This window comes from Phymastichus coffea, unplaced genomic scaffold (assembly GCF_024137745.1).
Source record: "Phymastichus coffea isolate CEN01 unplaced genomic scaffold, Cenicafe_Pcof_1.1 PCOF00048, whole genome shotgun sequence".
NCBI lineage: Eukaryota > Metazoa > Arthropoda > Insecta > Hymenoptera > Eulophidae > Phymastichus > Phymastichus coffea.
In genome coordinates this window covers 632-577,347 of record NW_026706859.1, presented here as the reverse complement: position 1 = coordinate 577,347, position 576,716 = coordinate 632, and the positions used below count along the sequence as shown (strand labels likewise).

Genomic DNA, 576,716 nt, shown 5'->3' with positions numbered 1-576,716 from the left:
TTTATTCCATCCTAAAAATAATAAATAGACTGTCGTTTCAATGAAACACACTGTCATACAAGTTCCATGAAATATTAATATTACATGCGTCAGAAAGAGAAGGTTAAAGTGTATACCGTCTAGACGGGGTATTAGATCGTTTGCGCGGGGCATGAAAAACGTACACATTGCACTTTTCGAGGCGGCAGTCGGCGCTTGAAATGTGACAAGAGAAAAAAAGCAGAGCGCGAGAGAACGATCAAAGAGCGACAACTGATTCGCGATGACTAATGCAACGGGAACGACGCGAAGCAAGCAGGACTCTCGGCAGCGACCGCCGGCGCTGATAAGAATTCGGGATTTGTCGAGCTTAACAGTCCGCGCTCATTCTCGTTTCCGTTTTCACCGCGTTCGACCAAGCCGCTCTACGTATTCTCGTTTGACCCGCAAGCGTAAACACGTGTCAGCGTTTTAAACGGAAGCTGCGTTATGTGGCGCATTTTCGGTATTTCCTTTTTTTTCAAAGTCATTTTTCTTAAATACCCGTGGCGCTCGCGATCCGCGAGAAGAAACAAGCAGCGGCGACCGCGTTTCTACAACTTACGTGACGCGGAATAAACGCAGCTCGTAAAAATATCCCATTACCGCGCGAGATGCAAGTCCAGCAATTTTTAATGAGAGAGTGGCGAGGGAGAAGAGGAAAAAAAGGACAACAAACGAAAACGTACAAATCGCTTTTTCACTGCTCTCATAAAGATTACATCAAACATGAACTTTACAAGTGCGCTACTCCCATGATTTGAACGTGTAGGCTGTAATTATAATTTTATCCGGGGGATGTATCAGAAAAGCAAAACAGGTTTCTCGTAGCAAAAGAGTAAAATAGAGGAGTCCTCGCGCTCTGGCCGAGCCGAGCAGGAGGTGGAGAAAAGGCAAAGGTGGAGGTGGATGGCCGTACGGCAGCGATTACTTTTCTCGGAGTGAGCCTTACTCGCGAGCGCCTTGAGTATAATGAAACTGCCGAAACGCCATCAGGTCAATTTCACGCTATCTCGCCGAGCTATGGAATCATCCTCCCCCCGTGAGCTCGCGAGCAAACTCCGCTCGGCTATTCCTGATTTCAATTTAAACGCTCTGCTCGAGCGCGCAGAGCGAGCCCGAGCCCCGTGTAGCTCCGAGCTGAATTCAATGTTAAATACCAGTTCGAATGCGCGAGCTATGGAGATCCTTCCTTCTTCGCTTTTTCTTGCTCCCTCTTTCTTTTCCATCGGATCGGCCACATAACGACTGGTTTCAGCGCCCGAGAAAGACAGATGGACAGAGTGAGCGAGTGTGTGTGTGTGTGTGCGCGCGCGCGCGCGCGCGATTCTCACGACAGAGTAAAACGAGTGAGCCAAGGGCCCCCGCGAAGTCTGCAAAAATGCGCGGCTGAAGGCCCGAGCGCGCGACACCAGGCTTCGCGTATTTGCGCGCGACCATGGAAACCGACGCACGGCGAAGCTGTTGGCGTGGGTGGCGCGCTTGACCATCGCGACTTGCCCGAGAGACGCTGCGCCTCGCTAACAGGCTGTGTACACGGAAATTGACCAAACACAACGACCACGACTGTCTTCGCCTTCCCTCTTTCTCTTTCTGTCTTGTTATTTCCAACTCTTGGAAAAGCTTATGCACTGATCGCCAAAAGAGAGCCACAAAAAGCCGCGACACTCTTGTTTCGCTATCTAAATGTTTCTCGTTCGAGTGTTTCCCGGTGCAATTCTTAATTGCGCGCATAAACTGCGCTTTTTACTGTCGTTGATTTCTTTTTATTGCCCCGCTCGTCGCCTTATCAACATTTACGGGGCTATCGACGTATCGTGTACGAAAGTTCACTGCGGGGAAAATTGATCGCACGACGATGAGTAATTAAGATATAGGATGGAAACATTACTTTTGAAAATTAATTTCAAGCGGATGCTATTATTTTTTTGTTTTTTTTCATGCATTAAAAATATTGAAGATAAGCCTGGCGTCGTTATAAATTTATATTCACGATGAATTTTTACTCTGAATTGTGCCAGTTCAAATTTTAAATCTGAATATATATATATTTATTCAAATACAACCATAACAAGCAATCTTTCATCAGAATAGATAAATATGAAAAAATGCCGTAATTGCACCATAAGAAATCGCAAACAGCAATTTGATATTTTACGCCGAAGCGATAGAGTTTAATGTTTAATTGGCGTGAATTATTAACGTAGGTATTGTTGATAAAATGGTAAATATATCAACGATGAAAACCAAACTTCGGAGTAAGAAACACTTTTTCTGATACTAGTACGATGTTCATTAATAACACTGCGATAACTGTGACAAAGTATAAAAGAAGCTACGATATAATTTATCAGAATAAGTGTGATTCCGATTACTCGTTAACGTTCTGTCACCGTGTCTTTGATAGAGAAAAAGCGAAACACGAAAGAAATTTTAATTGTTGAAAATCGCAACAAGCAACGGCACGTACAGTGAGAAATCGGGCAATACTATTAGTATACGCCAATTGAAGTGGAAAGTATCGTGACAGCGCAAAATTTAAGACCACGCCAAAAGAAGTTGACATCGGTAGTCCCTGATACTCGGAAGGTCAATTAACTAAGGGTTTGGCGATGTTTGTTTCTTTTTTTCGGTACTTTCAAAAAAAAAGGCAGCATTTGGAGGCGGAAGCACTCGCTCGATCAGATCAGCTGGTCCAAGGGAGCGAACGAAAAAGGAGGAAACGCAGAGAGAAGGACGAAGAGGATTGAGCAGCTGACGAGAGGAGAAGCAGAAGAAGAAGAAGCAAGTGAGCGAGTGCGAGGACGTAAGTGGGCTGATTCGATCGGGCAAAGAAAGAGAAAGAGGAGGACGAGAAGGAGGACGCGGACGAGGAGGATGAGGAGGAGGAGGAGGAGGAGGAGGAGGACGACGACGAGGAGGGAGAGGGTCGGTCTTATAAAAAGCTATCATGCCTGACCTCCCGCAACCACGGTGCTGTCAAGTGTATGAACGAGCATTGGAGATATAACGCGTGACTCGCTGCTGCTGCGTGTACGTATATGTATGTGCGTGAGTTGAGTTCGTCGCTCGGACGTGCGCCGGGCACCTTTCACTCTATACGTTTTCGCTTACTCCACACGTTATTTTTACTACGTGCCTTGCTCGCTGCCTCCTCCTCCCACTCCTTTCCTCCAACTTTTTGTTTGTAAATAAGAGGGAGGTGTTGTTGCAAGCTGCCCGCTCTATGGACACTCACCAGAGACAGAGGGGGAGGAAGAGAGCTTATACATTTTTCTTTTTTCGTCGAGTTTCCATGCTTCTTTGTTTTGTTTTGTTTTGTTTTTTTTTTGAACTTGTTATCGGTTTTATGAGTAGCACGCAATTCTTTTTTCAATGGGTATTAAAAGTTGGAGCCGAGGTATTATTCAACGCTTTTTAGAGGTCGAGCAATAAGACATATTTTAATGATCTTCGTCTTATTTTATTCTAATAATGTCACAGAGAGGACGAGAATATTTAGATGGAGCTGGACACAACGATCGGATAAAAGGATGGAAAAAGAAAGCTGGAAAGGCAAGAACGCGGCAAGTCCTCTATCTCGGCGTTTTTTGCTCTTTCCATTTTTCTCTCTTATTCTGCCGTAGTCTGGTCTGGTACGTGCTCGTAAGCGCCCCCGAGGCCGTGGCGCGCGACGTCGACGACCGGCCCGCACTCGCTCGCTCACTCACTCATGCACATTCGTCGTTGCTGTAGCGTGCAGCGTGACGTTAACGATTTTCCAAGGTCTCTGGCAATGATTTTTCAAGGTCAGAGCAATACAGACCGGCCGGCTCTCGCTCTCTCTCCCTCTCTCTCTTCTCTTGCGCATGCATGACTTTTGTTTAGAGTGGCTTTATTCAGACTGGGCCTAATGCATATTCCGAATAGTTCTGTTTTCTCTCTTGCGTCCTTGCACCACTGCGCGCATGCAGCCCGGCTAAAAGCTTTTTTTTGTATGCCATTCCGCGAGTGTGCAGAAAAGAGTTAGGTATACGTACGGCGCGGCCTCGCCCGCCCGTCCGCGCAGCTCGCGCCGCATTTTCTACACGAAGCAAAGGTTATATCAACGCGTGCATTGTGCGAGAGCTTATTTTTGCAAGGTTCGTTAAATAAGGCGCACTGCGCTTTTTTATTGACATTTTTATGTCGTTGATAAGCGGCTATTTTTCAACCGGCATTCCTGCCTCTCGCGTCACTTCCCGCTCTCGTTTCGCGAGAGGCACTTTCGCTCGCTCGCGACGAGTTTTAGCGGATAAATTTAGTTTAGTTTAGTTGCTCGTCCGCCGCGATGGCTGATCGATTGTGCGCCTGATTTCTCGCTTTCGACGAGGAAAATTCATCCAATTAATTAAAAGATAAACGATTGCATATAAAAATTTTGCTATTGAATCGTTGAGAGTTTTATGAGAAAACGAGCAAAATACGTTTATCGGAGCTTACGTGTCGAATAAACAGTATATACTGATTATTTGCCAAGTTACATGGCAGTAAAAAGAACATCTTGTTTCAGATACGTAAACCCGATAAAAAGTAATTAACTAGCTCCGTTCAAACAGATATAAATATATAGTTGCTCCAAGTAAATCAAACTGACGAAAGTTTTCAGCGCGCAAACAAGTTTTTATTTGAACTGCCTATCACAGATCCAAGAAAAACTCTCTCTCTCTCTCTCTCTCTCACTGAGTCTAATATGCTACTATACGCGAGTTTCTCCGCGCGCCTGCGATAAATGACGAGCAATATTGCATGGTTAAAAAGGTCATCATTTAGCGCGCGAGCGCGCCACAAACAGTATGAAATACTCGCGGTGAATATCAAACAACAAAACGGCTGCACATTACTTCTGGCGCGCAGCTTGTGCACTTGACGCGTATATAGAAGGCATCGCGCACGCACACGTGTAATTACTCGCACGGCCAGTCGCTATTATAATCGAAGCGACTGTGCAGCAGCAACAGCGCAGCCCATAATGCTCTCGATACGCACGTCTGATGTATGCGCGATCGGGCGAAAATAAAGGAGCGGACGACACGTACAAACGAGGCATGACCGTGGCCAGCAAGAAAATCAATTTTACCGAGCATTAGCCCGCTAATCGGTCAGCTTGGCCAATTACAGCTAAGCTTTTTTCGACTCTTCCGCTTGGATCGCGTCGACGGATAAGCAAAGCGTCCCGCTAATTCGTTTTTCATCAACAAGCGCGGCAGCACGCCTCGATCGTAAACAGGCCGCCGCCGCCGCCGCCACCGCCGCCGCCGCCACCGCCGCCGCCGCCGCCGCCGCCGCGCACGACGCTCGCCTTTTGCCGATCTGATCCGCGCGAGCTTCGTTTGTGCAGCCGGGCATCTTTTAAGAGCGCACGATCGCGTGACAGCCCCGGCAATTAAGGAGGGCACACTTTAAGATCTATCCTTGGCCTTTTATCCCTTTTTTGCCGCGCTGATTTTTCACTTTTCCTTTTCGGTGAAGTGGTGCAGTGCCGCGCACTTCCGAATGCTGCGCGCTCATTCTTTTACACTTTTGTTCTTACAACGTTTTATAAATACGTGCATCCAATTTGAATCTGCGTTTATTTTCCTTTCACCTATCTTATCATATTTTTGCATGTGAAACAGCGATAAGATAAGCGTGCTCGCCATCTTCTATACCTGATTGCATTCTATAACCTTTTAGTGTATACTATTTGAGCCTTTACAAAGTGCATCATTCATTATCGCATTTAATAACTCGTAAATTGTCGATCCCCCTTCTTAAACCTTTTATGCCAACTGATATTGAGACTGTGGATAACTAGAATTACAAGCTTATAATTTTCACAGCCCCAGTTTAGCACCCCCCCCCCCCCCCTATTCGTCAAATAGCTCAAACAGTGATTGAAAAGTTCTGCGTGCAACTCACACTTAGCGATTCGTCATACGTTACAAAAAAAAGTGAACGTACAGAGCTTCCCAGCGCGTGAGAAAGCAATGAAAAATCTCGAGGGCAAGGTAGTGAAAAGTATTTTTTTTGCGCGTGATCGCAAGCTAATTTGTAGACTTCTCCCCATCTCCCCTCCTATACAATTTTCCCGCAGACGAGGTACCGTTTCGTCGACTGAAAAATCGAGTCGATCGATCACGCGAGAAGCGAAAATAATTTTCGAAAAGTGGCCTGCTGGTGTGTAGAGCGAACGTTTTTCCGGGGAGAACACGAGAATGGAAGAGAGAGAAAGAGAGAGAGAGAGAGAGAGAGAGAGCCGGTTCTTTCGCTCGTTCGTCGTCGTCGGTGTCCTTGAAAAATCGCGCCGATCGATCCACGCTCAACGGAGCTCCATCAAGGCGATCCAATTACGGCCTACTCGAGGAGAAGGAAATCAACGAGCTCCGCCGCGTGTGACAATTGACCGTCGTCCTGTTCGTCGTCGTCGACGTAAGGAAAAGCTTTTTTTGTATAAGTATACCTTTGCGTATGCCCACTTTTTTTTTCTCTTCCTTCTTTATTCTTGTGTAGGCCACGTGTACTTTGCAACCAAGTCCCGCTGTGCGAGCATAGCAGGAAATCGTTTTTCTCCTTGTATTACTTTTTTTTCGTTGTTCCATTACTCAAAAAAAGGTCACATTGAATCTTACGTAATCAGGTTAGTAAAAACGAGTTAGATAATATGTAAAAGGTTCTCGTGGTCACGTAAAAAAAAAAAGATCGTTTGCCTATACAACAACAAAAAATTGTGTGTATTTATAGTTCACCGTGAATTGTTTTAATTTCATTATCAGTCTTTATCGCGATACGCCGTCGTTTTATAAATAATCCACTCGCTTCTAAAACGCACGTAGCAAATAGGATTTATCGAATTTGACAGAGAGCTATATAATGGCGCCGCTTCGAATTGATCATTGAATATGCGTAATACGTAAAAGTCGGAAGACTTATCGCGCAGCGTCGATACAAGCCGATAAGCGCGACGCGTCGGGGGGTGCTCGAGCGCGTTAGGACAATCGAAAGTTGCGCGCGCTAACGATCTTCGCTTCCTTTGTATTCGCCTATCTAATTGTCCTCCGCGCGCGAAAGCAAAAAGGAAGGCTTGCGCGCGGATCGCACTGCCGGCCAGTAGTGGGCGCCAAAAGAAAAGATAGAAGAAAAAAAACGAAATACAAAACGCATCTAATATCTCATTGTTCTTCCATCGGCTCGTGCGCGCGATAATATTATGCGGCAATACACGCGAACTAAGAAATTACCGCGGTGCGCGCAATAATTATCTCGCGAGAGAGTTAATTGAGCTAATTAACAATGCGCGGAATGATATAAATAAGATAGAGCACGCAAAAAAATGACAGAGAGCTATGTAAACTAGTTTTTACGCGTTGCGTTTAAGGAAGTGATTAATTAATTTCTAAAAAGTGCAAGTACTCTCTGATTTCAAAAGAGATAATAGATCTCGTATTGCGAGGCAGCCGCAGCAAAGCGCTAACAGCGCTTAAGAGGGAAAAAAGTTGTTCCGATCGCTACGAGCGCGCGTAAGCTATGCTTACTCGAGCGTATTTAAGTGCCGAGAGAAAGAGAGAGAGAGAGAGAGAGAGAGAGAGAGAGGAAGCGATATGTAAATAGTTTGTAAGTGAATATGCGTGCAGTAGGAAATGGGGAGTGCGGGGAGAAAAGGACGAAGTGCATTGAAATAGAAATACTCGCTCGCGCGCACACCTTATAAGTTACATCGAATAAATTGTCGCGAGCGCTCGCGACCACAATATATTATTTAGCCGCTCTCTGCGACGTTTCAAACCGCAGACAATTTAGTTAAACAATAAAGCGAGCCTACCTTTTTTTATTTCGCCGTTCTCAGTCTTCCGAGCACAACGAGAGACTCATTAAAACAATAAAAGCGGAACCATATTACATCTGTACCCAAGAACAGCAGCGCGACGTCCACGTAATGCAGCTACTCGTCGCTGCATGAACCAATGAAAATTCCAATTCCCACGAATATTCCGCCGAAAAAAGGGAGTAAAGCAAGCAAAACCGCGGACTTCCCGCTGGCTGAGAAAAGCCGATAGCGCCGCGTAGATGTGTGTGTGCATCTGCAATGTCGCGTAACAGAATGTGTAACGCGGATTGTTCTCGCGTCGACACGCAAGCCTCCGAAGGGTTGCGGCTGAAAGAAAAAGAAAAAAAAAAAAAACAAAGAAGCAGCGTAAAAGTCGGGCAGCTCGATTAAAGAACCACGCGCGGAGACGGGCAAATTATCAAACCGCAAACTCCCATCGAGCGCCGATTCGCCTCGGATCGTTGTGTCCTCGGGCGGCGGAGTCGCGCGCGCGCGCTTACATTACGGCAGAAAAAAGACAATTGCGTAAAAGGCTCTCCTCCTACTTGTTCTCTGCGTCTTTTCCGCTTATCTCGCGTTTTTCTCCCAACGCATGCGATCAAGTGTGTCCTCTTTTTTTCTCCTTTTTTAATTGGCAGCGCTCTTTAGGTGACGTCTCGACGCTCCATTACATGCTACAAACTCCAAGTTACAAGCGTCTTCGATCACGAAAAATCGTGACATTTTTCAAGGCTTTAAAAACTTTACGATTGGTTCGACAGAAACCGTGCGGCAGTCACTTATCAAATGATTTTTACGGTACGAGCACGCACCTTCGAGTCAATTTCCGGCTTCGAGTTCCTCTGAAACGAAATTCACTTCCTGATTGCAGGCAGAAATAAAAAAAAATGGGCGCCGTACAGATAGCCATTGTCATATTTCGTTGCTCATTGTCAGGCAACAATACGTAATGATCCGCAATAAAAATTGAATACATGGCCGCGGCGCTAGCGCGAAACAAGAAGATTTTTCCAGACTAACAAGACAGCGCACAACTGGTCTCTCGTCTTGTGAATCAGTCCGCGTATGGAACTCTGCTGTCCCGAGCCGTCCATGTCATTGCATCTGAATGCGGTAAAAGCAGTACTCGGGCTGCGGATGAGAAGCTCCCTTTCGCGATTGCGCGATTTCCAAACCGCAGCGAGGAGAGTGGACTGACGCGCCGCGGCGATGCGTTGAGAGAGAGTGCGAGTGACCGAGTGCGCGATCGTGCGGGGAAGGCCTTGAACTCGGTATGAAGAACGAAGGACGACAGTGCGAGAGCGACAGTCGCCCTCCTCCCCCCCCCCTGCCCCGCTAAAAATATACTCACTCTCGTCGTCGTTGCTACACACTGACTACAGCGCAAATTTCCGCAGAGACACTGCGGCGCGGCGGCGATGCTTGTCGCGACGACCATAGGTGATTACCGTCTACGCGCGCTTATAGGGATTTTACGGCTATTCGCGGAATGGAGAGAGGACTACCGCGCGCTCCACACTTGGCGCGAGCTCTATCTTATGAGGCGCGGATGAGCTGCGCGCCATTTGCTCGCTAAGCTCGCACGCATGCTCGACTCTCTAATGCTCCTTTTGGCGCAATTAAAGTAGCCGCGCGGCAGAGAGCTTGTCGCCAGATTGTCTTTATTTATCGGTATGGCTTTATACGCTCGCGTGCGCGCAGAAATACGCGAAATTGAGCGTTGCGCCGGGCCATTTTATCCGTTTTATCGCCGTTCGGCTAACCAGTTCGGACGATAAAAATGAGCGCGCGGAATTACATTTTCCTTACAAGTTTTCTGCTTTACTACGCCACCGTAGCGAAGCTTTTAGCGACAAGGTTATAAGCACACGCGGCGCTTTAATACATTTATACGCGCGCTCTAAGGACGCGCGCCGCGGCTCTGCAACCTTGACAATAATGCGAGACACGACTAAACCTCTGTTCAATTAAAGTGCATCAATAAGATGCGATCTAACCAGCAAATTCAATTTATTTCTTACGGCGCTGCGTGAAAAAGGATCGGTCGCTCGAATGCGCGAAAGAGCGAGCGGCGCCCATTGCCCATTGGAACCAAAGCGGGAATACGTACGTTCGGTCGCGGAATACGTACCTCCAGTATTTCGACGCAGCGTATACATTCGCACTCGTCGACACTGTCGGCAGTTTAAAGAGGAGGGGCGAGGGCCGGGGGAGATGCGTCCCCGCGTGGGTTAATCTATTTCCACTTAACGAGCCGGCGAGTCGACGGCGTATAGGAATACAACCGGAATGAACGGGCAACGCGCGCTCGGCTCGCTATACTACACGCTCGTACTATTGTCCGCTGGCCGGAAGCACGTGCAGCGGCAGCACCAATACACGCTCGTATAGTATGCCCCCAGAGATGATTAGCTATTGACAGTTGAATCGGAGAGCCGCTGATTGCTCTGCCCTTTTCTCTCTATCCTAATTAATTTAGTTTTCGGACCGCTAACCTTACGCTCGTTCTATCCGACGTTCGCTTATCTTATTTCATATGCTAATTCCGATAGATCGGACGAGCCGATATTAAATTTCTTCTGAAATCGAGGACGGCGCGGCGAATAATTAGCTCGGTGCAGCTCGTGGGCGCGCATGCAATTAAACGCGCGCGCACCCTTTTGCGACTGATGCCCGAGTGGATCGTAAAATAGGCGAAAAATTGCGTAGCTCGGAGCGCCGAAAACGAGAAGAGCAGCTGCGTAACGCGAGAAGACACGACAATGGACGCAGAGCGCTGCTGGTTATTGTACTTTCAAGGTGAGGGAACCTTTAGCCGAGTGCAATGCGGTGCGCGGTTTTTTATCCTCCACCAGTATTAAATGAACGCCGAGAGGAAACTTGGGTCGTTTTCGAAAAGTCGGATCGATTTGATGAAAGTCGACGCTAACAATTAAACGTTATATATTTGCAGGTCCGTAGGCGAAGGAAAGGTGTGCAGGCACGCGCGCGGCTTTGGCTCTTGAAAAGCCTATAATTCATCGATCAAGCGAGGAGAGAGAAGCCGCGAGGGGCGAAGCGGATGTGCGCTGCAGCCCTTATAACTGGCTTGGGTGTCTGCGCGGAGTTGTGTACGCTCGCGGGCTCGATGCTCGATCGAGATTACACGGCACCACAGCGGAGCCGTGGTGCTTTTTGAGAGCGTGTCGCTGCGCGCGCGCGCGCTTGTGCGAGGTGCGCGCCGCTGGATCTCTCCGCGACCGTTAATTACCGCTGAAATACCTGCGGGGCGGCAACGAACCGACAGCTCATTATCGACTATACGCAGCCTTATCATTCGCGCGAGAAGAATTGCTTTTTAAATCGCGTCCCACGGAAAAGGGAATACGCGCAATTTGCTTGCCGCGCTTTTTCGTCGATTCCGCGAAACACGCGCGTCCGGTTTATTCGGCCGATCTCGTTGCCTCGCGAGCTGCGCGGCCAGATTATCCGCGCGCGCATTCTTCATTTAAAAATAATATTAATGCTCGCACAGTTGCTTCGCAGCTTGTCTCGCTTCAATTTCACAAAGAAAATAACTCGTGTGCGCTGCGCCAGCTGCTAAAGGCTGTTGGCGTGCTCTCCGAAACGGCATCAATATTCAGATGCGAGGCTTCTTTTTACCGCTGTTATCACGCAACATCGACGGCCAACTTCTACGCGTGCGTTGATCGACTAATCGCGCGCATCATTTTTCCCCACTTTAATTGGATGCAAATTGATCTTGTTTCTTAAATCAGCGACAATCTGCAAGGAAGCAGCGCAAGTCGGAAAAAATACATAAAAACGCGATTTAATTTTCAAGGCCCACAGGCGCAAGTCTTAGCGATGCGTGTGTGAACGCACCGCGCGCATTTCGCAGCGGCTCGACTTTCCCACACTTTGTCATTTTTCATCGACATTATCGTGTTAGATGCCGTGATCTAGCCATTTTTTTCCTCTCTGTTAGTTGCACTTGTGCAATTACAAGCGATTTGCCCAGTTGGCCGAGTGCGTTGCGTAACATCAATAGATAGATCGTAATGCTATTATTAACCGGAGACAAACGTGTTGCTATCTCGAGCACGTTTACAATTCCGTTATCCAGGCTGATTCACAAGGACAGTCCTCTCTTGGCGCCTGTCCTCCAGCTTTCGCCGAAAGACGGCAACTCCAAGTCGGCGGCGCGTCCTGTTTCGCAATTGAAAATAAGGTTGGTGCAACGATCTCGACGCCAACAGTTCCCCCTCCGCCGACCGACGAGGCACACAAACAGACGCACAGGCGTCCAGGCAGAAAAATCTGAAAATCTCAAGGACGACGTACAAAGTGCGCGCGGAGAAGATAAGCGCGAGCGCGGCTCCGCGGCGGAGATCGGAAACGGCATCGCAGCGAGAGAAAACTGTGGCCCGATGAAATCAGGGCCTTAATTGAACATTAATAACAACGTGTAATTAAGTATAATCAATGCGCGCGCGGGGCTGCGATCGGCCGTATCGCGCGCGCTCATCGCCGCCGGCGCGCCATGAAAAAGAAGGGAAAAGCCGTACGGAGCCAAGGATAGGATGTGGATCGCAATCGGTGCGGTGCGCTAGCCCTGGACCCGCGTCTCTTTCATTTCTTTCCTTGTCTTTTTGCCTCGATCTGTTTCCCCTCAGCCGTGTGTACTCGCGCGATCGAATCGGCGAAAGCGAAAGCGAAGAGCGTCTCCGCGTCCCCGTGGCGAGTCGATCAAGGACTCTTCACGCTTGGCAAGTTGACGCGGCCTAGGTCGGACAGGTGAGAGAAAAGAGGAGCCGGGGAAAAAGAGAAAGTGAGGCAGCAGGCGGATCTCGCTGCCGCTTTAGAGCGGATCAACTAATATGTGCCGAAAAGGAAAAAAAAAAAAAAAACACGAAAGAAAGAAAGAAAGAAAGGAAGCGAGAAGCAAGAAGCGCAATTGCACGCGGCTGTCTTCGGCTCTATCTACTTGTCCATTTACCTGTATCTATCTGTCCACGGCGCGGCTGCCCCCGTACGGCTTTCGCTATCTACATCTGATTTACCGACTTGCCCCTCTTTGCCCGTCACTCGCGCGCCGAGCTTCGTTAATTCGTTTGTTCGTTGGCTTCCCGTTTTCGCTTGGCGCTCAATCGCCGAAGCTCCGCAGCCAAACGGAGTTTATTTCAGGACTTTTCTCCGATTATGAACAACGAGGATGACGCGCCGGATGTCAATTAGCCGACGCCACATTCAAAAGACGCTAAATCATGACTGACGGAGAACACGAACGCACGCGATTGTTTCGAGCGTTTGACGAGTTGCCAAGAAATGTCCTAATTACCGATTCGTAATCCCACATCTCACTGCGAACGCGTCTATTTTGTGACCACTCTATTCTTTTCTATTTGCGTTCCTTTGTTTCTCATTCTTTTGTGTGTCTACGCATTTTATTTATGTACTAATTTTTCATCTCTCCGACATCAAGTTACCCTTCAGAATTTCCACGTTTGCTCTGTCTCTTTCTCTTTACAATTAGCAACAAACCTTGCCAGTGCAGCGCACACTGCCAAGCATCATCGTCGAGTTTTCCCTCTCCCTCTCTCTATTTATGCGCGTAATACGTACCTTTCTCTCCGCGCATCATTCGCGTTCTTTTTTCTCCTCTCCTCCTCGAGTGTTTGCCAATGCGCTTCTCCGCCTCTGCAGCCAACTGTCCTCTTCTTTCTTTGGCCCATCTGCTATGTACGTCCTCGGGATATATTTTATATATTTTGCGTGCCCACGGCCTAATTTACACTGCACTATCAGCAATGGTAGGCGAGCGAGCGAGAGGAAGCCTCGAACGTTGCCGAGTGTGTTGATACAGTCGGAAGTGGCGAGGCCCTTCGGCGAAGGCTGCCGCCCTCCGTCTCTCTCTCTCTCTCTCTCTGGCTGCGGAGAGAAGCCTCATTTTGTTCTGCAAATAATACATTAGGGAGAGTCAACGCTTCCGACAGCCAAGACTTCGTGATGCGCCATTGGGCTTATAGACCGCGAGAGAACGAGTGGGCTGACTTGGGACGTACACGCGCAGCCTGACGCTTAAAAATCCGAAAACGGACAGTCGGAGAAATGCTATTTGCATTGGGAGGATAATCGTGCATTTCCTGCACGTTTATGCGCACGAGAGCGCCGCAGCTTCGCGATCCACCAAGCGTACCACGTACAAATGAGTAGTTTCAATGTTGGTTTGATATGCACTCTTGACGAAAGCTTGATGTTCAATTAAACGCTCAACGCGAGCCACATAGGCGCGCGCCCAATCAACCGCGCGGATGGCAAACTGTTCATTAGCTTCGGTTTAATTCTAGCTCGCCACTGCGCGCTGCGGATATTCAATCATTCGTATCGCCGTACGCGCCTGCGTTTCGAATAAGAACAGCCACGCGCGGACGAGCTTTTCGCCAGTTTCCGCGCCGCGCTTTAAGCTACTTCAACCTTGTCGCCGTGCGCTACGCTCGTTTCTTTTTCTTCGGCATTACCGACCACTATCGAATCACCCACACCTTCGACTGTCTAATGGTCTACTTTATCCCAAGCTAAAACGCTCGATCTCTCGTGTTTTCCATATACTCGCCTCGTAAAATCTTCCAAGCTGGATTACGTTATTAATGTTCAGCGACAAATACAAAGAATGCTGTTCCTTAGCTTGCTTTGCTTTCCGACTCCATTCGTTTTCCAACGCCGCTGCGAATCCTCCTCTGTCACGCGCCCTTTTTTCGTTATGTATCCTGCCCTCTCTCTCTCTCTCTCTCTCTCTCTCTCTCTCTCTCTCTCTCGCTCTCGCTCTTTTGTGCTTTTACATATAATACGGCCAAAGAGGCAATTGCATTCGCTCGAGAATACTGAGATATTCTTATCCTTATCCAAACGCACGATGCCACATCGTTGTTAATTCACTGGCTCGCGTTATCTCTATCTCGAGTTGTAACTTGTATAGAGAAAAAAATATGTAACGTCAATGGCGATCAATCGCGCGATAAGTGATAATCGAATGAAACGGCACGATGATCGGTCGACAGGCCACCTTCGGGAGGCCAGCTAAGTGGCGCAAAGCAAATAAAGCGCGGATATAGAGATCAAAGCGCGACAAGTCGAGCTTATGCAAAACTGATTATTGATAGTACGCCGCGGGCTATTTCAAATGCCTCGCGGGCAAATAAATTAAGGAGAGAGGAAGAGATCTGTAAAGGAGCAAGAAGCAACAATCTAAACGGCGTAGCGAGTATTTCGGTAGTGCAGCGTAGTTCTGCCGGAGCCGCGCGGATATAAATTCGCGCGCGCGCGCAGAGCTCGGGCTGCAGCTCGTTTATGCGCGCTGTAAACAGCAGAACGGCTGCAGCGGGTGCAACGCCTGCACGGCCTGCGACCTTGAGCGATTATTTTAATCTCCTTATTTGTCGCCTTTCTTTTATAGTGCGCCTATATCCTTTAGCCCGCGCGCTTATTTTTATCTTCTTTTTTTCGCAATTCGCCGCGGCGCTTGTTTCGCTAGCAGCTCGCTGTTCTCGCGCCTTGCCTCGGCTCTCTTCCCTCCTTAATGATGCACTTTTACTCCTCTCCCTTTACATTACCATCTCATTCGTGATTTATTCCCATTGGCCCCCTACCCTGCCACCCTTCCTCAAAGCTCTCTTTCTCATTCAATTACTCGCGACTTATTTATCTCTTTCTACCTCGACAATGGCCAGCTCTCGTATACTCGCAGCTCTGACGTCCAAGCTCGTGTATTATCTGTACGTACACACGCGCTCGTATACAACGCGCGCACGCACCTTTTTCTCCCCTTTTCCGCTTTTTTTTTTTATTGCCACGTTTCTCTCCCTCATTCTCGCCTCTTCCTCCCTGCGAACACTCATATACGAGCAGTCGTTCGACGCTAGTGGGCTTTGCTGTTACGTGCGCATTTGCCTCGCGGTTTTCAGCTGCAACCTGTACATCGCAGGCGCGAACATTATCACGTTCGTTTCTGCGTTGCGATGGACGTGCGCGATATGCATGTACGCGCGAGCGCGCGGGTGAAAATCGACAGATCTCACGCTCTCTATGCCAAGGCGATAAAAAATTTTGGCGAAAATGAGGAAAAGTCGTTGGGACTCGAGCCCGCACCAACACCGCCGCGAGAGCTTGCAATCACGCGCAAGAAACTCGACGTTCTCGGGCGTCAGTCCTTTCGAGCGCCGGATAAAAGATCGCGACCTTGGGCAACCGAATAGTTGCCTGCAGTTGGATGAGTCTTCGAAAAGTAATTAGTTATAACGCAGCCGCTTGCCGCACGCGAAATTTAATGACTGCCGCGCACCACGGACGCACGTAGCCGACCCGACGCATGCCGCTGAATTATTAAACGCAAATTAACGTATAATAAGTTAGATGCGCGTTCCGAACGTTGCATTTAATAACCGTAAAGCAAAAAAAAACAAACAAAATTTTGCATGCCCGAGTATCCGCAATGCGAACACACTGCATCGCGAGAAAGTAGCCAGTTTCGCGAACTCGTGCTTGTGTTAATTGAGACAAGAGTATCGCTCGTTTTTTTTTCCTTTTTCGATTTTTTTTTTGTTAATCTTTTTTTACTTTTGTTTCTCGCCGATGCACCTGCGTCTGGAATTCCGTTTCATCCGCGCGCTCGGCATTTTCCGTTAATACTCGCCCACCTCTCGCCACATTAAAGCGTGTATCTGCTTGCCTCCGTTTTTTTTCTCAAAGTTCACGTTATTCCACATACTGGACTGAATACTGGCATGCGAAAACAATTTTTTTTGTTTTGTTTTTTAACGAACGTTGCTTTTACAAAGATGAAGAAAAAAAATGCAAAAAATATACTATACTAATTATTACTTAGCTTTACAAATCATATGACACATGTTAATGAAACCAGTAATGTTAATGATTCATTAATTACAAGAATTTAAAAAGGATAACTAGTATAGCAATTTGGAATTAAATACTGGTTTGTGATACTAACGTAACTACAGAATTGATTATAGATGAAATTGAGAAATATGTTGAATTAGCAAAATCGAGTAACAGTACTAGATTTAAAAAGTCCAAGGATTCATCTGGAAAGAAATAAACTTCTAAAATAATTATAAATTTTTGACAAGCATAAGGAACATTTGCGTTATATAGTTAGATATAAAGAATACAGTAAAAATATTCAAAAATAGATAAAGAGTATAAAAACTAGAAGTTACTAAACAATTTAATTAAAGATGCAAAGTACAAATTTGAGGAGAAACAATTGGTAACACACAGTCAAAACCCTGAAAGTTTATGAAAATTTGTTTGTAAAAAAATTGAAAAATGTGATGTAAAGAATACCAATATTGATATTTGATTGATAGTAACTACAACATAATTGAGGATAAATATAAAATAAATAATTTATTTTTACGTTATTGGAAATCAACTAAGTAATAGTGTATAATAAAGATAATAGATTCAAATTACCAGAGATGATTGATAAATCTACATCTATTAATTTACAACAAAAAAAAAAACTAAAGTTGGTGGAGTAGATAATATTTTTGAGACTTAGCTAAAACTTTGAATTCAGTCGACCGCAACATTTTACTACAAAAATTTTACGGATATATTATTAGAGGGCGAGTTTATTCTTTACTCAGTAACCACTTTACATATAAATAGCAGAGAGAGAAATTCGTAAACTTATGTACTTAATATAAAGCGATGAATATAATCGTTCCTCAAGGTACAATCTTAAATCCACTACTTTTCATGTTATTTGTAAATGACTTGCTCTATGCATACCAACTATTGCAGTAATATCATATGACATGATATGGCGGTAATTGATAATGAACAAAGACAAGGAAGAACAATTATAAAATTGAATTAATACCTTGAACGAATTGCTAATTGGCTAAATTCTAATAAATTAACAATCAATATGGATAAGACTTTATATTTCCTTTGGAAGTTACAGGCATACCGTACCAGATCAAATTGATATTATAATTCATGACAGTTTGTTGGAAAGAGTGGAAACTTGTAGATATCTGACTGTGATTATCTTGTATAAATATAGCAACTGCATTGTATTAAAAAACTTTGAATTATTGTTTTTTAAATCAAAGATATTAGATGTCAAAAAAATTATTAAAAAGATAATTTTTTAATTGGCTGATTCAAGATGACAAAAAATGAGATTACGGGCTGCTATTAAAAGAAATTAACAGAAACTAAGACATTCTGCAAATTCAAAAATTTTGCAGAAAAGCCCAGGCATTCTCTCGTTCGGAAAAGTAACGTGAACAGGACCACGAAGGTCGCGCCTATGACCTTTGGGAAGAGATGATTCATGAGAAAGGGGAATTTCCACAACGGCGTAATGACAAGAATCCTGGACGAAGTAGCGAGTCTAGTCAGTAACAGGATCAGTAGCTTTCAATTTATTTGTTCGCAAATTGCAAAAATTGGAACACTTTAATGCGACATCGGTGCACATGGCAAATTCTGCTCATCACAACCATGCCGATGAGTTCGAGGATCAGACATGGAACGAACCGTTTGACCCCCCCCCCCCGTTTTAGACATTTAATAACTACGCGACGTTTTCGACTGTCTTTAAATGTAATTTCTGCTCTATAATTTAGCACGAAAAATGAGCTTTTACAATAAAAAATGTTTAGAATTATAAATAGTTATTTAGCAGACTATAAGTTATTTAGATTTGAGTTTTAGCTTGCAAGATGATGTTTATGTATTAATTCTCGCGTACAAGTATTTAGCTATATAAATTTAAAAAAATAGCCCGCGATATCACGAGAAATAAATATTTGTTCAACATTTTGCACGAATTTTGAAGGCTAAAGCAGATTTGAACAGATATTGTGTAATAATGAGTAATATGAAAATTCTTTTCGATTACTTGTGGATGTTCCACGTACAAAGATTTATAGGCGATATTGAAACAGCACGAAAAGATAAAAAATTATTCAGTAATTTATGGTGACTTACGTATATGATATTACTTATAATAGATAAAGTTATCTATACGACTATATGCTTATTTGTAAAAAATAAATAAGCCAATGATAATTTCGGTATATTATAATTTTATAAGTTTGTTTGTCTATCAAATGGAAATAAAATTAACAACGATTTGAAAACGTTTGCCATTGAAAAAACATCTAAGATAAGCTTGACTTTTCTGTATTATCATAATGAGTTTCAATGAACTTGAATATTTCAAGTTTATCGGTTAATTCACTCAAGGCGTAAGAGGTTTCGGATACTCATTCAAGGTCGCAATGGGAAGCTTTATCACGTGTTTGTTATTTGCAATGCGACTGTCATATTCGAGATTTTTAATCTACGTGCTTATACGATTTATTACTTGCAATATTTTCAAATGTCGAATCCTCTTACTTTCAGAAAAACTTTAAATTTTACCGTTTTCGATATATCAAAGTGATAAGATGTATAAAAATTAAAAGAAAATTACAAAATCTAATTTTTTATCAATCTCGTCAATTCATGTATTATATTGCATGAAAGTTTTCCTAGTAAACTTTTACATAATATAAATGAACGAGAATAACCGACAGTTCGGATGTTTAAAACTATGCATTATCTCTATCGTTCGCAATAAGAACATTACCAAACACATAAATTTAATATAGTCATTACGAATGTGTTTTTATGCGATAAGTATGTTAGAATTTTAAGTAACTTTGGATATTTTTATGAAATATTGGATTATCTAAACATTGAGATTCTTCAGTGTAACCTATTTTTAAAACCACTTACCACTCAACTGTACAACATCAAACACACAAATGTATTTATAAAGATAATGTGAAGTGTAGAGTAATATGATTACATTAGCACAATGTAATCACATCTTTCTACGACACGTTCCAGGCTATCACGATCAGCTCGAGAGATGTGGGTCACCAGTATTCTTAAAACTCTTTAAATATTGCCTGTGTAGTAATGAACCTCGGTATGAATTTTTAGATCACGATGAGTAAATCAAAAGTTATAAAAAATAAAAACAGATCGATGAAAATTTTTCAAAAAATCATATTTTCGCAATCGTCAGAGCTATCGATATCGGTTTTTTTTCAATACTCGTAAAACCGCGACTTAAAATTCTAAAAGTTATTGAATTTTGTTATAAACAAATGGCTGTATTTAAAAAAGTATATCTTTTATTTTTGAAATGTTTTCTTTCTTCTGGTTTTCTTGGCCTCTTTTCTATACGAGTGAGCATCAAAATAATTTGAAAAGGCATTATATCAGAAGCAATAAGGGATAAGAATAAAGAAAATACGCAAGGTCCCATTAGAATGAAAAATAATAGGAAGAGGATAAATTGAAAATGATTAAGGAGAGCAGCAAGACACAAGCCGAAGAAGATCCGTTAAGGTAGATGGCTGAATAATTCAATCCGAAATCGCTCGAGATAGACTATTGCGCGAGAGAGCTAGGTGCTAGACAGTACACGCGCGCGCCTTGATACAGCATAAACTTCCGCGAAAACGATTGAAATGTGCCAAGAAAATGAAAAATCAAAGTTGGAAACTCGGCGGACGCAAATAACGCGGAAATGCGCTTGATCGGCTAGATGTGAGAATTGGCTTGTCAAGGACTTGGCCACGCGTAGACACTCACGCGCGCTCGCAACGGTGACGCAATTTGGAAGGGGAGAGATTATACCTGCGGAAAACTTGGCGCTCCACCTTACGTTTTTCACGCCGTCGAAGGCGCTATATAATCATCGCACAGGCGTGCGCTAGTAATCGCGTGAGTTGCGCATTTGCCGGCATGTGCGCAGAATGGCATATACGTACGAAGCCATGCGACGAAGGTGGAGACAGGTTGGCGGAGGACATTGGCCATTCGGAAGGTGAAATTTATGCGTTTGTTTTTGGAGGAGACGTATAAAAATGTGGCAGCGTTGCGACGGCTTGCGGCATGTTTGTGCAAGCTCTTCCTTTCGTGAATATTGCGTACCACGATGATTGTTTACTAAGGCGATCGCTTGGTTTTCCTGCGGAATAGATTTTAATACTTATTGCGCGACACGAGCACGCAAGAATGTTGCAATGTCGCCGTGAACAGGATTTCAAGAGCACGCTGCGCCACGAGTGGGTGAGCTCGAGAGAGTTAATGAGAAAAAAATGCAAGAACCACAGTGGAGAGGCATGAAAAATGGGAACGAGAGGAGCAGAGAATCTGGAAGGTCTTTAAGTCTCTTGAATGTTCGTCAGTACTCTCCCTCGTTGCAGCTCCCCGACTCGTACTCAAGAAATTATGCAGTTGCTGTCCGCTTCAATTTTCACGTACAACTACCCTTGCCACTCTTACACTAGATGTATATTCGCGCGACTCTCGTGGGTAATTAGGCTGAGATTGTGGACTAAACAATGCAGTCGAGCTCGCTCATAATTATGCTGCCGACGAAAACCCAATGAATCATGTAAAAAAAAACGAAAGCTATACAGTGCCCGAACTTGGACGTAGCGCGAGATTGCTCATTCGCCCAGCTATGCCCCTCTTTATTGCGTTGCTCACAGCGACCAAAACTTTGACACTCTATATCGTCGCGAGGCGCATAAAGTTTTAATTGATTGTTTATACGCTGAGAAAAAAAAGAAGCACGGCAAGCAGAGAAGAATTGTTTCGACTTGATTAAACCATTATTTATGCAGGTGAAAATTTTTGGGGGTGGGGGCTACTAGACTTTTTCATTTGGCGGCTTGATTACCCGTCAAATGAAAAACTTTCGACGGACAAATATTCCCCTAACTTTGTTTCGGAATTTTCATAAACGCGTGCGCGCTGTGCGCCCCTACACTCTTGCCGCGCGTATATATGAAAAACTTTATTTGCTTATGGCGCGCTTTAAAAAGGTTTTTAAATACAGAGCTTTAGGTGGCATCAAGCGAAATTGCGCAACTAGAAAGCTTCAAAGTGAATTTCATTACGACTGGCTTTTTCGCTCAACTGAAAAATACTTTATGTATTATTGTAAATAATGAGTGGCCATCGATCCGTGAACATTTTCTTTTGTCGAAAATCCAATGAAAAGAAAAGAGAAGAGGAAAAAAAAACGAAAGAAACCGCAGATAATCCGAAGTGAGATATATTCCAGTAGCGCATTCACAGAGCCCTAAGTGTTGCAGGTCTTTGAAGATTGCCGGCTCGTATAGCCAGTGCCCCTGGCGGCGCAGACCCGAGGATATACTAGACCAGTCGTTCGCATTGTGGAACTCTGTAATTGCTCTGAAGCACCTAGAAGCAGTGTCCCTGCTCTCGCTATTTTCGCCGTCGATACACAGGACGAGTCGGTTTATGGAAAATTACCAGCGGCTCATCGACTTTGGTCGTTGAAGTTGCACGCCCTCGCATACACGCCGCGAGAGACACGTCATTGCAGAATATTGAAATTCATAAGCGCGCGACAAGCAGATACTGGATGTTTATATTCTTTTGCGAAAAATAAGTCGTTAAAAGCAATGACCGTTTTAATGCTCCGCTCGCGTACGTGAGAAAAAAGCGTAAATAATACTGTTTAGCCAGGTGCATTTTAACTGCGGCTAATTCATTCCTACGCAGACAAATCATTGAGAAAATATTCAAAGGCGGCGCGACGCGCTGCCAAGAGGCAGAACGAAGAGATTCAGCTCTCGTGCGCGCGCGGGCGTTTTTATCGATATGTTTTTGCCTTCGAGCGGTTCGCGCGGCGCGGCGTCGCGCCTCCGAGGTAAATACGTTCGTTAGCGAGGTAAATACGCTCGAGTCGCGGACGCGAGCGCCGTCAGTTTGACGAAAACGCGCTTGGCGAGCCTCGGGCGCGCCGCCGCGAAAGAAAATCGGCGAGTCGCTCGATAGTGCAACGGCACGTCGCGAGCGTTGTTCTATTTTCGTTCGAAGCCTCCTCCGGCCGCCCGCGAGCGTACGCCATTATAAAAGCGCCAGTGTTTTTTCGAAAAAGACTCTCTGATGACGCGGAATAAATTTTCATACTCATTCGCCGGCGGAGCTCGCATTCAGTTGCACATTTGCTAATCGAAGTTTCAAACTACTGCATGACATTATTTAAATGCGATGACTAAGTGTAATTAATGTATTCGGTTCCAATTTAAACTTTCACTTGTCCCAAATGACTGAATGGTGAATAAAACGCGCCGATCGCGCATGAATACGAAAAATCGCAGGCGTACAAACAAAATATATCGAGGAAAAGTTTTGCTCTAGTGAGCGCATAATTGCCAATCACGCAATCATTTACGAGGGAGAGAGAGCCGCTTGGCAATCGGCCTCAAAGGTATTCAAGGCAGACTTATACCGAATATTTGCAAAGCGGACATAATATTGGCCGCGCAATCAATTTCTGCGGCGACGATATTTCGTTAAGTTATTACCATAAAACCGAGAAGTATATATGTCATTAGCATATTACACACGTTGGCAGCATAATAAATTTGCAAAAGAAATTCGATCGGCTTGCACGAGATAGAGTCTTCAAAAGCCCGCAGCAGGCCACAACACATAATAAACGTGAATCGGAAGGTTGGAGTGCAAGCGGACTATCTATTTCAATGCACCATTCTGCTGCTCAAGAAAAATATTCAGAAAAACCTACAGAGATGAGCTGGCCGAAAGAATTTAATTAAAATTTGCCGAGTCGCTACGTTCGATAAAGTCGCGTTAGCGTACCCGTGATAGTAAGTGGCATCGGTAAAAATAATTTGAATTAAATAAAGAGACAATATTGTTTGTCGAATAATGACGGCAGGCAGGCAGCGCAGGGCATCTCGTTGAACAAATACAACAGGTGATAAGATCGAAGGCCAATGTATTCTATCAGGTGACGTTAATTAGCCATGTACAGTGCAAAGCGAGTTTTATTTAAGTTTGAAGCCACGCGCAGTGACGATAAGCTGCATGAAGAGTGTATGTGCAAAAACTTGTTTCTGTTAACATGTACCATGTAATTTATTCGTCTGCGCTGAACATATACGATAGTAAATTTCGCTGTCTCTCGAACGCCTCCGCACGCCCTGACAGAGGCATTCGATTATCAAATGGAAAACCTTTCTCGCACGCGGACGCGCCTGATTTTGCGTTCGAGAATCGCAAAAGAAACGCCCGAGTGGATTGTCCGTTGCCGGTCAAGGTCGGAAAATTGACGTGGCGCCGAACCGCGAGGCAAGCTGGCGAAAAACAATAAACGAGCGCAACAGGGGGAGTCAAGCATTTGAGCGTGAGCTTTCGCGCAATCCGGCCTTTTAAACGTTCCCGCTATCAGCGCCTGGCCGATGATAACGAAATCCTGACGCGGTAATTAAGTTATCGGGGCCCGCGCGCTCTACATTTTAGCGTCAGACAACCGAGCCGAGAGAAGAGAAAAAATGAAAAAAAAAACAAACAGCGTCACAGCTGACTGCTGCAGCGACCTTGTGCGAGTTCACGCGACTCGCGGGGCCTCCTCTCCTCTCCTCTCCGTATTTGCATAGACTTTAGTCGAACGCTTCGCACCTCCGCGGCTGAATGTCGCGCTCGCGTCCACAAGCCGCGGCACACGACGTCGTCGCGCCGCGCTGTTTACCGACGCCTAAGGTTTATGTATCGCTAGCGATGATAAGGGGGCAATCGATCAACCCCCTCGCTCTTATCGAGCACCTGCAGCAGCAGGAGCAGCACGCCGATCTCCCGGCAAAAGTAGACTTCGGATAGACACACGCTGCCGTCGCAGACGAGGCGACGAGTCCGTGCGCGCAGATTAGGCCGCGCGCTTATCTGCGGTGTATAATTGGAGCGATAATCGGCTTTACAATAGCGAAAAAAAAAAATAATACCATTTTATCTCTCTGTATATTTCACCGATAATGGGCTTTGCGATCGCAAGCGCGCGGGCTTCATGCTTATGCATGTGAAACTGCGTCGCAGCCAAGCCGCAAACCATGCAACCAATGACAATACTGAAAATTAATGCTCCGGCGATCATCGGAGCGCGCGCCTTTGCTTTTTTTTTTTTTCATTCTCTCCTTCTTTCGCGGCTCGCACGCGCGCTCGGCTAAACTTTATAATGTTTCAATCTGTAACGATTACTCGATTGGCTATGTCGTACTCTTCGCTTGCTGCAGCGCCTATCTGCATGCACATACGTATTCTTCGTATAAGAAAATGCGCAGTACTTTTGAGAGACGGACGAGCGAAGAATAAAAAATCGTTTGACTGTTTTTCTTAATCGCAAGCTCGATGCTTGTCAAAGTATTACTCATCGACGCGATCGCGCCAGTGAAATTCATACGCATGTTTAAAACAGAAATTGTTCTTTAAAGCATATTATATCAATTTCAATAGTTTTCCCACAAAAATAGAATGATGACTTATACTCTCGGCTGATATGGACGTTATCTCCTAAAAACCCAAACGCGATAACAAATGTCAATTCATTTTTTTATCGTCAAACTTATCACCATACACACACATAATGAAACTGAATCAGAGAGGGAGAGAGAGAGAGAGAGAGCAACGAATGTCAACAATTTGTCTGGCCACGATGAATCGATGAATGATTGTTACGCGAAATAATTATAGTTTTCTCGGGAAATTTGGCGATTTTTTGTCAAAGGCAAGAGAAAAAACCAGTCGTCTTGATCGTAGCTAGTCCACGAGTGCCGCGCAAATGTGTAGTGCAAGCAAGTTGGATTTAGGGCAAAAGAGGAAGAAAGAAAGGACGTGCCGCGAAATGGACAGCGTCCGCGAACCAAGCGAGCGACACAGATAGACGCGGTATCGTCTGCACATTGTCTGGGTAGCGCGCGAGCGCGGGGCGATCGGCATAAATAATGCATCATTATTTGCGCAGTGAGCATGAGGATAGCGTGCGCGCGTATGTATGGGTGTTGCGCGGTGTACGTAGGTAAGGTGACCGGTTTTGCGAACGCCGCCTTCGCGGAGACATGTGACGCGCCGCCGAGGAAGAGACGTACGTCGCGCACGTGCACTTCTCTCGTTCCGTATGCGGAATTTATGCATTAATCTGGCATTCGCGGAATATCAGTTACATATCGGGAGTCGTCGCGCTGTCTGCGTCGAGCCGCTCGCGCTCTGTATTCATGAAAAAGACCCATGGCTCAGCATCTCATTACTTCATTTTGCGACGCTGACCTTCTATACGAGCCCGCTGCTGCTGCTGCTGCTGCTACTTTATGCAAAATCCAAATAGCAAGCGCCTACGCGATTAGACGGTCGTTCTCGCGCTTTTTCGTCGATTGACGCGCCGCTTGGCTTTTCTTGTCTTTTCAAATGACTTCTCATTAATTTTGCAACTTCGCCAAAGTAGATATCGTGAGTTTGGGCATTCGATAGAATAATTTACCGGAGAATTGTCCATGCAGGTCAAATACACTAGTCCAACGCCAACTCGTCTGTCTGAGAGGCAAACGAGTTAAAAGTTGGGATCGAATTGGCCTCGGAAAGTGCAAAAATCAATTTACGCGTAATGAACATTTACAAAGTCTCTCGAAACTGAATTTTCGAGTACGACGAGTTCCGAAGCAATTTTCATGAAGATCCCCCGACGCCGCGACGCGACTCTACTATCACGTAAGCTGTAATCGTCATGATTTCGCTGTGGAGAAACCGACGACAATGACTTTTTGAATTTTCCTCATTTTGTGGTTCTGTATCTGTAAATGCGCCTTCTCTGAATAGAAGAGCTTGCAGTTTGGAATTGAATTTCACTGTTATATAATATCTTGTGCAGAATACGAATACCAAGCTAAGCTGAATGTCAACGCGGCGCTGTTGACGCTAGAAGTACGAGCGAAGTCATTGTATTCGAGGCGCACAAGCACAGCCTCGCCAATTAACGAAGCACGTGCGCGCGAGCTTTCCACGGCTGAAAATAGGCATTAATAAGAATGAGATGGAAAAGTAGCGCCGTCGCTCGCTGCATTCGTTGAATTGGAGCTGTTTGCCGAAGGAGCCGAAAGTAAAAATAAAAATTGGAAGAAGGGAACGGATGAAGCTTCGGTGTCGTTAGCGCGCGCGGGAGCTCATCAAAATTCCGCCTTCGATCGGCGGCGAGATGCTACTGCTGGATGCATCGGAGCTGCGCATTAATGCGCGCGCGCGCTGCGTCTTTCTAATGTGTTCTCAGGAGAGAAGCCAGCAGCAGTATCGAAGCTACATACGAAGCAGCGGCTCGTTATTAATAGCTACTGCGCATTATCATCCGTGCGTGCAGCGATGTGCCAGCGACCGAGAGAGCCGAGCTCTGCCTAATCTTCATGAATCAAGCCGGCGCGATGCATTGTGTGTCGCGAGCAATTTCATTGCCTTTCGCTCCCGCTTAATTATGCATGTCTCGCCCACGATTATGGAGCAGACCATCCACGAGTGAATATATATCTTGGCTTGTGTCATGGCAACCCCTTCGCATCACTCGCAGCAAATTCTTCCTCTATTGGCTACTGCATTATACGCATTGGCAATCAATCCCAGCGAAATGTCGCCTGCGAGACAAGTGGTATTTGACTTTGTTTCTTTCTTTCTCGTGCGCCTTACCGCAACCCAACTTGTTAGACTTGCCGTTATATATGCCTCTCCCTCGTTACATTTCTGTAATTTGCTCCTGCTAGATCCTTCCAGTCTGATGACAGATTTATTATGCACCGATAGCTTAATGAATTTATTACTTTGCCGTTAAAGATATGTCGTTATGTAGAATGTTTTCATAAATGGTAGTTGTGCAATAATTTTATTGATCTGACGCTAGGCGATTGAAAAATTTACGTTTTTCCAAATAATCATTTAACAAATTGTTACAAAAAATTCATCGATCAAACCAGCACAATTTTTTTTTTCCCCACTTTACTTTCATGTAAAATAACAGAATGAAAACGATTGAAAAACAAATTTATTTCATACTCTAACCGTTTCGCTGATCTTAAGTCAAGGGGTGATGCGAGGAAATGAGGAATAGGCGGAGGTAAAAGGTGAATCATTGATAAGTCGATCGGTTATTTTTAAATTATTTTTTAATAATTTCGATAAAAAATGATATAAATCGGGTACTTAATAACAAGATAATAAGTATTATAAACAAGGGGACTAAATACAAATGTACAGTTGGGTCTTTTTAAAGTTAGTCGTTAGCATAACTTCACTTTCCTTATATGTATAGGCGTAACTTAGGAGCTAGAATAGATAATTTAAAGACGTGTTTCTATCTTTCTGGATAATCATTACATCTCTTATTTCTTGTTCAAACCTTACAGAAATTATCGACGCTTGTTTCATTTCCAGATTCAACACGCGTATCAGTAAATAAATGAAACAAAACAAAATAAAAAAACACAAACTCTTCGCGATCCTCGCACAAAACTTGTCGGAAGAGAGAACAAACGCAAAGTATAAAAAAACATGAGAAAAATGAAAGAAGAGTGAAAAAGAAAGGAAATAGAACAAAAGCAAAGAAGCAAACGAAAGAAAACGATAATTAAATCGCTCGATAGTTAAGAAAAAAAAACCTCTAACAAACGAAACTCGGCAATAGTTATTTGCAAATCGACTTCGTGTAAAAATATTGCTATGCTTTTTCTTAATCCCCATTTCTCTTTTCGTCTATATCGATATTCGTAGTTACCGGTGAACCCCTAGAGCACCGATAGCATCGTATTTTTCATTCATCAAATTTTTAAATTTATTTGTTATTTTGCAAAAAATAGCTTCTTCGTTACGGTAGAATGTCAAAAGAGGAAAACTACATTTTGCTTCCTTACGTATCTCGTTATCGGTAAAGTCCCTCCGTATTGCGACTTCGTTAAAAATCAATGTTATTGCACTGTGGTGTACTCTCCGCAGTGTTTCCAAAAGGTGGTTCTCAATTTTGAAAATAAATAGATATGTTGTCGAAACATCCCGAGCAAAAGAGCTTAGACGATCGTTGGATTGAACCAAAGTCAAAGCTTTTGCGCTCTTGGATCAACGCGATGCAATTCGATTGTTGGCATACAAAAAATACAAACTAAAACCAAAAGAAGTTTTTCATGACAGAAAAACTAGTTGAAGAATTTTGAAAGGGAGAGTATCGTTGATTGTAGTAATCGAAAAATTGCGTTAGAATAAGAAAAAAAAAAATGCTTGCACGCACCGGCATCGCATCAGCCCCCGAGAAAAAAAAAGAAAAAAAATGAACGCGAACCGGCGCTCATATATCGACTAGTCCTGACTGTTTGCGTGCGCGCACGCGCCACGCCTAATAAGGTACTTTGAAATTAAGAAGACGGACAATGCATGACTTTGAGGTTTAATTATGTACACCAAGCGCAATACCCTCTGATACATAGATGCTTTCCTTAAATTTTTACCTTACACAAGAATTTGAACACTCCTGAGGACGAAAATGAATTTTGTTGTATTGTTTACTCCGTTCAATAGTGTTTTCGTAAAATCAAAAAGAATAACACGCACAAAAACGATGTTAAACAACCTTTGCCGCCCGATGCTCTTTCTCTCTAATTTTGTTTATTTCAATTGGACATATATACAATGCTAAAAATTTGTTAAAAACTACTACACATCTATATTATTTTTTATTATATATATAATACATGTATATATATATACTTTTTCAACCTTATGTTAGTTAAAAATTGGAAAATCCTAATCGTAACACAAGAAAGCGCACGGTAGAGTATCGAGGTCTCTCGAAAATATCCAACATACGTACTCCGATCGATTCGTACGCAAATATGTTTCTATCTCTTTACTTTTTTATTGTAGCAAAATCTCTATAGTCTACCGCCAGCATCCACAATAATAGAAGACATAATTCGACGGTAGCAGAGAAAGGAGAACGGAGGTTTTTTTCGTTGTCATTAGGATTTTCATCTTTTCTTCACGTTATTCTCTCTTTTAAATACAAACGTTATAATTTATTAAATCTAGAATAATAAATACTTTTCACGATAAAATTTATCCACATTTTTTTGTTTGTTTTTTTTTTCTCTTAAAAAAAGATTTTTTTGTTCATCTCGGGTAACAAGTGGACGAAGTTCCATCAGATGTTTCCGCAGCCTCTCCTCTGCAGCCAGCCGCGTTATATCATTGAAAATTCGTTAATAGTTTTTTAATACATTTTTTTAACATTGAATTATTGATTTTCTCACTCGTTTAAAAAATTCATCACCGAGCTCTCAAAACATTTCTTTCGCGAGGAAAAAGCATTGTTAGCTCGCCTCGTCGGAACTTATCGTAACCTTTAGGTGTGATCTCTTTTTTGAAAAGAACATTATCTCTTACATCTTTACGTTTTCCACACGAATACTATATAGAATAATAATGCATAAATTTTTACTGTTTTTTCAATATTAGTAAAAGAAAACATCACAAATTGCGCAAATATAACCACTTTCACAAGTACGATAAAAGCCACGAACAAAAGTTTATTATCATTAAGTGTAATTTTCCACAATTTATCAAATATCCGCGCCGATAAAAAGTGACTCGTGCGCGCGTCAATAACTATAACATCTACGTTCTTAACTTGAAAAATTTATATTCCACATCCATTAACGACTCTCTGAAAAAGAAAAATAGATCTTGAATGCTAATCTCGTGCCGAAAAATTGAACGGAGAGAGGATCGGACAGATTTCAATTTGTCGAGCGATAAAAAATGGCGCAAAAACCGGACGATCGCAAGCGCACGAGAATAAGTTGTCTCTTTCCTTCCACTTATTTGTCCAGAAAAACTTGCTCAATTTCCACGGCCCATCCCCTCAACGCCAATAAATTCCTATCAAGAGCGATAAGTTCAAAAGCTTTCTCAGCATGAGAAAAAACAACCTTTCTATTCTTTCTTGCCGACCCCTTAGAACGCGCGCACCTTCTATATTTTCCGCACACAAGTTGACGCAACGAACGACGCTCAAACGATAAGCTACTGGCCATTCCCAACGTGTTTCACCCTCTTTACGTATTTGGCATTTCAAGATTTTTCGGTGAATCTTACTCTCTTTTTCTCAACTTTTTTCTTTCATTTCATTTCACTTCGAAAGAAAAGCACGTCGGTTGTGATCGGATACGGTCTTGATATGTCCTATTGCAAAGGTGCGTGTACACGTGGCTGCGAACGTAAATGATGAACACATCGACTATTATTCTGCTCTGGCTGAAAAAATGGCAGTTTCTTTTATCGCTTACTATCGGGCAACGCATTATTTTCTTTTTTTTTCTCTCTCTCTCTCTCTCTCTCTTTTCCACGCTCGATCCGATTGACTCCACTATATTCTTTCACCCCGTCCGACGCTCCACCCGATTTGATTTTTCTCCCTTATCCAGAGATACTTCACAGCCTGTTTTATGTTGTAGTAATTGTCTATACATCTGTCTGATTATGATTTCCTACTTTTTTAGAGAAAACGTGCCTGTTTTATTGAGTGTTTTTAAAATGTAGTGATCGAAACTTTTCGTTCGTACCCCCCATCCCCCACGTCTCTTTAATAAATCTTTATTATCGTCTTTTTTCTATTAAAAGCTTTACCGAGAACAATTAATTTCTTATCAATAAAGATGATTGTTCAGTGTAATCATTTAATTGATTTGTAGCATTTTGCATTTAAATACAAGTCTAACATATTTTTAGTTTTTTTTTCTCTCTTTTTATTTATGGGCCCTGTATTAAATTTTGTACAACAGTTTTCTTTCCTTCAAAGATTGGAGGTGGTAGGCACTATTTTTTTTTGTTTTGTTTAATTTGTAGCTTAGTTGTCCGTCCCCTATCGTTCTCTAACCTTCATCTCTTTTTCCTACACGATTTTTAATTGTCTCTTCTTTCCTTTTTCTCAATTTTTATGTGTTATCCCGTAAGAACGGCTGACTAATAGACAACATAACGCAAGAAAGGGCAAAACTAAATCATTCTCACGACTTTTCTCAACGTATGACTCTTTCTCTTGCTTGCTCGCCGCGTTTACTCGAACACTAGACCCAGCAAAAGACTACACAAGCGCGTTTATTCTACTCTTTCTTGATATTTCAACTTTCTTATTTCCCTCGGCTCGAGAAATGAACAGTCAAAGAGCAAACGAAAAAGTACCGATGTAGGATGCATAAAAGAAAAATGATAGTATAGGATCGCTTGACAGTATAGAAAAAGAAAAAACAAGTTACGTTAATTACATCGATAATAAGTCGGTAAACGTTAATAGTTAAAGGTAAACGTAATAAAAGAAACATGAGATCAAGGTTTGATATTTGATAGTTCGTACAGGCGGAACTGGGCCAACCATACTGGCCCGCGTCTATTCTCGGCCCTAATCGAAAAATCTGGACACGCTCTCTCTTTTCTCTTTCGCTTTTTTCATCAAGTGTGTTTGTATTGTGTGTCGCTTGTGTGAGTGTCTGAGTGTAAATATATTTATATAATATATGCAAACTTTAGAGTGTACAATCGTTTAAAATGTTGCTCTTTCAATTAATCTCTTAACTTCTAACTATGTATACAAGACGCTAACTTGGCGCCGCTCAATATATATATATATATTATATATATTTATATGCATGAAGACAAAAACAAAAACAATAAGAGTTTTTTTTCCTTTATAACGTTATGATCTTAAGACGTAGTTTTGTTATGGGCATACATTAAGACATCGTTCTGCCGCAATGTGTTCTCTTCGTAATAATACAATTATCATTAATAGTATAGTAGTTAATTAATCTTTACTCTGTTTTAGAAAAAAATTATCAATTGTTCCTCGCTCTTGTTCTCTCTAGTATTGGACGCTCTGTCAACAAATGGTGTGCGTTTTCTTTTTTGTTTGACGCGTGTATATCGTTGTGTACAATCAGTTTCGTACAAGATTTGCAAAAGAAATGAGTCAGTGTAAGTGTTATTCAGTGTGCGTAAATCGCGTCGCCACGTTCGTTCAATAAAATTAATCTTTGTGTGTCCTTTTAAAAACGTGAAACAACCACATGACATCAACTAACAATTGTCTTCGTTCGCCATTCTCGATCCAAACTGATCGTCAAATCAACGATCTTGCGTCTCATCCTTCTTTTTTTATTTTATATATTTTTTGGTCTTTCGATCGATTTTCAGTGCGCGATTGTACAAACAATAAATAAATAATTTATTTTTTTTCTTTCTTTTTTTTTAGAATTCGACGGAAATTAAGAAAATTGTCGGTTAATGATCGAGAATCACGAGCGGCGTTGATGTGCCAAGCGGTTATTTCGAAAAAATAAACTTCGCAATGTACTTTTTTTAAAAATTATCTCTCACGCCAAATAGGATATTGATTGAAAAAAAAACCAACACTGGCTATAGTTGGATGCGTACCATTATAATCTTTTATATCCTACAAGGAATCGATATATTACTAAATAAGCATCTATTATCGATATACACATCAGGGTAGGGGGAGTTTTCGCGATGATCAGCCGAGCTGCGTTGGCAATCGGGCAAGCAGCGTGAAGAAATCTTTTTTTTTTTTGCTTTATTAAGGAAGAAGCTGCCTCAAGACTGTAGGTCCGATCGCGATCGCAGGTCGGCCACGAACTCGCGCGTCGTACAAAAATGTCCTTAGGCTTCTAGTATGCTACAGTACATGTACAAAAAACGCGTTCGGCTTTTCGCGCCTCGAATGCTCGCGTCGATAAGTGTGTATACTACAGCCGCTTGCGACAAGTGTAAGTTTTTCAGAGTTCAATTCAATCTTATATGCACCGCCTTAGGGAGCTCTCTCACTTTCTCAACTCGCCCCCCCCGTGAATGAAAAAAACATTCAAGAACGAAACTACAAGACTTTAAATAAGCCGCTGAAGAGAACAAGTCGCTTATAGGTATATAGAGGAGGCAGGCGCGTGACAAACCTCGCTGTTCTGCCTTTAGGTCGAGAGGGCCGAGGTTCGCGGAAGCGCTCCTTTATATCCGTAGCGTGAACGGGCAGCCGCAAAGAAGAGAAGGGTGAGAGAGAGTATATAGCACACGAAGTTAAGTCGCTTCCGGGAAGCTCAGCTCGCTTCGACTTCGATACACAATGCAAAGGTGTGTTGTGTGGTGTGATGGCGCTGACCGGCGTGTTATAGGTATGGACCGGTTGAGATCAGCTGACGACGCTCGCAAGGAGCAGCTGGTGGCCGTACGGAGGCTGCTGCTGCTGCTGCTGCTACTTCCGCTCCGGAAGCCAAGCGTACACGCGCGAGCGGCCCTTTAAAATGCCGGCGTCGGGTTCTCTCTCATTCCTCGCAGAAAGGGGACAACGATTTGCATTCGCGTGCGTCCACGCGTATGACAAACGACTTTTAGTACGGTTCGCTCTGCGAGATGAGTGTCCAAGAATGAGGAACTCCGCTCGCGTTCCCTCGCGTGAGTTTATCTTTTCATTTTTTGTTTCTCGTCTCTGTTTCAATTGTTCACAGATACATTATACCCGAGAGAATACCATTAAAAAGGAGAAAGAACGGAAAAAATAGAAAGAAAAAATAGATAAACACAGAGATCACTTTGAGTTTGGGTAATGAACACAACGTATTAAAATTGGCGCCCTCTCAGTTAGAGCAGCAGTGCGGCGACGAGTTGCCGACTGGACTTGCTCGGCCTCTTCTTTTTCATTCTCTTTTGCAACTTCTTGGCCTTCTTGCTTCTTCGAAGCTTGAGCTTGAGCTGCTGCTGCTGAGTAATGTCAGCGTCATCAGAAGATGAGACGGAGATTACGGGTTGGTCGAAGAGCACGGAGTCACCGTTGACGCGGCCCTCGAGCCCGTCGCTCTCCTCGTCTCAGAATCCCGCCCACGGCACGGCGTCGCTCACGCCGATGTCGAACATGTCGCTGACGTCGGGCGTACAGGCGAATTCAGGTCCACCGGTGAAGCTTTCGAGCTCGTTCGTGATCGTTTCCATGTCGAGGTCCAACTGCTTGAAGTCCGACGGTTGAATCTGCAGCAGATCCGTCAACGAGTCGAGATCGGCGAGGCTCGTGTTTGCTGGTTCTTCACTTTTCACCACCATCTGCTGACCACCTTGGCTGGCCATCTCCACTGGCTCTTCCTTGATGAACACTTGCGAGGCTTGATAGGCAACTTGCTGTTGCTGTTGCTGCTCGAAAGCGGCGCTTCTCGCAAGATTCAGATCGATGTTGTAGGACGACCTGACAGACGAGAGAAACATATCGCTGGTGAAGTCTGGCGACGCAAAGTCCATCGTCTCTTGCTTGATGAATTTGTGCTGCTGCTGTTGTTGCTGATGATGTGGTTGTTGTTGTGGTGGTTGCTGCTGCTGCTGCTGCTGCTGCTGCTGCTGTTGCTGTTGCTGCTGCTGGTGATGGTGGTGGTGGTGGTGATGGTGCGGCTGCTGCTGTTGTTGGTGATGAAGACCAGCGATCTGCGTGTGGCAGTCGGTGAAGTGGTCGTCGAAGTAGCTGGCAGACTCGGGCGAGTCGGGCGTGTCGCAAGAGGGGCTGTTGGGTACCTTAGCAGTGGCGATCGGCGGCGTGGGAGTATAGTCGCTGCTCTGTGTCGTCGCTGAAGTTGTCGTCGAGGTGAGGGGCCTCTTGTCGAGAGCGAGCCTGATCTTGGGCCTGGAGATGGGGTTGGTCGTAGGCATCGTTTGGAGCCTCTTCAGTGGGGTCTGTTGATTATTGTTGGTGTCGTTGCGCATCTTGGGCGAGCTCGGGCTTGCGCTCGCGGAAGACGAAGCCGACGAAGTGTTGGAGCAAGTGCTACTGTTGCTGCTACTGCTTGAGGACGAGGATTTCTTACTCTTTTTGAGCTCCTTGGATTTGGTGGTAGGCAGAGGTTTGCTGGTCTTCTTTCTGGGCCGATATTTGTAGTCGGGGTATTCCATCATGTGCAGTTGTCTCAGCCTCTCGGCTTCCTCGATGAACGGTCTGCGCTCAGCGTCATCTAGAGTCTTCCAGCGTCTACCCAACCTCTTACTTATCTCTGCATTGTGCATGTCCGGCGACACTTCGCAGATTTTCCTGCGCTCGATCTGCGACCAAACCATGAAGGCGTTCATCGGTCGCTTTATATGGTTAGGGTTGTTCTTTTTGGTCTGCAACAGAAAGAAGAAAAACAAGACTTTTGAGTACGTAATAGCAAACAGTTAATTGCGTAGTTTTTCGAAACAGCACTCTTCGGCTGTGAAGGAATATGCCAAGGCAAGCATACGGATTACGTAGGTTCGTGGCTAATAAGAATCGCAGTGCTGCCGCCGTGCGGAGGGGGAGCGGAGAGAGAGAGAGAGAGCAGGTAAGCCATACGCACGGACACATACGTCGCAGGGAGTCAGTCGATCGTGACTAAAAGTGTCTCTCCGAAACCCAGACTTTCCTTTACAGTTCTCACGGCAACTTTGTTGCCTTGTCAACGGTGAGCCACCCGTTACGTCCAACTCAGTACGCTTCGCTCGGTACGCACGAGGAAGTGCCGGCGGTTAGCATGCAAGCCACGCGTCGTGCCTGCACAAGGGTTCGCTGGAGAAAAACAAGGTCGAAGGGGTTTTTTTTTTTGCGACGATCGCCTCGGTCACCGGCATTATTATGCTAATGCCGCTTTTTGTTTTCTCGCGCGCACGCCGCCTGCGAGCCAACCCCGAACATTTTTTTTGCTCCCGCAGCTGCAGAGTTCCGCACGGCCAATTGCAGTAAAGGAAATTTGCTGCTTTTGCTATCGAACTCTCGAATTCGGCTCGCAAGTTCGCAACACGCCCTCGGTTGTTAATTAGCGAGCCGTGGCTGTAATAGCGAGGAGTATTTTGCAGGCGATCACACTTGCCAGCAGAATTGCATTAAAGGATCGCGAAGGTAAAAATGTGTGTCAAGGTGAGGGAGCCGTACGCGCTGCGTACGCAGCTGAGGCTAACAGAGCACATCGCCTCCCTGTCGATCTTATCGGCCAGTGCGAGCGAGCGAAATCGATGCGCCTCTCTCTCTCTCTCTCTCTCTCCTCTCTCTCTTTCTCACTGCCTGGCCTTCCTGTGCATTATGCGAAGCTTCGGCCCATGATAAACGTGTGCAGCAGCGTACTGCGCTTTGTGTCGAAATCCACTGCCGCTGCCTACGTCGTTACAACAGCGCAGATATCCTCGTCGCTCTCGACTACCCGTTCACTTTTTTTTACATGACGAGGGGCTTAGCCGTTCGATTAGCTACAAGAGCCATTGATTTCTAACACCGACAAATTGCGGAACTCCTTGAAGCGTCTTAATAATTCGACTGGCAAAAGAGATCGGCTCTATAGGGATGATGACGTGAGCGAGCAGCAGCAGCGCTGATAAATTACAATCAAAATTTCGCGAAGAGAGGGTTTTCTCTCTCTCTTTCTCTCGGTGTATTTGACTTTTTAATCACTCTCCGCGGCTTCTTTAATTGATGCGATTGATCGATCTGTGAGCCGAGAGTGTCGAAATATCACCACGAGAGGCTATTGAATTTCTTTTTTTGGGTGAACCCATACATATTCAGATCTCATTCTATTTGTACCTGTTACTAGGCTGCACTGCAGGGGCACACATTTTGTGCAACGACAGCGAATGCGGCTGGTTTATTATTTAGGCTCGCACGAGGGCGCTGAAATTGTGCTTAAGTTCGCCATGCTGCAGCGGCGAACGTCCGCGCTTAAATAATTCAACGAGTTTGTAGAACAGTTCGACGCTGTTTCCACACACAACATACACGCCACACCAAAAAGAAAATTCTCGCCCCGTTACGTCCGCTGTACTATGGCTATAGCTGCTCAATCGTCGCCTATTAATTAATTTATCCTATAGCCGACTTTGCTGCTTTTGCAGCCTTTACTTGCTATTAAACCTCTCGACCTTTTTTTTACGTTGGCTAAGAGTATCTTCGCAAAACGCACGCGCTCCGGTTCTTTTCGGCATGGTTATAAGCTTTACGAGCCAACTGTGCGAGATGATGGCAGCGGCTCGAAAATGCTCGTTAAACGCTCATAATTTGCGTCGTTTCGCGAAACCCTCTTCTACTCGCCGAAAAAAAGAAAAAAAAAAAAAGAGAGAGAGAGAGAGAGAGAGACAGAGAGAGAGAGAGAGAGACAGAGAGAGAGAGAGAGAGAGAGAGAGAGAGAGAGAGAGAGAGAGAGAGAGAGAGAGAGAGACAGAGAGAGAGAGAGAGAGACAGAGAGACAGAAGAAGAGGCGCGCGAGGCCGGCGCATTTTCCGCATATGGAAATGGCCGAAGGCCGTAGAGTTCGAGATGCAGGTTCCCTCGTTGACCTTACAGTCCTCAGCTCACTTCCGTCAGCTGCTGATGCAGGCTGATGTGAGTAATAAGCGCGATAGCCGAAGCGATCGTCGAGAAAAAAAAATGCGACGAGCATCGCAATTAAGCGGCGCATCTCCGCCTGACACACACGCGCACGCGCGCGCGATAATAATCGTCGCATAATTTATGTCGCGGAAAGAATGGTGCGCGAGAGAGACGGCCAGTAGTTAATCATGTATATCGATCGTGATGTGTTACGTATGCGAAATTTTTAATTCAGAATGCGTGCCGGTAAGCACTGGGCCTCGTGCATTATTGAGCGAGCGGGCGCGCGCTACGGCTGACAAGCTATTGATTACTCGCGATGTTCTTGTAAAATTCATCGCTAGCGTAATTTGCTGGCGCGCGAGCGCAAGTCAAACTTTAGAAACTGCAGCGGCGGACTAGCTGTAATCGGCGCTAATGCAATATTGACAAAGCTTGAAGTTCTTGCGCACCCGACGGAGAAAGATACTCGGGATATCTTCACTCCCTATAGTTAGCTACAGTTAAGACTAAGCGCGAGCCTGTGTGTATAAGCCCAATCACGTCTATCTCTCTAACCCAGAAACGATATGCATGCACGCCTCGAGGAGCTATACCTATAATACCAATTCCAGCTGGAACTCGCACAACCTGTACGCATTGGCTGTGTGCGTGCGTGCGTGCGTGTACGTGTGGAAGGGTAAGCAAAAGAGGCCAGTCATCGTCTCAGGATTAAAGCACGTCGCGCTGACTCGACGGATTTGTCCTGCTGCTGGCTGCTTCCTTTTTCTATTTAATCGCTGGGCGCGCTCTCTCTCTCTCTCTCTCTCGTTCTCGTTGGAGAGTGACTCGAGGAAACCGACACCCCGTTACCATACCGAAAATACTAATCAAACCCCGCCGCGCCACGACGTCCGATTCCACGAGTCCGATCATCGCGTACGCTCCTTCACTTTTCTAACCTGCTGCTCTCTACATGCTATTCAGCTTAGTGCACGAGTGCCTGCTGCTGTCACTCCATTGCAGTGTGCGCGTTAATGTGAAAAGCTGTTTGCCTATGTATAAATAAGACTACGGCGTTAATTAAGAGCGAGATGGCCTAATAGAGTACCGCTTTTGGCCTGGCTTCTGTTACTAACAATGGACATACGTACGAGAGGCTTTGTTAAAACGTCGAATGAAGGTCAGGCTAAACACGCCGCATTGTTTCTCTCACAATGTGCGCGAGTTCTTTTGGCTTTTCGCCTGCTCGCGCGACGTAGTCGTAGAAACGAAGGACCCCGAGAGAGTTGTTAAATGCCTCGATCGACCGAGCGACACACTGCGCGCTCTCTGTATATATGTGTTGTGAGAGCATAGGACACGGAATCGTCATTTGCGCCCGCGGCACGTGAGAAAGTTTCCAATGCCAGAGAGAGGGAGGAGAGCGAGCACCGCGCCAAAACCGTACGTTCGGAAAAAGGAGGCCCTTAACGGCGCCTCTTCCGCCCAATTATTCATGTCCCAATGTGTTGCACATACAATAACGCGAGATACGACAGCGAAGAGGTCTCCTCGGTGATTACCAACTGTTACGAATGAGCCGCTTCTTTAACCCTTCCACTCTCTAGGGCATGAGGGCGTGTAAAGAGAATTATTTGTTTGTTTATTTTTTCAATCTTCATTTTAAATGTAACGGCCTAACGAGTCTTTCGAGGATTTTGGAATAGAAAATTAAAAGAATTACCATCCATCAACATATATCATTTTCCAATTAAAGGAGTCGACATATACACACAAGCAAAGCGAGCTTTCCTCATTTTTTCTTCTTCCTCGCAATTATCCGATCTGTGCCGACGATAATTGGCACATGCGATTTTGATTATTGTCGTCGTGGTGATTTTGCGAAAAGAAAAGCGAACACACACGCGCGAGCGACGGGCAATTTTCGTGGAAAGGCTTAATTAAAGAAAAAGAGAGAGAGAGAGAGAGAGAGAGAGAGAGAGAGAGAGAGAGAGAGAGAGAGAGGAGAGAGAGAGAGAGAGAGAGGACAAAGTTGCAGAAGACAAAAACGATCCGTATCGCGGGTAATCGTCGACTATGCGCGCGTGTACGTGAGCGCATCGTGGTGGCGTGGCTCGGCTGCTGCCGAATTAAAGGCCTTGAATTCGTAATCCCAGATTTTTCCTCGCTCGCAGCTTTGAATTATCGCGTCATACGTGAGCCAATGTTCGTATATATAAAAACGCATATGTGCGCGAGCGACGAGCGGTTATTACAAAAAACTCTGTACGCGTAATTGCAGGTTGCGCCTCTCTCTCTCTCTCTCTCTCTCTCTCTGGATATTAAGCACGACTTGGTGATTTTCGCGAGGAAACGCATCATCACGGCTCGGAACGACAGAAACTTAAAGTCCGCCTCATTGTTTCTACGAAGCTAATTGATCTCGACGAATGGACAGAGCGTAGTTTGGTATGGCCAGGCGGAGTCGATCAAAAACAGACACGTAGGCGATCTGTTTAAATATAAGCGTGACGTGACAGCCCTCGCCACGTCGGGGGAAAATCGGCGACCAATCGTCGCAGCTCAGGGGTGGAGAATCGCGGTCGGCCGCTCGTTCTTATAGGTCGCTATAGATTTCTCGGCCCCCGCGATCGATAGAACGCAACTGGGTTCAGTTTGCCGTCGCGACCAATGAGCGAGGGACTCCGACGAAGTTGGTTACAGACCGACTATAGACGCGAGTGGCGAGCTAAGCTGGCACTGCGCTAGCGCGCGCGAGGAAATGGAGGACCGACCGCGTTGCGAGTCGCGCGCATACGTGCAGACGGAAAAATAATCTAGGCGCGCGAGCGCGTCGTCACGCTTGCGTCGCTGCCTCCAGATTCGTAGAATCCCGATTAGCTTGTGTACACGGATCGCCGAGCGTATCATTTCGATAATAATTCGCTCTGATTGATGCATTTCTTCTCTCGCGCGACTGCAGCGGCAGCAGCAGCCTTGACGCTCTATCGCCCGCAGATGAAATTACAGAGCGGCACTCGCCGCGAGCGTTTCTCTCTGCGCTCGATTAGCTTATCGATACGTGACGGGAAGGGCCGCAGGCGCGCGAGGAGAGAAAAGCGACTAGCTCGACAACGCTGCTCGTAGCCGAAAGCTGCAAGGACAGCGTCCTTCCTGTTTCTCTCGAGATTCGCGTTACTTATTATGGAGCTTTGCCGGCGTATGCTAATGTCATAACTGAGGGAGCGCTATTGTATTAGACTTTCAGATGCAACTCGCGCCAACCGAGAGATCGTCTCTCGCGATGTAGGTTACGAGGAGAGCGCGATATGCTAAGGATCCCCTCCGCCGGCGTCGTCGTCCGTGTCGGCGGACCTACCTAGGGCTCGTTATTTTTTGTTCTTTCCAACGACAAGAGCCACAGAGAAAGATAGTCAATGCTAGATAAGCTTCTATCGTTGCGGACAGGAGCCAGCAAGTTTTTCAGCTGAGATAACCTGCCCCGTGCACTGTGCTGACGCTGTCCGTTTGTGCCGCCGTGTGTGCGTTGCAGAGTTCTACAAACATGGACAATCGAGCAATCTTCGTTAGGCCCGCGATAGCAACGACGACGACGACGATGACAACGACGAGAGAGCCGAAACGTAATAACCAGGCGTGGACCTCGGCCCAGGTATATGAGAGCACAATCAGCTCTCGACTTTCCCTCATAATGAATGTGCGGCTTGTGTGTAGACCAGACGGCGACGTCGGCAGGTGAAACCCTCTCAAACTCTCAGACGCGAGTAAAGGGCCGATTCTCTCTCTCTCTCTTCTTCGTTCGACGGGTTATCAATTATATACGATTCGGACTCGACTCTCTTTCCTGCATCATTAATTACAGAGCAGCTCCGTCGAGAGAGAAGAGAATCTTCAATTGTCGAGGGCAGCAGTGGAGAGAATCAATTTTCAAGTGGAAACCTTTTTCAACGCAGTCAACAAGTATAGGGAACCACTTATCGCTTGAAACTCGGTCGTAAAATTCGACGCGCAAAGAACAGCAGCAGCAGAAATATGCCGAAAATCAGGAGAGTGCAAGAGGTAGAGAGAGAGAGATGCAGAAGAGAAGGTTACGTGTGCAGGTATATACATCGTGGGAACCGCTCACGCCTACACGAGCGCACATCCATATGCATGTGCAGCAGCCGACTTCTTTTTCCTTTTTTTACTGCCTAATGCCGAGAGAGGCTATAAAACTTTTTGCCTGCGTTAATCCAGCAGCAGCAGTCGTTGATTGATACCAGCTCATTTACATTCGCCGGCAGTTTCGCTCGCTCTTCTTTTTTTTTTTCGCCGGCTGTTACCCGACGCGGAGGGAGGGAGAGAGAGAGCTAATTACGTAATGATAAGTGATATTTAATGGGCGCGGGAATCGATGCCAATCTAATCGCCAACGAGAGAGAGAGAGAGCCAGGGTAAACATTATTACGTAAAGCAAGCGCGGATGCTGCCTGCCTGCGCGCCAATTGATGTTGAAAAACAACACATAAAAGAGCTCGTCGTAGTCGACGACGATCCTTATAAATGAGCGGCAAGATAGGCATCTTTATATTCATTAACCGCATGAAAACACGTGTATCAATAGCCGATGATGCTCATACGCGAGACTGTCAGTGTGTACTGCAACAGTTTTCGTGTTTTCTCCCGTCGTCGTCGTCGCCGAGCGCATTTTTCGTCGCTTTCACAGATATATACGTAGCGAGAAGTCGACTAATGCGAGAGAGCGGCAGGCCGACTTCCCATCGAAAATCGATTTGATAAATTCAGATGAAAGCCTCGAGATTACAGCTACTTTTTCACTTCGTATGCGATCGATGAAAGGAAAATTCGAGCTCAATTGAAACTCAATCGGTGTCACGGTTTTTTCTTCGGTCTCATACTCGTAATGCCCGGCAACGAACGCTTGTCCAAGTCTATATGCCAGAGCTGTCGAATGCTGCTGCAACGTTCATGAGCCAAAGGGCTATTGCAATTATTTATTATTAAGGCATTTCAACATCGGCACAGCGATGTTGCCGCGGAGAGTCACTGCGAATAATAAAGAGCTCGTTCACTTGAAGCAGTTGCGGTGAAAATTCAAACGTTATAAACAGCTCGCAGTCGGCTAATGAATTCGTGAATCGGCCGGGTGATAAAAATCCATCGCTCTCTCTCTCTCTCTCTCTCTCTCTCTCTCTCTCTCTCTCTCTCTCTCTCTCTCGCTCGCGAAATCGCGCGCACGCGGAAACCGATATATCCCGTCCAATTTGGCGCCGTCGATCCCTTCGTTAGCGCAACACCGCTCCGAGTATATATACGGCACGTTTCCACAAACCTGACCTCTCGCTCGCTCGTGGAAAGTCAAACGCGCACTTCAGAAAGCGAAGCTGCTGCGCGCTCTCTCTCTCCCACGGTGTAGCGATGAAAATTGACGATTCGCGCTCCGCAGCGGCGGCGGCGGCGGCGGCGGCGGCGGCGGCAATCACGATTGGCAAGAGACAATCCTCGTCGCGACGGCGCGGCGCAAATGGGCCGCTCACGAGTCGCCCCGGCACTGGCGTCAATTCGAGAAAGCTCCGCTACCGTGCACCGTCGGGCGCGCGCCTCTCGTCCGACGGCTGATGGTTGTCCGTGAATCGCCGGCTGTATCGTGCGGCAAAAGGACCTCGTGGCGAGCTTCTCCGCGGCCGGACGAGCGATCGATACGTACGCAACGGCGCCGGCTGCGCGTACAGAGGTTTGCAGGCCGTGTTTAATATTTAATGATCAGCGTTGACGGTAGGCCTCCTCTTCCCAGCTCCCGAGCGCCTGCAGAGCTCGGATTCCAAATTCATTGCAACGCGCCGCGGCCCGACCTCTCGATCGCGAATCACACGCGCAATTATCAATGTTCACGCCACGCGCTCTTTCAAATAGCATACCACGGCTCCATTCGGTCGCGCTATTAATTATGCATCGGTTGATGGAAAGTGTGGGAAACGCCAGGCAGATAACGAGCCGTGCAATTCCTGGCCAGCGACGCATGGCCAAGTTATTTTCATCGAGAAGTCGTGAAAAACAGTACAAGGCACACCGAGAAAGTTACCTCGGCCTAAGAGGGTAAACACGACATAGCAGCACGGGCGCAAATTCAGTGTTAGTCCCGTGTTGGGCGGCGTCATTTTGGCCGATTAACTCGGCTACAAGATGCGCGTCCAATCGAAACTCCACAACGCAGCGCGGCAGAAGCTGTCTTCGGTAATTTGCATACCAAGAGTGAGACAGAGAGACAGAGAACATTCTAAGTAAATAGCCGAGGACGCCCGGGCACATGCATCTATGCAGAGGGTTAATAACGAGCAAGATTCAACAGAGGCGATCTGGAGAGTTCCCTCCCCCTCTTTATAAGGCTTTGCAATTTCAACGGGCTTCTCTTAATTGAATTGCGCGAGAGAGAGAGAAAAAAAAAAGAGAGAAAAAGAGCGAGTCGGTCAGCTGGTCAGCAGTATCGAGAGAAAACAGGCTTTGCAACCGTGTACCCCACACACGACACTATTGAAATATCCGGAAAAAGAGAGGAGGTTAAATAGATAGATCGAGAGTTGTACGTGCACAGAGCGAGAGAGACAGAGCCAGAGAGAGCGCGCGCGAGGGGATCCTACTACTATGTGTTGGACTCGAGCCAAGCGCGTGGCGCACGTGAGCAATCTCTCGATAAAAGGCCCACGCGAGATATAACTATACGGCCAACGAGGCTTTTACTTTTTTTTTACTCGAGTCTCGGTGATAACAGCACTCTCTTGATACGCGTCGAGTGCTAATCGTGGAAAATTTTCCAAACGCCCATAGCTAAAAATAGAATCTATTTTTTCTCCTCTGCTCTCAAATGGCAGTAATGGAAAAAAATTTTTTTTTCAGCCTTCGAAGATTCCGATCAACTTATAATTTCTGGCTCTGGCATTAGACATATATTCCACGTGTTCATCGCGCGCAAGACGTCATTCTCTCCTCTGATATTAATGATCCTCATTGTAGTAGCATCATTAATTATGACAATGAAGGATCGATATCGCCTTACAACGAAAAGAAAAAAAAAACTCACTTCCGCGAGTCACGAGTTTGCGGAAAATTTCTGCGTGATGTCACATGCGTAATAATGCACTATTACGCACCTTGCATATCAATCCGCAGCGAATAAATAACCGGCACGGTCGAGCGTCAATTACGACAGAAAACGGTACGACAAGCGTCAATGTGTCTCTCCCGCTCGTAATCTAATTGCAAAGCGTAATATTAGAGAAACGAGAGTGCGCTGCTTTTCACTGACTGAAAGTGCGCGCGGATTTTCATAATTGCAGAGCGAAGCGACGATACTGTCGATGCACGCGCGAGCGCACACTTCTGTGTGTGTGCGTTGGATTATCATATGATCGCAGTAAAGAGTTATGTCACGAAAATAAGCAAGATCGCGCAAAAAATGCATAATGCAGAGAGCGAGAGAGAGCGAGAGAGAGATAGAGAGAGAGAGAGGAGTGTTCACGTGCAGCACGTGCATAGTCTGCCGCGGCAGTTTACGTAAACCCGGCAGCCACGCGCTACTGCGATTACGAGATGGCGCGTGTGCACGATAGAGAGTATTGAGAAGCCCGGATGTTTAAAATGTATACATATGCGGTCTCCTGCCGATTGATCCTTCTCACTGTCTCTGTTCGCGTTAGTCGCGCATTGTTTTGAGAATGCGCACGAAACCGGAGATACACACAGCTGACGTAACCTCATATCCAGCAAAAATAGACGATTAATCAAATTCCAGATTAGCCGAGAGCAGCAGCTCCGTATAAACTTGAGAGTGTCCTCGAACCTTAGCGGTATGAGCAGCACTCTTTATCAGATTTATCCCGGGCATATAGTGCACTTCTCCGAAAGAGATTACAGCTGCAGCTACTGTACATTGTACACATCCGGCATTAATAATAAACCCTGCTGGCATATATGCGCGCACGCGCTGCGCTAACGAAATGTTTTTATCGGAGGCGCGGTAGCCGTGAGATAAATTAACATAAACGTAAAAACGCGCATTAACGGATTAGCCTCCCAAACAGCTCTCTTTTTCTCTTTCTCTCGCCTCTGAATGCGCTCGAAAATCGTAAAACGGACCGTTACGTCGCCTCTTTTTTTTTTTTTTTTTTTTTCCCAAAGTCCGAGCTAAAAGCACAGTAGCAATAGCGGAAGAGCCCATTCTTTAGAGGATCGACGGGTGGTATAAAGGCAACAGGCCCAGCTGCACTTATCGCCATATTCCAGGAGTTGTTTTCGACTTTGCTTTTCCGGTTTTCTCCAGAAGACTTTTTCTTTTTATCTGGATGTCGAAAACCCATCAGGCGTTAAATTTATTAATCGACCGAAAACACCTGCGTGCGCAGAAAACCAAGCCCGACGTCGGCTGTGTCGTGCGCGAGGCTTTAGGAAAGAAAGACGAGAGTCTAAAGCGCAATGTCGCCGCCGCTATACAAGTCCTTGGCTCTTCTTACGTCGCGTATAATCAGCTTTTATCTGGCGGAATCTAATCTCGCTGACATTGTAACGCGCCGTGAGGCCGATGATCTCTATATAGCGAGCAAGCGGGAGGGATTGAAAAGCATTTTCTGTGTAAACAAAAAAAATAATGGTCGCATTATCGCCGACTGATAATCACTTGTTTGTTGCTGCTGCACTGCCTGTGCTCCGTATGAAATCGCCGTCTGTCGTACAAAAATAATACGCACATATGCTCTCGCAAGTTTTTTCGAACCGCGAATAAATACAATCATTGCCAAACGATTTTTTTAATTACGAGTTATCACTAGTCGTTTATTCAGGATTCAACGAAATAACGGTATATTGCCACTTACTGGCCGAATCGCATTATATCATATCGGATATTAAAATCGTAATCAATCTTCAGATTTGACAAAAACCGCAAGTCGCGTGAGTTGCGAAGCAGACGATGAAAGAAGAGAAAAAACGGAAGTTATACTCTCGTGAATGTATTTCTTTGTGTTAACACGCGTGTGTAGGTGAGTCATCGACGATATAGTATAAAAAAAAAAAAAAAAAGAAGTTTGCGAAATATATCGAATAGGATTGAATGTAAAAAAATGTTTTTTCTTTTATCGTGTGCAAGTTCCACGCGTGTACGTGTGTGTAATGCACGTAGCATGATCTTTTTACGGCACGTTCCGCCGCAGCCGCGAGAGAAACTGCTTATAATGGTCTTTAAATTCAAAGTAAAGCCTCGTTCTTTCTCTCTCAGTGGCGGCGTAGCAGCGTTCCCGTACCACGCCGTAAATCGCGCCGACGACGCACAGGCCGAAGCGCGAAATATAAATTAATTTGCCCCCTCCTTGCCTCCCGCCCGTCGACGACTTGACTGTTATACACACGGCACCAGTGAATTGCTGAAAATCTCCCATTCGCTTCGACGGCAAAAGGCACGAAATAAAAACAAACACACAGATAGAGGACGCAATGCAATGGCGCAATTCCAAATGTGATCAGTTCGCAAGAGGTGTGTGTAGTTAGTAGAGGCATTCGAATGCAAATGGGTGCTTTTTGAAAGGCAGATCGAGAGGAAAAAAGAGAGACAGAGAGAGAGAGAAGAATGAAAATCACGTGCAGCTGAATTAATTAGCTTCGTTCAGCGCGCAAGGGATAATTAGATTATCAATGATGCCCCCACGGATAGATGGTCTTTTGGTTGCCTGCATGAATGTTTTCATATGTAAATTGGAGGTATGAGCGCGAGATTGCGAGATTGCCAATGGACAACAAAAAAAATACATATAGCAGGTTTTACTTGGAAATGGAGGGCGAAGCGAGCAATTTGCGCCAGTACACATATACATCGACGCGTAAGAGAGGCAGCTAGCCAGCGAGCGAGAGAGAAAGAGAGAGAGAGAGAGTTACGGCATTGTGTTCTTTACACGCGGCTGTTGCGCCTAGCTGCAACAATTACCAAGTCGTTTTCCACGCGTTGCAACACAACATGACGCTCGTGCGTTTCACACCCGCGCGCGCCAACGCACTTTTCGTGTCGAGACCGAGACCTATAAGCGAGAGAGACAAAAAGAGCGGTCCATTAAAGCTGACCGCAGCCGATGATTGACGCATAATACCGAGAGAGCGCACACGCCTCTCAATCAAGCCATTAGACGCTCGGACGACGCGTTTCTAGATAGAAGCCGATCTCGGCTATATACGTCTGGCGCACGGTTCGTTGACCGACAACCATTTTCGATACACGTTTCTCCAAATGCATCAACCGAGATTTCACGGAAATCTGTATTACATTTTATGCAGTGCAGGACTGATCGACGGCTAATTTGATGAGGCTCGTTGCCAAGCAACGATGAAAAGGAAAAAAAGAGTCGACTAAGAAGATGAAGTAAGCCGAATGCCGCGCAGCGGTCGAGCGCGAGAAATTGGCAGGATACTGCTCGAGAGCCGATAGAAAGTCTGACGAAGGAGAGAATAGAGCCAGAGATGAGACTGGACTGACTACCTTCAGCTCCAATCTCAGCCCCGGCTAAGATTAAACCTGCGAGAAAAAGAAATTCGAGTCGAGGGAGAAACGAAAATTACGGATGGCCGGCGTTGCAGCTTCGGGAATGATTTTGACAACGATGAATATTCGATTGATTCATTTTCGCTGTCGTCGATTTATATCGTGATGAAAATTGTTTGAACGTCGGCAAAATTGAAAGATTTCCAAACGTATAATTAGAAAAAATTAAAAAATTGGATTGAGAGAGATACTTTATCGCATAAAAAGGACGATCGAATTATTCATTCCGGGCGAACGAAAGAGAAAAAAAGACGGATAATAGGTTCCAAAGTAGTCGGAAGATTTTTAATTTAACACAAGTCACTCACAGGACGGTCTTTTCCGTTTAAATAACAGAATCTACAGCAAGTGCGACTTTTACCGAAAGGAGTAGGTTTTTTTAATATTTTTTGCATCTCGAAGTTTCCCTGTGGACGATCGAAAAAAAAGAAGTAGGAACAAGAAAACGATAGAAAGAGAGAGAGAGGGAGAGGGGGGGGGGGAGCGGACGTCTACAATTTCGAAGGCACAAGCCATTAAAAATCGCAGAGGGATAATTGGCTCGCTCGTGCGAGCAGAAAAATAACGCAGCGAAGACACACGGGGCCACTCTAGGAGTAATTTCATAGGCCGAAGAAACGGTCGCGTTGAAATAAACAATCTCGTAAAAAGACGTTTTTCGCGCGACTTTGGATTTCCGACCACACAGCAGTTTTCTCAATAGCCCAACCTTGAACAGCTGCTGCGTCCCGCGTCGAATACGAGAGTCGAGAGCATTTTCCGAGCGATGCATTCTGATGAGACACTGTCATTTTTTTCTTTTTGTTTGCTCAATGCTGATCGTCTCGACACTCAATTAATTGTTTACCTGTAAATACATCTGACCCTATACGCTGTAAATAAACACTATTAATATTTTCGTTCGATAACGTTACAACACACTTTACGTGTGTCAATACAGCGATAATTCGAGAAAAGTCAGTTGGGTTCGAAGAAAAACGAATGCCAGCGGTCGCCGTCTTTTTTCTGTCGTGTCGCGCGCGAGTGCGATGTTCCTCGGACGATCAAATAAACGAAGCCGAGCGAGGAAGAGAGAGAAGCCGACAGTTTGTTTTGCGATACGCTCACGGCGGACAAGCGGGGAGGCGAGCGCACGAGTGAAACTTTAATCTCGTATATCCATCTCATCGGCTTAAAAAACAACACGCGGCAGCAGCCCAGAGAGCGCATTACACGCACGGCACGTGAACTTTGAGTAAACTTGCGCGCGGCAAAAATCCCGTGATATAAATTTTTAATTCGCTCGTGGTGTGTTATCTAGCACTGCCGTGTGTGAATGTCGTTTTACTTATTCCTGCCACGACTCTAACCGCCCCACGATAACGCCTGTTTGGTTTCTAATTAAAATTCTTTTTCGTGTAATCCTAAGTCTTTTTTTCTGTTTCGAGAGGAATGGAAAATTTTTGACGTGACTTCTGCTTGCGTGCCCTCTCGATTGTTAAACAAATCTTGAAACCTTTTTCGAGCACCGGATTTCAAGTCGATAAAGTATCGAAAATTAGTTCTCGGAACACTTGGGGGCCACGGACGAACGAGTGACTAAAGTGCTTGTTTTTCATCGAATAGCTAGCTTCTGCTCTTCTCTTTACATTTGAAAAAAAAATTAGGTCGACTCGAGCAAAAACAGAACGCCAAACTTTTCTGTCTCTGTCTCTCTCTCTCTCTTTCTCGCGTGTACACATGCAAAATCTGGCTACAAACAAAAATCAACAAGCTGATAAATGAAAGTGTGCTATGTTTTCGACTTCCCGAGGGATTCGTATACATACTTTTTTTAAACGTTATCCACATTTTCAAGGTGAGCCTGAGCTCCATGCGCGAGCGGAGTATCGTGCAGCGAAAAAAAGCATTGCCCTTCGAGCGTTAGTGGTTTGTTTACCTTTGGCGAGCGCGCGACTTCGAAAGTTTTCTAGCTCATGTTTTCGCCGCGACGATGTTTTTCGTGCTCGTATGTGTGTGTGTGTGTGTGGGACTCACGTCGTTGTCGTCGTCGTGATGGCACATAGGAGGAACTCGAATGAACCGAGTGGTCTTGTCTTTGAAGTCGGCCAACCAGATAAATACGGCATAAAAACAAAAACGTAACGTCAATCGCCTCTCCCCCCATCAACGGAAAGAAGTCTTATTTTATGTTTCTTGTACCCGCAGACGACGTAATTTTTTCTCTCTCCCCCTATCTCGCTTGTTTTCGATCCCCAAACTTGTTATGTTTAGAAGAGCTCATACTGAGGATCAGTTACAAAGCTTCATTTAATTAGTAAACAAAATATATCAATATATTTTAACATAAATCATGTGCACAGCAAACTATTTCTCAACAAACATTTTCAAGGCACATTAAAAAATGTCATACTAAAATATTAAAATTCTTGGAGAGACATTTTCTAAATTTACTGCAGTTGCATTCTTTTAATAATAAACAAGTAGCACTCTCACTCAAAAGCACTCGATGCAAAAATAGTATTTTCAAAAACCGTACACTTTTTTCTAAACAATTTTTTTTTTTTCAAAGACAAATAAATGACACTGTTCTACGTGAAAAAAAGTTTAACACAAACTTAATACACAACCGACATGAAAAAGTGGAAAAGCACCGAAAGTCAAAAATATGATAAATACGTTTAAGAATCGAGCTACATATGAGAGAACCGACGACTTGAGTACGATGTACACGAGACAGCAGAAGCGGCATCGAGATTGGCAAATAAAGTTATCGAGAGCAAAAAGGAGCCAGGAATGAAACGCGCTTGCACTTTTAATCGCCAGTTCTTAAAGCGAGTATGTATATGGCATGCAAGATTTTGCCAAGTCGCGTGGAGAGCTCGGCCGTCGGCCTGCCACTCGATTCGAGCAGTTCGGCTTTAAGATACTTCAAGCTGCGCGCCGCACTTTGTGTACACTTTACCAACACTTTTTTCGAGGTTCGGAAATTACATTTTTCTCACGATTCTCCTTCTAACACCTTAGAACTATCTTTTCTGACAAACGATATCCATCGATTTTTTACAAACTTTAATACAACTACGTACGAACGCAATATGTTCAATTTTTTTCATTTTTAAATATTTCACTACTTTTCGAATTGAAACCAATCGTCAAAAAAACAATTGTTCTAAATTGAAAAAATTGGCAAAAAAAGCGAAACGCACGAGACATATCAAATGAGCAAATCTACACAAACATATCACCACAACGTCAATCAGTTGAGAAGCTTGTGTTCGCTCGCCCGCTCATTCTGGATGACAGTTCGCACTTGGCACTGAGCTTTCACGGCCACGCGGGTTCGAGGAGCGAGAGAAAAAAACTTGTCGCTGGCGCGCGCACGTGCAACGAACCGGGAAGACGAAAATTCACCAAGACCTTGAACCGTGTCACCGGTGTCTCGCACGCGCTCGGTTGCGGCGTTTCCCCTTGAACTTGATCGGTCAGCGCACTCGAGTTAGATTTTTTAGAAATGCAGAGAGACAATAAAATGAGAAGGAAAGGCCAAAATTAGAAGCGTTGGCATGGCTGCGTGTTAATTACCTGTGTGGCATCGGAGTATGGCGTCGAGGAGTTTTTGTCGACGAGCAGGGAGCCGAACATCGGCAGACCCGAGCTCGAGGGGCTGTCTTGCTGCTGTGGCACCATTTTTGCGAGCTGATGATGGGAGAGCTCGTCGAAAGTGGCGCGCGCGCTCCAACTTCCGCGCTCACTTCACTTTTGACTTCTTAATTATCACCACACTCGCGATAAATCCTGCTCCTACGGCGATACTTTAATGGTGTGGTACACCTCCTTCTCGCCGTTTGACGAGAAGGTCCGGCTGTCTCTTCTCGAGTACACCAAGTTTTTCTCGGCTATGCACGACAAAAAAAAACGGTAAACGATAATTGCTTTGCGTGCAATAGGAGAGCGCAGTGATTAATAACCGATGCGCACGACGGATCGACAGTTTCACAGTTTTGTGGTCTCTGGTGCAGCTGCTCTACTGTAACATTGCTTTCGAGTTACACTAGTCAAAGTGCACAAGTCAGACCGACAGTCACTTCGTTGTCAAGTCGCGTGTGTGATTAACTAAAGTAGAGCTGGAGATCTCGTGTCTGAGAGAGATGCTCATCGGACGAGCGCTCGTGTGCTACTGACTGGTGCGTTGCCGAGCACCGCTTACTATACTCGACTGCTGCGCTGCTGCTGGCAGCCAAGCCGGCCCATCAGCTGGTGCCGCCGCTGCCGCTGTGCTCCCCACCACCATAGCCACCGCCGCCGCAGCCGCCGTCGCTCGCGCTGCAATTCGAGTGGGAGAGATGGCGCGCGCGCACAGGGCACACACGCTGCGTTCATCCCCTCTATGTACTCGCCATTTCTTACCTTCCTTGTACTTTACCCTGGAAACTCCGCACGATTTACGCTCTCGCTCTCTGCGCGCTGCACCAGTCTGCCGGAGTACGTGCTGCTGTCGTGTCTATCTCTTTCCCTATACGCACACGACTCTTCTCTGCTCCATGTGTACATATGTACATATCGTGCTTTGAGTACAGTCAAAGTCGGACTAAAATTGAAATCACGGCGAAAATGGAATAAATTGACTTTTTATATATATTTTGGACTGAAGATTACAATTTTCATGTTGGGTACGCGCAAATTTGCACCGTTCCAACGGTATCAGCGAAAAACTATCAAAAGTTTAAGGTTTACCGCAATTATCTCTGCACCTAACGAAAATCACGAAAAAAGTTTCGGACAAATATTGTAGATTTCAGATTACACATCGAAATGAATTATTAGTCTTGAATTTTGTGGAGAAAATTTTTCTGGTTTCCTAATTTTTACCGGTTATTCCCAAACAGCTGACGCGCGCAGTACACTTTTGCGTCGCCGCTTACTTTGCTCTCGTACAACTGGCAACACTGAGTGCAGCTGCGGCATTTGAATTTGAACCACACCACAAAACACAGAACTAATACCATCAGTGTTGGCAGCCATGCGAGAGCGAGAAGAAGCGTACTGCATACGTCAGCTTCCGGGCTACAGGGAAGAACCGTGTCAAAATTAAGAAAAGCGGAAAAACAGTTGAGTCTTTTAACATATACCATCAAACTCGATAAGTAAATTCAAAATTTTCAATATTGCTGCAAATTTACTTTCGTAATTTTAATTAGTTGCTGACATAATTACAAAAAAACCTTCGATTTTGACAGTTTTCCACAAGTACTGTTGAAACGGTGGAATAATCTCCAATCTAAAATACATTTTCGAAAAAAGTTCGACATTTCCGCCGCGATTTCGATGTCAGTCCTTCGTTGACTAGACTAAATGTCATCGACGCGACGACTTTATGGTCATGGCCTACGTATGGTATGGAAGCGTTTATGGGGAAACTTTGTATTTCGTATTTTTGAGGGTTTTTCGTTTATAAGCACATTTTCCTCGTGCGATTGGATTGGGAATGGTGCATAATTTTTTTCTTTCGTGGTGCACGAACGTGAGAAAATGCTACCTGCACATTCGATCGAGTATTTTTTTACTAAATCGAGAAAAAAAAATGCATACTTCAACTCAATTACTGTTGATCAAAGATTAGAGTTTTAAACCGGATCGTGTCAGAATCCGTGACGTTATTTCAGATTGTGTAATTTTGTTAATTATCGTGATTTTTTTCCGAAATATTGAAATAAAGATAGTTTATTCAAAATGCAACTTTCAAATTGATTAAATGATTTCGTGAGATGTGTGTAAACCGAATTTCACGTAACCCTGTGTGTATATATGCGCATGAACTTGTTACAAGTTATTTATGAAGTATATGCGAAAAGCGTACGCGATAGAGCATAAATACAAGATTACGACTTATTAAAGCGATTTTTATGTACGCAGATTATTTCGTAATGGCAAGAGCCGTTATTTATAATTGCACTCTTTGCATTATGAAACTGCAGTTTTGCCTGCAACCAATTACTGTGATCTCCTAGCCTCAATATTTATTGCATCGAACATTGAAATTGATTTATTTTTGTGGAAGTTGTAAAAAGTCTTACTTAAGCCAAGCTCTCCATACACACGTACGTAACAAAAAGTATATTCTTGGAATAAATTCATCATCTGATTATTTGCTAAAATTTGAAATGATGTAATTGGCAAGCTTTTGGTGCAAGCCAACAGAAATATGTATATGTTTTAGAACCATGAATGATCGAGCGACGCCATTTGTAGGTGATTCGGTCAGATCGGCATCGTCATTGTTTTCATAATCTAAAAATCCAAGAGACGTACCGTTCAGTTTCGGAAATCAAGGAGAGAAAATCTAAAATAAAAATGTGACGAGTGACACGAGAGATAGTAAAATGAAGAAGAAAAAAAGCGAGTAAAGTGCAGTACAAGATTGGTGAATGACACGAGAAAAATGCTAAGAATCGCGAGTAGCGACGTGCCGCTAATTTTAACGATTTCCTAGTTCTGCACCAAGGCGAAGGTCTTTCCCGGCATGTCTCTCCCTCCCACCGCAGCAGTCGCACGCACAATCCACGTTCCCGCGATTTCACGTCAAAGATGCTCCCTCTCTCTTCGCGGCTCTGTGCAGTAAAGCATAGCAGGTAGAGTAGATCTCTAGCACGCGCGCTCTTCTTGGCTCTGCGCTAATTGTCGTCGTTCGCGGGCGCGCGCGTCATACACCGCCTAGCGACACGCCGACCTCGAATCTAGTCAATCAGCCAATCAACGGCCATCGCCAAGATCCACAATGTTTACTTTAACTCTTTCGGAAATTGGGATCTGGCAGAAAGCAGCTCGAGAGGCTACCCATACGCTCTTTATACTGACAAGCTGATTGAGCTCTTGAATTTTAACACAAATAATTATAGATGATTAGTCACGTGGCGTGTGGCTTTTGGCCGCTTCGCCAGCTTTTTAAAATGTAAGACAGATCTCGTTCATTATGCTTCTGGGAAGATGCAGCGAATTTGCGTCAAAAGCCGGCGGCAGAGATAGTTTTCGCGCACCAGGCGGAGTGGTATAGGAAAAGCAGCGCGACGCGCCTTGAATTTGTAAAGAAACGCGGCGCAGCCAGGAAGCGAGGCGGATGTGCGCGCGGCGACAATTTACGCGGATTTTTAGAGTGGTGCGCGCGCATAGCGACGAAGGCCGGCAGATAAAGAAAGAGATCGATGCTCGTGTGCACGCGTGTATATATATGTGGGGCATTAATCGGCTAGCTCAATGCCGAACCTCGCGCGCTCAAAGTCATCGACGCGTCACGTTCCAGCTTCGTCGAGGTGCACAGGGGAGCCATTACGACCGACGCAGACTTTGTGCACTGGCGCGTTATCGCCTTTTACCTGAAGCGCACGTGCGCTCGCCGGGCAATGTTGCGAGGCGAGCGCGGCTCGTGAATCTCACCGATATATACGTGTTATTTTTATTGGAGGTTCATTCATTTGTCTGGCATTGCGCGTACAATGGCAGATATTTTATTATGAATTGCCAAAGCAATACCGTCGGGCACGAGCGCGCGCGCGCGCTTTGTCATTTTTTTCGCTCAAGATTATGTTGCCTTTTAGACAATCTTGTTCAATCTTGTTTCAATGTTACTCGATTCAAGGAAATATTATTGTAGATAATTTTCACCTAATAACTTCCTCAATAATTGTCGATTCGTCTTCGATAAGTCATCAATTTTTTCGAATTATTACTTCCGCCTGAAAATGAAAATTTAATCATGTACTCGCAAGAAGCACAAGCACGAAAGCGAGTCTTCCGAGCGTGGCATATTTTCACGCGTTTTTTCTTACATTTACGTAGTTTACGGCAATTTTCGTTAAAGAAAAGATATTACATTACAGGTAAGAAAACATTACGTTCTAATTTTGCGAACATGACTTTACCATACTTTTTCTATGTGTGTTCTATAATAAAGTGCACCAAGCGCAAACTTCGCGTGACTTCTGAGAAGTTATACACATACTGCTTTCATGCAAAAGTTCTACTTCGTGTCTCTTCCTGTCTCCTTTTTTTGTATAAGTACGTATACCTTTTGTTTTTTTTTTCTTCCGAGTTTTATTTTCTTACGGAACGAAGATACGCCACGCCAAGGGCATGAATAGAGTATTATCTCGCGTACATTGAAGCTCACATGAGACAGTCTTTTCCACGAATTCTTATGAATTTAGAATAAACGAAGCAACCGTTACGTGTCTCTAAATAAACTTTTATCCAATAAATACAAGGGTCAGTTATTCTTAGAATTTTGCGAAAACCTGTTCCATAATATACAGAAAGATTGAACCGGCGGTTGTTCAATGCAGAACTAAAAGTGAAATGTAATAAAAATGCCAGCTGCAGAGATTACAGTTAATTTTTATTGCCGTCGGTCACAAAAACATTTTATGGCTATTCAATAAAAAATTGGTAAATCAAAAATGAAGCTCAGATATTCACCCTTAGCGTTCTCTTTTTTCCACAAGGGGTAGTGTACCCTAAGGGGTTCAGACGCGCTCTTCCGACACACACATACACACATAATAGCCGATGCAGTTAAACATTTTTTCTATCGGTTTTTACCCCAAATAGTGCCGTAACATTTCCCCAAAAAAGGCCATATGAGTGCTCTAAAATTTTTCAAACACTATAGGCTAACCTTTTTTTGCGCGAAATTTTCTCATTGTGATACTCTGTCCCCCCCCATCTCAATTTATTGTTGGATGAGATCATAAGATAGAAATTAGAGCTTTCTGCAGCATTTTCAATACCTTTTTTCCGATCATTTCCTACGATTTATAGATCACTTAAATCTTCTCGCTCTGCGCACCAAGCTTTCCATTATTTATAAAATACGATTCGTTACTCTTGAAAAAATTATATTTACGGGTTTGTTTTTCTCACCACTTTTCCAGCACGGTCTTTCTTTAGCTTTTTTAAGCTATCATTTTTTTTTCTTCTAACCAACATAAATGACTTACGTTTCAGTACAAACTGTACAATTACTTTTACACAAATCAAATGGCGTGACGCCATCGAAAAATCTGATGATTTGAACGGTGCATGAACGGTTCAACGGTGCTATCGACTCGGAATTTTTTTGTTTCGAATTCAAGACGGATCTGCCGGAAGCTCATTTTACGATCGACGGATTATGCAAGAGGCTGCAGGGCCATAACCTTTTGCAGGCGACACGTTGCAAATGCGATTGTCGGCGGGTGTAAGGCTTACTTTTACGAGGCGCAGATGCACACACGCGTCAAGCTTGCTCCCTCTGCGCGCACCACGACTAACTTGCTTCAATTTTTTACGAAATGAAACGAGAGCGTAAATCTCGGTGGACGTGGTGAGGATTAGTTTTCCCAGGTAGCTAGCAGATAGTAAATGTCAAGATCCAAGCCGTAAAAAGCCATTGCCTATTTACACGCGAAAGAGAGAGAGAGAGAGAGAGAGAGAGAGAGAGAGAGAGAGAGAGAGAGAGAGAGAGAGAGAGAGAGAGAGACAGACAGACAGAGAGCCAACTAAACTGTGCGCTATTCTGCAGCTGCGCTTACGCGCCCGGTGTCGCCGAATTGTGCGACACGCGGTCTCGAGTGCACCACTAGCGACTCACCAATGCACACGCGTAGGGAAATTCGAGCGAAGGTGCATGGCGAAAAACTAGGGGGGTCGCACAAGTCGACAGACGGGGAGCTTGATGCCTTTTCGGAAAATAGAAGAGAGGGACGCGCATAATAGGGGTTCTGACTCGGGAGGATCGGTCGAGCTTTGACGAGCTCAAGGGTGATTTTATGGCTTTTTCCGGAAAATGTTCGAGCAGAATTCGAGAAACTGAACGTGCTCGTGGACCCGATGCGAACCTCGTGTCGTTTTCCAAAAATTTTCATATACAATACACTGAGTCGCCGCTTACGTCGCACCATACCATAGTGTTCCTAATATTATTTCATGTCGCATACATATTTTGATATTATAGATCTTGAAATTGCAACAATAATTTCATTTGAAAATTGGACGAATGCTTATATTAGCTGAATAAACAAGGCTTGGAATATATCATCGATCGGTCATAAAAGTTTTATGGACTTTCACTTCTCGTTTGACTTGCCATATCACGGAGATACCAGAGCATCAGAACTAGTAGAAATAACAGTAATACCGAAAGGAATAATAGAACTAAGATATTCCACATAAGCAGTAAATGCGATGAGAAAAAGATCAGGGTGCTTTTATGGGTTTTTATTCACAGAGAAAGCTTACAAAGAGAATACACATGAGAAATTTTCCGGAACAGGCGATAATCAAACCAAACTTAGATTGTCCAAGTAAAGTTTAAATATTCATACGGAACAACAATGTACGAATTGAATATGAAGGCACCAAAAAACAAGCGAAAGTACATGTCAAGAAACTGAGTGTCTCATCAAATATTAAAAATACTATAAGAAGCACACGAATAAAGTTCTTTTTTTTTATTTTAAATACCGCAGGTGCTAAATATATCCGCCACCTGGTGCTGCTGTTTGCACGATGCTCTCTGATAAGTCTTTGCATATTTCAGCCAGATAAAGATAATCGCAGGATACAGTCATTTCATGCGCCTTTCGTCAGCATATTAATATATAACGGTGACTTTGCGCAGCAGACACACCAACGAAACTCTATCCGAATTCTTTCCTCTTTACTTTTTACAGGTATAGTTGCCTAACCTTTATTGTTTTCTTAAATGAGTATAGCAAATTAAGCTTCTGTGAAACTGACACACTGTAATTGATTCGATTTTTCGAAACGATGCCAATCTTGTATGCACAAATTGAGGCATTCAATATACACTGTACAAAGGATGAAACACGCGTTGTCAGCGAGAAAAATAATTGTTGATGTAAAAGAAACAAGAGCGACTATTATCACAGAGATACAAGAATAACAGAGAGTGCAACGTGGAGTTGGATTGGAACTAATTAGCGAAATGTGTTGGACGTTATTATTCAGCGTTTGTTCGTTGCTATCGACGCAGCGTTTAATTGCGAAATAATGTCTACGTTCGTGTGCTACTGTGACGAGGTCAAGCGTGAAAAGCAGGCTCACAGATCATTTCTAAACGATTGCCCAAAATAATTTGAGCAGCGCTCATGCCGGTTTTCAGCGGCAACTCCCCGAGCTCAGCTAAAAAGGAACCGACTACGACGCGCGCGCGCGCGCGAGAGAGAGAGAGAGAGAGAGAGAGGGGGAGAGAGAGAGAGCCAGAGAGCGCTTGAGCTTAATTATCTCGCGTAATAAATCGAGTCACCTTGATGCACCATATAGTAGACAAAATGAAGCCGAGAGGTTGGTCGAATGCAAAACACGAAACGCTAATTAACTTTTTCTCCGACTTTTTGGTCTTCGCGATGAGAGGAGGAACGCGTCAAATAAGAAAATGAAACAGATTTTGAGCGACAAGCGGTGGCGCATGCGATTCATTGGTTGCACTATCGTGAGACGAGCAGCAGCGTGCGGCAAGTCAAGGTCGGCAGTGCTGTCGTCCGTTCTTAGAATCGCGATAGCCAGGTGTTGATTCTTTTTGGTCTTGCGCGCGAACGTTGCGGTAACGCGTCTAGCGCCGCCACCGTTCGCCGTCCGCCCCCTAAAAATACGAATTCCCGGCGTTGCGCGACATGACGTACGAAAAAAAGTCTCCACGAGCGGAGCTGCTGCCAAAAGCGCAAGTCGGAAAAAGAGATTTGATCTTGACTTTGAACGCGCGCGAGGACGCCGAAATAGAAGCATCGTACGCGCGTCAAGAGAGAAGTTCGTGCTTGTCATCGTCTTGCGCTCCGCTTTACATCGAAATAGAGCTTTTACCGAATAATGCAAGCTCTCAAGGTACAAGGTCGAAGCGCGCTTTCGAATACCTCAGCGATCCCATTAATCATCCCAGTGATTTGCAAAATTTGCGATACTTGGGCGTGAAAGGCCGATACGTGCTACGAGTAATGAAACTTTTCACCTTTCTCCGACCTATCCCCACAAGGTCAATCAATTGTATACTTTTTCAAACGTACCGTGCTCTAGTATCTGCATTTTTCTCGTTCTTACTGCGGTACTGCAGAAAACATTAGCAATGCGATCCCTGGATTTTCGGAATTACAATGAATTCTCGCTGCGCCTCCAAGAAATTCTCTCGTTTAATCGAGTAGCAAGTGAATCAAGCGAACTAAATTTTGAAACAGCATCTCATGTTCATGCACGAAATACGCAAATAAACCTCATATTTTAGAGAGCATACGATAGTATTGAAAACGACACGCGCAAGAATATAAAGCAGAATTATAAGACCGTAAATCTTCAAATTCGGGGCCATTAAAATTTCAAGAAGTTGCCAAGAGTCGGCCGATAAGGCACACACACACACACACAGTCTCAAATTAATCAGCAGGCATGGCTGACCAGAAAAAAAGAGAAGAAAAAAGCAGGCGAAGCAGAGCTGCAAAAGAAAAACTATGCACACACTTTTCCCTGGGGTCTCGTGCGCACACTTACTACCATGTGCACACAGACGCCGAAAGCCCATCTATCTCTGGCGATTCGTATCTCGAGGCTCTCGATTTGAATTTCTTATTCCTCCCCAAACTACCTTCCTCTCTCTCTCTCTCTTTCCCTGCCGCGAAAGATATCCTCCTGCCTCCATAGCGAACGATCTGCTTGACAAAACTGAAATACAAAACCTGCGCCTTTGAGAACGGAACGCGCGGCCGTGTTTTGCCCCGGCGAACGTTAACGAATTGGAGAAGAGAGAAGCAGAAAGAGAGAGAGAGAGAGAGAGAGAAGCCTCCGCCAGTGTAAAAAGGATCCACCGACGAAATACTGCTCACGATCTCGCGCACTAATCTTACGCTTGAATCGTTTTTATGCCCTTGTATTATGGAGTAAATTAGTGATTCTTTGCTGTGGTAATCTCTCTCTCTCTTTCTCTCACGAAATGCGCTCGCCCTAAAGGAAGTTCTTTAAGGGGCTTAAGTGAACAACTTGTACTTTCTTTTTTGCGCATATAAGTGAGAGAAATAACAATGCCAATTATTTTCCAAATTGCATATTTATAGATTCTGAATTATCAATAAAAAAAAATGTACTCTCGAAGACAACATTTATTTGTCATTATTCCATAGCAGATTTTTTCATTTGTCGGTGGTGATGTTTCTCGGAAGAAACTTAGCAAACGAAAACAAATGCACAAAAATAGAAAGGAGCTTTAGCAAAAAACAGAGAGCCCGAGCCGCCAGGATGTCGCCCAAGAGCGAAGGTAATAAAACCATCTGGTGTGTTGGGAGTCCTTTTTAACTGCGCCGATTCACTCCGATATAGTCTAAATGGTGCCGCGCTCGGCAATGGCCTGGGATTTCCTCAGCCGTTATTCCTTTCTCTCTTTTTATCCGGAAAACCTTTAAGACTACCGGTATACGGGGTAACATGCAAAACTCATGCAGACACACACGGTAGGGATAATCCGCTTTAGTTAAGGGCTCATAATAATCCTTTTTATTGCCTTACCTATCCCTTTGCCAGCACCTTACCAGACCGACTGCATAATATGTAGTTTTATACCCGTAATATACTCGTCAGTTGCTATTTCACGCCGGCGGTTTTATATTTTTGAATGAGAAAATATCCAAACACAGCGAACGCGGTTGCCACTTTCTTACCCACTGCCAGCACCTTCACCAAACTCTTACTCGGCTGCGGCATGTCCACATGGTAATTTAGAGCGAACGCACGATAAGCTATACGTTCATCAAATATGTTAGCCGATTTTTTAAGATTTTATAAAACCCTGTTTTGAATACCGTCGCACGTTGTCATACGATTTATGGATTTACTGTCCTTTCTCTAATAGCGAACCTTCGAAAAAGTGCATCTGCAATTCCAATTTGCTTTCAAGGCCTCCAGTTTTCGCGTTCATTTCCGTATGCACCGCAGATAAATAAAATCATTAAAAAACAAATGCCACTCTTATTCGAACAAGTGAAATAAAAATTATGCACAGCACACTAGCTACGTACGAGACTGACCCCTCTTGGCTTAGTCTCACAAATGTCATATTCCGTTGACGCCTTCTTCCGCCTCTTTTCAATTCCAGTCTGCGGATGTCTTTTGTGGATATAGTCTTTTCAAATAAATCGCAGATGTATCTCGATAAATAATGTATAAAGTCAATGTGCCAGGAGTTACAATGAGCGTAAATGACGAGTCTTTAGTTATGCATATGAGCTTCATTTTAATAGGAAATATTTTGATCAGCAAGCTTTGGAATTGAAATTTGAAAAAGTAGACATTGCGAAAAACGTGAGCGCTGTCAAATGTAGTTTACCTCCCGAAAATATGATCAAAGGCAAAAATCTCAATTGCCAGAGCAAATCAGAGCTTCACATCTAAAATTCGAACCTTGCTTGGTAACAATCGAACATCGAGGAGCACCTATATACGACTTTTTTTGCATCGTCAATACGTAAAAGAAATCTGGTCTTTCTTCTTGAAAAAGTCTACAGTGCTCGCTGTGGCCGTTCGATACCTATACGATTCCGAGAATTATTGGGATCTCTCTCTTCGCAATCGTATTCGCCATCGGCGCCCGACAGAGTCAAATACCTGTATACACTTATCGCTTACATTCATTTAGTTGTACGCGAATGTGTGTGTGTGTGTGTGTGTGTGTGTGTGTGTGTGTGCGCGCGAGTTGGCACACCAACCTCATTTTTTTCTCCCTTTTCACCGACTTGAATATTCGCGCATAATTGTATATCGCGCATAGCCTGTCCTTTTCATCAACTTATCTTTATACATGTAGTGTATGACATAAATCGGTTCAAACGTAAATACATGATAAAGTATATATGTTGTATTTCATTTCAACATTTATCTTTCGTGTCGATAAGTTCAATTATAATGATACCGAGTACGTATGCAGAACAGAATGGACGGGAGTAATTTACTATCGGAAAGATTAAAATATATATATTTGTTTTCACCAATATTTGTACATCGAATCATTGTTTTAAAATGAATATTTATTCAACTTGCCATTTACTTATCTGTGTTTTATTATTGAAAAATCCACGTGACTTTGTAAATATATTGTCCAGAGAAATAACTGTACCGACGATGACATTTGTGAAAATAAGACCAAGTTGAACGTTTTTCTTGTTTGATTTATCGCTCGTAACTGTTATTTAATCTCTTTACAAATGTTAGATCTGCCATTGCATAAATGCAAAGCGTAAGGTAGAGAAAGAAGAGTCGATTGGTGCGCCGCCAAGGTCTAGTAAGTTGTTTAGTTGTTAATTGAAAAATGCCTGATGGGGCTGAATCGTTACGCAAATAATAATTGGAGGTGCGCAGTTCGTAAAGTCATAAAATACGATTAAATTCAATTATGGCGGATTCCCTTTTCTGCACTGGAAATATGCAGAAGGAGGCCGAGAAAAAAAAGCCGACCGTGCCGAGCGTACGAACACGTTTCACGCCTGTAAATAATCTGATTGGGCATCCGGCTCTCCCGTCCTCTCTTCGTCTCCGTTTCGTTCGCTCTGCTCGGGCAGTCGCTCGCGCTCCATGTGGATGTGTTTTTTGCGTGGGTGACACGAAGCCGGTTGGCCAGCCGACTCCAAGGTCTTATTGAAAGAATGAGATGCAATCGAGTTTGTTCGGCAAGCGGCTGAGCGAAGAGAAAGAGAGAGAGAGAGAGAGAGAGAGAGAGAGAGAGGAGGAAAAAATTGCTCGAGGAGCCTCTCTATCTTGCCCGAGTCTATAGAGATTGCCGGATGCCCAACTACAGTCGAGCGACTGCGAGAATACCGAATGTTGCTGCTGCCGCGGGCGCCTCAAGTGTGTTTACATGAAAACACTGTGTAACGATGCCGCGTGAAGAGCGAGACCGTATAGTGCAGCGTCGATGAGCGATTCGAGTGCACGAACGCTAAAGGCCCGACAAAAATGCAAGCCAGCAAAAGGATAGGTTCAAGGGGGTTCGAAACGACTTTACGATTGACTTTAATGTGCTTTCGGGCTCTCTACTCTCCGACGTTCCGCGCAGCCTCTCGTTTTGCTTTCGTTTACCTTGTACGCTTGATTACGCTTAATTCCTGTGTTTTTCTATAATAGAAGTGCGTTCCCTCTTTTTTTCTTTTCTTTATGCGCTCACCTCGCTTCGACCCTTTTGCTTTGCCTTTTTCTTCATTCATTTACATGCGCACAAGAAAACGAACGAGTCGCTGTCCAATCTGCTTACGTATTATCCAAGAATTGATTGATTAGCAAACGGATCACTCGTTATGCTGATTTTAATGATTAATTTACTTGCTAAAATTAGTAGGCTACGACAACGGTGGTCCGACCGAGTTATCATTTTGACACGGTTTTTTTAAACTACGATGAATTTGTCGGATTCATTTCTCCACCTCTCTCATTTTTACGAAATCTAGCATTAAATCGTAACTACAGTGCCGGCCACAACGGTGTTCCAAGGCGAACAAAATGATTTATACTCGGCTTCAATTCGTAGAAATCATTCTTCTTTTATCTGGAAAATGATTTACCTTATTTAAAACTTAATAAAGTCAATTTTGATTATCATGTAAAAGAATATTTCGACAAAAAGAATTCTAGGAAAACAACATTTTCGTAACTAATAACGAATTACCTGCATGCACAATTAAACTTTTACGCAAACGAAAAGTGTAATGAATGACATTTTCGATTACATTTAAGCTTAAAACAGAAAAAGCTTTTGCAGTTATAATTAATTTGTTTAATTGCATATACAACGTAACAGTACTGTTGGAGTAAATAGATTCAGTTAATGGATTCAGCTGATGTAATGCAATTTGATAAGCTTATTTCGATAGAAAATTATACAAAGTTATTTTTAACGAATGCCCAACTTATTTATACTGACATAAGATTAAACCATACAATTATTTGGTTGATAAATATACTTTTAATCATCTATTTGATGCGTTGAAAAAGTTGTTCAAAAAGTAATTGTCTAGTGGACATAATAGTACATTAGCAATGAAGAAATGTTTTTCCTTATCCAATTACGCAATTTAAAAAAACAGTAAACTTACATTTTTAATTTAGGTATTTTAAGAAATGCCTGAGACTTGTACATAAGCTACTCATCTAAAGCGTATTATTTCTACTCTAAAGTCGTATTTACTTATAGTTTGCAAAATAATGACTTGCGAATAAAAGAAGAAAAAAAATTTATTGACTAAAGATTTTTTTACCGACTGGTTGACTTTAAGATGAACAAAGACTTCAAAGTTTTTTTTTTACAATATTTGAATAATTTTATTAATTTTGCTCAATTTGGTAATTATTCATCCGATGGAAAGAGACGAACGGAAAATATTACTGACAGATGATTCATTATTTAGTCAGCATAAATTCCCCTCCTACAAATATTTATAATAATTGCTCCTACTATCTAGCTTAGAACTAATTATACTGCAGGCATAAATAGGATTGAGAATCGAAAAGCTACCATAACGAGCATTCGAGTGATCTGGCCTAGTCACGTGACTGCGCGATCGTCGTTAATGATTGGTTACACATAAAGACGATGATGGATCATGCGGGTGGATTTGATCGGGATAGTAAAGTTGGTACGGGTGGTCAATACGTAATTGACAGAAACTAATTGCGCGACAGTGCACATTATTTTCAGACCATTCGTGCGTTACGCAATGTGATTTTGATCAGTCAGTGATATTTCTGTTTTTTCTTCACTGTACATTATAAAAAAAGTTCTTCAATTAAGAAAGTTTGATCTTGAAATAAGCATGCAGTTAATTTATAAATTTAATTTTTTCTACTATAGAGCTACGAAAATATTTCGAAAAAGGGTAGGTCTCGTCACTTAAGTCGACAATTCTTTTCCTTTTATAAAAAGTGATGGATCTGAAATTAAAGCCAATTTATTCATGACCTGATTGGCTGAATTATAGATAGGTGGGTTACTGTCTGCAATAGCGTATACGCGTATGTAAGCAAATTAGTAGCAGAAGTAAAAGTAAATTGGTGCTAATAAATATCTCGAGTTATTTGACATCAATTGAGTGAACAACAAATAAGTAAGACAATTTGTATTAGACATAAAAAAAATAACACCCACATTCACTCAACAGCCTAACCTTATAAAATAGTATGATAAAATAATCTTAATGCACTTAAATTATATTTATTCTCAAGATCTAAATTTATTGAATATCTATGTTATAAACTTTAGATCCCAAATATAACAATAAAGAGAATCATGAATCAATGATTATTTCACATAAAGTGACTTCGGCTCATATAGTGCGTTAATATTTCGAAAATTTTTTCTAAAATTAAATGTATAAACATAAGTATAAAATGGAAAATGTGACAGATGAATAAATGAAAAATAACAGTTACGTTGACCGTTGTAAGGGAAACTTTTAAAATTTAGTTTGTGAAGTAAGCAATGTGCCAAATAAGCCGAATAAGCCTTCCTTTGAGCCATTTTATGAATTTTTGTAAAAGATCTTGGGAAGTTTTTTAATTTTTCAAACAATCCGATAAATCCAAAAAGCAAAAAATCGCTCAAAGGAATTCGAAAAAATTCACACTTGTGTTTTGATGAATTTCAAGCAATTTTGTTCCTTAAATTTTTTTTCTAAAGTCATTTCCTTCTGAGTAAAAAAATCGCAAAGTTTTTTAATTTTGAAAATTTTCAAAAAATTATAACTTTTTTATTTTTCATTTTAGCGAAAATGGTCTCTGTTACTTTTTTGTAGGAAATGAGCCAGATTTTCATAAAAAAATATGAAATATTAATTTTTTTAACATTTATTACTAAAAATTTGAAAAATAAAATTTTTTGTTTACGAGTTTGTCTCTTGTAGCCACCATATTGGAGCCGCCATGTTGGATTTTGCAAAGGTGCACACAGCATCAGAAAGTAGATATCCTAAGCTTTAAAATGAGTCGTTGCACGATTTTTTTGGTCACATCAAATTTTGGACACAGCAGTGATCCGGTTGTCATGGATCGTCCCATATATATATATAAACATTCGGCGCGGCCTTCAATGCAGAATATGCAATTTTACATATTTATTTAAATAAAATAATTAAAGAAATTTCGTCAATCAAGGCTTTTGTGGTGAGTCAGTTCGCAAATCCTATTTACTAAATAGATAAAATAGTTAAACTTATTGTGAAAAATCACATGTAGGTGGTAGTAGCTATTGTAGTCGTCTAGTAATCCTATCGATTTTACAATCCATCGGGAATGAATATAGTATTGTAATCGGCTCAAATGAATCCAATAATTTTCTACTAAGAAAAAAGTCGTTGTGCATACAAAATCAATTATAGCAAGAGCATAATCACTGTTATCTCGACATTGGTCCGCGCGCTATTACACAATAAGGCGCGTTATCACTCAAGCTGGATTTGTTAAAGCACAGCGTAGCGAGTAGTAGTGTAATAAATTTGCAATTGTCCGTGAAGTCAGTGTCGATGGAAATTGCACCCGTAAGCCGCGCGCACAGATATCAAAAGCTCGTGCGAGCTGTCAGTCTCTCGACACAGTACGTAGATATTGAAAAGTCGGTCGCTGCGAATTAAACGCTTTTCCAATACACGTGTTGTTGGCTAACATTGACTCTCGTGATATGATTAACCAAACAGTCTTAACGTACTGTCGGCAACGAAACAAGTAATGTCCTGGTGGACAATAGCCCTAAGCCAGATTGATGGCAGAAGGAGAGAGCGCGAAAACCACTGCATACGCGGTCGTGTCTGCCACTATAAATCTCGCGACGTCGTGAAAAAATGAGGTTTACAAAAATTCGTCATTGTTTGAGGCTTTGCTCGTCGAGGAACATGGTTCGCAGCTCTTTTGATTGCGTAATCGAAAAACTCATTCGATATAGATTTAGGATTACGAGGCGCATAATCGCTTAATAAGAGAGGGAGAGAGAGAGAAAGAGACAGACAGACAGACAGACACACCAGTGCACTTGGCCGAGGCAATTTTTTTTCTTTTTAGCCTCACCATTCCTCTTATTTGCGCAGGTGGTCAAGCGCCATCATGTGATGCTTGCCATCGGAAACTATCTGAAATAATTTCATGTTTCCCTGCAATTCCGCGTGATACGTATCTCACACTCTCGATGTCGGGAATTCGTGTGAAAGAGCACGTAATTTTCTCATCCGATTGCACTAGATTCTATATTGTTCGAGAAACAAATTAAACTCGATATAATAATTAGACTGCGATTACTGCTATTTTTAATTAACTTCGCGGAATTAATTACTCCATTCCCGCCAACGTATTTTCTACATAACGTTGAACTATATTTACATCGCAGTGTACGTTTAACTAAATTTGAAAACATTATTACGTATTACATTCGTTGGTAAGTTCAGTTACGCAATTGAATTAAAAGTTGAAATATATTATTAAAGTTCAATTAAGGCTTTAGTCATTGAAGCGAGTAAAAGAAGAAGCTTTAATGTGAAAAAAGTAAATGTTTCGTAAATACCATAGCGTAAAGAGCTCCAAAAGAGCTCCAATAAAAGGAAGTTAAATATAGGTCAGCTGATCTTATAATACGAAGCAGCAGTAGCAGCGTTCTCTCGACAACAGTTGCAAGTTTATTCTTTTTAAACTCGACGCGGACTCCATAACTCGATTACTTGAGCAAATAAAGTAGCCGCAGCAGCGTCCGAGAGAGAGAGTACAATTGTCGTTTTGTAGAGCGCGCATTTCTACAACTCTCTCTCTCTCTCTCTCTCTCTCTGTCCTTCTGTGGACGAGCACTTGACCAAGATAACGATTCACGCAGTGAAAAAAGAGAGAAGGAGAGCGAACAGAGTTGCTGATAATGATGCAACAGCTTTTTAACGCATACTCTCAGTCCAATTATCGTCACATATTCTAAAAGCGACAAGTCCGAACACGTCTTCTCAGTCTCAGGCGGCTACGCATGAATTTGCGGTAGCCAATGCTGTTCAATATCCGAGAATTTTCGGCCTCTTCGACTCTACCACGTATATTGTCGTAGTTAAAACAGTTGACGAGCTCATTGTAAGATGACAAGACAGTTTTAAAACTGCTGAACTGAACTATTGTGTCTGATGAGGTTTGTCAATCCGGTCAATGAAACGTCAAGTAAAATACAACGCATTAGCTTACAGTGATCGAGTACAAGATTTATTTTACACATAACCATGGAAGGCGAGATGATAAGTTTATCGTAGTTAAAACTGTTACTTTTTAATTTACTACGCTGTAATTTATTCAATTGATCTGATTCGTATATTGCCTCATAAATGCTGATTTATTTACAAGGAAGACTGATGTAGATGTCCGACACGAGATGTAAAAATAATAAATAATATTCATTTAAGGAAAGTGAATCAGCGAAATATTTGCTAGCGACAGCTCCATATTTAAAATATTCAAATATGATTTAAATCCGATTTAAATCCGATAAAGCAACACAGACAAAATGTGAAATGATCAAAAGAGGAGCTGCGTGATTATGGCTCATTAAAAAGCGTCGCGTCTTGAAATTGCCAACTAATTGTCGTAATGTAATTGAAGCAATTGTTATCCATGAAACTATACGTGAAAATTTAAGCTCTAAAGCAAACACACAGGAAATAGCGACGACAGACCAACATAGACGTCAACAGTCAGAGAATCGTTGTAACCAAGCTGAAAGGAGACGTAGGAAAAAGGAATATTGTCGCCAGACAGATCGGAGACACTTTTCCCAAATATCTCGTTTGTCTGTGTGTACACGGACGTCCAGTCACACGAAATACAGAACTTAAAGTAACAAACTCAATGAAAAATCCATATTTCTATTTTGCTGGCGTCAGAATAAGAGGAAGAAAAAAAAAAGAAAAAAAAATAAGAGCACCGTAACAACACTGCTGACAGTGCTTGTATAGACAGGCAAACAGTACTGTGTATAAATCCCAAGGTTCAGGAATAAAAGTCCGATTATGCCGCGCGCTGCCAGAGGGCCGGTATCAAAGGGACTGCAGCAGCAGCCGAGTGAAAAATCCGTTTCTGAAAATCGAAAATTGCGTGAGCCTTGACAATGAAGACGACAAGGCGACGTTGAGCCCGGTCAGGTTCCTTTTTTAAAGACATGAAAATGCCAAGCGGCGTCTTATATGGCTAAAATCGCGTGCGGGCACATCTAGTGCTTGGAAGCAGAGAGAAAATCTCAGTCAGCTGCACGGTTCGTTGTTTATTATTATTATATTTTTTTTTTCGGCCTCCGCCTTCTCTTACTCTTCTCGTGTTTTTTCCTTCAAAGACTCGTCCGCGAGAACGAAAGAGCGAAGAAGGAGAAGAAGAATAAAAATTTTTCGGGCCGTAGTAAAAACTGGATGGGCCTACCTCATTGTCAGACGCACGTCTAACATACCTGCAGAGCAGCAGCAGCCTCCATTGTAAGAACACGCATTATATGAAACTGACTAGCGCTGTATACTATGTATACTGTGGTCCGTGTGCAGCTACTCGCTTGCATCGACACCGCCACCTCCTCCGTCAACTGGTCGTAATCGTTGCGTCTGCGACTCGTCCTTCGTGGAATATTTTCTTTTTATTTTGGATTTTTATTTTATTTTCGCCGCTTTCAGCCGGTTATATCCTGCAGTCAGGCCTCCATTCAATTGACAATGGATATTCCGCATTGCTCGACTCGGTATACACGATGTACGCGCGATTTGAGAAATGCATCGCCCCAGCGAGATTTAAAGTGGAGCCGCGACAATGTGGAGTAGCCGTTCTCTCTCTCTCTCTTTCTCTCTCTTTCGTATGCCTTTTTTGCCATTATTTTTTTGTTTTTTTTTTGTTTTTTTTTGCCAGAAAGCCACGGGGGAGAGGACTCTTTGTCGAGTTCAAGGCCTCTCCTCCGAGCACTACCCCGGCGCACTGTAAACAGTCGAGTATGTGAGCGTTTCGGCTCGATCCACGATGGGCATATTTAATTTAGCTTACTGAAAAATAGTCGACTGGCGCGCACCGTATATGGGTGCATTGAGGACGTCTACAAGCTGTTATCCCATCTGCGGCAAAAAAAAACGTACAATACTTTTCTGCCGTCACATTTGTTGGAGTATGTTAATATTTTTAATGATCGTTCAAACATAGGAGCTTTTTTTGCACTCGCATCGATTTAAATTTTACTTCCAGAGAGCGAGGCTCTCCAACGAATTTCAACTATTAAATATTTACCGATGCAACGAGTTCAACTCTGTGAATTACATGTAGATTTTTGGAAAGAGAGATTCGTGATATTCATATAATAATAATTCAGGCTGTCTCTCTTGTCCCAAGCTGCTTATATTACAGGCTAATATTGAAATTTAGCAAAGCAACACTGCGAAATACATATTTGTTTGGTGGGCCTGAGATTCATTTGAAAGCCATTTGTAAACGCACTAATAACGTGCAAACGAGCTATTCAACAAATAGCCCCGGACACACGTTGTATATTTGCATGGAAATTAAGTGTTGAGCGTAAATAATAAAGAGTAATCGTCATGCTATACCAAGCGTGTATGTGTGTCGCGTGATAAGGCAGCTCCGGCTGTTTTTACGACACGCAAGCTCCCGCATGGCAGAAAATCGTAAATAAAAAAGAGCAAGCAGGAAAGAGAAAATAAAAAGGAGGGGGGAGGGAGGGAGGGTAAAAAAGGAAGAGAAATCAGCAGATGCAATGTTAAAAACATGGAATTCCTCGGGACACACACGCGCGCGCACGCAAGAATAAGCCAGCATATAAAGCATTGGAGAATGTCTTCCCACCCGGTACGTTACAGAGCGGGCGCATTGAAAAACGAGCTGCCGTGGTCGGCTCGGCTTCCTCTCTCGGCTCGCAGAGGGAGAAAAAGAGAGAAACAGCGTGCAGTAAGAGACGCGCAGCCAGGTCGAGCGAAACAGCCGAAAATGGGCGTCGCCACGCCGAATGTCAATTGGTAGAGCGTAGGAAAGAGGGAGAGAGGGATGGAGAGAGACTATTATGATTTCTCGAGACTCCCCTACAGGCTTGCAGCATTAGGCGAGCGCGCGAGGCCCTTTAAATTTTTAAAGATCCCAGGCTAGCCGCACTGGACTTTAAACGTCCGCGCTGTGCGTGAGCAGCAAACGAACTCCCCGGCGCGCTGCGCCTGCATACCTGCACGGAGGAGGGAGAAAGGGAAAGAAAGGGGAGAGGGAAGAGAGACCGGCAGAGAGGGAGAGAGAAAGGTGTGCGCGCCTCTTCTCTCCTGTGAAGCAAAAGGACGTCTCCCGCAGGACCTGCAGGAAATGGAAACGCCACCAGAGAGAAGCTCTTTTCTGCAATCTGAAAGCGTATTATGGTATGCTCGCTGTCTCTGGGCGGACGTTCGACACCGCTGCTCGTGCTGTCCTCCTTCCCCATTCTCTCGTGGCGAGCAGATGATTTGCACGAGCGAGACTGTACCTACACGTAGCTCGAGAATTTCTCTAGCTCGATGCAACTTTCTGCGCTCGCATGTGTGTTGAAATCAGAAGCAGTCGGTCTAATTATGAGCTTAGCCAGAGCAACATTTCTCATTGATATCAGGCCTACATTTCCAAATCGCGATTCCAGCGCGGAAAAGAATAAACAATGGACAATGGAATGTGCCGTCCAATTAAAACATACAGTCTATATAATTGATTCGCGTAGTAGCGGCTGCTGCCGCGGCAGACGTATTACACCAGTTCAGTATTTACAAATCGCCCAAAAGATACGGCGCGCGAACAAATCGACGAGCTCGCGTCCAATTAAGGGAGTCCGTTGACAAATCTTTTTTCGCTGAAAATTTTCTATTTCAGCAGCAGTTTCCGCAGAGGTGCATCGGTATCAAAGACTTCTCTCTCTCTCTCTCTCTCTCTCTCTCTCTCGTTTCCCCCGCATTATTTATACTTTTACTCGTACGACAGTCACGTTCGAACATACTACTTCCTGCGCGGTACGCACGCCGCGTATCGGGAATGCAAATGTAAATAAAGCTACCGAGAAATCGTATAAAGCCTCTCTCGTTCTCTCTCTCTTTGCACATCACTCTTTTTTTCGTTCTCTCCCTCTCTCTCCTCCGTTCTCCAGTCCATTTTATGTATTTGTTTGGTTCGCCTATTTGCCGTTTTTGGATTCGGTCGCATAACGATCGATTCGAGACTCTACAGCGTCGGCACGAGAAACACAATTATCCAGCCATCAATATGCGCCGCGCCACTTTTATATATATATACATTCAACTGCGCCGAGGCCGCGATGCATGCTCTCTCTCTCTCTCTCTCTCTCTCTCTCTCTCTCTCTCTCTCTCTCTTCTGTACTGATGGGATTTCAAAATATACTTGACGGATGATTTGATTAAACTACACGCTTCCCGGCTGAATGGCGATCGCGCGTGCTAAAAATAGAGCGTGACGTAATATTTTTTTGATCTAATTAAAAACTTGTAGTCGCGGCAATGTGGAACTTAATGTTCGCGCATGGCGTTTTCAATGGAATATTGAAGTCGATGCTTTTACATTGATTGAATTATTGATGATGAGCGGATATTAATGGATGGAATTGCATCGCGAACCAGCCGAAGTTCAGTTATTGAAATGCACAATTTCCAGCACGTTAATGTACAGGCTACTGATTTCGTTGTAAAACGTTCATCCATAAATTTCTTATATTTCTATCAATACTTTTCTTATTGATTATTTTTATTGAAATATAAATAATACTATAGATGAGGAAGGCCCTTAATATATGAAAATTATTTTAAATTATCGCAAATCGCAAGTTATTGAGATCTGATTTCAAAGCTATAACTCTACAGACACTTTGCAACGGAATATACCCACTCGTTTCAAAAACAGTTTCATATGTATACGTATAAAAAGAAGTGTAAAGCTTGAATCTGCAAGAGAAGCTATAGAGTTTCCTTACGATTTTTGAAGTTCCAATAATTGATACCCTCTCGAATTCCAAATATTTTGCTACTCGGCGCACATAGCGCTCAAATTGCCGGTTCTTCCGGGATGCAATAATTAAATGAGAGCGAGTGTACCACTATTACTTGCCAGGTCCTGTCGCGAGTAACAGAGCCGCAAAGAGGGGAAAAAAAATTCGCGAGCGCTCGGAAATAGTTTTCGGTTGCCACGCGATGAGCATAAAATTTGCGTATTCAAGAGGCATTTGCCGGAATAAATTGCATCATTTACGCACGTCCCGGATTATTTGTAGCAGTTAGTACCGAACAACGTATGATTAGCATAGACAGCAGGATCTAACAAGGCAAACTTATTGGCACAGCTATATATGTATAACGTTTGCGTGCTATTGAAACTCGCTCTGTATCCTTATGATTATTGCGTATATGCATCTGAGGATGTATAAAATACATTGTTCGATTGGCCGGCACGCAAGCTCGGCCTATCATTTTCTTCCATATAATTGTATCGTTCTTTTCTTATTCCATCGTCCTCGCCGGACGCAGCGGCCATGGCCTCTGTGTCGCTAATTCAACTTGGTACAGCTAACCTGATTTATCATCGATACATATGCGAAAGGAAAAGGTTAATTCTTTGAGAGAGAGCCAATCGAGTTATAAGTCGTTATAATCCTTGCAGCAGCAGCAGCAGCAGACCGAGTGAAAAATAATGAGCTTGCACAGCTTGTGAATCAATCATGCGGCAGCGGATTGCCATTGTACAATAGAGAAGTGAGCCAATTAATAACCGACGCAATAAAGCTTGTTCAATCGGTATACCGGTGAAAGAGAGAGAGGGAGAGAGAGAGAGAGAGGCAAGAAACCAGCGAGGCACAATTAAAATTACACGTCGGACAGGGCGCGAGCACTGAATAATCTCGAAAATAAAATGTGAGAGAGAGAGAGAGAGAGAGAGAGAGAGTCTTGCCACGATAGCCGCGGGCCAGTGTGCTGCTGCTCGCACACGGGCGCGCACGCACAGTTAGGCGGGTGTGTAAAACTCGCGGCGCGCATAAGTGATCTAGAATCGCGTGTGTGTTGCAACAAGCGCCGCGCGATCACGCATGCAACACCTCAGACGGACGCTCAGACGCGAAAGAGTGTGTGCGTGTGTATGCCGATATGATGAAATCGAACGCTCCGCGGCAATTATAGAAAATTTCAAGGCTCTGCTCTGTGCGTGCCGGCGCTCTGTGCGCGCGCGCGCGCGCGTATGCAGAGGCGACGTTGCGAAACGCACGTAATGTACGCGCGCATTCGTGGCCGGGGAAGCTCCTTTAAACGTTCAATGTTGCCCAATTGCCGATGAAGCTCGACGATAAGAGATTCCTTACGACTTCCCCTTACGCTTTTTTCGGACTTCTCGCGCGCGAGAGATAAGCAAATCAATGGCCGAGTCTTCGCTCGGCCCCGATGCATGCAGTCGCTGGCACGCTGCTACATACACGTATACGACTACGCCTATTGTGCACTTTATCATGCAATCGATTATTATACCCCTCTTTTTCTTTATTTCTACACGTATATATTATACCTGATTATTGTAATGTGCATGTGTGATTTGGTAGTTTATTAGGCGTGAAGCGCATTCGAGGCTAAGGACGTACCAGTGGTGAGATCGGCACTGCGATTTTCAATTGAGGATTTTCGAAATCGCCGACGTGCGCGCGATCTAAAGATATCATGCGAGAGTGTTTACGATTTAATCAATTAGCTATGAAATAATTGATGCCAATGAAAGCTACATGATTTCAAGCGGATAGTAAACCTTTAATGAGTTTTTACTTATCTTAACTGGATAGCATTATGCCTGTAAGGTGAACTCGATAAGGATCAATGAAAAAGTTACTTCATTGTTTATGGGAAAAGCATCATGACTGCGCTTTTCATCGACGTCTTGTAATATAATTTGTAATACATTGTAGCTCGTGAATTCGCGAGAGCTTATTGATTAAGTTTTAACTATGATAGAAAAATTTTGTTTTTCTTCTTCGACGTAGTATACTTTTTAATATTAAATATTTTCAAAATCAATTTCTCAAATACCTCGAGCAATTCAAATGTCAGAGCATACAAGTCATTGCTTTGCATATAACCATTGACATGTCTCAGTATTACGTCAAATTAAATTACATTCTTGCAGATAACAGACGGTTCGTGATGAAATGTGTTTGAGAGTTATCGGATCAAAATTTTTACAAATCATATTTTTCCTTAAACTGCATTTATTAAAATTTTTCTTCCTTAATAGATATAATATGATGTAATTATGTTAATATAATCCGAACGTTACTTAATAATATATAATTTTAAAGAAAACTTAATTGTCATTCGATGACATTATATGTAGAAAATTTCTGGAAATACTTAAAATGTACTTCAACCGTACTGTCAACTTGTAAATTATTAAATCATTGAAATTTTTGATCATACTTTTGAGAAAAAAGTTTTTTTAATACTCACAAAATCATGGCATTTCCATTTTTTGTGACAAGAATATTCAAGTAGCTTATTATCACTAGTCTTATGACTACTTCGAAACGAACCTTGTTTCTAGATGTTTTATGAATTATTTAAGAATTCGCATGCGACTGTCGGATAGTGGAATTCTGTCAACAGGAAATGTACGACAGTTTAACGTGAATTTCAAGATTGGTAATGTGTCGTCAACGTACGTTACATTGAATCGAAATTCACTTTCGAATTAGTGTTATGTTACATCTTAAACGTCACCAAATTTTTATTAAAATGTTTTTCACATTTTTTGCCATTTTTAGGCAATGAGACACACTTTAGGCACATTTTCATCCTTGTTGTTGAGTTATGGAATACAAATGAAGAAGTGAAAATGAACTCTAAATGAAAGAACAAGTGAATGATAAGTACAATTCGAACGTTAAGTTTGAAAAAATATCTGTGGTCGAAATGCAAATGAGTTTTATCAAAGGATAAAAAGACTCTTGGAAAATTAAGAGTGAGTGCAGAGCTCGGCAATGTTATTGTCAACTTGTGTCGACAGTCCTCCCTTGAAGGCGCTACACGTATTAGGCGTGTCAGACGCCAGGTTAGGGCGCACTCGGTTGCAGACACCATATACGCGTCTAAAACTTTGCACTCAAAACATAAGAACGCCTAGCTCGCAGAAACTCGACAATGCAATCCCATGATACGGTGACTGTGTTTTTGTTAGGGGATACGCCATCCTACCGTATATGACTATATCCGCAAACGGTATGAACCCATATTAATATAACCAGCTCTGTAGTCGCTTCGTAATTGTTTTTACATGTCACGAAAAAGCCGACTGTAATTTGTTTAATAAACTTCCATTAGAGGGCATAATCCCTTTTTATTGAATGTTATTTCTTAGAAGTTAGAGATTCCATTGAAGTATCAGAAAAACTGAAAAAACTTAAAATGTTGCTCTAAAATTTATTGTCAACGATTTTACACTTTTGAAACAATTATTACGAGTATACGCGAAGCCGCAGCCGAGACAACGATATTCTTTATCGGCACGCTGAAATTCGATCAACGCCATTTTCGCTTTATAAAACGTCACCTTCCGAGAAATTTCAGAAATAAGTCGATGGCTTACATGTTTTAGAAGATCGTTCAATTACGAGTAAGGTAATTATTTTCAAATTTTTTCTACCTATCAACGTCGTTAAGATTATGTATGCTACTGCTACGACAAAGATATCTTCTGAATGAATAAAATATCGATAAATACATCGAATTATTTTTTTAACGTAAATCCAGTAGTTCATAATACTGAAATATTAACGAAATATAATTATCCAATAATCTTTCACGAAAATATTCCTTTAATGAATTCTATTCGATTGGTATTAATTGATGTATTACTTGTAAGAAGAAATTTCATGTAGATATTTCAGCTATTATCTTATTGGTAAGTCAATATATTGGTAATATAATTACACGATCAAACTGAACTTCAGTGAACTTATCCGTAGACGTGCGAAGAGATTACAGTTCCATCCAAATATTTAACCTGAATGTTGAAACTTTTATTTGAACGACAATAAGTAGCGTTTGAACGAATGGCGTAGTCGATATTTTTCACGAGGGACAGCGTCTACCATTAAAAACAATGAATATCGTCTGCGTTTCCCTAACTTTTACTAATTATTCGGTCATCAGTCAAAAAATATCGAATTACGCCGTCGTTGCGCCGTTGTCCAAATCATATAAAATTAGCGTGAGAATGCCACCCCAGACCCTAATAGCAGTTGGCGTAATTTGATAACGCGTACCTCGCGTTATCTGGGCATGAGCGTGAAAGAGAGAAAGAGAAAAACGAAGAAATATCATGGAAATAAAAGCGAAGCCAACAAAACAAGGAGAGAGAGAGGGAGAGAGAGAGAGAGAGAGAGAGAGAGAGAGAAAGAGGGCGGGAGGAGGGGGAGGAAGGGAGAGAGACGAAAAAAGCAAGGAATAAAAAAAGGCAATCGAGTTGACGCGAGTAATAATCTGAACGTTAATTTATAGCCGAGTTATCGTGCGACGAGTTATGTTGAGTACTCGTACAAATTAATTGGAAACATCTGTCGGAAACAAAGTGATAAAACGAGAGAGAGCGAGGAGGCGCTTTCCACCCGAGCGCACACGCTCTATCTCGAGAGAAAAAAACAGATGTCAGAACGGCAGAGAGTACGTTCCTCTCTCGGAGAGCAGTGTTTCGGAGATTTCGGCGTGGTGTACATTGACGCAAATTTGCGATAATGCTGTATCCGTCTCGCGACGGAGCAGTCGCGCCGCAGCAACACGTTCCGTCGACTCTTCGTTCGTTCGCACGCGTGCGTTTGCGCAAGAAAAAAAAAGAGTTGCACCGAGACAGATTGATATGCGCATTAAAATGGCCAACGCAGCAGCTTTCGAAGACAGGTATGTGTACACCTAGTTCTGAAGCGAACTTTATATGTGTTTGCGTATATGCAGTTTCAAATATTAAATTTAACGCGCATCGAGCGCGTGTGCACGCTAAAATTTCACAACTTTATTTGGATTCCAATGTTCGATCGTAAAGGTAACTTTGACTTGAAATACAAATTACTTGTCAGCTGCGTACTCATTTCCATTTAGGAATACCGCTTCACTTATTTAAACTTGAAGTGCAACAGATAGCGGAAATGTCTCTCCGTACTCTGACGGTAATCTCATTATAGTTATTAGAAATGTACTATCATAAACGTTTTTTCTTCGGAATTCCTACTTATTCTGAATACTGCTCGCACTTACGCTTAATTAATTCTTTTTATCCCAATAAAAGAGCTCGTTAACGCACGTAAACATTCACGCGCGTGCTAATTAACCTCGTCGTCTACACGAAAATGCACGTATTTAACATAAATATTCAGCGGTAAATAAAAGAACCAATAGATAACGTTATGTTCACTCTCGAAGCTGTGACTATGGAGCAACACTTGGTTTTCGTCTTCGGATAGTATTCCGTTGCCTTGACATTGCTCCTGGGAAGATACGCCGAGAGCACGGCGACGGAAAAAAAGTGTCTCGTGAGTATATGACGAGACGTCGAGGGCACACACATATACAAGAGAGTTGGAAAGTCTCGCGTGCGCCTGGCAGCAAACGTCGTGACGATGGTGGAGCTCGATAAAAGTGCAGTTGCGCGCCTGGCCTGATGATGTTTATTACGGAAAAACGTGCATGCGCGCGGTATTAGTTTTTCGCTGCGAGCCGGGGTGCGCAGCCGCTCGCCGCTTGTTAAAATTGCTCTGTTATATTACCTACCGTATAAATTGTCATTGTAGAACAATGCTTTACGATTAGTGTTACTGTACATGCACAATACCAATGCACCCACGTTTCAAAGTGCCTCCTATTAGTTTGATATAGTTTTATGGTTTTATGTTTACGTTCGATCGCATGCTGCTCTCGATACGAGTTTTTTCTACCTACTCCCCCCCCCCCCCCCGCTTTACGAATAAATTCAATTTTGTCGTTGTCGCTAAAATGGTACATTCCGCCGACTGTTACTCTTTTTCTACTTGAAAATGCACGCCGAGAAACGCGGATATTTTATACATGCACACACGCACTCTATTTCAATTTCATTTATTATTGCCCCGTAGATTGTACAAATGTGTATATGACTGACTCGGGTATTGATACGAAGTAACTTTGAACGGCCAACTATCAATGTCCAGTTAACGATATATGTACGCTGAATATGTGTTCATCAAATGTCATGTTTTAACGCGATAACAGCTTCGCTGATAAATTCCAAGCGTACCGTAATTGTGTGTATTATAATTACACATACACACACATATTTGCTTCAGTAAAATTGTCTTCTCAAAACAAGAATACAATCAACGCGAATATAAAATGATGACATCGATCTATTTCAAAACAAACTGCTTCCGTTTACAAAATTTTGTTTATCGATCTGCCAATGCGAATGAAAAAAAGAAATAAATGCTTACTGCAGTAATGGCATTTCTTTCTCTTTTCGTCGCGCGATTGAGTAACTCGTTTTAATTCGAAATGAATATTGGAAACTGAAGTTCGTGGTTGATAATGATCCTCAGATAAGAAAAGAAGAAAAGCCAAAATTATATAGGCGCAGGCAGGTAGCAATACACTCACGTGCATTGATATGCAAATCAGCGAAACGTCTCAATAATTTGTTAGCCGAAAGCGCGCGCAAACAGAATAACGGTAGTCGAGTGATAAATGACGGTAGAGAGTGCGTCGGCGTGATGTTCGATTCTCTCATTTCGTTTATTTCGCGACGCTATCTGTTGCACGGAGGATCGCGCGTCGAGGGCGACTCGCGGACGCAAGGGCACGCTGGGCTCTCGGCCTAATAAAATAAGTTGCCCCGCAATTTTTTTCGCTCTCGCGGGTACGGACGAAGAGCGTAGCGGTGAAAGCAGGCGTGGCTTGCTCTCACTCGGCGCGAGTCGCTGGCAAAAGCCTTGGTGCTCGCGAGATGTCTCGCCATGCGAGACGAGTCGTATTTACATGTAATTGCTTTCCACGAATCTCACCGACTCGCGAGTCCAGCAGCTTTTGATAAAGGGTAATTATAGGTTTGCCCACGCTAATGCTCCTTGTGAATGCCCTCGTGAAAGCAGAGAGAGAGAGAGAGAGAGAGAGAGAGACACGCACATACACAAATCCACAAGCACCAAGGCTTTAGCTGCGTGTTCGTTTACGTATACATGTGCACGTGTCTATACGTCAAAACGAGGGGAGGGAGCTGTGCTTCTTTGCATGTCGCGAGCAAATCACCTGTTGTCTCTTCGTACACTGCAAACGCACACTCTATTATTGCAACTTGCACGCTGCTTTGTTTAGCTAAAACTTTCTTGATATTCATTATCGTGCTAGCTGAAACATATATTGCGTGTATGTACGTGTGTGGGCGCGCGCGTGTGTGTATAAAAACTTTTAAAATTCAACGTTTAAAAAAACTTTATTTTTTAACTATAAGTAAATCTTCAAAATACTTTTTTTCTGGCTTATTTTATCCAGAATAGCTTTAGAAAATACAAGCCATTAATATTTTCATAAACTATTCTTGTAGTACTGCATAATTAGCCAGAATATAATTTTTTTAATTAAAATTATTGTCATGAGTCGAAAATCAAATGCAATTATTATTCTAATGGGTAAAATTCATACTCATTTTCTGAAATTATTACTATATTTATTATTCTAATACCATAACTAATTAACAGTATATTAACAATAATAATTCAATAACAGTCTAATTATCAATTGCATAACAATTAAAAAGTTACTACAACGCTGAATCCGATACATGTATTGCTTGTTTTATCTTGAACTATATATTGAAAAAAATATATCTTGCGTAGGTATCAATAGACACCTACAGACATCTATTGATCTTATATATTATTAACATATAATTTCGATAATTCAGATAATTGAGTTCATATTATTACTAAATTTACATTACAATTTAAGCACTACACAAAACATTGAAAAATAGATTAATTAAAAAAATTATTCTAGATCATTACAGATCTGCATAGTTTTGTTGTTTGTCAACTGAAGGTCATTTCTAAAGTAATTTTTTATGTAGAATTCAATCCCGAAGTCAGAATTTCAAAATTGAAAAATTTCGATAACGGTTGCGAGTTTTTGAATATTTTCAACTCTTAAGGATTTTTGTTGGATACCCCTGCAGATTTTATTATTCGGTTTGATTTGTTAGGTACCTTACCATAAAGTGTGACTTCCTCTGAAGTTGTACATGTGCTTATACGGATACAAAAATTATTGTATGACGAAGATAGAATGTTTTTTTTTTCTTTTTTCAATATTTAGTAAAATTAAGATGTTTATCTTTGTACCCATTTATTCAATAAAATATTGACTAAATTTTCTTTAATTTGGTGGAAAAAGTAACACTTTGTATGTAGTCCGATAACAGTGCTATGAATACCTGTGAATAGCGAGTATTCAAAAATGGTGTTTCAAATCGTAAACAATAGCAATAATTTAATGTTTTTAATAGCACAAAAGAACGTTACTATATTTCTATGTCATTGCAGGTATAAACTGAAGAATTCGATTAAAATGATTGAATAAAATAAGGCGCGTAAAAATACCACAATTACACTAAGAGGTAATTGATTAAAAAAGCGTTGTATAATTAATATATAAGACTTGAACTTGTAAATAATGTATTATTAGCATTATAATCGCTTTAGTTTACTCAGGCTGTGATATTAATTCAAGATACGAAAACAATTTGATTTAGTGAAATATTACTCGTGCATTATAATTAGGTTTACATATATTTCCAATAATTTGTTTTATCACTTTATAAAATGGTCGTCGATTCATTTGCTTTTATATAAATCTGACATGTACGACATCGAAATATATAAACAACGAATATGAGCGACGATATCTGAAATCTTGACAGCTACGTTATCCGTAAGTAGATATTTATTTTTCTTATTTACTTTAAAATGAGTAAAATTATTCAATGAAAGTAAGCAAAACAATATTTTTCCAGATTATGATGTAAATGGTGCCTAGAGGTGGTGATATCAATCTCATAATGGAAATTAAACAATCAGCAACAGCATTAAAACTTTTCTCCGGTATTCGTAGGACAAGTCACAAGTATCGTAAAGAAAAATATTTATATGTTGTATATTCTACTGTTATTCATATCATTTATTAGGTATGAAGTGCATATAAATTTTCGTTAGTTTTTACTAGTTATTGTAGAGAAAATAATTATATAAATGTACTAATAAAGTAAAAAAAAAATTTGTTTCATTATGACGTCATAATTTTTACTTCCTCCTTTTAAAACTATTAAATACCATGATTTTATTTTGATTGCAAACCAAAAGTGTACACGAAAGCTCAATCATGTGCTCTAAAAAAATTGTCATTTTCTATTTTTTTTACAAGTTAAAAGTTTTATGTATCTGCCCATATCTCAAATCTTAAATATCGATTTTATAAGGGAAGAGTAGAAGTTTCAGATGGTTTTCCCCATTTTCAGAAAAAAAAATTTTCCTCGATGTTACGGGACCTCAAATATACCAAAAAAACATCTTTTTACCCCTTTAGGTTAGGATATCTAAAAAATCTGACGTTATGAACAAATTTTGACACCGGATTCCGAATTTTACGCGAAAAATCACTTCGGAAATGACTCTTATTTTGCAGATTTGGGTTATCAAAGGTATTTTTTGTGTGCCATTACAAAATGATGATTAACTAGAGCGGCGCAGCGATGTTACTGACTTTGAAGGCTTCTAACTTGAAAGCCGTTACAAGGCACAGTTTTAAAAAAAATGAAAGTAGAATGCATTCATACTATTCAGATTAAGTTAAACTCCTACGCATATTTTTTATATTTTTGTAGAAAAAAAGCACACTGTTGCAACCTTTTTCATCCAACAGCATATGCCAAAACCTATCGTCATAAAATTTTTTTGAGTAAGTTTTTGAAAACATTTTTATTTGAGAACATTAAGAAAAAATTTTTCATAGTCAATAACAGTATGAACTTGAAATATATTCTTTTATTTTTAAGTAATACCGTCATGTAAGTGAAAAATAGCTCAAAACAAACTTATGGAGCTCGTGGAGCGTCACTTTGCCTATCTAAAACCGTCTTCTGATCGAAGCTCCCCTTTACGATAACGTTGCCGTCACGAAGTAACTGAAATTTAAAAAGTTTTAGGGATTTATTCATACATATGTGTCTTACGAATGCGCGCTTGTCCTTAGCTCAAGACCTTTTGTGTCCAACGCGCGCCCGGGGAAAAGAAACGATGATGAATAGAGGGAACGCTGACTATGACCTTGTCGGTATATATGTGCCAATTGATGAGACGACGCATTCAGCGGAACGAAATCGAGCGTTTGATCGATTCTAACTTCCGGAGCACGACGTGGTTCTTTCTTCGGTGTGCACGTGTATGGAAAATTGCGTTCCAAACAATGCTTTTTACCTTGTCATTTTTTCGTAATTACGCGTGTCAAGCCTCGAAAGCTCGGCTTCGCGAGCGCGACCACGCGCGCGCAAAAAAAAAAAAAAAAAAATAAATAAAAAAATTATGTACGTTTCGAAACGGCGTGACTGTTGGATTTTCTCGACTGAGGGAGGAGGTGGTGGGAAAGGCTCACGCCGAGATAATTTATTGCACATTTGTATTCGACTAATGCTTTTCGTTGCAGTGCCTCAAGCCAGCGAACTTTGTGTCGATTACGAGCTATTAATTCTGATTGTTATAGTTTAGCGTGCGTGCGCATTCTTATCGGTCGCCGGCTCGCGCGCGTGCACTCGCAGAACAGAAAGAAAGTAAAGGTGACGAGCCGCAACTGTAGTCGCGTACACGCCACACCTACGTGCGCTGCGCCAAAACTGATGTTTTCGCGGGAGCCCTCCGCGGCGTGCAATTACGTGGTGAACTTTATCCCATACGTGATCATAATTTTGAAAAGCGCGATGTACTTATGTAAAGCTCGTGCCGTAGATATATGCCTTTAAACGCCCCTCTCTGGTTTGGTGCTTGTTTTATGCGTGTCGTGCTTGTTAAGCGTGCCCAGCTTCGTGCAGCGTAATTCCTCGCGGCGCGGATGAAGAAACGACGGGAGGAAAAGAGAGAAGACGAACGTTTAATATGGTGTGTCGCGCGCGCTCGGCTAACGGGTCGACGACACGCGCCTTTAACAAAACTGCTGGCGGCACACACGCGTTAATCAAATTTTGATCGCAAGCTGCGTTTATCTCGTTTCCACGGCACTACGTATATTATTTCGCGATGTCAATCGATGCCTTCCTCCCCGGCTACACCCGTGCACGCCTCGCTCTTTCTGTCTCTCGTTCTTTTTATTTTTTGCACAAGTAAGACTCGCGTTTAATCGTGCATGCACACAATAAATAATATTTCAAGGTTGCGGAGCATATGGGTTGTCGTAACATAGGAATAACGTTCGTTGCCTTGCATACGCGCAATAATTTACGCAAAGGAGAGAGAAAAACTTGCAGAATCACGGAATACAATGCGCTCGCGCACGAGAAGTCGTGACCCAAAAGGGGTTGAGTTATTCGCGCTCGGCTGTGCGCGAGCGAGAAAAAGTCTGCCGCTGCGAGAGAGAGCGAGAGAGAGAGAGAGAGAGAGAGAGAGAGAGAGAGAGAGAGAGAGAGAGAGAGAGAGAGCATTGCGGAATCGCAAGCGCAGGCATTAACCTTGCATTAGAATGGAATTAATTTATTATCGCGCCTGAGTTTCGACGCATTATTGCGATAGCGCGGCGGCATTTTCCGAGTGCGCGGGAGAAAGACCAGCAGAGAGATTTATGAGTGCTCCCGCGCAGGCGAGCAAGCAAGCAAACGGTCATCGGCAGATATATATATTTATATGTATATGTATGTACGTGCGCACGCCTGTGTAACTACATAAGCTGCCTAGCTTGCAATTATCTTGCAAAGCGTTACTGCATATTTTATTCGGCACTGCGCAAACGTTGCGCAGCTGGAAAATCCGACCGACCGATTCTCTCTGGCGCGCCAAAAAGTCGACAGCTTTTCGGATGAACGACATGCTAATAGCTCCACTCCACGCATCGGTAAACAAATGCCTCTCGTTAAATATGCAGAGTCGAGGCTGCTGTTGCTACAGTTTGCTGATTCGCTTGTTTAGTTCCACAGCGACGTCGGCGGCGCGGCCGTAGCCAAGTTACCTTTTCGGTTTATTTGTGCGCGCTTGCCTGTCAACGCGATCGTAATCATTGCAGCGTTTGCGGATCATGCGAAATTAGTGTAAAATTCCGAGCATAGTTGTTATTCCCACACAGCGCAAACACGGGGCGCCACCACTTTGTCGATTTGTTTTTCTCGTTGTCGATTCGCAGTATGGGAACTGCTTTTACGCTTTTTCATACTCGCACATTTTCTCTCTCCTTTATCTCCGTAGCATCGCGCGCACACTACAATGCTAGGAAAAGTGACGTGTGAATAAAACGATTATATCCCAAATCTCGCATGCCTCGCGAGAGCAACTTATCCCATTGAACTCATCTGGCCGATATCATGGCTGGTTTTTTTTAACGTCTCGTATCACTGGGGCCGAGCGAGTTGACGTAATTGCGTCCGATTATGCGAAACACCGTAAACGTACGCGCGAAGGGTACACATAGAAAAAGAGTTTGCATACTTTTCGCCTTTCGCGTTTCATGTATCATTATCTCTTATCTGTTCCATTAACAAGATCGTAAATCAGCGGTTCGGATTGAAAAAAAAAAGAAAAAAAAACAGAGGAAAAGGAAAAAAAGGCACGCGCTGCAATAAATTACCAGTTTTTCGTTATACACACTACGATCACGAAGCTCGTCGAATGCGTGTATGTGTATAGTCGAGCAAGAGCTTGAGCGCTTCGCTGAGCCGCGTGAGAAAAAGAACCAGTAAATCACGGAAATCAATTACGGCTCTCGCGGCCGAGTGCTGTATACTGCAGTCGGGCATCGCTCGGGAGAGCGCATCGCGTGCGCGCGCGTATACCCTTCGCGCACATGTCTCGGAGCGCCGAACGAAATAGCGCGAGGCGTCGCGCATTTGCGCGCTCTGCTCCTCCGCGCTGCGGTCTCGCGCGGTCTTGGCTGTTGCGCGGGAAACTGCGCGAATCCGCAGAAAAATACGCCTCGCGAGATCCTCTCCGCGCGCGGCCGTTTGCATTCGCTCACGCGGCATTCCGCGACCGAGCGAAAAGAACTTGCCGACAGAGAGCTAGCCGTAAGATTTATTTTTTGTCTGTTTGTTTTTTTTTTTTTACATTCGCGGCTGTGCGCTTGCGTCATTCAATTACAGCTGCTTTGCAGGCGAGAATAAAAGGCAAATGCGCACACAGCTCCAGAATCAAGATAATTTTTGAGTCTTATATCACAAATTGCACTTATTACAAGTTCCGTAATTAACAGTATTTTTACGACAATGATTATGCTTCTGCAAAAGGAAACGCGCTCAAGGATGTCTCGCTATAAGAGCAACATTTTATTTTTTTCTCGAAACTTACCAACACTTTTAAAAAGAGCTTATCACGAGTATAATACGCACACGCCTTACTCGTTTTTACTTACCATCGCCATAATATGGGTATAATAAATTTAACCTTGCGAGCCGGATACTTCACCGATTGTTATTTTTATAATCCATCGGGGGTTTGATGCTCTGTTACGATAAACTGAATACTTTTTGCACAATTGGAATACGTCTGTGAAATCTGTCATCTGGAGAATCATTCTATAATCTAAATAAAATTATAAAAGTTGTAACATATCGATGATGATGTAAATGAGGTTTTCATGAACAATTTGAATGGCGTGTGGCGATATTTATGAATATACCATGATATAAAACAAAAATTAACGAAACGGTATTTGTTTCGATAAGAGAAAGAATTGACAACTAACATTTCAACGACTCCACGCCTAGTCCACAAATAAACTATTGCAATACTCAATCGTGATCGTTGCTGCTAACATTTTCATCGTACCCAGTTATGATTTGTGAACACTTTTAAGTTCATTCCTGATTGAAAATGAATAAACGATTTATTGCTGCTCATTTAAATAGTAACTGTATACTTTTAATAATGAGTACGACAGTGAAGCTTTCAGAAAAATTAATATTCTCAGTCGTTCTATATTCGCAACGACGATAAGAAAAAGATTCCATCAATCACCTGTTGGAGCGCGGACGAAAAACGCACGTGCTAAATGTCACGTAATTGTCTATCCATTGATGTAGGAAAATCTCGATAATGAAATAAGTCAGTGCAGCTAGTACTTCAATTTGTTTTATCTCAGCAACCCTCGGGAAGGTGAACCCGTGTCATTTTGCTATGTAATGCGCCTTTTTGGCTAAAAATTGGTTATACGTTCCAACTCGGACTGGATTTCCAAGGTCTTCGCAAATGAACGAGAAGGTCGACTTGATCATCGGTTCATAAGCATTAAAATCAACGTGGAAAACTACGCACTAAATATCGCGTTTCAATATAGCCAACGATAAAACTAAAAATTTTAGTATCCTGCAAATTCTTGGTAATTGACACTTTAATAATCAAACGTCAAAGTAAACATCTTCAAAGTTCTCGTTCGCGTGTATGTAAAATTAGATGCAGTCGAGTTCTTCTTTTCTTCGTTTATTTCTGCTAAAAGCGCGTTCACGTGAGCCTTTTCGTCTTACACGTGATTATTGCAAACAAGTTGTCCATTATACGAGGTATGCTATGCGATGCGCGCATACTTGGTAATATTTCTACGCGAGTGAGCGCGCGTCTACTTACGAAACGCGGACGTGCGAGCTGTTGACGACGCGTTGTCAATTTTTAGGTATTTTCCTTTTTTTTCGTGATAAGCCGTCCTTTTCCAAGCCAGAGATGACGTTAAGCGCATCTTTGCCGGAGCTGACCGTGAACGAGTGTCACTTTATTACGTGAGCGACGAATCGGAAAATTGTCAACTTATTGATAAGGCAACTATTTTTTTCAATTTTTGGATTCTGTCTTTCGTGCGTTGCGGCATATTACTTGACATTTCTGTAACCTTTCAATTTTTCTTTAAATTTGCTGATGATGTCATGCCATGTATGTTCTAGTCGAAAAACTTTGATGCCTGTTAATCAATTCATAAAGTCCACTGTCAATTAATATGTTGTCTCACTCGTCTTATCATCTCTCTCTCTCTCTCTCTCTCTCTCTCTCTCTCTCGCTGCAATGTCACTAGATAATGCAGAATTTATCAAAATCAAAAGCCTTAACAGCGGTCACAGTAATTCTTGCAATATTTTTTTAGCAGATAAATTGTGAGTTTTTTCAACATCGAATGTCGCTTTCAAATACATGCACGATATAAAAACCTATAAAATATTAATATTTTGTATTTGCTCTTTTTCAGGATTATTTTAAGATACTTGGAAGAAAATTATTAAATTTGTAGTAAAAAGAGAATTCGCGCAGGTCAATTATCAAAATCCAATGAACAACTTGGTTAGATCGCGTCATTCAATTAGATTTCCATTAAACATTACTCCTTAGGAGAAAAACTTCAAGTTCATTGCCGTGGTCTATGGAAAAAGTAGAAAATTCCAGAAGAAAGAAATAAAATATTGCCTCAGCAATTTCTTAAGATTGCGCACTATTGCGGCTACCAAGTTCACACTGCCAATCGTGTGTGCATATACTTAGCGTGAGTATATGTGTATGTGTGTCGAACAACAGTTCCTATAGGCAGCTACAATATTTTTGCAATACGAGGAAAACACCGTGTTACGTACAGTCTTCACAATAAAACCTGACTTCATTATCTGTTGTCGTAGTGCATACGTGGAAATGCGTTGACAAAAACAACCGATTAGAAAAAAATGTTTTTGCGGTCTCGAGTGACGGTGTATGTCATTCATTTCATTTATGAGTTTAGTCTACGCATAAACTTTGTTTTCCCTTTCTTTTTTTTTTCAAAAAATCTGACGCGCATGCAGCGACTAAGAGCGACGTTGATTATTAACGCCGTTGGTCGGGGGAGAGATCTGAGTCATGGTAAATTATCTTGCCTGCCGCTGCAGTTTTTTTTTCTCACTCGCGCGTATCTACGTACGAGCTAATTTTCGTGACCTTTGATTTTTCGAGTGCACTTTATGGGTGCGCGCGAGCGCGCTTTTACGCTCGATTTACTAAAGATTAATAGTTCCAGCGGCATTTTGAAAATTAATGGATCGGTCCACTTGAATGTTGATTTATGAAGGAAATTGCCGAGTACGTGCTGAGTGCGCATTTATGCAAATAATATGTTTATGTCAATGCTGATTTTTCTGCATTTTTCAGGATATTTCAATTTTTCACTTTCATATGTATCTTTACGACTCCTTTAAATCTAAATCTTTCGAGATTGGCAGTTTGATTGTTGAACGAGATTTGGGACATTTATTCGACAAGTCAATTCGCGTAAAAATGCGGCTATTCATATTTCTGTTGCCATGCAAATATTTTGTCTGAAGCGCCGGAGAAGTGGACACGTGTGTGATGAACGTTAGGTTCTAAGGTAATTTCTCGCGGATGCAAATTATTGGGCCGTAATGGGCTACGAAAAGTTTTCGGTTGACGAGGAGGAGGCGGGGGAGGAAGAAAAAAAAATGTACAATTATCGTATAATGAAAACGCGGGAGAAAGCCATTGCTGCATATGCGTGCGTGACTTGCCCAACGGAATAATGTGGCAGTCAGAGTAGGTGACATATGACGGGCGCAAATTATGCCAGCACAGTTGGCACGGAACTCTCGGGAGTTTGACTCTCGAGCGCAATGGTAAATCTAGCTACAAGCATTTACTAGACTTTGTAGCTTCGCTCGCTCTTACGTGCGGGCCACAGTTCAATTTCGCCTCTATTAATCACCCACCTTACGTTTATATCTGCCCATTGTTATCGTCGCGCTGCGAGCTCGAGCGTTGATTTATACTGGCGCATGTGCGATTAGCGTCAAAAATTATATATACATCGCATATTATATTGCAGTAGAACTTGCCGAGCTCAGCGATCATTTTATTTTGATGTATTAATAAAGATATTTGGCTTCGTTACTTAACGCCAAACTTCCTACCGAGCCAGACATTCTCGAAATTATTTTTCGAATTGTGTTTCTGCTCTGTTGTAAACTAGATTTTCAAAGTAAAAAATTGCATTGTATTTTTACCGAATTTGTATAATACGTTATATAAAGAAGAAAAAATTCGTCTATAGGGTGAAAGTGGTTTTGTATTTTTCATTGTAAAAAATAATAAAAACGAAGAAAGGTAATCGAGCAAACTCGTAACGCAGGTATTTTTTAATCGAACATCTGTTCAGAGCATGTGTCTTAAACCCGGACGTTAATGTAAGGTCATATTTTTATTTCACGTATACCATGAAATGAAAATGATAAAAATCTGATGAAAAAAAAAATTGTCAAACACTGTAATTATCTGGGTGACGGTCAATAATTACAATATGCAAAACTTTTAATGCTTTTCCCAACAATTATAATGAAAGCTGTAGATGCAAAGAGATAGTTGTTTCGATTTGTGGAATAGATATAAAATCGCTAGTTTAAGAAGAAAGTTCGTAAAATGCATCTGGTTGCTCGCCGGTTGAGTCCTACGAAACGCTGTGTCGAGGGTCACTGCAGCAGTAGTGCAATGTTTGTGAATAGTAGAATCGACCAATTAAATTACGTAGACGCGGGCTTTTACGCGCTCGGAGTTCGAACGAACCCTCGCACACATAGCTACCCATACGTGTACATGTATACGTACGTATACGTGTGAGCGTACACGCATAAGTTTTGCCGAGTGAGAGGGAAAGAGAGAGAGAGAGAGAGAGAGAGAGAGAGAGAGAGAGAGAGAGAGAAGAGGTAAAGCTGCAGCTCTGTACAACCACAGCAATTTAGCAAGGCTCAGTGTTGGTTGCACTTAGCCGCAGGCGTATACATATACAGCCTCTCTGAAAGAAAGAATCAAACGCGGGAGCGGCTCACGGAAAACAAGTTTACAGCGCCGAGGGTGTGCGCTCGCGCGCCGATCAAGCATCGCTAACGAATTTCAGCTTTGACCTCACAAATGCGCGCACGAAATAACAGAAAAAGCAGCCTGATTGAAGGCCCGCTGCTTTTTTTTTCCATCCTCCCTGCATGCTTGCTTACAAGCTTTGAGCTTTTTTCCTTTTTTATTTACGCTGAAAGTTACCCCTCGAGCATTTTTTTTTTGATTGGTCGTTTGCGCGTTTGGTTTTCAGCGGATTGTTTGATTGCATAGGCCTTTAGGGCAGGCTTTAGAAAAAAATGCTTGCAACTTTTGGCTTGTTAACGAGGCACTCGTACATGAATATCCTCGTTGACGTATATACGTGTACGCTATACTTGGTGCGACAACCAAACGCACGAGCAAATGAAAAAGTTTCTTTCAATGGAATATTCGTTTGAGTGGCAAGAGGAAAAACTCTTGAAAAACATGCGCACACGCGCATCGTTTAAAACGAAATTGCGCCTTGCGAATAAAATTGCGTCGTTGAGAGAAAAGCGTATTGACGTATTAGCGTGAGATATAAATTATTTTTATAACAATTGGCGAATCATGCATGTGGAGGACTCTATATGCGCCGAGCATTGGGGATAGGATAAGGCAATAAGACAAAGAATTGCGAAAACGATCGTTGGCTTTAGCGCTGACTCAGTTGCGGGGGGAGCCGCTGATAATTATAACGTCGGTGAGCGCGCGCGCGCGCTCGCTGCAGGTAGTCGTGTAAACGAGATTAGGACTATGTCTCGCATGAAACTCATTGTTTTATTTTTTTTCAGCCATTATCTTATATTTTGATTAAACACGCGGGCTACAAGGTCAATTTTTTTTTCTCTCTGTCAAACCGGTCATTGTGAGCTTTCTCTTTCTTCTTTTTTAATGGGTGCTTACTTAACACACCTACGAAGTGCTTTAATAGAACGCCTCCTAACGTCTTATTATTTTTATGGATTGTGCACTTTTGACCAAATAAAAAGAAACCGCACTCGGATGCTTTTTGCATCGATGATGCAACGAGGATATCGGCATGCATCCACGGGCACGCACTTTTGAGCTCGCTCTCAAGTACAAAATTTAAATAATAAAATAACACGGAATAACAGGTTGCTGGTACCATACAGGCTTTGTAATTTGATGTTAGCACGCGAAAGGATATACGAAAGGTCTGCTTTTTATAAATGTATTGCAGGCGTTCAGGCAGAGGCATAGCTGTGAACGTTTGCGTTCGGGGAAAAAAAGTGAATGAGCGATAACACGACCGCAAGCGCGATCGCGCGATTCCGGCTCTTTCCCCCGTTTTATTTCTCCTTCAATATCTGCACAACTGTCTCGAGCGAGGGGCAGAGAGAGAGAGAGAGAGAGACAGAGTAGTCGTCGCGCTGCTGCTGCCACCGCGAAACGCACACACAATTAGCATGCGGTATGTTGCGTTCAAACGGATTAAAAACAGCGCACAGAATCGCTAATTAGCCTTAAGGTCGTTGACTGCCTCTCTCATCGATAACGCGTCGCCGCATGTGCACACACGTACGGACAGTAGCAGTGTGCACTCTTTCAGCTAAATTTTTTCGACAGCACACCACCGACATCTGCCCCCGCCGTTGTCGACGTTGGCTTTAATCGGTCGCTGCAAAAAATTTAGAAGACGCACTTTCTCGTTCAGACTGTCCACGCGCCTTCTAACTGCGCAGTTTACGCTCCCTTATCGAAGATTTCTGAGGCACATCGCTGTTTGTTGTGCCTCCACTAATTTGGCTTTACTGGAAATTAGTTTTATTTTTCTTAGTCGACTACAAAATACATTCACTTGATTCAATCTAATATAAATAATAGACCGAACGAATAACATTTATTTTCACGTTCGCCATTCAATAACAATTTTGTTTGTATATTATCGCTGCATTATTGAAAGCTATTGGATAAGACTTGCGATCTCAACAGAACTAATATTTCATCAAAGTCGTGACGCTGCCTCATCATTTGAACTGAATGCGATTACCAGTGATAAATCGAAATTGATGTAATAACAAGCTTGAAGCAATGAATATAACTAAGCCATTTTACTGGCAAAGCACAAAATTAGACTCAAACACAACTTGGACTTGTGAATCGAGCGAGTTTTTTTTTACTTGGGCTTGGTAATTTTCGGCATTTTTCTTCACAACCAGTCGAGGAAAGTTATTCGTATAATTAAGACCGCCGACGATTAAAATCAGCGTGCTCAAGGACGACAGAACGGGGTTTCGTTGACCCTTTTTTCGGCGGCTTTGGTATGAGGTCAAGTTACCGTGGAAAGAAAAACGAAAAATGAGTATAACTGCTATTTCGTCTATCTACGTCATCCGAGTTGTTCATCTCGAACGTGGTCAAAAGTATTTCGAGGCTCTAGTTGTTTTTTTGTAACAAAAAATTTCCTTTCCGTTTCTTTTAACGAGCATTTTAATTCAAAATCAACTTTTTCGAAATACCGCTCGAAAATATTGTTTTTAATTGTTATTTAGATGAATACACAATCCTAAAAAAATTAATCTAAGTACGATATTATCAAATAAAAAAAATATAAGTATCGTAATAGAAAAAACGAAATAAAATTTTGATTCGATTTTTGTATTGAACAGCTTCACTAAACTGAAGTTAATAAGCAATGACAAGTGACATGATTAAAAAAATGTTAATTAAAACATTGATCAATGATTTGTTTCATGAATTACGTACAATTGGACTGATGAGAGGATAGAAAGAGAAGAGAATTTTGCAACAGGCTGCATTACCTTTCTTCAATTTGCAATTACGATTAGAAAAAATCTAATTATACCAGCTGTAACAAGTTAAACGTGTAGTTTTACATTGGTCTGCACGCGTGCAATCACAGTGTTGACCGCCCATTCATCAAACCTGCACACTCGAGAGAACTTAAATACATTGCTATATTAGCAATAAACATCAGTCGAGTTTTCGAACTTTGTATTTCAGCATAAAGTAGTTGAGCGATTGCAACGTGAAGTAAACAAAAAAAAACAGATCAAATCGAATGATGCATAAGAGGGCAATTTATCGCTTGGCCGAAAGCGCATGCACGCATTTCTCATGAAGCAGAACTCGAGCGAGCCTGCCGACAATTATAAAGTAGCGATCTACTGCTCGCTCACATGAGGGAATGCAAACAACTTGTCGGCATCCTCGAATAGGGATATAAGTTGCGTGGCAAAACTCTGTTTCTCGCTCGCGGCAATTACACAAAGCGCGCGGGTCAGCTCAGCGCTAGTTTTATATCAATTGCGCGCGAGCGCGAGCGAGGAGAGCGTCAAAGATAACGAAATAATAAATGACTGTAAAGCGCTTAAGAGAAATTCCATATAGCGCCTTTCGATCAAGCCGTAATGGCCTAACGGCTTTTTATTGATAATAATGTTGCGAGCTCGCGCGCGACTGCGAGGGAGATTGCGAGCACTCGTTCTGTCCGTGTGTGTGTGTGTGTGTGTGTGTGTGTGTGTGTGTGTGTGTGTGTGTGTGTGTGTGTATATATATATAAGTGTACAGCGAGAATGCATGCGTACGTGTCTGTATTCACGGGGAGAAGGAGCGAAGGGGAAATTATGCATGCGATAAATAAAAGATCATTTTCAAATAATCGATAGCACAAGTTCTGTCAAGTGCTTCTTCTATCGCATAGCTTCACGCTTCGATTATGCTTGAAACATTAACTTAAAGAGAATTAATAATTGAATTGATTAACTTTCTTATAAACTACTTAAATCACAGCTTAGTAGTAGCCGCAGTCAGATAGGGGATTCAAATGACTTATAATATAATACTGACAAGGGATATTTTCTTAATTAACTTTTTGAATCTTTTCTTTTCAAATCACTATTTTAGCTACAAGTAATTATTATATATACATTACATGAAAATTGCGATTTCGATTAAGAGTACGAGGAGCCAATTTTTTGAATTATCAAGACAATGTTTAATATTGGTCCTTCATAGTCACAATTGAAGTCAAAATCTTTTCGTGTTAGTATATACATATATTTGCATACTAAATGCCAGAAGATAGAAAATTATTTGAAAACACTCTCTAAACATTTTCCTACTCACTATACAAGGATTGTGAAAATTCATGGACACAAGTATTTATAATTTATCAACCTGACAAATCTCCTAGGTTTGTTTTCATAGTTTATATAGCGCGTATTCATAGGTTATGTACTGCACGTTACAGACGTCCGTGGCCCGGCCAATAGAAATTCACTCATACCACTGTAATGTTCACCACCTATACTGTAGCATGGATGTATACGTATACAGCGTGATATATGTATACCGACATTACCGACGCTCGTGGTCGAGGCTCAAGTACATGATTCATGATATTGACTGACGTATTATTCGTAGAAGACCAGTAATAATCGACGTAAAATACAAGCGTGAGAATATTATGATCTCGAGAAAACTCTTTTTTTTTTTAACAATACATTTAAAAATCTTGAACCTCGAATATCTTTCTTATATCTGAATCAATCGAATTTTTGGTCAAAATCTAGACATTAATTGATATTGGATGTTCCATACAGTGTCATATGTGAGAGCTTTATAATAGCCTCATGTGAGCCACTACCGCGACTCTTCATCTTATATACATGATGTATAAAAGTCTTTACGAAGATTATTAATCTGATAAAGCTAAAAATATTAGAAGTGTGTTTTATTTAGTAATCGGATAATTTGAATAGATTTTTCAAACTGCTCATATATTGAGATGAAGAAAGTTAGTACGATAGGTCTCTTGAAAATTATTAAATGAACTTTTATCAAGAAACAGTCGAATACACTAGTCCATTTATTCTTATATCCGTACTGAAAAATATCATAGACTATTCAGCGGATATTACCTCATTATCAAGAAATCTAATAAATTGAACACGAGGTGTAAGATTTGCCTTAATCGGATAGTTTTATACATATTTTAGAAATCAAAGACATTAATGAAAATCGATAAAGTATTTGTAGCTCATAATTTAACTAGCAGGTTAATAAATAGTAGAGCCAGTGAGGATGGTGCAGTCATTCGCAGCAGTAGTCCTTTTAACCAGCAAGAATAAACTTGGAAGATACTAGTCTGTTTATTTAGCACGCAGTAGGATCTTTTATTGCATTACAAAATAACTGCGATACGCATATGCGCACTCAGGTCTAATGCGTAGATGTATAAGAGCCGCGATAGATAAACACCCGCGCGTGCTCTCACTCACACAGGCGCATTTTAGCAGCCATGAGTCATGGGCTAATGCAAGAGAAACGGAGAGAGAAATGAGCGTACTGTGTGCGAAAAATAACGATAAACACGTACGTATTTTATATTGCTCATATAGGTCGTTTGGCAAGAAAAGGTTTATTTACGGAATAAGGATCGTTGAAGTACTCCGTCGAGCTGGATTGCGAATTGACTTATTAGCCTCGTAAAAATGGCAATTATTATTTCTTTTGAGAAGTTAGCAAAAGAGTAAAGTGTGCTCTCGGTCGTAAGCGCGCTAAATTTCGGAAAAACCCGTCTCGCTCGGGTAAAAGCTCCACGCAATTATGCATTGCGCAATGAAATGGGCCATAGGAACATTGTGTGTGTCTCTCCGAGACCTGCTGAAACAACGGGTCACTTTGGACAGTCAAATCGGCTAACGTAATCGTTTCGCATCTACCCGAGTGCAAAGTGCCTCTTTGGTTCTCCATCCGCATCTCTCCGTATTATACCTTAGCTAAAGTGACTCGGTTGATATTTTATGTTTGCTGGTAGGTTGTTCCGCGGGATCAGCAACGCTCGCGGCATTACGTTTAACGAGCGCATCGTAACGTCGCGCTTGCCCCGCTCGTGGTTCATAATTTTTCCGCTGAAAAGGCAGCAGCGCATCTATTACACGCGTGCCAACGATCGATAATCACTTCATGCGCGATTCCGCGATGCCTCCCTATACATTTTTCGGCTCTAGAAGAGCGCGACTTGAAAAACAAACTTGTCGAATTTATCATTCGCACAAGTGGCCAAAAGAGGAGAAACACAGCCGACGACCGCGTTCATTTTTCAGTTTGCTATCGCAGCGCGACAATCGCCAGAGATTGGCAAATGAAATAAGAGCTTAATTCGGAATGTCTCGAAAAGCGAGGAGTATAACAATTAGCGTGTCCCAGAAGTGAGGCGACAAATGATCGCTCGTGTCCGACGACTTTTTCGGGCCCGGGGCAAAGCTCAACCTGTTCGATTTCACTCTCCCTCTCTCTTCTCCTCTGCCTCTTTGGCCAGCCGAGAGCGGGCTGATACCTCCCATCAATCGGCGTAATGACATCATAAAACACTTGGCAGAGTCCTCTCTCGGCTGCCGTCGCTGCCTCGACGCGTCGTGGTCATGGCTGCTCTTCTGACACAAGAACCGAAAACACGTGTCGTCACGCGCGAAAAACGAGTCTCCGATCGATCGACGTTACAGTTTGCGACGTCAAATGACGATTTTCGAGCTACGAGAGCGACCATTTGCATTCGACGTGTCGATGAATTTTTCATTCGATCTTATTTAATTAAGTGACCTCACAGTCATCCCAGGTCCACGCAGTGGACGGCAATTTATTAGGTGGTGTATACTAATCGATTCATTTCTCCTAGAGTTTACCGACGAAAAGCAAGCGCGGCCATCTTACGATTGAAATGAGACGAGCATTGTAGCAGTATGGAAAGCGTAAAATCCATCAGCATCGTACACGAGGCTCCGAGCCGGCGCGCATCGTCGACATAACAAGCAAAGTTTAGAAGCATCTCTTGCTCGCAGCAGAGCGCGTATAAAAAGAAGGGTCGCGGCCGGGCGGACGAGAGCGAGCGCGTCATTCCTCGATAATACAACTTCTCCAAAGGCAGTCTAAGATTTGTTTTGTTGAATGTACTTTTTTCCGTGATTCCTGTGCGGCCGCCGAGAGAAGCATCCCGAAAACATCCCAAGGATTTTCGAGCCCGAAGACGAAAATAGGAGCGGGCGAGAGAGAGAGAGAGAGAGGAGATCATCAGTCATTCGTCCGAAGCAAATTGTCGTGTCATTGGCTCGTTTCGTCGGCGGGGTACAGCGGAGTAGGATAGCAGAGGGCCTCGTTACTTTGCGGCTCGTCTAAATCGAAATAAAATGTCGCGGCTAACCGTGGAGGCTAAGCTCTCGCTGGCTTCGATGGAGAGATTAATGGTGCCGGCGCGCTATTTAGTAACGTCATCCCGCCGCGGGCCAAATGCACTTTGACGTGACAAGGGGACGCGCTGCTCTCTCTCTCTCTCTCTCTCTCTCTCTCTCTCTCTCTCGGATAGCCGCGTTCGAGTAATTACAGACTCGAGCACGCCCGCGCGAGCCTGCTATCGCGTAAGAGCCGCAGACAAGCAGCCCAGCCGCGCGGCAGCCGTGTAACCCGATAGACCTATGCCTGAACGGAGGTTAAGGTGGAGGCGAGCAGTTGCCGCGCGATGCAGTAACGGCAGCGAAAAAATTCTTATCCAAGGCGACGATCTCGCAGCTGCGGTTGCGCAGGCGCGGATCGGAGGCAACGTTCGAGGCTCTCGTTCGCGCAGCTCGACGTATTCGTCTCAATATACCGGCCGCGCGCTAGTGAATCGCGACGGAATCGTCGAAATCGCGTGGCTCTCTTGTCTCTTGTGTATCGGCCTGTAATTTATGTAAATCGAATCGCATCGTGTGCGGCTATTGCTGTAAACGTTTGTATGACACGGACTGCACGAGAAGGAGAGACAAAAACGACGAATGAGAACAAATTATCGACAAGAGCCGTAATGACAGGAGATTATGCTGCGACACGAGCTACAGCATGGGACGTTGGACGGAAACGAAGGAAAACGCGTGTACACGCGTAGGGAAAGAAGGTCAAAGCAGAGTACGATTAGACCAGAAATATCCTTAGGAAAAAACACATGTTGTGTGGCGGAGAGGCGCTTTCTTGGTAGCAGTAGCAGCTACGAGGACTTGAGTCTTGTCATCGCGCCGAGAGAAGAAGAATGCTCGCGTGTGTGCGTGGGCACATAGATAGCACATTTTTCATGCGGCCGACGGCTTCGATATTTATGTGCGTATACAGGCTTGTAAGCAAGACACCGTGTTGTCTTACGTTAACACACGCCTTCTTTTCCATTACACCCGTGCAGATTGCGACGACCGCGAGGCTTGAAAGCTCTCTTTTCTTTTTTCTTTTTTGCCTCGTTGAATAATATCGTCTGCGAATTTTACGCAACCGCGTGTGCGCTGTGTTTCGCAGATTCAGACGCACGCGATTCGATCGACAATTATTACAAAACAGCCACGTGTGTTTGCTGAAATTAATGATTCGATATCTTTTTTTGTTGACACTACAAGTCCTGGTTTGGTCGCAATAACGCAGCCGATCGTCGATTGTGGTTAATACACTTAATGCCTCGTTGGATGTATATACGTTCCAATTTAGCTGCACGCAGCGTGGGAAAGTGGCGCGATGAGCGAACTGGATCTATTCAAGCGGCCGTTATTAGCAAAAAACGACGCGTTTAAAGTTTAGATTTATAACTTTATATATATATATATATCCAGTTGGCACTTTATTAATACCTGGCGCGCGAAGTAGTTCTGGTTTGTATTGTACACTGTATCTCGTATCTCGTTATGCGAATCTCTTCGTGATTTCAGTTTTTTTGCTTAACGTCTCCATTCGCCTCCAGAGAGAATTTGTCCGCCTATTAAAAAATCATCTATCTCCAGAAAAAAAACGTTAGTTAAAAATAAATCTCCTCTCTACTCTCGAGCCTACTCACGAAATGAATATTTTTTTATCCATCTCGGCGCGCTTTCGTGTTTTGTCTGATAGCTTCTCTGAGATTGATGATCCTAATGAAAACGTGCATTTGTCATCAAACTGTAAGTCGCTGGAGCTTATAGATGTTGAACTCACTCGAACGTAAAAAAATCTTGATGACTAATAGTTGTGCTTTCCCCCGAAGATATAATTAGTACGCGGCAATTTTATTTACTCGCTCCAAAATAATGTCGAGCACGACACTTGCGGGTACATCAGTTATGCCGCGGATGAGAAAAAACAATGCGCGAAAGCAAAGGTGAGAGATAAGAATGTGCGCATTCGAAAGTAACGATCAAAAGCCGTCATCGCGTCGAGACGAGCCTCATTCGAATGAACAGCGCCGCATGGAAAATAATAAATAAAGTACAACTGTTATTTACGAGGAAAAAGGAAAAAAAGGCAAGGAAGGCTAGTCGGTAGCCTGGCATCTTGGCGGCGGCGCTGGGCAGTTAAAAAAGATAGACGCTAATGCGGTTGCATTGTGCTATGTGGGCACGTGAGCTGCAGAGAGGAGCTGCCTTTAAAGCGCCTAATCGACAGCTTGTTAGTGGCGCGCGCGCGCGGCTTTCTCCACGCGCCGCGAGCGCGCCATTCAAATCGGCAGCCAGCGCAGTAAACTTGTCACGCGCGCATGCAAAAGGTTAACGAGAGGTGTACGCTTTTCGAAGGCGAGCCGCGGCGCGCAAAACAGAAAACCGAGAGGAGGAAGAGGAGTCGTGCTTGCTTGCCGCCTATACAAGTTTCCTTCCACGCTTCGCGGAGGCGGCAGCAGCAGCAGCAGCAGCAGCAGCAGCAGCACTTTAAATCGCATCCAGCACACGAAGTAGGATAATCGAGTCGACGACCTACAGCCGCAGCGCTCGCTCTCTCGCGTGTCCCTCTCGTTCCGATAAAGAGGTTGAAATGCTCATATAGCCCGCGATAGCGATCGTCAAAGCGCGCCTAACGGCTCGACCAGCTTATTAAATGTATTATGAGCTGCCGCCGCGACTGCTGTGGCCGCCTCCGCCGTTAATCTGGATGCCTGCATAAGCTCCCATTTATGATTCTCACTTTTTCACCTAAATTATCTTCCACTCTGAAAGTGTGCTAAGACCTTTCTCATAAATTGCTTCGCGATCTCTCTTATCTACCAGCCCCACTCGACCTTCGCGTGTAAAAATACACTCGTAGGAGAAAAAAAATGTTTTAATTTAAAGACCGATAAAGAGAGTGAAAGTGATTTATCGTTGATAAGAGCTCCTCGTTCGCAGGTGGTCGAGAGCGAACGGATGTATGATTAATCACTCGCGTTGAGTCACAAGACAATAACATTGTCAGTCCCATGTCGAGCATTTCAATTGCGCGTGCAATCACATGAAAAATTCGACCGTTATATCAAATATTTGTCTTCAAATATGCGCGGGCAAATTAATCAGGCGCTCGTGAGATACAAAGAAAGAAGGAAAGCTCGATGATCAGCAATATCAGGTATCCAACAATAACAACACGGCCAGAGACCAAAGAATGATCCAAGCTCAGCAATATGTTTTAAGAGTCTTTAGATGCGATCACCGCATCGAAGTAACAATCGCTTAGGCAACTTTCTACGATAATTTGTGGCTGAGCTGGTTATAGCCTCGAGTCTCTCTCATCCGTCTATCTCGCTCACTCGAGTCGTGAAGCAAGCAAGCTGAGCTCACGAAGTATCCGAGTCCTCCGCGTTTAGTATAATTGGCGCACGCCGCGAGATTCTCCTTGAAGGGCGCACAGAACCTAATCAGCGAGATAAAGGCCGAATCGTCGTCGTCGACGCTGCGCACAGCGAATGTGTGTGTGTGTGTGTGTGTTCGCGGGTAATTATCGTGTTTTGCTCGATTAGACATTGGGGAGCGTCATGCCTGTTTCTTTTTTTTTCTGCGGCTTGTGCATCGGGAGCAAGAGCGCGCTTACTGCACTCTCGGTTTTACTGACTGACGCGCTAGTTTTATGTGTTGGTTAACGTTAAGCTGTAATTGCTGGCTAAAAATAGTCTCTGCCAAGAAAGAAAAAGAAAAACAAAAGAAAAAAAAAACAATCGTTCCTATGGGAAGTAGCAATGATCTGCGCAACATGTCACAGTCAAAAAAGAAAGAGAAAGAACGGATTACTCTTTAACAAGGATTGACATGGAGTTTTAACCTTCGTCTGTCATTTGCCGATCGAATGAACGAGATTATCGTTTGAAAACGAAGAAGACTGTTAGCGATGCAATCGTATGTCGGGAACTGTACAGCAGCGGCGGCAGCCTATATACATGCCACTCTCCGTCTCTGCTTCATGCCAATAATCAGATTAAAGCTTAGACGTGGCTAGCTCTGCAACAGTAGGCGCATTAAGCTGATGCACCTTAACCCTTTGATCCTCACGTAAGCTAGCGTAAGTAATTGAATTATTATCATATGTCTGCACTGCTCTTCTGTTTACGTATGTATCTCTGTATGGCTATCTCTCTCTCTCTCTCTCTCTCTCTCTCTCTATACATCCGCCTTTGCGCACACGCTCAAATCAACTGGCAATCATTTTCCATTATCGCATTTATTATTCTATTTACAATTATTTTGACGCCCTTAATGAATAATTGCCCCCAAGTCGTATTGCGATTTTACTCAACTATTTCAAGTGCAGCATGCGTAGCATTTAATTTAGCGCTGCGTAAGTGTAATGACAGCATAGTCTTTGGAATATGCCATTGGATTTGTAATTCAAATGTCGAGCGATTGTTGGCAACGCATATAAATATTCAAGAGCTTGGGCCCACCGAAAAAAATAGCCGATTTCGAAGAGATTCTTTGTATTTTTGTACGAAAAGAACGAAGAGAAAAGAGCCATCGTACTGAAAATTGTCTACGAAACAGCGCGCCATAAATCAAGGTACAGAGATAAGATCCCCGATGAACGGCAGGCGCGAGGCCTTCATCTATGGACAGCGCGTGTGCATTAGTTTCCACAATGAGTTGGACGTGTGTATCGAGTCGAGTCATCGATTTTCGTAGAAACGCAGCGCTGCTCGTTTACTTAACCAACCATCGCACGGCCAATCTCGATTCATACGCTATATATCCGCGTAAAAATCAACTGGAGCCGTGCCTTCTCACCTGACATAATTGCTCTCATTCGCGTCTTTCCGTGCGTCGACGAGCCAAGATTATCGTGTGCGCCAGGAAAAACGAGGCCTCAAGAGAACATAGTCCAATCGTTTGCGCAATGATTCCACGTTATTTTCCTTCCACGAAATCGAATCGCTCTCCGACGGATCCTACACGCGGACCAAAAATTAGTTTAACCCTCGATCGTTTAGCGCATGACGTGGAAGAAACCGTAAGCATATGTTCGTTCATTTTCACAGGCAGAAATTGAAAAAGTCTACTCGCACACGCCTAAAGCATCGTCCGCGCTAATAGGATTCGATTGGCTAATTGAGTGCGATATCGGCATTGGATAATCGACGAATATTCTTAATTGCCGATATGCTGAATGCGCCTCGCGAGCGAGCTTTCGTACATTGGGAAAACGTTCGCGCTCACGAGCAATCCTATATTTACCGCATGATGCCATTGCCAATTTGCCTCGTGCGCTCTATTTTTTATTTTCGCTCGCGCACTATCCGACAAGCGACTCGCTCGGCTCCTTTTCTCAAATATGTAACATTCGCGTAATGCCATGCCACGTCTAGAACCAAAATTCAGGCGGTACGCTTGGAAACGCCGCGTTATCGCGTTATCGTGCCACGACAGCGAGCAATTAACAATCGCGGGACGATGTTTTACCCCCCCCCCCCCCTCCCCCAAATACGAAATAATCGAATGCAGCGCGGAGCAGTCGCTCCTTTTGTTCGCGGAAGTGTAGCGTTTTTTTTTATCGGCCAAAAAAAGAAACGCGCAAAATATATAGCGAGCGAACGATTAGCTAATCGCTTGTAATTGCCGCGCGCGAGAAAATGGGCTCGCGTTCGCGGAAGCTCGCGCGTGCGGCAACCAGTAATACGCGAAGGCTGCCATCAGCTGGGCCGCGAGTGATTATTGTAGAGAGGCGCGCATAGGCGGCTTACGTCACTTGCTCGCTGCCAGACTAGGCGACGCCACGCGCAAGTGACTGACCAGAGCTGAGCCTCTTTACGAGAAGCACGTTGCGCACTCTCTCCTTTCCCTCTCTCGCGTACAAGCGTTTTCGTTCCACTTTTTTTTTTCTTTCCATTTTGCTTTCCTCTTCGTCCGCGATTGAGCGCGGCGTTGTACGTCTGTCCGTGTAATGTTCTCTTCTCGATCCCTCGTTCGCTATAGAGCCAATTCGACAGGAGCTTTCGGCATCCTTGGATCCGGACGCACCTCAAGATGCACGCGCAACATGAGTTTGCATCGCTGCTATTCAATTATGAATCCTTCTTTTCTCTTCCATCAAGTCGACTGCACGACGAGACTGACCTACATATATATCGCGTACGTGGCGCGCACGTGCTCGGTTACTTATCATTCGCCGCGGTATTTTTATTACTGATCGACGGGCGTAAATGATCTGTAGGATAGGCGCGCGACCGATGTTTCGCGAGCTTGGCTCCCGCGTTGACAATGAAAAAGAAACGGCAGAGGCAGAGGTTGCAAATTACGAAACGGCCCGGCGAAACGAGCTGAATAAGCCTGCTGGAAATAGTTGTCCGCCGCGAGAGCGTGAGATAGCGACTGGGAGCGGAATAAAAATTGCCTATCGCCTTATATTAGTTTCATGCATGCGGCCCGCGAATGTCGGCTATCTTATCCGCAACAGTGCAGCGCGAGCGGCCAAGAGAGGCAGCCGCGTGCAGCGGTAGCCGCACCGAACGGAGGCGATGCCGTAGCAGCTGCGCCGCTGACTTGTCGTTATCGCGACGTGGTCCTCTCTATCCTCTCTATCCGCGGCGCTCGAGAGGCGAGAGGCGGGCCGCGGCTCTCGGGATCCCGATCGGCTCAAGGGCCGGGAAAACTTGTCCGCTGCCGCGGCCGTTGCATTATTCGCGGCGCGCGCCTCAATTTCCGCGTCTCCGTTTTGTATGAAAATGGACGCGGCGCGCGCATGCACTCGCGGCCTCCGTGGAAACGCGATGGCAATTAGCGAATGCCAAGCGCGTTTCGCCGTCGCACCCGCACGCGCGCGACCGATCGGCGCACCACCGCCACTACCACCAGCGCCGCGCGCGTACGCATACGTCGTTGGTCCGCGCGCTGCCGGCGTCGCACAATTTGACACGATGCCGTCATGCCATTGTCGGCGCTCCTTCTCATGCAGACGCGGGCAACGGACCCACCAAGAATTAATCCGGATAGCCCAATTGCTTGCGACTCGTTTGGCGCCGATCTTGGCGCATCCTGATTCGCCTATCAATCGAGTGGAAGACTTCACTTGCGAGTTATACTAGGGACGTGAAATTTACTTGACGCCGCCGCATCTTTAATGTATGAACGAATTAATTTGCAAAGTTGGCGTCTATAAATGTAGAGACGTTGACTGATGCATTATACATCTGCGGTAGATCTCAGGCGAGCACGCGTCTATACTGCTTTATAACTAATTGAACGTTTCAATCGAACAGTCGCGAGCATAATCCGGTTGGCGCGAAACAATTCCGTGGAAAAGTGAGCGACGGCCGAGGGAAACGGCGCTGCAGCGTCGTAATAAAACTGGGCAACCGGAATGAAAAGTCTTATCTGCAGTGGCGGCGAGAGAGTTGGTAATAACATCCAAGAATTCAGCGGACAAAAGCACACGCAGCAGCGCGCTCGCGGTCGAGTCACTTAATTCTAAAAATCTTATATCCGACACCTGGCTATCTTGGCACACGCGGCAATTCCGCTTTCCGCGCGTGTAATGACGCCGCGCGCGCGCGCGCGCTCGCGTTTGACAATTTAAATGTCAACACGCGCGCACACGGCATAGCAACTAAACCCGTTCTCTCTCATTGCGCTCTCTCGCGCTATTCGACATTGGAATTAAGCAGTTCCGCGTCGTTTCATTCAGCTGCAGCACGTTGTCCATATACGTATCGCCTGCTTGTACACGCGCAATATACGCATAAGGACATTTCGCGTCGGCAGGCTTCGCACACAGATACACGTACGCTGCCGTTTATGCATGTAAACGCGGGCTTCAATTATATCTGACTTTTTTGCGTTTCTCTCTCTCCCTCTCCCCCTCCCTCTCCCTCTCCCCCCCTCTCTCTCTCTCTTTCTCTTCTTTTTGTTGTATGTTTTTTTATATCGAACATTCAATTATGTATCGCGCGTAGCGTCGAGACCTTGGCCTTGGACGTATCACAGCCCCCATGCCTCCCGCCCGCCCGCCCGCCCGTTCGTCAAGAGTATAACGTCGATGAAGACGACAATTGACACTCAGAGAAAGACACACAGACAAGTGCGTTTATGCGGAAAATGCGGGTGCACTGATCGTCCCTGACGCGCGCGCGTCATTTTTCCTGATAATGTGCTCGCTTCCGTTGTCTTTTTTTTTCGACTTCTTTCCCGTATCTTGTTCTTCCGCGCACGAGGCAATTACCGCACGCTTTATTCTGCTATCTCTACTCGTTCGTAGATTACAACTTGTACCACCTTTGATTTCATTTTATTCTTTGTCCTGGGAATTGGTATGCATGGAATAAAATGTCTTCGTCATTAAAGATTAGAAGGATGATTTGTGATTATTTGAGATTTGTACAGTTCGACACTCCGTAGACAGAGTGCAACTTTTTCGAACGTATGCTCAAAAGTCAAGCTTTGCACAAATAGTATTAAAAAATACCGTTTCATTCACACTTGTATCGTAATATGCTATTGTGCATTTCATCCAAATCTAAAAATCTTATTTTGATTGTTAAATATTTAGCATTAAATTCTTGAACTTCAAATTTTTATTTCATATAATATGGAGAGTAATAATTGTAATTTTTTTGCATGAATTTTCCAATTATCCAAGCAAGTTTGTTTTTATTTTTATTTAAATTACAGATACATTATCATTTTATCCATCCGCTTACTGCTCACGTTCACCGGTTGCTAAGGTGATACGATATTTAACTTGTCTTGGGTACCACAATGCGTGTTTGTAATTTAAAAATGCATCGCGACTTCTACAAGGTCAGACTAGTTTGTAAAACATACAGTATCGGGAATGAACAGTTAACATCTTATTCCCTTTAGGATAACTATTACAAAGTAAACTTTTTATAGTTCATTCATATCTATAATTGAATACAAAATGGAAATTTATAGTACATCTTGAATTATAAAGCCGATCAAAAATATATGAGATTATCTCTAGAGATTAAAAATGTGAAAGCTTTGAAGATTTAAAGTATCTATACATGAAATCATAATAAACATGTTAGTTTATTAAATGAAAATATAATGTAGTAAGGAAATTTAACGCTAAGTATTATACAGTTACAAAATAATTACTGTTACAAATGTTTTTCAATATTGGACAAAACGTAAGATCTTGTAGTTACATGTGTGGGTGTGTGTATTTATGTAATATCCAACATGGTTGTTTGTTATCTTTTGATATTTAATGTTATTTTTTCGATAGATTTTAACTTTTCCCAATGATTTAATAATGATTTGCATTAAGGTTAATCGATCTTCTGTTAAGTTTTATTTTATCAGTATAATGGTCGTTCACCTACAATTGATAACATATGTGAAGATTATATGTGTTTTTAACGGCGTATCCTAATAATAATTATCTAAATGAAGAATTTTGTTTCAAATACTGGTTTAATCATTTGAAGTGTGATTATAATAATTGTGTTTACTTTTCAACGACTTTTGATACAGGTACTTTTTTGATACATATAATGTACATTTACTGTCACTTAAAATTTTCAAAAATAATGTTAAAATGTTATTTTGATAGCAGCTTTCGTGCCTCGTTGTACAGTATACCTTTAATCCATATCATGAGCAAATAATGAAGTGCTACTACTGAAGAATACACCTGATCCATTGCTGAATCCGAGGTCACGTACTTTATCGGATGAAATCGAATCAATCAACTACGTAAGTATATATCTAAATCCTCGTATAAAAATAAAAGTCGTACTCTGACCTTTCTGCCTATAGGATACGTATTGCATATACTCACGTTCAGTGTCATATTATGGAACTTTGTACGATCAAATTTTTATCAATATATATAAATGAATATATTTATATTGTTCGAAAATATTTCAGGATAACCATATCATGTTCAGTTAATGACATAAGTTCAAGAATAATAAATTAATGAACGTATTGGAATGATTTTATTACGTAGAGGAGATTCTTCGAATGAATGGTCGATGTTGCCGTAAATCTCGAATTATTAGTTGAAGAAATGTACAAACAAACTGTGACATTTTTTACTTGCAACCAAATTAATTAATAGTTTATGCATCGCAAACAAGAGAAATTGCGCGATAATCTCAATTGCGTCATTCAAATTTCATGCCAATATGCAATATGAGTGTCTTTCCAGAACTGTTCACTTTGTAAAACTTGAATCTTATCTTTTAAAAGTATTATTTTTTTCTAAAGCTTATTTACAAGAAAATCAATCATGAGGCTATTAAATTAGAACGCAAAAGATTTTGTTATCCACCAGCACGCTAACATAATATTGAGAAAAAAATTAGGTGAGAATGACGTTGAGAGATACAAGATTCATGTCTATTTGATAAGACGTATATCGTGCACATGATTATGATTACTTACTTTTGAAAAATTAATTACCACAACTACAACGAAGTAAAAGATTTCGTACAAAAGATACGTGATTCAAACTATGGGGAAATAACAAATGCCTGAGTAATTATAAATATGTTGTGCATTTAAGTGAAATAACGAATTTCAGTTTCCCGACTATTTTTCATTCGAGGAATGGAGTGAAATACCGACAATGCAATTTTCATAACTACCTTATGTAAAATACTTTTACAGCTATAAATAAAGCTGAATAATTAAATATTATTCAAAATTTTTAACTTCTTTTTCAATCCATTACTTTTATTTGAATAATACAGACTTATGAAACTGAATCCTCTGCAGATTTTATTTTATGAAGTAATGTATATGTCTAAAACCGGCACCCTCTAATCGAACCAAACAAAGGGTACAATGAGATCAGCCGTTGATTAAAAAAAGTTATAAAGTCAGTGATTGACAACAGCATTCGGTCATTCGAGGGTCGTTTCTACAAAGTTAATTAAAATCTTTTACTCTCTAAGCTGCAGAGATAGAGTTGGATTATATAAAATGCATTTACCAAATAATACGAGTGTCAAAGGGCATTTATTCATGCACGAGTTGAATAACGAGAATCAGTGGCGACTGAGTCAAACAAGAGCAAAGAAAAAAAATTTGTTGAAAATAATTGGACATGGACACTATCCGAAGATATCAAATTGCTTTCGCCATAGTTCTCCGAGAGATATACGATAACGGCATTTCGTTCGTACACATCACTCCGAGTTCAAGCCACGTCAATGCTTGAATATTACAAGCGCGGACTTTGGTCTTTTAAATAGGGTAGTGAAAATCGCTCGCGCTCGAGGCTTTTAAAATAAAAATTCAGAGCGACGTTCAAAGGCTTTGACGTCTAAATGTGGCTCGGGAACTACAGAAGACAATACGTCCACGGGATGCCTCGAAATCTCTCTCTCTCTCTCTCTCTCTCTCTCTCTCTCTCTCTCCCTTGCCCAGTAGGATACTTTATAATAAAGAGAAGCTCGCACGTTACGTTCATTGTGTGATAGATTTATTTGTGTGTTTTTCCTCGCACTAAGTTGAATGAGATTCTGCTATGATTTACTTAAAAATTATACTTTGCAGAATGAGGCTGCCGTCGATGATGCATCGCGCTGGATGGCTTTCCGACTTTTCGACAATTTCAGGACTTGTCTCAATGTTGACTGTCATTTCTCAATCGACTGTTCTCTCGACAGTTGACAAATACATTAGTTAACTTGGATATTTTTTGGGTTCGCTTGAATGAAATCGTATAATTCATTATTCTTCTATATTTGAACACTTGTATAGCTATAAATAATAAATATAATAAACCATTGTTCTTCTGGTATCTTTGTGCAAGTTGGTAAGCTATAGATCGACTATTAAAGTTTCATTTCCAAATTCTTGGTACTCAAGATAAATAAGCGAAAACAAAATAAAAGAGCTAGTTAAAAATTTGTTTACGCGAAAATGTTGTTGTAAGGCAATCGATATTCACAATCGCTCCATCGTAAAAAAACTTTTCGTCAAAATATAATACTAATCTGAAAACGGATACGGCGCGCTGCTTCATCATCTTGACTATTGTTATGCAAGCCCACAGCTAGCTAGCAGCGTAAAATTGAGTACTCAAGGAATAATTTCTTTTGACAAGGCTACAACTCATAGCACAACCTCACAAATAGAGATTTTCCAATGACGAATTTTTCCCCAGGACTCGCGCCACGGGGACCCGCGAAATCAAGGTGAGGCAAGTTCTCTCTCACATCATCTCCCATAGTCGCATAGACGTACACATACTCGCAGAGAGAGAGAGAGAGAGAGAGAGAGAGAGAGAAAAGCTCCTTGCATCCCGCAGTGAATTCCTTTCAGACCACGAAACTCGTTAAACGTAAGGGAGGAGAATGGCCCGCGGCTCGGTGCGGCTTTTTTCCACGCTGAGCGTCGATGTTGAAATAGCAAACAGGCAAAACTTGAAAATCCCTGCCCCTATATTGGCCTTTCACTGGAAAAACAGGCCCCTTTTTCTTTGGGATCGGCTACACATAAGAACGACCCCTGGAATTTCCATTCGACCCATCTAAAGCCGAGGGTTATACGATGGAATAAATGTTTACTTAGTAGGCCTCAATTTGACTATCGTCTTAAAATTTTGCTGAATGGTGCTCTTACGGAAAATAGTTTTCCATTTATTTTGTGAATTATCGTTGAATTTTCGTTAGATATTTAACGTTCACAAAACAGAATTGCATTTTTTAAGAATGAATAAAACAGTTGAATCAATCATCAGTCAGCAAAAGGTTCAAGTATCAGTAAAGTATTTCAAGAATACGATATGATTATCAAAATTCGATTATTGTCCTAATGAAAGATGCATTTGAAATCTGCAGCGGTTGTTTGAAAGACAAAAGAGATAACTTTGTTATTAAAAACATTCAGCGATATTGGTAAAAACAAAACCAAAATTATACTGATCATGAAGACGTATTATGTACAAATAGAAATCTTAGTGCAGATTTTAACTGCTACAATTAATTTATACATTCGGTTATTATTGCGGGAAAGTAATTTCAACCTCGTGTGAACGCTTGCGTCCGAGCGAAGCGAGGGTAAAGAGGTCCACACGAGGATGAAATCGCTTTCTCGCACAAGTATTTAACTTGATTTTTTGATGCGACGAAAAACGTTTGTTTTCCCGAGCTTGCGTAAATTGAGTTCTCGCGCGCGTAATGTCGAAAATGATATTTCATGCAAATTCGACGTGTTCAACAACTTCGTTTGAAATTTCAATAGAGAAGTATCGAAGCAAAAAACATTCACTATACGTTGAACGTTGAACTTTATAATCGGGCACTCAATCACTTTACTTCAGGTTGAAAATAAAAATTACAGTTGTTAAGCTTGGCGCGTTCGAGTGTCAGGTGTTGTTACAAGCTGTCGATAATAGCTTAAAAATAAGTGAACAATCAAATTTACTTCAAACATGTTTTAAAAGCAATAACCGTCAATACGTGTAATCTTGTCTGTTTCAAAAATATTGCAATCTCATTTATAAAGTATAAATGTTATAACAGCTTACATCACTTCATTGAAGAGAAGAGAAAATGTTTCTCTTCAGCGCGATCCCAGTTCTGATTGAAATCTTTTTTGCTCTTATTATTCGAAAGTCTCATAAATTTACGATCTTTGATCCTTCCGCCCGTCGATCGGTTCATAATTTTTGCGCGCGCAAATATGACGCTATACAGCTCACTGAGGCCAAGTAAGTACGAACAGCTGCGCGAACGTTGCCGCGTTAGGTCCGACCGAAACGTGCTTCCTTCCCTCACTCCGCGGCTCTGCTGTAATTACACGGTCCGCGCTGTGTTTTCGGTGTACGTGTGCTTATGTAAATTAGCGAGGAGCTGCGGCAAGGTATACAGGCCACGCTTTGCCTCGAACGGAACGCTCAAAAGTTTTATTTCATTAATATTCAGCGAATGTGCTTATTTTTTTATTAAGATTTTTTTATCTGCCAACGAAATCTTCAGTTCTTTTTCGTAGGCACACTTCAGTTAAGTTTTCTTTCGAATAACTTAACATATAAAAGTGTAGTTTCCACAATTCACTACCGTAATATCTGAACAAAGTTAAAATATTGTAAAGAGATTAATTCTGCTAATGTAATATCTTCAAAATATTCTTACAAATAACCCTTCTATTCGCATATAAATAAAACTTAATTTCCGCAGATTTTATGCGTTTATCAACATATTATTTAGAATTTATGAGTAATTTCTTCAAACAGAACGTGCAAAACGCGTACTTATTAATGCGTAGTAAAGCAAAATGGCATTGATCAACTCGAAACTTATTGCATGCCCAATTAAGAGTTATGGAGGAACATACGTGCCACGGTTACTCGATGTATATTGTTTCTCGCTCTCATACCACGAGCTACGCTTTTGCGTATAGTCCTGCCATTTATGATGAGGTTTCCAATCACTGCAGCCTTTGTATTGATAATTAATTGAAACCCCTTTTGGTTTTGCATTGTACCAAATGCAATCTAAATTTGAAAAGACATTTATTGCTTTAAATTATGTTGCGAGGCCAACGTTTCCTCTTATAAAAAAGTGATGGAAGCCACATTGAAGCATTTTATTCGTGACCTGATTGGCCCAAAAAAAAAAAAACCGCGAGAATTCAAATTGATTTTAGTTGATTTTTTATTTCAGATTTAATTTAATTTGTTTTTAGCAAAAAAATAAAATATAAAAAATATAATCTTTCATTCATCATTTATAATCATAATGTAGTTCATTGTTTATCAGTTTTATTCCTTATAAAAAAAGTGATGGATGCCACGTTGAAGCATATAGTGATCTGATGGCTGAGATATAATTGCGTGATATACTTATGTGGCGGAAAATAAGCATATAGGTGTGGTTTTGAGTTGAAATTTTACTAATAAAAATTCAAATCATCATAATTTATCATACGGATAATTTTGAAGATAAGGAAGTAAAAAAGTAGACTAATATTGTTTATACACTCATAATATGAAACTAACAACGAAGAAATCGTTTCGTATAAATAATATAGGTTGAAATTGCTCTAAATATTTTCTATTAATAATCGAAAATTTGGTTTTTGAATATGTAAAATAAAAGTTGTAACGTTCCAATCTTCATTCAAAAAGTAGAATAAAAGTTTAATAATAAATTAACCCGTTGAGAAAAAAATAGTATAAGATTATATTTATTGCAGTTTTTGATATAATAAATTATAAATTTGAAAACGTGTTTCATCACTAATAGACATTTTCCGCTGTGATATGGGTTTTTAAAAAAAATTGAAAAATCTACCTTTGAAAAAAGTAATTTGTTAAATATGTTAATATTGATATAATAATAAGAAATAAAAAAGAAGGTAAAACGCGTAAAGTTTATCTAAACCTATATATTTTTATTTTCCTGTATGAAAAAGTGATGCTGAGTGAAGTCATTTTATTTATGACCTGATTGACAGAATTTCGTCACGTGTGTCGCAATTATGAGTAAATCGGTCATAATAATAAATCGAAGTTCTTTACATCTATCAATACAAATAAGTATAATAATTTGTAGGCATTAAACTGTAAATGACTTCCACATTCTCTCAATGGCCTAACCTTAAAAAATACGATAAAGTAATCTTAATGCACTTCAATTGCATTTATTTATTGGACATATAAATTAGCTTCGGATAAATATGATCAATATTGAGAAGAATGGTAAATTGATATTTTATATGAAATTCTGCGAATTTATTTCGGTGCAGTTGGCACCGTTAATTTATTTTTATTTATTTATTTATTTATTTATTAAAGTTCAGACGAGCCAAGGCTCATATACAAATAAAGAATACAACTTAGTTGCATACAAAAATTATTATAGTAAGAGCACAGGTACGTGCATAACAAATATATAGTATAAATTCAATGCTGTTATTACAATGTAAAGCAATTTATATAATTAGACAACAATATATTACAAGAGAGTACGGTCTCTAATATGGAAGTAGTAAAGAACAAAAAACCTTAGTCTGTATATTGTAATAATTGACGCTTAGCCTCAGACTTAAACAAACTAATCGAAGGCAGGGATCTCAACTCATGCGATAATAGATTCCAAGATCTTAGCAATATTGGGATGGATGAATAGAATAAGTAGTTATCATTAAAATTAGACTCGGAGACATCCCTATGATCACGGAGGTGATATCCCAGCACTCGAGAATTAAACTTAGCACTGATCTCTAGACAATCTATATACTCATTCTTCAATTTGAATGCGAGTATACTATCATGATATAAACGACGTGACTCAAGAGTTAAATTTATTTAATACAATTTTATTATGGTAAATTAATTTTATTTTTAATTTTTTAATTTTAAATAAATTTTGAAATTTAATATATAAATGTAAACAAACTCTCCAAATGGTTTCAGATGAACAATGGAAAAAGCAGTTAAATTAAAATAATATATCTGTTGGTATGGAGAAATCCTATGGAAAGCTCGATACCATGAACCAATACGTTAAAAAAGAAACAAAATTAAATTGTTAGGCGTAGCTGATGGTTCTATCCTATCCTTATCCTTGCCTTATATTTATTTTTTATTTTTATACTTTTTACATATTTTATTCCTATTAAAAAAAAAGCGCGCGAAGCGCGCTAAATAACATTAGTATAGTTAAATTTTCAAACACGCTGACCATTCAACTAAATAATCGAATACTCTAGTTTTCATAGCAAAACAGCTCGTTTCTTCTATATAATTTATAAAATCAAATATTTGAAAAGGTTGAGTAAAATACAGGCAATCAAAGATAAAAGAGGACTAATAATTTAGTTGTGGTTTAAAATTTCCGTGCAAAGTTAAGTATTTTATCCTTGAAATGCCGATAGAGTATTATTGTCAACAGAACAGTCGAATGTCACTTCAATTTCCGTTTACACGTTGTTGTCTTTGTATCTCTTTCAGAAAAGAAGCTATACCCATTTGCCTAAAACAACAGTATCTCGGAAGCGACTAGACAGTTTTCCTGGAACTCAAGTTTGCTTCACTATCGAAACTCGACTGCGTTTAGTTAACTGTCTCGCCCGACTATTTGTGATAACTTCAAGATTCATCGTTAATATGTAATTATTGTATTAAATACAGTTTCGAAGTGAATTTTCATCGCATGAATTTAGATTGATGAATTTTATCTATAGTTGAATCAAAATTCAATTATAGATAAAATAAACTCTAGTAAATTAATTCTCTTAATTAGTTAAAGCACCGCCCCCTATCGATGTCCATAGATATACAATGAATGGAAGAAAATTAAACACAAATTCGCTCCAAGCCATTGCTAATGCGCACTTAAAAAAAATTGTATAGATAAATAATGATACATGATGTGCCACTAATCTATTTAAGAGCGTTCTCTGCAATTTCTTTATAAAACAGTAAAAATCCAATGATGATTCCGAGCTATCATTTATGTTTATATTTACATTGGAAACAAAATGTTGCATATATTATTTAACCAAACAAGTATCGCTTCAACATTGCAAAAAAATTTTTACGAAACTTTACTGATTATGTATTTATCATAAATATAGGCTAGTAGTCTAATTCATGAGAAGAATTACAAATACTTGACTTGAAAGAACACGTATCATATTTTATTTGAATATTAAGCAAGCGCATGAATTTAATACAAATTCAAAATCTCCATCAAAGGTTATTAACATTATTGAATTTTTTTATAGGATAAATGCTTATTTCTTTGCCGTGCATACATTTCACGTGCATGAATTAATGTTTATATACCACGACAAGCATGCTATGTGATATGTTACGCGAAAAAAGTAGCAAGAAGTGGGAGAAGGTATTATTCGCGCAAAAAAAAATATAAACAAAAATAATTTTTCTCTAACCAATTTTTTATTCCATAGTACATATACAAGAAGAAATGCAGAACGATTGTCATTACAATTTTCAAATAGTCAAGAAGGACTTTTCAATTTATCTCATTATCATTTAATTATTTTTTTCTATATAAGAGTAAGAGTAATACTATTGTACATGAAATATTTTGTAGAAATAAAAAGTTAGTCTATAATGCATCAGAAAAAGCAGCAAAAACTAGAGCACGTTACGTCAAATAATTGTCAAGATTCTCATACTATTAATGATGATTTTATAAATAATGTAAATTTTGAGTCTGGTTTTTAAGGAAAATTTTTTATTGCTCTTTTTGGACTTGAAGTTATTGCTGATTTAAATTGCATACTTGGAAGCAAATATTATAAAAACACATTGACATTTCAGATAAAAGTATATGTTGTATTTGTAATTTGTAATTTGTTAATTTTCTAAGGATATAATGAAATGTTCTTTAGAAAATGAAATAAATTAAAATAATGTTGAAAATGATTGTTCAAACGAATTTCAGTTTAGCAAATCGGCAAAATTAACGATGCGAAAGCTGTTAAGAATTTTTGATTCAGAAAAGAAGGAAGGCCATAATGATTTCGAAGCATCTACGCGATCAGCATTGTCAATCAGCATTGTTTAATAATGAGTTGAGAAATAATTTACGTAACGAGAAAATAAACAGTTATTTTCATAAAAGCATTGTGAACGTGAAGTTTGGTTTAGAAATATTTCAAGAAGTATCGCAAATACACATAATTAATGTAAATCGTATAAGATGTATTTAAAGGTATTAGTTTCGTTAGAGATTTCAACATAGGCCGTCAAAAGCATTTATATAAAAAAAGTCGGAAATCTATGCTGTTGAAAGACAAAATCAAGTCGATAACATTTTTTTTCAGATGAATTTCTTTTATTTTTCTTTTCTACAAAAATATTTCATTGTTCATGAATTCATTTTCAAAGTTATTTCGAAAGCTATCTATAGCTACCAATAGTCAGTTCGACAATTTTTGTTACTAGGGAACTAAAGAAATAAAAAATATTTTACAACACCAAATGACGGAAAGATTATAAAACTCATGGATACGCTTTTTACGTTAGAATATATGTAATAAGATAATAATCTGATTACGAAGAAACTACTGGATTATCCTTATTTAGTAATCAACCAAAGACGCATGGATTGAGATACGCCTGAGTCGTCTGCTATACTAACGACTCATAGCAGCAAGCCACTGATATTCACATAAGTTGAGCTGCGTGCACTTTTATAATATATTTATATTTTTCATAGAATTTTACTTCGTGACATGAAAATTGTTTAAATAATCCACTCAATTTTAGAAAAAATATTGGTTACATGACATGCGTAATATTTTGTTTTCGAAATTATACAAACGCATAAATGACAGCTCGGAATCGTCAAATTGATTAGTCGCACTTCCGGTATCATTATTTATCTATAAATTTATTATTTAAGTACACATTAGCAATAGTTTGAGCTAATCACTGCAGCGAAATTGTGATTAATTTTTTCCATTATGTGTTTATCTACTAGACATCGATGGGGACTCAATAACCGTTCTTCTGCGTGGCTGTAATCGGATAAAGTATCTTTATAATATTTTGTAGTGTGAAGTCGATTCACCGAAAAAGAAAAGAAAAAGAAGAACATCAACTCAGGATGAAGAGTATGTTGAAATCAACTGGGCAGTTTGGTTGGACGATTCTAATTGAGCATACTGTTAACGGCACTAGACTTTATTGCAACCTCGAACTACATTACTTAGAAATTGAGCGGGGCAGCGTGGAGCCGTGGTTGAGGGTGTTTGAATTTAGTGAAACGGAACGAAGCAGAGAATCCGCGTGCGCGCGCGCGCGCGAGAGCTTATTTCCGGCAAAAACAGAAAAACAACGCCACGAAGGAAAACAATAAAATGGAAAAGATAGACGAGCGAGCCGCCGCCAAGCTTTCTTGGGATACGATCAGATACGGCTTTCACTGCTTGATAATACGCGCTGCTATTCGTGCTTTATCTTTATTCATGCGGAATTTCCTGCGCGCAAAGTTTCTCCGAATAGGACTTTGTATTTCAAGAGCTCCTGATTGTTCCACATTTGTTCAATTTCGTTCAATGCCTTCTGCAAATCCTATTCCCGCCCCTAAGTATCGCGCGTTGAATCTCTAGCTGGGATATAGATAATGTAACGACAAACGCAATCACGCAAGCTGGCGATGAAAAATGCGCGCTATAAAACTGCGCTGTCCACCCCAAAACTTGAAATCGCGCCTGCTCGTACGTAGAATTTCATTTTAAAAGTTGCCAAGCGAGAAATTAAATCCGAACTAATGCCCAGTGCTAGTCGAATGTAAAGTATCAATTTCAAGGCGCACAAAAGCCGACTTAACGGGTGCATCTGGTAGCAATTAGGCTTTTCGCTTGGCCAGCTGAAAATGTCTGCCCCCACCCCCGGGCAGTCGCTAGTCGCAGGCATATACAGCGCGAGAGCGATGGCGCGAAATTGGCAAGTGCGAGAGAGCAGTCGAGACCGACGACGCGCGCACGCATACGAATGCAGCCGAAGCGTGCGTCCATTTGTCACGCGCTACTCGACTCGCGTTCGCGCGCTATTGACTCGTATGTTTACACGCGACGCGTCATTTCAGCCGCCGACGCACACTCTCCGGAGTCAGCACCCTTACGCGTGATACGCGGCGTCGATACGTGCGAGAGGATCATCGGCGGACGTGTATTAGCCAGCGCCGAGACTAAATGTTTCCGAGTTTTCGACATTCGTGGCGTCCGTCACGGCTCGACGGGCGGCCCGCCGATCGACAGCTGCTCCCGGGCCACTGGCGGTCGCCAACTTTCGCTCCTCGCCTATCCGCAGCACTAAGCGCGCTTGGATGTGCGCGGCGCTAATACCAGCGAGCGAGAGGACGTATGCTCTGTATGCGATAAATGCCACCGCGCCTACGCCTCTCTTCCACACCACCCTGACGCGGCAATTTTTTCCCTTCGCCTGCTGCCCGCTGACTTTTCCCTCCGCGTCTCACGCCGCACTTCGTTACCAACGTCATTGTATGACGAAACATCCGATTAGCTCGATTTTATCGATACCATGACTTTCTAGACGCGTGGTTAAGCCTCATTTGTTGTAATTATGCGTTCCATCGGAGCTTTCCCCTTCACAATGTAATATAGCAGTTCGAATTTCAAATATAATATATCGTATAAAACATTCGGTGGAAAGCTCTGCCATTGAGCCGACAGACTGTCATAAATATGCCCCGAGCAGAATTGCAACTACTGCGCGACTTTGTATAAATAATCTGAATTAATTTTCAATGAAAATACCCGTGCCGACGTAACAACGAGTTCATCTTCATTATTTAATTATTCGTCTCCCTATACATAGACTGAACTGATATTATATAGGGCTAATGAAAGAGATTTACCGGGTGTAATTAAGTAATGGCTGAATTATCTATAAAATAATAGTCGAAAAGCCTCGACGCAAGGAACGGAAAACTTGCCTATACCGAAAATGCTTTCATTATTGATTGGTGTATATGAAAAATCATGATTCGCCTGGCTGGAAAACCGTTGAGAGCGCTGAAAACATCTGCAAAAACAAATACATTATTTAAAAGGCCCTACGGAAGCGCCGGTGGCTTTTACACACGCACGCGCACGTGAGCCGTTGCCTTAGCGTATATGTGTCTGTTCGAGACGGTCACGTGCCCCTCTCGCTCGCATGGGCATCTGTCGACGGCGCACGCGAAAACATCAGCTGTGCTCGAGAAAAGAGAGAGAAAGAGAGAAGGAAAGAGCTGCAAGCAGATCTCGCATGCGAAACTATAGACGACACGTCTCCTCTCTCTCTCTCTCTCTCTCTCTCTCTCTCTCTCTCTCTCTCGGGCTAACTTCAGATATAGAGCGAACATAGAACGGGGGCAGCAGCCAGCCGCCTGCTGATGTGCCTCTCTCTGCATGGCAACTGGAGAGTCGACTAGTAGCAGGGTGATTCTCGGTTATTTCGACGGTTCTGGAGATACTAGCTCCACGATTTTGTTCAAACTTGGCACGCTTTAAGTGTCGAAGAAAATATATCCCCAAATCTTTATGTTAAAATACCAATTAGTGTGAAAGTTCTTAACAACATTTCAATTTATTTTCAATCGCTTGTATTTTAAAAATTAATTACGAATTACGGAGTGCGGTTTCTCTCAAAATTCACGGAAAACTTTTACCTTTTATATTATTCAATAGAAAATAAGTGATATTTTTAACTCAAACAGTTATTAAACTTTTTCTAAATAATTACGAATATGTTAAGACCTGGTTTATTTTTCTTTTAATTTATACGCAATCATTTTTTTAGTCTTGTTCTTGTATCATGTAAAACGCAAAAGAAGAAAGCAGACTGCATTACTTTCAGAATGTTTTTTTTTCATGGATCGCGTTGGTCGTGTCGCGGCGTGGACATTAGTCATTTCTCTGCCAGGATGTTTGGACCAATAAAAGTTTCTGCCAGTGAGAAATGATGATGTATATTTTGTAAAGAATACATAAAATACAAAAAAATTTTGCAAATCTGTGACCACTCTTAGATATAGCCTAAGCAATATATTGCGATAAAAACCAGAATGTACGAATTTGATTAATTCAGTACAAAAAAATGATCATGTTTGATCGGTCGCCAATGGCCAGTGCCCCTACTTCTGTGGGTATAAATATAGTGTTACAATGCACGTACATTAATTGAAGATTCGTCAACTTCTTACCGCACATTGCTTTGTCGTGCACTTGTCGCGGTCAACTCTCAAACTAAAATACTTGCGGCGAGCAAGAGCAAGGAATAAAAAAGAACGAGCTTTCGTGACTTTTGCAACGGTTTAAAAAAAAATGATAACTGCTTTACAATGTTTATTCAAATACTAATAACTTTTGAACTAATGAATATTTTGACGTAAATCTTTGGAAAAGTATCGACTTAGATGTATAGAACAAATATGCAAAGCTGGAAAAAAATCGCTCGGCAGCAGCCATCCTTCGTCTGCCTTCGTGGAACACCCGTCTGTGGATCACACGTCTGTGGAGAGCGAGTGGCTACTTGACGTGACGAACGGATTACAGGGAGTAACGGTGTTAGCCTATTTACATTATGTGCCTGGTTGGACTGCAAGCTGACTACCAAAGCCACGTCGCCTCTGTATCTGTGAAGGTTAGCACTGCCATACGATCAGAGTGTGTCCGCCTATGTATCGATTTCCGCTCCCCTCGCGCTTATTACTGGATGTTTTCAAGCTTCCGTTCGGCTTCGCCGTTTATAACTTGTAGCAAAGTTTGTAGCACTTTGTTGGCAAGATTGTTGTATCTCGTCAAAAATGTCCGTGCTCCGTGGATGAATTGCACCTGCGTTGTGCCTAGTTGTATGGAATCGTTAGCAAGCCGCGTAATCGAGTATGCAAATGAGCCCCTTTCGCTCGTACGCCTTTTATTCGTACGTCAGTCGAGAAAATTACCACGTGACTGTAGTTTTCTAGCGGTCGTTTACCTTTTGTGCTTGCGTGGAAAAGCCGTCTTGAGGAAAACGCGGCTGCGAGCAATTTTCCCCTCGTCAGCAAAATCAATCGAGCTCCGATTCGTACACGCGAATGTTGTCGCGACGGGCTATAGATGGCGGCTACACTTTGATCAAGGTCGGCCGGCCAGCCGGCCGGCCGGCGAGCTCCGGCGTTGCACGCTCGCTCGGCGTCAAAAGTCAAGAGCTGATCCGAGTTTGAGATATGGTATACGAGCAAGAATGTTTGCCGAGTGAAAAATGAGAGGCGTCATTCCTAGAAATTTCACAGAGCGAGCCTGCGAGACGAGTCGATTATTAGGCTGCGTCCTCCTATCAGTTGCATTGTCTCACGTCTGACCGCTCGTTGCTTTTTACAAATACACCTCTGCGGAGAGAGCGTACGCGTAGCTCCACGTTTCTAAGTAGGCGAGATCCGACGGACCCGGGAGAGATATAGAAGCTCACGCGTGCGCGCGTGCGCGCGTGCGGTTAGCTCATTGGGCGCAGGAGCCAGGCGAGCACGATGTGATCCAGCGGGAGCCCGCGTTTACGATTCCTCGGGCAGCCTGAATGCTAATTGCCTATGAAACTCGACACCGTTGCTTATCTCGCGATCCATCGCAGCGCTCGAGCTCGCATCCTCCTCTCGGCGACTGGATATGTCTCGTATGTGTACCTGCCTCCGTTGTAAGGCTGCAGCAACGTTTCCGAGCGGCAGTCCCCGTCTCTATCGGAAGACGTGATTGGACCTCGATAGTTATCGATACGCGTCTCCGTTCGCAAAATATGCTAATTTCATTGGCCAATGATGCGTGCGCTCTCGAGGAGTCATCATCCTGGAGCTTTCCTTAAACTACAACGCTAGGACTGTGGCAACGTTTACTTTCATCGTATGATCGGACAATTTTTTCGGATCTTTCTATTCTTATTCGAGGCATACAGTCACGGAAAATGCTCGTGAACATTTGAAAACTTCACGGGAATTTTTATGTTCGGCGTTAAGTGAAAATCACTAAAATTCTTTATAACTTGCTTTGCCCATAGCTTCAGCTGTTATTAATTTATAACAATTTGGAGTTGGTCATATGGCGGCGTAGCAGTCCGTCTCTGGCAACAGAAAATGCCATAGTGAACGACGTTCAATGTGTTTTCTGGCTTACAGTTTCTTATTTTTACAATGTAACTTTCGGCAAAAGTTTTCAGATTATAATTACATCGAAACTTTGCGATCTAGGTTTCATTATGTAAAATGCATGTAATTTTTCCTATCTCCTACTCGAACTAGTAATTGAAGTTTATCTATGCTCTTTTTTAATGTGGGTTAGCTATAGTACTAGACTCACAAAACAATGTAGTGCTTTATTACAGCTAGCAGTGACGTTAAACTGCAAGGAGAAAGAAAAACAACTGCTCTTTTTTCACGTTTAAAGTAGCATGAGCACACGCGTCGTCCCCGACGTCGCGAAACACAAGTTGTAATTTTCCGAATTCGCTTGTGCCCTGTCAAAATTAAAAAATATCAGTTTACTAAACGTGGCTCATCCATAATTTTCGTGAGAAAGCGAAAGAGAAGGCAATAAGGGTCGACAAAAAAAAAATAGAAATAGGTAGTGGCTAGACGTTCAGCTCCGTGAAAGCGAGAAATAAAAGTGGAGTAAGGAAAAAAGTGATCATCAATCGCTCACAGATTTTTCGGGCAAAAGGCTTCCGCTCGATTTACGCATCTGCGGCGACGCGAGAGCAAATAGCGAGAGACGTACACAAAGCTGCCCGTTGGCAAGCAGGCGGAATGACTGTTTTTCCTTTATTCCGCTCGCTCGCTCGCGTAAAAGTAACACTTACACAACGGACAGACTGCGCGGGCATAATATACGGGTCGCGCGAGTTTAATTTCTGCCCGGGACCGCGCTTTCCTCGAGCGTGCGTTTCGGCGCCGAAAACCATTCGCGCGCTGTACACGTGTGCGCGCTCTCGTTTCCGCCTCTCCCTGTGCGCGCGTTTTTCCTTTATTATTTTTTTGTTATTTTTTTCTCTCTCGGCCACCGAACATATCGTGTGATATCAGCTGCGCGCGATTAAGACTCCGAGGTTGAGAAAGAGAGAAGGACTTGAAAGCGAAGAATGAGCTCCAAATCTCCCCAGGCCTTCGTAAATCATACGCGTGTACACACTCTCGATGTTCTCTCTTTTTCTCTTTCTGCGCCCGCAGCAGGTAGACAATGCGCACGATGAGGCGCCACTACCACCACCCTGCTGCACACGTCTCTGCGTGCGCACACATGCTTACGCAACTGGGGGGGGGGGGGGGGTTAAAATAAAAACCATCGTCTTCCTGTACGACATAGGCTACCATCTCTCTTTTTCCTGTGCAATTGTAGCCCCAACGGAGAACAAACAACGCTTAGCCTCTTTTACAATGCTCTGCGTCCTCTCCTCCTCGTCGTCGTCGTCGTCGTCTCCTTGACGAGTTTTCAGCTTTTCCTTTCACTTTTTTTACCCTCGTTGTGCTGCTGTTGCTGGTTGTCATGCGAGTGTGTGTGTGTTTTTTTTCTTTTGCTGCTTTCTACAAGGGAAACGAAAAGTAAGAGAAAACGAAATACGAAAAGGGAATGGAAATCAGAAAGTTGGATAGGGTAGATGATTGTTGTATTTCTTCTCTCTCTCTCTCAAAAATTTGCAAACTAATACAATATACAAAGGAAAGTAATCATGGGAATCTCCAGCGAATCAATTGTTTTCCTTTGCACTGTTGTTATAGCGTATTCATCGTACGAATTTATCAGAAAACCAAGATAAATTGCAGTACTGAACGAGTTACTCCACTGATTTCTTCGAAACAATTTATTTTTTAAAAGTTTTATTTCATGCTTTCCATACGTCACCGTACACTTAGCTATCGTGTTCTTTTTTCTCATTCGTTCATAAGCTACGAAATAAAAATATAAAGGGAAGGGGGGTATATAAGTGTAGACCTAAACACTTAGTATTCTATTATTAGAGTCAAGGAAATAGTACATTCGCAGCCGAAGATAATTCTTATGAGTGAGCAAGATTCAGAAAGGACAACAACGCAAGGCATAAACAATAAGAACATCAAGAGAGAGAGAGAGAGAGAGAGAGAGAGAGAGAGAGAGAGAGAGAAAGTGAACTAGAGAGCAGACAACAAATACGCGCGCGGCTTTATTTTTCGGAGCAGCAACCTTCTCGTTCACTAAATCTTACTTTTTTGCCCGCTCACTCCTTTTTCTTCTGCGCCTTTCTCTCCTCTTCTCAAGTTTTCGAAGTAGCCAGGTATATGTACATTGTTATCATCGTAGGGAGACGGAGAGGGTCGTTCTGTCTTTCTTTCAACATGGCATGACGCATTTTTCACGAAAATTATGCGCTCACGCGTTTCGCAGGACAATTGACTTTTCGGGGGACTAATCTGCAAGAAAGCCAGCAGCAATCCCTTTTTCCTCTTCCTCCAGGCCAAGTAGTATACCGAAAGAACAGGATCATAAAGACGGCTCTATTCGACCCCTTTCTTTACCAGTTTTTTTCTCCGTGCAGGGGACTCGTTGATTGCTCGTAATACGCCTCGGTACTTTGTTTTTGTCTCTGGAGAAAAAACCGAAGTGCAAGCGAGACGAGGTTGTGCCACTTCTTTGGTATATATATATATATATTTCTAATTTTGTTTATGCTTAAACTGGTATAAGATATTACGTTAATTTCGAATTTCGAGAAAATAATCTGACGTGACCAGATGATAAATTATAGCAATATTTTCTACATCAACTTTCAGATGATACAGCTGATGTTGACGGCAAAACACTTTTCGCTATGATAGTTATAGTGACAAAAAAACTCATGGTTGTTGTTACTTCCGTTGAGAAAGCGAAAAAAGAAGAAGAGAAGTCTCCGGGGACGAAGTGTTTGAGAAAGCGTGAAAGAGAAGGGGGGAAAATAGAGAAAGATGAGGTGTCGTGAGACAGCTTTCCGAGTTTTCAACATGTACGTATAGAAAATCGATTTTTCATCTTCCTTTCGCACTCTCGTATTTTTCTTGCTGACGTGCTTTTTCATACTTTTTAAATAATCACTCCTGCCATAATATTTTAAAGTAACACACTTTGATTTGTCGCTTGATTTTTGAAATTTAAGTTTATTTTTCGAATATACGAATAGCTCTTGAATTTTATTTTGAAAAATATTAGGACGTACAAACGATTTAACGGTTTTTAATTTTATTTCTGATTTTATTATACCAACTCTTAGCCCCAATTATAAATTACTAAATGTATAAAGTTGTCTTTTCGTATTAAAAAATTAAGTACTATACAAAAATGACCAAACAATATTTATTTTACTTCCGTGGTTGAATTCCATTGAAAAAAGTTAGGCATGAGATTAATATGGGAAAAAAGTCATTACCGCTAGAGGATTTTTCCACAATAAGTTCCATCCACATCACTTTTTCGCGTAGCAAGTATTTTATTTCACTCTAGATTTGAATTTTATTCGTTTCATTAACATAATTCTGGAGAAAAAATATAACGTGAAATAAAAATTCAACAATGTCCAATGGCCATATGAACCCTCAAGCTTGTTAACCTTGTGTCAATAACTTTTCATTCGTATCCCTCGACAGCGATGAATCATCTAGTATTTTATACAGAATTTTTTTCTCGTCTCCTCCTTTCTCTTTCTATGTTTTTTCTTCTGTTAGAGTAAACCGAATATCGCCAATATCTCATCTCCTCGTATATGAGCTAAAAGCGAACTCCTCGACGCAATCAGAATGTAGTTTACTTTTAATCAATCAAGTGTTAGACAACGATAAATCTCCATTCATCAAAGAGCGACGAAGACAAAAAACAGCAGCTAGGGATACGTAACCGCTTTTCATAAAGCGCGGATTTATTCGGAAGTAAACAGACGCCACGACTATCCATACACATTCGCTTTCCCTGCCGTGCTGCACTTTTCGCAGGGGTGGGCCTATAGATAATAGCGCCAGTGTGTACACCCAAACACAAGATGCGTTCATTGAAGCCACACCGAAGCTTATTACGAAATTCCTCCGATTCCATGGTAAATTTTCGCGCAGCATATCCACCTATCGATCGGTGCATCTATCACTTGCGCGCGCGTATACGGGGAGGGCGAAAGAAAGGATCAACGTCAAACTCGACGAGTTTTCGAGAGTGGATCTTCGTCGACAAAGCATCGCGCTGAAAATTAGAAAGCTCAGCGGTGCGGAACGCGGCATTTGAATGGGCCGCGCGACTCCTGGGCTTTCATTGATTTTCACACTGCGCGCTTTTCACCAGATCGCATTATTTCCCGTTTCCCTTTTTTTCTTTTCCTTCGTCGTCTTCCTCGCCTTCGAGAGTATTATATGCAACCCCCAACCCCCTAATAAGCTCGCTAATAAACGTTCACGTATCTATACACGAGGGGGGGGGGGGGGGGGGGGAAGGACCGTATGAAAGAGAACCTTTAGCTATATATAGTTACCGGACGAAGAAAAAAACATATTTCTTTTCTTCGCCTTTTTTTGCGTCGCTATTCATCGAAGGCGTCGCACTGACGACAGAAAATCTATGAGCGACAAATGAAACTCGAAGCAAAGGCGATGAAAGAACGCGGCTCTTTCCGATTTTAAGCGATATAAGCGCGTGCATCCGAGCGCAACAGGGTGTATACGCGCATACGCGTAAATACGAATTTAATGCAAGCCCGCATATATACTGGAGGGGTGAGTTGTAACTTGACACCTTGTTATGTGCGTATGTGTGCGAAAAAGCTAGTCGTACCTCGATGGAAATACGTGGAAATTATTGCTTTCGCAGATACTCATTTTCGAGAACTGTATTTTCTAAAGATCTGACAGATTTAAAGTATGTGCGTGCATGAGGATATCGTGGATTCATCGTTAAATTGACGGCCGGTCGATTGTGCCTTTCAAATAGTCGCTCAACCAATTTCAAGTGATCGCTGTTTCAAAGATTTCTATGCGTTATTAAAGTCATACGAAAACCAATAAACGTAATTTTGCCGTACAAAATCTTTATAGTCGTGGGAATACCAATTTTCCACAAAAAATCTACGCTATCTCGCGAGTGTAGGCAGTTAAAAGACAAAAGGCTGCTATGTAACGTGTAAGATGACATATCGCCACTATATTTTATACAATCCTGTATGATACTTTCAACAGTTTTGTGATAGATAGCATCGCGCCATGAAAAGTGTAGAATTTATTGGCGCTGCATCGATTCGTGAATGCGCGCGTTTTCTTCTATCAGAGAAAATTCTTGTATTATACTGCCTGGCTGCGAAGAAACCGCATTATCGCACGAAAAATAAACAAAGTGTAGCTGTGTTGCACAATGATTCTGAACTTGCCACTGTACACACACATCCAAGTTTGCTTTCAATTGCTATGTCGCGGCGAGTACAGAGGGAGGGAGGGACGGAGAGAGAGAGAGAGAGAGAGAGAGAGAGAGAGAGAGAGAGAGAGAGAGAGAGAGAGAGACTGTATAATTGAAGCATATGTACAGAGTGGTACAATTACGACATTATTATTTTTTTCGCTTATCGTGGGAACAAAGTATAAAACGCGACGCGCACGTACACACAGTGGCCAATATTCAATACTACACAGTCCTGTCAATGCGACATTGTATTGTACGAGCAGCAATGGAAATGAAAAGGAAAAAAGTTGAGTCTATGTTGTACAAGCGAAGGATGAAATAAGCTTTTCATCTCGAGAACGTCAAACTAGCAATCCAATTATATCATCGATGAATATCGCACGAGAGAGAGAGAGAGAGAGAGAGAAAGGAGTACGTGGCTTTGGTTGCGGGGTCAAAGGAAAAATATCAAATGCGAACAAGCCAACAGCCGGGAGAGAATGCGTCACTCTTTCTTCTCTCTGACAAATCTCGTTTTCGGTGTGCATGGCAGCTTTTAGTCGCGCATCGTCGAGTCTCAATGCGGCGCATTGAAAGCCGCTCGCGCCGAGAGAGGCAAGAGAAAAACAGTGCAGCCGATTACCGCCTTAAAAGTGCACGTCCGCACATGTTTTTTAAGAGTGTCTTTCACGCTTTAAACTTTTTTTTCTGACGAAGGTCTCTCAGTCTTGAAAAGGCCACGAAAAATCTGAAAAACCACCACCTAGGATCGCGTGTGTAACACGCGCGCGCGCGCACCGCAAATGTAGCGACAAGAGCGAACAATATGATAAAAGGGTGCATTGAGCGTCGGCAGCGAGAACTGTTTTTCGAGAAAACCGCTGCGATTTCTTTCTTCGTCTGCGGTGTAGTTGAGGAAGAGAGAAGAAGCACGGAAGGACAGCCTAAGAGAAAGAAGAAAGAGGAGAAAGAGAATCGAGCGCCTTGGCCACATCGTCGGGTGATGATGTGTAAGTTCGATATAAGGATACGGCACCTGACGTGTAATTTGGCCCGAATTACGGACAACCGCATGGGAGCGGAAGTCGACGTTTCATCGACTATCTTTCTCTTTCGCATTTTTTTCTCTGCCTTCATCTTGCGCCTCTTCTTCTTCTTCATTATGCCTTCCAAAGCCTTCATGGATACTTTTTCGTTTCATACTAATTCACATATTATTCAGAGCGTGCCAATTTCGGCTTTTGCGATGCTGCACTCCGCAAAGTAAAAACGATCAATTCAATTACTGAAGCTATTGCCGAAAAAAGGACGAAAGAGGAAGCTTTGATCGTTTTGTTTTCCGAGCATAAAAGATCAGCTCTCTCTCTCTCTCACTCCACATACGCTGCAATTTCATCAGCTCTTGCTTTCAATTGCTTCGACCAACTAAAGCATTAAACGCCCTTTTTGCTGGCACGCTACGCGTATCCGGCCAATAGCAATCCAAGCTGCGCGAGATTCGATGAACCCATTAATGGCCAATGACAAGGTCTGCATGCGCTTATTATTTTTACCCTCTCCTGTAACAACTTCATTACTTAAACTAAACGAGCTATAGGAAGCCCCGTTTAATTTGGGTTTTCACCGGCAGTTTAGTTGAAATTCTGAATGGTAAATATCCTCGTCGTTCAAAATATATAAGTTGCAGTCATATGAATAGCAATGGACAATGGAAGCAAGAACAGTGTCATACAACATACAACCTACTGCGTTTGCTATCCGAGACAAGAGCAATTCAGGCAAAACCTGCTATTACGTCCATAGAGCTACTGTAGAAAAGTATATGTTGGTATTGTTGTCTAGAAATAAACCCTATTTGTCACAAAATACACAAAAATAGCATGAAAAGCGAACTATATTTACAGTCCAGTCATCGTGCGTGTAAGCCAGACTGCACGTGTCATTACGATTTCTCTTGCGATTGCTGCTGGCACAGCAATCACTCGTTGACTTGGAGAAGGCGCGGATAAAAGGGTTAACGAACACATCAGCTCGACTCCGATAGATTTCCCATCTCCCAGTTTCGTCGGTACTCGCGGGAGGGGAGAAGGAAGAAGGTAGGCCGAGCGCAGCAGCGCGTGATTTGGTGCGGCAATAACCGACGCGCAGAAGGAAATCCGAAGGACATTATACGGAGGCGCTCCAATTTGTAGGAAACGATGATGATGAGGGAGGCGTTGGCCGTGGTGTGTATGTGCGCGCGTGCTCCGCCGCCGCCGCCGCCGCCGCCGCCTGAAACTGCAGCCAGCCTCGGATAACGCACACGGCAAATGGCAGAGTAGCGTTACGAAGGCTCATTAATCGATTTGTCGAGTAGAGCCAGTCGTTCTGTCTGCCCCACCCACGACCACTCTCTACCCACCTCCGACTTTTTAAGAACGCTAATGTTCCAATTTCCCAGCACGCAACGGATCTATTCAGTTGGCCACCGCGCGCACCTCTATACTTTCAAGCCGTCTATTAACTTGCCCTCACGGAGTGAATCGTCAGAGAGAAAGTCGTCTTTTTACTTTTTTTTTTCTCTTTTTTCTTTCACTCCTTTTGTATTTGATTACACGAGCCGCAAGTCACTTTTATCATGGCTTCTATTTGGTTTTATTTCACAGCATCATCGCCATCGCGCAAAGCACAAACAATGAGCAATTGAGCTTTTATCGAATTTGCAGAGCTGTACGCGCGCTTTGCTTCGCGCTCTATTATATATACGCTGCGGGCGTTTAAACGCGCGTCAATAAGTCACGTAATTGAGTTTGAAAGGGAGATGACGAGCTGCAAATGGCTCTTTGATTCTTCTTCTGAGAGGTTTGCTTTGATATATAGCGTGTGTTTACACGATTTGTTATGCAATGCTTTTGGAAAAAAAATTAACAAGTTTTTTTTTTCTCTTTTCGTCTCGTAACAGCTCATTATTATGTCAGCTGCTTGGGCTTCTCCGGCTTGACGCGTATAAAATAAAACGTTTGTATTAAACCATTGAAAAATATCGAATATCATGTCCAATCGAGAATCAATACGTAACTGGCTATTCGCAAAGTTGTACGTTGATCGTGAACATTCGATGAGAATAAGAAAAACTTACAATTAGTTTGCTTCGCACGATCTTACAAGATAATCTCATTATTCAAGTGTCTGCCAGATTGATACATTTGCTACTATAATCGCAAGAATCCCCAGAGCGCGTACTGACTTATTTCTCAGAAAAGCATAAAGTAAGGTAAATTGAAAGCGCTTATATGCGCCGTTCGCGAGCGAGTATTATAATTCATTTGAAGCGCCGATGGCCATATGCATGAAAATAATATGCACTATCTTGTAATTAAACAGAAAAAGCAAACCGTCGCGAACTACTTTTTTTTACCATTTAGTAAAGTTCGAGCTCCGAGTGGTAAACGCCCAACAATAACTATACTTGAAAAATGTTTGTACACGGGCAAGCGACGTGAGCCGCCGGCTCTCAAGGCTGATTAGCGCGTTCGATCTTGTTATTAGGCGAAACATTTTCTCGGCGACTCCCACGGTGACGACGCAGTTACGGGGATTACTCAAGCCTCCAGAGGGGAGAGGAAGAGAAAAAAAAATGTCGCAAATTGACTGGGAGCGTGAGCAATGAGAAACATCAACAATTATACCGAGATATATGATAATCAGACTCGCAGCGAAGTCTTTTTCCGAGCGCGAAGATATGAGTTCTATGTTGCGATAATTGACGGGGCCGCTCTTTCGCGTTATCTAATAGAAAACAGCAGCGCGTTATCGGTTATACATATATACGTGTGTGAGCAACAGTGGCCGCGCTGTCTGCCGAGAGCGCGAAAAAAGCGGCGCGCTCGCGCAGAGTCTATATTGACGAGCGATTCGCGATATTATATATTGCTCACACTGCGCGATTTGCGATTGCGATTTTCAATCCGCCTTTTATTTTCCAACTTATTGACTCGTGTGTTTTTATCTGTTTCGCTTGATAACTGATATCGTAATCATTGCTCGTCTCTCTATGCTTTTTTTTTTATTTAATATATCGAACAGAAAAATTGGTTCCAAGACAGCTCTACGTTGTGTAAATTTTCATATTGAGTAATAATTGATAAAAGAGATATACGATCAAACTGTTGGCTGTTCGGATATATATCATTGTCGAACTAGATGGAAATTTTGATTTATAATATGTTTATTATCTAAGAACCAACTGGTTTATATAGCAATCAAGCAATAATTTACATATATATAGAATATTAGCAACAATATGAAAACATGATTGGCAAATATGTATTACGTTAGGCAATGAAAGAGCAATAAAAAAGCAATATGATAGTGCTCTAAGAGAGAGAGAAATTTGATTTGATTGAACTTTATTCAGACCTAGGGGTATCATTCGATCTGTCTGGTCTGGGAACAAATATACAGAGCACTTAAACATACATAAATTGAACGGTGCAAACCAATAAACATGCGCATATATGGCTTGATATTTAATAATATAGAATTTCTCAGTACAAGAGCGTAGAAACAAAGCATAAGCAAACAAGAAGCGTTTAAAACAAAGTGGAGCGTATAACAGGAGGATAAAATTAAAAATACAGAAAGAACATTTAGCCAGAAAAAGATGACGCATAAAATTTGCAATAACAAGTCTATAAAAACGGTAGCAATATTCGCACACACGTGACCGGAAAAAACATATGTCGGTTAGGTTTCGAGATGGTCAAATGGCAAGAATACGAAGCAAATGGAAAGAAACAATCGCTGAAGAGGACACAGGGTAGTACTTTCGAAGAAGGAAAAGTGTGGATATAAAAGCAAGTAAAACAATACAATGCTATGGGTAAAGCAATACAAAACTAGCGTACGGATGCAAATTGAACACGCAGTAGATTCGCACACAGCCATGACTACGTAGAGATGGAGAGGGGGAGGGGGGAGGAGAGAGAAGTTGATCGACAGAGACTATCGCGGCTCCTCTTGGTCTAGTTTAACTAGGGTATAATAGTTATCGCATGAGTTATTCGTCGAAGAGGCCAGTTAAGACTAGATTTCGAAAATCGTGGAAAAGCGCAGCTTGCATAGTATGATGTATTGCATACCGTGGCCGGCCAGCATCGTCTTATCGTCCCAATGCGCGCGCTTGGGTCATCGAAAAATCGCCGATAATTGCAGATGATTGCGAATAATATATAGCTCAAAGATCGGTGCAATCAATTTATTTCAGCGCGTCGCGATCTATGAACGAGCTGTTCTACTGTCGAATCGATTCTTCTTCTCGAGAGTGTTCCGCTTGTCTGAAATAATGAATGTTGATTTCCAAGACTCATTTTTACGGAAACTTGCTCTGATGATATTGTCTGCTAAATACGTGGTCCAATGAATTATACAGCTTGTGAATAAAATTTGTTTGCTTGATTAAAGATTAACACCAATTTTTGTCGTTTTTGTTGAAAAATGTATACGTCAAGAGTTGCTACACAGACATATACAAATGTAATTTTACAATTATATCTCAGACATGACGTGTTCCTTATATACAATACTTAAAAGTAGACCGCAGTAAGAAAATTGCTGTTTCGCACGCTTCACTATATTCAACAATGACGTTGTTATTCTGGGATGCCCATTGAAACACTATAAAAAGAAATGCAATCAAATTTATCGCAGACAATTTTGCGACACTGTATACATTTACGCTAGAAATAAATTGTAGATAACCGCAGAGGATTAGTCGCGGCTGCAGTACGGAAGCCGATGCTGGATACAGAGTCTCGTATTCATGCAGAGGCACGCGGTGAGCGAGGAGGCGCACGCTTCGCCTTTTTTTTCCGTCCTCTCTTTCGCGATCCCGTCGCGCGGCTTAAGTTATAAGGGTTTGTTTACAAGGACACATGGATGACATTTTTTTTTATCCACGTTCTCTACTTGCCTCACCTCAAACAGGAAATATGGGGGAGCCGTCACACTTGGGAGCAGCCCACTTCCTTCTCGTCGAGGGCGCCAACGTAGCCCAAGGAAATCCGAGACGCGAGAAGCAAAGCCATCTTTTCATGTACGTATACGAGGCCGAAGGCAGGAAACTCTTCGGCAATTCGATGAATCTATGTACGAAATATCGAGTTCCTTGCTGATCACGACGGTAGATCGCCTAATAATAATAGTAATGCGTCGATATCGATTGAAACGCGCGTGCCTCTTTAAAAGAAAAAACTCCGGTTGCTGCTAAGCATCTGCTCTCGTTAATAGTCCCCTCTTCGCCACTCGCGATGAAATGGAGCTTTTTTCGCTCGCTCGATGCGTTGCGTCGCAACGTAAGAGTATTATATAGGCTCTATCTCTCTGCCTCTCTCGCTTATTAAGAGGCTTTGAATAAACAAGAGCCTCGCAGGTGAGGGCGTCTAAATGGATTATAATTGAGGCTATAAATGAGCTTAGTTCGCATTTCTGAACAATCGTTGTCGCCGTGCTGCGGCGAGAAGCACAATCCGCGGAACGTATTAATAGAGTCGCTCTCAAAATTTATTGGAAATGATAAAGCTCGGTCTTGACAAATCGAAAGCGCATTGCAGTCCTATTTGTCGGTAAAGTCGTCACAAAAACAAATATTGTCTTATAACTAAGCACTGCGTGAAAAAACGCTCAATGAATTAGCATTTTAACGCACACAGGCGCACACCCACGCGACTGCCGGTCACAGAAAAATTGGCCTAGAGGAGAGAGCCTTTTAAATTGAACACGAGCAGACGGGAACTCACAATGTACGTGCATACATATGTGTGAGTCGCGCGTGAGCCGGAGAAAGAAGAAAAAATATCGCGCAGATTAAGGGAGTTCCCTACTGCCAAGGTTCTTAACTGGGGCTCCCGCATATTTAAAAAGAGATTGTTGTGTATGGCTCGCTTGTATAAAGAGAATTATTGATACGTTGAAGCGAAAAAATGGAGGGATTTTCTCACATGATCAATTTTCTTATAGTCTTTGTTGGAAATTAAAATGTACTTTTGTTTGTTCGGAAAAAATGTTAACTCAAAATCTTGTAAATGCGTAACTTCAAACGACGAAACTGTTACGAATTTTACAAAATCTGATATATATTGATGCTATATTGTTTATAAATATCCCAAGGATAAGAATATATGTATCAATTTTGAGATTTAATATATTTATTAGAAAAAACTACATAATCGATTGAGTGTATTGGCGTAATACCGCGGCACCAATTTTAATTAACATTTTCGTCAACACTTGAACCACGTACCTTAACTATTATTTTAAGACAGTTATTGCTTCATAATTTCAGAAGCTTCATTTTGTCAAAATTTCATAAAATTTTGATCATTGGATCTATCACATTTTACATAAAAAATCAAGATTTTTCTTCTAATGGGAAAATAGATTGGAAATAATATTTTCTTACTTTCTAACTTATAAATGTGAAAGATCCAACAATCAGAATTTCACAAAATTTTGATAAAACGAAGATTCTGGAATTATAAAGCGATTATCGTGTTAAAAATAATAGTTATATAAGTAGTTCAAGCGTTGCTAACGAAAATGTTAATAAAAATCGGTCCGCGGTGCAACGCCAATCTACTAAATTGATCCTATAAATTTTTTAAATAAATATTAAAACTTCAAAATTGATATAGATATTGTAGGAACGTTTATAAATAATATAGTATTAATATATATTACGTTTTGAAAAATTCGTAACACAGTTTTGCCGTTTAAAGTTGCGCATTTAAAAAATTATAGTTATTTCCGGACAAAAAAGTACATATTAATTTCCGGCAAACACTATAAAAAGTTGACTAAGGAATGTTTCTATATGTTTTCGCTTTAATTATATTTAATTTAATTTAATATATCAAAAATTCTTTTTATACGAGCGAGCCAAACACAACAGTCGCTTTCTCAATACTTGGAAGCCCCAGATGAGAACCTTGGAAGTAGGGAACTCCCTTAAATGAAAATTACTTGACCTTAATTGTTGGCTTTTTCAGACACGCGCGTACGCATAGGCAAACGTAATGAAATCAATGAGCGTCATACATGCGTAACGCGTGAGCTCTGCATATAACTCGAAACGAAACTCATGGCCTGGATGCGCTTCTATAATCTACAGAGGAAATAAGAGCGAGGAATGCGCACGAATCGTCGCGTGCTTTTTTTTCTCTTCAGCGGTTAAAAGCACAACTCAGGCGTGGCGCACGAAAATCTCTTTTTATTTTGTTTTCGGATCGCACTTACATCCGAATATGCATCACTTATCTCTGCTTAGCAAATATCCGCTTTCCACACGCGAGCTTTCTGAATGGTACGCGCGCGTGCCGCATTGCTTCGCTCTTTCGGTTTGCAATATTTCAATTGGCGTCGCGCGTCTGCGCGTGCATTTATCATTTCACGCACGAGTCTCGTTGTGACGAATATATATATACACATTACAATAATACAGAGGCTGCCGGCTGATAATGATTATCGGATGCGCTCTGTTGTATATACGCGTTGCATTTCTTGCGCGTCTACGCGAATATTTTTCGCGAAGCGCGGCTGCTGCAGTCATTAATCGGCAGACAGAGTGTTGAGGGATTTATAATTACGAATTTTTTGCATCGCGCGCGCAGGACTTCTCGTAAAATATGCCCTATTGTTCAGCGATTGTAATATTCGGCGGCCGGCGTCAACCCAGCCCTCCGGACGTTTATTTGAAATTACAAGCCATTTTCATTTTGTGACGGCGTGATTCGAACGTTTTAAATTTTAATAATCGTGCATTCTCTTGCCCGCTTCTCCCTGTGAATTTGCCGCTGTTCTGCCGGATAATTTCGTAAAAATATTTACTCATTTCGCTGTATTTTCCTCGTGAAATTTCGATTAACACTGAAAAATCATCTGTAATTTGGAATTTTTCGTAATTTTCTCGTTTCAATAACTGGATAGCTATGTTGAACATCAAGTCCGCAGTAAAAATGAAAAATCCCTCTATCCTAATCTCTCTCTCTCTCTCTTTCGAATACTGCTCGATATATATCCCTCCGAAAAGAAATTGAATTTTTTACGACATCGTTATCTTCTAGCCTTGGTCGGTTATACTCGCGGCCGCCGAGAGAACATATTTTTTTCTTCAGAATCGATTAACTTGAATACAACTCGGAGAAAATTATTTGCGCCTCCTCGCTAAATCTGATAAATAATTATATCCCGAAGAACTTTCCTTGTGGCACGGCCTTGTTTTATTCAGCGAATGATTCAACGAGAAGCCATTGGTCCAATTATAAATAGCAAACATCGATGCTTCAAGGGACAAGCGACCTTACACTGAAAATATTACCATAGATTTTGGACTGTGTTTTAATTAGCCCGTATAGATTGAGTTGAAGAATTGAGATTGGCGAGCTGCAACTAATTTCGTGTATTCGAGTCCTTAACAGACCATCTTTTTCAGGAGAAAGCTACATGTGCTCGAAAATTTCAGTCAAAGCCTCTCGAGCAAGCCATACTTCCGAGAGCGAGCGAGACAAGAGCAGAAGATGAAGAAGAAGAAGAAGAAGAAGCACAAAAAGACGTGGCAGCAACGTATCTGCTCCTTATCAATTGGCGTCCTCGTCAACTGGAATTCTCAGCGGAGAGGCCTCGAGAGAAGAGAAAAACATCTAAGCTCTCTCTCTTCTCTCTTGCTGGCATTATATTTTTAAGTGGCACACGGCACGTTTGGCCGAAAAGCGCCTCGTAAGGTCGTCACGCAGGCAGCGCGTGTACGGCGTAATGGGATCTCAGGCAACCCAGAAAAGAAGTGTACACGTGTGGCGTTTGTGTGTGCGTGGAAGCAAGCCATGCATATCCATACCCGCTAAAAACCACTTCCACTCGAAGGGAGCCCGAGAAAAAGATCCGAACACAAGAGAGACAGCCGAAGCGAGAGCCGTGCTTTTGAGTTTTTAAAGGGCTCCTATACGCGCAAGGTCATTAGCCTCCAAGGAGCTCGCCGAGAAACGAACAGCTATTCAGTCTGTGTGTGAGATATTGGAAATTACTTTTGCGGCTCGACCTTCGTCTAACAGTCGGTCGCCACCGAATCTCTTGTGAACTGTAATGTAGCGAGTGAACGTTAATAATTCAATCATACACTTCCTCATCGTAATTCGATATCACTCGCATTTGATTAATTTTCGCTTTCATCGCGAGAGCGAGAATGTCTAGAATGTCGTCGCCCCACCACGGGCGACGCCACGAATTGACTCATTTTCTTTTTTCCCAACGATGTAATCTATTCGGATGGAAATACGTGATCGCTTACAAGACGCGGTGATTGTGAAACCTACCTTTCAATAATTCGTCCAGCAAAAGAAGAAAACGAAGGCAGCACGGTTCTCGCGGTAGATAATAGCCCAAGGGCCTGCTTCGATCCTCGATCTTTCGTCATGCGCGAGCGCGCGTAAGACGATCGCGGGTACAGTACTCGAAGGTTCGGCAAGGTGCGAGACACGCACACACGCCCAGATTTGTAACCTCGCTCAGTCCGCACCTGTATTTCTCGAGCGACACGCGCGCTCGCACTGTGCAAAGAACAGCGTCGAGAGCGCGCCTAGAGGCAAACTCGTCCTCTACGTACGCGATGTTCTTTGCCTTTTCTCGCGACGCGGAGGCGCGCGGTCGCAAGTAAACGGTCTCTGGTTCGCGCGCGGCCGCGCGCGAAAAAGAGGAGACACGCGAAGATGGCGACGGCAGGTGGCATCGAAAAATCCGCGAGAGGAAGGATGTGGTCGAAAAGAGAAGATGCGACGCCGCCGATGTTGTTATGCAAGCCGGTGCCACGCAGAGCAGCGCCGGCTCCGGTGGGAAATCGGCGGCGTTACACTTTGCCCGACAGCGCCACTTGTTGTTTTTGCTGCTTATTCGTTTCCGCGCGTGCTACAACTTGGCGCGAGTGAAGCCCTTTACTGCCCTTCGCGCGAGTAGCGCAAGAGCGACTGGACGGTTATTGGACGTAACGCCAAAGACGACGAGCGTAACACGCTTCGGACTTCCCTGGAGTACTAAAATTTTTTATTGCCTCCTGTCAATGATGGATGCGCTCTCGCTTCCTGACTTTTACCTGGAAAAACTTTTCACGCTGGAATAAAACTTGCTGCCGCTGCTGCTGTTGTTTTCACGCCTTTTCACGACGCGTTCAACTATTTTTACTAGCACTGCACGCGTCTAGTTTAGCTTTGCCAGCTGGAAATATTCAGCAGCGAACTTAATCCAGCCTCTTTGCATTTCCACAATCCAAAAAGGGAAACATTGAAATGGCGATAACCACGTATGCGCATTGATACTGCGACGGTGTTAAATAACGCGCGCTTCGCTTTGAACAACGGTAAATAAAAATATATCGAACGTCGAGGAGACAACTTACATTATTTATATAACAGTTATGAGAGAGTGAGAGAGCCGTTGAGAAAGCCATCGATGAATGTCATCGTATCGCGCATTATTTATGACGCACTTTAGCCGCGCGCAAGCTATTATCTAGCAGCAAAGCGAATTCGATAGCTTTTTAATCGCACCACGTATATGTATATATGGAGTGTAACGTTTTCATTCCTACGAGCTATGATAATACCAAGTACGAGTAATTATTTTATCTATAATACGCAACTTCTTGCGAGAATGTAGTCTATAATACGTCGATAAGTTTCTATGAAAATGTGCCTTGCGAATACCCTCTATGCTATTCGGACGCTTCCTCGTCATGTGTCAGGTTCTACCGCTATCGTTATTCAAACTGTCATTTCCATATTACATTTCAATTCCAATAACGTCTCGAGCGCCTACTAAATTCTGAAAATAAACCAAAATGAAAGAAAAAATTTGAAAAATGCTCTAATTTTAGAAGGAGAAGCCGTGATGAAGTATGACATGTAGCTGTATTTCATACGCGCACGATTACTAGCGAATATCTTCAAGGAAGAATAAGCTTTCCAACCGCGCTCGCTTTGGGAAATCATTGGAGGCATTTCTCAAATTCCTGCATGGATGGCACTAGTCGCGCTTGGCGCCGCCACTAATTCCAAAAGTCGACAAGCCGAAACCGGAGGGGAGGGAGAGAGAACGACGGCTGATGGCGTTTTACGTAAGTCTGTCAGTATACGTTATCAGCCTTGCGTGGAATGCGCGCGTGCTATCGGTCCAGCTGTCCTGCCGCTGTTCGCGCGATCGCATGGCAGCTGCACGCTTCACCTGCTTGCGCGAGGCGCGTGCCACTCGCTCGCGCCAGCAACAAACATTCTCTCTCGCTCTCTCTCTCTTTCTCGTCCAAAAGTCAGAAGAGCTTCGAGGCATTTTTCAAAAAGGGGTTGCACACGCGAACACCATGTTAATATGCAAACCGCCACTGCTGCCACATGCATCTGTCTCGAGCCTAATGTGTGTACACAGGCGCGAGAGCGCGCTGATGAGAGAGAAGAGAACTTGGCGGTAGGTTGCCTTGTATATGTTACTTGCGAGAGAGATGATGGACGCTCGCGCGAAAAATTACAGCATATTTCGAGCTCTCTCTCTCTCTCTCTCTCTCTCTCTCTCTCTCTCTTTCTGTACGACGCGTATGTGCGTTTACGCGTGCGGTCTCGTGGGTGGTAACCCAAAAGTCCTCGAAGACAGAGACGAGTTTTTTTTACTCTTACAGCACATGAATGCTATTTCGTAATGTCTCATTCTATTTCGATCCAAAGTTTTTGACACGAATTTCATTTTTAAATTGAATATTCTGTGAACATTTTCGTGGACAGACTGTTTGATTTGATTTGCTTGGTAATAGATAGCGCAGTTATTTCGAGAAAGTTCATTTTTGACGAGCTTGCAGATAAATTAAATTGACTTCAAAATGGAATTTATCGCTTCGACTTTCGAATTTGGCTAATGGAAATATAAAGTCATAAATATACAATGTTTAACTCTTAAAAACGAGCGTCCCTACAGAATGCAGCAAATCTCGAGTTGAATCTCAGCGCAAGAAAATCGTGAGTGAAATATTATGAAAAAACAAGCCAAAGATACAGCAGTAGCGTGTGTGTTCTGGATTTCGTAATAGTCGAAAGAATCCGAAGCATCGGAGAGAAGAGAGCGCACAGGACAGTCCCGCGATGACGGAAGTCAACGAGATAGATCGATCGATAGTTGCGGCGAAATCGCGGCGTGTTTACTTGCAAACTCCCTATATGCGACGGGCCAGCATTACTTATACCGGCTTTAGCTGAAATTCACAGATATAACTGTCAGCTACTGTCTCTCCGCCCCCCCCTCCTCTCTCTCTCTCTCTCGATTGAAATCTATAAAAGCAAGTTGAATTTATCATGGACTTTTTCTCAAAGTCGTAAATTTTTACTACTGATGTTTTCTTTCCTTCGCTTCATATAGCCAATCATTGTTTCTTGAGATTTTTACCCAAAATTCGTCGTAAAGTCTCGATAAATTTCAATCAATTCATCTCTCTTAGATTTATGGAGAATTGAATATTCATAAAGTTTTTGAATAAGGCTTACGTTTGTTTCGACTTTATACTTTTACGAGAAATTAAGAATGATTGATCGTTGAATATTCGAATATTGTAAAAGTAGGCATTCATAGTCATTGGAATTACACTGATAGTAGATACAAAGTCTAAAATTAACTCACCTCATTTATAAACATTTGATAACTTCAAGGAAATTAAATAGAGTCATCATTCACGACGTCGAAAAGTTCAGAACTCAATACTTGATAACACATATGGTAAGTAATCTTTGAAAAAATACGTAATGTGCAATGACTTTGTTATTAAGTTAGACCATAGTATTCCCAAAATTAAGAATTACGAAAACACAGCAGCAGGTCGATGCTCGATAAATCGTCGTATCGCCATTTCGCTTTCTCGGAAGTGCGAATATACGTTGTAAAAACATGAATTAGCCGTAAGATATGAACGTTTTATGTTTAATCTATCACGACAATTTTTAAACTTAAAAAAAAAAAAAGATTAATATTTTCACACAAGCACGATTTGAAGTAAAAAAATTGTCGAATAGCATCAAGTATTATCCGTTAAAAAGTTAACACGTTAAAGCAAAATAAAAGTAAAATAATTGCCGCATTAAAATAAGGCATGCGGCTAACAACGTAAAAGTGTGCATGGCAACAGCGCAATAAAACACTTGAGAGGCGTTTTTAAGTCATTCGCTTCTCGTCGATGCTGCAACTTGGTAAGAGTTTTTTGTTTTTTTTTTAATTGCCAACACGTGTCCTTACGCTCTTATTTCTCGGTGGCATTTGAAAACAAGCAGAAAGTTATTCGACCGTGAATGATTGGCTCGTAAAAAAAGTCTTGCTTCAGATGCCACCGAGAACGGATCAAGACTAAATTTAATATGAGCGTGCACATACACACACACACTTACGACTCGCGCGCCGCTCTCGGTCATTTCATTCGTCACTCGCTCTGCCCGGCAAACATCCGACTTCCATAAAAACCGTATCACAAGCAGAGCGCACCGACCGTGGAAAATACGTAATAAGAAAAATGAAAAAGAAAAGAAGCAGAAAACGGCGATGAAGGGTGACACTGCCACCAGTGCCTGTCGGCGCGTGTTTGTATACGCGTTCTGCGACTACCGTAAGCTCGCAAAATATTTCTTCCTTTCGTTTGTAATTATGCAAACGGCGCGAGACAGCATTAAACACGCGAAATTTCTTGAATCAAGTGACTATGTCTTATGTGAGAGATTTAATGTCGAGTTATACATTTTTGCGGTTTCCAAGGTATATCATAAGCCGTGAAAGTTATCTCGCACGTTTCCGTTTTAATTTTCAAATAAGCGTTTTGGCCAGTTTCACTTTTGCGTACAGCGCCGAGCATTAAGTTTTATGTGCTTGATTGTCAAGATTTTAAAGCGATGATTAAGCCACAAATACATCCAGTTACATTTTCTTAAAACGCACGTTAAAACGTAGAGTTCCAGTTTTTATTTAGCTACCTGTGCGAGATGTACACCACATAAAAATTTGCATACTTTTGCCAATCTCTTCGCCGAAATTGCCTATATAACATTTGTATGATAATCTCGTTTAAAGCGCATTATTTCAACAATCATTTCGTTTTACTTTTTATAAAATTAAAATTAACTTCTCTGAAATAATTATCTTTTATTACGAGAGGATTACGTTATAATTACTCTAAAAGCTAAGAAAAGAAAAAAAAGGCAGACATAAAAATCGTAGAAAAAAAAATTTAGAAATACAACACTTTAGTTCAGAAAAGTCAGGTAAATTTAGCAAGCTAACAGAAAATAGTTTAGAAAGTGCCCGAAATTTTAAAAATCAACTTGGAATGCTCTGTTAGCCAATGAAATGATCCACTTGCAATAAGGGTCGATTGCTTATATTATCGTAAGTTTTCTCACTTACTCTGTTCTCATAAAAATGTTCCGTCGTGCCTGCCGCAATTATGAAAATTGTAAAAAGACGTTCACTGTCATGTTCAAGGCAAATTGAGTTAACGGAGTCGGAACGTGTTACAATGCAAAATAATCACGAGTTCATGAGTACAATTTGAAACAAATACTTGGCAAGCAACAAAGTTACTATATATACGCAATTCAAAGGACATCCTGCTTTAGCATTTCATAAAAATAGTAAAAAAAACAACAAAGTCATCACGCGTAATACTATCACGTAGGCATTATTTTCAGAAATATCCTTACGGACGTCAACCGCTTGCACTTAATTATCACTACAATTATTTCCCAAGCTACAAGTGTGTTTCCAAAAACACATGCTCATCGGCACTCTGAAGGTTCGGCAGAGCTGAAGTGCGGGGTCCGCGAAAAGAAAAAACGCTGGGACTTAATTTCTCGGGCTGGCACGTATTTTATCGCTGTGCCTCGAATTTTCTCACAGCGAAAAAAGGGTAGAAGAAGAGAAAGAAAGAGAGCCGCGCGGGAGCATGTAGCAGTGATCTATCAAGAACAGCTGCGCCTTTCAATTAGTTAGGCAGTCGCACATTTTTCAAGGCTCGCGCACATAAAACTCACACACCGAGAGACAATGTCGCATAGAATTTCGGCTGGTCACGCACGCTACTCGAACTCGAATATTAGGCGAATCGTGCTGATTCTGATTAGCGTGCGTTGTGTTTATAAGTGCGTCATTAGCCACTCATTAACAGTCACTGCGATGCTTAGATTACGATTTGGTATACTTTTGAATGCCCGTGCGTATAGTGTTGAACTGCGCTTTTAAAGACCGGAAGCATCAGGCAGAGTGTGAAGGAATGAGCGTACTATTTGAATAATAGAGCTGTGTGAACTTGGAAATTTGATATTATCGGGTATGCTAAATTATCAATCCGACTAATTCTCTATGCTTCTGCGCGCTGCTGTTGTGTAGTGACACGTTTTATATTATTCGGGGATCTTAATTATATTGGTTCACACTGTTGTATACCGAAGCGGTCGACGGCTTATTTAAATTCACTTTGCTTTAGCGGAAATATGATTGAAGTTACAGGTAATCAAGAATTGACTTCGAAGGTTCTCGACGAAGGTTTCAATTGGAATGCAACCGATGTTGCTTTATCGGACAAGAAAATGATATTTGAAATATTGAAAGATTTTGATAGCTGTATACTATAAATGTTTTTGATGTCTTATGCCAACCTCTTCACTTGAATTCCATCCATTAAAAATGGAGAGTAGATTATAAAAGTATTTCAGTCGCAGGCCATTAAACTAATTTTTTTATGACGCATGTCTGCCAATAAAAAAAAGCCATTATGTGGTTCCGCATTAAGCTCATTTCGCATCGAACTACAACCAATAATACATCAAGTCCAAGACAATCGGTGTGCAACGAACGACTACGCGGCTGTTCTCAACAGTTTTACGATACTCAAATCCTCCCGAAGACGTAATGTTTCTGAGACTGAGCCAAGAAAAAAAAACAATAACTGGCTGAAATGTCGCTAAAAGAGTTGACAGGCGATAAGACGACAAAAAAGAACGCGAGCTATAAATACAGCGAGAATCTCCTAAGACTGCGTTAATTTAATCGGCCATTGTTCGAGAGCCGTGTTTTCCAAACAGCTGTGTATACGGGCCATCGGTAGCACGCGCACTTTTTATACCCTTCTTCTTCTTCTTCTACTCTCATTTCTCCCTGCGCCATAAATTCGAGGAGGGCTTTATCCGTCAAAACAAGAACTTTGTTCCCATCCTATACGCTACTCTCCTTCATCCCGCGATCGCTCTTAGCTTTTTTCCCCCGGCGCGCTACTCCTGTCGCTCTTCCCTTGAGTAACGGGGAAATTTATTTTCCTGCGAACGATTAGTTGCCACCGCGTGCATCTTATTACTCCCCGTGTTCATGTGTATGATTGTTCTTATAAGCCTGACAATGGGAATGAGAAATTTCGAAGAAAAGGCGTCTAGCGCGCGAAGGGAGAAAAAAAAAGAGAAATTATTACAGCTATAATTACTTTCCTTATGGCGGTACATTAAGTACACGTTTTTTTCAAGTGGTTTTCTCACTTCAGACGCTCGTTTGATTGTTAGCTAAAAAAAATTATCTTTCTTTGCAACCAATAATCTTGTTACAACTGATGACGCTTTTATAATCAACACCATGGGGATATAAAGGTTACGCAGTAACTAATTTTAGAGAAAACATTTTCTAATTAGGAGTCTCACCCATTGGTGAACGAGCGCAGTGCTCGAGTATTTTAAATTCCACTGAAGAAGGCGAAAGCAGGGATGTACCTGCGAAAAGCAAGGAAGTACCTGCGTAGGTGCGCCGGTAATAAAATGTTTCCGTGGAAGTACGTTAGGGAATCGGCGATGCACAGTAGGAGTAGATAAAAACGAGCCTCCCCATGACAACGCCTAGGCGGTTTTCCCCCGTTTCCTGTTTGGTGCACACATCGCCGCGGTTCGTCCTTCGCGTTCCCTCTCACCTACTTTCCGCTGTGCGCACTCGCGGCTTCGTGTTAGTAACTGCACAGCAGTCGTCCAGGAAACCGTATTAAGATTTAAAGGACGGCCGCGCCAACTCGTTGCGAGGCGGTCGACTCGCAGTTAGCGCGCTGTTAATTTAGCTATATTGCCGCTGGGACGTACTTCGCCAGCTTCCAGAATTTACATGTCGATGTCAACCGAGAGAGCTCTTTGCTGCGCTCGCCTCGCCCCGTGTAAATTTGACCGCAGCTCGTTCGCTCTCTAGCTCTCTCTCTCTCTCTCTCTCTCTCTCTCTCTCTCTCTCTCTCTCTCTCTCTCTCTCTCTCTCTCTCTCTCTCTCTCTCTGTGCGCCGCGCCGTCGTCATTTCCATTTTCTCGAATGCGCATGCGATGTATAACAGGGCACCGCGCAATGTCAGGTGTTGCTATGCCTTGTCGCAATTAATTTGCGAATTCGTGGCTTTGACTTTGAGAGCGAGGTTTGATACCGCGCCTCGTTCATTACTCGGTTGCAATGCTAATTTTATAGTTTTCTCCGCGAGAGCTTGCGTTGTTGTTTGATTTATGCTAGCGTGAATCATTCGAAAAAAAAAAAAAACAAAATTCAGGTATAAACAATTCTTCCTTGAATTTCTTGTTAACGCGGCTCCTTTTCTAAACTGAATCCAGTCGCATTTTAATGACTTTTTCGATTGATTCACTATGCCGTGATAGGGTCGCCGTATACATACAGTGCGAACGCTCGCGTTGATCATTACGGCTGCGGGATTCCGCGAACTTTATGAAAAATTCATCACAGCCTAATCTTCGCATTATTATAGGCATAGTTTCATATTTTTCCGCGAATGTTCGGGGATAGCCGATTATCTCTTCCTGCATCTTATCGCCTTTTTGCGCCTTTATTATTACACTCGCACGCGCGTTTCGCATTTCTGCAGAAATGGAAAATTAGCATTATGCTAAATTACCTTGCAACATCACACATTACGACCGTTTAATGCTGTACAATGTTTGATGTAATAAGCGCACATAATGTAGTTTTGTTCTTCACGATTTTACGAATTGGAATTCAAAATAATTCCAAATAATCGACTTTTTTTCTAAGTCCGTCGTCCACCCTAAAGCTACAGCACTTGGTCAGTTGGCGCGTGTATTTTCGACGGCATAACTTATTTGTCGATCGCATGTAGATCGATAGAACAATCAATACAGTCTATCCCGAAACAATCACTATATCTGAACTTCATTTTTCATGGTACGGTATAATAATTGAGCAGAAGTTGCAGCCATTGATTCGCTGAGCTTTTCTATGTAGCTGTAAGCACTCGCAATAGTGCAGCAGCAGCAGCTGCTGCTTTGTCGTAATTCGCGCAGTACGTGTTCGCACGTGAGTCGGCCAGGGGTTTTGGTCCGGCAACTCGGCTAATAGCCCACCGGGGGATCCCGTTTTGTTCCTCTTACTCTCTCTCTCTCTCTTTCGATTATCGCGACTCGTATTATGCACCGCGCGATGATACGCACACACTCACATACTCAAAACATAGTTTGCCAGAGTAGCGTGTACAATTGCACTTCCTGCATTGTATCTGCCTGCGAGGATCTCGATTTGATAGAATAGTTCTAAATTTGCCGACTTGGTTTTTCTTCTTCGCCTTTTTTTTTTTTTTTTTTTCATTTCAAGCTCTCGGAAAACTGCAAAATGCATCCGGTCTGATTAATGTTTTTTTTTCGTGAGTAATGGTACTTGCAGAATTTCTCATAGTAATTATCAAAACTCATTTCACGCCTGTTGACTTTGAAAATGTATAAACTTTTTATGAGTTTCGACACTTAACATTTTTCTGCGTGATATACATCTGAAAATAAAAAATTTCACCGTTTGATTAGTAGGTTATTCTGCTGTGAATAGCTATTGAAGTTTAGTTGCCTAATCTAGAAAATATAGCACATAATTATATTTCTGATATCCGCTAATAAACAATTGATAAATCGCAGTAGAGTAGATGATGTAGCAACTGAATAGACTATTCCTCATCTTGAAATAATCGTTTTGAAACATTAAATACAGGATTATCGAATATTTGATTAGTGAATCTAAATACGAAAGAGTTTGAAAGGTATCACATAACCGTTTCATAACAAAATCTAAAAGTTATATCTACACTGAAAATACTCGAATGCTGTTACACGAATAAATATTGCGGCGGTATAAATCAAGCATCCTCTCTGCACCAAAATACGAGAATAAGTATCTGAATGCAACGTTAAGAAAAGCACGTTTCCCTTCTCTCGAGGGAACAGCAAAGACAAGCAAACCAGAAAGACAGCGGATAAAGGAAAGGAAAGGGAAAAAATCGCGACTTTTATCGCCGCCGGCGTGTCTCGTCCCTCATATCATAGATCAGTTTAAAGCCACTGGAAGTATGTACACAAATAAAGTGCCTCGGAGAGTAGGGTCAGGTACTAGTCCGCGGTATTACGCGCCACCCCCGCGTTCGCTTACAACGACTTCATCTCGGGGTCGTAAATTTTTCGCTCGGCTGCGACTAATTAAAAACAGACGTAAAACTGTCGCCGGCGATCGCGGCAGCTCCTCTCTGTGCCGCCGTGCCAAAGTAACATCCGATGACGGCTGGCCCAAGGGACAAGCCCGTGGCGACGCATGAATAAACAGGCTGGCCGGCCGAGTATCACGAGGTTGCGTTAGCGCGCTCTATAGAGATCGACGCGTGCGTCGCGCGCATTCACATGTCAGCAGGATGCGACGAGCAATGCTCGCGTCGCCGTGGAACAGTTGTGCAAACATATTAGGATCCACCCTCTTTCTCCGGCGCGTGTACGCTGCAGCGATATTTGCCTTGCGTCCTCTCGCTCTCACGGGCATTTGGCACATATATACATTCCGTGGCGAACGATGCAACCAGCCGTGATATACCATTGCGCACAACGCCGCTCACAGCATATACGCGCTGTATGCGCGAGCGCTACCTACGTGTATATATGTGGGATTGATAGAGTTGATCTACAGCTCTCTTATAATAACACAGTCGCTCTCCGCGGCGTGTATGCCTTGGTTACTACGACTCGCAGGTAAACGTGTGTGCTGGTTTTTCATATATTTCACTTGATATACTACGGGCTGCAAAAAAATTTATGTTCCGATCGTATCGTGGTCGGTTGATGTGCACGACGGAAATTATACATTGGCGTGCCAACTTTTTTCGTAATAATAATCGTCGTACACTGAAACACCGTTGCTTCGTACGTTACAGCGCGACACTAACATTATTTTATTTAGTTATGCGTTTGCATGCTTATCAATTGAATCGAAATCCATTACAAGTCGTGGAACATTTAACTTCTAACGCGAGACTCTGTTAATCACGTTTCGTTGGATAATGATACGAAATGCTAGACAAAATGAATGGAACAAAAACATCACGGTAGTTAATTCAGAAGTATATATGATTCCGTAATAAGGACGGCACATTCATATTCATGAAGTTGCTCCAAAAAGAGGCATTTTCATCTAGGATTGAGAAAGTTAACGAGCGTTTAGCGCAAGTCTAAGAAACGTTTAGAATCCCAAAAAAGTAGCTAGCGAGCATTGAGTTCACGTGTCCCGACGCAATCATAAGCAGATAGACGCGTGCACGACACAGGCATAGAGTTGAACACCATCAGGCATCTGCGACCGATTGCGCATTTACCAGCTCGTTGGTGCATGCGAATAAGTAGGTATTTACAGCCAACTAAATGTACCGAGAATATTTCTGGCCAAGTTTGATGAGCTTATACAGGTGGGTTGCACGAACGGGCGAACAGTAGCAGCAGCGTGACTCTCGGGATTGGGCTTTACGTAACGAAAGGCGCACCGCGAGCGCGCGCCCGCGATGAGGGGTTTGGCGGAAAGCCGATTTCCATCGACTACGTGTGGGAATCGTTACAATGAAATGCCGTTTAATGCGATGATCGATCGCCAAAAGAGAGATCATTGCAGTTCTCTATATATACCAAATGTGTCACACGTATACCCGGCGCTTCCGCGTGCCTGTGTATGCCCTCCTTCTTATTCAATTCGCGCTCGCAAATGCAGATCAGGACGTATATTGCACGAGCAGCGCGAGCGTGCGGGATCAATAGATCTGCGAGCTTTGAAGATTGTGTGTGCGCGCGCGTCTGTGGAAAGGCAATATTCTCGCGGGCTCGTGCAAGCTGCTGAAAGATCTGTCATATTTCATCGTCGTCGGCTGCACGTTTTGACGACGGTGTGCGGCGTGTCGCTTTGTCAATAGAACTCCACTTGACGAGCACTTTCTTTCTCCTTCCCTCTCTCCTTCCCTCCCTCGCTTTCTATTTATATTATGCTCTTACACAATTATTCAAATCACTTCCAAAATTGTTCCTACGCGAGAAAATCTGCATCTGACCTGCAGTTCCAACTTCTTTTATGCGATCTTATACGCAGTAAGCAGATGAAGCATGGATGGATGTACTCGTAAAACGTTATCGGCCAGAAGCCATCGACAGTTGGAGACGTTTTCTTTAACACCTGGCCCACATTGCACCGGTATATAGGAGTCACGTTACTTCATCTTATCTTTGACGTCCAAAGTACTTTATTCGTCAACCAACAAGTCAACTCAAGGCCAATATTCAGGCTAGTTTTCTGGCGTTAACGCCCAGACATAAATTACGAGTTTCAAGTTTATTCAAAGCAGAGATAACCACTTTACTTGATCATGCTTACTTCCAGTTTTCTCGTAAAGCCGATCGACAAAAGTGAAGGAAGAGAAAATAAGAAAAATACCAGAAGTATGATTAGCCTGTAACGATGGAGTTTGATTGAAAAGCAAACAAGCGGCCTGTTTTATTTTGGCGCGCGCGCGCCCGACATCGATAATCGAGCGTTTAATCCTCTTATTAAAACATCTTCAATCATGACACTGGGAAAGCGGAACAAACAGAGATCGAGGGAGCGAACGATGCGGGGTTCTCGGAGCTATGCAAATAATGCTTATCTAGCCCGACGTACACACGGACCGGGTACATGTACATAAAGTATGAAAAGAAACAAGCTGCGACGCGACGCGGCGCGTGCGTGCTCCAACACAAAAATCGCTCGACATGGCGTCGCTCGCTCAAAGCTTGTTTATCGAGTGTCAACGCCCGATGATACGCTATGGACGTCTTTCTTGAGCGCGCGCGCGCCAGACCGATCTGGAAATCTCGGCTGAGCTTGCTCTATTGTATATAGCGCAGGAGAGCGAAGCGGGGCCGCGCCAAATCCCGTCGACACGACAAAAGCGAGCCCCAAGCTGAGAAGGGTCGCGCGGCAAAACGCGCCGCAGCTTTTTCTCTCTCTCTCTCACTCCGGCCGCGAGATCGATGGAAAAAAGGAGGTCACCAATGAGTTCTGCTGCTACGATTCCAAAACCAGTCTGGTCGCCCCCTCCCCCCTTTTGCGGCATTTCAATAAGTTTTTCACCAAGCGTAATCTCGGGCGACCTTTTCAAGGCCATAGCGCTGATTCTCCTGCCACACCCTCTGCAGCTCGTGGAAAACCTTTTCACCACTGTCCACAAACTCAATGCACAGCCACCTTGGATCTTTACGAAAAGAAATTTCACAGACACGCCTCGACACTGTCGAGATTTTCGATTATTATTGGACCCACGCTTTTGCGAAACTGATCTTGGACAGCTCCATCGGCGCAGTTGGAAATTAAAATAATTGATCATTTTCACACAGCATGCTGATTTCCCGATAAGTTCGTAATGTGATTTCAGGAAAAATATATCAACATCGAACCACTTTATCATGACTGTTTGATTTTGAGAAAGTACACTTTGAGTTAACTTTTCAAAATTGATTATATCGCATATACGACAAAGACGCAGAACTTGATGATTATTGAATATAAAGCTGACGTTGATTGTGTTTGTACAAAGGAAGCTTGGAAGCGATGGAAATCGCAGGGAAGATTAAATATCCATCAGAAAGCAGCGCGAGCAACACTAATTTTAATAAACGATCCTCAAGACGAGATTGCATTAATGCCCAGTACAGCGTGAGCACGAAAATGTCTCTGGAGGCGGGAGTTTTAGCATTTGCCGCGTATGCACACAACAAGAGAGAGAGACAGAGAGAGAGAGAGAGAGAGAGAGAAAGAGGGACAATCGTTCTGCAGCGTCACGTTCGAACATTCACGCGAAGATTCCCCGAGAGCAAGCAGCAGAAGCAACAGCTTGCCATAGGGCGCCGGAACTTCGCTTAAAAGGTACAATCCTATTTCTTGCGAGGAGCAGCTTGTTTTTTCACGTACCCGTGCTGTTGGCTGATGACGATTTGCACGGTGATACCGATATTTTTCGCTCTCTTGCGACCCAATTCAATTTATCACGGTGCTTGGATAGCAGACCTTGTTAAAGACGCTAAGAATACCCGATTAATCAGAAATCAATTCATTTTTAATAATCGCCTCACCAAACGTTTCGATTATAAGAAACCAATTTTTCGCGAAAAGTAATTGTGATTTCTGATCGAATATAATCAGAAATTCCTAGCGGGCAGTAGACAAAAACACGGGTTTTTTTTTTGCCTTCTTGCCCGCTCGAGAGTTGCAAAAGTAATAGGGTGATACTGCGAAACAAGCTTGTTTGCCGATGAAGAGTCTGGAAATTTTCGCAGATTTTTTTGCTCTGCTTTTTTTCACTCGATGGAGAGAATATGTTTGAATGGAAGTTTCAAATAACTGCGTGTATAGTTTTATCGTTTGTCTTTTCTTAATTGTTCACGCAATAAGTTTTGCATTTTACAGGAACATGTCACACAAAGAAAGTATCAATCAGGCACACTCTTTGTCGCACATACTTTTTTTGCGATAATATGGAGCTGGTCTTGTGAAAAAGATTTTTTCAGCGGATACACGAGCCAACTAATTCGTGTACAGCAGTTTTTTTTGTCTCGATGAAAAGCCATCTTATATTCTTTTGCGGTGGTTGCGCTATTGTCCAAACGTTAAGTGCTGAAAACTCGGCTATTATTCTCAATAATCAATGCCATCCATGCATCGATGCGTTTTCAAAACGGAAGCTCGCATCTTGAAGGATTTTTCCAGAAGACTGGAAACTCATTTTAAAGAAGTTTCGAGTATATTTTCTACCTCCTGGTCCGTATGTGCATGCCATCGTTTGCTTGCTGGAGGCTGGAGAACAAGAGAAAGAAAAAAAAAATATCGAGATTCAGCACGACAGCTGGTGGGCCTGATCGCGGCCTCTCTCTTTTCCTCTTTCTCGCAGCGTGTTACCGTGTGCAGCACATTGTAATCCGACCTGCCAGGCCAATCCTCAATTCCGATGGATTTCTGCTGTTTCGTGTGTGTGTGCGTGTGTGTGTTTTTCTCGCTTTTTTCCAACGGCCACTCGATCTCTTCATTAAATTTTTCCGTCTCGCTTTTTTCTGAGACAGGAAAAAACTTTCGTGTAGCTTGCCATCGAGGACTAACATATTTTCTTCAGTTTGGATGTATTTATTAATTGTATTTCCACACCAGCTTGACATGAAGAAAAAACAGGCTCTATATACATGTGCCTTAGTTCGAGCCCTGTTCACATATGCAAGGGAACTCTTGCAATTGCTCTGACGCACGAGAGAGCGCGAGGCCCCTGCGCGCCCACGCTAGTGACTGCGAATAGGCGGGACTAGCCGTGCCGTAATGTCCACGAGAGAACTCCAGCCTTTGCTTGTATCCACTAGCGATTCCAAGCAAGCGCCAGCTAAAGCACGCGGACGTAGTGTACAGTGCGACTTCGAACTAGTACATTTCGATACTAGTACGAGAAAGTGATTTCAGAGTCGTGTGGCCTCTTCACCTCGTTCGCTACACTTGGGTGTAAATAGTATAGAAGCCAAAAGGCAGAGGGGGCGTCATGGCCGACAAGGGTAAAATTTTCCACCCAAGTGGCTTTTATGTATTTTGACCCGCAGAACACGAATTTCATTACAATAAAATTTTACTCATGATCTTAGCAACATTTCTAAATGTGCCAAACATTTCTGAACTCGTATAGAAGGCGTAGTTTTTTCCTAATTCAAACATTATTACATGGAATCCGTAATAATGCAATTTATGTAACAAAATGGCGCGAGCGCGCAATGCAGCTGTCAAATTAAAATTAGAATATCTCAAATTTTGTTGAATGTTTTTTTTTAATCTAAAAAAATCTTCCTTGTTCCTTATAATGTAGGAAATGATCATAAAATAAAACATTTAAATAGTTAATAACAAATAAACTGTTAACATTACAACAAGTCATCCTCGAAATTTGTATTCAGCGGCTCAAAATATAAACCATTTGGGCGAAACATTTTACCCGTATCGGCCACGACCACCCTCCCTCCTCAGCTCCTGGACTACAAACGTCTTCATTAGGTTCAAATCATTTTCTCCCACTAATATCGAAATGTACTAATTTATTCGCCTGCCGGTAAAGGTAATAGTTACAAATTATAAACGATATTGTAGTCTAAGATTTTCTGAAAATTATTGCCGTCATGTAAATCAGTAAACGTGTAAGTGTACAGAACTAATGTTAGATTTCTGCCCGATTTTTGGGTTGGATAGATTGACAATTTGACGATTTGGTTGCTTGCGAGTACAGTTCGTAATTCATTAGTCGTAACACTTGAGTGACTGATATATTAATTATAATGATGAAACAGTTGATATGGTTTTAACTGAGGCAGATGAAACGAAAATCATCGTAGCAGTTGAAAACCATCCAAAAATCTGTAATTCAAAACACAGATAAAAAATTTTTTATATTTCATATAGAATAATATAATAAAATAAGTTGGTTCACCAACTAAGTTATGAACATTTTGTCGATGTTCAATATATATGTATCAATTTTTCAGTCATCACACTTCTAGAAATTTCATTGTAATGTTTATCCAAAAGCTATGAGGAGTGGAGATAAAATTTTTCACGCTTTGGTTACACTTGAGCTCATTTATTAAGTACGTTAATTATAGTGATTAAATCAATATATAGTTAACATCAATATTTATCTAATAAACTTAAATGAAAAGAAGAATCAAAGTCAAGCTCACCAGCAGATGCTATTAGAACAGATTCATTTTCAATTGTGACAGTTTTCGAACGATTCAGTACTCCAAGAAAATCCAGTGGAAATGTAACGTGTTATGGATATTCAAGACAATTTCAATGACATTTATCTAGAGAAAGATTTTTTAGTGAGAAAGATTACGAAAAGATGGAGATCTCAAATTTTTATTACGTTTCTCATCTATTGTCAAGAAATTTCCAACTAAAGCAAAATAAAAATCTCGACGTAAACTGACATAGAAAAAAGACGTTTAACAAGATTGAAAGTGGATAGTCATTCCAGTATTATAACATTGAAATATTATATATCTTAAAAATGTATCCTTTGAAGAATAAGAAATAGAAAATTATTCATTTGACTTATAATTTTGGAAGTGTACCAGCGCGGGTGCAACTTAATGTTCGCGTACAATAATATGATCAGATGAGAGACGAGCAATAAAGTAAGAATGAAAAAATTGTTGCTTAAAATGCTCGAACGCTTCATTTCCTATCGAATAACGAGAGCCAATATCGCGCCTTGAGTTTTAGCTCTTTTTTTATTTCAGATTTGTTTACTTGAAGCCTCAGTAACTATTTGTCTTTAATAACCGTAATGTCACTCACATCTTACAACTAATGAATTACGGTTTTTCACTTGCGCGCAATAAACATGATTTGAAAATTGTCACTCAACACAAAGTACGCATCCTGCTATGCACGCGCAAGACTTGGCAAGTCTGTCCGATTTCTTCATGTGCCTTCGCCAGTACAGGACTTGCCTGGAATCACTAGTGTGAACAAGCAAGAGCTCGGGTTTCCTCGTGAACGCTCGCGTACGCACGGGTAGTCTTGACTATACGTGGACACTGGCGTAGGCTCGCGGGGGCCTTGCGCTCTCTCGGACATCAGCTCGATTTCAAGACTCCCCTTGCACGCTTACCACTGCGAACGGGCCCTATATATGCCGTGTTAGCCCACGTTAGTATTTTCGAAATACATAAAAGAAAAAAATTTTCAAGCTGCACAGGTCTGAACCAGTTGAAATTTTAGAGGCGAATACTGCGTTCAAGGGACTATATACGAGTTTCGACAGAAAAATAGACGGTCGCTGCTACCTGCTCCGTGCGGACCGTCCGCCTCACACACGATACGCTCGTGTCCGCACATAATATACAGCAGAGAATAAAAAAAAATTATAGGGTTAGCTTAGTGCATACATAACGACCAACCAGCAATATTATTAGCGAAGAGATTCGTACCTGGATATATGCTAAACAGATCGCTATCTCGAATCGCCTAATTATTTGCAATAAGCCGTTCCATCTGACGTCCATCTATAAACGCTCGAACATATCTAAATTTCAACTCTCGCACGCACACGCACTTGCGTGTTTTCGCCTGAGAACAGGCATATTTCGAGATACATTGAATATAAAACGATGGCGATTTTGATAGTAAAAGAGACATTTCACAGTGTATTTAATGAGGGCAACGCCCATAAGCAGTTCTTTATATTTTAGTGATAAGAAAGCGACGACTAAGGTCATAGCCAAAAAATCCAACGAAACGCCAGCCCTCGATCATTCTGTAAATTTTAGTTGATCTTGATAAAACAGTGTTTATTAATAAACTTCAACTTCATTTGTACATGGCTTTTTAATATTTTAGAAAATTTCGTCTTACAATAGCAATTTTGTATTACGTTAGAAATAGGAGCAGTTGTTCATAATTATATACACGTTATTATCCGGGTCAGTGATGAAAATCGATGAGAATTACTTCATTGGCATGATTCGAATTTCATACCTTATTATACAGCTCTCGCGCGGTGCTGGTGTGTGTTTTTTTTTAAAAGCAAATTGGCGAGAATTAACCTTCCTACGTGTTATCTAATCGACACGACAGATCAATCCGCCACACCATGCTACTTAACGCATGCCCTCTCACATTTTTCCCTTCGCTTCTCGTTTCGTCTCTCTCTCTCTCTCTCTCTCTCTCTCTCTTGCTCTCTTTTTTTCATCACCGGCAAAAAATAAAGCCTAAGTCCTGGCTTGCTCGCACACCGCTCGAGGGCGGATCGGATGACGAAATATAAGCTCAGTAGTCCCGCCGAGCAAGATCGAATTCTGGCTGTGTGTTGCATTCGCACAGGGACAGAGCGAGCGAGAGAGAGAGAGAGGTTTACTTGCACAATGAGAGAGACTGCCGCCCGCGCGCCAAAGAGAGGAAAGTGCCCGTAAGCGATCACCCGAGAGGGATATGAGAATTAACGAGGCCTCTCCCCCGGCCGCACACACACGCGCACTACTCTGTCGGGTTGCTTTTCAAAATCAGGTATGTGGACGAGAGGAACTCTCCCCGAAGGGCCGAGTTTTCAGGCCTAAACCATTCAGCACTCTCAGTGACAGGTAGAGAGAGAGAGAGAGAGAGAGAATTTCGTGACGAATCCAAAGAGGAGGGGAAAAATTTTCCTCTCCTTTGCCTGCTGCTTTTTTTTCGTCGCTATTGGACTGTGCGAGTTCTAAAGCGCAGCTCAGCAAGACGGAAAAATCGGAGATTTCCTGAGTGGCGAGCGTTTCAATAGCGCGCCATCTCCCTTTTCTCGCTCGCTCTCCCGCGGGAGATCCACATGATAGATACCTTTCTCCTCGGCGCACGGACGAATTTTCCGAAATCTCAGCCGTATAATTAAAGATTTTTCGGGGGAATCGTCACGCCACTTTTCAGCGCCCGCGAGCAGGCACAATGCGGCTGCGATTTATACCGCGCGAGGGAGCGAAAGCATGGGAAAGGTGCGCGCGTGCGCCCGCGGTCCCGTCATCAATTCGGCATTAATTTCGTGATCTTTCATATTTCTCTTTTTTTCCCGGGTGCACACCCGTCGACAAATGGCCTTTTGATACTTCTATCATCGGCCACAAATGGACTCGGCGATACTTCTGGGACTTCTCGCTCTCTCACAAAAAGAATCTTTTTGTACCCCCTCCTCAAACGAGATGAATTAATCGTGAGCGTTATAAATATTTTCGTACTTGGTGAACGTGCAAGCGCTCGCATTCGATATATAAATCGAACGTGATAAATGACCTCAGGATGCAACGCATGAATTTCAGAGACTGCTGTCTGTCCGCACATTTATGCTACGAAAGCCCACCTACAGTGCCAAACTGATATTAATCATTTTTATTGGGGTGCCGCTGCGGCAAAACGTTAACATTTCGGTGAAAAGCACAATCGGAAGGCGAGTGTCATTGCCGCAAACATCTTCATACGTTCGAATGAGTTTGTAAAAGCTATAAATAAAATTGAGAAATGAACGTAATTGAGCCTTGAAATTTACCATTGAGAAAATTAAGCACGTTCGTTCGAACTCGAAGTAATTCAGTACGATAAAGGGGAAAAAAACAAAGATACAAAGATCACAAGAAATGCTAAGTAGGATAAGAATTATAACGACAGAAATAAAAAAAAAATAGCCTCGAGCTCGCGTAGCAATTTGCGCATTCCCCTTGGCCGACACGACAAGATCTCGCGACTAGCAGCATGATAAACGGGGAATCCGCGAATTGAAAATTGAATTTATACCTCCCGCGAAACGCGGCGAAAGAAATGAAAAACTGACTTGTTCTCTTCTCGTCTTTCAAAGTAAACTCGTCTCTCGCGCGGGCTGAGGCTTACTTAGATCGGGCAACACATGCGACACAGATCTCGTCCGGACGGGAATCTCGCTAGATTTACTGGAGTGAAAAAGGCGAGGCAGCCTACGGTATTAGTCTTTGGGAAGGAAGGAAGGAACGAACGAACGAACGAAAAAAATAAAAACGAAGAAATTTGTCTCTCCTCAAAGGGCTACATCGGTTGCATATATTCTATTTTTGGCTGTCGGCGCACGCTCGGCTTACTCTCGGAGGTATAACCCTGCGAACGCGCGCGTTAACTTGTCGTCTCTTTCGCTCGGTACGGCGTGTTCAATGACGTAAAATTAATGCACGAGCCGCAGCGCGGTGGAGAAGGGAAGTATCGCCGAAATAGCTGCTGCAGCCCTTTCCCAGCGCAACCTTTACTCGCTCGTTCAACAACCTCGATATCGGCTTTTAATGAGCGGCGAGCAATTTGTACTTTGAGGCTTGTCTGAAAACTGCCTCTTTTCCAAATAAACCCATTCGTTGAGTGAAACTACTCGGCTTTGCTGCGTGGAAATTCATACGTACCCGCGTACAGGAGAACGTTTTTGCACTTAAATATTGGACATCTAGCTAAACTTTCGAACGTCGAAATAGTACATGAAAAAGGAACGTTGGCCACACGTACTTTGCCGGTAATGATACTCCTGAATCAACGCCTGTGCGTGCGCTCGTTCGCGAATTAAAGCCGTAATTATTTCGCAACGCAAATTACAGACTTGCCACTCGCGTTCGGCGACTATTCAGAATCGTCTGGCTGCTCGCGCAGAAAGAAAAAAAAACTCCTGGCCATCTGACGAACGATAACTAATAGACGTATGATTTACGTTGGAAGGCCAGAAAAAAAGTAACAGCCACGAGCCGGTGTGTTTAGATCGATTTTGCTGCTACCGTTTGCACCGAACAACCCAAATTGGGAACTGACAATGGGCTTAATGTATTCACGCCACGAGCGTGTCTGATACCGCTGAACAGCTTGTGTTTTTCGCCTTTCAATTTAATTCAAAGTACGTTTCGCGCCTGTCATACGGCGACAGAGGGATTGCTTTCGCCTTTTTACCTCGTCAACAGAAATTCATACAGTGTGTAGTGTTTTGCCGTCGATAGCAAATTAAAAATAGCTATTTCAGATTTCACTTTGACATCGAAGATCTGAGAGTGAAATTATAAACCGATTTCGAGGAAACGGTTCTAACAGCGAGACGTACAAACGATTTGAGTGGAAAACCGAGCCGAAAATCAAAGGCTCGGCAGGCAAAGCCACCCCCCCCCCCGTACGTGCTCGCGATCGGATTCTGTGTATATATCAGTTCGCACCGATCGAAGCATCGAGAAAATTGTAACGCACTCGCGGTGTGAAACACGAAATATAGGCGCGAACGTATCCTTCTATTAGAGATCTCGCTTAGACATACGGGCAGATGTCGACTTGGAAGAAAAGGCAGCACACTCGAAAATTCGAGTACGCGTTGTATCCGGATAAGCGGGAGACTACACGCGCGCGCGTACCCGACAAAGTATAGTATTCCCCGTCGGCTGCACTGCATACACTATTTTTTTATTGCTTCGCGTGTGATTCGTTAGGTGTGGCGCGCATATACTGCACTCGAATGAGCCGCCTCAAAAGAAACCCCCACGCTCTTGCTCTCTCGCATAGTTACACGTATGTATCGAGCCGTTGAATAAACTCTAGAGATTGAGATGTGCATCTGGCCGTAGATAAAATTCACGCGTATATGGGCGCTCTCCCGTTCTCCTTCGTGACTGTGCATCGTGCCAAGCTCAAATTAATGGAGACGCTTCCTTCTCTTTTTCTTTTTTTCTTCAAGTTTAAAGCAGAACTTTTAGAAGATTGGTTTTCGCCTTCGTGCTTTACTGTACGCTCGGATTATTAGTGCCAACGCGTCGACGTTTTCTTTTTTTCTTTTTCTATACTATACGTGGCGTCTTTTGCCGAGTGTTGTCTATTCGGTTGTACACGTGTTTCTTTACAAAATCATTTCTTGGTATTTATTTTGATGGAGCAAGGACATCGAGCGAAGGAAAAAAAAAAGAAACGGGAGAAAGTATAACTAACGAATATTTTTATTTGACAGCGTATCGTGCTTTTTTTCTTTTCCGTTATCGCGATTAATCAGCAGCTCGACGTTTATGGCAAGACTAAATAAAAAAAAAAAAATTTACGGTTTTTATTTTCTTTTGTGGCAATGTTAAACAACGAGGCGAGTCGTAAATGCCTTTACCCCTATTCATCTACTTACAAATAGTTGGACTGCTGATAGTTTATCAAGCGATAGACAACTCATGTTTCAAGAATTTCTTCCTCTTAAAATCAACATGACTGTCCAAATAAGTTGCATTTGAATATTCATTAGCATCTGTACTCACAAAATTGAATATTCGTCATTACGCAAGACAATTATACACGTAAAACTAAATTTTTTGAAAAATCATTTCTCACATAATTTTAAGAATCACCTGACGACCACAAAATCGAATTCGAAACCAGTTAGTTAATTACGAGACTAAAGAACGGATGACTCATGCGGCGGTCAATTCCAAATTAAGAATTAAATCTTAATTATGCCGCGCACATGTATAAAAATGTTTTCGGCTAAATTACAAGCGTAAAATATAATTGGTAGTTCTGTTTTGGCCGTAGATAAGGAACTCGCGCACAGATATCAAACAGTCGAAGGAAAAAACCGACCACGTCCAATGCAGGATCTCTCGCTTGTGTGAGTCATCGTCTCCGAACTTTCCGAAACTCCAGAGGCGGTGATACCTGGGATTATTTAATCGGCGTGGCTAGAAAAAAAAACAAAGAGGAAATACTACAGACCAGATGCTTCTATAACGAAGAGAACACGCATGCGAGTTAATGTAGAAGAGAGTGAGAAAAAGAAAACGAACGTACATCAAGGCACTCCACAATCTCGGCTAAACCGGCGATTATCCTAATAAATTTCAACTGTGCCGTGGTCTGGCCTGAATGTGATGTAATAACGAAGTCGATTAGACGCGAGCTCGAGCACGCGCGAGTTCTCTCGGTCTTTGAAAGAAGTTTATTAGAGACTATACGCAAGTCCCTCGTCTCTCTTTCTCGAGAGAGCGTCGGAGCGAAAAGCGAAAGTGCCTGTACTCTACTTTCGTGAGTGCGGAACTCGGAAGGCAACGTGCGTGCGCGTTGTCTGCTCGGCTCCCCAAATAATAGTTCGCGCAAAGTTGCGAGGGGCGACGGGAGGTGGAAAACAGTTTATTGTAGGAATTAGATGAGAGCCGCCTAATTTTCACGGGCGCCGCCGTCAGCGTTTTGGAACACACGCTATGTCTGCTACTGCCCGTACACCTGTCCTTCGAGATTACAGCTGTTTTCGCCCGTAGGTAGGTAATATTGGTCGGCCGTCTCACGCGTACGCAGCATGACGACAATCACGACAATCCGTCTGGTCGAGTAGCCTCAGTTTGAACCTATGCGCGCAGATGCGATCGGCATTGGAGGGCCATCTTCTCGGCGGATTTGGTCGCAATGCGAACCGAGCCCCTCTCGCCTGGCAAGGTGTCAGCAGACAATGCGCTGAGCAGGTACCGTGTAAATATTCCATTAACGTTATTGGGAGGCTGCTGTGAGCACCCGTGGGATATCTCAGGTAGACGTCGCACGCAGCTTGAAGCCGCCTGGTCAAACCAATACTCTTTTGCTGGACAATGGACCTCGTGCCGTGTTGCAAACCGAAACCAACTATTCATTCTAAGCACCGACCTGTATCTCTATTATATTTCAAGGGATTTTCTACAGAAAGGTTTTACGGCTGCGACGATGAATAATCATTATCATCATTGCTTTACACCATCTATACTGTTCTTGCTATTTCGTTCTGGCGCGGCCGATTAACGATATTTTGAGGATTGTCGATTATTCCAAGTTATCATTGTTTTGTTTTTCTCATCCCATTTTTAAATCCATTTTTTTCCTAGATCCGTTCAAGAACTAAACTGTTTACTTTTGCAATCGAGAGGTTGAGTATTTTGAAATAATTTAAAAAATAAGACAATACATTTTTACGGTCCGACGGATGGCTCGTGCAACATTATTTTACAATACAATAGACAACTTATGAAGCTCTTATCGCAGCACTAACGGTAAAAAAAGAGTCTTCGATCATGCTTGGCTTACGGCGGGCGCGAAGGCGAGCATTAACAGCTCACTCGGGCGGCTGAAATTTATTACGATTTCCTGGCGATTAAGAAAATGTGCGTGCCACGCGCGCGCTCCAATGAAAGGAAGGTTGGCGCGCAGGTGTTCGGAAAATTTGAGAACGCGTGCGCGGCGACAATCGTACAAGGAGTGAAAGCGCGGTTATAATCTGCTTTTACGACAGAAGCGCTCGCGGAAAGGAAAAAGGAGAAAAACGTCTTGAGCTAATCCGGCATCTGCGATGCAACGCAATTTACGCGGCGACTCTGCGGAGATACTTTTAATTGATTTTTATGCATGCACTATAGGCACGCGGATTTATGAATAGAGAATATATCTGGGCCGTAGGCTCTTGGAAGCATCATAAATTATTCATGTGACCGCTCGAGGTGTCTTTAGTGAGACACTCGCTGCCTATCTGCTCACATTATCAACTTTAAATCCCAGAGCGAGTGCTGTGTGCGTGCGTGGGGGAATGGGATTATTCCGATTCGGTTGCCGCTCGCTGCTCGTGTACAAGTGCTACGAGCGGCCGATGCTCGCGAAAAAGGAAAAGCGCGTCTCGTAATCGCGAACGCGAAAAGCCAAGGCGCGGAAAACTGGCGGAGCTCGCGCGCGTATACGCACACGCAGCCTCGGCGCTCGCCAGGACCGAGAGGTTTCTCGTCGAGTTTCGCGCGCGAAGCAGCTAGCGGCAGCTGCTGGTCTTTCCCGGGGCGCCTCATCAAAGTTTCATGAGTTGGCCGCCGCTGCCGCTGAAATTCGGCCGATAGATGCTGCCTCGCGCGAGGTGGAGCGAGAACAAAAACGACGAGCTTCCGGCGCGCGACCGAAAGAAAGCCTTGACTCGGCCCTGGATTATTATGACGGGAGGTTCGCGGCGGAGGCAGGTGGGATGCCGCACCTGCGACGGTTTCAATGCTGGCGCGCCGGTGCGCGTGCCAAAAGCACTGGAGGTTAATTCGCCGAGCTCGACGTGTACCTTTTCGCCTCGACGAGCGCCCTGTACCCATTAAATCGCGCTACTTTTCCACTGTAGCTCCGTTGCGCGCATCGCGATAGTTCGCCAAGGCTGATTGTCTATTTTGACTGCCTATTCGAGCTTAGCTGATCGTCCCCTACTCGCATCGCAAACCTATCCTACAGTTCCTTCCTTCCTGCCAATAGTTTTGTGCGCGGTTCAGCTGTCTGTCCATCGCGTTACCTTAGTTCCTAAGCGTACCAAAAGATCACCTTTATATTTTAAATATACGACGACGATTTAGTATCTGAGAAATATTCAATGGAAAAAGTTTATTATTGTCCGCTGCACGCAATATTTTAAAAATAACTTTTCTCATTAATTTTACATTGAGCTTACAATTTGCATTGCGCCGTTGTTGTACTTGTGCATAAATTATCCGGCCTAATAGGCGAATGAATAAATAATCGCATGATTGCGTGTAAAAGAAAAAAAAGGAAGTGTTTTCCAGGGCGAACTTGTTGGTATAAAGTTGTTGAAAAAGTTTTAGAAGCAGAGAAAGAGAGAGAAAATGACACGTTACTCGGACAGGCACCGCAATCTTTTTCCTTCGTGTCGTTTAAAGCGAAGAAAAAGTTTAGCCATCATTTACAAAAGTTAGGCGCAAGTAACTCGCGCGTGTGCTCGTCTAATAATAATGATAACAATAACAATAGTAATAATAATAACAATGAAACGACGAAAATCCAATTTCTAGGATAGAGAGAGAGAAAGAGAGTGGCAAAGACGGCCTGCGACGTTAAAGCTGCAAAGAGAGAGAGAGAGAGAGAGAGAGAGAGAGAGAGATTCGATGTTTTCGGAGTTTCGTCCAGGAAAATCACGCGAGCGAGCTAAATCGCATTAGCTCGCAATTTCACTGGCAAAATAGGAAGTGCGGAAATTGAAGGACCTTCAGCAAGAGGGAGAGAGAGAGAAAGTAATTCGCTGTAAACTCGTGGCATGTAGCAGCAAGCCAGACTTCATTACGCCTTTCTCATTCTGCTACGATCCGCCGAAGCAGATAATGGCATGGCGTTAAAATGTTAATTAAGTAAACCCGTAAGAGGGGAGGGAGATAGAGAGAGAGAGAGAGAGAAATAAAATTTTCTACCTGTTGTCCTGTAGGTCTCTCCCCCTCCTTTTCAAAGATCTTCCCTCAAGTGAGTAAGTTGTCCGTACGCTGTGATACAACTAATACAGGTAAGTTTTTTGTTTTACAAATGAACGCGAAAATTATAGGACATTTTTGCCACAAGAAATTGTACACGCAGGCATTTCGATATTGATCCCATCTTATAAATAAACGTTTCATAGGCAGTCACCATTCTTGTTTTATTTTTTCTTGCACGTACCCGGACTATGCTTCGCTAATTGTATTCTACCTTGTAGCTGTTAATTTTTAAATTGAGCGCTAAAGCATAATTGATAACAAACAGAAGACTCAACATTGTAAAAATCTGTGGGTACTATCAACACATACGTTACTGCGTGTGAAATGTTGTGCATCTGCTCCTTTTAATTGATGCTGAAAATACTCGTTCAGTATTTACAGTATATTAAATGAGACTTTCACGTGTAATATTTCGATGGTAGAATCGAAATCTGTTTGAACATTGCACATGAACCCATTTTTATATGCGAAAGTGGCATAAAAACAGAATAAAACAATTATTAATATTAAATAGCGTTTTCGATCAGTTTTCGAGTTCTCCTGGATCAGCAAATAAAAATAGCAGATTAAGACATTTCACAATCTAAAGAAGAATCTGACATAGTCACTACGTGACGAAGGGGATAGGTCAGTCGCGATTTCCGTACAGGGCTCGACTGACCTCGCAATATAGCGTCAATCGGAGCTTGTTAATGCTTTAACGCTGCCACGATTAATCGGAACAGCTCGCGCGCTTTGGAAATGCGTATATGCCTATCGCCGAGAAAATTGATGGGCGTTCGCTCTCTCGCGATCTTCCTTAAATTACGCGAAGAGTTATTGGCCGTATATAACCTTTTTCCGACCAGGCGGCGGCTTAACGCGCCTCAAGGAAAAACCCGGCTCGGTCCACCCTTCGAATTCAACACTTCCGCGGCTAAAATACGAGCCCCGCAAAGCTTTCGGCGTTTTCCTCTTAAAACCAAGTATACCTCGCTGCACACCTTACTTACACACGTATACGACGTATACGTATACATGTATATATAGACCTACTTTGACAACTGATTAAGCTCACGCTTTTTCACCCTGATCTACGGCTTCATTTTATATTTATTGCGCTCGGAACGACCGACCACGACGATAATGCTGCCGAACATAAATTGATACATCGCCCTAGAAACGAATTACTCAGATTTATATCCCGCCTTTACTTTTAGGAGCTTTTAATTTTTATGGATGGCGCTAATTTATTAATTCAACATTCATTCTATTAATTTAATGAATTTTCTTTTTATTGCATGCCTCGGTTGAGCCATCTTAATATAGACTTATATATCAAATACCAAGACGTTAAAATTATTTATTGTTGAACAAAAAGAGACAGTCCCATTTGCATGAAAAGACGCTAATTAAATTTATAATCATCCATCATGAAGCCCCTTCATTTGCAGCTTTCTTTGCCATTCATCATCCGCGAGTGTCCCTCTAAAACGAGCATAATTTCGTTAGGACATTAGGACAGTTTCAGTCTATAAAAAACCGGAAACCATCACTATTTATTACTATTGTTCGGAGGCTGCGTTTAATGATAATTTTACGTCTCTTAATTATGAGGCGATAAAGCTTCTGTAGCATCTTTTTTTTCAATTGATCTGACAAAGACCTTTTTAATGATAATAATATTCACCCTTTTGTGGAAGTGTAAATTTATTCAGCTCGGCATACTTTATAATTCATATTTTACTGCGAGTGACATTTCCAAAAATTCTCTCAATCTTTCAATAGAATGACAGTTTATAATATAAATTTTTCGTCTCTTTAAAAGAAAGATATAAATTAGAAAATTACTTCTATTTTTCTATGTCTCTCTATATACATATATCCAGTAAACTAGGATAGAAATGTATAGGATTATTGTTTCTTTGTTTGCGCTTCGAAAAAATGTCAAATAGAGGCGAATGATATTATTCAACTCATTAGTTTTGTATAATTGTATTAATTCAATTTTAATTCATTTAGTCATGTTGATTTCTAAAAAAATTCAATATTTAATTGAACTTTCTATTATTTAGTGTGCTACGTTATGAATAAAGAAATAAGGCCTTTAAGACAGTTGACTAAACACAGGTACGAAAAAGACAAGTTACAGTTAATGATCTTGTTCGCTTATGACTACGCAAGATCGACATACTCTTGCGCGCGTATATTTGTTCAAAGCTTGACCGAATAGTGATACGTAGAAAAAGAAGTGGAGAAAAAAGGAATTTCTAAAGGTTATAAGAATCGTTTACTTACGATCATCCAATTTGAAAGAAAGATAAGATCAGTACATCACCAGGGTCCACCTGATAGTTTATCTAATATCTATTACAGAAGAATAAGAGAAAATTGTTCGTCTCTGTTTGTGATAAAACGTCAGCGTACCTTTGACGCAAATAACCAAACTCGGAAAATGTCAGACGGCCTTGTTGCGGTGACGGCGGACGTCGTTGGCTTATCGGTCGCGCGTTCTTTTTACTGCTCTCGTCTTCTCTCTAGCCCTCTGCTTTTTTTTTTATTATCGCCCAATAAATTCTGTACTTTACGATCGCCTAGCCGCGAGCCATTTCAAAATTGATTCTCCCCGCATTAGGAAACATTTCACTCGAATGCGACGTACCTTCGACGTGCATATATGTGTCGAGCTCTTTTCGGGTTGGTGTGCAGTCGAACTCCGCATGGACGTTTTCCATCAGACTGATTGTTTTTTTGTTTGTTTACGTTGACGAACTACTAACAAACGGATGCATAAATCGCGGTAATACGTGTTTTTCAAAAGCTTATATTTTTTTAATAAAATTATTCCTTTCAATTTTTGTGCATGATATTTTTGTAACAAACAAATGCTCAAAATGGCCAGGAAAATATTATTCTCGAGCTAAAAAATACAATTTTAAAAAAGTTCGCGTGGAAAAACAGTATATCTGCACATTGGTGGGGTGTGCGTGAGCAGCGTGAGTTAGTGTGTTAACCCCGCGCGCGCGGCTTCTCTCTCTCTCTCTCTGCCTCTATTTTTTTTAACTTCGATTAGCGTTCACTTACTCGCGAGTAATACAAGAAAATTTATCTGCAACAGTAACGATTTCTGCACGCAACCTTAAAAATTTTCATGCTCGTAATGTGGATTTGCGGAGTAGCTTTAGCAGAGCTTAAATTGAATAAACCATTCTCCGGCTTAAAAACCGTCAAATTTACGACACAGCGAGGAAGCATTATTCATACCGAGCACACGCGAAATTTTTTTCCTTTCTTTCCTGCCTTGCAACAGGCCATTTACAAATGTGTATAAACTTGGCACGTGTAAACAAGCAAAAAACATTGTATACAAAAAATCGGGCCAACAACCTGGACCCATAAACCTCTCAAAGTAGCTCATGCGTAAGCTTGAGTATGAAAGATAAATTAGTTCGTAATCACTTATAGTGATTTTGCTGGCTCGCATCGACTTTTCGTCATACTGTAATAAGAATAAATCTATATAAGAAAAGTGCGCTTTTATCGGAAGAAAATTGTCTCGAAAATGTTGATCGCTATAGGGAAAAACATAATGATCTCGCGCCATGTGTCGCGTTTGATCGGTGACTGCGATGACGGATAGGGACGGAACAGCCGTCAATGTTGACGCGCAATAGTCGTTATGCGATGCGTGACGGTGTATCGTATTCGTTAGCTGATAATTGATACGATGAATATGTCGATACACTCTGCTGCGGCTATCTTCCTTAAGAATAAAAGAGAGACGTTTAATTTTCAAAATTAGATCTGGCTGCATTCCCGGCCTGTGCAAGAAAAAGAATTATTGATAATGGTCACTCTTGTTTTACTTCATTGCAATGGAGATTTTTCATAACGTTGAAATAAAATCCGTATATAGCTGTACACAGTATGATTTGTCATTGTAGAAAAGTATGTTTTTCCTGAAATCCCGGCCGCGTGAATTAGCAATTTTCATGATAAAAAAGGCAATTACTTTACGGACGCGCGAGGCAATATCGATCATCGAAATAAAAAATTAATAAATGATGTCTGCTATTCTTCATGGCATGACCGATGGCTATAAATCTGTAAAGGAAATTAAATACACATAAATTTTTGATTATTACAGGCCATTATTCTATGGCTGCTGCGGTTCGACTGTTATGCTATAATCCTGATTCTATCACAAATTGTTAAAAGCTTTTTAATATATAAAACAACAATTAATTATAATTCCACATCGATGCTGGCACAAAATAATTTCTGTATCCGCATGATGCAGGGATAAAAGCTCGCAGCGAATGATCTTCCGGAAGATTATAGCCGAGAGAAGTTATATGGGCAAAAGACCGAATCACGGCGAGTATGGCGGGGCAGTCTCTCGAAATTCTCGACCACATGGAAATGAGTTTGAAGGGATATATAGGACTGCGGTTGTTCATTGTTGTGAGCCCGTATACGTCTGATCTTGTGTTTATAACGATGCCGAGGCTCTCTCTTTCTCCAAGAAGATGCACTTGAGACTGCAGAAACGCAGGCAAGCTGATACGCGAGTGCGGGTGCCCCGATGCGCAGAACCAGAGTAAGAGAGAGAGAGAGAGAGAGAGAGAGAGAGAGAAACTGGGATGCGCTCTGCTATGCTACGTAACCATATGTCAGTTGTGCTGTGGGCTTTTTCAGTTTTCTTGCTGAGGCTAAAGTGAAAAAAAAACAAAAGCTGCACACGCGTGCGCCTTTTATCGCTTGCATCAAACTTTACGAGCCGGAGAATCGACGCTAAACATGGCGCAAACTAATCAGTTTGTACTGCTTTTAACGCACACACGCGCACGCTACTTTTTTTTGCTTTCTCCATTTTTTTTTCTTTACTTCCCTTCAAGCGCGCGCGCTCGATAGCGCGTCACTTTGTGCTTTGGACGAAAAACAAAAAAAAAAGAAAAAAAACGAACGTAGTTTTAGTCCTTAACTCCTGGCTCGCGAAACTGGCAACTTATCGTAATTTCGATCTGTCACGAATGCGCGCGCGAGTATGAAGATAAAAGTGCACTTCGTTGCGCGACGAGTAATGATGACGGTAATTTTAAAGTAAAGAACCCCTTCTCTAAAAAAAGCTACAAACAGTCTCACGGGCTCTATGAGTGTTATATATGTAAAACAGGAAAATAAGATTACGTTTACAGACTTGAAGCCGAGCTTGGAGTAGAAGCTTTTATTATACTGATGCCTTTCTTGTCTCACTTTTTCTCTCTTTTTCCTTTTGAATAATTAACTGATCCTACGCAATCAATAGTTTTATTCAGACAAATAATTCTGACAATTTTATGAAGTCGAATGTTGATTCTGATTATTATTCTAAAAGTACAATCATTTGAAGTACAGTCACTCGAAATGATAAAATATACGCGTATTGTTCACAAAAGCGATTATCGCATCATTGTTTATAACTCTCGTGAGTGATAAAGTTAAAGTAATGATCAAGTTGGACTTGAAATCGTGACAAATCTCGATGCGAGTGCAGTAGTACAACGCGCATTACGAAAGCAATGTATCATGCGCGCGGCGAAAATTGCTGACGGATTAAAAACTCTTAAAAGGTTGATACATAATAGGCATATATATAGTCCGTTGGAAATTAGTCATCGACTAGCTTTATTCACACTTATACACATAATCGAGTACATATGTCCGCGTGCGTTGACGACGAGCAGACTGTACTCGCCTATAAAAGAGAAAATCACTTCAGGTGCACGCTCATGAGAGAGAGTGAGAGAGAGTGAGAGAGAGAGCATGAGTCAGGTGCGAATGATTCAGCTGCGCATTGGCTATGATACCGCTCGCTATTTCCCCGAGGCATACCTGCGGTCAATTCCGAATCAAAGCGACGAGCGAGAGAGAGAGACCAGGCCAAAGCGGCCGCGAAATTTCGGTATTTCCGGACGATGGTATGTATCGCAACGAGCTACCTAGCAACCGACTCCAACGCGTGAGCGCCGTCAACCGAGACCGATCAAACGCTAAATTTACCCGTGGACAACCTTCTTCTATCGTTAACCAGAAATCATTTACTAATGGACTACAATCCAAGGCCGTAGAAATAATAGCAAGCCCATAGTGTCAGATACGCGCTATGGGTTTGCCAAGTTCCCGGCCGCGGCTCGCGCAGTAACATAACAATTTCAGCCTCGGTGGTCAAGAAAAATACTAGGGGTAAGGGTTCGGTTGTGGAGACCCATTTGTTTTTGGTTCATAACTTTTCACCAAGTACATATTTTTTTGACATAGGTATCTATGAAAAGCTAGAGACCTTAACTATCAACGAAGAGATAAAATCAATTCCGTCAAATAGAATAATTTTTTTTTGTTAATTTTGTAAAGTGGTCATTTTTGGCCAAAATCTATTTTGTTTCGGTTGTGGGCACTCACGTGAAATTTACTGAAAATGGGAAAATATGAAGAAAAATTACCAAGAATATAGAAAAATTAGAGTTTATTTATTTTAGAATACAACTATTTTAGAACAACTATTTTACAATTTAGAAACATTATTTAATAACTTAGAACAAACTATTTTAAAAAAATATTTTAAAAATTTGTGAACAGCTTATCCACATAATAACGTTTAATGGCATCAAGCAGCACAATAAAATTCATATTAGATGATTTTTTCCATTTATCTTTGAATGACATGGCTAAAATATAACATTTTTATGTAAAAGAAATACATTGAAAGATAAAAAATTATCAACATACGTAAATTTCATTAGGTATTAGGAAGTAGTTAGATTCAATCAACGACAATATTCCATCAATTTTCAAAAAAACAAAACGAGTTCCCACGAGTGCTGTTGATAAAATTTTAATAAATTTTTCTGATTGTTCTTCAAGCCCAGAAAAATTAATATGTTCATAGCACAAAGCAGACGCGTTTATTCGCTTCGATATTTGGCATAAAAAACGTGCTTCCATAATACATAAATGACATTTGTCGAAAAAAAGTCTCATCTGCTTTCCGTCAACAGAAATGCAGGGGTGTCCACAATCGAACCTCTTACCCTATTACTAGCCATGGCCGCGATATTAACAAGCCCATTGCGCGCGTTTGATACCCATCATGGACTAGCCAATACTTTTACGGCGTTGGGTTGTAATCTACTATTTTTGTCGACTCGGCTTCGTTTCGGTTGTCAATGCCTTCGTGCTATGGACTTGTGGGGTCACAGACTTTCCATTGCATATTTTGATTCAAGTTGACCAGCCAACTGCGCGAACTTATCCTTCTCGAGCGTAATGCCGCCAGCCGTAAATAGGTGTTCGGCTTGAGCAAACCAAAGTTCCGGACAACTAGGGTTAAATGAAGGCAGCCGCACTCGGAATATACTTTCTGTACTGGTGTTTTGAGCCTCGTTTTGCGCGGCTCGTGCCTGTGCCGGTCCTGTCATCATTGTGCACTGTTTATTCACTCAGTCAAGGGAGAAGGAGAAAAAAGAAGAGCACCAAGAAAAAAATAAAGAGGGTTTGTTCACGCGCAAAGGAGATCACGTCGGGATCACCACTGTGGGATTGCGGGCGTGAATAGGTTAAATAAACTGAGTTAATTAATATTATTGAGTATAACTATTTTAATTACAATGCTGATGTTGCGCGAGTTCGGAAGTACACTACTGTTCTTTGGACGGACGCGTGTTACAAAAATGTTCGTTGTTACGAGAACCGACGACGACGTTAACTCGCCGAGTCGTTGTGACGATCTCTCAATTGCGAGGGTGCAGCCTTGCAGCTCAACTCCTCTTTTTTCTCTTCAAGAGATAGTTTGTGTCCTAGCCCGCGAGGAGAGGGAAAAGAGGATAACTACGGAAACTACACTGTTTGCTCGTCGGCCTTTTCATGTCCGAATCCGTTCAATTTTTTATAGTTTTTTTACAAATAATGGAAAAATAGAAATCTCCAAAGCTTGAGGAAAACTCAACTGCGCGTCTGGCAAGCATGTGCGGTGCAGACTTTGGAAAGTCTGTGACCCCACAGACTTATCAAAACTTTCCCGGCCTAGGTACGTAATCTGCTACTTTTTTGTATAACAGGCAGGTAAAGATTTATCACGAGCTCTTGTAAGTTTTTGCTCTTCAAGTGATTTCCTTTGTTTACTCGGATATCGAAATTATTTCTTATCGACGTATGTTGCAACGTAAATTTGTACACTCATTTCCTGGATTATAACGTAATGTGATTTGACATTTTTGACCAATTATAATTGCCTTCCATTATATTCAAATAGTTCTTACGCTTGCTTGTTCATCAAGAGCTATGACTCCATTGAATATTCATTTGAATAAAAACTCTTTTCGGGTTTCGAGAATAGTATGATATTCCGTTTCCGGCTTGTCATTGATCAAAAACTTTTCTGCGCAAGTTAGTAACGTAGGATCTATCCAAATGAGGCCGAACAAATGTTACGGAGAAATTTATCAAACATTTCTGAAGATTTTTCGTATAATTTTCGAATAAAATCTATTGGTGGAACATAACGTACAAAATTAATTGGAAAATATGAGCAGTATGAACTGTTTGACAGAATATGCTTTAAGTTACGACAAAACCAAGCGTGTAAAGTTATACACGTCATATATGTTGCTCCCATATAAATACACGTTCAGCAATTTCCCACGGATGGAGTTGTGCAATTTGAAGTCAATGTATTGCAAATGGAAACGGCACACGTGACGCGCTTTACTTTTTCACACATGTTTGTGCCGGGCTCTGCCATGAGCAGGATCCCGCCCATGTATTTTTGTACGAAATGCTCTGACATTGGGTAATTTCTCTTGATTTTGGGCGAGCGAGCGATCGTCGCCTCTCGCACAATCAAGCGTGCGCGTTGAATTGCGAGTGCAAATTGGCAAGCGCGGTAGTCTTATTTAATAGTAGAGCGCGTCGATGATGACCCTTAGGAGAGGCTGACACGCCGAAATTCAACTCACGCAATTTTACCGAACGCGCGCGGCAGCGGCTCCGTACCGTGCGACACCATAAACATGTCAGATTAATATGCAAAGTAAGCATTATACATTATGCATGCCACGCCGTCGGCATCGAACTTTCGAAGCAAACATTATAGATCGCCTTTACTTGGTTCGCTCGTGCGCCCGCTATCTTCGAATACACATACTATACGCGGGCTTACTTGTCGCGCCTTTGTATTCTTCTCTCTGTACATAAATACTTGTTTTACACGATTTATTGTAATACTTCTTATGAGCCTCCAACGAGTTTGCACGAGCTTCAAACTTGTAATTACTTCCGATTCTCAATAATTTATCGTGTTTAGATCACGAATTTTATTTATAGTTAGATATTTTTCTTTTTATTTTTATAATACTTCTACTACAATTAAATTTTCTCTCGATAATAATAGGTAACTATTTAAAAGTCTATATTTTCAAGTGATTATGAAATTGATGTTAATACTTCGAAAAAATAGTCGGAACATTGAGAAAAACAAAGTTTTTAAAGACATAGTGAAAACTGCTTTATAATCAATTGGTGAGAATGCAAATCGACCGAGTATGTATATAGGCAACGCATCATGGATTTCGTTTCCTGAAATATTCATGATGCGTTGCGACTTATAGGACGCCAACTAATTGCATAGGCTTTGTAACTTCTTGAGTGATTTTGATAATTGACCTTGTAGCTTTAACACGCTCGGAGAATTTTTTTACGCTAATGAAAAAAAGCCATGCCATTCATATGCAAAGCCGGTAAGACTTTCGACGAAATTTGAATTTTCTTCAAGCTGGAAAAAATTAACTTTTGAATGTCAGAGAGTGATCGGCGGGTATCGCTTTCCTTATCGGCACGCATTGAAAGGCTAATAGTTTCTCGCGCCTTTTTTTCCGCGGTTTGTTGTTCAACAGTCCATTCACTTTGCATTTAATTATTTCAAGTGTCGGAAGCTATCGAATGCCCATATAAAGTGGCTTGTTTTTTAAACGATCAATTAAACTTAAAAGAAATACATTGCCTCATTAAAGTTTTAATAATGCTACAATGTATCTATTTTACCTCCAGCAATACTATTAATTTAATATCCATGCTTGTCGGTTTACGAAAAAGTTTTTTCTCTAAAGTCGATAAACATAAGATTAATGTCCTTTAAAAACATCCACTATACATTTCAACAATAAAACTTGTAGTATATCTCTATTCGTGAGCTGTTTTCCAAACAAAAAGAGCCTGGAAGATCGATCACTCAATAATCTTCTCTATGAGAAGATTATTCTCATCGCGTGAGAAAACGACTGCCATTGGATGTTTTTTTTCTCCGGTCAGTCGATTTTGAGAGGTCGATCATTTTCCCGCTGGTCCTAGAAAAATACTCGCTCTCCAAAAAAATATGCGATATGAATACATTTACACGGGTAAACGCGTATTTTAGTCGGCAAGCCTTAGCATAACATCGTCGAGTAGTACTGCCGACGCGCTTTGTGCTTCGCGAAAAGCGCGCGAGTGACCATGAAAATATACATGTAGCTTGCACCTGTGCCATCTCTCTCTTTGCCGATTCTACGCTACGGTACACACCGTTACACGGCCTTGTTGCTATTCAACGAGACAGACACCCCACTTAGTAGTTTCAACCTGCCGCTGCTCCTTCGTCCTTCTTCCTTCGCTCTTCTTCTTTTTCGCTCTCCTCGTTGTCTTTTGTGCGAGAATGTCTGAATGGACGACAAAAGTTTCCCTTCGCTTCCGCGCGCGCTTCTCGATATAAGAAAGTTCTCTCTCTCTCTCTCTCTCTCTCTCTCTCTCTCTCTCTCTCTCTCTCTCTCTCTCCATCTCTGTCTCCTTTTATACTTTGGTTAAAATTGAGCTCGGCTTCGACCGCATCGCTTACCCTGCCGTCTCGAGGTAATCGCACAAAAAAATCCATGTCTTTTCAAATCAGCTTAGAGCGTTGTTTTTTTTTTCTATTTTCACCCAGTTGTGTAACTGTTGTTAACAGGCGGACCACCTATATAGAGCATTTCGAAGGAAACGTAAATTATACAAAAGAGATTCAATTATAGCCGATCTGGTGGTTCAATAATCCACTTTCAGCTCGCTTTCAGTCACGACCATCAACATTAGTTTTTTGCTCATGCGAGCTTCCATATTGAATTATCTGGAATTTATTTTCTACACTCTAATAGAATTTCGATGTGGCGCATAGTAATTCATGTATCAAGTTAAAAGGTTATTTATGAATAATTCGTAATAACATCATGTTAATAACAGCTTCAACTATTCTTATTTTAACTTAAGCTTAAATTTATAACCCACTTATGTCTGTGGTAATTCCCACTGCCAATCAGATTACATTTTTAATAAAATTCTTTCGCAAATCCATCCATCCGATTAAATTTTTCAGAAAATTCAATCGTATTAATTACGAAAAAATTTCGTTTTGTAAAAGTTTACAAAATCGAGTATAAACCGAGCGAAAACTCTTTATTTGACGTATATAGCGCAGGTAAAAATGTTCATACTGGAACAATATTGTCGTTTTTAAAAGAACGAAGGATGTGGTAGTAGCGCGAGGTCCATTTCAAATTAAAATCAATTGAAAAAAAAAGAAGAATTAAAAAAAGCCTCTGGCTTCGGTAACGGCATCAGCCAAATCGAAACGGTATACCCCATAGAATTCAATATTCCAAACGATCAAAATTCCAACAGCCTACGCATGCACGAAAGGACACGTCTTCTGGTTGCGCAAGAATATAAGCGACAATCGAAAGGTTTGTCTGGTGCAGGCGCGTCCAGTGAAAAATGAAATACATGCGGCCAGGGTTATAAAGGACGGGGCGGGAAGGGTAGGGGGAGAGAACAAAACGAGGAATGAAAGGGATCGCGCAGACGGCGCGTGGGCCACGTACGAAAGCTCCGGCTTGCACGTTCGGCGTATACTAATGATCATCGAGGTAGGCGCGAGTCCGCGCGAGTCCCTTCCTCCGATATCTCGCCGTCGGTCTCATATGCGACAGGTGTAGGCAGCTCGCGCGTGGCTCATCGGACACGATCGCCGTCGCGCTATCTCTTCGCTCCGTGGCACGCACTCGGCCCAGTCCCCAAATTCCATAAAGTTGAGGATTCATATGGGCGCCCGCGCGCCAGCGTGCGCAAGCACGATCGTAAATTTGAGGTCAACGCGCCACCGCCACCGCCGCACGTGTTTGCGTGTGCAGCGTTTCGCCCCCCCCCCCCTCCCCCGGATGGTCATTTTTACTCCTCCTCTCGCGCCAGCGACGCCGAGAGCGCGTCGAGCTTAAATATTTAGTGCTCGTAAAGAGACCTTTAACGCTTCAAAGGATCACTTTGAATAAACATGCGGACGGAGGATTTTTCGGCGCGATATTACGAGATGCTGTCGCCTATTGCCGGCTATTACGGCTAGACGTCTCATAGCACGTGCTACCATTCTCATACGTTTGCGCGGCAACATTCATAAGATCCCTCGTGGATTCTTGTCTTTCCCGGCGATTAATGCCGTAAAGCAAGAAAACCTCATGAAAATATAATAAAGCGCAAACAATTTATTTTCTCGTGGCAAGGCTTGAAACCAAATGGCATGACTACTTGACAATGATTTCATGAAAGGGTAGGACAAATAACCTGCAAGTAAAGATATTATTTTGCGCATGCACTATTATTTCTCGACTACGAGTTTCAATTTTCTTAGTTATTTATATGCCTTGGACGAGCGAAGCGCTAGTACGGCATGGGGAAGATGTTAGTAGCGCGGGATGTATCGTACAGGGTAGAAGCAGCCATATGGCAGCCGTGTTGTATCTCGCTATATTGGCCCATCACGTGGATCACATTTTAATGAAAAGGACAGTACAACGTTTCAACTGTCAGCCGGCGAACTGCCAACAGTGTACGTCACATTGTGCGATCTACAGTAAAATCAATAAAGATGATGTAGCAATTGAGGACCACCTGTACATAATTCGAGAAACGTTTCTGGCGCGGAATATAAGATCAAACATACGTCCTCCCCATGCCGCACTGACACTTACGATCACCCAAGTGCATAAATAACTAATACGTACGACATTGTCATTGCAGAATAGTCATTTAAATGAAGATTACTACTTTGGGTTTCCATCGAGAATTATTATTATCCTCTATCAAGAAACCAATTTCGTTTCGGTCTTTACGCTCAATATGGATTAATCGTCACATAATTTGCGGCTTAAAATGACTTTCTCGCGATTATCTCGATTTCTTTATAAAAATAACTCGCTCGAACAATATGGGACACCCATCATTAAGGCAATCGCTTGCATGAAAATTTCGAATGACTCCAACGATGGCTGACAACGCTCGGATTACTGGAGCCGCTCACGAAATTTGGTGTCGGCGACGTCGTCTGCCACATGGCTCGCAGATCCACGGAAAGAGCGAGGGTAAGCAAACATCGTGTCGTTTTCACTGGGACTGCTTTTCTCCAGGAATCGCGTTGTTGCTTCGGGCCGAAACTGGAGATGGCGTTACTCCGTGTAGTTATGTACCGATATCTTCTCGCTAAGTACAAGCGATATCCGAACGAAATAGAGCGAGCAGCCTCATCGCGGAGAGTTTTATCTCACTCTATTAATGGCCATTTTTTGGGTACGCCTTTTTCAACTTAAACTTTACTGGATAGCGTATACTGATTGTATCATAAAAACGTTCAATTTCCACCGAAACGGCCGGTCAAACCAGACCTTTTTCCTCAACAATCGATTTGTCATTGATTATATATGAGGCCTTATAAGATCTATTTGTAAATAATTTGAATAAATACACTCGCTGTCATATTTCCCCAACGTAATTAAGTTAATACAGGGTCAAATTTACTTAGGGGCTGGGTCTGTAGTATCAGGCCTCGGGTCAGGGAAACCTCGTCATATGCAAATAATATTGTTCAAACATTACGTGCAATTTAATATTTGCTACGAATTGTCCACATTAAAAAGTTTTTTAAATGTATTTTCCAACAAAACTATTTTTAATTATTTGCCGTGAGTAAATTCAATGTATAAAAAAATTGTTTAATGAGCTTACTGATCTATTTAACATAATCTTGATCGAAAAGAAAAGAAAAGAATTTAAATTTTAACAAATTTTTTATCTGTATTGAGTCTATGATTGATTCGTGGAAATGTATTCTCGAACCTGCCTAGTTCGCAGAGACCCCAACCGCTCGGGCGTTTTACTTTTTGCTAATTTTTATAGGAAAACAAAAGCTTATACATCTCGACTATTCGTGCGTGTTTGACGCGTAGGAGATGCTCGTAGTCTAGTTGTTTGCAAGCGATTTACACGCGAATGTTTCTCAACGAAGTTCAGTAATAACTTGTGAAAATACGTAGTAAAATGTAGTCATCGAGAATTGAACAAGAGAGACGCATTTCCTAATTTCTACGTAACAATATCTATTGCCAATTGCAAAGTAGAACGTTCCTCTTCTTCGTTAAAAAGGATGCTAGACGATCGATTGTCAGCACTGGCAAGATAAATATTGAAAGCAAATCACTCAGAACCATCGATTTCAATGAATAGATTGGAACTGTTGTTTTTCAAAAAAGTTCAACAAAGTATTCTAAATAATAATGATTGATTAAAGAAAACAATTATTGTTAAACTTATTGATTGGAATCGCTAATGGACTTTAGCTATCAGCTCCGTTTTTTTTTCGGATTTTCGAATTCTTTAAGTGGGCCCCGACGTTTCTAGCCGGGGCCTCATGAGAGTTAAATCCGGCTGTAAGATAAAAATAGAATGTGCCCGCACGGTGAATTTAGGCGAAGCTAAGCCCAACACAGCTCGCGATAATTAAGCTGCCACGAGACAATTCGAAGCATCCAGCGAGGATACACACACGCACACGTATACATCATTTCAAAGAAAGGACACGACAATCAGCGCAGAGCAATCGAAGACAAAAGGCCAATTATCCAGGGCTGCTCAATTCAAGCGCTCAGCAGCAGCGGCAGCAGCAGATTCATCGCACGATGCTCTCAGCTGTGCTGCTGCTGCTGCGGCTGCGGCTGCTGCTGCTGCTGCTGCTGCTGCTGCTGTTGTACAGTGGTGTGTACAGGCATTCTGCATCATATGCGAACTGCGAGCTGAGCAACGTATAGCCCTCTCGGCAGCCTCGCTTATGGTCGTTGCTACGTTGCTACGCTCTCGCAAGCGAATTCTAACGAAGCCACGGAGATAACAGCAGCTTGCTGGGTGGCAGGACCGTGGCAAAGGGAGGTGGAGGCGAGAATGCGAAATTTGCATTCTGCCTTTAAATCTTGCATCATGGCCCTTGCCTCGTTTATCGAGCGTATTCGAGGAATTTGATAAGGGCCACGAGGGTTCACACCGCGCGATTGAACGAGCATATAATGCTTGCTCGTGAATAAATATAAGCGTTGCACGTGTAATTGAGCACTGTTGCTTTCTCTCTCTCTCTCTCTCTCTCTCTCTCTCTCTCTCTCGCTTCTTTTATATTTCTTTTTTTTCTTTTTTTTTGTCGAAGCGCCATCGTGTGCATTGCTGTGCATGGCAGAGAGGATTATTGTTCGATGTGGCTGGTTCGCTGTATCGGACGACTGCAACTGCAGTGAATTTTAATGAGCGAAGCTTTTTGATTGTTCCAACGCGTTCGCGTCAATTGATATGCTCCTACGTACGTGCTATCTTGCATTCTTTTACTTTGGCGCTTGTTATTCCAGAGCTGACCCGTTGGTTATTTGTTTATTACGCGAATATCAATCTTATGCCCAGTGAATTTTGAGAAAGAGAGGGAGAGAGAAAATGGGCATGGTAACTGAGATCAATGTTTCTCTCTTGGTATGAAAATATTTCGTTCCTTTATCTCTTTTTCTTTCTCTGATTAACTTCACAAGACTTAAAGTATTAAGGGCGATAATACTTTGCACGACTAACAATTTAGACTTTCAATATAAGAGAACAGGCCATAAGCATTTATGCTCATGGATTCTCACGCGTTGCTCTGCATCCGTGAAGCTCCGGGACTGAGGAGAGGAAGTAAACAAGAAAAGGAATAATAACAATCGTGCGAGTTCAGATCCTCGTATACCAATTCATTACGATATTTCATCGGACGGAAAGATAAGTATGAACCCTCTCGCACATTCCACAATAGCAGCAGCAGCAGCAGCAGCAGCAGCCGGTAGGTTGATCATTTTTCACTATCCCAATGAAAGAGCGCTCCCACAACGCATCATTTTTCACTCGTCATCGAGTTGAGAGAGCCGCAGCATCAGCTTGTGGAAGACTAAAATTCGGTCGATGCGCTCATTAGTAATTAAGGCCCCTGATTTCAGGTTGCACGTGCGAGAGAGTGTACACGCGCATATTATATTCGCCTCCGAGGAAAAACTCATTTTCGCGATTTGCGGTCTAGACGCGTTAAATTAGTCTGCACTTCTCTTTCTATCTTCCTTGAAGCCTGTCGTTTCCCTCTCATTTCGATGTTTTCTCTTTGCTCGCTACAAGAGCTGGTGTAGCAACTCTCGAGTGTAGCTTTAATATATTCCCCCGGAGCTATTCAGTGTGTGATGTTAAACTCATTTTTATTTCATGAACATTGTTTAAGCGTAATTGGACTTGGTATATTGGAGCAAAGTAGTGCTAAGAAATGGGCCGTGTAATCGCCAAACGATTCCCGTTCCTATCAAGCTTTTACGACGAGGCTTATTCGTTCTACACGTGTAGTTTTTGCACTGCGGATTCTACGTCTTATGCCTGAACTATTATAAGCAGAGACACGCGCCGCTAAGAATATCATCGCGGAATAGAGCGTTTGCGACAATTATATACTTGGTTTATTCAATACATCATCAAACTTGTTCTAAATCAAATGGGGTTTTGAGGTTGCAATCAAGACAACTATGTAATTCAATAAATTATTATTATTTTTTCTTAAAAGTTTCATTGAAAATGGTTCATTGGAAGCTAATGCTTTTTCATTTTAAATTACTTTTCAATTATTTTTCAGATGAAAATATTTCTTCTCCAACATTATATTGATAATTTTATTAACAAATTTTCTCGATGATACGTTGAATGTAAATTAAATGTTTATTACATCAAAAAGAATAATTCTCCCCATACCAACTCGATTTGAGACTAATAAAAAGCGACTATTCAAATTCGTAACGTTGTATAATACCGTGGAAGATTAATTATTTTATCACTTTTATTTAGGAAAGAGAATGAAGAATTAATTTACACGAAAGCTTATATGAAATTTCATGAAAGGCACGAAAATAAGAAAACAGTGCGACAATTGCAAATGACATATATACGCGCGGGTGTGGCTCATTAGAGGATTTGCATAAAAGATTGAGTTCTTATTTGTGCGTAGCGCTTGCCTTCCCCCTCTCCCTTCTCTCTCACGCCGTACTGAAAAGACGAATCTTGGATGAATGACGACTCATAATTCGAGAAGCCCTTTCTGCGCGCGCGCGCGTGTTAATATACAGCCTGCGCTCACGCAGCCCGCGGTCTCATTAGGACTTATTATTCAAATAGCTTTTCCCGCCTTGACCTTTGAAGCATTAATCAAGCCAAGCGAGAGAGTCTGCTGCCCATAGCTAACACACATGAGAGAGAGAGAGAGAGAGAGAGAGAGAGAGAGAGAGAGAGAAACGCGCAGCCTACAAATTTGCCGAGCGTATTCTACTCTGGATTCCATTTATGCGAATGACTAAGAAGTTAGGCACTCTCTAGCGATGGGTATATATGCCTATGGATTGCTTTTGAGTAACTACCTCGTAAATTATCTGCTATATCGCTCCTTGCAACGCGGCGACATCGTAATTGTTGATCGGATAATTAATTATCTTTGAGGACAAGCTAATTTTCTTATTTTATTATTTAACAAAGATACTTGGTGACACGGGTTTTACGATGAGTTGCGCATACGACTTTATCAAACTCAACGGTTTTTAAGTATAAATTATAATGTTCGGCCAAGTCTTTTGCTTCTATGTTGATTTTGATGCAATTAGTAGTTATTATGAGACGGGCAAAGCGCGAGGCGTGTCAAATTTGAATACCTTAATGGCAAGTTTGGTTTTACACGCTAGCGTGAAGAAAGAAAAAAACGGAGCGAGAAAGAAGCACGGATAGGCACAATAATATAAGAGGTGCAAAAAATCACGACGACGAGGAGGCGTGGGGTATATAAGTCTTGGCGAATCACGTGCTCAACGGTAGTGAGAGAGAACAAAAAAAGCGTTAATTAATTCACACCTCTCGCAATTATACAGAGTGTATAAGGCCGCAGCAGCCGACGGTGGCGCACTCATATCCGATTCGTTAAAGATGACCAGCCAAGCGACAACTATCTTGCACGCGCGCGCGTCGCCCGACGACAGCTCATTCCTGCCGAACGACCCACATATCTTAACTTTTGTATTTAACGCGTACTTGCACACCTTCAAGCTCGTCCGATAATAACACTGACCTGTCCTGAGTCAGCGCGGAGGCTATTTTAATGACCGCTTTTTATTTTATTTTTTCCTTTTCCTAGCAGTCAGCGTGGCGCATCGCCGGAGAGTCGTCGCTCGCGTCAAATTCCAATTGGTGAATCAGCCACGCAATACGGTTATAAATATAGGCCGTGCAATGATCGAAGATAACACGCCAACAGCCTTTTGCGAAAGGAGACTTCTCCAAGAGCGTCGCGCCGTAATCGGAGCTTTCGAATATATGCCACGTGCGCAGCAGCTCGCGACATTATTTTAACGAGCGGAAATCCGATAAGGATGTATACCTATTTTGCGTTAAAAATCTGTGTCATTTGCGATAGCGATACTGCTGTCCGCCACTCGCGTCTCTCTCTCTCTCTCTCTCTCTCTCTCTCTCTCTCTCTCTCTCTTTCTCTCAGGCGGCACGTCTTCTTTTTAGTGTATGCACTATTTATACGCTACCGTCGCGAGTTTTTCATCTAATATTTATTGCGTCGGGGAATTATCAGTGTGTGTGAGTACACGTTTTATCGTCTCTGGAATTTGAATGTTTGACTCTAGTGGAAACGGGGGAGAAGGCTCTTAAAAGATTTTATCGTTTAATCAGGTATAGTGCGAAGATTATTCGTTCTCGTCGTGGTATGCGCAAACCAAGCAATTTTAAGTAAACTCGCTGGAGGCACGACAACAAGGACGCGCGCGCTTGCACACCGAATGTGTTTGAGAAGCCGAATACCTGGCATTGTTGCGCTCGCTCCGAGCAAACTTTATTATTAGGAATGATTTTGATAAGCTCGGCGCTCGTGAAGGCTGAGCGAATGGCAAAGCGCCTATTATTCTTAGCGACGGCGACGCGTCAAGATTATATAAATTTGCGTTCGTTAAGATTCATGCCGCGGTCGTACGATTTAAATCATTTGGAGCTTTTATTATTTAATAGTGTAAGATTGACGCACCGCTGCAGCGTGCATAACATTGAAATACGAGCAAGTGCCGGCATTACGAGGTATAGGCACAAACTCGTGATACTCGCACGAGAGCATAATGCATTGATGTAGGGCAAAGAACGCTGCGTGATTGCTGCCTTATAAAATATCGATCAATGCCTACCTCTGGTCGTTCGATATAGTGTAAAGAAAATCGAGTATCATGGTCTTTTTCAAGTATTCTACATTAAATATTTACTCGCCTTTTTTTTATCAAGTAATCGACACTTAAGTTACTTTTGTTTAAAAAAACGCCCGCCAGGCCGGAAAAACGTGTAGCGTTGACATTGAAATGTCCCGTGTCGTGTGTGAATATTTCATGCGACGAGTGAAATTTTCAATGTTTTTCTGCTCTCGTCAAATATATAAGTTTATCAGCGACAATCGTTTACATTCTAAAAAGTTTTCAAAGCAAATCTGTAGTTTGAATAATAAAGCTGCCAAATAGAACTAAGACGTTTACGGCCGAGCGAAGCGAGGGTAAAGAGGTCACGTGCGCGAGGAGATTCGATTGACACAGGCTTGGCGAAGCAAGCGTGTCTCAAATCTCGTCTCGGGCGCGTCGCATCGAAAAATCAAGCTGCAGATGCATGCGCAAGAAAGCGATTTCACCCTCGCTTTTGTGCGGAACGTTAGGCTTGCAGGAGCGGAAGGAAAGTTTTTCGATGGGCGCGTGCATCGCGCGTACAGCATATCGCATGGCAAGAGCCAAAAATATATACGTATATCGCAAGGCTCGCGCGACGTCCGCGCGGACGACGCGACGAGGAGAGCAGAATCCGATCCGCAGCGAGGCGAACAAAAAGTGCGTGAAAACGAAGGAGAAATGGGTCTGCTGTATATAGGTGCATCGTGTCGTTACTCACCGTGACAACCACCACCGCGGTACGCCGGTCCCGTTTTCGTTCGTGCGGTCCGCCGGCCGCGTCGACTCGCGCACTGCATTTCGTGAGTTTTCACATCCGTCCCCTCCCGCCCCGCGTCGCAGAGCTGCACAGGATCGGCGAACCCTTGAATTACCAGCGGAAGTCGTTGCGCTAGGACAGGCACCGCCTCGAATTATAATACGCCGTTTCAGCGAGGGCCGCCGTGCAAAACTTTCGCCTCGTTCATCGGCGACTTGTGTGCGAACATTTTTTTTTCGAGATTGCACAAGCCGGCAATTGACTTTTTGACTTTAAAATGCTTGCGCGAGCGAACGAGAGCCACCATGCACGCCCCGCGCCGCTATGGGTTTCTGCGTTAATGCCTTCCGAGAACTCGTGCAGATCTATACGTATATTGCAAGCGAAACGTTTTTTAACCAGATATCCCATTACTTTTTATCTTTCTCACGTCGTTTATCCTAAATATTCTCGCTGTATGCACACGGACAAGATCATAAAGTGTGCTTACGATAATAATAATGGCTGGAAGGTCGAGTAACCGCGTTTAGTGTAGCATCGCTTGCATTTAAGTGTCCGTTGTCAATTATTCATACTATTGTTTATACGCTATTTTTAAAACTTGTTCAAATTAGAATATAATCAAATTCTCAAAACTCTCGTAACAAAGTTGAATTACATTGTGAATATTTTATTAGCTGTTTAAGCCGACACCTTCGCGTCGGGCAACAGCGAAAAAAGTGCAATTAGGTTCGCGTAGTAACTCGTAGAACACATTGAAACATGTAGGTCAAAGGATGATTTACCATCAGCTTCTGATCTGCATTACAATACCTGTTACACTGAGCTGCAACTCTAGCACTGCTCGTAATAATTGAATAAAGTGAACAAAAAAAAGGCTTTGATGTTTAATCTGCAATTGTGAAATATATGCAGAATAATGCGATTAGGCAACGGACTTGCAATTCAAGCAGGTTATTACCAAACATCAAGATCATCTAGGCTGATATGAAGCTTTTGTCGATACGGAAATTAATGACCCTTAACTTAATGGCTTTGAGGTGCAAATGAGGATCGTCAGATAACTTTCGTGTCGATTGTTCAGCAGAGTAATTATAGCAGAGGTGTGAAATTTAGCAGTGCAGAAATGATAAAAATTATAATTGCACCTCACTTGATAGAAACATTTATTCAATAAGATTCCAAATGGAGCTCGAATAATTTTAAAAGACACTCCGTAATACCCATGTTATTCGGTGAATATCGTCATATGGGCTTATTATTACACGTCGTGGGAACGACGAGTGCATTGGCAATATATATTTGAGGTAGTCGACGGTTTCTGCATTCTTGCGGTATACATTCGCCACGAAAGCGAGTCGTCGGAAAGTTTCGCAATTTTCAAAAGGCCATTCTTCAGGCTGCGCAAGGAAGTGAAATTGATATCGCATCCTCGCGGCGAAAGAGCTTCTTTGCAAAAGCTCGATAGTTGTGTACAATGCTTGCGTGGCGGCGGCGGCTTATCTATAAACGAAATGCGATCGCGTGATCTGGAGATTGTACATTTTGCAGATAATAAAGTACCGTTTCGCGGTTGGCAGTGTACGCAATCGGTACGCTGCAGCGGCACTTCCGGACTAAATACGAAACTGTACTTACTTCTCTTTCTCTCTCCCTCTCTTTCATTCCATTATCCCTTATTTCCCTTTCTGCTGCGTTTGCTCGAGCGCGCCCGTAATTTCGAGGGAGCGAGACGTCATTATTAAAAGAGAGAGAGAGAGAGAGAGAGAGAAACAACAAGAAGGAAAGAGAAAAGAGCAGGATACTTAAATATTCATTGCACGCGGCAAAACTCATCTATTTCGCACTCGCGCGGCTTGCGTGTGTTACATTATAAAAGGCCCGCGCACTCATTGTAGCTTGACAATCGTCTATTAAGTAGCGCACGTGATATTAGCAATCGCGCGTATGATTCGCAATATAAGGTCACATTATGCCCGTGCCGAGTCGTTCATTAAAATCATATTTGTTTCTTATTGTTTGTTAATGAATACTGGCGCGCGCATTCGTAGTTCAGTATTATTCGATAGCTCTGAATAATACCGAGCCATTACCGTTGTAATCAAATCCTATATTCTTTGGATTTTTCGGGCTCCTCGCAGGTCGCGGTTTTTGCCTATGTCAATGTCATTTTTACGAATGCAGCTGAATTAAAATGCAGATACATAAATAGTGCTCCCGCAACTCTGCTAATTATCGCGAGTGATATTTTGGCTAGAAGCGAATACATGAGACGGCATACACAAGCCCGAGTGTGACTTTGATGTTTGGAGCCGATGGCACATATTATCAGGAGGTATAATCAACAATGTATCGAGGGAGAGAGAGAGAGCGCGCGTACAAAATCTTTAGGGGAACGAAAAACGGCTTGGTGCGCGGTGCATCTGTGTGTAATGTAGGTGTGCGTGCAATTAGCATAGAAGAGATTGCGTCGATGGAAACAGGTAGTGGATAGCCCTTTACGTCGCCAATCTCAGCCAACATGTTCAATATAAATATACATGTGGAAGAATCTAGCTAAGGCTATATTTCTCTTTCAATGGCTATTTGCGAGCCCAGATTGATGCGAATGACTCGACTCGAGCATGCACATATGTATGATTTCGTTGCATTCTAAAGTAACCTTGCCGATATGTACGCAACGCGGCTGACGAGTATTAAGCCCCTCCTCCCCTCTCCCCAAGGTAAAGCAACGATTCCGTTAAATATCTAGATATATCGACAGGTTTGCGTGTTCTTAAAACATTTGTTGAACTTTTCACTCAACTGCTGTTATCTGCCTTTAGAGTCATTGCCTGCATCTTTTGACAAATTTATACGTCACCACTTTTGTTTGGATTATTAGTTGTTTGTTGAATAAGTATGTAATAACAATTACTTCATAGCAGAAATGTCCTTTTAAATTAATGAAAGAAAATTTAGATCATTTTACGTTATTTCTTTGTATTGTCGATATTGAACAAACACGATATTATTAAAAACGGAATCTACAGATATTTAACAATCATAGCAGCCAAGCGAACGTATATGCATAATTGAAAGCAAATATTATTGTTTCAATAATAGACAATTTGACTATTTTAATTTAAATGTGCAATAAAACACCGATAAAACTCATTGCCTATTTTCGAATATAACAATTATTTTTATAATATCACTAAAACTTATTAAAAACAGGACTTTTCATGCCATCTAGCAGTGTAAATTATAAGTGGTAATGTATACGCAGATGATCATCTTTGCAGCTCTAAATTATATATATATAATTTAAGAAACTGTTAGTATCGATTCCAGATAATAACATCGGATAAGGCAGTGAGACAAAGTACTTAAACGTGAAAGATATAAACAGAGGGCGTTTAGATCTTTTTCTGTTTCTGTTCGTCATTTCTAATCTAGCTCCGCTTCTTCAGTCGGTACTTCAGAATATTTTGACCACATGTCAGATTTGTTTATTTTGTATAAGAGAAAATGAGGTTACTATAAAGTAATTAAAATATCCTAGTTTCATTACAATTATTAGTAATATAAGGCAATTATTTTTTCAAAACAGAAATCAGTCATATGTTTTTATCATTTTAAAATGCAAGAATGTTTTATTTGAAAAAAATTTTGGTAATTTTATTTTTTTTTGATCAACAATACATACTTTTTAGAGATTTATTAAATCAATAAAACATATTTTTTTAGATTAATAATTCAAGAATAAAAATTGGCTTATTAAGGCTATATTCTATGCAAAATAAGCATCTGACAGAGTGGAATAACATCAAATCTAGTTATTCATCTCACCAATTGAAATTAATTTTGAATACATTAAATAAAATAAATGAAGTAGAATTAAAAAAGTAAAAATAATCTCAATCTATTACACTTTTATATAAATATTATGTATTCTATCATTTTGAAGATTATTGATTATTTATTTTCTTAATCTAGTTTAGGTTTATCGGTTGAAACAATAAAAATGTTGGAGTTTACAAAGAATGAGAGAAAAAAATATAAATCACTAGATGATTTTATTACATTAAATATAATAGATGCCAATGAACTGAATGTATGTTCTAACTTAATAACAAAACGTATAAGACAGTCAAAAAAAATAGTTACACCAGCAATAGAACAGAAAAAACTTAAGGTATATATAGATAATTAATGATAAATATAAACTTTAATTTTATTTTAACATCAATCTACATTGTTACTTAGACTATTAAAACAGCCATTGGAATTCGTATCAAAGACAGGTATATAAGCTGGTCACAATTGAAATTAAATGGATCTCAGTGTTCTTTACTAAAATGGAACTGTCATGAGCTTGTAGATCTATCTTTAAATTCTACTATTCCACAAATAATTCATAAAGTAAATCAATACTTAAATAATTTTACTAAATTCAAAAACACATTAAAGTTATCGAACATTATTGCAGGTTAAAGATATTTCTGAATCTATACCAGATGCTGATGTATATGTCATGGAAAAAGATTCATCAAAACCAAGTAGTAAGGTAAACATAAATATTTTAAGATCAACAGTACAACATCAAAAACTCCTTTCAATATTACTTACACTGTTGTGGACAAAAAATAATCTGAATAGTTGGTATTTCAATCTTTGCATAAATATACTAGTATTATAATTGACTAACTAATTATATTGAATTTTTTCTTTTTTTAGAAGCACCAGATAGTGACTTTTTTAGTTCATTGTACATGATACGTCCATATACTTATGCTCAACTTTTTCAATTGTATGTTGGCAATGAAATTGTATCAGCTGTGGATGTAGTTAATGACTTACTTGCAAATAGTAGCCACAAAAGTCTAAAACATATTACTTTTGTATGTTTTGACGAAACAATTATAGAACAATATTACTCTTTGAATCAGTACATGAAAGAGGAATTAGGCAGAAGTTTGCTACTAACATTAACATTTTTTGAATCAGTAATTTTAGATGTTTAAAGAAAACAGTTGTTGTAAATTATGTACAGTTGTACCTTACTGTTAAAAATAAAATTTTATTTATAAAATAAATTTAAAATTATTTTTGTAAATATTGATTACCAATATTGGTAGTCAACTAAATGTAACTTTTAACTTGCAAATAGGAATTTAAATAAAAAGATGTAATTTAGATTAGAATATTCCATAAATATATTATATTTTTGAATTCAATCACACGAATGTTACAAATTAAAATGAAAAAGTTACGTTTATTTTATTATTTATTTTAATTCCTTTTATACAATTTTACATCTAAACTGCTTAATAATTGATATAATTTTCAAGGTATGTATAATCTAAGAACCTCTTAATCATTGATTTTTAGTTTGGACGGTAAATAACTTTCGACGAGATATGTAATTTTTTTTTAAACTTGAGATCGATAATTAAAAAACTGAAAAACAAAGCGATATTTGTACAGATATTATACTTGCATTTATAAAAATAACGAGCAACGATTCAACGTTTTGTTTACTATTTCAATATGTATGACTATGGCTATATGTATATAATATTATAACGCGGAGTTCTCGTATAAATTGATATGTAATACGATGTGCGGGGCAATCTTTTCTAGACGGACTGTTTTTCGGCTAGCTCGGGTATACGTTCGCCTTCCTTTTGGGAAAGATCCGAGCCCGGAGGCGGCGCGGGTCACCTGTCAGCTGATCGATACGAAGTAGTACTGCGTCTGCAATGTCTGATTAAGAATAAAGGAGATCGAGTAATAAGAATTAGTACGAGATTTTATTTATTATTTTTATGACTTTCTTTGTTACCTGAGAACTATGAGCTTACGCTTATCGTGCGAGGCTCCCGCTAGAGTCACCCGACATATGTCGATCGAGGTCTCCATAAAAGTTTTTTTAGACGTATTTTGATACCTTGAATCTGAACGTTGAGGGTGTTTAGCTGGATAAGGTGATTCTCAATTATTCATTAACAACGAAAACGTTTATAACGTTATAACATTTTTAGAGTTGCATTTTTGATTGAATAAATATTAATTAGAAGCTGAAATATGACCGTACAACTAACAAAAACCAATGCTAGCATGCGACTAATATCCTGTTATAAATTTCTTTTTAACGAAGCTACAGAAGGCATCAACCACCCATAATATTCTTTAATCTAAATCTACTGGTTTTTTCAGATTGCAAAGAAAATTTTTTAAATTGAAGCTACTGATCAAATACCAAAATAGCGTGCTCTAACGACGAATTCAATTGTTTCATGCGCTGGCATCTTTTGCGAAACAGTATGCATTTATTTTTTACAAAAATGACAAACTATGCACTTTTTTTACGCTTTTTGGCCTTTTTATCTAGTGACATTATACGAGCACGTATAACATAAAGTAATTCTCAGTGGTCTCTCGTGCTTTGTGTGTGTCTTTCTTTCTTTTTCTCACGCTTACAATTTACGTGGTCGCACGCTTGATGCATCTTCTTCCGTCTCTGCGATTCACGTGGTGTGACGAGGTACGAGTAGCCTTCATACTACATACACACGCACACACATTCACACACAATATACAACTAAAATGCTGAATTTAAGTAAAAAGCCGACTTCAATCACAGTTAATTACATTATCATTAGCATTCGTCATTGTATAATAATTCGAAAAAAATTGATGTGGAAGGGGCGAGTTCCTCTCAAAATAAATAAAATTCTACTACTAAAGTTATTAGACAATATATATAATACAATCAAAATAATAATTTTACAAGTATGGCAAAAAACAACAACATTTATAATATAACGTTTTCATCAAAATTCTCATAATTTCGTCAGTTGAAGTACAGTCACATCTTCAACATTTTTTTTTAAATTAATACAAAATATTGAAATATTGTACTGCATAACTAATGGTCACAATGAGCGTATTCGGAGGTATATTCAACTGTAACCCGCTGACGAATAAGATTCAATTATAGTAGAGAGAAAATTAATAATGTTCTTTTTCCTCGCTTTTATTTTTAAGTCTGTCAGATCTCTCTCTTTGTGCAATACATTTTTCTATGAATTTAGACGGATAATCATTCTTTTTTAGAATATTGATGACTTTATTTTAAATTTTTGTGTGAAACTTTTCATGTGTGAGTAAAAAAGCTCTGTTATATATATTATTTACAATATTTCGTTTTTGTTGTATTATATGGTTTAAATTAAAATTAAGTATATTTACCTAGTACCGTTTCTTTTTGAAACTAATGAATAATAATTCTAATACTATTTCTGATAATCGATTAATCTGAAAAATTCAAGGTATTATTTAATTCACAATTTACGAGTAAATTGAATACAAGACTTGAATACAAGACAGTAACTCTTAAAAACATTTAATACTGTATGAAGATAATTTCTTTTAATACATATTATTATATCATCATACCGGTAATACCACATACCGGTAATAAAATAATGGTGTACAATTAATTTTTCTTTTAATGTTTTTAAGCAACTAATGTCTAAATCTGATAAATATATAGAACAAATGGAAAATATTTTTAACGATAAAAATACTTACAAACTAATTTAAAAGAATCTTCTAGTATCGTTATAAAAGAAGACATAATATTTTAAACAATTTAAATGATGAGGATTATTGAGATAAAAAATACCATAACAATAGTTTGACAAACTAACACAGTATTATGAAAATCTTATACACTATACCAAAAATTCACAATAAAATATTCCTTTTCGTTCTATTATTTCAATTAATCGTCCAGCACATTTTCTCGTTAAAATAGTAATCAAAGCTTTTCTAATATTTTCAAAATCAAAATCGTTATGTAAAATATTTCATTTTAATTCAATCCATACAATACAAAAAAAACGAAATATTGTAACTAATTTATATGATAGAGATATTGTACTCTCACATGAAAACTTCCACACAACAATTTTAAATAAAATCATTGATATTATAAAGAAGAATGATTTTTTTCTAGATTCATAGAAAAATGCATTACAAAAAGAGAGAAATTTCACAGACTTATAAATAAATAAAGAGAAAGTATCACATCATTTGAAGTCCAACAGTCTAATTGTAACCGTTTCTATCCCGCGTTTATTAAAGTATTTTATTATGATCGCGAATGAGAGTTAAGACAATGTAATATTCAATGTGTTCCATTAATAAATCACAAATTGGATTATGTGGTTTGATTTGTGGGTAAAGATTATTATAATTACATATTGTAAATGGCAGGAGACTGGAGTAATATACAAATTTAATTGTAACGATTGCAACTCTGTTTACATTAGAGAATTTAATTTATTTTATTTTCTAATGAAGATAACAATTAAAAAGAATGGAAGATATGCCGGGACGACCGATGAACTACGGGTCTCATGGAAGGTGTTTCAATATTGTTGCGGCATTGCTAAAGTACTTAACTTCACTCAATGATATCTCGATGAAAAAAAAGATAACTCTAATTCGAAAAACAGGTTTTAATAGACAAGAATACTGCATTGTCATGATTCTACTTGTTTTTTGAAAAATAATTATTCACGTTGTTACATAATCTCGAACATAGCAACATATTGCGATTTTCGCACTTTTAGGTTAGGGTATTTTGAGAACTTTAAGTTATGGATCAATTCTGAAGCCAGATTTCGTAATATCTATTTGCTATGAAGTGAGTTTCAATAGTATTTCAATATTTATATCACGTGTTTGAATCTGTCACAGATTAGTATTAGAAATAATGTATCAGAAAAACTCGAGCTGCTGAAAGTTCTATCTAATGACTAAGCGGCATGGAGGTATAATTTTTTTAATGAGATTTTTCGAAGCACTGTAGTTTGAACAAAATTAAAGAGCTGAAGGGCTGAAGAATTTTATTCAACAATATATTTATTGTTTTCAATGACACTTCAGAGTTTTTAAACATTAGGTATTAATCATGCTTTATAAAAATGCAAAAAAAACCATGATGTTTTCATATTTTGCATTTGTTATTGTTTTTCTGTTATGATGGGGTTGTACGCTTCTATAGATAGAATCCATCATCAAACTTCGTCTCAGTTTCTTTTCAGGTTTACCTGAACTACTTATATCGAATTCTTGAATAAATTACCATCTATAAATGTTCCTGTGTAGATTAGACTTAATCGTTTGTAGAGAGTTTATTGCAACAATTTTATCAGAAAAAATTCACAGAAGAACATAATTAATATTTAAATTTCAGAATCACACTTAACGAATGAATATAGAATATTTCGAAATGAATAAATCAGTCACAGCATCAATTGTCTTAAAGCGTGCATTTCGCCCAAAAGCAAATTGTAGATAGAAATTCAACCTTTCAACGTGTACCCTTGTTTTATTACTTACGAAGCTAAGTCGCGGAGCTAAATAATTTTCGATTTATAATAGGCGATCCTGTAAAAGAAATTATATTTTGTACGTAAACAATATATACAATATCTAAAACTCATACAACAGAACACAAAAATATAACGCTAAATAGTGAATTAGCCAATCATGTAAGAAGTAGTACATTTAAATACTTGTAAAGTGCTCTAAGACTCGTCTGACCTTTTCACCCACGCTTCGCTTAAACGACTATGCGAGGCTCAAATCATTTTCTTTTATTTTGTTCGCTTTTTTGTAATAATAATTTAATATTTGCTTGGAAAAAAAGTTGAAGAAATAGCTTTGTTATTCGATCAACAAATTTACTTTAAAAACTTTACAGAATGATTTTGACTAATAAAGTTATTTCACATGATCTGTTTTACTGTGTGCGTCGAGCAGAAAAAAATGTAACCTTCGTATCCTCACATGAAATATTTACATTTATTACAGCAGCCTCTGCATCTTAAGACATTTTACGACGAAGGATTCCAATTTCAACGCTAGACGTTTTTCAGGTCTGGCGGACTTCTTTGAAATAAAAATAACTTTCGTATTAGTTACTCAATATAAAATTGAGTAAATATTGTATATATAGAATACTTGAAAAAAGCAGCTCTTATATTTCGAAAAATTATGATATATTAAGTACTTGAATATTCGCGAAGCTAAAATGATCTATTTAGTTACATTTTTCTTTTATATTCAAATATGTTATGTTTTTTATTTTTGTATTTCATGTAAGTTTGTCTTGTTGATAACTTAGAATGTTGAAATATGCAAATGTAGAAATATAGCAATATATATAATGCGAAAAGTAGTATTGTCTTTAAAATATTATTTGTATATTAGAAGAGTATGAAAGGAAAAATTTACTATTTTTTTTTATTTTGTGCATTAATGATAAAAATAGATAGCTAATTTTTATTTTTGAAATAGCTTTAGAAAGCAGTTCAATTGTAAATTCGATGGGTAAATACACGTGTATACGAGTTCGTATCTGCGAAAGCTACGTCATCACGTAGCGTTACGTCATGTTATCTACAGTGGTTGTGATTTGTAAATTTAAGTAAACAGAAAAATCGTTTTGTCGATTCTCATTTTGATCTTATAATTTATTCATCCATTAAAAAGAAATGCTTTTCAAATGTATGTGTAATAATACGTATGCCACTTTAATATGAAACGGGGATGGATCAATAAACATCCACAATATTTTTACAAAAATTTTTTATTTTTCAACATAATCTCCTTTTCGAAGGTTACACTTATGCCAATGTTCAGACCATTTTTGAAAGACTAAAAAATATGATTAAAATAAGGCCGTATCTTTTAATTTTTACTGGCATTGGTCTAATAAAGCACTGTAGTATTTCCCCGTAATCGTGATACCCCTAAGAAAGTCTATAAAATTGTCTTGATTTTCTTAGGAGCAGATTCGCCCGACACAATTCACTGTTTGATTGTCGCTTGATCTCTTGAGTTTAGTAATTGATTCAGGATTCATCAACCATTACTATACGACGCCGAAACTGTTGCGGATTTCACTGAAAACGGTCCAAACACTGTTACGAATTTGACAGTCGTATCCAACATTAGTCCATCGGAAGCAATCGCTAGTTCGCATACGTTTGTTCGATGATCACCAAGAATCATGTCATGGACCTTTTCAACGATTTCCTCAGTAAATACGTCTGTCGGGCGTTTTTTATCGAAAACAGCTGTACGACCGCGTTGAAATTCGTTGAACCAATATATCACACTCATAGATGGTGAGGGTTCCCACAAACAGCGTCCGCAACTTTGCTTTTATTTCTTTACACGTCTTACCGTCAAAAAATAAAAAGCGAATTACGGATCGATATTGCTGTTTTTCCAGAGTATTGAAAAATACAAAATACGTTTAGTACAAATGACTGTCAAATCAAAACTAACTTATGAATCACTTTGAAATATTGTACGACGTTGTTTGAAAGATGGCAGTGCACGATCGTAAATCCTAATAATTTTAGCTATGTCACCTATCTTTAAACGCGAATACTTATTGATCTACCCTCATATGATAGAGTTTAATAACTGACACTCACGTAGAAAAGAAATTTGAAGATAAAAATACATGTTAAAATGTAAATTACGCGCAAAGAGATAATATCGTGTAAGAGCGCGGAATAGATATAATGATAATACAATATTTTAATAGATACAAGTTTTGATAACAATTTTCAACTTAGTTTTCTTTTGTAGTAATATTGATTATTAAAGAGAATGGAGAACAAATTATTAGTATCAGTTTATCGATATCATGATGAACCAGAAGACAAAGATAAATTGTACACTAACCATTTGCGCGCTTGCTCATTACAAGTATAAGTGGATATGATAAGAGTTTGGTCAGATCTTTACATTAAATTTTATCTCTAATGGATTTACAACCGTTTCATCATTTTAATTAAGGGTTCTCAATCTTTTTTCCATTCTGTGAGCAATTATCATAGTGATTGTCAATTATAATATTCATGTGACGTAATTATTACGACGTAGGTACATAGTTCTATAAATTAATGAACAGTTATTTTCAACGTCATAACTATATTTCTCGGAAAATTCGATAAGCAACAAGTGATAAAAAGAAAATTCAATCGCTTTTAATCCAGAACAATAACGTCGAAAGAGATTAATGGAAGTAATCAAATCGTTGTCTGGTGTTCAACAGAAATACTCGCGTGAAATGTTAGTCATCAATAGTCGGCGGCATGCAAGTCCATGTCTGCTTGAAAAATAAGCGAAACCGAGACGTATACACACACCGAGTGCGAGTACATTTAGAAAAATAAAAACAGCATCTAGCGGTAAATACCTTAAACAATCTATCTGCACGGCACTGAAAAGCAAGTTTATTTGGCGTAGCTGGCGTCTGAGAAGTAATAATCCAGCGAACGGTTAATCCGGTGGCAATAGCGTCAGTCGATGAAAGTTATCTAAAAATGAACTAGACCATAAGCAACGGGACGAGGCAGCAGTTCCGGAAACGCGTTAGCTAATACCGTTGATTTGCAAGAGAGTGGCCTATAACGCGTCCAGCCACTCCAATCGTAATTAACAAATTCACGCGGACGGTCGAGCGTACTGCTGCGAGAAATCTGCGTATCATCCCCGAGGTTTTCATTTGACGATGAGCAGCTCGTATAAGAGCGCTCCGTTTAGGGGGGCTTGACGATGCCTCGGTCGGCGAATCGGCACTTGAGGCTCTACGCACGAGCCCAGGCCGCCGGAGAAAGGGAGACGCGCGCGAGAGGCCTTTCCATTAGTCTAATCATCCGGAGGCGGGCGCTGCCGGAGTCGGCGTCACCGGCGGTGGTTGCACATACGCATCGGCGGCTCGCCCGCATACGTTCCCGGCAACGGCAGTAGCAGCAACAGGAGGGAGAGAGCTGCCTGTATCGGCGCTCGTTCGACGGCAGCGGCGGCGGCGAAATGCGCCAACGGCGCTCGCATGTACGCACCTACGCGCTTCTATGTATGTCACCCTGGCTGCCGCCGCCGCCGCCGTCGCCGCCGCCGCCGCCGCCACCACCGCCGCCACCACCGCCGTTGCTACGCCGTACAAAAGGACCGCCCGATCGAATCGGCACTCCAGTCCAGTTTTCAGCCAGCCTCGATCTTATCCAAGTCTTTACACGTGAGCACTTTCTGCGACTGCTTTCCACGGGGCTTCATCATCCGACGGAGGATTACGGTACACTTCTTCTACGCTTTCGTTATATTTTCTTTTTTTTTTCTATGGTTTTTCTCTTCGATCGTATCAGTTGCAGTGACGGTTTTGTGAGTGGTAGTGCGCGAATCAGCTCGTGGAATGACAATAAACATTCGCGCGATTCAAAACGTTTCTATCCACTGTTGTTACGTTGAATATTTATGCGTTTTGTTCGATCTTCCTGCTTGTTCATATAGAAATGCGCCTTTACTATGGTACTCTCGTATGTATGAAGATTGTTAAATCAGTTGATTTCATACAAGTAATAGTAACTAGCTTATCTTATTTACGTAAAAGACAATACAAAAGTTCCACTTTTTTAATCTAAGTGAATTTGAATAATTAATAAATTGAATGATTAGTGAACACAAAATATCGTGCTTAGATTTGAAGTTCTGAGAAATGTGTCTCAATATAGCTGACCTTATTTGAAGTTCCAAAACTCATAACTTGGTTTGTACTCTCATTCTAAACCAATTTTCAACTTATGTGTCTGAACTTTTAGTGAACATTTTAATTGCTTTCAAACGAAGCATTTTTTTTAATTCCTTTAAACTTATATAAATTCACGGACGTGATAGTACGAAGTTCCGCCACATATTGCAAAAGTAAACTATTTAAATCAACAATAGGTTATTTAGATATGTTTAGGTCTCGTTTATGTTGCAATGATTTATGAAAATATTTGATATCTTCAACACAAAATCATTTATCTTCTCGAATATAATTTATGAATTCTTTGAAATTCAAATATTTTTCAGATGTTATACTGAAACTCCAGTATACCTGAATTACATTGACTTCATAAACTCGATTTTCTGAAATCTAATGTTTTTTATATTAATAATTTACTTATAATAGAAAAATCATTATTTATGAGAAGAACTGCACGATAACAATGATTTAAAAAATACTGTAGGAAAAAAAGGTCACAATTGACTTGGAGTAACTCTATTTAGCCAGTACAAGTCCTAATTTTCAAACTTCATTCTTATGTTCAAAAATAGAAAATATTAACATAAAAAAGTATTAAAAAGTAAGATTTTCTAAGAAAGAAAGCATGAAAACATGTTTGCTTCGACAATTCAAATCGTACTTATATTCTATTTATAAAGGATACGAATGTGCAAATCAATTATTATTTTATTTTTATCGTTTCATGTAGTTTAGTCAACAATGTTGCAAGAAAATCTTTTTATATTTTATAAAAGTAAATTTAGGTTACATAGAATGATCTGTCCTTCATAAAATTCTTACGTTCCATGTAATCTCTTTTAAGTCCGTTCACATTATGTTCGTTCTTTTGATAAATTAGTTGACGTCAAGAGCTGCCGTGTAGCATCACGCATCAAAAGTATTCAAATGCATTCTAGTATTGTGCAAAACATTGGTTTGAATACTAAAATCAACCGAGTAGAAACACAAGACTTCCCCTTACTCTTATTAACATTTCGGTTGACATAATATATGTGAAATGATGAATCCAGTAACCGTATGTCTCGTATCGATTCATAAATGTCTCTTATTATTATGATAAATAAATATGACGAGAACGTAAATTGAGTTCTATTTTCATGTTTTTTTTTTAATAAATTGGACTATTTCTGATTATTTATTTTTTTATCATCGTAAAAATTATTTTTACGTTTTTAAATTAACAAAATTTTTTTACAGAGCACTTGATAATTTCATATGTTTTTCTTTACCATGGCATTTAACATTATATTGGATTTAAAAAATATCGGATTGCAAATAACCAAAAGCATTGTCTACTTTCCAATAACAATTAAAACAGTTAAGAAACTTAATTTGTACTCTAGCTATGTACTATTTGAATAAAAATTAGATTTTTAGAACTGTTACGATAATTATATTCGGATCATAAATATTACTTTATAGAATATGTTAATAAATAAGTGAATAGTTATTATTATTTGAAGATAAATAGTAATTTTAATTAATAGTGCGTTCGATATATGATCATAATTGTTTATTAACTCTATTTAATTAAAATATCGAACTATTTTACAATAACCTGTTCTATCAAATTCTATATATGTCCTAAGAAACGTACTTTCTCCAAAAGTTAATGTATAGTATGTGTACATTAATAAATATAAAACGATGTATATTTAATATTTTTTTTAGTTAAGGTTCAGGTACACACACCGACTCGAGTCTCGAGGTTTCAAAAATTATAAAACTTGGATAATAAATAAAAATCTAACATTTACATTCAAAAGTTAAAAGAATTGTCAATTGTTCATCTGAATTCAAAATAACGATAGTCAGTTGTATCGCTGTATTTTCGTGATTTCGTCTTTGAATTAATTTAAAAATACTTTATTAAGCATAACTGCAGACAAGTTATTGTAGGGACTGAAGGTTCACATTTCTTGAGCAGCAATAAAGTCTGAAGGTGCTTGCAATTTCCGTTGAACGTTTTAATAAAGGATAAAATACTAATAATTGTACTACACTGTATCTAGATAAGATATTAAGTAAACAATAGGATACATATTGTGACTAGAGAATCATTCTTGAATTGTATCAAAAGGAATACCAGAACGAACCATTTTGAAACTACATCCTCTTGTTAAAAGAATTTATTTATTATAAGAGAACTTTATAAATTACATCTAAATTATTTTTAAAGTTCAAGATTGAAAATAAACTATTAACACAAATTATTTTACAACATTTTGGAAAATTACTTCTTGCTTTTTAAATGTCTAAATAATTTGAGTTCAAAAAATTCTATAAATTTACACCAGTAATTAATATTTACAAAGAACAAAAATATATTATAAAGTGGCACCAATATTGGCATTAGTAAGATATTAATACAATAATCCTCCTAATAAAATCGGTTTTTTTCTTAGTCTATGGAAACATACTTTATAATAACAGTATATGGTATATATTTTCAGCATCTGCTTGTGAATGAAATCTAACACATGTTTATCTACATATATGTGCATATTGACTTCTCTATTTTCAAAAAAAATAAAATAAAAATTTGGTTAACATAATGAAAAGTAGATGCGATCTATTTTTAAATTGAATATAAAAAATGAAATAGCGCTTATTTCAAAATACAATATTGACGAACATATTCTACGTGAAATATTTCTTTACGGAATATCAAATATTTAAATAAATTTAGCATTCCACCTGTTATTTTTTCCTGATGAATAATTTATGCAAATTGTTGCTGAATTAATTTTTTTTAATAAAAGTGCAAAAGCCGAATAATATTCTTAAGAAGAAAGAAATCATTCTTTGTGTTCAATAAGGTCTTGAGTGAAATAAATTTGTATTGAATCAAATCCCGGTTACAAATGTGTACATTTTTTCGATATAATACGTAAATTTCACTGAATATAATGTAACTGGAAACCAATTCTATTTATACGTCCAAAGTTTTCTATAGATAAATATTGTAAATTGTATTTTCATCAAAATATAAAAATTTGTATTGCAAAGAAAATGCATCAATATAGGATGTCATCTGATTATCTGGGGAAAGCCTAAGTAAATCATTGATACATATATATTCCAAATAATAATGGTCCAAGAATAGTAACTTGCGGTACTCCAAGCTTAACCTCGTTTGATTTGTAACATACTATGGCGTCTTTGGTTTTTACATTTTTCTTAAAATTTACATATCATTGAAATCATTGAAAAAAAGCGGTTTTATACGTAGAATTAAGAGAATTTTGAGATAACAAAAAATAATAATTTTATAGATAATAATAAATAATAATTTTTGTATTCAACAATAAATAAAATATTAGTTAATTTATATACATAATTATTTTTAATACGATATTATCAATAAAATATTTAAGTTTCATATTGTCCATCAGTTTATTTCCACATTCTGTAAGTATTCTGCGAATTTTATTTCATTTTTCTAGTAGTAACACAAGCATTTATCCTTTGATGATAAAAAACTATTTACAATCTCTCTCTCTCTCTCTCTCTCTCTCTCTCTCTCTATATATATATATATATATATATATATATATATAAACACACACTAAATGGTGTTTTACGATATTTCTCTCTCGAGAGGGAGAGACAGAATGAGAGATTGTAAATAGTGTTTTCATCATAAAAAAATAAATGCTTGTTGTTTGTGTTACTAAGTAAATGAAGTGAAGTTCTCAAAATGTTCATAGAATATTGAAAAAATAAACTGATCGAAAATATTGAACTTAAATGTTTTGTTAATGATGCTGTATTAGAAATAACGATATGTTATAGAAGTTTTTATTTCTATATTATTTGGTAATATACAAAATTTCAATGATATATGTAATAAGATTTTATCGATAGTAAAGATAAATTTTTTTCCAATTCTTATTTTACAATGTTTTACAAGAAACTCAATATACTATTCAAATGATTGACATTATAATGATGAAACGCGAAAAACTAAAAATGTTTAGCAAGTTAAAAATATATTATATTATTATTAATATTTGTTTATTGAGAAATAGTTGAAGGCCTAACAATATTTCATTTTGTCATAAATATTTACAGTGTACTAATGAGAAATAAACTTCCTTAAATAATGAAATAAGAATGTACGTCTGTTGGTTTGTCAGCATTATGTAACGATCAATATAACTAAATGTTTTTAAAACGTTTCTTATTTTGTGGTATAACATACGATTAACTTTTTAAAGTTTCTCTAGTAAATGATAAAAATGTTGCTTCTATTAATTACATCCTAAAATAGTTATTTACGCATTCATGACATTCAGTTTTCTTGGATTGCATGTCGTGTTACTACAATGTCTTAGTGTTTGTGTAAACATATAATGAAATACAAAAATATCGATTGTTGTGCTCATGCTAAATGAGTCACGCACTACAAATTTCTATTTCACAGCTTTCGTTACAATTGCAGGATAACATGCGAGTGAGCATATTCGTGAGTGTGGCGCTTGTGAGTGTCTTTCTTCTTGCTGGAGGTACCAGCTCTGGAGACTGCGTAAACTTTGTAAAGCCTCGGACAAAGCCTAGAGAGATACGTGGTTTTCAACCAGAGACATTTTCGACTGCTATTGGTTTTGGGAAGCGTGAGTACGCCAAACAGGACAAATACGAGAAGATCATGTTGCTGTTGCGAAATTCGCCACAAAGGTACGTGATGTCCAGTTATTTTCAGCTTGATCCTTTACATACTTGAAAGAATATCTTTCAATGATGTCTACGTCACTTTTCCTCGATATAAATTTGATTAGTTTGTTTTGTTAAGCAAACAAATATTCATTTTGATAATACATATAAATTAAATATAATAAATAAAATTTTCATATAAATTAAGATTCATCCACTTTATTTTTGGTTCTGTCAATATCTTTGATTTGCAGAAAACAAATTTATATCATTTTCTTTCATAAGAAATTAATCACCAAATAATTTTCTGAAAATCTTAAAAGAATATAGAAGTTCTAATATTGCGTGACAAACTGTTAATTTTCACATAAAGTACATCATTTAAAGCTGATAAAATTACTTGAAAGTCAAGGTTATAACTTTCTTATGGATCTGCGTGCATTTATAATTACTTGTAAAAATGCTGCTAACTGCTCTGACGGTATACTTTAGAGATAGGAGATAGTATTCATTTATTTATATTCATCCAACAAAAAATCATTCAAATAGACATAAACAAAAATAAAATAACCAGAAATTTCGGTCGAAAGTTCAGAAATTGTTAAATTTACATGCACGAAATCAAATGGCATAATTTCCGCGATTTAACAAGTAAAAAATACTCTCGATCGTACTCATTCTATTCTTAAATATTCTACTATTTTTCACGTTTATCCGTTCATTCAAGAAAATTCAGATGTTTCAAATTCATATGTTTTTTGTGAAGATAAAACTACGATGTATGAATGCTAGCAATGAAGCATAGTTTTTAAATACATGAAAGTATGGAATATTTTTCGAAATGTACCTAATTCTTTTTTATTTTAACCATCATATATTTTTATTTTAGTTGGACAATTTGCTACGTCATAGATACGAATGCGTATACGGTTCATCGCGTTAGGCAAATATTCCGCGCGCATTCTAGTGCAATAGTGAAGGTACGCAGGCACATGCCGTGTACGTAGGAGTAATTAGACGACATAGTTCGAAAGCGAGTATGCGACGGTAAATTGAGAGTGAGAAGGTAATGGTAAAGCAAGAAACCACATTATAGCTAAGTATAAACGAACAGGTATACCAAAGATAAATTTAAATAATGAGGGCGATTTGCGATGTACGAATCCTATAATCATTATTTCTGGATTTACAAATTATATAGTATAATCCGTCCATTATAAAATATTAAAAATTGTATGAAATATAATGAATCTTTTCTACACCCATTATTATGTAGAAACTAATCGAATGAGTGTCTTTACTCGTAAAATTGTGACACATAGAATTTAAGTTATCGACAACAACAGGAATACATAGTACACACATGTACAAACGGACATTTTCGAAAAATGGTATATATTATATAAATAGTTTAAGAGTTTAAGTAAAATAAATCATAATAAATGAACCAAGAGCATTATATAAAATCATTGCTCAGATGAGTCATCAGAAAATAGCATACACAACTAATTACATATAAACCATAATTATATTTCTTTATTGACACTTTACACACCATTACATATTCTAAATCTATTTTCGTAAATGGACTTTGTGTCAGATTTCAAGGAATTTATGCTAATCGATATTTCTTATACCTTACACATACCTACATTTATCTATTTTATAACTAATTATTCTCTCATTTATTAAAAAAAAGACATATAATAATATATTTTCATATGACAATAATCATAAAATTGAAGTATTAAAAAGTGTTAAAAAAACACTCCTTGTTGGCAAGACCAGGTAACCGTGACAGGCGCGACCCTGCTGGTTTAGGTTTATCTACAGAAAGTAGTTTGGAGATATTAGTGATTTGGAGTTACTGGGCTATTGTCTTCGCAATGATCAGCACAGAGCAAAGTTAATAATGCAGTGTGGCAGGCGTCGAGCGAGAAAGGCAGTTCAGCGTGAACTCTGCAAGTCTCTGACCAAACGGCCATTATTTATAAATGTTGCTGAGGTTTATCAGTTTCAACCGTGAAATTGATTGTGTGCGTGATTAGGAACATGCGAATTTCAAGAATTCGGGGTTTCGCATGTTATGACTCCCCCTCCCCCGTGAGTGAAGCAAACACCGAAAAATAATCAATTCAAACAGAGAACTTTCCATGAAACCTAGAAACTAGAATACAAGCACCATCAACTATGTCATATTGCACCGCTTAAAATAGTAATCTAAACATGGAAAAACTTAAATAACAATTCGCGAATCTTATTTACATTAAATGCACCGACACTATTACGATTCATTTTTGTACACGTTTGTCCGATACCTGCTCTATAAAGTATTTTATATTTCATTCAAGTTGCTAGTATAGCTATTATTACAGTTTTATATCGATCATATGCCATCGATGATTGTCATAACTTAATCTTACATTATATAATATTAACACTCATACTTACACACAATGCATGCCATGCCATAATTTCCATGTGTCAACTAAATAATCTTTTACGATCTTACATTACACATTTTTAAGTAATTTGAATGTCCTTCGAGATGATTTGCTGCATCATGCGATTTCGTGTTTATGATTGCGACGGGGGAGAGGGAGGGGAAAAATAACAGACGGTATTTCTCCGGTCTCGCACTGTCGCCAGCGGCGCGCAGTCAGCCGAGACAACGTGTGCAGCTTTATTTTTATTAAGTTGGGCGCCAGCTACCGTGCTCTCGCGTTAGGAGAGCGTGGTAGCGCTGCAACGTTGGCTTGATCTCGGCTCGGTGGTCCTGCTGGTCGCTGTGAGGTCGGGTGGTTACCCGTTGCCTCCCTCCTCGTCGCCGTCGGTGTTCTTGCGCGCGCGGCCGGCTATCACCTGTGAAGAATGAAGCGGGGGCGCGAAGTCCTGGGCGACGATTCGGTCGAATCTAGATCGTATCGAGTGAAGGGGGAAGAAGGGGGGCAACGGGTGGTTTTCAAGGCCACCCACGGCTGCGGCTCGTTCGGCTAGCTAGAAGATTCGGAGCATGGCGGCTCTTAACCCAGAAGCGGGTACATCGAGGGGGGGCGTCGCAGGGGCGCCCCGGTTGACGGCTAGTGGTTCAGGGGATGATAGCTCCTTCCCTGGACTGGTGGCGTAGTGGCTGCGACGGTGGCTATCGGCTAGGTGATGATCAGGGCAGTCGCGTACGCGCTTACTAATCTCAAACCGATCGCGAAAGCTACGGGGGATGGGGCGATCAAGTGGGTATAGTCAATAATAAATCAGGCTTAAGGGTAACTCAAGTTTATTAATCGAAAGAATTTCCCAGGTCAGCCCAGCGATCTACCCGTTGCTATGGTCAGCCTGGTTTAGGTTACTGGGGACGCGAGTGGCGTACTACGGCGCGAAGTCGGCTTAGACAAACAATCATTCGGTTGAATACTTCAGACTTCGGATATGATTCGAATACGTAACGTCGGTTTGTTTATTCGCGGCGGAAATTCCAGCCCGTTCGAAACAATTGCTCTCAGGAATTCGGTCGGTCGCGCGAAGGTTAGCTACTGTTCGCGGTGTTGACGGTACTTATAGCGATGCTCGCGAACAAAATAAAGGCGACGATGTATCTGAACTTTGCCGGTCGGATGAAGGTCTAACACGACTCGTATAACGTTTAGGTCGACTCGGAAAGGAATTCAAAGACGCGCACTAAGGAAAACTCGTTTCACGGATGATAGCAACACGGCGACTCGCAAAACTATACCCGAAAGGTCAGTGGCGAAAACATATACAGCAACGGCAACGGGCGCGCGAAGGTCATACGGGATCCCGCGCGCGAACATTCGGCGGTCATGCGACGATTTCAGGTGTGGGACAAAGAAGCGGCGTAATAAAGGAGAGGCTCGGAGACAACGACAAACGTTTTCGATCACAAGGCGTAATGCGCGCGAAGGTCATGCGGCACTTCCGTTCGGTAACTACGCGACAACTCCGTCATGCGGCCAACGATAGTATGACGACTTGATAGCGGATTTTCAGAGGTCGGCAATGGAGGCGCGTTAACGTATTATCCCGAACGCGCGAGGGTCGTACGGCACTCCCGGGACGCGACGGTCAGCAATGTGCGGCAAACTCACGATTATCGGTCATGCACATAAAATCGGTAGTAAGGGAAGGGTACTTACTCTTGTTGATTCCTTCGGCCGATTACTACTCTGTTTGTTATCGTTATTCTGTTATCGTTATTCTGTTATCGTTATTCTGTTATCGTTATTCTGTTATCGTTATTCTATTATCGTTATTCTCCTCACTATTTCCTCTGTTGTTTTCGCTTTCGCTATTCTCTATTATGCCTATTCCTTTCACTATTTTCTTTTATGCCTATTTCTTTCACTATTTTCTTTATGCCTATTTCTTTCACTATCTCTTTTATGCCTACTTCTTTCACTATCTCTTTTGCCTACTTCTTTCACTATCTCTTTTGCCTACTTCTTTCACTTTTCTCTATTGTGCCTATTCTTCTCACTGGGTGCCGCGCAACGGCGAGGCTCGGCGGACTGATCTCCGTCGAGGCTTAATGGTCACTGGCGCGCCGTTTTTCGGCGACGCGCCGCTTCTCCTAGCTTACTTCCCCTTCGTTGTTGCCGATTGGCTAGCTTATTGCTAAGCCAGGTCTCAGCGCCGTCTATATTAATGTTTTTTACCCGCGCAATTTATTTATTGGTCGGTCCTTCGCGCCTAATTTGCCTACTGGTCGCGAAGATAGCGTCGGTTTTCCCTCATTAGTTCGACCACCCCTAAGCTGATAACGATTGGTCGGTCAACTAGCGTCGCTTGTCTATCCTCTTCTATCTACCGCTCGTTGGTCTTACCGATTCCCCTCGCTCGTTTCCGATCGGTCTAGCATCGGCGGTCTCGCTCGCTCTCACGCGCTCGATCGCTCCTACTTCTAGTCTAGCTATGCCTGCATAACTAACGGGGGCTTGCGATCAGCTGATCGCGGCTGGAGACTTTAGGGGCTTCTAGCTCCCCGGGGGATTGTCGGATCGGGTCGTGAGTGCGCGAGAGGTTGTACGCGAGCGTAAGGGTCGTGCGAATCGGTCAGGGGGACTTATAGAGGTCATAGTTCGCGAGGTCCGGGAGTGCGTGGGCGGGTGTATGGCAATAGACGCTTGGCCGCGCGTTTCTAGTGGGAGCGGGGCTAGCATAAGGCAGCGTGATTTTCGAGTGATGACACATCATCACATGATACTTTCGCGAATTTGCGCGATTATACATACCTTTTTCGATACTCTCATCGTTTGGATCTACAAGCAAATACGTATTATGCCCTAAATCTTGGATAACTTATAAAGACTAAACTTGCATAACTTAGAAGAGACATCTGGAAGAGTAATTAACATTTTGATCTGTGGATGAGTTTCAATAGTTCATTTTATTTTCTCACTCATCTCAGATTGAGTCAAACTCTTTGTTAATAAATCATAAATAGTATAACCGTACGCTTTGCTGTTTCTTCTAAAAAATCTGTATTCTTTGCCTATTTGGAAGAGAACAGACCCTATAGACCAGGTATTTTACTAGCAAGTTCTCCGATGAAAAAAGCCACCATTATATTTTAGTCTAACTTTAATAAACTATAGTAAGAATCTGATGTAATTCTACACGAAGAAGTCAAGTAATTCATATTTTCTCTATTGGCGTTTAGAATCTAGGATTCAAAATGTAATCAAGTAATTCATGTTTTCTTTATTAGCGTTTAGAATAGGAATCTTGGATCTCTTTGAAGTAGTAATACTCCATTAAATTTTGTGGCTCTATAGCTTTTTTGTCTTTTATTACACCTAAATATATGATTAGCTCAAGGCCATTGAATGGTGCTGACGTAATGCACGAAAAGCTTAACATAGAGGTAATTCTTCTGTTTTAGTATTGTTTTTACCTTCATTCCAGTGTATATCTATCTACTATCCAGGTGAAAATAGATCTAGAGCAATTATTGACTTTGGTTAAGCTAGATGAGATATTGGTTATAGTGTCTTGAGAGGGGTATGGAACATCCAAAATAGATTTAGTACCCATTAAGTTTTTAACTGTCGAAGTTAATGTTATTCGAAACAATATTCACTATTGGATAATTTCGATTTACATAAGACTCTCATCATCAAATGAGAGTAAATAAAAGTTATTTTTCAAAATCCAGTGTGATATTGTCGGATATTGGTTTTTCCTCTAAACTCATTATCATCCATAGAAAACAAACCTTTAGGTAAAAATGTCTAATAAGCCAAACTGTTTACTAAAACGTTAATTTTTTCATAACTATTTTGGACCGTCCAAAACAGTTGTTATTAAGAGTATGAATTTATACTTAAAAGATTAAACTGTTTATATTCAACATAGACACTTCAACATAGACATGTTCAACATAAAACATAGATCACGCACATAAATTAATGAAACTTTTATAAAAAATGAACATTATAATAATTACATTTACTGGAAAAGATGATTTGCCGATCTCTCCTCCACGTCTGTAACATTTCCGAATTATCTGAAATATATTCTTACTAAAATATATTCAACTTGTGAATAGATTACCATTCATCAACGTCAAACAAAAGTACTGATAATTTAAAAACCAATAAATCCCGTCTACAATATAGCTCAAATATTATTCAGCAGGGAATCGTAATTGTACTAGGCATGTAGCTCTTCGTATTTCAATGAACACAATTTTTGCGGCGATGGAGTTAAAAGGCTTAGTCATATTATTTCTTTATCCTTCGATAGTAGAGAATCATTGATTTTTGATTTGCGATGTACTTCTATCAAATCTATTTTATACGTAAAGTTCATTTTATTATTAATTAGTCGTCAAAAGTACATGAATTAATTATCATTTTTAATTTTTAAGAACGAAAATTTTGTACGAAAAAAGAATGTGTTAATAATACTATCAATTTTGAAACTTTATTCTCTAGCGATATTTAGGTTATATTACAAAGGGTTATTAGATTATATTATAGAAAGAAATTTTTCAATTCATATATAACTACATGTTAATGTTTACAAATGAACGATATAATATTTTTTATAGTGAACATTATAACTATAATAATTGAACCAAGTATTTTAGAAGGAAACATTGCATGATATATGATAAAACACGAATAACTGATAAGTTCGAGTGTCATAGTATACAAATTCACGTTTAAATCGTTATTATTTTATTATTACTTCAAGAACTACGTTTATTGTAAACGTTGCCGAGATACACTACCTATTTGTACGAATTAGTTTTGGTTCCTTATAGTTATAAGGTTATCTAACATTTAGTTAGATATAGAGATGATATTATTTATTTGAACAAAAATAATATTCTGGTAATAGGTACTAGAGCAATGCAAAAAGTAATGACCAATAATAAAAATTAAGCTTACAATCACTACTACTCTGAAAAATAATCATTGGTATAGTCATCAGTGTTAAAGAATAATTTTCTATTAAACTGAGATAGGTCTACCATATATGGGAAAATATGCGCAAACTTCTGTAACTTTTGGTTAACAATTGGTTTTTTAAAGTAAAAAAGCTTGTTTTCAATACTATGAAAACAGTTTCAAATTAGACTAGCATGTTAGTTTTTTATGATATCTATAGCTATAGCTACCGTACTTTTAAGTTATATGTATCTTTTTTCCAAATAATCCCATGTTGGGTCCATTGTGTGTGTGTGTGTGTGTGTGTGTACGCACAGTGGACCTAACATGGGATTACTTAGAAAAATATATGTTTATGTTTCCCACCATGCTTGACATATATAAATAATTACGATATCAATATTTCTTACATTTGTAGTATTAAAAATATATTCATGACATTATAATTATGTTTAAACGATGACATTGAACAATAAAACAAAAATCGTTCTTTTAACTTTGATAACTGAAAAATGTAAATTTATTACAGATAAATATGAAATTTTCTTTTTAATTACGTAAAAATATTAAAAACTGGAACACAAAAAGCGATATCTTAACATTTATTTCTAATTTATGATTAATTATCAGTAGTTTTGTATAGGGGATACTCAAACAATAAGCATGAGTAACACAAAAACGATTTGAAAACGTTTTTCGGAAAACTTCAAAGCGTTTTCTCATTTTGGTAAAAAAAATGTTTTTAAAATATTCTTAAAACGTGTGATAAGTCTACTCATTTTTTAATTTATAAAGTATGCTAACGTTTGTCAATCTTCTCAAAACGGTTTTTTCAATAAAATTTTTTGCAGCTTGTATATATCGCGAATGTATATAATTCAGAGGTTCGATAACGTTTTGTATTTTTCTTTTAATGCCTGGAGAGGAAACCTTCGAAAAGGTACCAACGATAATGGAACTGTGGGTATAGTGTTAGGTTGATCCGAGAGTCGATCACATTCCTTTACTTCGATCGGTTCTAAGGCTATTGTTACGGACATAATTGACGCCTACATTATCGTATTTTGCGAACAGGGCATGAGTTCGAAAAACAGCTGTATTTAGAAACACACGAACGATTATTAGCCGTCATAAATTGTGTCCGAAACTAGTGCCGGGCTTCCGTCGGTGGCCGACATCTACGCTCCACGTGGTAGATCTTAAGTTGTTGTATTTGTTTTACGAAGTGTCCTTTTCCTTTGTTTGCTCAAAGCGATAAGTAGACGCGAGCGGTTTCAAGTGTCTCCTCATAAAATCGTCATAGAACGGATGCTCGGTAAAGGGATGCAAAGGATGTCCTCTCTGTTGTTCGTAATGCGAAACAAAACTTGTGTAAGCGTGCGACCTAAATCTAATCTTAGGTTGAACTTGTATGTTAAGTCGGTGCGCCCCTTTTTTTGATTCGAAGCGAAAGCGAACGCCTGATGGAGCGCTGGGGATCGGTTTATCGTCGTCAACGCCCATATCTCTCCCTCCGGTTAAGTATTATGGCGATGCAAATTATCGGGGTGACCGGATGGTGGGATCGCTGCAGCTATTGGCGGTACGTCTCCTCCTCGGCTTTGCTCGGCATAACGCGCACGGTCGCTGGTAAGAAGCGACCGGGGCCGTATGCCCCTGCTCGATGATGTTCAATATCCAAGGTCAACCCGAAGCCGCTACGTGAAACCGCGAGCAAGACAAGGAGAGAGAGAGAGAATGAGAGAGAGAGAGCAGCTAAAGCAGGGAAGAGGGAAGCAACGAAAAGAGAGAACGGCTAAGAAATAAGGGTTTGGGCGCATGCGCTCGACCTTTGGGGTCCACGGGGCAACGCCTACAACAAAGCGGATGAGAGTTTCACGAGGAGAGAGCAAGAAAAAGGCGGCGTCGGGCCGAGAGACGTTCTTCTCAAACAGTCTGTAATCTACCTCACTAGCGGGCGTACGACTAACCAGAGTGCTTAAATTCCTTTGCCTCACGATTTGTCAAATTGTTTTGCGTCGCTGCGGCCACTTAATGTGATTACATCCTGTCGATTCGCCTGTTCGAGGTGAGGATAGAGCGAGAATGAATTGAGGCCAACTTTCGAGTGAAATGTTATTAACCAATCAAAAATATACAAATCAAATTACGCAGAAATTACAAACTACTGCGAACGCTCGCCAAACCAACCAAAACTCGAACAGTCCACCCGAGAAACACCGCGGTCAATCTTTCAAAGCTGTACGATCTGAATATGCGTGCCAAACAAAAAATGCGACCTTCTTCGTTAAGCGTCGAAGTGACCTGTCTACATGTCATCCAAGCCGATGAGTCCGGTTTTCCTCCTCTCTCGTTTTCCGCATCCCCTCTCAAAGGGCCCAAAGGCAGGGGGCGTCACTTTTTTAGCTTTTCCGCCAATGGCGCGGAGTCACTCCCCCGTTGCACTATACAGCGTCAGTTGGTCTCGATGGCGTTCAACGTGCTCCGTAGGCTGCTCATAGTGCTCATGCAACTTTCGCCCGCGACTTCGAAACTATACAGGTCCGATGACAATAAAGTGTGTGCCTTTTTTTTTGCCGATCGAGAAATCCTCCTTCTCGGCGCGCGATGAACGAAAAGTGACTTTTTCTCATCGGACTCGGGCACACTTCTATGAAAACGCTCGCAACTGCCGACCCAGTGTCAAATTTTATCGCATCATTTTTTATGGTCGCGCACTTCTTTGACAGTTCTCGCTTTCCTTTACATCTAAATTTACAATAGTTCGCTGCTTATATCTACTAATCGCACGTTTTTGTTCTTTCGTTCGAAGAGGCCAGCGAAGATCGTGACCATCTGATGCACATAAGCGCATGCTCAATCAATTAGATCACGTTAAAATGAAGACGTGGTCTATCTAATTACATTACACGGTCAATAATATGTGTACTCGGATCAACTCAACACTACCCATACATCCATCGTCATGGATATCTTTTCGAAAGTTTCCTCTCCTATAGGATAAGAAAAGTACAAGCGTTATCGAAAACATGAATTATATACATTCAAGATGTATACAGGCTACAAAAAATTTTAATGAAAAAACCGTTTTGAAAATGTTTTACGAACGTTTGGATTTTAGGCTGCAAAAAATTTTACTGAAAGCCTCGTTTTGAAAACGTTTTACAAATGTTACTATACTCTCAAAATTGAAAAGATAGGTGGACTTATCCGACTTTTTTTTACCAAAATAAAGCGTTTTCAAGTCCTTTTGTTATTCGGGAAAAGTATTTGAGCCGGCTTTGACTTTTCTATACGTATTTCTAGAAAATTTATGATGTATACTTTAAAAAGAATTAAAAAAATGAATTTACGATGTATTGTAATTATATGGTTAGATATGTTTAGATATATTGGACTAGATTAAATGGCATATATTTTTCACAGGAAAATTCGAGGAAAGATTTGTAAAATTCGGTTATCGAGGCATAAAATAGTTGCTATAAAACGGATTTTGCTTTCAGGAATGTTTAAATCACTGCAATAATTATTACTGGCTGATAACGCAAACATAATTCCATAATGCCGTACCGCTGTAGCATGTATGATTTCAAATTCCGCACATATTTTCATCTAGTTTAAAATTTTTTAAAAATTCAAAAATACTAATTCTAGTGTTCTTGAAAAGGTGTATCAGGCACTTAAAAAGATTTGCCGTTTAAACCTGCAGTATCTATATTTTTATCATTTGATATTAGCTTATCATTAAACGCAATTTCAATGAAAATTGTTAGGTTTATCATATTCTTTTCAATGGAAGGCAGGATAGTGTGAAAAAAGGGTTCGGGTTGAATTTTATTTTTCTCATAATCTTTTATCTAGTTTCACGAAATATTATAAAAATCAAATGAAATTTCTTAGAACTTGAATATTTTATTATGAAAATCGAAACCGATATTCAATGCAAATATATATATAACAAACAAACAAAAACACAAATAATAAAAAATTATTTTCAATGTCTGAACTTTTTGCTTTATCAGATGTATTTTGTTTTCATTATTATAGCTTGTAATACGTCGTCTATAATATTAAAACGTAAAAATCATTTCTAGAATAATAGTAAAAATATATTTTTTATTTTCTAACCATCACTTTTTATTTAATTACATATTTCTATTTTTTCAGTATTCCTTTAATGTGGTTTCTTCGAGAAATGAAAAAAAATCCAGAGCTGGCCAAACGAATATCAAGAGGTATAAATGCTAAAAGTGAAGAAGAAAGTCCGAGAAATCTTTCAACTGCAGAACTCATTAAGTCTGAACAAAGAATTTCCTTTTTTTAACGTTGATCAGTCATTCCAAAGACCGTTGTTTCATAAGTATTTTGTTATTGTAAATTTATCAATTATAACATGTTACTCTGAAGAAGTCACATATAATGAATCATTAAGTCTTCTGCATTATTCTGGAAATGGATTAAACGTAGAAAACTGAACAACAAATCGTTAGATAAAAAATTGAATACAAAATTAAACAGTTTTTAAAACGAACTTGACGCAAATTTAGATCATTAAATTTTTATTGAAAAAAATAAAATGCCAGTCTACTTTTTCTTGTTGAAAAAACTACACCAAAGCTTATTTCATCAGTATGTCAATAAACCAAGAAACAACGTAAAATACTTACTAATAATATTATATAATATGTACTATATAATACGAGGATATACGAAATTACGTGTATATTCGTTTATATTGGAATGTAATATACGTTAACGGTGTAGTCATAACCTGCATGCCGTATATGAAAAAATGTTTAATTTCGTTCTTAACAATTTTGTTAGTAAACCTTCATTTTATTTACTATAATAATAAAATTGTTATAATCTGATAAAATTTGTTACATTTATTTTACCTGCAAATCAATGTATTATCTTTGTTACGAATCATTATATATACTTTGACAAATTTTTTAATGTTATATGCATTATTTCTTTTATTTAATACTTACTTGAATTATATTGATAATATCAATAGACACTATCCATTCCGGTCATAAAAAGTAGAGTTTAATATTTCCGATATCTTTATATTTATAAGATGACAGATTTTTTAGTTATTCTTCTAGAAATAACAATTTTATATGAACAGATGGAACAATTAACAAGATACTCAAATGTTATTGTTTCTGATCATGAGTATATTTTGAAACTTCAAATATTATCCAATTTGTTTTTCACGCATTTATAACACTTATGCATCAATGATTTGACAAAATCGCACTAAAAACATTACTTATATTAATAATAATGTATGCCATAACGTGAAAGAGTAAACAACATACAATTTAGGGCAAATCGCATTTTCTCTTTTCAGGTACAGTGCATATGTGTATGCAAGCGCAAATGTATTCTTAAATAGATTTTTTCAATTTATACAAGTATCATCGGAAAATGAGAAACATACTCTACTGTACATTAAGTCTCATACATCGTAAAATATTGCCACAGCGAGATTGCCAATGTAATGAAAAATCTGCATATATGTATAATACAACGTATTTCTAATAAATTCGTAGATCACAATGAGATAGATAGTTTCACCGGCAAGAACGATATTAAATTTTTAATATTTCTTGAATCATTATTGTACGCTGTTTATTTTCACAATACCTTTTATTTTATTATGTTTTTGGAAAATGAAATATATTCCAATGATTGTTTTCCACTTTGCATTAGCAATTATTTTTTAGCATAATCTTTGCATGTTTTGTGCAGAATATGTATCTACAATAAAAAATGAACTCTTTGAATTAATTTTGTAAATTACATTTCGCACATCACGCTGTTGCATTGGGTAGGTGGTTAGCGTCTTATGCTATACATAAATTGAACCTACAAGCAGGTTACGCTTGTTTGTACCAAAAATAGGCTTTATTGCTAAATAAGTAAAATTACGTATAGAAGATATTTTTTTTCTATACTTTAAATAGTTCCACTACATTCATATTTTATAATGGTATTTATCACACGCTTCATAGAACTAAATTCAATTGACGCACACTCGGAAAGTTGGCTTGTTTTATCAGCGTTAGCGTAGCGTGGTTTTCTGCAATTTTTTTTTCAATCGCAATGAAAGGTGACACAGCACTGGCGTTAGTAATATTAAGGGGAATGAATTTCGCTTACACGAACTTTGTTCACGATGCGAGAGTCGACAATATATATGCTACTCCAGGGGAATTTAATGCGCTCATATGTCTTGTGTACACGCGAAACTGGACACTCCCTAATAATTACCCTATAGGCCAATCAATAGAGCAAAAGTAAGCATTTTGGCACATAATTGTTAGCAGGTAACCGATTGTATCTGACGTTTATTGTTACGTTTTAAGTAGATGAAAACGTAAATGTTTTCAACTCGCAATATTTCTTTGGTAATCTTTTATGTATAAAATAAAATATAAAAACAACTGTAGCGATTTATATACTTCAATGAAGAAAAATTGTAGGTAATTGAAAGATTTTAGAAATCAGTTATTGCTCTTTACAATCGAATTATAATAATTTAAATAATGTCAAAAATAAAAAAAAAATAAAAAATTTGTCAGAAAAGTAAAATTTTATAAATTTTTATCTTTGTACATTTACATGAGATTTTTACATGAGTTTACAAAATGTCCTTTAGCTTACCCGTTAAAGAGCCACTGAATTTTTGAAACCTATTAAATTTGCACTTACACCAAAGCTTAAAAATGAGCTTAAATAGCTGAAAATTGCAGCCAAACATTGGGCGAAATCCAGCCAAGTGTAAAAGCCAGCGGTTGAAGGTTGGAATATCAGAGAAGAGAAGTACACGCGTAAATAGTTTTTAATGTTAATTATCTCCAAGAGTATCAAAGCTATTTTGTTAATTTTTCTTTATTTTCAAGATAATTAGATTATAGCAAATTAAATATATAATTAAATTTTGCAGTTATCAATATTAAAGTTTCAATCATGAATTTGTCCTCAAATAACAATTGATTTGTATCACTTTTACCTACAAGTATTTTAAATGACGTTACAAATAATCGTCTAAAATGAAGATACATCAAAGAATATATTTTATTTCAGTTATAAAAATTTACGATGATTTGAATCCGATAGTGATGAATATGAATTATCTCGTCCATTGTGCATTGGTATTTTTTAATAAAAGTAATACTCGAAAAACTAAGAAAACCGTATAATAATTTCAATAGTGTTAATACGAATGAAGAAATAGAGAAAACTGTGTACTAAACAAGTACGTTTTATATGCAAAAAATCATTATCAGTCAAATAGTTACATAATTTTTGATAGCTGTTCAGACAATGAAACTATAACAATAAAATTTGTCAAGAATTTTTGACGAAAATTGCAAAAGTAGTCGGTAAACAGCATTTGTGAAAAAACAAAACTTCTTGTAAATAAAGAACAATTTTGAAGCAATGACAAATATAAAAGTAAATTAATTGAAATCATTTCCTTTATTGAACGAATTATCGAACAATTATCGTTTGATCGAGACGAGAGATAGCTCATTTTATGGGTCTTCCAATTATTTACAACTTTTTTTCATTGGAGTTTATACATCGATGCAGTAGTTGTTTTACAAGCGGAAACTTCGTTTTGTAATTTTCACACACTCTTAAAAAATTAACAAATAAAAATTGCGGGTTGAAAATATATATGTTTTCATTTACTAATAACAATAAAACTCAAAGTATAGTCGGTTACCCGTTAACAATTATATGCCAATAAATCTCTATTGATTGGTCTACTAATGCAGCTATTATTTAATAAACGTACGTGTAGTATAAGATTACTATGTGAGCTGTTATTGTATAAAAATTATTTCCCCTTTTTATGTTAGAATTTAATTAGTTAATATAAAAGAAAATTTAACAGAAATATATTTACCCATATTTAATAAATCTTATAAACAAATAAACCTTTCTTATTATTTGTAACATGTTAATAAAATAAATTGTATAGCTTCAGTTAAGAATATTTATGAATATATGTATAGTCATTTTTTTTAAATGCTATGCGAGTGTCGGGATCAAATATCACTATATCTGATTTTCTATTCTTGATTATTTAAATATATATGGATGTGTGTGTGTGTATTTGCCTCCGCGATTTAAAGCGTGTTTATGAAAATTATTAACAATATCTTATTCTATATTGCAACATGACGTTAACGAATCACGTCCGCAGTACTGTTAAGAACGAGCATCGTGTGATTATATGCAATAATCAAAAAGAAAATTGAAATGCAAATTTCAACAATTATGATTATGCAGATATTTAGCTAACATCGACGTATCTTGTATCGCGTGCATCCCTTTTATCTACATTTACATTTGTATAAATATTATTTTTGAAAAAGGCTGCTTGCATCTCTATTATGATTTTTTTTACGTTACAATTATATTAAGACAAGCATTTTTTAATATATTTGAAAGTATAATAATGTATAAAATATTTGTACACATATCTACGAAATTGACAAAAATAAAAATAAATAATAAACAGGAATCCTATCAGGGTTCGGTCTTAGTAATACCCAAAAATTACTGTATTATAAAAATACCTCAAGTAATGTATACTATTTTGGTATATTATCATATACAAATCACAATTGCATGAATTTAACAGCCTTTTATAAAAATAATTATCACGTTGATAACCATAAATACCAAATATTTACTTGCAAATATAACGTGTTCCTACTTCAAAAATATTCATCAGCGAACAAACAATCACAGGGTATTAATTTCAATGAGTTCATTAGGATCGTAATTAAAACTATCAGTTTCAATTACATATTACCATAAACGACGCAGTTACATAAAAAATTTCATGAATCTTTTCGTTAAGCCACCTTGCCTTCACATAGTTTATACATCAATTTGATGCCAATAGAAATTCATCAAGTTAAATCTTCTTGAGAAACTGTAAAACAAATATTTACCTCAAAGAGATCATAACTATTTTTCTTACGCAGCTGTGTAATTAGTGAGAATGGTAGCGAAGAATTTATGCAAATTAGAAAATTTCATTCTAAGTTTTATGACAAAATTTATGAGTCTTTAGACCCACAGCAACAAAAATAATCTTCACATATAAAATTCATTTTATATATTTCCGTTATATTTATTTCACATATTTAAATAACGCCAAAGTTGACTTCAATAAATCTTATCATTTAAATAAGTATTTTACTATAAAGATTTTAACGATCTAGATGCTGAATGAAATCACGTAGAAATTCATGCAAATATGGAATATCTACATATTTTCATATCGAAATGCAACAACAATTTTCTAACTTGCATTCCTTTTTCAACCTTTCGAACTTTTTTGATTGGATTCTTTTGTAAACAAAATGTAGTCGTAAATTTATGTAAGTCATTTTTTTATTATTTAGGCAAGTGATAAGCGATAGTAAATCTTTCACGTATCGCTTATCTGCAATGCACAATAATTATATATTATATAATAATTTCGTCATTGCACATAACAAATACTTTTTCGCATTTTATACTTTTCTGTTTATCCGACCGTGAAAGTACATGGCACACATTCACGAGGTACGAAATCAAATTGCAAATAGACTTATATTTTATATCAAATTAGGCGCTTGTGCTTAAACCGCCTTACTTTCATTTTGACTAAATTGATGAATTTCGCAAAGATAGAACATCAAACGTAATCTCATTTACACTTATTCTTTTCCACTAGTTTTTTGTTTCGTACACTTTAAATATTCTATCCACGCAATCATGTAATTAATTGTTTTTAAATACGTATAAATTATTTGTATCTGGTATTTATCATTAATATGTCTATATAGTCGTGTCAGTAACACAGCCATGCGAACAGCCACAAACTAGGCTTCAAAACAAAACTCCGCGTTTCAAAATCCAGTAGTTGCTCAAAATAAATAGTATTTTTTACTATGTCTATGCAAAATTAATAAATAGTATTTATTTAAAGAGTTGAAGTTTATTTCAATATTCAAATACTATTGAATATTTTTTGTTCAACGGTCATAATAAACTATAAAATATTAGTGTACGCGCGTGTTTAAATTTTTGAAACGTTATACATTTATATTTACCCACATACCATAATTACATTTTCTTGCAACATATTTGAACTGATCTACTATAAGATTTTACTTATCTGTTTTTGACGTAATTACATTTCGTAAACGCTGCTAATTGCTAAATAAATGCTTTTTCTCATATTTTTATGATTTTAATGTTTTTAACGGTTCCGAAGAATATGAAGTCATTTCAAACACAACAAATTTCTTTATATTTGGTAATAAACTTGATTATTGAAATTTTATATTTTTTAAACTAAAATTAATTACTTCTAATCTTTCAACTAATTTCATTTAAAATAAATTATCGAGTTTTATGCATTTTAAGCAATTACTGGATCAAACTTTTATTGTTTTGATCTCCTATCAACCTCACTTTCAGGTAATATCGTAGCTTTTGTCGTTAAAACAGTGAAGTTGAAGCATATTGGTTCTTTTATTTATTATCTTTGAAAGTGATTAATCGGTTAAAAGATGTTTTTCACGAGTCACTCTTAAACTGTTTAACAAAACATGTGAAGAATTTAATAAAATGTCATACATATAAGAACAAACATATTATTTTCATTATTTATTGTAACTATATTTCAAAATAATTCTTTTGTAAACCTAATATTTTACGTAAATAAATTTTTGTGTTTAAATATTTCTATTTTCGTCTACATAACAAAGTGCATCAAGGTAACAATCGTATCTATAAAACAGTGCATTTATCATTCACCTAGAAAACCTCTTTGTTCAAATATGCTATTATACTAACTAGCATATCAGTTACATTCAAGATATACAAAATATTTATGCGATCTTTAAGACATATCGTTGGATATTTTGTGAATGTCGTATAAAGCATTTAATAGTTTGAGGGCAGCTTTTGATACCGTAATTTATACGATAGTTCTTAATTCAATTGAATTTAACTCAAATACTTTCTTACACAAATAAAGTTGTTGTTTTTCTATCTACAACTGAAACCCATCCGACAAGCCAAATGACTGACCAATTTTGTTTAGTATTAATATTTTAATAATGTAAAGACAAATCCATTAAGCATTTGATATGATGTTTTCAAACTGCTTGCTGATCTCCGTAGAAATCTCACACGAACCGCCCGATAATTGTATTGATAGTATTAAATTTAACTTTTTGCCTGGTATTACTACTACATTATTCATTGTATTGGAAATATTAAATCCTATTAAACCAGTTTGCGAATATCCATGTGCCCTATGTGACGAATTTATTTTAATTAATTTATATTTTTTACCGTATATCTTTAATTTTTCTGATAACTGAGCAAGTAATTATTTCCTGATATTAAAAGATAGTGAACATACTCAAATAACAATACAATTATCGACTGTTTTTATATAAATTTCGTAATTATAGCAAAGTTTTTTCCTTCCACTCCAGATAAATTTAGTAACTATACTAAGAAGCCTGATTGAAATTTATATGATATTAATTACTTTGAAAACTGACTCATTACCTTATCTTATTTCCTGTTAAAATAAAGTTTAATTCTACAGTAAACTTATTTATAACACAGTCGAATCTCTATAACATGTATTTTACAGGTGATATAACCTAAGGATTTCATTTTCGTCTAATGCTATGCAGTTTTTTAAATATTGCAAACTAGATTTGGTATGCATTTTAGGATATGCTACGATAAAATCTCTAAAAGGAGACATTTATTTCAAGATATTTTTTCGTTTGACTATTTCTTTGGTATCAAGATCGTTGGCTTCATCAAATTATTTTATTTTAGATCAACTCATCTCCATGTATCTGTATATATATATATATATATATATATATATACATATACACATATACACATATATATACATATATATCATATTTCTTTCCTATTTTCGCATATCTCGAAAACACTTTGTACATTATTCTCTCATGCTATTTTGATATTTTTATAATACACATCGCACGTACACTTTTCTGAGTCTACACTCCTTCAACATTGGAAGTATATTTGTTATTAAGTTGAGGCTCTGAAGGAGGACTACGCTTATAACCGAGGTGAAACCATCGTCTTATTGATAACTCATTAAAATTAAATTATTTTCCACTGTATCCATATTCCATAAAATAAATGTTTGTAAACGAATAAAAAATATACGTATTTTTATGGTATTTACAACTGTCAGTTTTTATGATAAAAACAAGTTCGCATCTGAAAAAATGTTTATGTACAACGATCTATTGTTTAACTTTAAATCGAACGTTTTTATATTATCTAAAAGCTCAGCGTTTTAAAATCGACTTATATGTAAGTAACAAGAACGCACTAATTTTACGCAATTACGAATATACAAAGTAAATCTTAGAAAAACATTCGATAATGACTTGATTATACTCTTACAGCACACTGAGAACGATGATAAAAAGAACGAAGCACCGCATATGTTTTCGTTTTTTCATCTGGTGTAATAACTACAAAAGCGTTATTTTTTGATGATTTTTCAATACGCCTATATTCAAATTCGAGCTTTCCATGATCAAGAAAGAGATTTTTGTCTCGTGTGCTTTTTCAGCCTCGCTTTGTTCGGGTGTAAACCTCACACGAGACAAGAATCTACTTTCTCGAACTAGTCAGATGGTGTACCATTTCAAAGAATTCTTTTTATTATGTTGATTATTACTAATATCTGTTAACAGTATACAAATTAATTCTTTCAAAGTTGACATACGACAAAGTTATTCACAAAAATAAATAAAGAAGCTCAGAATAAATGAAAATCGTCTACAGCAGCTTTTCATAGCGACACGAGTGGTGCGTGCGTGTGTAATTTTTGTAACAAATAATTCTATTTACCATCGCACTCGCATCTATGCCGTAGCAATCTTGATAAAATATAAAAATAAAAGGTATATTTAGAAAACGTAGAGAAGGAAGAAGTCAAAGCGCACTCGGTCCTCCTTTCGAAATCAGGCACTACCGGAGCATTAACAAACGTTTCTCTATGCCAATGAATTTACTACGAGGACGAGCGATAATCCTGGGGAAGACTGGGGCTGGACTTGCCAACGGCAGTCGACTGCACATTCTTCTTATCAATTTGCACGCTAAGCTTTTTGGAGGGCCGCTGAGGCCTGAGCGAGCTCAATAATATTGACTGGCTCTCGCGCGCGGGCAATACCTCCGGCGGCTCCTTAAAGCGAGGCTTCAGCTTCAATGCACGCAGTTCGTCGAACGCTCGTTTGTTCTTGTTCTCTTGGGTCGTCTCGTCGCGTGTTTGTTTTTCCTCTGAAAAATAAAGAAACCATTATCAGCGCTAATCTTCTCAAATCGATGACATCTCTAAAGTATATCTCTTCTTTTCATGTGATTCCATTGTTATTTCTGATGTATGCGATACTAGCGCTGTCAAGATTCGATATCATTTTTTCATTGGGATACACTCAATTTTTTTAATTATATTTTCCCATATGTTCAGATAACGATATAGCATAAATTTTATTATACTCTAAGATATACAACTAATACACGCTGTTGGGATACCAATACCAAATTGCAATAATGAGTTGATAAATTTCATTGAAATTTCTTACTACAAACTTAAGTTACTAAAAAGGAAATTCCAATAAACATAATGGTGTCATTCGTAAGATATTGATACTCATAATACCTTACATGAAAATCTTAGTGTACTTATGATATAGAAAATGTAGATTATTGTACGTAAACTTATAGTTCTATAAAACGTCATTGTTATACCATAATTTGTTGTAATTTAATGACATATTTACTTTAATTAAACAATTCTTTGATGAGTAATTGATAAATTTTAGCTCCAATCTTCAACAGCATTTAAAAGATATGTCCATTCAAATTATTTAAATAAACTATGAACATGATTCATGATAAGCGCTATACTAACAAGTTCACAACATACATAGAATGATCGATGATTCAGTGCTTTTCATTATTTGATTTTGTTGTACTTATGTTTAATGACAAAAAAATTGATTCTACGAATGTAATATACTGAAGAATATTGTAAATTAATAAAACATACAAGATATTTCTACTTTAATAAAGACAGAATTTAATCGAATATTTCGTTTCCACGCACCGGAGTTATAACATTATCTGTTAAATATAATAAATATATTCTTTTCAATGCCTAAATAAATTTTTTAAAACCGTTGAAACTATCGATAGTATATTAGTATAATATTGAAATTACATTCGATAAACTTATAACGTAGTCTTTTAGAGATTTTTTTTTATTTTATCGATAAAAGTCCGTAGTCAAATTTGCGAATGAAGTAGTAAATTTGACCGTATTCGATTTAAGTACTATTTACAAGGAAAAAACTATCTGAGCTGTGATAATACTTTGTGGATTACTATGAATACTGAATGACTTAAGTGGCGTTAAATAGCAGATGGAAATGAATCTTTAAGCCACTTAATTGTGAAGATTGTGCCTGCATCAAGTTGTCGTACCGTAGACATTTTGGAATGCGTCGCTCATGAGTGCGAGACCAACTTCGTTATCACACATTGTCGTCCCATACGGCGCATTATCAATAAGCTTCTCGGTGTCCGAATCGCCCGTTGTATTGCTGTAATAGTTATTGCTGCTTTCGGACTTCTTTAATATTGATTTTGAAATGCGCTGTCTTTCAATGAAAGGTGTTGCTTCGCTGTCTATTGAATCCGCTGATAGCGATAGCTTACTTGCGGCTGACCTTCCTGAAAAACGTTCACCAGGCACATATTGGAAATCAGATTTTATTTCTTCAATCGTTCACTCGCCCCGGCTCATTTACTTGAAACATCATTTTGTCTCGTTGTACGAGTTACAATTTCTTTCATTCGTTACGCATTCAAATTTTCGAATCTGAATTGTATATACTTTAATCATTAAATAAATGTAATATGTCGGAGAACTTGACCTAGTAAAATAATTAAGCTTTATAATATTACGATCAATTCGTGCTTCTATTGATATAATTTATTGTTTTTTTGACATTTGACTGTAATGATATGTTAGCAAGAATATATATTTGACGTAGATATTATTTCCATAAAATAGTTAGGCAGGTATTAAATTGTTTCATTCATTGATAGCGGAAATCAATGGGCACTGTTCTCATTAATGAACGTAACGAATAAGAAATTTTACTCTATACGTGATAGAGATAATCAAATACTTGTCATGGTGCGATTTCTATTTTTTTCGATATTGAAGTCGTGTGAGATCGACGAAGCGTGACGTGGGACAATTTCAACTGCTCCTACGTATCGCAAGACCTTAATGCTAGCAAATCGATTAGAATATTTTTGGTAATAAAATGAATCTGTCTGATGGAATAGTGGTATAAAGTTATATTGATTGAGTTGTATCTAGTTTCCAAACAAAATTTCGTAGGAAAGTAACATTTTGGAAGAAAACTTCTTCAGAAACAAAAAGCTTTGTCATGTATTACTTAGCGATGAAATTATGCAATAATTCGATAAACCACCATTAAGGTCAAATCACTTTGCATGCATCTTTCTTTTTCAACTTTTATCATATTACTTGGTGCTTGTAACAAAGCAAATAACGGTGACACTTTGGTTTTGAATGTCCAGCAGGTTCCATGATTTGTGACTTTCCAAGCGGCATTTATTAATGAAGCATACAGTAACGTGTGATGTTAGTGCCTGAGTTCCATTTCAAATACATAGATTAATTTTGCTTTATCTAATTTATACGTATTCACACAGTGTTGAAAAATAAAACAAAATTAGTCGTTTTATTCGTTAATTAACTATACCTACCCGCATATAAATTCATCAAAAAAGAAAAGCTTGAATGGTTAGAGAAAAAGAATACAAAAATATTAAAAAAGTTTGTTAGATCAAGTATAACAAGGGATTGCAAATTAATATAGTAAAGTGAACTCAATAATATTTTCTCTGCTTAAAACGCAGAAGTTTATTGCTATTTCTGATAATCGAATAAATCACGTTTATCATATATATATATATATATATATATATATTGTGAATTTTGTACTGTCATTCGCGCAGATTGTGTATAAATAAATTCATTCTCTCTCTCTCTTTCTTTCTGTCACGAGGACTTGCATACACGAATAAATTCAACTATATATATATACATGTATATGTTCTGATTTTCGTGTAATATTCCTCGATCGTCTGGCCAGTAACATTTTTCACAACATCATTTTATACACATACAAGATATTTCTGACAAAAAAATAATCGATATAATCTTTGGTCAACTCATACACTTGAAGTGAACACTTTATAGCGTACATAGTGAACATTTGATTGAATGTGCGCGAGTGATCGCCAACAATCGCATACCACAGCCTTCTCTAAATCTATTCACAATGTCATATACGCATGTCAATGCATTTATAGAATAATGATAATAAATAGCGAACCAATGATGGCAATAAATAATAATAATTTCTAATGGAAAAAAATGAGGGAGATGGAAGAAGGCAGCGCGATCGCGTCTTACTTGGAAAGGCTGCTTTTAGTTCATTTACCGGTGTTGTGTTTTGAACTAGCGATTGTCCCGAAGAGATGGTGATTTATCGCACGCGTGGCCGAGGCAAGGCTGTTGACAGGGGCGAATTGAGAGGCGCGTCCGCCCCGCAGACCTATGCCACCTCCGCCTCCGCCACTGCTGCCGATACCGCTGTACTGTTGTTGTCGCTGCTGCTGCTGCTGCTGCTGCTGCTGATTGTTGTTGTCCTCTTTGCTGTCGCCGAGGTCCTCTCGAATCGTCGATGAGCCGCTCGAGTCCGTGCCACTCGTTACGAACTGAGCGCGTTGCCGTTGCGTCGTCTGTAATTCAGGCGTTTTTTGCATTGCATACATTTCATTTTTATACATTACTGTTATTTTGTGTTGATGACAGATTTTTTATACAGGGAAGTGATAATTCTTATTCGATAATGTATTGGGCTGCTCAATAAATAATTGAAAATATTGATTTTTAATGTTTTTTATCTGTATTTAGTGATTGACTGAAGTACGGTAGATAAAGTAGGACTATCTTACATAGGAGTTACATATAAATAAGAAAATAGCAAATTATTTCAAACTACTTTTTAATTTTAGTTCTTGATTTTTATCTATTTTGAGTAAGACCTTGGCGCTTGATTAGATACTATCTTCGTAAATTGCATTCAAATTTACACTTGATTAAATGTGCCGACAGATTGCACCTAACTTTGGTGTAAAAACTGTATCCGAAAGGTGACTTTTATTCCTAAAGGTACTCTTATAGGTACCCGCGGTGTGAATTTCAACGAATTGTAAATTTACTAAAGAAATATTACGATACGTCAATTAACCTGTTAAAGTTTATTTGCGTTGTCTTTGCAATAGGAGAGAGTGTGGGAATATGGTCCCTACGGGTAATATGGGCCACATTTTTTTTATGAAGGCAAATATTCTGCGTATCGGTGTTCTGTTACTATTTTATTAATTACTTTATATTATATTCCATAAATTTTTGCCTATTCTCCGTGGTCCTGACACGTTTTACAGGCTTCTGAAAATTTTCACGCATATGTCACCAATCTTTCTTATTAAATGGAGCTTTTCTATACTTCTTTAAATAAAGAAGGCTTTCGGAGGAATATAGACCACTTATCTTTGGGTAATACGGACCACCAAACTATTTCGTGATATTTAATTATATCATATTTTTTTATTTCGTTGTAAGCACTTTTGACTTCAAATTACAAGAGTAATTTAAAATGCAGACCGCATATAATTTTTGTCACGTCACGAGCCAGTCACAAACACCCGTCACTTTGTGAATAGCAGCTCCTTCTTTTTATCTGCAAACAATTGGTACAATATTGATTCTACATAACTTAATATTAATTTGTACTACCAATGGCTCATGAGGCATGCACAGACTACATCAGGTACAACTGCGCCTTTTACAACGAACTATTTTTTGACTGAATAATTTTATATGAGTTTTTTATTACTCACTAGTGTCGTCTAGCGCACTTCACGCGCTTTTCTCATATTTAAACAGTTTTTATTCAGTTTCATGTGCTTGAATCAAATCCCAACTATTTATTTACGAAATAAAAAATTCTAAAATGCACTACAATCATCAAATAATTCTATGCTTTGGAAATCCGTCAAAGTTTATTGGCAAATAAAAACTTGATTAAAATTATATTTGTAGATTTAAATATAATTTCAAAATTAATAATGTAGCAGATTTTTAGTTATTTAGTTACAAGTAATAGGAATCGCACTATGTTCTTTTCTCCTTTTTCGTTTTCTAAATAAATCAAACCGTTAACTGCTCCTGATTTTTTTCTACGATTTAAGACTGTACGATATCCTCATATCAATAGATGTATTTTCTTGACAAAAATACTGGAAGTCTGTTTGGGCTCATTTGAGGTAGTACTTTTTAGAAACTGAATTTCAAAATGGTAACCTTCAGCAATTAACTGTGTCATTTTTTATTTATTCATCCGTCACATTTTCGATTTTAATGTCATGTAAATCATTATACAGTACCATATCAGCCAAAGTAACTTCACAGAACTTCATGTAAAACATCGATTTATGATGATTCTTTTTATTGTTGATTATATTTATTCGAAGCTAAACTTAATAACAGAAATATTGAATAAGTTTATATGTCCTGAGAATAAATGTATTTAAAAGCATTAAAATTATTTTGCTATATTATTTTAAGCTTAGGCCGTTAACTGAATATGGATTTTGTTCTTTTTCTAATGTCTACGAATTGTCTTACTTTTTATTCATTCAATCAGATCACGAATGAACTGACTTCACTTTCAGACTCATCTCTTTTTTTATAAAAGGAAATGAAAAGAAGAAAAACAGTTCTATAAACTGTTAATAATATAAATAAATTTTTGTTTGAAATACTTTTATGATATGTCAATCGAATACAACAAGTTATGATTGGTTATCTGTATAATATTTGAGTAAAATTAATGTAGGTTTTGCTTCTATATAAAATACGTTATGTTCTAATGTTCTTAGACTTTTTACATAATAAATAAAATAATTTTATCATTTTATACGAATTTTGGAACAATTCTTTTAATGGTTCATTTTACCCCTACATTTTTCAAAAACACATTTCTGTATTTTTTGTGGAATAAAAATGTTTTTGAAAAAAAAGAATCATAGAGTTTAGTAGTTGAAGAGACTGGTAAATTCAATGGCCTATTTCAAAATATTTTAAAAGTGTTTTCTAATTTGCAGACTCGTTAAAAGTGTAACTGGTACATATTCCCTTACTCTCCCTATATAGAAATAACATAACTTTATTATGAGTATTTTATACATGAATATCAATCAACTGTCATAACATTGAATGAAAAATATGAATAGCATGACCACATGATTATATCAGCAGTACATAAACATGCATTTAATGTTAATAATAATATTAATATCTGATATGTATCAATTGCAATTTAAAGTTAATAGCTTTTGAAAACAACGTAAACTATTTAATATACAAAGATAATAATTTTTTTAGTAATACACCAAAACGACAAAATTAAGAATTATTTACAAGAGGGTATTGCAAAATGTTATTTTTTTAAGGAATTATTCATAGCATAGTTAAATAAATACCGAAATTCGCAAACTTACTCATCTTTATCCATAATCTCAAATACTTCAACCTGGAAAACTTGTACATGCGGATTTTAAAAGTCGAAATAGAAAAATATATTTCTCGTTTGATAGTTTCGATATTATTTCGAGTGAAAATTTTTATGACAATTTAATATTAGTTCAATAATCAATTCATTTCATAAAATAATCATCTATTTTTACAATATTTGCGACACAGTGGCCATATTCTGAGCTTTTAGATGAATATTATACGATAACTGTATCTTTATGTCAAAAACAAAAAAAAATAACGTTAACTGAAAAGCATGTTAAAGGGAAGATTGAATGTACCGATTTATTTGTCTCTATTAGGATTTCTTGTAGCCTCTAACATTGTATCACGTCTTGAAGTCGACGTAAAAAGCAAGTACCCGTTATACTGTCAACCTAAGAAAGTTTCAGCAGTTCGCCTGTCACTGTTCATGCAATGCGAGATCGGGGTTTCGTAAGTACTCGGTGCGCGCCTGCTGCCAATAAAGGCTTTAACGATTGCCATCTCTCGCGAAGGGGGCAAATGTATTCCCGTTTCGATTCTCACCTGTTGAATGCGAGATTTCCGGTGCTTCGGTATCGGCTCATTCACGTTCGCTTTACTGCTGGCTTTAGCGGGCGCGTTAATTTCCTTGAGAGACTCGGCGCTTGGCGATACGTTCAGCGCGACGTGTACTATCTCCCCCGACGCCGACTTTGTCACGCTAGCTCGGCCTTCCAGCGGATTCACGTATAGGTTACTATCCGCTTCCTCCGTCAAGTCGCTCTGGAAAAACAATATAATTCAAGAAATCTTTGCAGAATATTTGCCACGTATTGTATGTCTCGCTTAAGAAAAAATGCCATATTATTCTTTTAATTTGTTGTTCAATTACTTATTGAGCATAATTGTTGCATTTTCTATAAGTCAGATGCCCTTCATGCACGTGTCGTTAAAATGACGCGCAATTTTTTAAAATAATGCGTATTTCATTTAAACGAAAAAGATAAGTACGTTATTGTTTGAATTAACAGATACTGTATTTTAACTGGATAGTTAAATGGAATTTAAAAATATTAAGTAGAAGCAGAAGAATAAATTTAGCAAGATGACAGCCAAAAATAGAGATACGAGTTATAGGATTTTTGTATAAATTTTCCCAATTGTAAATTTGTGCTTTGTAGGGTAAAATCTGAATAGTTCGAGATTGCTGCACTACGTATTTTTATTAATATACTACGCAAGCAAAATGTACAACAAAGTAAGCTAGCGGTAGCAAACGGTTATATTAATATTGGACAGCGAGTGTCTGACTATACTTTGGCATAACTACTCGGACGAGAGCGCGCGGTACGTAACAATGTTCTGTAACAATCGCCATGGCAGCTGTTGAAAACACAGGCGCACTCACCTCGGAATAGAAGGGATGCGTTTGACAGCTGGCGTAGGTATCAGAGCTGTCGACGCTGCCTCTCTCATTATAATTCTTGTTGAGGGTCGTGGAGGAATCCATGGCCGTGAAGTGCTGCTGTTGTTGTTGCTGAAGCGAAGCAAAAGCAAGTGCCTGGTTTTGCTGATGCTGCTGATGCTGTTGATGCATCTGATGAAGCTGCTGCTGAAACTGCTGGAACTGATGGAGTTGCAATTCGTTGTAGAAGGCTGCCTGGTCGAAGTTACTTTCGCGCATCGACTTCAACTCGGCACATACAGTGCTCTTGATATCACTCGTAGGCAGTGGCATAATGTCCTCGGCATCGCGGTGGTCTTTGTACTCCTGCAAAATATCGTGCACACGTGTATATTAACACTCGTCAGCATTCGCATCTGCACGTGCATTGCTGTACACGTGGTAAAGTCACAACACGCCGATCAATTCTCACGAAACTACTTTGAACCAACCAGACAGCTAACAAATGTTTAAAAACCGCTAATTAAAATAATCTCTAGTTCCTATTATTAGTGATATTACCATTTTCTATTTGTACACACTGATTTTTGACGTCGTTCCAAGGAAAATTTTTGCTTATTTTTATTTTCATCAATGTTGCAACACTTTATAAATAATGTCGCTACTCAAACTTTACGGATGTCATTGTATTAAGCCAATATCAATTTTTTTGCAATATTTTTATAGTTCTTACATCTTCAAATTGTTCATAATTTTTTATAAAAGGATTTGCATCAGGGACTTAGCTGTTTCTATATAACGAACAAATAATTCGTTAAATGATCTATGTATATATAACTAAGAGATTTATTAATTCTGTATATACTCCGAAAATTTAAACGATTTAAGTAGTATGTACCTATACACATTCATTTAATGAAGAGAAATTTTGTTGTCTAACAGAAAACTAGAAGTGTCAATCGTTACATAACCAATAAATTCGAGACTAAATAGCTACAGGTTGTATGTATCATTAATAACATGTGTCATTTTGCTAAAAAGTATAAACAATAAAGTGGTATTTACGTGATACAATTACTCTCTACGAATAATATATCTTTTCAAAGAGCTTCATTTAGATTTTAGAAAATGATGTGTTATGAATGATCCTATTTATCATAACATTTTTTTCGTGACATATCAATGTTTTTGAATGAAAGCTAAAGATTTGATTTTTTTCTCGATACAAATTTGAAAGATTTTTTTTACTGTCTACTTACTTTTTTGAATGTGTTTGAAAAAACTATAAAAACTATAATTATTTCGATAATTGTGTATATTTACTGTTCGTGAAGAGCATTGTAATATTGTTATGAATTATTTGAAAGATAATATAAATATTTGATAAAGTCATAAAGAACACACAGTGCCTGTAACGTCGAACTGTAGGTACATTTTCATTCACCATATTAAAAAAATCTTGAACGTAAATGATGCACGTGCATACACGCGGTTTGGATGATGCAAACATAAACACATCAAGTATATTCTGTGTACAAAATAATGCAAATCTATACAATTTTATTAATATAAACATCAACTTGTGTTAATTACAACATTACTATACTACTTTTCAACATGCTTCGTAATTTTATTTTATTTACGGGACTAAAAATGTGGAAAATAATCAAATAATAAATTAACTTATACATAACAAGGACTTACGGTTTTTGTTGATTATTGCGTGAACGTAAAAAATAAATCGACAACTAGAAAAAAACGAGAGAAAAAAATAATTGTCCAGCAGCAAAAATAAAAGAGTTACAGTCATTCCTTAACAATTTTTGAAAGATTTTAAGTTGACATTGCAATAAACCAATCTTTTCAAAAAATAAATCAAAGCAAAAAGAACGTTTTGATAATGATTCAATATTGGTGATTACAACATCGATCACGAGTATTAACTTTAGTGAACTTTTTAATAAATAAACAATGTATATATATTATTGTAAAAATATTTACACAAATATATGTTGCACTATTCGAAAATATTTTATGTATGTCGTTGCATGTAAATACCTTTGTAGTACAAAAGCAACACTCGAATTCGTTAGGAAATTCGTCTTTCACGACTTTGTCTGATTCTTGCTTGATTTTCCTTTTATCTTTTTTGTCCTCTTCCTACAAATGTTATACACATTATGTTTGTAATGATTAGAGTTAGAACAAAGCCATCCACTCACACAGACACCGTAAATTCACAAATAGTTATATCATTGCACGTATATTAAGACAAAAAAATAGAAAACATTACTTTTGAGCTTGAACGATCAGGAAAGCATTGCAAATAAACAAAAATCAATCTTGACATTAATACAATATTCTTCGATTAACTGGATATATGCAATATCAATTACTAAATTTTTTTTATTGGAATAATTTGCAATGTTTTCTCTATCGCGTTATTTATATATGTTAACACTAAACTCATTATGAATTAATGGTTAAATAAAAAAAAAGATGTTATGAGAAGTAGCTGAAATATTCATTTAATAATAAGTTTGTTAATTTGTAGATTTATACTAGTCAATAGTTCCATTGATGACTATGTACGCTGTCAAGTCGTAAAAGTCAAGTGCGTTTCTCTAAACTCAAGTGATTTATTGATTACACTTATTATAAAAGATATCAAAATAATGACAAACGAGAAAAGATGCTTTTGTAATAAAAACAATTAACAAAAAATAACTGACTATTGATCATTTTATATAAATAGCTTTATCTAAATATCGTTATACAGATACAAGTGATTCCTTCATAAAAAAAGTAAAATCCTAATAGAATAAAAAAATAATTCTTTTTATGTAGCGGTACAAATTAATATAAATTTAAAACAACGACTTATGTACATGGTAAAATGAAAGCAAAATGGAAAATATTTTACCGCAACTTGTTGATTTTTTCCTTAGTGCACCGCAATGCAGTTCTACGCAGAGACTTTGTAGGTTATCTTCCACACGGGAGAAATACAAGAAAGACAGAAAAAATGGTAAAAAGGCGCTAGGTACTCACAAAGCAAAGAGCAAATAAAATTCGTAAAGAAAATTTTCTACTTTTCTTTCTGAATGAGGACAAGCAGAAGGTTATTAGGCACTAAAAATACATGGATAATTTCAGTTTTGATCCACGTCTCACTTTATTTACTGAAAAAGAAATTATCGTGCCATACATATAATATATATCAGCAAGTTTTACATCGATAGTCGATCTAGTTGTAAGCACAATAACTCGCTATTGACGATGTATTTCTAAAACTTTCGTTTTTTGTGTCTGAATGTATTTATTGATTGATTTTGCAGAATATGTTCGTGTTACTTAGGCCGGGAGAGGTGCGTACATAGAACAAGTAATAATTTGCTGTTTTTTAATTTGTTTGTCAACTGAATTTTCTTATCTTTGAAGCAACAATCAATCCGTCTACTTATAAAGGCAGAGGCAATAATTGTATAAATGACAATGGACGGCTGCTAAAACACCACTCAAAGATTTCACGAGCACGCGCATACGTTGTAAATTAATTAATAATATATATAAATGCATGTATCTATACTAACATTTTCAATTAGCTTTACTTATAAATAAGGTGGATGGCTGTACGCGAGAACTATTAAATATCCTCTCATTGTTTTTCTTTCATTTGTTCAACGTTATTGACTTTCTGTACGAGGCAGTGTAGCAAAAAGAAACAAGCGTCATAAAAGTTAACTTAACCTTTGATGATCTTTTCTTTTTTTTTAAGCAGCTTTATTTATTTTGCGGTAACGCTTCAGCCAATTCCAGTTGCAATGGTTGAGCTAACGAGTTTGACGCGTACTTCTTTTTAAACTCAATTAAAGTCGATAAACAGCCTTTATAAGTGTTTTAACGAACTCCGTATTGTTTTATGATCTTTTGTTGCTTATAGCTGAAATACTTTTCTTTATAGAATAACATTTCTTTTTACTTCAAAATAGTTTTTGCTTTTGATGTAAAAATAATATGGTTAACATTGTTATTCGTCAACAGTAACAATCTTATACATTTGACAATTATTTCATGTTTTACAGTAGCTATTACTTTAAAACTATGTAACGATTCTATCCAATAACATTTAGTAAATTATCTACTTATACTTTACATTACATTTTACTTGTACGATATCAGTTCTCCAGGTTTATCCAATGGCAAAAACTTGAAATAGAATGAAAATTTTGATGTTCGTTGAAATGTACGAATCGTCTGAACCGCAACTTTAACTTTAACAATTGTAATTTGCGCGAAATATTCAAAATCAGTATCATGTTGTATGATTTTTACGACATATAACTGCGTACAAAAATTTGCTCAAATGATTTATTACCGGCGACTATCTATAGTACAGCGAGATGAATAACGTCGTTCGTACGATTATATATATAATTACAAATCTCAAGTGCACTAACTTTCAAAGGAAAGCGTAATATGTAAAAAAGAAGTGTTGCAACCAGCTGCGGAATGTATGTCCAACGTAAGAACAATATACGAGGTTTTATGTGTATTAAGTTTTTTGTAATTCCAGCGAACGACCGCACAGCAATGCACTTTTCAATATCGAACTTGGCTCTTACGAAATCAATTTTCCACTTGACTAAACTTTGCTTTTCGCGTTCTAATAATTTTTCAAGCTGGTGCTTCTATATCTTCTCTCTTTCTCATTATCGAAAGCTCACCACTGTTTCAAAAGGCATGCGCGCACGGATACTTGGCTCGAATTCCACTTAGCTTTTTACATTTCTTCCTCTTCCAAAATATAGGCGCATTCTCACATATACATGTAGACCTCGCGTCACCTACATTTGACAAGGCAGTATAGCAGTAGATCCGTAAAAGGTTTTTACTTTCATCCCGAAGGCTTGCAATGCACGCAAAGACGCTGGTGTGTCTTTACATCCGAGATCACAAGCGTCTCTATATCTCAAGTACTCGCTTCACGGTAGTGCGATAAAACCATATTCCATTCCATTTAGTTCTAATCTTTCTCAGCTTCAGAGCCACTCTTTTTCGAATAAGCTTACGTTATACTTATTTTTTTCTCGTACTTTCTCTCTTTATGCTTTCTTTATCTTACTTTTTTACTCATATCCATTTGTCGCTGGTTCCTAAACTTATCCATTGCCCACTCGATTGGAAAATTTTGTAGCCCCTAGAGATCGTCGTCATCAAGTAAGGATCTCCGTTCCTGCAAGGTAAGAGGCCATGACTAATATTTGATTTTCACTTCAAGTAATCGTTTGCTGTTGGAAAAAATATACACAATATTTTAACGTATCTGATAAAATGTCAATCCGTTATAAAAAATGCCTCATATCTTTGCTATTAAAATTATATTGACTCAATGTTTGACTACGGTCAAAGCTTTGCAAATGTTTCAATTTATTGCACTTGATACACATGATTTATGTTTATTTTTTGCATTTAAAAAATATAATCGAAAAAAAATATTTTTCTTTACGTATAGCTATAACATAATAAGAAATGCATAATTTGAGATTAAGTTATATTACATATAAATTGAAATAACCAAAAACGGAACATGTTTATGAATTGTTATGAATTCAGAATACAATATATGTATTACTATTTCTGTACAAGAAGTATTACTATCTATTGAATATTGAGAATTTTTCCTAGCCAAGTAGCTTGCCAGCAACGACCACAAGATTGTTCTTTATCTGCCTATCCTACTTCTATTTTCCGCATTTCATCAAATTAAAGCTGATGCAAAATATATTGCGATATTTATTATTTTATATAAAATAATGGTTCCTGCATATTTTTCTACTTTCTAATAATTCACATACAAGCATAGGGCAAACCAAAAAAAGAAAGCAATTATTTCAAGACTGTAGCCCACATACGACGCATAACAATAAAAATATTGTGCTCCTCTACACTACAAATGCAAAGTTGTTTATTTTTTTTCAGAGCTAACAAAATGACAGAAACTACGTGCTCGGAATAGCGCAAATCCTTCGAAGTGGTATGGATACATTTGTTTCTATTATGTATCGATATTTTTTTCATATATTTGAGAAATTGAGTGCTACGGCTGCCTACACATGATAAATGTCAAAAAGTGACGGAGGCCTACGTGCTTGCTCTTGTAATACAATAAAAGATGAAGTAGGCTTTGAAACGGGTTCTAAAGTTTTTATTTTATTTTTTTAGCAAATTGGAAAAAAAGGTACGTACTGCATGCAGAGAGCAGTCTAAACCGAAACACATTCGTTATGGATGCACTCGAAACTTATTAGCGTGTTCAAACCATAATTTATGAGTTATTTATCAGTCGACACTTGAGGATCTTCCTAATAACATTTTATCAAAGTTACCAAATAATAATACATTTAGTAATAAGTATCCCTAGACATTCACTGCATTTCTAGTACCTATGTAATTTTAAATTACCGTCATAACGTTGGTAATATATGTCCTGTTTCGTTGTAATTGACACAGATATACCTAAGAGCTTGATTTTTCGAGAAAATCAGCTTTGAGTTTTTAGCTGACTGATTTGAAGCTATATACCAACATTGAAAAATTAAAAGAGTTATGAGCTCAACTGCGTCATTTTTCTAAATTATTTACATTAGCAACTATTTTTATGCTTTGACAATTTTGAATTAAAGTTTTAAAATGTATCAATATTAATATATTAAAATAATTCATAAAACGCTTCTGCAAGGATATATTTTAATCTATTGTATTGCTAATAAAATATTTATTTTTCAGATCCTCAAGGTGCCTGGCAAGTATCATTAGCAGAATGAAACGTACCTTTAAACTCAGCCTCATAAGGACACTTTCGTAAATAATTTCCTGTCCGTTTTCTAGCACATAGCGGCTAACCTTCATATAAAAAAATACATATTTTTTTCGTGTGGGAGCTCTGCACTCATCTAGTGTTACTTTTTTTTTCTTTACTCAAGCACCGTGCGTATTCGTTATTGCCCGGAATTCACTGGAATACATCATCATAGAGCGGCTCGAAGCACGCACGTCTCTCAAATTCGTTTCTGGGAGACTTTAAGGATGCCACCTCGAGGTTTTCTTACGCCTCTGCCAGCCTGAAAAGTGTACCTTTATGTGCGTGTGTGCGTGCAGCTTAAAGTGTTTTTGTAACGCGAACACGTGTTGTTAGTATTAAAATAACTTATTTGGAGTTATCGATCCGGCATAAGGTCTTTTGATGTTAATTATACTAATGATACGTCTGCTAATATCAATAAGGAATTAACTGAAAATAAAGGCATAAAATAAAAAATTTGAAAGGGACATCTATTTAGCTAATTTGGCATTGAAAAAGTCCCTATTCAATCGTAACAAGTATCTTTTTAAAAGAATAAAGCTTATTATGCAAATTCATTTGGTTTCTTTAAATGGTCAAACTCGAGGCTTCTCTTTTCAAAATATTAAATCAAAGTTATCAACTTTTGTAGAATAGTTTTGTAAATAAAGAAAAAAATTAATTAAAAAATTTGCCGTTACTACATATTTTGAATTAGAAAACTTGAAGCACTGTCAGGTTGACCAATAAAATTCACGGCACAAATATAGGAATCTAATAAAATTTCAATTCTCTTTTAAAAGAATAAACTAGAATAAGCATATCGATTAACGCGATCAGTAGGGTGGCGCCTATTTCACAACTTGTTCATAACCTCCTTCTCAAATTATAGATCGATTTATTATTAGTAAAACTAAGAAATCAAATTCAAACAAAACCTAACCATACGACTATACATAAACGGTGTTTTTAATAATAAAAAAAAATGTTTTTAATTTCTTTTAAATTCAAGAAGAATCAAGCATTATATCAAAACTTGTAACATGTTTTTTTAGTGTATTATTTTGTTTCTTATGCTTAGAATGTGATGGTTGCTTTTTTTATCACCAAAACTACCTAAAAAGGGTTAAAAGGGAATAACCACTGAAAATTTTGATTTTTTGATTCTTGCGTGTTGTACATAGATTTTATGATAGATTCATTTAAACTGTTGTATATTTAACGCAAGAACAAAACGATATTTATATGTAATACTTGGTTTTCCCTGAATTTTAAAGAAACGAATGTCTAATCATTAAAAAGACGATAAGAAATAATTATTTTTTGCAAATCGAAACAGATAAATCGACTCTAAAACCAATAATTAAGATTGTTTTCTTCGTTTTCGTGGATAACAAATCAACCTAATGTCTAAGGTTGAAAATAAGGTTACTGAGAAGTTAAGAAGTAATCATCATACTAAAGAATCTTCTTAATAGATAATTCATATAATACGAGGAATAATAAAATACATATTTAAGTTATTATTTCTGTAAATATTAATTTTATTGTTATTTTAGTTGTTGTTATTGTTACTTCAAGGACTAAATTTATTTTGAAACTCAAATTAACAGTTTTTATATTAAACACATTTGTTAAAATACACATGTTGATGAATAATACATCATTAGTTTAATTACACAGATCTGCATGATTTTTTTGTTTATTAACTGAAGGTCATTTCCGAAGTAATTTTTTGCATAAAATTTGAATCCGAAGTCAGAATTTGTTCATGTCAGATTTTTTAGATATCCTAACCTAAAGAGGCAAAAAGATGGTTTTTAGGTATATTTGAGCTCCTGTATTATCACGGAAAATTTTTTTTTTAAACGGGAAGTTATGAAAAGTGTACTCTTACTGTTTAAAATCCACTTTTAAGATTTGAGATACTTTTTTTTTCATCACGGTATCGTTAATTGAAATCAAGTATTTTAGCGTCGCGGGTTACAGGGTGCGAGGGTTGAGGCAATTATGGTGTAAGGGTATCAGGTTATAGCGTTGCAGGTTACAGGGTTCGAGGATTGAGAAAATTAGGGTATAAGGGTCTGCTGTTATAGCCTTACATATCCAAGAAATTAACTCTTTCGAAACTGCTGAAATACTTGATTCTAATCAACGCTATCTCTATGAAAAAAAAGATCTCTTAAATTTTAAATATGGATTTTAAAGGGTAAAAGTAGATCTTTCAGATAGTTTTCAGAAAAAAAATTTTCCACGATGTTTCGAGACCTCAAATATACCAAAAACCCGCTTTTATTGCTCCTTTAAGTTAGGATATCTAGAAAACCTGATGTGATGGACAAATTCTGACTCCGGATTCGAATTCTACGCAAAAAATTGCTTTGGAAATAATCCTCAGTTGGCCAACAACAATCACAACCCCTTATTTTTCAGACCTGCGTTATCTGTTATGCTAATTGAGCATTACAACATAATTCGAAATTATAATTTAAAGATTAACATTTATTTCGAAAATTTTATTATTAGAACCAAGGTATTAAACTTTTGTTACTATAATAATTTCGTTGTTAGATCAAAAATTACTCAATAAAAAAAAATAAAAGAATAAAAAAGATTAAAAATTAATAATCAGTTCATAAAGTGCCTAAATTCTTTCAATTATACAAAGTTAAAATTTTATAAATATATGAACATATCATTGTAGTTTATGAAATAAAAATTGCAAAATAAAAAATCAAATAAATAGTTACAGCAATACATTTTATTTGGTGTAAAAACAAAAGCAATTTTAACGGTTTTTACGGACTATGATTGTCTCAAATGTTCGAAATTCATTGTTTATTCTTACTAATGTAATTTTGTAATTATGAAAACATGTTAAGTGGAATAATACCTGCATACAAGGAATTTTGAGAAACGCACTATAACTTTCCAACGTACGCGATGGTAGTTTGAATTTGAAAATGATAAACAATTTACAATTTGAAATGAGATGAACACTCCACTCTTGATAAGAAAACAAGTGCTCGAATTTTATGCTGACAACAGTGAAATTCTTTATAAATTATAGTTATATAAGTGATTTAATAAAACATAGGCACTCCAATATATATATATATATATATATATATATACATACATATTTATAATTGCTTTTTAACATTTCTAGATATATTTTAAAGACACCATTTTTTTAAACAATAATACAACGCAACCAAAAAAGTTAGAAAGTACTAATTTTCGAAATGTGCTTATTTCTGCCTCGAATAGTAATAATGGTAAATGCTTTTCAATATACGTAGTACTTGATCAATTTACTTGGGCTAAATTTACCGAGTCAGTTTAATGAATGTGAATTTAAAGGCTCTAGGGAATGTCTCAATTAAATTCATATACATTTAAGGAACTGAATACTTTGATTGAATGGTATTCAAAGGATATCAAGTTCAACATTCTTCTTTGTGATGAATGGCTGTAATTCTGTCTAATGCCCCGGAAACTTTAGATTTACTCACGATAATGTTTTTGTCGATATGTAAAGCTAGAATTTCGTTCGAAAATCATGAGCCTTCGAAAGTTTTTGAGTCAAGGATGTACACAAATCACCACAATATAGCAGTTGGACTTTGCGAGGCAGAAACTTTGCCCAACAGCCAAATTGCAGCTCTATTGGTTATTTCGAGTAGTAACAGGCTGGGGAGGCACTGTCTGGATCGGATCTTAATTAAAAGTTTTCAATTTCCAAAATGTTAGTTTCGTAAGTTCATGTACTTATTACATTTTTACGGTAAAAATAGCAATCGTTTGTTAATCGTTCAATATTAATTTAATGATTCATTTGGCCCATGTATATATCATCATAATTTTACAAGGTATTGTTTCAAACATAATTTTACGTTAGCCACAATCGAGGTCATAAAAATGGCATAAAATGCAGTGCGTTTTAATGAACGTTGTAAGCGTTCAATATAAAAACGGTTTCAATAAAAGTATTCACATAAAATTATTTAATACCAAACATATAAGATAAGAAAAATAAATATTCGATTAATATTCTATTGAATTATTTTGCTATCAATATTAAGCCTTTACATATTACCAAACCACACAAATTTTAATCACATATGTTTTTAAATTGAACGACATAGTCGAAATATTTTTTAGGTAGTAATTGGCTGAAAAAAGGAATAGATATATTACGTTGTCATAAATATAAAGGTAACTACTGGACCAAAGTTTTCTACGTAAAAATCTGAAACTGGTAGTCAATCAATGGAATGCCCCTGGCACATGACCTACTACTCGGAAAAACCGACACACTATAGAGCTAACCTCAAAATGGAAAATAAGGCATGATGAAAAAGAGATATATAGAGAGCGGGACATAAATCAAATGTATAAGGAAAGGAAAAAGAAATACGTGCACCACGCGTCATAATCGGGAATCACGTACACACTCGAAAACGAATAGCGACGACGATAAAGACGACGACAAAGTGCGAACGAGACAGTGTAGAAAAATTAATAGAAATATAATGACTTACCCTTGATGAGGCAATAGCCTGATTAAGTTGCTGAGTAGGCAACTGATCGTGATAATAATGGTCCGCCTGATTGTTGGATATGTTTTGGGCGAAATCGAGGAGTCGTCGATTTGGGCTGTCGGGGGTGTTAGATAAGTCGTTCTGCAGATTCGGATAGCAGGACGAATTACTGCGTCGATGCTTCGACGGGCCAAAGTGCTCGTAGTTCTTGTAACAGCCGGCACCTGTTTGCGTGGTCGCCGACTCACCCTCGGTGCTGTTGCCATCAGCCCCCGACATATTGTGACCTGTGAATTGCGATAATCCGCAAATTTCATTATTTCATGGGCAATTATATCTCAGGATGATCGCTCGCTCGATCAAGCAGCAAGGCAGGAATTAAAATTTTTTAATCGTAATTGTGGCTTTTTTGTTTTCTTTGTGGATTAACATAACGCGTACATCGTCCAGGCAAGGACGACGATAATGTTACTGTGAGGGAGGCTTGGCGGTAAGCTATTTTACATTGTTTATTTTGCTTTGACGAAATTGCTTTCTTTATTATAAAAACAACGCAGTAAAAAAATCTCAAAATTGTTGCATTTTTCAATAATTGTTCTTGTATTTAAACATTTTCTCTTAATTCGAGAAACCAGCTTTTTATTTGAAGATCAATTTTATAAGAATGCAACAAATTGAAGAAATTTTTGGTGTAGTGAAACCAGCTGTAAGTGGCGCACATCGATGGCTGAAGATACCTTCGATAAGAATATTGTAAAGCGCAGAGGAAGCTGTTCTACAATAAAATTTGTATCTTGTCTCAAAATGTATGCTTATATTACAAATGCTGCTTTATTTAGCCGTGTTGCGCATAATTTCAAGAGTTTGTTGATGAATTTTTTGATAAATGAAAAATTTTTGTTTAGTTAACTACTTATGTCATACCTGGTAACATTGTCAATGATCGTCATCGAGGAGACAACTAGTGTCATGAAAAAGTTTTTTTTTAATTTTCATCATAATATTTCAGTCATGTTAACTCGCAAAATTGTACAAAAGTTATAATTGTTTCTGCGACCTAGCACATGCCCTTATCAAGCGCGTTTCTGCACTCTGTTTATCATTCAGTTGATGTAGTTAGGTTAATTTGAAATAGTGCAGTAGCTGAGAGAAATTTGCATGCAAGCTAATTTACTTATGGATACTAAATTATTTATCAAGCTCTTATATTTATAAATCTTGGAAATTGTCTTCGCTCTGATTTTATGCTACTATCTAGAATCTAACTCAACGTTACATCATAAGCATAAATTTTAATGAAGACAAAAGTTTTCATAACATACTTAACTTTCGAAGGCATCATTTTTTCTTATAAACTAATTTTTATAATATACTTAGCTCTATCAGCTATCTTATTGTCAAACTTTACAATTGTAAAATGGCAAATAAAATTGTTAAAAGCACTCTTCTCAGCCCGATATTATTAAAGAAATACTATTATAAAGCTGAGTTAACTAAACAAAACTTGTTCATCTATTCTTATTTGTAAATTTAACTGATAATACAAAATAAATAGAATGAAAAAATATTGCACTAACGAATAATTTTAAAAATGAATGAATAAATTTGAAATTTTAGAAGCGTATAAAGCAATATTTCCCTATAGAATCTTCAAGATATCGGATTACAACGAAACTTCCATATACGTATAATAAACGTGTTGGCACGTTATATACTAGAGCGCATCATCTAGATTTTTATAAAGCTCGCAAATATTGCGTAAAATGGTCACATATCAAACTGGAGTATCTCTCCGTGAATATAGCAATTAATTGCTAAATCTATGTACAGATTGTTTTTAAAAAGTTCTACTTTTACAGCAAGAAAAAAAGATACATATTCTTCTGAACCAATTCGTTTAACTAAATATTCAAATAGTCGTATGACTTATCATATCCAAGCTTTTTTAGTTTTTTTAGTTATTTGATCATAAAAATTAACTTTTCTAGTAATTCACATTTGAAATTGAATTAATAAATATTAAATGAATTGAATAAGATTATTTTGCTTAGTTGAACACTTATAATTCTTAACATTTTTTATAGATAAAAACAAAATACTAGACTCACTGATGTAAAAGAATTTTTTCCTCGCGTAAAGATTTTGTTTTTTTTTCCCAATAAATAGCTAAACTTTTTCACAAAATAAATCAATATTTGACACGAATTCTCTGGACTATAAGCCATGTAAATATGTTTGTGGTTTCGAATTTACAAAGAGATAATCTCATGAATATAAAATACGCGTAAGACACACGGACTGCCAATAAAAAGAGTAAAGAAATGAAAAAAATAGTTTCGAAAAAAATGTACTCTAGTAAGGTGTTATTCTAAACTTAGAGGCCGTGCTCGTAAACCCAAAAACCCAGTACCAACAAGTTCTCTCGTATGCAAGTTAAAAGTACAACGAGAGTGACCGTGAGTGTCGAGTGCACGTGAGAGATGCTCGAGAGAGAATTCGCAAATTTTGAATGTCGCGGGCCCTCGTAATTCATTGTATTATACTCGAGGCCACCTACACGTAGCTCATATGTGCCAGCAGCTTCTACTTACGACCATGCGAGCCTCTAATAAATTACTTTTATTACCCTTAGCTTGAAGTCAATGATGCGAGTGTTGACTAAGTATATAGCCTACTATTATATACTTCAGGGTCTGAATAGATCTTTTAAAGTTCTTTACCCTCTTTCTTTGTCAAGTGAAATTTAAAAAATTGAAACTTATTTTGTGGCAATGATTTAGTATGCGAAACCATTTTTTTAATTCACGCATCGCTCAGCATGTTTTTAACAACTAATGACTTTAAATCAATGCTATTTTATTATGACTTTCAATTTTTTTGCTAGTTTGTACATTTAAATTCAACTCATAGAAAAGTATCTATTTCTATTTTTTGGACAGAGAAAATGTTTTTATGATATTTGTATATGATGTTACAAAATAGACTATGAATAACTCAATTAATTCGATCAATTTCTATAGATACTATTATATTATTACGATTCAATTGTATTATCGACAAAGAATTAATTTATGAAATTTGTCAGAATTATAAAAAACCCCATTCAATAAATATCGAAAATATGTTGATTATAAGCAGAGGTTTTAATAATATTTTGTATAGAGAACGTGTAAATAGACAACGGTTAATGAATTTTAAAGTTATTATGCAAAAATAAATGCTTAGCTTTCTCGAAGTTCAGTTTATAAATGAGACTTATTGGCGAACATAAAAGAAATTGCTGCGCGAAATTGTAAAGGCTGCGATTTTTTGCGTGCACTTCCAAAAATGCTGCGTAACTGCACAAAACTTTATGAAAAAATCTACGAACCGATGAGTTAAAATTTTGTAGATTCATACTTGTATTTACAAAAAATTCTGCACAAAGAAAAAAATGAATAATTCTTTAACAGTTGTTCTGAAATCATGCAAAGCTTCGAATCTATTTCTTAAAAAGCTTAATTATTCATGCTGTTACAGATTCTTTCATTTCTTCCAGTTTGAAATATAATAAAGGCACCCTCGTAAAAAAAAGTCGATTTGGAATACCTTGAAAGCAGTTTGACCGATCTAAATGTGTTCTAAACTATAAAGATATTTGAAAAAATTGATGAATATAAAATTTTGTTGATTTTCTCTTTGTGCATACACATTCACGCATCATTTCACCCACACGTAAAATATAACTGATCACGTATGCCAACACTAAAAAAAGTAATTTGGCCGTACAACAGCGATGCTCTTTCAAAGTCGTGTGTGCAGCAATATTATTCGGCAGCAGCATAAACGGTTGTTTACCTCGATCGGCAATTCCGTTCGCGATTCGAGCTGAAAGCAAAAGTCTACTGATTTTTTCGTTTATTACAATTCTCTATTTAAATAATGTAGCTGAGACTTCAGTTTTCAATTGAATTTCTTATTTTTGTCATATTGTATATAAGTATCGGTTGATAAATGCTCCCATGAAATTGCCCCATTTTGTATAAATAAAACCTTGATCAATAATAGCACACAAAGTACAACAATAAACATTTATGCTGCACGCAATATTAAGAAACTCATTAACTGATATTTCATTTAATGAAAATTTTATGCACATTGTCTGATAACATAATATAATTAGAAGAATGTTTAAAGTATAATACACTTATTAATATCCACGAATAACTAAATAAGCAAACCCACTACGTACATTAGATATTAGTATTAATTTCACATAAATACAATTTATAATAATACACAGTATAAAAGCTTGTTTGAAATGATTGTTATTTATTCAATATAAACAATCGTTATAATATATTATTATTTCGTAGGCACTGTCATCATCATATAGTTCAATTAATTTTAGCAAAATAGAATCTATTGGAAAAAGTTAAAAGCTGTACCTTTCGAAATAAATGTCTTCGCATCTGACCAAAGCACATTCTTATACTACTGGTAGCGGAGCACTTATTTCCTTATTTCCCTTTTATTTTGTTTCGCGCACGTAAGCTTTATTATGAATGAGATTTGTGTCGTACGTAAGGCGCTGTATTTTTAGCAAAGTAAGAGTTACGTTTAGAAAAGTATTACAGAACTCGTAAAGTCCAAGTTAAAATAAGTTTATGCTTTGGTTGTACATACGCAGACAGGAATAGGAAAGAACTGCGTATTCCGCAAAAGGTAAAACAATATTTAAGTAAAGTCGAGGAAAAAGTTTGCTTCTGTGATATAGGTCAAGAAAATACTGTACTCTGTGTATTCGACCAGGTAATACAATGCATGAAATTATATTATTGACGGCGAAAGATACAATACTTTTTCCAATATGGTTAGTTGTGCGGACCAAAAGGGAAGAGGCAAAGTAGTTGAAACCACCGCGGTGGTGGATCGAAAAAGTAGTAGGCAGGCGCAAAAAGAGAGTGAAAAGCGAGACTCACCCGTGTCAACGATGACGTCGATAAGGTCCATGCTCTTGACGAAGGCCTCGCGTAGATTGGCATTAGCACCTGGGGGGAAGGAGACAATGCTGCCCTCGCGCTTGGCCCTCTCGAGCGCCTCCCTGCGTTTGAGGGCCTTTTCTCGGCGCATCTGGTTCTTGTAGAACTCGGCGAAATTATTGACGATAATGGGAATGGGTAACGCGATTACCAGGACACCACAAATACAACACACACTACCAATGACCTTGCCCAACGCGGTGGTAGGGTAAATGTCGCCGTAGCCAACGGTGGTCATGGTAATGCCAGCCCACCAAAAAGTCTCTGGAATGCTTATGAATTTGGTACCGGGCTCCTCTTTCTCCGCGAAGTAAGCCAGACTCGAGAATATGAGGACGCCCATCGCGAGGAACAGCATCAGCAAGCCGAGCTCCTTATACGAGTTACGCAGCGTGAAGCCCAAACTCTGCAGACCCGTCGAGTGCCTCGCTAGCTTCAGTATCCTCAGGATACGCATTATCCGGAATATCTGCACGACTCGACGCACATCTTGGAACTGATCGGTGGCGTTCTTGTTGGTCTCCACGAGGAACAGCGACACGTAGTACGGCATTATCGCCAGCAGGTCGATGACGTTCAGGCCGCCCTTGAAGAACTTCCACTTGTCGGGCGAAGCGCTAAAGCGCAACACGTACTCGAGCGTGAACCAGGTTATGCACACCGCTTCGACCATCGCAAGCTGTGGATTGTCTATGGGATTGTTTTCCTTGTCCAACACCTGCATACTCGGGATGGTGTTCAGGGTCAGCGCGACCGTCGACAGCACGATAAACAATATCGATATTACAGCTATCACCTGCGTGACAAAATCAAACCAATCCATCCTTCAGTTTTCAACTTCCAACTTGCAGCTCATCTCACGTCGAGAGCTTTTGGCTTATTCGTATTATCTCGTTATGATAGAGATACGAGAAACGACAACGACAACAACACTGCAACGATGACGACGGCGAGTACGACGGAGACGACAACGATGACGACGACAACGATGTCGGCGATGCGACATAACTTACATTTGCCTTTGAAACCTTTCACATTCGCACATGCTCCAGCTCGCACGCACACTCACGCACGCACACACACACACACACTCGCGCGTACCCTTGCACATTCTCTTTCACTCTCTTAGCACGCGCGCGCCTGCTGAACTTGCTCCAACTCCATAGCGATCGCGACCTTCGTGTTTCGAGGCTATTTGCACCCGCGGCGCGATTGCCCTTAACGTGACGGCCAGCGGCCACCCACACAGTCGTGCACATAATTCTCACACACACGCGCGCGCGCGCGCGCACAAACACGCTCTCACCTTATTCTATAGTCGCGCGGACCTCGTACCTCCGGCAGCGCGTATAATTGCGCCTCTAATCAAGATCCTTACCTCGACTTCTTTACTTCTTTTCCCACTAGTTCACCGCCTCGTTCGCGCGCCCGTCAAGTTCGTGAGGAAAGTGCCCGGGAGATCGCTATCGACAACACGTTAATTCGAATTTTTACACCCACCAAGCTACCGCCAGTCCATTTGGAGCAAGTCGGCGAAAGGAAAGAGAAACGTATAACGACACGCCGGTCATTTGCTTTCCGCCGATCGTTATTATATGTCTTGCTAAAAGTACATGTCCATGCATGGCTTATTATCGTTTTCACAAGTAATTCTGTACAAGTGACATTATGACAGCTGCGAGCGCGCAATGGGTGGTCATATGGAAATATATAGCTTACAGCTCCTCGAGCATACTTAGCAATTTACAATATGTATAGCCAATAGAGATAGCGAGTGAGAAAGATTAGCAAGAAACCTTTTGAAAGTCGTTGCGAAAACAGAATGTTTAGAGCGAGGCAGAGTGTATGCTTTGGCGGAAGTTCACAGCATTTCGTTGGTGCATCCATGTTTATATAGCACCTAGATAACACCGAATTTAAACACACACGCTGAGAGTGAGAGAGAGAGAGAGAGAGAGAGAGAGAGAGAGAGAGAGAAGAGGAACACACGTCGACAACTCATTAACGTATCATTTATATCGCTGCACTCAATCTTTCCTTATCTCTGTCAGTCAAGCATGTCTCTCCACACATCGTGTACGTGTGTGTGCATTTTAGGCACAGCTTTGACATCGATAAAAGTGACATATCTAACGAGCGCAACTCTCTGATGTATACGTGTGTGCACCTCGATGCGACCTTATCGAAAAACGTAGGTAGGTCTGATCCACATAGCGTTCATACGTATTTAGCGTACAAAACCAATAATAATTATCATTGATATGAAGCAGCATATGATATTAAAGCGTACGAAGTGATGTATAAGCAGAGAACAAAAAGAAGAAGAATAGAGTAATAGGAAGCAGATCAAAGTACACAATTCTATATATTAATATATCTGTATAAATATGAATTTGTGTGACTTTATACACGCGCAACCCTCATCGCCGGATATATAATGATATTGCCAGCAGTCATGGGCTGCTGTCTACTCTGGCATAATTGATAGCGCGCCGCCATAATTTATGACTGTTGAAACAATCCTCGTGCGCGCTCGAACTCGATATCGAAACACCAGGCAGCGGCGCATTATTCAACTTTGTTCTTTGGCTGAATTAGCAAGTGACCGGAATATGTATATATATAAAAGATAACGATCTTGGAAAAAATCCCAATTAATTGGCTTCCACTTGCATCGTATCCGGTGGTCGACATGAATTGCCATTCTTCAAAATCGTTTCCCTTGTCGTATTAATCTTATGAATAATGTATGAGTCATTGGAGACGCTACTGAGACTTGGGCTGCTGTCGTCGATATTATATCCTCGGTGGGTGAGCCGCTCTAGAATAGTTAGTACGAGAGAGAGAGAAGAGAGAATCCCACGAGGAGGTTGCCAGAACGATAGAGCGATAGAGAGAAAAGCGTGGCTGACACTCATACATATGAATCGTCCTAGTTTCCTTTTTTCAGGGCCACACTCTCTCCAAATCCTTGAAGAGCTCGATACCAGCTGATTATCTGATCAATATTCATCCACGCCGTTATTCTCCATTTTCCATTTTTTCTCGCTCATCTTCGTCTCCCGCACTCGGTACTCGCTCCTCAGCGCTCTCCAAGGCTTTTTTTCTTCCTCTACTCTTCTTCTTCTTTTTTTATCTTCGTCCTCTTCTACTTTTTTTTCTTTCTCTTACTCTTCTATGCGTTCTTTTCATTGCCACGTGAAAATCGCCCTTCGGATGGCGTATGATTTTATAATTTTTCTAACACTACGACCTTTCCCACACGGGCTTTTGAAAGTAGGCGCACGCGATCGGGGCAAACGAATCGGTCGCGCGGATCTTCTATATATTGACCTAGCTCTTAGATTTATACCTGAGATATACGATAAGTGCCTGACATAAGTACGAACTCCTTTTTTGTTGCCATTGTCCAATTAATAATTAAATTTCCGGATGGATTCTCGACAAAAGATAACTCGGCAAAGAGCGCTTTTGTGCTTCCATACCTACTTTCTATGAAGAGCTAATAGCGTCGTTGAATATTTATTTTAAGAAAGAAAAGTCAACGAATCCATTCTTTTCATTGACAAAGTGCTGCTCGATCGTAACTCAATTAAAATTTTACGTATTTTTAGTTCCAAGGAAACGATAGTAGTACTATATTGCATCTAGATATGAAAAGTTTAATTTCTGCAGATTTACACGTTGCTGTATTTCCTTCTGACGAATTCTGCAAATCGAACGTACACAACATACACATGTAATTATTAATCTAATGTGATATTGTTCTTATGTATAACAGAATTATAACAGAGAAAGCTTTTAATAGAAATGTGAAATTTACTTGCTGAATAAATTTTTTTTGCTTCAAAAAAATGTAGCGCAGAGCTTTTATGTAATAAGCTGCAGGACGCATTTCTCTGACAAAGCCTCTCTTTCGGAGAACAAATTATTTCCATTAGGATAGCATAACAAGGCAGTAAATCATTACAAATAGCACATAGCACCAAAAAAAAGATTCTGATTTACGTCAGGCACTCAAAAACAGCCCTATTGATTCGCTAAAAGAATGTTTTTTATTGACAAAGAGGCCTTAGTACTTTAATCCTATCTGGTTTATGTCGACAACATACACAGGTACAAGACTCGGTACCCTCCATTCGTTGACAATGGCTTGGCGTACATCGAAACACATGTACACAGAGGTAGAATATATAGAAAGACCACAGCAAAAATACATCGATGAAGATATACAAGCCTGCACACCATCCAAGCACACCAACACACAGAAACGCACACAGACAGACAGACAAAATCCTCCTCAAGACCCCGTTCCCGCAGAGTCGCGAGCGCGCGCATGTATGAATCCGTCTGCGTTGGACGCGTTTTCGCTTTGTGTGGCTGCGCGGGCACTGTGGTGTTGTACACAGCGCGCAGCCCTTGTAAAAGAGACGTGACCGCTCTCATTGCTCAAACTGCCCGAATCCTGAGCGTGCTCATCAATCAGCTTTTGCCTGTCCGCGATAGTAGTGCTCGTATATCGTCGCAGTCGGTCATGTATAACTTCCGGCCACAGGTGAAGTCAGTTATAACTGTACAGGTATTTGTATACGTGCGTGCGCGCCTGTATGTGAGAATTGCTCTCGTTACAGGTGTATCGACCGGCTGCGCGTAACGAGTTGAGCATCGCGGTTGGGCTACGTGTGTACCTGTGTGCGAGCGTTACAAATATAGGCGGAATCGATAGGCCGTTGTCGGCCTCTAATAATCTACTCTCATTTTCTCTGTGACTCTATATGAAAACGTATTTCTTTTTTTTTTTTTCCTTTCGCAGTGTGTTCGTGTGCGCGCATCGGTGTGGAACTAGGTTTTTGCACTATCCGTCGAAAGGTTTAGCGCACTGATTCCGAGAAACGCGGCACAGGCGCTAGCTGGTAATTTTCGACAAAATAAGTTAGTCGAGTCGCGAACCATTTTCCAATGAGTCACTGACTGAGCGCGCACTTCGGCTTCGATTAGTTTAATGGCTGGAAATAATTCAGATGGATATTTCCACGGGGGCTTCGCCAATGACGACGACGACTTATTCGATTTTTACCGGTAGCAAATTCAATATCGGGACGACGGAGAATGATTGGAAATATACTGAAAAGCCAAAGCTCGTGGAAAACGCACCACGGTGACGTATGGCCTACCCGAGTGGTAAAAACAAATAAGTTTGCTCGCCGAATAGCCCTTCGTTTTCATGCCGCACAAGCGACACGAGCTTCTCGTAATTTATTCAAATATTTATCAAGACTCCGCGCGACGTATGTACATAATGTTTACCGAGTGAACCGTGATTTCCCATGCGACGTTTATAATTATACCCGGCCGAGGAATCGATCACGCGAATCGTGCTCGCACGAGCTTTATGAATGGAACGAAGAAGATAGAAAATATGTTATCAAGCCAAACAGACAACTAGGACGAAGAACGAATCCCGCACGTTGATTTCGAGTATACATCGCATTTTCATGAGAAATTGGCGAGATTTAGGCGAGCGTGAATATCTGTCAAAAATAAAGAGAGACAGAGGGAGAGAGAGGTAAAAAAGTCACATCCGCTTGCTTTCGCGACGCCCGCTAATGTTCTGCTGCCGTCTCTCAAAGTCGATAGAGATTTGATTGGTCGCTCGATCAGCGTGAACCCTCTAGCAGCTTCCCCGAAGATATATCTAGGTCAAATTTATCCAAGTGGAAGAGCATAATGAGGCGAAGTCGGCGAGTGCGGCCACTCGAGATAGTCGTTGTCGTCGTCTTGGCGAAGCGTATCTTTCGAAAGATTTTTCGCGCGCGCTCGTGATGATCGACGAGGCTTGCACGGTTCGATGGGAAAGTACAGGGGAAGAAAACGGAATGGAAGCCAACGAACGAATGAGTAATAGCAGACGTGGTCGACGATCGAAAGAGCACGCTCGCGGCGGTGACCTCTTGGCCAATCGTTAAAACAGCCACTTCGCGCGGGCTGGTGTGTATACAAGCACACTTTAAATGTTTCTATACGCTTCTTTGTTTCGCTTGTGCACTTTTAGTTGGCCGCGGCGAGCGCGCTACAGTTGTGCACTTCACGTTATTTATTGCCGCTTTTAGATGCCACTAACCGTCGCAACCCAAGACGAGGGGAGCTAAGTGTAGCCTTTGACGTTTTGCCCGAATTGTCCTTCTATTGTTGGTCTATTTGGCGGTAATAATTCATTTGGTAATTCGTATCCTTTCTTTCTTTCCATGAAACTTGCTAGTTCATTATTACGTTATTGTTTTCTTTTTTTACCCGAACGATAAGTTTTCTGACACACGCCTGTGTTATATAGTATATTATAGCTTGCGTCCATTAAAGGCTTTGAGGGTATGTCGAGTCTTTAAGAAAATCATTTGTAATGTCTATGTTAGATGCATCTATGCCTTTGCCTAGCGTAGTCCAAAAAACTGTGTGCGTGTTTGTTTGAACAACAATGTTAATCAGTTAGTTCGTCAATACTAATTACCGTACTTTCCCAAGCGTACATACAACAGGTCTAACAAGGCGAGTCAATCAAGCAAAAGAGGGTGTGTCACGTCTCTTCCGCGCATGTATGAACTCGTGTGTGGCCACTCAGGAGTTATTCAGTAGTATAAGGACTTTTTGTGCCGACACTGTGGGCCTTTCTTTTTTTTTCAATTCATACAGGTGCGTTTTATGTTTGGTATACGCGCCCACATGCACACAAATGCAAACACGTGCGCGCAATGTTAGTAGTAGCGTAAAGTTTGGCGGGAACGGTGACGAGAGGCTAGATAGTTCGCAACCCAAAAGTGATGCCTGGTAGTCGCGTTTACATCCTTTCCCATAATTTATCATATGTTTTTTTCGTTAGGGAGCTGGGATCACAACTGCGCAATATAAAGCTTTTAAACATCTTAAACATATTGCTTTTATATTCTCATTTATCAATCTATATATTTAAGAAGATGCATGCATTATTTGCGGTCATTCTTTATTCCTGAAGTCTCTTATCTTTTATTTCCATTCCATATAGCACACAGCTGGAAAGTTGTATAAGTGCGGTCATGGCACCTGAAGCTAAAATAACTCTTTATACTACGAGGCTCTAGAGGTAAATAATAATCGTTGCTAACGTGCATAGAAAAGTGCTCAGAGTAATTAGAGTTTTGAAAGTTTTTAAAAAGTTTGTGAGGTAGTTTGTGAACTATGTAGAAAAACTTTGTACTTGCACGTGTCGTATTATTGATTAACTATTCATCTACACGCGTAGGTTTCACTTTCGAGAAGGATTTTTAAAAAAAGTCTGCAGAACTCATTGAAAATACGAATACTTACTCACAGCATCTAATGAAAAGTATTTCAAACTATGTGCTATTTTGTTAAGGAAAGAAATTTGTGTAATAAGTACATGAAAAATGACTCTTGTTTTTTTTCCAACTGTGTAATGAATGGAGGGAAAAAGTACGCGGCTAGTCAATTAAAAATAAAAAATCTTTGTATATAAAATACAACACGATAAACGTTCGTCTATAGAGAACACCACCTAGAATCAAAGCAGACATGTAGATACGTTACAGTGCAGCGATGTGTAAATGGAGTGAGGGTCGGGTATAACGAAAGGAGCGCCAAGTCTTGATTAATGAATAGGAAAAAAGAACAGCAACAATAAAGTCGTTGTATGAAAACTAATAAAACTACGTGGGAAGATAAGAGGGACTGGTAATGAGGTCAAAGTACGAGAGAGAGAGAGAAAGAGAGAGAAACGAAATGTCGACACTATGCGATGCTGACATCATAACAGGATCTACACGTACTGTATACATATATCTCTCTTTCTCGTTTTACAAACCGCATTAAGCCGACTCTAAAGTTTCTCGTAACTATAGACTAGCATGATAAAGCCTAAACTATACAGAATTGACATGGTTGGGACTGGCTAACCTAGCTAGAGGTGTGTATCGATTACTATACAGTCGCGCGCTGCTCGGGATCTGCACACGCTTTTCTAGCGATGCTAGCCAAAAGGAGTCATTATACGCCACCCATTGTGTGTATACGTGAACAAACTTGTAGCTGGCCTACTTTGCGTATGCAGAACTCGCAACTACGTTAATTGGAGATTCAATTGATGCCAATGGTTCTTGTGTTCGGCGATTCAGTCTTTCTTGTTCTACGTACGCTCGACGATTCCGAGGATGGGAGGTCGATGTTCAATTAGACAAACTAGTTATTATACTTGGAAAATCTCCATTTGCGAGGATGTCAGTTCTAATTACACGATTACACGCACGCAAACTGATTTCGACCTCTTTTCCTTAGGACAGTGCGCCAAGTCGAATAAAACAAGGAGAGGCATCGAGTACGTGCGCGTGGCTGCCTTCACTTCGATTACCGAACTAATCTGGCGCTGAAAGCGCGCGAAGCAATCGTAAATTGTCGCCTGCTGCCTCCTTCGTGCTGCTTCGGGTTTTTCGCTTGCGGCAGATTCAATTAACCTGCCAGAGGATTTATATCGTTCGCGGACCCAATGAACAAGCTCAAAGATTTTCCATCGTCCCGGTGACCTTTTACATGGTAACGCGCTGCCGCCGCCGCCGCCACCGTCTGCGCTTGTGCGAACTACGGTAATTGGTGCTTTAATTGGGAAAAACGGCAAGTTGAGTTTACGCCCTACAGCCAGAGCGGCTTTACACGCAGTGCTACACAAATTCCGAGTATGATCAGCTTTACTGCTCTTTCGCGCGCGTACAATATAACGAGTTCACCCCTTTTCTATTTTTAATTAAATAATGTCGACGGAAAAAGTCGTGGCAGCGTATAATTTCAACTGTAACCATTCGCATTTATTATCAAGAAAATAATTATAAACGTAGTCCGCGCAAGAGTATAGGAAATAATGGTCCAGGGCATTATATTAATTTTACAAATTGTCGAGAAACTTTGTCAGCTTGAAAACTAGGTCCCTGAATAAATTGTCCGGCGGCCCATGTAACTATTGGAAAACTTAACGAAAAACTTGCATAAGCTTCTGAAGCATTCAATGAAATTTCGATTGTTACAAACGTGTCAAATCGTCACTATGATGAATATTGTTATAAACAAGTTTAACATGTAAGTCGGAGGGCTTCAACACTGCGAATCGCGTGTTGTAAGTGCCGCGAAGGAACATCCTTGATATATGACGCAAGTCCATAATCTGTCACGAGACGGTGATTAATAGCGGTTAAAGAAAACAAGATCTTGAAAAGATCTCTCGCAAAATGAATTTAATCCGAGCGCGTGCTCGCGAGAAAGCTCGCAGTCTCGTGCAAGCCTACGCATGGTAGCGACATCCATAACAAACAAGATTTTACGGTACTGTAAACACGGAGTAGCTTCTGCTCGTGAAGACTTTGTTTTTCTTGTTTTCACTCTCAAACCATGTCGGCGAAGAGGGTTTCGTAGTGAGATATAATACCATAGTTCTACTTGGTAGTGAGTGATCTTCTCTGCTTGAGTGAAGAGAAACATTAAAAAGAGGAAGATTAATATAAAAAGAAAGCCAAGAGGCAAGCGTATATACGCGGCGGCAGCAGGAGAGCGGCGAATCAAACAGTAGAAAAAAGCAGACAAGCTTTTACGATCCTCGCAAACTAAACTCGATGGATTACTTTTTCGAGCGGCAAAAGTCTATTGTACGTTTGTTTGACTCAAAGGGTGTATTTTTATGTGAGGGACCAACGTCGGGGCTACGCTACTGTTCGCTCTATAGCGAGTAGGTATACGAATAGAATCGTTATTGTGAGAATCATGTGAATTTAGCACGAAAATAAAACTCACGTCATTTTGAAAAGACATAATAATTCATCAATTTTAAGTTACTACAATTACAATTTATTTGAGTATCGATTTTGCTTTTGTTCAATTAAATTTGGAATGTAGATCAAGGTCAAAACGATATTATATCGATCAAATTATTTCTGATGTAATTACCAAATTGGGAACATTTCAATTAAAATAAATTTCGGGTTACATTAACTTTGCGCAGGTTTCGGTCTTACAAAAGCACGAAATTCTCACAAAGTCGACGTATGCAAACACGTAAATAGGTAAAACGAGCTAATACACGAGCACGTTTTGGATAAACAAGTGTGAGTGCGTGTGTATACGTGTGTGATTTAACCTTTAATAACAGTAACGAGCCTACATATGCTACTGCTCGAGTCCAGTTTCTAATTGCTTCTCTGGCTGATGTTACGCAAATTTACCGATTAAATCAAGCTACGCGCTACATTTGATGCCCTTCTTTCGCAACTTTAACCCGCCGCACGTGCACAAATAGTTTACTTAATTCTCGTTAATTAATTTGATTACGGATAACAAGCTTTCGAACTCGAACGTAACCACGTTTTGTTGCGCCATCGCTTGCAATTTCGAAATTTTGCATTTCACGGTTCAAAGATCCCACCACCGAGCGCCTGACATGTGATTTCACGCCTCACACCGTGGTTTACTTTGTCATGACGCTGGAATTTCGTTTATGAATAATGCATACTGTCGAGTTTAAAACCATTTGGCAAGATGGATACTCACGGGGCTCGAAAACAGTGAACTTTTAAGCCAACGAATTGGTTGATGTTTACTAACGCAAACGGTTTTTCGTCACTACATTACATACAGTAATAACAAATCAATTACCAGCTTTTATGGCTACATAGACAGACAGCAATGACGTACTGGTTCAAATTAAATATTACGTCGAATTTAAGTAAACAGCACTACTATACTTTTACGTTTCTTAAAACATCGAATGTACACCAACCAAATTGATTGGCTAAAGCTATATAACAAAATGTTATTCGAAAGTCATTTGCTTTTCTTTTTATGATTTATCGCACGCTTTTAATCAATTTTTTAAGATAGAAATCACGCGTGAATATCGTAAATCCACGCCTTTTACTTTCTTCTCTTTCTGTATTGTCAATAAATCAAGTAGAACCCAAACGTTATATAGAAGGGCATCTGGCAAAAATCTACGGGACGATTAAACTTGGAGATCATAAAACCGTTTGAAAAAAATACCTTAGAATGATATTCGAGTCTGCCACGCGGAACTGCAAATATGTAGATTTCGTCAGTGATGTAACTGAATGAAATGAAAAATTTCTCGTCTGTAGTGTGTGTGTATTAAATGTATTCCTTTTTTTATTAACGTACAATATGCCCTTAGTTCCTATTTCACTCTCTTAAATCTTATTTTGTGTAGTGAGCAGATGATTTTTCAGTATTTTTAACGTCGTATCGTATACGATGTTCGTAAAAACGTCATCTTCGGTTTATGACAAACGTGCAGGAAGTACCGAATTAGAATCAACTCCATCCCGACGCTTAAGATAGTTTGCTGGCGTGTCTTTGCATAAAATCGCACTCCGATCATCAAACTAATCCACTGTACATGATTTGTCAAAGTTAAGGCTACAAACTTTACTTTCGCATTTGCGTTGTTCTCCGGAGAATCGCAAAGCAAAAAAAAAATAAAATAACGCTTTACGATCTGACAGTGATCGACGCCGGTACGATTCTCGTCTGAAAGCGACGCGGACAGGCGATAAAAAAAAGCTATAAAGAATGATGGCGAAACATAGCTTGGGTATTCCTCGGAACACATAATGATTGACAGAGAGAGAGAGAGAGAGAGAGAGAGAGAGAGAGAGAGAGAGAGAGAGAGAGAGGGAGATATGAGTATGGAGATTCGAAATACAAAGAAAATTAGGAATGGTGTAAAATGAGGCAAATGCGTGTATATAGAAAGAGAGACATAATAATGCGAGACATGTTAGTGTATAGACATAAACTGACGCGCATTTCGCAAGTGTGAAAGTGTGTATAGTAGAGATGAGTGAACAGTCGTGAGAATAAGAAGAAAAGTGTAGAAGAAACTCACCCTGGCGGCGATGGAGGTGTTGGGCTTTTCAAGCAGCTCCCAGAGATACTTTTGGTACTGGGCGCACTTGCCGTCGCCGAACTCCTCCTCGTCGTTCTTCTTAAGGGATTCGGCCTCCTTGCGTATCTCCTCTTGCACGTGCTCCTTACGCTGGTGATACTTGTGCTGGCAGCAGCTCTCGAGGTAGAGCTCGTCGATGCCCCAGTAGTCCAGGTCATCGCTGAAGGCGAGCACGCACATCTCGTCGACGATGTGTAGCCGCTCGGTGCGGTAGTAGTTGAGGATCGAGCTGAAGGACTTGGGGTGTCGGTCGAAGAAGTACTCGTTGTCGACGAGCGAGTAATCGTCGCAAAGCTTGACCAGCTCCTCGTGGGTGTTGCAGTAGCGCAGCTTGCCAAGCCGGGTGTGGGGCATCCGCTCGAGGGTGCGCCACAGCACCTCGTGCTTGACCCCGCCGACGTTCAGGATTACTCGGCGGTTGAGCGCCTTCGAGCGCATAATCATCAGCGGCTCGGGCGGCAGCGAACTCATCGACTGCGAGAAGCCGCGTTGCTGCAGCTCCAAAGGCAGCGGCCCCTGCATATCGCCCGGGGGCGGCAACGGAGTCGGTGTCGGCGGCGGCACACCGGGAGTGACCAGGCGCACCTCCTTCGTCGCGCCGCCCAAGCCAGTCTGCTGCTGCGACTGCTGACCGACCGCCGACACCGTCAACGGCGTCGCCTCCTTGGCGGCGGCGGCCGCGGCCAGGAGCGCGGCACCTCCCGGGAAGTAGGATACGGCGGCCCCGGGCGCGACCATGTCGAAGCCGTAAGCTTGCTGCTGCTGTTGACTCGCTGCTGCTGCTACTGTCGGTGTGGAAGGGCATAATAAGCTGGTAGCGGCGGGCTGTTGCTGGTTAGTGCTGCTGTTCCCGTTGCGGTCCGGCTCGGCAACGCCCGGCCCGACGACGGCGCCCTCGGCGGCGGCGGCCTCGTGCCTCGTCTTGCTCGTGTCCTTGAGCATCGGACGCCTCGAGAGACGAGGCAAGCGGAGCCCGCACAAGCGTCGTCTAACACGTCGCTATGCTAAGCTCCCGCTCTGCAGTTGTCTTCCTCCTCTTCGTCCTGCTCCGCCTCCTCTTCCTCGTCTCCTGCCGCCTCCTCCGCCTCCGCCTCCTCGGCTCCTCCCGGCCACGGGCTAGCGCCTCATCCGCCCGCGGCCCACCGGGAACTTGAGCCCAAGCAGCAGCGCGAACTCCGAGCAACCTCCGACCACCTTGTCACGGGGATGCTGCTGCTCCCTTTCGAGCGCCGCGGCTTCATAATAGCCTGCAACCAACGATCACACACGCAGCTTTAAATAACTGTCTACATGTGCATGCAATTTCGTTTGGCTCTGTGTTTGAATCGCTATCGGCTCTCTCTCTCTCTCTCTCTCGCTCTCTCAGTGCTGCGGCCTAGTGCGCGCGATAAATTTTCTTGTGGCATGCGATACGGAGGACGGGCATTTGGCAAGCTCGACCGATTGACAATATTTCGCTGCTGCTTTTTATCGATTCCCGCAATATTACCTACTTGGCCTCGTCGACAACAAATTCTTATCCAAAATCCACTTTACGTTACATGCCCGTCCCTACGCTTGTCCGGGAATCTAACGGTAAATATAAATAGAATATTTGAGTCTCGTGTGCTTTGGTGTGACGTCGATTCTCACATGTGAACACAAGAGCATTGAGTTCAACATTTTAAAAACTCGCGTGAGAAAAGCGTCTCTGCAAAATTAACATTGCTTAACAATTTACCTATCCATCATCGGCTGTAATGGAATAGAGCTATTTTATTGTTTGGATGTCATGCAGCATTTCAGGATGATGTAGCTTTCACGCAATTGTTCTACTTATGTTATTGCAACGAAATGATATTACCTATACAAAGCTTTTTCATGCTTATAGCTTGTTCTGAACTGGAACGGTCGCCTAATACAATTTAAAGTGGACTACGATGCGCGCCGCTAGGTATTGTAACTTTCATTCTTGCTCAGCCGTGAGCTTTACTCTGCCGCTCGAGCCATTCGTTTTACTAGACCACATCGAAATGTCTACTATTTCGATTGCACATTGTAGCGAGTCTGCTGAATTTTAAAGCTCCTTCTCTCTACTACATTTTCCAACAGAAATTTAATACTTTGAATCGATCAATTTTTCGCATGGTTAGCTCGTCGCAACGCGTTTCATAAATACGTTCGAATCCAAACTAATCTTTGCAATAGAATATCTGGATAAAACTGCGGATAAATAAGGAATGCAATATTTCAAGGTAAACATACTTGAGCGCTTTATCTTATCTACATATTGATAATACCGACATTGTACCGAGTAATCTAGCAAAAACTCCATAAAAGTACATCATCAAAGTCTCGTAAACAATAAAACTATCGCTATATACGTTCAATGAAAATCCATAAGTCGATTCTTCAAGATATCTAATCAAGACGAAACTCATGCATAATTACGTACACTAGACAACATTTACGCGGGCATAAATTCATTGTCAAGAGATGTTCATAAATAACGTGTAAAGCGAAACCGAAGGGCAATTCATTTCCACATTGGTACGTAGTCGAATATATACGATGTACTAAGTCGGTTTAAACGAGTGAGCGAGTGAGTTGTTTATGAAAAGAGATTTTATTGGGCGAGGCGCCCTTGTTTGTTTGTACTTCTAGAAATTGGAGTGACGGACTCTTGCAATTTACGCAAAAGCGCTCGGGCATAGAATTTCAGTAATGCCGCAGTCAGCTATTCCATCCACGTCGTATTTCTGCCTTTGAAAGCTCAACATACACTTTCGCCCCTACTGTGGTTATTAAATCCTTTAATAACGGACCATTTTAAGTGTAAACTTATACCAAAAGTGTTACTTTTTAAATAGCTGATTCAAAGTAGTAATTAATAGAACAGCAGACCAACTTTAAATACGTATTTATACACATAATGCAGATATGTGAAGCTTCAACAGCAACATCTTTTATTTCAAATTTACATTGATACCTGGCGTAAACGTGTTGACGTTGGTGTACTAATTTACTAGTAATTTTCAATGACCCAGTTTGCAATAAAACCCTGCCGTTATAAAGTCATAAATTATTTTATTTCAAAAATTCAAGCTTTTATCTCGTTACTACACATGGAAATATTCAATATAACGAATTTTTTATAAACGAAAATAAAAAAAATATGTACAATATCGTTTCCAATGCACATTAACATAACCGACACCCTAGTCTGACCTTAATCGCTTTCGACCAATTTTGAATATTATGTTCACGAAGCCTTAATCTAAATTTGATCATAATATTATTTTACCGCATTAATTAGTGAAGAAAAATATTTCTCGCGTGAAGATCTAAAACGCGAGCAACTTGACAATACTGAATGTTCTTTTCTTCCTCTCAAAAATCCTGATAATCCACCTGGCAACATTAAAATAATTATTCAGTGGTTTGAAGCGAGCTTGCAAAACTGCGGTGTATCATTAAAGTTCCCCCTCGCTTCAGAGAAGTTGGTATGTAAGCGGGAGAGTGAGAGAGGGAGAGAGAGAGAAAGCGTCATTCATTATAGCCATAATTACTGACGTAGATATAGCTTTTGTCACGAGGCACGCGATGGCATTCTCTGCTCCCACCTGCAACCGTCCTTGCTTCTATTTCGAAGCGCAGCATTGGAAAATCACAGCGTTTTCGCGCAGCTGCTGGCTTAGGCACCTCACCCTTTTAACAAGCCCAATTAGCTCAATGGAACTACTTCATTTGTCCTCATATTCGCATCAAGATTACAAATATTTAAATACATCAAGGCTTTTGAATAAAAGATGCGATAGTCGATAGGATATGAGGGACCTGCTTAATTTTTCATCGCCTAACTGCATAAGAACTGTGATTGGAACGTGAAAGCAAAAAAGGTTACATAGAAGAGACGCGCACTTCTTATCGCTAGGCTAAATAGAGAGGTCGTGGCTTTGGGTGCTCTTTTGTTGGTCTATATCTACGTACAGTGGCGCTCGTGTGAAAAGCTTCAAGATCGTCAATTCTTGGGGCTTTAAATAGAAGAAAAGAAGGAATTTAGATAAGACGTTATTGCCACTTTTGGCCTAGGCTTTGATTAAATTTAATTTCGCATTCGCTTCGCGTCGAGAAAAAGCTTCTAATGCCTCCCAAATTAATCTTTTCTAATGTTTCCTGTTGACGAAATATTCAACAATAATTTCGAGGATGGATAAAAGAATTCGAGCAAATCCAATTTTGCATAAATCCAATTTTCCAACTGTGTTTTTATCATATGTAATGATGGAGAGATAGATTCGTCGTGACTTGTATTATGTGTAATAATCAAACACCGTATAGCCGAGGCAACGACTGAAAATTTCAAAAGTGAATTAACAAAATCGAATGACGATACAAACATGATGGAAGTTTATCTGAGAGAAAAGTCATTATTCGAACGGAACTTTCCAGGATTAAAGTATGTTTGTTCAGAACTTGAGTGTACCGGCTGTTTGATGTTCACTCGAGTGTTTTGGTAGATTGGTCGTCGGCTTACTCACAAAGTCGTTCGAACCCTCCATCCACGAGTATAAAGAAAATACTAACGTCGAATATCACTATTATTTCACCTGGATGATGTTATTTTTTATGCCAATTAAATATCAATCTCAGAATTTTTCAATTCTAAATTGTTAATTAATAATTCCGTATAGAAATAAGACGTTGATTGTATAAAGCTTACCATTACAGCAGTATGTAATTATTGTCGAATTAAATTTTAAAACCTTTAATCTTTGACAGAATTGTAGGTTTAATTAGCATGTCCTTGAATTTTTTAATCTGATTGTAATGCACGAAACAACTGTTTTCTTAGTTACTTTTCTTTTAAGTGCTTTTCAAGTTCTCTTTTAATTTTATAAAAATAAATATTAATTAAGAAAAAAACGGGTATTAATAATGTACAGGTATTTTTACTCTCGCACACCTTCGAAAAGTATTTATAAGCGTTATCTTGTAACAGAAAAAGAGAACTAAATTTTTAATAAAAAGGATCTAAAGCAGGCAGCATTCTTTTCAAATAAAAGCTTCTCTCGACCTCTTATTCAAGTTTATCCACGTTTTTCACGGTGAAACGATCAAATTTTCTTTAAACAGACTTTAACCCGGATAAATCCGGCTTTTACCTTGCGGTAAAAAGTCAGCGAAATAGCAGTTCTAAAGAGAAACTTTTCAAGAAGCAATAATAAAATTAGTTGTTCAGTTTTTTAATAGTAATCAGAATTATTTTGAAATAACACCTTTCAGAATAGAACAAAAATTACAAAAAAGAAAATAAATAAAATAATAAATTACGTGAAAATTATCAAATATGCTAGCGCATTCGATCAAGTCATTTCAAATTCAATCGAAATTTTTTTTCATTTAAGAAGTATCAGCTAGAACAAGAACCGAAATTGATTTCTAAAGAGACATTTTTCTGTAAGCAGTCATGATAAAACCTCTTTTCTTCGTGTATTACTACCAACTGTAAATACAAGTAGCACTTACACAACGCGCGTCCCGCAAGCTCGCATGCTTGTTAAACCCCCTTATCCTCGTCACTCATAAGAACTTATGTCATATTAAACAAAGAGAGAGAGAGAGAGAGAGAGAGAGAGAGAGAGAGAGAGAGAGAGAGAGAAACCAAAATTCGCGTGTTTCAAGATACACCTGCGTGAGTGACAGTAACATCAACACAGCTATTGTATGTACAAGTCGGTGTTACGTTACTTTGATCGATACATATTCCACAGGGTTTCTGCGGACACTCAACGATATTAATTTTACTTTCATACGCGACTATCAAAGTAATAAGACATAGTTTAGGTAAAAAGTGGGTCATTTCTTCAATTTGAATTTTTCTTCTCTGCATTTAATTGCTTTTAGGAATTCTCATTCGCTATTTAATTATCTACTATTTAATTAATACACAACTATAGGCAACTATTTTGAGATACTTAATATATACAAATGTTTTTACTGATTTTAAATGAGATCGATTGATTTTGAAATTCTGTATGCATTATTTAATTTAATGATTGAAATTATACCATTTTATTTCAATAAAGTTACATATCAAACACTGAAAAAGGTATAAAAAGGCCGGTTAAATGTGTGATTTATAACCTCGAAAGAAGAAGTGTACATAATGTGGAGCATTTTTCAAATTGAAATAGAGCTCATATATCCTAGCTTATCATCTAGTTATTTATCCTTTATGACATAGAAGAAAACGTAATCAAAGGTCATTAAGGAGTATTTCCGAGTACAAAGTAACCATCTCACTATTATATGAAACTTTTTTTTTTATTAAATGCTAAAGCGACATAATTTCCTGTCCACAGGAATTCTTTTTATTTATAGCCAAGGTTTAATCAATAATTATGTCATATTTATTAAAAATAATGTCGATTGTCTCCGTGCCAAATATTCACTAAACTACATTACGATGTAGCGAATTCGTGAAGTACATTAGCGAGATGTAGAGATTTCTTTGTTAAAATTTGCATGATCAACGATCGCGCTTTCTCCTTGAGTTTACAGTTTTAAAAATTTGATCCCTTACGAAAATCAAAATTTTTAGGTCTTCATAAAAAAGTCAATTAACCAACACAAATAGATCGTTCGTTAAAAAAAATAATAAATAAATAAATAAAAACATAGCGAAAGCTCGGTAATTGCAATTTTTACTGCACTTAGACACGATCACTCGAAAAACCTAAGCGGCTCTCGAAAAGTAAAAAAAGCGTTACATTTACAATCGCGAAATACAATCTGCTGGGTGTATTTTAGTTGCACATACGTATGCAGACATACAGGCGACGATATGTTCCGAGTCATTAAGTAATTGGAACGCTTAATCAGAAAATCAAAGAGGCGATCTAGCAGTCGTAACTCTCTCTCTCTCTCTCTCTCTCTCTCTCTTTTATATTTTGATGTCGCGGGCGCGCTCGTGACCCTGGCCACGGGAAGCGAAAAAAGATCCAGAAGGTTGCACACGCACACAAACTCATATTACCTACGCTATAGCGTTGCGCAAAAGTCATTTTGACGGACCAAGACATCGACACGCGTGCGTCGCTCGCTCGCGCGATTTTCTACGAAAATAAATGAACGCCCGCGAAAACGCCCCTTCTAGAACAGCTACTCGTGCAATATGCGGCGCGCACGCAAATTTCCTCATCGAACTTGTAATTTTGCCCACGTCGACTTTGAAAAATTGCGTCAGCAGCGGCAGTGAATTTCGTTTTTATTTCTTCTAATCTTCAGACATGAAAGGTTCGTATGTTTGACGCGCGGCACAGTTCATTTTTATTAGAAAAATATTTTGTTATGCAGCGATCGCAAGCAATGAGGAAACGACGAGACATACAGCGTAAGATAAATATTTTGAGCAATTAAAGCCATGAAAGTTGATGAACGACCGGGAGAGAGAGCCGAGTAGTATAATCAATCGGCATCGATAAATCGCCGCATTAATAAACAACTATGCTGGCGAAATTGTTTACTCGGCAAACATTGTACTTCTCTCACTCATAAGGCATCGATAGCTGCCTTCGCGCTTTCTGCATGCATATATACACAATATGACGTTGGCGCATGCTTGGTCCAGTAGAGTGGTGGGAGCAAAGTCAAGTTTAAATATTTATGCAAGTCGTTGAGAGAGTGAGAGAGAGAGTTGGGGGGAGCTCGGAGGCCGGCCAAGAGTGGAACGGCAAAAAAAGTGCAAACTCGGCGAACTATTACGTGTGTCCTTTTTTCGCTGCGACCGGATAACAAATGTACATTACATGCGGCGCTATATTGTCTGCGAGAGACGACGGAAAGAGAAAGAGAGTGAGGGAAGAGGACGGAAGGGAAAGAAAGTCGCGAATTCGGGGGGATTTACGCCCAATTTTATCTGCGGGAAGCCTGCCAGAATTCGAGCCGGCGCACGGCACGTCATACGTTATACTTTTACCTATACGTGGCACAACGACGACGTTGCGCTGCCAAGCTCCAAGATCGCATTCGAGCTTTGTCACCGAGAACCTAGTCCTCCCTCTTCAGCCTTCTTTTGGCCCCTTCTTTCTATTTTCTCGATTCTCTCTCTCTCTCTCTCTCGCTCTCTTTCTCTCTTACTCTCTCTTCTATTAGTGTTCAGACATGTTCTAGCTTCCGAATTATACTCTGCTTGTAAGCAGTTCTCTCTCTCCCTCTCTCTCTCTCTCTCTCTCTCTCTCTCTACGGTTAGAGCGATTATTTAATTATGTGTTTGTTTTGTTGAAAACCAGTTTATATTTCACTCAATGGACCATCAAAATATTTCACTGATTAATGGCTACTACTTTTCTCATCTTTTTTTTTAATTCCTATAAAAAAGAATGTTATTTTCATTTTCATAAACAAATTTTTCACTTTATTGCTACTCTTTAACATTGATTATAACAGCTAAATATCGATAAAATATTTAGATAGCGTGAAAGAAAACCAGGTCGATATATCGAAAAAATTGATTCGATGAGATTGGAAAAAATCAGTTTTCGATTATAAATTGCATGTCCATTTCATTCATTTTTTTTCTTTCAAAATAAACACGACGACATTTTTAGCAATGCTATAATTCTATTTTAGTGATACATAAATCAACTTGAGCGAAAGTACATTTGTAAAATAGGCCCGAAACTCACTTAAAAAAGATGAGATGGACGCGCATATATAGAAGGTAAACGAGAATATCATGCACAGCTGACAAAAAAATAAATCTCATCCCAATCATCGCTGTTACTTTAAATACACGTTACACGTGTATTTATCTGCGTATTAATTTAACAGCGTTGAGGAAAAACGTGGCTCCCACCGCTAATCTTTTTCATTAATAGCTCGCGCAAACCCCATTGTTTACGATTTTAACAACGTACAGGCACATAAAATATGACGTCGCGGTCACTCGTTCGCCTCGTGGTCCAACAAAACCTAGTCGCTCTTTCTATTTTGCGAGTCGCGACTAAATTTGTCGGGGGGCGAACAGAGCTTTTCCGTACTTCGCGCTTTGTATCGCACGCCTCCGGACTATTTTAACCTATTTTATAAAATGCGCGCGACGTCGACGTCACGCGTACACTAATGCATGCGAAATGTCGTTCCTCGCAGAATTCTATTTCGTAAAACCAATTTCCGTTTGGATGTGACGCGAACTCCAGTATATTCAAAAAAGGCATCGTAGTAAATAATCAGTCGACGGGCATCACATTTAAAAATAAGAAATAGTAAGGAAACCGTGGAAAATTTGGCGGGGAACGGATGCACTGGCACACTGGTATTGCCCGACGTTGCTCGGGTAATAATTCTGACGGTTAGAATTTATACACACAAGTAGATAACCAATGCGGTCGTATAGCGACATCAATCATTGCTAAACTTGGCCTCGTTAGCGTCTGAATCATTCCAATGTTCGCTTGTCATTTCAGATTATGTCATTTTCATTCTGAATCACTTTTGCTTTTAGCATTTAATTATTCCACGATGCACGCTTGTATTTTCCCGCGGAGAGCAATCGTTCTTCAATTACGACAACGAAAGCTTGGTGTCGAATAATATTTGCAGTGAAAACTGATAACATCAATATTTGTTTACGTTGTACAGAATATGTAGAAATACGTGAGTTTCCTCACGTTTAATAGAATTTTTAAGGAATGGCTAGACTTGCTTTAGCTTGATAACTTTTGGGTTCTAAAAAATTATCATGAAATATTTTCGAAATATCTACTGCATTAATGAAAGCTCTTAATTTAGTTTAGATCGATTAGAATTCCTAGAAATTTAATGTGGATCGAGTGCAATATTTAACTTAACATAATTGTCACATTGTTAATTATTTTTTGTTTGACAAATATTTTTATATCGAGGTTTGTTAAATTTATTAATTAAGTAATATAAATCTTATGAATGTTTTATTTGTCATAACGATATGGGATAAGTAAATCTTTAAAAATTATAAATGTAAACTACAACATTTTAAAAAGACGATTTTTATGTTATCAATGACTATAACGATAGTACTACAACAGTATTATAGTTTCAACTCTAAAGGAAGTAGTAGATATCACGCATACAACAGCAAGCAAGGAAATAAAGCAGTAATTATAACAGCAAATTTCAATTGGAATCTTTTGAAATAGAGCAGTAGTTAGAGAGATTCGCATCTGCATTGAAATTTACAACAAAGGCCTCCGATGAATAATTGAATAAATGAAAGAAAATTCTGTTTTTTATGACTGTAACAAATATCCAAGACTTGCAGAAAATTAAAAAGAACCATATAAATATTTTTGAATGCATCGAATGATGCAAATTTTAATTATAATAAAATGAAAGAACCCATAGACATTGTTGCTTTTGGTAATCAAATTTTCTAAATCGTTGCGTTTTGTCCAGTAAGTGTAGCTATATTAGAAGCCGATAAATCTACCTTCAACGAAGCTTAAAAATTGAGAAAACGGGTGGTCGATAATTCAACTAAATGGTGTGAAAAGAACGCGTGTCCATTGACACTTGTCGGATCTTACAGCTTTTTTCTCCAGCTCATTTTGCAGCGTCACTCGTCGAATCGAGAAGCCCCATAAAGCATCATATAAAAGAAAAAGAAAAGATAAAGAAACAAACGACAGCGCAACCCTCTTGGTTTCCGGGCGTTGGCCACGTAGGTACGTGAACAATAGTGTACTTTGGCTCGAGTTTTATCGGTGATATAGTTGCGGTGGTGTGCGGTCGACATTAATCTCTCTAGCAAGAACTGAACTCTCGCGTGCTTGGCGACCTTGGCTTCGGAGCAAAGCAAAGTATATAAGGCAGGCGCAGGTTTCTAATCTACCGTAGTTGATCTCCCAAGGTTTCCGTGCCTATGAGCGCGCTGAGCTGGGCTGGCTTTGCACGCACGCCGCACAGCTTGTCTCGAACTTGAGGGGGTCGCGCGATAGCAAAACGTAAACGGGGTTAAGGGCTCGGAGCCAATCTTTGAGCTTGCTTTACGTCGGTGTGTGTATACATACGTACGTACGTGCGCGTGTGTCGTGCGCGAGCTTTAAAAGGGGTCAATGAGGGGCAGTGTTATTAATAACATTTGGTTGGCTAAAAATAGTCCGGGCGACTGGCCGATGTAGTGTGGTGGGAGGCGACAGAGACAGAGGTTCGCCAGTCGATGCGGCTTATATATGAGGAGGGTCAGTGCGAGAAATGCTGCGTGCGGATATTTTTGCTCGGTTATGGATACAACCAGCTGAAAGACGTGCACGCTGATGATTGCGTTGGCGGAAGGAATGCCATGGGTTGTTGCACTTTTGCCGATCGTCTCTAGCACCCGTCCAACGGACCGCCCAAGCTTTGCGCTTTCTCTCGGTTGTCAATCGTTTATAGCATATATCAGATTATTAAATTGTACAAGTTATATTTTTTTTAATTTCCCTCCTATTCCATTCCCGCGCGTATTTTATATGTTGAGTTTTGTTCGCTCCTATCTATCTACTACTTTCATTTTCAGAAATAGGCAAACACCTGGAATATCACGCGTTATAGCGGGACAATGACAGTTAAAACGTATTTTTTTTCATCCATCAAATAGAAAAAATGTAGATAAGCCTTTTCATTACTTCTTTAGCTTTATACCTACAATTTACTGATAAAAATCCACTATATTCATTCTTTAAAGACAGCGTGAACAAAACGTTTCACCAGCTCCCATAGGTACCTTATCACCGATAAATATTGAGTGTAAAATACCATATAATATAAATATTTTTATATTCTAGGCTTCTACGATCCTTTCATTCGTATAAATATAAATATTTTTATTCGGATAAAAGATGTTAAGAATATGATTATGATTTAGATGGGTAAAAAATTATACTACTTTGAAACAAAATCTTCAAATATTAATTGTTATTTACTCATAAAAAATCCTATGGTGACTGAATTAAATCAAATTGATTCAATACATATATTTTATTTATAAATTCACGGCTTGGTTTTTGGTATTAAAATGCTTTCGAAAACTTGCTTAATGGTGTAAGTTTTCATCGACCAAGTTATGATTTCGCACTGAAAACACATAACAAATGGCGTTTATTACTAGTTCATACACGTACTGAAGTGTAAGAAGAATATATTGCAAAAGCATGCAGGATTATGCCTGTAAAGCACTAACAAGATAAACTTGCAGATTCTTTATATTCGTTTCGTGATCCATGTCGAACCAAAACACCGAGGGAACTATATTTCTCAAAGTAAAATAAAAGCTCTTATACAATGTTTATAAGTAAGTAAAGTAGTAGTTTTGTAACGTCTAAGAATAAAATAAAAACTGTTTGTTTATCTAACAAATATCTGACAAATGGAAATTTATTCAATTCTCAAAATCATTTGGGTTATTAGTAAATATTTATGAATGTTGGTTGGTGTGGCTTAAAAGCTTTTTACTAACGCTGACCTGTATATTTTCTGAATGCAATATATCTGTAATGATTATTCTTAACGATTTATCAGAGTGCTATACTCGTGAATTTAGTTTGCTTTGTTTTGCTTATTTTCAAATTTATTTCATTCATTAACAGCGTTAGAAATATTTTGGATGCATTTCTCCGATCTTATTTGTCGCGAAACACAGGTAATTTTATACAATGTCTGCTCTGAAAATCGTTTGTAATTTCATAAGTTTTTATGTAAGCAATTATTTACGTAGAATTTGAGTGTGTTGAACATAAGTAAAGACATTCAATTAGTTTTGCTTTGATTTGGGAACAAAGCTTTGACGTTTGTTACAGGAATATCTTTTGTCTAGCATAACCACGATATACTCCGATTGTTAGGAACAATGATTCAATCGATGTCTATGACAAACAAACCAAAGGAATATGCCCGTAGGCATGACGATGTAATATAAACGCTTGCACAAATTATAGGATATCTAGCAATTTTCGTATCTATTTCGTCATGACGGAAGTATGGTGCTGACACTCGAATAAAATCGTTCCCACATGGACTTTTATAGATTCCTTGGTGGCAAGACAGGCAATCAATAGGGGGAGTGGGCGAAAAGAGAAGAGAATGGTCAAAAGGAATCAATCCGCTTAACGCTTCGAACGGAAAGAGTAAGTAAACAAAAAAAGCCCATGAAAAGGTCAGCCCATGCGAAAAAGCTGCATCGAATGAATTGAAAGCAAATAGCACGAGAGTAAAATTGCACAAGAACATTTGCGTGAAAAGAGCCTTAAAAAGAGAGACAGAGCCACATGAAAGTTGTATCTGCGCGAGTGCGCATGCACTTGCAGAAATAAGTGTACACAAAAAGGGGGTCAGACTGCATGCTAGCACCACCTCTATAACGTATCTCTCTAGCTTTACGACTGGCAACCAAAGTAAAAAAAAAACAAATAAATAAAATAAAGGAGCATACGAGTTTAGCTTGCTTGTAACAGCAGGAAAATTGGTTTTGGAAATACTGGAAGAAGTTCCTTTTCGCGCGATAGTCAAACGTCGAATCCGCGCTCAGATTCTAGATGGGAGATGAAAAATTTTTGGAGCGTGAACCGACGCGCTTTGCGGTTCGTCACTGCCCTTTCTCCCTTCTGAATTTTCAGCGGTTCGGAATTTTCATCCAGACAGTTGATCGGGATGCCAGCGATTTAATAAATGAAGTATTCCATTTTAATTGCATTCCCCGTACGAGCATGCTCTCGTCATGAGGATTTCGGATTTGCCGTTCGACGTGGCTGTTTTTCAACCGAACTTTGCTCGCTAACTATTTGGAAAAAAGAGTGGAAGGCGCTAAATGACGTAACTGCTTGAATTGATATTCAGTCTCACGCGGTATATTGGTTCACGCACGTTCATTCACGCGAATTCATATGTCGGCGGTGCGATGCAAGGCGCGCGCACGCTTGTGCTCTGTCTTGCCTTCTTTTTCGCGCAAGAGAATACGTAAACACGACGAGATTAATATCCGTGGCATAAATGTGCGCTTCTCTTTAACGCGCAGCCGTATGTTCGCGAATTAGCATAAAAAGAAGAAAACGGCAAAAAATTACGCGACAAACGCGGAGCTTCTGCTCTTTCGTCATTTCGTACACACATCGCGAAAAAAGACAAGCTACTTGCAAAGTTGCTAAAACTCGAAATAGCGCGAGTGGCGCAAATCGCGACAATGTACTCGTTTGAAAACTCGACGCTATGCTACTACTTCAGTGACTCGCAGAATGAACAAAGAAACTAGAGCTTTTGCGCGCTAGCGCTACGAATGTCGAGTGAACAAGTTGCAAAGTTGGCGTCTCGAAAGAGAGTACAAAAGTATACAAAGAGTGAGAGAGAGAGAGAGAGAGAGAGAGAGGGAGAGAGATAGAGCGAAAAAGAATCAAAGCACATGCTGCAGACTCACGGGAGTATGTTGACGCTGCAGGATGGATGGAGTGTCCAGTGCTGCTGGCGCTCGGGTTCGAGAGAAAGTATTAAAGGTTGCGCGAGAGAAAGAGTGAAAGAACGATAGAGCGAGAGAGAGAGAGAGAGTAAGAGAGAGAGAGAGAAAAGGAGAGGTGATGGCGATAAGAAAGTCGCCGTTACATCTCGGCTGCTCGCGACATAAGGTCTGACAAAGCACTGAGCTTCTCTCACGCGCTCGCATCAGACGAGAATAAGGCGGGCGGGCTCGATAGATGCCCAATAAGGGTGGAGGACTACTGGCCTAGATATCGAGTGGATCGCAACGTTGCTGCTGCTGCTAGCGCGTCAGCCAGCCAGAGAGAAAGAGAGAGGGAGCGCGAGAAAGAGGGAGTACGCGAAGCGAGCAGCGCGCAAGCTCCACGGGGCCTCGTGTACAGCACTCCCTCTTTCACTCTCACCTCTCTCGGGCCAACGGGGTGGCGACTCGCGCACTGCTCAGCTGGCAACTGGCGCTCACCCGCGACTCCTCCCCTCTCTTCTCGATTTATACCTCCCTGACTCTCGCTATCTCTCTCTCTCTCTTCCTCTCTTTGTGTGTTTGTGAATGTGCGTGTGTGGGTAGGTGAAGCTAGCGTAACGAAGAATTATGATCCGTAACGAGAAAGATGCCCGTGCACACGCTACATCGTATAACCTAGGGAACGGAAAGCTGAGAGGACACGTAAACCGTCAATCGATTATTCTAACGTGTATCTGCTATATTTATATACTATTTCTGCAAGCCGATCGTCATGGGACTGCGATATTATATGAGAATTTTCATGCGTAAAGGTGTGATAAAACAGAAAAATGAAGAAACATAAATAAGTGATAGATTGCCCGTAATAGTGGAAGAGCCAACGAATAATTAACCGCTCACTCGAAGCACTTCTCTTTATACTGCTACTATAGCCCGCGGGTGCCGTGCTTTTTTAGGACAAAGCCGTTAGTGTCGCTTTCTCGCCTAGGTGCTTGAGACTACAAGTTCTCTTTCTTTCTCCCTCTGTACCTCGCATAGTCATTGTTCGCGACGCCGACAAAACACGTTTTTCTTCTCTCTCTCTCTCTCTCTCTCTTACCCGCTTCTCATTCTTCTTTAAACGAGAGAACAAAATACAGGATGGTTCGAGTGCACTCGAGCAGAAGAGATCCGCTTTGTCGGTGAATTGAGATTTCCATAATTTATTGCGGGAACGGTGGTATTTCGCGCTAGAGACTGAAAATTAGGTCAGATAATTCGGCATATATATATATTGTAGAGCTGGAAACAAAAATTAACAGAAGAGAGGTGAGGAATTTGGCTTATGTAATGAATGTAAATCTACTTATTCATCACTTGAAGCAATAAAAAATTGTGCGTTGCCTTGCATAAAAAGTAATAGCAGCGAGCATCGGAATCAAAGGATCGTTATGAGAGAACTGTTTATTCAAATGAACGAATCTGATTCCGACTGTATAATACATAGTCGTGACTACGCGAATAATCCGGAATTGCTTTCGAGTAAAAGATGCAAATATTTGAAAAGAAAAAGTGTTTGGCATCGAGAATCCCTTCGAGACAGGAGTAAGCTGATAGAATTGAGGATAGAGCGAGACGCGGCTCGGTACGTCGATAACAAGTCATAAGACAGCAAGGCAAACCCCTTTGAAATGGAGCCGAGCTTAAGAAAGCTCACAAAGAAAAAGAACAGCGGCAAGCTAGACGAGCGTATAGTAGCTTTCCCATCGGACCATGACACGTCCGTGAAACTACGGGCTAACCTCCGCATTAGCGCGTAGCAAATTGGCTCGGCTTTCGACGCGGCACTCAACGCTTGCCAAGAGTCGCAACGGCAGCGGCGGCGGCGGCGGCGGCGGCCGATTGTTTTGCCTGTTCGTGACGCCTACCTCTTTCTCTCTTTCTCGAGTCTTCCGCGGCCAATGTGTATCCACGTATACGCGTGACAATGGAACGAAAATAAGAATCAAGTTCGCACACGCTCGCACACACGTACACATACACACGCACACACTCGAACGTAAGCGCGGACCCAGGCCCGTGGAAGCCGAGGGACGTACACGCGCGACCACCGCTATTTTCGATGAGCTTTCGTTCCCTACTTCTATCCGTCTGCACGCACGCCTTAGTCTTATTCCACCTCGTGTGTGTGAGCGCGCGAATTTCAAAGTCACGGCACGCGCGCGGTTACGGCACGGCGGCTTGACCTCCCTCCCTCTCGAAATTTCGAAGGCGAAAGCTGTGCGCACCCGCCGTCACTACTGCCCCCGCAGCCGTCGATCGATAAGCGTACGTGGTGCGCGCGCGAGCGTCAGTTACCCAAAGAGAGAGAGAGAGAGAGAGAGAGAGAGAGAGAGAGAGAGAGAGAGAGAGAGAGAGAGAGAGAGAGAGAGAGAGCACATCTTCCACCAGCGAATGCCCCTTTTATTTCTGTGTCGCCTCAAATTTTGATGCATAAGTACACATCGATGACAACTACCACTACGTACATCCCATACGGAAGCTCAAACGTAGAGCGCGCGACACGCACTTGCGCTTCCGTAAATTTTTCCTTTCCCCGCCATGATCAGTTGTTACCGTCTTTCTCTCCTTTACGCGCGCTTCTGTTCTGCAAATTGAGCTTGAGAACGCGCAATGTTCTGCGCGTGAGCGCCTTACGACGAAATTGGCGCTGATCAATTGCCCCGGCAGCCGAAGAGCATCATGCAATCACAGCCATATAAGAAGAAGAGGAGGAAGCGGTGACTGGCACCGTGCTGAGTGGAGAGTGCGGTTTTCGCGCGCCAAGCCCCCACCGCGTCTGATTACGGAAACAAAGGGCGCGAGCAGCTTTCCTTCAAATCAAAAGTCCTGCCGCGGTGGCGCTTTGAAAAGGGAGTGCTAAAAATATACTCAAGCTCGAGGAAAAGCCTGTATAGCGTGTGTACGTGTTGAGAGGTATGTGCGTGTGTGCGCGCCCCGTGGAAAAAAGCTCTCTATACAGCTTGAGAGAGAGAGAGAGTGAGAGAGAGAGAGATCGATACGCCGTTAAACTTTTATTCTATTTCTCTCTCTTGTCTTTTCCATGTTTTTTTTTTCTCTCTGCTAGCGCGTTGCGCTGCTGTTCAGGCCTTCCCGTATACATGCGCGAGCCTCTATTAAATGTTCAAGCTTTCATAAACGAGCCTATGTGTGCAGCACTCTAGACTCCTTTTCTTTCTCTTGATATTTTTTGATCATTATAAATTGACAGGTATACGAAATCGAATTATTTACACGAGCCTTGCGACTATCTGATTCGGAAACAATAAAGAGAAAACAGACACAAGTGGCGTGATGCAAGAGGCGACAGCACAGAATTATTTCTATTTACTTTCGCGGGAAAGTCCGCACCGTAGCTTGGAGCAGATGCTTGAGAGAAAAAAAAATATATAGATTATTTATATTTAGCGCATGTCACACAAGTTTCATAAACATCGAGAGTGTCAAAGAAATGTGTAAGGAAAAAGCCGAGAGATTTTTAGGTGAAAGAGAAGACGCGTCAGGGTCGAGCTGGCGATATCGCACACGCGAATAAGACGCTTTGGCGCAGTCAGAGCAGTGGCAGCTAATTAGGCATGCCTAACAAGGCTCACAGCCATTAGGTTGAAGCATATAGCAAGGGCCACTCAATCGAGTCGGGTCATGAGCGGCGCAGCGTGCACATGTGATGCGCGAGTAGCAGCGCGCGCGTGTGTATAGCGGCGCGCATGCAATCCGAATAAATTTCACACTTGTTGCGAAATTTCTCAAGAGAGACAGAGAGAAAGAGAGACAGAAAGAGAGAGAGAGAAAGAGAGAGAGAGAGAGAGAGAGAGAGAGAGAGCGATTGGGGTACGCACGCGATCCGATGCATCTATTTTCTAAAGCGGAGCAGCAACGTAATAATAGGCGTGCGATAGAAAAAGAATTAGAGATGAGGCTGGGCGCCTCGTCCGCCTCGTACTCACCTCTCCTCAAACGAGTCCGCAGTGTCGTCGAGTCTGCGTGCCGAAGGCTGCGAAGACCGCTCGCAGCGTCACGACGCGCATTCCGCTCGTCTCACTTGCTATCCCGTCGCTTTATTCAAACGTCACTTCTCTGCCTGCCTCTTGCTTTCGGTTAGGCGGCTAAGCGCACGACAGAGTTGAGGTACCACGTGCAGCAGAGCAACAGAGAAGCAGCAGAGCGGCAGTCCACCAAAGCACTGACACACACGCGTCTCCACAGCTTCTATCGATTATCATCGGCCGCGACGTACGCCCTCTTCTTCGTCGGCATCCGATATATATCAACGCAGCGGCTCGTCCCTGTTATGGGTGCTCTTACATATTTCAACTATCTACCTCTCTTTTTCGCTCTTTCTCCTACTCTTTCGTGTTGGCTAGTTGTCGCCAACTAGAACCTGTGAATCAGTAACAACACGAGGATGATGAAGGAAAATCTTTGCGCGGATGGGAAAGTTTTTCAGATGTGCGTGTGATCGAATAAGACGTGGACTTTATTTAAAGAACCCGGTGTTTGAACGACCGAAGACAAATTCGGGAGAGAGAGAGAGAGAGAGAGAGAGTGAGAGAGAGAGAGAGAGTCGAGACAAGACAGATGAACCTAAAACGTAATAAGTGTTGTCGCTTGTTTTTGTTGGCGAAACAGAGAAGGAAGCTTTCGCGTACGAGCGGTGCGCTTGCATGCCTTCTAGTTGCCGATGATACACGCCGCTCCAAACGAGAGTAAAAATAAAGGAAAAAGAGACACAGACAGGTGTTCGACTCCGTCCCACGGGGGTAAATCAATCGCCAATTGTTTTTCAGCTCGTTGACCCAGAAAGCACACAGTCACAGTCGGGGCTGCAAGCTCTCTCTCTCTCTCTCTCGCGCGTGCGGATTGCTAAAAAGTACAACTCGAATGGCTGGGCGGATCGATCGATCGCGAGCGGGCGCGAGGCAGTAGTAAACAAAAGCAGGTGTAGGGCGCGAGAGGAAGTGGAGAGCAAGAGCAAGAGAGAAACACTGACAGGCAGCTGCAGCTGGCGGTGGCGGTTATGGATCGGCTTGAACTTGCGCGCGCGCGAGAGAAAGAGAGAGAGAGAGAGAGAGAGAGAAAGAGCTTGTGGCACACACACGGAGCGCGCGTGTGGACGCGCCAAGTCGCTTCGTTCGGGCCGGTGCTGCTACCGCTACTGGCTCTCGCCGCACACGACGGGGGCTCCACCGCCGCACACCCGCCACCGCAACCGTCGACGCGACTTGGAATCGGGCCAGCCATGCGCTCTTGCTCGGCTTTATCTATCTGGCAAAGCAGCCAGCCAACAGCAGCGGCAGCAGCGGCGCTCTACCCCGTACGAGTGTCCGTGTGTGCGTGTGCCGAGGCCGCTCCCGCCACCTTGGCCGACAAGGGTGGGCACGGAGCGCGGCCAAGAGAGTTTAGCTTGCCTCGCGGACCCTGACGGTGTAATTTCGTGGGAAAGCCGAGAGGATGAAGCGTTTTTTTCCGCTCCCTCTCCTCGCGCCATGACCGCGCGCGAAAAGTGGGGCTGAAAGGGAGGCGTTATTAATCAGCTGGGACACTGTTGCTTTCCTTCGCGCGCGTGGGGTGATATGCGCCAGCGCGCCTGCCTGTGCTTTAGCGTGTTTAAAATGCGTCAGCCAGGCAGGTTCGTTTGTCTTGTGTGGATTTCCAGATCACACGACGATGTATATACCTTGCGAGTTTCTTTCTTTTACTACGAAAGATAAATTTGCTCGTACAGACAAAACAGAGCTGATGGAATGTAGCGGAAAACGATTTTCCAGTTTAGAGGGAGAGGAGAGCTGAATTTTTATTGGCAAATGATGAGTGTTCCATATATAACGTAAGACGTCCAAAGCTGGATTATCTCTAAGCTTTCAGGCAACGAGCTTTTGATAAGAGTGTAGTTTTTCTTTAAAGATTTCAATTACTCTTCTTCGCAAACTTTTTTTTTTGAGAAAAAAGCAGTAAATTAGGTTGGCTGAGAGTCTGGCTTAACAAAATATGCTCTTAGAATAATGAATTTCATTTCGTTCTCTCTGTATGATCATTCGAACAAGAAAAATGAATGCTCCAAGTCTCTCTCCCCTCTCTTTCTTTTACTCTTTTACCCTGAAAATATCTTCTTGAACGAGTTTTAATATTAGCAACAAGCAAGAAATAGCCTCTTTAAAAAAATATTTAAATTTCGCCGTACAAAAATGTTGTTAAAGGCAATGACATATATCGATCAAACCAATGAACATTTTGAAAGGTGATCATTCAGTACCAAGATAGAAATAAAGTAAAATGTAACAAAACCGCAGGAAAGTATAACACGTTATTCAAACTAGAACATAAAGAATCCCGCGACAAAGGCGAAAGTATGTTGTAATAAACAAGTTTTACAGAAAGAAAACAGCAGAGAGAAGCAAACGAATTAAGCAAGGAAGCAAGAATAAGAAGTAGTGCAGTAGAAAAAATAATAAAGAGAGAGAGAGAGAGAGAGGGAGCGAAAAGGAAAATAGGATATAAAAAATCGAAGTCAAACTCCCGCACTGCCGAGACGCGATCCCATCGGCATGATAACGTTGAACTTGAGGCTCACAAATTACGAGGTGAAACGAAAGCTCAGCTGATTGCTCGCCTCAAGACGTACGTGTCCTTATTCTCGAAACCCCGTTTTTCCAACCGTACTAATGTGCCTTCATGCAAAGCTTTCTTCCCATGCGAAATGTTATATAAAATGCATAATGGCGCGGCAACTTTTACAAGTAAGTATAATATAAAATGTAGTATGGTTGCTGCGATTGCTGTAGGAAAGTTTTTACTCTGGGATTATTTTATCGCATACTAATCGGTAAATTATAGTAGCGAATAAACTTTGTTTCTAAACTTGAGATTACTATTACTTCAACTTAAGATTATCCAAATTCAAAATACGAGGACAGTCTATTTGTAAAAGGAAATTACATAACCTAATAAATAATAAAACCATTAAGTTAATATTGAATGCCTCAAAATCTTCATGTAGAATGCTTGTTTTCGTGCATCAGTCTAAATAGTGTAAGTGCCTCATAAAGTAGATCGGAACTATCCTTTATTACGACAAAACTCGAGTAATAAACGAGCTCTTTGTAGTTTGACATACGATAAAGATGAGGGTCCATTTGAGATCCATAATAATAAGGAATTGAAGTATAATTATGTTGGAATCTTGATTACAAAAACATATTCTTTGAGCTTAGAAGAAATGTTTCCAATAATGTGTTATGCGAATAATTATAAAATAGTCTTATATTCCTTTATAATTATATTACAATGTAGATAACGTAAGCAGCAAAAAAAGTATTTGTTGGATGCAAGTCCAAATATTAGCGTGGACAATCAAATGCACTTGATAATCCAGTCAGGAACCGCAGCGAATTATTCTCGCCAAGTGACGTGCACATCGTCGGTGCGATAACGCTGCACGCAATTGGTTTTACTCCAGACAGTGGGTCGTCCTTCGGCCTTAAATTGAAGCAATCCAGCCACGGCAATCATCACTCCGTTATCGATGCAAAATCGTTCGTCGGTGGCGTAGAGCTTGGCTCCGCGCTCTTCGCACATCACGCTCATCATGCCTTGCAGCCGCTCATTACAACCGACGCCCCCAACTATTAGCACCTCGCTCGAACCTACATGTGCCATTGCTCGTTCTGCAATTTTAATTCACATTACCTATATCTCCATTTGTCTATATTTTCACGGATCTTTTCGCATATACACTATATCACAAGAAACGATGTGTCATTTTGTTCTCTATCTTCTTGAGCTATCAACGCGTGCAGTTCTATTTTGGTACACGCTACACGTACACAGAAGTGCTTCGATTTCCGATAAAAATAAAATTGCGTAAAGAATATTTTTTCAGCGGATCATACTACTGCTGAAACTCATCAATCCTATGTTAACTTTAGAAGAATCGAATATAAATGTTTATACACACACGCGCGCGCGTGCGCGCACATAGATTTTGAAATTGTTTCTACCAGATTTTTACGAGTTTATCAAATATACGAATGGAAACGCACAAAAAATTTTTAAATATTTTGTTTTGAATTTTCAATGATTTGACAGCAGTTCCTTAAAATTCAAATGCGTACTAAAAAATATTGAATACTGACTAAGTAATTCTAAGCTAAATTTTAGGTTCACACTTTACTAATAAAATTTATGAAATTTTATTTTCTATGTATAAAAAATATAGAAATTATTATGACACAAAAGCATTTCCGATACAACAATATATATTTTTATATATGATGAATCCTTTAACTTTAATACAAGTATTTTCAGTATTTTAAATACTTTTTAAAAGTAGCTTTATTAAATTAAATTAAGTTTAGGAAAATTAACGCGAAAATATTAAATAATCATTTGGTTATCACAAAAACGTGAAAAAATCGTTACAATAAATTATATAAGATTATTACCTGTTATTTCAATAAGCATTGCAAAGACAGTTTCTTGCAGTGAAAAACATAAATCCTCTGAGGTATATTCATTTGTTTTTAACCAATTGTCAATTCGTTCTTCTACGTGACTCAGTATTCCCGAAAATGATACATCCATACCTTTAACAACATAAGGCAGTGGTACAAATTTTTTTCCCCTAAATTTTCAAATCAAATGATATAAACATAAGCATAAAATATTCAACAATTATGTAAGATAGCTCATACTTTTTAGCCAACTGCTCAATATTATAACCAGGACTTGGATCATTAGATAGATTCAATAACCTGGCAAATCGATCCAAACAATTACCAACAGCAATATCAATAGTTTCTCCAAATATCCTGTATTTCTGTTCTGAATATGCAATAATCTGTGTATTACCTCCAGAGACATATAATGCAATAGGATTATTACTTTGAGTAATCAATCGACCCATTTCAATATGACCAACACAATGATTTACAGCTATTATCGGTTTATTATATAACTGAGCTACAGTACGAGCTACTAATGCTGCAACCGTTAATGGGGCTCCCATTCCAGGTCCTTTAGTATAACAAATAACATCAACATCTTTTAATGTTAATTTGGCATCTTTTAGAGCTCTTTTCAAAACTGAAAGAATATGTTCACGGTGATGTTGTGCAGTTTCTCTTGGCAAAAATCCTAAGAAAATAAATATAATACTGAATTATACAGTAGTGAAGGCCATAGTTTATGATGTTTATTATCACATGTCATTATTATTTAAATGAGGTGATATACTTTACCTTCACCAGGAGGAGTAATGTATGTATGGCGAACATTGGATAATATTTCATTGTCTTTAATAATTCCTATGCCTAACTTATTCGCACTTCCTTCAAATCCAATAGCAATCATTTTTCAATAAACAGTCAGCTATATTTTCAAGAAAAAATTTATTTATTTTACAATTATGTTTATAATCCATTCACATTGTAACTTTAGATAAATTAGGTTGATTTAGATTTATTGATTATATTTACACTATTATTTCTTATAAAATAGTTCTTGGAGAAACGTCGTTTATCTTTAATATCGATGAAATATTTTAAGTAACTAAGGATATTCACTTTGTTTGAATGAAAGTTACTTATTTATATGAATCTTTATTATGATCTCTTATTTTTATTAATTAATATAATATTAATAAATTTACCACATCACTTCACTAAGCATTTCATGCGGAATTTGCGGCACAGAAAAACATGCGATAATATAACCTATAACTTTGTTTATCTATGTATACTTGTACAATCCGTACGAGACGGAGGTTAAATAAAAATATAACAGCGTTTATAAGTATGTAAACTTTCTTAAATATTTTTAGTAGTTTAAAGAATCTTAATCATATCACTAGTTTTTGTGGAAGTATATTGATGTTTCAGATTAATATTTGTAGGTAATGAAATGAATATGTGGAATATAATTATTATGATGCGGGTCGAATGGGTGTGATACTAGGATAAATGAATATTTTAAAAATCTAAAGTTCATGTAACATTCCAACATAAATCATCACAAGCAGGTAATATTTTTGAATAATCCGTTATGCATTATTTAATATATCTTATAAATCAAGTGTTGTATTAAAATTACAGAAAAATGGGCCTCCTAACTGATCCAAGAGCCGGAAACGGAGAAATGGCTAAATTTATATTAAAATATGAAAAATTACTGTGTTACCTTTTGTATTTTGCAGGGATCATTTGGATGATGCTTTTAGCTTTACCTCAATTTAATGATAGTAAGTACTTATTGCACAGTTACAGTGAAAATGCACTGTATTATTGCATTTTAAAATATAATAATACAGAATATAAATTAATTAAATTGCTTTTGAACTAAATATGTTTGATGTTTTTTATTAAATGATGAGTTATTGTAGATAATATTTTTCTTTAACAGACACATATTACTCAGAAAATGCATTACTTCCTGGATTAGTTAAAAAAGAAAGCAATCTCATGCCATCTGCAAAACAGTTTCATCATGAATTGTTGTCAGAAAGAGAACGGTTTTCAGATCAAATGCCATATGCATGGATATTAGCAAAATTTCATCAGTTGCATTTAGATGTTTTTACACATAATTTCACTTTGAATTATCCTTTTCGTAATCAAAAGGTAATTGCTTAATTTTTTTTATAAAGATGTATACTTTATCCCTACAAATAATGTTATCAAATTTTTAGTATACTGGGCAGAATATTTATGGAATTGTAAGAGCTCCGAGAGCAGCAAGTACTGAAGCAATAGTTGTAAGTGTCCCTTATCGCCCTATTACAAGTATTCATGCTGATACTACACCATCTATAGCTTTACTATTAGCTTTTGCTCAATTTTGTCGTAGTAAGTGTTATCTATCAAAGTTATATTAAAATAATATAATGTTTAACTTTATAATAATTTAACATTAATATTTAATTTTGTAGTAATCTTATATCCACATTGTTTGTAGAAAAAATGTTAACTTGAATATCATTTCATTATAGAGCAAAAATATTGGGCAAAAGATATTATATTCCTTGTAACAGAGCATGAACAATTAGGAATGCAAGCATGGCTAGATGCTTATCATGGTGTGACTAGTGGACATGATGGTGTTCTTATTTCTGGAGATCTTACTGGCAGAGCCGGTTCTATTCAAGCAGCTTTAAATTTGGAATTACACTCAATGACTATAACATCTATTGATGTAAAGGTAATGATGAGATTACATGTTCAATGATGTTACAGTGCAATTTAGTATGTTTCGATACTAGTGCGAGAAAGTCACTCTTTCGCATATGTATCAAATTTTATTTTTCGATACAATGTGTACGAGACGAGATTTGAAGCACTATTGCTTTCCCGAGCGTGCGTAAATCGAGTCCTCATGCACGTCTTGTCGGAAAATAAAATTAGATTCATGTACGAAAAAGTGATTTCACCCTCGTGTGGTATCTTTGACCTCACTTGGTCGCAAACGTCCACACAAGACTCAAATCATTTTCTCGTACTAGTATCCATATGTACTAAGAATATACTGTAGCATCAAAGTCATTTTCCATTTTAGGTAGAAGGATTGAATGGGCAGCTACCAAATTTGGACTTATTTAATTTAGCTCAAAATATGATTAGTAAAGAAGGTATACGTAGAACATTCCAACGGCGCTTTGACACGTATGAAAAAGATAAAGTCAAGAAATGGTGGTACCAATTTTATACTTTAATGTCAATGATATTAACTCAAGCAACTGGTATACCAACAGGAAATCATGGCCTATTTCATAGGTATTTATTTATATCAGATGAAACTAGTTAGTTAATTTTATCTTTAATAAAATTTTCGAATTACATAACTATTATTTTTAATAGGTATGGCATAGAAGCAGTATCATTAGAAGGCTTTGACAATTCCAAAGATGGTGCTCCACGTAATTTTTATCATGTTGGAAGAGTTGTAGAAAGTGTAGTTCGATCATTAAACAATTTATTAGAACGATTTCATCAATCTTTTTTCTTTTACATACTGCCATGCACTGATAGATATATATCTATAGGTAATATCATTTATAAAACATTTATGGGCTTTGTACCAACTAATATTATCTCCATTAATATTATTTTATATCATTATTTTCAGCACTATATATGCTTTCTCTAGTATTAATGATGGCAGGTGTGTTCATAAAAGCTTTTGCTATTTGGTTAAGATTGCAAGACTCTACTACCAATCAAACAGATGAAAAGAAGATTAGTAGTAATTTGAAAAATAGTCCTCAGCAGGTACAATATTTTTTATTTGTTTTCTGTTTTAAACATCTATTTTACTTTTATCATTTGACTTACATAGGGAACAGAATTCAATGTTGGAAGTATAGCTTCAGAGATTCTTTGGACCCATACTGTAGGAGTCAGTTTAATGGCGTCTCCAAAATTTCTAACTTCAATTCTTATGCATCACTTGAGTTTGAGAACAGAAGACGCCATATACTACAGTTTCTCAACAATTACGCTTTTATCTATTTTGTGGCCAATTTTCAACATGAAAAGGTAAAATTTACGTAATTTACTAGTTTTTAGTTACTAATTTTGAAATCTATAGCGACTTTAATTTTTTGTTTACGTACAGACTATCAAAATATAGCAATACTGCTCTTGTTTGCGTAATCACGTGTGTTGAATTTGCAACAGCTTTAATGTGTATTGCAATGCACAATTTTTCATTAGCATTTCTTGCAGCACTTCTTTATGTTCCAATAGTATTAGCTATAAATCCAAAACATCGTGTTTCAAGCAGGTATGCGCTTGATTAATCTGATAACATTAATTTACAAATTGACTGAATAAAGTTTTAAACGCATTTATTGATTTTCAGGTTTCGGAAGTTTCTTTACTTTATATGGCCTATTCTTCATCCATTCTTCGTAACGACCTGTACAATAATCATTTACTCATTTATAAATTTTGGAGATGAGTTGATCAAAAACGTTCTAGTGAGATCTTTACAAGCTACAAAACATGCATTTGTTTTAAGCATTATAGACTCAATGATTTATGGCAATTGGTTCTATAATGTAACTGTAGCATTAATGTTACCTATTTGGCTCTTATATTGGAATGTGATCAGTAGAAATACAAAGAATCATGTTTAGTGTGTAATACTGATTAATTGATGTTTTCTAAATTGAAATAAATAGCTAAGAACGATCAATAAAAAAACTTAAATGTAACACAGTGCAAGTGCTACAAGAGCCATACAAATTTTATTAAATTCATGAATTAAATAAAGTGACTGTATGATTTTTATCAAAACTATATTTTTTATTAACGTTTGATATCTAATGAAAAAAAACGAGTTTTTTTCTCATTAATATTATATTTTTTTCTACTTGAAATAATTATAATAACTTAATTAATATATGACTTATAAACCGATTTACTACTAATCGGACGCGACTTATCTTACCAGGTAAATATTAGTCGGTTTAAGAATCAAACTCACTTATATGAACTGAGAGCGTGACACAACAGTGAATAAATCGTATACTTCTTTAAATTTTCCACTTCTTTCTGTAAATTTCCTTATCGGTAAGTACAGTTCCAAATAATGTTAAAGATTGTTAAAAATATGTTTCATCTACTTACATTACATAGAAGCTTAATTTTTTATTTCAGAACAAGTGATATCTAAAAATTTTTAAATTGATTGTTTAATGTAGATTTATAACTTTATAATTGGTATATAAAGCTCGATAGCCATAAAATTTAACATTATTAAAGAATAACATACATTTATTTATTTCTTTGATCATACATTGCTTCAACATATAGTAGAATATAGTTAAAAAATTGAAATTATCGAGTTTGCTCCCCGTAGCTGGTTTTTCGTTTTGGTAGATATATATACAGTTCGTTTATCTTACTGATACTTTAGCTATATTTTATTACAGTCGTCATTTACAAGGTATGGCAGCTTTACTGCGGGCCAAATAATCTCTTCATTGTTAATACTTTTTTGTAAGCTTAGTACAGATGTTCCGGAAATGTTCCATTTGAATCGGATTAAATAACAGATAATAGAAACAAAGAAAGCATTTTATATTCCTTTTTTTGAATTTCTTCAGATTGATCGTTATTTGTGCTAACTTCTATTCTTTAAAATGTTGAGAATGTAAGCATAAAATTTATAAAATAATCACAATAAAATCTAAATTAAATCCAAAAATAAACATAATTTTCAATAATTTTAGTTACCAATATAAAACTGTTCTATATATATAACTACCTTAAAAAACGACGAGTTATTAGTTGTTATAAACAAATGTAAAAAATAAAAATATTGAAATATTATGTCTGTGTACTATATGTCAATAAATTTAGATTTTCTGGAAAACCTATATAATATAATCACTTTTTCTCGAACTAATCAATCATTCAATACATGGTCATTGATACATCAAGCTTAGATTTTAGATAAGATTAAGAGAAACTTCTAGGAGCACACGTTATTTGATCATGGAAAAGAAGAAAGCACAACAAACATATTTTCACTTAAATATTTTATAGTTCATTTTTTCTAATATTTTTTTGTGTTCAATGCAGTGAATTAAAGTTAAAGTGAATTTTGAAGTGTTTAGTTTTTTGATCGCCTCACATTGGATCCATAATTTTACGTTTTTATATAGCAAAATCATTTAGGTTAAAAATGTTATCTCAAAAGGTAATAACAATATTGAAATTGCATAGTCTTCAATCGAATATAATTATACAATTTCTGGAAGTGTACTAGAATGAATATCTTAATATATAAATATTGCTGTTGTACTCTGGAACAAAAACATCGATACAAACTATATTGCTTCATATCCTTCTACTTATCTTCAAGAAATTCCACAGTTATGGCGTTATCGTAGCAAGGTAGAAAATACAAGAAAAAAATCGTTCTATGATATCATAAATAATTTTATTGTTAAAAATATCCAAAAAGATAATCACAAATCAAAAATAAAATTTCCTGTTTATGAAAAAGGTATTCTTATTTCAAATATATTTCGTTTCGTTCTTAAAAAAATAGAATCATTTTATTCTTAAAATAAAAAAAAACATTTTTACTGTGCAAAAATAAAAACATTGTTTAATGATTACTAATCGGTAAGATTCCGTACAATCTAGCTTTCCATCATATGCGTAGGACAAATAAATAATCTGATCGATAAGTTATTGCGTTGGCCAATGCAGTCATATATGTACAACGGTTTATTTATGCATAAGACAAAACATCCAATTTATCATTACAATATCTATCTAATAATAAGTATATATTAAGAAAATATATTTTATCGTTAGAAATATCTCACATAAGAAATTAATAACGATCATAATTATGCCGTCTTTGGAGTACACGTTTCATATATCAAATTACATCAATGGCTTTTGAAAAAGTACATTCATTTGATAAAAATACTTGAAGATAATATTTGCTACTGTAAGATTGATAAAAATTATCATGTTATCTTTCTTACGATAACATTATGTTCATTTTGATTTTACTGTGGTAATAAATTGAATATTTTCTTAACATGATACATGTATTCATGTAATAGAAATTATATAGATGTAAACACTTGTTGATTGAGGCATAACTGTTAATTTGTCCACAAAAGGAAATTGGAAGAATTACACACATTTTCTATCATCACGGAGTATTTAATACATTAATTAACAAACATTCTCATTTGAAAATAGTATGTAAAAATGGATTAATTTGTTTTTTAACAACTGTCAAAATTATTATCTATTTTATGACTTAATCTTACTACATTAAAATGAAAATATGTTTAATTGGAGTGATTACTTCGGTACTTGAGAATGAAACCTTGAGGTGCGACTACGAAGTGCAATCAAAAGTAATCAGAAAGTCTTTGAATATTGACGTAAACAGATACGTTTGTCTGTCGCAGTTGAACACTAAAACGAAATTATAAATCCAAACATATAAATATATTTAGGAATATTTCTACGTCAGAATAACGACTTAGTGATTAGGTTGATATCAATCAACATTATTTTATTCAATAGAATTCAGGTTGAATTAGTCATAAATCGATTTTAAATGAAAATTCATAATGGTTCAATGCATTAAAAGGTTCTTATTGAAAGTTTTGTTGTGTTAGTTATAAGCTACATCAGTGACTCAGTATTTATTAATTCAGTGGCAACATTTGTTTAATTACTGTACATATTGATATAATTAATAATTATTATTGATCTGATGAAGCTAGAGAAATAACTGGCGAAGCATTACCAGTGAATAAAACAATAAAATATTAACTATCAAGTACAAATTTGATAAAAGTCGAGTAAATAATTAAAAACAATACTATTTGTAAAATTATTTATGTGCATAAAGTAAATCAACACTTGAATTCATTTGTTGAAGGCTTTGAGGGAAATGGAAGCAAATAATTACAAAGAAGAAATAGAAAATATAATCAAAACGTATGGTGGTGACTCGTTTAACCATCATAAAATAACAAAAATTAGCCATACTTTGGTGTTCTACGTGAATGGTAAAGAAGTAAGTATTTCTATCACCCTTTTTTAAATTCAAAAATAAGTTCGATACTGTTCACATAATGTAAGATGTACTTATAACACGTTCTCAAATATATTAGAAGCAATAAATGAAGCAATTATTAAAACAAATGTGCCAAATTACAATAGATTTTATTACAAATTACAATATTGAAACAATTAATTATAATCACGTTGAAAAATTTAATCGATACTTCTTTCCAATTGTACTGCGTATCACCCGCTATTTCTTGCATATTTTCATTTCGGTTATTCCAGGTGAGAGACAGCAATGTGGAACCAGAGTGGACATTGTTATATTACCTACGAAATAAACGTATCCTTGTTATTAGATTTTTACTTTGAATTTATTTTGATAAATCTGTTTTTTTTCTTAACTGGCTATTAACAGTTCAACTGTATGGTACAAAATTAGGTTGTGCTGAAGGAGGATGTGGCGCATGTACTGTTATGATTTCAAGATACGATCGAAAAAAAGATAAAATTATGTATCCTTTTCTGATACGTTCTGTTATAATTTTGTTTTGGAGTATGTTAAATGTAATACACTTCTATAATAATTCTAAGTTTATATTTATTGCCATATGTTATAAATTGATACAAATCTTGTTGTTACATCTACTCTTTTATACACACTTATATGAATTATAAAAATTATCCAATAGAAAGATTTTGAAATATTTTCTTGAATCAGTCTTCAGTCATGTGGCGGCAAATGCGTGCTTAACACCTGTATGTGCCATGCATGGCATGGCTGTAACAACCATCGAAGGTATAGGTAGCATTAGAACGAAACTTCATCCTGTACAAGAAAGGATAGCTAAAGCTCATGGTTCCCAGTGTGGTTTTTGTACTCCTGGAATTGTTATGTCTATGTATGCTTTATTGCGAACAAAAAACTTACCATCTCTAGAGGACATAGAAATTGCATTTCAAGGTGAATTTTATGGAAAAAAAATTTTTTCAAGTAAAACTTTTTACTTTTTTATGATACTTTGGTTAAATTCATTTTAAACTTAATCAACATATTATGATCATCATTTATAGACAATTGTGATAGTTGTTAATAAATATTTCATTGTTTTTAAATTATACTATGAACGATAATTTTTGTAGATTAGTAAATTATTTTTACAGAAGATCGAAACGATCTTACTAATTAAGTAAGCTCGTTTTCAACGAATAAATGTGTCATTTTTTAGATATTCTAAATTAAAGAAGTTTACATAAATAAAAATCAACATCTAAGTTTACAAGAAAATCATGTTTCTGATTAAATTCAATGATATTTGCTAGACTTGGCTTATATATTTTTAATATAAATGTAATATAAATTATAAAATATGTATAAGTAGAAAAAGAGATCTCGAAAATGATCTTGAAGTAAACTTTGGAATACAGAAGCTTATTCTACATTTGATTATTATACTAATATTTTAAATAGGAAATCTATGTAGATGCACTGGATATCGAGCTATCATAGAAGGATACAAAACATTTACCGAAGATTGGGAACAATCGAGAATATCTAATTCAGAAGGAACAGAAAAAACATGTGCTATGGGTGATGCATGTTGTAAGAAAGTTTTTACATCCGAACCAATAGATCTTTTTAGTGCTAAGGATTTTCTACCATATGACTCATCTCAAGAACCTATATTTCCACCGAAATTACAAGTAAACGACTATAATACTTATTAAGTAATTTCATTACCATTTTAATTGATGATATCTTGGTAGCAATATAAGATATTGATTGATATTTTAGCTTTCATCGGAATTGGATGACGAATATCTAATTTTAAAAGGAAAGGAAGTAACATGGTATAGACCAATAAATTTGAGGGAAATCCTAGCGCTGAAACAACAATATCCAAATTCGAAAATTATTGTTGGAAATAGTGAAGTTGGTAAGATAAATATGCAGTTCAAAAATTTTAGTAGATATTTTTCCAAGCTACTCATTTCTAATGGAAGTTCATAAATTTAGGTGTTGAAGTTAAATTCAAACATTTTGTATACCCTACCCTTATCCAACCTGTTAAAATAAAAGAATTGCGCGACATTGTACAATTCGATAACTCAATTAGAATTGGCGCTAGTGTGACACTTATAGAGATGGAAGAAGCTTTACGTTATGAAATAAAAAACAATTCAGGTAATTATCAAACATTAGTATATTTCGCTGTTATCTTATGACATTATAAATTAAATTTTTACTTACCTTTATTGGTCTACAGAATCAAAAACGAGAATTTTCGAATCAATTGTTGGAATGCTTAATTGGTTTGCAGGGAAACAAATTCGTAACGTAGCTGTAAGTTGATCAAAATCTTATTAATCTTATTTTTTTAAACATTGAATTTGAAAAGTAACTAAACGATTCTTTTTATAATCATGCGTACCGATAGGCAATCGGCGGAAATATTATGACTGGAAGTCCAATTTCTGACATGAATCCCATTTTAATGGCAGCAGGAATAAAGTTGAACGTTTGTAGCCTAGAAAGAGGATTCCGACATATAATAATGGACCACTCATTTTTCGTTGGATATCGACGCAATATTATTGCATCAGACGAAATATTACTGTCTATTGAAATTCCGTATTCTACTCCAGTATGTATAAAGTGTTTAATTTTAAATATAGTTCAGTCAATTGAACATTTTTTTTATAATTCATTGTAGGATCAATATTTTGTATCTTACAAACAATCCAAAAGGCGAGATGATGATATAGCAATTGTCAATATGGCATTAAATGTATTTTTCAAACCGGGTACCAGTGTAGTTAAGAAAGCCTTTATGGCTTTTGGAGGTATGGCAGCCACAACAATTTTAGCTAAGAAAGCTTGCGAAGCCATGATAGGAAAGTAAGTAATTGTACCTTAAATAACTAGAGAAATATGAATTGAGAAAACATTTATTTATTTAATAATAATAATGATAATGATAATGAAAACTGTAAATTTTAGAAGATGGAATGAAAATTTAGTCGAAAATGTAACAGATTTATTAATTCAGGAATTGCCATTATCCGGAGATGCACCTGGTGGTATGGTTTTATACCGACGCTCTCTTACATTAAGGTATAATATTTATTTATTATCATTTTAAGAAAATTGTAACCCAAAGAGAATTATTTTCATTGGGTATAATATAATCATGAATGATACATTTATAAAATATTAATAATTGTATTTAGTTTATTTTTCAAAGGATTTGTTAATATTGCCGAGAGATTACTTAAAGATTCTCGAGATGTAGATCCTGTACCTGCAGAACTTAAAAGCGCTGGAGAAGGTTTCCATTTCCAACCACCTCGTAGTTCTCAGTATTATCAAGTGGTAAATATTTCGTACTATAACATTTTAAATATAGAAAATATAAAATCAATTTGATTTGTGTAGGTTCCAAAAGATCAAAGCTCTATCGATTTGATTGGGCGTCCTATTGTTCACATAAATGCTTTCAAACAGGCAACCGGAGAAGCTGTATACACTGACGACATACCACGAATCAGAGGAGAATTATACATGGCTTTGGTTCTTTCGACGAAAACTCATGCTAATATTTTAAATATTGACCCTTCCCAAGCTTTATCCCTTGATGGAGTTGAAGGATTCATTAGTGCTAAAGATATTTCAGAGAGTCAAAACCTTATTGGACATAAAGTTATCGACGAAGAAGTGTTTGCTTCAAAAAAAGTAATATTTAAAAACTTTTCAGTTGATAATATTCACGCGCTATTTTATTTACTTTTATTTATTCCTTGGTGTTGAAGGTTATTAGCCAAGGACAGACAATTGGCGCAATTGTAGCGAAAGATCAGATTACAGCTCAAAAAGCTGCCAAATTGGTCAAAATTGATTACGAAGAGGTTCAACCAATTATAATTACGATTGAGGTATTCTATGAATATTCATAAAAAAAGCTAAATTATTCATTTGACAATATTACTTGAATGTTTTAGGATGCTATAAAAGCTCAATCTTTCTTCAAAAAACCAACGATTATCTGTAATGGGGATATAGATAAAGCATTTTCGAAATCAGATCATGTTATTGAAGGTGAAATAAGAATGGGTGGTCAAGAACATTTTTATCTTGAAACACAAGCTTGTTTAGTGAATTTTCGAGAAGAAGGAGAATTGGAAATATTTTCATCAACACAAAATCCCACAGCAATACAAAAACTTGCTGCACGAGTTCTCAATTTACCAATGAATAGGATTACTGTTCGAGTAAAACGCTTAGGAGGTGGCTTTGGTGGTAAAGAAACGCGCGAAGCACTCATTGCTTTGCCAGCAGCTTTGGCAGCGTACAAGTAAATATTTTATAAAAAATATAGTTTAAAACAAGTTTTTATAATTTGTTAATTTAAATAACATTAATTATAAATATGAATCCTCGTTGATTTCAGATTCAAAAGACCAGTGAGGTGTATGTTGGATCGCGATGAAGACATGATGATAACTGGTACAAGACATCCTTTCCTTACAAAGTATAAAGTTGGTTTCACTAAAGAAGGAAAGATTACGGCAGCAGAAGCTAGTTTATTCGCTAACTGTGGGTACTCAACAGATCTATCACCAGCGGTGGGTAATATAAAAATAATTTTTATTTTCAACAATTAATTAAGAAATTATAAAGATTTGTCATCTTTCAATAGGTTGTAGAATGCGCAATAGTTTACTTTATGAATGGATATCAAGTACCCGTAGCCAAAGTTTCTGGATATATGTGCAAAACCAATTTACCTTCGAGCACAGCTTTTAGAGGTTTTGGTGGACCACAAGGAATGTTTTGTGCTGAAAATATTGTACGACATATAGCAGACTTCCTCTGCAAAGATCATGTTGAGGTATTTAAAAAAAGCGGCACGAGCCTGATATTAAAAAACATATTTATGTAAAAATTTATTACTTTCTTATAATAATACTTTCTTTAATTTTAAGCCATTCAATAGTAAAAAATTAAAAATTAATTTCATGATATATAATTAAAATTGATATGAATCCAGACATCTTTAAGTAGAATTAGTATAGTATTGTTGAATGAATAAATAAAAGAATTTAAGTAATCGATTAAATATATTCCAATAAAACGATTTTATTACAGATTTCAGAAATGAACTTGTATAAAGACGGAGACATCACTTTTTACAACCAACCGCTTGAACATTATAATTTAAGAAAATGTTGGGAAGAATGTCTATTTTCAGCCAATTATAAAGAAAGGAAGGAAACAATTGCTCAATTCAATAAGTAAAAACATTTTTGAATATTTTATTTTATTTATTTATTTATTTATTTTTAACCAAAAATAAGATTTTCATATAACATCAATAGTTTTTATGGGACTTCGCTGTATATTTCAACATTGCTCTATAGTTCTTAGTACTAAAAATTCATATTCTATTTATAGAGAACATAGATATAAAAAACGTGGAATTGCTGTAGTACCAGTAATGTTTGGTATAGGCTACGAAGTAGATTTTCTTAATCAAGGTGGTGCACTTGTTCACGTTTATACCGATGGTTCCGTTCTTCTGAATCATGGTGGTGTCGAAATGGGACAAGGTTTATATACAAAAATGATTCAGGCATGAAAGTTATAAACCATCTACTTTATTATAATTCACAACAACTAATAAAATTTTATTCGACATTATTGTTTATGCAGGTGGCTACTAGAATTTTAAAAGTGGCTCCAGAAAAAATACATACAGTAGAAACGTCAACTGATAAAGTTCCAAATACCTTAGCAACAGCTGCAAGTCTTGGTTCTGATCTCAATGGAGCTGCGGTACAGGTAATAAAAATGATACATCTAATAATTTCTACTACAATGCTTGATGGATATGTTCAATATAAATTAATTATTTCTGGTCTATAGGATGCTTGTATTAAACTTATGGAACGTCTTAAATATATAATTGATGAAAATCCCGAAGGGGTATGGGAAGATTGGATAAAGAGAGCTTACTTTGATAGAGTTAGTCTATCAGCAACAGGTTATTATAAAACTCCAGAGATAGGATATGACTTTGAAACTAATTGTGGAAGAAGAATGAATTATTACACATATGGCACGGCATGCACAGAAATCGAATTAGATTGTTTAACTGGAGATCATGAGGTTCGTAACGCTGATTTATTAAAATGACTTAGAATTTACTAAAATGCATTAATTATAACTGTTGAACTTGTATTAGGTACTAAAAACTGATATCGTTATGGACCTCGGTCAAAGTTTGAATCCGGCGATTGATATTGGACAAATTGAAGGAGGATTTATGCAAGGTTATGGATTGTTCACAATCGAAGAAATGGTATACTCGCCCAATGGAATTGTATTTAGTCGTGGTCCAGGAGTTTATAAGATACCAAGTTTCACCAATATACCAAGAGAATTCAACGTATCTTTACTCAAAGGTTCTTCCAATCCTCGAGCAGTTTTTTCGTCAAAGGTAACATATATTATGATATTAAATTTCATTTCAAAAACGTGAAAGAAAATTAAAAAAACTTTATTAACCCATCATAATTGCATTAAATGAACAAAAATTTCATAAAATTTACTTTCTTTGGAAATTAATAATCATTTAGCTAAATTTCTTGATTAAATTTTCAGCCAATTCGAAATATATTTTTTGAAATAATATTTTTTACTTTTACAATAGGCTGTTGGTGAACCTCCATTATTTTTGGCATCGTCCGTATTTTTTGCAATTAAAGAAGCTATTCGAGCAGCTCGAAAGGACATGGGAATTACTGGATTTTTTAGACTTGATTCCCCTGCAACTGCAGCTCGAATTCGAATGGCTTGCGTAGATAGTCTCATTAAAAAAGTAAATATTATCCTTTTTATTGTAACTGAATTCTTTTGAATATTTATGCTTGTTTTATTTATTGTAGGTTGGCGACGGAGATGGAAAGAAGGCATGGAATATTATTCCTTAGTATAATAAAATATTAATTTATAGTGTTATTTTAGTTTTTTTTAATTTTTAAATTACACATTTTTGATTTTAATAACGAACTTATTAAAATATTTTTTAAATAATGTATTTTGACTGTTCATAAACAACATACAAAAACTTGTTTACATGATATTTTTTTATGACATTCGTTAAAATGTTACTATTGTTCAACTAAATAATTTTTGTGATCCACTACTTCGTATTATCTACCGAAGTAAAAAAATACCTTGAATGATTGAAAAATTAAATAAAGAAAATACACGTATATCAGAATTTATTCATGTATTAGTTATCATTTTTATACTCCTTTTTTCATACTCTAAAAAAATAATCACTTGTCATATACGTGTAATGCATAAGTCAGTAATTAAAACTAAAACAGAGTTTATTTGCATTAATTCTAATTATTATTTTGTAACAAATACGTAAGATAATTGATAGTAATGAGAAATGATATGTTTTCTTATTTATCGACCAAACCAGTATCTTATTTGAAAATGAAGTGTATACACACACACACGCGCGCGCGCGCGCGTTAGCAAGTGATAATAAACAAACCATTACTAATTTCGAATCATATTTTGAAATATTTTGGTGATTATATTTTGGTGCTATTAATATTGTCTACGGTTATATTTTTAAATTTACATAAAACTGTTGAATACTCCAGTGACTTAACTGCTGCATTGTGTTATATGCGTAATTTCATATCTCTATGGCTGGTTTGCATTGCAGACTTGCAGAGGCTTTCTCTTACTCCCTCTCAAATACCCAGACTTTTCTGTCTCTGTTCTTCTCCATTGCATGGTCGTCGGTTCATAAGAATGCAGTGTACTCACGTGTCCTTCACTTCTCATATTATCAGCAATCTTTTTTTTAATCCCATTCCCCTTTCCAGCTCGCTGGAAAAAAGAGTATAATGCGGTAAATACGTAATGTAACGAAGCTGTCGTGCAAGAGTATCAGGTAGTCTGGGAAGTAATACACAACTAGTAGCATACGAAGTTCCAGTGAAATAGTTTGATTATTCACGTGATCTCATAAAGACTATGGAACTTTGCTAAGAACGCTATTACGCTTAACTCTTAGCTATTGATCAATTCAAATAGAATTTCTAGTTACGTTTGTGATTTTTTGCTTCTTGAGATATGGAACGATTGAAAGCAAATAGTAACATCGATTTTGAAGATGAAATTTACTCTCATCAACCAGAGAATGTCACCAATTTTTTAGTTTTTTATGTTAATGGAAAAATGGTAAAATTGTATTTATTTAAATTATTTGCATTTAATATAATTGTGCCAATCAGAAAGTCAGGCGGAACAGTTGTGAAATGTACTGTTGAATATAATTTATCAGTATTTTCTCCATTTAAAATCTAGTTTGAGAATTCTAGAAAGATCCCATAACTGTCATATTAAAAAAAAAATTATATTTTTTTCTGAACGGTAGAGAAAACGAAAATTATTTTTGGACCGCTCGTTTTCTTTCTTTAAATCAGTACTCCAGATTAAGTGAAATATTTTTCGAAATGATTAATTTAACCATTTTTATGAAAATTAAAAAAAATTATTTTAATATGTTTTATGGATCGAATTTTAAAAAATTCTTATAAAAATTCTTATAAAAATTTATAAAAATTAATTATGTCGAAAAACTCTTCACTTAATTTCGAATGCTAATATATAAAAAAAAGACGAATCTGTCGAAAATGATTTTTGTTGGTTCTAGCATTCAGAAAAATGCGACAAACCAAATTTTTTCAAAAAATAAGGTGTTACGGTTAAAAAGACTTTCAAGAATTCCTAATTGAGAGTTTGAAACTTAAACAAGAAGAAAATGAAAGCATTTGTTGAGTACTTGGAAGTGAAAAAGTGTTCATGATAATAATTCTATAAAAACAATTTTTACACTATAGTAAAGATAACTTGTAATATTTACTTTTTTAATACCAGCTGGTGTTCTTAAGCAACTCGCAATATTTATGTATATCCGTATTAATATATATGTAAAATGAAGGGTATTAAGTTTGAATGTAATATTCGTCAGATCAATGAAAATTTTTCACATTCAGAAATTTTTTAGGTTGAAGATAGCGAAGTTGACCCGGAATGGACATTAATATATTATTTACGTAATAAGTGTATCCTTTTCATCATGTAAACAAGATGATAATGGATTATAAAAGTTCTCAATCATTGAAATATTATCTTTAATTGAGCTTTATAGTAGGATTGACAGGAACTAAATTAGGCTGCTCCGAAGGAAATTGCGGAGCATGCACAGTAATGATTTCGAGATATAATCGGACACAGGAAAAAATAATGTATCCTTTTATATATAAAGAATATAGAAATATAATTCTTGATAGCGTGAACAAACCATGTTTTTTTTTTAAAATGATAAAGTTATATTAAAATTCTGAAAGTACAAAAACTTTTTATCAAACATTTACATAATCGGATGCTATATTTATTATAACGTTTATTCAAACAAAACAATATTAAAAATTTCTTTCTTTTAAATTAAACAGATCTCGTCTGTAGAAATGTTTTGAGATATTTATTTTACTTTAATTATGTTGATGTCTTATATATTCAGATGAGTCAAATTGCACTTTAAACCTTCAACTAGTTAGACAACAAATCTCACGGCCAATTTTGTAAATAACACTTCTCTTTCAATATTTCTACAAGAATATATCTTTAAGTGATTGGAAAATCACATTTTTCATATTAGTATTACTTGAAAGTAATTACACATACATTAAAACTTAACACAACTTTAAAGTCATTTTGCAGCCAATGCATGTTTGACACCTATTTGTTCTGTACATGGTATGGCTATTACTACTGTGGAAGGTATTGGTAGCACCAGATCAAAACTACATCCGGTACAAGAACGAATAGCTAAATCTCATGGGTCACAATGTGGATTTTGTACGCCAGGAATTGTTATGTCTATGTATGCTTTGCTAAGGAGTAAGGCTATACCAACGATAAATGATATGGACATTGCTTTTCAAGGTGAGCCTAGCAGTGGGATTATAATTTTTGAAATTGCGCGCAACAAAGTATGTTTTTCTTAGATTTGTGTGTACGATATCTATATAATTGTATGTACAATATAATGCATAATATTAATTTTAAAATGTATTGCAGGAAATTTATGCAGATGCACAGGATACCGGCCTATCATAGAAGGGTTTAGAACTTTTATTGATAAATCAAAAGATTCTCATGGCTTAATGTTCAAAAACAATGAAGACATAAAAACATGTGCCTTAGGAAATGCTTGTTGTAAAAAAGTATTCACTTCAGAACCCGTGGAAATGTTCAATTCTAAAGAATTTTCATTGTACGATCCTTCTCAGGAGCTTATTTTTCCTCCACAATTACAAGTATGACAATTAACTTTATGTGCATCGAAATCATCTTGAATCACCGTAAACGTACATTATTTTCAGTTATCACCAAAATTAGATGATGAATATTTGATCATAAAAGGAAAAGAAGTTACGTGGTATCGACCAACTAGTTTGAAACAGTTACTCATTCTGAAAAACCAATACAACAATGCCAAAATAGTAGTTGGTAACACTGAAGTCGGTAAAATCGATAGAAATTCAAATTAATTTTTTTATTTATCTCCATTGTATTATTATTTTTACTACTATATTATATTAATTTCAGGTGTTGAAGTGAAAGTGAAACATTTTGCATATCCGATTCTTATTCAGCCTACTCAGATACAAGAATTAAGAGTACTAGAAGAAACAACTGGTGGAGTTAAAATAGGAGCTTCAATTCCGCTTACTGAATTGGAATCGTTTCTTCGAAACCAGATCTGTACAAAACCCGGTTCGTTATATTTCAACATTTTTATGAAATATAGATAAGATATTTTAGTTAATGTATGAATACTATATATCAAATACTTTTCTTGATGTAGAATATATGACAAGAATTTTCCGAAATATTGTCAATATGCTTCATTGGTTTGCTGGTCTACAAGTACGAAATGTTGCTGTAAGTATTATCGAAAATAATATATTGCTGACGATACTTTTAAGAAAGAATTTTCATTAAAAAAATTCTTAAAATGAATCACAATTATTTATGCAGTGCATTGGAGGAAATATTATGACAGGAAGTCCAATAGCGGATTTGAATCCAATCTTCATGGCGGCTGGCATAAAAATGAACCTTTGTAGTATTAAGAGAGGTTTTAGAAATGTTATAATGGATGATAAATTTTTCGTTGGATATCGACGTAATATCGTAGATACAGATGAAATTTTGATAGATATTGAGATTCCCTATAGCAATCCGGTAAACAACTATGCCTAGTCCATGTATAACAATTTGTCTACACTGTTATCAACTATTTATATATTTATTTCATAGAATCAATATTTTGTATCATATAAACAATCTAAAAGACGTGATGACGATATAACTATAGTAAACATGGCTATGAATATATTTTTTAAACCACGTACAAACATCGTTGAAAGGGCATTTTTATACTACGGAGGATTGGCTCCTGTTACAACTATGGCAATAAAAACATGCAAAAGTTTACAAGATATGTAAGATCTCTTTATCATTCGCATTTTGAGAAAGTAAAATATTTCACGATAGTTCATAAAAACCTCGAATTACAGGGATTGGACTCAAGATGTACTAACTAAAGTAATGGATACTCTTGTGCAAGAACTTCCACTTTCGGGAGATGCACCAGGTGGCATGATACTTTATCGTCGATCGTTAAGCCTAAGGTAAAATATTAGCGAATAAAAGTTAAGATTCTTGACGTAAAAGCATAGCATTTGTTTTATAAATACATTCAAAAAAAATTTTTTTAGCTTATTTTTTAAGGGTTTTATAAGTATTGCGAAACAATTAGAAAAAAACTTGGCAAACGTAATGGTTGTGCCGAAAGAACTGAATTCAGCAGCTGATGATTTTCACTACAAACCTCCTAAAAGTTCTCAGTATTATCAGATGGTAAAATTATGATAACATAATTGATTATGTATTCTTAATAGAGAGTACTCCAAAATTTTACAATGACACTAGTTTTATATATTAAGATTCTGATAACCTTCCATTACAATTAATCAGGTTCCTATTGATCAACCGTCAATTGACTTAATTGGAAGACCATTAGTCCATGCAAGCGCTTTTAAGCAAGCTACTGGAGAAGCCATTTACTGCGATGACATCCCTCGCATAAATGGCGAGCTGTATTTAGCTCTCGTACTATCTACTAATGCTCATGCTAGGATAATAGAAATCGATAAATCTAAGGCCTTAGCACTAAAAGGGGTAGTGGCTTATTTTGATGCTAATGATATACCGGATTATCGTAGACAAGTAGGACATATTATTAAAGATGAAGAGGTTTTCGTATCTGAGGAAGTAGGTTAAAATAATATTTATCGTGAAGTAAGTTATGCAAGATTATGATTGAAAATTTATGACGTTAGGTAACATCTCACGGTCAGGTAGTTGCAGCTATTATTGCAACTCACCAGTCAATCGCACAGAAAGCTGCAAGAATGGTGAGAATTGATTATGAAGAGATACGACCACTCATACTCACGATTGAAGTGAGTTGTTTTAATTATCATTTTATTATTATATGATTGTTTTATGTATTATTATATGAGTATTTTATGTCTATAAATAATTCGACTATCATTTGATTCATGCACTATTTATAATAGAAACAACTTCATGCTGGCTTCAAAAAGGTTTATTGATAAAATTTCGTTTGCATGAAGATTTCAGTAACATTAAAAATACAAAACAACATATAATAGAATAATTTCATCAATATAAATAAAATCATAGGACTTTTTTCATGTGTGTTATATTTGTAGGATGCCATAAAAGAAAATTCATTTTTCGATGATTGCACTCAAACAATTATTAAAGGAAATGTAAACGAGGCTTTTGCAATTTCTGATCACGTGCTTGAAGGTGAAATAAGAATCGGCGGTCAAGAACATTTTTATTTAGAAACTCAATGTACCATTGCTGTACCAAAAGAAGAACATGAAATGGAAATATTTTGCGCAACTCAAGATCCTTCAGGCACACAGAATCTTATTGCTCATGTTTTAGGAATACCCATCAACAAAGTGGCTATCCGCGTAAAGAGACTTGGTGGTGGTTTCGGTGGTAAAGAATCAAGACATATGCTCGTTGCTCTTCCCGTCGCATTTGCTGCTTATAAGTAATTAAAATTTAGCATTCAAGATAATTTCGCATAAAATAATTTCCTTCTTTTCTATTTTATATTGATATTTATTTTCTAATTTAAAAACAAATATTAATTTATTAATATTTTTATCGATGTATTCAATTTGTATCGATCTTTCTAACTTTAGTGTTACAAATTATTATATTTGCGTGTATTAATTTTTATTTCTATTATCAACATGACATGAATTCCTTTAAAATATTTTATTCAAAACTATAAGAAATTAAAAATTAAAAGTGAACATATTGAATTACTCTATATCATAAAAATTATAAACTTCTTAAAAAGATTTAAAACGCTTCAGTTTTTCACACGAGGCAATTATTATTTAAATTATACAACATAACGTAACTTCAAAACGTCTTTATCATAAGTTTATAGAAAGTCATAATGTCAGAATTATCAGAATGATATTATGGTTATATTCATACATACATGTTCAAAGAAAAAGCGTGTAATTTATGAAAGATCTTTACTATACTAATCTTTAATATATTTTTTTAGATTACAAAAACCGGTGAGATGCACATTGGATAGGGATGAAGATATGATGATAACAGGAACGAGGCATCCATTTTTATTTAAATACAAAGTTGGCTTCACAAACGAGGGAATAATAAAGGTTCTAGAAATATATGTTTATGCTAATGCAGGGTGCTCTCTTGATTTATCCAAACCAGTAAGTATACATTCGATGCATCTAATAAACACAAATATTTTCGTAAATTTTTCAATAAATATTCTTTTCATGTTTAATAAGATTTTGTTACGTAATAGAAAAAAATCGAAAATGATAATTGGTTATTTTTACATTTCAATATACTAGGCTGTATTTCGTGCTATGACTCACGTGGAAAATGCTTATAAGATACCAGTTATTAAAGTTATTGGTAAGTTATGTAAAACAAATTTACCGTCCAACACTGCATTTCGTGGTTTCGGTGGACCCCAAGGAATGTTTGCTGGTGAAACTATAATTAGACATATTGCTGAATATCTTCACAAAGACACAGTAAAGGTAAATTAAAAATAATAAACAAACTTAGATTATAAAAATCTCTAACTATTTAATTATTCATTTTTAGATTTCTGAACTGAATTTATATAAGGAAGGTGATGTTACTCATTATAATCAAATTCTCGAAAACTGTACATTACAACGTTGTTGGAAAGAATGCTTAGCATTTTCAAATTATCAAAATAGATTACAAGACATTCAAAAATATAATCAGTAAGTTTAATTTATGAACATATACGTAAGGAATGGAGGATACAATTATGAGACTATAAAATATTATATTCAGGGAAAACAGATATAAGAAAAAAGGATTAGCTATCATTCCTACAAAATTCGGAATAGCTTTTGAAACTTTATTTCTCAATCAAGGTGGAGCGCTTGTTCACATCTATACAGATGGATCAGTACTTCTGACTCATGGTGGTGTAGAAATGGGTCAAGGAGTACATACAAAAATGATTCAGGTTTTTATTTAAATATTCGATTATAATTTCAACTAATGAAATATTAAACAACGATTTTTCTGATTTTCAGATAGCTAGTAGGATCCTAAAAGTAAATCCAGATAAGATTTGTATAACTGAAACTGCTACTGACAAAGTTCCAAATACTATTGCTACGGCTGGAAGTACTGGATCTGATTTAAATGGAATGGCAATAATGGTCTATAAAATTACAATTACAAATAAACTATCCATAATAATAGAACTTTTAAATTTAATAAACTTAAATAGATAATTATTATTTAATGGACTTACACTAAAAATACTTTTTTCAGAATGCTTGCAATGAAATAATGAATAGAATAAAATACATAATTGAAGCTAATCCAGATGGTTCTTGGGAAAGTTGGGTTGAAAAGGCGTATTTTGATCGAGTTAGTCTTTCAGCTACTGGATTCTATCGTACACCTGATATTGGATACGACATTAATACCAATTCCGGTATCTTGTTCAACTATTATACGTATGGAGTAGCCTGCAGTGAGGTTCAAGTTGATTGCCTTACGGGAGATCATCAGGTAACAGTACAGTAATTCTATATTTCTTGGTTATTAATTATTTACTTCCGTTATAATCGTTATTTAAATATCCAAGTGAAAAGTTTTCTTATGAGTGGAATATATATATAGTAACAAAATTACAATTAAAATTAAAATCGTACCTAATGTTATAATTTATATTTGATAGGGAGATAGTTTTCTAAAATAAATTAGATATCAATACTACCGTAATATATAGATTTATTCAACAATTATTGGTATCACAAAAATATTAACAAAAATATAGCTTGAATAATACATTACGATACAAGTGCGGGAAAGTAGATTTTTGTTTCGTGTGGCCTTTACGCCAGAGCGAAGCGAGAAAAGCGAAACTCTTTCCCGAACATGTGCCGTGTCGTATTTTTTATACGACGTGTGGAAAGTGCGATTTTCAACGCACGTTTTCTGCCAAGCGTGCGGGAAAGATGCACTTTGCGCACGGAGTATCGAAAAAAAATTTTCATAATAAATGGGCTTTTGGAAATGAATTCATTACGAAATTATTATTTGGAAAAAATATATCTATCAGTAATCTATTTTCCTATAAAGGTATTTTGAGTACCCTCGTAATTTTATATAGAACTATTATTTTGTTACTGACAAGAATGTATTTCTCGTAGGTTTTGAAAACAGATATTGTAATGGATTTAGGAGAAAGCTTAAATCCCGCAATTGATATTGGACAAATTGAAGGAGCGTTTATACAAGGATATGGACTCTTTACAATGGAAGAAATGATCTACTCCCCAACAGGAATAGTTTTCAGTCGCGGTCCAGGCGTTTACAAAATTCCTGGATTCGCTGATATTCCACAAGAGTTCAATGTTTCTTTACTTAAGGGTACTTCTAACCCTAGAGCGGTGTATTCTTCCAAGGTAGTATGTTAATAACAGTACATTACGATAGATTCTTGTCTCGTGTGGTGTTTACGCCTGAGCGAAGCGAGGGTGGAAAAGTACACGAGACGAGAAACTCTTTTCCGAACATGTACCGTACCGTATTTTTTTATACAACGTGTGGAAAGTGCGATTTTTAACGCACGTTTTTTGCCGAGTCGGGGGGGGGGGGGGGACGCACGGAGTGTCGAAAAATTAATTACGAATGTGGGCTTGCAAAAGTTATTAGTATTACAAGTTTTTGAAAACTTACAGAAAATCAATTTTTATTTTGTAGTACAGATAAGAATACTGTAGATGTGCTATACAAATGTTTCGCATGCAATTTTTTTTTTCATATAAAATTGAAAAAAGAAATGAAATTTACTATATACTATTATATTTACGATATCAATTTTACATATATTTTATTAATATGCAATGCGAAAATAACTAATCAATTAGCTCGTTTTAATAATTTAAAAATATGTCTATTTTATCCAATAAAGACACGGCAAATGAAATCTATAGTAAAACCAAGAGAATGAATCTACTTTTACGAGTTTTAAAAGAGCATAATTATGTAAATTCGTTATTTAAATCAAATACTTGAAAATAAAGACAATTGTTTAACAGGCTGTTGGAGAACCGCCGTTGTTTCTATCATCTTCTATATTTTTTGCTATACGAGAAGCAATTAAAGCAGCACGATCAGATATGAATGTTGAAGGATATTTTAGACTAGATTCTCCAGCAACTGTTGCTCGAATACGTCTGGCATGTACAGATGATTTCACGAAAAAGGTATTAAGATAATAAAATTCGTCTTCTTTTTTGAATGAGCAATCGTAATAATAAACGTTTAATTTAATTTGTAGATAGGAAATGGTGATGGAAAAAAGCCATGGAATATAACGCCGTAATTGATACTATATCACAGAAACGTAATATAAGTTTCTTTAATGCATAACTTATGACTTAATAAACATGTCATAAATGTAAAATTTGAACAAATTTAGGAAGAGCTTTTAAAGTTGCATCTATTTATGAATGACAAATGAGTATATATTTATATAATATTGCATTACTTGTTAAATTATTTAATCTAAAATTAATCCTAAATGCAAATAAAAATATTTTTAAATGAAAGCCATCATTACATTACAATAATTTCAATTGAGTATCTACGTTTTGAAACGTTCATTACTTATTTTACATAAAAAAGACATTTGAGAACCCACCTGATCTCTGAATATATTTCTGACCGACATCATAAAAAAATTTTTTAATAGAAGTCCACCTCAAGAACAGTAAATAATGTAAAAACAAATTTATTATTACTTCTAACATTCGTAAAATCCGGTTCAAAAATCGATTTGTGGCATAACCCGATTTGTTATATCGTTCCCATAATGTTTAATGAATATTAACACGTGCATTATTGGAATATTTACAAACAATGTAGTATTGAGAAAATAATTACTCAATAAACAAATATACATATTAAATTTTGACTATTAGAAGCTAGACACTATAAGACATCCTTCGAAATTTGTTCGCTTCAATCCATCAATAATTATTTTGTTACGAGTGAGATTAATTAATTAATTAATTAATTTAGTTAGACTAATACAGGAGTAGCACACGGGACTCTCTTCAACCTGGTGTAACGTCGGTTGACGAGACAATTCTCAGGCGCACTTTTTTTTGGTCTATCCTTGCGGACAATAACCGGGACGTGCGTTGCCACTATCGCGGAAAATTCTTTTTTCGGCGACGGGGGATTGAAGCTTTACTATACCACACACTTGGCACTACAGTAATGCTTCGCGTTATTTTACCACACTCTTGGTAATAAAATAACGAAAAAGGGGAGCCTATCTAATATGCACTCGACCACACGCTTGGCAATCGAGTGTAACTATCTAAGAAAGAAAAACCCGTACGCGAAACTAGGAAAGGAAAGAGTAAGGAGAAAAAAGTTAATGGAAAGTAGTTAGAGTGTAAATTTTTTTATTTAATTTTTCTTACTCACTTTTTATAATAGTTTTCCCACACACACTGAAAAATTAACTGGAACTTGAACAGACGAAATCGAAAAATTAACTGGAACTTGAATAAACGAACTCGAAAAAGATACACAAAACGAATTAGAGAAACTAGAAAAATCTGAGCGAACTAGAAAACAACTGCCCAATTTTCTTGAAAAGCTCTCTTTTATACTTTTCGCAAGAGACTCCCACTCGAAATTCTTTCATTTTTGGGCAGGAAGAATTCAAATTTTCTCAACTTAATTGGTTGGAAAATATGGGGAGTGTCTCAAGCGTAAGCAAAATTCGAACCCTAATTGGCCGGGGGCGAAGTGTGCGGGAGTGGCCTCATTTAAGCGCTGTGGGCCCTCTTCACATAGATGGCCCTCTATGTACTATTTTGACCTTTAATTATTTAAACTAATTCTATTTAAAATCAATTGCCTGTGTGGTACTCTAATTTTACAAAAATATCTCTTGATCTATAATAAAACTAAAGTACAGAACAAAAGTTAAGAATTATATTTATCTGAAAACAACCAAGATATTAATAGTCTTAACTATTAATTAATTATTAAAAAGCCTTAAGAAATGCTGAAAAATCAGAGTTAATTATAATAAATATTGTCATTAACTTTCGTTCAAGCCATTCTTAAATTTTCTAAAGCAAAGTTGAGCGCATTCAACAATTAAACATACAAAATTAGTAAAAAGAAAATCCTAATAAATACAAAAAGATAATGAATTATTCCCATATTTATATTTAGGTATAAAATTAAAACATATCCGAGCAATAAACAAAAACTATTAATTAAAATAGTCCTTGTTGATTACTCGAATGTTACTCACAATGGATAAATTTCGCAATTTTTTAAGAGATCTGCAAGCAAATGCGCTTCTTTCAATTTAAAAGAAATTAGTAATATTGAGAATAAATTATTTAAAATAAAATAACAGTACTATCGGCAGGATGCACATGTGCGCTGCAGATCTCTACTTTCTAAAGATGCTCGCAATCTGGCTACTCCGGATGGCTCGATCGTAAAATCGCTCTGATTGTTTTCAACATCCGAAGATTGCCACATGCGCGAGCCGAAAACTGCCGTTCACAGAAAAAATTTTCCTTATTTAGCTGTACGCAGTTTTTTATCGTAATTTACGAGCTAAGTGTGTAGCCGGTATTTTTTGTCTTTTTTTTTTTTGAGCCGCCGTTACACTGGTTCTGAGTTGAAGAACCTCCTTAAAGACGAACTCAAGGTGAGTGTTGCTAACTGAACTTTATCAAATAACAGATTCTGAACAAAGTTTAAGCGTTATGAAAAAATATAATCCTTTTGATATAAAATATATTAAAGTAATAACTCCATGTTTTTGGAGATTGTAATGATTACACGATTGTTATATAAAAAAAGTATAGATATTAGTATTTCACATAGTAAGTGAGGGAGTGTTCATACGGGATCCCTCTTCCTTCCTGACCCCGGGGCCGTTCCTGTTCGAGATTTTATATGCATACATCATCTCCATAACTTCAATCTCAGTGGTAAGTTTCATAATGAATGCGAGATGCGCATCTTAATCTATAAACTCGAAATTACAGATATGGCGTGCGCATACGAAGCGTGGACACTCCCTGATATATTTCTTCCTTTCTTCAAAATGGATTTTTCCTTTTATAAAAAATAGATGATTGGTAAGTAAAGCTATTCTATTCATGATTTGATTGGCTGAATGTAGTCACGTGGGTTGAAAACTGCATTGGACATTCATTTGCGACCCGTGAAGTTCAAAATCTAAATTATTTTTGATGCTTGAACATCAATGGAATAAAATCATTTTTTTCTAACAAATTGCGGGGCATAATTGCCAAAATAAGACCTTTAAATTAATTTCGTTTTGTGTTATAAATGTTCAAATATATCGAAAATAATTCATCTTTGAATTTCACGACTCACGATTTAATATTTAAGTGTATTAATTGTGCAGATAATATTATAATGTAGCATAGCAACTGACATATTTAGCGAATTGGCAGTAATCTATGTGTTTTACATGGTCAATATATTCGTAAACCTTAAATAAACTCTACATTCACTCAATTCACTAGGATAAAGTAATACTAATGTTCTATTTTCAATTGCAGTTATTCCTTATACAGATAAATATCTTTGTTATAAAGTTAAGCTTCGAATAAATGCCATCAATATGATGAAAACAATTGTAAATTGATAAATTATTTCATATAAAATATTATGAAGTGATTACGACTCATTTGGCGCAGTAATTTATTTCAACATTTTTTTTAGTTATATGTATGTATTGTCAAGGCTGAGTATTTGAAAAGTGATGATTATGATGATTGTTAAAACTGAAAATTTAGAAAATGATTTTAAGGGGCTACTTGGGTTAAAGAACAACTTCTTTAATTATTTTTTTGATAGAAGATAACATATTGAAGTGATATATTTTATCACTATCAAATAAATTAAGTTTTGAACTATTTAAAAAAAAAATGTTTATAAAAAAATATCGAAAATACGTTCTCTTATGGCTATTTTACAAAAACCTTCAAAAAATTATAACTTAGATTAATCATTTTAAACAAAAAAACCAAACTTTTTCTGTTAGTGTATGAGTTTAGCATGTACTTGAACGAAGGATTTGTAAAAAAGTTGAAATCTAAATTTTTGGCGAGGTTGCATGTCAAAAATTTATTTTTTGACATAAAAACCTAATATTTAATGTCATGTGTAACAAATTTCAATAAATGAAAAAAAAAAATCTTTCGTCCAAATAAAATATATTCTATTTAAAAGAAGTGTGCAAAATTTGGATAAGATTTGTGCATTAGTTTTTGAGCTATTGTGTGCACCGACTTGAAAATTACCATTTCGAGAAAAACGCGTTTAAAGTTTAAAGTAAGAAAAAAAACGATTTTTTCGAACTTACATAGAATCATCGATACCAGGCCTATAAAGCAATTGTCCTCTTGCATCAGCTACGTCTAAAGTCTCTTTTTGCTTATATCTAAATTAAACTAAATTTCACTTCAGAAGTTGCATTAAATGAAAAATATAATTCACACAGGTGGGGCAGATCAAAGTGGGGAAATCGCTCCCTGTTCCGTACGACCGAGTATAATTTAACCGTGGTTTCTCGGCTCGTTCGGCAGGCATCATTCAAGTATTAGTCAGAAAGCTCTTGGCTATCAGCGAGGCAAGTTGTCCATTCGTTATTAACTCGATTCAAGCGCACTTATAATTTCCGATCGTCTAAAGACATTATTTGTTTTTACAATTTGATTTCATTTGATTATTTATAATTAATAAATACTAATAATTTTTTGTCATAATAATAAATTAGATATAATTTTGTAATAATTGTTTTTATTCACACTACTCTTATCGCGAACACTCCCCTTTCTAATATATAGCACGGATCGACATCAAACTTTCAGAGAGTACTTTTGTTGAGTTTTACTTTAAGATGAAACAATAATAAAAACAATTTTTTCATTATGTTAAACCCACTCAACTTCTTAAGAAAATAACAGCGATGAATCAGCAAAAACTGATTTACAGTATTTTTGATCAGACCCAACTGATAGTTCGATGTTTTTAAAAAAACAGAAATAAACTTACCTTACCCATTACCTATAGCTAAACACTGCTATTAAATTTGAAAAGGTTATTGAATTTAAATATCAACGTAATTGAATAATTATTTACTAATTAATCTTGAAGATACTAATCAAATTTACGAACTAATAACGGCTGTCGTTAAAATTAAAAATTTCCTTTATAAGAGTTTTGATTCAAGTATTAAACTGCGTATTAATTATATAAACAAGAAAAAAGCCCGTGAAGCAAGCTTGATGATGAAACTAGTGTTACATTCTTGTCGGAAATAATTTAGGCATAAAATTATAATAAATAGAAATTATCAGTTAGTAACATTTGCTAACGGTTATTTACGATTTATAACCGTTTCTTATTGTCAGATTTTTGACATGTATAAGAATTATAATGAGTTATTTTCAGTTAAAAACAGGCATTATTAAATAATAACAGTTTGTTTAGTTACTAGCAGTTAATTGCATTTTTATTCACCAAAACAAATTTATTTTTAGAAATAATAGATGCAAATAACTATAAATAATTATTTCCAACAAGGATTATATGTTGTTTTCATAAGCAGAACAATGTTAAGGCTTGTTTTAAGAAAAATATCTATGTAATTTTTGTTATGGTTCAAAATTGTTAGATATTATATTGCATATTAGCCAATGAATGAATTTGATTACTGATTATCAGTTTTAATATACAAGTATTTTATCTGCAGCGTAATAACGTACGCATGAATTCATTCAGTAACGATTTGGTTTCATTTGAAATTCCGTTAAGGTAAATTAATACAAATGAAGCATTACCTAATTCAAAATGACTAAAGGTCAAACAAGAAAATAGAAGATTCATATTACATGTAAATTGGCGGTTAATATAGTACATAAACTAAATTATATTTCATCCTACTCTTCGCAAGTTCACTATTCCGGAAAAAAAAGAAAAAGAAAACGTAATAATTTGTTTGGAATAATTTGTCTATTTGAATTTGATAAATATATCTAGTTTTAGGAAAAGAAGAATGTCTGTCGATTTGCGAAATAATTTGTGGGTTGAGCTTAGATTACATTATGTAGAAATTTCTCAAATTATATCGAATGTGAAAGGTGCACACAACTTACACACACACACTCGCGCGCGCGCATACATATAATGTCTCGCTGTTCGAATAGATTTATAATAACAAATAAATGCTTTTTAAACTGATGAATTTTAATAGAGTGGAAAACAGAGCATCTGTTATTCACAATAATCACTTGGATTATTTGTTCTCGACAAAGTATCATTGATAAATAACGATTAATGCTACAAGTCCAGTGAAATGAGTAAGAGCTGTGGTCATGTTGTATTGCACCTGGAATATCGAAATGAAGGAGATAATCAAGATTTGATCGAAGGATGCGTCAAACTAGTTAAATGGGACTTAATCGACGGTCGCTGCGTTGCGTGCCAACTTGAGCGCACGGATGTTTTTACATTACGTAAATTGCGCTCCGTTCCCCGCTGCGTCCGCATGCTCGACGCAAGTGCATATTTTTATGTATTCGTCGACTCGCATTCGGATACGACGAGTTTCAGGCTAAACGGTTGGCGGTGACGGCGGCGGCGGCGGCGGCGGCTCGGCGCGGCTTCCTGCGGCTGCATTCAAGAAGCACCACGGTGGAGGGAAGTGCAGCATGACCCGCATATGCTCGTCGCTTCGCACATTCTCGGGACATTCGCGGATTATCCCTTCTCAAGGCACATTCAATCCTGGCAATAATTGTTATCACTTCAATAGCCGGAGACATCTGCATCGCGCGCGCATATATCGTCTTCGGTCGGCCATCGCGCGCGGTTATCGTGTTTATCTCTGCAGGCTTGCTTTAAGGGCTATAGCTATTATATACATGCACATCGTCATTAAGCTATAGCTCACGTGTAGATCATCATCGTGATTTGCAACTCGTAGCAGCGGCAACCTACTCAAGCGCGAAAAGGGGCGGCGCATGTTCCTGCTTGAACTTTTCTTTTTCATTCGTCTTGCAGCACTTTCTTCGCTGTCCCCTAAAGCAACTACACTTGCATCGTAACCGGTTCACCTTGAAAAACAAAATCGCAGGTCAGTCACTTTTCTGCTTAATATGTTCTTCTCGTCCACTGAACGAAATATATTTCAGTTCGCGTGCTCGGGTAGGCCAGTCAGGAGCGCTCGTGTTCTTCTCATTTATATACGTTCGTATAAAAAAGTAGTTTACGCAATGCATCAATGCAGTTTGCTTTTACTCATATACAACCTGTTCTTTACTTTAAATTTGTATAATACATTGTTTTAGCATTACAATATTGTCAGTCGAGTGAGCTTGAAATCAACAATTGCTTTCAAACAATAGCGACACAAAAAAACTGTTTACCTAAATGGAAAGAATGCTTATAGAGAATCTTTGTATCTAGAAATACTCTTTTGTTCTGAAGATTGTGTGCATTTTTCTTAAATATAATATTTGCTTAAATTATTCAACAATACGTGGTTGTAAATTGCATGTTTCTTATTTCTAGTGCATCGAATGCTTTTCTAAGCAAATCACTGGCATAATGGATGTGAAAAAAATGAAAACGAATACCATCGGACGAGAGAACGGAGGCAACATCAAGGAGGACTACTCAATCAATGGTGACTCCTACCAACGTTCGAAGATTAGCAATGTTCTTGTCTTTTACGTAAATGGCAAAGAGGTAAATGCATTTTCAATGAAAGGAACATTGATGTTTTTTTTCTTTTGTTAAAAATTTACTGGCAAAGAAAAAGCAAAACATGCTACTAATTTTTCTACATATCAATTAGTGTATACTTTATTTCTTCATGATTATTATATTAGTTAACATGTATGTAGAATTTTTTTTGAAATTTTACGATGCACTACATACAACGCAATTTAAATCATTGCGAGCGTATAAATCTTACCGATAATAATATATAAACAAGTGAGTTAGTTTTCAAGTGGAATGTCATTGGAATATTATCTATGAACATGACTAAAAATAAAAAAATCCTAAGTAAAATATATTAGTAAACAGTTGATTCTACTTAACTAACGTAGTCAATGCAGGCATACAATTGAATAGCAAAATATTTAAATCGAAATATTATTAAATCGAAATAACAAAGCTTTTTATAATTTTATTTATTACATACAGTATCAATTATTCTTAGTAAAGAAAATTGAGAGTGCCCAAACTAAACATAGCGAGTAAATTATTCATCATCTGAGCACGGGTAGATTAGATAAGTATCTATACGTTACATAGTTAAATATTATCTTTGCATGAGTTTATTCGTTACATATTGCCTCATTTTTCCATCGACTAGTTCTTTCGCTTGCAACAAATATCTCTGATGAATAAATATTTTCAATAGATTACTGATAATATCGATTTGATAAAATGTCCGATTATCGATGACAAACAATGTGCAAAAATTTCTATAAACTTTCCACTCTATCATTCTAGGAATTATCTTCATTGATAACAGACAATTGCAATTTGTTTAACTTATTTCAGGTCAAAGATGATGAAGTCGATCCTATGTGGACACTCCTTCACTATCTTCGAAATAAGTGTATCCTTTATTAATTAACTTAAAAGTATTATAAACTAAATTTCTATCTGACAAATTATATTCTTAACATAAAAAATAGTAGGTTTAGTTGGTACTAAATTAGGATGTGCTGAAGGAGGATGCGGCGCCTGCACGGTCATGATTTCAAGATACGACCGTAAATCGAATCGAATAGTGTATCCTTTTCCATTGTAAAAAATAGCTGACACTTTTTATTACATAAATCCTTTTGCATAAATAAAAAATTGTTAGCTTATTTTACATGGACAAAAAGTCACATGCTGACTAGGTAAACAACGTCATTACTTGTAGACATGAAAATAACTGGAATATTTATAACATATACAGATAAAAATAGTTGTAATTATGCTTGTATAGCTTTTATAAAAAAATATTAATATTTTTCACGATTATCTCAATTATTAGCGATAACCGATATTGACTTTAAATGTAATAATATGATCTTAGAAATGAAATACAACATAAAGAAATTATAATTCAGTAAAATAATTCACATATGATATTTGCCTTAAAGAAGAGTTGTAGTCACTTCTCAGCGAATGCATGTTTGACTCCCATATGCGCTCTTCATGGTATGGCTGTTATAACCGTAGAAGGTATTGGCAGCACTAGAACAAAGCTCCATCCGGTACAAGAGCGAATAGCTAAAGCACATGGTTCGCAATGTGGTTTCTGTACACCCGGTATCGTCATGTCGATGTATGCTTTGTTGAGAAGCATGCCGAAACCGACAATGACTGATATGGAGGTTGCTTTTCAAGGTATTTGGAATCAAGATGACACGTGTATCCTCTCTTATTTTTTCATGGCTATTTTATGAATTATGCAGCATTTATTTATTTATGTAATTAATTATCAACAATATCCAAAATAATTTTTCAAAGATTATTGAGAATATTCAAATATTCACAAGTTATAAACAGTAGGGAACTGTTCATAATTAATCTTGTCCGCTATAACTTGATATCGGTTATTTGCATGTTATTTGATGCTACGACAATTACGTCTTCGGACATCTGATTTTTTTATTAACATGCAAGCCTGACGTAGAATCATTTACGTAAGTTCATTCTTTTTTTACTGCGTGAAGTTAACAGATATCAAGAGTAAAACTGATTCAACGCTATCAATATATGCTTGACTTGGACTTATTAATACATTATTCAGATTTCGTAGGTACCAAATAAATGATGAATAAAGATCGATGTATTTATAGATGATCAGCTTTCGTTATATGATAACGTTATTAAATTGGATAAAAATAGGACGTTATCTTAATATCTTAATTTAAAATATTATTTATCACTCACAGAAGTCATCTTTGCAAACAAAGCAATTGGAATGGAATTAAAATGATTCAGTAATGCATCCGTTCTAATGTAATGTTTTTTCAGGTAATCTATGTAGATGTACTGGGTACAGACCGATTATAGAAGGTTTTAAAACTTTCACTGAGGATTGGCAACAGTCACAAAGGCTATCCCAAACAATAAATGAAAAAAATGTCGAATCAAAAGTTTGTGCCATGGGAGATGCTTGCTGCAAAAAGGCCTTTTCGTCCGAACCTACTGAAATATTCAATTCCAAAGAATTTCTACCGTATGATCCATCTCAAGAACCCATATTTCCCCCGAAACTACAGGTGAGTGAAAAAAAAGTACTGAAAGGAAAATATCTATATATGATTATCAATCCGATTTAATGTAATTTCCGATCTTTTTGGTAAAAACAAATTAGTTGTCTCCCAACCACGATGAAGAGTACTTAATTATAAAAGGAAAAGAAATCACTTGGTACAGACCGACGTGCTTAAAAGAAATTTTAGTATTAAAACAACAGTATCCGAATGCTAGAATAGTTGTAGGGAACACTGAAGTTGGTAAGAATATTGAAGTAATAAAATGATCTTCAAAAATAAAAATCGATCATTATTGCGTCATTATTTCAAAATAATTTCTAGGTATTGAAGTGAAATTCAAGCATTTTGTATACCCTGTACTTATTTCGCCTACGCAAATTAAGGAAATGAGGGAAATATCAGAATTGAATGACGCTATGAAAATTGGAGCAAGTGTGACATTGATTGAGATGGAAGATGCATTTAGACAACAGCTGAAAATCAAGCCTGGTAAATCATAATTAACAATTCAATAAAAAAGAACACAGTTTTAACAATGATCAATTATTATAGAGTATAAAACTAGAATATTTAAAGCATCGATTGAAATTTTACATCGATTTGCCGGTAAACAAATCAGGAATGTTGCGGTGAGTGTTGCTAATTGTCTTCAATTTAAGCTGACCGCAAGAATACATGGTACGTGCTCTCACTATAGGCTATTGGCGGAAATATTATGACTGGTAGTCCAATTTCTGACATGAATCCCGTATTGATGTCTGCTGGAATTAAATTGAATGTTTGCAGTCTTGCAAGAGGTTTCAGGACAGTTACAATGGATCACACATTTTTCACTGGTTACAGGCGTAATGTTATCGCACCAGATGAAATATTAGTATCGATCGAAGTACCTTTCTCACTTCCAGTAAGTTAATTGATAAAATAATAAGCACAAGTTAAGTTTAAATTGAATTATTGCTAATTATTGTGTACCTTTTCAGAATCAATACTTCGTTGCATACAAGCAAGCCAAGCGGCGAGATGACGACATTGCGATAGTTAATTTAGCTCTTAATATTCATTTTAAACCGAAAACAAGTATAGTTGAAAAAGCTTTTCTAGCATTCGGTGGAATGGCGCCGACAACAGTTTTAGCTAGAAAGACTTGCGAAGCCATGGTTGGCAGGTGATGTCCGTTTCCCTCGTACACCAAAATATGATTGAAATAAATTCTTTACTATAATATATTATCATTGTAGACAATGGAACGAGAAATTATTAGAACTGGTTACGAACCGACTTATCGAAGAACTTCCGTTATCTGGAGATGCTCCAGGTGGAATGATTTTGTATCGTCGGTCATTAACTTTAAGGTAACAATTTACAATTATACAAAGTAAATGGACCTCGTGAGAAAACGATGCTAATTTCGATTTTTTTTCTATTAGCTTATTCTTCAAGGGTTTCGTGTATGTAACAAAACAACTTAGGAACCACGTTTTCGATGTGGAACCTATACCAAAGGATATCGAATCAGCCGGTGAAGGTTTTCACTACATACCACCAAAAAGCTCGCAATATTATCAAGTTGTAAGTTTTATTTTTTTTATCTTAAATGTATCAAAGCTTTCGTTGTTTAAAAATATTTGACTTTCAAGGTATCAAATAATGGAAGTACAACCGACCTGGTTGGGAAACCTATAATTCATGCAAGTGCATACAAACAAGCAACTGGTGAAGCAGTTTATTTGGATGATTTGCCGAAAATTGTTGGAGAGTTGTACTTATCGTTCGTACTCTCCACAAGAGCTCATGCAAATATTTTAAAAGTCGATCCATCCCAAGCTCTTAATTTGAAAGGGGTGGTTGCATTTTTTGATGCCAACGATATTCCTGACCACGAAAATTCCATCGGACCAATATTGCACGATGAAGAAATGTTCATTTCTAAAAAAGTATGTAATTTCACAACTCCAAATAATTGAAATACCTGGGAGCTAAATATTTATCAAAAGTTCAAATTCGATAGGTAACAAGCCAAGGACAGATTATTGGAGCTGTTGTAGCCGTGGATCAGCATACAGCTCAACGAGGCGCGCGATTAATCAAAGTCGAATACGAAGATATACAGCCAATAATAATATCCATCGAAGTGAGACATTTAAACTTCTCGAATTTTGTAATTTTTTGTAAAGAATAAAAATGAACAACAAATGATCTGAAATAAAATATAATTGTAGGAGGCTATAAAGCACCAATCTTTTTTCGATGGCAGTGGCAAATGTATTGTGAAAGGGAACGTCGACAAAGCGTTCGCCGAGTCGGATCACGTAATAGAAGGCGAAGCTCGTATGGGTGGACAGGAACACTTCTATCTGGAGACTCACGCTTCATTTGCGATACCACGGGAGGAAGATGAAATTGAGCTTTTTTGCTCAACTCAGCATCCCTCAGAGATACAAAAGCTTGTTGCACATGTGCTTGATGTACCTATCAACCGGATTAACGTGCGCGTCAAACGACTCGGCGGTGGCTTTGGTGGCAAGGAGTCTCGCGGAATATCCGTTGCTTTACCCGTCGCTTTTGCAGCTCACAGGTAATTTGACACATTTACCTATTCTTACAATGATTCGATTACTTTGATTTTTTTAATTATTTCATAGGTTGCGAAAACCAGTAAGATGTATGCTTGACAGAGATGAGGATATGATGATTAGCGGGACAAGACATCCGTTTTACTATAAATATAAAGTTGGATTCACTAAGGAAGGACTAATTAAAGGCATCGAAATACATATTTACAACAACTGTGGATATTCCTTAGATCTTTCTATGTCTGTAAGTATTTTAACAATTAAGATTTCCAAAACTAAATAATTCTTTGATTTATTTTAATGAAACTTTATATGTAGATTTTAGAACGGGCTATGTTTCACTTTGAAAATGCTTACAAAGTGCCGAATACCAAAGTTTTTGGATACGCCTGTAGAACTAATTTACCTTCAAATACTGCTTTCCGAGGCTTTGGCGGACCTCAAGGTATGTTTGCTGCCGAACATATGATCCGTCATGTTGCAGATTATTTGGGTCGCGATGTCATGGAAGTGAGAATAACGGATTATTTTACTCATTTGGCCATTAATTGTGTAATAATATAATAATATAAATGTTTAAAGATTTCAGAAATGAATTTGTATAGCGAAGGTGATGTAACTCATTATAATCAGTTATTAGAGAATTGTACCTTGAGAAGATGTTGGGATGAATGTATTGCTTTAGGGAATTTTAGGGAAAGAATGGAAAATGTAAAAGCGTTCAATAAGTAAGACTTAAAATGTTTTCTTGATAAGTGGAAGATATAATTATTTTAAGAATTAATTTGAAAATTTCATTATAGAGAACATAGGTATAGAAAACGAGGATTGGCTATTGTACCAACAAAGTTTGGTATAGCTTTTACAGCATTATTTTTGAATCAAGCTGGAGCACTAGTTCATATATATACCGATGGCTCGGTACTTCTAAGTCATGGTGGAACTGAAATGGGGCAAGGATTGCACACAAAGATGATTCAAGTAAAGCGATTTGAACTATGTTTTTAATAATTTAGATAAAAATGAAAAAATAAAAATATAAACTCTCTTAGGTTGCCAGTAGAGTTTTAAAAGTAGAACCAGATAAAATCCACATAGCTGAAACAGCGACAGATAAAGTACCTAACACATCAGCAACTGCAGCTAGTGCAGGCTCAGATTTAAATGGAATGGCTGTAATGGTAATTAGTCATTCTTTTCAAAATCGATGATGCAATTTATAAAATATCTAAAAAATATCTTTGCTCCTATAGAATGCTTGCCAAGAAATAATGAATAGACTCCAACCTATAATAGATGCTAATCCAGAAGGTACATGGGAAGACTGGATAAAGCAAGCCTACTTCAATAGAGTTAGTTTATCTGCCACTGGATTCTATAGAACTCCTGGAATAGGATATAACTTTGTTACTGGAGAAGGTAAACCATTCAACTATTACACATATGGTGCTGCAAGTTCTGAAGTTGAAATAGATTGCCTCACTGGAGATCACCAGGTAAATTTTCACAATAAAATGTACAAATACAAAATATTGGTAATGATTACATTTACTCTGAAAATAGGTCTTGAGATCTGACATTGTTATGGATCTTGGGGAAAGTTTGAATCCAGCCATAGACATTGGACAAATAGAAGGAGGGTTCATTCAAGGATATGGACTTTTTACTATGGAAGAAATGATATATTCTCCAACAGGAACTATGTTCAGTAGAGGACCAGGAGTATATAAAATACCAGGATTTGCCGATATACCACTTCAATTTAATGTTTCTCTTTTGAAAAGTGCAAGTAATCCAAAAGCAGTATATTCATCAAAAGTAAGAAATATTAGCAATCTCATTTTTATTTTTTATTTTTTTATAGAAAAATATAAAACTCTTATTTATAGGCTGTTGGAGAGCCACCATTATTTTTAGCATCGTCAATTTTCTTTGCTATTAAAGAAGCTATCAAAACATACCGAGAAAACATGAACATACAAGGATACTTTAGGCTAGATTCTCCAGCTACTTCTGCTCGTATACGAATGTCATGTGTAGATCCATTGATCAAAAAGGTAATAAAATAATGTATCTGTGATCAAATAATATAGAATTTCTAATTAAATAAATTAAAAATTTATATATTTTAGATTGGAGACGGAGATGGAAAGAAAGCTTGGAACATGATTCCATAAGCTACAAATAGAAAATAAAAAAAATTTTTTAAATAATAAATTATGAATATATTTATGCAATTGTAAATGATTTTATAATAAAAAATTTATTACTTTTAATGTAATTTTATCTATTTTATAACTTAACTTATGTATACTTACAATATATAATTCTATTTACATATTACTTTGTCGAATAAAGAGAAATAAATATTTTAATATTTTATAGTAAGATTAAACTTTCAAACATCCAACTTAAATTAAACATTGCTGATGCCAGATTTTTCTACAGTTTCTAGAAGACTTTGTAAATTTGTTTCAAAAAGTTCACATCGAATTGGCATTTCAAGTGAATAAAAAGGATTTTTCAATGCAAAATCTGCATATAGTTCATACACTTTCTTAGATAAAATTTCCATTCCCGGTTGAGATGGTTCAGCAACAATCATAAATTTTATTCCAGTTAATGTTTGGTAACAATATAATCTAAATGTATCAGCTTCTAAAACTTCTATACCTGAACATCGAGGCTCTGGACTAAGTTGACTTGCAATTGCAAAAAGGGGATAGAACATTGAAGCTAAGAAGATTTTTTCATTTGTAGTCATTTTTGATCTACTAAATTTCAAAGTTATTGGAAAATTTTCAGAATTTTCTAACATGTCTAAAACATCACCACCATCATCTAATTCTCTTCCAGTTACTGCTTGACCATTGACAGCTGTTAGTACATGACCAACTAGAATTGAAATAGTAAAATGTATTATTGTTCAAAATATCCTTATAGCAGTTTACTTTCTGGCTATTACAAATTGTTATTGAAATATATTTTTTCTATAGTAACTGTACCATTTATTCCATCTCTCTGACCAAAGGACACAACTATTTTCTTATTTTCATAGGCAAGTTTTATGTCCAAAGGATAATTAAATGGCTTTTCTACTTCAATTTTTGGAACATTGTGATCATGATTAAAAATCAATCCACCAGATTTTGATACTATGTAAACACCATATATCACCATTTCTTTGGATAAACAGTATATCGCTATATTTATATATAAATCCCGTTGAATGAACTTTTAATCTATAAGAATCAACTTGTATTATTAAGATACAGTTGAGTAGCACCAGACAAATAAATCAACTCAAAATTTAAAATGACTTTTTAGGTTAAGTGACGTGTGCTTGCATCCTAACATTAAGATTTTATTTGCTGTATCAAAATGAAATATTTTTAAGTAAATATGATTTTACGACTGATTTTCACTTGGTAAAATTATATTATCAACAAAAATATTTGTTTGTATGAATAAAATACATATAAGTATAAGTAAGATAAGAAATGAATGAGTGGGAGTTTCCGGAATCACATGGTTGTCAGATTTTTGTTTATGCAAATACCTTTATTCAAAAAGGCGGGCATATCAAAGTGTTCATTTATTACAATACTATAACTAAGCTTTTACTATAAATACATCAAATTATAAAAAAAAAGACTTTGAAATTTATGAATCATATATCCATGAAAATAATTAATTTAGTTCAGGCACGTCTTTAGAAAGCAATACGCTCACCTTCAATTGTTGAGTGATGCTATACTTTACGCGGTTATGATTTATTTTAATTAATCAAGTGGATTTGACAATAACTGAAACTGGCAATAATTACTATACATGAAAGCTTAATCAAATCTTATATTTCCGATAAGTCGTATAAAAAATTTAATTTTCCATTGTTTTCACAGATGGAAAAAATTAGAGTACGACGTGGCAACATTGTCTCGAAATTCGCAAGTTGTCCGCGTGCGGTCGCGCTCGTTTCATATGACGCTTTGGGGTGCGTGGTTTTCATATGCGCCGTGTGTACTCCGAAATGCCGCAAAATTATTTCAAAGAAAAAATAGCAGTATGATAATGTTTAGTACATTTTTTCAAAAATCACACGTAGAAGGTGCTGTTTTAGTTTATTGTTAAGTTAATTGTATGTAAATATGCGACTCGTCAAGCCTAATTGGGTTACTCACGATGGTATATAATAACCTGTTTTTTGTATATTTCTACAGTTTTTTAACTCTTATTTTCTGCATTTTTTAGCCTAACAATGGTGCTCTTTGTTCTCATTTTCATATTGTACTTGTGCACACATAATAATAATTTCTTTTTTCAAATTTTACTTTCACAGGATCTCCAATTTTTTCTGTGGATATTCATCCGGATGGTAAAAGGTTTGCCACTGGAGGCCAAGGTAAATAATGCAGTATTAATAACTTTTCTGTATTTCTGACTAATCTGAATTTCAACATTTGAAAATGTAGGTGGAGATTCCGGAAGGGTAGTTATTTGGAATATGGAACCAGTATTGAATGAAGCAGCAGAAACTAATGCAGACATTCCTAAAATGCTATGCCAGCTGGACAATCACCTTGGTACAGTTACTGAATTCATTAGTCACTTACTTGAATGTTAATCATTACTAATACATTTTACATTTCAATATTTTTCTTTGATTTAAAAAGTATAGCCACATGTTCTCAATTTAAGTTTTTTTAATGTTGATTATTTATAGCAATTTTTTTTTTTTAGTTTGTGAAATACACTATGAAATTTTTCGATAATCAGAATTATAAATATTTTTCATAATTCCTTATCTTTTACCATAAGCTTTTTATTAAATTATTGATATTGGCTCAATATTTTTTAAAATGTTTATTGATTGAAAACAATGTGATACTTTCTAAGTCATCATCCTCAAGTTAACTAATTAAATATAAAAATTGAATAGACAATATTTTGCAGCATGTGTTAATTGTGTTCGATGGAGTAGCACTGGTTTATTAGCCTCTGGTGGCGATGATAAACTGATTATGATATGGCGATTTGCTCCAGGAGTTGGAGGCAGCACTTTATTTGGTGGCAAAACTGGTGTAGAAACTTGGCGATGTATTGCAACATTACGTTCTCATAAAGGAGATATTTTAGACCTTGCATGGGCACCTCATAATCCATGGCTTGCTTCCGCATCTGTTGATAATACAGTGATAGTGTGGGATGTAACTAAACAAACAATTGTATCAGTTTTAAAAGGACATACTGGACTTGTAAAAGGTGTTACGTGGGATCCTGTTGGAAAGTACTTAGCATCACAATCCGATGATAAAACTTTAAGAGTTTATAGAACAAATGACTGGAGTACAGCAAAACTAATAAGAGAGCCTTTTGAGGAATGTGGTGGTACAACTCATGTTCTTCGGCTGTCTTGGAGTCCAGATGGTCAGTATTTAGTATCTGCACATGCCATGAATGGTGGTGGACCAACTGCTCAGATTATTGAAAGAGATAGTTGGAAGACAGATAAAGATTTCGTTGGCCATAGAAAAGCAGTTACATGTGTTGTAAGTATCAGCACCACTTGATTAAATATCAATTTAATTGTCAATGAAATATTAATATTTTTAAATATTTTTAAGAAATTTAATGGAAAAATCCTACAGAAAAAAGTCAGTGAAGCAAATAAACCAATACAATATTGTTGTGTTGCAATTGGTTCTCGCGATCGTTCGCTTTCTGTTTGGTCAACATCCCTGAAACGTCCTTTAGTTGTTATTTATGAACTATTTGTGTCATCAGTGTTAGATATAAGTTGGTCCCCTTGTGGAATTCGATTATGTGCTTGTTCTAAAGATGGGACAATTGTTTTTGTAGAATTTACAGAGCAAGAGTTAGGGCACCCACTAAACTCTGCTCAGACGGTAAAGTTAATTTTCATTCATAATTTATTTCATTGGATAATATATCACTGAATTACAATTTGTTTCCGTCTCGGTAAATGTTATTGTAAATATATTTTAGCTCAATATTCAAGAACGATTATATGGAAAATTAGCACAAGGCAGATGTACAGTCATGGAAGCACCCGAACTTCTTGTAACTAAACCGCCGGCTCCATCAGTAATTAAAGAATCAACTCCTATTGCACCTACTACTAATTGTGTACAGAATTCTAATTCATTACCAATGATGCCCGTTAAAGCACCTATTAATAAACAAATTGAAACAAGAACTACGGATGGCAAAAGAAGAATTACACCAATGTTTATACCTCCGCCTCCTGAGGCAATGTAAGTTGAAAAATAAACACTTCGATATTTGTACCCGAGTGAAGCGAGGTTGAAGAGGTCAGACGAGGTTAAAATTATTTTCTCGTGCATATATATAACTATTTTTCAATATGACCCGTGCAAGACGAGATTTTAAGTACGCTTTCTATTCCGAGCGTGCGTAAATTAAATACTCGCGCACGCGTATCGAAAATGTTATTTTTGTTTCTACATTAAAATATAGTATTTAAGAATAATGATTTTCGTATTAATTGCATGAAATGCAGCTTAAGTAAGCAAAAATATTGAGAGTAACATTTATTCTACCAATAAAAAAGAGTTAAGAGTAACATTTATATTATCGTTTCAGGGAAAATAATATAAGTAAACCAGTTCCTACATCGCCTTCACCTTCATTTTCTAGTAGTACGCAAACAAAGAGTGCGATAGTCATTGAAAAACGTGATGAAATTGTACAGCCAAACATTAGCTCTAATTTAAATCTAAATGCAAATTCAAATTCCATGAGCATACCGGCAGAACCTACGACAACTCTAAAGCGGAAAGAACCAAGTTTCCAAAAATCAAATAATGTATTTACACCATGCAAAAAAGGCAAAATTCCAGTGGAAAGAAATGGTAGTACCGTACTGATTCCTCCTCTAAAAGCAAGTAGTCCTTTGTATCAACAAGCTGGTCATTATGCAGTATCGATTACGAACAATCAAAACTTGTCTCACCTACAAGTATTTCACGGGACAAATTCAGCACCGTTATGGGATCATTTTTTAGGATACAGTGTCACGGCAATAGCAATCTCACCTTCTATTGTAGCAGTTAGCTTAGAAGATGGAACCATACACATTTTTTATATTGCAAAAGGAGCTCGCGCTACACCGCCTCTTGCACCACCATCGCCTTTATCAAAGCTTCATGCTGCTGGCAGTATGGTATGTAACCATGAGTAATATATTTCGATAATTTAAATATATATTAATACTATAATTTTTTTCAGATAATGGCCATTTCATGTTATGGAGATGTAAGAGTTTGGGAAATAACAACAAATGCTTGTCGACTTGTGGTTTCAACATCTGCAGGACATTTAATTACCCCGGGTACCTCTATAATAAATTGCATGCTACTAAATGGAATGCCTCATCTTGCCTTCACGAATGCGAGGGCCTATACGTATAACAAGGAAATGGGTAGGTTTTCTCCAAAAAATTTTAATCTTAGATTATCAATGAAAATTTTTGTGTCGCATAAAATTCTAATACTGACTGGAAATAAATAGAAATAGAAATTATATTTTTTATTTACTCGTTATATATTTTCCAATAATAGGGACGTGGTTATTGATTGGTGACAGTCAGGATCCAGTATGGCGATGGTCTGCAATGAATGCCTATAGTAGTACAGGTCTTGGTGGTCGAACTCCAAAGGGTCCTCTCGCTGTTCTTCAAGAAGGATTGAATCGTATGGCTGGTCTTATACCACCGATTCGATTACCTCACAGTATACCCTGCATTACGTCGTACATGGAACAACAAGTTTTAGCTTCGAAGGCTCTTGCGAGTTCACAAGAATATGTTCATTGGTTACAGGAGTACGTCACATTTTTGTGTGCACATGGTAACGAATTCTGCAAAATCCTTTATTATTTATTATTACATTCTATTTTATATTAATATTATACCTTGAACATTTTGAAAGTGTCATATAAACAATGTTTTTTTCTTTAATGTTTTAGAAGGTTCTGAAAATCGTTTAAGGATAGTATTGGATGAGCTCATGGGTCCAAGTCATAATACTGCTAATTTGAGTATCTGGGATCCTATGATTTTGGTAATTATACATATCCGCGTATCTGTGTGTGTGTGCGCGCGCGCGTGAAGAAACGTAAATGAATTGCAAATGAGAAGTTTATGAGCATATAGCTAAGTTTTTTAAAAATAGAGTATTTGATATTCAAAAAATAACCGTTGCTCACCTAATGCATTTCGCAAAGAAAAATCGAGGAAAAATACATTTTTCCAACAAAATGCCTCAAAAAATGTCTGAATACTTGTAGTTTTTTTTTAATTTAACACAATTTTGTCATTTGTAAATCTTATATGAGGTTACGATATTTGAGAGTTTTTGTAGCTGCTGAAGTCGACATTTTTTTTATTATGTCGCAATATTTAAAATTAATGTGTTGTATCAGCACTTATTAAAAACGAATAAGTCTTATATTCTAATCAATCTCTGTAAAGTAAACCACTCGAATTATGTTTGTAATTTTTTTACGATTTCACAAAAGAAAACTAAACTATAATCGAATATTATCACTAAATGTTCGTGTAACTTTGATTAAATGAAAAATATAGTATTATATATAATAATTTTTTATTTTTCAGGGTGTCAAAAAACATAAGATCTTAGAAGATTCTTTGAAAATTGTTGCTAAGCATTTACGATGGCAACGATTGTACGTTGAATATAAGCAACAATTGGAAGAAATAAAGAAGTTATGAGGTCTGCCGAAAAAAATTATATATACTTTCGTCGATGCTGCAAAAATGAACAAGCAATTTGTATATTTCACATACTATTAACGATAAAATAAGACTGTACAGAGTTTGATATGAATGAATAAATTATTTTTAATTTCTACAGCTAGATGATTTAAAATTTTTAAATGTAATTGATGAAAGAATGTAATTTGGATGGTGACGAATAAGAAACTTTTTATTTTTAAATGAATGTATTTTTTTCTGAATAATATAATTATTCATAAATTTGCATTGTACAATATTTATATATTAAATTCTAAGGCTCCTTTTTCAACATTTTTTATAAAAATATGTAACAAAGCTCAACGTGCAATATCAGCGAACTCGTGAATTAGGAAGCGTAATTATCGCGAGCTAGCGTAAACTCATAAGTAAATCGTTCGCTAAATTGCTATGTTTACATTCGTTTTTAATGTGCGTTTTTCGTTTTCGTTATAAATTTTTCGCATATTAATTATACATTATGTAATTTATCAGCAGAATCTCTTATCATGAAATTAGTTAGAAAATCGCAAGTGGAATAGCACCTTTTTCCATTAATTTACTGCTTATTTTTTCAAATCAAATTTAAGTTTAGTTACAAAATCTAATGAAACGCAAAATATGCGCCAGTAAAATTACAAATCATTTTTGATTATTGTAAATGAAAAGATTTATACACAAGATCACACAAATTTATTACAGTCGTTAATTGATTAGAGTATTTTTTTTTTGATTGAAAAGTTTAATTCGTAGTGTTATTTTTAAAAAAAAGGTATATCAGCCTTGTTATTCATACGAAAACACTTTATCAAGGTGATTTGCATGTGTCTCCATTAGTAGTAATTCTTATGAATATTACAAAAAAATCTTGACTCTCATTTAAGTATGTAAGATCTGTACAACAAATCTCTAATTTTGTTTGTTTTTTTTTTTTTTTCATTTTATTGTACAACGATTATCTCATATACAAACAATAATAAATTAAACACAGTATCAAATATTCTCGATATTTAAATTGTTCTTGGTCCTTCGTATATAATGTTTTATTTTCTTCATTTTTGCACATATTTACAAGATTTCTCACAACAAAATGAGAGTGAGATTATATATAACTCGTTAAGACACGCGTAATGCCTCAGAAAAATATGTTTTCTTCATTTACCAATAACTGTGTACATTAATGATAAATTAAGTAATGCCTCATTCTCTTAAATATCTGACAATTTAAAATGAAATATGAGTTTAACTTAAACAAAAATATCGCGTCTTGTTATATCAATTTTTTTAGAGAGGTGGCGGTCCATTTGGATATTGAACAAGTGGAGTAAAACTTCTCGCGAGGTTGTTAGAAAGCATACAGCTATAGTCTTCCTCGGCTGAAGGCACCAAAGAGGCAGCTCCAAGTAATAACAGCATCAACGCTTGGATAGGAAGAGAAGCTCGAAGCACTCTTCCGATAAAATGATACCCTCGCGCCAATACTGTCTGATCTCCATCATCAGCACTGCAATAGTACATAACAAATTTTAAGTTACTAACATTATAATTATTCATTAATGAAAATCTAAATTTAAAGTAAATTTTCATTATTTATCAACTTGGCTAAACCACACTTAAGTTAGCTTAAAATATAATTATGATAACATGAAAATATTAAATTCGTAAAATCATAAAATTTACACAAAGGGAGTAAAAATAAGAAAGAAAGGTTTTACGTAAGAGAAAATAAAACATTGGATATTACAGGGATAGGAAAACGTACTTTGTGGTGTGAGTGCCGTGGGCTTGAGTGGTTCCAGAGGCAGCGTCGTTGAGTAGCTACAATTTGACATAAGAAAAAACACAAACAATAAGATACTGTGCAGGTGAATGGCTATATGCAAAAAATAATGAGATGGTTCAAGACAATTTTAAACTTGAACTTCCGTTTTGAAGAAGTGCGATATTCAAGTGCAATTTTTGTGGACGATACTTTGTCGTAATTGTAATAATAATAAATATTAAATTTTCGGGTATTGAGTTTTCAGTTTTTTAAGTTTTTTGTTTCTGAAAATAGACTGTTGTCTCAAATCCCTTAATGTCTACTATATATACTCAGTGCTTTGCAATTAACAAAATATCATTTTTAACAAGGAACAAATCTCCATTGTTAATTGATCTTTGTATCGTTCATTCAGACGAACAAAGTTTTGGGCGTGTTTTGTGAAGTATACATAAGTTATTAAAAAAAGAGACTTACGTCTTGCGAAAGATTAGCGAGTGATGTAGAGGTGGCCGCCAGACCAATGTTTCGTGGATCAAGACCAAGTGCTGCGCCTAATTTTAGTACATACATGCTGGTTAGACGTCGTAAAGATTGCAATCGCAATCGAAGCTCTTGAAGCTTTGAACGTGTCTCGCCGTGCTCCTCCAGCAAATAATTCGCAGCCTCTTGCAGTGATAACACTCGTGGCTCGCATCGCTCCAAGTCTCCTTGTAATTCCCTGCAAATCACACATACAGTAACCATTGCGCAACGAGGATTTCGGGGGTAAGTGTGTTAATTGGAGACTCACTTAAATTTGTCATATACGACTTTTAAAGTACTTGGACCTTCGGTGAGATCAATGGGTTCGCTCGCTCGGATGGTTTGTTCGGTCTTTTCGAGCCAAGCGAGCAGCTCTTCGATGATCTGGTGGAACTGTTGATTGCCCATTAGAGCTATCTGCAGCTGGTTCTGCCAATCAGCAGCAGCTTGACAGACCTTGTCCCACCTTACGTTGGCACTTGCCAATCGATCTCTCAGTTCATTTGCGCGTTCAACGTCCTCGGTGTGATCGGCTAAGTGAACACCGACGATATTCAAACTGACGACAATACTCTTATGGCTTTCTAAATCAAGTAGGAATTCATGGTGTTCTTGAATCACATCTTCAAGCTGCTCTATATTCGAAGGTGGCGAGTACTGCTCGCTCTGCGTACCCTCTGCGAACTCTAACCACTTTTCCAGTCGCCAAAGGTCGTTATCCAATTGCGCCCAGTTGCGATGAGAGCACAGAGGGCAGGTTAACCGACCTCCGTCACTGTAAGAGAGCATTAGGGTTGAATCTATTCTATGTGGCTAGATCGAAGTTCAACTGATGTTTGAGCAGATTAATGCAATGGAAACTTGATTCTAATGAACGAGGCAGTAAAGTGAATTCTGCAAACTAATTACTTTTCGACAGGATTCGTAAAACCAAGATAACTATCCATCACAATTGTATTTGTTCACCAAATGTATCTAATTTCATTTGTATATTTCAGATATCGGCTAGTAAAAGTTGTTATAACTTACCGACACCATATGATCCATAAAAGCAGACTGTTTTTAAAACCATACAATTCAAATCAATTTTTGCAAATCAATCTTAACAATAAGTATTTAAGTTTCGTAAGAATGTTTAAATGTTGATTTTAGGAAAAGCGGGAACATATCTTTTACTACAGATACAAATTTTAATAAAAAGCAGTATAATTTACGACATGTTTTTTGAGATATTTTGTACTTGTTATGTTGGATAGTGTTATAGTTTTGAGTTTCCTGTAGATGATATAGAACGTCTAACATATATATCAAAATTCTCACAAATTAGAATATATTTTGAAATAAATAATATCAGTTGAAACTTTCATGTCCATCAGTTGTAAGCTTTTTATAAAATGTATGAAATATAGAGCATATAGCACTACACTCACTGTTCGCAATGGAAGCAATAAGCACCAGCCAAAGGAGACCTGCAGGGGTTGAACGTATACGTTGTTAGTAAGATTATTATTAGTATACAGTTATACAGAGAAGTTAAGTCAAACAATGTTGGATGGGGATTTTATAACAATTTCAATTCAACGTCAAACAACAATCTAATGGGCTAGCACAATACATTTATGTACTTGTTTAAGATGACATAAGGTAAGATGATAAGATGAGGATAAAATTAATTGTTTTAGTTTTTCATGTAATGTTTATGATAATAATAGTTTGAAAAGAGTGAAATTTTCTGATAACACATAGAAATAATCAAAAACATGAAATAATAGAAACATATCAGTATCAAAATCAATTTAAGTTTGACAAAAACAAATTTAAAATAGTAGTAGAAATTTGTTACATGCATATTGATTACTAACTTGAGTTCACGAATTTGTTGCTCTCTCGCTCGCGCTCTCTTCAAAAGATTTTCATATCGCGCAGCGAGCTCGGCAACTTCCGTCGCTTTAGCGAGATTTTCTTCTTCGGACAATAGATTGTGCAGATGTTTTACAAGCTCTATTGTCGATTGGCAGCTTCCTATTAATTTAGCCTATGGAAAATAACATGTCAGTAATAAAATCAATAATAAAATAATTTCATTAAACCGATGCGATGATATAAGACTTATTGAAACTTACGATAGCACGTGCAGCAGTTGAGAGTCCCGTACCCGGTGTAGGCTCAGGCACAACGGCATGCTCAAGAGTATCAAGCGCAACTCTGCACTCGCTGATTGCCGACTCGAGCTCAATTAAGTACGCATCAAAGGATGTCATTTTGGTGATTTTTGGCAGTGTATCAACTTGTACAGCGGTATCACGCTCGAATTTAAGTGTTTCGACTTGTACAGCTTCATCAACTTCAGTTCGACGTTCCTGGCTTTCGATGGTCTGTCTGAGAACATCCAATCGTTCCCAAATATTTTTCCACAATAATTGATACTCGTCGACAAGTTCTTGCACATTAGCCACATCGTCGGGGTGGCTTTCGTGCATCACTTTCAGGGCAAGTTCATCGGCGCGACGCAGTGTTGCGCTTTGTTTGTTGAGTTCTGCCTCGATGTCAGCCAGTTGTCGAAGACGACTCTGGTGTGAGGCTCTTTGTTCGGGACTCGCAAGATGTTGAGCTTGGGTAAGCATTACGTCAACTTGCGTCAAGCCTATTACAGCTGCGCCATGTACAGAAATAAAGTCTCGGTAGATCTTCTGATCTTTCTGAAGGGCCGTTGTTATTGTGTTAATTTTTGGTGTTAATTCGTGCCAGCTGTTGACAAAAATGTCCATAGATTTATTACATTCATTCTGTAGATACTTAGCTAATAGAGGACAATTACGAAATCGTTACATTACCTATCTATAAGTTGACGAGTAGGTGCTGTTAGAGCTCTTAAGTTTTCTGGTTCCAAACCACTCTTAGCCAGTCTGCTGTAACACTGCTCAAGTATTTGCAGAGCAGGGTCATGAGCTTTAATATCATCCAGAATTCTTTGAGCTTGCGTCATGGTCTTGTCCGTGTTCTCTTTCGACAAGTCATGCACGCTTTTTTCCAGTATCTGGATCTCGTGCTCGATCTTGATTAACCACTCCTGGTATTCGATCCTTGTTGTTTCCAATTCCACTAACAATTTACCCGTAAGCATAATCTTTCGCTTACGTTCGGACGATTTGACGCAAGTGGCCTTCCATCTACGTTCTAGGCCGTCCATACCATTCTTGATGGCATCGGTGTTGAAAGAAGCCTTCCAAGTGTCGCAATCGTTGAGAAGCATCTCGCAAAGATTGAGTACCTCGCCAATGTTGCCACTCTCAGTTTCTATAGTCTTTTGTAATTGTTCGTGATCCTTCAATTTTTTGTCGATGGTTGATTGATTACTCGACTCGATTATGTACGATTCCGAAAGTTGAGTCTCGACGGTTCCCAACCATATCCTGATGTCCGTAAGTCTCTTTTGTAGGTTAGTCATGGTTTGCATAAGATCGACGATTTTATTCGCGCGAGCCTTGCCGGCAGTGAGCAGCTGGTTCCATCTTTCGTTCACTTCGTCCAAAGTTTTCTCCAGTTTTTCCTTTTCCTTCGGCTCGGCTATATGAATTAGTTCCATGCCGTTATTTTGTACCCACTCAAGTTCGCGCTGTTTCAACGCCATCTCGGCTTGTACTTCGCACTCGAGTTTCTTGAGTGCTTCTTCGGGTTCTTCCAGACTAGCAGTATCACAATTATGAATCCTGTCCTCGGTGTCCTTGATCCAGATAAGTAGTCTTGCCGATCTACTTTCCCATCTCGAGTGTAGACTGCATCGTTCGCCCAGCTTATAAGACAGCAGTGCTAATTGATGTTCGAGGTCGCCGTGCTGCTGCCACAGTAGATAGCACTGCTGATTAAGACTTTTCATATCGGAGGGACTAAGACATTCCCTTAGTTGTTCGGTCGTGACACCGAGAGCTTCCAGGTCGCTGACGCAACCGATGAGCTTGGCTTTTTGCTGTTGCAGCGAATCCAGTTGTCGGCGCGTATCCGCCAGACTGCCGGAATTAGACTTTGAGGCGGCCGCGACGACGCAGTTAATCTCCTGGAAGACAGCGGTGATCTTGGCTATTTGTTCTGTGTGCCTGCCGTTCAAGCTTTTGATTCGCATGACAAAGTCTTTCCACGTCTCAAGGCTCGCTCGGATGTTGGATAACCGCTGAACACTCGCAGCGTGTTCCATGCGTACAGAGACGGCAAGAGCCTCGTCGCAGTTTGAGAGTAAAGTCTCTTGCTGTCGCTGCAAAGCGTCGGCCTGCGACTCTCCGTTGGGTAATCTGTCGATCAGAACTTCAATCTTCTGCAGGATCTTGTCGACTCGTCGCGCGTGAATGAAACGCAGCTGCAGTCGACCACGCTCAGTGTCGATGTCCTTCAGCCACGCGAGCAGCTTACTTTGATCTAACCTGTACTTCTCCCAGGCAGCTAGCCTATCTCTGACTGCAGCGTGCCGTTCCATGATTCGCGCCAAACTCTCGTTGTGCAGATTGGTCAGAGCGTTGAACTGTTCGTTGACGGAGATGTCACGACCCTCCTCGCTACGCACCATCTGAATGAGATTTCGCTGGTCTGTCAGCAGGTTCTTGTGAACCTCGCAGAGATTACGATGCTCGGCGAGACCGTTGTAGTCGGCGGGGACGTTGCTCGACAGAAACTCTTGCACGTGGCCGAGATATTCTTGCCACAATCGAAGCGCTGCGGCTACATCTTGCGAGCGTACCAGGCGAGCCGAAAGACGATGATACTGTTGGAAAGTCTCGCGGAAGAGGCGTTGCCAGAGTTGTAATACTTCGACGATCGTCGGATCGCGGACCGATGATATCTCGAGGGCACGCTCCTTGATCGACTGCAATTGCGGCTCTGTGCGCGTCAAGGCGACAAGATGGTTACGAAGTAGATCCAACTGTTCCTTCGATTCGCCTTGGCCTACCGTTGTTATACTCTGCAAGTAGGAAACGACAGTACATTTGGTGACTTCTGAAACTTTGATTTTTGAAAATTAAGAGCATTCTTGCAGATATTTACTGATAGACTAATATTTACTGCCTGACAAAATATTGGCTTGACGTACAATTGACGGCGAGCAAACGCGTTTTGTAAGAATTTACGCTTCCTACGCTAAAAAGCAACTTAACCGCGACCTCAAAGACAGTTGTACAAAAGATAATCCGCGTAAAAGAAGTGAAGATAATTAAGACGAAAAGAATATAAAATTTCGGCAAATGGAGCATGAAAGGCAGAAGCGCATTGTGTGCAAACGAAGAGGAGAGAATGCCAAAACAAGAAGTTGATATCGCGCGAGGCTAAAAGCACAGGCACACGCGCATACTACTTGGACAAGTGTGTGCAAGTGCAAAATACGGCGCGTGTCGAGAGCTTCAAGAACGTAGCCAAACCACTGGATAACTCGGGTGCGAGCGTGGCAGTTGCGCGAGCTTGCTCATTCGAAATCGCGCGGAACTGTTGCGGATTTCGTGACCGATGCAATTGCAAGGAGGCGCCAGAGGGGAGCCGACCTTGACATCACAAAATTGTTTCGCCAACTACAATTAAAATATAAAGCCCGGCAGCAGCGTTGTGCGATTGAGCTGTGCCAAGCACCGCACTTGCAGCCAGCTGCGCGCCTAACGCAAGTCGAAGCGGAAACAATCATATTTAAGCGGGCCAAGCACGGCCTTCGCACTCTCTGCCGCTAGCTCTGCGCTTCAAATCGCTTTCTTCGTCAATCCGAGAGCGCTTGCTTTTGAATGGGGAGCAAGGTGACGGGGTTTTGCGCGCAGCATCGTTGCCATGATCACGTTGCCTTTCCTTATTTTTTTTTTATATTTTCGCAGACTGCGGTAGAAACTTTGTCGTCATATACGAAACGAATATCCAGAAGAATGACCACACGCATCACCGAGCGTAATCACACTTGCTTGTGTAAACCGTAATGGTAAAGTACGTTAATCCGGCTTCCGAACGACATTTTAACGACATTCTTGCAAATGCTTACTGAAATCCAAGTTTTTTTTCTTTCTTTGCATTGACAGCTGTTTCCGTTTCCGACTGCACCTACGGCTAATTGCGCACTGAACGAATAATGACTTACCTCATTGACAGACTCGAGGAAGTTTTTGGTCTGGCAGAGATCGTTGCGCGCAAGCTCCTGGCTTAGAGCACGCGCGTCCGCAGTATCGGCGAGGCTCGACAATGTCTCGCGAACATCCTCCAATCTACGACCCAGTGCTTCGACTTCCGTTTGCAAAGGACCACCCGCGTCCAAACCAACGTCCGATGCGATCTGGGCGACCAGGTCACGCAGCTCAGCTAAACGCTCTTTGTGCTCAGCCAGCGTGTCCTCGCAGACCTGTTGATACATTTTTTTATATCGCGGGTAGACCAATCAACTTTTACAAATAAAATATATTTTCATATAAAGTACAATCAGAGCCTATAGGCCTATAAGAGGCATACTCGATGATCAGTTCTTTCAAAGACTGTCCATTTTATTATTAGTAAATGTTAGTATTTTAAAATGTATGTAGTGATTTAAGCAAATAAGATGTCAAAGTAAAACAATATTTTTTCGCTCAAAACAATGTTGCGGAAAATGAATTTTCTATTTCAATCGTTCGAAAGCTAATAGAATTGCTGTTGTATAATTTCATAATACGTCGTTTTCATTGAGATTTATTTATTCACAATTTAAACCAATGCCTTATGAAATTTATAAGAAACTAAATGTGTTTCAATATGTGTTCAAACGTTCAATTCCCGCTTGCCGTCATATTATCTCATCTAACGAACAATTGCTTGAATTAAGCGCCAATCGTAACATTATTTTTAACTCTCAATTAATTTTATTACGTTCCTAATGTCACAAGTAATCTTTTAGTATAACAAACGTAACGAACGTAAAATAAGATTGGTAACGGTTAATTGGTGATTAAAAGTCCTGTATTACATTGAGGAGCAAAACATTTGGCAAAATTAACCCGTAGGGTATACTTTCCGAGTAAACTATGTGTATACAAGATAGCGCGCGCAATCGTACAAAAATAATTACGACTGCAGCGGCAAAGCTTAGAGACCTACATAAGTTACCGACACACTTTCAATACGAGTGAAACACAAGCGTAACCATATACCAGGTTTATATCCAGACGAAAAAAAAGTGATGGCAGCACCAGTTGAAGCTTCGAAATTTACTGGACCAAGGTTTTGCTCGCAGTTCGTACAAGCAATGGCAACACGCACAAGCACGTGTTTACGTTTTCACGATATATTTTTAGAGGAAGTCCACGCACACCCACATATCCCTCGTTTGCAGTCGATTGAAACGCGCTACGAACTTAATGATTCCTTTTATCCTCGTCCAATATACTTTTTTTTCGATAGAGAGACAAACTACGAGGCAAGAGATTTTATAAGGCGTCGTGGTCGTCGCCAGTGACATTGAAGTCGGCGCTACTCATGTTTCTGTTTTGTTTAGTTTGATGACTGAAACAAGCGACCCGCGCGAGTTTCGAACTTTTTTTAGCTGTTCCACGAACGTAACATTCTCTGACAAGCCTGAGTGGTTACTATATATTCGCAATGAATGAGTATGTGCATATCTCGCTTCACGAACAAGGTATGAAAGGTGCTAATTTGCACGAAGACGTGAGAATGAATGGGAAGGGAGTAGCGATCGCTTTCTTTGTGTTCGCACAATGAATTTTATTATTTATTTTGGCCATAGCGTAGATTCTCGTGCGATTTGTCTCATCGATTTTCTTTGAATACTTGATTTTGCACGTTTAGTTCGTTTTTTATCTGGAGTAGGTGAGCTAACGCACGAAAAATGAGACGGATCTAACCAACTTGACCTACATATTTTTGGTATGTATATTTATTTATAGTAGTTCTTGCCCTTCACATCGGTCAGAAAGTCGGATACTATAAGACATATTTTTGACTTTGAGAAAAAAATTCTTTTTAAAATTGAGCATGTCACTGTCATACATTGTAATTAGGCTTATGCAATGACAAATTGCATCTAAGTATCTAATATTGAAGTTGAACTTTCTAGAAATTTCACGAACAAATAAATCTCACGAATGTAATAATAGTAAAACTTTATTTTAAGCAAGCAACAAAGTAAAATAGCGACGAAATCGGAAATAGTTAAAACTGTCGTTTATTGGAATAATAAAAAATAAATGGCAGTTGAAACTTCGAAACATCAAAGAAATGCTGATAGTCTATACAAAAAAAATTCGCAGCAGCTATACTTATCCAAATAGCTAAATCCGTACAGGTCGTTTTAACGTTAGGCAAGTAAAGTAAACCGTATGTCACAACAGCAGCAAATCCATCAGCAAGAAAATCAAACGCGAGTCGATATAAATAAATTCTCAATGCCAGCGGATAAGTCTAAATAAATCTGATCTTGTGGCAAGCGCTTTCTCTCTCGTTCTCTCTCACCCTAATCTCCTCCGGAGTGCACATGTTCATCCGTTTCTTCTGCTACATGGGCGTATAGAGCAGGTGTGCCGTCAATCCTCGCGCGCACATGAACTTATATACACTCTGTCGGCTTAGATGTAAACACACACTAGATCCGCTGCACACATGCGTTCGCTCGGCATGCCGAGCTTTTCTATACTACGTGGAATCGTGCTTTGCGTTTTCACGCGCCGTTTTAAAATAGACCGGCGAATCGACGAGTTTCTGCCATCGCCATTCTACCGCGGCTATCTTGCGAACTTTCGTCGTAAAGCCGGCTTTATACTCACATCGTTGCCGTCGTCGCTATTTCGCTTCGTTGATCTCGGAATACTTTCGCTCGTTGGCGATTTTCATCGAAGATTATGCAATTCGTTTAGAAAACCCCACGATTTTTTCGCTATTCGAAGATGCAAACAATTTGTATAAACGTGACTAGCATTCTGTCACGGAATTTCAGGAATATCTATTCTATAATGAAGTCGTCTAAGAACTCTTACAAAGCACATTTGACTTTGGAAATAATCACTTTATGGCATTTAAAATGATTTTATTAATCACAACCCGGCTCACAATATCTAATATCTGTACTAATATATAGTGTGTACAGCTTGGTATTAAGATAAAATCACATTGAATTGTTTTAAAAAACAGTACCGAGTATCAATACAAACTATTCTATTGTAATCTCGTCAAATCCACGTTCTACCATATGCAGCATGCGCAATAATTGTCGGATTCGCAAGCATAATTTCAATGCACAAACCGAATAGCAAAAAAAAAAGAAAGTCACACGCAGACCGCCGCAAAAGAGAAGCCTAAGGAAAAATCAAGTAGAAAACCACGAGGTCAGCCGGCAGCCGGGTCCCCGGTATTTCGAGGCAGCACGCGACCCCGCGCGTGCTGTGCATCGCGACGTCCTGGTCCAGACTGAAAGGCAGAAAGAGAAAGAGGTACAGCGACGCCCCTATATATCGCCGTCGTCCCCCATACGGCAGCGGCAACAAACTCGAGGGGATCGATGCGATTCCGACGCGCAGATGGGGAGGAGAGAAATGGACCACTTCGAGCAGCGACACTCCCCTACTTACCGGCTCCTTTTTTTTTCGTCGCGCGCTTGTATGTATATGGCTGTGCACTTATGCGCCCGCGCCATCGCCTCACATCTGATGATTATCAAGGGCAAGCGTGCGCGTGTGGGTGATGATGCACTCGAGGGCGCTTGATTTAGAGTGCATGACTCTTCAGCTGATCTACGCGATGCGCGTGCTCTTGTTAACGTATTGCGCAATGATTTATTTTCGAATGGTCAAGTGGACACGATGAACTATTAAGAGTCGCATTTCGAAATGTGCTTCGATAATTGGGGTTTAGCCTTGATGAATCATTGTTAATGGATTCATTTGAGAAAACGACATTATTTATTGTATTTATGCTACTTTTATCAATTTATTTTTACAAAAAGAATTGTTATTTGACTCTGATCAGATGTTTAATATTAGTCTATTAATAAAGTTTACTTTAAGTTTCACGTAATATTACATAGATTCAAAAATAATATTAGATTCGAATCGAATTTACAGCTGACGTAAACTAGTTTTCGTTAGAAAATGCGGTATGACAGAAGTAAATACGATGAATTAGCAACATTTAATTTTGCATTCTTGCAAACATATGTGCCGCAACTTTAGCCACGGAAAATAGAAAATAAGAATCACGCAGAACAGAAAATGCCTGCGTTCCTTCAAAAATTTATAAAACAAGAGTTTCGCTTCAAAAGAATATAACAAAGCTATCTTGTCGAGACAAAGATTCCACTATCCGATTGGGCATTTATCGCATCTAAAGGGCGACGAAACAACGCACAGTCAAAATATTCTTTTTTTAAAAGCCAGACGCGTCTTTGTACAATAAACGTCATGCATCACAGCATATGCTCCACGCACACTCATTAGCCAGAGTGTTAACTGAGTTAAGGCAGCGTGGAACATCGACCACCGACAGCTTCCGCAATGTCTACTACAAGCAACGCAACATTATGATCTCTTCGCTTTCTCGAGCAATTGACGTAAGTGACGATTGAGTGAAAGAAAACGAAAGGGAATTTTATTTATTTAAAAAATAATATATCCTTTTGTAAAAAAGATTAAATTAAAAACAAAGTATCAACAGTCAGTCCTGTGAGTAAGGAATGACTGTCCATATGAGTATTAATCTTATCTGAACCGGCTATTGAAGTTGGCAAACAACTTACACCAGCATTGTAGTGTCATGAAGAGAATGATTCTGCATGCTCTATCTTATTATCGATACAATGTGCATGGCCTACTGAGCTTTTCAAAGTGACTCACAATTGCGTCTTTTATGGTTCCCGGTACGTTCAAGCTGTAACTGCAGCTCCACTATGCCTTTGAAGGAAAATTGTTCTTTCTGTTATCGTTAGCCTCGTTTCCAAACATTGTGGTATTTGTTTTTTTTTTTACCGTACGCCTCATTTGTTTATTTTTCCACTATTATTACACTAGTGTAGTTTGGTTAATTCATAAACAGGATTACTTATTCTACCAGTACCCTTTTTTTCCAAAAAATCCACAATCCAGTTTTAGTTTCTTGATTACACATATTGAAGAAATAAAATTTAATGATTTGCTATTGGTGTAGTAACTAATTAGACTATAAGGTATATAATAGTTTGCTCGGCACGGGACTCACACGTTTCTTACAGTACATGAATTTGGTCAACTTTATAACGATGTTAAATCAATAAGAAATAGAATACGATGAGAGTAGCTTTAAAAAATTATATGGTATATTCTCTAGCAAAGTAAACCATTTCACATGCAACTCGTATAAGGTTTCTCCGACAGCTGTCAGATTGTAAATCTATTCAGCCGACACAGTAAATTAAATAAGTGGATGCGCTTGCGAGCTTCGATTGTACTTTTTATGATTGAAGAGGATCGGATCTAACTTACCTTGACCTGCTTAAGGGCTTCCTCCGGTGGTAGATTGGCAACGCTTCCCATTTGAGTGTCAACCCAAGCTTTAACCGCGGCACTCGAGTCGCGGTATTGGTGCCAGAGCCTGACCGCGTGCTGATACTTGGTGCACAGGGCGCCGAGCTCGGTGCGCGTGTCCTCCCAAGCTTGCACAGCCTCATTTACTACCGCGTCCACGCGCTCGCTCACCTCCGCGGCGCAAGTCTCACGCAATGGCTCCGCTGCCGATCTTAGCTCGCTTATCAGTACTTCCCGAGCTACGAACTCGCCATTCAGGCCCTAGAACATGTGCATGCAAACTTTTTATTTGATTCGAGTACGACAGTTCGGAGAACATAATTTTTACATTTTTCGCTGCTTATTGCAAATGTTATGGAATCTCGTCTCATTCTCGATTTGCAATGATTACATTTGACTTATTCGATTTCATAATGTACAAGTTTCGTACTTTACCTTCGATTCTTTAACTCTTATATAACGCTGTATTCACTCGCAAATCAAATTCTATCTATATTTTGATTGTTTAACCGGGATTTCAGTATTTGTTAAGACATTTCTAAAATTATGCTTTACGGCACAACCGAAATTCTCGCGAGTCAAATAAAGATAAAAGTCGTTAATTTTGTCATATTCATCGCCAGTGATCTTTGAAAAGTTGCTTGTCTTTTTGCGATTCATCGTCAAAGAAATAGCTGTACGTTACTGTTCACTATGGAATTCATAGATTTAATCTATTACTACAACTATAAGATATATAAATAGTTTGTCCGGCACGAGACTCGCACGTTTCTTACGGCACATGAATTCGGTCAACGCTTAGTGAACTAATTCTGTGTCGCGTACTTAAGCGGGTTCGTTAACCTGTGCTTTCATTTCTCAAATCGTTGTCTACATAACGAATAATGTTTTATCAATGCTGTGATTTTTTATGTGCCAGCTTAGCTAATATATTTATATTTAATCATATGCATATTATTGATGATCTGCAACAATATCAAAATTTAATTCTTCAAGTTATCCAATGCTAGTGTATAAAGTCCATTGAATACTTTTTAAATTCAGCGAATAAAAATAATTTTTTTGATAATCTAGCGTATCAGCTGTTTCGCGGAAACAATAACAACGACAAGAAAAATATTCGTTTACACGTGACGTAGCTTACGTAGCTACACAACGTAACAGCGTCATCATAGACCGTCAATACATTATAAGTTCAAGTAGTATGTCATTTTTGGTAATGACCCTTTCTAAATGGCAGAGGCATAATAAAGATAGATAAGTAAATAACTGCCTCGCGATGCACCATCGATGTTACTAACGAACAAGGTGAAACCGGTTGCACGAGTCTAAAAAAATTGTATCTCATTAGATGCACTTTAAGTTCGTGACGTTACCATTTTTGCGCAAATAACATTTTGAAATTTTATTGCTACGATACTACCAAAAAAGTTATTAAATTCCTCTATAAACGGCAGTGAGATAAAAACATTGCTGTTTTCAAATTTAATTTACAATTATTCTAGCTCGATTTGGTTGTTACGACTGAGATCATACATTTAATTGAATCTCTGATACAGTACGTAATAGTTTGTAGTAGACTTGGTGTCTGGAATTTGAATTGAAGGAAGTAGGAGGGGAAGATCGAAAGTTTTAAGAAGTTGACTTGCTAGCATACTGAAAGTAAATGATAATTTCCCTGATTTATAATAGCACATTTGAATTGTAAAATAAACAGCCACAACCATTATCTCGACAATGTTTAACGCAGGAAGTGCGTCAAAAATAGTTGTTTTTATGCAGGTCCCTCACGCATATGCATCCGGTATATCGAATACTCATACGTACTTTCAACTGCTGAATATTAAAATAAAAAATCATTTACGGATGACAAATGTAAACTTAAACATGCTAATTAGTTAATAACTATAATCGAATGAACTTATCAATTTATCATCTTTGATAAAAAAAAATAATAAAAATAAACCCAAATAAAAAATGTCCGGTTACAGTAGCTTTAAAAAAATAAACAGTATTTTTATTAAAATACTTAATTTAATGAATTCACCAATCGGTTTGCTTACAATCATTTACGTAAAAGAGTCACACGTGATGTGCTGTCGAAGCTTGACCTAAATTATTAATAATTTCAGTGTTAGCATAATAGGGAGCTCATTTTGATATTTTTATCATCTCGACTTTCCTTCATACTGCTATCAAATACTCTTCGCGCCTTTATCGTACACTCACACGACGTTGCGATACATCAGTTATGGACATATAGTCTATGAGAAATTTTTTTTCCTCTCATCCCACGGAAACCACACGATACATGCCTCGAAAAATATTTTCGAATCAAACCTGACATTTATTAAATGCGGTCAGTATAGACACGCGTGGTTTACACAGCTGACGATGAAACTAAATGTACAGAAATATTCCACGCGCGTGTTCATTAAATCCGCGCATAAACACCACGGATAAGAATATTTTTACTTTAAATGATTTGGTCGTCGCGCTAGATTATATTTAAAAATGACGCAAGTCATATTCTCACCAATCACATATTCAATTTTTACAAAAGGATGTAACCGGAACTGACACAGGGTGTAGAAAATTATACGTTAAGAATCGCGACTTCCAAAACGGCATCGTGCGTATTTCACCGATCGTGTGGATAAGTTTGATCTATCAATGACATTACGCGCTTACCTTGAAATTATTTTATTCAGCTTTCTTTGATCAATAATCCATAATTGCCATAATAAGACGTTCAATTATCATTAATGATTGAGTCAAAACGAACATTTGTTTTGTCTTTGACCAGCTTGGTCCTTTATACTGTTTATTATTCAGTACAGTAGTCATGACACGAGGTTATCGTAACCGATAGTTTTTACTTTAGATCACACAATTTTTTTTTCATTGATATTTAGGAATAATTCACGAGAATTCTCAAAACGTAGCACAATTATTGTCCTCCATGCTGAATTCAATGTACTGATCACCGATAAGATAGTTAACAGAATTTATCAAAATAAAAATCGTTGTACAACAAGCCGACGTAATCAAATACACTAATGAACAGAAGAATTGATCAGAACGTATGTTTCGATGAGCTGATTAGTCTTGCAAACAAACACAAATTGAATAAACTGAAATCTACCGAACGAATAAGACGACACTTTGTAATAGAAAAGTGACTATACTTAAGTTAAGAAAAAAAAAGACGTACTAAAGTACGTTGGTACACATGACACAATAGGGACAGTTGGACGTAGCAACGTAACAGTACCGGTTAATTATTCTTAGTTGACCGATCGCGCGGCACAGCTCTTAACTTTTATTCGCCGCGAGCACGAACCTTTCCGGTCACATGTGCGGGCGACATGTGTGCGCTCGCGCTCGGCTATACGCGACACAACACAATAGGTCGATCGCCGTCTAGGCTCAAGCCGTGCTTCAACGGCAAACTCCCGCGCACGACTGATTAGGCGTCTCGTCTCTTAGCCTCTGTTACATGCTAGCAGACGAGATATCGCCCAGGCATGCGCTCATCGTACCGCACGCGCTCGCTCTTCTGACGCGTATTTCAGTTTTTCCGTTCGAATCGCGGTGGGTGCCGCGAGAATTTATTTTTCTTTCTTTGGCAGTCCGGCCTGAAGTTTTTATGGGATAATGCTACCGGGAGTTGGCAAGGTCGTTAAGATGAAAGTAAAGGATAGGGGAACGGCGGAGAAGTAGCACGAGGTGTTCGATTATTTTTAGCGCAAACTTTGCTATAGCTTAGTGAAGATCGGCAAGCGCGATTTCTGCGCTTCTTTTAATATGAGCTCACGTACTAATTACTGATTTTTTTCGCTTTATTAAACTGATCAAGTATTTCTTTTTGGTACTAGTAACAATGCCTAATAGATAAGAAAAATTACAATATTTTCATCCTACGTAGCCGTGAAAACAAATTGTTAAATAAAAATTTGGCTTGCTTGAGTTTTGAAGATTCCATGGCAATTTTAAATTTATTACACGACATTTATTTCTTTTCCACTAAATAGTTTTATTTAAATAAAACCTTTTCTATACGTATATGAACTTCAAAATCAATTGGACATATGAGCTCTGTGTCTATTTTTAAAGCATGACTAGTTGGTCAAATATAAAAATGGTAAGAGTATTTATTATCAGTGATGATATTTCATAAGGTCAACGAAGAGTAAAATTTATCTGAGGAAAGACTAACAAATTGTCATGTCTAATTTAAGAATTTATCTGCACGATCTTTTAATAATTTTGAAGTAACTTGACCGTTTTTCAAAAGCAATTCGAATTATACATATTAAAGTTTTGTTACGTAATGTATGTAGTGTATTTACATATGTCGAATAGAGTATTTCAGAAAATCTACTATCAGTTTAATGAGCTCACGCCAATCATATAACAGTGATGCAACGCGTTTAAAAAAATGAATATAAGATAAGTAGAATAGAGTAAACGACAACGAATGAGCTTTAGTAAATCGGTAATATTTTTCATGTTTCACGTGATATAATTTATTCATTTAAAATATCAATAAGTTTCTTAAGTATTTTACCTCGAGTCGCTCAGTAGCTTTGAGTAATCTCTCGTAGTCCACGCTACCTTGGACCGTGAGGAGTTCCATCATATAATCCGTTTCTTGCACGGATTGCTGTACCTTTTCAAGTTGTTTTTCAAATCTCCTCCAGAGATTCAATCTACTTCTGAGCAAACCGAGCAGCTTTGCGCATCTCGATTCTAAAACCTCGTGAGTATCCTGTAATTTTGCGACATCTCGCTCAACGCCAACAGGCGACATCGAGACACGCATCCTGATTGGGAGGGTGTGCAAAAGCTGCCGCAGGCCCATAATATCTTGCCAAAGTTGACCCAATTCGTCGCCAACCGTTTGACATTGTTCGACTGCAGCTGCGATGATGTCACTAGCCTGATGTTCGTTACCCTCGCACTGGACAAGAACAAGTGCGTGCCGCTGATGAGCTTTCTGAACTCGAGTGATGCCACGCTTGAGGCTCTTGAGATGTTCGCGAACCACCTGAGCCGCATCTAATTCCTCGCTGATCATACCCTCCAAACGACGTGCCATCGACAATAGAATGCCCACGCGTTCGCTCTCGGCAGCTGGAAGTAGGCCTAGTCTTCCTAATTCGTCCTGTGGGAACATTCGTAAAAATTTGAAATGAAGCTTTTATTGCTATCGGCAAACAGAGCATTAACATTTATATTTTAAATATTTTTTACCTGAATAATGCATACTCTCTCGAATAAAACTGAGAGTCGTTCGGCATAAAGTTCAAGCTCCTCTTCAGTTTTCATGACTCCGTGGAATTCGTCGATAGTCAATCTAAGTTCATGTAATTCACGTTCGAGAATGTTTAGCTTTTCGTTTACTGGAACATCCTCGGATGATATCGTGCTGCGTACAGCGTCTTGTATGCGCTTGATTTTGTCTGACACGTTGTTCCAGCGTTTCTGCATTTGTTCATGGAATTGCCGTTGCAAAATTTCATCGGACAGTGGTACAATTCGAAGGGCTTGTTCAAAGCAATGATCCGCTTCGTTGCGCATATTATTGTGAACTTCGTACTGAGCTCTTAATTCCTAGTATGAAAAATGGTCTACTTAAAAAACGTTTGAACGAGTTCATTGTCAGCTTGTTTTAAAAATAGCGCTATAAAATATTAATTTTATAAGAGCTAAATCCAGTTCTTTAGCATTGTGCCAACCACATTCAAAGAAAAAAAATCATTCTTACTGACGTCTTTCTAAGAAACCAACTGAGAGTATTGAGTTAAATATATAGTAGCGCGCGAGGTTGCGAAAAAGATTTTAGAATGATATGCTTACCCAAAATCGTCTCATGTGTCCACCAGTAGGGTCGTTAACTGTGACAAGTTCTCTTTCGGCTCGGGTCATCCAATTTTCAAGTCTGTTAACCAACATCTCCTGATTACTCCAGCTGTCGCGAAATGCCAATAATCGTTTTAAAGATAAATCGACGTTTTCTTGAAGTTTAACAATCGTATCGAGTGCTTCTACATAACGATTATCTGGATCTTCGATGTTAATAAGGTTCTCAATATTTCGGGCTAGTTCTAGCAGTTGAAGTAATCGACCATGATGCTTTGCAATGTCCAATGACAAATTCTAAAACATGAAATAGTTTCGTTTGAAATGTAGTCGCCTGCAGTTAGTCAAAAAAAATATCAAATCAATAAATTAAAGTAAATTTGAGCGATAACGTTACCTGATAAAGTGAAATATACTGTTCATATTCGGTAGAAGTAACATTTTGTATATCTGGAACCCGTTGATGTGCAACTTGCAACCATCCTTTCTCCTCCTTGATTCCTTGTTCTAAGACCACCCATCTTGAAGCGGCAAGTGACATTTGTTGAGCTTTTGATGCTGCTTGATCCAACAGTGAAACAGCCTTGTTATGCAATTCTTCGTGTAGCTCATAATATTTCTCCTTTGTTTCAGAATCTAAATTATTCTCTAATGATTCCAAAATTGCTCTACAATGATTCAGATTAACAAAAAACTTTCTGTGCTTTTGCATTTCATCTTGTAAGTGTTGTAAGCATGTTACAGAAATAGGACAATTCAGAAGGTTTTCCGCAACTTTAGTAATTTGCGAAAATTCATGAAGGGTTTGCTCATAATCACTAGCTAATTCTAGCATTTCCAAAAGCTTTTCTCTTTCGACACAAATTTCATGTTCTATCAAAGCTATCATTTCTTCGGTTAAAAAGAGTTGCTGAGGGATTTCTTTTCCAGGGTATTCTTGCAAAAAACGTTTTGCTTCAGCATATAAATTAGTTGCTTTCAATATCAAATCTTTATTTGAATTATCTATTTTATCTAATCCTTCAAGTTTTTTAACAGTTGGAATTTCGCTATTTATTAATGCACTCAATTGTGATCTTTGTTCGTTTATAAGCCTGTATACAAGAAAGTAATTCAAATTAGTTTTTAAAGTTATAATACTATTATTTTTGTATACAACATAGTCAGATTCAATTATATCATATGTATAAGCAACGTATTTGTTTAGAAAATGAGAGTAAAAAACTCGATCTACTTACTCAGCGATGTCATTAACTTTATTTAGGAATTCATTCCATCTTGCCATTTCTAATATTACGTGGCTTTCTCCATCTTTTGCTACTTCTTCTATTGCTTTAGCTTGACATTCTAATGCTTTGACACATTCTTTCAATTTTTCACGCTCTTGTTCAGGTATAATATGTTCTATACCATTCCAAACTTTGTCTAACTCTTTAATATTCTCTTCAACATAATTGACTTCATCTCGAAGCTCAACAAAATTTCGCGTGTCGTCAGGAGTTGCTCCACTGGGGCATTCTCGTCCTAGGAAAATTCTGGATTCTATAGTTTCTAGCCACGTGGATATCGTCTCTATTACTGTAATAAATGTTTCTGTGATAACTATAACGTTCTGTTCTTCCGCAGCATTTCTTAATGTTGATAAGTCTTTCTGTATACCAGATGCTTTATCTTCAAAAGATTTTTTAGAGGTAGCAGTCAAGGTCGATATATGTAGAAGATTTGAAAAATGTGAAGGCTTGTGAGAAACTTTAACTTTTTCAAGCATAAGCTTGGTAGCTTGAATTTTTTGTTCAATACCAATTTGGGACAGTTTTGAGCTTTGAATTTCTTTTGCTAAGAAATCACTTGTTACTTGATTTAATAAGTGAACACCTTTCTGAAGTGGAACTGATGGTTCTAGACTTTGTTTACTTTGATCTTCGTATGGTTCAGAAATTATTGATGAATTTTCATTAGAATCTATTGATATTATTGAAGGTTCTTCGTATACTTCAGGTGATATATCTGAAGACGTTTGTATTTTTGATTTTACTACGTTAGAATAAGAAATTTCAAAAGATTTGTCTTCATTGGGTGTAGTTGTAGATTGTTCAAATACAGAGGTGAAATGAGGTAACTCTTCTGTTTGAATCGGTTCACGAATCTCAACAGTTCTATTTCTCTGTCTCTTTCTTTTTTGGCGTTGACTTTTTGATGATTTTTCTTCGCTCTGTTCATCCGTTATCGTTATATCTTGAGACGTTGAATCAGGAGTAGTACTACCACATACTTCTACAGTGGCTTTGATTTGAATTTCAAATAACGATTCGGGCGTAGAACTTATATCTGGTGAAGATATTACAGTTTCTGGCTCTTGTTTCTTTTCTACCAATATCAATTGTGCAGATTCTTCTTTCAAAGGTTGTTTTTGCAATTCTTCATTTATTTTAAACTTTTTTTGATCGATTGGAACTTCTTTCACATGAAGATCTGCAGTTGGTTTGTCGTCAACTTCTGTTACTATTATACTTATGTCTGGCGGATGCTGCAGTTGTACAGAGTCTAAAGCAGTAATTGACTGAACTTCTTTTTGTTCACGAAGGTCAGAAATATCTTTTGTGATACATAGTTCTTCCAGATTTTCTGCAACGTCAATTTTGACTTCAGTTAATTTTTTTTCTTCAGCATAGTTAGAATCTTTATTCAAAGTTAGTTTCTGTTCGATGTCCGTACGTAATAAGGAATCGATTGGTAATTTAGTCTCTGATTTTTCTACGCTGATTTTTTCATCAGTGAAATCTACCTTGATAGTTTGAGAACTTATGTCCAAGGTTTCAGGTATAATTTGAATACATTCTTCAACAGTTGGTACAATTTCTTCTGATTTAGTTTGAATTGACAACTCTGACGTTGCTATGTGTTCTGGAGTACTCGTCTGAGATTCTCCTTCAAGAAGGACTTTTGGCTTTCCAATATTTTGCTCTGCATTTAATAAGTCTAAACTTTCAGTAGGACTAGTTTGTACTGTAGTTTCGACTGGCGTAAAAGTAGCTGTTTGTATTTCCATTTCATGTGTTTCCAAAATAGCTTTTGATGTAGTTTGAGTTTCAATAGTTTGACATGGTATCTCGTCAATTAAATGTGCTTGTACATCAGCGTTTTCTACATGAAGAATTTCTGGCGAGGTGGCTTTACTACTTTGTTCGACTTGATCTTTGATAGCAGATGGTTCATAATTTTCGGTTTGAATTGCTATTTCTTCTAATGTTTTTTCATATGACTGGGGTGGCGTTGTTTTTTGTTCTACGTTCGTCAAAAGTTGTTGCGGAATTTGAACTTCAGTTTCTTCTGAAAATATAGAGTAAAATGTTGATAAAATTGCGATATTTATATTGGTTAGCGAAATGTTTAATATTGCAACTTTTTTTTACGAATTTAAATAGTAGTAATATTTTCTAATAAAAAATATTACTTGTGTATTTACATAAAATTTGTTGTGAATTTTTTATTGATTAAATTAGTCTAAAAATATGCAATATCTATACATATGAAAAATATATTTTTTGTGAAAAGATAAATAATTTAAATTTAATCAACTACATTTTCAAGTGCCCAAATAATGTTAAAATAAATTTTTCCAGCAGATAAAATACTATACCTGTTACTAAATTGAAATCAGTAGGTGATGTTTGAACTTCTAAATTTTTCACATTAATTATAGTTTGTGTGTCTGCTTCGCAGGAAGGTATGGGAGGGATAGGAGTAGATGGTGCTTCTTCTCTTGGTGTAGTTTGAAGAGCAATTTCACCAGTAAGAAGTATATCAGGTGTTTTAGGATGTGTAAAGGAATCTTCTATATCTGGCTTCACATCTAAACAAATTTGTAAACCAGTGTCGAGGCCGTGTCTTGGAGATGTTTGAATTTCAGTGTGGATTTTATCAGTTTTCAATACTTGTGCTTCACATTCCATTTTATTGAATTTTTCTAATTCTGGGACCGTTTCGTTATAAGTCACTAATTCTTTAATTTCTGGCACCATTTCGCCAACTGATACGTCACACATTTTGACTATTGTTTGTGTATTTGCTTCATGCATAATTACGTCGCTCGATTCAGCTAAAGCTTCATCACTTTCAATTACTTGAACATCACTCTTTTTTTTCTTACGTTTTTTAGATGGTTTTTTGGAAACTTTAGAATCTTCACTTTTGTTTACCTCCATTCCATCTGTAAATTCTAGTTCATCGCCGCTCATTTTTGAAACTTCAGTATCTTCCTCTGTCATAGTGCGATCTTTTTGCTTCTTTTTCTTCTTCTTTTTTCTTTTACCAGAATTTTCAGTTTCGTGATGCATTTCTTCAACTGTTGTTCTCTGATCTGCTTCATAACCATCACCTTCAAACACGTCGTTCTTTGGCGATGAAAAATTATCAGATGACTCTGTAACTTCATAAATATCTGGCTCTGGTTTTTCTGTTGTGTGTTTTGATGAATCACTATGTGATATATCTATTTCAATAGATTCTGCTAAAGTTGTTGTTACTGCGGAGCTACTAGATTCTTCATCGCTTTGTTTATGATGTTTTATTTTATCTCTATGTTTTTTCTTTTTTTTTATTTTGCGACCCATGGGGGCATCATTTCCACTAATATCAGGAGATTGAGCTAATTTGTCGCTGTCAGTTTCTATTATCTTCTCTTTATGTTTTTGTTCTATTACATTTGTTCCAACAGTTTTGCTGTCAATGATTTTTATATCTTCAGTATCAGCTGGTAGTGAGATATTTATCTTTTCTTCAGAAACACGAAGTAAGCTGTCTTCTGGTCCTTCAATATATGATTCCACAGATACTGATGGTCCTTTTTTATCGCCCGCTTCTTGATCTTTTATAGATAGTACGATGTCAATTTTCTGAATATTTTGATCAGTTAACGCACCTGATTGGAAACCATCTTGCTGAGATTTTGTCGATGCTTCTTCAATTATTATTTTCGACTGAGACAATTTTATGTCTTCTTTTTCGATGTAAGGTTTTTCCATATTTTTTGCTAATGTTTCAAGATCTTTGACTACCTTGGTATCTGAGATCGTATTATCAATATCCTTAACTTTCAATCCTCTTTCTTTCTGTAGAATATCGGTAACCACTGAAAGTGATTCATCAACATCTACTGTGCGCTTATCGGTAACATCTGTGTGCGGTTCTACTTCTACTGTGCCAAACGCTAGTTCAATACGATGTGTTTCAAAAGATGTTCCTACCGGTGTATCTTCAAACTTACAACTAGCTTTAGTGAATGGTGGAATATCCTCAATTGTTGTTGACTCTAATGAAGATATATCCTGGGCGGTTGACTCAACTGATTCATCGTGAGGTGCCTGTAAATAGGCAGATTTTTCAGAATCTATTAATTTTTGACTTTCTAATGCCACTGAACTTAAATGTGGCACAATTACCTCGATTGGCATACACTCAAATTCGTGTTTTTCTTTAAAGATAGGTTTGGCTTTATCGTTATCAATCTTTAACTCATTGAACTCTTTAGAACCAGTCATCAAATTTGTTTCAATTTTAGATTGTTCATTACTTTGTATTTGAGGTTTTTCTTCAATGGTGTATGTTTTATCAGATGCAAGAGAATCTTCTGAAGTTGATGAACTTTGCTTTAATTTTTTTTGCTTCGATTTTGATAATTTCTCCTTTTCAGTGATATTTAGTTTTGTAGCAGATTGATCAGTAATTCGTAATTTTTCATCTTCTAATTTCAATTCGCCAGACTGAGAAAAAGGGATTTGTTGACTCAAAACATCAACCTGAGGTGTTTCGATAACTACTGGTATTTGTGTAATTCGTGGTTCTGTAAATTGAGTTAACACTTCACTTTTAGGAACTTCATCGACAATGTCTATGTTTGCAGTTTGTGGTTCTGATTCGTCTCTGGTTTCAAAAACTCCTTGATCTTCGCTCTTTACAACATTAATACTAATATGGGGTATACCTTGCTCGTCAATTTCGACTTCTTCTGGTTCTTCTACTACTTCTTCACTAGTTACTTCTTTACCATCGATAATAGTGACCTTGCGAATAATGCGTCGAGTTTTTCGAATGACTTTCCTTGTAACTTGTTGAACTACTGCATGTACTGTTGATGTCTTAGTATGATAATCAGAACCTGCGACGAGGGCTTTATCAATATCTGCTGGTTTTAAAGTCAAATCTTTCATATCACCATCACGTATCACTCTTTGAGTGAATTGTGGAGTACTTTCATATTCTTCAACGTTTAACTGTTCGCCAGGTGTACCGGTCATCACTTTTCCACCGTAAGATTGTTTTATGGCCATCTCGACGGAACCATCTGGTTTAGTTCTAGTGACAGTGACTTGCTGCCCTCTCATAGTGGCTTCAGAAAAAGCTTGGACCACAGGAGGATTATCACCTACCGATGTTGATAATTGCGAAAGATGTTGCTGCGTCGTCTGTCTACTAGTAACAAGTGTTCTACGAAGCTTTCGTACAATAATTCTCTTGGTTCCATCACTATCCACAACAACTTCTGTTGTAACATCATCTGGCTCTACGAGTACTGTTTCAAACGACTGAGGAGCAGCGTGTTGTATATTTAGTTCTGAGGTGACGTTTTCTTGCTTTTGTGCGTCTAAGTATTTCATGTCGACAACGATGTCTTCTGAATTTCCAGTTTGCGGATCACGTCGCCCTTGCTCTAGACCGCCCAAAGATGAAATATTTTTCGTCGCTATTTCTATGACATCATGTTTACCGTCTGTGCTTTTTAAAACCTTTATTGTTTCTTGAATTTGCTGATTATCCAATAATCCTATATTTATTGGAATACTGTTGTTCTCAGAAGTTTGACAAGCCGTAGATATTGGCAGTAGGTCCGTTGATGTTTGCTTGCTCGAAATTACTGGTTTTGGTTGTTCTTTAATGATACTTTGAATTAAACTTTGTCCAGTTTGTAAAGAGACATCAGCCAGTGACGGCGATGAATCGTCGCGAAGAGATTGAACAGACGATGCTCGATCTAGCGTGGCGTCGACACCACTCGTCGTTGCGATCTGAGTCAACGGCTCATTTTCGTTGACCGCCAGCTGAAAAAAGATCGTTAAGACTTAGACGCCAAGGCATGTAGCGCAGAAATGCAAGGCGTAGGTTTAAAATTAGCAATGAAAATAGTTGAGGCAGTATGGAGATCAGAATGTAAGTGAGAAGTTTAATTTTAGAAGCAGCAGCCAATTGGATTAAATGAAAATAATTTACCAATTTGAGATTACTATACATCATGTTATCAAATTATTGAAATAAGGAAAGATTGTATTCCAAAATCAGATGAATATAGGTTAAATATTTTTAATTTGAAAAAATTAAAATGCATTGATTACTCTTTTCATTGGAAATTAAATAAACTAGAAATCTATTGAATTTTTTTACAACATTTTTACATTATTTAGTGAAAAAGTGTTTTTATCAAGAGAAATCATAAAATTTATAGATAAATACTAAGAATATATATATTTTTTTTAAAAACTTCTATTAGCAACAATTCTATAAATGAACTAAGGATTCAATAAACAAATAGTGCAAGGATTGAATACTAAAAAAACAGAGAGAGTTTATTATAAAGTGAGAGAAATAAAGTAGGGAAAATAACATAAATATCTTTAATAAAGCAGCATTATTACAATGTGACTAAATAACATTTCTAAATACACGATATTTATATGGTACATATTTTTTCAATTGCAATACATTATCATTCATATAGCATACAATATCTATACATCAAAAAGAAATAGTATTTTAAATATTTCTGTTCATTCCCTGGATAAGGTAATGTATGAACTGATAGAATAGAGTATAATAAAGCTGAAATAACAATAACTAATTGATGCAGTGACACAAGCGATAATCTACTTGTAAAATATGCAGTGCATCGTATGTATAATAATCATGAATATTACTTACGTGCAAATTATGAATTCAGTGATACAGTAAAAGGCATTAATTATTATAACTATAATGTACAAGCTAATAGAGTGAAATTATATTAAGATTACTATTTGATGACAAAGCATGATGTAAATAAGTGATTTAAAAAATGAAATACTATAATGTCTTATGTTATCAAATTTTTTTTTAACTCTACAGATATCAAGTGGAGTAATGACTTGTTTATCAAAATGATTAGCGTTGAAATACATTTTGTGAAAATAAGAAAAGAAATATAATAGCTGGCGTAAACTAAATGATAATCTATGACATTATGTAATTAATCATTAAATAAAAATTGATAGTTATATTAGAATATAATTGAAAAGTTATAATGATATTTGTAAGTTACTTGAAGTTAATCACAATCAAGATTTTAGTAAACACAACTGCATTGTTCAAAATGAATGGAAATGTACATGAGCCAATGACACAGCCAAAATAATTTATCTTGTTCACTTGCTGAGATGAATGATCGAGAACAAGAGTATAAAGTTTTCTTTTTCACATTCAAGCAAGACCCAGCACCGTAGTGTGACAAGTTGTAGTGAAAATATAAGATTCCAAGTTCTGATAAGGGATGTGTACCTGCTGCTCCTGTATTAAACGACGATCCAATTCTTGTAAAGCTTCTTTTAAGTTTACCGCTAGTTCGGAAACTTCTTCCAATGATTCTAATTCAATTAATCTCTGTAGGCGAAATGATATTTCTTCCCGTAAGACCTATAATAGTAAAATAAGAATAATTCTATTAATCCTTAAAAATAATTTCTTGAAAATTGTATGAAAAAATTTGTTGTTTTCACATGTAACTATTTTTATTAATAACAAATTATTTTTAACATTTTATTAAAAACTTGTAATGATTTATTCGAAAGAATAAATACCGCACAATAAATAATAATTATTATTGTATAATAAATATTATATCAAACTTCTTATGTATGTAATTACACTGTAACAAATGAATTACATGCTTTTATATAAGGCAAATATTGACTCTTAAAAATTTTAAATGATGTGAAAATAAGTAAATACGCGAATTTAAATGATATTTAAAGCAATATCGTCGTTTTTAAATATTAAAGGAAGGTAATACCATGTAGTTAGGAGTATTAGTTTGATCAACTATGGCAAGAGTTACGTGTCTGATCCAAGCTTCAGTTTCATCAAGGCATTGTTTGTAAATTTTTATTTCTTGCTTTCTTCTTTCTTGCTCTTCGCGAGCTTGTTCTAAAGTAGATTGACCTTGTTCAGCTTGAGATATCAGACGTACAAGATTTTTTCCAATTTCAAGAACAGAAGTTTGTAATTTTTTTGTTTCAGCATCTTCAGGAACCATATTAATTTCATGTTCGATTCGATTAGCTTCTTGATTGTAATATCTTAAATCTGCCAGTATCGTCTGAAAAACAACGATTGATCCATAATTAGTATACTTGCCTTATCAAGCCATTTTTCTAAGTTTTAAAGCGTTTAAAATTTTTGTTACAACTATCTCTATATTATGTATCAAATAATAGCTTTGAAATGAAAATGATATATAATTAATAATTACCGAAAGAGCACTAATCATTGTTTGTAGATTTTCTCGCGGTACAGTTCTCAAAGCTCCTTCAAGTTGGGCTAGTACTAATTGCAAATCATCAAGATCATGTTTCATTTTTTCCTGAAAACAAAAAAGAAAGATGACTTTAGTTTTTTTTAAAATCTACTTAATTTATTATTATACTATTATATTCACACCGTACAAAACAAAAAGACCGCTCATGATATTTTTCAAGAAGTTAAAGTTTTGATACGTTTGGTAGATAAATAATTATTTAAATTTTAATAAGATAAATATAAAACACATAAAAATACAAGTGCATGCATTCAATCATTCATTTGATAAATAACTTTAAATGTTCAACTGAAATCAACTGTTGAATAAATATTGTAAAGTATATTGTAACTTTGGAAACGTAATTTACACCACATAATTTTTGTTGAAAACCCTATGTTTATTCAAATGAAAATTGAATATATTTGATTAGTAGAAAAAAATAAAATCACAAATTTTATTTTTAATTCAGCACAGCTGCATAGGGTACCTGAAAAATGATTATTAAATTGCTTAAGAAATGTTAAAAATGAAACGGGACATGACATGATTTTATAGGATTGATAAATTTTAATGTTAAATTTCACTCTAATACTGAATATTCAAGCAATCAAGTATCAATAAGCAAATTACATGCAAGACATAATCTAAAAGATACTTATATGATTAAATAATATTGATTTAATATTACTTTTTTCATCATTAAATTATTATAATTGAGTATTAAAGCCACAATATCAATTTGAAGAATTGATGTTCAGGGAATTGCGAATTTGAATGGAAATAGCGAAACCTAATAAATATATGTTTGAACATGAATAAGTACAATTCATTGATGCAATTTATTAAGAAAAATAAAATTTCAGTTTAATGGCATACTGGTTACAGCAAATTTCAAATATATTAATAATGTAGCGTGGATTAAAAATATTCAACATCAATTTTCTTCAAAATATTAAAATAAAATAAAAAAAGCGAAAGCAAAAAAAAACAATTTAAAAATAGATTGTTATTTTCGAAATCATTATGGCTAACAATTGTTAATTTTACATAATAATTCGACAAGCTATGGGGGATGGTTTTATTATTAAAGTACGTGAAAATATTAATTCTACTTGATAGTTCGATTGCAAAAGCTTCATAGTATGATGATATGAACATATGGTTATTATTCATATTTTATGATCGGTTAATTTTTTGTATGAAATGAAAACACAATATTAGCTTGTTCGCCTGTTGACAACTCGCACCTTCATGGTCAAATCAGTAAAACTGCTCTGCTGTATCTTCACAGCTGGATCAGAAGTACCGCTTTCTTCAATATTATCCTGTACCTGAATGGAACTGCTTGACTTGTCACCTAAATTCATATTGGATTCTGGGTAGGACAATGGTTTATGAACGTATGAAACAAAAGGAAGGGGATTAGGATCAACAACTTTCGGCAATTTAGCATCCATTGAAATTACTTTATGTTCGTCATCAATAATCACATCTTTTTCAAGTGCTAAGTAAGTACTATCATCACTCCAACTACCTAAACCACCCGGTAAATCTGCTATTAAACGTTCAGTTTTTGGAGTTCTATTATTAGAAGATTGCGAGCCTGAAAACTCATCTGACTGACCATCACTTCCCGAACTTCCATCGCTAGGATCATCTTTATTATTGGAATCTTTATCAGAAGATATAGAAAGAACTTTTTTATTTTTCTTTTCAGAAGCTAGATTTTCAAAATATTTGCATTCCGCTGCGTGATATGTGTGCTTGTCCCACCATAATCCAGTGTCTTTTGAAATACATGTGATCCACGATGGCGATGGCTCAAGATTATCTTTTTCAAAAGTATCAGTAATAACTTCTTCTGGAATATTCTGTTTTTGTTTATTTTGTGACACAACAACCATTTCATCATCTATATAAAATGTAACTTTTGATGATTTAGGTAAGTCAGCTTCATCAGTACTTGAGAATGATTGTGTTTCTGATAAAGTTAGCTGATGTTTATTGATATTTTTTATGTCTTCTACCATGTTATTACTCATTGTGACTAATGTTTCAGATTTGTTTTCTTCAGCCTTTTTATCCAGAATCGATATTGAAATTGGCTCTGAGTTGCACACATTTTCATTAGTCTTTGAAATTACATATTCTTCGCTGTTCTTCATAATCCCTTGATTCATTATAACTTCTTCGTTTATTTCTTTTTGGTTTCTGTTACATAGATCTTCATTATCATTATTCGTATTAATATAATCCTTTGCAACAACACTATCTATTTTAATTGTAGCTATATTGTCGGTTAGTTTTTCAGCTTTTTCTTTTGATTCGCTCGCAACGGAAGATTCTTTATCTTTAATATTTTTATTATTTTCTATCAACGGGTTGTTATGACAGATATTTAATGATACTTTTTTTTCCTGGAAAGTGGATTCTTCATTGTTATGTTTTGGCAATGGCTGAGTTGAGTCTATGGAATCTGTAATTTTTTTATTTTTTCTTCCTTCTTTTTCGCAAGATTCTTCCTTAGAAATTTTCTCCAATGGAGTACTAAGCAACCCTGTTTCTTTTTCGTTACTTATTACTGAATTTAATAATTTATTATCGATTGCACGTGTATTTTTATCATCCTCTATGCGTTGTTTTTTTCTATTTTTATTTTTTGTTGGTGCTTTCTTTGAAATTAAACATAAACGTGATAGTTCATCAGAATTATCTTTTTTTTTATCTGCTGACTGACCAGTTTTAAGTTCTTCAACTTTTAATAAATCTGTCGTATCTGTGTCCTGTTCTTGTTGATTATTTTGATTAGTAGTACTGTTTTTAGTTAATAATTCAGTATTTTTTAAATCGCTGTTTTCTGAATTATCATTGTGCTCATTTTTTTTCAATTTCAGAGTTGAACATTGATCACTTGACGATTGCAATAATACGTCGGCCAAATCTTGTATTTCGTTTTCTAAAGTCATAGATTTATTAGAACTCTTATTTTTATTATTTTTAGACTTTTTTCTATTTTTTGTATTATTTACTAAATTAGATAATTCAGGCGATTCTTCTGTAGATTCGATTTCTTTCTTATCGCTTTCTTTAATTTCATTTTTTTTCTTTGTTGCATTATCATTTATTTTTTCAGTTTTATTTGGGTCATGAATATCAGATCTGCATGAGCTTTTTGAACGAGATCGCGAACGACGATTACGTAGATCTTTTCTGTTAACAAATTCTGTCGAATCTTCATCATTAATATGAATTACATTTTCTGTTGGCTCAATTGCATCATCAGAAATAATTTGCATTTGAGGACAAGTTTGCTGTTCTTTAGTTTGCTTATCATTTTGAGCCGTTAGCTCGTTAATCTGTTCAATCGATAATAGATCTTTGGATTTAGAGCTTGGTTTTGCTGATACCTCATCATATGGAGTCGAATAAGAATTTTTAATATCCGAATCTTCAATTTCAGAAGTAGACACTGGAACTTGTGGTATATTCATTACAGGTAAAGCAACTATTTCTGCCTCCTCATTGATTTCATGACCTATACATTGAGATGTTTTTTCACATTTAATTAGCATTGTTTGGCTGATCTTACTTTGTAAATTTTCATCTTTATCTGTCTTTGGATCAGAACTTAAAATGTTTTTGTCGTCACCTGACATGCACTTTTCAATATTCTCAATCATTTGTATTCCAACTTTTTGCTTACATGTATTTGATTGTTTTTTGGATTTTTTATTTTTATTCATTGATACTTCAATTTTTTTCTCTACATTTTTATGGTTACCTTCTTCTGCTACTTGATTATCTTTCTTTTCTTTATCCTCTCTGGTAACTTCTATTTCATCCTTTATTTTTGATGAATTTTCACTTAAAATATGCTGCGTATCACTTTTTATTTCAGCTAATTCTTTATTTTTATTTTTTGATGATTCTTTATTACTTGATTCCTTTTTGTTTACTTTACGTTGTTTTGAATTTCTAATTGTAGGTTTGATTATATCTGCAGATTTTATATTTTCTGGCTTTTGAATATTTCCACCTGATTTTGCTTTTGGAACATTTTCCTTAATTAAAATAGAAGAAGTTTGCAAAAAATGTTCACCACTGATGTCATCTTGTGACTTGCTCAAGCTTTCTTCTTCATTTGTTAACAATTTTTTACACTTCTTTTTAATTTCCACTTTTTCGTCCAAGTCTTCACTTTTCACACTTGACATTCCAGAGTTCTCTTGTTGATTCAATTGCATTGTCATTTCACCTGAATTTGAACTGGAATTACCACTTGTATGTGGGTTTTCATTCCGTCTTTTTTCCTCTTGTTGTTTTTCAAATTCTGTTAGCATCTTAACGAATTCAGCGTCCTCAATTTTTTCTTGTTCAAATTCTTCTTTTATTAATTGCTTGTACCGATCGTAATATCGTCTTAACCGTTTCTCTTCTGCTTTCTCAGAATCTAAAAGCCATTGTCGTTTTTCAAAATGAGGTATATTTAAAAGTAAGGTCTCATTTTGCATTATAAAGTCATACTCTTCTTGTTCTTCAGGAGTAAGATCAACATTCCAAGGATGATTTTCAATGAATTCTGCAATGAACTCTGGAGTAAGTTTTTCTTTTCCTTTAAGAAATTTAACGTCCTTAAATTCGTCTTCATTAGGCAAATAATCTTCATCATCTGACAATACAGGTGTTTGTCCTTTGGTTGGCGTATCGGATGAATCTGAATCGCTGTCTGTTTGCTTTTTAGACATACATTTACTAATCATCTCTTCTTTATATTTTTGACATAAATGAGAAATATCTATTAATTTATTGCATTCAGTGTTTGTATTCATCGGTATATTTTGTTCTAGGTCTTGGATATCAACATTTGTGGTATCTTTTTCGTTAAGTTCTATGTCTTTAACATTATATATTTTAGATAAGATTTTTTTATTTTGTAAAGTATCATCACTTTTTGTTTCATCAGTTGAAGCTTTGTCATCGATCTTTTGACAAGACTGTTTATCATTATTCTGTGTTATCGATGTCTCGTCCGTAATTGGTGCGGTTTTTGTAATTTTATCATTATTTGTTGGAGTGATGGTTTCCCCTTTATTGATGTCGCTCGGCGCTGGAAATGTTTCTTCTACATCCTCATCTATTGAGAAAAGTTCATTTAGGAAATCCATCCACGAGTCATCTGTTTTTAAATGTATTTGTTGAATTTCCTTTGTATCAGATTGAGAAACTGAATCTGTCACCGGTATGGTAGACTCAATCGAATTAGATTGACATACTCTAATCCCAGGTTTCATATTTTCATCCATTTCTTCGTTTAATTTATTCGTGGGTATTTGGTCACTTTTTGAGTCATATTTTATTGCATTTTTATGATTAGGTTTTTCACTAATCGATGGAATTTTCATTTTTGATTGTTGCACGATTCTTTCTATACTTGTATCTCTCTCTATATTGCCATGGATACTTGATGTTTGTTGTTCTTGGAAAGTTTTTTCAATGTTATATAAACAATGCAAGTCTGTTTCTGCTTGGGCATGAGAATGGTAATCAATTTGATATGCTTTAATTGTTTCACAAAGATATGGTTTACTTAAAAATGTTGATGATAGTTGTTTGTTGTTATCGAATTCAGTAATTTCATTTTTTACTGCGATTTTCTCAACAGTCACTGGTGTATTTAACTTTATTTGACAAGATTCATCTTGATCGGATTGACTTTCGATATGAGAACATTGAATTATTGGATTTTGCTGATCGAAACAAGAACTTTCGAAAATACTCGCGTCAACATCGGATTTTCCTATTTTTTTTCTATTTTGCACACTCCCGAATAAAGGTACTTCTTCATTTTCCAGGAAAGTTTCTAATGATATAGCTGGTTTCTCGAAAGTAACAGTTGTTGCACTTTCTATATTTTTCTCGAATTCGTCAGGAGCAATAGATGGAACCACTTTTTCTTCAGTACAAGCTGGTTGCAGATTAAGAGCTTTGTCAACATTTAAAACGATTTCTTTTTTATTTTTTACAATATCTATGGTTTTTTTTTCATCAAAAATCTCTTTAGTTATTAACTCTGATATTTCTAATTTTTTATTCTCTCCTTGTTCTAATTCATCCAATACTATATTTTCAGAAATTATTGAATCATCTGATATTTTATAAGTCAATGACTTTTCAGGCTTTTCTAGTTCAGTTTGGTCAAAAATTAATTCTTCTTGAAGTTTATTATAAAAGGAAGTAACTACTTGATTCGATTGTGTAGATATTTTATCTGCCGGCTGTCTTTTATTTACTTTAATTGATGCCGATCCAGTATGCAATTTTTGTAATTGCGCTTGTTCAGCGCTTTCTATTTCTTTCGATAGTTCTTTAATTTCTTTTGTATTTTGATCTAAATTGTCCTTTTCATTATCGATTTGTATGACATTTGGAAATTCTAATAATTTCTTGTCCTTGTTAATTTTTTCTGTTGCTTTTTTTGTATTCTTTAATATTTTTTTTGGAGTACCATGTGGCAAATTTTTGTTTATAGAAATCATTTTTGGTACACAGACCTGATCTATTTTTTGCATTTTTTCTTCCGATTCAGATATTAGTTCTTGGGTTGATTGTGTACTATCAGTCACTGTACTTATATTAGATTGAAAATTACAAATTATTTCAGGTTTAGTTATAGTTTCATAATTAGATTTTGGTGATTCAACTTTTGATTTTCGTTCGAAAGTTGTATGATTTTTCAACTTTGCATCAACTCTTGAAAAATCATCACTTACTAACTCATAAGGTAAATCTTGGGGGTTTTTTCGTTGTTTGATCTCGGATATTTTTTCAGTATCTGATTCCAATGGTAACGTTTCCTTGATACTGTCCAATCTACCTTGGAGTGTATCCTGACATTCACTTTTTGTTTTTGATTCTGATTTTTTCTGATCATCTAATTTGAGATTAACAACTACTTCAGATTTTTCTGTAATTTCATAATTTTTATTAGACTGTTCGCTTTTTAATTCTGATTCCGATTTTGTTTTATTATCAACTTCATTTTTCGATAAATAAGATTTATTCTGCCGGCTTTTTTTTCGTTTGGATTTAGATTTTTCTTCAGTGTTTGGTTTCAGTTGAATATCTTCAAATTTATTCAGTGAATCTTGAAAAGTGATTGTGCTCTTAGTTTCCTCTTTCAGTTCTATGTTTTTCTGTTTGGGACTCTCAGTTATTTCAAGTTCAGTGGACTTATTCAAATTTTTATTCTGTTGCTCAATTTTTGATTTCGCTTCACACTTTAAGTGATGTTCGGACGAAGATTCTATGTCAAACATATCAGATAGTTCCTTAATTTCATCTTCCTGTTCAATTTTATTTTTCCTTTCAGTACTTGATTTCACCTCAACTTTTTCAAGTTTATTCAACATATGCTTAGAGCTGATTGTATTCTTGTTTTCTGACATCCATGGTACCTTTTCGCCATCAATTAATTTAGATTTGGTTATGGTTTTAGAAGATTTAATTGGATTTTGTATTGTTGTTTTTAATTTACGTTCAACTTCATAAGTTAAATTTGTGACACATTCTGAACTAGATGTACTGGTTGATTTATAAGATCCATCAAGAGGATCATATTGTTGGTTGAGCTCGACTTCATCTTCAGTTTTGGTGTTTGATACAGTTTTATCCTTGGCCTCATCTTGTGTAATATGAGATTTTGCGACATTTTTGCTTTTTATTTCAATTTCCAAATGTGAAGATATAGGTTTAGTCGTAGTTTCCATTGGTTTATTATGCATATCATTTCTTGGTTTGGATTTAAAAGTTTCATCATAACCTAGTCCTCTATCCATTTCTATGTCAGAGTTACTTGTTGATAAATTAAATTTATCTTCAGGATTACCTTTTCGTTTGTTTTTTGCTTTATTTTTAGTTCCTGATTTTGATTCAATTATTTTTGGCTTGATTAACGAATCTTGAGATTTCATTGTATTCTTATCTGTTGAATTTAGTTCTGATATCTGTTGATCTTTTACTTTGGCATTAGGAATGGTTTGATCTTTAATTATGACTTCAGACTGCTTATCCTGCTGTTCAATTTTTGAATCATAATAAGATATGGCTTCGTTATTCAACATTGAATCGCTTTTTATGTCAAGTTTATTTATTAGTTCATGAGATTTATTATTAAAACCTCCTTTTTGCTTCGTCTTGGATTTCTCTTTAGATGTAAATTTTAAATCTTGCTCTAGCTTCGTAAGTTCGTTTTGAGATACATCTTTATCTTTAATTTTTTGTTCAATGCCCAATTGGTGATCATGAATTTGATCTGGTTTTACACGTTCGTCTACCTTGTTTTTAGTTTTATTGTGATCTATAATTTTCTGTTCTGAATTTTCCTTACTTATTATTTCAGAATTTATAGCATCTTCTGGAGGATTCAGTGTTGATTTATCGCTTGATTGCGAGAATATACCTGTTTTGTAATCTACATTCAAATCTCGTTTTTTATTTAGTTTTCTGGATAATGTATCTGATCCATCTTTTGGTTTATGTTTTTTGACAAGATCAGAAATACTTTCGAAACTTAATTTTGATTCAACTTCTACTTGTGATTTATTAATAGTCTTATGAGGTTTATCTTTCATATTCTTGAGTTTATGTTTATCCATATCTTCAATTTCTTTCAAAGCTTTATCGATTTCATCTTCGTGTAATTCATTTTTTTTCTTTTTCTGTTTTTTTCTTTTCTCTGTAGTTTCTGAGTTATTTCCGGAAGTTGAGTCAAGAGGCTTTTGTTGAGTATTAATAGATATATTTTTTTCAGCTTCATCATGTTCGTTATTCATATTGGTCGCTTTTTTAGTTTCCTCAGAAACCGCTTGTTCTATATTCGGTTTGGTTTGTTTAACTGAAATGAATTTATTTTTATCTGGGAGTTTCTTTTCATTTTTGTTATTTTCTCGGTTTTTCGTTAGATTTTCTTCCGCTGTAAGTCTCCGTTTAGGATCTTTCTTTCTTATTGTACCCCATAATTCTGTTTTTGAATCATAATTACTAGCTTGACCATCATGTTCATTTTTTCCCTTTTCTAATTCATCACTCCTAATAAATATTTTTGGCTCGGCGTTAGGAGATTGGGAATGTTCTTTGCGCGGTTTTAATTTATTATTAAAAATTGGCAAAATTACTTGTGGTAATAAGCCTTGTGATAATATTTGTGCATACGAGAAAAAAGATCCACGTGATTCTATTTGTTCAAATTTCGTTTCAATCGCTTCATTGAATGAGGGTTGATTTATTGAATCTTTTTTTAAATTTAAATTTGTATTTTTTTCCGTATTCAGGTTTTCTGGCTGACAATCATTCGACGCTTCCACTGAACATGTAGAAATTTTTTGGGATATAAGATCTTGTGATGTTTCATGTTCCATTAAATCTGCAGACTGAGTACTAGATATATTCTGTATTTGTAAATTGATTGGTTCCGTCGGAATAAAAGGATTATTAATTCTTTCTTTAGGTACAGATTGCGACTGCTGATAAATATTTGCTGCTGTATATTCTTGCTGTACCATAAAATGTTTTGCTGTATATTGATCATTTGTGTTAAAACTTTCGACAGGAACTATACTTTCGACAGGAACTTGTGTTGAACTATATATGTAATTAACTGGGTAAGGATTTATTTCAGCATTAATGAACCCAGTCATTGTAGATATAGGGTGTGTGTAATTGTATACTTCAGATTGCGGCGTGGTCACTATATTCTGATTTACATTGCTATACTCTTCTATTGGTTGATCGGCCCAATTCGATATTTCAATTTCAGAGCTAGAAAGGATTTCATCAGTCGTTGCAGAACTTACATGTTTATAGGATTGGCTTTCCTTGGTTGTTTCGTGTATGTTATCGTTAGAAACTAAAGTTGGCATCCTATTTTCGTCTTGATTTTGACAGTCTAGTGCCGGGGAAATTTTTGACTCAATTGTACGTAATTCTTTTATTTTAAGATGAACCATTTGATCAACCCTTTCATCTGGTTCAGAAGATGCTCTTGAAGACTGGCCTTTCAAAATATCAGCGTATGAAGTCGAACCAGGAATCCATATGGGACTAGGCGATCTACCACGCTTTTGCTCAAGCACAGATAACGTCTGAATGGGCGTAACAGTATCTATATTTTTTTCGAAAGAAGCAGTTACGGCGTTATCATTTTCTTTTACTTGAATTTTTGATTTAGCACTTTGAACAGATTCTTTTGATAATATTTTTTTTGTTGGTGATCTACCTCGACGTAAACCCGAACTTGATTTCCCTTGGTTTTTCGGCTTTTCTGTTTCAATATTACTTCTATTCTCTACATTTTCTTTAAACGTTTGACGTTTTTTCAAATTTAAGCTTTCTAGACATATTATTGGTTCTTGGACTTCAATTTTTACACTGTCTTTAGATAAAGGTTTCGATTGTGATAATGGTACTTCTGATCTAATAAGAGATTGTCGAAGAATTTGCACAGGTGAAGAAGCATCATCTCTAAGTTTTTTATGTGGACTTGTATGGCGAGAACTTGATCTTGATCTTCCCGCAGTCACGTCAGCATAGGAAGCAGTACCCACCAATAAGTTTGCATTTTCTGGATTTGGAGGGATGTAGTAAGGGTCTACTGCATGAGTCTGATCTACCAAAGTCCGTGCACGTTGCTGCCATTCCTCCAATTGCATCCGCAACGCCTGCTCGCAAAACGTAAGTGCCAGGAGAACTTATCTTTATGTTTTTATAAGAAATTTTTCAGTGGGATGGGCATTTGATTTATTATATATTCAAGCATCAGAAGCACTTTATATTTGTACATATTTTTAGTTAGATATCTTCGCAGTTCTTTTTTGTTCATGTATTCTTTCTTTGAAAATTTCAATTCTATATCTTTTTAAAGATTCAATAATAAGACATAAGATTATATTGAATAATCTTTATGATGAATAGGATTCAGAAATAGTCGAGTATTTTAATAATTTTCAAAAAATATTCGGAATAATATAGGAGTTTTAGGTAACGCCGATCAGTGGTAGAAACAAAATGTAGATAATTATACTCTCATATAGAATGCTCTTTATTTGTCTCATTCTTTTGTTATAATATTAAAATTCTTGACATACAACAAAAACATCTATCTATATTCGTTCAAATAATTTTAATTTTCAGAAACTAATCTCTATAAGAACCATTGAAAAATAATAAATATATTTTAGAAAATGAAATTTGTAACAAAAACAAATTAATGGGCATTTTTGAAATTACGATTGTTAAGTAAAGGTCTTGCACTTATACATATATTACAACAAAAAATTTATTTTAAACGCGGTAGGAATGCAACAGTCTTTCCGCTCTTTGGCGTGTTCCGCAATACGTCGCATATTTCGTTGAAATAATAATAATAAAGCACGGATGATGCGTACAGAATAATATTCAACGAATAACCATTAGATTCTATGAAATGAAACAAATACCCGGGTTTCAAAAATCTAATGTTTCTGCATCTGGTGTTCCACGTTGAATTAATAACTTTGATCGTTCTACGCGTGCTTGAATTTTACTATGCAGTGATCTTATACGTTCTCGGAAAGTCTATATTATAATGAGAAAATTGAGCAATAAAAATGAGAGTTTGATTCGGTTAAAAAAAGATTTTTCCCCAAGTACCCCCAGGTCAAAATTAGCATAGTAGTGAAAAGACGAGTGAGAAATATAAAAATAAACGAAACGAGTTGTGATAGAAGTGGTTACAAGATGACGAACAGAAATCATTTGGATACGTATGATACCGAAACAGCATGAGACGAATGTAATGAGTAGAGGATCGTCAGAGGTTCGTAGTTGGAAGGTTCGTATGAGTGAAGGAAAAGGAATGCAGCAAATAAAAATGATAAATAAACTAATTGACGTAATATCAAAGGAAATTAAAATAATTTCATAGGCATAATTATTATGCAGTGACTTTGCATTGCTGTAATAAGGCCTTGTCTCCACGAATTGTCAAGGTATTTCGTGTATAATTTTTCCAAAGAAGTTGACTTGATTTAGCTTGATTTATAAGATAATAAAATATTTTGTCAGTTGAATATATTTAATAATATAACTATTTAATTTAAATAAATGTGCATACAATAAAAATTGTGTCAATATAAAAAATGTGATTCTACATCCGTAATAATAAATATAAAATTTATACGTCTTTATAAATATACTGTATGCTAATAATTACACTATTCTACATGTGAATACAAATACATGATATGTCAATACAAATAAGCAAATCAAGTTACTTTTTGAAAAAAGAAAACTATAACCACAACAAAATGGACTTAAAGTTACATAGAAGTACAGTACGCAAAACCAAAAGATACCAACTAACACCCAGGAAGCAAATACACCACCTTTAGAAAACGATATTCAAGCGTTATTTATATTTGCACCACTAATTACTTCCCTAATTACTAAATTATTTTTTATTTTAATTTTAAATAAAATTTCGTCCTTATTACGAAATAAAAGTGAAAGAAAATAAGTAGTAACAAGAAATGTTAACCAAGCAAATGAATTAAAGTTACCACATTTCCGGAAATTATTAATTTCATCCACCAATCGACATTTAAGAATATTTTATTATTTATCTAAAATATAAAACGTTGAATAACACAAAAATTTAATCATAAAGCTGGTGGTGGGTTTTGAATTGGTATCAGTTTAAACTATTATATGTACAAATCAGTTGCTACTCTGTAGCGCAAAGTGCCATTGGAAGAGAAAGACAGTATAGGGAGTAAAAAGTAAGGGTTGAACCTACCTGTTGCTCTTTCAATGCTTTTTCCCTGTCATTGGGTAAGTACGTCGGACTCAGAACGGTCCTCAGTTGCTGTTCAACTTGTACGATTTGCTGTCTAAGCTGTTGTATTTCCTGTAAAAGTTTAAGAGCTAGGGTCATGTTGCACGTCCTACAGATGACATTTAGAGCCATCATTTGAAAAGGAGAATTTTTTCATTACTCTTTTTATAGTGAACTACTGCGTTCATTATCGTATCTTATTTTAAGTATTTTAATTATCTACATATTTCTATTGTTTCATGTTATTTACTTATTTCTGCAATTCCTATAAAATTAACAATATGAGACTTGACGATACTAGTAATTTATCGAATGTTCGTGTACATAATAAATTTGGCACCAATATCACTAGCATTTATTCAAGAGTAAAAAAATTCTCCTCGTTTACAATCATTTATATCCTGACCTGCTGGTACTGATCGAGTTGAGCAAGACACACTTCGAGTGAAGCGGTTTGTTCTTTGACGCTGTCATTGTGAGCATCGAGTTCTGAAATGAGCTCGTCCGCGGATTCAACGACACGATTGTCACCGCCAATTCCAGAGCGAAAGTGTACTTGCAACTTTTCGACACTCATTTGGATTTTAGTTTTCTGGATTGTCACGTCACTGAGCATCTTTTCGCGAATCGCATGTTGATCTCGAAGTGGCTTCTTTTTGTTCTGTGGTGATTCCAAGCTTTGGCGAGATTTTTCTAGCCAACTCTTCACGTCCTTCATCTTGCGCTCGCACTGCTCCCATTCTTCGCTCGTTTCTTGCAGCAGCGCATTCTGCAAAATATACGACGTTGTGCCAGAGTTCTTTCGATTACCTAGATAGTGGCGGAAAGTAATTTATCAACTAACCCGTTCCAAAAGTTGACCTTCAACTTCGACTTTGGTTTCTTCAGCTTCTGTTAGTCTTTGGGGCAAATCACCGACGCTTGTTACTTGACCGATATTCTCCAATTCACGACCCATATCGCTTAGGTTTTTGTTTACTTGCTTACAGCTTTTTACAGCAGTCTAGATAGTTTACGAAGTTGTATTTCAATTACCATTAGATCAATAATTTCATTCATCGCTAATCCGCTTCACCCAAAATAAAGCACAATTTCTATTGACAATCAAAGCCTTCAGGCAGATTATTTATAAATATTACTGGGTAAAACGTCAGCGATGAAAGACATCAAGAACATCTTGCGCGAAACCTACCGCGTATTCGTGTAGCCTCTGCCTGGCTTGATTAAGTGTACTAAGTTTAAGGGGTTCTGTGAGGAAAAGTTTTTTTTCGGTGGTCCAGGCTTTGACGGCCTCAAGCAGCGTAAGGAATCTCTGCCAGGCATCCAGCGTATCACCGACTAATTGTTTCTTTTCCTCCAGCCAAACCTTAACCTGAGCGAGCTGCTCGGTAAGATTTGTCACGGTTCCACCGATGAGCTCCTTCTCCTTGTCGTCTTTGGTATTGTCTATAATACTTTTGCCGTTCTTTGTGAGTCGCTCTAGTTTGTCGCTCATCGGAACTAATTCGCCTTGTATTTGCCTGATGTTCTCCATCATCTTGGCTGGCTCGCATGATCTGTCCTGAAGCTTCAGTTCAGCCTCGCGCATCCAGGCTTGCAAAGTGTCGACGTCAGCGAGGTAGTCGGTGCGCTGTGTTTTGGCGCGCTTCTGTTCGCGCTGCTTTTCCTCCATGGCCTGGCTAGTGTCTTCGGCCTGCAGCTCGAGGGCGGCGAGTCGCTGGGCCGCGTCGATCGGCACGAGCTGCTGGCTGGCTTGGTACCGCGCCTTAGTGTCACCGGAAAAGCGCCTGATGGCTTCGTGCTCCGAGTCGAGTTTGGACGCTAATCCGCCGAGCTCGAGCTCGATCGTCCCCTGATCAGCGGCGTGCACGTGTAACGAGCGGATCTGCTCTGACAGCGAATCGAGTCGAACGCGATGCTCCTCTATCTCCTCCTCGACGAGGCGCAGGCCGTGCAGCTCCTCGTTCGATCTTTCCGATTTCGAGTGGAGCAAGCTGACGAGTCTGCAAAGTTGTTTTGTTTATACCTCATGCCCCAGTCGCTGTAGCATAATCACTACAGTGTCTTATTATACATCTGTTTCGCTGTAATTTTCAACTATACGAAAAGGTCTGCTTTTTATGTGAAACCGGTATATTATTTATCGAGAAAATTTCGGAATGCGTGTGCGATATTCATTCACAATAAACGTAAACAAGCCAATGTCCAGACGCACACGTACGCCAGCCATCAGAGTTATTCTCAGAGTGATCGGGTCATCCCTAAAACGCGAACTGTCTCGTTAGTCCGGAAATTCAATTAGCCAAACTTCACAACCTTGCTTTCTTAAACTTATAACTTCGACCGAGAATAATGTTTCTTTTCAATTTTCAGGTAGCCGGTGGACGTTCTAGTGGCAACGTAAATGAGCAGCGCTCAAGCAAAAGCATACCGAGACAGAAGACAAATTTAGCATCGGAAATACGTGTCGCTCTTAAAGCGAAATAGTGTGAGAGAGAGAGAGAGAGAGAGAGAAAGAGAGAGAGAGAGAGAGAGGGGGGGGGGGGGGGAGAGAGAGAGAGAAGCAGAGAGGCAGAGAAAGACGACGAAAAAGATGGCTGAGATCCCGGCTTGTGAACTCCTGGCCAGCCGACGCCGAGAGGCCTTGGCTAAAAGTAGACGGAACCGGGGCCGTTTTCTAGCGCTGCTTGAAATTTGCGATTCGTACGAGTAAGATTTTATGAATACTACTATTCCTATGCCTATGATTTGGAGTATTTAATAAATGTAATTTTGGATATATAATTTTGGTATATCAATTTGCATCCATTACGTATCGAGAATATAATTATTTATCATTTAATGTTTTGAGAGAATGAAAATTTATTTAAATAGCTAAAAAATGCGCAAACAAGTGGGATACATTCAATCACTAAATTCAACAAGTCAATCAGTACACATCCCTTAAAATCCATAAGAGCATTAATTTATACAAATGACATCACAGAAAATAACTAACCGATGGCAGAACCTCAAATTAAAAAAAAAAAATTAATAATTTTCTATCAATCAAAAGAGGACATCTTAAGGATATGCGTAAATTTCAGTCGAGTATGCGCGAGAAACACGTATATTTTTCTTTCTTTTTGCACAAATGACATCAGCGCGATTACGGAACATAGTTTAAGTTGATACTACGCCGGCTAAAAGTAGTCGCACGCACATTCCCGAGATAATTTATCTATGTGCGAACGCGCGTGAAAGCAGAAAGCTGAGATTCGTGAAAAGCTCTGTGCCTCGGTGTCAATGTCGTGCTTTCAGATGAAGTCATGACACAAATGACATCAGTAAACAGCGACCCTCAGGCTAAATGTTACGTGTATGAACATAATGACTATTGCGATTGCAAAATAATTTAGAGATATATATTATGCTCCCGAGATTTTTTTTCGTAATTTATAAAGTTGTTATCTTTCACGAATGAATTTGAAATTTTTGATTATTTATAAATGAGTAATATATTGTTCACTAAAATTCTTTACGGCTCATGAGTTTCTATTGATTTTGGATCAGCGAAGAAGAAAATATTGGATTATTGTTAACTAAAAAGTTTTTCAATTGCACTTATATTACTTTACTTGTAGAATTATAGATTCAATACAGATTAAAAGTGTCAAAATAAACTAATAAGTAGATACAAAATAAATAAATTATCGTTCGATTATTTGATATGCGAGCACAAATTATTTTCATAAATCGAATATGCAATAAATTACCATTGATAACAACTCTGAAAGTGTAAATAATTTATACCCAAAACTTTCAACTAATAAAGTCAGCACTTTGATTTACTCAATGAAATAGCTGTGCTTGAACAATCATTACGGCAAGAGAAACAAACGCGTAAAAACCAATTGGTTTATTTCAAAAGAAAACTCACGAATCGCAACGTTTATAAGATATACTTCCATCGGGTCACGCGTAAAAGTTAGCCGGCATTTCGAGACTATCACGCGCGCGTGGCTAACAAAACAGTCCTCACCTGTTATTGAACTTCTCACGCTAGAAACGGCTGCAGCTGTCTACCGGAAAAGGAGAGAGCGAAAAAGAACTATGGAAACGGGCAAGTGCTTTGGCAACGAGGATGTTGTGTTTAGGATAATCGGGCAACAGTACGGCGCGGCACAAGTCAAGCCAACCGAGTTGCGGTTCTCGCGGTTCGAAACGTATTGCGGGAGGTTGATTTTGGCTTGCGAATCGGGCTTAGCAAGTTACCGGGCTTAGGTTGCGCGACGCATGCCCACTTCAATGCGCCCGCACCTCTCTCTCTCTCTCTCTCTCTTGGACTAAGAATAACGCCTTTGCTGCTATTTCCTTCTAACATGCTCTCTATCTCTCTTTCGCGACGTCCGAGAGTTGCCCTCGGATATTCCGCGTGCTTCAAAGATACTCTCTTGGCTTTTTGCGTATGAGCTTTGAGACATTTATTGTTGTCAATGCTTCGATGCTCATAGCAATTAAATGTTATGTATATCGCGGCCTATATTTTATCGAGATTCAAAATAATTCGAAATAGACTTGTCATCGGTATGTATTCAGATAATTCATTACAATGACGATTTTATATATTTACTGCCTTGCAATTAATGACTCCAAAATAAACTATTTGTTTTCTTTTTATAAGCAATATTTATAATTTGCAATAAGGGAATTTCATATGAAGTACAAAAAGTAGTGATGTTTCAGTTGGGACTGTTTAAAACTATTAATTCAAACTAACTTTTAATGCAAAAAATATTATTTCATTAAAAAAATATTAAAGAATAACTTTGATTAATCATACTTATATTGCTACAAACAGTAATAGTTCCCTCAGTAGTAATAAAATATAAAAATTTTTAAATTGAAATATATCCAATTTTGCCTAAAATAAGCTCACCTTGTGAGATCATTGCAGTTCAAAGTTTTGCAGTCATATCACTGTTTTAGATGGCTCAACTGTCTAGTTATTATTACCTAGCCTAAATAGTAATTATATCTATCTATATCACACTTCAGGCAATAAGCTACAAGTTATAACTGGAATTAATAAATCCTGCTACCGAATCGTCAACAATTTGTGGCACTGCACAAACAAGTTATATCTTTTCTAAAACTAGTATAAATAAGCACATATTACGGAAACAAACAAACACACGTTTTGATAGATTATCACGTATGTGGCCAAGTATAAAAAGCTGAGACGCGCGCGTTCCGGTTTGGCATTGGCTGGCTCGCTCGCGAAAGCTCCGATGGATCGAAGTCGACTGAATCGGGAGAAGCGTGCAAGGCACGCGGTCTCAGAGCGCGGAAAAAGAAATCGGTTTGGGGGGAACTATACGCGACCGCAGCGTGTGCTCATGGCAATGTAGCCTTCGCGCGACAGCATAGCAAAAGAAGCTAGCGACCTTCCGGCTTCCAACTCCTCCCGCGGCCGGCTTTCTCTCTCTCTCTCTCTCTCTCTCTGTCTCTCGCTATATAGTTGTGTGTTTTCGCGCTCTGCCGACCGAAGTTGCGTCATCTGAGACGGATTTGATAATGACGTAGTCGCGACTTTTAGTGTGCACATTCATTGCATGGCGAGTGACGATGTGTGCGCGCATGAAAAGGACGCACAGCGGTTTGGTGGAGGAGTAGGGGGCTTATCGATTTAACGAACGAACTGATGGGAGAAAAGGAGATAGTGGCGAAGGATGTAATGAGCTGCAGTTTTTATTTCCGTACGTCAACTCGCCGTTAATTTCATTTGCATATACTCGCTTAGAGGTCGCGCGGTCTTTATTTTGAGATTTTCCGTAGCAAGTTAATTATACTCCTGAGCGCATTATTTAACAAGCCGAAGCAATTTCTCTTAATATCGTTACATTCTCTTGTAAAATTTCATAGAGTGACATTCTCAGAGATGATGATATCATGTCTGATGACATTACCAACCTTTACATTTATGAAATTATAAATAATGTATATCGGCTATCTAAAATTAAAAAGCTTCGTATACTTTTACATTCGTTAATGACCTCTTTTGATACCAATTTTTTAAACACACTTTTTATACTGATGTTCGTACGTAGTCGAGATTCAGATAATTTCTGTACGTCAACAATTGATAATTCTTTTTTAATTTAATTTTTATCAAAAGTATAAAGGTTTCATTGTAATTGACATCGATGATGTCAACATATGACTAGCATTAAATTATGCATTTTCAAATGTACTATCATTTTTTCTCTATGCACCCGGAAAGTATAACGTACGTGTAATGATCATTGAAAAATATTCTTTCTTTCAATGTATCGCTTTCAACCGAAGGTATTTATAACTGATAAACCAATATGTACACGTTATCGTTATAAATATATACATAGTTACATATAAATGAATAAATTAATTATTTACTAGTTCATAACTATTATTTAATTTAAACTTAATTAATAATGTTTAAATATTTGATCAGGAACGTTCATTTATCTTATAAAAATATAATTAATTAGAGTGTTTCATACTCGTAGCTAAAAATATGCAATGAGGTAATTATGTATATTTTTTATACTAAAATATGTTGATGAATACATTAATTAAAGAGAATTACTTTTTCGAGGCTTCAAGATAATATGAAATTCATTGTAGTTTATCATAAATAAATCTTTTCATTTACAGGAATTATCGTGGCAAAGTGATCCTAGCTTACCAAGTTATCACTTGTAATTTTCCTTTTATAACTTACTGTATACAACAGTGCAGGACAACATTAAACTTACAAAGTAATTTTATAATAATGTGACAACAAATAAATATTTAATCAATATAAATAATCGATATAAAATGTAAAAATGTAATATATTTATAAAAAACATGTCAAATAAAACATCAAGAAACAAGGTGATAAAGCAAAATTCAAATCATACAACATGCACATGCACAATTTGCAGTCTATATACGAAATATGTATAGATAAGCAGTAAAATCATACTTTACAAATAATCTTTAAAATGTCTTTATTTCGTCGATTATATTTTGATAAATTCGAAAGTAATTCACGATTGTCTACTAAATGTATTAATAGTACGTTATAATACAATACACTACTATAAAAAATTCTGTACAAGTGCCAACTCTTTAAAAATATGAGACGTGCGAGAAACTCGAAAAAATATCTCAAGTAGATTTTTGGTTATTTTTTATCTAAGCGTTCGTCAAAGTAAAAAATAAAGTAGAAAAACTCCAATATTCATAAACAAAAATATTTACATATACTCGTTTAAAAATTTCATATAAACATAAACAACCCTACTTCGTCATAGCTGATTAAATTGTTCATCTATATTTACTGATTCGAATAGCTCAATCGATAGTCGCGCGGCGTAGAAATAAATAAAAGGTTTTCGACTCACGTGTTGACGGCTCGGCTCAGTTTATCGATGCGTTCCTTCAGAGCACATGCTGCGGGCTCTGTTAGTGCTGCCAGATACGACAGTACAGGTCCTGCCAAATCTCTTACCTCTTCTGCATCCGACTTAAGTATCTCCGCCTCGGATGTCAGTTCCTGTTAATAAGCAAAACAAAGTTATTATGGTGATACTAATTTCGAATTTCTATAATTTCCATTAAGAACATTTTCAATAAATAATTGTAACCTGTTTTAAATGCCAATCAATTGGTGATCAAGAAAAGCGAAAATAAATAAATTATAAAATAAATCGCATATGCCATAATATTTATTACATACACATCGACGAGGTCACGCTTGGTGAAGTTTAGAATATCTATGTTAGGCTAGTACCGTTCGTACGAGTTGGCACGCTTGTTACTTAAGCTCTTAAAATGATTGATTTGCGATAATTGCTTCTTTTTTATTTCTTGCTCAAAAAGTTGAAAAGTTATAATTGATTATTGATCGGCCTTACAAGAGTACGGAAGTTTCATTCTTCTTTGAATGATATTTTATCGGTAAAAGTAAACTATTTGTAAAATTATTTATGAATTGAATGAATAGAAAATACTGCTCTTTGACTTTTGACCAACTGAAACAATATCGGACCACGTATCAATTTTAATACTTACATCAAGAGCTTTGATAGTATCCAGCAGGTGTTGTTTTGATCGTACCACCGTATCAACAAGTTTGCTGCGTTCCTCGATTGCATTAAGCTTTGTCTCAGTACTCGAATATTTCGATTCCAGTTCCTCCCAGTGTCGGGACAGAGCATCTAGAGCATCGCGCCGACTTTCTAGGCCCGAAACCAATGCGCGCCATTCAATGTTAATTTCTTCGAGCTGAGTCTCGATTCTTGATTTGTTAACAGCGTCAGATTGATCGAGTACTTCTTTGCCACGTTCGTTCAGCAAATCGAGTTCGAATTGTTGGTTCTGAAAGTGATAAATGTAACGAAACATACTAATTATGTTTAGATAAAGTTTTAATAATTTAAGTAGTTTCTTTTATAATCTGCCAGATGATGGCGAGTAACTTGATTGCTTTATAAGAACCCGCACTGACCTGAATATCGTTAAGAGCATGGGTAATCTTCTGAATGTTGAACTGCAAGCCTGCAAGAGTGGTAACCGGCTCGTCGGTGAATCTAGTTCTGGCAATAGCCGCTCTGACTCGCTCGAGTGTCTGTGCATAATCGCGCCACATTTCGGCGCCCTGCTCGAGGTGGGCACGGTGCGATCTCGCGGTGTTTAGCGTGTTTTTCAGCAGTTGCGTGTGCTGCTGACGCTCGGCGCTCAATTCCTCTTGCTCGGATGCGCTCAACGACGGCCAGATCTTATCGGCAACCTGCTGGATTTGCTGGGAAACGAGCTCCTTTATCGACGCTTCGCTGCTGAAGTATATCTGCCGATAAACATGATTTATTGCAGCACAACATTCATACGTGTTCTTCGAACTGAAATTGTTTGTTCTGTTTCGGAATGTAATGGGTCAAAATAGATCAATTACGCTAAACTAGATTTCCAACTACGTTAGCTTAACGCGATAATAATTTTGTAAGCGTAACCTGACCTGACTTCTCCGATAAAAATTTTCATCAGTGACTTTATATTCTCCCAAAAATAGAAAATAATAATTACCCAAAAATATATCGAAATTATTAATTGAACTCACCTTGTGCTCTTCCAAATCACTGAGAATATTTTCAAAGTCAAGTCCTTCCTTGTCACCTTCTAAACGAATTTCAGCCTCTTTTACCCAGTCGTAGAACTTTTCAGTGAGCGTTGCATAATCGACTCTAACTTGTTTATTAGTTTCTAGATAATTTTCTCTCTCTTCCATTTCTCTTGGCAACGAAGAAAGCAGTGAAACTGCTTCGCTGAACATTTCTTTCAGAGAACCCGGCATACCCTCTTCATGTTTAACTGACTCTTTCAACTCTCTGATTTTATTGAGATATTCGTTAACCGAGTTACAAAGTTCATGATGCTTTTTGAGTTCATTTTCGACGCTTTCAGCGTATCTATTTAATATCGGTCGAGTTTTTACCTCCTTCTCTTTACTCTCAAGGAAATCGAGAATATCTGCAAGCTCGTTAGCTAATCGGCGATGTTCTGCAGCTGCAAGCTCATGCTGTTCACGTTGATTCTCGACAGCTCGTCTCAGTGTCTGTAGTTGTTGTTTCAAAGACTGCAATTGCTCGGTGATATTATTTCTATCGGCAGATGAACCATCAGCCGCAATCTGTTGTCCTTTGTCGGTTGCACTTGCCAACGTAGCTTCGCACTCTTGTATCTTAAGGATGACGTCATTATACTTTTTAATCTTTTCTTCGGTTGTTTGGCCACCTTGCTCGATGTCACGCACAATACCAGTATATTTAGTGATAAAAGTCATGATTTCGTTAATAAGGACGATAAACTGCTGGCGAAGTAGTAGTAATTGACGCAATCTGGCTATTTGCGCTTCGAGTGCGCGAATCAAATCATCCTGTTGTGTCACTACACCATGCAAGTCACCAACGTTCGACGTTTGCAAGTTCGATAGTTTTCCTTTGCTGGATTTAAGATCATCTAGAATTCTTTCGTACGTAGTAAGCATTCCTTCAACATCCTCCACTCGAGAGCCAATAGGTTTGTTAAGATCTTGCAACTCTTGTTGAATGTCAGTCATAAACTGCACGGCTTCAGCGACATGTGCAGCCACTTCTTCAGCTTCGTCAATACTTTTTTGCAGTGCTGATGCTCGTTCGTTTATTATTCCAGTTACGCGGCCATGAGTCTCTTTCATGTTCTTTAACTGTTCGCTGAGCTCAAGTTTGTCGGCATCGCTGATTGTCGGTAAAATCGACTTACCCTGTTGAACGATCTTCTCAATATCATCTGCGTAATCTTTAGCTTCTTTTTTCAAACGATCGTACTGAAAAAAAAGATTAGAAGTGTTGATATGCTTTATTTATCACTGCATTTAAAAAAAAAACGAAAAATGTAAATAATACCTTAGACAGTTGTTCTCGAAGTACATCAATGCTAGAAGGACGAAGCTCAACTGATGTAGCAACTTCAGCTTCTTTAATCCAACGCTGACATTTATCAATCTCACTTTCAAATGACTTCCTACCTTGTAAAAGATCAGCAAGAGCAGCTTGCTTTTCGTGAGCTTCTTTTTGTAGCTCAAGATATTCATCGTTGACCTTGTCCAACAAAGCTTGCAACCTGTTGCGATCTTCGTCATTACACTCTCTTAACATAGCATTGCCGTGCTTCAATAGCTCCTTCAAACTTCCCTCGCTGAAACGTCTGACCTCTGAAGCTAGACTATGATGCTGAGCAATATCTCCTTCGACTTCGGAGGCTTTAAGTGGTAGATAACCACTAAGTTTCTTCAAATCATTGCTAGTCGATTTTATCCACAATCTGGCTTTTTCAAGATCATTTTCAAGTTTGCGTCTGGTTTCAGCAGCAGCCGTGGCAGCAGATATTTCTTCCCTCAACATAGAGCAAAGCTCAGCTTGTTCACATCGCAACGCTCGACTTTCGCTTTCCAATTGTTGTTGTTCACTTGTTTCTAATTCATTTTGCATGTCGCCAATACGCTTTTCGAGCGAATCTATAAGCATCTGCTTAGCTTCAGCCTCTTTGAGTATACCTTTCAATGCTAGCAATCTTTCTTCGGCTTGACGACTCTCATAGCCAAGTGGTTCCGTCGAGCGAGCAATCTGCTTTTTGTCACTCATCCATTCCCGATTTTCTTCGATTTCTCTTTTAGTTGCCTCAATACCCTGAGCCGTCATGTCGAGAACTTGTGCTTTTCTTTGCAGTTTCTTACCAATATCGCCATGTCGACGTTCCACCGATTTTATTTGCTCCTCAATTTGTTGAGAATCTAAGTTACTCACTGAATCCATTACTTGATCGCCGAGTTTCCTCACTTCTGCCAATCTTCCAGGACTTTGTGTTTCAAATTCAGTTGTAATGTCTTTCAACGATGATATTTTTTGACTAATAGTCGATCCATTTCCTTTTTCGATGACGTCTATCTTCTTCGACAGTCCATCAAACCAAGATTGAATGTCATGCACTTCATTACGATATTTTTGTATTAAATCTTGAGCCGATTGTTTTCCAGCAATAGCATCGATCAGTTCAGCTTCGAGTTTATCCAATCCTTCTTCGATATCAGCGTCTTGCCCATCAGGACGTATTAATAATTCCAATTCTGCACGACTTCGACGTTCGCCAACATTTGTCAATAAGTCATTCATTGCTTGCATTTCTGATTGTGCAGCTTCTGTACGAAGTTTTGCGGGACGAGATTTCCATTCTGCACACAAGGCGCGTTGTTGATTTATCCAAGTTACTAAGACATTCTTTTGACGGGCTTGCTCTTCTAATTCACCGACTCTTTTCGTTACGTTAGACAAGTGGGATTGCATCTAAAAAATAAACATTTTATATTAACATTTTTTTATAATGTACATGTAATGCAGGCTACATAAGATCTCTTATAATAACTCATGCCAATTTTCGTTTTGATAAGTCACATTTGTTATAAAAAAAATTCGATTATTATATCAAACACATGCAAGCTAAATGATGATACACTAACATCATTTAAATTAAAAACAGACACAAAAGTAAAACAAACCTTTTTACGTAAATCACTCAATTTGTCTAAACAACCATTTTCTTTAACTTTGTCAAGCAGAACTTTCAATCGCTGCGTAGACGAATCGTTTTCACTTGGCTAAAGTAATAAAATCATGCAAACACAGAACAATAATGGTGAGTTACATGCTTTAAAAAATATACTTTCTTGGAACAATAAACAGTGAGTAATTATGATTTCGAATTAGTGATCACAAGTAAACAATATTTCATTAACACAATAACATAACAAGTTAAGGATCATAAATATCGCGTCTTACCTGATCGATAAGATCGTCCAGACGTGTACGGACTTCCATTTCTTTAGCAGGTATTTGAACAGACGGGGCATCTAATGGACTTCCTGGTCTTGAGACGCAAGCTGCTGCAGCCTCGCAAGCTTCAACGGCAACAATAAGTCGAGCTTTTTCAGTCTGCAACTTATTATACAGAATCTTAGCAGATGATAAACTATCTTCAGCTGCTTCCAAAGTATCAAGAGGTGCATCTTGTTCTCTCGCAACCTCTGGTTCGTAAATGTCGAAATTCTTCAAGATACTTTCTAGAGTATTTTCATACTCTTGGAACTTTACTAAAGATTCACTTAAACGGTTTTCAATTTGTAGCGCAGTGTTAAGCAGCGAATTATAGCTGTCACGTACATTCTGCAGCTGTGTAAGTATTGTTGATTTAACAGTAGCATTTGATGCCTCATATCTATCAATTTGACCTTGGCCTTTAACTTTCAAATCATCGAGAACAGATTCATAGCTTCGAATTTGATCAAGCAATGCCTGATGTTGCTTTATTTGTTCAAGTGTTTGTTCTTTATTGATTATATACAGAGAATTGTGAGCCATCAGTTGGAAGGAAACCTGCAGTAACCACTTCTCAGTTTCTTGTAAAGCTGCATGGTAAGCGTTGTAATCTTTTATTTCATTTTCAACAAGATTTTTCTGTTTGTCCACTTGATCATCTAAAGATTCCCATCGAGATTTCAAACACTTGACTTGCTCTAATGGTGTTTTGCTTTTGACCCAGTTTGACAGTTCATCAGCTTCGTTTATCAAATGATCAAGATCAGATTTCTTATTTTTAACCTCATCTTTGACATGCTTGAATTTCTCTAACAAAGTTTTCATTTCTCCTAATTCTCCTTTAGTATCAGGTATGGTTTCAATACTGTTTTCTGTTGTGTTAAGCCATTCTTCGAAACGATCACGTGCTTCGTAAAAATCTTCCCATCTATTGATAATAGATTTAATTTGAGCTTGTACTGTATTCAAATCCATACTGAGCTGTTCCCAACTGGATCGCAATTCTGACATATCAGTCCTAAGTTGTTCTTGTTGTTCTGGAAGTGCTGTGTTGATTGCTTTTGCAAAAGCATCTTGTAAAGTGGACAGTAAATGATGTCCTTCGGTAATTCTAGTAGCAACAAGCTGAAAATCAAAGTTATTATCAATAATTTCCAAATTCAATATTTTTGTACCGTTTGATCTGTAAATTTATTAATATTTATGGTATATACATGAAATTACCTTTATTGTTTTGAGTTTGTCTTTAGCCCATGCTACGTCTCCAACGCCAACACAATCTTGAATTGAACCATGAGCAGTATGCAGCCAATCTTGAAGATCTTTCTTTGTTTTCAGGAATTCTGTATGATCAGACAAGTTCTTTTCTACTTTCGATACTAATCCCTGAGCATCAGTCAGAAGACTCGTATAAGTTGATTGAAGTTGAACAGTTTTTTCTCGAGCCCAGTTACATGCACTCATGTCCATTAGAATTTCACATTTATCATTTAAATCTTCAAGAATAGGCTTTTGACGTATTGCTTCTTGAACTAAATTCTTACAATGATTTAGATCATCGGGAGTTTTGTTTTCCTTAGCTTGCGCATTGTTAATTTTAGTTTGGAATTGATCAATCCACTTTTGTAAGCTATCCATTAACGATATAAATTGTGACCAAGTCAAGATGCAATCTGACAATATTTTTTCAGCTTCATGGCATTGAGCTTGTAAATCTTGCCAATCCGCTTGTAGCTGTTCAACATCATGGTTAATTAAATCTTGTCCTTCTGGTCCAGTATTCGTAAGGATTATTTCACTTGTTTCAATAACTTTAGAAATCAAAGATTGACCTTTTTGTAAAGATGATAGCAACTGCTTGACTTTTCCTTCTCTCTCTGTTACTTTTTCTTTTTCTCCATGAGTAATACTATATTGCTGTAAATCAATTTTAGCTCGTCGTACCCAGTCAGATGCTTCATTGAATGCATTTTGATATGTTTCGTGTTCTTTGACTTGTTCATCTAAGTTCTGTAAATATAATTATCATTAGATACTTGTTGAATGAAAATTAACAATATATTTGAGTCTACAATTATTCGAACTTACGTGAATCTTTTGAGCGACCAGTTTTTTGAGTTCATTAAATTTAGCAAATGTAGCGTTATACGATTCTTTATCAACGTTTAAATCATCTGATAATCGTTGTTTTAGTTTCTCAACTACCTCGTTATGTCCCTGAATATCTCTGTATACTGTCTTATATTTTTCTAACAAAGCCCTCTTTTCACTTAAATCATTACGGTAAACTTCATCAAAATGTACATTACTTTCTATTTCTTCGAGCCAGTCGGCAATAAATCTATGAATTTTGTTAAGTTCTTCCAAAACGGCAGCTCTACTAGCAAGCTTCTGTCTTGCTTCGTCCACATCGGTCAGCAGTTTATCAAAATCTGCTTTTAAGTTTTCTGTATCCTCTTTTATCTTAACGGCGCCATTCTGTTCAGTATTCATGATAACTTTTTCCTTCAATTCAAGAACGTAACGCAGTTTATTTTGTCCTTGTTCCAAAGTCTGACGAATGAGTTTGCAAGTTTGCAGTTTATTATTGACCTCGGCTAAAGAACTTGGCACTTCCTTACATTCGTTCAGTTTTTCGCGAGTTCGATCAACCCAATCTTGACATTCTTGATACAAAGTATTATGTTGTTGGTGTTCCTATAAGTTAGCGATTATTTCGACGAATTAATTTTTAGCGTTTGACGTATCTTTATACAGTATAATGGAAAATGAAATCTTACCTGGTAGTGTAATTCTAACCGTCGCATAACTTCTTTAGCCAGAGAAAGCAATGCATTATACTTTGTTGTCAATTGCGTAACAGCATTTGAAATGCGAGTATCAGCACAAGTTTCTAAAAGCACTTGGGCTTTCATATTCAGTCTATCAAGTTCTTTTTGCCAATCGAATAGAGTTTGAAGATGACCTTGGAATTGTTCTAATACATTCTTCTTTTCCTCCAAGCTGTCTTGCAATTTATTATATCCCTTTACTAATTGTTCTGTTTGATTCAGCCATTCAGAAGCTTCAGAAAACTGATCTTCGTATTCAGTCCACTTTACTATTCCTATTTCAAGAATACTCTTCGTATTATTCAATAAATCCCTGTAAATAAAATATTTTTTATATAAAAGTTAATTATTTGAGTAATAAAAGAAACAATTAATAAACTTACACATAATTATCGTATTCTTCTTGGAGGAGAGCAACCTCTTCTTCAATTATTTCTTTGTCTTCATCATCCGCTATTTGGCAAGCAAGATTTCCTTGTTCAAGTGCTTTTTCTAATTTCTTTTGTCCTTCTGGAAGTTCATTTTGTAGAACCTTCAATTGTGCTATTTTGGTTGCTAATGACTCTTTGTCTCCAGTTGGTTCAGAGCATTTTCCTAATCTTTCTTTAGCTACTCTTAGCCACTGAATGAATTCGTTTCCAATGTCTATAAATGCTTGATGTTGTTCGACTGTTTCCTTCTGTTTTTCATAAAGTTCTTTGGCTTGTTTACTCAAAGTCTCATATTTGATGGAAATTTCAGTGGCAGGAGTAGCTTGTTGAAGATCTTCGGCTTTAGTAGTTACTGACTGAATCATGGGCTCAAACGCTACAATATCTTGAACGATACTGCTGGTTTGTCGCAAATTTGCTTTACGTTCGCCGATTGCCAATGAACTGATACCCGCTACTCCTTTACGTGCTTTCGTAACTTTTTGTTCGCAAACTTGTTGAAGTTTTGCCTCTCTTTCATTAATCCATTGTTGTAACTGAGAGTAAGATGAACTATAGTCTGCCCATTGCAGTAAGCTTGTTTCCAAATGTACTTTCGTTGTAGACAATTTCTTCACTAATCTTTCCCAATCATTCTGAATTTCTTTCAACTGCGTAGCAATCTCTTCACGTCCATCAGATCTAAAAATCAAAGTTACAATTAATTATACTAAATAATGTTTGTACTTCAATAATTTCAGAAACCAAACTTACCTTGTATTACGTATAACTTTCTCTCCACAATTGACGGTCAAGTGTACCAAATTTTGACCTTCTTCGCGTTTTCGAAGAAGTTCTTGTATTTTGTCTAATCTCTGCTGGAGTACGTCGCGACTTGTAGTTGAACCTGCTTCTGAACCTTGACGAATAATTTGTTTTGCATTTTCAATCCAATCACGTGCTTTAGCCAAATTTGCCTCGTATGCTTGATGTTGAGCATAATTTGTTTCTACTTTTTGAAGCACATCCTTTGCTAAATTTACTTGTACTTGATAGCGAGAATTCAAATGTCTTAACTGGTTATGCACGTAAGTATCTAATGGAGTTGCCAGAAGTGGAGCAGCTGATTTGTTAATTTCATCAATCTGGTCGTGTTTCTTATTCAAGTTGTTCAAAATCTCTTTAACTTCATTAATTTGCTTTTCTTTTTCTTTCAAATTCGGCAAAAGGGAATTCTTTTGCGCTTTAATAAGTATATCAAACTGCTGTAACCAATCGCTAATTTTTTCATACTCATCTTTGAAATCACGCCACTGGTTGACCGTAGCCTCCAGTTGATTCTTTTGCTGTTGTATATCCCGGAAAAGATTCTCAAAACTTTCTGTTAAAGCTCGAATTTCATTACGAACAACTTCTTGACCTTTCGGACTTGTGCTAGCACATACTACTTCACCAGTGTGTTGTAAATTTTCGACCATCAATTCACCTTGAGCTTTTTTGTTCATCAAAGTTTCTAGTGGGGCTACGGCATTTTCAATAGCAAGTTTATCACTTAAAGATCTCTGCTTAATTACTGGTATTTTTTCACGTGCACGATTAAGCCAATTAATTAAATCATCGTGAGCTTCTTTATATAGTCGATGATACTTGAATTGTTCTTCTCGTTCTGATAACAACGATTTAATCCTTTCGAAGAGAGCATCAAATCTGGAAAAGATATTTTAATTCAAAATGTTTTCTATGAAATAGAATATTTGAATGTTTACAATACAACTTACTTGTGCAAAATTTCTTGTGCTTGTGAAGCAGCAATACTTTGCTGGCCACTACCGATCATTTCGTTGACTTTAGCTTTTAAACCTTCAACTTCAATATTCTCGCATCGTATTTTTTCTTCAAAAACTTTAATACGTTCCAATTGTGATCTTTTTTCATTCATCGTCGTTTGGAAAGGCGCAACTTCATCAATGGAATTCTGCATGTAAGCAATAGTTTTCTCTAGCATTTGTACTTGTTCAAGTAGTCCAGACCACTTATTGATTGAATCATCCAGATTGGTTTTAGTTTCGAGCATCTTAGAAGCAAGTGAGCTCCATTGTTCTAGCAACTTAGCTACTGCATCATTAATCGCCTTATGACCTACTGGTGCTGTATTAGCTAGAATTCCTTGTGCTAACTCCACTATACCTTGAATCTATAAGCAAAAATAATGGAATGTCATTTTGTGATAAAGACAGTACTTAATTAGAAAAGTAATAAAAAGCACCTTTGCGAACCCTGTTTCTTTGTGAAGTAGTAAGTCCTGTATAGTATCCATTTTCTTTTCAAGCTCTTTCTGAGATGAAGCGCTCAAATCCGTACAATAAGCAAGCTTATTTCGAATGTCATCAAGCCAACGCGTACATTCCGACAATTGATTATCAAAGTCTTGGTGACTCGTAACGTATTGTTGCCAACGATTGTTGAGTTCTTTAACTTTTGTTGAAATTTGCTGATACTTGATACCTAGCTCTGATAATTGTGAGCTTCGAGAGGTATGCTTATGCAATTGATGAGCACGTTCCGTGACTGCATCAATTTCTAACTCTTTGGCTCTGATTTCACCTTGAAGATTGCGAAGTTTATCCAACTGAGCTCTTTTTTCGTCTATTGTAGATTTTAAGTCAATGGCGTGAAGTTTTGTATCTGTATCTCGAATCCATGCTAGGCAACGCTCTCTGCAAATTTCATATTCGTTCCACTGCTGCAACTTGTTGTCCAAGGCATCAATCGTTGATTTGATCGCTGAGACTAGGCCTTCCCATTCTTGCTGCGATGTGTCAATTTGGGAACGAATGTTAACTTGTCCGGACTCCAAAGTTCCAGGAATCACCCTTTCCCCAAGACTGCGAATTTGATTAATTCTGGATTCTTCTTCAGATAAGCTGAGCAGAAGGTTACGAAGACGATCGAGGTTGGTGTGTAATGACACTCTTTCAAGCTCGACGTCACCCCACATATGCACAGCATTTAACGTTGCATCAAGCCATTCATGAGTATCGAGGACGGCTTTGCTATACTGTTGGTGATCACTAACAATAGCTTCATACCTGCAAAAGAAGTAGTAATGTTAGAATTTAAAAATATGATTCATATTTTATTAAACTACGCACCTTTCGACAAATCCAGTAGCGCGTTTGAGAATAGCTGCATGTCTATTACTTAAATTATTTAACACCTTTTCAATCTTTTCCGTGCGATCTGGAAGACTATCAGCTTTGTCTCGTAAATCAAATAGATCTTGTTGATGAGCTTGTGCATCATGTAAGAATGTTCTATATATCTGTAATTGAGCTCGTTTCTCATCCAAGGTAGTCTTCAATTCAATATCTTGCTTGAGATGAGCTTCAGCTATTTTCAGCCAAGCATCAAAAGCTTCGCTGCATTCATCGAAACCAGACCAGTGTGATATTTTTGCCTGAATTTCACGCTCGGTCAGTGTGATTCCATCGTAAAGATTTTCAAGAGCTTGTTGTAAATCTAATATTTGATGACGAATGATCTCGCGACCCTCATTGCTAGTACTTGGATAAAGTTTTTCTCCAGCTTCCACTGTACTGTTAACTAAAAGCATCATAGAAGGTTGTTTGGACATAAGATCGCGAATAGTTTCGATATGCGATGAAAGCTCTTGACGAGTGCCAGAAATATTTTCACGCGATGCTTGATATAATTGACGAACAGCAGCTAAACGCTCCGAGCACTGCTTATATTTGTCAAGATACATTAGGTGATCTGCCCATGCTTGGTCACATTTTTTCACTAACTCCTGAAATATAATGATATATGTACGATATACGTAGATTATTGAGCAAAATCAAAAAGATGTTTATCTCAATTTCCTTACCTTGGCTGTCGCTTGTATAGATTGGAATCGAGAAGTCACTTGTTGTACGCTGACAGAGAATCTTGATTCTCCACTGATTTGTATTAAATCGGAAGAATCATCATTCATCTTATCAAATTCAGCTTCATTTTGTCGAAGATTCACGAGCAGTGCCTAAAATACAAATGATTGTAAATAATCAATGATTCTCATGAATGAAGTTATGTTTCCTTGTGTTGCTTAAGAGAAGAAGATGAAGAAGATGCGCACAAGAGAAAGTAAATGATATAAAATGAATTTTGTCTAGCGTAGAAAAGGCAACTGCTGTAGTTTCGGTTTAAGTTACACGTCAAAGCTTAAGAAACGTTTAGAATCAAATAACATTTCGAAAATGATCAAAAAAGAACAGGAATGCTGGAAAGTTGATGAAGCATTTTGCATATTGACTGCACAGACTAGCGTCATCCCCATTTTCAAAGCCTGATAGATTGCTAGAAAAAAACAGATGCGCAAAAAGCTGCGAGAGTTTGACGAAGATAAATGACAAACGAAAGATATAGCTCAAAACGAAACAGTGGACAAACCCCCGATTAATTCTTACTTGCTCAAGGTAGTTACCGAGAGCTACCAATTCCAAGACATCTGCATTGCGTGATTCAGTAATTTTTTGTAGATCCTATAGGAATTGTTTTTGGGAAAATAAAAAGGTTTTTATAAGAATTATGTTCGATTTGAAGATAACACTACTTGATGTGAATACATCTTCTCATAATTCATTGTAGAAAATAAAATTATGATCCGCATCTTTTTGAATTATGAAGACCAAACTCACCTGATATTTTTCCAGTTGCTCTTGCTTTTCCTCTGCCGTATTTTTAAGCGTATAGTTTTTCAAAGATGTTTCTGCATCCGATAACCATGCAAGTAACCTCTCTAATGAATTTTCATAATCACTCCATTGCTGTATTCTTTCTTCAAGATTTCGAACAGCTTCACCAACTGCATTAGCGAATTTTTTACTTTCAAATCTAAAAATTAACATTTTCTCAAATAAGATATTAGCTAAAATGAATTTATCGATAGTGCTATTTTAAAATGAAAAATATACCTTAAATTATTTAAATCTCTATCCATAGTTTCTCTTGAACGAGGCGAAACAATCTTAGCATTTTTCGTAACATGTTCTTCTAGGACACCCAGTTTAACATCTGCTTCGCTCACGCTATCTTGAATTTCCACTAGTTTTGCTAAACGACCTTGCAGAGCCGTTTTATTACCAGAACAGTCGTTATAGTGGTTCAATTTGTCCCATTGGATTTTTTGATATTCTTTGTATGCTTTTTGTAACTCATTAAATTGTTGGAATGCATCATGTAACGTTTCCAAGTTTGCCAATCCTTTTTGAGATCTACATACTAGTTGTTCATACCTTTGACTAACCGACTCCACCTTATCTTGAATATCTGAAGGAGCTTGTGAAACTTGTACCAAAGCATTAGCTTTCTCAGAAACTGCTTCAATGATTCGTTTATGTGCCACAATCTCTTGATGCACAGTCTGAATAAGCAGATAAATAATAAAGTGAAGTTAAATTTGTTCTATTTCCATAAAAATACTGCTACGTGTAACTAAGCTTACCTTGCACTTCAGTAATTTTGATCGAGTTTCTTGAAGTGAAGCTGGGATAGTTGAAGCCTCTTGTTTAATTGTACGTTCCATATTATCCAACCATGTCAAAATTTGTTGCAATGTTTCTTGGTAACTCGACCATTGTAATGATTGCAAGCCTTGTTTCTTCTGTTGTTCGACAATGCTTTCAGCAAGATTATCCCATCTTTCTCGAGCCTTTCGAATCTGTTGTCTAATAATCTCACGACCATGAGCCGAAGTTTCTGGCAAAATTCGATCAGCAGCAGCAGTGAGCGCTCCAAGACGATGCTCTGCTTGTTGACGTTCTCCTAAAAGTAGTTGTAGTCTCGAATTCTTTGCTTCTGTACTACTTGCATCATTGCTTTTGAGAACAACTAAATGTTGTTCTAAAGGAGTTAACCAGCTATCGATACTCGTTAACTTATCTTCGTAAGCTTTGTGGTCTTCAACAATTTCTTCACAGCGATTGATTACATCTTTGCTCAAAGTGAGAAGAACGGTATATCTGTTATTTCAAAAATGTTAATTAAATTTGTTCATGAAATCTAGCTAATTTTCTTATGTTTAGAAAAAAGATATTACCTGTTACTGATTTGAGATACTAATGGTTTTAATCGATCGACACTACTAGAATTAAGAAGGGCATGCGATTTATCTATGAAATGATCTATTTCACTTTCTTTTGTCAAGATTGCTTCTCGCTTTTCTTTAAAACTTGCTAATCGAGCTTGTTTCTCTTTCAAATTTGGTTGCAATTGTTGATCTCGGAATGCAGCCTCCATTGAACGGAACCATTTCATAAACATCTCCAATGGTTCTTCAAACTCGTCCCATTTCTTCAACGCTCCTTGTTGTCTTTGTTCGATAGATTCTGCAGTAAAATATTATTAAGTATACATAAAAAATAATAAAAGTAATAAAAAATATATAATGAAATGATAAATAATAAAAAATTAATAAAGTTATAATTATTTAAACAATTTACCAAGGTCATTCAGATGTTGTATCAATTTAGCCTCAAGAGTTGCAATGTCATTGTGTATTATTTCTTGACCTTTTGGTGCTGTGCTTTTTGTAACAACAGCAGCGCAATCCTTCAATTTCTTAATAAGATCCATTCCTTGATTTCGACCGTCTTGAAGTATTGTAAAAGTGGCTAATCTACGAGTTATATCAGTTCGTTCTCCACTGACGTCAGTACATTCAAGTAATTTTTCTTTTTCTCCTTGAAGCCAATCCGAGAAAGTTCTGCATTGATTGTTAAATTTATTATGCTTATCTGCGCAATCCTCCAAGTTATCTAATAAATCGCGCGATTTTGAAACTATATTATGGAATAATTGTTTAATCGACTGAAGATAAATATTCAAAGAAGTATCTTGAGTTTGATCAACCAATTGTTGTGCTTTCTCGCACACACCTTCAACGAGATTTTGATGAGACATAATTTCTTGATGCATAATTTTGTGATTTTGTAATTGCGCTCGCTTTTCTTCAAGAGTAGATTTTAATTCAGTATGCTGATGCATAGCTTTCTCTACATCTCTCAACCACGTTGTTAATTGCTCTTGAGATAAGGAAAATTCGCCAAACTGCATTAAGCATTGATCTAACTTTTGTGTAGTAGCTTGCAAATCGTCTGAGAATGTATCCCAAAGAGTTTTCAAATTTTTCAACTGTTGACGTACGATTTCCCGGCCCTCCGGTGATGTATGAGAGTAAAGTCTTTCGCCAAGATCGATAAGCAATTCGAATTTGGAATTTTCTTTAGTGCGTGTGTCTCCTAGATCTCGTATTATCTTTTGTCGCTGTTGCAAGACACTGAAATCACCAACAATTTCACTATGTATTTTGAGTTGACTTTGTAAATCACCAATCCAGTTAACAAAATCATTGAAGCGTTGATTGAAACTACTGTGTTCCTTAACATACTGTTCATATCGAGATACCAAATCTCGAGCTTGACTTCGAAGAGCTTGATATTTCGTGGCTTGTTTTGATACTCTTGATACTAGTTCAGGCTCTACTTCAATTTTTTGACTCTTCTCGACTACCGCTTGTATATCTGGAGCTTTAGCTACAATTTCTTCTTCAAGTGCTTTAATTTTTTGAAAATGCATAATTTTAGCTTCTTCAGTACTTTTTAAACTCTGATCTTTCAATTGGCTTTCTACTTGTTTCATCCAGGTTTCAATTTCTTCGACGACCTTCTGAAATTCAGACCACTCATCAAATAATCGATTGAGTTTTTCTCTTACGACTGCACATCGTGCTAAGAAGTCCTGCCATATTTTCTTCTGTTCTTCAAAAGCTTTCATCAGAGCTTGATGACCTAGTATTAAAAATATTACAATTAATAAAAAATTATGAAAGTGCAAACAATCAGAAGAAAAGTACTTGCCAGGAATGGAAGTTTGTTCCAAAACAACATTTAATTGTTGATTACAGTCATCTATTATTCTATCACCTTCTTCTTTTTGTTGCAAAACATTTTCAACTAGATTTATACTCGACTTGGCAGTCTCGCGTTCAATAGCAAGATCATCTATTAAGATAGAAGTTTCATTGACGATTGTATTAATCCAATCTCTTGTCTTTTCGAAAGTTTGTTGATAAGTTTCATGATTCGCAACATATTTTCCAGTAACGTTTATTCTATCATTCACTTCTTCTGAAAGCTTGTCGTAAGATTCGATTACGGAAACTAGCATACCGCTTGATTCATCATCAGAATCTGATCCCAACTTTTCATCCAGTTGTTCTAAAATACTTTTATGAGCTTTTACATCCTGGATAATGGTTTTGTATAAGTGAAGAGCCAATTTTTTCTCTTGCAAAGTTGGTAGCAAGTCTTGCTTATTACCCAATTTTGCTTGAGCATGGATTACCCATTGTTGAACCTGGAAGATAAATAATAAAGATTAGTGCTTAAAAAAATTAATATTATTCTTTGGAAGTGATTCATATCTTATTATTTACCTGAGTATATTTATCTTCAAAAGATGATCTATGCATCATGTCGTTCTCTACTTTTTTATAAATAGCGTTGGCTCGGTCCGTTAAATTATCCAATCGAGTTCGAAGATTTCGAAGCTCTGATCTAATTTTTTCTCGTTCATCTGGATTGATTTTTGAATAAAGTGCTTCTCCAACTTCGACAGTCAGGTTAAAAAGAGATTGACCTTTCTCACGTTCTTCGGTGAAGACTTTCAATTCTTTGAGTCTAGCTTGATAGAAAGTTAAAGGTTTTGGTCCGCTTATTTCTTCGTAAATTTTTAATTTTTCTTCTGCTCCATTAATCCGAGAGTCTAATTGTTGTACATTTTCTTGATATTGATTTCTATTCTTTTTTAATTCTCCTAGTTTGTCTAAATATTGATGAATGAATTTTTCAACTGTTTCGAACCTGACATTCAAGTGATTTACGTATTGCTCAACTCGTGAATCTGGACTCACCTGAAGAATAAGAATTTCATAATTTCTTTTTCTAATAAATAGTAATAAAATATTACAAACATTATAATTTTAACTTACATTGGTAATTTCCCGACTGAATGATATAAGCTGCCGCATTTCTGTATTACAACCGTTGAATATTCCTTGAAATTCCTTAACTTCTTCAATCTTCTTCTCAATTTCATTCAAACTTAAAAGTATTGAACTTTCAGTTCTCACCCTATTTTCGAGTTTTTTCAAAGCACCTACAACATTTTCTGACATCATTTCATATCGTTCCCATGTTACGATATTTTTCTCGAGTAACAGTTTTATATTCTGGAAGCATATTTTGAGAGATTCCAATTCAACATGGACTTTTTCACGGTCATCTTGCAAAGGCTTTAAAACTTCTAGGCTTTCAATTTTTTCTAAGAGCTGTAGTGCTTTATCAGTTTCATATTTTTTGGCATCGGATTCACTTAAATCTGCTTCTACATCGAGCAATGAAGCTAATTTTACTTCTAAATTATATTTATCACTGCTTGGTTCCGGTTCACACCAAGTTATTTTTTCTCTGTTTGTAGCAACTAATCGCTGGAGCGCAGTAAATTTTTCATTATATAATTTCAATAGAAAACCACGAAGAGTTGTACTGACCTATAAAAATGAAATGAATATTGCGTGGTGAATATATGAAAACTATAATTAAATATTATTGCAACAAATTATTTTATAAACGTGTGATATTAACTGACTCATAATCTGATATTCCATACTTACTTTATTTGCATGACTTGCAACAGTTTCACGACGAGCTTGCAAAGAATGTAATTCCTTTGGTATACTCGATTTTGTAATCGATGGATATTCTGAAGATAATTCAACAACCATTCCATTGACATTTTGAAGAACCAAATCACAGTTTTTGAGTTCAACTTTTAAATCATTACAACGTTTGATTCGTTGGACTATGTTGGAATTTTCACCCGTAAGATCATCGCATTTAATAATTTCTTCTCGTACTTTTGATATAAGGTCACTTGATTCTTTCAACTGATGTCGTATTTTTTGCTCTTTTTCAGCAAAAGTAGATGATATACTTTCTAATTTATCTGCCGACTCCTGAACTAGTTTAAACTGTTCGTCTAAAACTTGATTCAATGCTGTTAAAGTAGGTATAGCAACGCCTTGATTAAATTTCAAAAGTTGCTCTGTTTTTGTTGATATTCCTTGTTTGAGTAATTGATGTACCGGTAATTCTTCCTGGAACTTGTTCAATATTGCTTGTCCATTTTCAATGTCAGCAAGATGTTCACATGCTGATGTTAGAGATTCATTGGTATCATTAAGCCATCTATTTAATTCTTGTTTTGCGTCGTCGATCTGTTTCCAAATTATAACCTGTGTTTCATAAAATTGAATTTTTTCAATGATATTGGAATAGCAATCTTGGTACTTTTTATGGATAGCAGCCACATTTGATTCTATTAAATTATTATTAAAATTTGGCATTAAAGAAGCCTCTTTAACAATCTGTTGAGCTTTAGAGTCCATTTTTTCTAAATAAGATTTTCCTTTTTTCAAAGTTTCGAAGGCTTTTTTGTGTTTCTCAACAGCAACTGTAGCTTCAGTTATATCGTTCGGAGCTTCTTTCACGGAATCGCATAAGTTTATACTCTCATTAATAAAAGCAGTAAGTTTTCCTCCCGATTCGATATATTGCTTCCATGCTGAAACAGTCAGAAAACATTTATTTTAGGATAAAAAATATTCGTAAATAAACCGAAAAATACAACTAACCTGTTTCCATATCGTTATACTTCTTTTTCTGATCATACAATAATTCACTGACTTTTTCGTAGTTAGAGTCAACGGAAGATAATACAACTTGTACATTTGTCATAGATCTTTGATCATCCTTTAGTAACTCTGCTCCTTCTTCGTGCAACATTTCTTTTACCGAAGCTCGTAATTCATGCTCTACGATAAGATTGGCAATTTTCTCGATAGCTGGCGTGAGTTTCTGACATGTATCTACATTATACGTAATTTCTTGTAAAGCTGTCTGAGTTCCAACAATATCTTCTGTTAATTTTTGTTGCGATTTCCGGAAATTGGCCCATTTTGTACTTAGGTTTTCAAGTTTGTTCCGTTTAGCTGTCAAATTATTTTCCAAACTCACAACTTCAGATTCTAGTTTATTGATCAAACTAGAAGCTGTAATTGGTTTTTCATGAACGTCGCGTACTTCAATACCTAAGGTACTATCAATAACTGGAATCTGTTCCTTCCAATTGTTAATTTTCACTTGTATAGTCTTTAATTCATCGGATAATCTTTCACACTCGTCAATAGTTGGCTTGCGAGCTTCTGCTTCATACTTATAATGATCTAATTCAGCAGTTGTTTCATGGTTCCAGTTAATGAGTTCCGTCCATTTCTCTAAAGCTTTTTTCTTTTGAAGTAAATCATCTTCCAATGATTTATATTTAGCAGCAAGTGAAGAATACATTTCATCAAGCTTAGCAGATTCTTCTGGCGTACCATCGGTACCGAGTTGTTTTATTTCTGCATATATACTAGTGAACTGAGGTTGTTTTTCTGAATGTTCTTGTAGGTAAACATGAGTAGCTTGAAGATTTGAGTCGATATCCTCAACATGTACATCACTCATTTGGAATATATTCTGACGTAAGCTGCTCATCCAGTTTTCAAAATCGGAAACCTTCATCTGGAATTCATTTCGTGACAGTATTGCATCAGAAGTACTATTGATCTGATGTCTAACTGTGTCGGCTAATCTATGAACACGACCTTTCAATTCAGTAATTCTGCTCTTTAGCATTGTACTACCTTCAATCGATAATCCGTGAGTTATTTGATCTGAAACTTGAGTAAGAGTAATTAATTGAGCCTGTCTGGTAGATATTTCTTTATTGAATTCTTTCAAGTGAGTTAATTCGCGCTCTAGTTTGACTATGTCAGAGGTTTGAAGGTTTTGCTCTGCTAAGGCTGCATTCTCAGAATTCACTAGCCATGTATTGAATTCTTTCGCATCAGATTCAAATTTATTCCACATAGATACAAGTTTTTCTAATTTTGTTTTTGTTTGGACTGCTATATCGTGTACGGAATTCCAACGACTATGAACCGTATCTACTTCGTCAGGTGCACTGGATCTACCACCAAGTTGTTGGCTAATTTGATTCAAACTTTGAAGTCGAGGAAGGTGTTCGGCACACTGTTGTTCGAATATTTGGGCAGAATGTAACATAGCACTAGCTTGCTGCAAAGTGCTTGGCTTTGTACCGATCGAAGCGGCTTGCATTTCAGCTTGTTCCATCCACGGCTTGAATTTTTGAATTCCAACTTCATACTCTTTCCATGTAGACAGATTTCGAAATGCAGTTTCACGTTGATTAACAATGTTTTCATTAAGTAAATCTATTGCGTCATGTAGAGATTTAATATTAGTTCTTAAATGTTGAACCTCCGGTCGTGCATCGTTTTCTGTAGATATAATAAAAAAGATTATTAGATACATATACATAAGTATATTAACTATTTTTATACAAAATCCATTACCTTTGATCAAACTCTTTGATTCCTCTTCTATTATCTTCAATATTGTAATTTTCTCGTGAATTTGCTTATGCAGAATTTCTGTTTTAGATACTCTTTCTTCTACAGAAGTTATAGTAGCTTTAATTTCAGCCATTGATTGAGGTGCACTTTGAGTTGTCCAGTGTTGTAATTCGCCAATTTTAGATTGGAAATTATTCCATCTTGCTTGCAAAGTTTGTAATTTTCCGACTCTTTCATCAACTTTTTTTAATGTATTCTCTACTTTATCTTCAATAACTTCTACTTCTCTCATGAGCTCTGGTTGTTTCTGAGGTGACGCAACAACTACGAGATTCGAATATGTTTCATGTAGTTTCTTAACCATATTTGTAGCCATTTTTCTTAAAGAAGAGCTCATATCCTGTTGAAGTTGTAAGTCAGCGGCAACTTGGGCACCATTGTAGTATGAAGCTGCATCTAATCGTCTAAGATCGTCTTCAGCTTGTGCTATCAACCTTAATATTTCATCTTTTTGTTCGTCATAATTATACCACAGTTTTTGTGAATCTTTCAAAGTCTTCAAAATTTCAATATTTTGACCGTAAGTTTCGTTCCAACTACTTTCTAACTGCTGAACTTCAGAAGATACAAAATTTGGTGCATGTTGATCTTTCAGCAAATCTTTACCGCGCTGTAACATACTGACTATGTTTGCTCGCTGTTGTTCAAGTTGATTTAAGCAGATTTCTTGATGCTCAAGCGCTTTTTTTAAGCTTTCTATACTTTCTAATTTAGGCACTTCAGTGGTTTGTTCACGTACTTTATGAAGAAGCGTACAGACATCTCTTACTTCTTTTCTATAAGTATAGCTTCTTGAATAAATGTCTGTTTTAGTCATGGTTATTTCGATAGTTGGTATTAAATTTTTGTAGCGCGTAATGAGCTGCTCTAATTTACGCTGCTCTGCTGCTGCTTCTTGGTCAGTTCGATTAGATGTTAAATTGTCTAATATTTGTACTAACCACTTCATATCTTCACGTTTATTGTCTGCTTCTTGACACGTTTGCTACAACAATTATTTCATCTATTTAATACATTTGAAATTTATGTAGATAAGAAAATATAAAACAACGTATAAATCTATATATTATATAACTCTGTCGGTTTAAACAAATTAAACTACATCATTAAAACCTAATTCATCATAAAAATATTACCGTTAAATTTGGAAGCTATCCGAGAAAGCATTTACATATAAGTTTTTCATAATTAGCTTTCGTTACATAAATTAGATTATTCAATCAAACCATAGCGCTTACCTGGAAGACTGATTTCTCTTGTTCAAACTCTTCAAGAGAACTAACTTCGTGTAACATCGTTCTTAATGTATTGTTTACGTGATCCATCCACCTTACCATTTCGTCGAACCTAAAAGTACAAATACAAAAGCGATTATATATATAATATCTGTAATACTTCAAACACTTTTGTAGTTGTAAGTTGATGTGATATTATCAATATTAAAATCGTAAATTTATCCAACGATGCTATCTTACTTTTGCCTGTAAGCTGCCCATTGTTGCGGTATTTGACGTAACTGTTCTCGGAGTTCTTCTATTCTGTGAGTCGTTTGTTCCCAAAGGCATTCAGCATTTTGAGTAGCTTCATTCAAACTCATATCATCTGGTTTAATATTTAAATATGCAGAACTAATCTTTTTCAACGTTTGCAAACAGCGTTCAACTTGTGAAACCATTCCACGATTTACGAAGAAATCTTTGTGCCTCTTTGAAATACTTGCAACATCTTCGTTTTTCACCATAGCCTGTTGTTCGGCATTGATTTCCATTTCGATTTCTTTCAAGTATTGAGAAAAAGTGACCTCGTCTAATCTGAATTCAAGCCTCATTAAATGTAACGGAGCAAATGATAAAACCTCTTTCCATCTCCTTTGCAATGATGTAACAGTCTCTAATAATGGTCCATGTTGATTTACAGGCAAAATATTTGTTAGATCTTGGGCTACGTTGATGAGATCTTGAATCCACTTTTCATTAACTGCTCCGAAAAAGTTTTTATGATATTCTACTGATTGTCGGTTGTCTATATTACGATCATTAATGAGAGCTTCGCCTGCTGAAAGCCACTCAGAAAGTAATCGTTCACACTCTTTGAATTTGGTCCAACATCGTACAGCTTCTTGCAATCGTTGTTCCCATGTTTGAGCTGTTTGCAAAACACAAGCAAATCGATGGTTTAGATCTCGAAGTACAACATTACCTTCAGTTTCAGTTGATTTCTTCTGTATGTCAACGGATTTAACAATATTTTGAAAGACTTTATTTTTAGATTCCAGCATGGATTTATAGTACAATGTTCTTGAGAAAAAAGTTTTATGTTTTTCCAATTGCATAAGAGCAGAGTCTCTTCCGCCGGATAAATTATAACTGCCGAGAAGACGCTCAGCATCGTCTAGCCACACTGATATTTCACGTTGTCCAGCTTCCAAAGATTCTTGTTGGACCAAAATTTGATGATATAGGTGCAATTGCATGGGTATCAACGCACGAACTCTTACGAGAGCTTCTTTCTGTTTTTTCAGAGTCATCATCATCTTGTCGACTTCATCCCGAGATAAATCTTGAATGAGTGTTTGGAATTTTCGGCTAACGTCTTTGAAAATTTCTTCGATACCTTCAATCTCTTCATGTAAAACTTTGAGACGATCTCCGTAAGCTTTGATCTTATCTGTAGATGTTAAATCTGAAGTTGAAAGCGTAGCTTCAGCGTTATTTAGCCATGTTTGAAGATTTGCAACTCCGGTGCGGTAGTCATGCCAATTTCGAAGAAGATCACCAGCGTGCATATATTGTTTCGCTTCTTGGAAGATACGTTCCCATTTTCTCTTTAAATTAGTATAACGATCTTTCAATTGCAGAGCCACCTAATTATAAATATTTTATCAGACTTATATTTAACAAAAATAACGAATAATAAATGCAATGTCATTGATAGATAAATAAAATTCCAGTAAATAAGTTAAGCCTTACATTATCTTCCGATGTTGCAATTAACAAGCTAACGGTATCTGATATTTGTTGATATTTATCCTTCCATACGGAAATATCTTGAAAAAATTCCATTTTTTGTTCTTCCGGTAAATTCAAACAAGGTTCTGCCTTGTTCAACCAGGCTTCAAATTCCTCAGATAATGACGACCATCTTCTCCAATAAGCAATAACTTCTTCGAGCATACTTTGCACGCAGCGTAAGTCCATGGAAATGCTTTTCCACTTCTCTCCAGTACCTCTTATAAATCGATCCAGTTCTATGCTTCCTTCTCGGTCTATTAATCAATTTTTATATTTTGATCTCTTATCTAGAAAGGAATTATTTAATATTGTGAAATAAAAAATTGACTACTCACCAACATCACCCTCTCTTTTGTATTCCTCAACAACCTGTTGCATGTCGATATAAGCTTTTTGAAACTCTTGAAAGATTCGATTTCTAGATATGAAATTTCTATATTGATCAAGCATTTGTTGAACGTCTTCTTCACTGCCATACTTAATACTCCAGCTTTTGAGTCTTGTCTCAATCAAGTAAAGAAAGGCAATTAGACAACACTTATGTTCTAGGAATTTCAATTTTATTCGCCGCTTAGCTGCGCGCGTTGGAAGACTATCCAATCTGGACGATATATTTGCTAATTGTTCGTTAAGCACTTGTCGCGATAACGGTGAAGCTCTAGCACAATTGAACTTTTCTACAATATCCGGAAGATCAAGGAAGAACTTTTTGTGCTCTTCCAGTTTTCGAGAAATTATACCAGCAGTCTCTTCTGACATTTCTTCGGGAATATCGTCATCGGAGTGTAGCATTACTTCTGCATGTGCTAGCCATCTACCGATTTCGCCGAATTCACCAGGTAAAGATGAATCTAATAACGACAGCCACCTCGTTATCTATAAGATTAAAATATTTAACAATTCATAAGTTTATCAAAATCTAAAAACATTTCAAATATTGAGGCTTACCAGCATTTCCATAACTTTCCATAAATTTTGTATATGTCTCCATGATTCTCTTGTTATACTAACTATACCAGGCGTCTCAATTAAACTTTCAAGTTTGTAATAAATCAACGATTTCTCATCTATTTCCCGTTGGAAAACCAAGTAATCCTGAAATAACAGTGGAATATTGAGATTGATTACTCAAAAAACTAACAAATCGAGATGTAAAAAATCTCAGTAATTCTCACGGCATAATTCCTGGAGAAAATGTTACGTTTATCCATCTGGTCAAGTTGCCTCGTCTTATTGTTAAGCCAGTGTAGTAGCGTATTGTAATCTTCTTGTACTGATGGAAATGAATCGGTATTAGCATTTTTAGGATCGGGATACTTGTGTAGGAACTGAGCGACGTAAGTCATAATGCACTTTTCATCGGGTTGTGGTACATCCACATCCTCAGGATCTAAAAGTTTCGCGATACCGAGTTCGGTTTCGGCAACATCGAAAGCTGTCTCCAACCGAACTTTGTTCGTTGCTTGTTTCATCGCTGGTATATTCACTAAATCCTGCTTGATTGCGTCGATGACCCCTAAAAATGCGTTGCCGTCTCGCCAACTTTCGCCAAAATCGCGCACCTCTATTCCCAAGTCCCTGCAAATTCAAAAGTAAAAAATATTTATAAAATCGAAAAAAACTAAGAGAGTGATTGAAGAAATCGATACAAACTTTGGTAAGGCATTAGTAACCCACTGAAGTAAAGTTTTTCGAGCCCCTTGCTTCCACTTCTCATTGCTTTGGCGCCTTCGCTCACTCGCCCCTGATCCCTGAGTTCCAATACTTTCAAGACTACTTTGGCTTCCCCAAGAGTGCCCAAGGTACTCGAGAGCCCGAGCATTCTCTTCGATCTAGAAAGGTTGGGTTCATTAGCCTCGACTCTCGCATGAAGCTAACAAGTTTTGCGGGGTAAACAGCAAGACAAAGATACACTTATTTACAATGGACAAGTATACAAGTATACACAGGGAATACATGTAGCGTGCACATTATATATATGAAGCGTGCGCCGAATGTAACAGGCTATAGTGCGCCAACAAGTGTACATTTATCACAATTGCTACGACGTCTATTAACGACTCTATTTTTTGGATTATCTGTACATGTATGTGTTAAAGCTTTACTCACCCTATTGCGATCCTTTGATCGTAGCTTGTTTAACGGAATATACAGGGTTAATAGAATTAATTTTGATTAATACTTGAATCAAGTGTTACTAGAGGATTTCATCTGTTCAAATTTTTTAGTGATTCTGAGTGTTTCGGCTAGTTTCGTTACGTGTTTGGTTATATTGTGTAATTTCAGTTATTTCAGAAAATTACAGATTAGAAATAGCTAAGAAATAGTAAAGACGAGAATTAATAAATTAATATTCTTTCATTCGTTTTGTCCCAACACCATTGGTGATTTCTATATAATTCGAATCTTTCGTGATCAAAGGCTTTTTGTGCTTAATTGTACAAATTATTTGAACATATTTAGTGAAATTAAGCTTCGGTAGTTTCAAGAGCATATTTTATTCTTTATTTTAAATGCTTATATTAGCTGGGTACATAACAAATTATGCTCTTTGAAATAATATGGTGAAATGAAAGCCTATTCAGTCACATATTCATAAATAAATATTTAAATGGTTATAATACATGATTGTGTCCGTTTAACGAATGGCAGCTCTTACAAGCATTTAATTATCATCACTTATTTATGAATCAATGGCTGTATTTATGTGCACATATTTGTGAATAAGTGAATAATCAGATGATGAATATGAATTTTTGCAGTAATGAATCAATACTTTTGTTGCTTTTCTCAAATATCGATTAATATCATTGTCAAAACCCGTATAAGAAAATAAATATTTCATGATTTTGAAATGATCAACAGTGCTGACGTTACTTTACTTTTACAAGACTAGCGCTAAACGATAAAGCAGCCAACGCTTTTCTAACATTACTTTTCGTAAGTGCTGTAAAATTTTTAATTTTTCTTTTGGAAAAGCAAAATGTACATTTTAGCTTTATTTACCTGGAAGTATAAAATGATAGTCCAAATTAAACCTAGGACCACTGGCGGCCGCCCATCAACTAAGTCGGACGAGTTTATATTCACTAATTTTATCTGCAAAGATATTTCATTAAAACCTATTGATTGAAATCAAATTTGATAAAATAGGAAGGGCTTACTTTTTTACTCTGTAAAAATTGAAGTGCTGTATTCACATTACTTAAAAAGTGCGGTCTCTTCAAATTTCGGCCTTTTTCTACCGGCTGAAAAAGAGAATAATTAATGATGATTTTCTTGCGTTTCTGGATCGGTGCGATGAGAAATTTACCAATTTTTCGCCAGACAATATTTCTAATAAGGCAAGTAGAAGTGTTCCATCCTTCAAATCCTCGATCAGGTCATCCACTCGAAGCGGCGGAATGCGCTAGAGAAAATCAATACGTTATTGCTTGCCTATACATAATTTAAATTGCTTACAAGCATTTTTAGAACTAGAAGTGTGTATGCTTAAATAGAAAGCAATCTAATTTCGAGTTTCATTTAAAAATGATAACAACAGTTATATGCTTATTTACTGAGTATAGCAAGAGATGAGGTTAATGAGTACGATGAATGCGCAATCTTCATTTACGATCGATCAGTGAAAAGTAGAGCCCATTCGATTTTCCATAAAAAAAGTGATTTACTCTAAGTGCCGTTAAAGCTACTCAGACATCAAAAGGGCAGGGAACTGTCATGCTGTCGTCGATGAAAAATCGTTGCAGTCTTAAAATGAGCGTTCGTTCCATAAGATTGGCGCTCCGCGAGCTTTGCACGAACAGGTCGCATGCCGATAGTAAATTTTTTCTATGATAATAGTCTCGGCTCCTCCTTGTACCTGGCATGAGACGTTCATCGGGCGTTAAGTTTCGACGGATCCGGAAGCAAGGAAGTCGAGAGTGCAAGAGAACGAGTCAGCAATTATAAGCTGGGCGCACTACACGCTCGCACAGTTATATCAAGTTCGAGAAAGAGCTTTTAGAGGTAGTTTCACCGTGACGTGCCTTCCACATTATAACGTGACGATTATGTGCCATGGGAAATTGCTGGAGGTTCTCGCCAGTCCAAAGCCCAATCGAAGCATTAAAAAGTTTTATCGGTAATTAGGCCTCGACCTAGCTCTATACCCGCCCACCCGCGATCATTTGCCTCTGAAGCGCAAACTTCAACTTCATATAGTACGATGAATCCATTCATATAAACGCTGCACCGCCTTTCTCGTAAATTAATCTAACTCGAGCAATATGATTAAGCTTTCTTTTCTATTTCCTATTTTCATCGTGTTCTTTCTATATTTTTAGTTTGCTCTTTATTAGAGATTTACTTGCTTCATTTACCAGCTTTACGTCTTTTTTTAATCGCCGCTTAAGCATAAAAGTTCACAATGTTAATAGAAATATTTGATGTCAACTTCGCGAAGTTGCTATACGTTTTTTCTTGAAAATTGTTTTATGCTGATTCACCTAGATTATGTTTAATCTTTGAAATTGCTGCGCATTTAGAAGACACTAAAACATTTTTATTTTCATTGTTTTTATGAATTATAGTTGTCTTCGTTTTATCGAGTCGATATGAATTGTCTTACAAATGTAATAACGATATATTAAAGACTTCATGTAAAATTTCATAGACGCTCGAATCATAATTTGTAACTGATTTAACTTCTTAATATATAGAAAGTACTTTTACTGCATAGTCAAGGAAAATGAAGTATACTAGACGGTACTGACTACTTCTTCGATAATATAAGTTACTATTTTGGTGATTACATTTTTTTTATGAATCACCTGTATTATTAACGAAAAATGTTGCTCAACAATAAATTATTTTACGACTAAAGTCCGATTTACTATGAAAAAAAGTTAATCGCTGTTCGTTTAAGAAGATTGTTGCTAATGATTATTATGCAAATGCTTAAATAAGAAGCTTACCTTCGATAAGCACGAGTTGATCCAGTTAACAAAAGTTTTTTTCTGTACGCGTTCTTGTTCATCTGAAAAAAAATATGATTGTTAATAAAATAATTGTTATCAAATACATATCTTACATAATAAAGTAATTCCAAATTTAGTAAAAATAAAATAAAATTGTTTTAGTCTATTATTTTTGCGAGTCTAACTTTTCAATTATTTTTAAGCTTTCAAATTTCTTTAATTTTAGTTGATTAATATTTATAATACCCTAATTTTCTTATTAGTTTTTTTTTAAGGTTTCACTTGATTAAGAGCCATTAGATGAGAAATCTATCATTACACATTATAATCATTCAACCCAAGACGAAACTAATGGTGTTCAAAACGTATTTATAATTTTTTCGAAATGAACGTATCCGATCAACTTTATGCATCTAACAATAATTATTTCACTAAATTATAACGTATCGATATAGATTTTATTAACTTCATGAACGAAATCATTTCAATGAACAGAAAAAAAATAGGAAATTTAATAGAGATATTGAAATAAATGTATAATCGACCAAGATTACAACGTCCATATGAAAATACAAATAATAATATTGATAAAACTAAGTGCAGAATAGGTTATCAAGTTTTCATTTTCAGAAGCAGAATCAGACTTGTAGAGCTCTTAAAAATATTTTATCATGGATCAGCGATGAGAATAAATAACGAGCTTGAAAGAGGTGTTGAAGAATTGAACATTCGAAAATTGAATGGATTTCAGCACTCGCCGTCTAGCATTGTTGCTGGCGAAGTACACCCTTACAAATCACGCAATAATGATGTGCACGCCTATCTACCTATAGATCTTTCTCGCGCGGATAATTCACGCGAAGCAAGACGCGCCAGTAAGCGAAGCAAACGCGAAAGGGAGAGGAGAGAGAGAGAGAGAGAGAGAGAGAGAGAGGACGGTATATATAGACTTTTCTTCGGCACAGTAAACCGCACGATTATCCTGCATGCCCACATATACAGCTATGTATCGTGCTTTTGCGTGCCCTTTTGCTCTTCAACAAACTCCTACGTTGTCGATAGGCAGGTGTCTGATGCATTGCCAGTTTCTTCTTTCACTCTTTCAATACTTGAAATTAGAACGGGAATGTATATAAATTCTAAGACTAATTATTATTACTATTCTTGGATTACGGCATATGAAACCTAATGAAAGTGTTGATTCATTGTGATTACAATGCTAAAGGTTGAATGGCGTGATGAGTGTCTTATTTGATGGACACGTTTACTCATCGAACAGCATTAAAATATATTCCAATAGCGCTTGAATGATTTCACGATTAATAAGTATTTAAGTTACACTCGAATACTCTACTAGAGTTATAATTACCTTAAAAAAAACTTTAACAGTTTTTTGGGATTTCTTGTACACATTAATCGTCATGATTAATGTTCTGTGTCATGAATAATTTAAAAATAGTCAATGAAATGTTAAGCTTTTTTTTACGTACATTCTGTCGGATACATAAATTTATTAAAGTTAGAAAAAAACTTTGTTGAACAAACTGCTTCATTGTGATTGCTCAACCCATATATTCTGGAAGTATACGCAACTTTTTTGCACATGATTTATGGAAACCTACTTCAAGAAGTTAAAGATTCCTTTTTCAAGTCACATATAATTTCATAGACAAATTAAACGGGATGTAATTTAATAGCTTGCAGAACGTTAAAACAAACTTTTAATATTATCTGATGATATTGACAAAATTCAAACTTATATGAAATATCAGCTACAAGTGTGTTAAATAAAATCCAGAATATGCTAGAATAATTCAGTCAGCAGTATATCAACGGAAAAGGTTTATTATCCGAACACATTACCTACAATGTATTACCCGAACGATGGTCGACGCTTCCAACGTGTACCTACAAGGCTTCGCAAGCTGAATCCAATTATATGAAACTCGAGGGTGAACGGTACAAGCCTTCGAAATTTTATCAAGTTTCGTACTGGCCGTTGGGGTACATTATTTTATAATCAGATTCGCAAAATATTTGCCGGGATTCACGTACGTTTGAGATCCTTGAACGAAGATGTAAACGTTATCATTTTTTTCGTTTTCATTGTTAGATTTCAATCGATATTTTTTTTTTAAATTTATATGCACGATTGCCTATTTATGATTCAGAAATATTGGGCAAAACAACACGAGTATAATAGCTTCATGATTCGCAATGTATCGTCAAGATGATAGAACATTTGAAAAGTTGCTAAATTAGAAAAATTTATATTTTCTCTTTTACAGTGACTACAAATGATTAAAAAAACTGAGATAAACAATAGTAGAATCGAGAGCGTCTGTATATGTTATTAACTTAAAGAATAAAAATTGGTATCAACAAGCGCTCGAGATCGCTAAGGCTGATCAGTTCGAGAACGAGAAATGATAATAGTTCGACAACTCCCGCATATTAACCATTCGCTCGTCTTTTAATCGATACCGGTTCAGGATAATCTTACGTGGGTTTCTATAATGGACGGCCTCCTTTCAGTACGAAGACGTACGGATACGCGACATATGATTTTCTCAATGCGATTTACAAGCGCAAAGCAACCATAGTGAGTCGGTCGCTGATTTTAATACATTGTGTCTCTGTACATTGTGCTTAACGTAGGCGTACTTTAATGCCATAGCAATCATTTGACTTTTTACTTCCGTCGTTGTATGATACGCTAGTATCACGTTCATACATTTGAATATATTTTCTCTTACGTATATATACATATATTTTCCATTAAGTTCGCTAATAGATGAGATAAATGTGCAACTCAGAATTCTAGTATTCATCACGAATTATTGCAATAGATAATATTTATTAAATAATAATTAACATATCTATTATTAACATAACTATTTATTAAATTATATTGTATTAGTTACTTCAGACTATTAGGTATATATTGTACATATGTAACTTGCTAACCACAAAACATATTAAATCTGAATCACACGCAAAAAATTATTGAGCAATATTTTCCAGATGCGCTCGTAAGGATTTTTTATAACTGTTCGATTAACCCGCTATAACGAGATGAAAGGTGAAGGGCTTGTCAAAAACTTACTACATAGGAACTCCATGTCGATTTCAGCTAAAATCGCGCAATCAAATCCTTAAAAGACATAAAAACTAAAGGAACATCATCACATCTCACACGCAAGCATTCACCACTAGTCGGTTATACGAGTCACTCTTTCGCGCTCGCGCGTATCGGAATCACACCCATTACACCATGAAGAGTCACTCGGCAAAGGAACTAAACTACATGTTTCACGAGTCACGAAACAAGGGTTCGAAAGTGTACACGTGGGTGGAATGTACAACCCGCACGTATCGCGGTGAGCAAACACACTGTCCGCTGGTGTATGTTGCCCAGTTAGACGTGGAAAATGTAAGGCCTCTGCGCTCGCCAATAATCCGTCGCCGCCATCGGCGTAGTCACCGCTGTTACGGCGGCGCAGCAGCCGTTTCACGTAAGAAGTGATCGAGTTACTCGCTAGAGAGTCAACGCGATTCTAATATCATTCACACTTACATGCATTTGAGTAACGGGGCTCTTTACCTATATTGTCATATCATTTGTATAGACTGTAATACGTCGAGTGACTATGACGAGGTGCACTGGCATTCTCGTTTCTATTCCGTGGTTAAGTAATTACTCCAATGGGACATATCGTGAGCTTTCGTTGGTGGTATTACGGCTTCCCAAATTATATCTCTAAGATTAAATGCAATCTATGCGGTTAACAATTTATTTATTTCTAACGTATTTTACAATTTGTTGTGAAAAATTAATTTACATAATTGATGAAAAGAAATTGTAGTTTCGCAAGATATGGGTGTCTCGGATTATACCAGTGTCGTGAAAATTAATTTTGACATATCCAGAGCATGCCTTGGAACTGTGAGTAAGTAACGTAAACAAAAACTAATGGCGATAAAATGAAAGTGAATACAGGAGCAATTGTCAAACAAGAGAATGAGTGTAAAGATGAAAAGAGTCTACTACGTGACTAATCGCACGTTTGTTTAGAAATACAAGAATAGAAATCTTAGCAAACAGCTAGCAGAAAATAGAGCAAGTAAACGCTGATTATATCTTCGTTGTTTTTTCCTTTTTTTATGCCTGCGAGCATTTTGTAACAAATTAAGCTTAACAATCAATCACGATGATAAACTGTGCCTAATTACTCTGTTCATAGGTGAAACTCAGTACTAGAATGATTCATACTGAAAAAATTATATGTAATTTAATCACACTAAACATTTTTTGTTTACTAAATGATAAATGCAGATTTATTTTATTTATTCAATAATAGTATACCTATCAGCTAAGGCAGTGATGTATGATTTATCGTAACACTAACATATATTTCAGGTTGTATGTCAGTCACGTGAAAAGCCGGAACCACTGAAATGATTATCACTAATGTAAGATGGAGCAAGCCGCCCCAATTGGAAAATACATAAACACGAATCGAGGGACAGCGGTGCACTGAAGCGAAAAGGACGTGTAACTGTACGAAGCAGTAACAGCAGCAGCGTCGCAAGATTGACGATCGCGTGTACATAGGAGCTCAATTTTCTTGGTGCAGCTAGGCTGCGCGCATCTCTCGATGCTTTCTTTTTCAAGTTGGGTATCTGGCGGTGCCACGACACAATGTTCGCTGCGCGGGGTCGAACGCGCCCCCTTCCTCGTCGTACCGTAAGTCACGATATTGCATAAAGTTGCTGACTGATAGATGAGAGTCAGGATGTGTCGCCGCCACACTGTCGCTATGTAAACGTATAAACGAAATGCGATACGGAAAAAGTTTCATTTCTTTTCTTCAAGGTAATTACTTTTGTGTCTCCGATGTCTCTTTGCTTTGGAAAATTAGGTCATGATTTATTTTTTCTCCACGGTTTTGTCGTGCTCACTGTTTCAACAGATCTCTTTTTGATAGGCGCATTATTATATGAACTCATGGCATAGTTTTTTCAAAGATTTAATTGAGTTCCTTTCGCGTTGTTGCATTATAAATTACATAGTCGCAAGTAGGTCAGCCAAATTTTCTGGATCATTTACACACTGAAAAAGTAAATTAAAAAATAAATTTCCAGTAAGCTATAAAGTAAAATTATTGTTCAGAGATTCATTTTATCTCTTCGTACCAAATAAGTAGAAATGAAACGAGTGTAGATGATGTACTTGGTTGAAGATAAAATTCGTGATTTTATACAAATTCACAAAAGAAGGGTTTATATAATTTTTATTGGTATCACACCCTTGAACTGACTATAAAACCCTAGAAGAAAAGTGACCCGTGTAAATTTGTCTAAACTTGTAACGCAATGGCATGTCTAAAAGTAATTTATTCTCAACTTTATTATCATAATGACATAACTGTGAAGTGAATCGATTTTACAGGTATATCTATAGAAGCAAATGCCTCATCGGTCAGTATCGTTTGCCGAACTACTAGTAGTTAGATATATATCTCTATCTTGTCGGTATTTCAGGCGTGGTCGATTTACACTTTGTGCAAGGTTCGTGTTAAATCGAAATAAAAGTGTTTGTAGCATTGACCGTAATTGCAAATCGTCCATTTGTGCAAAATTTTTACAATTATAAGGGTCTTGTAATCCATTGTTATCGCTACGATCAGCTAAAAATAAGTAACTAATGGTTAATCAATTATCGAATATTAACTAGACATTCATTTAAGACTAGTATTCATTTGAGATCGAAATACTACGTGAACGTAACAAAATTCTTCGGCATTCTTTTTTGTAACTGAATTTTTTCACATAGCTTACTTTGAATTGCAAAACCTATTCAATCTATTTTTAACATTTGTTAGATATTCAATTCCTTGCCCGATAAAGGACATGTAATGAGTTTAAGTTAAAAAAGTGTGTTTCCAAGCTAATAGTCCAGTGTTCTATCGAGCGGTCGCGCCTTTAGCGATAAATTGTAAAGCGCCGAAGGATACGTGCCGCGAGCAGGAAACGACGGGAGGAATCGAAGCAAATCGTCCGACGTCAGCATTCAATCGCGTCATCGTTTCGCCGAGCTAAGTACACATAACGTGGAGTTGGTAAAGGTCAAAGGACGCGCTCTCGTGGTACGTGATACCGAGCGATTAGCGTACAGAGCCAACTTTTAAATAGACAGCAGCGCGAAGAAGAGCGCCTGTCGCGTGCCGTATACCGCGGCCATTTATAATTGCGCTTCTCTGCAAGAATAGCCAGAAAGACCAGAGAGAAGTTCTTCTTTTCCGCGCACCTGTATCGCGATGGGGATCTTTTTATTTCGCAGCGAGCAAAACTTTCGAGTGAATCAAAACGCCCTTGGGATTTTCCAGCAACTTGTTTCACTCGCGAAAGCCTGCGCCTGCCGATCCAACAACTCTTTTAGCCTTTCAACAACTTTATTTTTGGCGTCGATTACAATTATTTTGAAGTTTCTATCCTACTCTCTTGACAATTTTCTTATTTTTTTCTTTCTGAAGTTGGTTTTTTATTGATCTGAAGTTTTCAAAACTGGATTAATCGTATTGTTCTTTATCAAACTTCATTGTTTGTTTGTCTCTCTTATGTAACATTCTAAGCTGTATAAGCAAGAAACTATTTCGCGTGAAAATGTTACAAGACATAACTAGCTTGTTTATGACGAGGAAGATATGTAAAATATACTATTCATGAAGTTGTAATTGAAGACATCGGTATGCATACGCCGCATTTTTCGTTAGTACAAAAAAACGCGAAGAAAAACAAGAGTTAGTATAAAAACAGAATAAAATGGAATAATCCACGTGTTAAAAGCACTTTAAAATGTTGGCATTTACGTGCTATCGTATATGCTTGCAATAAGACCATGCAATTCAAAGTATATTCGTAACTTTGCAGTCGGTTCGTTCAAATTTTTTACAAAATCGATCCGCAATATAAAAATAACTAATGCCTTCTTACTGAAGGTCAATGTTACATGAATAAAGAAAATAATCAATTTAAGAATAATAATCGATTATAAGAATAGTACAGTGAAATAAATATTTGACAAAAAATCAATTGTCAGTGTCGTTTAAGTTTTAATATCTAGTAATTTTTTAAAAGTAGTATACAAAATCGAATACAATGAAGTTTGTTTAAGTAAAATTAATTTTAGTCTCAAACAGATTTTTATTCGATCTCATCCACTTTTCTCCACAGCCATAAAATAGTATTTTTAGAATTTACGTTCAAACTTTCGAGTTTAGACTCTAAGCTGAGTTCCATTTTACATGAAAAGGTGAATGTGTAGGAAAAACAAAGGTAATTATAACTAATCCAGTTTTTAAAATAGATTTAACAGCAGAAAACTAAAATATTTTAAAAGAATATTTCGGAAAGTCAAAATTTTATTTAGCTGCCTGTTTCCTGTTTTCACTATATCTCGAAAAAGCTTCTTTAGTTAATTATAATTTGTTTAATTTTTTTTTATAAAAGTGTATTTTTATTTAAGAAAAATTAACGCAAAAGGTGAATAGATTTATCATATAAAGCAAGGTTGTCTTTAAATTTAAGAAATATTTCAGAATCGTTCGTCTTATCCTCCTAAATTAAAAAACCTATCTATTAAAAAGATTCCATGGACTTCAAAAATCTGTAATTATTAATCGCCGACTTTGAAGTTTTCTCCATTTTTCACCAGCACGATATCAACTCATAGCCCATGAACAATTTATAAATCACAACAAAGAAATACTTTTGATCCCATTGAAGTAAAAAAAGTGTATTGAGTATTCAAAACCCATGCCAGAGCGAATTCGATTGAGATTAAACGAATCGGAGGATATAACTGCCAGTAAAAAAGAAAGCCATGGAGCGAAATATTCACTGACAGTATAATAGGGAGCCCACGGCCGAAAGTAGGACAAGTTCTTGAGTATGAGGTCGCGGCGGTCGGGACTGTTTTCCCCCTCCTATAAGCCAACAGTTGTGAACCATACATACAACGCACCGCTGGTTTTTTTTCATTTTTTGCGCAACATCAGGATTTCGTCGAGGCATACGATTTTGTTTTCCGACCACTTCCGTATCAGTTATTTTTTCTTTTCTTTGTACGGCACTGAGTGGTTATCTGATTGTGCATATACTTGCCGATTAGATACTGACCGCTCGCCTTCAAAGCTACGCAATCGCGTGGATTTAGACATGTGCAAACACATTTTATTGAATGTTTTTCCCTGTAAGCCTTGACATATGAATTTTTAGGATTGATATACCTGAAATTGTTTGTAATCGACATTTGGTGAATGAAGAACTATATATCCAATTAAATACTTTGCCTGCTCGACAGCGTGGCCTTGAACCACTGACCTTTCAAATTCTCACAGTTTAGTCGCTAGATGACGACGTTACGTATTGAATACGTACATTCTCCCGGCAATAGTTTCACCATAATACGCTCAACAAAATGTTTCAATTTACATTTTCAAATAAGTCTTCGTCGTAGCAGACGAATAAAAAACCCATTAAGCTTTCGATATACAAATCGTCAATATCAATGTTCTTAGAATCTTTGCATTTGAAATGTGTTCACCTTGTGTGGTACTATATACATACGTACGACATACGTCTCGTAGATTTATAACCTATTATTTTGCGATGATTCATTCATTCGGATTTCGTTCATCTCTAGAATACAGGTAAAGGGAGAGGTTATCTCTCCAAGCCGGTGACCTTGCTACTATACAACGCACTTTACCAACTTTACCGGCGTATTTAATTACGAAGCAGCTGCTACGTCATATATACCGGCAAAATGTGGATGCTGCTGACTGAAACTATTGTAGCATCGCGTCGAACTTTTATATATATGTACATGCTTTTGGATTCGACCATCGACAAAGTGCGGAATTATATTAATAAAATTTCGATTAGTCACGTTTGCGAGATTCTGGTGGATTCGCTGTTTTGCTTTTTCCTTTCTTTCCTTTTGATATTACGTTACATCTTCGTTATTTATCGATTCGCAATTGCATAGAACTTACGTAAGGACAGAAGTGAAATAGAAGATTGGATTCTTTAAATAATTCGAATTTTGTTTATTTTCACGATTTTTAGTTCTTTTACAATTTTTTGCCAAAATACAATTGTAAAACTTATTTTTCTATCTCAGGCCTGAAATATCGACCAACGAGGCCAATTGAAAAACTTCTATGGAAATTACTTAACCTTAAAGTAAGTATAAAATTCTAAATTTGAGAAGAATCAAAGAGACCAAAAAATTGTGTGCTAAAATAATTATAGTTTGAGTGAGATATTTAGAATAATTTTTACAAGAAAGTAAATATTATTGTGTATCAATTAAACATAGAGTCACTAATAATCTACACTCAAGTCATTCAATGATTGTTAAATTTAAAACACGTGTACTGTATCAAACAACACGTAACGATTTAATATCTTCAGTGACCTTGACACCGGAAATAATTTAAACATGGTATGCAAGAATCATCACAAAATCTCGAGGCAGACATAAAGTTGAAATTATCTAACACCTCGTTGCCTCTACTCAGGATGCACCTGTCATTGTCAATAAACGCTTGCCGAAACATATAAATACACAAATTCTCATTTTCGCGCAAGATTTGTCAGTGTGAAATCACTCGGTTAATTAGCGTGGTAAGACGCAAGGCGAAGATCGCATGTTTCAACGGAGACCCTTAAAGCCTCTTCCTCGCTTTGCAAGTGCAAGTGCGCTGACACGAGGTTTTCGAAAGAGACTCGCGGCACGCAAAACCGCACGTATATGCGGAAAGCTTCTCCAGTGCCACACGCGTGTTTCTAATTGAGGGATTTTAAATAGGCCGTGATTTCTGCTCGATTTCTTTTTTATCCCCTTTATCCTTATAAGAAACCATAATTTATGTTGATTGAAATGGTGTTTTATGGATTGTAAACGAATGTGCAATATGTAGCTCACGTCCTACTGGCAAATGACATTCAAGTAATATCCGTTGGAATTTAAAAAATAATTGAATGTTCTGGCGAGACACTCATTGACCAATAAATTTTTTGTTATACCAGTGAATGGTTCAACTTATAATACTTATGAAGTATTCAATATTGAAAATAATATGGGTTTCTTGGACGATTTTCTTAGATCAAATTTGATCGTAGCTTTTTAAATATTTTCCATATTTGAAAGAGAAAAAACAGCTATGAATTTTTCATGAAAGATACATTACAGATGATAAAATTCAATTTTTTAATCTTAAAACTTGATTTCATATTGTAAATTTTTTTATTTATTTAACTTGTAACATTTATTGCGTTGGTCGAGTGAACAATTTCATATTTTTCCATCATTTTTCATGACAAAGTCAATAGAGCATTACAGTATCGATTGGCCTTAGTATGCTTTTCATTTGAGCGCAGAATATTGCGTTCCCCTCCCTCCTCGACTATGACTAAACCTACGACGTACACAACGCCCTTGTCTTTGCATGAACCTTTTCCCATATGTACTGCATCTCTTAAACTCCCCCTCTCTATTCATTTTATTTCGACGCATCTGCCCTTTTTCTTAGTATGGGATTGATGAAAATTGGCCGTCCTAGCTAAGCTCTGTTTTTATGTCTATATTGATATTTATAGTAGTAGATTCAAATTCAATCGATGTAAAATATATTTCTGTTGTTTCAGTCGGTATAAATATTCTGATGAGTAAAATGATGATGATAATTACTTATACATGATCAATAAAATTGTCATATTGTTAATACGATTGATGAATTCAAACGTACTATCGTTATAAGTAAAACGTAAAATGCTCAAACGAAAAAATTATAAAAATATAAAATTAAAGAAATTGTCCTTTTTGTTCAAACTTCCGATATATTTCAATTGCAATATTAATAATCACATGCGATGCACTCATAATTAAAATATATAAAAAAATATTTACATATTTAGATATTCAGTTTACTGTTTTGCTATCCAAAGTTAATTGACATTCCGAACAGTCGAGTTCAAATAAAAAACAACCTCACATGTTCAAAAGCAAATACAATTTAATAAACAATAAACCTGATTGATCAAATGGCGTTGCTCGAACGTAATAGTCAACAAAACACTTAACGAGTAACGAGTTTCATAAAAAGAGAAAGTCTTCATTGGTCAACGAGAAATTATCATGCAGAAGAGCAAGCTGGTTATGCGTTTCTGAAGCCTATCTAAGCTCAGGGATCTATCGATCGAGCGCGACTGCAGCCAATTATCTTTGAATGAATCGCCACTTCGCACCCGAGTTCGCGGCGCGCTGCGAGAAATAAGCCAAAGAATGAAGCTGGTTAGCGAAACGATTCACGCCAGACATGTAGACTGGAGCAATCGTTTGATGGTTTAATTTAGCTGATGTATCATGCCTTAAGACATTTCGTGCGGTTTTATTTGCACTGACAATGGTCTGCGCCGAGTAAACATATTTTAACTTGATCAACTGTGACAAAGACTTCCAGAAATAAAAAAAAAACGGGATGAATAAAAATAATTGCGTTTGATAAACGAACTATACAACTTGAATGATCAAATATTTGGTTTGTAGTGCTAACGATGTTCATCGATTGAACCAGCTACTGGAAGCTTCTCTAACCGTCATTAATTTATAGAATTAATTCACAATTTCTATTAACTGTTGGAATCATGTAGTAACAATAACGGGAATTCATCAAATTTACTGTTGAAATAAGGGTTTCGCGCTGAAAAGAATAACAACAATAATTACTCGACCTTTCCATCGTATTAAGAAGAACCAAAGCACAGATCGTGAGAAAATGCTACACAATTAGAACTAACTGCCAAACAACGAGTCTAAAACAAAAGCTTGCTACGTTCGAAATGTAACGAACAAAAACTGTTCTAGAGGCGGAGAAGGAATGAGAGAGTATAAATTGCAGGAGAAACGAAAATTGGCGATGAAAAAAATAACTACGAAAGAAAGGTTTCTAGTGCAACAAGAAGAAGGAAAAAAAGCAGATGCGGCTTGGATAACCTTGAGGAATTGAGATTGCTACAGCGTCACCGCTTCAGTCATTAACATGACTTCACCGGTGTCCAACTTTATACGCGCTCATGTAATTTAAAGTGGATAATAATTTGTCTGCTACGGTTCATTTAATTATTCAAAAGAATGATTCTGATAAAATATATGAACAGTTTGAATTTCAATAATAGTAAATTGTTATTTTGAACTGAAAAATTGTGAATATTTAGAGTCGAATATGGCATTTTCAAACGGTTGTATCATTAATAAAATAAATAAAATACTGCTATCTACGAATTAAAATACTTTGTATAAGCTGATCAATATTTTTTTAAATTTTATTCCCATTCAGATACATTCAATCATTTATTGTTTCTATTACAATAGGAAAGTAATTTCAAAATTTTTAAATAGTTTTTGTGATAAACTGGAAATATTGAAATTTATTCTTGTAGTAAATTGTACTACTACGGCAGTTAAATAAATTTTTACAATTAGTCATTTTTACGATGCAACAATTTGTTAGAAATAATTTCTAACAGTCATTGAAAAGTATAAAATTACAACCATACTATTTTCCGAGCACAATAACCGGAAATCATAAACTATAATAATCGTTTCTTCGTCGAATCCTACAATAACTTCCTAAATATTTTTTTGCGAGTTTTTTCAGTGCAAATAAGCTTTAAGACTAACACGAATGACAAAAAGACGTAAAAACGACTCTACCTTTGATCTCAGCGATGTGAGCGTCGAACTGACTCTTGCTTCGAACGTAATCAGGCTTATTTCCCATATTGCCGAAGCTTTGATTTCGGTACTCGGCGTACCACTCCGCGGATGATTTATCCTCCATGGGACTCGATGAACACGATGTCGGAGTCCGTCTGAGCACAAAACTTTCCTCCGAGGGGAATTTTACGGATGACGCGACAGAACTGGATTTGCTACCATGTAAACCATGACTATGGCTTTGGTATGCGGAGTCTTCGAGTGCCTGATCTTCGCTTGGTGTCCGACTGCTCGCCGTCAGACCAGCACCTTGAATCACCTGTCTCGATGTTCCGTTGGTACTGCTTACGATTGTACTGTATTTAACCAAAAGCATTTCGTGATGGAGTTTCTTTTCTCTTTTCAGGAATTGCGTCATTCGATTTGTTTCTCGTTTTTTACATTAAAAATAATTTAATTTTCCACAAGTTTTTTAAAAATTTGAATCTCGTGTAAATTATTTCGTTTAATTGGAATCGCGTTCCACAGCAAACTAAAATATGATTGACTGGGAATAATAATATTAAGAACAGGACTTCGCTTCCATCTACAAAAATGAATTACCAATTCCTCAAAAGGAAGAAAACTCAACATTCACGAACCTCAAACTGGAAGCCGTGACTTCCCTAACATTTTTCTTCACGGTGATCTTTTCGAACTTAACCACCTTAGCTCCGCTGTACTCGCCTTCCTCGACCAATCTTTCGAAACTTTCCTCGTACGAGGAATTGCTGGCCCTCGACGAGGACCTCCTGACCACAACAGCTTCATCGTATATATCCTCATTGCTCGGCGATCGATGCTGGGCATTAGGGCTGGATAATTGCTCGAAGAAAGTGACGCGTTCGCGCAGCTGTTGGCCAGCACGTGGCAGTCGCGGACTGCTGGTGGGGGTGCCGGTGTTTCGTGACATGCTGCTAGAGCAGCAAACCTCCGTATTCAATATCAAATCAAGGATCTCGAGCCCTTGGCCGTCGTCCACTGTTGACTCAGTCGCATGATAATTGTTATCGAGCCGAGCATTTGACGTTCAGTTTTTGTTTTCCTCTCTGTGCCGCTGCCTTTGATTGTATAACTCCGAGTAGGGAGTGTTTAGCGAGGCAGCATTAACGGAAACAAGTGCAGCGCAAGAGGGCTCAAATTGATTTGGACTCGCTCGATTTTCCGCACACAGCAGCAGCTAAGCTGCCTAATCTAGGTTATGACTTGGAGCACGTGATTGCCAAGCTCGCTCGTGCTCGCTCTGGCTTACCTCCTACGAAAAACATTTCAAAACTGCGGCGAGTAAAAGAGAGAGAGAGAGAGAGAGGCAGCTATAGCTCTCGCGCTCTTATCAACGTTACATAAATTTCTCACACTCTTAGAGCTCACGATGACGACTTATCTTAACGTAACTACACATTGACGTTATCACACTTATTCTACACGACGAACGTATATATCACAATGGTCAAACTTCAGTTCAGGAATGCAAATTTTTCTGTAGGAATGTAAAAAGCTAATACTCTCGTTGAAAAAGAAGAATCACTTCGACGCCTCGTTTGAATCGCGCATCAGCATCACCGAAAACGCGTCCGACCAGCGGCCGCAACGAGCGAAGGCAATGAAAAAAGCGGACAATGACAATTACGACGACAACAATAACAAGTGTATGCAGCGCGTGTGTATGTCAGCTGTTCGTTTGGAGGCGACGACGCTTGCGCGAAACGTGTGGCCTGCCGAGGCGCCGGTTCGATACTGGCGCGCGCGCAACGGACCCACTCCTTCTTTTCTTCCAGCAATCGTTGTAGTAGTAGTCGGCTCGCCAGGAGCCACTGGAGTGGAGGGGCGCCTGTACGTATCACACATGCACACATGCACATATACACACATGCACGAAGGGGTGACGATCCTGCGCGTACTCGCCTCTCACCCTTCGACGTGTACACGTAAAGGCGCGCCGCTATTTCCACTCTAACAGCCAAAGAGAGTGTCCTTCCGCTTCGTAGAGAACAAAGGTAAACCACGCGTGGTTGCCTTTTTTTAAGTTTTTCTTTACAAAGGTTGAGGGTGCAGTGCACGAGGGGGTGGTTCCCTTGTGCACTTTGACGAAATTGCAAGGTTGAATGATTACGCGGAACTGTCTTGTCTCATGTATACTCTTGGTTATGATGGCGGCTGACGCTACACTTAATTTGAAACTAATTTCATTTTGAATAGCAACAATTCATTTAGGTATTTTTAATAGTTGGCTGATACGCACTGGCTTTCTGACGCAAAAATAGACTCAGTGAAACAACAACAGTGATAATGACTGTTACCCATAATCAATAAATATAAATGAAATTAGACTTTTTAAGTAGTAATAACCATATTGGTCAGACGACCGATCAAACACTTTTCATTTTTGTTTTAATACTTTTTCAGTTCGAAGTTTGCATTTAAAATAAAAAATTAAGTTATTAATTTATTCACTAAATAAAAAGTAACAAGCCTAATCCATAAATAAAAAAATATGCTTGATAAATCATGTTGTCTCGTATACATCAAGAGTAAAAATAAAAGTATAAATGACAAAGTCAAATATCAATTTTTATACTTAAATTACTGTATTCATACATACATGATAAACCTAGTACTTATTTCTAATCAAGGCATTAACAAACATTTTATCTCTTCAGAATTCGTTATAGTTATCAATTAATATTTTGTTTGTTAAATGCTTATTTCCTAATCACTCTTATTGTAAATTATATATTTCGATGAATTACTTGGTAGTATTTATATATATATACATTCTGATAACGTTCCAATCAATTTTATCTATAATTTTTATCAAACTACTCCGTCAGAATTAGATAATATCAGGATAATCCGAAAAAAAACTCTGTTTACCAAATCGCCAGTTAACTAAGATTCATGGTTCTTTTATATTGACCCACCAAGTATAGATGGGATGTAACACTTTCTGGCAAGGGCAGCCTTGCGTAACAGTATGACGCAGGCGTTGCCCGTGCACTTATATTGCGCCTACCGGTTTCATGAATAATTTGAATAAAGGAACCGGGCTTGTGTATGCAGCTCTGATAATGTAGATAAACATACTACGTTTATCAAGATCGCTTTTTCGAATGTTGGTTTGGCACCGTTTGAGTTTATGTTACTGTATTTTAATAAAACACCAAAACCATTTGTAAAATTTACTAATTAAAAGTAAAACTCTGTGAAATAAATTTTGAAAATCATTCTTAAAAGAGAAACTGTCATAAAAGAAAAATCTTTTGTACGAATTCACATAACGCGACAGGTTGTTTGTAGATCGTAAATTTGAAAGAGTGATAATTTTACGGCTCTTCGTGAAAGAGTATTGCGTGAGCATTTGCTGTGTCGTCAAAATTACTTAGAATAGATCGTACTAGTCTTTACAAACTTATCACGGTCACATTGTTATCCATGCATAAATAAATGGTTATAAAAGAAATTGATTAGTTGCTATTTACGCATGTTTATAGGAATCTTGGTATTATTTATACGAGGTTGAAATTTGTCGCGACGCTTCACGAACAAACTACAAATAAAAGAACCGTTTATCAATTGTTACTTGCTTGATTATCAATGACGTATATTTCCACACCGTTATTTTTAGCGATTCGCTTGAAAAAAGTAATTATGACGACACAGCCGTGTTAAAACTAAAATCCTTATCAATGACTTTCAATTATTGACCGCCACAAGGGTCGATCAGCGGTTTAATCAGCGTTACACAATTATATAAGAGTTAACCGCTGTGTAAGCATGCTTCCGTGTCGAATTTCTCGCGCGTAACGCGTGCGTGTATCCGCACTTGCGAAATGTACTTCCGAACACCTGCTTGACCCGCATGCTTTATCTACAACACCCCGCGATACGCTCAGTATAGCGTCGGAGGCGAGCGCACACACGCATACATCATCAGCCTTAGCATTGATCCTGGAAGTCAGAGTTAAATCACTTGTTCACCTGCGAAGTACTTTCCCTAAAACTATGCCGTTCTTCTGCCACTAGGCTGCAGCTACTCAATATATCACCGTATTCTTTTTCTAAGGGGCTATTTTTATGAAAAAATACATTGTATATTGAGGAAATAGTGTTGTTTTTTTGCGCTCAGGAAACTTGTATAAGCAAAAGAACTAGGTAGGTATGTATAAAGTCCTTGTTCTGAGATTAAGGTAAAATAATATTAATTCACTTTCGTTCGTAGAAAGTAATTTGACATTTTGATGGAAACCTTAGGAGAACGTTAAGAATTGGAATAGTGATAGTGAATGTCATTGAATCCGACATTTCAATGAAAAGATAGATGTTGATAATAATGAGATATTATGTAGCTTTTCAAAAAAAGAAACGTTTCAAAGAAACTACAATGTTTATTAAAGAAAATTTCCTTGTCATATCAAACTGTAAAATATGAAAAAAAAAATTTCTTTAATAATATACTTGATATTACAGTTGTAATAAAAATACTAGTTATAAATAAGGGTTTGTTATGGTCTGACTGATTGTTTCTGTAATACTGATATTTATGGATTATAACTATGAATAAAAATCTATTTTGCACGTAATAGTACTCATCATCTGTGTCTGTCGATCACGAGCCCCAGATATACGAGTAAACATTCCGACAATAACGTACGTCAAGGGTTTGAGCACTTGCGCATTTCAAAGTGGGCTGAGCTGGCCTTTTGTTATCGACGTGTCGTGATGCTTGTCACATGTTTCTATGAATTTTACTTCGAAGTATCGTTGCTTTATTGGTGAATATATTCGTATTCGACAACCTATCTACTGGGCATCGTCATCTGTCAAAATTAGTTTTATTATGTAACGTCATTGCCATCGATATTACAATTAGGTTTTAACAGAATAAAATTATACTTTTATGAAGTGTTGATGCAGTACTCCTATATGTAGTAATAATAATATTTCAATTTGTAAGATAAAAATTATTTATCAAAAGCATTCACAATCAAATTCATAGTATTGCAAAGGCAATATTTATGCGACTTGAATGTTTGTTAGAAACAAGTCGAGGGAGGAAATAAACACGCGCTATGGGAATGTCAAGCTGCTCGACTTCACTCTCGTTTTAACGTACGAAAGCTGTGCCTATATGTACATCCTCGAAGCCAAGCTTCGTCTTGCCTGTGCGCGCCCATTCGCGAGTGACTAGGATCATCGTCTCGATCGCGCGCATCGCTATGATTTCAATCGCGTAACTGACGCCCGCCGATAGACCCACACCGCGTGTTACGATTGTCGATACGAATATCTTCTATGCACTCGCTGCTCTACGTGTACAAGCAGATGACTGTCGAGCTTCATTAATCGATCGGTCATGCGAACAGGAACGGACGCGCGCTGCACCCACACTTTCTTTTCTTTTTTTTTGATCGTACCCTCCCTTTAAATTATTGAAAAATCAAACAGCCGATTCGCCGTAGGATTAGCTGAATGATATATAATTGGACGTGCATTAAGAACGCTTGGTCGGCTACGATCGCAACTGCAATTAACAACGACATGTGTAGTTTTGTACGGAAAAAAAAATTAATGCAAAGCAGCCTGCGGTGCACCATACTATTATTTAAATATTTAAAACAAATGACTCGTGCACTATAAGTAAGTTTATAGGAAAATATTTATGGAAAATTTGAGACTTTTAGCAAATGTGATTTACTTAGTTACATCACTTTCAACCTTGAGCCACGTGGAGTCGTAGTAGTACATAATTGGATATTTTTAGCAAAGATGTAGTTTCATGAAAAAAACGTGACTGGCGCGTCTAGCTACTGGACAGCTCGTGTGTGCAAATACGATTGTTAAACAAACAGTTGCAAGCTCTGCCATAGTGTTATTCTTCAATAATTCATCTGCACTCAAGATATTGCATCAGAGCCGTCTCTCAGAAATTCTCTTTCGAAATCTTTCAAACGAAATAATAACATTTATCGTTTATTCAAATAGAGCACCCTTCCAACACTGCGTCAAACCGTCTTCAATATTTTTGTACAATATGCAAAAGTTATTGCTATTTCAATATTATTTTTATTTTTGTCAACTTATAAATGAATGATCAAGGACGCAGTTGCAACAATGATTAAGAGGAATCCTTTTTCAAATTTTAGTAGCAATTCCATTGAGCCAACTACATACATTATTCATACGAAACTGATTTGTTCAAAGAAACACGAGCGTTTAGGTCTTCGCTGAGGAAAGAATTTTGTAGCGAATCAATTTCCACTTGAAAATACTAAAAAAGTCGTATGCACTGGATTCTGTAAATAATTGTTTGTAAAAAAAATGTATCAGAAATGAAATTGCGAAATCGACCTTATTCACAACTACTAACAACGATGGTCGCAAGGATAATCGAAATAAATAGACACCTTGAACTTGTTTTATTAACCGGCCTCTTCGAAGCGTTCAAACCGAGATTCGCATTTCGAGCTTTACAGTCAGGTCTAAGAATATGCTACGCTGGGGCTGCTTTCGTTAATGAGTCAAATGGACGGCATGTAAATGAAAACTGGCTCACATCAATAACGTTTGAAGAGTCGCCAAAAAGCATGGCATTTCTGACAGGTGTTTTCTTTTCACAACATAGCAACCCATTAAAACATATGAGATTGTCAGAAGATTCTTTGTATTTTTGATGCTTCAGGATTCCTTAATTATATTCAAATATTAATAGCAGTAGTACGAACTAACTGGTCTTAGAATTTGAAAAATCAGTGTTGAGTGAAGTGACTCGATGACTTAATTAAACGTACGCGAATTACTTTAAAAAATAGTTCAAGGAATCGTTCCATCAGACGTTCAAAGCAAATTCGTGAATTCACATAAGTGAACATTGCTTCATGCAAGCCGAGTGCACGCATCATCATCCGAAAAAAACTGCAAATTAGCGCGAACTCGAGAACTCTCTCGAGCGTTTCGACATGCGCGGGGGGAGGGGGGGGAGCGATCCTCGTTTCTGCCGTTGGCGTCAAGTGTGAGAAAGAGCGAGAGAGAAGCGAATGGACGATCACGAGAGTGTGAATGGTTGCGGCAGGTGCTCGTCATTCCTATTTATAAACGGCGCACATACTACTGCCCGCGCATCTATCCTGCGCGTAACACTGCTGATGATGCGCGCCTGCAAATCACGTCTTGTCTTTGATTGTACGGGCACACTCATACACGCGTAATTTAGAGTGCGCAGATAACTTTTTGTTATCTGTAACTCATGAGTCTTGTCGTGTGTTTCTGTCAATTCTACTTCTATGTGCCGTTTCTTTACCGACTAAAGATATTTGCGTCTTTTGCAACTTATCAATGCAATATCGATTTATCGAAATTTCTCTTACAATACATTAACAATATCCCACATGGAAATGAGAATTATGCTTTGATAATATAAAATTGAAGAGACGTTATTGTAGTGATGTGACTCACTGAATAGATCATATTTTCGAATTATATATCTAAATATGTCTATTTCTAGATGAAAGTTAAACTCTGTTAACTTAAAAATGAAGCTTTAATTGAAATAAATATAAATCTTCTCGCTTTTGGCAAATTCATTGTCCTTCGGAGAACTCATGCCAACTTTGAACAACTTGTAAAGGAATTAAACGTACACGAATTTAATCTTCTACTTTTACACCGGTCAATCAAACGATAGGTTATTAAAAAAAAAGTACGTTAGAATCTTCTTTTGCAAAGTTCTTCATAGACTATATTTTTTTAGAAAATAGATATAAGAAAATGCATATGATTTATTGTGTGTTCGTTTTTTCTCACCCGCAGGCAAAACAGTTAACTCGAATTCCTTGAATCGGCAAAGCGAAATTTTGCAGCCTGATATACATTTCCGTTTTCCGCGCTCGTTAGAAGCGACCTTGATTCGTTTTATCGCTTAATATTTACTTTTTTAGCTGTAAAAAACAAGCTTGCAGTTTCTTTCATTACACTTTCATTTGAAGAAATAGTTATTCAATTCATATCAATTCAAATGTACTAATGTCATCGCAATTTTCGTTCTCATAACTCTAAATGATTGCTCAATTATTTGATTTCATGTAACTGTTGATATTAAATTTTTATTGTGTAACCAAGAACAATACATTAATTTGTATTGATAACGTCAAGGTTTTTCAATTCACCAGTAAATCAAATCAATTACTAATATAGACCCCATATATCAGCAAATTTATCGAATGTATGCCGTGTACAACATAGCCAAGAAAGTAAAGAATCAAAAATAAAAACAATTTCAAAGTTACAATTAATTTATACTCACCCTGCAATTGTAAAATAGTAGCTTGGTATTCAGCCAATTTCTCGTCGACGTAATCTTGACTCTGGCTAGCTATAATTTCAGCAGTACTAGGACCGGAATCTTCGTCATCAGGGCCCGGATCCAGTGGTACACCAACATACTCATATTCACCCGAACGATAGGGTGCTATTAGGTACTCGGGCGGGCCGCACGGTTGAGGTGACATACACTCATAACTCAAGGGGCTCTAAAGTACAAAACCAGAATAGACCAATTAACGTAAACAAGTACGCACTTGATTCGAGTAGCGCAAACTTGCAAGTTTAATCCGTGCCTGCAGCTATGCTTTTCACTATGCGGAGCTGCATAACTTTGCAATTTAAACTATACATTGTGAGAAATAGAGACGATTTTACTAAGCTGCTGGGATCTTAAAATAATTGAGCTTGCATGGAATCCTCGGTGTGAAAATAGAGTCTGAGCTTTCAAGTGATAATGTAACAATTCAATGTGAGAATAGTATTTTTAGACTTTCATAATTTCTCTTTCCTAAAATTGGAACTCAATTTAATCGACGAAATACTAAAATAATATGGTCTTTTTCATAATAATGAGTAAAACTTTGGGATGAATGTTCAAAAATACTTCAAATTTTTGTAAAATCTTTTAATGACTTTTTTCTCAAATTGTAAAGATCTGTTATAATGTCAATGTGTATTCTTATATGCACATGAACATCAAAACATTACTTTTTAAACAGCTTATTGAAAGTACTTAAATATTAAAATACATGATGAATGATGAACCTCTTCATCAGTTTCGAAAGAAAAATTTTCGTATACATCGTGATTGGATCTACAGTTTAAGGTAAAATCTAAATCACCAAGAGCTAAGGTAAATTTCATTTTTGAAAATTATTGAAAATATTTTGAAAATATGCCTAGGGGTCCAAATCCGCGATTTCTTGCATAGAGACCTGAGTTCTTACCCACTGAATCAATGTGACTATCAATTTAAACCCAAACCATAATTAACCTATTGATGAAGGCACTCAAAGTCTTATTTCGAAATTAATAAAAACTAATTTATAAACCAAATTCGAAAGCTCACCTGTGGTTGTGGGAAATATGGTCTGGGCGTAGTATTACCCGGCATTCCTGGCGACGGCCAGCGTGGACTGGGGCATTGTATTGAAGTTGGCGTTGAGCCACCAAGCACAGGCGATATACCCGGCGAGATAGGTACGCCTATAGGTACCGGACTTAAGGGATGGTAAACTTGAGGAGCTCGTTGTTGCTGTTGATAAGGCATTGGAGTTGGACTGTAAGGGGAGGCTGGTCTAAAAGGACTCAGTGCCGTAGGCCGACCTGCCGGTGACCAGCCGCTCGAACCTCCATAAGGAGGTCCTCGAGAGGGGTGTTGAGACATCCTTTTTGCTCTTCAGTATTAAACCGAAGTTAGGAGCCTAAAGTCTTTTACTGTTTACCAATTTCATTTCTGAAACAATTAACAGTATTTACTTCATTAATACTATATTGTAGTGAAAGCAATAATAATTAAATTCAAAATTACAATTCAAAATTACATTTTAAGATGAAATATAACATCACAGCTTTCGAAAAGAAGCATATGGTTAGCATCAATTGTCCACGAGATCATATAGGAATAATCAATTAGTGTCACACACTCGCTAAGCGAGTCTAGATTAATAGCATATTGGAGGATAGTATAAATTTTGCCAGCATATCACATTAGAAAACACTCATGCCACGTGTTGCCGTCCGATCGACTCTGTCTCTCTCCTTCTCTCTCTCTCTCTCTCTCTCTCTTTCTTTCACGCTATACCAGAAACGATATGGTCTATGATGTAACTCAGTGCGTAACAGGAATAGAATAGGCATGGCCGTAGTAGACACTGACTAGACATAAAACTTGCTGCACGATGCTACTTTTGCCTAAATGTTTATTGCTTGACAATTATCAGTACGTAATTTATTTTACCGTCTCGTTAATAAATGATTTATTTTTAGAAACCATACGAATGTCAAGATTTTTTTCAAAAATCTCATAGAAATTCGATTTCATCAAATTTCATCGATACAGTAATATATATATATATATATATATATATATATATATATAAAAGTAAAAATGGTTTTTGCATTAATTGTTATAATTATAATAGAATAATATCCATAAATCGTATGATTAATAATTTATTGTAGCTATTGCAGTAATGATTATGTTGAAAGTGGTTGAATTATATACGCTTGAACGAATTTTGAGGAAAACGTGAAACTGCAGAAATCAAACGGTCGTCGGTGAGACAATGTCGAGATCTTAAGATCGATATTTTCTTATAATGTAACTGACCTTGTTTCAATCCGTAATTTTTTTTAAAATTGTTTTGAAAAACTAAATATTAGACTGCTTGGTCGATTTTTAATCAAGATTCGAAAATGACCAGAATGTATAAACGACCTTCAGATTTCATTTACATTTACAAAACACGGGTACAAAGCTTAGATAAATTTCAGGTTGATGGTATCCAAACGAAAAATAAACTAATAAATCCGAAAAAATTATGGAAAATGGCAGCAGAAAGTAACGTGCTGGTACGTCAGTTGTCTCTGGGTCGCGTCATCTGCGTCTCGGTAACAGCGTCGCATGGCTGTCAGCCAGAAACATCTCGAAATAAAGCACGTACAACGCTCTCTGTCTCTTTGGAATTACGTGCGAAAACGCAGAAAGAGCTATTGTAATGGACTCCTCCCGATAATGCATCTGGCAATTCGATTTTAAAACGGAACAGCACAACCAAAAGTTATTTGACCCCAAGAGTTCATGGAGACGAAATAGTCCGTTGTTGAGACGAATGTACTTTTGCGTATTGCAACCTTTGCCTGCATCATTACATTTATAAGATGATGCACGTCAATCTATACTTTTTTATTAAATAGTTCAATTACCTTGACCCATAAGAAAACCATTATCACTGATTTTTAAAGCTTTTACAATAATGTATGAAAATGATAACTTTATATTTATATTTCATAGAGTCACGATATATATTTGAAAACATGTAAACTTATTCGCTTATCATTTTTTCCAATAATTCAATTCAATTATCTAAATTTGTTGTTAAAATGAATTTTGAAACTTATAAATGCAAACAATATATAACATAGCGAAAGCTTTATACGAATATACACGTAGAAACTAATTTATTTGAACACTTTACGATAAGTTATAATCGCAATATTTTATATTTTGTTTAAACGGATTTCTAATCATGAGCTAACATTTTTATATCACGTGTGTAGCTTTAAGTTAAATCAGGAAAAAAGGTCAATGTACACAAGAAAAAAATAAACTATGTAACCATGTATATCTAACATATCAAACGTACTATGCAAATATACAACAGTTTCTAATGGAACATTAAGCCAGGGAAAATAATCAATCGATCAACCTATTAAAATCTGAAATTAGAACAATTTGATTTTCGGGTAATTCATATTTTGCTTATTTTACTCTCATACATTGCCAAAGACTATGAAACTGAAGTAACAATTGTATAATCAAATCCATTATCATTGTTTCTGGATAGTAAAGAGCTTAGAAAATAAAAGTTAAGCACAATTTATAAAAATTTCCGATAAAGCCTTAGTGACTATAATTATTATCTTCGCTGTAAGAAAAGTGTCACTTTTTCTTCTAGAAAAACCGAATGGCACTGAACTGTTTAGTCTACTTAGAACTGACTCCGGAACAGCGCGTGGCCCATTATATACACACGCTCTACGACGTGGTAATGTTATGTCACTGTGGCTTTGGTTTAGTCAACTTGTAATTCTGTACTACTTTATTGCTTGTCTTGAGAAACTTGCGGAAATGGATGTACTGAGTACGACTATTACTAAATCGAAACATTTAATACAATTCTTCAGTTTGAAACAGCGCAATTGGTCCGTAGCAAAATTGTACGCTCTGCTACGATTCCACGAATGTATAACAGATTCAGTCATAGCGATTATTACGATAAATACGAGAGATAGTCACGTAAACTATATTAAATCATATAAAGTGTGTAATTTTACATGAACGGGCATATGAGTCTATGTAAAAGTCTGAATAATTAGTTTATATGTTCGGTCGAGATCACGAAACTAAGTTTTTTTAAAAGCCTATGACTTTTTGTTCAGATGATCTCAATAATCTAAAAATATTGGCCTTAGGTATCTGTAAAGATGAGAGATAGATTTCTATGATGAATAAAAATAGCTGTTTGCCATTGGAAAGTCATAGAAGTACCATACACTTGAGACTATTGAGATAAATATTAATAGAAAAAAGAAGTGAAAGTGAAGGGAAAACAAAGAGAGGATAAAATGGTGTGATAGGCAATCGACAGCTTTCGAGCTGGTACTCGAGAAGTCCGCAGAGTCCGACGCACTTTGAAGACTGTTGGCCGGATACCGAGTGTAGGCCGACTAAATATAGAAGCAAATCTATTTTTACAGGCGGCGCTATACACGCGGTGCCCCCCCCCCCCCACCGCCCTCCCCATGTATATATACATGCATATATTTGCAATGTCTGTCTCTCTCTTTTTCTCTAAGAAGGGGTATTTCCGAAACTGACACGATTTTAGTTATTACTGGATGCGGTTTGCGACCTACCGTTTCTACCTGTCCTTGCATATCGCTTCTGATGTCAACGTCTCAAACTGCGTCACTGTTACACGCTTGATTATTGTACTTTACGATATTCCTCGATGCAATAATACCGGCTTATCTTTATAATTTACGATCTACATATCTCAAACGATTCGTTCTTGTTTGCGTTTGGTCAGATTCATAAATATAGCCTTCGACTTTTTATTTGTAAAAAACGAATATCATGAAATTCTATTGTTTCGATTCGAAATCAAGAGAATAGGTCTTTATTAAATCGAAAATTGACAGTTTATACAAAAACGAACACTGTACCATTATGTTTTTAACAAAATCTTAATAAATATTTTGCCAATATATTATTTCTAACAAAGTTGGCAAAATTAAGCAATACCTCTAAAATAAACGCAATTAATTAAAAATAGACTGATAAGAAAAAAGAAGAATTACTTTCTGTTGTAATTGGCCTAAATCTTGAATCAGGTGCAATGTACATTTAGAACTGTATACATTTATGTACCATTGATAGATTTTCCATTAACGTTTTTGAAAAAATAAACTTGCAAATTAACCGTTAGACAATCTCATGTATTACGATGAGGAAACACGTGATTATTTAGCTACTACTCGGATCGTGGTTTCGCCCTGTTTACGTATCCGTCGAGGCGCTTCTTTCGGCGTCGAAAGAAGAATGTGCCTGGAACCTTGATCTCGAACGAGCACTGAACTTCGGAAGGTCACGAAGAATAGCAATTTTTTTTCAGTTTCAATATTAATATGTCCAAATAAATCAGCAATGACATTTTCCAAGCTTACACTATCATCAGTCGGTTATTTAAATCTACGGTGAAGTTTAATATTCTGCAGTGGCGATTATTTAATACCACGAAGAAACCCTTACAACATATTATAAAGTATATTTTTAAGCGTAAGATTGAAATCGCTGACGGTAGAATTTCGATTGAAAAATAAAGATATTTAATGTTATAAATTTACTAAAAAATAATTTGTTTAAACTTCAAATAAACCGAGTGGCAATAGTCTTTGCTACTCTTTTTAAATATAAAGTTTCACTATTTATTTTTTAGAACGTAACAATTCAGCATTAATCGCACTTTAGACGTTTTTACTACTTCCAAGATCAAACATTGTGTCATATTTTTTGCAGTATTTTCGAAATCTCAAGTGACCATCCAAAAAAAAACGTTGTATCATCCTTGAAAATTATGAGATAAACGACCGTTTTTTAGTACACACTAAACATTACAGATATATGTACAAGATGAGATTCATTTACATTGATAAACTCAAGGAATAGCCTGCAAGCACATAAAAGAGCAAAAGAGCATGGGCGGGAGACGACTGTCGGATGACAGACGCGCGAGCGCGTGGAAGATTTGCGAGCGGCTCACCGATTCCCGGACTCTCGTGGAGCTTCTGCGCGCCGAAAATAAAACTCGTATATACGCTCAATGTACCGATCGATGCTCAAAAATAGGATAGGCTCCTACTGGATTCTCACGTGTCGCCAAATCACCAAAGCTCGTTCAGAAAAATTATTACTTTTCTCCGTTTGTACTTGCTTGCGCGCTCTCTGATACTTTTCAACGCGGAAATCAACCAGCTCAAGTTCATTATACTCGAAATTATTTTCTATTTCTTGTCCTTTATTGAGTAGATTTCTGTTATTTTTGTAATATAAGCTTTTATATTTCATGGTGTTGATGAGTTCAAAACCTTGTATCTAAGAAATACTTTTTTTTTACAAATTTTCGAAGAAAACTAGAGCGATATTTGTGCTTTGTAATGTTCGAATAAATAAAAATACTTTAGGTTAAACTAATTAATCGATAATTTTAATATTTGCAATAAATATTGCGTTAAATTTTTTAAACTATTTTCAATAAGTTATTTCGATCGAATTACGTTAATATTATAAATAATTCTTTATTTTTATAAATTTTTAAACCTAAATCTTCATTTAATCAGTATCATCTAATTCGCGTTTAAGATATTCAAATTTAGACACTTAAAACGTAATAAAAACTGCATATGAATGTAAGAACAATCCATAACTTACACTGATCGTAAATATTTAAATAACGTATTTTCATGCCGTAATTAATATCATCTACGTGTGAGTATTTGATTCGACAGTTACGAAAATTTACCACTTTTAAAATTTCAAGTTGTCTTTTATATTACCAACTATCGTAATGAACCAAATGTAGTTGCAACTAAATTATTGTAATGTAACTCAGGTGATATTTCTACAGTGATTAATATAAGAATTTTGGGAATAAGGAAAATCAGTACTATTTGTCAAACTGGTTATTGGATGTCAGATAAATGAAAAATCAAACATGTAAATGTACATTCAGGGTACACAAGTGACTTTCCTAACATCCATTTACACTACACGATGCAAGTGAAATATATTGTACGATGATTTACCATGACAATGGCCACTTACAAATAAATCATCCAAGTGTGAACTGAACAAAAAGACACGTAGAGACGAAACAGTATCAGGAAAAGGAAAAAAAACGCACTCGTTATCGATCGTTATCAAAGAAGAAAAAGTCTACCGCGGTGCCGTTTGTGTCAGAGGGTTGCAATCTCGCGTGGCGTGCGTGCGCGCGCGGCTTCGTCGGTTTTCCTTTCGCGCAGCTCGCTCGCGAGTGAGTCAGCTGCCACGGTGAGACTGTCTAAGCACTGGATCATCGAGTTCGGTCCAGCTGCTGAGAAAGCGACGCCAGCCGTCCCGACGCTAAAGCGGCATTTATATTTAGGCTTTGGCATCACTCGACGTTCGACTACTTACTCCACACACTCTCTCTCTCTCTCACTCGCAAGCTCACAGGCCTACCCACCCTATATAACGCAGTGTATGTCTTCTGCACCTTTACGAACCTCGCTTCCTCGATGTTTGTCTTCCGACTTTTTCTGTTCCGCTAGTGAGCTTTTTATCGTTGACGTAAAGCCAATGAGACTGCGCTATTACTCGCGATTACGTTACTTATTTAGAGCCTTTGATCTTTAATTGCTATTTCTTGATCTTCGTAGGCCCTCGACCATAAATAATTCTATTGAAAAAAAGAAAACGCGCTCACCTTGTGCGTAGCCTCGCATTTATTAGATAAATATTTTCAATTATTATTTCATTATTTTTCTAATTGAACCATTGCATTCATTAATTTAAAAAATTTAGTTGAAACTTTCACTTGTAGGAAAGTAGTTAACATCGATATAATACATTTTCATCGCAAAATTGTCGTTATAATTTATTTTCAGTTGATTTAAAACTTCATTTTACAAATATAGATCTTTGTAAAAATAATGTGGTGTGAATGAAAACTAATATAATATAAGTACATTTTTTGAATTTCTATATATTCTAAAGGAAATAGGAATTTAGAACAAGATTAATTAATGTCTCACTTGATGGAAATGAGTCAAATGAACCTACATTTCATTTGAGAATCATCGATAATTTTGGCTAGTGAAATTTGCAAAACAGAACGACGATATCTATCGTGGCCTTAATCAAGAGCTAAATTAAGCGCCAGGTTCATACATAAATAAAACATAAAAATATGAACTATCATTCATATATTTTAATATTATTTGTAACAAGTTTACGTTGAAAACACAATGAGAGCTAAATGATTTTATTGTGGTTTTAAAAATTATAATCAATTCTTGTACGTTGCGTTTAATTATATCATTTTATTTATAAGCTCAAATTATTACTAAAAAAATGCATATACTTCTTTTTGGAATAATCTGCAATTTAGGTTTTTAAGCAAAATATGTCCAATTTTTTGACATTTAGTACGCAACTCTTGCGAATTATTAAAAACCAATAAATATAGTACTTTGAAGTTAAGCGAAAAATCGTTACTACGTATAATTTAGATTTACTTTAAATAATAATTTAGATTAATAATTTAGAGTTACTTTAAAGATAAACAATCTTGTTCTGGGAATCAAAAATATTCTGTCAGATTGATTGTTGAATCCATTCCACCATAAACGATATTGGTTTTGTAACTGTCAATTGTCAGTACTGCTTTATTCACTTTGAAACGTGCTACAACCTAGAAGAACAGTTGTTTAGACTAACTCAAAAACATATATTAATTAAACTCACGTTTTTTTCTTTCAAATTGATGACCTCAACAAAACCGATGCCCGAACCACCAACAACTACGTGCTCGCCATAAGGATCCCCGTCAAAATATTGAGCCACATACAAATATTCCCCATCGAGCGTTGTTTCTCGATTGATTGGATTTACTGTTTCAATAAGTTTTCCACTAGATATGTCCCAAATTTGAAGACTATTTTTTACAACCCACGAACCAGTGAGTATATTTGTATCCTAAGTAATGAATATACAAATAATTAACAAATAGAAAACATTTTCTGCAGTAATAGAAAAGAAATTACGATTAAACTTTTGAGATGAGAGTACTAAAATCAGTTTTATTTCTCACAATAACAACAATTATCGATATAGTTGCATATCGATTCTAATAATAATTTAATATGATTTTAACAATATTAAATATCGTTATTAAGTATATTTACATAAAAAATGCCTCCAATAATATTTTTTAATCTAAATCTATAGATTCAACAGAACTCTGGAAGAATTTAAAATTTTTGTTCTAACGACTGAATTTAGATTATTATTATTGTCTCAGATTGTTTCAATTTTTAAATTAAAAACTATGCATTCTTTAAATACATAAAATAGCAAAATAACCCAATAGGGTTCAATTTTCTTAAATAAATAAAAAAAAAAAAACAAACATAAAATAAATTAAACTTAGGAATTTCAACGTGAAAACTATGTTATGCGCGTAGAAGAATTATTCTATATCCTAATAATATAGAATAATACAGATATTCATTTTTATAAAATTGTAAAGAACAAAGAAGGTAATCCTGAATTACCGAAGGACAATGAAAATCGAATCTTTTCATGCAAATACCGAATTACGAGTTTTCCCATAATTATTAGTAAAACTTTAGAATTTAAAGATTTATATTACGATTTTCTTTCTCTTCGCTATCTTGAATATTCACACTTTTAATTAATCACGTTGATTTTAAGTATATCTATGAAACAATAATGAGTCATTTTGAGTACTTAAAATAAGATAAGTTTAGCAAGCGTATAAAATTGCTATAAAAGTTTAATTTACTAGGGACATTAGACGTGCTTCGCGCGTTTTCATTTTAGTTTTCATTTCTTGACATATCGATTAAAATATTTAACTAATAACTTTTTTCAAAATAAAATTTTTCAATTTTTTTACAAAACACATATTACAGAAAAATGTGTATTAGTAAAACGGTTCCGTGTATTCTAAAGTCATGATTTAGCATATCGAAAACTGCTACAAATAATCTTTAGTTCTTTTTAATTATATGAATAAAATTACTATTAAACGTTTATCCTACTCTTTGAATAAAGATTGTGAAATTTAACAACTTTTATTTCAATCTTAAAAATACAATATCAGATTATTGATTTGTAATAGAAAATAATCAAAATAATTCCAAAGCGTTAGCTCTTGCTTTTACCAAATGATTTACTTGCTGCTAGTTTCACAAATTGAATGTTAAAACAATATGACTGTAGTCTATTTTTCTTTATTTTCATTATCTTCAAAATGACTCATTTCAATTATGATAAATGTAATTTTGACCATTAATATCTCAACTCGAAACCATACATACACGCTTATTTGCCACCACATAGCAATATATCACGTGATCATATCTCAGCCAATTAGATCACGAATAAAATGCTTTAACATGGCATCCATCACATTTTTATGTGAGAAAAAAAGAATGAGGGGAAAATAAGAGGACTTTATTTGAATGTAAGAAATATTTTTAAATAAAGTAGATATCTTACTCGTAAATCAATAGCATTTCCACAAATATATGGACCATTAATAGCTTTTATCGATCCGCCACCAACTCTTAAATCCCAAACCTATATAATTGATAACAGAAAATAATTCTATTAGATCACTTATCAGCAGATAGGCGCTAGGATATTCAAAGTATTCACGCACAAGATGTCAGCACAATGCAGCTTAAAGTAAAGCGCGAAATTTCGAACGAAGAAATATGACATCAATGATGAACGGGATAAAAAATAAACAAACTAGTAATGTAAAATGTTCCAGTATTATTGCATGCGTAGCATCATGTTAGTTACTTTTACAATAGCATCCCAACCACCGGTCACGACAATATTTGAATCTATTCGATGGCATTTCACTGCAAATATTCTCATGTGATGAAATTTTGTTGCATCTTCGGCTATTAAATTTATTTTATCCTTGGTATAGTTTTTGATCAACTGAAAAACCATAACGGAATCATCGGAAATTGATATTAAACTAATTAATAACAGTGACAGTGACCTTTCCTGTTTCTGAATCATAGACTCGTAACCCTGCATCTTTACCACCTGTAATCACGTATTCTCCGGAAATATTGACATCCACAGCGTTGATTTCATTGTCTAACTCTACGAAATAAACATTTGAATAATAATAAACTTTTATTGGCAAAATCTTGTTGTAATTTAAAAAATTGTTTTTCACCTGTACTAAAATTATAAAATTCGACAGTATTCATTTTGCATAAAAATATGCTTCCGCATGCGCTGGAAGCATATATGATATTCCTGTTGATAGGATGAAAACAACAACTTGTCACAGGAAACGATGTTTCTAAAGCAGCTTTCAGACTATTCCTCAATTCGCCTGTATCTCCATTTCTTAGCTAGAAATTTATTTCATTGCCAATATTTATATAATTTCGTGGCAAACGACGTTGACAAATAGGAACCTACCTGAATACAGCCAGATCCATAGCCTGTAACAACAGTTTCGCCATCTGATGAGTATCTCGCACAATATAAACCATTAAATGTATCAGGAAAGTATACTTTTCGGGTAAGGTAATTTCGATCTTCGTTAATTGAATTTACTTTCGATCTTTTAGTTTTAATCCATTCATATCTTTCTATAATATCTTCTCGTGATAATTTGCGTTCTACTAAGAAACCTATCAAAATGATAATAATTTTGTGATCAATCTTTTTATTAAAGTATTTGATCCACTATAATATTGACTTCTAAAACATAATTTAAATAAACATGTATTGATTAATATCTGAATTTTTCGTTATTGTCTTTAATTGAAAAATAAAAAATGGAAAATATATACTAATGATAATCACTAATTATAAACATAAGTTACATAAGATAACACAATTTACATCAAATTACACAATTTACAAAAAAATACACAAGAAATTTTATCTATAATTTTTAATTTTTTGTATTTCTATCCTTCCCGCGGAATTTCAAAATGTATTAATTTCAAAATTATGTATATTCTAACATAGTAATACTCAGAGACACAAATAAGAATAACCTTTTTCAATCTCGTTCATATTGTATTGTAGTTTTTCCCTTGATTTTTCCATTTGAAATTAGCGTCTGCTGTGTCAGCTAAATTTTCGATTTAAATATTAACATTAATACCGCCTCCATAAGTAATAAATATCAATGCTACATTATAACGTCGTGGATACTTTTATAATTATATATGCATATGTGTATGAAATAATTTTTAGTATAGTGAAGTATTGTATGGTATTTCCATCGGATGCACTATAAAGTACTAAAATGATTGAAGTGTAAGTCAAGCATGTCAAAGAGAAGTGGAGAATTGCTTGTGTCCGTTAGTAGCATTCAGTGGAGCTTATGGAGTATTCGTATTCACGATGAACTTACGCGTAGTATGTTTCATTGTTTTTACATCGATTTTATCCGCACATGCAATACAGAAAAAAAATTTAAGTAAGTACAATTTAACTTTATATGCTTTTATTTCTTTTATTAATTTGATCTGTGAAAAAAATGTAGTTTATATTAAACGTTCCGGGCTAAATTTTGGATTCCTATAAACTGTAATCGAGAAAATAATTCAATACTTCTTAAAATACATTGTTAATTTGAATAAACGAAAATGATCTATATATAAACTTTCAATTTGATTGAAAAAACTAACCTTTTAAATATTCACATTGACTATGTAAGCAAATCGTTGTGTTTTTCTTTTGTTATCATTTCAAATATATTTCTTCCTCTTCGTTCTTCATTTCCATTGATTGTTGCAATTCGTTTATCAATTTATATCAATCCGACTTTGATCTATCAATATTACTTCAGTTTTAGTTAAACGCACTTACTTACTAATACTATTCATCCACTTTATGACCCTATTCATTCGGGCCAGTTATCAGATTCAAGGCATCTGATATAGTTTGCTCCTAGCTAGTAAGACTCATAATTTTAGTTTAGATGGCATAGGTTAGATAAAGATTGGAAAAGAATTCTATGACATGAAATAGCTATTACATAATTAGGTCATATATAATTAAATTAATTCTTATAAAACTAGCTTACTTGAAAATAAAGTTAGATATCTTTCAAATCTTATAATATATAATTGAGAATTTTTACTCTATAATTTTGAATCATCAACAATTTTCTTATTTTAAATTGATTACCGAGAAATATGATAAATATGAAAAATATTCTGAATAGATTTTAAAAAATTGACCTTGATTCATTTATAATAATTATTCATATATTTTTATTATAAATGATGTTTACAGAATTTCCACAATGGAATGAAACATGGGTTGATCGTTTGAGACAAAATCTTCTTGCAAAATACGATAAATTTTCAAGGCCAACTCAACACTACAACACAACAACAGTATTTGTTTATTTAAATATAATGCACGTGGAAGTGGCAAGTACATCACATGTTAAATAGGAACAATTAACGTTATTCATAACGATTAATTGACACATATTATGATTTTATTTAGGATAGTAGAAAGAACATTCTAAGCGTCAATACGTGGGTGCGCATGGTAAAGTTTTAAAATTTTCTTCATTTTCAGAACAACAAAAACTTTTGAATTTACGTCCAGCAAAATGTGAAATGATTTTCAGACCTGGAACGATGACAAATTAAAGTGGAATTCTAAGGATTACGCAGGGATTGAAGAAATGTCCGTGGGTATTCATGAAGTATGGCAACCTGACTTATATCTCTACAACAGGTATTAATTTCTTAATTCCTTATTGAATCAAATTATTCCGTTTATCGCGTATTTTATCTGCATCCAGAATCAACATTGTGAATTTATAATCTATCACCATTACACCTATTAACGCTAATCTGTTATATCCGTTTCTAAAAAGCTTATTTATGATCAAAGGCCTTGTTTGGCTGAAGTTTTTTTAAACATTGATAACTAATCATTTTACTTTTAATAGAAAACTCTTTTAGCTATTTTGCCATAACTTTCTTAATCCTATCTTAACTTAAATATCAATTGTGAATCCGATTAATACCTTGGTAAATATTTTATTTTCATTAGTGCGCTACATGGAATAGAAAATTATGAAAGCAGACATTGCATTGTTCGACAAGATGGAGAGGTGACTTGGATAGCACCAACAGTTTTTCACAGCTTCTGTGATTTTAACTTAGTATTGTGGCCTTTCGAAACGAATACCTGTGAATTGACCATAGGTTCTTGGAATCACAATGGAGATGAAATTAATATTAAGTTGCAAGACAAAGGATTTGACGTATGTATTTAAATAATGTACTTAATGTCATCCTAGTAATTACCTTCGTATGCATACCGAGCAATATTTCTTAAATTTAATATGTTAAAGAAAGCTTAATTCTGAAGAAATGTTTGCTCAAAATGAAATTAATATAGTCTATAATCTTAAACGTCTTTCTCATAATATTTTTCAAACTATTTATTACATTTAAGCTGTAGAATTACAAAAGATTTTTATTAGTTAAATTTTTCAAATAAGTCTCATAGAAAAAAACTGATAATGTTTTGACACTATATAGTTAGGCAGGCAAGGTCATTTGATAAAGTATTAAATAAATAAGTATTCAATATTTATTTCAGTTACAATATTATTCTGCAGGAGAATGGCGAGTACAAAACGTTTCAGCTCATCGACAAATAAAAATGTATTCTTGTTGTCCGGAGCCTTATTATATGCTCGAATATAAAATTAAACTAACGAGAAGCTCAGAATTGTACTATCATGTAATTTTTGTTGTATCCATACGTAAGTTTGATGAACGCTGTTTCGTTATATTATTTGACATTAAAAATCGAAAATTATTTAATTATTTTACATTTTTTAGCTATCGTTTTTTTAGTTTTAATAACTTTTTGGTTGAATCCGGAAAGTGAAATGAAGTTGATTATCAACATCTGCGCAATTATTACGGATATATTGATCTTACTTTATTTGGGGCAAAAAGTACCAGCTAGAGTAAATAACTTACCATTAATAGGTAAGTTGATACATAGACGAATTATATAGCACTACGCGATACATGTGTCGAATTTATTTAAATTTTCAATAGATTTAATACCTTAATAAACTTATTATCTATTTTCGTAACTCAATATATATTTATTTCAATATGTTTTTGATCATAGTAAGATTTTTCAGCGGGTGCCTTTGTCAAATAACTCTATCCACAGTAATATCCTGCTTTATTATTCACATATCAGTGAATGCATATAACATATCAATTCCTCGTACAATAAGAAATTTACTTTACGGAAAACTTAGAAGAATTTTAGGATTGAATGGTATTATTCGAGAGGTAAATGCACCTGATAATCATTAATCAAAAGATCTTTTGATTAATGATTATTAAACAATAACAATTGATTACTTAGTTGATTTATCGATAATCTATATTCCATGTAACGATTATCGCTTAAAGTACATAACAAATTTTAATTTCTATTGTAGTAGTATAAGTAACTTATATTTTGAAGAAGCACTTAATTAAGTACCCAATTAACGTAAGAACTCTATTGCATTTTTTAGATCGAATCCCAAAAATTTGCAGAGCTTCAAGAAGTTCCTGAAACTGAACCGACAAGTTTTCCGTCTAGGAACTTGTCGACAAGCAATATGGAGGACGACGATCAAGAATGCATAATTTCTCAATCCAGGAATGTGAAACGATTAGAGTTAATACTTCTAGTAACCGCAATCGATCGTATTTCTTTTCTTTTATTCTGCTTTACTTTTACGATCATTGCTATTGCCTATATTCGCATTAACAGCGACGCTTTTACAAAGAATTTACATTTACTTTACTCATCCCCTTCTCAAACTGAAAATTCAACAAGCCCTAACTATTATTAAACAAATTACAAATTCCAAATGTAAATTATTCTGAAAATAACAGCTAAAACAAATCTTTGAGATTATAAATATTATATTTATTATAGAAAAGTTATAGTAGTAGGACGAGTATGAAATCGTTTTATAATAAACAATATTTTTTTAAGCAGCAGATTTGGCGTATTTTACAAATGTTCTTAAAAATAAAAATTATTACTAATTTTATGAAAAAACACATAATTTTTCGGGAAAAAAGTCTTCTAGAATATGTACGGAATTTGGAACCTATTGTTGCAACGTGTTTCCTTGAAAGCTCTGAATATCATACAAAAGTATATTATATTTTGAAACCAAGATAAACGAAACACCACATTTCTTAATGCAATAGTTACGTTACAAGTGATTTCGTGTATTGTATGATTGGTAACTACGTCATAAGAAATGTTTATCTGATAAAATTAGAAAAAATTTAGTAATGAAAAAAGGTGCACGTTACACGTAAGATAAATACTATTTGCAATTTTAAATTAGCTACGAAGTTACATATATTTTTGTAAATGAATATATGTTTGTCTTGCATTTTTCCTTTATTCAAAGAATGTCGTAAATATAATTTTTACGTACACTTTCACATAAGTATCCACATTTTAATTACAAAATAAAAATTTCTTTGTAATTATTTGAAACGTCAAATAAATAAATATATTATTTTAGAATTTGATGACTTTATTGAACCTACTCCAAATGAAAATAACTTACAAAAGTAATTTTTTATAAAAACACTCAATATTAAAAAAATGTATAACTTTGAAATATAAATGAATTATCATCTTTATAATCAGAAATGACTCAAAGATTATGTAGAGATTTTACAAAAATATAATCAGGAGACTGCTTCATCAAATAATCAACAGCTTGCTAACAAACGGACTTCCATGCATAATAGATAATCTATCAAATAAACAACGTTTGATTGTAATTAAATGAAGATTGTTTTTCCCATCAAATATAAATATATAATGTGATATAAAATATTAGTTAATTCAATGAAAAATAATTTTCGGACTTTTCAATCGACGTAATAAGAAATGAAAATTTAAATCATTGATATAGCAATTACCTTAACGATGATTATCTTATTATCATATGACCAATGTTTTCCACTCAAATTTGTTGCTGGGATCTTTGGATATTCCTGCTGCTGCCTAGCTTGATAAAAATCAACGAAATATAGATTATTTACAAATGATTAAGTCATGTTGTTTAATAGAAAATATCTCATCAAAAGCAAGGATACACTTGACCTACTAAAAAAAGACTCATCAGGTTTTCCACAAGAATCGTAATCTTCTATATCTATTGTAGAGTTTTAAGTAATCAGTTCAATCTGACAGTTGATAAGACTATTGCAAAATATCGCAAGCTCAAAAACATTAACAGTCCATTAATCTAGATCTGCTATATAAGGCGTTTACCTCTCCTATATTTGTATTGTTGTTCAGTTAATTTTCTCGTGCGTCGCATGATATCGTTATTGGAGTTTTTTTTACTCTGAAGTATAGTTGTACATTTGAAATGGTATTCAAACTAATTGCGATCGCGTTGTTCATTGCTTCCTCGTGGTTCAATGAAATTGATGGCCATGGAAGATTAATGGAACCAGTTAATAGAGGAAGTGCATGGAGAAAGAACTATAATACTCCTATAGATTACAATGACAATCAAAATTACTGTGGAGGGTTTTCAGTGAGTATTACTGTTGTGCGATGTGCTGATTAACGTAAGAGTTCCTTAATAGTTCATGATTAAAACATTAAAACGCCTATATTAGATACAATACAACGCCAATGATGGAAAGTGTGGACCCTGTGGTGACAATTACGCTGATCCTCGGCCAAGAAATAATGAAAATGGTGGAAAATATGGAACTGGGTTAATCGTTAGAAAGTAAGTATTGGAATTTTAAAGTCAAAGAAAAATCAAGTTGATCTTTCATGTAATACAAAGTTGATCACCTCTGACTACTGTACACAGAAATATAACTAAAACGATTTTTGAAAGGTACAAAGTAGGACAAGAAATCGATCTACAAGTTGAAATAACTGCTAACCACATGGGCCATTTTGAATTCTCATTATGCCCGCTAAATTACACGATGGACATTGAGAATGAAGAATGTTTCGATGCCCATCCAATATATCTGGCTAATGGTGAACGAGAATATCCAATAAAGGCAGATCCACCTAGCTTTTACAATATCAAAGCAGTGCTGCCCGATGATGTCACTTGCGAGCACTGCGTACTTAGGTGGCATTACAGGTGTGGTAACAATTGGGGATATTGCGGCAACGGCACGGGTCAACTTGGTTGTGGACCACAAGAGATATTTAGGTCGTGTTCAGACGTTGCTATTTTGTAAGCGATACTATATGGTGTTTTTAATTTTTTTTTATATTCAAATTGATCACACAACTCGTATCAAAAAAATACCTAGACTTACATCACAAGTCTCCAAAAGGTTAGCAACACAACTCTCCAGTAACCAAGTGACAATTTGTTAAATATTACAAAAGATTTTATTGTACACGAATTCTGGAACAATATTAATCTTAATTAATAATGCATTCTCAATCATTTCTGTACCAAATTCTTAATAACTTATTAAAATTTTATTACTCAAATATATACGTATTTTTCTATTGTAATGAAAAAAAATCCAACTGTAAATAACTATACTGCAATACTAACTTTATTCTCGAATAATATATTAAAATAATATATGTGATACATGGATTCTCGTCGTTCTAGATTGTAGATAAGTTCACAGAAAAGGAAATAAATAATTTACAGTATTTTATTAGAACTAGAATTAGCAGATTTAGGGCATTTTAATTCTAGCATTTTGTCGTATGTATACTTACAAAATCTTATTGTTATATGAAGTATAATATTTTATAAGTTTTTATGAAATAAATACAATTGTTAACGTATTCGATTGCAAATAATTTTATTTAATTTTTCCGTTACACAAAGTTACACCAATATCAAAATACTTAGTATTCCTTAGTTTCGATACAATAAAAACATCCACGTATCCTGAATATCACTGTAGAAGGATAGAAGAGAAAAGTTAGTTTTTACATATATTCGCTAATTATAGCAATAGTAAAACTTTCTTACGTTATATTTACAACTTTGAAGGTTTATTAGCTTTCTGTAATTGACGTAATATTTCAACAACATTTAAGGCACAACCCCAACATAAAGTTATACCACTTCCACCATGTCCATAATTATGAACGATCTACAATTTTAAAAAGGAAAATCAAATTAATGCGGTTTTACTTTTCATAATTTTTTTTAATGTCATAAAAATTAAATAAATTACCATAAAGTCTTCTTTACCAGGTTCACGTATAATTTCCGGTTCTAACCGAACTTCTTGCCTTGCAGGCCGCAAACCAACCCACTCATTGATCATTTTTCCTTTCTGAAATCAGTTGCTTGTTATGAATTTAAATTTAATTGTTCATTGCATTGCAGAAAAAATATTACTTGGAGTGATGGATACAATCGTTCACAGCCTTCTTTGATAAACTTTGAATCAGCAGGATTGACCGTTAGATTAAAATCACCTTCTTGATGCGTTCCACCCATAATAACCGTGTCGATACTTTGAAAAAAAATTACTGTTATAGTTATGTCATTCAAACTTATCATAATACATGCTTTTTTCCAATACTTAATCTATTTGTTACACAGTCATATTTGTTGATAATTTATAGAAGACAATGAATATACTTTACTTTGGTATTACGTAATTTCCATCGTCATCTTCCTCTATAAAAGTTTCAAATTGCCATGGAGCTCTTATCTAGAAATTTTTGTTATTTCGTTTAATTCCAAAAGAAAACCAATTTTTCATTTTAATTTCAGAATACCCGAGTGACTTGGCCCCTCACTGGATTGACTGTATGATCATTATTAATTTCTCGACATCCCAAACCAGCACAGTTGATCACAATATCAAATCCTTCTTTTCTTAATTCTTTCAAATCTGTGATCTTTCTTTTGATAATTTTGCCGTTTAATCGTTTGAACTTTTCCATCAACCAGGGTAAACCCTTAATTGGTTCAAAGGTATACGTTACGAAATGCCAACCAGCGCTGAAATTTTGTTTTTTTTTTAAAACAATTTTGCATTAAAAAATTGCTACTTATATCAGTAGCATCCAAACATTAATCATATCTTTATAACGTATGTCTATATGTGTATTTATTTTTCCTCGTTCTGATTCAATGAACTATTATTCATTTTATCAATCTCTTTACAATCTTTCTGCTTATACAGAGATAGTAACGTATCGTCGCAAAGCCACGAAGAATAAATTACTCCTCCAGTAAGACAGCCGACACGTTAAACTATTTTAATAACAGGACGTCAAAGCTTTATGTAAAATTACAATTACATTTACCGGTATTTGGGCTTATTTTTTCGGCGTGCGTTCAACTTGTCTAATTGAGAACTACTCAATTGAGTAAATCCGTAAACACATGGAGCCCACACTGGATCTGAATAATCGTCTGTTTCAGAAGTGACTCGATATGCCGGTAGTAAGGACGCGCCTACATCAGGTGCTATTTCGCTTTTCCAAAAACTTTCCATCCATTTATGCGTCGTCTCGGCCCAGCGTCTGCAAATCAGTTTTGTTTGCGACACAACAAAAGCTTTTTATTCGAATGTATTAAATATACTTACTAAAAAATTGTATCATGCACGATTTGTACAAATTTTTACGTTTGACTTGGTAGATTAGATAACAAACTAGGTAACGTAATAGATAACGTGGAGTCAATATAAGTTTCTTTGTCTAAGTGCATTAGCAGATGCATTTGTAATTTTAAAAATATTTCCCGTAATTAATAGTAAGCACGTCTTTACAACGTATATCTTCTTAGAAATATATCGTTGTAAGCCAGGAAAAATTATTGATAAGATCATATACCTTCTATGCCGCAATGAAAAAGACATTCATACTTACAAAACCTTCGTGGGATTTGTATTGGTAAGAATATAAGGCCCCCAAAGTCCGGCACTTCCATCTCCCGTTGTATTTGGCGAAAAAGTTTCTCCAAAGACGGTTACCTCTGCAGATGGAAATGCTTCTTTCACCGCGATCGCTGAAGTGATTCCGATAATACCAGCGCCGACTACACACACGCGCATCGTTCTAAATTTACGTCTTGCTATCGGTAGACCAAAAAATTGTCAAACTGAACTGAGAACTGCCGTTCGTTAAAAAACTACTGTGCACGACATATACTGTTCGTGAAAAGCTATTTAACTGTAATGAATTGACGCGACTGCTGAAGACTCATCTTATCAATTGTCGGAAAAATACTCGACGACGTAGGAGGATTGTCATGTATAGATTAAAACATTGGCCTGTACAACAATATTCAAATACATTATTTGAAGTTTGTATTTTTTTATTTACTTTTTTTATTTTATACATTTTATTTTATTACGGTGCAACGACTTAACAAATACAAATAATAAATGTTTCATAGGTATTATTTCAATATGAAATTATAAAATTTTAATACGACATGAATATTATATACGAACAATCTACAAAAACATTAATATAAAATTTTACAAAGCAATAATTATATATAAATATTGATAGTTTTTTATAAAAAGTAATTGTCGAGGTTAAAAATCAATGAAAATAGTAAATTACCTCATGATATCTAATAATTATTAAAAAATTTTAATATTTCTTTTCGCACAATATAGTATCAATATATAGTATACATTAAACTTTAAAGGAATTAAAATTATGTAAATTTGAATTTTATAAAAATATATAAATTTCCGATATCTCTTATTTACTGCTTCTAATTTTCATTTGAATTAATTGACTTTTGATCGGCATCTAGATTACTTAAATTGTTGGTTAATTTACCTTGTTCAGTTTTAGTTATTTTGGATTCTGTATCTTTCGTTGGTATATTTATATTACACGTTTTTTGCACTTTTTTGCCTTGAAATTTGTTTCTATTCTTCTGATGGAAAGGAACCTTGGGTCGAGTACCTGCATTACTGGGTTGAGAATTGCCTGTTTCAATTTTATTGCCAGAGATCTTTGATTTATTATTATTGCAAGATTTGAGGTGAGTTTCTGCGTCGGGGCGAGAATTTTTTGTTTTAATATGACTGTTAGAATCACTTAGTTTATAACTATGGCAATCTTCAGATTCTTTGCTTGTTTTTGTATTATCAGTTTTCTTGAAACTATTATGATTTTTTCTTTGAAAATTTTTCCGAGGTACTTGTTCTGAATTATTTGATTTATTGTCCGTCTTGACCACAGTGCTACTTTTATTTTCTTTTTTTGGATTTTTCTTGAATTTATTGTAATTGTCTTTGTTGATTTTTGTATTATTTATAATTTTTTTTTTTGGATTATTAGAACTTATTTGATTTTGTGAATTACGTAGGCCAAAACTGATATTAATAAAATCTGTCACCATGAGTCTGTAACATTTATGCTCAGAACTTTCATACAATGTTAAACCACCTGAAAATATAATTAAATATTTAGACGTTTCTAATATTATATTTACGACGAAACTTCTTAATAAATGTAATACCTGTAAAGGGCGAATCAAATAAAACTTCATACACAAATTTGCATTTCTCGGGTTTCTCTTGTATACCTATTATGGTACCTCTTAAGCCAAAAGGAACTGTGAAGTTATTTTTTACACAGATAATTCTGTCGAGCAACTTATGTTCAGCTTTGAAATCGGGAGGTACTAAACCCGTAATTGTTCCAGGAACAAACAAAGATTGAGCTTTCACTTGCATTGACACCACGTGTTTATCTTCTTTTGAATAAAAATCTGCAATGTGCTTTTCTAATTCAGGGACTCCATTTAGCCCAAGCGTTTTTGTATGACATTCTAAAAATGTTGTGTAATGAATTTTCTGTTCAGATAGCCATACTTTTAAAGAATGCAATTGCGTCAAACTGAAACATCGAATATCCTTTCAAAATTATCTCCAGTTTTCAACTTTTTCGTAATAGTTATCATACAAAATTTAATAAAATTAAAAGAATTAATACTCGCATACCCATTTGGAAATAAGTCCGACACTGTGAATGAAATTAATTTCATATTTTTATTTAAATTTTCAAAAATATAAGGGAATGTATTTATGTAACTTTCAATCAACTTTATAGCTTTATCGCTGTATAACCACCCATTATTATCCTTCTTTGTGTAATTAAATAACTGAAATGAAATTTTTTGTTATACTTTCAATAATAATAAAAAAGCTAACTTATGTTTGTAAATATAGTGTACCTCTTTATTATGCTTTGGATATTTTATACGAAGACCGATATCATGATATTTTGAATTATCATGAACCTCTGTTACTATTAAAGATCCAGTAATTCTACTTATCAAAATAGAATTTATTTTCAGTTTTTTAGAAACTTCATTACAAGTCACGTAAGTATTATTAGCAACAAAGAATTTTCCATTACACGATGAAAAATTTGGTTGTGAAGACGATTCTAGCACAATGTGAACAAGATGTTGACTTCCTATACCTTTTATCTGAAATTTGGAAGTCATATTAGTTTTATTTAAAAAATTGATTTAAAATTCAAATTAATTTATTTACAAATAATTTAAAAATAGTTTATAAAAATCGAATGAAAATTTACTTCTCCTTTTGCTCCATAATTTGGTTGGCTTATCATAAAACATGCAGATCCATTAAAGAAAAGATCATCAACAGATTTATACAAAGTGAAATTATGTCTTTTTATCTTCTCTTTTACTATGAGATGGCTAGGAAACAATTTTGATAATTGACTCCATTTTGTTTGTAACTGTATTTTGCCGTTATTCATATATGTATATTTTTTACCCATTAAAGGAAACAGATAAAATAAAATATTCGTTTTTCCAATTTCAATTCCAAAAAGATTCTTATACCTGTGCAGCAGAAAAATAACATGCATGTTTTAGTAAATACAACTATTATAAATATTTAAAAAATAAAGTGGTCACCACTTACCCATCAGTTATTAATTTTGTTTCTTGATGTAACTGTGTTACAGCAGATTGTACCAGTTCATCATTTTTTACATTATCTTCGGTGTATTCTTTCCAAAAATTTATCAACATAATTTTTCTTTTGAAATCTGTAACACCAATAATATGAGCTTCCTTTATATAGGGCCAGCATACATAAACATTCTGTCCTAAAAATTCTTTGGCCAAATCTTCAAGGGCAGGTTCCTTTTTAGGCAATACGCGTAAAATCATGCGTTCAATTTTAATTGGTTTATGAGTGTTGAATTTTGACTGAAAAAAATATAAAGCTAAACTATAAAAAAATCAAATTCTCAATAAAAAGATTGGCATTTAATTAGACAAAAATATACATACTTGTTCCTGTGAAAGTGTAACTGAATGAGGAATATGTTTTAATGTTGGGAAACCCGGAAAACTCAGATCGAAAGAAACTTCAGAGCATAATCCTGAAATTAACTTGTCCTTTGATAGATACGTATTCTTTAGCAATATATGAGCATGATTTTCAAACGAACCAAAAATTGTTTCTACAGGATATTGCCCTAAACTATTTTTTACGTAAGTAAAAGTATATGTTTGACCACTAAAATTTCGCTTTTGTTCCTTAAAACTCAAATTTTTCATATAAGGCTCCATTGCTGATAAAAATATTGAGCAAATGTTACACGTAAATATTTGATTATTCAATGAATTATATCAATTACTTATCAATAAACCTACCTTTCTTTAATCTGTTTTCATCAATGAAAGGTATTAGCACAATTGATTCCCAATCATTAGTTTTGCCATTTAAATCAATTTCAAAATCTTTAGGATAAAAGTCGATTATTGGAGATTTCTCATTTATTAAAAGGAACTGCAATGGTTTTGGTAATAAATGAACATTTGCTGGAGGCAAAACTGCTAGTAAATGTTGCAGAGGAAGAAATGGAGTATCCATAATGAAATCAAACGTGACACTTTGTAATAAATGAAAGTCGGTAGTAAGTGGAGCATAATGGTAAGGATAATACCACGACCAACTACAACAACCTTGATAATAGTATTTAAGGGTCCATTGTATTGCTTTTACATACTGTTGTACAAGAACCAATATCTCTGTTCTAGAAAAAATAAAGAAAGACTTTAATATTACTATCTTATTATATAGTCAAATAAAATAAAATCCTAGAGTTTACTTATCAACTTGATGAATTTTAAATTTTTCTTTGTAGTACTCTTCCATACAAAGATTAAAAATAGGGTTTTCAAACAATACATTTTCTTCTTTTTTGTTGGATATATTTTTCGTCATTATTGATATTTCTTCATTTTTTTCCAAGTGCTCTACTTCACTAAAATTATAATCCAGGTCGAGCTCTTTGAAGGCATTCTCAATTAATATTCTTCTACTTTTAATATCATCATCCGCTACAAGTTTCATAGTATTACTAATATCATTCACCTTTATTTGACTGTCATCATTGGAATTATTATCTTCAGATCTAGGTTCTGCTTTACTTGGTATTTTCCTATTTTCAAGATCTTCACCCTCTGCAGATTTTATTGCATTACTAACATCTTTTTCTACTGTTTGAGAGGCACTGTTGAAATTATTATTTTCAGATTCAAGTTCATTGGCGAGAAACTCTGGTATTTTACAAGGCTTGGATAAATTGGTGTAAGATTCAGAAAGCATAGAAATATAAATTTTTAAACGTTTTACATTTAACTCGCCGCATTCATTGATATACCCTGAAAATTAAAGAAAATGAGACCAAGCTAATAAATGTATTGGATAACAGAAAAGTAGATAACATACCATCTAAAGTAGGTAAAACTTTCCTGTATACTTGATAGAGAAGTGGTAGCGCTCCATCAACAATATTTAAATTTGGTAATTGAGGAATAAAGTCATTTCCTACTAAAAATCCAATCAATACATAATCATCTATAATTTTTTCCAAATCAAATGAAAATGTTAATTTTGATTTGATTGGTGCAAACTCATATTCTAAATATTGCCTCAATAATGATAAGTGTAATAAATCAAAATCAGATTCTTCTGGTGTTATCATGTCCATTCTTTTGCCAAAAGTTACTTTTTCTCTTAGTAATGAAAAATGAGGCTCGTGAGTACATAAACCAAGAATTATTAAATCAGCATCAATACTGTGTAAACAATGTCTTGTATTTTGATTATAATTTGGCTGAGCTTTGTTATATCTTATGAACTCCATAATTTTATGTTCTCCTTCACCAGGTACCTGAAAAATAGATAAAGCATACCAATGTTGTTGATCACTGCTGTTTGAAGTATATCTAATAACCATATAATAAAAATTTTAAAACTTTTACCTCTGGTCCACTAACAAAAATTTTACACTTTTGCCAAGCGGAATCAGTGGAGATTTTGTAAGCTACAAAATGTCTTACATGACATATGAGTTCATCCATAAAGACAGTTCCTGTCGTTATACAATTTGCATCAAAAAGTGTATCTTCTGGAATCACTTGATTTTTTATAAGTGCCTCATTAACAACTTTTGCATATCTAAAACGATGACCCCGCTGCTGATTCATCTTTGCTCTTGGAGCAACACCATCAAATGCTAAATACATTAAATCAATGGGTTTAACAATAGAAAATATGATTTCAATATAACGACAAACATTTTGATATATATCCTCATCAGAAAATTCTTTCTTTCCAATTCGAAAGTGCACATCTGAATCACTTGGATGAGCACAAGAATGAATCATACTATTCATATCCAGATATAAATTGTCATATTCAGGAATCTGAAAAAGAGTACACTTTAATGTTTTTTTAATTTATAATTTTTAAACAATAATCACGCAGGAAAAAATTTAATAATTGTAAAATACAAGAGGTTTTTACGATTACTTTTTTTGAAAAACTGACATTTTTTAAAATCACGTGTAATTTTTTTATTTCAAAATAGGTAATTTATAATATGAATAAATAATTACCTATAAGTTACGTTATACATACCTCATATTCCTTAACGATTTTGTTGATACACGGATATCTATCACTTATAAAACGGTAAAATTTTGGCACTCCCATTTTACTTTACGCACTCTCAATACTTTTCAACTCCAAACCTTTCTTTATTCTTAGATTACAAATGCCCACGTTACTTTTTTTTCAATGAGAATTAGAAAAATATCCTTCAAACCTATATCACAATGTATATATTTTTATTAGTTACAACTTTGCAAGTTTAATAGCCAGCAAGAGGTGAATGCAGAGATTGGTGAATGTTCACGCAGCAAATAACATTTGTATAAGACATACCCCGGCATGCATACAATACTCGATGCGAGCTGTGTATAAGTATAGTCAGATATAGCAGCCAAGCAACTATCAAGAGCAAGCCGGCATGTGACGTAATATTTCACAGAATGTGATATGTGATACAGACCTGTCTAAAAAAAAAAAACAAAAACTGATGTCATCAGAGATATTCAACTCCGCTCTTTTCTCTACATACTTAGATATATTTTTAATAATTTCGATAACTCGGATTGGTTTTGCTTGGCTACCAATCGGCTGTAGCCTTTTGAAATATGTACATATACTCTGCCTGGACATTTATTCTCGTGAAATTGAAGATTTAAATTATTTTCGACGATTGAGAATCGATGGCATCAAATGAATATTTTCTGACAAAGTTGTATGGATAAAATAAGCCCTTTAACCTAACCTTGTTTGATGTCATTGATGCTTAATTGTCGATTGACAATAATAATTCGGATAGTTCAGGGTTGGGCGATTCTGTCAAAAAGCTTCCAGCAGTTTACTTAACAGAGAGTTTGAGTTGAATAGATCTTGTGTGGAGTGGGAGCGAAAATTGTAGTGCGCATGCGCCGCTTGCTCACTTCTGTGGGACCTTATTGTGGTGTTGGTCATGCGCACTTGGACATTGCTCAGTATATTAGGCCCTCGCCACATATGCGCATACGCGCGCGTACGAGGGCGTACAAATCGCTAAAAATTTTGATAGTGCCAACAGAAAGTTACTACTATTCCTCGCATGCCCCAAACGAACACACTCCCGTATGATACGTTTGTTCCGAGAGTAAGTGTGTTCGTTTGAGGCATGCGTGGAATAGTAGTAACTTTCTGTTGTTGGCACTATCAAAATTTTTAGCGATTTGTACGCGTTTGTACGCCCTCGTACGCGTGCATATGCGCATATGTGGCGAGGGCCTTAGAACCCGGTCCCACAGGCACGTATGTACGTACGGACGCGAATCGCAACTGTAGTGACATCACTAAAAATATCTAGTTCGATTATTTAGTACCAACACTACCGGTAGTGAGTAAAAGTGGCTGTTGTTTAAAACTGTAGCGCCGAACGTACCACATTTAACGTTCAAATGTCAGGTTTACAATTTACTTTTCAAATTCTCATGAATATTGCTTATTGATGAGTATGCTAATGTAAAAAAAGCTTTTGGGATGATTAATACATATAATTTATATATTTTTTCTTCTTCTTCTCATATATTCAAGTACTTCCATAAAATTAAGGCCTAATTCCACTAATTGTAGTTGAAAATCTATCAATTCTCTATCATTTGCCATCTTATAGACTGCAATAATGTAAAGATTAGATAGGCGTTCATTAAATGTGGTACGTTCGGCGCTACAGTTTCAAACAACAGTCACTTTTGCTCAATACCGGTAGTGTTGGTACTAAATAATCGAACTAGATATTTTTAATGATGTTACTAGAGTTGCGATTCGCGTCCGTATCCGTCCGTATCCGTACGTACCTATGGGACCGGGGCCTTAAACGTTGCCCAGTCCAATATATATGTGCGGTACGCCGATGGTATTCATCACAAAACCGATGTTCATTTTAAATTCATTTAAAAAATGTAAATTAACAACAAAACTATTATTTATAAGATCGAACGTATAATTAATTTTATATAAATATAAGCTTTTTTTGGTAACAGAAGTTAAGGCAAGCCACATTGCAGAAATCTAATCTATCATAAAAGAAAAATTGCTTAAAAACTTAATTATATTAAATACGATGTAGGCATAAATATATATTCGTATTTATAATAAGAGTATTCGTGAAATAAATTTTTTTTCTCACATTTTCTATCGTTTATTAAAATTAGATTCCTTCAACGTAATACGTCTCAAGATTATATTATGCTCGCTTCGCTCGGGCGTAAACGCCACACAAGACAAGAATCTATTTTCCCGTACTTGTATCGTAATGTACTATTATTTCTGAGTATATTTACTCTATTTTACTTAAAAATTTTTTTATTTTTCGGGTGATTAGACTATAAACTTCTGGTTTCATATCATTTTACCTATCATGACAATTTATGTTTTTATCATCAATTTAAGTAAAAAATTATGAAAATGGAGAATAATTATATTAATAATATTCTTTATTTTAAGTAATACTTTGTTTACCGATCATGTATTTTCAGATTTTTTTATTTTAATTGTTGATAAAAACATCAATTGTCATGATAGGCCAAATCACATTAAACAAGATGATTATCATAGTCTAATTACCTGAAAAATAAAAAAAATGTAAACAAATAGCGTATTCAGAACGAAGTAATATTACAAATGCCGAGAGCCATGCTTTTCTATTATACTCTCTTCTCGCCCACCGGAACTTATATCCCCACCACTTGTTTTCTTTGACGTCCAGGCGCATTTTGTCCGATATTTAACTGCAAATTTCACCCTTTTAAACTAATTTTAGAACAAAAATTGAACTGAGAAAGTTGTAGATCATTTAATGTACGTTCTAAAACTTGTTTCAACTAATGTACAACTCTAATGGCCGAGCCACAGGACATTATGCAAGATGGTCAAAAACAAAGAGATGAGGCCACTCCCGCACATTCCGCCCCCGGCCAATTACGGTTCGAATTTTGCTTACGCTTGAGACACTCCCCAAATTTTCCAACCAATTAAGTTGAGAAAATTTAAGTTCTTCCTGCCCAAAAATAACAAAGATTTTCGAGTGGGAGTCTCTTGCGAAAAGTATAAAAGAGAGCTTTTCAAGAAAATTAGGCAGTTATTTTCTAAATTCAGTTCGTGTAACCATTCCAAATTAGTTTGCTGTTTTTTCAAAGTTCGTCTAGTTCGAAAGTTATAGTTATTCCTTCCAGTGTGTGTGTGGGAAATTAAGGCAAAAGTAAGTAAAGAAAATCAAAATAAATTTTTTACTCTAACTTCTTTTTATATCCTTTTTTCTCCTTATTCTTTCCTATTTTAGTTTCGCGGACGGTCTGTCTTTTTAGATAGTTACACTCGATTGCCAAGCGTGTGGTCGAGTGCATATTAGATAAGCCCCCCCTTTACATTATTTTATTGCCAAGAGTGTGGTAAAATAACGCGAAGCATTGCTATATTGCCTAGCGTGTGGTATAGTAAAGCTTCAATCCTCCGTCGCCGAAAAAAGAATTTTCCGCGATAGTGGTGACGCACGTCCCGGTTATTTTCCGTAAGGATAGACCAAAAAAGTGCGCCTGAGAATTGTTTCGTCAACCGACGTTACAGCTGTAAAAAGTTTTTAAACGAAAATTTCGAATTGAAAACATACGTTTTCATCTACGTATAGCAATGAACAACTTTGGATAGTTGGTTTGCTGTTAGGATTTACGTTACAAAATGCCTTTTTTTGACTTCATTGATTGGCCTATAAGAAAAGTGCTAACTGTTCTACCTTTCTAGGTTCTGAGGGTTGAGAGATATTTATCATTGACACCATACATAGGTTAATGAATTAAGTTGGATATGGGAGTGTGCAGATGTTTTGAAATAAACAGTACAATTCGAAAGATGAAAACCTTCAGATTTACTGGCATAAAAAAAACTTCCTCTAAGTGAGAAAGAAAAAAGCCGCAAAAAATTAACAAGTAATATTTGAAACTAACAATTTATAAAAAAATGAATAATTAATTTAGACGTAACGCGCGTGGTACATTAAAAACAAAGATAATAGGCCTCGCGTGGCCCGTACAAGGCGGTGAAGACACTGACCAGTTCTAGTAAAGTTTCGCGAGAGCTCTCTTACCCACAGATTGACGACGCTCACACTTCGGTGAGTGACTTCGCAGAGAAGGAGGGTGGTGCCACTACGCGGTGCACGCAGTTCCGACGACTCGGAGACGGGGACAGCCCTCACAGCGTTGCATGGGCAAATTGTCGAATTGAAAGCAGTGGTACTACGAGTAGCAACACCCCAGAGGTGTTGACGCTCTCCTAGCGCGGCGGGCGGATCTTTTTCAGAGCCAGAGCGAGAGAGAAAGAGAGAAAGCGCGAGAGCACGCGCTTTCCTCCGCCTCCACACGCCACGAAGCCACGCTGAGCCAGAGAGAGAGAAAGTGAGAGCCGCCAAACCACGCTAAACACTCGCTACCCTCCTCCGCAAGCTCGGGCCCTATCTACATCGAATGTGTGTAGCTAATATACATAATAAGCATTCTTTAAGGTACATGTGGCAGTGGCCTTAGTAGCAGAGCGCTAGCTTGCCAGAGGATGTCGGTGCAATTTTCCCTTTATTTTTTCAATTAACCCTTTCTATTCATTTTCAATTTAAGAATTAAAATATTAATAATATTTATAACTATTTAAAATACATTTAAATAAATGAGACAGAAAGCATTCGGGTTCCTAGGGACTAGGGGCCCTAGGAATCTTCCTCTAAAATATACATAATTAATAATAATAACAATAATAATAATTAACACAGAAGAGATAGGCCAGGAAGGGTTAGGCCAAGGATCCCCCCCCCCCCCGCAGAGTGGCCCAGAACATACGTATGTTCTAGGCCTCCGGGACCCTCTGCAGAGTGTCCTAGAACATACATTGTTATACTAATTAGGTACTTTTCCTCCTTTCTGGAAAAGATCTTTCTCAAATCTAATAATAGTTTGAGCGCCCGTCAGATGGTTTTCGTCGTGACCACTGTACTCAAATACAGCTTTAATAGCACTGATGATATCAGGCATGCTATAGACGATAGGAAACTCACAACCTTTATTTCATTTGATATTTTTAAACCATTTGAGTCTATTCAGCGCGATATACTAATACGTAAACTCAGCTCCCTGAACTACTATAATATTACTTTACAATGATTTTTCTCTTACTTAGCGGATATTATCTCTTTTATGATATATTCTATTATCTCTTTTACGATACACAAATATATCTACATTGCGCAAAAAATGATCTCCATTATGTCATTAGTAAAGCTCAACTCAAAGTAAATGCAGTTGTTTAGTGAGCTTCCCAAAATGGATTAAATTTGAATTCATTAAAAACAAGAGTAATTATTATTGGCAGTGAACTGTGTATAGCGAGGATTGATTTATCGTTGCTTCTTCACATTATCGTAAATAAAACTGGTATTACCTGTTCAATAATAGTTCTCAATCTTGGCGTCACTATTTCAAATACTCTTGATTGGAAGCTTCATGTTAAAAAGATAGTTAGGAATGTCTATGCGTCGCTACACTCTTTAAAATTTTATATAAATCACTATGCTTTATTTTAAGAAAATAACTCGTAGAAACACTGACTTACTCACAATTTTAATATTGTTTAATAATTTATCAAAATCTCGATAAAACAAAAGTATCTGTCTTGCAGGTGGCACAGAATTCCTGTATCAGATTCGTAATAGATCTTGTTCCTGTCATACCCTTTAAAAATATTATCTCACATGTCATGTATCATAGACTCTGCTTAAATTGGCTTACTCTCTCCGCTAAGCGTTTATACTCCCTTGGGGTATTCTGCTTTATAGTACTATCTACGTCAAAGCCTGATTAACTTGATACGTATTTCTTGGAATACAGAGTCCACGTCTCAGAGAAGACTTGCAGGCGTAACCGTTCTAGTTCTCTCTCTATACTACTTCGTAATTATTTTATAGATAACTGTTTTATAGATGCTTAATGCAAGTATATCTTAAGCGATGCAATAATTAATTATGAATAATAATTTACCACTACTATAAATCTCTGCTGTATTTTTAACACACCAAACGGGGTTCCACCCTGTAGTGAAATAAAGCAAACTCAACTCAACTTTTTCTTATCCCATTGATGTGCTCGTGGAGCGCATATGCTGCAAACAAATAGGATGAATATATTTCATAAATGTTGTAAACAAACTATTAAAAAAAACTGCACTATGAAAAAGGGATTCTAATGAAATTATAAATCTTATTATTCTGATTCTTTAATTCTTCGGACAATGGAAGAGATACTGAAATTATAAAAGAAGTTTCCAGGTCCTACGTATTTACAATTTAATATAGTCTAAAGGTTTTCCAATTGAAAATATCTTTAGATACTTATAGTACAAATAAATTCTTATCAATATATTCCTGAATTTGCGCAGCACATCGACTAATCCATTTGATATTATCGTTGGCCGTTTTCAGCGCTTTTTTTCCACTTCCTAATGAAGATCCAAGAATTTGAGAGTTTTGATCCAAAAATCGCATGAACTATAGAACAAAGTTTGGTCATAAATTATCTTATTAAATACAGTAACATTGAAGTATAATTACCTCTTGTTCCTGTTTAACGGTTGTGATTCGTTCTCCAAACGCACTCATTATTTTTTCCAGGAACTTAAAACCTCCTCTGCCAAAACAGAATCACAAAATTTATAATATTAACCTACTCATATATACTTGATGAATTTGAATTATATTTTATAATTTACTTACAAGCTAATAATTTTTGATAAGTTGCTCTGTATATATTTTAAAGTTGTAGTCATATTTTTATTCAGGACCGATTGCACTATTGTCAATCGGTATTGCTTTACAATATCAGATTGAGGTTGAATAGCGAATTCAAGGAATCTAAAATCGTCGCAGCAATTACGTTTTTTAAAATTGATATAAAAGTATTATTCATGATTAAAAAACTATGTATACGTGCTTATGGATAAAAGCGCGATTGTCAGTAGAAGCTATAGCCTCAATCATGATTGCTTTATCTACATAAGAATCCATCTGTAAAAATCGGTTCCACAGATTTTCCCAATCTTGGTCACTGCCATTGATTATTCCAATACGGTATATAAAACTTTTAAAATGTTTTGGTATCCTAGAAAAAAAATTAACGATTATAAACAAAACTATAGAAACGCCACCTACATACAATATGCTTATGTTTTAGACTTTTATAATAGTTGCAAAATTGGCCTTGCTGCTTCAAGTTTGTTGGCTTTTTCTAATTTGTAAAAATATTTGAACAGGTCGAACACTCGAAAGTTTAAAACATTCGAAGGTTCGGCAGAAAACTAATATGTATCTGTAAATAAATGAAAAACAAACCAATGTGTAAACAGCAAAGCGACGTAATCTAAATCTACATACGTTTCAATCTCGTTGGCAATCCATCTGTCAAAAGTAGATTTTGCTGTAGTTATACACGACTCCAATCCGACAGAGCAAGCAAGAGACAAAATTAATTCTCGATGCATTTTTCTAATAAGTATATCAGAAGCCTTCTCTTTGGTTGTCAGTTCTTCATAAATTGGCTTTATTAGCTCAATCACATAGCGCTAATGAGGAAATCTAAATAAGTAATGTAACAAGTACGTGGATAAGGTGCAACATACAATGAACATACTCGAAAAGTTTGCTGAGTGTCAGGTCGATCTCGAAGTTTATCATCGAGGAAACTGACGATCCGCGAAACAGTAATCCACGGTACATAGTCTCGTTCTCGTTTGAGATAGGCAATGAGCGTCAGAGGCAGCGAGTAATTGCGCAAGCTCGCTCTCGCCAGATTGAAAGCATCGTCAATAAGAGCCGCACGGCTGACACTGGGCAAGCTTTCTAACGACCCCAACTTAAGAAATGTAATCAGAGCCTGCCAGTTTTCTATTTCGTAATCAACACGATAATAACCGCTCAGACGAGGATTCACTACGAACCATGGAGACTGTTTTGGTAGTTTGACGGATAATGACTCGTTGTTCGCTGGCAACCAATGCAACTTAGACTCAAAAGTAGGAGTAAGAATCTGGATCGGAATCCACCAACGTTTTGCTGTTGTATCGCCACTGAAATCGAATGAACGCTGAGACAATGTTACTTGGCTCACATTACCAAAGGCTTGGACAAGTGGATAATTGGTCTGGTTTGCCCAACTATCGAACAATTCGCCAATTTTTACAGGTAATTCACTCGCTACCAAGTCCAATTCTTGATAAAAATCTTCGGGGATGATTGACTCGTACTTTCTATGTAAATAAATTGTCATTGTTTTGTTCGTGTGATAATGGATTCTCAGTGATTCTTACCTACGTCTGAGGTAAGAGTTGATTGCGCGCCTGAATGGTTTTGCTCCAAGTACGTCGGCGAACATGCGAATGATAGATGCGCCTAATCAGAAAAATCATTGTTTCAGTTGAATAAACTTTATATTTGACACGAAGGGAGTGTTTTACAAGACCTTTAGCATAGGTGACAAAATCAAGGGCAGCCTTAGCCGAACTAGGACTGCCAACCCAACGATCGTTCATTGTTCTATTACTGTCAGTGCCAGAATCCGAAAGTAAGGCACTTTGTAACTCGGAAACCGCGAATATATCCACGGTTCGCCAATCCTCGTGAAGATTACCAAGACTCAGGTATGCAAAGTACGTTGCAAAACCCTCTTTGAGCCAGGCGACGTCCCAAAAATTTGGAGTCACGAGATTTCCAAAGTAACTGTGCGAATATTCGTGAGCTTGAGTTATAAGTTGGCTAAAAATCGTTCGCAATGGCGTCGAATCGTAACTAGTCAACCCAACTGCCTCGCGATAAGTAACCATGCCCCAATTTTCCATCGCGCTGAAATAGAAGTCGGGTATGGCTAATTGCTCGAACTTGCGCACTGGATTCGACATAGCAGTGTAAGTTTCCAGAGCTGCTTCGATGAGGGGTCCTTCACAAAGAATTGGGCTATTGGTCGAATTGATGTTCTGCACACGTGACCCCAGCCACATGTGTAACTTTGTTGAATTGATCCAATCGAAGTCGTGGACGGCCCAGCCTACTAAATACGTCGACATTCGCGGTGTTTTCGCGAAATGTGTAATATAATAGTCTCCCAATTCTTCGTCTCTATAATAATAAATTTTTCATAAAGTAAAATTCATACAAATATTACTAAATAACGTGACGATTGAGAGAAAAGCTTATTACGAAAACAAAATCTTTTCTTATTAATTTCTCCGTAATTTAATGGATTTAAAAACTTACAATTAATAATTGCTTTACGTAAAGAGAGAATTGTTTTGCAGATACCAATGCAATAAATTGAATGAGAAATTATCAGAGATGAAGATAAAATAAGATGTTTATAATTGACAAAATGATACTAAACTTGTATAAAAACTTTTTAAATTTAATTTACATAAAAGGATATGGAATAAATTTATAATTTTAAGGCTTCGAGTTTTAATTATCTGACTGCATTTGCGTGTCAGTTAAAAAAAATAGGAATTCAAAGTAGGACAATCAAATGTGACTTACGTAAAGAGTATCTGTTGCGATTCCGCAAACGTGTTTGAAGTAACGGTTTCATTCGAATAATGTCCTATATTGAGCTGAAAAGTAGCTTTGAATCCAGGCTCGTCCATGCAAGGAAAAGCTCTTCGAGCAAAAGTTGGTGAAAATTGAGTAATAGCCATCCATCTATTGAGTTTTATCAAATATGCAGACGTTTAATTTTTTGATAAGCAGTCCTTCAGAGGTAGTAGAGAATTTCTTTCGTGCATAAACATTTTAATTTAGGTACCTTACTTGATTTTCCTTTTTATAAGAAGTCCGATAAAAGCCAAACAGATCGTCAAGTACTTCGGCAACAAAGTGAAGCGTCAACTGATAATATCCGGGCATTAAGAAGTGTGCAAAAATTATTTTATAAAACTGAGTCTCTCCATCGTAGTTTTGCGAATGTATGTGTATATTTTCCCATTCCAATCCTATTTCCGTGATTATCTTCTTTTGCAACTCGGATATTTCTTGATTTATTTCCAGCATCTCCGCGTGAAGAATAATTTCTTTCGTTTCACTTGTCACATTTAAATCAATAATCAGCATACCTTTGTAAGTGAAATCACCTCTTGTCACATTGGTCAGTAAGGTGATGTTATAAGAGATAGGACGAACAGTGTTCGGAAGCCGGTACAGCGAAGAGTTGTCTTTGTTTGATATATCGAAATTGTTGTTTATAGTTAACGGCACTGCGTAAATATCGTAAACTTGCGTCAGAAAATAGATTATTAAGCATTGGAACGCTATCATGTTTTCAAGCCTACTGTAAAATTGAGAATGGTGCTTTCTATATATACGAGAGTACAACTGTTCGCGTCAAATAAAGCGCAGCTACTGCTTTATCTAGCTTTGCTTCTTTTACTAATTGCCGAGCTTCTGATACTACATAATGCACACTTCCACGGTCTTTATCATTCCTATTTAGCCATATAACGTTACACCGCGTGCATCTATACTTGCATTTGTTGGTAACGTCCTCGAATCTCCCTACTTTCTCATTATATAGATAAATTAAGCTATCGTTTGATTATCGCTGATAGATAAGGAAGTACATATACTTTCATTCATTTGTTATTTAAAAACCAGCTGTCATCTTGCAGTCTTTTTCATTTCGAAATATATAATAAAACGTTAATTATTCAAAAGATTTTTACCCTAGGTTGAATCTCTATTCTTTAGTAGAAAAAGATGTTTAGGCTAGACTGGATTTCTTTATCCATTGAATTATGAGTATCAAATATAGATCAAACTTTTTCAAAAACTTAGATACATTCTAATTTTATTTTTACTAACAATAAGCATAACAAAAATTTATGGTAGTAATTTGTATGATTTTTCAGTACCACTCAGAATACAACATTTATTCTATTTTAGATTAATTTAAAAATTTCACTATAAAATTTAAATATTAAGATGCTGTTGGCTTGCAAATTACAATGGTAATTAGCATACTGAAAATAAATTAAATTTCGAATATTATAGCTTCTGTACAATTTCTAAATTTTTATATAAACAAATTCAAACATGCAAAATTGCAGTCTTGCATATAATCGCTACACAACAAAATTTTATAAATTAAGAAGTCGATTTCGACAAAAATATATTTTATTAAAGATTTTATGAATAGTTTCTAACGTAGTTTGATTTATATGATACAATTTTTTCCAACGAACATTTTATAATGATAAATTGAGTATTAAATGAGAAATAGACGTAATTTCTTATATATCTAAACATATGAGAAAAGTTTCTAATTTTACAGAAAAATTGGCAGACACTATTCTGTGTTTTTTTTTTAATAAACACTAATGTACTAAAATTATATTCAACTTTTTGATTTTATATTGAAAAAAAAGTGCAAATAGATTCCTTTTAAAATCTGTGATTATTAAAAAAATTACTGTGTAAGTTTAACAGAAAACATAACAAATTATAACAAGTTATACTTTTTCATTTTGTGAAGCAGTCTTATTGCAATATTTCTGTAACATTTTTACAACCAAATAAAAAATGTTAGCTTAACATCACTGACACTCTTCTATACAATAATTTTTGCTCATATATACAAATTTTAAGTACTGACCTATATTTCATTTGTTTCAGAATAGTTGCCACGACGTCGAGTCAACAGTTTGCACCTATCAAGCTGCAAAAATGTTGCAGAAATATTGCATAAATATTCATTTCTATATAAAGAAATGATTTTAAAATTAAGAAAAGGTTGTAACAAGATTGAGTCAATATTTCATGAACTTTTTATAAAAATGTTGTAAAAATGTTACACAAAGATTGCCTCAGAAAATGAAAAATTACAACTTGCATTCTAGAAACGTTTTGTTAACATAATTTGGGAAACAAAGGCGGATATTTTGAAAGTTGTGGCAACATATTTGTAAAATTGTTATTGGTTGCCGTAAATATTGGAGATATTTCAAAATTTATAGTTGCAGCAACATATTTTAATCAATTCTTGCTGCTTGGAATTGTACAAATTAAAACAATTTATATTTTATTATAACATCTGAAAAACAGTTACGATATATATTTACATTTGAACTTTCAGTGGTTCTATTTTATTCTATTTTACTTGGAATGAAAAAAATATTTTAAAAGCAATCGATTTTTTGAAAATCTTTTAATGAAAATCTTTGAATGAATATCAATGATTTCAATTAATATTATGTGCACACATGTATATATACTTATCAAGAAGTATTAGTACATTACGATACAAGTGCGGGAAAGTAGATTTTGGTCTCGTGTAGCGTTTACGCCCGAGCAAAGCGAGGGTGGAACAGTACACGAGACGAGAAACTCTTTCCCGAACACGTGCCATACCGTATTTTTTTATACGACGTGTGGAAAGTTGTGCGATTTTCTACTCACGTTTTCTGTCGAGCGTGCGGGAAAGACGTACTTTGCGCACGGAGTATCGAAAAATATTAATCTTTTTGAATTTTTATAAAAAATAAAAAAAATGATAAGTAGAATTTAGGATTATAAATTATTCAAATTTTTATTCATTATACATTTATCAAATTTGTATTTGTTTTAAATGCTATTTTATCTTGTTACATCTCACACATAGATTCTTGTTTAGTTTTTAAAATTATGTCTCGTTTGGATTTAGTAATTACAAGATTCTGACGATGGAAAATAATAAATAATATTATTTTCCAAAATTGTTTATGTTTAGACAAGCGGGATTGTGACATTGAAAATTTAAATACTTTGTTACTATTATATTTATGGAATAATCGCTAGTCACTGTACTGAGTAACGTGACATCACTGACAAACGGATACGACTATAAGGCAAAAGCCAAAAACATACCGCTGAGCGGGGTCCACGTGTAATTTTGAGGTTACTTGTAAGTATAATAGTGTTTAAATTAATCAAATATAATTTATTATAGTATTTTAAGCGTAGATTTAAAAAATCCTTTTTCAATTTCGTATATTGTTATTACAGTGTTATTTTCTATAAATTAGATACTTTAGAAAAAGTATCGACCAAATCTAGAAGCAATCAAATTCATCAAGATGAGGTTTGAAGACGCCTATTTGAAAACTGTAAATATAAACAATGACTCTACTAATGTGAAGCTACTTTTACCGACAAAAAATGAAAAAGGTTTACTTGAAAAACGCATGTTTAAAGGCTTACGTAAAGCAAAAAAAAAGAATGATAATGCAACAGTTAATCAAAAAGTTACGGAGAGTCACGAATTTGAGCCGACATTAAATAAGAATGACGAACCAAAAGTAGTTTCACTGGTGCAACTACTGTCCAAACGTGAAGAGAAAATTAAATTATTTCGTTACCAAATTGGTATATTATCATCAGAAATTTTGGAAAATCCTACAGAGAAATTATATAATTTTCAGACGCTATTAAATATTATAAAAAAATATGACCCAGATGTACATATTACTGTTCAAAAATTAGTTATTGCTTCTTTATTAGAAATATTCAAAGATCTTTTGCCTTTTTACACAATTAAATCAATCAATGATGAAGGAACTAAACTAAAAAAAGAGACTTTAGCACTAAGAAATTTTGAATCATCATTGTTGAAATATTATAAGCAGTATTTACAGAAACTGGAAAAAATATCAGGAGTATTGAAGCAAAAGCAACATTCGCAAGATTCAAAAAAACAAAATATTCTCTTAGGAACATTTGCCATTAAAAGCATGTGTGATCTTCTTCTTACAAAACCATACTTCAACTTTGCATCAAACATAAGTCATTACTTGGTTCCATTTTTAAATAATCATTCTAGAAGTATAAGAACTCTTGTAGCAACCTGTTTTGGACAAGTTTTCAAAGAGGATAAAAAAGGAGAAATATCCTTAAATATAGTTCAAGGTTTGAATAAATTCATTAAAGCTCATAAAAATATTGTACACATGGAAACAATATCTGTTATGCTCAATTTGCGTTTGCAACAAATTGATCTTGATAAAGAGAAAGAGGTTGAGTTGAAAAATCATAAACTGATGGCTCATAAAAATAGAATACGTGCCCTTAGTAAAAAAGAAAGGAAAAGAAAAGCAAAATTAGAAGGAATAGAAAAAGAGTTGTTGGAAACCAAGGGTAACGAAAATCAGCTGAAAAAACAACAAAATTTTACTGACATAGCAAATATACTGTTTACTATTTATTTTCGTATTTTGAAGCAGGCTTCTAACAACAATGTTTTAACGGTCTGTCTAGAAGGTTTATCAAAGTTTTCAGATTGTATAAACATTGACATTTATCAAGACCTGATACATGTTTTAGATGGTTTACTGAAACAAGATAATTTAACTCTAAAACAAAGGCTGCACTGTATTTATACAATTAGTATAATTATATCAAAACAGGGTTCAGTTTTGAACATCGATCCTACCAGATTCTACACACATCTTTACAAATACTTATTAGATGTAGATATTGGGAAAAATAATGTTAATATTGAAATCATTGTAAAAATCTTGCGTTTACTTCTCATAACCAGAAGAAATGGAACTCAAAAATGTATACTTGCTTTTTTGAAGAGAACATGTACTATGGCTCTTAGCTTGCATCACGATGGAACTTTAGCAATACTTACTATCTGTAGATTAGTTATGCAAAATTATAAAACAGCTAATATTTTATTAGATACAGACTGCACTATTGGAGATGGTTCATATTTGCCGGAATTAGATGATCCAGAATACTGCAATGCTCATTGTACAAGTTTGTGGGAAACTGTAGCCCTGCAACGACACTATCATACTAGTGTTGGAATGCTCAGCAAATATGTGGCATCAGATTTAACTGACAGAAAAAACAATGAAATGCTAACCAATATTTTAAAATTATCCCCTGAAAGTATCCTTAATGAATATGAAGTATTTATTGGTAAATTTAAACCAACTATACCTTTTAAAAATGTAAATTATTCTAAAAACTTGAAAAATCTTGCAAATAATTTTGATAGTTCTGTTTACAAAGTGAATTTGAATGATTCTTTTGAGGACACCTATTATGATTTCTACAAAGAGATGAAAAACAATTATAGACAAAATTGTATTGAAAATGAATCTGTAAATTAATGTAATCTAAGCAAATGACATTGTTAAGAGACTTTCTACATAAGAACCATCGGACAATGGAGAAGTTATGATGCCAGACATACATAAAAGTGTAAAAATGAATTAATTATTAGAAATGAATTCGTAAAATAAAAATAAATGTTACACATGGTCTGCAGGCTAAGTCCCTAAAGTCTTAACTTTTTCCATGGGTAAACTAAAATGTTCACCAAATAATGTAATTTTTTTGTATATAAAAATAATATGTTTATTTAAAATAAAATAAAATTTATTTCAACTGTTTTAATTTGTATATACATACTTCTATTATATTCAGCATTTTTTTATATTATAAATGATGATTTTATAGTGTGTTAGCAAAAAATTCTTAAGTAAAACTTTTCACTACTGATTCATAAATATGAAATATCCAATTTCATGCACGTTCATTTTCTAGAACATCTCTCTACCCATTCAACATTATCATCGACCGTTTTTATTGCTTTTTTTCCAGCTTGAACTAACAGCTTCATGAATCCCGACATTTTCATTCATGGTGATTAACTAAAGAAATATATATTTTGTCTACACAATATATTATCTTTGTATATTCACTAGCTAACAATCATTTCAAGTTCTATGTTATACCTCATTGAATTTTTTGTCTGAACTTATTATCTATTTACCAAATAATTCCAATATTTTTTCTATAAATTCATTACCTTTCCTGTATGAAAATAAATCAAAATTAATTGCATGTACCTACATTAAGAATGATAAATATATATGTAACAAAAATAAACATAATTTATTATCGAAATCATTTTATTGATGCTTATTAAAGCTTGCACACTATCATAAGTCTGTATTGTTTTATACTACGTTAGTCATGTTGAATGGAAAATTCGAGGTATCTAAAATCATAAGTATGTCATTAAAATATTGTCGAACTGAAAAACTATAAAAAGTCCATAATAATCTATGTATATGTCAACGAAATAGTTTCAGTCGAAGCCAAAGCATCATTTATGATTTCTTTGTTTACTTTAAAATGTATTTGCGAAAATCGTTTCCGTATTTTATCCAATCTTGATCACTACCATTCGTGATATTAGATGGTATTTTTTAAATTTGCTGATACGCTGAAAATAGATAAAGGTTAATTAATGTGAAAATGTGCTTTTAAGCCTCGTCTTGTTTCGTTATAATCGTCGATCCATGAATTAAATATTGATTTTACATTGACTACACAATTCTCAAAACTCATAGAGTGAACCGTAGAAAGAATTGCATCTAGATGCAGATTATAATAAATTGGACTGATATCAAGTGCGAAGCACTGAATAAAGAATATTTTTATGAAGCAGTTATGAAACCGTGGTTGTTCAATCAATCAAAACCATATTTGAAAAGCTCGATGCGCAATGGTGTGCTCCATGAGCTTTTTATTAAATAACTGTATTCCACGCGTTACCGTGATCCACGGGGCGTAATCGGTTTCCATTTTAAAGTAGTTAGGATTAACGACGACGAGTAGTGATCAAGACCGCCTGCCCTCACCACATTGAAAAAACTATGCTACATTGCCAATCAACTCCGTAGAGTTTTGCAGAAATACCGTACTTCGATGATTACCGACGATGCGGTAAAAGCCATATGAATAAGGATCCGCAATAAATTCATTCTTCTTAGGTAATTGGATTCGCCATTTGAAGTTAGTAGTTTTATCGACATTCACCAATAACTCGAATTGGCTTTGCACTGTAAGTCGAAAATTCGTCGACTTATTTTCACAAAAAGTCCTTCTCGGTTTATCAAAACAAGAGGGTAGCAGCCCAGCTGTTTGAGCCAGCCGTCAAATATCTCACCGATATAAACAAGCAGTTCGTCCGCCACCAACTCCAATTCCCGATTCAATTCTTCAGAATCTGGTAAATCGCACTGCTATTATTGTTGCTGTTGTTATTTCCATTTTATCATATATAGTACCTTTTAACAGTTTTCAAACATGTTGAGATATTTAGGAGCAGTCTGATCGACCTGTAACTAATAGGATCTGACGCATTTTGATCCTTTTAACTTTATGAAAATGACTTCCTATTTTCCAGCTGTTAGAAATATGACCGTTATTAAATAAGATATTATAACTTGTTTTATCGCTGTTCTCCCTGTCACACAGTTGACGCGGTGCTTGATCGATGTAGGCAAATAGGGAAAGAAAACCCTTTTTATACATTTCGTTAACAGATTTGTAAGCCTCTTCAGAAAAAATAATAGCCTAAAATTACTATAGACAGAACAAATGTATGGATTCGACTAAATAAACATATAAAAGTTTCTTTTGACATTGTTGAAATATTTTACAATTTAATTATATTCGAATTTTTAAACAGCTGCGAGCATAATAAAGTGATATTAAAATACGGAGATTAATGGCACATGTATATAACCACGGACGCGTCATTGGTCATATACATATCAATTTGTCTGATGGTTGTCCTATTTTTTATAAAAATTAATATTACATAATCATTAAAATTAATTTCAATTGATCAACCATTGATACTTGAATTATTAGAAAATTCTATTCTGCAAACTCTATAAATTTTTATTTTACATGCAGAATCATTTTTATATCACACACGAGTTAGTTGCTTTTATTCTTTATTTTAAGTGTATTGAAAAATATTTCCTAAAAAGTGCAAGTGGCCAAAAATGTTACAAAACTACAAACGGTACAATAAACATTTATTGTACTGACTTAAAGAGAAATGTTCGGCAACTGTAAGTCTGCGACTAAATGCTTCCACATTGTCGGTTGCAATGAAATGTTAAGAAAGTAATGAAGAAAAATATTGCTTGAGGGTATATGAGATATCGAATTTCTATCTGCCTGAAGGTATACTTTTTTAATGTCAGTCAATTATATACGTTTTGACCATACGGCCATTATTCTAGTTCTAGTATTGAATGAAAGTATTAGAAGTATTATATAAAAGTAGTAGAAATATTGAGAGTATGCTATTATCAATCAGTAATAAAATTTAGTAATAAAATCTTGACCAGGTTATTTAGTTTGGTTAATATAGCAAGAACTAACTATATAAATTATGAAGCACTAATCAGTTAAACGTGAAAATTGACTGTGAACTGCTTCTACATGCAAGAGCAATTTCTAAAATGTGGAATATGTGATACTTATGAAGTTGAAAAAAATGAATAATAATTTTTATATGCAATTAAAGTTATTTCGTTATTTAATCGGGAAACCAATGTTAAACAATCCGAGCTTATGACTCACAAGATAAAAATCATTCGTGAGTGATTTGTTTCAGAAGCTAGAGAAAAATTAATATTCTTGGTGCGCATTCAAAGCGGTCCCTTGCTCTTTCGGAGAAGGTAATCCATAACACCTATACAGATATAGGTCAATAAGTCGGTGTGCCGGCAGACTGATGAGCCTTTGCCTTTGTTGAATTCCTCAGCTTCGTTTTCATACCTACCGCGTCTCGCTTGTCGAGGAAAAATTTACCGTGAAAACAAATAAAATCTAGAAGGCTACAATAAACATTAGTCTGATGGTAAAGAAGAGAACTTCGAAAAAGATTACAATTTCCGAAATTTTCATTGTTCCTAGTAATTTATTTCATGCAGGCGTGATGTATGATTTTAAAATGACACTCACGATTGCACGCTAGTGCATAAAGTATACAGAACCTTAGCTATACTTTATAAATATTACACTATTGCAGTACGCTTCAGATTCGTTATTTTTTGAGAGAAAAAAGTTGCTATCATATTTTATGTCATACGATAGAATAAAAGAAAAGTCGAACGAGTCAATAAATGAGAATCGAATAACCTAATTAGACATATAGCTATTATAATGCGATCTATGATCGATAAATCCTCTACCAACTAAGACAAAAAACAGTTAAGTAAAAAAGAAAAAAACAACAAGGCTGGCGGAATCGGAGTAATTGGTGTATCTGGCGCGCAGGTGACCGCGGGAGGATCACACACAGCCAATGTCTCCTTTCTCGCGAGAGAGCACATAAAGCCCGAAGTTCTCCGTCTCCGTTGCTCTCTTGCTCGAGGTGGAGAAAATATACGCGCGAGCGAGAAGCAAAGGAAAGCCATAGCTGCAGGAGAGCACGCTGAACGAGAGAGAGAGAAAGAGAGAGAGAGAGAGAGAGCGGTGACCAGGCAACGAGACGAGTGAGCGCGCGGCGGAGGGGCCGGTGAACGGTGGCGGCACAGGTTCGCAGGTCTCCCTGGCACTCTCTCCTGAGCGTCGGAGCAGTGCGCAGGCATTCCCGTTCCTGATCTCCTTCTCTCTCTCTCTCTCTCTCTGTCTCTCGCTCTCTCTCTCATTCTCTCTCTCTCAAGGAAGTCGTCGATCGAACAAAAAATATCTCGAGAAGGAGAAGAGCGCAACTCGGAATTTCGCGAGAGTATACGTTTACACATGGACGGAGACATGACCTGAATCTCCTTTCTCTTTCTTGCGCGAGTGATCGAGTTAAAGTGTGCAACGACGACCAGTGAAAAACAAGAAACAGTCAAGTGCCCGAAGCGCCGGTTACCCGAATAATGCGGTAGGATGACGAGGACCAGGCAAGGATGGCCCGTCCTCGCCCTTGTGGCCTGCGGCTCGTTACTGCTGCTGTCCTGCGTCGCCACGCAGGAAGTCGCTGCCGGTAAGACACTCGCCAACTAGTAGCTATATCGGAGCATGCCGCGAAGCTTCTCTGCTCTTCTTCTTTCACTGCCTGCCGGTGACTTTGTCGAGCACGCTCGGGCATATGCTCCCTGTTCCGATCGCCCTGCGAATGATTTGCTCCTAACGATGCGCCACACAGCCGCCCGTCGACTCGTTGGAGAACGCGACTTCCGGCTCGTGAAATACCACATCGACCTTTCTTTTAAGCTACGCACGGATACTTCCAAATGAACGTCCTACTTTTTCACGGCCTTCGGTTTACGACGTTTCATCGTACGATCGTGTGTTCATTGGTGGATTAGTCATTGCAGGGTGAATTGTAATCTATTCAATCGATCGCCACGATAATTACTATTAGGGCTGATTTTATCGGTGACACCTGGTCTACGCGACAAAGATAGCTATCGCTATTTGGTGATATTCACGTTCGAATCGAAAAACTACTCTATAGAAAATCAACTTCTCTAGCCCCAAGAGCAATCGTTCCAGGTCATTCCTCTGATTCACAATGGAAAACTTGTCCCGATTTGCCGTCGCTCATTCAGACGCGTAACGTTCTAAAGTCACCGGTCGAATCGGTAAAAATGCCACTTCTCAAATATTTTCGACGATGGATTGCGCTCTCGAGTGTAGCTGCGTAAGCAAACATGACTTCGCGATTGCTGCGTGCAGCACAAACCGTCTGCGCTGATCAAACGTTACCGTAAGGTAATTAAACTGTATCCAATGCAGTCGCTGAGAAAAAGAAATTATTAGATCTATCTGGTCACGGAAAACTTACGTCAACGGGACTTCACTTTGGCAGATGTCAAGAGCAATTTCGCTCTTGTTGTTGTTGTTATGACGGAAAATTGGGCGGGGAGAAATCGCTAGTTGAGATTTCACCAACTACGAGCACGTGAATTAATGAAGTATCAAAAAAAAAGGAAGGCAAGCGTTCGGGTACAGTTCAACCTCAAAGCGAGCGTCTCTCTCTCGCTCTCGACGCATTAAAGTAAATTAAGTATGTCGTTTCTCGAACAACTTCCTTCTACATTCTAGTTTATGCACACACATACGCACATGGGTATGCGACAGGAATCAGGGGCTCTTTGCTATACAAGTTTTTTTTTGCACGGCGAAAGTAAGCGCCTGCGCGTCAATCTCTCACGCACACCAACATTTCGTTAGCGCAAGTAATAATCGCGCACGGGTAGGGGAGGGAAAGAAAATCGAGTGTAAAAAAGCACCTTTCTAGAACAATGAAAGGCAGGCTTGAAAAAATTTTTGCTTATGAAACAGCCACAGCTATACGTGAGAAAGCAAAATCAGATGCCGAGGCGAAAGATCTTGATCATTTACATATCATCCGGGGTGGGCCCGCACAATACGAGATCCGACAGGCTGCAGAAAAAAGGCCGACGCGCGAACCAAACTTTTCTGGATCATTTCTGTAAGATATTTAACCGAGCCGCGCGCGCCTACTCAATCCTGCCGTGCGAGGGATTACTTGCTAAACATCTGGATTGCTGTAAATAAAACTGTATAGACGCGCCAAGAAGGCCGTATATTCGCGATTGCATCAGAATTTGTCTTATAACACTTTGATTCTCATGATCCTGGCGGCATAGGTGAGCCGATCTTGCTAACGATAAGACAGATAGATTATTTTCAATTATTTCCCAAGCCGATTTACCGCCCTTATTTCCATTCTTTTATTCCAATCTATGAAAGCGCCTTAATCATGCGGTAAAATTAATAATGTTGTAAGCAGATTTTTTAAAGATAAACTATGTCATAACGTTTGCACTAAGATAAATATTAACGCATCGGATTTGCTCAATTTCGAACACAATAGCGTGATAAATTGAAAACATGTTAGTCAGCTCAGGAGCTAAACACGGACAGATATCTCGTTTAAATAACGTTCTCACTATTTAACCATACGTAGAAATGCTTCCAAACACCCACTCTAGAAAGACACGAAAACGAGACGCGCAACGTTGTCGACCTACGGCAAATACACATAAATTGTCCTCGCTTGCAAGCCTTAATTATGCTTATCTCGCGATCAATGCGTCACTGTCCCAACCTTCAGCTTCTCTAATTACTTTTACACTGAAAACTTCACTTTGACGACTTATTATATTTGATCTTTTGAGAGAATCGCGATGATAATTACCGCGAAGCAAAATGTGTCTCATCGCTCCCACGCGTACGCGCTCGGATGAAAGGACACGAAGAAAAGTCAGGTACTTTGAGAAGAACGCTGGCGCACGTGAAAGTACATGTACAATACTGAACGAGAGAAAAAAGAAAGGGGACTGTGCGTATAGAAAATTAACTCGTTGGCCGAAAAGTCGAAGAAGAAAGAAGCGTCGAACGATCAAAGAACAGTTCATGGATAGAAATTTTCGGAGACACTCGGTAGCATTACCGGTTCCTCGAGTATAACAGAGCTAAGCGAACAGGGACTGTAGAGCTCGACGCGGACGCACGGAGGAGGTAATAGTTTATATTCTAGTCGTATATGTAAAGGTTCACGGGATGAGGTAGGAGGAGCGCCAGTATGATGACTCGCGAGAGCAAAAGAGAAAGAGAGAAAACGAGTTCGGTACACAGCCATAAAGCACTGCCGAGGCTGTAATACGTTTGTTCGCCAAGTTCTCGCTTGCGTCTGGCTTATGCAGCGCACGCTCTGTCCAACTCTTGAGCTATTTTTTTTTTTAATTTTTTCGAGGAAAGACCAGGGTCGCTTGATTTATGTGATTGCGTTCTGCGGGGGGAATTTGTCGAATATTCGTGAATTCACTTACGATACTGCTTGTCCTGCAAAACAACCGAATTAATCTCTATTAGAATGAGCAGTGCTCATCGGCGTAAGCGTTGAATCGAATGGACGACGATAACGATGAAAATCTGTATGAAAGCTAGCCATAGTAGAAAAGATAGAGCGTGTATCGATGAACCCGACGCTCATAGAAAATGTCAGAGTGCAAACACGCGCCCGTGCCCGTCTTGATAAACACACAGAAGTCAGCCGATCAGCGGAAACTCATCGCGCGGGCGCAGCGAGTATGCAACAAGGAAAGCGACAGTAGCAGTGCGGGCGTCTTACACGGAAGGACGATAATGCAGGAGGCGAGGTGCTTGCGCGACTGTCCGTCGCGCGGAATGAGAGATTCACGAGGGCTCTTTCTCTGTCGGCAGGCAAGCGGCGACGGCGGCGGGAAAAATTGGCGTGCCTCTGCGTGAAGAGAGAGAGAGAGAGAGAGAGAGAGAGAGAGGCGGAGAAGCGGGAGGTTAAAGACTCCTCGCTAACTGCGCTCCGCGGCCGCGAGAGGAAAAGAGCGATGGGAGGACTATAGTACTGTACGCCGGCCGGGTATATGTACCGATTCTTCTCGTGCTCGCGCGCGGAAAACCACGCGAGGTTTTTGCTCTTTCTCTCTGCTGCTGCTGCTGCTGCCAAGCGCGCGATGCATATCTCTTTAGCTGCTGCTGCTGCTGCTGGCTTTTCTTTTTCGATTACAACTTACTGGCTATATAAGCTTCCTCCTCCTTCTCCTCCTTCTTCTTCTTTTTCGGATGCTGCTGCTGTTAGTTCTCCTCGCCTAAGATGTTTTTGCCGTTGTAGATTCCTTTTTCAATCGTATTATACCTTTCGATGGGATAATGGCATTTTTCCGCTGTTATTACGCTTTGCTCATCATTCGCTGCTTTTGTTCGTAAGATGCCAGGTGCAACGTTTGGATACATCTCGCCGTCGTACCAATTACTTGAATTATTTTAATGACTAGGAAGACGTGCATCTCTTTCTGGTCCGTTTCATATCTTTTTGGTCCAGGAAAACCGTAAGATTCGTTCATAAGTGATATATACAATTACAGGAAAAAAGTTATACAGTGTCTCTGCGCATGAAAGGAAGATTTTAATTACCCGAACGAGGAATTTTTTCGTGTTGTTGGCGAGAGTTTCACGGGTGTTGCCGCGTAGCTTCTATATCTGCTTTTAATTGCACTGGTTTTTCCAGAACAGAAACAAGCAAGTTCATTGCGCCTCTGTCTTGCGATGTTACAATAAGTGCCTTCTATTGTAACAGATAAATAAGAAGTATACGTCAGGAGACGGTGTGCACGCCGGGAGGTTTTATAACCAGCGCGATTTCTAGTTGTGTATCACTGCCCCCGGATGAATTGGCCGAATTAATAGCTCTCCGCAACTTACGCAGCTAACTTGAGTAAAAGCAATATGGAGCGTCGAGGGAATAATTGCTTTATTCCATAGAGGAACAAGCTAATGCTCGTGTTTGTTTTGTTAATTTGCGTCGCGCGATATCTCGAGAAAAACATTTGGTTGTCTACCGTACAGTCGACCAAAATCCACCCTATTTGGTTTCACCAGCGACAGTATACAGTCGTTTTAAAGGTGCATGATTCACCTGTATACATTTAAATAAACTCAGACCCATGGCGACGCGTTCGAATTTGAGCTACAGGCGGGCCGAGGAAAGTTTAATCGATAACGGATTGTACCTCCGCATCGGTCGTCAGTGCAACAGTGACTAAGGAATACCATGACGACAGAAACTTTTGTGTTCCACGTATCGATCCGGTGCGTTTCGATTCGTACTAAAACATGCTCGCGTTTGAAGATTTATGCGCAAGGTACAAATGCAAAAGCCGGTGAAAAATTTAAACAGTTTGCTAAAACGAGAAACGGTATTTCGTGAAATTAGCGTGAGTATATTCGAGAATCCATATGTACATAGCTCGCCGACTCGCTCGGCTAATGAACAAATAAACAACGGCGCTAGTGTAGGTGAATTACTTTCCGTGCGATCATTCCCAAACACGCGAGTGCGAGCTGGTGAAGCAATGGCGCGACAATTACGTAATACACTTGGCGAAAGATGGAAATTACCTATACCACCTTGGCAGCTATCTGGAAAACCATAACGGATCGTAGTTTATTTGCCAGAGCAAAAATCCGGAAATTCCACGCGGTGGAAAGTACGGTGAATGAAAAAAAGAAAAAAAAAAGAAAGGAGAAAAAATCTCGTAAAACGCGTTGGCGGTGGCGGCGACAAGGCAATTCTCGCATAGATGTAGCGGCTTGGAGCTCTCAGTGTGTAATGAGTAAAAGCATTAACGAAACAATGCGCAGCAAGGTGTATACACATATATAGTGGAACGCCGCGTATATCCGCTACACGGCGCGCCGAATCACCGCTATAAGCGACAGCCTCCCGCGCGATCTTAATTAAGATTATAAAACCGAAGCTTTCTATTTCGGGAAATGGACGTGGCATCTTACGACAATGACTTTGAAGGATTACAATTATCGACGAAGCAGAGGCTATTTTAATTAACGACGTTAGCTCTGCCGGTGACACGCCGGAGTGCTTTAAGACCTGCTCACCGTCGTTAGTTGCGCGCCGTACAGTGATGAGCGAATGTGGCTTTGTCTTATCGTTGAAAGCCAATAAACGAGAGCGAAGCAGAGAAGTCGATAAGTAAAAACGTAGTGGCTGAATTGACTTCGCTCTATCCGCTGCTTTCTTTTCGCACGAACCTCGTTTGCGTGCATCCGCGAGTGCATAGTCTCCGCATACGTTCGTATATATACGTACCTACTTTTTTCAGGCTTTAGCACACACGCGAACTCGCGCGAGATAATGTCCACGTACGGACATGGACCGTTATGCCGTACACGCGCGAAGAGGACATCTCTCGCTTTCGACTAATTAGCTTTCGTGCTGTCGTCTTTCGTTGACGCAAATGCTCCCCCCCCCCCCCTCTCCCCCTTCAGTCTGATTCTAAACATGCGAATTTCGCACATCGGTGCTTTCGTCTCACGCTACAAGCATATCAAACTATAGTCCAGAGATCGTTGCGCGAACGTCAACTTTTGATTTGTACGTTCGTAGCTACACGTGGGTGTGGAAAGGATTCCACGTACGAAATACAAATGGCGACTTAGCGTTCTCCTTGCACATCGTAAACTTCGCAGAGGAATTAAAGCCTTTAGACGCCCAACATTAATAAGGTTAATTGAATCCGATTGCCACGCAATTTCTCTATAGCAAGTTACGCGCGTAAAGTAAAATCGATCGCCGATATAAAACGAGTAGCGATCGCATCGCTCGAAGACAAAGTGAAACTGCCAACCGCGAGCAATTTTTCGTTTGCTTCGGTATACGTGTATGTGGACGCTGCAACGGAGAAGGTCCGCGGCAAGACGTTCTCCACGCACGATTCACAGAACGCGCGAGTTTCATAGGTGCGCCTTATTAGGGCAAAGCGAGCCTTTGACACAATTACAGCGTCGGGCTAGCGACCGGAGGACACTCTCTTCTGCCGCCAATGCCATTAAAACGCTCGTGTGCACGACGGTGAATCCCGTGACGTTCGCGGCGAGGATGAGAAAACGGAACTTTCTTCGATTGCGCAAAAGCGCATATCGAGCGATTTAAATGCGATTCCCGCGGTGCCGGCACACTTTGATTTTGCAATCTCTCCGGCGCGCGAACGAAGCGATAGTCGATCGTCCTTGCGCCAACGGAGCGGTGCAACTCCGCGCGGGAAAGGTGCGCGCATGGCGCGCCGCGACTGGCGAGACGTCCGCTCGAACGTTTCCTTTTGCCGCATTTATTATATCGGTCGAGTGCCCTAAGAATAGTCGTTGCGCGCTACACACTCGGGGCTGCGTGATGATGCCCGAGCGAGCTACGGCTATTCATAAACGAGGAATGGCATGCGCGTACGGACATGCAGTTATGTCGGATACTTTCGATAAGTAAATACAGCTAGAAATTATCAGTTTTCTTCTTTCTTTTTCAAGAAATTCCAAGCCGTCAACGGCTTATTTCTCTATCTCGATAAAACCGCGAAGATTATCAAATTGTACTTTCTAAATCTAATTTGCCAAGATTGGGACACTTATTGCACCTGTTAACTGCCCCCGATAATCGCGTAAGCATTTAGAACTCAAATCCGACTAATTCGAAACGCGTGCGAAAATACCGCAAACAGAAGAGCGAGAGGGCTTCGGGAATATTTTTGTGCGAGCCGCGCGCGCGGTGAAAGCCAAATCGGCTATAATTGCATGCACACGGCTAATTGCTGAGCCGTAAATTTTTCCAAGTGTATCCTATATCTACACAAAGATTTTGCGTTGCGACAGTGAACGCGTGTACGCGCAAATCAGTTGTTTTTCCGTAAAAAAAGAAGAGAAAGAAAAAACACTTTAAATGCTCGCGGACAAGATCGTAACGCTCGGAAATTTCTTGCTCGAGTAAGAAAATGTAACGAAGCGTCGAAAAAAAGAAAGGAGAGAAGAGTCGAGTTTAATGACATCAGATACGATATTTCGACAGGCATGCAACGCGACGAATTTTATGCGCAGCTTTGGCGCTAACTACATTTTAACGAGTTAAGCGTAAAATGCACGCGTAAGTGTAGAAGGCCAAATCCGGCTTGCATCGCTTGTAATCGCTTTCCTCGGTAAATTATAGCGCGGAAAATTTTCGAAAAAGCTTTTTAAAAATGATCACAATGAAGAAAATCAAATAATATTTACTAAATAAAATTTGTTACGTTATTAGTTAAGAATAACTCTGGCGGTATACAAACCTACTTAACGCCAAATTTATAGCATCATTGAGATTTTACCAATCCCACCAAGTGAAATAAGCAGAGATCATTTCGCTTTGATTGCGTTTTGAGCATTCGGATTGCCTATTATTGAATTGATTCATTGTATTATTCCCAACAGAACAATCATGAGAAAGCGCCAATGACAAATGCAGTGCAAATTCCTACTGACACCATGAACACGTATGCCTGCAGCACTAACAATTAGATAGCCCCTAAAGAGAAAAGTGTACCAAACAGCGAGAATAGCGCAAAGTGCTATACATAAATTGCAAAAGTTCTGGTTCCCATCTGCGGCGGAACAAAGTCAAGCTTGGATTTGCAGCCACGCGAGCGCGAGTAGAGAGTTTCTCGACGATCTGCTTTTTCTTTTTTTTTTTCCTTTTGCGCAAACGCGACTATATAGACGACACGCAGCCTCGCTCTCACATGCTCATTGACACCGCGCGCTCGGGCAATTAGCTCCGGCGGTTGCGGTACGAACTCTTCGCCGGCACACGCGCGCACGCAGTCAGCGCTTGCGAAAGTGCAAAGCGCAGCTGCCAGGCGCCACGGCGTGGGTACTGATTTAGGATAGGCGAGCTAGTCCGTCGATTCTTTAACGATCTCCTGTTTTCCCGCTGGCTATATAGTTACAGCGAGGTGAAACATCCCACACAATAGCTGATCAAATGATTCTTTTGCCGCCACGCTTGATTGAGATGGCTTGGCTTTAACTTGGGACTTGGAATGTGTTCTTACCGATCGCGCCGCGATTCATTCTATTGCAATGGTGATTTGTTTGCAACAGTGCAATTGAACTGAAAAGGGAGGGAACCAGTTAGTTACCATACAAATAGTTTTGATTGCTTAGCTTGAAATCAACTCTACATCGAATTTTTTTTCAAAAGCTGTCACAATGAAGCCGACAAATTGACGATTGAGTTCAGAGTAAACAGAAACGAGGGGAAAATAAGTCGATACTATCCTTCTCTCTTAGATGTGCCTGTACGCTTGACAGCTGAGCCTAAAAAACTTGTGGCCGATAGAAGCCTCCCTTTGAAAAAAAAGAAAACACACGCGATACCCTCCTGACTATTCGTACCGGAATCCCGGTCTCAGGCCAATAACCCCCGGTCGCGCGCGCTCACGATGCACGAGTCAAGCTCGACTCGAAGTCTCTAGATGATAATGCAGCCACGCGCGCTATGAGGCTCGTATCAACCGAGCAGTCAGGATCGTTGAGGTGTCTTAAAAAAATCAATCGCTCGAGAGAGCTCGCTCGGGTCGTTCACTGCGCGGTGCAGCAGGTGCAATATACAAATCCGACCCCGCACGCGAGCTTATACATCCATCCAGCGTTATGGCTGTTGCTTCCTCAATGCGTACAGCGAGACAAGAGAATTGAACGCCAGGCGCATAAACACGGGAGATCGCGTGAGGGCACCTTTGCATACACTCCGTTGCCTGCTCGCTGCGCCGCGAGTTTATTCGCGAAAGAGCTCTTTCTCTTTCACTGCATATCACGAGGGAGCCACTAAACGAGAAGAAAAGCCAGTCCGAGGCAAGCGAGCAGCAGCAGCGCGATGAACGCCCCCCCCCCCCCCCCCTCCTGGAAAAACGCCCAAAACACTTTCGTTGTTTGGCATTCGAATTTAATGAAATCTCACCTTATTTGCACACCGCCACGAAAACGAGGTTCTCCGCTGATTGCTAATTCCTACAGGTACATATCCGAGCTTCATACCGTTAGCAAATGACTGTTTTTTTTTATTTTCACGCCTTTTATCTTTCACCTTTTTTTGCATTCAATAGCGATATATATACCCGTTCGTCGTGAGAAATAATTCCATGGTGATTCGACGCCGCGTAGGTAGCGAGCAGTCGCTGCTCCAAGTTTCTTCTAGCTCACGCGGGATACTTTTTACATATTTGCACAATGTACTGTTAGTTAGCTGCCTGGCGCGCGATACGTTCCTAACATACTTGATTAGCACATAATCACGGTATCCCAAACTGAAAGTCGAACGTCTTGGGAATTTTTTTTTTCACAGTTCGCATCGCGAGAAGCCTGCAATTTCAATGAGATTAGATAGACCGAATGCCACGCTCGAGTAATGCGTGAGTAAATTGACTAATTTCGAAAAAATTGACACCAAGGATAACGTACGACGCAAATGAAAAACTCTTCCAACGATGTCTGGCAGTCGAAGCTGAGTGTAGACATCCGAGCGAGGCGAGCGGAATTGTTTCGGTCAGCTCGGGATCGAGAGCCCGCGAGTTGGACAGGCATTGTTCGCAGCAGTGTTGCGCAATTGCTTTCGATTCGAGTAGAAAACGCGTAATTTCCGTGGTGCACGCGCACGAGGGAGGTCCCGCCCCGCAGCGAGCGCTTCCAGGAGGCGCGAAAGCGTGGCGAGGATCAGCGCGGCAGGTCCGTTATGACGTAGCTAAAATATACGCCTCAACAGGGATTTCGGCGCTGGCTTCATACACTTTGATATTGTACGGCTCGGTGGGGAGATGGCAATGTCTGCTTGCTGAGTCAACCACGGAGAACCCTCAGGTCTATTACGAAAATTGAAAGTTTCAAATGGAATACCTTCGACACCTTGAGCATTCTTGAGCAGCACGTAGATATTATGCGTCTGAGCGGCCAATGCTTATATACGTGTGTACAGGCATACGGGCGATCGGTGGGTTTTTACCCGGATCGATTGAGTGATTTTCGAATCGCCAAGCGGCAATCGAGGAAAAACCACGGAAAGATAATACACTCAAGTTCCATGAAAAATAGGCGTGTTTCGTTTATTTACATTTTTCAGATATTTCAAATTCTCCAGTGAAGCCATTATCATAGAACATGTATCGTATACTCATTTTACTTTCCCACGTGTATTATAGGATTTGAAGCGTGTGTGCGGTGGCGGCTTGATGAAAATCAGCTTTTTAAATATGATAGTTTACTCGCATTAATGACAATCAGTGATAACTCAACGCTTAATTGAACCGACGAGACATGTAATAATGACGATCGACAACTCCACTTTGACTTTTTATAAGCCCAATTAATTGTCCTCGTTTGCTCGAAAGAATGCGCCCATTGTAGTATGCACATGAAAATGGTATCATTAGTTACTGCAATCAAGTCAAGCGATCCCGTTTACATTACGAAAGACACGTGTGGCTTTGCTTTTTTTAAAACAAATGTCACTTTGCTTGCATGCAGTGTTGATGTAGGTACCGTCGCGGATCCAAAACACGAGGCATTAAAGACGTATTTTCTTTGTCCGAGCTCACGCTTATTCAAATGAGCCCTGAATGCTTTAAGATTTTGGCCAAAGAACTCCTTCTGTACAAACATCTATATGTACACGATAAACTCTCGCTGTCGACGTTAAAGTTGCAAGATCTCGGGTTGCTCTAAAGTACCGTGACGTTGTTAACCCATTACGCTAGATAGCATTCTATTTTACACTTGTTAGAGTGAGCCTTATTTGTATCTTATCATATTGTTATAACAGTTATGTGTTGCACGGATAATTCTTTGGAATTGTATATTTACAAATGGTACCTTTCGAATACATTTGCTCCAGGGGGAGGGACTAGAATAACCACGACAATTGGTTGCTGATTATATGCGAAGATAGGTTTATTTTTAAACGCGCGATTCATTTGATTGTTCGACTACTAGATGATCTCATCTAAAGCAATAAGGTTCACAGAAGTCAAATGAAAGACCGATAAGTCATCTCGACCGATCTCGTAGGTGCTCGTCACATTTAAATCACCCGTAAGAAAAATATCTTCCCTTTAGAATCTTTTAAGAATTCCGAGCAGCGGTGGTAAAGGCGCCATGCAATTCAATGTACACAACTGCACATTCTGTCATAAGAGAATATACCTCAACAAAGTTTTTGATCTGTCTAATCTTCGTGCAGTGATCGCTCTCTCTTTCTCCATTGGCCACGTGCTTCCGCGGTAGAGCAGGTGTTATTTCTGCGTCCCGTATTGAATCCTTCACACAGCCAAAGAGAGAGAGAGAGAGAGAGAGAGATAGAGAGAGAGAGAGAGAGAGAGAGAGAGAGAGAGAGAGAGCGAAAACAGCTAAAAAGCGTAGTGCTCGCGTAATCGTTACAATTGACCTACTCCGCGTGGCTTTTTAGATTCCGGGACACGCTTAATCCACGCAACAACAACAAGAAGGTTCAGGGCGGACAATGGCGATGACACTCGACATACATACACGCGCACGAGCAGCAGCTGCGACGACTTCCGTTAGCTGTGAAGCCAACTGGAGTTCCGCGCACTCTCTGCTCTCTTTTTCGGACAATGCGCCAAAGATTGCGCACATCTCGTTTTCTCTTTACCGTCCCGATGATAACAACGCACATATAGGTATGTAGGTATGGGATCACGACGATGCTTCGACCGCGTGCACGCACCTTGATACGCTTTTTTACGCTGGCTAATAAATTATTTGATGTGTATCTCGCGGGCAGCACGTGCGCAATAGAGTCTTTATGTAATTGCCGGCGTGTGCGGTTTAATAACGCTTACATTACCAATTACACGCCCTCTTGCCACTGCGGTAAGAGGGACAGAGAGAGACAGTGATATTTCATTCGTGCAACGCTCTCGGCAGTCGTACATAATCAATCAGTATAATTCTCTATTTCGGATGACTCTTACCGATTCACCTTTAATCGGGGTAGTCAGTAAGCTTCCAGCCATTTTTCATTAGCTGACAATGCGCGAAACAGAATGCTGAGTTTGCGCGCGCAAGAAGCTATTTCTGGAATGTCGCGCACACCCAGTTTATCTGACCTTTGCAATGTTCACTTTGACCATTACAAGCCAGGATTAACAGTCATCAGCTTAACGCGATCGTTTAACATATTTTCGATGGGGAATGGAATGCTCGCTTACACAGAGTCCGCGCGTACAATAGAAAGCCGGTGACTTTTCACTGATCGATAAGTAAAAGTTGTGTCGTTTCACTTTAATGAAATACCTATCTATATCGGCTTGGCGGGGCAGCAACGGCGGCGACAGCAGTACATAGTTAGGAATTTCTTAACGGTATATCTAGTCGCGAGCAGAGGCATATAAAACTATTATTATAATAGGAGTAGGAGCACGTCTCGCATCGAGAAATTCGAGTCACGTTAAATTACACGTTCCGCGAAGTTGCTGGCGATGTGCAGCGGTGGCCATAAACAGAGAAGCCAAGCGATAACAATGCTAGTGTGTGCGCACGTAACCGGCAAAACTTTCCAAGTGACAGTTTCACTCATTTCAAGTCTGCCTTTCACATGATAAGAGGCGCAACTTTGAAAATTCGACACTGCTGAATAATCGTCGTATGGAGAAACGTTGCCCCGTCGCGGTCCACTTAGCTGCCCCGCAAGTGAAAAGCTACGTGTACGGGATGACTCGTTGCGCGAGAAGAGGGGGGAGGGATACGGTCACTCAATTGTTTTATATCGGATTTGACAGTGGAGACACTATAGAAAACGCGGCGGCTTTCGATTCGTGCACCGCCGCTTTGGAGAGTGAAAAATCTCCATTCTGCGCACTGGTTCTGCAAGTCGTGCTGCCCGCCCGCGTCTCATTATAGTCTATCCCTCTCTCTCTCTCTCTCTCTCTCTCTCTCTCTCTCTCTCTCTCTCTCTCTCTCTCTCTCTCTCTCTCTCTCTCCAAGAAATTGCCATTCCTTTAAAACTCCAGCTGCATTTCACTTTTTTCTACTCGGCCGCTATCCTCTCGTTCACGCTTGCCTGCGACTTCACCACGATTGACAATGAATTGTTTCACTGTGAAACTTCAATTTTACGCCGTGGAATATTAAAGACAGGAAATATCATTTCATAAATTATTGGCACCGCATACAAATCCTTCTTTTTTTTCCTAATCGTTTTTTCCTTTTTTACCCAATCGCGAAAAATAAAGCAGCACCACTTGTCGTAATTTGCTCGCATTTCCGTGTCAACGTTACGAGATCCAGTCAGTTGGCAAGGTGCGAAACGACAATTTAAAAAACTACGTAATCAGACTGCTAGTATACGAAATTTTGGAAAACCGGAGCTATAAAGATCAACGTTAAGTATATCTCGCTAATAAAATCATGCACTTCATACGCAGTGCTCGGTTTATTCCTCGAAACGGACATATGGAAATGCTCGATTGCCCATCGATTGCCCAAGCAACGCGCATCCTATCTAATTGTCTGTGACACGTCTTTCCATTTTGTCAGCACGCGAGAGAGCAGCACAGAAGAGCGAACGTGAAAAGGAAGGCCGCGCATTGTCTGTTAATCCGTTGCATTGATTGCTAAGAGGCATGTGACGTCTGTCGCCATCCGCTTGTTTGCATAGATCGCTCTTGCCGACGAGTATAGGCAATGCCGTTGGCCTCGGCATAGCCGGCAGCGCGCGCGCACCTGCGGATCTCACACATGCGCGAGATGAAAAGTCAAGGGACTCGTAATCCTATACACATGTAGCCGCTACGCAGGTGCACGCAAGACTAGATGCGAGCGCGCGAAATGGCTAATACCGTTTTATCAAAATGAGCTCTAATTATGCGCGCCTCGCGGTTATACTCTCCGTCTAGCTACCGCAAGCCCGTTGCACGCGAGAATGCGCCTAAAAAGCAACTGCAATAAGTCAATTTACTTGTGCGCTGCGCAAGAAAAGCCGGCGCTGGCATGTTATGGTTCAGTTGCTTTATAGCGCAAACTCGACCTTGACATATTAAGATGACGAAGGCGCTTTACGAGCGTATAAATGTACGCCTACACCGGGAAATCACGCGTGGGCAAATGACGTGTCGTGGCGCAAATATATGTACAAACTTTCATATCTGCGCTAATCTTTGCGACTGCAGTTTCATTTAGGACAAACATTTGCATTTAGCTTGCAGGAGGTTAGATTTAATGCTATTACTTGGTATTTGCATGTTGAATGCTATACGGACAATTTTTAATTAGCAAATCCATGTGAAAGACTACAGATAAACAATCATAATGTTACTTTCCAATGTCATCGTTTTAAGTTCACGTGTCGTTGGTTTTTACTGCGAAAATAATGAAGTTGGCACAAATAACGACAAGTTGCGACGAGAATTCTATTCGATGACCGGCTTGACAAATGCGTTCTACTTGAAAAACCTTTTACGTCAGTCTAATCGTAAATTCATAATTATGAGAGTACTTATTAGCCTTTGAACGCAAAAAATGAGTTACGGTTTCAAATGGAATATGCATGAAAATAGGTCAGCGACGTTGTAAAAAAAATGCTGCAACAGTGAAGCGAAGACGAGTGTTTAAGCGGTTATTTTTGCACGGACACGTTATGAAAGTTTGTCACGCTTTGACGTATTTTCTAAAGAAGAAAGACGCACTGATAGAAATCTCCTTGGAAAATCAAATAATGTGGTTGTTGTATATGACAGCTTTAGAAAACCATGCGCATTCGAATATACACATATATATGCATATTAGTTTTCACCAAAATGCGCATTAAATCTTCTACAAAATACAAAATGGTCCGGGAAACGGACTTGGCGCGCGTGCATGAGGCAACAAACCAAATTAGGAGCAAGCGGCAGCTGCGATATACTTTCCCGGCAAATAAATAAAAGCCGCGTACAACTGGTAGCTAAATGCTCGAGCGGCAAATAAATAAGACGGGCTGCAAAATGGATTCACGTGGACGGCGATGGACGTCTCGCTCGTGCGAGCAACGCGATACGCGCCCCCAATAAGTTATGTTCGCTTCGTCGTCCGGCCACGCACGGACACGGCTCGTACGCAGAAGATTAGGAAGAGCAGCGAGAGCGCGCGCGCGTGCGCGCCCACGCGGCGTCCGCGAGGAAAGAGGGGCACGCCGCTAGGCACTGAATAATATATACCGTTCTCGAGCGAGGCATGGAAGTCGCTTACGGCGCGCCGAGGATCACCGTTAAGCTTCGCCATTCGTGCTAAACGCCCCGGAGTCGCTGATATAACTTTGGAAACTATTGCTAGGCCGACTCTTTTCCGTGGAAAAATCTGGACTCTTTGACCGACGCTGGACTCAACGAAGAACGAAATGTCTTATAATCTTCCTACTCGAGTCGAACTCTTTCTACGTTTTCTGTTAACAAACGGCATGCTCAGGCTCAAAGCTTCACTTGTTTACCTTGTATTTACATACGTGAAAGTATAACTCTTGCAAAAGATCAGTTGCTCAGCGCTGTGCAAACGTGGAACAGAAAAATATGATTTTAATAAAATACTCGCGGATCGTGGCGTTAAAAGTGCAAATATTGATCGAAGCTAAAAAGACGATTGGCGAAAATCGAGAAGCTGGTTTTTCAGTTGCACAAGCGCAGACACATACGCCGCATAAGTTGACATTACGCAATATAACTTGTTAGAAAGCTCGTTCTCTTCGGTTGAAAAAACAATCGACGCGTAAAACAGACGGACAGCCACGCATATAATATCGAGATATGGAAAAAACAGAAAACGAAAAAATTATAAGGTATGATTTTGCCGGGAGGGTATACAGAACAAAGGCGTTGCTTTTACGAGTTGCGGAAAATAAAAGCCACGAATTACACTCCGAACTTTTCTTTTCCTCGACAGAGCTGTAAACGCGCGCGCGCGTTATAAAATTCTCTTCCGATGAAACGGACAAGCGTGAACGAGGTTTTTGCGCGGGCGATATCACCCGCAGAAGGAAAAAGTAGAATCGCGATCGACCGTATTAAATGCAGAAATCGAAGAAGAAAAGCAAAAAAATGAGGCAAGCCGCAGCCATTTCACACCTGGCAATTGCACGTTTGTTTGGCGCACGACGGGACGCGACATGTAGCCGTAAGGATGCGTAGAGACAGCGAACGCAACGCGGAAGCGGGTTGAAAAGTCACGGACCGCGTGGGGTCCTGTTCGTACGCAAGTCTACTTCTGCTTTTTTGCCGATGCCTCCTACTCGCAGCTTTTCCTCTCGGAAGCAATGCGATACGCTCGACCGAACCACGCGGGAACTGTGCGCTGTCTATCGAGCGACTCGTGATAATTTTTTTTTTAGCAATTGCAATGAATGTTCTTTTCTTCAAGGAGCTTTAATCGGGTCTGCGCGGTATGGTATTATTTCCATCCCGATGACACATTTTAATTTAATTTTTAATTCGATATAATACGTTTCTAACTATGATAACGTTATAACGCGGCAAATGACGTAATTGCACGGTGTTCTGAGCAAACCGCTTGATAAACAAAGTCGCCAGCCAATTGCGATATGACATATTATACCGTATCATCAATTAAAGTGCAATATCCATAAATTCTAATCATTGTATCAAAATGTCTTGCGATCACAATTAGCAGCGTAAATACACAATGAACGCTGCGTGCGAATTATAAATTTATCACGCGCCGATGGGATGACTTGTCTAGAAAAAATTCCACTGCAGATCTGATTGAAGAAAGCAACTAATGGGTATCAGCAGCTATTCGACAGCCAATCGTAAACTAAAATTGAAATCTCGTGGAGAGTCTATTACATCAAAATTGTAACACGTCGTGAATAAAATAAATAAAAATAAGTACGATATCGACCACGCGGAAGCGTCAAAATCTATACTTTCTAATTACGTTATATCACCCTCCCTGTGGCAGACAGCGCGCGAGAGAGTTACGCAAGCCAAAGCGCTGCTTCTCATAAATTCCATCAAGCAGTCCTGTCTCGTATCGTCAAAAAATGAGCTCTCCTTCGACAAGTGTTCACCTGCGCTTTTAGAGAGTGAGAAAGAGAGAGAAAGAGAGAGAAAGATGGGCTCGTGGTCGTGTCTGGATCGTGGATCTCGTTGCACGCGAGAGAGGGTGGTGACTTTCTATATGCCTCATCCTGAGCGCGAGCTATCAAGATCTTCGTTTCACTGCCCACGAAGAATTCGTCCCGAGTAGTAAGTGCCGTGGGCCGTGAAATAAAACGGTCGATGGTCTATGGGAAGAAAAGGGTTGCATCGTGTTGCGATGATGATGATGATGATGAGCGGCGCTGTTTCTTCACCTCAGTTTCTCTATGGCGGCTTCTCTCTTTGTAATGCTTTTGTACATGCACTAGCGTTTCAGCTATTACTTCCGTCGATGATTGCCGCGGTCAAGTTATTTTTATCGTTGCTTACAAATGGAATTTCATAACTGTAATCAAAGCTATGCGTATTGTGTTACGAAAGGTCATAATATTTGTTGTAAATTGTAAAAACTTCTTTTTTTATCTTACAATGGATAAAACTCCTAAAAATACCTAAACTAAGTTAATTTCTTGTTAAATGCCGAGAACATCGCTCTAAGGATGCAAATCGTTCGCAGGCAGAAAGCACTTCACAAAGGAATATTAGCATTCTGCTTTCTTTGTTTCTCACGGTCACATTTCTATCCAAACATAACTATATTACTTACTTTCTTCTTATAAAGAAGTTCACAAAATAACAAAAAAAAGGAGCGACAAGCCGCTCTAATGGCCACGAGCGTGCGATTTGATTCATTGCAGAAAGTAATCCATTGTGAATTCCACGTGCTTTCTCAAAATTTCTCAGGCTTTATAAACAATGGGGTAGAAGACAGTGAGATATTAATCGCGCTTAATTGTCCTACAATTCCGTTTGATATTTTTCAAAAAGACTCAATTAATTACGAAGATAACATAAAGAGCTTCTAATAAAATGCACTGGTATGAAACAATGGTGGCGCCGAGCTTGGAGAGCTGTGTAAAGTTTCAACACGAAAACGCACAATCACGTGCATTTTCGAATTTTAATTTGTCATGTATCTGCTACATAGATGTGTGTCAAGGGTGTGGCATACTTCGTTTTACCTTCTTGAATTTTGCACGGCGCAAGCGCTCTGCTTACTGCGGATTCCTGCATTTGTTGCTTATTGCAACGACAGCTTATGAGTTTTCAAATTCGCGTGCGTACATGAGTATAATGAAAGCATTCGACAGCTGTTATTTCCTTCCTTACGCGTTATGCACGCGCGTACTATGTTCAGGCTGTCGGTCTATGAGGTGACCATTTCTTTCATTAAGCCAAGAGAGATGTTCGCGACCCTAATTGCACTCTCAATAATAAACTTGTCAATATTCAAAATGGAAAAACTATCTTTCATTACCAACTCAACAGTCAACCTAATTTAACGATGAGTAGATGTTTGCAAGATCGGATGAGAATGACCTTTCTTTTTGATTGCCCATTGTTCGATTCGCCGAGATGATTTCTACAATGCTCGCGAAGATACGCCACTACATACTTTGCATTTAACGGGGTTTTCATTATCATGAAGGTCGCCAAAATCTACTGCTGCTGTGTCTTTCCTAAGCGACAGTACGTGTATATCAGCCATCGTAACGGATTGACCCTCGAGAAGTGAGCGATAATGTACGAGGATACACGCCTTGTTCCGTGACGTCGTGGAACAAGTTTCTTTCCTTTTAATGTTTCCTGCTTCGTGTAGATATAAGCGGTCAAGTTAGAAAATGCATTTCTAATAACATTTAACATCTCAATTTACCGCGTCAAACTATCACGTGTTATACATTACGATCTCGTCTTATATTTGTAGCAGTATTTTAATTAATTTCCGACTTGTGGTAGTTTGATGTTAGTAAATTGAATTGTCGGCATGCGGCAATCAACTCTTCACGACTCTTAATTTCGGTATTAAAAAGCCAATTTCAAACAAAACCAACGTAGAAAATAATAAAAAAGCAATTCTATAACGTAGAAAATAAGATTTCCAAGAAAAAGGAAAGGCACTTTTTTTTATTCATCACTGTCTGACAGAAGCTCTTCCTGTACTGGCCATAAGAGTACATACATAACTCTCACGTAGCATCTGTTTGTCCTCCTTTACTTAAACGACCTCCATCCGTTTCGATCTGCTTGCAGGCAAGGACGGCGACATTGTGCCAGGCGTGAAACCGTTGGATTCCGAAGTCTCCGCGAAGAAGACCAGCAGCGACGTGACTCCACCGGACTCGAAACCACCCATTGAACTCAAGAAAAAGACCATCGCCGAGTTTAGTAAAGCCAAGCCTGAGATTAAACATCAGAAACCGTTATCGTCAAAGGACGTCAAAGTTAACGATGGCGTCGAAACAACTACTCAGTCAGCCGATTTCGACACCACCACGTGGTCAACTACCGTCGACGAAAAATCGATGAAATTGGCGGAAAAGGTGCCTTATACTATCGAACTGCCATTATTGGGGCGAAGCGAGTCAATCGCACAGGTGACGACGACGATGACGCCGACGTCGACCACGCAACAACCAATCTCTATTTCAACCACCACCGAGGCTACTAAAAAGATGGAATCCACGACGACTGTGGTGGGAACGGCGATGTCTCGTGCGAGAGCTCTCAACGTTTCGGCTGGCGAACCTACAAATAATTTGCACTCCAATACCACTGACCTCAGTGATGTCAGCATGGACGACGAGGATAGGGAGGTGGAAGGTAAGTCGTGAGTAAATTGAGAATGGTAATCATCGGCCATTTCGGCATATTGAGCAATCAACTCGCGAATACGTTCGTGGAATAATTCATTAGCCTGAAAAGAGAATTGTTCAGAAAAAAGAAACCGAAATTCTTCCGAAAAATGTAAGATTCATCCTTTTACGGTTATCCGTGGTGTCATGAGCATTTTTCACATATTCACATTTTTAAATTGCTCTTGGAAAATTCGCAATTGAATCTCGTGTCTTTTTCGACAATAAAGTAATATTTTGAAATAAATATCAATGAAACAAAATCCAAGATATTAGAATGACATCCAAAAACACATTGCTATATAGCTAATCGTATTGATTAATGTTGTTTTTGGCGCACTTATAGGTGGAGAGTACATAGCCTCACATAACGGTACATCAGCAGCAAACGTAACAATGGTAAATCCATTGTCAACAGTTGCCCCTATGTGTATCGATGGTAACCGTACTTATGCCATCGGAGAAAAAATCAAGCGAGGCTGCGACGAGCAATGCCTATGCGGTATGGGAGGTAAAATCATCGATTGCGAGCCCATGTGTCGAACACCGTTAATCAGAGCGGGCAGGAAAAACAGTGATCCTTTTTGTAATGCTCGCGAGCTGCCAGAAAATCCGTGCTGTGCTATTTTAGTTTGTAGCGATTCTGGTGAGATACATTAACAGTGACTTTCTATATGCTATTACATTAATTAACGCGTAATAATAAATTTCATTGCAAATGTTAATTTAGCACCCGAGCCAGACGAAACTTGCGTTTTCGGCAACACAACTATTGCGCGTGGACAGAAACTTGAAGACGGATGTTCAAAGATTTGTATTTGCGAGGCAGGAGGTCATTTGAAGTGCCAGCAGAGGTGTCCCCCAAATGAAACGACGACTGGTGTTAACCAGCACGATCGCTGCGTTGTTTTGAAAGATCCTGGGTATTACAGATTTCCAACGAAATTATAAATGATTTTAATTGGAAGCAATTATAATACTTTATGACGACTGATTTGCAGAGACCCTTGCTGTAGCATTACATTGTGCGACGTTACTTTGGGCGATCATGAAATAAAGCCCGAAGGTCCAGCGGATTTGTCTGTCAACCTAACGGACGTAAAGGTACTTAATTCGACTGCAATCAAGCTGAAATTATCCTCAAAGTTACCAGACGAAGTCACGGTAGAGATTTCAGAAAATAATCATCTATGGAGACAAGTCAAACCTACCAAAGGTAAGCATTGTGCAAACAAAAGTTGATCTAGTTGCAATCCCAATATTAAGTAATTGAATTTTATTTTCCAGACGGAATACTATCGAATTTACAACCAGGTCACGGCTATTATGTTCGTATCGTGGAAGGTCCGCGAACAGGTCAAGCAATTCATGTATCATTACTCGCCGAAGTGCCGAAAGCTAGCGTTACGGAAAAAAGCGAAAAGGGTACTTGCAACCATCGCGGTAAAACCTACAAGATTGGTGCCGAGTGGCACGATGAATGCATTGCGGTGTGCTTCTGCAACGAAACCGCTCAAGTTGAATGTGTCACGATCGAATGCCCCACGGACTTTGGTCTCGACGTGCTTGATCCTCACTGCTTAGATTGGGAAACTGTACCGCCCAATCACGTGCCGAAAGCTCCAAACTGTTGTCCACAAGTACGTTTGAAAATCACACCATAAAAAAATTATTGAAACGGATGAAATTGAATTACGTGGTAATCATTTTCGCAGGAAGTTCGATGCCGAAATAACGGATCATGCATGTATGAAGGCAAAATGTACGAGAATTGGTCGCAGCTGCCAACCAACATAACAGGTTGCGAAAAGGAGTGTTACTGCGAGTTTGGAAATGTGACCTGCAATCCTATTTGTCCACCTGTACCACCGCAGCCATCGAGTACTCTTAATTGCAAACCACAAAATGCCATTCTTACCTATTTGCCAAGTGACTCTTGCTGTCTACACTGGGCTTGCCCCCCTTCGAGTGGACCGATTGGACCAGGTATGCTTTATATTTATTTTTACAAAACGTTTGCGTTACATTTTGTTTTATTTGTGGAAAGCAGGCTGTATTTGTAGAATATGTGCTACGTTTGACGATGAATTATTTTGGTGCTTGAAAAGTTGCTAGCTGCAACAGTTGCAACTTATTAACCATATGGTGATGGAAAAGATTTTAAATATGTTTAAATACAATCATGGTGGTCAAAAATTTTGAAACATTGTTATGAAGCGAAATTTACGATTATGTAAAAATGCGTTTCGACGTGTATATACATTTTTATATTGTTGAGCATACGAAAAATAATGTAAAGCGGATTTGGCGGTACTCGGTTGTTTTTAAATACTAACACAGGCAGGATCCACGGTGTATTATTTTGCGAATGCGTCAAAGCTCCCAAACGGATTTAAAGTTATTTGGCGTTTTTCATATTACCTTGGTTTTGGACCCAATTGCTTTATACGAAAGGTATATTGCGTTAAAATCACCTTTATTTGGCTGACCCTGTTCCTTTTAAAACCCCTATACGGACTTGCTATTGACACTACTCGACATGCATTCTAAAATATAATGAGTTCCATGTACATATCTTTTATCCAAAGTACTTGTCATAGCGACAATGCATGCTTCGTTAGTGCTGTATTAAAGCTTTGGTTTGTAAAATGTTTATGATTTGAAAAGTATGTGTGCATTTTGAAGCATATACATGATATAAAAATGCTTTTTATACTTGAAATTTGTAGATATTGTAAAAATTTTGTAAATTCAATGAATCAAAATCATATTTTGATATATTTTTAATATATTTAATTGTTCGCATGAAATTTATCAAACTCTTTATTATTTTACAAATGTTTTATCATTATTTTGAATGTTACAAAACAAATTAAATTTTTTTTCGAAGATATAAAGTACATTCAGTTCCTGATTTCAATCAATGATATTATTAAAAGCTTTGATAATTTACAGATTTTCAATTAATTAAAGATGAAAATTCTTGACTTATTGTTATTACATACCTGAATAGCAATAAAAATATTTTAAATGAAAATGATAAGCACCGAATGCAATAAAAAAAATTAAGCAAACTTGTTACGTAAATATTTAAAAAACGTATTTTATACCGAAATAAATTTTTTATTAGTTTTCTTTAATAGAGTAAAAGTCATATATTATAATATTAATATTAAAAATATATCCAAATAATGGTATAAATATTGCGTAGCATGCATGGACAGTGGACTGGCTTTTGTAAAATTTACATTTAAAACTTGATAGAGTGACCCAACGCCGACTATCTTAAATTACAGGAATGAACTCGACTACAAGCGTATTCCCTGGTCCTCTAGCTATAGACACAACGGCCAAGCAGTCAAAAGATAAAACACAGTCTAGTAAGCCAAGTCAGAAGCCTCCTCAGGCTACGTTGTTCCCATGGCTCACTACCACTCATCCTCCCCAACCTCAGTTTCCTCCTAACTCTGATGTCGTTCATTACCCCATGGACCCGGGTCACCCTACAGTTCCTTACATTGGCCCCTATAATCCTGACTTTAAGCCAACGCAGCCGAGCATAGAAGACGTTTTTCATCTGGATCACACGGAAAAGGTGGCTTCAGTCAAAGAGAAGAACAAATCAAAATCTGACTCGAAAAAACCCGTGGATTTGATCAAATCTCATAAAGATAACATCGATACCTTCCCGGGTCCTTTAGCGCCCGATCGTTTCCTTGAGAAACCCCACATTTCGGAAAAACCAATCATCTCACCGATTTCTAAACCCGCCAGTCCAAACAAACTTCCGGGCTTAAACAAAGATCTTCCAGGACACGTTGAACAACCACAATTCATACCTTTGAATGTGCCCGATCATGATTTCACTCCAGCCAACGGTGAAAATATTCCGCAATCTCATTTTGATACCCTTGTGGAAAATACAGCTGCTGGACCAGCCTATGGATCTCGGCCTGAAGATCCCAATAACGTCGTACCAGTGTCCAAGAAAAAACTACCAGTTTCAGATGAAAAAGGAAAACCATCATCCATCAAGATCTCTCAAAAGAATCCTGATGCCATCCCAGATGAACTATATCATCTGATCAATCAACAACATCCAGGCTTGATTGAATTGAACAACAAACCACCTACGGGACATCCTGGACTGTATGATATTCATCAAGAAATCGCTACTGGAGATAAAGGTCGTCAACCATATCCTCAGCAATCAGACTACTTTGGACCTTCGAAAAAAGGAAGCAAGCCGCAGATATTTACGCAAAAGGATGAAAGTGGTCAGACAACCTATCATGTTCATGCGGCTGAAGTACCCAGTACACCTCAGCAATTGGAGGACTTACTTGTTCATATTGCTCAGCATGATCCTAATGCAAACCTGTATCAGCAACAACATTATCCTGTACAGCAACAGCCTGGTGAATTACCTCCACGTGCTGGCGATCTTAACCCAGCTCAGGCTGGTGTACCATCACATCTTGGTCCGCACGGATTTGTTCCTCAAGATGCTGGTCAGACAGGTGCGTTCGTTGAGGATGCGCCGAGAATATTTTTAATTCGAATGATTTTATTTTAATATATAGATTTAAATCTAATCCACTTCGTTCATTAATTTTAAGACAATAGGTATTGCTGGATTTCAATTTTTTACGCGAAGAGTATTGTTATATTTTTAAGAAATCCGCGTCAAGCCATCACGAATGCGATAGAATAGTACAAAAAATTAAACAGCATAGACGATAACTAATAATAGTGTTTATAAAACTGTTAATAAAATTTTACAATGCTATTGTAATCCCTTCCAGCTATACAACGTAAATAATAAGTTTAAGCATAAATAATGAGGAACTAAAATAATCAATTAAAATATTTAACTAATTCAAATATATGCTCAAAGTTTACTCGAAATTCTTTCCCCATCTTAAGCTTTTATTTTTATAAATACGCATGTATTGAAAAGTCTATTACAACGCTGAATAAGCCAGACACTCTGTTCTTTATATTTAATCTAATGAAGTATACTTTTCTGTGCAGAATATGGCCACGGTCTTCCACCAGTCAATCCATATGAAATATTAGGTCAAGCAAATATACCCACACCTCAGACGTACGAAATAAATGTTGAAGATTTGCGAGCGATAAGTTCAAACAGTGTACGCTTGGTGTTCTCGGTGCCTGCTCTTTTAGTCGGACTACATGGCCGAGTGGAAGTTCGTTACACAAGCGACTTATCGTAAGTATCTATCAAACATTAATTTTCTATTCATAAAAAATAAATTAATACTACGTTATATTTATGTATTACATCGTTGCATACTTATTATTCTATCAATTAATAACGGGATCATTCATTTTATTAACCAACAGTCTTCTTTGATAAAGAAAAAAAACTTGTAACAGACGTTTTAATTTTCAAATAATTTATCATAATTTTATTGCAGGAGTAGTGAACCTTCTCAATGGAAATCTCAAACGTTTGCTCCTCCTGGAGATCTAATTGACACTCAGGAACTTGAATTTGATCTGAGTGGTTTGAAACCTGCAACTACATACAAGCTTATGATAATGGTAAGGTTACGTGATTTGTCCAATGTACATTCAAGTAGAGTCTACGAAGTTCGCACACTCGACAAACGATCGGGAGCATCGGTACCAGCTGATCTCAGAATTGATCCTGAGTTCAAAGTTATTGATGTTAATGCCACCTTTGCTGAGTTCGAGTGGAAGAAGTTCACCGATTACGAGTTGCAGTTTGTTGACGGCATTTATCTTATGTACAAAGCCGCAGATGAGAAGACTTATTCTGTAACGCCATTGTTACATAGAAGCGTAAATCGCTACGTTCTTGATCATTTGAGACCGTTGACAACTTACGAAGTTCATCTCAGCACTAAAGATATTATCGGACAAGCCAATGTCCTGATCAACGGTCAAAGGGTAAAGATTTCTTAAAATTATTTCTTTACTAATTTTATACTAATAGTCATGGCTTTTCTTATAAAGACTCAAATAACAAATATAGTAGTAAAATTTTTTACATCAATAATTTATCTATATTGTATTATTTTAGTGAATTAAAAAAAAAACTGCTAATTTTATTCCATGAATTTGTAGAATGTATCACATTTGTAGGGAAAATAAAATTATACTTATATTAGAATTCGAGTTATACTGATAAATAAACGATGCATAACCGATAAATTATCAACTTGCAGGTTAATTTCACAACTAAATCGGAAGTAGATCCGTATTCATTCGACATTAAAGTAGAAACCAAAAATGTCAAAGCTACAGAAGTCGAAGTAGCGTGGAGTGGTGTACCAGAACCTCAAGATAAATATGTTAACATTTATAGAGCAGTGTACAAGAGCGACAGCGGTAAAGAGGATACGAGCACATTCAAAATTGCTAAAAAGGATTCGCCAGCGAAAACAATTATTAGCGATTTGAAACCAGGAATTCGGTATCGTCTCTGGATAGAGGTTTACTTGACCAACGGTAAAGTCAAGAAGAGTAACGTTCAAGACTTTGTTACCAAGCCGGGAATTTCGTTACCACCCGGTGCTTCTCAACAGCAAGGTAACATTCAATTTTTATAAGTGTTAGATTATTCATTTTTTTCTACATAAAGCTCTATAATTATTTCGAATTAATTATAATTATGAAAATAATGTTGTCTTTTTACAATTTTTTATTTGACATAATGCGAAAGTATTTTTCATTAATAGTTGATGGCTTTGCAATAGGTACACGTCACCTTGCAAGGAGTTTACAAAATGAATGCTGACTTTTTGATTTATAGGTAAACTTGCATCGGTATCTCTTCACGAAGGTGACTACTATGGACCGCTGGTTATAGTTGCAATAGTAGCTTCATTAGCCATACTATCGACTTTGATTCTTCTAATGATGCTTATGAAAAGAAGGACGAGTAGCAAGGCTGATATATCACCACGAAAAACTACGTCAGCCTACGACAATCCTTCCTACAAGGTAGAATTACAACAAGAAACTATGGGTAATTCACTGCTTTTTTTTTCCTTTTGTTCATACACTTTATATTTTTAATAGTCTATTTGTGTTAAGCCTTGTCCTTATCGGAATTAAAAATTTCCCTATTATCTTTTAAAATTAATGTTCTGTATATAACAATTAAACATTTATGAGCAAAGAATAATAATTTATTCTGTGTTACAGACCTGTGAAGAAACAGTTCCTAATGGTCGAAATCGATCTTCTGAACACGAAATGACTACGATTAATGGCAGTAACGGCCTTGCGAAAGAAATCGCATAAAATTATGTAATTTATACATAAATTGGATATTTATTTATATTAGTTATACAGCTAACGACAGATAGCTAAAAGCCCATACATGTCAATTCCGTCCATATTTTATAAGTTTGTTCCTCAGTCATCGCTGAAGTGAAACTGAGATGTTTTAGCTTATTTTAGTTTATAGTAAATTAGTTATGTCAATTGTAATATTTTTTTTTGTTTTTTTAACATCTAAAATTAAAAATTTCAAATATTAACAAAGGCAAATAATTCCGAGACATAACAATCATAACAACCATTATTGTTAATCAGGTCTCGCTCTTATAAAATACCTGAAGCAATGTAAGAAAGTTATTGTACATAGAATTTTATACATACAAATTATTTAGAATGTAAGATACAGATTTTTATATAGTTTAATACTTTTACTAAAATAAGATATGGAAATTATGTACCATCATATCATATGACTAAAATTTTTAGAAAGTCAATTAAAATTATTGTTATTATTTCCATTTATGAATAATGCGTTTATTTTGAATTATTAAAAAATCATTTAGATTAAGAACATGTTATTACCATAACTAAATAATATTAGATAATTATGTATTTAAAAGTATTTCAAAATGTCAATTGCGCAATATTAGCGATAATTTTTGTACAGATAGTTAAGTCGTGTAAACTAAATATCAGACTTATAAGCAATAAATCTATTAATCAAAAATAGAAAGTATTTCATTATAACATCATAAGTTGTTATACTATACTGGTATTTAAAAATGTATATTGAAAACGTTCGAAATCAATAAATTTTGCAATATAAGAAATAAACGAAAATTTGTTAGAAATAGAATAATTTTATTTAAATAAACTATAAAATCGTTTTCTTATAATATCAATTACAATACTATAGGTCGTATGAAAATACAATGGCTCTATTACAAAGAGTCTTGAATTATTAAATCTCATATTTTATCAAATTTGTAAAAATTTAAATACCAAAACAAGAAAGTTAGAAATATTTTTTCAGAGTGTCTTCCATTTCAAAGGGTTCAGTTGTAGGTGCAAATCTAGCGACGACTTGCCCGTTTTTATCAATGATAAATTTTGTAAAGTTCCATTTGATTGCATCTGTGATGGTTCCTGCTCCTTCCTTTTGAGTTTTTAGCCATTTATACAGAGGATGAGCGTCGTCTCCATTTACAAGAATTTTCTCATACATATCAAAAGTTACATTATACTTTTTAACAAAATTCAAAATTTCTTGTGATGTTCCTGGTTCCTGTCCAGCAAATTCGTTCGATGGAAACGCAAGTACCCTGAGACCCTTAGATTCTCCATATTTTTCATATAAACTTTGAAGTTGCTTGTAATTTGTTTCTGTTAATCCACATTGACTTGCAACATTTACAATAATAGCTACATGATTTCTATATTTATCCAATGAAATATCGTTTCCAAGAATATCTTTAGCATGGAACTCATAGATAGACTTAGCCTGACTCCAATCTTTGTCTTGATCCAATTTTTGACCAAGAACTCCAACAATGCAAAAAAGAACAATACTGATAGCAATTCCTACATTTATAAAAGAACTTAGTTAGTAATATATCAAAAAATTAGTTCATGAAATACAAACTATTAAATTGAATAAGTCATTTTTTTAAGAAAATTAAATGTATTAGAAATAGCAAAAATATCATGCGAGATAGAATAATATTTGTAACGAAAGTTATGTATAGTTTGAATATTTGATAATAATTATCAAAGCATTATAATTATTAGTATTATTTGACGAACTAGAATCATAACGCAATTTATTACAAACAAAAATAATTCCGATTATTTTTAATTCTAAATATTAATGTTCTTAAGACGACGAGAGAAAGTTTATTTTTTATTGTATCGAAAATTTCGTAGTTATTTGATGTATACATACAACAATCAAACTGTAGGCAATATAACTATCATACAACTATTATTATATTTACATAATAACTTCTAAAAGTATTTGATAATAATTTAAAATATGTAAAGGTTATTATTTCAAAATTATTATTGCAAAAGAAACAAAATAAAAGAAATTATGAATACTAAAATAGATAGCTTACGTAACATCTTGCACTCAATCTTCCCTCTTGACTGTCTCGTTCTCGACTGATCGTCAAGCAAAGAAGGCAAGCGAAGTAACTATATTCTCGTACATTCAACAGAGAATTTGTTTATGCCCGCCTATCAAGCCAAGTCGTAGGACGTTGAGTCAGCAATCGCTCAGATCAAGGTTAAGAATGTAATGCAAAATTTTTAATGAGACGAAATCAAACTCTTACTGAAATGATTTACGTTGAACTATGTTTCTTATTAGGCACATCCGCAATTTAGAGAGTAAAATCTTATTATATGTCATCAAATTTTTTTATTAATTTTATAAGTTTGATATAGAGAATTTGTTTAATTTATTTGTGGATTATTTATGGATCGGAAATAACAAAATGTTATCTGATTTGAAAACTTCATACTCGTGTAGCCCTATATATTTTATAACTTAAATTTTATACGACGAATTATAATACTTTGACATGTATTTTTATTTGTGTATATTTTGATTATGATAAGGTTCAATCTAGAATTAAAATTAAATATCTTTCACAAAAACCCCTTTGCATGAACGTTTGGGGTTAATTTATTCATAGAATTGATTGTATAATCAGTGTAATTCTAAATCATGAAGTATGTACGTGATCTGTTTCATTATGATGGAATAATGGTTGAAATGAAAAACTTTCCATACAGAGTACCAAATCGATTGTACTTATAACTTTCTCATGTAATTTTGCTATCAATATAATTTATTAATAATATGCGCTTCATACATCGTTTGTAAACGCTCAATGAAAAGTCAACAGTGGTTACTAATAATATTTATCTTTTAATAATAGGACCATTTTTTATTGAAGTAGAATTGTCTATGCTATCTGGTTCACAATTGTTGATTAATTGGAAGTTCATAGTTCAGTAAGAAAATAATATACAAAATATTATACAGAATATTTATTTCTACATACTCATTATGCTGATTTTATTTTATTTCTACTAGAATCTAGAGATATTACATTTAAAGATATTGTTTTATTGCGCCTTCCAAATCCGAGGGACCCGTGGCAGGATATTTGTCAACGACTTTACCATCTTTATCAATTAAAATTTTTGAAGATACCTGAATTTTTTCCTGATTTGGAAGTTGTAATTTTATCCACTTATACAAAGGATGGGCGTTGTCACCATCATAAACAATTTTTTCATATACATCAAAAGGAGTGTTAATACTTTTTATATACTCCTGTATTTCTGTTGCAGTACCGGAATTTTTGGCTAATCCGTCAACTATAAACGTTACAATCCTTAAACCATCTGTATTATATTTGTCATACAACGCCTGCAATTGTTTGAAGTTTTTAGCAGAAACTGGACAGCGAGTTGCTCCACTGAATACAATAACAACTTGGCCACGGTATTTTTCAAGAGAAACATTGTTTCCGTAAAGATCTCGAGCATGAAAATCATGAAAAGATGTAGCACTACTCCAATTGACATCTTGGTCGAAGCTTCCATAGGCGCTTACAATGAGCATTAAATGCAAAACATATAGAATACCTGCTACAAAGTAATTTTTTATTGGAATATAATAAATAGAACATATTCATCTTATTGAATATAGCCTCTACTGTTTTGCTTTTTAAAAAGTTGATTATTTCACGTTCATCAATTTCCTTAAATAAATTCTCTAAAATTATTTATTTTTTATAAAATAAAGTTAAAACAAAAATTCTATAGTTTTTGTCGTTGTGACTGAATATATCTCAAGGTGAATTCACCATCTTAATTTAATCTTTTCACAATGCTTATGACTATGTAGCAATTGCTTGCAATTACAGTACTGGACGTGGCATTGTCTATTGCACAATCATTGTACATACGAGGACAAGACCATTTTTCGAATTTGAAGTTCGTGCTTTTGATTTTAGGATCGGAATTGGTTATTACGTAGTAAATGAGCGCTTCGATAACATGAAATTAAACAATGAGTATAATTATCTTTCGTTAGAATATTTCACGAATTGATGAAATATTTTGAAAAAAATTATTGATGAAATAAATTATTAATTCACAATTTTGAGATCGCATAAAGAATATGTTCTTGTTTCATAAAAAATGCGTACGTATGTATTATAGTTCAATTACCGAAATAATTGAACTATAAAAAATAAAATACAGATATTTAACTATAATAATAATCTAATTGAACGAAGCATTTCGCGTTCACCTATCATCTATTTTAATTTCTTGAATTTTGGTAACATTCAAAGAATAAATTGAAATTCATGTTTAGATACTTATAATACAAAAGCAACAATATAAAATAATATAATATAAAAGCATGAATGCAATATTTTTTATTCTATTCAAAATGAATTAATTCTGCTTAAAGCTATTTTGATATAAGAATTATATGACTCTCGTAGTTTTATTGATATTAATCAAATGTATGCGGACGATAGCAACGAACTTATTTATTTTTTATAACCAAAATGCAAAAGTCATCGGTACTTACAAATCATTTTTCTATCCAAGTTATACGTTTCTTTTCTTCGACGCTTATTTTGCAAGACTGATAAATCCTAAAACATTTTGTAGGTTTTTTGCGACGTAATGCACAGTAAACGTTTTCTTCCAATCTTTAAAATTATGGTTTAATGACTTGGCTTAAGCTTAAGCTTACTTAATAGAAGCTTTCGTAATTAAACTTCCAAAAGACGTTTGAAATATGAAACGTTAATTGTTGGAGAATTAATGTTACTTATATAGATAAATGAAATTTTGATTATTGCGCTCGGTAACCTTTATTTGTTAATTAATTTATGAATAAAACGTCAACCTACAAACGCAACTACCAAAAGTACAAATATTTAAAAATTATATTTTGTCCGCGGAATTTGTCTGATGTAGTTTCACTCTTTATACTTTTGTAAGTAAATCAAAATTTTGTTAAGCAAGTAAAGTAAATTATGCTGTATGAAATTGAGAAATACGTCGTTACACAAGAAGAGAATTATCTAAAATTCCGCATATATTTGTTGAGGTATTATTGATTGTGAAAAAAAGAAACTTTATTTAAGGCATTTGTTTGTTTTAAAGAAACAGTTGAGGCTATCCCAAGAAAAAAGCAGTTTTCGTTAATTTTTTATGGCACGATTTTGAAGTCTATTACGCATCGAGCTGCAATTTGAGCTTAAACTTATCAAAGTAAGGTAAATCAATGAATCTCGGACAGTGGCGTCATCTTTCGGGGAAAACATCACGAACGTACTATATATGTACATATACGTTAGTTTGACTTTGACAGTCTCGAGTCTCGGGAAAGAACAAAGAGCAAAGAGCCCGTCTCGACCGTTTGCGCCTGCGTGGTGCATGCTTCATTCAATAAAAAATGCCCCAGCCCTAAAACATCGAGAGGAGGGGGTTTAGCTAGAGCGCAGTAGCAGCAATGAGTAAAGTGGACAGCTCGTGAGACTAGCAAGCAAGCAAGCAGCGACGTCGGGAGCAATACAGAGAGAAGAGCGCGAGGTATCCGGGTCATCTGTCTTTTCGTGACCTGCAGAACATTGCTACACATACTTGCCGGTCCTCCATTCTACTCGCGTGTTTTCCAGCACATACAATCTCTCTCTCTGTCTCTATCTCTCTTTCACACTTACACACAGCGAGCAGCGGCAAAAGTGGCGAACGCAAATGGCTGGCTTTCGAGCGCGCGTTAATGGACCGAATGCTGATATCAGCGCGCTTTTCTTCGACCTGGACAACACCCTCATCGAGACCAGAAAGGGGGACAGTTTAGCCTGCCGCAAGGTATAATCCTTTAGTTCGCATCATCATCATCTACATTTTAATTTTTGTTATTTACCTCGACCAACGCATTAGTTGTTGTAATATATACTCGCACGCATTTATTTGTCTCTCAATCTCTATTTATTCCTTTGATTTCCCCGCATTCTCGAAACATATGCATATCTACTGTGACCCGCTGGATAGTGGTATCGAACAGAAGGAAGTGGCCCTGGAAAGCGGGATTCATTTTGCAAATAATGCACTTTACAAGCTTTTTCTCACATCGAGGATCACTCATAGTTCTAGGAAAGTCGATCGGACGACAGTACGACACTGTCGAGAAACAAGCGCATGCACACGCGTACTACGTCATTTTTTTCTCAGCAGACGACGTTCTACGTCGTATACGCCATTTCTCTGCACTGAAGTTCGAACTGCGGAAACAGCTGATCATTAAATAAGAATCTTTCTAAAAGCGTGCTCCGAAATATACATACGGTCACACCTGGCATCCATATAGAGAAAAATATTTATGTGAGTATAAAAGAGAAACAAAGGGAAAACCCGCTCAAAAATTTCAATTTGTAGAAGGGGTACATACGTCGTTCTATATATATCACACGCACTTATAGCATAGTCGTTTTGCGCGCGCAGCCAGGGAGTCGGTCTCTCGCTTCTTCCTGGTTGTTATTGGCTCTTGGTGGTGCGTATAAAAAAAAGTGTCAAGACCCGCTAAGTGTACGTATCGCGTGTGTATGTACGTGTTCTCATCGTCTGCGCGTGCACAGTGAAAGAGCGAGGTAAGGAGCCAAAATAGAACGGTGCGCGCGTAACACGAGCCGCTCTGCCCAATATAGTTTGCTCTCTTCGCTCGATTATTTTAGATCCTCGACACTCTCGTGGACGTCGACAGACATCCAAGTCGTGCCGTAGGAAGAACGTTGCGAGACTATCTACCTCTTCCGAACGTAACGCATCGGCGAATTGTAGCTATTACTTTCTTAAACCTCGACCCATCGACAAAAAACTAAGTTTACTCAACTTGCTATCAGAAGACTATTTAAGAAGACTATTTAAGTTATCTAAACAAATCAACGGAAACTTCTATCAAATAAAACAATCATTTATTCTTCTTTAGAAGAAACTTTCAAGAAAGTATTGGAGCTTACCGTGAAAGTTGCAGCATTACCCAGCTTTGAGGTGCATGTGAATTCCCACAATTAATTTTGGAATCACTTTGAATTGTGTTATTTTAGTAGTTCCAAAAGAGTGTGTCTAAGGGCAAGGCTAGTACAGAAAATTATTTGCTCTGTGGGAATGGTGCCAATTGGCTGTGTGCTGAAAAAAATGCATGCTAACAAGTAAATCATTCAGATTCTTTCTAATTTGAATTTGCATATATTGATACAATTGATGATTGGATGATAAAGTTGAAAAAAAAAACTTTTAATACCCTAGTATTGACATAATTTACAAGTAAATTTAATAGTCAAAATGGAAGTTGATAGCACAGCAAATATTCCTGATGGAGTTAAAAAATGTGTTGCCATGCTGAAAATGGTGAATAGCGACTCAGAAAAGTTTGCAGCGCTATTCATGGCTACAAAATTAGTTAGTGGAAAAGACTGCAACTCAGCTGCTAAAAAGCTGCTGTTTGAAGCCATTGGTTCCAAGTTTATTAGAAAGTTATTAATCAGTGATGATGTACCGGTAGACTGTCCACCCCAAGTTTACAAATCAGTAGCTTTATCTATTCTCTCTGCCTTTTGCAACGATCCATTACTGGCTTCTCATCCCGATATGGTTGGACATGTACCTGCTTTGTTGGAAATAGTATCTGAAGCTGATGAAGATGCTCCAGATGATACACTCATTATCGTGAGTGAAGCCTACACTTGTCTGCAAAATATTGCTCAATTTCAACCAGGGCAAAAGGCTTTACTAGAACAGAAGGCCATCCCCAAGATGTGTGAAATTTATGCTGAAAAAAGCTTTAAAACCGATGAGGCATTGAATATTTTGGTAACTTTAGTCAACCAGTTTGGACCAGAAGCTTGGGATGCAGACAATACTGCACCTTTTCATGCTATTATTAATAAAATTGCTCTTGATTTTGAAACAGATCATGATGAAAGAAAATTCAAACTCTGTTCTATTTTGCAAGCTCTACTTGCTTCATGCAGACGCAGTTCAATTTCAAAAAGTGCAAAAAATGAATCTTGGCCTCAGAGCATCTATAAAGGCTTGAGTGATATTCTTACGTCAAAAATTGGAAAAAATCAGAGAGATCCAGCTCTGAAACTTGCTTCTATAATATTAGAATTATTAGGTGTTGATTGGGCACTTTCTGATGAAGAGAAGCCCAAAGTTTTCTTCCTGTTGTTAATACAATTAGCTTCAATTGAAGTGAGAATGCAGCTTGAAGGAAAGCAATTAAAAGTTGTGATGGCTAATGCTGATCTTGTTGTGGCATGTTTTATGATTTTGGAAATTTCATTGTCTTACATTATTACAGACCAATTAGATATGGAACAAAAAGAGAAGCAATCTTTGTATACAGCACTGAAAGGTGCATTTGCTGCAGTCGTTGGCTTGTTAACATTAGTTTCAAAAATGAAAGATATCACAGATGTCAAGGAACGTATATTTGTATGTGCCATGGTAAGAGTACTAGCTGCATGGTTAGCTCAAGAGACCACAGCTATGAAATCTCAAGTTCATGCTATTTTACCTTATGTTTTAACCATTGCAAATGATACTTTTTATGCTCGTCGAAATAAGAAATTAGCAGAAAAAGCAAAAGCTTTAGCAAAATCAGATGAGAGTTCATCCTCTGGTGATCCAGTAAAACATGATCTTTTTAGTGATATTGATATTTTGAGATTACTTTTACCAGCTCTATGCCATTTAACTGTAGATGAAGATGCAAGAAAAATACTGCTGAAACACAAACAGGATGAGGTATTGTTTGAGTGTTTGTCTTATCACTGGTCTATTGTTCATTACAAAAAGCCACCTGTACCTAAAGCTGAGAGGTTGAAGGCACTCAAAGAGCCTCCAAAAGAATTAGAACCTCACGTTTTAGAAGAAATGCAAGATTCTAGAACTGCAATGATATCCATCTGTAATATCTTGATGAATATTACTGTACTCGAGGCAAAGTTGGTTGAGGAATCTCAAACATTTGTAAACTTACTCAAGTTTATTTTTGAAAGTTTGCCTGAACTCAAGCAGATCCCTGAAAATCTTGTTTTACATGGCAATTTAGCTGTTCTTGGACTTTTGTTATTGAAACAGCAAGCTAAGCGTATTAAAAAAAATGATTTTTCAATATGTCGTTACATCCAAGCTACTATAAGATTCTTATGGGATGCTTACATTGTTGATGAAAGCAATGATCCAACAGAATTGGTTGTAAACATATCTTATAAAGAACACTGGATGGAAATTATGGAATTGTGGTTCTTAGGAATGCAAACTATGGCTGCTGTTCTGGATATGGTACCTTGGTTCTCAGAATTTGCAATTGAATCTGGATGGGCTGATGGCATTGTAGATACTTTGAAGAAAGTTAAGATTGGAGGGTTGCAGCCAAATATCAAGTCAGCATTTGAAGACTTGTTGTGCCACCTTGTCAAGGCAGATAAAAGCGTAGCTGCAGTACTCAAGAAAGCAGGTGCACTGACCGTTTGCAGAAACCATCGTATGATGGAATTAGGAAAACATCTTTTTGGAGACTAAAGCAATTTATGTTTTGTAACGTCATCTTGTACAGCATAAATACTGTCATTTCATTTCACTTCATTAAGCTAATAAGAGTGTGTTTTTGATATTATTGAAATCAGTTAAGAATGCCAAATACTAAATATAATTTTAACTTTACACTTAAAAATTTGTATAAAAGATCAGTCCAATTCGATCTACGATTTTTGTTACTATTGCAGCATTATATGGAGATAAAATTAGCATCATGGATAAACATGTTTTTCTAAAACATTAAGAAAAATATGTTTTTGTTTACAAAATAGATTTCAAAATAATGCTTTTTTTCATTAGAGTTTTAGAGTCTTACAGTAGATGATGACTTGAATATTATGTAAAAAATTAAAAATTGATGTGATGAGTAACAAAAATATCTATATCTATAATAGTTTGTATTTATGAAACTTGTGGCTCTCATCTCTATTAAGAAACATGACATTTGAAAATAGTATCTGATAGCCAACAAACTCAATATTATATTTTTCCTAACATATCTTGTTAATATTTTGTCAACAATGCGCAAATAACAATAATTAGTGCTGGCATTTTTTATTTTTACAATGGTATTTCTGCTATTCTTTTTTAATTTTTTTATACTTGCTGGCGTCATTTGTGATAAAAAAATGTAGAACTTTCATTAGTATAAATTTATGAACAAAACTTCAGTGTAAAGCAAAAATCTTAGTTCGATGTTAATTATATATTCATGTTTATCAACTGTTGCAAGCATTTGTATTGAAAAAGATTTTTAATTAAAGATACATAATTTCATAAAATTGTTTATATTTATTCTTTATACAAACCACCTTCACCTTCAGTAATCCTGTTATTAAAATTGTGAGACCAAACTTGTAAAAAGTTTTGACATAATTGTTGAAAAGTTGAATTTGAAAATCAAAGATATTTTTAATAAATTTGATTAATTCAAATTAAAATTAACGCAAAAGAAACGCGTTATCTTTTATACAATAATGTTATTATCATATTTATTAATATTGTAAATAATATTTTTCATAAAAGGTCTCATGAAATTGATTGTACGAAGTCTTTTTACCTACTTCTAATCATGCAAAACAACAACTGGAGAAATCTTGTAAACGAAAAAAACATTTTTCCAGTAAGTCTGTTGTCGGCACAACTCATTTTGTTGTGATTACAGCAGTATCTGTGGATGCCACTTCAAGAGTCCAATTATTCGGCTCGAGTATTTGAATGAATCAATGCATTTTATAGGTAATCATCAATAAAAATTAAGAGTTCTCATTGACCACCGCTCAAATTCCTATATCCTAAGATTTTTTTCATATTCCAGAGACTACATTCAATAACTTTTATTTTTTTCACATGAATGGCCATGCACTCATGAGGCAGATAACAAAACTAAAAGTTTATTGAATGTAGTGCGAATTTTCAATCTCATATTCAATTTCATGCAAAAAAAAATAAAATTAATCATGTGCCTTTATTCCCAAGCTCTAGCAATTTTTGATAATTTTCGAGCTAAAATCAATAATGGCTTGTCCTAATTTATACCAACAGCTTGCAGAGGAGCTGTCCGAGGAATATGGAATACCACAAGATTGCGCCAGCAAACTCACCTCCTCATATCTCAAACAATTCAGGAAGTGTCCCGACAACACCGCATTCAGTTTGGACGCATGGCGAACATCGCTTTGGAGCAAAGCCCTTGGAGACAAACATTCCTACCTCGCCAAGCAAACCTATGAAAGATGGCTTTACCTAAGATATCACTACTTGGCACTTTCGTCGGATACCGTGTCTATGATTCAACAGCTCAGGAAGAAATACCTCCTGGGTCTCATCACCAATGGCCCTTCCAACGCCCAATGGGAAAAAGTTCACAAACTCAACTTGCAGCAATACTTCGACATTATTCTAGTGTCCGGAGATCTGCCGTGGGAGAAGCCAGAGGCCAAAATCTTCGAGGAAGCCTGCAGATATCTAGGAGTTGTTCCAGAAAGTTGTATCATGGTGGGCGATAAATTAGAGACAGATATACTAGGTGAGCTTCATGTGAAATCGAGATTCTAGAAATAACTTTTTCTTATGATTACAGAATTCTATACTTAAATGGATTCAGAAAACATTTTGCAGTTACATGTTAATACTATTGTAGTGTGTAAATGTTTGAAAAAATTTAGCCCCTCTTGGTAAAAAAACAGATATGATTTCTAATTTAACATCTCATTTCTAGAAATACTTAATATACGACTGACAAACAAATATACTTTCAATGCTGAATTACTTTAGTCTATTGATAATACAACCTAACAATCGTTTGTTTATGTCGTCACTCAGGTGGTATCGAAGCTGGACTTGCAGGAACAGTGTGGATACCATTTGGCGACAACCGTCTCGTTGACAACGGGCCAAAACCGAATTATACGATAAAGCAAGTTACCGATTTGTTAAAAATCCTAAACCGGGGACCTGACGCTCACGAGTATGAGGATTGCTCATCAAACGCTTCTGACGGAATGTAGAGAGGTTTCGTCTTATGACACTGCTAATAAGCACGTAAGATTAATGATAAGATTGACAAGTTGGAAAAAAAAATTTAAAACCACTCATCAGAGCAACATATATTATATATTTTGATGTAGGCCCATTCGGAGCAACTCGTAAATATAATCGTCACCTCTTGAGAACTTTTCGTACACTTGTTACACTTATTCACAAATGCATCAAACAATATTCGTACATCTTCATACTTTGTTTTCACTGTCGCAGTAAATGGGTTAGTAATAGTTGCGCGTTTATTTTCGGTGATAACATTACACGATATGCATTTTTGTGATTTTTTTATAAATATATAGTTGACTAGTACGTGATACTTTATTATTTTTTTAGAAATATATAGAGAGTACTATTGTTTTTCTTACTAAAAAGTCTATAATAGTCCTTACAACAAACGTACTATCACCACGAGGAAGGTAGGTTTGGAACACGAACTAGTGAACCAAATATCAATTTTTGCGGTACAAAAAATGTAAGCCTTAAACACTCGTAACAAGTAAGTTTTATGGCAGAGAGTTTTCCATAGTTCTTTCTGCCTGAATCATATCTCCGTAAATAAATGTACATGCGTGTTTGAAAAATGTAACAATGTACAAAATAAAATAAGTAAGTATTTATTAGAATAGCTCCAACGATAAAGAAGCTTTATTTGAAAAATCCGCTTCTTTTTCTCCTTTTAGTATATTTACAAGTAATTGTTAAATATACTTAGTGAATATATATATGAGCTATGACTGCATAGTTATATTATAAACGATTGAATCTGTACCTGTGTACAAGTGTGAATTTCATACACATTAAGAAGATTTTTTACTTTATAATACGTATGTACATAAACTATATTTTTTCACTGTACCTACATGCAATATATCTTCAAATATAAAGACAGCTCATAAATAGTATTGTATAATAATTATGATATGCACCCTTAAAGCTCTGTATGAATAAAGAAATAAACGTAAAACATTGCATTTCATGACTATTTACTGCGTACACCTATACTTTAAGAAAATCTATTGCAACACTATTATAAATAATTATTTATTTCTCATTTGCTATCTTCTACGGATAAGACGATTGCTCATTTTTACTCGTTTGTACATCGTAAAACAAATTTTTTCCAAGTAAAAAATATTCATAAGCTTTATTAGTATACTAAATTATAAAGTCATTTAAAATTAGATCGCGACTATATTAAGAAGGAGAATAATTGTAAATCTTATTTGTAAAACTAAGTATTTACTATGAAGACTTATAAGAATTTGTTTTGTATATACAAATGAAACTCTATCGTTTCAGTTTTCGTTTATCTTAAAATTTAACATACTTTGTATAAGCAGTAAAAACGTCGACTTTAAAAAAGTTAATTAAATTTGACTAGCAAAAGCAGAAAGAATAATAAAAATGCCTCGAAAAAGGTATACATTGAAATAAGAGAGAAAATAGCGAGAGAAAGATAGTGTCGACAAATGAAAAAGTTAGTTAAGAGGTAGTCGAAGTAGATTCGCTAAGTACGGGCTGTTTGAGCTTGTTCAAACAATTGGTCGGTCGGGAGAGATTCCTGCAGTTAGTCCGCACGAATTTGCAATTATCGCTACAACTTTTAGCCGAGGAGTTCCGGCAGTCGGGATCGCAGTACTTGACTAGTGCGTTTGTATAGAAGTCACTCGAACCCGGTCGCCACGAGTCGTTCGGCGCGTTGATGAATACTTTCGAGCTCGAGCGCTTTTTGATTATTTTGCTCTGCTGCTGCTGCTGCTGCTGCTGCTGCTGCTGCGCCTCGTTATTGGCATTCTCCGCACTCTCTGGATTCATTAACGAAGTCGACGACGACGACGAGGAACTGCCCTCGCTTATGCGCCAGATTTTTTGCTCGTCAACGGTTGCGAAATGGTCAAAGTAGTCTTTCATGGAGGCGTATCTCGTTCTGTCAGTCAGCTTGGGGAGCAATGAGGGCTTTCAGCATATTATAAGGGAGAAGGACGAGGATCACATTCGGGGATTCACACCTTCCTCCTGGGAGTCGACAACTTGGACGGATCTTCGCTATCTTCCGACACGTCCGAGAAGTCGTCCGAGTACTTGGCGCTCTCGTTCTCAGTTGCGATTGACGATATCTCCTCGTCGTTGTCGTCGTTGTTCTTCTCGGGCGACGAGGCTTGCTCTTTGTCCTCGTTGTCGGGCTTATCCTCCACGGGCGATGACCTCCGCGATGATTTCGTAGGCGATTCTTCGATCACCGACTCGATGTCTTCTTCGATTTCCTCGATGTGCTCTTCGCTCGCCGCGTTTTCTTGCGCTAAGTCGCTCTGCGCTTTACTCGATGCTACGTGCTTCTCTTCTACGGAACACAGTCAGTTCAGATAGATTAAACATGCACAAAGGAGCAGCAGTTAACCCTAGTTTCAATATGAATTTCACATACCCGTTATAACTTCTTGCAGGCTGCTCGTACCCTCCGAAGTTTCCGGCGAACTTTTAACTTCTTTCTTCTTTACCAGCACCTTAATTGGCTTTTTTGTTTTTATTTTTTCGGGCTTCTTTACTTTCGCAGGCTGCTTAACGACTTTTACCTTTTTGTCGGGGCTTGGCTTTTTTTCCGGTTTGTCTTTTGCGACCACTTCCTTGCTAGCGATCTTTTCCGGGCTCTGTGCCTTCTCTTTTCCAACCAAGTCTTGATGCTGCTTGCAAGGGCTTTGATGACTAATTCACGCAACGCATTAACGAACAATTAATGAATCTTCATTTTCAAAAGTATTTCACAATTTAATTTCAATTAGTCGAGACTTACTGTGCTCTGCAACCGTACGGGCAAGTCTTCCATTTAGCGCACTTTTCTAAAGCTTCGTTACATTTGTCCGATACGTAACTATATCTACACCGGGTAGTTTGCGGAGACAGAGATTTGCCGAGAAAATCCGTGCTCTCTTTCCGAAGTATCCCGTGTGGTCTTTCCCTCATGTAGGTCGAATTTAACGATGTCGCACTAGTGCACCTATCGACTTGCTTCAATCGATGCGAATAGGCGACTTCCGTTCCGACTTGCACCTGATTTTTATTTATTAATTTTTTTTAACTCGTCAGTTTGTTATCGGTCAAGTGAAAACACTTACAGCTTCGCAAAGTGACATGTCCTTGCTTCTTCGAAATAATTTTTTATATATACGTTGGATCTGCTGTGGTTCTACCCGATTGTCCGCTAAAGTAGCTAAAACGTCGCGCTCAGTGACAAGAAATTCAGGATTGGCGTCGATGAGAACAACACTTTTTCGACCTCCCGAAGGCGAGGACATTCCACTCCGATCTCCATTCTCGTGATTTTTGAACGATTGAAGCTTTTCGATAATTTTATTCTCATTCAAAACTTTCGGCGGTGTGGGTGGCTTCGGTACGCGGAGATGGGAAAATTTCTCAGCAAATACTAAATCAGCTTCAACTTCATCTTCTTCGTCAGAGTCTTCCAACATGTTTAGAGAGATTTTCAGCTGGTATATCTCGTACAACATTTTGCGCTGTATAACATATAATAATATATTGTATAATTATTGAATTCGATGATACAGTGAAAGTTGTAATTATTATTATTATCAAAAAACATTAGTACGCCGTGCCAATGTATGTTATTGTACCAAATCAAATTAATAAAATTTGAAAATTAAATTACTTAATAAGAATAAGGTTATTCTCAATGTTCTACAACTAGGAGAATAGTTAATATAATCATGTATTGGATGAAAACACATTTTAAAAAGTACATAATAAAAATCAATGCTTAAAGAATTTATTATATATATTTATAAATAAATTTAGAAACGTAGAATAAGTGATATAATACTGATGTTTCTAAAAGATTAGTAAAAAATTGCCACAATTGTAAGAATGAAAACATGTGACTTATTAATAACTTTGAATTTCTACGACTTTTTAGTTATTGATTATCATTGGATATAGTATTATTAGCATTGTACGATCTTGGATAATTTCCTACTGAACTGACTTTTTTTCACGCGAAAAGTATATGTTTAGCTCCATTAACGTTTGAAATTTAAATGGTTTTTGCTTGAGGAATAAATTGGAATAATAGATAGAATATTGCGTCACGCGAGCCAAGAAATAAATGATTCTAAATGTTTAAATATTAAATAAACATTGATCAAAAATGAAAGACATCATTTTTTAAAGAATAAAGGATGTTTTTACTTTTTTGTTATTTCAATAAACACACCTTTGACGGTACCAAACACAATGAAGAATCAACGCACGTTCTCTAGTAAGGACGATACAAATATGAAAAATTGCATTCCTATTACAACGAGCTGAATAAAGATTTCTGTTGAATTGACCAATTGTCAATTTGCAAGCTGCACCACACTACGAACTCCATACAGCTCAAAAACTATATTCACCACCTGCAGCTAATTTTGTTTGTAGTATTGAAATGTGTTTGAAAATTGTCCCTTTATGAATATTTGTGAAATCAAGAGTTAATAAAAAATAATTATGTGAGGCTCAAATACTCCCCCCTCGCACACACGCACATACGCACACAAACACGTACACATAAGACTTATCGTCTTTAAAACCGAAAGCCTGATAAAATAAATGGGATACTTTCAATCATTTATAATGTTATTATAATTATAAATAAATAAATTGCTGCATCCCAATTTAGTCATTTGCTCCAAATCAACGAAAACCTTTTTCCTATTTTTTTTATATATTAAAAAATGATGAGTCGCCGACATCCAGCGTTGTGATTGGTCGATGAGGAAAAGGAGCGCGAAAATTAGAATTTGATTATACTTCAAAACATTAAGAAATAAAAAATTGATATTTCAGCAAACCACTGATATTAAGTAAGGTTTTGTATTGTATAATAATATAAACGTTTAGTAGAGAAGAGTGGGAGACTACAAACCACCTAGACTCTTGAGTTTTTTGTCTGCAAATGAGTAAACACTTTTAAAAATTTTGAAATAAGCCATCGTCGTTGCTAGTACTCTGCCTGCAAACCCCTGTGATTTATTCTTTATAATACATTTGTAAATGCCAATAATTTTTTTTACAAAAAGAAACAGAAAATGTGATTTTGAAAAATGTAATTATGGACTATTATAAGTTATAAGAAAATTTAATGATAGATAATTATATGGTCAATTCAAAAAAATTGTTTGAAAATTTGTGTAAAATGTTCGAATTATTATATTTACTATGTAAGAAGCCGAGGAGCTCTAAAAGATTACATATTTCTTATAAAAGTTCAACAATATTAATTTTACTTAAGTATTACGGGTGTATATTTATATTTTCATATAGCGAACCATTCATATCTTCTTATATTTGATTGAAATCTTTATATTTGTAATGTATTTCCAACTGCATGATTTATTCATACGCATATGCTATTTAAATCTCTCAGTTGGCATGCAAAAGGTTCAATTAATACAGTAAATAATACAAAAACGAAAAGCGTGCCAAACAACCCTACTTTTAAAAAAATGACTAAATTATGCTCTTATTATAATATTACTAATTAAATCAGATTAAATAACTATTCTAAACTTTGAAGACAGAGGTAACAGTCGAAGAAATAACATTGAATAAATGTTTCAAAAGTGAGGCAATGCTTTACTGATCAAGGCACTCGAAAAACTCAGGCATATTTGAGAAAAAAGTTGCGATAAGTTTAGTATTTGAGGCATCTGATAAGTGTTAGAGAAAATCGAATTATACAAAAAAATCTGAAAGAAAAAGTCCATCTTGAAAATTGAAAAAAAATTGACATTAATAAAAAATGGCGCATTTTCAATCTTCCGAAATTCGTAACATGAAATATGAATTTAAGAAAACAATTACTTAGAACGTTTTCGCTAAAATAAGGCATATTTCTGGAAAAAAAAATATTGTCCGTTTAAAAGAAAGTTAAGAAAAATAGACATATTCTAATGACTTTTTAAGTAACGGCACTTAAACATATGTGTTAACATGGGAAAACAGGTAGATTTGACACCTGAGAATTCATAAGAGCCACGTGTTCTTGTCTTGGCGGTACCTCAGTACACACAAAATTACATCCAGCTTTCTGACTGTCCTATAAAAGTTAAAATAAAAATACTGAACAATTGATGGATTTCTCTTGATGATTCTTTTAAGCTTCGCATCAGTTAGCTGCAAATAACAGGTAGGTCAACACTTATTATTATTATTATTAGACTCGGCAGCTATAGATTTTGATTAAAAAAAAGTTCAATCTTCAGGCTATTCATCACAAGTTCAAATTAGCGTAACTTACATATTGAACTACTGAACTATTGAACTACTCCAAAAATGAATTGCTCTCAACGTAAAAAACTATGAGTTATTTATTGATGTTATATTAAAGTATATAATAGTTTTAAGTGAACGCAATCACGTTTGAAAGCATTTCTCTGAACGACGAGCAATTAGTCGTGATTATATTTAATTGTGTGGCGTCTGCAATTACGTGATGGAGCTATCACAAGCTGTGCAGTCGCTAGCTTTTCACTAGATCAATTAATTCTATCACTAACGGATTGTCGTCAAATTACATAATTTAATTTAATATTCACTTTTATATGGGCAAAAAAAAATCAATAACGTATCTCGGGAAATGAAGGCTGGAAGTCGATGAAGTAATGAGATTGGCCGCATTTCATGTTCCCGGAAATATTGTAAACACATGCGATAGCCGGAGCGGAAGTTTTTGAATAATCGCAAGTTAATATTAGCCGAGGAAGTTTGAGAAGCAGCGCGCTAATTGCGAAAGTTCATCAAAATCAGTGCATTCGTCGAATCGAAACAGCAAACAGGGTGGATGGGTCGGGCGAGCTGAACCCGAGAAAAGTTGGGAAATGAAGCAAGTTCTGGCTGGAGGCGAGAGCACGCGAACGCCTCTGAGCGTTCGGATGCATCCGCATTTGAAAAATGTGCACAGCCCGAGGTCGGCGGATGGTTTGGCAGGCGTACAAACGGATATCTTACCTTGTTCAAACGTGCGGAGCTCCTCTCAAGATGCTTGGCGAAAACTTCCTTTAATTCTCGGTCGGTGTACAGTCCGTTCTGGACGATTTCTTGCGTAATGTCGTAGACGAACTTGGCGTACAACGCCTCCTCCTCGCGCTCGGCCAACTTGCGAAAAGTTTGCTCGTCCCCTCGTAGACTTTCGGCCGGTGCCGTCTCCTCGTGCAAGCTCCACTTCCTGCAGCCAAGACACGCGCTTGTCTTTTAGTTTGACTAACTATCTACCCGTTCCTGTCCTCCTCCCTCTCTCTTGTCTCGCTGTATGTCTTACAGACTGGCTTATTAAAGCGGAAAAAGAGCCAAGTTGTCGCGTGCTGTACTCTTTTGCAAACTGTGATGGGAACTTGAGCAGTCGTTGACGAGCGAGCTGCATTGCACTGTGTATTTTTCCAAAAGGACCCGCGGCTAATAGTTACTTTGCATCTCAACTACTTCTCTAGACCAAGTTTTTTTTTCCTTAGACTTTCATGGAACTGCCACTGTCATTCGACATTCTTTCTTCGATTTTACTTTCCATCATTACACCCAGCTAAATAGCTTTCAAATTGGCGACGATTGCGACAACAAGCACGCTTGCAATTAAAGTGCACGAGTAGATTGCACGCGGTCGCGAGTAAGCGAGAGACGTTTTGGAAAAAGTGCCAAGACAAATATACGTAGCGCGTGCTCGGCATCGGCGGCAAACAGAATAATGACGATCTCGCGTGGGGGATTCATTATGGAAATTGAAATAAGCCGTGCGGAAGACAGGAAAATTGAGTCGACCTGGCCGCGGGAGTTTTCAGTGTACCTGGATCTACTACTGCGACAAGTCGGCAAGCCGTCGGACTTTGAATCGCAAATTGGCTGCTTGTCATAATCAAATTCCTTTGCGCGAAGTTGCACCCGACAGTCGGCACAGCAGTCGTCCGTCGGTCGCTTTTGATTTTTCATGTTTGATTTAATGCCGGTGGTGTGTCCTTTGGCGGTAGCCGGACGTAAACACGGGCAGTTTGCATCGTTATTCGCTGCTGCCACCGCTGCTCGCTCTCTGCCTCTGCTGCAACTTCGCTCTTTCGCCGAGCTCTTGCCACGGCACGTCACCCTTATTATCTCCTGCAAGTCATTTAAAGGAGTCAAGCTGACGCAAGTTCTTTGTGCTCTCTTTGAGCAGCTGGCATGACGAATGCAATCGCCCGACGCACGATGGTTTTTCTTTCGTTTCGAAAGGACAATCAGATCGCGAAAAGATCGTGGACGAAAAAAAAAGTAGCTGTGCCGAACAAACTAAAAGTCATGCGTGCCGTGGTTCGCAGGAATCTTGAAAGCCCCACGAAATAGAGGCAGCAGGCGAGAGAGCTCAAGCGGCATATACATTAAGGTTGGCCTTACCGAGGGATGGTGCTCGGTGTCGTATGCCAATCTGTCGATGGTCTGGCTGGACAGGCAGCAAAAGTCCCCGTCTAAAAAGCTCAGCTTACAGCTGGTCGGCCGACACCGCCTCTGTATGGTTCGCGCGAATCTGGGATTTCGCGTGTCGACCACGCTCTTCGCCATCAGCACGCGTCGCAGATGGCTGCACATCGACCTGTACACCGACAGCTGCTCCACGCAACTCTGACCTGTTTGATTGTAAGCTGTGCGTTTATGCCAGCGTGTAAACAAAGAAAAGTGCGATATCTTTGCTTTATTGTCCTGACATCTCTCGTTGTTCCGACGCGAAAGCCGGACGCATGGGTCGGCAGCAAATTGTGCGCGAGCAAATTTCACTCGACTGAACACTGACAGATATACGATCGAGGGCGCATATCGACGAGCCAACGGAAAACGAATAGCAAAGCTTGCTCGCAACAAGAAACTCCGCTCGTCGATTGTATTGCTAAGAATCGCTTTACCTGAGCTTTTCAGATTCATGCTGTCCCTGCAACATCGTGTCATGACAATAGCGCGTCCGATACTTGAGCGTGCTTTAGAAGGCGAGCTTTAGACTTCAAAAAGCAGCGTGAAAGCTGCATCGGACGAATCGCGCACGGACGCGCGCGTCCGTACATATAGCTACGACTGTCGCGACGCTGACGGAGGCTGAGGCCGAGCCGAAGTGATTGATCTGCCGTCACTTATACCTGACTCGACGGCGGCTCGCGCGGATGCGCTCGCGAGACTTTCTGTTTGGCGGGCGTTACTAGGTAACGCGCGAACACGTGGTTCGAGCACTGTCAGCTGATATTACCTGCAGGCGACGCTGGGAGCAGGCGGCGCTGTCGGCGTTGCAGCGTTATGTGATATTCCACTCGATAAAGCTTACTCCAAATGCCAATGGGATTGCCGATTAAACGTGACTTTGCTTTTCCGTTCCCCGTCGAGTTTCTTTTCAATTTATCGATTGCTTAGGTTCATGTGCGCTTTTTTCTTCTTTTTTTTTTACGGGTACGGATAATGAGCAACGACGGGTATGAATATTTTTTCAAATGTATTTATTATTGAAATCACGTTAATGGGTTAGTCAAATAAATAAATTAAGAGCGCTATACACTACGTATTTTTTTCTTTCGTTCATGCAGTCGATCCACGCACACACGTCCGAGGAGAACTCACGGTCGAGCTTTCCTTACGAGTGCGCGGATGAGTTTCCTTGCTTTGACGCGCAACACCTCATTTGGGCACCATTGTATCAGCGTCTTAGCTTAACGCATCGTCGTTCACCTTCGTTTTGTACCAACAATTCTCTTTTTTGTTCTTATTTATTTGCCGAACGAGGATGCTTTTTTTATTTACTGTATGATTACTTATTGCTACGTTACACTTCAAAATTTTCTTTTTAACGCAAAAGTTTTACAGCTAAACTGTGACTCTACAGATATATTAAATACATTGTCGACAATTTTCTGGTATAATGTTGTTTCTGAAAATTCCATTTGCTAATACACCTATAAGAATTCATCGTAGTACAAAAAGGGCAAACATACGGCAAGGATCACGAAACGTCGAATTTTCAATTACAATCATTTTTTGTCTCGCGTTCCTGATTTCCATAAAATCTGATAGCAATTACGTTGGACTGATTGTAAGAAAAAAGTAGTTGCAACGGTTGGAAAGCGTAATAACTTTTCAATAAAATGTGATTTTGCAATGTTGTTGATTTGGTGATGACGCAGTATAGAATAGTGTATATAATATGAGAAGCAGACAAAAATGTCATGTCTAGTGTGTTGTACATCAAAGGTCAGACTTATCTCGCTATAATAAGTTCGCCGTGTATGTGAAGCCTAATAAATATAATATATACATTCCCAGTTTTAAGAAAAAGAAGTAACCATTTCGCGGGGATTGGGGATCAGGGGAGGGGGGATACGAGAAGCGTACGAGCGTTCGAACCGTCCTCGATATACATATATCGGGGAGATCCAAACGTGCTCGGACACTCGCCGAGGCGTTGTATTCATACTGAGAGCCCCGTGCAAATAAAACGCTTCGGACGAGATGTCATTTTTTTTCTCTCTCGGGTACTTCTTTTCTTCATCGCCATCTTCAATACGTCGTCGTCGCCGGAGCGGAAAATTCGCGAAATTTTTTTTTCCTACATCCTTCGGCGACTCCTCTCATCGCTTGTCCTTCACGCGTGTACAATATTTGTACGAACGATGAAAAAGAAAAATTTTCGGTATACAAGTATCCCCCGAAACATGCTCTCTTGCGATCGTCTACATACGCGTGCATGTGTGTAGGTAAGCGTGTGTGTATCTGTATGGACTCTTTCTTCGCTTGACTCACTTTTTGACGATTAATAACGGTAAGTATCAGTTCATTCGGAATGTCGGTTACTGGAATGTGAAAGTTTGGTCTGAATAAATTTGGATTCGCCGCCTACGGAAATTACTTAAAGTCAATTCGATATAGAAAGTTTCTCAATTAACGCTATCCAATTTAAGATACTTGGAACCATTGTTTCATTTTGCAAATATATCAAACGGCTTTAGCTTACCAAAAACAAGAAGTAGTACATTCATAAATCGATAGACAAACGTGTGTACTTTCGGCGGCGATTAATCGACGGTATGATATCTATGTTTATGGAGGGCAATGTGATGATTGAAGAATGATATGCGATCAACGCGTTGTGCAGGCGCGCGTTAAGGGACATTGGAAGATATAAAATTGAGAGAAAAATCGGATATGAAGTGATGTTAGACAACGGCGTTCAGCCGACGCTCTCGGATGTTCTGGTGATAACTTCGTGGCTGGTCGCGATCGCTTCCTTCTCTTTCTCGCTATTTTCCATGCCGGATATCACGTAGACCGGCTGACTGTTGTACGCGAGGAAATGCTGCTCCGCAGACATCGCCTCGGCTGCGTTTTTCATCTGCATCTGGAATTCGTAACGTTGTGCACTTATTTTAACTGGAACGAGTGTCTAGCAAACGTTTGCTAAGTTTACGCGCTTTCTAGAATTTGTAATAAAATATTTTATGAATGCGTGGGCCTGATAACGTGCTCGTCAAAAATTGCCAGCTCTAAAATTCCAATTGCTTTTGCTTTTGCGGGCTAGCTAAAAATTTATACACTGACGTGTCACAAGTTGCAGTCGATCGATCGATGTAATTTATGCTTCGCGAGTCTGCAAGAGAGAATCGACGTACCTTCTTACGATAAAGCACCAAAATAATGAGTAAACTACTGATGATGAAAGCACTGGCAGCGGCGAGTACGAGGGTAGCCGTCTGAAAGATAGGCGCGTCGAGCTGAGTGAGTATCTCGCGCTGCTCAAGGGCGACCACGCGATTGTTGGCTATGCCCGAGGTGACGCGATGTGTGAATCGCGACGTCGTCGCGTCGGCCAAGTAGCCCAGGACGCTCAGTTTCTGCATGCGTGTCAATTCCTCCAGATGGAACGCCACGTCCACCTTGTTTGGGCCAACAACTTCGAATGCCAGTACCACTGACTCCTGGCCTATCTCCACCTGTACGCCGTCCTTCAAACGAGCGCCCAGACCTTGCAAAAAGTCCGTGGACTCTTTGGCGAACAGTGGCTCGTCTTCGATGGGTAGGAAGCTGCCCGGGAAGTGAAGGGTGACTTCGACGGCTTCCACTGGAGTCGGCACTGCACAACAAAGCTTATGTTATTTACCGGAGCAATCGTCGAGGACTGCACGACTGAGAGTTTAACCAATTAGCTCGAGTCTTGCAGCGCACAAAGAGAATGTAACGATAGCGAGGACGCATTCCGGATCTGGCGAGCACTACGCGCCGAGCGAAGCTAGGCGTATACGCGGCTGGCGCGTTCGGCGAGCTTCTCCGAGCTGACGGCCAAGCGACGAGGATAAAGCGAACTTACGGCAAATATTGGTGCCCTTGATAAAAGGCTCGGAGCCGACCAGTTGGTTGCCAGCCTCGTCCACGCACCAGCAGGTCTCGGCGGCGCACTGAGTCGGCTCGAAACGTCCGTACTTGTCGCAGATCGCAGGCACAAAGCCACGCTCTCTCATTGCTTGGCACCTGCTACCCAGCACCTTGTTGATCTCGCGACCCTCCGCCGCCAAGCCCAAGAAGGCGTTCTCCATGTAAGCCTTGATCTCCGTGTCGATTTCCATATTGCTGGCGCCTCCGCGGCCGCGACGCGCCTGACGGAAGTTGCACTTGGGCTCGGTGTCGCGTGCCAAAGAGCCCTTGATCGGCTCGCCCTTCTTGTTCACGCACCAGCATACGCCAACATGCTCGAGACACTGTATAGACTCCCATGCTCCTGTCTCTGGGTTGCACCTGCGGAAAGATATTAGAGTGCGAGGCTTTGATTAGTCGCGCGGATGTGTGTCTGCATATATAAGCCCCCCCCCCCCTCTCTCTCTCTCTCTCTCTGTTATACTCGTACACGCCGCAAGTGACTAACTGGGTCGTCACTGGCTTTGATCTTCGTCCAGTTTAGAGTTATTGATTTTCGCTCTTGTTAGGAGCTTGTCCACCGAGAAAAAACATCCGTGTTATCGGATTTTTTAACCAAAGTTAGTTCAATTGCCAGGATGATTTATATGTCAAACGCGATAAAACGAACTTTTAATGAAGACTTGAACTCGCGAGACAGAGAACCTAACGGATAGACCTTAAAATATTCATACCACCAAAGTGACCTTGCAAGCGAGGCATCTCTCTTATTAATAAGTTTAATGGAACTTTGTTTGTATCCCAGTTAATAAACCTTAACGATGTGACATTTCTACGCGAATACGTTAGCTACTTGTCTATTCCGCTTGAATAATTCAAATTGTCTGTCCGCTTGCCAAGCGTCTGTCCATTAATTATTTTAATATCGTTGGCGGATCCGTCGTATGTTTGAGAAGATGAGTTAACAAGCCGCCAAAACAAAATTACTGTAGCAAAATGGCAAATAAGAGTTTTTTTCATCTTAAGTAACTACTGATCGTTGATGTGATTGGTAAAAATATTTGCAAGAGTACATTCATTTCTATGCGTAGTTATTGGCAATTAGCCAATTGTTATACGAAATATTTAGAACGACACGACCTTTATTGTATCTAGTGGAATGATAAATATTTTACTTGGAGATCCATCAACCAAGGCAATAAGCTTCGTTTATCACCGGCAAACAAGCAAATATACGCACGACAAATACTACCGGCACCGGTGCAGGCCTTTCGGTCGGCGAAGCCAGCTTAAAGGGGCCGAGTGGAGTAGCGCTACGTGCGGTCGGGCACATAACGCGCGCGCGAGGCGTAATTATGATGCGGGGCGAGCGACGGCGAAATGAGCGAGACCCACCTGGGCAAGAAAGACGGCTGCTTGTATTTCTGGGCAGTCTTGAGATTTCGCTCGCGAAGTCTCTCGCACTGGGAGAGCACAGGGCAGACATTGTCGCAAACGAGCTTGCTCGAGAAATCGTTGTAGCCGCTTGAGCAGTCCTGCTTCTTCCGGCACTCGTTGGACTCCGGATCGAAGTACCATCGTTCGGTGTCGTTGGTCTGCGGGCCGCTGCAGGGTGCCCTCCTCGGCGCCTCGAAGCAAACTTCCCGGGGCTTCGGGCAGCAAACGGCGTACTCGTCGAGCGGCGATAATTCACACTTGTGAGTCGACGGGCAGCTCCGGCCGTGAGGGCCGCAGGTGGCTGCGCTGCCGTCGTCCACTAGCAGGGGTGAACCGTTCGGGCACGGGTTTTCCTTTTTCGGCAGGCAAACCGGTACTGGCGGACAGGGCGGCGCGCTGCACGCTACCTCGACCATTCTGCCGAATCAAACGGGCCACTACCGTGTTACTGCCTTCATTTATCCAAGGCAGTTCTCGCGAAATGGACGATATGCACTTTGCTCAAATTTTCAATCCGATCGGAACACTTATTTCCCCGCACGACAGTCTCAAGTCCCACTTGCCGCAATTATTCAGTGACAACGGACTGATTTTTACTATTTCGTAACGCTATATTTTACCGAGACAAGGATATTCAAATATTTTTATATTTTGCACTACAGTACAAAGTAAAAGTCATGGAAGCACATACCACATCGCGGTTATAATTATAAGCGAGGAATGGGCGTGACATATTTGTAAGCATTCTCGTGTAATCGTCACATTTTCCACGTACTACGAACTCGTGGCAAAGCAAAAATTTAGTGAAATACATCGCACGAAAAAAGATCCAATGAAATAAAAATATACCGGAGAGCAAAATTATTCGTTGTCACGAGACGCAATGATAGGTAGTATCGTTAAACGATAATTAGTGTTATACAGCTCCATATGATTTTCCGATTAACAAGAGCAGTCAGTATATCGCAGTTTCTCATTAGCAAATAGCAAGCTCGAAAATTTGAGGTAAAAAGTTCATTGCGATCGATAGTAATTAGCACATTGGGTCAAGTAGAGTTCACTCGAACTCGCCGAAACCCGAGGGGCACACGACTCCAGTTAAAATCGAAGACAGCCAATAACAAATATTAGCAATACAAAAAAAATAACAACTAATACAGATAAGCAGCACTGACCTGCAGGCCTCGTTCTCGCCACGGCAAGTGACACTTTTGCACGGATCTCTGCAAGCACACATAGGACATCCAGTAGCCGGATCCAATTGATAGCCGTCCCTACACTCGAGAGTGCAATCGATCTCGGGACATCGTTGAGGCGCCTGACACTTGGGCACGAGACCCTCGACGACACGAGTACCCGCTGACTCGCGACCTTCCTCATCGACACACCAACACATGCCCGCGTGACACTGCACCGGTTCGAATTGGCCGTCGTCGTCGCAGCGTGGTATGTAGCTCAATCTCGCCGGCTCGCCACTCTCGCGAGCAGCGTGCTCGGCCACTGCGCGCGCGTGCTGGCATGCCGTCGCCATCACCGGCGCTATGCACTGCGTGCCGCAACCTGACCAGCACGGAACAAGCAAAACAAACGCCAAACTTAGTTTTCATACGAACCGTTCGCGCCCTCTGTTCCCCATCAGTGGATCGAGTCGATTTGAGTCAGACGTGGTAAATGAGTTTTGTCGAAGCTCGCTACTATCCGCCAAGAACTTTTCAAACGCGCGTCGAGTGTTTCGCCAAGAACTTGCAGTCGTAAATCTTGGGAGGAGTACAAAAGTTGTTTTGAAAAGGTATTTTTCTCTCACTATCGTCTTTTTTTTTAACCAGCCACAGCTTTGAAAAAAGCTGTGTTTTGAAAAGAAACTTTTCTTTGGCTGTGCAGGTTGCCCTTTGAAAGATTCTAGCTATGATGCTTTTAGACAGCAACAATGGGCGAGGTCGGCTCGGCATTTTTTCTTCTCTCTGGTAGAATCCAATTATGTCAGTGTATAAGGGTATGGGTCTGGGCTCGCATCTTCAAGACTTCGACGAGAGAATAAAAGTCCTCCTTTTTTTCCTTCCAGCGTAATCGAGTTTTCAAAGAGAAATTCGCTTGGCCGTCTCGCCAAAGCTTAAAAGCTACGGACAAAAGCGCGTAGCTGGCTGTATAAACGATGACTCGCGGAAAGCACGCGCGCGCGCGTTTTTCGACAGCCGGCAAGAACAATGCGAGTCGCGGCTGGGAGCGGCGAAAAGAGGGACACATCCACTTAAAATTACACGAGCGCGCGGCGGCGATATTACAGGGCCATAAATCAAGCGGCAAGCGAGCGCGAGCTCGTAAAATTCAAGGCCGTAATATACAGGTCGTTGATTCCATCGGCAGGTAGGCTCGCCACGGCGGCATAGCTGCCTACAATTGCGCGCGGCATGCTAATGTCGCGGAAAGACAATCGGGAACAATCGACGCGCCTCCGTCAAATGCGCAACCGGCCGCGTGTAAAGCCTGCGCCGCGCTCCCTCCGGCGTCAAACATAATTCCCGCGCTCTGCGGCATTGTACCGAGCCACGGCTGTCGCTGCTATTGCTGCTACGGCAAATAAGCCTCCTTTCATGGCTCCGATGGCGCGCCCGTCTCTGCGCTCGGGGCCACGGACCAGCGCCGCATTGTCCTACACTGCAAGCTCAATTAGCGATGCCTTGTTTCCAATAAACTGTATAATTTATGAAGTACCGCCTTGATTTGCCATTCGGCTTTGATCATGCTAATTTGATGTTCGTGCCGAAGTACGCCGTCACGCTCGTTTTGCATTGGAACAAGATGCGCGCGCAACCGCGCTCTCTTTGCAAGTGAAATCGGCTTTAATTCACGCCCGACGCCGCGCACACACAGCTCACAAGTTGCACCGTAGGAGATATCCGATTTGAGAGGAAAGCCGCCCTGGCGAGCGACTCAAAAGATTAAAACATTCGAACTTGCAAGGCGCGCGAACAGCGTGCCAAAGAAAAACGACCCTTGACGCGGCCTGCCTGCGAACTTTGCGAAAATCCACATTGATTTGAGCAAAAAAGGGGGGCAGGATCTGCATCTCTATGGAGGGATCGAGATCTCGGGGCGGCCGAGTCGGTGCAACTTCGCGCCAACTTTTTTTCTACGGACGGGAGAGTCGAAAGTTGCGCGCGCGCGGCCGCGACTTTTTCTCTTCTTTTCTTCGATGGCGCGCCCATAAATATTCATACGCACCGGTGGAGCAGCACTTGTCGCCCGCCGCGCACTCTTGATCGTTGCTGCAGAGCAGCTCGCAGCTGGAGGAGCTCGGCACGAGGTACGGACACTGTCCGGGTTTGGTGGCCAGGCAGGCCGGCACCGACGGGCAGTTCTGCTCCGGGCCGCAATTCACGTCGACGAGACTGCAGGCCTCGTCGGCCGCGCACTGCACCTCGCGGCAGGGATCCCTGCAGCGGCACACGCGGCAGCCAGCGGCGTCTGAGGGCAGAGGATCGAGCTCGTTAGGCGCGCAAGTCCACGCGCCCGCCGAGCTTTTATTTCGCAACGTCTCGCGCACGGTTAATCTGGCTGCAGCTGAGCTTCTCTTTTGAAATATGCACGTCCGTATAACAGCGCTATCTCTCGCGCGAGCACTGTCATTACTGTCACGACACGTCGGCGCGTTTATTAAGCTTATTCTCCTCGCCGAGACGGGCTTTGAAAAGCAATACGAAACTTTTTCTCGCTAAGAATAAACAAGTTTATGAATGCTTATCAACTTGCTGCTGCTGCTGCTGCTGCTGCTGCTGCAGCTGTAGATCTCCCTCGAGTTTCATACGAAAAATTGAGCTTCATTAGCGAATACGAGCGTGCTATTATCGCGTGGCACGCCTCCCGTCACCGTTACGTAGAAAAGCTTCTGCTTCGAAAATATAACTGGCGAGAAATTGGCCTTGGAGGATCCTATTCTCGCGTTTGCCGGCGCGCTGCTTGAATTGGAGCCTCCCGGCTGCCATGGCAATTTCGCGAAACGATCGACACTCAGTCGAGCGTGCACGTTCTCACGACCGCGAATTGATTATGCATTAACGAAATGCAGCAGCGTTGTTGATTCAGTTGTCGGGTCCGCGGGCAGATTGAATTTGCACGGTCGCCGAGCACACCGATAACATTAATGACTCGGCTCGCTTTGCCGATAGTTTCTGCGGCAATAAGGGAATAGCAAGCTCATATCCGTGGGAGTCGGCGTCGCCACTTGCGGAACGGCGGGCCGACCGTCCGATAGCTATCCGCAGACTAGCGGAGATAAGACGCTCACCGAGCTCGAAGCCGTACGCGCATGTGAGATTGCACTTGAAGGTATCGCAGAGGTTGAGTAGGTCACGCGCCTCGTTGCAGTCCATCGTATGGGCGTCTGACTCGAAGTTAGCTTTCAACTTGACCCCATACTCGTCCACGCACGAGCAATTCTTAGTGTCCTGCTGCTGCTGCTGCTGCTGCTGCTGCTGCTGGCACTGGAGTGCGAGGTAAGAGCCGTCCTCGTCGCACTGAGGCGCCGGCATTGCCAGACTCATGCCCTCACGAGTGCCCTCCATTCGCTCGCTGAAGTCGCGCAAGTACTCGCACACTGAGAAAAGAACGCTCGGTTACTGCTTTGCTTTGTGCCAGAACTTTTCTCCTTTCTTCAACTCTTTGCTAATTAGCCGACGCTTTATTCGAGTTAATTCACTTGCGTGTGCGCGCGCGTATATGTGTGAGTGTGTGGTTTAATTAATGCGCTAGAGAACTAGATTCTAATTGCCAGTGGCTCCGCGGCTAATTGCCGGTGCTTTGGTGCCTTCGACTACTCGCTTTTATCCTCCTACTGCGCATTGCATTTGAAGAAGTGGCCCCCAATGAATTGAGAAGACCGAATACTTTGACCGAAAAGTAGGTGTCCCAAGTACCAAAAATACTTGGGACATTCTTTGTCGCGCTGTCGAGCTGTTGGCCGCTTAACATTCTTTTAGTAAAACGTTAGCGAATTCTTTTGAAAAAAGGACAAATAAAAAAGGAAAAAAACAGTTTAGCCCCGTGCCATTTCGTTTCGCTCTTCCTTTCGCTTTATTCGGTTTATAACATTAACATCGTAAGACTCTTTTTCGTAGCTCGGAAACAGAACGGAATTCCATAAATCGAGGCGTTCCATTCATAAAAGTCCAACTCGACCGCGAGACCCACCAAATTCTAACTGAGCGGATCGTCCAACAAAATTCCGATTGATAAATTCGTGCACGAAGAGTCCAACTTGTGAGAATGGCGATAGCTTTTTATTCGCTCAATGTTCAATAAGATTCTATCGCGAAAGATAGAATATCGTATTGCTAAAGCAAATGTGTCTGTGCAATATAGTGTGGATCCGCTCAAGCGTTCAATAAAATTTAAAAGGAACTGCACAATTGACAGTGTCGATGATTGTCAGACATAACTTCGTACTCGAAATTACGTAGAATTTGATTGCAATTCTTGCGAGTTAGATTTTCGTCGCGCGAATTCATCAATTGGAATATGTTGCTATAGAATCCACTCAGTCAGAAGTTTGTTTGCTGCTGCGCTCGAGTTGGACTTTCAAGCAGAAGGCGTTGAAATGGCGAGGTAAAAGAACGAGCAGTTTGTAATGAAAACTCACTAGTGGGTGGTTTGACGGGAGCAGGTACAACGGGGCAGCAGACTGACTGATCGGCCTCGGGAACCATAATGCACTCGTGATTTTGCGAGCAGGTCTTATTAGCCGAGCAGGTGATGGCGTTGCCGTCTTTGTCGCTCAATGGCGAGCCCGTAACACAGGGATTCTTGAAGGTTTGCCTCTTCCGGCACTCGGGTTTCGTCGGGCACAAAAAGTCCGGACAGCCGTCCTCTCGGCGTAGTGCGCACTCTTCGCCAGGTGGGCATGGATATCTGCAAGACAACGTCATATTTATTTACCGTAGATGTATTTATAAGCTATCGATCGCAGGCGAGTTCTAGTTTAAAATAATCTATGCCGATAAACACGTTACAAAGCGGTGGATAAGAAAAATCGCTCGGACTTTCACGGACGCTCGCTCGCGGCCAAGTTCATTTCGAGAACGTTTTCTATTCTCAGTTTGAGAATTAGTTTTACGCCGGCAGAGCGGCAGCAGCTCGCGTTATTTACGCAATTATTATAAATGACAATATACGACGACTAATTGAATAAGAAAGGCAGAAAAATCTGCATAATCGAGTTTTGAAAGCTTTGCCTCGCAGTAATAGTTTGTCCCGAGCAAATACAAGAGGCAGCGCATAAAAGTAAAATGCTTCTCGCTAAGGGTGCTTTCTACCCTCTCCGTCGTATGCATAAGATATTAGTACAGTAATTTAAAGGACGCGCCTCTACAGGCACGAGCTAGAGAAGAAAAAAATATCACTACGCCTTACATGAAAGTTAACGAGATTTACCGTGTAACTGCATTTGTTCGTTAAATTAAGGCAAACGATATTTGCGTCTGACCGACTTTGGTCGGATGCTCTTGATCTGTCAACGCGAATGCATTATGCACGCGAGCGTTAAAAAATACTACTTCGCAGAATAGCAGCAATATCGGTATTTTCCGTTAACGCCAACTTTATGTGCCGCGTTCATATTACATTTTTCTCCAAAACTCATGAAATTCGAGGGTGCTACGTACATTACGCGACGCGCGCATATTTTTGACGACTGTATAGCTAGTCGCAAGAAACTTGACGTGTGCTTGCGTAATTGACATTCGATAAAGCGGACCATAACAATTTTATGACTAAACAATCGTAAAAAAGTAATAAATACCGGCACGTCTGTTTTATTAATTTCGTTTAAGAATTGTAGAGCTTGAAAAAATGAACTTATAATTGGTATAATAACTCCGAGAGAGGTGTACATTAAAATATAATTAGAGGATCCAATAACCGACTAATCAGTACTCGGAGCATTGCAAATTCGTAATTGAACCGTGCATAATAGAGCTCCGGTGAAAGATGAAACACCAACGCGGTATCAAGGCGGTACGAATTGGCGGCTTCCGAAAGTGTAATCGTAGCAAGAGCCGTTCCGGAAAGTTGATCAAATTGAGGTATGACGAATAATCGTGCAGATCTTGTCTTCGAGGCTATAATCCGTCGACAGCGGCAGGACGGTGGCGTAAAGCGCATTTAAAAATAGAAACTTGAGAGAGGCGCTATATAGCGTGGCTAACAGCAAATCGGCCCAAGCGAGCAAGCCCGACAAGCTAAGATTTCTCCCTCTAGCCGGGTATGCATGAAAATCCGTGCTCGGGACGTGTGTCATGCCAGCGCGTCTAAGAAAATTGGATTGCTCGGGCAGGCACACACGCGTCCTCTGTCTCTTTCTCGCACGTCAGCTGCGAAAGCGGCAACGATAAAGGAGCAAAATCGGGTCGAGAGCTCGAGTGGCAGCAACTTACCCTTCGCAGGGGTCGTCGCACTCGCAAGTCGGGCAGCCAGACGCGTCACTCTTGAAGCCGTACTGACAGACCTGAGCGCACTGCTGCAACGTGCAGGCGGACGAAGGCAGCGATCTTCCATGGGCGGCAACGGCGCCGGCTTTGCACTCGACCTTCTCGGCCGGACCCATTGAGCCGCCTACCTTTTTGCCCGTCGGATCCACGCACCAACATACCAATCCGTTGCGCGAGCATTGTCGCGGCTCGTACTCGCCGTCTGCCAACAAGAAACGCAACAGCCTCGTTTTAGATAAGAATTTTCCAAGCCAGTTGTGCACTTTTATCGCCGGCCGTTTCTTTCAATTTCAGACTCGCTGCTTGCCCCCCAGAACTGCCGTGGCTTATCTCGTTTTCGCACGAGATGAATGTCACTGTTTTTTATAATGTCTAGCTATAGGATTCCTAGCGGAGAGCCTTTCCTATCTTACACACTTATACTCCTCTGAGTTACTTTATGACTTTTCTTTGTAATTTTCGCAACCCAAATAAATTTTCCAATCAGCTTTCGCTGTAAGAAACGAAAAAGTATTATGTTCGAGGAGAATGAGTAAGTTGGAAAGAATGATATCGCGTGGAATGAGTTATACTTTTCTGAAGGACAACGTGCACGACATTGCATGAATGATTCAAACGGTTTGTCAGAGGCGAACTAATTTCGAAAATTTCCCTCGCAACTTTACTTTTGCTGCGCCAAGTCCACTTTCGTCCCAATTTTGCCGAATAGAAAAAAGAAACTTTGCCCAAGTTTTTATGTTGAATGAAGTCCGTGCGTCATATTATTCCACGAGGAAAGCTACGACCTGAAGACAAGTCGAAGAAGCGTCGATACCCATGGTATATGGCTTCTCCAACGAAATTCCCTGTCGATAATTTGTACTTGTCGGTTTAGTTCGACGGTAGAGGGCCAAGTGACCTTTGCCATAAATTTCAATAGTCGATTCGCGAAGCCTGTTGATATGAATTTATGGCATTTCACAGGATAGAAGAGGAGATGACAAGCGGGAATCCGAGAATCAGGCGGATAAAAATTGATACAAACTCGGGCAGGGATAAGAAGTGATAAGAAGACGGTTTTTATCCTGAAAATAATAGCTTATAGCTTTACGAGAATAAGCATCGTGGTTGAATGCCATTTCCATGGAAATTCTGAGAGCTGATTCGGGTGGGATCATTATAAGTATAACTTATCTCGGGGAGCGATCAACCTTTGTCGCATTTTCGGGCAGTCGACGATAATAGGTAAAGCCGATTTTGCCCAGCTGCGTATCTTTCATATAATCTCGCTAACGTCGGAAGAAATAAAAAAACAGTCGTATATTTCAGATGAAATAAGCGAGTGGAGCTCGTGGCACGCGTACACGCACAAGGCACGTAGTTGCGCACATCAGAATGACTCGTACTTACAAAAACTTATTGGGTGAGGTGTGAGCTTGCGAGAGCTTTACGACAGGAACTTTCTTTCATATAGGCATATATACAGGGAGGGTTGGTAGTAACAGTTGTGGCAGAGAGCCCGAATATGGACGCAGAGAGGGGAGAATGGGCGTACATGTACAGAACGTGCTAGTCGAATCTTTTGAATCTGATTGAGCACTCGACGTATTGCTTTATTGTCGAGTATCTTTCTATCCTTCTCTCTCTTTCTCTCTCTCTCTCCCTCTCTCTCTCTCTCTCTCTCTCTCTCTCTCTCTCTCTCTCTCTCTCTCTCTCTCTCTCTCTCTCTCTCTGCTTCGCGTTAGCTGGATGGATCCCTCGAGATTTTATAGCTCTAGTTATGCTTGCAAATACGCTATATGTTGTTTTTCCATTCTTAATGCTTTTCCTCGTGCGCCCGCGCGGGTAATGCTAAATGATCTGACCGGAGCAGCGTATACGATTTATCGGAAATGTTTTTATTTTTTTTAGGGAGACAGAACTTCCAGCAAATTCGATACGGCTGTTTTGTTAGCTAACCTGCATGCAGGAAAAGGAAAGGAAAAACATCGGCGAATGTTATTTTATAAAATTGAATTTGAGTTTTTTTAGGGAGGGATTATGGTCTGGGTAACTAGACTTGTTAGTTGAAGGAGCGAGTTTACTGTGAACTTCGCATTCAATTTCCAATGACGAGTCGTCTGCCTGTAGCAGCGAGCGTAGGCAAATTAATTTGAGAAAGAGAGAGAGAGAGAGAGAGAGAGAGAGAAGCATGGACATTTGAAACGAAGGTGGATACAGCGTGATTAAGAGGAAACTGGGCGCGGAGAGATTACGAAAACGGTTGTGCGGTCGAAACACACAATCTCGGTGGGAAACGCGCGCAGGCAATCCTTCAGAGGCGAGAAGCGACTCGGCGGCGGCGCGTGTGCGCTACAATGGGTCTTAATCAAGCTCTCGCATATTCGCGCGATGCCGCTCAGCGGTCGGCGAGCGAGCGGGCGCGTGTGTAGGCGCGCGCGCGCGTCCCCGTCATATCTGCCTTTTATACGACAACGCAGGGCTAATGCGTTCGCGCGACAGAGCTTTCAAGCCGAAAGCGAACTGTACCGGGCGGAGAGACACCAACTCGTCGTTGTTGACGTCGACATCGCCTTAGCGAGAATTCCTGGCGCGCGCGCGCGCTCGCACGTGCGCTATAGCGTGAATGCAAGCGCTCGCCAACTTGATTAATTAGACTGCCAGGAAGATGCGTTGCGTCTATCCCTTGTGAAAGCATTCTCCGCGTCCTGCGAATTCGGGCTCAGTTTTCAATCGTGGTCAAACTGTCTAGTCTCGAGGCAATCCCCGCAATTGTACCGGGGTTGGCTTTTTTCGGCGGCTGGATCCGTCGAGCCGACGATGCAATGCGGCCCCGAGAGCGTAACTCCGTTAGACTTACGGCTCGGACATCGTTTGACGATAGAAACTGGCAGGCCGGCGCGATGCGAGATTACCCCTTCGAAATGACCTTAGCGAGGCCCCGTGAGCTCGCTCGCGCCCGCCCAATTTATATGTCGCTCGCGCCTGCTCAATTTGTATATCGCTCGCGATTTCTCACTTGCCCGCGGCGGCAGTTTACACGCGGCCGCCGTTGTCGAGCGCTCACCTAGCATCGCTTCTCTCCTCTCGCTCTCGCGCCAAGCGGAATCCGGTGGAATTGCGACATAAACAATAGAACAATGCCAATGCGGTACGGCGTACATAGCTGGCGGTCGCGGCGGCGTTCAGGCCGCGAAATTTATCGTTCCAGCGCGGCGATCATTAGAGCGGATTGTAGCTTGCGCGCGACGAAAACTCGCGACGCAAGCCTGACAATTGCCGGCGGCGCAATTGACGCTGCTCCGCGAGCGATACCCTGCGAAAGGCACGCGTCTCCGAAGTGCGAACGCCGCGCGACAGAGCAGCCATGTACTTTGGCCCCTCGCGCCGCGGATAGGAAATTGCCGAGACGACGCTCGCCAATGGTAAATTGCTTCCGGCCGAAGGCCGCAAATTGATGCAGTCTACTCAGCCGCGGCCGCTGGAATTTCGATCTAAGGAAAGTGCCTCGAAAAGTGCGTCCTCCGCGCTGAACAAGCGAGATAATGGTCCCCCCTTCTCCCTCCGGTCGCGCCGGTTGCACGAGTAATGCTAGTCTACCGCGCTAGTTTCACCGCGGGATAAACTGCTCTTGTGCATAAAGAAGAGGAGATCGAGAGCACAGAAGACTGCCCAAGGCTAGAAATGCGCCAGCGAATACCTAACGGTTGTAAAGGGTCTCGTGATAGCGGCCGTCCTTCTTTTGAAGTGCCAGAGGCACGAGGAGCGGCGCGCGCGCGCGCGACCGGGCCAAATGGAAAGGGAGCCCGGGACCTGCGTCGTAAAAATCTTGCCGGCGGATTCCGCGTTGTGAAATACGAAAATTGCCGGGCGCGCGCGCGTACGACGGACTGTTATGACTGCGGCGGTGCTGGCGGCTGCGCCTCTACGCGGAACCCATCTTGCGCATGCCATTCCGAATAATGGCCGCTGTAACAATGAGAAAGGCGCGCGTGGGCGCGGGACGAGTGACTCACCCTCGGCGCACTGGGGCACGTATCCCCGGCCCTGCCTCTCGGAAATGCTGAGCAGCTCGGCGAGCATGCGGTTCCGGTGGCAGGCGCTCAGGCCCTTGGGCGACACGCACACGCTGGCCCCGCACTTGGCGCTGCCGCAGCACTTCTGCGGGCCGGGACACTCCAGGTCGTGCGTGCACGGCGAGCCGCAGTGCTCGGGCTCCTCCGCGGGACAGCTGCCGGGGCGTCGGAGCTGCTTGCTCGCGGGACAGCACACGCCGTACTCCTGGCCGTGCTCCACCAGGCAGCGGTACATCGGCGGGCAGTTCGGCTTGCCCGGCGAGTCGCCGCACAAGAACGGCCGGGGCGTGTCGCTGATCTGCAACGGCTCGCCGGCGGGACACACGTTCGCCAGCGACTTGGCTTTGCGACAACTCGGCACCGGTGGGCAAGGCGGCTTGGCGCAGGGCACGTCTATTAGCTCGCACGTCTGACTGCCGGGGCACGTGACTCCTCGGCACGGATCGCGACACTCGCAGCGCGGACAGCCGCTCGTCGCTTCGATCTGAAAGAGAAGAATCAAAGGACAACGGGGACATTGGCGAGTGGCGGCAACTCTTTCTGGATTGCAGCCCGCGACCGACGAGTCGGAAAGATTGCCGACGCGCATTGGCGGAATCAATTCCGCTCTCAACCTGATTTGCTGCCTCGAGTTTCGACGCGAGCTGGATCGATCGACTCGAGCTTCGCTACACTTCTTGCTCTTAGCTGCGCGCGATCCATGCGTTACACGCGAATGCGACAAGAAACAATTGCACCGACGTCGCGGTATTCGCAATGGAAAATGATTGGCCAAACAGTAGAGGCGCATCGATCTGAAGGCGCGCGTCGAGCTGGCCTCTCGTTTTCTGCCCGTTTATTTCTGTAAGTAATCGCGGTACGCTGGTGTACACGAACAAGAAGGAGGAAGAGAGCAAACTCGGATCCCGATGAAAGATTATCCTCGAGGAACATCGTTCATTCCGAATGTTCGCGCGCGCCGCTGCGCGCTCTCTCGAAACTTCATCGCCAATTGTTTCGCTACGAGCGACACTAATACATTCCTTTGTTGCACTTACTTAGAGTGCTGCTCGAAGCGTCGAGAGAGCCCAGGTTTTCGTTTCGATTTAGATATTTCAACGTTCGAATGTCCGCGATGGACGTGCCGCGATAAGGCAATCCGACTAATACAATTTCACGTATAGATGCTAAAGTGCAAAGAGCAAAGAGAAATTTAGCCGGGACTCTAATTGGAGTGGAGAAAAACAATCTGGGCCGCGCGGGGCTGTAATCCTCGCGAGTCGACTGATCAGTCGTAAAATCAGGGAAGCGACTCGGCAGCTGCGGCGCCGGGTCGACTTCACAAATCACAGGGATAAGCCTATCAGCCGGAACAAGCGATAATCCGGCCGTTAATCTAAGCCCTCGGAATAACAAATCACCCATGGGTTGCGCGGCCGAGCAAAAAGCGAGCGGGAATAGGAGCTGGAAAAACAAACGAAGCCCCGGAGGACGCGGGGAGCGCGAGAGCCGCGCGCAAATTACCTCGAAGCCCAAGGGACAGAGCATGCGGCAGGAATGCGCCGGGCAGACTCGTGGATTGTCGCAGTCGACCAGTCGTCTATTGGCCGCCCGCGTGCCGGCAACTTCGCCGCCGAACTCGTCGACGCACCAGCAGCTCGCGCTCGCGGGCTCGCACTGCACTCGCTCGAACTCGCCGGTCGCGTTGTCGCAACGCGGGATCAGCTGCGGTGGACTGCGGGGTCCCAGGGCTCGCGCTCGGCGCTGCGCCGCCAAGGCCAACTGCTCGCAGCCGGTCAGCTCGCCGGCCACGCAGCGCGAACCGCAGGCCGTCTCGCAGCACCGCTCCACCGGCGCTCCGCAGTCCGAGTCCGACTTGCAGACCGCCGAGCGGGCCGGGCACACGTTCTGCTCCTCGTAGGCTGGACATCTGCCTACCCCTCGTCTTATTGCGTTTCCTGCAACACCCACGCGCAAACACATTGTTAATCTTTTTCATTTATTTATTTATTTTTTTATTTATTTTTTTATTTATTTTTTTTTTCTTTTGGTTTCCGCATTTTCACATGCGGCTTATCAATCAGTTCAAATCTTCATTGCTCGGAACCCTTTTCTTCAACGACACTCGTTTCTCCCTAACTTTTTTTTCGGCCGAGCTTTATCTTTTCTTGAGGTAACGACTTTTTCAAGTAGGAAGATTATGACGCTGAATAAATGTCTATTTTACGGTATTAGGCAAGTTCGCTCAAGACCGAAAACTTTTTTTTATTTTTTATGCATTTTAATTTATCTTTTATGGCTGGTTAAGAGGCTCTTCCCGGTAATTATCAAAGTTTTTTGATACGCTATCAATCATCGACAAATATTACTTTCTGTAAAAAGCGCGGTAACAACAAATAAATTACGATAGCAGAATTGATGTGTTTATTCGAGTATTACGTGATGGGGCGTGTTTACTCGCTTAACAAGCAAAATAAACAGCTCTGAAAATACTCGACGTGTAAATCACTGGCGTCCCGGTAGAACCGACTCAGTCCCAATTTTATGAAAACTGAGTGAACGCTGGATTAATAATGTTCGAGTACACCTACTTAATCGTGTGCAACAAAATCAAAATTCAATTTACACTAGCTTCGGAGCCTAAAAACTCACAACGTACAATCCTCCTATCTTAAGAAAATGATGAGTCCCCGACATCTAGCATTGTGATTGATAGATGTGAAAAAAAGAACGCGAAATTTTGAAATTTTCATATTCTTTGAAATAACCGTATTATGTATATAGAAGTGTGAGATTTATATTCCCGTAGTAAATTTAATTTAGGAATAATTAATATGGATAATAATCTGCAAAAAATGGAAATATACCGTTAATAAATCGTTAAAAAAGGAGAAATTCTTTTTCAAATTAACCTCGAATAATTAGCACGAATCGATAATTTGATTAGCATCTGTGGAATTAATAATGTCGTTTTAAAGTGTGATTGGAAGAGAGAAAGAATGAATAAAATAAAATGGAGAAAATTACATTTTTTTACATCGTAAAGTGAGTTATAGAAATGGAAACTAATTATCAGAATATTAAATGTAAAAAACGTTTATGGATGTTTTCAACGAGGTAACAAAAGAATATACGATGTTGAAAGGTATTACTAATACGAATATAATGCCGAAGCTGTAGAAATACTATCGAGTAAATTGATCATTGTATGATACAAATAATATAATAATTAACAGAAAAATAAGACTAAAATAAAAGTAGTGCACGCTAATTACGCTATTAATTTCAAGTTAGTATATCCCGTAAAAATTGTTCAAGTGTATTTGTTAAAAATTGTAATGTAGCTGATATGACATTGAAAAAATCTCAACAACGTTATGAAAGATACCATTTCAAAGAGTCTTAATAATTTTAGTCCAATATCCATTTCTACAAGTAATTTGCCCATATTTTGTGTTTTTTTGAACTATTATACCTGAATATTATGAAAAAGAAAATTACTCTACCGGTTCTACCCGAACTAATATATTCTTCTGATATATAACTTCTCAATAAGAATAATATCCACGTTCGTCCCGCTATTGTATATTTTCATTGAAATCATCGTGATGCTTCAAATAACCAAAATAATCTTAGGAATCTTTAAGCTTTATTATAAGACTTTTAAAAGTTATATTTTAAGACATTTCGATGCACCGCATATTTATGTAGTACTTGTACAATATTTATGAATGATTAAAATTAAAAAATGTACGTGCACAATAGTCTTTATCCTTTTTTACTTTTTCTTGGTCTACTTTTAGATAATATACTACTATTATTATAATAATCTTCTTTAGACAAAGCTTTTAATATTCATTCAAAATTCACGTGTTCGCAAATGCATAAATATCACATTTACATAGCCAGATGAATTACATTGGCGAATTTTTTTTATTCGAACATTCGCATACGATATTTCTCTTTTACGTGAAAATGACAAAGCAAGAAACCTCGAAACAAAAAGAAAACAACGGGAAAGTCAGCACTAAAAATGAAGATAGCAAAAGGCAATCTAAGCATAGCATTATTGCGGCATTTGTGCTAAATACCGCGGTTTGCATTCATGCTCAACATCCCGGACCTCTCACATGCGCGCGATGTGCCTGATCGTCGGCACCCACGCGTCATCGTCGCGAGGCCTTTCCCAGGAAACGAGAAGGCATCCCGCGCTGGCAAACGATAGCGTCATCGTGGACATTTTGGCTCGGCTGTACACGTACCAGATACATATTGGTGCGGCGCGCGTGCGGCACGGAAAAAAAGTGGCGCCGCCTTTCATTCGTTCGCGCACGTTCCGTGCGCGTAATAAACATGGCCAGTGGAGTCCACCTAACGGTGCCTCGCATCCTACTGCCACACTTAGTACGAAGCCGCTATGCCTCGCCACGGCCGGAGTGCGCTTTTCATCGCATGTTGCTGATCCTCTCCTTTCGCCTCCTTCTCTTTCTTTCCTTTCTCCTCTTCCGCTCTCCTTATTTCGTTTTTTTTTTTACATAGCTGCAATTTCATCATCGACCCGCTGCAGCGCGTCATGATCGCATTGACGCTTCACCACGACGATCATTTTATAGGCACTGCGCGCGGTTTTCATGTTTTTCTTTCTTTTCGCCTGCATTCTTGGCGCAACCGCGAGTACAACTGGAGCGAACGATTCTTGGAGATCTGATTGATTAATTGCGCAAAAAATTAAACGCTCATAAGCGGCTGCGTAGTTTTTCGCACAGTTGTGCTCGAAGCTCGCGTGTCTGTTTCGTGTTTCTCCGGAAATGATTTGACTCGCGACCTCCTTGCGCCTAGACCACCGCAATGCTTTTAATGGCCAGCCCGTTATCTCACGATTGGCGCTTGCCGAAGCCTATAGCACCTAGTAATTTGAATGACGAAGAGACTTTTGCGTTTGGCGATGATGAAATTTCGTCGAAGACGCACCGAGGCGTGTTTCGTCTATGAGAGAGCAATTAAAAGCGCCAAATTAATTTACAAGTATGTCTCTGCTTCAACACGCTTCTCTCGTAAGTAGTTTAAACGCTCGGAGCTATGCGCGCGTAGTGGCAGCGGCGCGCCGGCAGCAGACTGTTCCAAAAGTCCGGCTTACAAAACCATCGTTCAACGGAAAGCACGCGCGAATGCGAATAAAACTTTGATAAATTCAGTCTCCTTCTAAATGATTGAATGCGAAAGCACACAGACATTGGCTTGAAAAATTACGCTCATATTTCTTAACTTTATTTATGATAGAGAGAGAGAGAGAGAGAGAGAGAGAGAGAGAAGCTTTTAACTTTATCCCTTGCCATTTTTTTAAAACGCTACCACCAGCATCTACGTACGTGTAATATTAAAAATTGACTTGGAGCGCGTTTGCATTTTTTACAATTCGCATTAGTGTCCGAAAAAAACAGCGATACAATAATGCATACGCATCAGCTACACTGTAACACGCTACGTAGGAGGCGCAGACTGAGGGCGGGGGATGGAATATAATATATTCATGTTTTCACCGCACACACAGCTAATTCCCCAAAGTGTCGGACGGAACTTTGCGTGAATGTTGTTTTTTTCTTGTAACGAGGTCGATGTCCGTCCTTATATGTTACATCCATGCATGAATAATGATGATGATACGCACCCTCGTCATACGAGCAGCATAATTGACGAAAGTAAGTTTGGAGTTCTGTAAGGTTTGGCCGTGACCTCAAATCGTATATTCCGCACGTCGTTTGAAGAAATTTACCCGTCCATTGGTCGTCATCCTAAAAATTTCGCTCTGCAGTGTTCTTTTCACTGTTTTTACTCGATGTATTTCAGCTTTCTTTTTCGCCGAGTACATAGATTGTTCTAGTTTGTTCGACAGAACGAGAATTTTGCAATCTGATATAGCAATGAAATTATATTGTTCCACGCTAATTGCAAAGAATAATTAGCACGACGTACAGTCTCTCGACGCGGGCGGATGTTGCGGCAAGCGGACGAGATTAGAAGTATATATGTGTGTGTGTATATCTATATGCAGAGGACTTTCATAAATAGCCGGTACGTGCAGCGCAATATAACGCGAAAAAGCACGCTCGAAAAAGGAAATCGCAGAGCGAAGGTGCGCGCGCTTTACTGGCAGACGTACATATACATTGAATGGGAAACGTCGAGCGCCGCGAATTTAGCGAAGCACGTTAGAGAAGACGTGCGCGCGAGATCAAGTCGCGGGGAAATTTTTTCCTCAATTTCGTTCACTCGCAATTTCATTTTCCGGCTTATCGACGAGCAACACGTCCGTGGGTGCTCTCGCGCATGGGAAAAGCGGCTTCGCAGGCAGCTTTCTATCGAAAGTGTGGCTCCCGCATGCTGATTGACGCGTTTCACCGGGCTCGCGAGTCGCCGTGCGCCTCTGCCTCTGCGTTGCCGCACGGGCTGGCAGGGAAAGTCAAAAGCAGCTCGCGCGAGGTTGTGGCGTGTGCTGGGCCAGCCCCCTCGCGCAAGAATCGCTCCGTAATTAAGCCACGCGCGCGCGAAACTTGGAAATACTGCTGGCGCGGGCGCACACCGGCACGTGGGAGTTGGCGAGACGTGCCGAGAGAGAGAGAGAGAGAGAGAGAGAGAGCAACTCGCCCGGGAGAGGCGGCGGCATCTGTATGTGTCCGATCGCGCATGGCTCTGCTGTCGCGAAACAAGCCCATTGTCTGCCGTGGTGCCGTGGCGTGTGATCATTTCCGAGGACCGATCGGCCAGGCTTCTTTTCAAACTTTCCCTTCCTTTGTTTTTCGCGCGCTCGCGCTCCTTGTCAAATTCGCAGCCGAAGCGTCTCTGCCTCAGACTTGAATACTAATCTCTTTATATTGTCATCGACGCCCTCTTCGAGGCAACTTTATCGCTTGCCGAACAAACTTGGAGTGTGCACTAGGCGAGGCTCAGCTCAAGTGGCGTACTCAGCCAATTTCGTATTTGCTTCGTTCAGACGAAGGCAAGTCAATCCCATGCCGTATTCTTAGTGGATTTTCAACATTTTAGAAGGCGCTATTTAAAAATTGCATGTTTTTAGGATGATTGAAAGTAACGTCGCCTTTACAACCTTTACAAGTGCTAGGCAAACCAAGAACGCCATCGACATTTCGCTCACTTCATATAATAAATGTAGTTTTATAGAGATACTGGGAACAAACATTAATTATCGGTCACAGTATACGACGGCACATAAGTTATCCATTCGGGTTATAAGGTCTTCACGTCGTTGAAAAGTACTCGAATAAAAATGGCAACAGGTCTTCCGCGCGCGTGTAAATTGACCAAACGATACAGCAATATACTCCGCTGCGCACCCTCATCTTCTTTCTGTCTAGCGCGGGAAAGTGAAAAAAAATAAGATAACATTTTATGGCTGACTTTTTTAATTCAATTACAATGATAAATTCGTGGAGTCGCGTCGTAAAAATAAAAGTTTAAAGTATATATAACAGTGACATTGAAAAATCCCTTGGCTCCTTAATTGAAAGTTTAAAAGCCTCTTTTCTGGACGCTGTAGTAAGTTGCTCGCCAACTTCAACACCGTCTTATAAGATCTTCACTCGGGCTGGGTATAAATGAATTTCTTACGCGAGTGCTTTTGAAAATTTTCACTCTTGAAACAAAATTCGCGCCCCCTAACGAGACAAAAAAAAAAAAAAAGGAAACGAACAAGAGGATTCGAATGCTAATTGTAAAACGCTTAGAAAGTGCACGCGCGGCCACGCGATAACGATTTCCACTTTCGAATAACAAACTGAAAACTGTACATTTTAGCAAAAGCGTTTCTAGCTTTATGACTGAATGGCCGTCGTGATTGCATGGTAGAAAACGAAAAAATCGTTTTTCACGCGGAAGCAATGTTTAATTGCGAGTAATACGATATTGTAACTGTAGGTTCGTTCAGGTTATATAAAACGGATCGATATCTATTTGTAAGCGTCTCAACGAGGCCATCCGTGTAATACGCTAAACGAATCGTGTGACGCGAAAGTACTCGCGACGTTCCATTTGTGTCCGAGAGCGAGCGCGCAAACATTTAAAATTCCGAAACAAAAGCTGCCGCCTGATTAATAATCGGCAATTGAATAAGACAATTTCTCGGTGGTGGCGGCGGCTGCAATGCAAATCACGTAATACAAATCGCTTTAATTCGCTGTCGGAAATCGCGACGGGGGCATTAATTCAGCGTGAAAATTTCGCGCTCGCGCGGCTCTCCCGGGCCTGGAAAATAAATTGGATTAAGAAATTTGCTCGGCCCGGAATTCATTAACTTCGCGAGCGGATCCTCTTCCGAGCTTCTTCTAGTTTTTTTTTTCCTTTTCCTGTAATCACCATCGCCGTACGGCGCATTATAAGTACCAACCTTGCTGCAATCAGACTTTATCGCAGGCCGATCTCTCTGTCTCACTCTTTCTCTCTTTTCCTCTCTCGCAACTACGTCGCGCGGGATGCATAACGAGCACTCTGTGAGCTGCCGTCGTGCGGGCGGCAAAAAATAGTTTGAGTTTCCCTTGTGGCGTTGCGCGTACAATCGAGCTCGAGCGGAAATTCGGGCAATAACGTGTGACCGAGGATTTCGCTGTACAACTCGTGCGCCCCCCCCCCCCCCCCCTCTCGCCCCCTTCACTCGGACTTTTACATCGTGTATGCGAGAGCTGCAAATAAATTGCTCGTGCACGGGGATTTACACGTTTCCATTCGATTTTTCATCTGTCCACGACAGCTTTTGCGCTTCGTACCTATGTGTGTACAAACTCTTCCGCGCAGTCATACAAAAAACGTCTCTAATAGATTAGATAAATCCCTGGACGGGACTCTCGTTTAATTCACGATAAACCCATGTGTTGACATTTCAACGCTCAAATTTGCTTCTGCCTTGAGAATTACGTTGAACACTCTTGCAAAGTATAAATTTACACTCAGACTTTTGCCATGATCAACGCCTGAGAGTTTCTAGTCGTTTAAAATCGCACACTACTTCGTAAAGGGGAAATAACTGACGCGGCGCTGCTATTTCCAGTCGGGAATGAGAATAGCGTAGCGAGACTTTTTCTTATAATTGAACCGAAGAATACCGAACTCAGGACGCGTCATCTTTTCGCAAAACTTATATATAAACTCTCTGCACTCGACTGCTCCAATTAAATTTTAACGACGAGCAGTTTTGCCTGCTGCTTCGCGTCTATAGCCTATGAAAGCGTTATCCGTGCTATTGCTGCTTTCGTAGGAGGGAGGGCTGAGAGGTGGCGTAAAGGTTTCCCGCGGGTAATTTCCGGTTTCGTCATTAACTGCCGTTGACAAAGTCTCAAGACGGCTTTTATGCAACATTCTTTATACGCGCCCCGGCCCTTGGCGCGCTGAGAGCCTTTCGATGTTACTATTAGCCGAGCTCAGCTCGATTATTAGCTGCTCGCGCGATGCTTCGAGAGGGGAAGAGAGGGAAAGGTCAAATTAAGCAATGTCGGACGATTGATATTCCGCAGGGAAATGGTGTTGCGGGCATGCATTGAGTCGTCGCTGTCGAGCCAAGCGAAGTGTCCGCATACACATGGCGAAATTTCACGACAGATGTGCAATAAAGTACAGGTTTGAGCTTGAGGAGTTTGCTCGCACGAGACATGTCTTCGTTCCCAGCTAACCCACGTATCTTTATACCCGGACTCGAGCGCATCCAGCTCTCGTTATATAGCCCGTAGCGTGGCAAGCTGTCGTACAAATCATCCATGTACATATTCGCGCGCCGAAGAGAGTGAGAGAAACGAAAGATAAATTGGCCCACGGCCTCGTGTATACGTACACGTATCTCTAATAACATAAGATAGTCAGGAACGTTTGCAGCGCGGAGAAATTGTTTATTTAATATAACGGGTGCGCGCAACAGTGAATAGAGGCAGGATCGTCAAATGCAAAAAATAGAGATAAATACACAGAGCGGCCCTGAATAGGGTAGGAAAAGCCGAGAGAGAGACAGAGTTTACACTCGATAAGCAGAGCATTGTGTCCGCAGTGGCGGAACACTCGAGGCTATGCACGCGCACCAACAGCAGAACTCAATTTTATTTATATAAAAGAACGAGACGTCAGAGAGAGGCGAGCGTTTTGTGCATGACGAATGGTCGCGCGGCTCAAAGCTCGGCGGAATATCGAATTCCATTAAAAGTCCTCTTTTGCGCGCGCAAACGACAGTTCTCTCGCAGACCGGAGAGTCGCCGATAATGTCGCGTCACTTTTCCCATTCAACGCCCCATCCCCTCCACGCAGGTTAGTGCGGCACTTTGATTTTCGGACGTTTCCGCCACGGACGACGTGTCCTTCGCCTACTCCTCCTTTTTTTTTTCTTTTTATGCCACGTCGTGAAAAACTGAGCGGTCGACGAGAGCTGTATCGGAAAAAATATGAAACTGGCCTACGCAGTTTATGCGCCTTTTTTTCGCGAGAGAGGCTTACTTTTAACGGCCGCGTTCGCCTGATAAAGGCTTCCAAAGTTTTTTTTATTTTTATACCTAATAAAGAGCGCACGATGGAATAGCTACTCTCTTATTTCGAGCTCGATAAGCTGGAAAGACCGAGAGCCGCGATGCTCGATACAATGTTCCACAAAAAGACAAGTCTTTGGCGTAATTTCCGCGACATTGAACCATACCGCTGGGCCAATTCACATTTCGAGAAAACTAGTTACACCTTGTCTATATCTCAGCTCGAGCATCAGCAAACGTTATTGCGCTCGGTACCATCAAAATTATTTGAGAAAAGGTAAAGCACTGCGAATCCGTAATTTTATTAAAAATTTTGTTTTTCCCTTTTGCAAGCGCGAGAATAAAATTAAAGAGCTACGCGTGGCAATTTTTTTACGATGTTAAACGTGCACTTCGCGACAAGTTTTTAAATCGCGTGTTAAAAAAAATGTGCCGTTTTAATTGTCGGTAGATTATACTTTCCGTTTTCCCGTTTAAATTGCGGTAAAACTAATTCTCAGTTTTGTTCGTGCCCCGTAAATTCAAGAAGTTTTATTGTTTTCAATGATCTCGACCAGTAAAAAACGCCTCTCTCTCTCTCGGGCAACAACCGTTTATTACTTCTCGCCAACAACTGACTTTTCCGATCGCAACAACATCGCTGTCGAGGTTCTTTTTTATCTTTTTTTATATTCTTTACCGACGCAACAATTTCAAATCAAGAACGCAGCGCGGGCAGGCTGAATCGAAGCGACGATAAAAAATCGATACACGATTTGGCGTCATTCAGCGAGCTGGAGACGACGACGACGTCGACAATCGGTGGGAAAAGCGCGGTGCGAATAATAGAATGGGCTGAGCGCGCGCGGGCGCGCGCGCGTCCCGACGCTCGCGTGAAAATTCTCAGGCGCCGCATTGCCGTATGATTGCGAAATATACGAGAGTTTCGATTTTCCATGCCGCTGATAAATTCACCCCTAATCGAATCCAGCCGCGCCGCACCAGCCCGGGGGCAAAAAGAAGTAACAAGCAGCCGCGGCGCATATGCTCATCTTTCAGCGCAGCTATATATATATATTAGCCTTTTTTCTGCTTTCTCTCGTCGTGAGTGATGCATGTGTATGTGCGTATGGATGTGTGAGTGTGAGCGCGCGCTCGTGTATACGTGGATGAACATGCCTCTTTTAGCTCGATGAGCGTGAGCTTTCAAAGGGCAAAAGGGGGCGCGCGCGGAAGAAATGGGAGTGAGTGTAGAAAAGCGGAAAAAAGCACGCAGATTATTCATACGTGTGTTTCCGCTTTTCCGCTCTCTCTCTCTCTCTCTCTCTCTCTCTCTCTCTCTCTCTCAAGCGTTTGCAAACAAAAGCGTAAAAAAAGTCTACGCCATGATTAACTGCGTCGAGGGAATAATTTTTGTGCTTTCTAACTTCGTTAATCAACACGCACAAACGAGCTTTTATTCGAGTCATTTCTTCAATATCACAGCTACGAACGCTCAATTAACCCGAATGACCGATGCTATTTGATACGCCGTATTCTCTCGTACGGTACTCGCTCGACTGACATCCGAATAATGCATTCTTTGGCATTTTTCGGTCACAAGGCAGTAAATAGAAGCGAGGAAAGTAGTCGCGAATTCCGCAGACGAAGACGAAGCCAGAGAATCCGAGAAAAAGAGGAGGAGGGTAGGGCAAAAAAGAGAATGCCGCCACCGTCGCCACGGAGAGAAAGAAGAAGAAGAACCGAAATTCTCCCGTACGTGACTCCAGAGCCGCGGCGCTCGTCTTGCGGCAGAAGATCCTGCGCCGTAAAAATCGAATGAGGACTTAATCATTTTTCAGCGGGGCTCTTCCGTCCTGCCGACTCATCGGAAATTTTTCGATCTCTTTGCCAGTGTGGAGCGCAAGCTTTTGCCAAAATAAAATGGGGTTCCGCCAATTTTCTAGTAGCCGCTGCTTCGAATACCTCTATCCTTTATGTGTTATAGTTCGATAAAGTCCTCGTAAGCATCCGCAACGTACAGTGGATTGTAGTTCGATTATCCGCTTCGATATGATCACTGGATGATTTCAACATTTTCATTCAGCTTGAACCAAAGTTTCGATTAATCATATATAATTGAGAATTGACAGAAAATATATTCCTGTATTGTTCTGATTATTAAGTCCAACGTGTTAGAGATTTCGAAAAATCAATGCATTCTATTTCCATTTCCTAATGAAAAACCCGCTGGTCAGATCCCGCGCTATTTAAAGTAAGCATTCGCTCAGTCGAAAAACGTCACAGCTGTGGGTCGTCCATTTTCTCGGATCTATTCTTTCTTTTCCAAGAATATTATATATTAATGGAGCCTTTTAGTTTCCATTAGGCATGATGAATTTTCGTAATAGTTTACATATTGAAATCGCATCATTAATTCTCGGTGTGTTATCGCATAGTTGAAAAAAGTGGAGAGATTCGATAAAAGTAATAAAAACGTAAAAGCGGTAAAAGCAGCGAACGAACAATTCAGTCTCTGTGCATTAAACTTTATTTGATTCAAATCCACTTTCAAAACTTACACGGCGTTCCTGCGAAATTTTCGTCGCACGCGTAAGCCCCGTTGGCAATCTAGTTTTAACCGCATCGAGAACATACCAAACGCTCGCAACGGGAAATAAAATACAAAACGAAAGTAAAGAAATAAAAACAGCGAGGGAGGGAGATAAAATGACAAGCGAGGAATAACAAAGAGAGAAAGCGAGAGAGCGAGAGAGAGAGAGAGAGAGAGAGAGAGAGAGAGAGAGAGAAAGGGAAGGGGACTTTAACATTTTAATGTAGCTCACACGCCACATTTGGTATTCGATTGCAAGTTAAATTACATCTGCGGGTAGAATTTATCTTGCGGTAAGGAAGATTGGATCCCCCGCTGTAGCGAATTATTATTAAAGCGTCATCATGATTACAAGCCCGGAGCCATACTACGTGCAGCGAGTGGCGCAAGCTCTCGTTGGCGCGCGTCTCGCCTCGCGGCAGGGAGCAAGAGCGAAGGCGCGCCACGATTCTCATCACGTCCCGCCGAAGAGCGCGGCCGGCAGCTTGCCGTTTCGAAAGCTCGCGCGTGTTATGTGCTTTCCATTTCGCGACGACGGCGCTTGACGACTCGACGTCGCCGCCAATAAATAATCGCAGCCGCGGCGCCCCTCCGCGCCCTGGCAGATTTTCCGCGAGGGCGACGCGCTGGAAGAGGCGCTACCGGCGACGTACGTATAACAAGGCGCTCCCGTCGGGGCAATAAACGATGCGCTTTGACGCTTTTTGCTCGGCTCGCGAGGTGGGCCACGCCATGCGGGCACGCGAAAAAGGACTTGCTAACGAGATTATTGCGCGCGCGCGAGCTGCATGGTGGTGCTCGCTTGTTAGCTCCGACGAGCCAAGGCTCCCAGCCCTGGCTGCGCGCCCATCGCTCTAGCCGCGCTCTGTACACGCGTAGTTTATCTTTCGCGACGTTCGATTTGTTGCTCGCGCTCCCGTTTATGTACCTCCGGAGGATTTAGCTGGAGGTCTACGCTCGAACGAATATCCATTCGATGCAAATGGCTTACGTCGCCGTGACGTTCGTCTCCTTTGTGTCGATGCGGCGCAACGTCCGCGTTTTTCCTTCCTTCCTCTTTACGTAGATCTCTTTATCCGCGTTCGTGACCCGTAGTTATTCATATCGAATGGACAGCCCAGCGACTTGCCAATCGAGTACCGAATAAAGCCCCGCAAGCGACGAAGTGAAACGATTACCTTGGCGCTAACGAACGAAGAACGAAGAGGAGAAAGATCGAGGCCAAGCTGATGCGAGCCGAGAGAAAGGGGAGCACGTGTAGAGGGCGTAAAGAGAAGCAACGTACCGGCAGTATAGGCAGCAGCGGCAGCGGGTGCAGCAGTAGCATCGGCCAACGACGACGAGTGGAGGGCCAACGTCGAGAGGATAAGAAAAATACTCGACGTCAGCCACAGAACGGCGGTGCGGCGGCCGAGCCGACCGTTGTTCGGCGCTCGGCGCATCCTCAGCGCATCAAGTGGCCTTTTGCTCGAGCCACCGTATACACCTGCAACAAGAGTCAAGCAAAAAAGCACACGTTACTCACTTAATTACTCGGAGTGCGCGCTGGCCTTTCAGCCAGCTCGAGAAATAGCAAAGCGCGCGTCTTGGAAAAAAAGAAAAGCAAGGGTATGGAGGAAAGGCAAGCCAGAGGAAATCCTTTAACAAGACTAACGAGAATGAAATTCATCCCCAGCCCCGAATCGAGCCGAGGAGGCAAAAGCGAGCTAGGTTCGATTGAAAGCGCGTCAGAGGGAGGGGCTTTCTTGGTCGAGAGCAAGTGCGGGCGACTCTCAAATATTAAGGCGAGGGCACGCAGGGCCTTAATTCCATTATCGTGGGCGAATGTGTAGGCGGGCTCTACATACGTATCTATATAGCTCGAAGAACCGCAGAGTTTCTCGTGGAGTGGGAAAACGTTTCATTCGAGCGCTAAGCAAACTTGCGCTCCGTCTAACTACCAACTGGGATTTGGCGGAGTGGAGCGCGCGAGACGACGTCGAGGCCGCTCGTCGTCGCTGCGTCTCGTCGCACGCTAAGAGGATGAATAACAATGGGCCGAAGCCATCCAGCTCCTTATTCGTTATTCGCCCGGGGAATATTCTAATGCACTGGCGCGCCGCGCGTCACCTGGCTTATTCATGAACTCCCCCAGCCATATCCTTAACAGGCGCGAGCGATACGCGTCTTATTTCAGCGTCCGCCAGCTACGACTTCGTACCTTTTGATATCGCTGCTTAAGTTCCATCCGTCCAAATTTATTCCGGCTCGGCGGCAGCCCCCGTCTTTCGCGTAATCCCCGCGTTTGTCTCCGCGGGCCAGTCCGGGCTCCTCTTTCTCGTCCTCTCGACTCGCCGGTTCGCGCCACCCTCGTGATTTTTTAGGGCTCGCTCTCCCTCGCACCGCCCCGTGCGCTCACGGCTGCTGCTGCTGCTGCTGCTGCTGCTGCTGCAGTAAGTAGCTGCAGCGGCGGGGCATGTATACGTAATGGACGCGCAGCAGCAGCAGCAGCGAAGGCGAGTGACGTGTGGCAGGCCGCTTGATTCCGCAGCAGCAGCAGCAGCAGCAGCAGCAGCAGCAGCAGCAGCAGCAGCAGCAGCAGCAGCAAATATTAAATTATTCATCTGCATCTTTGCTACGGCGCTGCTGCTTTCGGGCAATGCTAAAACGCACGTCGATCAAACTAAGAGGCAGACGTTTGGGTATCGCTACTGCTAGTGCTCTCTCGGTCACTAGCTGGCGCACGTACCTTGCTTTTGCTTATTCATCGCGCTCCACGCGTCGTCCGTTATTTAACGGCTCGATCGGTCGATTTCCAGAATATCCCCGCGAAGCGTGTGCAGGGCGAGAGCTTTCTATCCGCCAATTGCGACGCGACGTAACCTGCGATTTGATATACGACTAATCATTCTTAGCGGTGATGAATGACTGTAGGAAGGCTCGCCAGAGCGCGACTATACTTTCCAACCCATAAACTTCATGACGCCGCAGAGTCTAGAAAGTCAAAAGGTCGCACTGAGCGCCGCGACGTGACTCGTTAAAAGGGGCCGCGCGCGACGCGAGGACGCAAGCCAGCAATTTGCAATCGGCGTGATTCGGCAAGGCGCGCTCGCTTAAAATGCAGCGGGCACGCGCACGCTACACGCACCGCGACGCGCTCGAAGGTTACTCGGCCTTGCTGCGCGCCCTATACTAAAAGAGAAACTCAACGTACTGGCCCACGATGACACTTGGATGCTGTAATTATGTCCCGTGCCACATGTCCTCGGTGTACGAGTAGCTCCTTCCTCGCGCACTGTCGAAAGCTACTTTCATCGAAAACTCGTTACGTCTAAGACGCAAAAGTAATCAGCCCGGAATAAATACGCTTCTTTATATAATCCTATTTACTGTTATTTATGGCGTAGCCTTACGCCGTGCTTATGGTGTTTAACGGGTACAAGGCTGCTGCCTGCTGTCTTAGCAGTATATAACAACTTATTGGCCTTTCAACGATTATATACGAACGGTTGAAGGTGCGTTGCAAGAATTCATACGCGCTACTTCACCGAGTTCCTCTTGCGCTGCTTTCAAGTCGACGTTCAAAGAGATTCTTCGCCAAAAGTCGAAGGGAAAATTATACTTTCGGAATATTTCAACGTGTATAAGGTCGGAAGTTTGAGCCTCCCAGTTGCCCTTTGCCGTCGGATGCACACGCCGCGAGTTTCTATCTTTTAATTCAAGTTAAATAAGACTACAGTAGCGATCAACTCGTAGGCGAAAGATCGATTCTACTCGCAGCACCCAATATATTGTTTGTCTACGTAGAACGCGGATCAACGAGGAAAATCCAGAGCTCGAAGAAAAAACGAGTGCTCGCTTAGAGACGAAGCGCATAGGTGTATTTTTGGCCGTCGCGCGAAGAGCCGCAATGAGACAGAAAACCCCCAGGCGTATTTAATGATAGAGGGAATGTTTTGTCCCTCACCCACGCGCCGATTGGTGGCAGGATTTAGGCTTGCCGAGCGCTCGTTTTTTTTTTTTTTTTTTCGCGTTTTCAAATCATTAGACTCTCCCGAGCAGCGCAGGAAAATATATAATAATCCCGTGACAATGACGAGCAGTAGCTCGATCCCGTCGTTGCGGGGAGAAGTAAGCAGAGAGCGAGGCTGTCATATCGATCAACAAAAGCCTGCGGAACTCGCTAGACTAACGACGTCGAGTCTAATGAAAACAAATACTTCACTGGGAAAGCCGACGGTGCTCGGGACGAACCTTACGGGACCCGGGCGGGCGAAGCGTCACGAATAAATCGTGCAATTAGCAGTGCTCTCGCGGCTCGAGTGCCGAAATAGATCGAGTACTCTCTCGCGGCAGTAATGTCACTGCGAACATGGGTATTAATCCAATTACACGGAGAGAAAAGCGAGACGCCTCGCGGCCCTCTGCTCGGACGCAGTTCCAGCTGTAGCTTTTTCAAGCAAGATTAACCGTAGTACGATTGATGCACCTTACTATCGACGTTTTCATTCAATCAGTCGCGCTCCGGCTGGCATTGTTTATTTATTTATTTTTATTTATTTTTTGCCCTCTCGCTCGCCGTTGTTGTATCGCTGAGTTGGCCAAAAGTGGCGTAGCGTAACCAAACGCATGGCTGCACACACCTCTGCAATAACTACTATGCTGTGTCGCGCGTCGAGCAGCTGGGCTTTTGTCGAGCGAAGCAGACTGAGAGAGAGAGAGAGAGAGAGAGAGAGAGAGAGAGAGAGAGAGAGAGGATGCACGGCTCGTTTGGTTCTTATACTGCGTCGAGGACTCGGGCAGTGCAAGCTCGAATGCCAGCCCGACTCTGTGCCTACTCCTATGACAACCTTTTAATGGGCTCCAATTGAGTTTCTTCCCCTGTAAGCAACTGCGCGAGTTTGCACTGCGCGCGGATTTTCCGTTTAACGGAATACGCCCACTTAAGCTTCTCGCGCCCGTGAGCGACATTTTCGCTGGGGCCCCAAGATTTCCGTGCTTAATATTAAATGAAGCGCCGTCGAGCGGAAGTTAAATATCCTCGTTTTTAGAACGTCTCCGAGAAAAACGTCGGCGGATATATTTTTTTTTCTTCCTCGACTGCCGCTGCTCTGTCTGGTTTGTATCTTTGTGTGCCTGGCTGCGCAACGTGTACTCGTATACCAGCGCAGCTGAACGAATTCGAGTAGGTCGGAAAGACTGGTGTTCGTTCTCGGGCGAACGAGCGTGCGATAATAAAACTAGCATGCAATACATCAATTACCACTGCGACTAACCGAACACGCATGAAGGTTGTTTGACGAACGTTATCAACCGGATTGAAAGCGCGCGGTGCTCAAATGTTGCGCCAACGGTCCGGCATACGCGATAATCAACTTGACTGCCATGCGAGGTAATCAATTTGGTAATTATAGCCGGCAACTAAACCGACGCGCGATCCGCGTGTGCTCTAAATGACGGGAGATAATCAAGTGCAGAAAGAGCTGTACAATTGCTTGATTGACGCGTTAATTAAAATATTGTTTTTCAGAACCTAATTGCCACGGGCGGCAGTGGTATCACGAGCAAACATCGATCGGCGATCGTCGTTTCGGAATCGTTCGGCGCGCGGCGTAACTCGCAAAAACAAAGTGTATGGGTGACGCAGAGTTTGCCGCGCGAGTTTAAAGCAAAGAGAGTGCGCAGCGCCACTCACGACTCTGTGGCAATTAGCATTTCCGTGTGTTTTCATGCTAAATAGAGAAGATCGTAGGAGCCGAAGCTTTGGAAAGCTCTGGGGCCTCGTGATCGCCTTCGTTAGCGACACACTTTCTCTCGAAATGCCAAGGAAATCTAAAGTGTCATCGAAATCCACAGGCGCATACCTGCATAGCAGAGGCTTCGATCCAAACCGGTATAACCCCCGTCCCTCGATCTCTCTATCTCTGTCTCTCGAGAGCGAAGGTGCGCGGGTGGGGGCGGGTAATAAGCGGCTCCTGACGCGATTACCGTGGTGTAATTACCCGGCGGGCGTTTGAGCGCGAGCGAGCGAGAGTTGTGGCCCCGCGTATATGGGCTGTACAGCCCCTCCGTTAGCTCGCACGGCTGCTGCCGCTGGACGGCGGCCCAGGTAGGATATGGATGGGTATATACACCTGCGCTGCGGAATAACGACCCGCTCGTAAATTATTCATGGGCGCTGCTCCCAGCCCACCCTCCGCGTTATCTGCCGCTCGTCCCGCGCGAGCATCGCCGAAAATTTCAACGTCGCCCTGCAACTCGCACGGCTCCCGTATCTCCGCGTTGAATAATTATTACGGCCAATTCCGTGTAGCGCGCGCGCGCTCGTGCATGCACCTCCGTCGTTAATACGTATCGAGCCCCGCCGCAGACGTTACTCATTCGCGAGTAGCCGCCCTCCCTCCCCCTCGGACAATTATTAATTTCAAGATGAATATGCAGATACGCATCAGCGCAGGGCGCCTCAAACGATGCAGTCTTCCAAGCGGAACAACGGAGAGAGAGGGAGAGAGAGGAGGGAGGATGTTTTACGGCGCGCTTCATACTATAGAACGTTAAAGCTGCTATTTTAGCCCAGCCTGCTTCCTGCCAACCTTCCCGCGTCGCGTTAAATGCGAGATTGTATAATTAAACTCCAGAGATAACGACAAAATAATATTAGCGCTGTGCGCTGTTGTGCTGCCAATCGAATTCACGCGCAGCTACGTCTCCGAAATTTATATATTTGTAATAAGCCATTTGTTATCGCTGGTCGAAAAGTGCCAGGCATCACTTCCCGATTAATTAGACTAATGGCCTTAAACCATTCGATATGAACTCGCCGCACGCGTTGATTTTAACTTTCCGCCGTGAGATCACTCCGCCAGATTACTTCAACAATGTGCGTGTACTTACGTAGACGCAAAGTGTACGTTCCAGGCGGCCTATTTCCTCAAGTATTTCCAACGATATCCGCGCTCGACGAGCTTGCAACGAGCATACAAGTTGAAACGTAGTTTGGGAAAATATAAAAAAAAAAGAAACGAAAAAAAGAACTGTAGCTACGAGAGCGCAGTTCCCAGCAAACTTCCGATGGTTATCGCACGTAAGTTGCAACATTTCCAGACCACTATTGGCGGCGTTAAAAACCTTCAGTGCTGTGCAAACACTTTGCGGCATCGTGGCATTGCTCAAGTTTTTCTTCAATTTATCATCGCGCGGTCAGCGTTACCATCGAATGTCCCGATGAATGCATTTTTCAGCGCTTCGTTACTATCGGAATGGACGACGGGAGTAACGCGTTCGCAGTGGCAGACGAACTTGTTGCCCCGCTTCATTTGAATATCAATCTCGTAATGAACGTTACCGCCACGAATCGGACGAACGAGCGTACGCGCTTTTTTCATCTCGTTAGCCCTCTTTCATTGGAGGAGCAAGTACATTTTTAAAAGCCAAGTGCCCCTTAACAAAAGGATGATCAAATAGAATATGGATTCCGTCCGTTGGCGGTCATTCACGAGGGGAAGGCTTTTGAAATAGCCGGGAGGGATTTCGATGGAAATTCCGTCCACGCAGTAGTATAGTATAGCCAATCGATAATTTGGGCTGCGGTCAGCCTAGAATGGCATTATTAAAATGCAACGATGAAGCTCGTAATGGATGCTCACAGATTCATGATACCGAAATGCTGAACCTATATGTTAGCCGTAAGAGGGAGCCCCAAATTTCAATTTACCCGGAACCAAACCGTATTCCCACCCGCTAGTTGAAAATTGAGCTTGAACGTCACGCGATGCACAGACCGTAAAAAAAAAAATTTTTTTTTTTTTCGGAGATTGATGGACGCGAAACTGTGTATGTAGTCGGAATTGCTTGGCCATGCGTTGTGATAAAACGTCGCATTACGAGCACAAATGATTGATCGCTTATAAATGTGCAACACCAGATTCACTATTTGATAGATTTGTGTTTTTCGTGCACTCATCGTGACACTGATTCGTCGGCAACTCTTCCTCTCTCGGTGGAACTGAGTGAAAAAATCATCCATTTCTCACACCAATTGTTTCAATGGATGTTGGCACGTAAACGCGAAAACGAATACAATTGCTCGTTATTCGGCTTGCTTAAAAATTACAGGCACAGGGTGAGCTTTTCAAAGCTTTGCTATCTATTCACCCAATAATCTCGAGCCCAGTAAACATGTTTACTTCGCCTTGTTGAGATTTTAACTTTTCTTTCCCATTCGCTCGCTCGCTCTCTCTCTCTCTCTCTTGAGCTTTTTCCATTCATATGCATGAGATACGCTCTTTTCCATCCGCGTGTATTTCCCCTGAAAGAGAGCGTTCTCGGCGTTACTTTTTTCTTTCTCCTTCTCCATTTTACGCGCACACATACGCGCGCGCGTGCAGAGCAAAGCCGCGGGTGCTTTTGAGAAAATGAAGTGGTAGCTTTCACAACGTAGAATCACGAGTCCTCGCCGCTGATTATGCGCAATTAGCAAGGACCAATGCTTGAAACATTAAAAGGGATCTCTCTGAACTGGCGCATTGGCAAGAAGCGGCCGAAGGCAGATTGATTAAAAAGTACGAGTGCACGCCGTTCGTCATAGGGATGCTAAAGCTCTAGTGCAGAAATGCGATATCGGGCATCATGGCATCGACGAGGAACTCAAGTCAGCCGCACGTCACTCCAGTTCCTTCCGGGTCGATGGCACCTATGCACGCGCGTACGTGTGTACGTGTGTCGCGCTTCAGACCGCGCTCGACCACCGCGCGCCGTCCACGCGCCCGACCGGAGGAAGGAGGGAGAGGCAACTTTCTATTGTCATACGCAGACGGCACTTTCGTGGACGGTGGCAGCAGAGAGTGAAACGGCCGTAGATTCTCTCGTACGTATCTTACGCAGACGACTACACCGCTGCAATATAGCAAGCCCACCGCGGTTACGTCGCTTGTTATGATGTCTGCAAAGGACAATAGCCGACCGATTTTCCTCCTCGTCGATAACTTGTGTTCGTTTCCCCTTTTTTCCGCGCCGCAGAATCGCGTTTATTGTTCGACGACGACGACGACGACGACGACAACGACGAGCACGATCACGACGGTGGTAGCGATGTTTCTATATCTATGTAGTTGGCTAGCATCCCGTGGACTTTTTTCCGCTTTGTCTAGCTGCTGAGTTGGCTTTCGCTTCGCCGGGACGCGCTGACCGAGAACATCCTTGTCACCGACGACGACACGCTGAGGCAAGTTTTTAAGTTGGCTCTGTATATTTAGACGAGGGCGTCTGTTCGCTCTCTCACGACATACGTCTTTCCTCGATTACATTTTTAGCACGTATGGCGAAAGGGTCTGGAGTCATTGGAAAGTCCTAGTTTGCAATTGTCCGATTGTAAAAAGGCGCGCAACAGTGAGAAGCGAAAATTAGACTGAATAACGAATAAAATTTAAGTGCGTACAATTATACCAAATTAATGATATTCAACGTTGAATAGCTTAAAAACAAGCTGATCAGACGTATACATTGTACAATTGGTGAAAATGGGCAATGCCATCATAGATACAAGTAGCGCATCAAAATTAGTCAGCCTCTATGAAACAGCAAAATGAAAACGGAGAGAGAGAGAGAGAGAAAGAGAGAGAAAGGAAACTGACAAAGCTAATGAAAATCAATGAACGCAGGGAGGACAAATTGCCATCGAAGTTTGCACATTTATTAAGTTGAATTTGTAGCGCGGGTAAAGAGAGGGTAGCTGGAGGCGAGACGCGAGGCCGGAGAGGTCATGTAGCTGCTGCTGCCGGCGGTTGGCAGTGGGCGCGTGAAAATGCGATTAAAATGCTAATTAATCGGTCGAGCGGGCCGTGGAAATTCGACGTGGGACGAAGAAGGGCACGGGGGGTTTGCAAGCTGTGCAGATCCTCTCGGGCGACGATGAATATGCAGCCGGTAAAGTATAAGCCCCGAAGGCTCCGCGCACGCATCGATATATAGCCGAGATCGCGCAAATCACCCGGGGCTAATTCAATCACGTGCCGTCCATCGACGGATGGCCCACAGACGATTCCGCGCGCTCCCACCGATATGGTTTTGCGCGTCGCGTCCGTCACAGCTGCACCCCGGCGCTTCGGCTTTTTTTTTTCTGGAATTCGCTTTGTTTTCCTTTGAACCGCGTTCACTTTCGGGCCATTTGGCCAGCCGAGAAAAAAGGGGGGTCTTCGAAAATTAGCATATACGTTTTAGTCCTGCTGGTGGAAAAAAAGAATGCCATAGCCGATGCGAAACTCAAATGGCGCACGCCTGCGCGTGCAAAGCCCCGGGCACGTTCATTTCCGAGGGAAATTGAAAACGAATGAATTTCGGGCGGAACGATGAAAAATATACGTGGACGATTGGCTTGTTTGCTTATTCACAGCCGCGAGTAATAGGGTAGGCCAGCGATATAGATATGATCTAGCTGTCAATTACGAAGAACCCGCGTAAAAATTCGTTAAAGCATGAAAGGCTTTGAATTCCGCGGCTCAATTAAATTGCAAATTAAAGTACGTAGGTGCCCGAATCCAACTCTATTAAGTATGACAAATATACTATGACAAATAAACTTCGGTCGACTATTGAATTCAAGTTATTAAAAGAGACTTTCGAGAGAGATTCGGTTACAAGCGCAATAACAAGACGTCAATCATTTCGGAAAGTCCGATTTCAGATCAACGCTCCACTACGACCAACTTCCGCTGCAGCGCCAAGCGATCGAAATGGTACCGAGAGGAACTGCAATTGGGTCCTCAATCTCTCTCGCGCGCAGACTAACGATCGTAAATGAACTTTACTGACGCGAAATAATCACTGGCGATAATGTTCCAATTGCAATTTTGTTTATTATACATCCATTTCTATTTTAGATGGCTTCGTGTGGGTGAAAAGCTCGCTCGTATCTTCGTCTCTCGAATAATGAAACAAATTTCACATTCTAATTAATTGCAACGACGTTTGAAATGTATTCGTGTTGAAATATTCCAATAACATTAAGGCAATTATTTACATTGCCGAGATGATTCGTCCTAAACATTTAGCGAGTGTAAATTTCGACAATTACACGTGGATCGTTGATTACAGCAAATAGTTGACTTGCTACAACATATGTATGGATTTCATTTGGCATTCAATAAAATATTCCAATCAGCGACGAGATCGAGGTGAAAAAAACAGCCGATAACTATATGAGAACTGACGTAATTATACATTTCACGCGCGAACGAAGGCGAGTGCACATCGATAAGGGCTTGCAGTTAAAACGTTGAGTGAACTAACTGGCGGGTCGGTTGAATTCGATAGCGATAAGAGGTAAAATGTGAAAATAGTTGGGAAGGCGTTTCGGGCTAAATGCAGGGGGCGTCTGATAGTCGCACGCGGCGCATAATGCATCAGAGGAACTGGGCGCGTCGAGCCGTGCTCACTCGCTCTGTATGGCAAGGCAAATTCTGGAGTGAGAGCAGCCAGCTCGTTTGCGTAGCTCGCTAGTGTACTCGCTGTGCTCGCTCGGCCGCTGCTCGCTCTCTCGCATCCCTGTCCGCACTCTTTAGCCTCATAATCGATTCCGAACAAACGCACTGTTTGCTAACTCGCCCGTCGACGTTTTGCGCCTTGCTGTCTCGTCTGTCAGACCTATATGCCTCGCTCGTACGTGCCGCTAAATTGAAATCGATAATTACCTATGCCGACGTATAAAGCATGCACGTTCGCGCTCCAATGAGTCAGGACAATGTCACGTTTGTGCATTCCGCCCAAAAAGTACAGACGTTTGAAAAAAAAAAAACAAATATCTGTTCGCATTAATCGCCCGGGGAACTTTTCCCCGCGGCAAAAACGTTATTTAAATGCCGCTCTTCATGATTTATTCATGGTATGTTTTACATGAACATTTTATTTTACCTTCCTTTTCTATCTATCTCTCTCTCTTTCTTTCTCTCTCTTGCAAATATGTTTTAATCCCTTCATTGGCATTCCACGAGAACTTTTTAATCAAACACAGTTGTGAATAAAAATGCTTTAAATACGTATCAGGATGCAACGCATTTTTTTGCTACATATTTTTTATGCAACATCTTAATATCGGGTTTGCAAAGCAAGCCGACAGACAATTTAATTATTGACCGACATGATTTATCGCCGTACTGACTTGTGATTGATGTCCAAAAACACAGTTAATCTGTGCCTACTAGCGGAGGCGAAACTTCTGTCACTCTCGAGGGATTCTTTTCTGGAATTGACTTTCCTCGCGAGAAAGTTATAACAAAGTTCCATGTCAACATTGTGCCAATCAAGCCAGAAGACAGCATTAAAGCTCTCTCGATGGCTAAAACTTACTACTCTTTCAAATACTAATCTCGCGAGTAGACTTTTATTCTTCCTGTCCGGACGGGCCACTCGAAAAATCAATCGTTTTACCCTTAACGAGAAACCATTACGCGCTAATTATCCGCAATCAGCGTGTGCAAAGGAAAAATATATATAATCAAGGGAGAGCTTAATCTGGACCGCGCTTTATTTTATCCGAGGCACAAACACAATATGCCGCAAAGCTCGTTCACGCAGTGGGAGAGGGACCTGCGGAGAGAAAATTAACGTGCCGTATGATTAAAGAGGAATGAATTGGAAGAGGAAGGTATACTTTCATTTTCATCGAAAAAAAAAAAATAATAATAATAATAATAATAAAGAAGACGGATAATCTGGGGTTGAAGAAGCAGTTGTTCATTAAAGTCGGATTATTGAGGTTGTCATCGTAACTTACTTTCGCATTACTTGCCGCGGCTGAGAAAAAAAATTAAACGACTCAGTAAACTCTTTATCAGTGCGAAAGCTCCGTCGCAGAAAAACAGCAAAGAAAATAAGTCTGGCCGCAGTAGCGTATATAGCTCTCCCTTGCTTTATTGAAAGCGGTAAATCTTGACGCCGATCCTTTTCCCTGGTGGCTCACTTCTCAATTTGTCTCTGTGACTGCCACTGCCCGCTTAACCCGCCCGAGGCCTCCTTCGTCTTCTATTTAATGATATAATCGCGGAATGAACTTGACGAGCCGCAGCTGCGCGCGCCTCCTCGTTTCTTTCATCTCGATCGCGTGCTCGATCATTCGACTGATTTTCAGCGCTCCTCGCGGAATCGTCATTACTCTGGCTATTGAAGAAATGAAGCCGAGCTACGGATCGCTTGAGGAGCTTTCATTTTTCACGAGAAACAATTAGAACGCAGAGAGCCTGCACTTTCGGCTCGCTGCTAAGTATTTCCCTGACACGTATCCATTTATCCTCCCTGGTGCGGCGCCACGTGTACGCGCGAGTGAACTAGTAGGAACGCGCGATCTCCCGGCTCTATTAGACTGAAACTTGGGCGCAATTCGTGGGCGGTACATCCGAATAATGATGACGTCTAAACGCCGACAATTCAATAAGCAAACTTGCACCTCGCCTTGTCGACAATTAACCGTCCAACATTTTCTCGCCAATTCGTCGAGTCAAACCGAAGCTCGCCACGCGTGCACGAACTGAATTTCGCAAAGACTGGCGCTCCGAGACAATTAGACGATAAGGCCGGCCGGAATATAGCGACGGAACACGCCAGGCTGCATTTACGTGATTCCGAACTATCGCCTCCGGGCTATCTTAATTGTTTCCAACAGTTAGTTGAAGAACGTTTTTGGCAAGACGAGAGGGTTCCGTTTGTCAGGCGCGCCTCTGCGTGTGCGTATATATGTATATATATGCGACCGGCTGCATTCTTCCGCAGCACGACAATGCGAGCGCGGAGTGCCGAGTGCAGCCAGGGTAGCGGTATTACTCGTGAAATAGAGCTGTTGTATCAACAGGTTAACCAGATGGGGACGCGCGCGTAGCACGACGTTATTGCTCGCGCACGAGAGCTCCCGACACCGATTCTCAGCTTACGTACGACTCGGCTCGGCGCTTCCTTTTACCGCGCCCCGCTCGCGATTCACGTGCCTGCGCCGCAGCCGTCGATTTCCCCCTCGTTACGCGCGCATGACCTTACGGCTCCTGTCCCTTGTCCACCTTTCTTTCCATTTTTTTTTTCATTTATCTCCCCGCGAGCTCTATCCTCCTCCCTGTTTGGCTAATCGGATTTGCACTCTCTCCGCTCTCTTGGGACGACAGCGCCGGCGGCAAAGACAGCGGCCCATCGATTTGGATTTGAATGCGACTACCCAGAGCTTTGACGCGCTTTTATTTTTGAATCGGCTTTTGTTTCTTGCTTCGCGCGCTTTGCATGTTTATCTGTTGGCGGCGCACTGCTGCTGCTAATTGAAAAAGCTCGCTCCACAATACTTTTCGTTCCAAACATCGAAACGCAATATTTTTCATCGCAATTTACATTTTGCCGCGGATAATTCCGCGCGCGCGTTTCGTTCCCATTGGATTGTGCGTGTGTGTGTGTGTGTGTTTTTATTTTCATATCGCGAGAGACTGTGCGTCGATACATCTTTTTTATCCATCAATATTAATATGATTCTACGCGCTGCGCGCTGCTGGAAAAAGATCCATCAGACTTTTTGCGATATTTGATCCCGGCAGTAGCTCGAGTTGCAGTCTGCAGATCGCGCCAAGATTTATGCGAGCGTTCGTCTGCACGCACGCAGACGCTTTTTAGCGCATAAATTTCCGCGCTTTCACGCGGCGCATGCACGAGACGAGATATCTTTGATGGAATTCCTTCTCTCTCTCTCTCTCTCTCTCTCCCGTTGTTCGCGCGTCCGCGGCTTTTTCAAAACAATGGCATCGATTCGTGCTGCCGCAGACGCACCCGCGCTTACGTGCGTCCGTCCTTCCGACGAGACAGAAGACATCGAGCGGCCCAGCCCTTGTTGATCCTCAGCGAGCATTCGGTTCGACGTTGGCACCATTGAATCCTCGATTATACGCAAGCCCGGCTGGCCTTTTTATTTAGCTCTCTCGAAAGTGCGACGGCAACCGTGCGGCGCAGAGTCGCGGAGAGCGCGGCGGCAGCAGGCGGGCGAAGGCGGCGCCCATCCCGGGCGTGTGCACTCGAGAACACTTAATTAAAAGTACAAGTGCGCCGCAGCGAAAGAGAGCCAAATGAAAGCTATAAATTCATTTGACTGGCCCCGCTCTCGCTTCCGCTGGACGGGCTTCGAGCGGGTACTCGCCTAATGGCGATGCCCCCGCACTCGCCCCCTCGCGGCTCGCCAAATTCCAGCCGATTTGTATTCGGAGCCCGAGCGCGGGAAATTCGCGCGAGCGCGAGCCGCCGCCCGCCGCGCGCCGTGCTGAGCGGCATTGCGCTCACGTGCGCCCCCCCAGCCGGCCAGCAGCAATAGGTCACGAACCTCCATAGCGCCGTTTTCAACGCGCGCAACGCAAACACGCGAGTAAGCGCCCGCTATTTTCGAATCAAGCACGGACCCCTCTTATTTATCACCTGGCCGCGATCGAGCCCGCGTTCGCGTCGAACTGTACACCGAGCAACGAATAGCTCTTGCGTCCGCGGAGCGACGCCGTAGCGCGGCGAACTGCAGCGGCGCCCATTAATTCGCCCGATTAATCCGTGCGCGCCGTGCGCCGGCAACGCTGCGGCGATAGTCTACGTCGCGACGGCGTTGTCAAAAATGAAGTGACCGGCGATCGGCGGCGATCCCAGCGACGCACGGATTATTGTGTAAAAACCAATTGCGTAAGGCGCTGCAGCGCGTAGAGAAAAAGCGAAAGTTGCAAGTATGTTAAGTGCCGCGGCATAGCGGCGCAGGAATGTTAATTCGTGTATAAGAGATTCAAAGTAAAAGCGTTTCCACAGTCGCGCGGGAAAATGGTATCTTTCGCTGAAAATAACACGCCCCTCGCCGAGATCGCTGCCCGGCCAGTGCAACTTTTCCCTTCCACTTTTATTTTTCCCTTCCAAACTTGAAGCGCTGCCCGCTGCGATAACACTCGCGCGGCACTCGCCTTAATTGCTAAACCAAATTATTTTTCGAATCCATTTCGGCTCCAGTCCCGCGAATGAGCTTTGCGGCAAAGTCGACTGTATTCTCGCTTGGATGCTCGAGACTTCATTTCGATGTACATCGACAAAGAGCGAAGAACGTCAAACAGCTCACAAAGTAAAGGGACTTCGGCGCGGCACGAAGCGAAAGGCCGAGATTGGAAAAAAAAACTGCTAGGAGGTGACGCTCGTGGAAAAATAAAGAGAGAAAGAGAAAGACATGTCACTCACCTAAAATTCGAAAGTGAGCCTGTGCAGCGGCGGCACCAGCTCCGGAAAGAAATCGAAAAGCGCGGCGCGAGCGCAAGCCGCTCTATCCTCTCTCGTCGGTTGTGTTCTCCTTCGGCGGGCAAGAGAAAGAAAACAAAGAAAAGAAAACGAAAAGCAGATCCTCGAAAAGTCGAGGCGGGTTGCAACTGTTGCTCGCGCTTCGCGGGTATATCGACGCACAGGAGCACTGGCAGCGGACGAAAGTCCAAGAGTCGCAGGAACCGTTGCGAAAGCGCGTGCACGTATGCGTATAGCGAGAGGCGAGAGCCCCGTCGACAATGCGGACAGTTCGCGCGGAACGACGCCAGAATACTGGCGCGCGCGAGCGACCTGTTTCTGCGCCCGCGCTCTCCGCAGCGGAGTGAGAGAGAATGACCCCCTTCGCCTCCTCGCTCCCACTCCGCGCGCGCGCTCGTCGAGCGCGAAAACGTGCGCCGCGCCGCCGAAACCCATCACGATTTGCTGCCTGCTCGTTGCTTTGCGCGACGGAATTAGGATGTCCAGGTTGAGGACCGAGAGGCTCTTGCGCTCGACGATGTCACTCGGAGGCTTGTCTCGCCTCTACTTGGCCAAATTTTTGCTATGCTCGTTTCTCTCCGACTGCGCGTCGCGTGGAAAGCGAACGTGCTTTGTCGTGTAAGTATCTCATTGCATGTAATGCCGCTCGAGTACGAATTCTCAGTTCCTCCTCTTCCCTCGAGTGCCCGCGCGCTCGCGAAAGAGAGAGAGAAAGAGAGAGAGGGAGAGCTTTTAATATTATGAGAAAGTGAAATTAAATTAACCTTGTTCAACTTTCTCGAGAGCAACAGTGAATCTGATAAACAACTCGAACATTTATCCAGTGAATCTCAAGAGCGCTGAATATTCAACTTTTGTCGAGGAAAAACTTTTCCGTCAAGGGAGAGATAGAAAAATAAAGCTTCCGAACTCCCGTAAAACTTCGTCATAAATGTGGTAATGAAGGTGTAGCTTGCCTTGAGATGCTCAACTTCCCGCTGCTATATTCTGCCACGATTTTAATATTTCCTCCTTTGTCCCTCGTTCGTTGTATTATGAACGGAAAACTTTACGTTTTTCACGTGTCGCGTTTTTTTCTTTTTACTTGTTAGGCAAAGTAATGAGAAATATTTCACTGCTAGGACAGCCTGTGTGAACGTCAAAAAACACTATTTTTTTTATTTTTTATTTAGCAAAGATTGAATCCACACATTCGGATAATTTTTAATTCGAATGAGTGGGAATGAATAATGAAAAAATAAATAAATCGGAGCAAACGGTCAGTAAAAATTGAACATTTGACCTAATTGGTCGAACGTTCCGTGCAAGCTTCAATCGGAGCTTGGGGATCGTTAAAGACTCCTCTTTTCATCGCCAGGACCGCTTAATTAGCGAAGCATTTTAGTATAATGTTAGCGAGAAATTTCTTTGGCCAAAATATGAATTCTTCCATACGGTATTTTTTTATTAATCCTTCGCTTGTGAAAAGGAAATGTATAAATTTAATCCGCTATTCAATGTCCGCAATATTTGAATGCCACTAATGAACCTACAAGCAATGAATTATGGCACTTCGTTTGAACGCAGACGGATAAAACGCATTTTTTTTTCTCTTTTTCACATCTCTGACACATCATAACGCTTTTATCGGTGATTTGCTTGCACGTCTGTCCGATGGATCTCACAATGAGCGCCCGCGTTTAAATATGGATGCGCTTTTCTCGTGGACTTTCATAACTGCATACTCCCATGTTCAATTGTCATTGTGCGATTCAATATCAATTGTGCCAGATTAATTTGTTTGTGACAATACGTATACTGCAACGCGACGGACGACAACATTTTGCATTGCCGGTTGCCAACATTTCATACTGCTGCATAGGCACGAGTTTAATTTTTTCCCTGATTTATCTTTACTGTCTTGATCAACTGCCGTTTGTGTGCGCTAACAGATTACATTTATTAATTTACAGAAAACCATAAAAGTGAAAAAAGCGGGATAAAACCCTTTTGTTAACAAGAGTAACGAAGAATGGCGGAATGTCATAAAAAGTTGGAGGTAAAAATATGCATTGAAGGGATAGTTCAACAGGTCGAGGCTCTCATAACATTCCCGAGGTGCGCGAGCGGGCTGAAGGAGATCTGGTTGGGTTTGATCTGGATGCTCTCGTGCTTGGTGGCTGGCGCGCGCGAGGCAAGAGGAAAGAGGCCCCAGTGACCGACATTCCCGTTTCCATTCTTCCTGATCCTCCTTCGCCGGATGCCGCTCGCCGCCAAGGAGCTGCTGCTGCTTTATACTGCTGGAGGGGATCGAGTGAGTAAGTATCGGCGCGCGCGTGCACGAGTCAACGATCGGATTATTCCGAAGCCACGCTTACCTCACCGTTCTCCTACTCTCTCTTTTCCGCTTTTTTTTTTATTTTCAATGGAGAGGCTATACGCATTTTCACGCTCGGGCGCTTGTGTACGCGCGGAGAAGACACGACTGAGAAGAGAACTCGCACCGCCTCCATTGATTTCCGCACGCGGCCGCTCCTCGTGCTATGAGTATACGTACACCCATATGAACTGGCTTTAACGATCGCCTGCAAAGAATACCCTTTTCCGTAGGCTTCTTTTTCATTTGGTTTTGCACGGGGGATTTTTCATTGCGAATTATTTTTATATTGGAAAATAAGAAAAAATACTTGATAAATTATACGAAGTCGATTAGTTCTAATGCAGCGCAGGTGTTGCTAACCTCTTTTCCGATATACAGGTGTTTCATGTAATTACGAAGTTTTCTTTCCAGCGCCACCGCTAGCGCCACTATTAACTGAATTTTGCTCTGCTCGCGTTATCCGTAAAAACTTCTTAACTCTCTCTCTCTCTCTCTCTCTCTCTCTCTCTCTCGGTGTCGCTTCTAGTTTTTTATTATTCGCTGGAAACTTTGTCTTTCTAGCTTTATGCTTAACTGAAAAAGATCCATTGAAAAAGCACGTATATAGGACAATATGTAAAAGTGCTCGAAATTTAGCTGGTGAAAATCAGTATGCTGCCGGGAGCCTTGCTGCCCTAGGATAAAGTAAACAGTAGTCCAATTAAGAAGGCTAAGGTTATTAAAGCTCTGGCAGATAAATATAGAGCAAAGGAAGTAAATTGTGTCGAACTTTGCTTATCGTTAGGTAAGATTGGTGATACTTCTTCTTGTTAACTCGGCAAACGCTATGGGCGTTATAGCGTTGCTACAGCTATAAAAATGCTCTTTTTTTCAAACGACACACCTCAACACAAATTGTTACGTAGACAAACTTTTTTCGCGTCGCTGTCTTTTTTTTTTTTTTTTACACGCGTAAAATTAAAACTTGGATAGATATACATCATCCGGTAGCGCAGCACAACGTCAAAGTTTACCGTAGAAAATTAAAATATGCCGATGAAAAGCTGCTGCTGTGAGCAGGGCCGCAAATAATAAAGCAACGTCAAGCAAATGCAGCAGCCCAATATTTCAGCGTTGCTGTTGTATGTCGGGCTCGCTAATTAAAGGATCGATATACGCTATCGAAACGAATTTATAGGGACAGCTCGGCAATCGACTGGATGTATGTGTGTGGGTATGTATGTATGTATATATATATATATATGTGTATATATATATATTCATCTAACGCAAGCGAACAAGGGACAAAAAAATCTCCTTGGAATTAAAGTCGTCAGAGTGATCGCGAGTTTCGGCAGGGATGAGCTCGATCGTGATGGGCGTACTGTCACCCAGCGGGAAATAAGAAAATTTGTCGGCAGAGGGTCGAGAAATTGGGATAGCTGGAAGTCAGTCGGATAGGCTCGGCGCGTGCAAGTAATCCAATCAGAATGGACAGATCGAAGCAACG

General features: G+C 38.3%; 26 protein-coding genes across 42 annotated transcripts; 12 read left to right on the top strand and 14 right to left on the bottom strand.

Annotated features, from left to right (window-relative positions):
• Positions 1-27,900: 27,900 nt before the first annotated feature.
• LOC131665219 (sex-determining region Y protein-like) lies at positions 27,901-52,880 on the bottom strand. The gene is made up of 2 exons (XM_058936964.1): positions 52,252-52,880; positions 27,901-35,914 (listed from the first exon to the last, which is right to left on the bottom strand). Exons 1-2 carry the CDS (start codon positions 52,354-52,356, stop codon positions 34,640-34,642), a joined length of 1,380 nt encoding a protein of 459 aa, XP_058792947.1. The 5' UTR covers positions 52,357-52,880; the 3' UTR covers positions 27,901-34,639.
• A 138,012-nt stretch (positions 52,881-190,892) lies between these two features.
• Positions 190,893-192,503, top strand: LOC131665254 (transcription elongation factor, mitochondrial). 2 transcript variants are annotated; one of them, XM_058937025.1, is made up of 6 exons: positions 190,893-191,036; positions 191,112-191,269; positions 191,361-191,559; positions 191,631-191,786; positions 191,854-192,022; positions 192,102-192,497. In XM_058937025.1, the coding sequence occupies exons 1-6, from the start codon at positions 191,013-191,015 to the stop codon at positions 192,386-192,388; spliced, it is 993 nt and encodes a 330-aa protein (XP_058793008.1). In that variant the 5' UTR covers positions 190,893-191,012; the 3' UTR covers positions 192,389-192,497. The 2 variants fall into 2 exon arrangements, with proteins under 2 accessions (XP_058793008.1, XP_058793009.1); XM_058937026.1 differs by lacking the exon at positions 191,631-191,786 and having other exon boundaries at positions 192,102-192,503.
• A 24,912-nt stretch (positions 192,504-217,415) lies between these two features.
• On the bottom strand, positions 217,416-282,273 carry LOC131665246 (potassium voltage-gated channel protein Shab). Of its 7 annotated transcripts, none has more exons than XM_058937006.1 (11): positions 281,084-282,273; positions 262,610-263,916; positions 250,624-251,479; positions 249,431-249,529; positions 245,663-245,949; positions 236,333-236,434; positions 234,278-234,640; positions 233,434-233,652; positions 229,745-230,045; positions 227,685-227,933; positions 217,416-226,478 (listed from the first exon to the last, which is right to left on the bottom strand). In XM_058937006.1, the coding sequence occupies exons 2-11, from the start codon at positions 263,609-263,611 to the stop codon at positions 226,210-226,212; spliced, it is 3,747 nt and encodes a 1,248-aa protein (XP_058792989.1). In that variant the 5' UTR covers positions 263,612-263,916; positions 281,084-282,273; the 3' UTR covers positions 217,416-226,209. The 7 variants fall into 7 exon arrangements, with proteins under 7 accessions (XP_058792989.1, XP_058792990.1, XP_058792991.1 ...); XM_058937007.1 differs by having other exon boundaries at positions 249,500-249,529; XM_058937010.1 differs by lacking the exon at positions 227,685-227,933 and adding an exon at positions 232,872-232,911 and having other exon boundaries at positions 226,356-226,478.
• A 1,677-nt stretch (positions 282,274-283,950) lies between these two features.
• Positions 283,951-286,684, bottom strand: LOC131665266 (probable tRNA N6-adenosine threonylcarbamoyltransferase). Its single transcript, XM_058937044.1, has 5 exons — positions 286,610-286,684; positions 286,373-286,502; positions 285,827-286,268; positions 285,578-285,756; positions 283,951-284,800 (listed from the first exon to the last, which is right to left on the bottom strand). Exons 2-5 carry the CDS (start codon positions 286,482-286,484, stop codon positions 284,526-284,528), a joined length of 1,008 nt encoding a protein of 335 aa, XP_058793027.1. The 5' UTR covers positions 286,485-286,502; positions 286,610-286,684; the 3' UTR covers positions 283,951-284,525.
• A 187-nt stretch (positions 286,685-286,871) lies between these two features.
• Positions 286,872-290,398, top strand: LOC131665265 (glycosylphosphatidylinositol anchor attachment 1 protein). The gene is made up of 12 exons (XM_058937043.1): positions 286,872-286,925; positions 287,026-287,151; positions 287,225-287,370; positions 287,532-287,749; positions 287,818-287,974; positions 288,118-288,326; positions 288,681-288,898; positions 288,983-289,167; positions 289,251-289,393; positions 289,461-289,660; positions 289,740-289,907; positions 289,986-290,398. The coding sequence occupies exons 3-12, from the start codon at positions 287,229-287,231 to the stop codon at positions 290,260-290,262; spliced, it is 1,917 nt and encodes a 638-aa protein (XP_058793026.1). The 5' UTR covers positions 286,872-286,925; positions 287,026-287,151; positions 287,225-287,228; the 3' UTR covers positions 290,263-290,398.
• A 162-nt stretch (positions 290,399-290,560) lies between these two features.
• LOC131665264 (xanthine dehydrogenase-like) lies at positions 290,561-300,934 on the top strand. 4 transcript variants are annotated; one of them, XM_058937039.1, is made up of 25 exons: positions 290,561-290,698; positions 293,550-293,687; positions 293,963-294,020; positions 294,096-294,192; positions 294,406-294,641; positions 295,149-295,381; positions 295,473-295,614; positions 295,695-295,862; positions 295,945-296,021; positions 296,116-296,322; positions 296,392-296,576; positions 296,679-296,792; positions 296,909-297,050; positions 297,114-297,410; positions 297,488-297,610; positions 297,677-298,029; positions 298,126-298,300; positions 298,375-298,566; positions 298,824-298,969; positions 299,130-299,307; positions 299,388-299,516; positions 299,601-299,843; positions 299,920-300,174; positions 300,388-300,555; positions 300,623-300,934. In XM_058937039.1, the coding sequence occupies exons 2-25, from the start codon at positions 293,562-293,564 to the stop codon at positions 300,665-300,667; spliced, it is 4,089 nt and encodes a 1,362-aa protein (XP_058793022.1). In that variant the 5' UTR covers positions 290,561-290,698; positions 293,550-293,561; the 3' UTR covers positions 300,668-300,934. The 4 variants fall into 4 exon arrangements, with proteins under 4 accessions (XP_058793022.1, XP_058793023.1, XP_058793024.1 ...); XM_058937040.1 differs by lacking the exon at positions 290,561-290,698 and adding an exon at positions 293,051-293,155; XM_058937041.1 differs by lacking the exon at positions 290,561-290,698 and having other exon boundaries at positions 293,645-293,679.
• A 949-nt stretch (positions 300,935-301,883) lies between these two features.
• On the top strand, positions 301,884-311,011 carry LOC131665262 (xanthine dehydrogenase-like). Its single transcript, XM_058937035.1, has 24 exons — positions 301,884-301,943; positions 302,773-302,830; positions 302,917-303,013; positions 303,478-303,713; positions 303,849-304,087; positions 304,154-304,295; positions 304,380-304,547; positions 304,639-304,715; positions 304,812-305,018; positions 305,094-305,278; positions 305,354-305,467; positions 305,555-305,696; positions 305,814-306,110; positions 306,179-306,301; positions 306,575-306,930; positions 307,462-307,636; positions 307,784-307,975; positions 308,043-308,188; positions 308,262-308,439; positions 308,510-308,638; positions 308,754-308,996; positions 309,641-309,895; positions 310,532-310,699; positions 310,774-311,011. Exons 1-24 carry the CDS (start codon positions 301,941-301,943, stop codon positions 310,816-310,818), a joined length of 3,975 nt encoding a protein of 1,324 aa, XP_058793018.1. The 5' UTR covers positions 301,884-301,940; the 3' UTR covers positions 310,819-311,011.
• Positions 311,012-317,293: 6,282 nt separating this feature from the next.
• LOC131665249 (xanthine dehydrogenase) lies at positions 317,294-325,642 on the top strand. 2 transcript variants are annotated; one of them, XM_058937017.1, is made up of 25 exons: positions 317,294-317,649; positions 318,087-318,263; positions 319,089-319,146; positions 319,229-319,322; positions 319,693-319,928; positions 320,562-320,809; positions 320,905-321,046; positions 321,128-321,295; positions 321,359-321,435; positions 321,504-321,710; positions 321,787-321,971; positions 322,045-322,158; positions 322,234-322,375; positions 322,444-322,740; positions 322,815-322,937; positions 323,026-323,381; positions 323,449-323,623; positions 323,698-323,889; positions 323,962-324,107; positions 324,183-324,360; positions 324,432-324,560; positions 324,633-324,875; positions 324,943-325,197; positions 325,269-325,436; positions 325,512-325,642. In XM_058937017.1, exons 2-25 carry the CDS (start codon positions 318,123-318,125, stop codon positions 325,554-325,556), a joined length of 4,119 nt encoding a protein of 1,372 aa, XP_058793000.1. In that variant the 5' UTR covers positions 317,294-317,649; positions 318,087-318,122; the 3' UTR covers positions 325,557-325,642. The 2 variants fall into 2 exon arrangements, with proteins under 2 accessions (XP_058793000.1, XP_058792999.1); XM_058937016.1 differs by having other exon boundaries at positions 319,226-319,322.
• A 30-nt stretch (positions 325,643-325,672) lies between these two features.
• LOC131665253 (trafficking protein particle complex subunit 4) lies at positions 325,673-327,209 on the bottom strand. Its single transcript, XM_058937023.1, has 3 exons — positions 327,112-327,209; positions 326,385-326,621; positions 325,673-326,274 (listed from the first exon to the last, which is right to left on the bottom strand). The coding sequence occupies exons 2-3, from the start codon at positions 326,557-326,559 to the stop codon at positions 325,796-325,798; spliced, it is 654 nt and encodes a 217-aa protein (XP_058793006.1). The 5' UTR covers positions 326,560-326,621; positions 327,112-327,209; the 3' UTR covers positions 325,673-325,795.
• A 172-nt stretch (positions 327,210-327,381) lies between these two features.
• Positions 327,382-332,340, top strand: LOC131665250 (protein HIRA homolog). Its single transcript, XM_058937018.1, has 11 exons — positions 327,382-327,564; positions 327,719-327,781; positions 327,852-327,962; positions 328,333-328,928; positions 329,004-329,285; positions 329,386-329,654; positions 330,004-330,583; positions 330,649-330,841; positions 330,981-331,268; positions 331,387-331,481; positions 332,036-332,340. Exons 1-11 carry the CDS (start codon positions 327,528-327,530, stop codon positions 332,150-332,152), a joined length of 2,631 nt encoding a protein of 876 aa, XP_058793001.1. The 5' UTR covers positions 327,382-327,527; the 3' UTR covers positions 332,153-332,340.
• A 23-nt stretch (positions 332,341-332,363) lies between these two features.
• LOC131665248 (muscle-specific protein 300 kDa) lies at positions 332,364-425,053 on the bottom strand. Of its 2 annotated transcripts, XM_058937013.1 has the most exons (69): positions 423,939-425,053; positions 423,295-423,653; positions 410,508-410,569; positions 408,866-408,961; positions 408,717-408,800; positions 408,559-408,651; positions 407,662-407,685; positions 407,206-407,384; positions 406,728-407,130; positions 406,501-406,647; positions 405,888-406,428; positions 405,511-405,806; positions 404,017-405,404; positions 403,780-403,888; positions 403,678-403,692; positions 402,482-403,526; positions 400,697-402,406; positions 399,677-400,626; positions 398,993-399,553; positions 398,438-398,914; positions 397,860-398,358; positions 396,444-397,790; positions 396,041-396,329; positions 395,447-395,963; positions 394,917-395,365; positions 394,641-394,836; positions 394,410-394,484; positions 393,830-393,982; positions 393,096-393,751; positions 392,210-393,032; positions 391,722-392,137; positions 390,718-391,650; positions 389,917-390,645; positions 389,483-389,846; positions 388,791-389,399; positions 387,927-388,712; positions 386,667-387,827; positions 386,387-386,485; positions 384,738-386,174; positions 383,414-384,658; positions 382,805-383,143; positions 382,369-382,674; positions 381,699-381,850; positions 375,482-376,292; positions 375,134-375,292; positions 374,696-375,058; positions 374,251-374,361; positions 362,669-372,136; positions 361,374-361,484; positions 360,915-361,220; positions 360,404-360,538; positions 357,262-358,917; positions 355,461-357,183; positions 353,059-355,150; positions 352,218-352,914; positions 351,818-352,117; positions 351,212-351,571; positions 350,526-351,122; positions 345,914-346,216; positions 340,561-340,818; positions 337,295-339,411; positions 336,584-337,208; positions 336,323-336,495; positions 335,891-335,929; positions 335,490-335,516; positions 334,729-335,235; positions 334,413-334,656; positions 333,936-333,991; positions 332,364-333,677 (listed from the first exon to the last, which is right to left on the bottom strand). In XM_058937013.1, exons 1-69 carry the CDS (start codon positions 424,247-424,249, stop codon positions 333,458-333,460), a joined length of 45,888 nt encoding a protein of 15,295 aa, XP_058792996.1. In that variant the 5' UTR covers positions 424,250-425,053; the 3' UTR covers positions 332,364-333,457. The 2 variants fall into 2 exon arrangements, with proteins under 2 accessions (XP_058792996.1, XP_058792997.1); XM_058937014.1 differs by lacking the exons at positions 394,410-394,484; positions 400,697-402,406; positions 402,482-403,526; ... (13 more) ...; positions 423,295-423,653; positions 423,939-425,053 and having other exon boundaries at positions 355,461-358,917; positions 399,677-400,414.
• Positions 425,054-431,494: 6,441 nt separating this feature from the next.
• LOC131665216 (uncharacterized) lies at positions 431,495-433,042 on the bottom strand. The gene is made up of 3 exons (XM_058936960.1): positions 432,725-433,042; positions 431,636-431,861; positions 431,495-431,517 (listed from the first exon to the last, which is right to left on the bottom strand). Exons 1-3 carry the CDS (start codon positions 433,040-433,042, stop codon positions 431,495-431,497), a joined length of 567 nt encoding a protein of 188 aa, XP_058792943.1.
• A 6,936-nt stretch (positions 433,043-439,978) lies between these two features.
• Positions 439,979-444,627, bottom strand: LOC131665252 (WD repeat-containing protein 38-like). Of its 2 annotated transcripts, none has more exons than XM_058937021.1 (9): positions 444,400-444,627; positions 443,761-443,837; positions 443,174-443,388; positions 442,923-443,103; positions 442,740-442,846; positions 442,532-442,675; positions 442,223-442,303; positions 440,444-440,674; positions 439,979-440,390 (listed from the first exon to the last, which is right to left on the bottom strand). In XM_058937021.1, exons 2-9 carry the CDS (start codon positions 443,810-443,812, stop codon positions 440,280-440,282), a joined length of 1,122 nt encoding a protein of 373 aa, XP_058793004.1. In that variant the 5' UTR covers positions 443,813-443,837; positions 444,400-444,627; the 3' UTR covers positions 439,979-440,279. The 2 variants fall into 2 exon arrangements, with proteins under 2 accessions (XP_058793004.1, XP_058793005.1); XM_058937022.1 differs by having other exon boundaries at positions 443,761-443,828.
• Positions 444,067-448,274, top strand: LOC131665251 (neuronal acetylcholine receptor subunit alpha-3-like). 2 transcript variants are annotated; one of them, XM_058937019.1, is made up of 9 exons: positions 444,067-444,188; positions 445,010-445,149; positions 445,229-445,273; positions 445,356-445,465; positions 445,787-446,000; positions 446,342-446,507; positions 446,587-446,739; positions 446,888-447,057; positions 447,288-448,274. In XM_058937019.1, exons 1-9 carry the CDS (start codon positions 444,113-444,115, stop codon positions 447,609-447,611), a joined length of 1,398 nt encoding a protein of 465 aa, XP_058793002.1. In that variant the 5' UTR covers positions 444,067-444,112; the 3' UTR covers positions 447,612-448,274. The 2 variants fall into 2 exon arrangements, with proteins under 2 accessions (XP_058793002.1, XP_058793003.1); XM_058937020.1 differs by lacking the exon at positions 444,067-444,188 and adding an exon at positions 444,682-444,757.
• A 793-nt stretch (positions 448,275-449,067) lies between these two features.
• On the top strand, positions 449,068-450,550 carry LOC131665223 (uncharacterized). The gene is made up of 3 exons (XM_058936967.1): positions 449,068-449,336; positions 449,422-449,537; positions 449,652-450,550. The coding sequence occupies exons 1-3, from the start codon at positions 449,166-449,168 to the stop codon at positions 450,007-450,009; spliced, it is 645 nt and encodes a 214-aa protein (XP_058792950.1). The 5' UTR covers positions 449,068-449,165; the 3' UTR covers positions 450,010-450,550.
• A 30-nt stretch (positions 450,551-450,580) lies between these two features.
• LOC131665222 (D-aspartate oxidase) lies at positions 450,581-452,944 on the bottom strand. Its single transcript, XM_058936966.1, has 8 exons — positions 452,633-452,944; positions 452,066-452,284; positions 451,532-451,757; positions 451,397-451,464; positions 451,146-451,263; positions 450,979-451,080; positions 450,771-450,894; positions 450,581-450,696 (listed from the first exon to the last, which is right to left on the bottom strand). Exons 1-7 carry the CDS (start codon positions 452,815-452,817, stop codon positions 450,778-450,780), a joined length of 1,035 nt encoding a protein of 344 aa, XP_058792949.1. The 5' UTR covers positions 452,818-452,944; the 3' UTR covers positions 450,581-450,696; positions 450,771-450,777.
• A 363-nt stretch (positions 452,945-453,307) lies between these two features.
• On the bottom strand, positions 453,308-459,128 carry LOC131665215 (5'-3' exoribonuclease 1-like). The gene is made up of 14 exons (XM_058936959.1): positions 459,010-459,128; positions 458,704-458,890; positions 458,046-458,489; positions 457,510-457,954; positions 457,044-457,442; positions 456,887-456,974; positions 456,429-456,811; positions 456,063-456,346; positions 455,689-455,978; positions 455,333-455,606; positions 454,965-455,222; positions 454,732-454,892; positions 454,248-454,627; positions 453,308-454,174 (listed from the first exon to the last, which is right to left on the bottom strand). Exons 2-14 carry the CDS (start codon positions 458,776-458,778, stop codon positions 453,492-453,494), a joined length of 4,164 nt encoding a protein of 1,387 aa, XP_058792942.1. The 5' UTR covers positions 458,779-458,890; positions 459,010-459,128; the 3' UTR covers positions 453,308-453,491.
• A 5,878-nt stretch (positions 459,129-465,006) lies between these two features.
• LOC131665228 (aminopeptidase Ey-like) lies at positions 465,007-467,704 on the bottom strand. The gene is made up of 8 exons (XM_058936971.1): positions 467,190-467,704; positions 467,038-467,119; positions 466,362-466,977; positions 466,106-466,293; positions 465,666-465,833; positions 465,449-465,586; positions 465,287-465,362; positions 465,007-465,223 (listed from the first exon to the last, which is right to left on the bottom strand). Exons 1-8 carry the CDS (start codon positions 467,623-467,625, stop codon positions 465,068-465,070), a joined length of 1,860 nt encoding a protein of 619 aa, XP_058792954.1. The 5' UTR covers positions 467,626-467,704; the 3' UTR covers positions 465,007-465,067.
• Positions 467,705-471,616: 3,912 nt separating this feature from the next.
• LOC131665231 (nucleolar complex protein 3 homolog) lies at positions 471,617-474,158 on the top strand. The gene is made up of 2 exons (XM_058936976.1): positions 471,617-471,647; positions 471,749-474,158. The coding sequence occupies exon 2, from the start codon at positions 471,820-471,822 to the stop codon at positions 473,860-473,862; it is 2,043 nt and encodes a 680-aa protein (XP_058792959.1). The 5' UTR covers positions 471,617-471,647; positions 471,749-471,819; the 3' UTR covers positions 473,863-474,158.
• Positions 474,159-478,314: 4,156 nt separating this feature from the next.
• Positions 478,315-506,731, top strand: LOC131665255 (putative epidermal cell surface receptor). 2 transcript variants are annotated; one of them, XM_058937027.1, is made up of 13 exons: positions 478,315-478,541; positions 498,118-498,687; positions 499,066-499,365; positions 499,450-499,642; positions 499,721-499,935; positions 500,007-500,359; positions 500,435-500,705; positions 502,016-503,239; positions 503,754-503,952; positions 504,161-504,656; positions 504,935-505,298; positions 505,522-505,712; positions 505,917-506,731. In XM_058937027.1, exons 1-13 carry the CDS (start codon positions 478,445-478,447, stop codon positions 506,013-506,015), a joined length of 4,572 nt encoding a protein of 1,523 aa, XP_058793010.1. In that variant the 5' UTR covers positions 478,315-478,444; the 3' UTR covers positions 506,016-506,731. The 2 variants fall into 2 exon arrangements, with proteins under 2 accessions (XP_058793010.1, XP_058793011.1); XM_058937028.1 differs by having other exon boundaries at positions 505,522-505,737; positions 505,917-505,992.
• A 103-nt stretch (positions 506,732-506,834) lies between these two features.
• LOC131665258 (phospholipid hydroperoxide glutathione peroxidase-like) lies at positions 506,835-508,253 on the bottom strand. The gene is made up of 2 exons (XM_058937031.1): positions 508,109-508,253; positions 506,835-507,575 (listed from the first exon to the last, which is right to left on the bottom strand). The coding sequence occupies exons 1-2, from the start codon at positions 508,113-508,115 to the stop codon at positions 507,010-507,012; spliced, it is 573 nt and encodes a 190-aa protein (XP_058793014.1). The 5' UTR covers positions 508,116-508,253; the 3' UTR covers positions 506,835-507,009.
• Positions 508,254-508,379: 126 nt separating this feature from the next.
• Positions 508,380-510,936, bottom strand: LOC131665260 (phospholipid hydroperoxide glutathione peroxidase-like). 2 transcript variants are annotated; one of them, XM_058937032.1, is made up of 2 exons: positions 510,610-510,936; positions 508,380-509,654 (listed from the first exon to the last, which is right to left on the bottom strand). In XM_058937032.1, exons 1-2 carry the CDS (start codon positions 510,614-510,616, stop codon positions 509,113-509,115), a joined length of 549 nt encoding a protein of 182 aa, XP_058793015.1. In that variant the 5' UTR covers positions 510,617-510,936; the 3' UTR covers positions 508,380-509,112. The 2 variants fall into 2 exon arrangements, with proteins under 2 accessions (XP_058793015.1, XP_058793016.1); XM_058937033.1 differs by having other exon boundaries at positions 508,380-509,651; positions 510,610-510,645.
• Positions 510,937-511,561: 625 nt separating this feature from the next.
• LOC131665257 (N-acylneuraminate-9-phosphatase) lies at positions 511,562-519,148 on the top strand. Its single transcript, XM_058937030.1, has 3 exons — positions 511,562-511,904; positions 517,185-517,668; positions 517,965-519,148. Exons 1-3 carry the CDS (start codon positions 511,788-511,790, stop codon positions 518,147-518,149), a joined length of 786 nt encoding a protein of 261 aa, XP_058793013.1. The 5' UTR covers positions 511,562-511,787; the 3' UTR covers positions 518,150-519,148.
• Positions 511,911-516,794, top strand: LOC131665256 (neurochondrin homolog). Its single transcript, XM_058937029.1, has one exon. The coding sequence runs from the start codon at positions 513,378-513,380 to the stop codon at positions 515,622-515,624; it is 2,247 nt and encodes a 748-aa protein (XP_058793012.1). The 5' UTR covers positions 511,911-513,377; the 3' UTR covers positions 515,625-516,794.
• A 451-nt stretch (positions 519,149-519,599) lies between the features above and the next one.
• On the bottom strand, positions 519,600-527,141 carry LOC131665261 (uncharacterized). The gene is made up of 9 exons (XM_058937034.1): positions 527,099-527,141; positions 526,596-526,840; positions 526,110-526,319; positions 525,186-525,425; positions 521,297-521,695; positions 520,975-521,231; positions 520,609-520,886; positions 520,215-520,524; positions 519,600-520,110 (listed from the first exon to the last, which is right to left on the bottom strand). Exons 1-9 carry the CDS (start codon positions 527,139-527,141, stop codon positions 519,666-519,668), a joined length of 2,427 nt encoding a protein of 808 aa, XP_058793017.1. The 3' UTR covers positions 519,600-519,665.
• Positions 527,142-527,683: 542 nt separating this feature from the next.
• Positions 527,684-573,141, bottom strand: LOC131665238 (uncharacterized). Its single transcript, XM_058936991.1, has 13 exons — positions 572,812-573,141; positions 557,903-558,103; positions 545,056-545,489; positions 543,493-544,036; positions 539,444-539,699; positions 537,652-537,920; positions 536,302-536,610; positions 535,239-535,481; positions 533,192-533,576; positions 531,975-532,433; positions 530,536-530,960; positions 529,841-530,301; positions 527,684-529,569 (listed from the first exon to the last, which is right to left on the bottom strand). The coding sequence occupies exons 2-13, from the start codon at positions 558,057-558,059 to the stop codon at positions 529,402-529,404; spliced, it is 4,110 nt and encodes a 1,369-aa protein (XP_058792974.1). The 5' UTR covers positions 558,060-558,103; positions 572,812-573,141; the 3' UTR covers positions 527,684-529,401.
• Positions 573,142-576,716: the final 3,575 nt, after the last annotated feature.

Bases quoted from the DNA above. Each gene is read 5' to 3' on its own strand.
- LOC131665219 (XM_058936964.1), bottom strand. From the start codon at position 52,356: ATGGTGCCACAGCAGCAAGACAGCCCCTCGAGCTCGGGTCTGCCGATG. The intron at 35,915-52,251 runs GTAATTAACACG...TTTCTGTTGCAG, and splicing joins CATACTCCGATGCCACACAG to ACCAAAAAGAACAACCCTAA.
- LOC131665254 (XM_058937025.1), top strand. From the start codon at position 191,013: ATGTTTTATTTGAAAAAAATTTTG. The intron at 191,037-191,111 runs GTAATTTTATTT...ATATTTTTTTAG, and splicing joins TTTATTTGAAAAAAATTTTG to ATTAATAATTCAAGAATAAA. The intron at 191,270-191,360 runs GTAAAAATAATC...TTCTTAATCTAG, and splicing joins AATGAAGTAGAATTAAAAAA to TTTAGGTTTATCGGTTGAAA.
- LOC131665246 (XM_058937006.1), bottom strand. From the start codon at position 263,611: ATGCTCAAGGACACGAGCAAGACGAGGCACGAGGCCGCCGCCGCCGAG. The intron at 234,641-236,332 runs GTATTTACATGC...GATATTTTGCAG, and splicing joins GTTGCTTTTGTACTACAAAG to GAGTACAAAGACCACCGCGA. The intron at 233,653-234,277 runs GTGAGTGCGCCT...TTGTTTTTCCAG, and splicing joins CGCATCCCTTCTATTCCGAG to AGCGACTTGACGGAGGAAGC.
- LOC131665266 (XM_058937044.1), bottom strand. From the start codon at position 286,484: ATGATTGCTATTGGATTTGAAGGAAGTGCGAATAAGTTAGGCATAGGA. The intron at 286,269-286,372 runs GTAAAGTATATC...TTATTTTCTTAG, and splicing joins CATTACTCCTCCTGGTGAAG to GATTTTTGCCAAGAGAAACT. The intron at 285,757-285,826 runs GTATGAGCTATC...TTGAAAATTTAG, and splicing joins ATTGAGCAGTTGGCTAAAAA to GGGAAAAAAATTTGTACCAC.
- LOC131665265 (XM_058937043.1), top strand. From the start codon at position 287,229: ATGGGCCTCCTAACTGATCCAAGAGCCGGAAACGGAGAAATGGCTAAA. The intron at 287,371-287,531 runs GTAAGTACTTAT...TTTCTTTAACAG, and splicing joins TTTACCTCAATTTAATGATA to ACACATATTACTCAGAAAAT. The intron at 289,661-289,739 runs GTAAAATTTACG...GTTTACGTACAG, and splicing joins CCAATTTTCAACATGAAAAG to ACTATCAAAATATAGCAATA.
- LOC131665264 (XM_058937039.1), top strand. From the start codon at position 293,562: ATGGAAGCAAATAATTACAAAGAAGAAATAGAAAATATAATCAAAACG. The intron at 296,323-296,391 runs GTATGTATAAAG...AATTCATTGTAG, and splicing joins AAATTCCGTATTCTACTCCA to GATCAATATTTTGTATCTTA. The intron at 299,517-299,600 runs GTAATAAAAATG...TCTGGTCTATAG, and splicing joins TCAATGGAGCTGCGGTACAG to GATGCTTGTATTAAACTTAT.
- LOC131665262 (XM_058937035.1), top strand. The intron at 302,831-302,916 runs GTATCCTTTTCA...TGAGCTTTATAG, and splicing joins ATATTATTTACGTAATAAGT to TAGGATTGACAGGAACTAAA. The intron at 307,637-307,783 runs GTAAGTATACAT...TCAATATACTAG, and splicing joins CTCTTGATTTATCCAAACCA to GCTGTATTTCGTGCTATGAC.
- LOC131665249 (XM_058937016.1), top strand. From the start codon at position 318,123: ATGGATGTGAAAAAAATGAAAACGAATACCATCGGACGAGAGAACGGA. The intron at 322,741-322,814 runs GTATGTAATTTC...CAAATTCGATAG, and splicing joins AAATGTTCATTTCTAAAAAA to GTAACAAGCCAAGGACAGAT. The intron at 325,437-325,511 runs GTAATAAAATAA...TATATATTTTAG, and splicing joins TAGATCCATTGATCAAAAAG to ATTGGAGACGGAGATGGAAA.
- LOC131665253 (XM_058937023.1), bottom strand. From the start codon at position 326,559: ATGGTGATATATGGTGTTTACATAGTATCAAAATCTGGTGGATTGATT. The intron at 326,275-326,384 runs GTACAGTTACTA...TTTCAATTCTAG, and splicing joins TCAGAGAGATGGAATAAATG to TTGGTCATGTACTAACAGCT.
- LOC131665250 (XM_058937018.1), top strand. From the start codon at position 327,528: ATGCGACTCGTCAAGCCTAATTGGGTTACTCACGATG. The intron at 327,782-327,851 runs GTAAATAATGCA...TTGAAAATGTAG, and splicing joins GTTTGCCACTGGAGGCCAAG to GTGGAGATTCCGGAAGGGTA. The intron at 329,655-330,003 runs GTAAGTTGAAAA...TTATCGTTTCAG, and splicing joins CCTCCGCCTCCTGAGGCAAT to GGAAAATAATATAAGTAAAC.
- LOC131665248 (XM_058937013.1), bottom strand. From the start codon at position 424,249: ATGTCACGAAACACCGGCACCCCCACCAGCAGTCCGCGACTGCCACGT. The intron at 400,627-400,696 runs GTTAGTTGTATT...TGACTGTTTCAG, and splicing joins GTATAACGATATGGAAACAG to CATGGAAGCAATATATCGAA. The intron at 375,059-375,133 runs GTTAGTTGATAA...TATATTTTGCAG, and splicing joins AAGGTCAACTTTTGGAACGG to AATGCGCTGCTGCAAGAAAC.
- LOC131665216 (XM_058936960.1), bottom strand. From the start codon at position 433,042: ATGTCTCAACACCCCTCTCGAGGACCTCCTTATGGAGGTTCGAGCGGC. The intron at 431,862-432,724 runs GTGAGCTTTCGA...TTTGTACTTTAG, and splicing joins CATATTTCCCACAACCACAG to AGCCCCTTGAGTTATGAGTG. The intron at 431,518-431,635 runs GTGAGTATAAAT...GGTCTATATTAG, and splicing joins TACTATTTTACAATTGCAGG to TAATTGATTTGATTTACTGG.
- LOC131665252 (XM_058937021.1), bottom strand. From the start codon at position 443,812: ATGGAAAAATCAAGGGAAAAACTACAATACAATATGAACGAGATTGAA. The intron at 442,304-442,531 runs GTAACTAACATG...TCAATTATATAG, and splicing joins GTTGGGATGCTATTGTAAAA to GTTTGGGATTTAAGAGTTGG. The intron at 440,675-442,222 runs GTAAGATATCTA...TTCATTACTTAG, and splicing joins GAAATGCTATTGATTTACGA to GATACAAATATACTCACTGG.
- LOC131665251 (XM_058937019.1), top strand. From the start codon at position 444,113: ATGAACTTACGCGTAGTATGTTTCATTGTTTTTACATCGATTTTATCC. The intron at 446,001-446,341 runs GTATGTATTTAA...TATTTATTTCAG, and splicing joins TGCAAGACAAAGGATTTGAC to TTACAATATTATTCTGCAGG. The intron at 446,740-446,887 runs GTAAGTTGATAC...TTTTGATCATAG, and splicing joins AAATAACTTACCATTAATAG to TAAGATTTTTCAGCGGGTGC.
- LOC131665223 (XM_058936967.1), top strand. From the start codon at position 449,166: ATGGTATTCAAACTAATTGCGATCGCGTTGTTCATTGCTTCCTCGTGG. The intron at 449,337-449,421 runs GTGAGTATTACT...CGCCTATATTAG, and splicing joins ATTACTGTGGAGGGTTTTCA to ATACAATACAACGCCAATGA. The intron at 449,538-449,651 runs GTAAGTATTGGA...GATTTTTGAAAG, and splicing joins ACTGGGTTAATCGTTAGAAA to GTACAAAGTAGGACAAGAAA.
- LOC131665222 (XM_058936966.1), bottom strand. From the start codon at position 452,817: ATGCGCGTGTGTGTAGTCGGCGCTGGTATTATCGGAATCACTTCAGCG. The intron at 451,465-451,531 runs GTATTCTGAAAT...AAAAATTTCTAG, and splicing joins TGAGGGGCCAAGTCACTCGG to ATAAGAGCTCCATGGCAATT. The intron at 450,895-450,978 runs GTAATTTATTTA...TTAAAATTGTAG, and splicing joins CTGGTAAAGAAGACTTTATG to ATCGTTCATAATTATGGACA.
- LOC131665215 (XM_058936959.1), bottom strand. From the start codon at position 458,778: ATGGGAGTGCCAAAATTTTACCGTTTTATAAGTGATAGATATCCGTGT. The intron at 455,979-456,062 runs GTATGTATATTT...TATTTTTTTCAG, and splicing joins TTACACTTTCACAGGAACAA to TCAAAATTCAACACTCATAA. The intron at 454,175-454,247 runs GTATTACATTTA...TTATATTTTCAG, and splicing joins ATTTGATTCGCCCTTTACAG to GTGGTTTAACATTGTATGAA.
- LOC131665228 (XM_058936971.1), bottom strand. From the start codon at position 467,625: ATGTCGAATCCAGTGCGCAAGTTCGAGCAATTAGCCATACCCGACTTC. The intron at 466,294-466,361 runs GTATGTTCATTG...TTTCCTCATTAG, and splicing joins ACACTCAGCAAACTTTTCGA to CGCTATGTGATTGAGCTAAT. The intron at 465,834-466,105 runs GTATGTAGATTT...TTTTTTTTCTAG, and splicing joins ATTGCCAACGAGATTGAAAC to GATACCAAAACATTTTAAAA.
- LOC131665231 (XM_058936976.1), top strand. From the start codon at position 471,820: ATGAGGTTTGAAGACGCCTATTTGAAAACTGTAAATATAAACAATGAC.
- LOC131665255 (XM_058937027.1), top strand. From the start codon at position 478,445: ATGACGAGGACCAGGCAAGGATGGCCCGTCCTCGCCCTTGTGGCCTGC. The intron at 478,542-498,117 runs GTAAGACACTCG...ATCTGCTTGCAG, and splicing joins CACGCAGGAAGTCGCTGCCG to GCAAGGACGGCGACATTGTG. The intron at 499,643-499,720 runs GTATTACAGATT...ACTGATTTGCAG, and splicing joins GTTGTTTTGAAAGATCCTGG to AGACCCTTGCTGTAGCATTA.
- LOC131665257 (XM_058937030.1), top strand. From the start codon at position 511,788: ATGGCTGGCTTTCGAGCGCGCGTTAATGGACCGAATGCTGATATCAGC. The intron at 511,905-517,184 runs GTATAATCCTTT...TTATACCAACAG, and splicing joins ACAGTTTAGCCTGCCGCAAG to CTTGCAGAGGAGCTGTCCGA. The intron at 517,669-517,964 runs GTGAGCTTCATG...GTCGTCACTCAG, and splicing joins ATTAGAGACAGATATACTAG to GTGGTATCGAAGCTGGACTT.
- LOC131665256 (XM_058937029.1), top strand. From the start codon at position 513,378: ATGGAAGTTGATAGCACAGCAAATATTCCTGATGGAGTTAAAAAATGT.
- LOC131665261 (XM_058937034.1), bottom strand. From the start codon at position 527,141: ATGACACGATGTTGCAGGGACAGCATGAATCTGAAAAGCTCAG. The intron at 526,841-527,098 runs GTAAAGCGATTC...ATAAACGCACAG, and splicing joins CATGAATCTGAAAAGCTCAG to CTTACAATCAAACAGGTCAG. The intron at 521,696-525,185 runs GTAAGATATCCG...TATGTTATACAG, and splicing joins GCTCCGCACGTTTGAACAAG to CGCAAAATGTTGTACGAGAT.
- LOC131665238 (XM_058936991.1), bottom strand. From the start codon at position 558,059: ATGCGCCGAGCGCCGAACAACGGTCGGCTCGGCCGCCGCACCGCCGTT. The intron at 545,490-557,902 runs GTACGTTGCTTC...TGGGTGTTGCAG, and splicing joins CGCTGCTGCCTATACTGCCG to GAAACGCAATAAGACGAGGG. The intron at 532,434-533,191 runs GTCAGTGCTGCT...TTGATTCGGCAG, and splicing joins GGCGAGAACGAGGCCTGCAG to AATGGTCGAGGTAGCGTGCA.